Here is a 487,587-nt window from a genome sequence, read left to right as displayed (position 1 = left end):
AATCTTTCTGATGGACTTGAGTCCGGTCGAAAAATCCGCTCGTCTGTATGCTAGTCCGACAGACGAAAACTGACGCTAGGGCAGCTATTGGCTACTGGCTACCAACTTCCTTATCTTAGTCCGGTCGTACGTCATCACGTACGAATCCGTCGGACTTTAGTGTGATCGTGTGTAGGCAAGTCAGTTCGTTTGAAAGTCCGTCGGAAAGACCGTCGGACCTTTGATGCCGAAAAGTCCGCCCGTGTGTACATGGCATTACACTTTCTCATCGGTTTCATCAAATCTAGTTTTATGCATGGCAAGTGGAAAAGGATTATCACACCGTAAAGTACACAAAAGGAAAAGTAGGAGCATTCCACTTAGAAAATGCTAAATTTTCATTTGTCCTGCTGTTAAGTGTCTTACTATGAGACTTCTTTATAAAACCTGGAAGAAATTTTCTTCAACTTCTTGTTGCCTTACCTGTTAGTTTGGAGTCTGTGTTCCACTCAAATCAGTACTACAATTCTGCATTTTTAATGTTATGATTGGTATCATACGATCCGTAGAAAAAAAAAATAAAGTTGACTTTTATTGACAGCAAATATAGTTTTATTCACTTTTCCACATTTTAAGAAACATTACTTTACAAAAAATAATCTTGTTGACACATGAGAAAAAAATATTCAACAGTTACATTTGTAGAAACCCATTATCTAGATTAGAAAAATAGTTTAAATGGTTTGACATGCAGTTACCAGTCCAAAAAACAAAAAAAAACACTTTATTTAAAATTTACACAGCACAATACAAAACCGTTCATCTGTAAATAACAATGTAAGAGACTGACTTTTAAAAATACAACGGCAAAGACAAAAAAAAAGTGTTAGACAGAAAGGAGTTTCCTTTAGATCTGTATTGAAAACACTATCAGGCACATTTTGTGATATTGGGAATTGTGTATTTTAATATTAGTCTAGAAGTAGAAGTAATGCGAAAGGTTGAATATAACATTTGTAAACAGTGATAGTCACTGTCTTCCAGCTAAGTCAGTTATTCAGCCTAACTACTATCACTTCCCTATATATCCAAGGTCTCATACTCACAGTCTACTGACACTGTGCCCTTCTTCATCATATCCAATTTTGTCCTGGCAGTTTCAGTATTACAGAGTTGTATGTACAACACAGGCAGTTAGAAGAGGGTGTAAGCACTCAACAATGGAGGTCTTTGACTTCTACATGCACATCATTTGCTTTTTGTTCTTTTATAAGCATCTGCTTATAAAAGAACAATATCCAGCATAGAGTACCATTATGTCTGTGATGGATCTATCTTTATTCGGCTATTAGCCACAAAATATAAAAATGCTTGGGCAGAGCTGCATACAGTGTTGTGCGGTCTTGATCGCTTTTGTCCTATTAAAAAAAAATAGAGGGTCTGACATTGCTGACGACCTACTAGAAAATACTAGTTTATTGGCTGTTATTCCATCCCACTGGCTTTAATGTTTTCCCAGATCAGAAATGTCCAAATTCATCTGCATACTTCTTTCAGATCAGAACTGTGGCCAAAGGGCCAGCATGATGGCTAGGCAACAACCATTTCTGAAAGAGCTCACTAATGGTAATCTTTTTTTAATTATTTTTGTTAATAGCTTTCCTTTAGAGCTCATTCTGTGCATGTTTTTTCAGTGGGGCTGGCTCATATGCATGTGATGTATTGATGTGCATTGTAGAAAAAAAAAATTCTTGTATTTTTTTTTTCAGCACATTGAAGGGTCCATACAAGAAAGGTTACATACGTTTTCATGGACTGTTAACCCAAAATAAAAGATGCATCATAGCCCAAATGCAAAGCTGTGGAGTCAGCCTTCAAGGATAGGTACATTCCAAATAAAGCACCTATAATAACTCCCCCCGTTTTTAAATGGGTTGTTGTAATCTACGGACAGTATGGGCAATTTATCAGAATAACAGGGTAAACTGAGATGTCCATAGGCCAAGCTCTGGGGTCTTTAACGATAGTTGTCTAGGGACCATTTTTTGAAAGTGCATCTATCCTTGAACTTTATCCTCACTATGTTCAGCTCTCCTCTTCCACAATGTAATGGCCTTAAGCAAGTTGTGATAATCCATGGTACAGAGATAGAAACCCACAAACAGGAATGGAAAGTAAGAACAGAGGAAATATTGTTTCACCAGATGCTTACATGCATTGTTCCCTAATTTTACTCCTTTGCTTGGCATACACAGCCTTTTTATAAACAATGGCTTAGAAAATGGAGTAGTTGCATTTGCCTTGTCCCTAGGAAATCTGAGAATGTAAACCAATTTTGCATTAACATAAACTTCACAACCTTTTCTCCCTCTTGCCTAGGTCACTTTGGCATTATAGGAACCAGTTATAGATGTGTGGGCTGCTGGTGTTCCAATGTGACATGGTTAATTTTGGATTCAAAATTGTAAAGACACCATAGATTTATTGTAATATGATGACTCATTGAACAATGAACCAAAGACATTGGGGTTCATTTACTAAACCTGGAGAGTGCAAAATCTGGTGCAGCTCTGCATAGAAACCAATCAGCTTCCAGGTTTTTATTTTTTGTTTCTCAAAACTTAATTGAACAAGTTGAAGTTAGATGATTGGCTACCATCTACAACTGCACCAGATTTTGCACTCTTCGGTTTTAGTAAATCAACCTTGTATGTCTTGGGTGTTTATACTGAAGATGGATAGAGGAGTCTGCTGTGTAGAGTACTCCACCCACCTGTATTTTATATGCTCTGTATTGACAGGTGTTCAGGAAGGACAGAAACAATGCAGTGAGCTGCATATATCTGTGTTTGTATCTGGAGAAATATATTGTATGACAAAGTGCAGCTATGAAATAACAGGCAAAATATAAAAACAAGGTTGGCGCTAAAAATGTTAGTCTTTTGTGTCATACAATACTGTACCTATTTTGACAGCTTGTTATTGGATGTGCAGCTCTTCCAACAACAAGAATGGTTTTCAATGAGACTGTCCCCTGAATGTTGTCAAACATCACAGGAATTCCAATGCTCCACTGCAGATACAAATGCCCACACAAAGACCTAGCACCTATGTGGTTTGCCCTCCACTCTAGAATCAATTTCAAAGAAGAAAGTAGCAGCACTTCAGAATCCAAAGCTATAAATGGTGTTGATTGATGGATCAGATGTACAGCAGACCCCCTGAGCTTCTCTCGCTGACACACTTCACTAATAATGAGCCTATTTGTAGAGTGGTAGCTATCAGGTGAAAGGATCTCTTTATGCTCACATCAATCAGATTAAACCAAATTAGCAGAATTGTAGAATACAGCCCAGCTAGGCAGCATAAAGTGTACAAAATGTATCCAATGGATCTTTAAACACTAAATAATAAGTCAGTATGGGAGGAAGCGACTACAAAAACCTCTTCCAGCTGCTGTAATGCATATATGCAATGGCAGGATGGGTGAGCTTTAATGCCCAGCCACCACACATGCATTTAAGCAGGTCTACGGTTGTGTGCCCTGAGCACTGTGACCAACTGTCACCGACAGTTTTCAGTTTTTCTGGACGGGAGCGTGTCATAATGATAAAGTAATCAGGACACTGGGGCTGATTTACCAAAGCTGGAGAGTGTAAAATCTGGTGCAGATCTATATAAAAACCAATCAGCTTTCAAGTTTTTTTTTTTTTTTTTTTTTTTATGTTGTCAAAGTTTAAATGAACCAAGCTGAAGTTAGAAGCTGGCTACCTTGCACAGGTGCACCAGATTTTGCACATGCCAGTATTAGTAAATCAACCCCTAAAGCCTCGTACACACGGTACGATTGTTGGCCAACCAAGCGTTTGATTTTTGTCAAAAGGGTGTGTGCCAGGATCTTGCCTTGCATACAAACAGTACACAATTGTCATGCAACAAACGCGAACGTAGTGACGTACTACAAGGAATTTCAGCTCTTGAGTGCCACCCTTTGGGCCCCTTCTACTAATTTTGTGTTTGGTGAGCATTAATTCCGAGCGTGCGTGTTTGTACTTTCTAATTTTGTGTGACGGATTTGTGTACTGACCATACGAAAATCTGACAAACTGTTGTCCGCCCAAAATTTACTAGTCTGTCATCTAACATTTGTTGGCCGAAAGTTGGACAACAGTTGTCAAAAGGAGCGCACTAACGGTAAGATTTTAGGACAACAGTCTGTCAACAGACAATCCCCTGCCAACAATCGTACCATGTGTATGAGGCTAAAGTCTCTGTCTTCTGGAGCTTAGAGCCGCCAGGAGATGACAGGATAGGTTTTAGGCATAGATTATTATTATTATTGTAATACAGGATTTATATATATATATATATATATATATATAATCTTCTCATTCAAACTTTTATATAATAAGGAAACAGTAAATATATATATATATATATATATATATATATATTCTATACATGCAGACATATTTCCCCTACCCTACTGTAACGTCATTGAACTATATTTAAAAATTAAACAAAACACTGATATGCTGATAATTTTGCATCACCCAATAGACATTACTTTTAGTTCTATAAAGTTTCTCATATAGAATCCAAAATTTGGAAAACTTACAATAATTATACTATACATGAATTGAGAGAACAATCGCCATGGAAGGAAATGGCGACAAGATGTCAAGTACTATCTATAATTATGGAATATGAGCATTTCAATGTTTTTATTTGGTTTTAAATAAGCATTAATAATTTTTTGGTTTTGCATTAATAAATTATGTACATACTGTATACGGTATTTACTGTCAGTTTCATTATATAGAAGTATGACAGATGTTTATATCTATGCCTAAAAGTGGCTTCATCTCATAGTTTGGTTTGTTATTTCGAATCTTGTGTGTTAGGAGATCAGTTGGATACATTTTGTACCCTTTATGCTTAATGAGATGTCTAACTGGGCTGTTTTCTATAATTTTATTAATTTGTTTTAATGTCTTGATTGATGTAACTACAAAGAGATCCCTTCAGTTGATAGCACAGCTCAATGAATGAGTTAATTACCAGTGAAATGCGTCAGTAGGAGGAGTTAAGGTGGTCTGCTGTACATCGGATCTATCAATAAACAGATTATGGCTTTTTATCCCGGAGTGCTGCTACTTTATTCTTTGACTGTATTTAATTGTCCCTGAATAAACTTAGCCTAAATTCAATCTACGTCTGATTGGTAACTGGTAAGATTAACTAACCTAATAATATTTACCAAAAACACTTTTTTACTAGTACAATTTTTAGGCAACAAAACACTATTTGGCTTTATCATACCATTCCCCATAGAAATATTTATCTTACAGAATAAACAGAGCAAATGCCCCCTCTTGGCAATAAATGGCCAAAGATATTTTAGTGTTCATGAGAGAACATCCCTGACCAAAAACAGATATGAACAATGCCTCTATAGGGCAAATGGATATAATATCTGTACAACTAAATTACAAATCAATTCAAAGGGTACTGTACAGGGGTGAGCAAATAACATTACTACAAGGGAAGAGTGATATATTATTTTAAGATATTTTGGACATCTCCTTACTGTGAGTTGTCCTCTGTATGGCAGTAATGGTTGAAAGTCTACCCCTACTTTTTAGGCAGTAGTGCATGTAACGACCCGTAGTGGACTGGAATGGCAAAACAGTCCAGGTATATACAATAGAGCAGTCTACACTTTTGCTTATGACCAATTTTGCTTGACCATATAGTTCTATTATATTTATATCTTGACACCATGTCTATTTTGGAGCTACTATTTGGGCCAAGTGCAAAATGAGTACAGGTTACGGTAAGTAAAGCACGTAAAAGGATCTTCTTCTTCAGGCTGAAAACAATTAGAAAGTTCCCTTAAAGCAGCCTTTTCACATGCCAATGATTATTTAGGCATAAACAGTGCTTGACAGAGTTCTCCATTAACATTTACTAAATTGGTTAGTGTCAATATAAAGTGCAACAAAAACATTATTGGCAAGATTAAATGTGCTGGTGTTCTTTATTACTGGAATGATGATGATGAAAAACATACATATAAACATACACCTTTGCATTACTTGAAATTGTTTGGTGAACGTTTGGTCCATTGTATCCCTGAATGTCAAAATATTTCTAAAGGAATGTTAAAGTATAGTTCACCAATGAATGTTTGATCATTTAGAATTACATACAAGTATAGGCAAACCATGGTCATTCTATTCAAACTACCGTTACACCGCTACCGGTATCAGTGCTGATACTTAGCATTTGCACTAGTACTTGTACTGATGCTCTGATACTAAAACTGATACCTTCAAGTCCGCAGACTGTAAGACTGGGTTCACATATTTTCAGGGCCTTTTTCAGTGTGATTTGAAAAAAGTCTGGTGTGTTTCCGTTCAGGCGTGAATTTATAAAGTATATGACACTGGAAATCGCACCTGAACTGGACTGAAAATGGTACCTAACTCTTTTTAAAATCACACTGCAACCAGCCCACACATATGTGAACCAGCGCCATAGAAAGCTGGTTTGGTTCACATGTTATGCGACTCGGAAACTGTCACATAACACTAAAAATAGGTATCGTAATTGGTATCGGCGAGTACTTGAAAAAAGTATCCGTACTCATACTCAGATTTTAAAAAACTGGTGTTGGTGCATCCCTAATTAAAAGCATCTTTACATTTTATTCCTAGTAGGTTGGCGGGTTGCTGTGAATAGTAAATTCTGATGAAAGCTATAGCAAGGTAGTCTCTGGTTGTGGAACTGATGTTAACACAGCTAAATCTCATAATGATCAAATCAAGATAATAACTGATTGACCCATTTTTAATATGCGTAGCTATATTTCCGTGTAAATGTGTCTGCTCTGTGTTAAAGCAGTTCTCTAGTCACAGCACTCACTTTTATTTATGACCTCAGCATTGTAATAACAATACAAACATTAGTTATTTTTGACAATCCAATATAAGTTTACTTGAAAAATCTCCTTTCATGCTATGAGTGCTGCCTGTCTGCTGACCATCTCTTTCTACAATTTCCTGGACTTCCTGCATGCTTTGCAGCTTCTCCTCTGCTGTTTACTTTCAATTTCTAAGGACTACATATCCCATGGTACTTTACTGCCTGCAAGCAGTGATTCCTGTACTGACTCCACCTCTGGAAACGCCTCCTCTCAGCACCTCTGTAGTTTAGAAGGCAGGTTCTGTGAATTGTGTGAGACAGCAGTGCCTACTAACAGGGCATAGTGATTACATCTCTCAGAATTCAAGGGAGTAAATATGTGGGGATCTTCGCAAAGTAAGTTTACAAACTTCAAGATTAGTTTAATAAGAGTAGGCTAGAAATAACTGAAATACAATGTGGAAATTAATATATGATTTGTCCATAGGTATGCTTTAAATGTTATGAGTTTCTGCAGATTGTACAATTGAATCGTAAAAAAAATCGTTTGTGTATTCTACATGATGGGTAGCTATGACATCATCACCTGTGTTTGTTATGGCTATAGCAATTTGAGGACCTGAAAATTCTCTTGTAGAGATAGGGTGCCACAAGAAATACAGTGCCTAGCGCTCCATGATTTGAGCTTTGATGAAAAACACAAGTAGAAGAAAAGGAGACCGATTTACCGTAAAATTATAGTTATAATCAATTGCCCTTTAAAAGTAGCAATGCAGTAATATAAACCTAAATTACATGTTATACATGTACCCATTGTAATTGAACAATGTATACGTAATGATAGCTTTGGTCCAAATGTATGCAAGGTGTTGAGAACTTGACTGTCAAGGATTACAGACGTCCAGCCTCCCAAACACACAACTATCACAAATTCAATGGTGGATGTGAGACAGCTTTTCTCTGGATCGGAGCCTGAACTGGTTTGCACCATTACCAATTGTCCTAACAGTACACTGTGTACACGAATCCATCCAAACGACTAGGCAGCCCAATCGCTTTGGAGTTTGACTGTTGCGTGTTGAATGCAAATGATGGAGCATTACCATAAGATATGATTTCACTGCATTGCTTCATCATCATATGGTCTTCAATGGCTATCCAAAGCATACGTAACAAGAAAGTAAAAACACATCTGCATAGCCACTGTCTTAAATATTTCTAGCTTGATTTGAAACTTACTTAACCATACAGGTCTAAGAGGTGATTACATTTCATATTAATTAAAGGTACTTTTATCATACTCTAGGGCATTACATGCTATTAAGGGCTTTTTTCTCTTGACTTTTAACTTTATCCATTAAAACATATTCCAGTCAGAGCTTATCACTCTGTGTGATCCTCCATTGTCCCTGCTGGAAGTTAACAGCAGTAGTGTTGCTGGTGCAGCTGAAAAGTAGAGTCCTCAATGCTATTTTTGTTTAATAAAGAGCACCAGAATAGATGGATGAGTGCTTGTCCAATCAGAAGCCAGCTGTCATTCCTAAGATAGTGCATTGGATTAAACCCTTCTTTAGAGCACAAAATGGATTTCAACATCTGACAAGTAAAAAATCCAGACTAATACAAACATGGAGACTCTACTGAAAAGAACAAGCAAAAAAGGTAGCCAACCAAAATATGTGTATGAAAAATTAATATAAGTGGAGATGTCTGTTCAATCTGTTAGTTATTTCAAACCTAGACTTCTTGCAATCAAGTAGTTATACAACCCCCTTACACTGAGACTGCAAGCATTATCCAACTTAGTTTTGTCCTGTAAAAAGCAATCAGCCCTATCCATATTTTGATTGCACAGCAAATGCATACCATAAATATCGTTTTTGACTGCTTTACCCTGCAAATAAAATGATTTCATGAGGAACTGACAGTAACAATGACGATTGACAAAGTTCATCTCTACTAGTGATAGCCATGGCCAAAGTGACCTTTCCACATTATTGTTCACATTGTTACACTTTACAAACAGTACAAGCTGAATGATGTACACATCATGTCCATGTAATACACGACACGCTCAGCTTAAACAGAGTCAATACTGGGAGCAAAACACAGATAATTCTGCCAGACAGAATAAAACAGACAACATCTATGCAGTTATATTCCACATAAGGTTGGTGTAAAAGTGCTTGATGTCTGAATTTTAAAGAGCTCATTTTCTGGCATGCATGACAACATTGGTAGCCATTTATACCCAATACTGACAGACAAATGCAAGTGTTAGAAAACTAATACCAGCTGTAAGAACACGTGAGAAGTAGTGTGGAATGTAGAAGAAGCTATAGTTGCTCATTGGCTACGAGAAGGATCCAGGCCATGACACTATCGTAAGTACCACTCTTCCTTTCAATTCCTTCAGCATCCTTACTAACTGGGTATAGGTCAATCCAGACGTGCATCTGCCATTTACGGCCAAAAGCATATCCCCACACCTGGAGGCAAAGAACAGGGTTATAGGACATAGTGTAGGGGAAACAACTTAAACTTCGAAAAAAGATGTAGATAATACGGGTTCAGATCCTTGATACATTTAACCAGAATGGTTTAATCATAATGTTGGTATAGACAATTTAGGAGCCAAAAAGGAAATCCAAAATGCAATTAGCAGAGGTGCCCATATCAGAGGAAATTTGACAGGACTTGGTCCAAATCATTTGGTGAAGGTGGGATTGTAGTTTGGGTTTGTTTTTCAGGGGTTGGGCTTGGCTCCTTAGTTCCAGTGAAGGGATCTCTTAAAGTGATTGTAAAGTCTTGTTTTAAAAAATAAAATAAAAATAACAAACATGTCATACTTACCTCCTCTGCGCAGTGCATTTGCATGGGCAGCCTGGATCCTCCTCTACTCGGGTCCCTCTTCACTGCTCCTGGCCCCTCCCTCCTGTTGAGTGCCCCCACAGCAAGCAGCTTGCTATGGGGGCACCCAAGCCGATATACAGCTCTTTGTGTCCATTCAGACATGGAGCTGTGGTTCGGCCCCCACCCCCTCTCTCTCCTGATTGGCTAACTTACTTTGATTGACAGCAGCAGCAGCAGCAGGAGCAAATGGTGCTGCTGCTGTGTCTCAGCCAATCAGGAGGGAGTTCCAGGCGGCAAAGTATTAATCTCAGTTTCTAAAAAGACCTAATTGCAGCGGTCAGGAAAAAATGAAGTTCCCAAAACATATATGTAGAAAACATATGTATTATGTATATGACGTAAGTCTATGTTCATAAAAGCAGCCACTTAAATAAAACATAAATATACACACGTAAGTAAAAAAAGTCCTTAGCCCATATAGACAAAGTTCCAATACTTAAAGCAGTGCTCCAATCAAATAAATGAAGAATGACTAGCATTAACATGTAAAAACATATGAGAAATCAATAGTATGTTGATAGGTGATGAGACAGTCCAATTGATAGGTGAAGGATTCTACTTAATCATTGATAGGTGTATACCATCCACCAGAGTCCACACCATGTGAAACACACTCCACTAGGGGTTTACACTCACCAAAGAGATGTAATTCAAAAGCCTTAAACACACCAGGTGTCTCCCGTTTGACCCGGGTATCTCAAACAGCTCATCGCCCAGGGTGGTTTAGTCATGTAAAAAAAGGCCCCACATAGAGTGATACAGTTTTAAAAGTTTATTCAAGACGACCACCCCCTTAAAAAACACACTTACACAACATAAATTGGAACAGGCATTTTGTTAAAAAAAGCAAACTGTGTGTTATCACCAATCAGTATGGAATGCCATCCACTGCATTGATAGTATCTGGCTGTTCCTTCCTGGTAGTGACATGCACACGTCACTTCCGGTTACTGTAAGGTCACGTGGTGGTGGATGGTATACGCCTATCAATGATTATGTAGAATCCTTCACCTATCAATTGAACTGTCTCATCACCTATCAACATACTATTGAGTTCTTATATGTTTTTACATGACTCGTGGACATTGCTGGATAGAGATGGGGCTCAGGTAAGTATGAGGGGGGCTGCTGCACACAGAAGGCTATTTATCTTAATGCATAGAATGCATTAAGATGAAAAAATCTTCTGTCTTTATAACCCCTTTAAGGTGTCAGCATACCAAGACATTTTGGACAATTTCATGTTCCCAACTTTGTGGGGACAGTTTGGGGATGGCCCCTTCCTGTTCCAACATGACTGTACACCAGTGCACAAAGCAAGGTCCATAAAGACATAGATGAGTGAGTTTGGGGTGGAGGAACTTGACTGGCCTGCACAGAGTTCTGACCTCAACCCAATAGAACACCTTTGGGATGAATTACAGTAGAGACTGCGAGCCAGGCTTTCTTGTCCAACATCAGTGCCTGACCTCACAAAATGAAGAATGGTCAAACATTCCCGTAGACACACTCCTAAACCTTGTGGACAGCCTTTCCAGAAAAGTTGAAGCTGTTATAGCTGCAAAGGATGGGCCAACGCAATATTGAACCCTACAGAGATGCCATTAAAGTTCATGTGCATGTAAAGGCAGGCGTCCCAATACTTTTGACAATATAGTGTATTTAAAGGCCTGCTTATTTTGTGTTTGGGGCTCAAAAAGCCTTCTTCATACAGAAGTTTCAGCCCCAAACTTGTCCCATCATGTAGGTCTCAAAGCAGTTAAAGGATACAATTTCAACATGTTTTGAGATGATGGAATCAAACCAAAAAGTCAGTTCTGTATGAAGTTTTAAGAACTTTTCTTTCTGTTTTACATTAATTTAAACTAATTACATATGTAAGTTTGTTGTATTCATATTAATAATTATAAAAACATGTTTTAAACCAATTGTTCAGAAGCAGAAATCCTTAAAGCATAGCTTTAGGTATTCTTTGTACGGAAACCGCGTGCTGAAAGGTGACTGTAACTAATACCACTTACAAAGACATGTAAAGAAGGAACCAACATAAATTACCTGATTCTTCCATCGTTGTAAGCGGGGGTGCCCTCTAGTATGGATTTAATAAAGAATGGTTTGTTCCGGTTGCAATCCTCCGAACCTCCTACAATGCTAAAGCCCAGGCTCCCTGCTGTATTCCTCCTCAGCACAATTTCTCTGCAGCTGTATAAATACCTAAGCATGGAGAAATGGAAGTGTTTATTCATCTCTTAATCACACTAAAATCTTTCTTTATTGTGTTACTGTTTTGATTGTACCAAAATATATGTTCTACTACACATTCTACTCATAACTTCCTACAATGGCACTGAGTTTTCAAAATATACGCGCAGAATAGGAGGACGTGGTCATCAAAAATATGAGGGACATTACATCACATTGTCATCATGGTTACAGTTTATAAATGATATAATAATATATTAAATACAAATTTACAAACAAAAAGATACAGATTCTAAAAATGTACTTTTTGGTGCAGCAGACTTCAATAGGAGTTAGAGAACAAATACATAAAAAACACCTGAGGTAACAGTAAATGGCAAGAATAGGCCACATTTCTGATTTGATTAGAAGTTGTCAGTTCCCTGGCTTTCATGCTTATAATCAAATTGGTTATATTACATGTCTAGTGGAAAATGAAGCAAGGTTATTAAATTGATACTAAACACACACTGTTTGATTAACATTGTCCCTTCTCTTTGTATATGGATGATGGCACTGTTATTATTTAAATTTAAAAAAGTACCCTTTTCCTAATCGATATACAGCTGTCACATGACCCAGCTCCTTCCCAGCCTGTCTGCAGGGAAATATAAGCAGGAGGAGCTTCTAGTCCTCTGCTGCTGGTCACATGTTCAAAATGTAAACAGCCTTTGGAATACAGAGTAAAAATAAATAATTCATATCAATAAACTGTTTTAAATTCTTATACAAATATATTTGAAATCAAATCTTTATTATTTTTTGGCAATAACATGGTGTGGATGGATTTCTGCCAGTCACAGCCTGTATCACACCCCTCCAGCATGGGTCTTAGAATAAGAGGGAGGTGAAGCCTCCATCAATCTACTTGTAATATCCAACCCCTTCATTGTATTTAGCTGGTTAATGGACATCGAGGCGGAGGGAGGAAGTAGGCTGTTATTTACCACTGAGTATACGCCAATGTGTCACATGGGATGCTCATATGTGATAGAGAGGAAATGGTCAGCATAGAAACTCACTAAAGAAACAAATACTCCTGCGCACAGGTGTGTTTGCTAGATGATCACACAATCAATTTAGATATTAGCTTTCGGCCTTGCTGCACTCCAGGATAGGGATATCCTAGTAGTAGACAAAAACACAAAGAAAAGAGGGCGCACCAGCCTAGTGCATTATCTTAAGGTACATTTATTCAGTCAGAAAACATAATGAAAACTACTCACAAAAGTGGGAGATATAAACGCTTAGAAAGGTCTTTGACATATGGCAGTCTGTCTACTGATTGCAGTCTCTGGGTCCCAGAGACTGCAATCAGTAGACAGACTGCCATATGTCAAAGACCTTTCTAAGCGTTTATATCTCCCACTTTTGTGCGTAGTTTTCATTATGTTTTCTGCATAAAAATTATTGCGGCACTGAAAAGTTCAAAATGAAATTGAAGAGTGGGAGGAATCCAATCATCAAATATATTGCGCAGATGTAGAAAGAGTCACTCGTCACCACGTGGTAATGTAGTCTGCTTACCAGTAGGTGTTAAGGATTAGGCATAGATGATAAATTCTCAATAGCATCCAGCAAATCCAGCCCACTGGAACCCCTCATCAGACCACAACATCCGTGGGATTTCCTTCACATATAAACATCTCCCAATGGTCACTTCAGAATTAGGCATTCAGGCATGTAGTCATCATATATCCGAGAAAAGAAAATGAAGGACCCATAGTGAAGCCCGTAATGATAGATAAAAAACCTTTTATTGTAGTAACTTACAGTTGAAGCTTAAAACAGCATGCATCAATGATAGGATCAAACGGCTGCAGCAATCAGAGTACGGATGTCAGCCTGTCTCTGTTACGGTGAAACATGTCAGGCAGGCTGACATCCGTACGCTGATTGCTGCAGCCGTTTGATCCTATCATTGATGCATGCTGTTTTAAGCTTCAACTGTAAGTTACTACAATAAAAGTTTTTTTATCTATCATTACGGGCTTCACTATGGGTCCTTCATTTTCTTTTCTCGGATATATGATGACTACATGCCTGAATGCCTAATTCTGAAGTGACCATTGGGAGATGTTTATATGTGAAGGAAATCCCACGGATGTTGTACTCACTTTTGTGAAAATACTGTATTTGAATAAGGGCAGATGGGCTCTTCAACACACTACAAGCCTTAGGCAACTGCTCAGGTTGTATATCCATTGTCTTAAAGCTCAACCCCATAATGAAAAAAGGCAGTTCCCTGAACTAGACAAAATAAAAAAAAATACTCGCCATATTTCCAACACTGTACCTGGAGACTAACCACTCTGTGATCCAGTGCTTGTCCTTATTAGCTTTGACCCTAGAACATAAATGACACACCTGGAAAGAACAATGCCACATCGTTACATGGTACTGTTCTCTACAGCATTTAGAATGAAGTTAAGGAGGAAACTACGCTGATTGCTGCAGCCGTTTGATCCTATCATTGATGCATGCTGTTTTAAGCTTCAACTGTAAGTTACTACAATAAAAGTTTTTTTTATCTATCATTACGGGCTTCACTATGGGTCCTTCATTTTCTTTTCTCGGATATATGATGACTACATGCCTGAATGCCTAATTCTGAAGTGACCATTGGGAGATGTTTATATGTGAAGGAAATCCCACGGATGTTGTGGTCTGATGAGGGGTTCCAGTGGGCTGGATTTGCTGGATGCTATTGAGAATTTATCATCTATGCCTAATCCTTAACACCTTCTGGTAAGCAGACTACATTACCACGTGGTGACGAGTGACTCTTTCTACATCTGCGCAATATATTTGGTGATTGGATTCCTCCCACTCTTCAATTTCATTTTGAACTTTTCAGCGCCGCAATAATTTTTATGCATGTGACTTTTTGTTTATTACCTACGAACTTTGCTGGCCGCTTGCTTTTTTCAGTTCAGCGCAAATTTTTACTTGTTTTATGTCATTATGTTTTCTGACTGAATAAATGTACCTTAAGATAATGCACTAGGCTGGTGCGCCCTCTTTTCTTTGTGTTTTAGAAACTCACTGAAATCTGAGCATGTGAAGAGCTGCCAACATTGCTATGCAAAATCCTTAGCTGAATTGGGGACATGAGCAGAAGGTGGAGATAGAGAGCAGCAGGATCAACCAGGTTTTTTTGCAGAATACAGAAAACGAATATCATAGTGTCTGAGTGAGTATGAATAGCATGTAATACACCATTTATTGATAGTTTTTAATGATGTGGGTTTAGTGACACTTTAACTAGGATATGCTAAAGGTGTCGGAAGTGCAGCCGTCTTCTACAAAAACAAATATGCAAACACTATACTCTCAATCCAGCTCACACATGTATCCATTGTTCATCTCAAACTACCATTCAATGAAAGTGGTGATTTGAATTGTACAACTGATACATACTGTATGTGAGTTGAATTGAACTTTATGTGTACTATTTGGAGAATATTCAGATGCATGGTGAGAACTCCTTTGTGTAGGAGAAATACAGAAACTAGTAGAAGTTGGCCTCTCCAAGTGAGACGTGACAAACCTTCCATGATCTCTACGAGGTTATGTGCTTTTATATACAGTATCTCACAAAAGTGAGTACACCCCTCACATTTTTGTAAATATTTTATTATATCTTTTCATGTGACAACATTGAAGAAATGACACTTTGCAACAATGTAAAGTAGTAAGTGTACAGCTTGTATAACAGTGTAAATTTGCTGTCCCCTAAAATAACTCAACACACAGCCATTAATGTCTAAACCAACAAAAGTGAGTACACCCCTAAGTGAAAATGTCCAAATTGGGCCCAATTACCCATTTTCCTTACCCGGTGTCATGTGACTCCTTAGTGTTAGAATGTCTCATTAGTGAATGGGGAGCAGGTGTGTTAAATTTGGTGTTAGCGCTCTCATTCTCTCATACTGGTCATTGGAAGTTCAACATGACACCTCATTGCAAAGAACTCTCTAAATGATCTGAATAAAAGAATTGTTGCTCTACATAAAGATGACCTAGGCTATAAGAAGATTTCCCAGACCCTGAAACTGAGGTGCAGCACAGTGGCCAAGACCATACACCGGTTTAACAGGACAGGTTGTACTCACTTTTGTGAAAATACTGTATTTGAATAAGGGCAGATGGGCTCTTCAACACACTACAAGCCTTAGGCAACTGCTCAGGTTGTATATCCATTGTCTTAAAGCTCAACCCCATAATGAAAAAAGGCAGTTCCCTGAACTAGACAAAATAAAAAAAAATACTCGCCATATTTCCAACACTGTACCTGGAGACTAACCACTCTGTGATCCAGTGCTTGTCCTTATTAGCTTTGACCCTAGAACATAAATGACACACCTGGAAAGAACAATGCCACATCGTTACATGGTACTGTTCTCTACAGCATTTAGAATGAAGTTAAGGAGGAAACTATACCATGATGTCACCTCACCAGACCAAAGACTGCTGGAAAAAAAGTTAACACATTTTTGGGGATTTGATACAGCTTTGGACAGAAGTGATAAGGGTTAGATCTTTAGCCTCTATTGGAGATTTCCTACCACCTCCTATCCAAGTGATAACCATCAGCAGGAGAGGATGTGAGGACCACAGACAGCAATAAAAAGTATACAGATGCTCTAGACCAGTGGTCTCCAAACTGCGGCCCAGGGGTCGAATGCAGCCCTTTGCTTGCCTTTGTTCAGGTCTTGGGGCACTATTCCTCACACTGGTACCAACGGTGGGGCACTATTCCTTCTATGAACATCAACGATGGGGCACTGATCCTTCCACTGACACCAGTGATGGGTTACTCATCCTTCCACTGACACCAGTGATGGGTTACTCATCCTTCCACTGACACCAGCGATGGGGCACTGATCCTTCTACGGACACCAGCGATGGGGCACTGTTCCTTTCACTGACACCAGGGATGGGGCACTGTTCCTTTCACTGACACCAGGGATGGGGCACTGTTCCTTTCACTGACACCAGGGATGGGGCACTGTTCCTTTCACTGACACCAGGGATGGGGCACTAATAATTCCCCTAATACCAAAGAAGGGACATTGTTTACTCTCACTGATGCCAGGACATTTTCCACTCCCAATGGCCACGGCCCCCCTAAAGTCTGAAGCACAATAAACTGGCCCTTTGCTTGGAAAGTTTGGAGATCCCTGCTCTATACATTATTAAAATAGAAAAATGTTTTTAATTATGTTGTGCCCTCATTGAAGAGATTTCCATTCACTTCCTATCCTGGTGACAGCATTGTGACTGGGATAGGATGTGCGTGAATTTCTCCTCAAATAGGCGCACAGTGATGGAAACATGATAAAAGTCATAACACAACTCTATACGAAACTATTTGTAAACCGGTAAAACTAACCGGTTTGATGTGTGGGTTACACCACCCAAAAATGTATTCAAATCCAAATACACAGGACTTGTATCATACACCTAGTCCATCTACTTATGCTGCTGCCCCTCTGCTGCTCTAACTTGTCAGCATTGTTTTGACAACTGGGATTTTCTGTCTAAGGCTCTATTCACACTAATGCGTTTTTTGATGCATTTTGCATTTTGCCGAAATGCATGGGAATTTTTTTTAACATGGGTTCCTATGGAATATGTTCACATCAATGCATTTTTGTGCCTCTGCGTTTTTGGAAAGGGTCTGGGACTTTTTTCATGCAAAATGCAGCATTTTGCATGTAATAGGATTCAATGGACCTTCAACCAAAAACTCAAGTGCCGCATTTTTGTCGCGTTTTGTGTTTTTTTTTTCTTTTTTTTAACACTGTATACAGTATAAAAAAAAAAACAACAAAACGCAAAATGCGGCAAAAACGCATGTTCAAAAACGCGGCAAGCACCGCAAAAAGCACTGCAGAAACGCTCAAAAGCAACATGCATAGATGTGAATCGAGCCTTATACTACAGTGACTGTAGCCATTGTTATGTAAAATGGAGCATCTTAACAGTGTTCAGAAATGTAATATAATCTAGAAACGTTATAGTTTTTTTTTTTGTATTTGCTCAGTTTTATTCATATGCAAATTAGTGGTGATCTGTGTATGATGTTATTTAAACTAACCTTATAAGTAAAGATTTCTTCCCCTTCTCCCCTTTATTATTTATTTTTCTGATGACTTTTTTTATATTTCTATTTTTTTAACCTTAAATATTTAAACATTTTTTGTTTTTAATCATTTCTTAATTTTTTTATTTGATTGATAAATAACTTTGTATTTTATTTGTAAATAACTTTGAAGTGCTTTGTACCAGTATTGTATTTTAGTATCAGTATAAAAATTATAGAATAAAATATATACATTTCTGCTATGGTAACACTATTAAAAAAAGAAAACACTAACACCGATCAAGGAAAGAAAAAAAAAAAAGAGAACATTTTATCTTACTTTTGTTTACATTTTTTATGGATTTAATAGAGAATAAAATAAATTTTGCCAGATAATATCATCAAAAGAAAGCCTTATTTGTGCCAAAAAACGACATTTATTGTAAGGCCTCATGCTACTGGGTGTTTAGCCCTGGTGTTAACTCTATGAGAGGCTGGAAGTGGTAGTAATGTTTAGGGCACTTTGCACTCAGGGACAAATGCCTGGAATGCAGACAGCTTGGTGCACTATGCGTCTTTCAGCTTTAGAGCTTTAAATGGTAAGTCCACTTTCATCAGAAAAAAATATCGCAAATAAAAAGAAATCTAGCAAATATAATTGTGTCACAAGTCATATTGTAATATAACCTTTTAAAAATGAATCTGCTGCTTTGTAACTGCTTTGTAACTTTATGTAAAATGCAATGCAATGTGGCAACCTGGAGGCATTCTGTACACATATAGTGTACAGAACGCTCCTCAGAAATGTAATTTCCTGCTTGTGTGATTGGCTCACTGATTTTCCCAAAAGTCTGCACTAAGATACAAATCCGATTTTGGGCATCCTCTGCAACAAAAATGTCAGTTTTGCTGAGATACTTCTAAAGGGTTAATCACGTCTAAAGAGATGCAGACCGTGCCACCTTCTTCATTAAAACCCTGCAATTGCAGTAGCTGATCAATAATGAAAAAGTCACTCCCATTCACATTCACTTTGCAAATAGACACAGGCAAGCAAATGGCTATTTCTTCAGAATAACAAAAAGGTAGGAAGAATCTGCAACAAAGTTTGGTAAAATCCCTGCGATGTACATAGAGCACCCAGAGGGGAATGTTATTTTTCCCAACAGAAGTGGAGTTTCTTCTTTAAGAGGCTGCTGCAACTGTGCTTTGTGCCCACACGCTATACGCCGGAGTCTCGTGCATTGGGGATAAACACCCAGTGTGCATGGGGCCTATATAGTGACAAAATATAACTGAATAAATAGGTCCATCGCATGAGTGTGAACATTTCTCTGGGCCATAAGGTATACAAGATGTGAACTGATTACATATAATATGTCACAGAAGCAATGTAACTGCCGGTTGTCATCTCTCTGCGGGGTGCTGTGTGCCAGTCAAATATAGAAAAGTCTTTGATTTACATAAATATTGGAATATTTTGTAGCAACAATACAAAAAAAAAATGTAAGCACGTCACAAAATAATGCCATTGCAAATGGCTTTTACTAACAAGAAAGGTAAAACAATTCTAGTTTTGGACTGTAAAATCTTCTAAAGATAGTCTGTTGGCACTTTGTTTTATCTATTATGATGAATTCACATATTCTACTTTTTCATCTTTTTATGAAAAATTATCTTTATGCTGTAGAAGGGAGAATTCTTATCTCACTGCAGAACTTTCCGTTATTTTGTTGAATTATGCAAGAAGTCCGAGTCATGATGTTGCAATAAATTTAAAGGCACAGTACCCAGCATAGTATTTTACACTATATTAGCACTAGGTGGCAGACTTGAGTTGTCATTAAAAGAAAAGCAAGCAAGAACTAATTTATAAAGCCAGGGAATTAGTTAACGAAAAAAAGTAATATAAGGGATGTTTTATCATCTTAAATATAAATCTCAATGGAAACATGAAGAAATAAGAACTATAGTCTGACCGAATACATAATATTGATTAAAAATAAGAACCTGATAAAATAATGATGTATATCAATTAACAACATTTTCATCAGTTTTCTTTACAGTACAACTAAAAGGCCAATTACCAGCTTTGTAATACCTATCACCCAACATAAAACCGTCAGTTCCTTATATACAGATGAATGCAAAGTTAATGCAGGGTCACAACACAGAACATACCACTGCAAAATAAAAGGTGATTTTTTTGTTTCTGGTCCAGATGTGCAAAGTTATGGAATACTAAGGTGGAAGATTGACCACAACATTTCTGCACATGTATTATGCAATTAGAGGTTTATTTTCACAGGAAGGGTGACATGTGTTTCTACAATTATAATGGGGGTATATCACAAAGCTAAGGACAATAAAATGTGTGAATTCTTTTTCAATGTACTCACTTACTTTTTTTCATAGCCAACAAGCGGCCATCAATAAAACTAAAGCCTACCAGTTATTTATGATGTGCCCAGATGATCTTCTAAGAGTGTTTTACCATCTAATAATTTAATATGCATTTTACATATGCAACCTGTTAGGAATTGAAGGCATGACAAGGAGCCTGACCTCCAGCCTCTAACCTCCCGTGGTCTTCATCAAGCAGCAGTACTAAAATAACACACACATAGATCTCCAGAGAGATGGGATTCCTGAATGTTGGCAACCAAGTGCCATTTTCAGGAATTGTCTATGGAAATATATATTAAGGATGTCATAGAAAAAAGGATAACATTGTCCATGTGACTACTACTAATACCATCCATATGAGAATTAATAATGATTTGTGTTTCTAGTATTCTTTAGAAGGCACACAGATATATAATCAGAACCAGGTTCTACCAATGGGCAACTGTTGTTTTTTTAATAGGAAAATCAAAAAGTGTAGCGCTATGTTATAAGTATAAACCCATGTATGGACTTGCAGTCAATACTGCCAATCAACAAAAAGAAAAAAGGCCTTATCATAGCACCTGTGAGAAAAATCAAAAATCAGAAAAAATTGAACCACAAAAATCAGTAAGAGTACTTCTTCTAAACTGTGTAGTGGTGCCAAAACAATCCCATAAGAACAAAAAAAGCAAACAAATACGTGTATCATTAAACTTTCAATGAGATATAAAGCAAGTCTCTGGGATATTAAACAGTTCATCTAAGCGTAGTCCCAAAGATGATCATAGGACATAAGTGTGGATCACACAGCAATATATATTCATATCCAAAATGCTTCTTCTTATATTCAGCAAGTGGTAAATAAAATGAAATGCCCTTACCAGAAGCGGTGGACTCACAGGCCGTTGGCGGTGAGTCGTATAGGCTTTCACCGTTTGTACGGTAAGGTTAAAGCTGTTCTTGGTCTGTAATGGAAGGTTCCAGACGACCCCACGACTTGCAGTCTTCAGCGATAGGATCGAATCCACCCCAATGGAGGAGCGCCTCAGATAGCACAATCGGATCCTCTTCTGATAATCCCTCCCTTGGTTTTACTCGTATGTGATCGAGAAAAAGAAAAAAGGCTTCCACATAGCATAAAATCCAGGTAACCAGGGAATTTTATTGTTATGGTTAAGAATTCCAATAATTCCATTTCCAACGGCCTGTGAGTCCACCGCTTCTGGTAAGGGCATTTCATTTTATTTACCCCTTGCTGAATATAAGAAGAAGCATTTTGGATATGAATATATATTGCTGTGTGATCCACACTTATGTCCTATGATCATCTTTGGGACTACGCTTAGATGAACTGTTTGCTTTTTTTGTTCTTATGGGATTGTTTTGGCACCACTACACAGTTTAGAAGAAGTACTCTTACTGATTTTTGTGGTTCAATTTTTTCTGATTTTTGATTTTTCTCACAGGTGCTATGATAAGGCCTTTTTTCTTTTTGTTGATTGGCAGTATTGACTGCAAGTCCATACATGGGTGAATTACACTAAATGTTTACACTTATAACATAGCGCTACACTTTTTGATTTTCCTACTTTTATACACAATTAGTCCAATTGGTAGTGTTGGCAGCTTGATATAATTAAGTTGGCGCAGCAGTTTTCTTTTGATTTACTGTTGTTTTTTTAATAAAAGACTTACCTTCCTCCCCATTCCAGTGATATTACCTTTGCAGTCCTGCCCAGTTCTACAAAGCCTTTGCAAAGACCACTGGGTCCTCTTATTGCTCCACTGCGCTGTTTATTATTATGGATGAGCCGTCAAACCATCCAGCAGAGTATGGCTCATCAATAGGAGTGAATAGAGATGTGGCGCGTGCGTGGTTAAAAGATGACCCAGTTGGGTCCTTGCAAGGGCTGTGCAGAACTGGGTGGGACTGTACAGTAAAGATTGTGGGAGGAAGGCAAGTATTTTACCAGGTGAACTGCACTCAGGGTGGGTGAGGGGGTGTAGATGGTTTACCTAAAAAACAACTTTATTAAAAGTACCCTCCTATAAACACTTCAGCTACGGAAGATTTACCCCCTTCCTGACCAGGCCATTTTTTGCGATATGGCACTACATTGCTTTAACTGACAATTGCGCGTTTGTGCAACACTGTACCTAAATAAAATTGATGTCCTTTTTTCCCCACCAATAGAGATATATTTTGGTGGTATTTGATCAACTCTACGGTTTTTATTTCTTGCACTATAAACAGAAAAATCCCTGACAATTTTGAAAAAAAATCAACACTATTTTTTACTTTCTACTATAAAACATATCCAATAAAATAAAAAATTAAAAATCTAATTTCTTCATCAGTTTAGGCCAATATGTATTCTGCTACTTATTTTTGGTTAAAAAATCCCAAAAAGTGTATATTGATTGGTTTGTGCAAAAGTTATAGCATCTACAAACTATGGGATATATTTATGGATTTTTTTTTCCGACTTGGCAGCGATCAGTGATTTATAGCCGAACTGCGATATTGCGGCAGACACATTGGACACTAACTGACACTTTTGACACTTTTTTTGGGGATCAGTGACACTAATACAGTGATCAGTGCTAAAAATATGCACTGTCACTGTACTAATGACACTGGCTGAGAAGGGGTTAACATCAGTGATCAAAGGGTTAACTGTGTGCCAAGCTGGTGTTTCAGTGTAGTGGGGGGAGGTGCTTTTACTAGTGAACTGTATGGATCAGTGTTTCTGCTTTACAGAAACACAGGATCTGTGCCTTCTGTATTAACAGAAAGGCATTCTACCTGTGTACAAAATGGTCAGTGGGTGCCGGCAGACATCAGGTCAACGGGACCTGCCGATTAGCACCCGCTGTGTAGAATCACAGCGGGGACAAGCTGGTGGCGGCGTGCACTCACGCCCGATACCCGGAAAGTTCAGGATCACCTATATATAGAGAAAAGTGGACAGCGGGAAGACATTGGGCTCCTGTTTTTCGAATATGCAGGATGGAGGTGTGCTGCTGCAGTGGAGGTCAAGAATATGGATGTGCTGTCTGGCAGGGGTGCCTGGATCACAAACATGGCTACACAGATCTAAAAAATCCTTGTAAAGGATTATCTAGGGTTTGCTTGGCGCTCAACTTTAATACACACATTTAAATGATTGTTAGCAAAGTGTGTTAATATTATTTCATATAGTTTTTTAATCAATACAGAATAACCAGATGAATCAAAGACAACTCATGGGATATATCTGCTTACTCTTTAAATACCTTAATTCCATGTGTTTTTAAATTTAGATGTACATAGCACCATCTATTATTACTCATTACATAAGCAGGCTGTTTTCCCTTTTTAGTAGGCTTCAATCTCAGTTCTTGTCCCACTACCACAATGTCTTAGAAGGTGTCGCTAAGACAGATAATGAGGGCTAATTTCTACAATGTGGACACAGACAGCAATAGGCCTTTGACTAAAGTTCTAAACTTTATTAATTTTTTCCAGAAATAAAAAGTTTGGCGATAAATTTTCTTCCCTTCAGGTTTTATATTCTCAGATGAACATGTGTTTATGTTAAATTATTTTCTTAGTGGCTCAACCCATCAAAATTTCCTGGTAATGGTAAATTGGTAAGTTAAAGAGCTCCTGAATGTTTAATCATTAGAAAGTGAAACACAATAAAAGGTTTTATGTTACATACTAAAAGCAAAAACTATTTTCCAGTAGAACCCGACTTCAGTAGTGCTCAGAACACCATAAATGAATGTGGGACATCCCTCTAGTGAATGGCTTCTTTGTTCATCTTGTAGCTCACAGAGGGGTTAAGATGTTGCTTGTCCAAGTATTACAGCTATAAATGCACACATACTAATTGTATCATATGTATCACTAAACATTCCAGCAAAAACAACATATAACTTTCCTCCCTTATTAAATTCAGGACACCATATTCACAGCCTGGAACCTCTGATAAGTGGTCCCAAAAGGATGTGCGTTAAAGGAGGGATGATGAGTTGAGGTTATGGAGAAATGACTTGCTTTCACTGTGTAATGCACATTTTGGCAGGAACACTGAAAGGAATTCCAGATGTGGAATCTGAGGCCTGCAAGGTCACATAAGTTAACACTCAAGGTCACCAGGCACCAAAGTGAGTCACATACATTTGGTGATGATAAAATAGGAGGGGACAGCAGTCCTAGTTGTGATGGGACAGTTTTGATTAATATAGTCTAATAGATGTGTATAACATAAATACTGCAGGAAGCCTGAATTGCGTTCAACATTTTAATTTACCCCAAGGCTAGATATAGGGAGAGATCAAGTTTATACCATTTTGTTTTTAAAGACAATGCCATAGTTCCAAAACAGCCACTTGTTTAATGTATTTGTCATTATACAAATTAGGTTATAAAGACATATAAGATTAATTATAAATTAGTGACTTTTTTTTAGTTAGCTGCAGTGTTTCAAAACCCAACTCTGGGCTGGCCCAAATAAATAAAAATGACGATCCTGTATGTACAATGTTGTAGGCACAAATGAAGGAGCGGAGAGGCCTTGGGGGACTGGGTGTCACATCAGCAGGAAGCCTGTAGGGCCATTTCCTAGCACCCAGACAAAACAAGCATTATATCCTACATATGAGGAGCCACTTTTTTTCTGGTAAGCCAACCAAGTTCCACTGTAAAAGAAATTGCGGGCAACAGCTGAAACCAGCTGATATTGACACTATGCAGCCAACACGGCAAACATGTTAAAAAAATAATACACTCAGTTTAATTTAGTCTCTGTTGTCTGTAATTCACAGTAGCAATAATCCAGTGAGTACCTAACAGGTCACTGGGAGTCTATTTCCTAAAAACTGTGTTGAGTAAATTTCACTTTCTGTCTTTTTTTCCAATCACCAATCACATTAAAATAACAACAACATTGGAACTTGAATAGTGACTTTGAGGAGCTTGTTAGTACTGACATGCTTCAGCTTTCTGTATATTAGAGACAACAAGGCACCTACAGTGCATGTGTTATAGAACAGCTGTCGCCATCCATGGGTTCGTGGACCACTGATGGGCACGAGAAAATATTTTGGTGGTCCCTAGGTTTCTGCCGTAAATCAACGTGAAGGATGTATACTGTCCAATGTTGTTCTCAATGCGCGCTGACAGTCAATACTGTCAGTGCACATTGATACCCGACGTCTCCTCTGTAGTTCCGGCTCCTGCAAACTCAGAGGGAGGTACTGGGAGTAGGGCAGAGAGCGGGAGGTGAAGAAGGAGGGGCCGTTTTATGGCAGAGTTGATCATAGACTGTGGGAGGGAGCATGGAGCTCAAGCACAGCCGGCTAAGAAGGTGACGTCCAATAATGAGTTTGTATGGCAGCAGTGTGATGTGGGGGGGGGGCAGAAAACCAGAGCATTGTATGCCCAATGATAAGTCTGTGTGGCAGCAGTGTGATGCAGAGTGCGGGTACAGAGAGCTGTATAAGGCAGCAGCGTGATCTAGGGGGAGAGGGCAGAGAGCCGGAGCATTGTGTGTATAAGGCAGCAGTGTGATCGGGGGGGCAGAGAGCTGTAGCATTGTGTGTATAAGGCAGCAGTGTGATCCAGGGGGAGAGGGGCAGAGAGCCGGAGCATTGTGTGTATAAGGCAGCAGTGTGATCCAGGGGGAGAGGGGCAGAGAGCCGGAGCATTGTGTGTATAAGGCAGCAGTGTGATCGGGGGGGGGGGCAGAGAGCTGGAGGATTGTGTGTATAAGGCAGCAGTGTGATCCAGGGGGAGGGGGGCAGAGAGCCGGAACATTGTGTGTATAAGGCATGTAAAATTCATGTTAGTGAACCGCAGGATTCAAAATTGTGAGTTTAGTGGTCCGTGAGGTCCGAAACGTTTGCAACCACTGTTATAGAATACATTTCCTTTATCACAAAGTGTTCATAGACCACCTATGTGTGGCTAATATTGCACTTAGTAGTCTAATTCAGCCAAACTAATGTTCCTGGAAATAAAAAACCAACAGGGGTTCACTTCCTACCAAGTCTGTCCACAATAAAAAGAAAGCTTTGGTTGGAATTGGGTTTTAACAGTTAAATCCCTGGTAGAAGATACAAAGTGGGAGTAATGGCTTACTATAAGAGGTCTTAAAAACGTTCCCTCCACCCTCCTCCTACCTATGATGCATAGCCTTTTTAAAAGAGAGCAGCAGAAATATCCTTTCTTTTATTTGTTCTGGTGCTGTCATATGATACAGAAGCTCAGGCTTCCCTTTGTCAGAGAGGGGGCGGCTGCAGAGGAGGGGAGGGAGCCCCGAAAATGAAGGGGGGGGGGACTTTACTTCCAGTTTAGGCAAAATAAAAAATGGCATACAATACATGATGCAGTCTGTCACTAGCATTTACATAGCAGTGTTTGTTTTTCTGAGTTCCTCCTGTAACAGTTTTACTACCTATTCATCCTGGCATTAGATAATTTATTTACTACCCAAGCTGTCCAGAAAAAGAAGTTGCTGTTACATTTACAATAGTCTTAAGCTGGCCATAGATAATTTATTTTCTCTCATTCAGCCTGCTGGTGGATGGAGGAACGTTGTATTCTGACAGGAGGACTCTCCGCTGTAAGAATGCATTGATCAGCAGCTGTAGCCACTGGATGACAAAAGTTTTCAAACATTCACGTTCGACAGAAGTCAATCTAACAATCGACTTCTGTGAAGGAAGGGCTACACAGTATGGCCAGTTGTAGTTGCTAAATGGTGAGAGCAGCTGTCAACCAATCAGCATGGGGCACTGAATGCGCTAGAATAGATGAAAGCACATCTACCTGTAGGGAGACAACCATTCTGCACACTGGGAGATGGAGTTTCGCGATAAAAGAAGCATTTAATGAGAGCAGAAAGTGGCAGCATCAAAAAGTATTTCATATTTACTCACACCAATATAAAAAACCTTGCACAACTACACGTACAATGCAAAAGGGGAACTATTTACATCACTTTAATATTTGGGTTTAGATATGCTTTAAGACAGCAATCATAACATTCAAATTATTTTGTTTTGGTGCAAAGAACTTCAAGGATTCATTGCAGGATTTATTTTGGCAATATAAAAATACCATGTTTTGGGGAGTATTAGGGGGTAAAAGCTAGCCAATTAATGATAAATGTAATGGAGATTATACAGAGATTGAAAAATCAGATTGTAGTGTGTGTGTAAAGTTAGTTTAAAGGTTTAGGTTATGGGGCGGACTGGATAAAAGGATAAGGTTAAGTTAAATATTAAAGTGGTAGTAAATTCTCATTGTACATTTTTACCTACAGGTAAGCTTATAATAACACTTACCTGTAGGTAAAATGTATATCTCCTAAATGTGCACCATTTAGGAGATATTCTAGCGAGCAGCCGGTGACATCACAGGCGCATGCGCTCTGAAGGAGCAGCATACCTGTGCCGTTCCTGCAGAGCTATGTTCCGCGGCTGAGACTCCTGCACACATGCACAGTAGTGTTGTAATCGTGGCTCGGCCATCAATTGGCCAGAGCCCGCGAACCCGGAAGGAAGACTGGTTGAATATTGAAGCCTCTGCAGCAGTGACAGCATGCCGCTGGAGGGCTTCATTTTAAGGTAAGTCCTTCATAATGTGCTAGCACATTATGCCTTTGCCTTGCAGTTGGAAACTTTTTTTTAAAAGTTTAATACAGCCATGTTATGCTATCAACTTATTTTTGGGTACAGGGTTAGAAAGGATGTTTGGCGATTGAGTGTCCTTGGTTGCGTTAAGTGTTAAGGCTTAAGTCTTAAGGTTAGGTCAAAAGTTGGGAGAGAGATTAAGGGGTTAGGCTACATTCTAGAGTTATCTTTATCCTGGATTTCCTTGTGATTGTAAAATGGCATTACTTTCTGTCAGAGTATTCTATAGCTTATTGTGTGGATGCCTATACATGTTCTTAGAGTTGAACTTCAATGAGATAAGAGATGATGGACATCTGTAAGTAACAGTGGACCTCATTAATAGAAGTGAAATATTTATTTTCTTAGGCAATTGACATAGCAAACTATCAGGTTTTTAGTTTCCCCCTTCCATACCTCGGAATCAGAGTATGCCTGCTGCAGACAATTCTTCCCTCCCATACATTTATAAATAAGGTCTACAATGACCAAGCTAATTTTATTGTTATCAGGGATGATGATAGGGAGAAGCTACAAGGTGACACCTAGAGCAGCTGTTACTAAACAATAAAACCCCTTTTGAATAAAGTAGATGCATCAAGCCATAGTTTCCTCTTAATCAGTAGTTTTTCCTGTAAAAGTATCAAAAAAGTCTGCAAACTTGAAAAGATATAACAAACTACAACTTTAAATGTTTTGACTGGCTGGACAGATCTAGTATAAAGATACAAAATAATTTTTCATTTGTGATCCCTCCATCCTTATGTTTAACTTTCCTGTAACATAACCAAAAAGATCTCAAATTCCATTCACTGCAAATGTACACTTATCAGTTAATTCTTCACTGGAAGCTACTGGAACTGAACTATCACATCCAATAAGCTGCCTCGTTCACTCTCTAATGACTCCTTTGGCTTTCAGAGTGGCTTATTCAATGAATGTCTGCGATGTATTAATATAGTCTACGATAATTAAAATCAACCAGAGGAGTCTTGCTGCCTAAATACAACACATATTGTGGAGTTTCATGAAAATCTAAAAAAACCTCTCTAAGTAAAGAGCTATATTGCATGTTAGCCCATCAGCTTTATTGATTCAAATAAAACATGCAATATGAGTAGTTGCTGTGGAAAACAGATGCACCTTTGCTCCACTTTCATTTGTTCTACATTTTATAAATCCAGCCCCATTTCTAACCTATACCAATACAATAGGGTATTTAATAAAAGCAAATAGATGTCAGGCTATGTAAACAATCTTTTCCAGAATCTAGTAGTAGTTAGCATCTTGGGAATTCTATTTTAACAATCCCTTCCAAGATTTAGCAGTAGTTAGCTTGCTGGAAGATCACTCCAAACAATCTCTTCCAAGATCTAGTAGTAGTTAAAGTGGTGCTCCATCCAAAAGGGGAAGCTCTGCTTTTTGCTTCCTCCCCCCTCTGCTATAACATTTGGTACCTTTTGAGGCGGCGAGCAGGTACCTGTTTTTGACAGCTACCCATCCCTACTTCCGGTAGCCCTCGCCGTGGCAAGGTCCTACGGAGGTTTGGTCCTCCTCCTCCTTCCACCGTCGCCGGGCCATTCAGAAAGCATAGCTCACTTCGCACATGCACAGTAGGGAACCGGCTGTGAAGCCACAAGGCTTCACTGCCGGTTTCCCTTACAAGGAATGATGACGGCAGCACTCGAGAGTGGGATCCCTGGACAGGTAAGTGCCCTAATATTAAATGTCAGCAGCTACAGTCTTTGTATTTTTCTACTAAGATATACCATGCTCTGGAAAATTGAGATCCTTCACAGAAAATCCCTTCTAAGAAAAGTAAAGATTTTTGAGTCAATTTTATATATAAATGGCAGGTATGCAAATAAGTGATCCATCAACTAGGGTTTTAAATTAACCCGTGGCCACCTTTGGTGTTTTGATTCAGCAAAGGCCATGTGATGCAGGAATATCCAACCTTTTGACCTTCGGGGGCCACATTGGAAGAATAGGAATTGTCTTGGGTCATGCATAAAATACACTAACAAATGGAACAGCTGATGAGCAGAAAAAGTAGGGCAGATCACAAGTTAATGATCACTGATATAGAGAATATACCTTTATGAGTAATAAAACTTCATTTTTGTACATTTTTTTATTATGAAAGTAAAAAGAGGGCAACATAAAACTAGTGCGATATTTGACACTCTTTTTGATAAACGAATGCATCAATATCTGGTTTGATGGATATAGTAGCAAGTCTCAATTAATTCTTAAGGTGCTCATCAGGTATTTTGGTTCTAATTTTACCCTTTGTGTTTCATCCTTCAAAATAGTTGCTCACAAATATAGGTGCTGCTGAAAACTGCTGACTGATTTTGAAGAGTGGGATATTTTTCTTTGGAAAGATTAAAACTTATAAAAGTCCAGTAAAGTGTAACATTTTTCTTTGGCCTCATGTTTCTCGGTAAGTGTAAATGCATTTTTAAAAAAAATTTAAAAAATAAATAAAAAAGTCAACATTTTTAAGGAAATTTACGATTTTGTGTTGGGCCTCATTCATAGCTGTTTTGAGCCACATGATATCTTGGTATCTCCCTTTTCTAACCTATTTAAAGCTAATTTTGTTCCTCTTGCAGAACTGGTTGGCCAAAAAACTGGAATGCCTTAAAAAACATTACTTGTCGTCGTCGGGGAGACTGGCAGCTTTTAAGATGTTGATCATCTCTAAAATCCTACTTCTTTTGGACATTGCCCATAGACAACCCAAACACTTTTTATCAATCTCTACAGATATCCTGTTCATCTGGCTGCCCATCTAGATACCCTCTTACTATCTCAGCCAAGCATAGAAGCGCAGGAGGCATGAGTGTTCCCATTTTGAAGGATTATCACATGGCTACCATTTTAGAACAATTAAGGTACTTGATAAACCTGACAGACTGGAGCCAGGTCGAACAGGCACATGTCCCATTGGGAAATTTACGCTCACTTGTTAATTTTACATTTTTGCAGGATACCTTCAGTAATTTCACATTTGACCTTTGCATCATCTCTGAGAGTGTGGGGTTATTACTTTAAAATGGGTAGTACAAGTCCCTGTAAAAATAATGTACCCATTCCATTAAGTGCCCTCCAAATTTTATTAAAGGAAAACTCCTTTGCTTACTGGGGCATTAAAGGGGTTCAGTATTCATCAGAGCTTTCGGAGGGGGAGAAGTTAGTCTTGTTTAATGAACTCATCTCCAGATTTTCTATTTCACAAAATGGCTTTTCCCTGTATGCTAAAGTAGCAGCTTATATTTGTAAATACTCCATCTCCAACTTAGTAATTCCAGAATCTATATGTACCTTTTGGACTGCACATCCACCAAAGAAAAAAGGGATATCTTTTTTTACAACTCTCTGCCAGGGTTGCCAACCTTCCAAAGTGAAGTTTACTGACAGGACGTCCAAAATTTAACACCCGCACCAATAATTTACTGAAAAAAATCATGACATTTACTGACAAAATTAACTTTTTTACTGACACTTCAGATAAAGTACATAAAATGACTGTTTTCAGTGCAAAACAGTGCAATTATCAACATTTTAACTGCAAACATATAGCTAGTGTGATTAGCAATGTGTTAAGGGTATACAAAAGGAAAAAAACATATTTCTCTATTTACACGAAGGTCAGGTTAATATAACCCAGCACAGAATTCCCCCTTACATCAGAATCTGCAGGATTCCCCCTTACAGTGCAAGGGGAAACTCTGTGAATCCTGAACTTAAGGGGAACTCTTAAGCAAAGGGAAATGCTGCAGATCATGATGTAAGGGGGGATGCTGCAGACTTTGGTCTAAAGGGGAACTCTGATGTACGGTCCCTTACATCAGAGTCCACAGTGTTGACCTTTAGATCAGCGTTCCCCCTTGCACTGTAAGGAGGGAATCCTGCTGAGTCCTGATCCAGACATTACTTCATCTACTTCCACTGACAGATCTTGTCCTGTCGGATACAGTCACTCTCTGAGCTGTAATCTTTATCCCAGTTTCACATCTGTGCCCAGATTTTGTGAATATCCCCCAATCAGTCTTTTGCCGCCTCCAGAGATCATGCTGTTGTCCCAACCTATGCAAGCACAACCTCGTGCATTGCAAACAGTTTACTTGAATAGCTCACGTTTGAGGGCAGCTGGCAAAGGTTTCATCTTTGCCACCGCTGCAGTGCTTTTCTTTGGGTATAGCCCTTAGCAGCTGCATCTCTCTGTTTAGGTTGGGGGGAGTAAAAAATGCGGCTAAAGCGCATAATTTTACGCCCCTTACCCTGATCGCTTGTGTGGATGAGTCCTAATTGTGTTGCTAATTTGCTTGAGCAATGTCCCCGACGCAATGAGGGTGAAAAAGGCACTGGAAAAAAGCAGCATATTTTCTTGTTGCAGAATAATCAATTAGCCATTTTGCCAATTTCTGCCATTGATTAGTCCCATTCAGAAAGTATAATTCATATATACCATACCAACGGCATTTGCCATATTTATTAAATAGACATGGTTATAATCACTGCTGTTAAAAAAAATTAGTTGTTCTGAAATGATAGATCCTTAATCGTTTCATTGATTCCTCACTGAGTTACTGAAAAGGGGCAGCAAGACCAACACAAACTACTAAAAGCTACTTGGCTGCAATGGATTATATACAGTGTCTTAAAAAAATATTAAAACCCTTTGAAATTTTCCACATGTTGTCATGTTACAACCAAAAATTTAAATGTATTTTATTGGAATTTTATGTGATAGACCAACAGAAAGTGGCACTTAAGTGTGAAGTGGAAGGAAAATGATAAATGGTTTTCAATTTTTTTACAAATAAATATGTGAAAAGTGTGGCGTGTATTTGTATTCAGCGTCCCTGAGTCAACATTTTGTAGAACCACCTTTCACAGCAATTAGAGCTGTAAGTCTTTTGGGGATGTCTCTACCGGTTTTGCACATCTAGAGTGACATTTTTGCCCATTCTTCTTTGCAAAATAGCTCAAGCTCTGTCAGATTGGATGGAGAGTGTCTGTGAACAGCAGTTTTCAAGTCTTGCCACAGATTCTCAATTGGATTTAGGTCTGGACTTTGATTGGGCCATTCTAACACATGAATATGCTTTGATCTAAACCATTCCATTGTAGCTCTGGCTGTATGTTTAGGGCCGTTGTCCTACTGGAAGGTGAACCTCAGCTCCAGTATCAAGTCTTTTGCAGACTCTAACAGGTTTTCTTCTAAGATTGCCCTGTATTTGGCTCCATCCATCTTCCCATCAACTCTGACCAGCTTCCCTGTCCCTGCTGAAGTAAAGCATCCCCACAACTTGATGCTGCCACCACCATGTTTCACAGTGGGGATGGCTTCTTGCAAACTGTAAACTGGACTTCTTATAGCTTTTCTTTCAACAACGGCTCTCTTCTTGCCACTCTTCCATAAAGGCCAGATTTGTGGAGTGCACAACTATTAGTTGTCCTGTGGACAGATTCTCCCACCTGAGCTGTGGATCTCTGCAGCTCCTCCAGAGTTACCATGGGCCTCTTGGCTGCTTCTCTGATTAATGCTCTCCTTGCCCGGCCTGCCAGTTTGGGTGGACGTCCATGTTTTGGTAGGTTTGCAGTTGTGCCATACTCTTTCCATTTTTGGATGGTGGATTGAGCAGTGCTCCATGAGATGTTCAAAGCTTGGGATCTTTTTTTTAACCTAACCCTGCTTTAAACTTCTCCACAACTTTATCCCTGACCTGTCTGGTGTGTTCCTTGGCCTTCATGATGTGTTTTTTTGCTAAGGTTCTCTAACAAACCTCTAAGGGCTTCAGAGAACAGCTGTATTTATACTCAGATTAAATTACACACATGTGGACTCTTTTTACTAATTAGGTGACTTCTTAAGGTAATTGGTTCCACTAGATTTTAGTTGGGGGTATCACAGTAAAGGGGGCTGAATACAAATGCACGCCACACTTTTAGATATTCATTTGTAAAAAAATTTGAAAACCATTTATAATTCTCCTTTCACTTCAATTATGTGCCACTTTGTGTTGGTTTATCACATAAAATCCCAATAAAATACATTTACGTTTTTGGTTGCAACATGAAAAAATTTGGAAAATTTCAAGGGATGAATACTTTTTCAAGGCACTGTAAACCTCTTTCTGATGTTAGCACAGCTGCTGCATTTATAAAATAAGATTAGCCATTCGCTGATCAAGTTCACTCTCGTTTAAGATCCTGTTTCTAATCTTCTCTGTTAAGCATTTGTTTCTAAACTTGATAACCCTGTTAAGAGTCCTCTCCCAAACCTCCACTGGCACTGACAGACAGTCCCCCGAGACTCCCGGCACCGGCAGGAGGCTCTCCTACCTCCCCTTCCAGCCCTAGCTGCTGCTGTGATGATTCATAAAAGGTAACAAGCAGTGCCATGACATCACAATGTGTCTGCCAACCCCCCTGCACCTAAGCACCACCAAACCCAGCCAAGCTTGCCCGATCCCAGCCAGCTTTGGAACTTTTTTTCGGCTGAAATTGACAAATTGTCTATGAATTTATGGACAGTTGCCAACCCTGCCATCTGCTTAAATGGGAAGATGACCTTGCTTAAATGGGAAGATGACTAAAGCAAAATGGCAGAAAGCTATTCATTATAATTATTCCTGCTCTAAATGCATAAATCATTGGTAAACAGCCCAAAAAATCCACCTACGCTGGTACAGAACTCCATACATGATTGCTAAATATTCCAAAGCTAGTGATAACTTATGCAGGAAGGGATGTAGACAGATGGGAACCTTAAAACGTAAACAATATTACCAAAAGTATTGGGACACCTGCCTTAACACGCACATGAACTTCAATGGCATCCCAGTCTTAGCCTGTAGGGTTCAATATTGAGTTGGCTCACCCTTTGCAGCTATAACAGCTTCCACTCTTCTGGGAAGGCTGTCCACAACCTTTAGGAGTGTGTCTATGGGAATGTTTGACCATTCTTCTAGAAGCGCATTTGTGAGGTTAGGCACTGATTTTGGATGAGAAGGCCTGGCTCACAGTCTCTGCTCGAATTAATCCGGAAGGTGTTCTATCGGGTTGAGGTCAGGACTCTGTGCAGGCCAGTGAAGTTCCTCCACCCCAAACTCGCTCATCCATGTCTTTATGGACCTCGCTTTGTGGACTGGTATGCAGTCATGTTGGAACTGGAAGGGGCCATCCCCAAACTGTTCCCACTAAGTTGGGAGCATGAAATTGTCCAAAATGTCTTGGTATACTGATGCCTTAAAAGTTCCCTTCACTGGAACTAAGGGGCCAGCCCCAAGCCCTGAAGCGCAACCCCACACCATAATCCCCCCTCCGCCAAATGATTTGGACCAGCGCACAAAGCAAGGTCCATAAAGACATGGATGAGTGACTTTGTCAATACCAGTACCCAATACCTGTGACAATATAGTAAACATAAAGCTGATGCATGTCAGTACTAACAAGTCAAAGTCACTATTCAAGTTCCAATGTTGTTGTTTTAATGTGATTGGTGATTGCAAAAAAAGACAGAAAATATTGTAATATAGTGTATGTTGTGGTCATGTCTAAGAAGTTACTGGAACTCTGTTTTTAAGCTCATATATGCGGTAACAGGCATTTTTAATAAAGTGTTGCTCAGCGTAAATTTGGCAGGTTTCCCATCTCAAATGAGATATGTTACCTTGAATATTCTATCAGTAACCCACACCCTGCTTGCAAAGAAATGGAAATCCCCATCATTTTCAAACTTTTCTGAGGTTAAGCAATACATGGATACTATCCTTTGCTATGAACAAATGATGGCCTACAAAGAAGGTACAAATGTCAAATTCCATAGCAGGTGGCAACCCTGGTAACAATATAGAGCAAATGTCCAGTAACACTCTGTATCTTATGCTGAGGTTCCTGTTCTGATTGTGCACCTCGTTATCATGCCTTGTATAATAATTTTTTTTTTTCTTAATACTTATTTTTCTTAGCTTATATATCATGTTTATAAAATAATCCCGTTAATCACACTATAACATAGCAGTTGCTCTAGAGAAATGCAGCTGATCAATGTTACATTGGAATAATACGCATCCACTCTTTTCTCTAGGTTTTTGCATTCATACAATTTCCCTATTGTGATGGTTTCATTCTCATACTTATGTTGTATGATTCTGTGTGTTTGAAATTTTTCAATAAAAATGTATTTGATAAAGAGAGTTTACAGCACCTCATTGAATTGTAAGCTCTAACGAGCAGTGCCCTCTGATTCCTCCTGTATTGAATTGTATTGTAATTATGCTGTTTGCCCTAAGGTTGTAAAGTGCTGCACAAACTGTTGGTTCTATATAAAGGTTCCCGTATAATGATAATAATAATACTTATAGGGTTGATTTACTAAAGGAAAATTGTTCACTTTGCAATGAAAGCACACTTTGCAAGGGAATTTTCCCCAGAGATTAATGAATGGGGTGAAGCACTGCTGACGTCCATCATCCAATCACGAGCAAGTAAAAATAGTTTGTTTTTTAATTTTCTTTGAAAATGATTAGGTCTTGTTTACAAAGTGAAAATGTACCATATTTACAAAGCTCTGGGGAAAATTCACTTTCAAAGTAAGCAGCTTATTTTGCCTTTAGTCAATGAACCCTTTTGCATAAACAGTGGAGTACAGGCATACCCCACTTTTAAATACACAATGAGGTTTATTTACTAAAGCTGGAAAGTGCAAAATCAGGCTCACTGCTGCATAGAAACCAATGAGCTTCTAACCTCGGCTTGTTCAATTAAGCTTTGGTAATAAAACCTGGAAGCTCATTGGTTTCTATGCAGAAGTGAGCCTGATTTTGCACTTTCCAGCTTTAGTAAATAAACCCCATTGCGTACTTAAAAGTGGGGTATGTATGCCTGTATATAGATAATTCTAGTTAGCAAGTGCAAAATAAGTGGAACTGTGGTTTATAAATCACATCTTTACCCAATGACTTTGCACAAAAAGGGTAATTTAAGAGTAGCATGTACAAAATGAAGCTTCAATTCTTTGCCGAAGCCAGCACCAACAATAATAGTATGGACACTGCAGACCATGTGACCTAGTGCTGCCTAACATTTACAGGGTCTGCATAATATAGTAAATCATTCTTTTACAGTAATGCTGATTAAAACAACATGATGGATTTCCAGACTATACTTCTTATCTGGAATACGAAAGTGCTTGCTTTTAGAAAAAGACACAAATTGGAGCAGTTCCAAAATGCTATAAAGCTGGGCTTTATAGTATGAGATAATCAAGTCTCCATATTCTTGGCAGCCAATATGTTTGGAAACTGAATTCTGCATACTTAATTATACGTAGACAATAGATACAGAAATGCTGTGCAAGCATAGAGAGTATTTTCAGAATCAATCTACAAAATGAACCTGTTGCTTTCTGTATTATTTAAATATATTTTATATATAAACTACTTTTACCCCGAACATAAAAGAAAAAAACACCTTAGACCTTGGGGGTACAGCCCACCAGTAAGGTGACACAGCAGTTTTAAAAATGGCAAACAAGTCTTTCAAATTACGGCTTATGTATACATTTTGTTATCAAAATATTAAAGAGGAATGAAAGCTCATATCAAAATGATATTGTGTTATTGCTACACAGTACCGTCACACCACAATCCCATCACCAAGTGGGTTAAAAACAATGTCATTATTAAACGTTCGGACATCATTAACATATGTGTCATACAGTCCCAGCACTGACAACTGCCACATAAATCAGTAACAATAATATGAATGCTGGAATCTATGTCACATATATGTCACAGGCCTCTAGACTATATCCCCATAGAAAAAACACAAAATGTGAGTAAAAATGGAGCTAATGCTGGTGGTTACTGGACTATACACACTAGGTGTATTGCCATATAACAGTAGTCACTGATGGCCCGTGATACCGGTGTCATCTTGGCCGGAGTCTAATATATTCCATGTGTATGGACATAGGAATGACTTCACCCCAGGCAATAGCTATTGCAGTTTTTTGATTCTGCAAAAGCATTTGATAAAGTTCCTCATAAACGCTTAATCTACAAGCTGAGGTCCTTAGGCATGAACCATAAGATTTGTTCTTGGATAGAAAACTGGTTACAGGGGCGTGTCCAAAGGGTAGTAATAAATAACGTGTACTTAGACTGGTCTGGAGTGGTAAGTGGGGTACCCCAAGGTTCTGTCTTGGGACCAATTCTGTTTCATTTATTCATAAATGATATAGAGGATGGGATAAATAGCTTAATCTCAGTTTTTGCGGACGATACAAAAAAATAAGCAGGGCAATATCTTCACAGCAGGATATAGAAATTTTACAGAAAGACCTGAACAAAATAATGGAGTGGGCAACTACATGGCAAATGAGGTTTAATGTGGAAAAATTTAAAATACTACACTTGGAGGCTAAAAACCAGTGGCGGCTGGTGGTTCTTTCCTTTGGGGTGGTTGGCAAACATCCCCCCAGTCGGTCGGTGGCAACCCCCCCGGGGAGGATGGTCGTGACATGAAAGCCGAGCTCTTACCACCTCTAGAAAGCAGGTGGGCGGGCGGGCAGCATGTCCGGCGGGTGGCAGCTTTCTTCCTTACTCCTCCTGTGCATCTCCCTCCTCCTCCTAGGCATCCAATAGGATAGCCTGTCCTTCCAGGCCAATCGAGAAACGGGTATCAGACCCACACTTCCTGAATGGCAGAGAGGCGATTCAGTGTTAGAATAGTGAATAGTCATTAGCTAATCTAACACACCTGGGTGGGCTCTGAATGCAATGCTCTGCGTCCAGAGCCCACCCTACTTTGAAGCCTATTAGAGCCTCTGGTTCTAATCAGGTGCTTAAAAAAAAACAAAACACAGCTGTAGGGGAGGTAAGGCGGCGCCCATGCACCCTTAATGGACAGGCCGCCCCTGCTGAGAACATAAATGCAAACTACTCACTGGGGGAGAACCTCTGGGGGAGTCAAGGTTAAAGAAAGATCTGGGGGTCCTAGTGGTAGATAGACTGCAATAGCATGCAATGTCAAGCTGCAGCTACCAAAGCCAGCAGAATATTAGCATTCATAAAAAGGGGATATACTCCAGAGATAAAACTATAATCCTGCCACTTTATAAAACTCTGGTCCGGCCACATCTGGAGTATTCCGTCCAGTTCTGGTCACCAGTCCTCAGAAGGGATGTGCTAGAGCTGGAGAGAGTCCACAGAAGGGCAACTAAATTAATAAGGGGACTGGAGGACCTCAAATACGAGGAGCGACTACAAGCACTACATTTATTCTCACTGGAGAAAAGATGCTTGAGAGGGGACATGATAGCGATTTAAAGAATATCTCAATGGTGATCCCTGCATAGGAAAAAAACTATTCAATCTCAGGGAGTGTAAGAGGACATGGGTCCACACAATGAGATTGGAGGAGAAGCAGTTTAATCTTAAGCTGCGTAGGGCGTTTTTCACTGTCAGGGCAGTAAGAATGTGGAATTCTCTTCCACAAGTGGTGGTGTCAGCGGGGAGTATTGATCACTTTAAAAGACTCTTGAACGTGCATCCTAAAGAACACAATATACAGGGATATGGGAAATGATTATCGACACTGACTCACGTACACCTGCACAGGTTGAACTGGATGGACTGTTTTCTTTTTTTTCAAACTTACCTACTATGTAACTATGTAACTATGCAGTATACCCATATCTGACCTTGGACTGTCTTTGATCACTATCATAGTGTGCTGTTCAGCCCAATTATGGCTAGTGCCAAAATTGACTTATGATGTTAAGAGCTCGCCTTTTTTAACAGCCTCAAGGACATTTTTAGCTCCATTTTTACCCACCGTATGACACATATATTACAGACATCTGTATGTTTATTAGCGATATGGTTTATAACTCACTTGGTGATTGAATTGTGGTGTGATGGTACTGTTTGCCGTTTTTTAAACTGCTGTGTCACCCTACTGGTGGGCTGTACCCCCAGGTCTAAGGTGTTTTTTTTGTTTGTGCATACGTTTTTTTTGTTTTTTTGGCAACATCTATTAGGTGATTAGGCATTGATAGATTGGCTAATTTAACTACTCTCTTATTATTTTGTTACTTTTATCTCAAGCTTGCTGCCAAAAGAATAGAAGATATGTGGATGACTTCCTAAGTACCCAGAATCATAGATTAGTTTAGCGTTTCTCAACCTCTTTTTTCAGTCACGGTACACGATCGAGCAAATTTTGCAAAATCTCAAGGCACCACAGTCTTAAATGTATCTCAGAGTTCCCCTTCCTCTCAGAGTCCCCCCATCACATAAGAGTTCATTCATCACAGTCCTCCTATCATATAAAAAGGCCCTGTCATCACATCAAAGCCCTCCCTATCACATCAGCGTTCCCCCATTACATTAGAGGCCCCTGCATCACATCGCTTTTCCATCATGTCAGAAGCCCCCCTTCTCATCAGAGGTCCCCCCAATACATCAGAGTCTCTACATTGCAGAATCCTTTCATCACATGAAAGGCCCCACCCTTCTCATCAGAGTCCCTGCTGTACATCAGAGGATCCCCCCTAGACATGACAGTCCCTCATCACAGAGTCCCTTTTGCCCATCAGAGGCTTTACAGCTTGAGGCACCAGCAACAAGGCAGTGGGAGGGAGGCAGGGCTTATCTGGAAGGAGGAATACTTGAGTTAAGCAATAAAACTAGTGATTGGAGTGACCCCAACATGATTGGATTATAACAGAGCAGCAACAATTCACCCCTCTGCTCACACTGCTATATGCATGCAGCACATCTAATTGGCTCCTTGTGCTACCCTTTAAGTAGCAGTATAAGTACTGCCATACCGTTGGTTGCAAGAGGTTGATAACAAGTTCAATTCACTAGCTGCTTTTAAAAATACATTTCAGATTTTTTAATAAACACATTACCACATTCATTGGTGGCTTTATATATCTGCCTGGAGTTCAGCTTCAACACCAAAAAATATGAATGGGCAGTACTTTTAGTTAGTTGAGCATGGATAAATCTAACTGGAATAGATGTTGAGGAAAAGAGGAGTAAGAACGAGATAATGATTTCCACCCAGGTCTGTACTCCGCTGACCACTTTATGAAAGTGTGGTTGTAGTTTAGTTGAAGAATTCTTCAGAAGTCCATTTTCAGGCTAACATTATATCGGTCATTTAGGATTACGCTTCTAAAACCTCCTGTGAACCCTTGCTTTGTTTGTCTCACTCTAATCTCTATACAGCCTGTCAAGCCAGGAGATTGTTAATCATTTCTCTCTAAGATCAAACCCGCAGAGTTGTGCAATGCTGTAATTGAGCCAGGTTGCTGAACCCTTCTGGGATGAATTGCCTCTTGAAGATTCATTTAAAAAAAGTCTTGTAACAGTTGCCTATCATCCTCCTAGAGCTGAGTAGGCTAGGCATTTTTTTTACCAGCGGTAATGCTAAAAAACAATGCTGTGCAGCAATCATAAGAACTCCACAAGTATGAATAGATGCAAAAAATGGGGACGAAATGGACCAACTCCACAAATCCAAACATAAAGTCAAGTGCTGCTTATTCTACCTTTGTGTTGTTAGATGCCACATTTCAAGATAAAGAACCATTCAGAAATACATTTTAATATTCTGCCAGCACAAAGGGTACCAAGAGACACAAGCTCCTGGGTACTGAAAGCTAAATGAAAAGGTTAATATGCTTGGGAAGTATACATCCTGATTGCTCAATGGTCATATTAGGCCCACATGTCTGACCACAACCTTAAATCTATAGTTAGTAGTTGCCTTGCTTTACAACACCCACTTATTTCTGCTCTGTCATTAAATAAGCCCAAAGGTTGCTTGGCTTTAAATTTGCCATTGAATTTAGGCATTGCATTAAGGTGGATGGGTTACAGGGCAATACATTCTGTTTCAAGCTTCCATAGAAAAGGTGCCTTATTTAAAAATACAGATTTTCTTTATTAAATTAGTATATTTCAAATCAAAGTAGATCACACACTTAAATGATATGATGGTGTAGAACAGACACAATGTGCATATGAAAGTCTTCCAGGGTCACTTCCTTTTACAAACACATAACAAGGACTGCTGTAGGTCAGTGGTTAAAGTGCTCTACTCCCCACCACTACGAACATGAGAGGAGTGAAAGCTGTAACAATATTTATCCTCAGCATCATTTATACCATACCCGTTACATCAGACTGTATATAGCAATAAACATTTTACTGCAGGATGGGGGTGACATGCTCTTCTGTTGCTCTGCCAGATTATTGCAAGTCTGTAAGCAACGTTAATCATAAAATATGTTTCAATTTCTGTTTTTATTATACTCTTCATGATTGCCTTTCCTTTACTCCTCTTCTATTTGACATTGACGCTCCATGGTATATATTTAAGTGGTTTGCCAGTTAGACAACATACACATCTGAAATACATACCTCCACAACAATTTGTAATTCTGGTCATCAATTTTTTTGTGATTCACGCACATATGCTAAACTGAATAGCCAGGAAGGTCACTTGTGTTTCCTGGTTCCATTTAAGAGCTGCATAAAGTGGTTGTAAACCCTTACATATACCCAGTGAAGAAACTGGCCTGTACCTGTTTATCTGCAGCCCTTTCTTTTCTACAGCCTTCTAAAACACACAGATCAAAGGCTACTTCTCAGCTCCAGCAGGAAGGGTATGAGGATCCAACATCAGACACTGCATAGCATAGTCAGGAGAGCTGAGTGTAATTTGAGACCTGAATGAAGGGAATGGATACACCCCCCTCTACACTGTCTCATAGGAAACCATGTACAGCAGAGGCTGTCAATTGCCTTCTCTGTGCTGAAGGAGGGGCAGAGCCATCTCCCCAGATTCTGTGGTGACAACATTACCCGTGGGACGTGAGTCATACAGATGGCAGAGGAACGATATAGGAGACAGAAAACACACTAGGTGATTTGGACTGAGGTAAGTACAAACTATACAGGAATATTGCTATGTTCATTTTCCATTTCAGAGGTTTACAACTAATTAACTTAATGCTCTGCTTATTGGACAAAGCCGATGGTGCTGATTCAAATAAAAGGCTAGTGATGGTGACCTAGGCTTTACCTGAAACTATATTGCCAGACTAGAAAATAGACACATCACCTGCCTGGCTATGCAGCAAAGCGGAGATGCATGAATCAAAGGTATTTCTAAACTGAATGACAAATCCAATGTTAGATAAGACATATATGAATTTCAAATATGTCATTAGCTGTATGCATGAAGACCCATTTTATGGTAAGTTTATTGCTTAAACGTGAAATTCAGAGAATTGCTACTGTCATACCACAACAAAAATTTAGAAAAAAGGGATGTATTAGAGGAGATTTAATAAATGGGTTGTGTAGATGAAATATAAGCCATTTTGTCACTGGCATAGACATGATAAAGGTGGTCACACTTCTAAGTCCTCTACCAAGGAAAGTGGTGATGGGAAATTGTATAATGAGCAGAATCGTAGAATGGCTTTGTTTCCTATTAGAAATGGCATTTACAGATTGTGGTCACATTTCCCTGGCCTATGGCTTGGGTGGCAGGGACAGATCCAAGAGGTGACTACAGAGTTAAAAACAAATGGCCTTATTTTAAACTTTTGGACAGAAGGGAAAGACCTAAGACTTCCTAAGACTTCTGCTATTTTATTTATTTGCTGTCTTTGCCTGTTGGGGAGATTTCCTTTTACTTTCTGCCCCAACAGGAAGTAAAAAGCAATTTCTACAATTTGAGGGGAATTGCCCTTTATGAAAGATGTCACCAGAACAGTTGTCTACACTGGAAACATTTCCTTCACCTCTTATTCTGGTGACAGCAATAAATTATGTATTTCTCCTCACTTTCTGTCGCTATCTCTATGACAGTGATAATCAGTATAAATAAAGAATCAATCTTCTCGACCCCCTACAGTCCAGCTTTCGTCCACAACATTCCACTAAAACTGCCCTACTAAAACTCACCAATGACCTACTAACTGCTAAAATCAATGGCCATTACTCCATACTCATACCCTTCAACGCAGTTGACCACCTGCTCCTCCTCAGCCAACTACACTCCCTTGGCCTCTGTGATTATGCTTTATCCTGGTTCTCCTCCTACGTATCTCAGCACACTTTCAGTGTCACTTACAATTCTGTCTCCTTCGATCCTCTTCCTCTCTCTCTGTTGGGGTACCCCAAGGCTCCGTCCTTGGGCCCCTCCTTTTCCCGCTCTATACCTCTTCACTGGGCCAGTTGATAACTTCCCATGGCTTCCAATACCACCTCTATACCGATGACACCCAGATATATCTCTCCACTCCTCAACTCACCCCCTCGATCTCCTCACGGATCTCAAACTTACTGAATGACATATCGGTATGGATGTCACACCACTTTCTCAAACTGACCTTATAATATTTCCTCCTTCCCGGTCCCCCCCACTCATGACTTTACCATTAAGATCAACAGCAAAACCATTGGTCCCTCCACACATGCCAGGGTGCTGGGTGTAATCCTTGAGTCTGACCTCTCCTTCAGCTCCCACATCCAATCACTGGCTAAATCCTACCGCCTTAACCTCCGCAACATCTCCAGAATTCGACCCTTCCTGACTAATGACACCACAAAGCAACGTATTCACTCCTTGATTATTTCCTGCCTTGACTACTGCAACTCTCACCTTAATGGCCTACCCTTACGCAGGCTATCCCCCTTCAGTATATTATTATGAATGCTGCTGCTAGGCTAATACACCTCACTAATCGATCCATGACTGCTGCCCCTCTCTGCCAATCCCTTCACTGGCTTCCCCTACCCCACCGTATAAAAATCAAAATGCTAACCACAACATACAAGGCCATCCACAACATCGCCCCCAGGCTACATCAACAACCTCATCTGCAGATATCGCCCAAATCGTCCCCTCCGCTCCTCCCAGGACCTCCTGCTCTCTAGCTCCCTTGTTACCTCCTCTCATGCTTGCCTTCAGGACTTCTCCAGAGCCTCTCCCATCCTCTGGAACTCCCTGCCCCGGTATATCCGATCAGCTCCTACCCTGTCCACCTTTAGGAGATCCCTGAAAACTCACTTATTCAGGGAAGCCTATCCCACACCCTCCTAACAACTGTCCCCGAGCCACCCCCATCAAATCATTCCCTGCATCTATTACCTTTTGTACCACCACCCCCTCCCTTTAGAATGTAAGCTCTACGAGCAGGGCCCTCCTGTCCCTTCTGTATTAAACTGTACTGTAATTGTGCTGTCCCCCCTCTACATTGTAAAGTGCTGTGTAAACTGCTGGGGCTATATAAATCTTGTATAAAAATAATAATAATAATAATCTATGTAGCAGGGTCAAAGATGGCAATGAAAAAAGGGTTTAACTCTTCCCCAATGTATGCAAAATGAAAGATAAGTTTCGGCTATACATACACTTTAATTACACTTCAAGCTGTTTTTTGCAAGTTTTGTCCCTCTGATAACTGTACAGAGAGCCCAGCAATACCTTTAGCTCTATGCTGCCAGAGTCGTTGCATCGACTAGAGACATAGAGCCAATGGTACTGCTGCCCTTCCAATTCCAGTTTTCAGAGATCTGTATCTCAGAAGACACAGAATGGAGGTAAGTATTACATTTTTCTTGGAGATTCCCTTTAATGCTGCCTATTTACAATACTTGGGAATGTACCTTTGTGCATAGAGAACAGAAGAGAGATGCAGAGATCATTGAGAATGTGATGTCTTTGATCAGCAGCTCCTCACTGTTAGGAGAAATTGATACGTTGATGATTTTTTTCTTAGACTAGTCATGAAAAAGGCTTTAAACTGCTTAGTTTGCAGCAAAGACTCTCCACGCACACACATTGCTTACTTTTTCAATTCACTGGAGTGGGATCTGATTTACAAACACACAGCTGCTTCCTGAATGAAAAAAAAGAATATATACACAGTGCATAAAAACCAAAGGTTCTAAGAACACAGCAAGTTCTTTACTGGAATTTGTGCTGAACATCTGGGCTCAGGCAGGCAATTACTGTAAAACTCTTTCTATGCTGGATGCTGGTTGAATGGAATCCCTTTCTAATAATGAAAGTCTCTTTTAATGAGAATTTACAGTATTATAACTGAATGAACTTTAATCATAATGTACTATATAAGTTACAGGAAAGGCTTGCTGGAGATGCTATTTCTTACATTTACCCTGATCATACAGATGAATATGTAAACCACATTGGTGTATGTATCCATTTAAAAGCATTCCCCAATGGAATGCTCAAATGAGACCTTCAACATATGCACCCCTTTATCTGGCCCCATAACAAAGGAAAGGAAACTTACAGGCAATGGGGCCAAAAGGGTTAATTAAACAGAATGTGTTAATACACATGAGCTTTAAGGCTCCATGTACTCTAGCGTTTTTAATCTCCTAGAAGTAGTTACTAGCATTTTTTTCTGCTCCTAGAAGTTAAATTGTTTTATCTTATGTGTCCATGCACACTACTTTAGGCAATTAGCATTTTTTGAGCTTCAGCATCTAGGAGCAGAAAAAAAAGTTTTTGTAGAGTTTCTTGGAGCGTTTTTCCAGCAGAAAAAAATGCTGAATGCTTCTAAATGCTTCTTTTTACCTTTTTTTGCTTAATGTACTGCAAAAATGCGAATAAAATGCTAACACTCCTAAATTCTCCAAAAAGCTTTGAAATGCTAAAAGATACTAAAATGCTACTAGAAGCTGGTTCAAAAATGCTATTATCAGCATTTTTTATTCAGCATTTTTTCCTAGCTTTTTTTGAGCTTATGAAAATTGCTAGTGTGCCTTGATGTATCCAGTTTAAAGTACAGAGACAAACAAATGCAACATCAGTTCTATTCAATGATTGGTCCCAGCTTCCTTGTCAGAGAGGTTCAGGGTGTATGACCCAGGGAGAAAGTCTGAAAACACAAATGATTGGTTCGTTCCTGAGACCATAAGCGTGCGCCTGGGCACACCCTAATCACCCTGTGTGGTGCAAATTTCCCCTGTTTAGACCCCTGATATTTCACCAAAGCCCCCTAACAGGACCCCTAAAAAAAAAAACAAATGTAAACAATAAAAATGTAAAAAATAATAATAATAAAAAAAAAAATAATAAAAAGTACTAACGCCATCCAGTGCCCTACTGACACCAATCTCTGCTCTACTGACACCGTCAGTATAACTACACATGCACACACGCATATGTGTATAAGCTTTGAGAGCTTTGAGATGCACACCCTAATGCAACAGGCTGTGCACACCTATGCCTGAGACACTGGCCAAAACATTCTAAAGACGTGCGGCAAATAGCTTGTTGCCAATGTCTAATAGCTATGTTGAAAATTTCAATGGGTTCCATTGCTAGGTATTGTCCCTTTCACCACCTAACCACTCTGCTGTGGACTTAGCAAGCACAGGGCGCAAAGTAAATGAGCACAATGTAGATCTCTGGGCCCTCTCTGCAAAAGGAAGATGGTCACAACTGCTTCTCCTGCAAACACAGTTTTTACACCACTGCAACCACTTTGGTGCGACCACGTTGGTGCAGCTCACAGAAAGTGATAAAGATACATTTCTGTCAAAATCATTTGTATTTGCTGAAAATGTTCCTATCCTGAAAAAAATAAAAATATGGCGGACTGTAACATGCAATCCATTGCTTTTTTATTTTTGTTTTTAGCTATCCTTTAAAGAAAAAAAATACGCTGTGTAAAAAAGGTTTTGTTTTTGATTGCTTCTGCTTTTCATATGATGAATTATTCTCTCACAGGTTGTTTCATTTTGCCCACAAATACACATAAACATAAGCATTACCGCAAATTATTTTAACATTACATTTAGGCTTACATTTATTAAGTTTAAAATTAACATGAAGGCCTTATGCACACGGAGATTAAAAAATGCTGCTTATACAGGTGTTGAACTTTTTTTTCAGCCTGAAAAAGCCCCTCTATGTAAGATTATGGGGTTGATTTACTAAAGGCAAAAAGACTTTGCAAAATGCAGTTGCTCCAGAATTTAGTAAATGAGGTAAAGCTTCATTTGCAAAGAATACGCAATCACGGGCAAGGGAAATAAAAAAAAACAGCATTTTGCTTGCACATGATTGGACAATGGAAGTCAGCAGAGCTTCCCCTCATTTACTAAGCTCTGGAGCAACTGCTCTTGCAGAGGGCAACTGCACTTGCAAAGTGCACAGTCTATTTGCCTTTAGTAAATCAACCCCTGTGTGTCCATGCACACTTAGGCGTTCATACTTGTATTAGAAAAGGAGTGTTTACAGGAAAAAAAAAACCCCACCAAAGGCGCATTTTCTAAAGAAGCCTTTGGGCAGAAAAAACACGCAAACGTGCCTAGTTGCTATGCGTGTAAAGCATACAGTGGATATAAAATGTCTACACCCTGGTAAAATGTCAGGTTTCTGTGATGTAAAAAAATGAGAGAAAGATAAATCATTTCAGAACTTTTTCCACCTTTAATGTGACCTATAAACTGTACAACTCAGTTGAGCAACAAACTGAAATCTTTTAGGTGGAGGGAAGTAAAAATAAAAAATAAAAATAATATGGTTGCATAAGTGTGCACATCGTTAAACTAATACTTTGTTATTGCACCTTTTAATTTTATTACAGCACTCAGTCTTTTTGGGTATGAGTAGCATGGCAGCATGGCACATCTTGACTTGGCAATATTTGCCCACTCTTCTTTGCAAAAACACTCCAAATATGTCAGATTGTGAGGATATCTCCTGTGCACAGCACTTTTCAGATCCCCCCACAGATTTTCATACGGATTTAGGTCTGGGCTCTGGCTGTGCCATTCCAAAACTTTAATCTAATAATAATCTAATAATTAATGGTAAAGCCATTCCTTTGTTGATTTGGATGTATGCTTTGGGTCATTGTCATGCTGAAAGATGAAGTTCCTTTTCATGTTCAGTTTTCTAGCAGAAGCCTGAAGATTTTGTGCCAATATTGACTGGTATTTGGAACTGTTCATAATTCCCTCTATCTTGACTAAGGCCCCTGTTCCCGCTGAAGAAAAACAGCCCCAAAGAATGATGCTGCCACCAGCATGCTTCACTGTGGGTATGGTGTTCTTTTGGTGATATGCAGTGTTGTTTTTGTGCCAAACATATCTTTTGGAATTATAGCCAAAAAGTTCAACCCTGGTTTCATCAGACCATAACACAATTTCCCACATGCTTTTGGGAGCCTTCAGATGTGTTTTTGCAAAATTTTGCCAGGCTTGGATGTTTTTCTTCATAAGAAAAGGCTTCCATCTTGCCACTCTTGCCTTCATATGACGTCCACCCAGAACGAGAGCCGCAGCGTCCCGCCGTCATTTGACAGTAGGCGGGCAGCAAGTGGTTAATGTTGCTGTAGGCCTCTTGGCAGGCTCCCTGACCAGTTTTTTCATCAATTTTGGAGGGATGTCCAGTTCTTGGTAATGTCACTGTTGTGCCAAATTTTCTCCACTTGATGACGGTCTTCACTGTGTTCCATGGTATATATAATGCCTTGGAAATTCTTTAGTACCCTTCTCCTGATTGATACCTTTTAACAATGAGATCCCTCTGATGCTTTGGAAGCTCTCTGCGGACCATGGCTTTTGCTGTAGGATGCGACTAAGAAAATGTCAGAAAATACCTAACAGCTGAACTTTATTTGGGGTTAATCAGATGCACTTTAAATGAGTGCAGGTGTATATTGACTCCTATTTAACATGAGTTTGAATGTGATTGCTTAATTCTGAACACAGCTACATCCTCAGTTATAAGAGGGTGTGCACAATTATGCAACCACATTATTTTTTATTTTTACCCCCCTCCCCTAAAAGATTTCAGTTTGTTTTTCAACTGCTTTGTACAATTTATAAGTCACATTAAAAGGTGGAAAAAGGTCTGAAATGATTTAGCTTTGTCTCATTTTTTTACAATACAGAAACCTATTTATATTTATTAACCTATTTATACTGTAATTTAATCTCGGTATAAATACAGCTGTTCTGTGGAGCCCCCAGAGGTTTGTTAGAGAACCTTAGTGAACAAACAGCATCATAAAGGCCAAGGAACGCATCAGACAGGTCAGGGTTAGGTTATAAAAAAAGATCTTAAGCTTTGAACATCTCACGGAGCACTGTTCAATACATCATCTGAAAATGGAAAGAGTATGGCACAACTGAAAATCTACCGAGACATGGCCGTCCACCTGAACTGACAGGCCGGGAAAGGAGAGCATTAATCATAGAAGCAGCCAAGAAGACCATGGTAACTCTGAAGGAGTTGTAGAGATCCACAGCCCAGGTGGGAGAATCTGTCCACAGGACAACTATTAGTCGTGCACTCCACAAATCTGGCCTTTATGGAGGAGTGGCAAGAAGAAAGCCATTGTTGAAAAAAAGCCATAAGAAGTCCCGTTTGCAGTTTGCGGAAAGCCATGAGGGAGACACAGCAAACATGTGGAAGAAGGTGCTCTTGTCAGATGAGACCAAAATTGAACTTTCTGGCCTAAAAGCAAACCGCTCTGTGTGGCGGAAAACTAACACTGCACATCACCCTGAACACACCATTCCCACCGTGAAATATGGTGGTGGCAGCATCATGTTGTGGGGATGCTTTTCTTCAGCAGGGACAGGGAAGCTGGTCAGAGTTGATGGGAAGATGGATGGAGCCAAATGCAGGGCAATCTTAGAAGAAAACCAGTTATGCCGCGTACACACGGCCGGACTTCCCGACAAAAAAATCCGATGGGAGCTTTCGGTCGGACATTCCGACCGTGTGTATGCCCCATCGGACTTTTTCTGTCGGCATTTCCGACGGACTCAGATAAAGAACATGTTCTAAATCTTTCCATCAGAAATGCAGACGGAGTCTAGCCCGCTGGCAAGTCTGGCCGTGTGTACGTGGCATTAGAGTCTGCAAAATACTGGGGCAGAGGTTCACCTTCCAGCAGGACAACGACCCTAAACATACAGCCAGAGCTACAATTGAATTTTCTAGATCAAAGCATATTCACGTGTTAGAATGGTACAAAGTCCAGACCTAGATCCAACTGAGAATCTGTGGCAAGATGTGAAAATTGCTGTTCACAGACACTCTCCATCCAATCTGACAGAGCTGGAGTTATGTTTCAAAGACGAATGGGCTAAAATTTCACTCTCTAGATGTGCAAAGCTGGTAGAGACACCCCCAAAAAGACTTGCAGCTGTAATTGCAGTGAAAGGTGGTTTTACAAAAAATTGACTCAGGGGGGCTGAATACAAATGCACGCCACACTTTTCACATATTTATTTGTAAAAATGTTGAAAACCTTTTAACCTTTTTTCTCTACTTCACAATTATTTGCCACATGGTGTTGATCTATCGCATAAAATCCATTTACACTTTTGGTTGGAACATGACAAAATGTGGAAAAGGGTATGAATACTTTTTCAAGGCACTGTATGCTCAAACGCTATACTAAGATAAACACATGTGCAGCTTTCAGAACATCTTTATGCTGCATTTTTCTGCCAGCAATTGTGATATTCAAATGAGCTTTTTCAGATGTCCTTTGTGCATGATGCCAAGAAACACATTACTAGCTATAGTGATGAAGATCTTTAAAAATGCTGGAAATATTTGTCTCTTCAATGACTTAAGCAATATATTGTTTGATATCCCATTTTTAGCATTCAGTAAGTGATGTTGCAGCTTGATGCAAAATGCTCTGCGGCTCCAATTCTAAGTGCTCAGACTGACTATTACTCTAACAGGTTACTCTTTGTCCACTCATTACTCTGGCAGCTTTTCATAAAATAATAAATCTACATATCGCTAGCGCTGACCCACGGGTTCATTCAGAGTTATCCTAAATAGCGATCCCTGGAGTATTGACCTCTAACCACAAAGGTGAAGCTGAGCCTAATGTTTGCTGTGAGAGTTGCAGACATGGCACATAATATTCACATATAAAATAAATAAGCCAGGAAGCTAAAAGGGATTGCAGCTTTTTGAATGCTGCACAATTCAATTGCATATGCTTTAGAACATGCAATAAAAAAAATGAAAAAATTCCTGCATATTTATACGTACCAGCAGCACTTGATGTACATTCAAAATATTGTCACTGCAATTGACCTAAATCTAGCTGTCGGAGGAATAATGAAGTCACCTATCACAACACAAGCTAGGTCTCAGGCTGCCTGAATTTTAACAGTTGTACCATTACCTACCATCTTTTAGAGGACAAAAGAAAACCTGTAAGATAACTGCACAGGGGTGCCAATGCAATTACTGCACAATCAGATTTTCCATAATACTCGATTGATAGCTAATAATGAATGCATACTAAAGGCTAGGGCTGTCCATATATGCAATGATTATCATGAATATCAATGATTTTAGATCTACAAAAATAATTTCACAGGCAGTAATCAATGCAGAAACATGTAAGTGTGCTGACAACTAAGAACAATGATAAAGGGATGCAATCATTGTCTTATTAATTTAGAGCTTCTTATGAATAGCTCTAGTGTTTCCTGTGCAGGGTCTTAGCTGAGGCCCTGTATACATCCAATTAGAAAAAGAAAACATACTCTTTGCAAAGTCCTAAAGCCAAATCTGGCTTTAATTAGGACACATCACCGTAGAGAATAATAAACCCAGTAGAGGGAACAGCCCAAGAAACATAAATCTTTCCGCCTACTCTCCTGTAGGAGATGGGATGTGATGTCTTAACGTACCGAGGCAGCTTGAGCCACATGACCCAGACTGGTGACCATTCTCTGCTCTCAAAGCTATTCTGGACCGAGTCCATCGACAGGGAGTTGTTGCTTAAGTCTTCCTCTGGCTCGTATTCTTTTGTTTCCAAAGCTCTCAGAACCACACATGAGGAGGAAGGATTTTTTAACAATGACACAGCTTCACTACGGCTGACTCCAGTTAGATCTATGCCATTGACGTTTAATAAAATATCCCCTAAAGATCAAAAAAGATAAAAAAAAGTTTACGTCAGTAACAGATCAATAACTCTTTGATATATGTGGTCAGACAATTGTCATGAAAACCATTGGCAGTAGTTTGAAGAATTCCATTACCGGTCTCCCAACTGGGCAGCATATCACATATACCTCTGCAATACCTTATTTAGTAAGGTATTGTAAAGACAATTACTATAAATTCACAGAAACCAAAAATTATTTTTGATTGACTGCTCTGGGTTGCATCATTGCCCTATGCATTGCCTTTCTGAATAATTAACGAAAAGAAGGAAGGGGGAAGGTTTGGGACTTTAAATGAAATATACATATGATAATATCTGCCTCCATCCCTAATTTAAATGAATAATAGAAAGGAAGTTGGCACTTTGTATGAGGCAAGTGAGTATGAGGCCTAGATCAGTCTCTCCCCTGGGTGTGCTGATGTACTCACACTCTCCTCCCACTGCTTTTCAGGTGAGATTCCAAGTCAAACTGCTCTGCTGAATGGATCCCCCTGAGTCAGCCCGAGCCCAGCATGGAGCTGGGATACCCCTAGACCTAGGAGACCCATCCTAAGCCACCAACAGTCTCCTCAACACTCCATCGTCCACCCAACTCCCCTGCTGGCATGACTCATCCATATTTAAGGGCTGGCTCAGCCACCCTGCCAGGCTCACTGCCTGGGGACTGGCCAAGTTCCCTCTAAGTATGCAGATCAACCCTCCTAGGCTCCGCCCACTAATTTCTAGAAGTTTCTCCAAACTTCCAGAATCAGGGGGAGGCACCAGAGACCTGCCTGTATAAGTCATCCAGCCTGACCTGTAATAAACCCTGACCCAGATTTCAGACTCACGCTTACCATGAGTCAAATAAATTTGCCTGTACTTAAACACTAGCACATTAGAGGGTGCTACACATTTTTGGTGTGTTTTTATGTGCATTGTGGTCTAAACAAGCTCTAAAGTATGTTTAGCCTCAGTTTTCTTCCCGACATAAGTCAGCTCCTTCATTCCTTTGTACCTTCCTTCCTCCATCCCCTCTCTCTGTCTCCCCATCTGGTTTCTCTCTGTATACTATATAACATTGATATATATTCTCTACTACAGTCCAAAAATATGTCAGTGTTAATTGTGACTCTCCAAAATTGGCCTTAGAGTCTGTGTGAGTTCATCAGTTCAGTCTCTGGTGTGAATGTTCCATGTCACTGTGGAACATAGAAATAAGTAAAATAATACTGTCATACAATCATGCCTATTCAGTAAGGCAGTGGATAGAGAAATATTATTTACCGTAAATTGCTTAGTTAGGTGCATAAATGTGTGTTAAAAATTATAGACACATTAAATAGATCAAGGAATAAAATATGAAATAGGTCTGTTTGTGTTTAATGAATACCTCTACATTTTATTGTAAGATCATTTTCTGTTTGAACTGTGCAGTTTTGTAAATCCCTAGTAGGTGTCAGTACATATGTGCCTCTCAATTTTAGCACAGCAGGCAATAAACCGCGTTTACTACAGCAACATTCTACTGAGACTAAAAACAGCACAGCCGTCCTCCCCTCTACTAGAGGTCAGTCCAATGCAAAAAACAGCTTCAAAGTTACTGCAGAGCATCAATGACCCTTCCAGTAACATGCCACAAAGTGATGATACATCTTGTTTAACAAGGTTTACAGGAAAGTGGGAGACTGCGTTTGGGACTGGGGCTGTCTTGGGAAATATGGAATGTGCACACAATACCGATAAGGGCTAAGTGAGTGACTCAAAGCCCACTCACTCGTACTTTGTCCATATTTTTGTCCTCCTTCGCTGATTTAACACAGGAGCCAGAGCCAGGAGAAGAACAGCTAGGAAGCTGCCAAGATACAGAAAACTGTATGACTCGCTTCTTGTGAGTTTGTTACAACTCTCAAACATCTACATTATGGATTCCGAAATGTACCAGTTGCTTACCCATAGCTGAAATGTATTAATAATTTTCTGTAACAAAACAACAGAAAACTTGCGTGAAAAACTGATTCTAGAGAAAAAAGTAAATATTAGTAAAGTGCACCTAAACCTAAAAAACAATAATGTAATATCTTGCAGCTTACCAATCCTTAGATGTTTTGGATGTATTAATTTCCTTTTTTGGGGCTTATTTTGCCTTTATTTTCACCTGTGATCTGGCCTTAACACACTCACTCTTTTACTGTATTTATGGAGGAGCAACATAGCCACCCTTGGTTAGCAACATTGTAGAGGGCAATGGTAGACTAGTAGATTTAGATGAACTTTTTCATAAGGGACTAACAAATTAAGGCCTAACTTCAGCTAGCACATTTTAAGTAGTTGCAGCAACAATAGTTTTTTCCTTTTGGGATAAAGGTTTTGCATAAATAAATAAAAGATGACCATTGTAAGCACTAGTGTTGGGCAAATGTTTTGGCCCAAGCATGAGTTCGGGCGAACATTGGCTGTTTGCCCCTTTTGAGGAACACCCGAATTTGCATGGTGTTCGGCGGGTGTTTGCCCCCCGCCAAACGCCCTGCAATGCACTGCGTGCTGATCAGTGCATTCTGTGCCCTGATTGGGCAGATCTTTGCCCAATCAAGATGCAGTACAAGCTGGTTGTTAAGGAGCAGGGCCGGTAAGCCGGCTGCGGCATTCTTAACAACCCATGAGTCATCAGCTGTCAATGGGCTTCCCCGCTGACAGCTGAATAAAAATTAAAATAAACATTAGTAAAAAAAAAAATGCCCCCCCCTTTGGGTCTGGTGTGAATTTAAAGGGAAACCCCACGCAAAAATTAAAGGGCCCTCCCTCAAAATCCATACCAGACCCTTATCTGAGCATGCAGCCTGGCAGGTCAGGAATAGGGAGGGGTGACAAGCGAGCGCCCCATCCTGAACCATACCAGGTCACATGCCTTCAACATGGGGGGGGGTTTGGGTCTCTACCCCCCACTCCAAAGCACCTTTCCCCATGTTGATAGGGACAAGTGTCTCTTCCCCACAACCCTGGGTTGCGGTTGTGGGGATCTGCGAGCGGGGGACTTATTGGAATTCCGGAAGTCCCCTTTAACAAGGGGGCTCCCAGATCCCAGCCGCCCCCAATGTGAATGAGTATGGGGTACATAGTACCCCTACCCATTCACCAAAAGTGTCAAGATAAATAAAAACAGTAGACAGGTTTTTGACAATTCCTTTATTAAAAAAAAAACAAAAAAAACAGTATCTCCAATGTAGATCCATCGTCAATCACAACGCTGCAGCACAGCCAGACCTGGAAACTAAGAAAAAAAAAACGCTGTGCCCACCGTGAAGGCAAACCGCTGAATGACTGGCTTGTCATTTGACAGTTATATAGGTAAGGGCAGGGCCATCTGGCAACATCACCTGGTGGCACTGCCCCCTTGTGACATCAACAATTGGTGCATGCTGGGTCAGTGACGTCACAGGGAGTCGTAATTGACAATGGGTCTATATCGGGGACACAGTTTTTGTATTTGTAAGGAATTGTCAATAACTGGTCTACTGTTTTCATTTATTTTGATGCTTTTTTGGTGAATGGGAAGGAATACTATGTACCCCATACTCATTCACATGGGGGGGTCTGGAGGCCCCCTTGTTAAAGGGGGCTTCCAGATACCAGTAAGCCCCCTGCCTGCAGACCCCCGCTCAGGGTTGTGGTGGAAGAGACCCTTGTCCCCATAAACTCGGGGACAAGGTGCTTTGGGGTGGGGCAGAGCCTCCCTGCCCCAAAGCACCCCCATGTTGAGGACATGTGGTCTGGTATGGTTCAGGAGGGGGGGTGCTCGCTCGTCCCCCCCTTTCCTGACCTGCTAGGCTGCATGCTTGGATAAGGGTCTGGTATGGATTTTGGGAGGGACCCTACCCCATTTCTTTAAAAAATTTTGGCTTTTTTTTTTTTTTTTTAATAGCCGGGTACTGGCAATTGCAACCGTGAGTCAATTTTTTTTTCCCTTCCAAAACAGGTTTTTATTGGTACAAAAAACACAATTTACAAGTGATGCATTAGTACATGAAAAGTCGGGTATAGGTGACAATATGAGAAAAATAAAATGGGTTATAGACATCCCATATGCAAAGCAAGTGTGGTTAGATACAAAACAAATGAACAAAAAAGTGGTGGGAAAAATAGACAGTAGAAACATTTCACCCATGGTACAGAGTGGTGCGCTTGGCCTCAGAGACTACCGTCTGGGCAGAGTGGCAGAGAGGGGGGAGACTGTAAACATCCATGGACCTGTATGGAGGAAGACATCAACCCAGGGTCTCTGGAACCTGGAGCCACCTATCCCAGATTTTACCATATTTCACAGCCTCTATGGGAATAGATAAGCTTTTTGTATTTCAGACTATTGTTCACTTCTGCCAGCCACATACCAAATTCAGGTGGAGTAGGCCTCATCCACTATTTAGCTATGGCTTTCCTAGCAGAAAACAATGTTTCAGAGAGAAATATTTTGGTGAACTTGTTAATAGCATCAGGCTCTGGATATATACCAAGTAGGCATGGTTTAGGGTGTAGAGTGATAGGAGAGCCCATGGTGTCATGAAGGAACTGTACGATCTGTGTCCAGAAGCCCTGGATCTTAGGGCAGTTCCAGATCAGGTGATAGAACGTACCAGACGCCTGCCCACACATGGCACAGTAGCCGGTTTGGTCGTGCTTATATCTTGACACCCTAAGTGAAGTGAGATATGCTCGATGGGTAATGTATATCTGTGTGAAGCGGTCCGAAAGTCTGGGGGATACCTGTTTGCAGTGTTCAAGGGCCTTGCTCCATTCCTCATCCTCTATCTCCCCAATGTCCTCCTCCCACCTAGCCTTCAACGCATAAGCTAATTTAGTCACCAAAGGCGTGAGCAGCATACTGTAGAATGTGGATATGAGTTTTTTGGGGTCCAGACTACATGTTACGGCCATGAGGGGATTCACTTCTAGTGGAGGGGGGCCAGTCGGGAATTATGTTCTAAAAGCATGACGGAAACCGCAAGTCAATTTAAATGTGCTTTGGCTTGTTTTTTTTTTTTCTTTAGAAATGTCAGTTTTGCTGCAGCATGTTCTATATATACTACAGATGCGCCTCTTTACAGGCTGACTAAGAAACCCCCCTCAGGCGCTATATTTAAAGGCATTTTTAATGTTGTACTTTAAGAATCATTAAAATCACATTTGCATTGATACATTTCCCCCAGGGCAGTACCCGGACCCCCATACCCCTTTTATGGCCAATTACTTGCATATAAGCCTTCAAAATGGGCACTTTCAAGTTCATATGTTCGGCTCCCAAAGACTTCAATCGAGTTTGCGGTTCGGGTTAGAACTTTTCTCCTGTTCGGGAGTTCTGCTGCAAACTGAACAGGGGGGTGTTTGGCCCACTTCTATTAAGCACCCCTGTCAGTTGTAAATCATTTGTTTCAATCTTTAAACTGTCAATTTTGCTGGACAGCTTGTTCTGTTAATTGAGATTTGAAAAAACATACTTAAAAAGAACAGACTTACTGGCCCAACCAACAGGTAAAAGGTTTGCTTTTGGGTTTAGATACACTTTAATGTCCTCTACTAAGTCCTGGCCTCCATTATTTTATTGCGTAACACATTGTGTGTAAAGATAACTCTACTGCAAAAATGAAAAATGAGTGTGCTCTAGTGTGTAATTCCGTTTTTGATGTTTGCTCATTTTAACGATCCCTCCCCAGCTGCACATATTCACTATTCTTTTATGTCAGCCATTAGGAGTGAAAAAAATACCCAGTCCTTCCTAGTGTAAAAAAAGGTTGTGACTCACAACTAAAATGACTTGTACTTTTCACATTTTTTTTTACTTGCTCCTAGTGGCTTCAACCAGAACTTTACCCATAACAACTTTATAAAAAATAATGTTCTTTAGACCCCTTTCACACTGACAGCACCGGCTGTTCACGCTAAAGCTGCTAGTGGGGTGCTTTTAACCCCCAAAAAAGGGTTAAAAACTCCAGTTTTGCGGCGCTTTCAAATTGCTCTTCAGGCACTTTGAAAGCACTGCCCATTTATTCCAATGGGCAGGGCGTTTTGGGAGTTCTAAGTACAGCGCTCCCAACCCGCCCCAAAGATGCTGCTTGCAGGACTTTTCAGAATGTCCCCCAAGCGCACCTCCTGAGTGTGAAAAGTCACAAGTGTGAAAAGTCACACTTGAATGAATAGGAAGCAGTTTTCAGGCGCTTAGAAGAGGCTGTTTCCTGCACTGAAGCACCTGAAAACCGTCTCAGTGTGAAAGGAGTCTGAGTAAGGAACATAATAATAATTATACTACCATAATTAATGTGTGTTGTAAATTGCCTCCAGCATTGCCCCGGTTTCTTTTTGCTGGAGGCTGCCATTTTGCTGAATCCCAGAGCCCCTGAGCAGTAATAAATCTATAGGCTGTCAACAGATCGGCCTCTACATTTTCGGCACAGTTACGAAAAATAGAGAGCAACTGAGCCTGTGCAGAGACAGTGCATTACTGGATTTTAAACAGTTTAGGCACTTATTTCTAATGTTTTACATAGCTATACCTGCACAAGGGGCCAGCCTCAAGTTATTTAGCAGGACTTAATTTTCTGACTAAAGTTCAATTTTAAAGAGGCCACTGGGGAAGGGGGTGTACTGTATGCACAAATAACAGGTTGAATTTAATTCCACTTTTGTGGGAAAAAATATAGCAAAAAAATAAAGATAAATGAATTGCTGCATATGCCATATTGTAATATAATATTAATAAAAATGACCTTTCCTTTTAAAATTGCAGATGCTGTAATTTTCTATGAAGTCAAAGCAATATGGCTCCTAGAGGTGTTCAGGACACAGTTGGTGTACAGAACGCCCCTAGAAATGTAATTTCCTGCTTATGTGAAGAACTCTGCACTAAGATACAAGTCAGGTTTTAGGCATCCTCTGCAACAAAAATGTAATTCTTGATGAGATTCTCCCTAAAGGTTATTCACTTCTAAAGGGATGCAGACAATGCCATTTTCTCATCAGAACCATGAAATTGCACCACCCTTATTCAAAATAAGTATCCAAATACACAAAGTGGAACAAGCAACTATTTCTTCAGGGCAGAAACAGGTAGAAATCTGTAACAAAATATTGGTTGAAATCCCTGAACTGTATATTGATCACCCAGGAGGGACTGTTTTTTGTTTTTTTAACAAAAATTTAGTTAGGGATACACTCTTTAGGGTTAAACCATTATGCAGCCGCAAGTGTACTCTCAGCTGCTGGGTCACATAGCAGAATTATAATTACATCCTTTGTCTGTGTGCTTTACAATAGGACAGTAATTACCACTGTGGTTTGGGAAAGGAACTCCAACTAACAGAGCTTACTTCTGGAAGTCAATAGATATGTACATATAGCATATATACCACCCTATCTATACTTTTGAGCCCTACTGCTTCTAAGTTCCTGCTCCTCTGTGAGAGCATTCATTATTAGCAAATCACTGAATATGCCTGAAGTCTATATACAGTAAGCTGTAAAGATGAACAAAACTGATTTTTTTTGCTTTGCAGAAATTCTGATGCAAATTGGGACATTTTGGCAAAGTGTTGGCATTTTCTATAAAATGCTTTAAATTGCTTCTAAGAGTTACAAAAGCTCCATTCAAATATCCTGAGCCCAATATTGTACCAAAAAAGTCCCTCAGCTGCGAAACAAATAGGACATATAGTAAAAAGTTTTCCATTTTTTTGCCTGTAATTTGTAACAATTTCCTGTTTGTTCATGCCTTTTTCTTACCCATTCTATGCTTGTAACACAAAAGGAAAAAGAGATTATAGTATAACACCGAAAATCAATTAAACATTTTTATAAGAAGCATCAGGATTTTATGACACATTTCACCTGTTTTTACTCTTGCGTCTTTCCCAATAACTCCATCAGGATCTACACTTGTAACAAAGATAGGCAAGTCCCATTCCCAGTTTGACACACCACCAGCCACTGTCATTCCCAGGGACTCTGTATGGTCCTTCACAATGTTCACAACCTTCTCCACACATAGGACCGCCCGATTAGCATTCTGTGCAAAAACAAGACATACTGGCATAAACCCATGTATTAGGGCACCCACAACGTAAAAATAAAAGGAAAGAACCCTAAATTATAAAAGCTCAGAAACAGGAGTCATGTGAGTTACATATATTCAAATGTTACATTTATGTATAAAGTTGTTACACTAAGTAAAATAAATAGTAAAAAGTAAAATGGTCAGACACATCCACGTTTACCAACACAAACATATATCCACACATTGACACTAAGGGGGGGGGGGGGGGGGGCATTTATCACATAAACTAGAGACATAATTGCCTATCAAATCAAGTTGTGACTCATTCAGCAAAGTCTCTGACAGGTTTACAGACCTGTGCATGTGTCTTCCTGGGCAGCCACGTGTGACAGTTCAAAGACTAATTTATTACTTAAGGCAAGGCAGATTTGCACTCTACACAGATAATTAAGAAGTGACCAGGGTCAGGTTTCATCCAGTCACACGTAAGAATTTAGAGGAATTAAAATAGAGAATTTAGGAATCACTGCTTCTGTTTACAATTGCTTTTCCTTATGGCAGGATTGATAAATGCCCCCCTTACACTTGACAAATCCAGATTGACAAATTATATATGTAAGTGTGCATCTATATTTCCAACATTTGAGCAGCAAAAGCTCAGTGCCATTAAAGTTGGCCACTTCAGAGTCAGTACTGCTGCCTCTCTTGTTCACAGCAAGCACAGTACTTTGATCCTTCCCTTTTACTCTTAAAACAGAAAGGATCAGGTCCCAAATACACATTTTTTTCAACAGATTGCAGAATCTCTATCTATGACAATGAGCACCAATGACACCTAAAGAAACACATTATTGACCAGTATGGAGGAAGGGGTACAACCAGATTACAGCAAATTAATATGTAGAGCAGGTATCTCCAAACCTTGTAAACAAAGGTCCAATTTACTGTTATTTAGCCTTTGATGGGGCCGGACTGTGGCTAGTGGGGGTAGAAAATACCCTGGGTTTTAGAAGGTGGGATAGTGCCTCATTGTTGTTTTCAGTAGGAATAACAGTTGCCCCATCAATGGTGCCAGTGAAAGGAATGGTGCCCCATTATTGGTGTCAGTTGGAGGAATAGTGCTCCAAGGGCTGGATAAAGGCAAGCACCCTTTTATTAAGAAGTTTTACCACTCAAACTCTGTGTGCTATTATCCTATAAAATTGGACATACAAAATATCATTTAATTAACAAAGAATATTTTAACTAATGCTATAATAGCACCAAAAATAAATTACTGCTGCACTATTATCTTTAGAAGAGTCTCCAGAGTGGAATCACCATGCAGTCCACTAAACTGCTTCGCTGGAGAAAGGTTACGTTTAGGTGACAGTAGCAGTTATGTTTTATCAACAGCAAGAAGGAGGTAATAACTGCATAATAATATATAGGATTCCCGGAAGGATATAATGTAAACCAACTAATGTGCAGTAAAAAGTAATAATAATATACTTGAAATCAACTGAATTTTTAAATTAAATATTATTAATTATATAAATATATTTTATGTAAAACAGTTATTTATTTGCAGTTATACAAAATAACACATTTATTGTTTTACTTGTGCTGACCTGGCTTAGAATATTGTAATAATGTCCAAATAATTTATATAAAAGAACTTTTGTTTCTGCATGTAAAAAATTTGTAGTTATTAACTTTATTATTATTATTATTCAGGATTTATATAGCGCCAACAGTTTGCTCAGCGCTTTACAATCTAAAGGGAGACAATACAGTTACAATACAATAAAATACAAGAGGGTTAGGAGGGCCCTGATCATAAGAGCTTACAATCTAATAATACAACCATCAGTCCCTCCCTCATGCCAGGCTGGACTCTAAACTTTCCTTTCAGACCCAAATCCAATCGGTGTCCAAATCTTGCAGACTTCACCTCTGTAACATCTCCAAAATATGCCCCTTTTAACCACTGAAACCACTAAGCAACTTCCCTTGTTATCTCTCGCCTCCTCATTGGCCTACCTCTCCGCAAGCTATCCCCAGGGCCGTGTTTAAGGCAGGGCAAAATTGTTGTGGGGCCCAAAGAGCCTGTCTCATACTTGCCAACTATCCCAGTTTAAATTCCCTTGTCCCTTGAAGTTTTAGTCCCGTCTGGGTTCCGATATCTCAGTGTGAAGTGCTGCTACTAATGCTTCCCAGCTCTGCCCAATTATTGTGTACAGATGACTCACCTGCAGACCCTGTGTTTACATGTAAATAAGCTGCATTCATATGTAAATAGGCGCAGACCGACGACATTGATATGTAAATAAGGACGACATTCATATGTATATCATTCCTCCCTGAGGTCATATTCACCATCACCTATACTGAAAGCCTAACATCAGCCTGTTCTGCAAAGGTAAGCAAATTGGTGGGGGGTAACCTCTAGCAACCAGTCAGTAAGCGGTAATGATACACTGTAACCTCTGGCAACTAATCACAATTGCTGCATGATCTGATTTAGTAAACTGATTTTGAGTCTAACTGCTACTTATTGTATGTCTCAGAGCATGTGGAGAGCGAAACTGTATGGAGGGGGGCCCAAGAAAATGTTTGCCCAGGGTCCAATCAATATTAAAGACGGCCCTGGCTATCCCCTCTTCAGCCTATCATGAATGCTGCTGCCAGATCCATCCACCTTACCAACCGTTCAGTGTCCGCCACCCCTCTCTGCCAATCCCTCCACTGGCTTCCCATTGCCCAATTAATAAGACTCAAAACACTAACAATAACATACAAAGCCATTTACAACTCTGCCCCAACCTACATAACCAATCTCCAAATATCACCCAAACTGTCCTCTCCGTTCCTCCCATGACCTCCTGCTCTCTAGCTCCCTTGTCTTCTCCTCCTCCTATGCTCGTCTCCAGGACTTCTCTAGAGCTTCTCCCAACCTCTGAAACTCACTACCCCAATCTGTCTGGTTATCTCCTATGCTGTCCACTTTTAGGCAATCACTGAAAACTCATCTCTTCAGGGAGGCCTATCCTGCCTTCAGCTAACAACCGAATCTTCTACTTCTCTCATCAGTTCATCCCTCACAGTTATTACCTTTTGTTTCACAAGCCCCTCTCTAATAGATTGTAAGCTCCCAGGAGCAGGGCCCTCCTAACACTCTTGTATTGAATTGTGTTGTTTCTGTCTCACCTCCCTTTATATTGTAAAGCACTGCACAAACTATTGGCGCTATATAAATCCTATATAATAATAATGATGGGATAGGGAAAAGCATTTGTGCCTGGTGGTGGCACTTTTTTTTTTCTTTTAACAGAGTAACAAAATGTAAAGGCATCAATCTACTGGCCCATAGTTTTCCCTTAAAGGTTATTTTGTGGGTTAGGGTTAGTGTGGCAAGTTTGTTTTATATAGCCAATTAAATTCCAGGATAAAGTACATACTAATTAGTTTAATAACAACAAAAGAAAAAAAAAATATGACCACATCACACAACAAGACTGCTTTTTCTGATTTGCAAATTTACTTTATTATGATGCAAAAAGCTGGCTAAAAATTGAAAACACACAAAAAAAGACACTTCCTTTAAAATATAAACCAAACTTAGTATTATTATTTTATGTTTTATCTCCATCTTTTAAACCCGCTGTCTTTCCATAATGACCCTTTCAAGGCACGACAAACAACACAATTTTTCATGTTTATTGTAAGATAAACATTTATATCGGAAAAACACGATGTGAAAGTTGTAACACGTGTCGCACACACATGTCGCAGCTGCGTGTGAGCTGGAAGCAGAAGGAGAGGGAGCCACTCCCTGCAGCTGCTTGACAGGCAGCATAACATGTGAGGATGGAAGTGAATGCAGCACATCACTCTGTCTCTCTTATATTTATCTAGCACATTTCAGGGATTTGGTTAAAGACCCAAAAGAGAAAAGACTTCATACAGATTTTGACCCATTTCTGTCAAATTCAATATAATTAGTTTTTAACAACGCATTAGGTTTTGGAAATAGTCATTATTTCAGTTGATTAGTTGCTCAACATATCTCTCTGCGAGGGACTATCATTTTATTCTAAATGGGTATGTATTACACGTTTTAAAATGTTAATTATGAATGCTCTACTCAACAAAGGAGGTGAACTTCGGCCTTCACTTCTTATTTCACTGTGCAATTCCTTGATTCTTGATTTTATAAATGATAAATTGGGAGATGGAGTTTCTTATCTTATGTTAGTTTCATGAAGGCAGCAGTGTCACACATTGATTGAAAAAAGCAGCTCTGGAGCTGCAGAGAGAAAGGTGAAAATAGAAAGTGATTAGAGGCTTGTCACTCGCTTTAGAAGTTGTTTCTCCTCCAGCTTTTCCCATCATAGTCTGTTCTTTCTTATTTTTTTAACTTTGTAGAACAGCAGTAAAAGTGACACTTTAACAAACTGATATAACACGCAGTATATAATTGCAGCACAAGCCACTCTAAAGTAAAACTTTATAAAAAAAAAAAAGCCCTGTTGCTACTTTAAAAGAAGTATGGCCAAAGCTTTTTTGGCCATACTTCTTTTTAGTACTTTTGTACTGCTGTGACCCGCAGTCAAGCTAATGGAGTTGATGGAGAAGAGCGGAATCCAGGCTCTGAAAGGATCACCACAATATTGCTGGAAACCATCAAGCTGCTTGATTGACAGCTCGCCCCACCTCTCAAAGCATGACTGAGAGCTGGAACCAACTGTGCCCACCCCCTCTGCAGCCTGGAACTCAACGGTTACTGACAGTCATGTGATCACTCAGTTCTCAGTCTTAGAGCAAACAAGGCACAGCTGCAGCATTATACCAATGCTGCAGCAGAGAGGTGAGTATGGATGTTTATTCTGCTCATAAACCCATACTTCTCCTTTAAAAAAAAAGTTAATCTACTACCAACCACTGTAGTTTAATTACTGACCATTCCAAATGGACAGCAAGTTTAATCTTCATTTTCTTTCTGAGTGCCACCGCTATCCAAAACTTCTGAACATGTCAGAAGTCTGTTCCCCCTGAGCACTGTGGTTCCTCCCACTGGCTGTTGCATCGCCACTGTGTCCTTTTATTCTTGTCTACAAGCATCGTGTGTTGCTCAATAATGTTCTTTAAAGGATAACCGTACTTATGCATAGTAAGTTACCCCCTATCCTAGCACCTCCCCTAAGTCTTATACTCACCTGTCCACGCTCCTGGGAGATCCATGCTGTGCGACCCACAACCTCTTGCTCCTTTTGTGCATGTGCAGAACAATCCTATTTATCCCCCTGAAGAGACCATACATTTTTGGGATGCAAGATGAACATTTTCTCCATAGGGTGAATAGGACTATTGCGCACATGTGCAGAAGTGAGGTAGCAGCTAAATTACCTTATCAACAAAAAATAAAAATGAGAACACCCATAAAAAAATTGGAAACCTCAAAATACCACCCCTGAAACAAAAGAATAAATTTAAAAATAAGTAAAAGGCCATGTTAACACAAAATAAAAAATAAATATGGCAGCAAAATAAATGAAAGCTCCAAAATACTACCCCCGGAAACAAAAGGAAGCCTTGTAGCACAACAAAATTTGCTATGACAAGGACCGCAACCAAATGTAACCGCTGACCTCATATAAACCACAAAATAAAATGAAAGACAAAATAAACCCCAATAATAATAAAAAAGGCTGCAAAAAAGCAAGATTCCCCCCCCCCCCCCCCAAGAAAAAAAAAACTAGCAATTAGAGATAAAGCACAGTTTTCTAACTGTCCCCAATGGCTTATCCAAAAGCAACCCTATTGGCCCGTATAAGTCTGCTGGAAATTTTTATTCAAACCCATTGGGTTTTGCCTTGAACACCTGGTAGCAGTGAAGGAACCTCAGCCTTAATGGTGGGCTGCACAGCATGGATCTAGCAGGAGTGTGGACAGGAGAGTTTATTTTTTTTTAAGGAGGAGGTGGGGTGTTAACTTAAAAGGTAACTGCCCCTTTAGGGCATAATATTGGCTTGCTGAAAGTGCTTTCCTTTTTCCATCTGATGACCAAGTGCTATATAAGCTGCATCTTATATGACTTTGGGCAAGTCAGAAGTTAAGCCCTACCCATTTGTCTGCAGCTGCTCCCAATAACGATAATGTGGATGCACAGATCCTTCTTTTTTGCTGTCTGAATCTCTGAGAGAGATATCTTGCCGAGATCCAGCTGGCGGACATGCTCCTCTGTACCCAGGCTGGTTGAGGAGTGAGCAAGATGGTGGTACCTACACAGTTTTTTCTTCCTTGTCATTTACTAGTGTAGCAATGCACACATAGACAGTTGCAAAATACTACTTAAAGCGGTTGTATACTCCGCTTTGACATTTTTACCTACAGGTAAGCCTATAATAAGGCTTACATGTAAGTAAAATGACTATTTCCTAAACCTACACGGTTTAGGAGATATTGACCCTGCATGCAACCGCTGACGTCAGTGGCACATGCGCAGTGAAGGTCTAGCGAACCGCGCCGGACCTTGCCGAAATGGAGGACTCAGACACGCAATTTTTTTTTGTGCATTTGAGCACATATGCACTATGGAAAATCTATTTTCTTGAATGCTCCTCTGTTTGCCTGTGTAACCCATACACGAAAATGTGTGTTTAAATCAAATAAAAATGCATTTGAATCTATTAAAAGCATGCGTTACTGCATGCACATAGGTGTGAGAGGGCCCTAAATCTCCCAGTCTAACCTGCTGAAGTAAGTACAGTATGGGGACCTTTGTACATAAAGGAACAAGCCTGTGGGGGGCTTAATAAAGAACTTGCAGAAAATACTAAAAAGTCATGTTATTGGGCTGTGCACCTGGAAAAATGATTTAGGATGAGAGCTACATTGAGGTTTAAGAAAAATATGGTGAGTCATTATTCTGTTTGACAAAATTTGTCTTTACCAGAAATTGTATTTAAATGATTACTGTCCAGTAGTAATGAGTTTTTGGAAGAAAGTATTCAGCTTACCAAACTTCTAAACTATTTTTCTATGGGAATCTAAAATTTATTTTTTTTTGCTATTATTGCCTTCATAAGAAACAAAACATACTAAGACGCTAGTCTTAAAAGATATGCTAACATTTTCAAAACTGTGGATGAAAAATATATTTTATTTGATATCTTTATAAAATTATTTATAACCAAATGATGTGAATATTGATAACATATATGTATCGCTCAGGGAATGAGGTGTGATGGTGTGTTGGAGTCTGTACATTGATTATTGTGTACTACTGGCCTTACTTGTACTAAAATAAACCAAACAAAAATACAGAATTATTTTTTAAAGCTTCCAGTTAAAAACCTTTTCTATATAATAATATACAGTAGAAGTACTTTTTATATTAACTTATTATCCCTAAATGCTCAACAGTTTTTTAACTGCTTAAAGAAAACATTTAGTGTTCTTGCATATACAAAAGTGAGTACACCCCTCACATTTTTGTAAATATTTTATTGGATCTTTTCATGTGACAACACTGAAGAAATGACACTTTGCTACAATGTAAAGTAGTGAGTGTGCAGCTTGTATAACAGTGTAAATTTGCTGTCCCCTCAAAATAACTCAACACACAGCCATTAATGTCTAAACCGCTGGCAACAAAAGTGAGTACAGCCCTAAGTGAAAATGTCCAAATTGGACCCAATTAGCCATTTTCCCTCCCAGTGTCATGTGACTCGTTAGTGTTACAAGGTCTCAGGTGTGAATGGGGAGCAGCTGTGCTAAATTTGGTGTTATCGCTCTCACTCTCTCATACTGGTCACTGGAAGTTCAAAATGGCACCTCATGGCAAAGAACTCTCTGAGGAACTGAAAAAAAGAATTGTTGCTCTACATAAAGATGGCCTAGGCTATAAGAAGATTGCCAAGACCCTGAAACTGAGCTGCAGCACGGTGGCCAAGACCATACAGAGGTTTAACAGGACAGGTTCCACTCAGAACAGGCCCCGTCATGGTTGACCAAAGCGGTTGAGCGCACGTGCTCAGCGTCATATCCAGAGGTTGTCTTTGGGAAATAGAGGTATGAGTGCTGCCAGCATTGCTGCAGAGGTTGAAGGGGTGGGGGGTCAGCCTGTCAGTGCTCAGACCATACGCCGCACACTGCATCAAATTGGTCTGCATGCCTGTCGTCCCAGAAGGAATCCTCTTCTAAAGGTGATGCACAAGAAAGCCTGCAAACAGTTTGCTGAAGACAAGCAGACTATGGACATGGATTACTGGAACCATGTCCTGTGGTCTGATGAGACCAAGATAAACTTATTTGGTTCAGATGGTGTCAAACATGTGTGGTGGCAACCAGGTGAGGAGTACCAAGACAAGTGTGTCTTGCCTAGTGTCAAGCATGGTGGTGGGAGTGGTATGGTCTGGGGCTGCATGAGTGCTGCCAGCACTAGGGAGCTACAGTTCATTGAGGGAACCATGAATGCCAACATGTACTGTAACATACTGAAGCAGAGAATGATCCCCTCCCTTTGGAGACTGGGCCGCAGGGCAGTATTCCAATATGATAACTACCCCAAACACACCTCCAAGACAACCACTGCCTTGCTAAAGAAGATGAGGGTAAAGGTGATGGACTGGCCAAGCATGTCTCCAGACCTAAACCCTATTGAGCATCTGTGGAGCATCCTCAAATGGAAGGTGGAAGAGCGCAAGGTCTCTAACACCCACCTGCACCGCAATTTTGTCATGCAGGAGTGGAAGAGGACTCCAGTGGCAACCTGTGAAGCTCTGGTGAACTCCATGCCCCAGAGGGTTAAGGCAGTGCTGGAAAATAATGGTGGACACACAAAATATTGACACTTTGGACCCAATTTGGACATTTTCACTTAGGGATGTACTCACTTTTGTTGCCAGCAGTTTAGACATTAATGGCTGTGTGTTGAGTTATTTTGAGGGGACAGCAAATTTACACTGTTATACAAGCTGTACACTCACTACTTTACATTGTAGCAAAGTGTAATTTCTTCAGTGTTGTCACATGAAAAGATATAATAAAATATTTACAAAAATGTGGGGGGTGTACTCACTTTTGTGAGATAATGTATTTTCTTTATTATGGTCAGGATTCAAAAAGTTTTATTTATAATATTAGTTGGTTAACTATAAACTATTTCGTATGAATATATAACTTTTCTTTTTCTTTTAGCGTGTGAATCTCCAAACTCCTTTTCATATGTTTGCCTAAATACTCTTATGCCCTGTACACACGATCGGACATTGATTGGACATTCCGACAACAAAATCCATGGATTTTTTCAGACGGATGTTGGCTCAAACTTGTCTTGCATACACACGGTCGCACAAAGTTGTCGGAAAATCCGATCGTTCTGAACGCGGTGAAGTAAAACACGTACGTCGGGGCAGTAGCCAATAGCTTTCGTCTCTTAATTTATTCGGAGCATGCCCGGCACTTTGTGCGTCGGATTTGTGTACACGCGATCGGAATTTAACCGATCGGATTTTGTTGGCGGAAAATTTTATAGCCTGCTCTCAAACTTTGTGTGTCGGAAATTCCGACGGAAAAAGTCAGATGGAGCCCACACACGATCGGAATTTCCGACAACACAATCCGATCGCACTTTTTCCGTCTGAAAATCCGCCCGTGTGTACAGGGCATCAAGCCGCGTACACACGAGCGGAATGTCCGACAGAAAAAGTCAGACGGAAGCTTTTCATCGTATATTCCGATCGTGTGTGTGCCTCATCTGACTTTTTTTTTCGAAAATTCTGACAAACCTAGAAGTAGAACATGTTCTAAAAACCAATTCCTATCGGGAAAACCGCTCGTCTGTATGCTGTTCCGACTGACCAAAAACGACGCATGCTCTGAAGCAAGTACAAGACGGAAGCTATTGGCTACTGGCTATTGAACTTCCTTTTTCTAGTCCCTTCGTATGTGCTGTACGTCACCGCGTTCGGTCGCGACTTTGGTCGGACTTTGGTTTGACCGTGTGTAGGCAAGACCGCTTGAATGGAATTCCGTCAGAGTTCTGTCGGAGAAACCTTTGGAGTTTATTCCGACGGCAAAACCGGTCGCGTGTACAGGGCATTAGCTGTTCCGCTAACAGTTTTTTCTTATAGTGGTCAAGCTCCTATTCACACACACAAGTCAATAAATTATAAGCTTATGCCCTTCCTACATGTCGATTCTGTGCAAATGGTTTCAGAGAGCCAAAAATTCTCTACAATTCTGTGCTAGGCTAACTGCATTTAGTGTTGATTTTGGAAAATATTTAGAATTCTGGAGATATAGTAAAAAAATATCTATATTGCATTCATTTAAAATGGAAGTCAAAAAAATCTATGTAAGAAAAACAATTAAAGCTATAAGCAATAGCCTTAAATTGTATTTGTTATGATAGCGTCTTTTTGTGATCATTTACTGCTTTTGAAATGTGTATAAAAATTGCATTAAACATTTTATATGTTAAAACATATTTAAAGGAATATGAGATATTTTGGATAACGTCATTACACCATCTAAATGAAAATTGCACAGATTCATTGTAAATCAGATGGAATCCCATGAAGTGACTCTGCAAAATGGATTAAAAGACTTTTATGTTTTCCTAATTCTTAGTGAAAGCATCCTTTCATGTCAAATAAAGGGCACTGCTGGTAAGTGCAAATGTTATTCTATTTTTCCAACATGTGTGCTGCTCTAAGTTTAGAAACACTGTTACAACGCACACGTGGATGAGCTACTGAACAGAGCTGAATGTGAAAAACAGTTATATTTTTGTATGTGGATAGAAAAAAGTAGGACAGGAAGATCTCTGCAAGATAAATGCCACAGTGCACAGTTATTCATGTATGCTGAGGTGGTATGGTACAGTGTTATATGTAGGGCAGGTCAAATATTAGAAAATAATACAGCACGTAGATGTGTGACTGTGAGGCACGATGAATAACGTGCTGTACTATTAAATGATAGCGGTAAGATTAAAAGAGAAGTTCGGTGTCTACAAAAACAAAGAAAAGTATACTCACCTAGGTGGATCCCGCATCTGTTCCTAGTCGGCTCTGCACTGAGAACTGAGCAATCAAACATTGCTGATTGCTCAGTTCTCCCTCTCCCCTCTCAGCAAAGAGCAGCAATTATCAGTCACTGGATTTCTGCTCTGCCCCTCCAGTGCTCACTTGAGTGATGGGCTGGGGAGGGGAGGAAGCGGCTGGCTCAGTTTCCCAGCAGTGCAGCTGAGAGCTATCCCCAAACTTGAATGGCAGCGTGATGTCACTAAAGAACACTGTCAGCTGAAAACGAGAATGCAGAATGAACTGCACTATTGCATCTTTCCATCTATTAAATCTTCTGCCGTTGTTGTTTTAATTTTGAATAGTAAAACATTTTTTTCTGCCAGTAAATACCTTATACACTTCCTGTTTCTTGTCTGGTCATTAGCCTAGACTTGTGATACGGTACTGCGTCGCTTCAACTGACAATTGCGTGGTCGTGCGACGCTGTACCCAAACAAAATTGAAGTCCTTTTTTTCCCACAAACTGAGCTTTCTTTTGGTGGTATTTGATCACCTCTGCTTTTTTTTTTTCTTTTTGCGCTATATACAAAAAAAAAAGAGCGACAATTTTGAAAAAAAAAAACCTATATTTTTTACTTTTTGCTATAATAAATAGCCCCCCAAAAATGTAAAAAAACGAATTTCTTCATCAGTTTAGGCCAATATGTATTCTTCTACATATTTTTGGGAAAAAAAAAACCCGCAATAAGCGTATATTGATTGGTTTGCGCAAAAGTTATAGCGTCTACAAAACAGGGGAAAGATTTATGCCATTTTTATTTATTTTTTTTTCCACTAGTAATGGCAGCGATCAGTGATTTTTAGCGGGACACCTAACAGACATTTTTACACTTTTTTGGGAACCAGTGACATTATTACAGTAATCGGTGCTAAAAATATGCACTGTTATTGTACTAATGACACTGGCAGGGAAGGGGTTAACACTAGGGTGATCAAAGGATTAAATGTGTTCCTTGGGTGTGTTTACTAACTGTATGGGGGACTGTATCACTATGGAAACACACAGATCCATCTTCCTGCATAGCAGAAAGACAGGACCTGTGTGATCTCCCTTGCCAGAACGGGGACACGGGCAGATCCCTGTTCTGTTACTGCGGGGAACGATCACGGGTGGACGGTGGACATAGAGTCCACCCCGCCCGATGATTGGCTCCCCCAGTGGGCACGTTCGCTCCCACAAATCGCTGTGTACGAGCCGACGTACAATGGCGGCGATTCGCAGGATCGAGCCACATTGCCACAGTACAAATGCGGCGGCTGGTCCTTAAAGGGGTTGTAAACCCTCCCAGTTTTTCACTTCAATGCATTGAGGTGAAAAACCTATTGTAGTGCACCAGCCCCCCCCCATTTTACTCACCTGAGCCCGTTCATTCCCACGTCGGAGACGTGCACACCCTCACTGGCCGGTGTCTTGGCTCTTGATTGGATAGATTGATAGCAGCGCAGCCATTGACTCTCGCTGCTGTCAATCAAATCCAATGACGCGGGCGTTGGGGGGCGTTGTCTGTGTCTATGGACGCAGCAGCAGGACATGGGAGCGCTCCCGCACGGGTGCCCTGAAGGAGAGTGCTTCTCCGACGGGTCATTCAATGCAGGGAGGAGCCAGGAGCACCACGGAGGGACCCTAGAAGAGGAGGATCGGGGCCACTGTGCAAAACCAACTGCACAGCAGAGGTAAGTATGACATGTTTGTTATTTCAAAAGAAAAAAAAAGGGAACCTAAGTTAAGTGGTTTTCTGAAGCATACAAACAATACAGTTATGTTGGATAGCCAGAACTGTACCCTATAACCCTGCTATCCTAAACTGATATGCACATATTTGAGAGGACAGCAAACAATGTAACATTACTTAATATCCGGTGACCCTTGAGCTCTGTTGCCCATGAGGCGAGTGTCAACTTGTAGGGTAAAGTGTACAGTGCAGTAAGACGCAAAACCAGAATGTTATTATTTTTTAATACCTGTTAAACAGGGGGAGCCCTAAATTGGCTGTAGGTCTTATGCCTAGTACATATGGGCAGAATGTCGAGTGGCATCGGCCGGTTCAACAGAAACTGGCCGACATTCGGTCTGGCAGAAGCCAGCTTCTGTTGAAGGGTCATGACTGAAAAAGGTGTGCCAAACCAGCTCACCAGACCAATGGCTGAGAGCGCTGACTGGTGTGTTCTGGTGGAGGGGCTGCCCCCCCTGTCGAAACACAATAGCACAACAGGGGAGATCACTGTACTAACATTGGATTGTTAATACATCGGCTCCAACCTGAGCTGTCAGTTTTTTTTTCCATTCAAAAAAAAAAAAAAAAACTATGGTTTACAAGGCTTAGGGAGAGGGGGGAAAGCAGGGGATGGAGCAGGCATAGGTAAGAAAGGGTCTAGGGCAGGACAGAGAAGAAAAAAGGGGGGTGATATCTATTTTATAAAGTGCTACCCTCACTGGTGCTAAGACCTGTCTCTGCTACAACCCCATCCTTTTCCTCCATGCCTTGTCCTTTTCCGTTGTGGCCATACTTGCCATCTTCAATAGTATTTCCTCATTCTCATTCAACTAATAAGTATTTTAAAAAAAAAAAGGCTTATCCTTTAACTTTTGTATCTGTCCTGTTTACAAACGCTTTACCACAGCGATTACACGGCTGCTTTATTAAAGTCACTTTGATTCAACTGTAACATTTCCCTTCTATCAACAGTTTGCCCAGATGTGTCTTTGTTTAAAGAATGGCTGCTTAAACACGTCATTAGGGAGAGACATTTCTTCCTCCTGTCTCAGACAGATTGGTGACCCAGCTGTGCTCTCTACTTCTCAGCATGCAAATCACTGGCTTGCACTAACATTTGTTTTCTTCAATGACCAATCATCTTCAATATAAGGATGAATGATAGCTGGAGGAGTTGGAGTGCTATGAACCAGATGCTGGGATGTGGTCACAAGGTTCTCGATCTAGGCTTTAATCCAGATAAAGCAAAGAAGTTAAACCTCTTACAGCTGTTATCACAACACGTTACATTTTGATATAAGAGATGGGACTAGCATTGTAAATGGCCTGGGCTCACATCTGCAGAACCCAGCCTAGAAGAAGCAGACCTAGAACAGGTCCATTTTATCATATACAAGCGATACCCTTGGCAGTGAATGAAACTTTTATTTCTAACGAACATCTAATGCAAGATGAATGCAGCTGCTTTTAAACTTGAACATTCCAAGAATTTGACTAGCTAAACTGGAAATGCCTGGATTGTTTGGTGAGCTAAGAAGTAAGAGAAGATTACCAGATACTAAACAAGTAATCCTTAGTGCTTTAGAAATCAGGGTAGACACCAAAACAGACAGTTATATAAAGCTATAAGCTTCTACCTAAGAAAGCATTAGGGGACATCCAAAACTGGTAAAGATGTTCTCCAGGAAAGAGACTCTTTGGGAGAGAGTTACTAAAACTGGAGCACTCGGAATCTGGTACAGCTGTGCATGGTAGCCAATCAGATTCTAACTTCAGCTTGTTCAATTAAGTTGTGCAATAAAACCTGGAAGCTGATTGGTTTATATGCAGAGCTGCACCAGATTTTGCACTTTTAGTAAATAAACCCCATTTGATAGAGGGGGGCTTCTCTGTGATCAGCTCATTAACTTACACAGGAGATACAGGAGCACTATGGGGGGAAATTATCAAAACTGGAGCAACTGTGCATGGCAATTAAAGAATAAAAAGCATCCAAGAGGTGCTGGGATTTTGATGTAAGTTCCTACAAAGTAGTGAGAGGGCAAACATATTTAAAGAGCTCACTGGCTCAGGTTAGACTGCTCACAACAGACAAATTCATGTAGTCCAAATTCATGTTTGTACTTAAAAACAGCCAATGCATTTTGGGGTTCATAAAAAATGATTTCAGTTTTAGACACACTATTTTTTTTTTAGTTGATGGTTGCTAGATTAGGGTTTTCTAGTGCCATTTATGACATGTGTAGTTGTTTTTAATAGTTCCTTTACCTATGGGTCCTATTTTTGTTAGACATCTGAGCAATAATGAAGAATTTAATTTTATATTTAATTGTTTTATCTCATGTGTATTAATTCTGTTACATTTATAGCAGTATAATAGTATGACTAACCATGTAGCATCTGATGATATTATTTTAAAAATGAGGCTATTATACATTTTTTACTTATTATTTGATATGTGTTTATCTTCATTTCTACGCATGTGTATATGTGCTTATTTATTTATGTATGCATGTACTGTATATGTATACATATGTACGTTATGCATGATGTTATATGATTGTTAATATTATTATTTTATCAGTCACATTTATATTTACATTATAATGTGTTTTGTTGTAGTCCTGATGAGGGGGGGGGGGGGTTGACCTTCGAAAATGCATTGGCTGTCTTTTAGTACAAACTAATAAATTAATTTGGTCTGGCACTCCTTCCCATTTGTGAATCTTTTTTTTCCCGTTCATGGCCTATCAAAGTTCAGGTAAGCTTTGAAAAAGAAAAACAGATGCTAATTGGTTGCCATGCACAGCTGCTCCACATTCTTTCTGCTTCAGTTCTGATAAATTCCCCTCCATAAGTTGAGTCATATTTAAGCCAAAATCCAAAAACAGCTGTGAGGAGACGGACAGGTTGGTAGGGGAGGTGTTGGTGTACATGTTTATAGAACTTTATCAAAGTTGTTCTAAAGATATAAGGTATATGCGCTCTCTTCATTAAGGTAAAAAACCCTCTGTGTGCAGTTTCTCCCCCCAGCCCGATCCCGATCCAGCATGGTGCCCCAGAGCAGAGGTTCTCTCAGTTCTCTCTATCCTCTCTTGAGACGAGGCAGCAGTGGGGAGAGAGTGTGGGGGGGGGGGGGGGGGGCAGGGCTGAGCCTGCACACGTGCCCCATAGCAAGGGGGACTCGGGGGGTCACAGGGGGTAATTAGAAGTGCTGGCAGGGGACCCTAGAAGAGGAGGATCGGGCTGCTCTGTGCAAAACCATGGCACAGAGCAGGTAAGTATGACATGTTTATTATTTAAAATAAAACCCTTTAGATTCGCTTTAATATCTAAGACAGCTTGTCCCAGTATGGTTGTAAGGCAGCAAATGTAAAGCTGGATTCAGATGGGGGCAATTGGCTCACTAGTAAAAGTTGGTGAACTGAAGGTTGCAAGGCATTAAACAGTTACCCTCCACCAAAACAGAAATGATGTAACTCTTTCTTAGATAAACCGATGTGTGTAAAATGATAACTGCCTTTCAGGAAAAACTCAAAAAACTTTTAACTATGCATTTTCTAGCACCTGCCAACACCAGGGAGTACCTACGGGAAAACACCACAAACCTAGATAAGCAGTGAGTAATTGTTGTCTGCCTGGTACTTTTAAATATTTGAATCATGTATAGACATTTTATCTGCCAAATTACATGGAATCCAGCTTCACCACTACCTACATATGACCATGGGATATGGAAATCATGAAATGTAAAGGGTATGTAAAGCAAAATTTTGTAATAGATTTGGATAGAGTAGGCAAGGGTTAGATCCTTTGTCAAGTTTTCGTTGTGGTCTGTGTCCCTGCTTAGGAGATTCGCCCCATTGTCTGTTTTGGCAATCAATGTCACTCGAATACAAAATTAAGAGGAAAGCCAAAACTTTTGAGTTATCAACAGGCCAAGAGTTAGGGGAAAATCCATTCTTTGGGACACCTGTTCCCAGGACAACTCTTTAAGGTGGGTTCCTTCCTTTCACTTTGAAGAGAATTCTTCTAATTCCCTGTTACATCTCCAGGAGAGGAAGTGATGGGAATTCTACACACAGGGTGCAACAGATAACCCTATAGGGTTTTTTTTAACCCTTCCCTACTTTCTCTGAAACACATTTTACACATTGATGCAGAGTCCCTGTTTTTTATCCATAGACAACATAACCACAATTTTTGCTGTGTGATTTTTGCTACCCTTGGTGATCACACTGTTTTGGCTGTGGATATTGGCAGTGGGATAGTCAAAAGCACTTTACAAAGGTGCTTTTGTGTCTGAATTTTTTTCCGCCAACACTCTGCAACGTATGTCCGCCACATCACCTCTCCTAGATATAGGTTACTTATAACAATGTTCAAAATGAAATGCTAAAGCCCGCTGTCAGCTGATGTCACAGAGCCAGTTCAGGCTTGGGCAAGATCGCAACAATGAAGTTGGGATTCACCCATATGCCTGGACCAGCACCCGGCTCAGAGAGCTGCTGAGAGGCTGAGCCTGCCCCCCCACACCACAGCCCAGCCATCCAGTGAACGAGGGGGGGGCGCAGAGCAGAGAGCGATGACTGACAGTCACCAACTCTCTGCTCTGACCGATGCTGCATCCACCTAGGTAAGTAAAATTCTAAAAAAAATACAAAGCCCATACTTTTCTTTTATACACATATAAAGTGTTAAACCACACTTATTAGTTTCCCCAGTTACCTTCTGTGAATGTCAAAAAAACACCTTCCTATGTAATGGAGATGAGAAGTGGAGTTAAGCCACATACACACTATCAGATGTTCTGCTGATTTTTGTCTTCAGATTTACCAAAACCATGTAGTACAAGGGCCTGCCTGATTGCATACCAATTGAAACTCCTAAGGTTTGACCTCATATTATATGGTTTTGGTAACCAAGGAAAAAATCACCAGAAAATATGATAGTGTGTATGGGGCTTTAGGGTTAGTAGCTCAAATCAGGAAGGCGACCTAATAAGAACCATGGCTCCTTCATTGATATAGTGGACTGAGTAAGTGTTGCCATCCTAGGATATGAAGTGTATTAATAGCGGGATTACCAGATAAATATTAAGGAAGGAAAGCCTGAGAAAAAAAAACAAATGCAGCAACTATATCTATTGACTCAAACTGTAATACATAAAATGTTTCTTTTTGGGTTTATATAGGCTTTAACCATCACAGAGGGGAATAATGCAGTATATTTTTAATACAAACATACATTAATGGTCTTTTGCTAAAAGTGAAATACCTTGTTAAAATGGTTTCTGTCATTGGGACATTGTGGCGGGTTGCTGTTGTTATGCCAACCAGCCTCCTGCAAGATATCAGGGGTCTGATGTCTGGTCTGTCGTGAAACAACTAAGTAAACCCCCTCCTCGCTGGCCTGTGTGATGAAAGACAGATGTCAATGCTGCTGTTTTACTGACCCAGACAGCAACTTTCTTTCAAGTTCAGAGAGGTCAGTGAAAGGGCCAATCAAACCAAAATACAAACCCGCCTATAAAGTAAAGCTATGAATAACATTTATGAGAGCTTGAGAAGCTAATACGATATGAAAGTATTTGAGATAAAGGTAAGATTGTGGGGCTGATATTGTAATCCCATTTAAGATTCCACTCCTCACCATTTCCTGCAATGAACATAAAGCTTTATACTATATATCAGTGCTCTCAGAGTGTGCTTACTTTTATTATGTATACGTTATTAATATTATTATTCTTATTGTTTTTACATGAGGCAACCTGTGTTGTAAACTTAATGGACCTTTGACTTATAACCGTGTAATTTTACCATCAGGGACACCTTCTCTCAGGTAATTATTTGAAGGAGAATGGCTAATATGTTTTTCCATATTCTTAAGCAATACCATATGGGAAATGCATTGTAACTTTTAAAGGTTGACATTCTAAATCTCAATCATCAATCATCTTTGGACATACCTGGCCAGTACAAGACTTTGTACTGCAGTTATAATGCTGCACAAACTTCTTCCCAGTATTTTCATTAACCAAGAGGTGATGAAAAACTTGTGATATGTGCCAACATCCCTCCAAATTCTATACAATACAAACTAACCACTCATTGGGACTCAAAGGCACATTTACCAGACAGAATAATAATAAACATTATTTTATTTAAACATACATCATAAAAAGATTTTAACATAAAAGAAAGTTGGCTGATATGGTTTTTATACAATCACCAAGTCCATGTCTCATCTCTATATTCACACTTTTTTAAAGCCAAATCTGTTACATTGCTGGCATCAGTGGAAACAGACTTCCAATGCGTTTCATAAAACTCTTCCTCAGGGACTTGAATAAGATTACACATGTACATATGGCGAGTAAGTACTTATCAGTCCAAAGATAAAAGCACTCCCAGCTATAGACCTAAAAGCACCTGGTCAGTGGTGAGAGGGTACCACAATGACCCAGGATGATCAAGTCAACAGTGAAGTAAACATAATAAAAATCAGTGTAATAAAACCCCTAGAGGTCCTATCCCAACCCATTCAAACCATCTGAGAACAATCAATCTGATGTATACGTGATCTCATTCAATTCCTTCAGGAAGAGTTTTCTTTTATGTATTGAGCTTCTGTTTCCACAGAAGCAATGCAGCAGATTTAATTTTAAAATGTGTGACTATAGAAATAAGACATAGACTTGGTAATTGTACAAAAATTATATCGGCAATATTCCCTAATGTCAAAAACGTTTTATGATGCATGTTTAGATAAAATAATGTTTTATAGAATTCTGTCTGATAAATGTTTCTTAAAAGCCCCATGAGCAGATAGTTTGTATTGTATAAACTTATTTCTAGGGACAGCCCTACAATAAAGGTGGCCATAGATGTGTTAGAGACATTTTACGTTGCCTAAAGCTTTTGAAAAGATACTCGCTCTGTAAAAAAGGAGCAAGCTGTTAAGTTTATATCAAAGGTTGCTTTCTTATTCATACTTGCCATTTTTTGCACAGCAAAAATAGCTTGATTCAGATTTAGTAAGTAAGAAGACCCTGATGTGAGCTAAAAGGTTGCCTCCCTCAGCTTTGTTAATGAAAACCTGATGAGGGCTTTCCTGGGGACCAGGCTAATTGCTTCCAGCAATCTAAATGTAGGCTGTTTTATCACTGATAATATGCACTCTTAATTTACTATGCTGAAATAAGGTTAAAATCTACTGTATTACATTAGTAAAAATGAACCATTCCAAATGTTAGATTTTGGTCATTCAAGCACCAGTAAAAACACAAGGTACCTCAAATAAAATGTTTCTAAATGCATTAAAAAATATGCAACATTCCCATACATGAAGGAAGCTTGTATTAAAGGAAACCTGTAATTAGGCAATACTAATCAAACTAAAGCTGTTGGTGTACAGCCAGACATCATAATGTGCCTGCAACTACCCTGATAGTAATAGCTGCCTTCCCACCTACTGATGCAGCCCTCTGAAAACGCTGGGTATAGGGTACACATGCACACTCCCTTGCTAAACCAGAGCACTGTCACTTGGGGGGGGGGACACTCATTGTAACTATAGAAGCTACTTGGACAAGCAGCAAAACATTGCCAACTTTACAGAACACGTCCCGTTAAATGTGACTATTTGCTACTATCTCAAATATATTCTAAATAAAAAATACACCTGACTGTATGTATCGGTATGCTTTGGTGGGATTACTAACAGGAAGACAGCTATGTTGTAGGAAAAAAATCTCCCTTCATAATCAGAAACTTTATCTCAAACACGTTCAACTATTATAATCTTTTTACACACATAGCTATTATATTTAACAGATTATAAATTCATAGTCCTTTAATAAAAATAAAGAAAAAACAGAAACAAAATTTGGTTGATTTGGAAGAACTAAGCATGAAGAGCTTACTGAGGCTTGCACAGGCTGGTTACCATAAATGTAAAAAACAGTTTTGGACCTTTTCAGGATATTCATTTTATACATAAAGGCAAGAACTGAAACCCGATAGATTTTGACACCATCTGCTCAATGGATTGGAGGGTGCTGTTGTGCAAGGGTGGTATGTTAAAGTCTGTATTTTGGGACAGTGAGGTCTGAATTGGCCCATTTTTTTTTGGGGGGGGGGGGGCAGCATTTATATGGCACAGAATGGCACTAAGATTATATAGGGTCAATTTACCAATGACAAATAGGATGTTCACTTTGCTAGGGGATTTTTAATTTGTCAGGGAATTTACCCTTAGCTTACTGAATGAGGGAAGTTCTATTGACTTCCCTTATCCATTCATGTGCAAGCAAAAATATATATACCGGTATATATATTTTTAATTCTCCTTGCACGTGATTGCACATATAATAAACTAAGGGAAATTCCATTGCAATGTGAACAGCCTATTTCTCTAAAGTAAATCAACCCCTTTGACTCCCTCCAGAGTGATGTCCCAAGTTCACATCAAAATGAATAAACAGTAGTTTACAAAATATTCATCTCCACTGTAGGGATAAGACACCTATGGCAAAGTGATCATCATGTAAACATCTTTACCATGCGCATGCATAATCTGGGCAAGCCTCAGCCAGTACAAACCTCCAGTTAGATTCCAGTACTGAACATCTATGAAAAGGTGAACACATACCAATGAGTGTTAATCACAAGTAAGCATAGAATAAAGGTATTAATAAAGAAAAGCTGAAAAAAGAAACAGAGGTTATATAATTATTGAAACATTTTAAGTTTTGAGAAAATTTGACAATGACATACATTTAATTAATAATTTTAGGATTAATGCATTGCAGATCATCAATAGATACAGTAAGTAGATGCAAAATCTGTAGATTGTGTTGGAGGAAACAAGAAGAGTATTAGATGAAAAAGGAAGAAAACATTGCCAGACAATTTCTAATTTGTGTGCTGCAGTGATAATTAGGACTAACATGACATTTTGTGATATAAATAAATGATTTAAATGTATTCAGGTCACAAGATCTGATATTCTGACATGGAATGCCCAGAATCAAAGAGACATATTGGACCCTATGTATAAAAAGTGTCTCAAAAGAAAACTTTTCTTATCAATCTTAATATATTTATAATTTCCAGTAGTGGGTCAATTATTGCACAAAAGACAAAGAACTAAGGTCTGCCTTTACTACAGTACATAGAACCTATCATCATTGGTTATAGCCTCTTTACAATTACTGGCAGGCCGTATAAAATAAGACAACTGAACATAAAGCACAATGACACAAGGTCAGCTATTTCAACAGCACAGAGCTGAACAACGTCATGACACATGAAACATGGAATGTTGTAATACTTTGTCCTGACAAGACAGACACAATACAGAGTAGTTTACCAACTGGAGGATATAGTTACATAGTTAGTAAGGTTGAATAAAGACACCAGTCCATCCAGTTCAACCTGAGTGAGTGTGGGTGCGTGTCTACAATTGTCCCTATCCCTGTACATTGTGCCTCATTAAGATGGTCATCGATTATATTATTATTTAAGGTACCCATATAGCGCCGTCAGTTTACACAGTGCTGCACACATACATTGCCCATTCACATTGGTCCCTACCCTCAAGGATCCCACAATCCAAGGTCCCCAACTCACATTCATATACTAGGGCCAATTTTGGACAGAAGCCAATTAACCTACCAGCATGTCTTTGGAGTGTGGGAAGAAACCGGAGTACCCGGAGGTAACCCACGCAGGCACAGGGAGAACATGCAAACTCCAGGCAGGTAGTGTCAGGTAGTGTTTTTACTGCTAGGCAAGAGTGCTACCCACTACACCACTATGCCGCCCAAAATATATGAAAGATATGAAAAACAAGTAATAGTATATATAAGTCCTGTGACCCTTTATGAACATCCACTGGACTTCTTAACAAGGAAGAGCTGGCAAGGAGCATGGGGCCTAATACCTCCCCAGGACACTCTAGTTTTACAAAGGCTGGCAATGAAAGGTAGAGTGGTTCCTTCAATGCTGATAATATATTGACAGTACAGCAGCACATGGTCTCTCTTCCCTAGTTTCTGATGCACTTATATGGACTGTTAAAATAGATCATCATCATCATATAGCCCTTTATATCACAATCGCTAATAGGCTACACATACTAACAGAATACAAGAAGATGTAATGGCTTCAGAGATCTAAACTAAAACTTATATACAAACCATACTTTTAAGATGAACTTCATAGATAAAAGGGATTTTTGCAACATTTTGTGACGTTTTCTGTTTTGAGAAAATTACTGTTCATATCCTTTCTCAAACTGTTGGTTAAGTTAAAGTACCACCTTCACCATAACTGCCTGTGACACAATGGCTGTCTTATTTATAGACTTAAGCCAGGTATGTGTGTACCGAAATTCCACTGGTTTAGCAGGAACTGACCAACTTTCAGTATGTATGTACTCCTCTCTGTTCAACAGAAGCTGCCACAGGCTTCGGTCGAATAGTCATGCTGGAAAACCAGCATTCGATCAGCACTTGCAGCCAATGGCTGAAGCACTGATCTGTGTATTCTGACAGGGTGGGGGCCCCTGCTGTCAGGATATAATAGGGCAGTGAGGGAGATCCCTGCATGTTTGTTTGGATGCAGAGTAATGTGAGGTTTTTTTTCGTTCAACCCGCTGCTTGAACGAAAATAAAAACTGTGCACGGATACCCTGCTTTATCCTATGTAGTATAAACTGTGTTGTTTTGTTATAGTGGTGGATTCATTGGCTCCTGTCTAAACTGGCCTTAGTATGTATGTGCATGTATATATGCATGTGAGCTGGGGACCTTAGGTTGGGTAAGTTCCCGGACTGATATGAATGTACAGTATGTAAAGCACTGCATAAAATGCTATATACATGCCTTTAAAACTCCATATACATTGTATAAAATTATATACACATTCCTATGATAAAAAATAAAATAATATGTAAAACCTGGGAGGAGGGGTTGATATTGTGACTTATCGACATTACTGTTAAATGTGTTCAGATTTCCCTGATATTGTTATGCTAACATCTCCTGCTTGTATGCCTTTCTCTCACTGTTTTTATTTTTTGTGCATTCTGCATATTGCATAAAAGGCATTGTTACCACTTTTGGTATGTCTAGAGCCAATGTACAGTATATCCTACATTAATTTATGATCCAACCTGTATGACTATGTACCTCCTATTGATCTATGTATATTTTTGGTTTTGTGACTTATTTGTGGAGGTCATTTGAAATATTTGTTATGGTGTACATTGTGTTTTTACTAGATGACTTCCTTTCTTGCCTCCCGTATTCAATTTGGTAATTTAGTTTAAAGTATACCGGATTTGTTTTGGTGTTCTTATGAAAACTATATTTTCTTTTAGATTTTTTAATTTGTTTAAAGTGTACATGTACTTAAGAATAATTTAAAGTTGACTCTCTGACATAAAAGTAAGCACCTTTATTCATCTTTTGGTACAGTCCATGAGCTCAGTATTCAAATTTTAGCTTGGGGCTCTGTAGTTGAAGTTCGATCCCAAGATGTCCCCCTACCTCTGCTACAACGGAAACCATAAAAATGCTCAGAGCACTGCACTAAGGGATGCTGGGGGGGAGTTAATGAAAGAACTTTGATATCAAAACTAGAAATAGATATTTTAGGTTCACATGCTTGGGGGCACTGTAGAAGATATTTGAAGGTATGTGAAAGTACCTATTGGAGTCCGTTCTTATACCACTGAGACATGTTTAAAAAGTTTTGTACACATTATTTATCCTGCCTTGATTAAAGATGGCATAAGACCTGTAATTTATTCCGTGCGTCCACCTATCTCTTAAAGCAGTAATGGAGCCTATTCAGCATGTAAGGTTTTTTGGGAAACAGCAGCATGAACTGTATACATTTGTCACCCAACAAATGCGTTACGTCTACCGCTTAAAGATTTACAATTGACTTGAAGTAATCAGCCACATCTGCATACCTAGTCCATGCACTAATGCACTGTGGCATAAGCAGAGTGATGTGAATGTAAGCAATCTATCACTAGCTGACCCTAAAAGTTCAGACAAACAAGCAAATTCAAAGGCAATCTCTGTTTGCCTCTGCACGGGACTTTAAGGTGCACTGCTCCGAATCAAAGTTTATATTTTTAGCTATTTTTTTAAGACTCTACCCTATAATTTAAGATGTCTCTTGAGGACCATGCAGCAGGAGAACCATAGTCTCTCAGCCAAAAAATAACATTTTAATAAGTTTAGACTGACTTGAAAGAGTTCAATTTCAACTTATCCAATTTCAGAAATGAAATGTTTTGGCAAGAAAGTAAAGCCAAATCATTGGTCAGTCTATTATACAAGTTCACAGAAGAGATCAAATCAGTGGCAATAACATGCACACAGATTAGGTGTGTCTGCCCTTATATAAAACAATTAAAGTAAGAGTAAACATCTCAAAGAAAAATTTAAACCATTTACAGAAATGTTCCAGTTAGAAGATCAAATAAGTGTTTACCAAGTTCATTAGTGGCAAATGTTGCATTTTTTAGGGATTTTGTTTTCCATTTGTAAGAGTGGAAGCTATTCAGCTTCTAATTTTTAACACACACGTTTATGGGTGTAACTAAAATAACTCAGTAATGCGAAACATAAACTGTTATTTTGTTTTCAGTTTTTGAACTATTTAGGTAGCTAAGGTCCCACACACAAGAACACACTGCACTACATTAAATTGTTGCATTAAATTGCATTGTGTCAAAATGATTTGGCTGCAGTGCACCTCAATGCAAAAAAAGAAGTAAGCCCTCCTTCAGTTTTTTTTTTTTGCAGTGCACCCCACATTGTGCTTTGTGGTACGATGCAATGCAGAGGCCTTCTGTAGGTGTGCTGGCATGCCATCCTGAAAGAATGGGACCTCTTCACACTAATGCATGCAAGCTGCATTACTGCTATGTGGGTACTGTACATGAGCCTTTAAGGTAACTTATTAACAATTTTGTCACAGCTTTCAAACCTGGGAAGGCTGCGAATATGCAGATTATGTGATCTCCTGAATTAGACAACCAGAGCAATCTGCTATCTTTTTGCATTTGTTTGACATATGTCACCCTTCCAGTGTTCCTTGCTGCATAGACAAGTTGTAGGTGGGGGTGGGCTCCTTCCAGGTCCACCTGCCCTCTGCCTATCTATTAAAATGCATATACTCTAATTGTAGAGACTCACTGAAGTTAGAGTTATGGACTACAGAAAACGGGGTACCCTGACAAGACCTGTAGCTTTTGCATGTATTTGTAAATGTGTGCAGACTAAACTATGTGTTCTTACATATTTCCTTATTAATAACGCGGCTCACTAATGAATTTTAAGCCTCCAAATCTTGGTCAAGGAGCCATATAAGGACATATGTAAGGATTTATCTTAAAAGACGTAAGGCTTGGGGAATGCAGGATGACCAGCCCACTATCCCTCTTAAAAGGTGATATAACTGTCCAAACAACTTTGATTGGTCATTTACACACATTCTAGCCTGTATCTACCACAGCCCAAACTGGAATAGGCTAGTCTCACATCAGAGCTGCCTCCATGAGGCATGTGCCCGAACCTGGTCAGCCATGCTGCATAAAAGCAGACAGGGAGTCCATGGCAAAACAGCATCATTAGTTAAATATTATTGTCATATTTTCTCTATTTGTATCTGTATCTGTTGTTACTTTTAATAAATGTTATATGTATACAGTATCTCACAAAAGCGAGTACACCCCTTACAATTTTTGTAAATATTTTATTATATCTTTTCATGTGACAACACTGAAGAAATGACACTTTGCAACAATGTAAAGTAGTGAGTGTACAAGCTTGTATAACAGTGTACATTTGCTGTCCCCTCAAAATAACTCAACACACAGCCATTAATGTCCAAACCGCTGGCAACAAAAGTGAGTACACCCCTAAGTGAAAATGTCCAAATTGGGCCCAATTAGCCATTTTCCCTCCCCGGTGTCATGTGACTTGTTAGTGTTACAAGGTCTCAGGTGTCTCAGGTGTGAATGGGGAATTGGCAGAACTCTCTGAGGATCTGAAAAAAAGAATTGTTGCTTTACATAAAGATGGCTTAGGCTATAAGAAGATTGCTAAGACCCTGAAACTGAGCTGCAGCACGGTGGCCAAGACCATACAGCGGTTTAACAGGACAGGTTCCACTCAGAACAGGCCTCACCATGGTCGACAAAAGAAGTTGAGTGCACGTGCTCAGCGTCATATCCAGAGATTGTCTTTGGGAAATAGACGTATGAGTGCGGCCAGCATTGCTGCAGAGTTTGAAGGGGTGGGGTGTCAGCCTGTCAGTGCTCAGACCATATGCCGCACACTGCATCAAATTGGTCTGCATGACTGTCATCCTAGAAGGAAGCCTCTTCTAAAGATGATGCACAAGAAAGCCAGCAAACAGTTTGCTGAAGACAAGCAGACTAAGGACATGGATTACTGGAACCATATTCTGTGGTCTGATGAGACCAATATAAACTTATTTGGTTCAGATGGTGTCAAGCGTGTGTGGCAGGAACCAGGTTAGGAGTACAAAGACAAGTGTGTCTTGCCTACAGTCAAGCATGGTGGTGGGAGTGTCATGGTCTGGGGCTGCATGAGTGCTGCTGGCACTGGGGAGCTACAGTTCATTGAGGGAACCATCAATTGCAACATGTACTGTGACATACTGAAGCAGAGCATGATCCCCTCCCTTCAGAGACTGGGCCGCAGGGCAGTATTCCAACATGATAACGACCCCAAACACACCTCCAAGACACCCACTGCCTTGCTAAAGAAGATGAGGGAAAGTTGATGGACTAGCCAAGCATGTCTCTAGACCTAAACCCTATTGAGCATCTGTGGGGCATTCTCAAACAGAAGGTGGAGGAGCACAAGGTCTTTAACATCCACCAGGTCCATGATGTCATCATGGAGAAGTGGAGAAGGACTCCAGTGGCAACCTGTGAAGCTATGGTGAACTCCATGCCCAAGAGGGTTAAGGCAGTACTGGAAAATAACGGTGGCCACACAAAATATTGACACTTTGGGCCCAATTTGGACATTTTCACTCAGTGGTGTACTCACTTTTGTTGCCAGCGGTTTAGATATTAATGGCTGTGTGTTGAGTTATTTTGAGGGGACAGCAAATTTTCACTGTTATACAAGCTTGTACACTCACTACTTTACATTGTTGCAAAGTGTAATTTCTTCAGTGTTGTCACATGAAAAGATATAATAAAATATTTACAAAAATGTGAGGGGTGTACTCACTTTTGTGAGATACTGTAGTTTGTGTGATCTCGCTTTGCACATACAACCCCAAAAAAGTAAACTATCACATGACAGTGATATAACATATCTCTACCCAACTACTTAAAGTGTATCTAAAGCCAAAACTTTGTTTTTAATTTTAGTTAGAGCAGGGAATGGTGAAAAATCATAATAGTTTTTTTTTTTTTGCCTTCTGTGTGCCATAGGGGAAGTGCTCCAAAGTGACTGAAATGCCCTCTAAGGTAATTGTCACCAAAACAAATGTGCTCCTTTGAAGATTCCCCCTCTATTCCTGTTCTGGTGACAACTCCAAATTTTAGATTGTCCTCACATTTAGTCTCAATTGCAATAGTCACCAGGACAAAGAGAGCATGTGAATTTCCTTAATCTAGACACAGATAGAAATAAAAACAACAGTTTTTGTTTTGCTTTTTTTCGTCCTTATGACACGTCATAAGTCTCTTCTGTCATAAAAGTACTCAATGATTCTGCTGCAAATTTTTTTACATGCACAGTACAGTAAACACTCTTGGTTCACTCCCATTATCTGTTACAACATCAGTGGGTGAAGAAAGAAGATGCCTGAAGAAGGCCAGCAGAATATAACAGCGGTTGCAAATGAAACAATAAGGGAACCAACTAGAGGGGGTAGGTTTGATTCAATGTGCAAGTATGCTGTGTGCTCCTAATAGGAAAGGGTCAATGGACAACCACAGCTTTAAGTGTAAATAGTTCTCTAGTAAAACACTGATGCTGATGATTATGTGAAAGCATCATTAGATATTTATCTACAATATATAATTAAATATCAGTAGTACTGTATATATGCTAACTTATGGCCAGAGACATTGGATTCAATGAAAATATGGGCCTAATTTACAATAGTATTAAGAGCTAAGGTGAATCTTTGTTCACTTCAAACATCCAGTCATATGATAAAGAATCTCCATTGCTTTAGAAATTCCCCAGCACATGTTTACATGTTGAAAGCTCATGTACAGTATATGTTTACGTCTCCTCCACTTTAGTAAATTGGGTATATTAAATAAAAAAAAACTTTTGTGTAATTAATCTATTCAGTTTCCTAAGAGTAAATGTTCACACTTACAAGTGGGTTAAATGATGATCTTATTGGCAATTAGCTAATGTTTACAGCTATGCGTAAACATTTAATTTTTTTTAATAAATACATTTTAAAATTATGCATACCTTTGTAATCAAAACGAGCAAATTAACTAATAAAAATTCAGAAGCCATTATTCTTTTTTTTTTTTAGGACAATGGGTTTAGCTGAGAAGAAGAAAAATGCACTATTAGGCATATCTCCATTGAATGATCACAAGCTGATTAAACAATTTGGTCTCTGCATTATTACTGAGATTTAGCATGCAATACAAATTGATGGGGAACTTTAACCTATGTGTGATTAAGAGCTGCTCTGACTAACAGCGGTTGATGTTACAGATCTCCACTCAGACTCTCATTTGGTAAAAAAACATAAATGCTTCAAGGAAATCATCAAGTTGTAATTTAAGATGGAAGGAGTAGTCAGAGATTTCCAGAGCACCTGGTTCATCAAAATGACAGCCAATGGCTCACATACAAGCTGACAAAGGGTTTAAGGATGTAAAGTAATCTTTGGTCCAAAGATGAATTACTATTGATTCTTACGAATCAAAGTTTTGAGCTTTTCTTTTCTGTTATTTATAGCATTTCCTAGTGTTTTAATGTTTCCTAAATTTGCAGTTTTCACTTCTATTGTTACCTGAGTTACTATAGGCACCTAAGCAGTGCAAACTTGCCATAGATCTTTGCTCTTAGCTTTCTGGGTCCATACACCTGCAAAGCCCATTATGGAAGGGTTCTACTTTATGATTTCAATTGAATTTATTTATTGTTATAGTGGAGAATACGGCAAAAGACAATGGAACACCAAGAACTCAAAAGCAGGTGAGAACAAAGCCAGGAATCACGGTAGAGAGATCTCACAGCTGGAGACCCCAAGAGGTCTCCAAGTCAGCTCACTAGACACTAATGGTTGTTGATAATTGAAAGGCAGAGCCAACCCCTGCCAAATGTACCACAAACAATAGTTTTAAATTTAAATATACTCAGCCAAATGGTTCAGTTCACATACCAGCAAACATTGGCGCTGTGAGGAGGACCTGGCAGCAGTGGAAAGAAGATTTCTACATTATCAGCAGCCAGTCGGACACTGGACATACTTCATTAGAGGTGCATTACGTCTCTGGTGTCGAATCGCAACAACAAAAATGTAACTAAAAACTTCAGCTTTAAAGTATATGTATACCCTAAACTTTTTTAATTTATGGACAGCGTAAGGAAGAGTTAAAATCCCTGACAGTTTAGTTTTTGTGTACCATTGGGGAAATTTCAATTTATTTCCTGTACATCTCCAAAAATTAGGAAAATTAAAATTTCCTCCTTAGACAATTGTCCCTGAAACAGGTGTCCTCATTGAAAGATCTCTTTTTTACTTCTCATTCTGGCGACACCTCCCAAAAATTGGATTTCCCTCACTTTATTTTTAAATTACAATAAAAATTTGAAAGAGGGAATCTATAGGCTAGGTAGGTGTAGTTCCGCTATGTTTTTTTTTTCTTACCGTGCTTATCCGGTTCCAGCCTTTTGTATGCTATTATAATCCTATAGTGTACCTCAAGTTCACCATTGTAGATGCATACAATGGTTTGAAAACTTGAACATTTTAAAAGAGGTCTCTAATTATTACCCACTCTCAAAAGTAAATAAAAATATTTTACCTAGTAATACACTTGAACTATTTCAGGATAACAGCTTTGCTGCAGCTGGCTGCAGACATTCACAAAAGGGGGCTGCTTTGAATCTATGATATGTGGGTAAATGCTCTATGAAGGATATTCAGGAGGTAGTGGCACATAATAGATTGTATGGAACCATTTTCCTATTGCCTTGCCAGGACTCTGGCTCTGATTTCAATACCAAAAACTTTGCTGATCTCTGAAACTAAAACCCAACATTCGGCAGTTTACGTTTATTTTTTTTTACAGACAACATTGTGGTTACTCCTAAATTGCATTGAGGATATGTTTTGCGGCCACAGATCCAAATAGTGCTCAGTGAAGTTCTTTAATGTTGACTGCCATGATGAAGGGGTTGTGATGTTACCAAACAGCCTTCCAGTAATTAGTGCTTCTCTGAAGACAATAGACTGACTGAAATTAATATGAATGCTTTAACTGCAAACCTGACCCTATATAATTAACATGAATCACTTCCCTGATAAGTGTACAACAAAAGTATGTAAACATCAAGCTGCAATCCCACATTCCATTATAGCAATGAACACAAAAGTCACAGGAGGTAAACAAAAAAGCCAACACAATGTAAACTGCAATGCATACTTTAATTATAAATAAAGGGCGAGCGCAGTGGATTCTGTCCCACTCTCAAATCTAACAATAGCATATAAAAAATGGAATGTCCTTTACAGGCAATGCATTTAGAGCTTCTAAACTCCATAACTAAGTTTGCATGTTCAAAATCTGAGGGTACTAAATCAGGGGCAGAGGGAACTGAAATGATTAATTGACCAGGTATGTGGGCAAGAAGTTCAGTATGAATGCTCTGCTTCAAGTCATCGCACAATTTTAATGTCTCATTTTATCTTATGAACCTGTGATTATAAAGCTGAACTCTGGATAAACGAATATTGTCTAAACACAAGAGCCATTCTTACTTCAGTCTTGGTGTTCTTTGTGTATTTCTTTCAATTCTGTGCAGTAATCCAGTGTGAAACTTTACCTCTGTACAGAAGCTTCCGGTAATAAAGACCTGTCGCTGCTGCTCTCTCTACTTATGCAAGGTGACTGGTCTTGTCTCCGCCCCTCCGTTTTCTACAGGCAGCCTGCTGTGGGCGGGCTTTATGGGTCCCTCCCACAGCTCTGCTGTCTACACAGGCTATGTAAAGCACAGTGATGATGTCACTATCACTTCATAGGGCAATAACCCATTTTGCAATGGCATTTAAGTGCATACAAAGTGAATTTATATCCTTTACGGGCTTTTGAATAAAAGCTAAAGTAAACATTTTTGTGCCTTGGAGCTCAACTCATTCACACAGGGCATTTTTCCTGCCACTTTTAGGAGCTTCGGGTGTTTTTTTTTACAGGTTAAAAACACCTCTCCATGTTATTCTATGTGTCCATGCACACTTAGGCTTTTAGGAGCTTTTAGTAGCATAGGCGTTTTCAAGCTGCAAAAACCCCCAGGGCCAGCTAAAAAATCCCAGGGCCAGCGCGTTAGGCCCCTTTCACACATGCGGACAGTATGTCCGTATTTCATCCATCCGTTTTCGGATGAAATACGGACATACATGCATCCCTATGGGATACCGGGTGTCAGCGGATGTACATCCGCTAACACCCGATGTCGTCCGCCTCCGCTCTCGTCCGATTCTGCGGACGGAAGAAAATCCTATTTTTCTATCCGTCTGCAGAGCGGATCGGAGGAACACGGACAGACAGTCCGTGTTCCTCCGATCCCCCATAGGGGAGAGCGGAGATCTGACAGGGCGGTCCCTGCACAGTGTGCGGGTCCCGCCCTGTCATCTGCCTGCTCAGCTGGGGAAAGCGGAGCGATCCCCGCTGAGCAGCGGATAAACACGGGGCGGATCAACACGGATCCGTCCCGTGTGAAAGGGGCCTTAAGAAGACCAGCATTACAGCTGTAAAAATGCCTGACATGGCTAAACGCGTGTTAACTCTGTATACTGCGTTAAGCCGTGTCAAGCGTTTTTAAGCTGTAGTTATGTGATTTGGGAGTGAAAAATAGAAGAGGTCAGTGTTCTTTAAAAAAAAAAAAAACGCTGCTAAAAGTGCATTTTTTATGCTGCTTTTTCCTGGCATCAGTACTGGCTTTGCAGTTCATTTTTTTTTTAATGCCCTGTGTGCATGAGGCCTAACAGACAAATGATTGTCAGTACAATTCCACAAATTCATATAAAGTATATTGGTTTCCCTATGAATCTCAATGTATTTCTTTATCGGGATATACTGCGGGCTGCTATTGTGCCCTGTAGTAAGATTGAATAGTATTATATGCTGTGTTATCTGAGTTATGGCACTTACATAAGTATTAACTCAAGCTAGAATTATTATTTAGAAACACCATCATCACCTAAAATGAATACAATAATGCACAGAGGATAGAAGGTTAGATCTTGCTATACTATACATGCTATACTAATATATACTGGAATTCTGTCAGTACATATTGCTATACTGGGATTCCGTGTCGCCACATGTATGTGGATTTCCTCTAGGTGTTATGGCTACTTCCCTGTCCTAAAGCACTGATCAGTATATTAGATAGGGGGCCTAATGTGCAGACCCTTATACCAACAAAGGACCATATAAATTTATTCAGTAAAAGTGATGCTACTAAAGACTTTCAGAGAGTACAGACATATTACAAGAGATTTTCAGAGACTGCAGACATAACACAGAGGATGTCAGAGACTGTGGGCATGCCACAGATAAAGTTGGAGACTGGGGGCATATTGCAGGAGACAGTCTGAGAATGGAGACCTGTCACATGGGACTGCTAGAGATCACTAATTTGCCAGCCCCTTTACAAATAAAGCATACATTAAACACAAGTAAAGGAACCCTGTTCTATGCTAAACACTATCAATATTCCAAAAGTAACAGGTTACCCTATACAGTGTAAATCTAGGGAGATGAGCTGCAGGATACTGAGAGTTTACTTGAAGTAACCAAGTTAATATCTTTGAACCTGTACTTTGTGCTTGAATGCAAACTAACGCGCATGCTGCAAAGCAGACAGTGTCTCATTTGGCACCATGATCTGCTAAAATGTTGCAAATGCCAACTCTTGAAAGTTCCTCTCACATGACGTTCAGTAAAGCCCCGTTCACACGATCAGAAAATCGTACAGAAAATACTGCTTTCAAAGCGATCGTACAATAATCGGATCATTAGTACAGAGCTTTCGAAAGTCGATCATGACAGATCACTCGATATTATTCTATCGGACATGCACAAAACATTTTTCTGGACGATGCCAGATCATATGATTTTCGTTTAATCAGTACAGCTGCCATTTGAAAATGCAATACAAATGCATTACAACACATGACATCACTTTTGAATTTTTATTCTGTCGTACAAGAATTTTCGTGACTTTAGTAAACTCTTCAGATTCGATCTGAGATTAGCATGCAAAAAAAAAAAATGGACGATCATTCGTCCGATAATCTCATCGTGTGTACCGGGCTTAAGCACTACACTGTGTGAGACACAGTCTATACATGTGACCCAAACTCAAAAGCACTGGGATTGTCTCAGGGCTCCAGTAATGGCTCAGGTTTGGCAAGGGGGCATATGTTAGGTTTCATTTTGCCGGGTTTACCTTAATTATGTACCCCCTCAATCCTTCTTACTGAACCGAGTCTATCCTATTCATGTTCAAATTGAAAATGCAGTGAATGGAAGTTTGTTGGACCTCTGAGGGAATTTTGCTGGATTTCCGTGGGGGGGGGAATAATTTCAGGTCCACTTTAAAAATTTGTGAATGCCTATTATCATTCTTTTTGTTGACCTCCATGCTTCTCACTCAGATCTAACAAATCCTTTTTTGCTTTAACTCGTACGTTCAGTATTGGTTATATTCTGACTCCTGCACTTTACCTTTAGTTAGGCTGCTAGGTAAATTTAGTTTTTCGCTTCATTGTAGTGAGTGGTGTTTGATTGTTTTTGTAAGTTTAGAGTTTCCTGAGCTGAAGATTTGATTCTTCCCACTTGACTCTGAAAGAAATTTCTAGAGTATATGGTAGAGAGATTCAAATGATTAGTGTGAATATTTATCATGCCTCAGCCAATCCCTGGAAGGAGGCATCCATAAGGTGGCTGGGGAAGTGATAAATGTTTGGAAAACTTTGCCAGAGTGTTTTTTCCGCTTCAGAGAGGGTTCCAGTCTCCTGGGAGGCTGTTGTCTCTGGGAGAGAGCTACTGAGACAAGAAACTGCAGTCCTGGCTATAGCAGATGATGGGCTGAGGGCCTTCAGAAGATTGTCAAGGGATTATACCTGCTGGAGAGCACTGTTGTTAAGTCCTGGTCTGGGGATGGATTTTGTTATCTCCCTCACTCTGGATCTACCTTTGGATGCTGGGTGGCAGTCAGCTCCTGGGACACTGTGAGCAAAGACCTTGCTAAAGACTATTAGGTGTGCAAGTTCCAGAAGGGAAATAAGTACCAGAGGTTGCTATATGCAATGCTGCTGTAGGGTCCTAGATATACTGGCCATTCCTGTTACCTTCAGGAAGAATTGGTATTAGAAAATTAGTAAGAGGTTTGTCCTCCCACTATTGCTGCTATTGATTGGTTTGGAATATTCTGTGTCCCTAAACCCCTCTCCTGTTAAAGTTTTTCAGCAATAAACACTATAAAGACATCCCCTGGACTGAGCCTGAATTGTCAGTGTGTGTGTGCAGGGCCGTACCACCGGTCCTCCCCTAGGGGGCCTGGGCATACAGGGGGGCCTGGACAGAAGGGGGATCGGTGCGGGGGGAAGGTTAATTACAGAAGGATGCCCTGTGCGGCTCTCTGCAACAGCTGAAAGTTGGCTTCTCCCAATCTACCTCCCACCAGCTTTCAGCTGCTGCTGGAGGGAGAGACAGAGAGAGAGGGCATTGTTCTGTAATTGCTGCTGCTTTCCAATAGAGTAACATAGGCTGCCTGCACACAGCAATACCCACATTTAAAAAAGAACACATAAAAAACACTGATTCGCACTGTACAAGCCACAGCACCTATGTGGAAGGGCTCCAAATATTTTAGAATTAGCAGGAATTTTGTAAGTTATGTTATTTTTGTGTCCTCTGATAAGGATTTTAGTGTATTTTTAGTAAAAATATTGCTTTGATATTTTGAGGGAGGGGAGGGCTGGTCAGGTTGGCTGTACATGATTCTAACAGCAGCCCTGTACGTGGGACTGAGCTTATGTGACTGGCAGCCTCCATACTACATTAGGAGACCTGGGTATATGTTCAACAGCCCCTTTGGGGGTAAGCACTACCCATACCTAGGATTATGTCATTATAGATTGCGTGATAAAAGCTTATACTGTTCTTGCACATAGAGTGATTATGTAATGGATGAAAAAATTATTACCATACAGTATAACGGATAGATAATATTTGTGTGCATTTGTGAGCACAAAAGTAGCACTGAAAATAATGATTGAAGTCAAGGGCCCCCAAGCTGCTACTTTGTCAGGGGCCCATTTGGATTTAATCTAGTTCTCTGAAGGATCACACAGATCAACTCATTCCATCTATCATTTTACAACATAAGTTTGAACTGAAAATGTAACCTGCTGGGAAAATAGCGCTCCAACACAATCCAGATTCCAGACCTGCTTAAGAATTTTGTTCCTGTTCTGATATATCGCTAACCTTGAGATTGCTGTACTCAGTATACCCGGTAGGAAATGATTTATAAAGTGAAGAGAAAATTTTCCAATTCTAATGTTATATCCGGAAGCTGATTCATGATCATGTTCTAAAGTACATCAAAAACCATGTTCTTGTCATTGTCTAAAGTGTGTTCATAGCACTGCAGGCTTGGAAGATTTCCAGTGAGTGTAGTTTCAGTCAGAACACGAGGAAACCCTGGAACTGTGCTTTAAATATAATTAAAGCAGACCTTTTTCATCTTTTCATCTATTAAATCTTCTGCCCTTGTTGTTTTAACTTTGGATAGTAAAACATTTTTTTGACAGTAAATACCTTATACAGCCCACTTCTAACTTAACCTAACCACTCTTGCTGAACCTTCTGATAACTGGTCATAATAGCTGCATCCAGTGTCCAGCCACAATATCATGGCTTGGATGTCATCAGGTGACCCATTGATGGGAAAAAGAGAAGAATGTGACACCATGCCTGCTGTACAGCAGCGCTGCTGAAGTGGTGTATAGTGGTTAATGGTGTTAGAGACATAGAAGGCAGGCTGTCAGTCTGAGCAATCAAAAAATATAATACAGATACTGTAACACTGATGTCTAACATTTTTCAAACCCTCCGGGTACTCCGGTTTCCTCCCGCACTCCAAAGACATGCTAGTATGTTAATTGGCTCCTGTCTAAATTGGCCCTAGTATGTGTATGTACAGTATGTGAGTCAGGGACCTTGGATTGTAAATTCCTTGAGGACAGGGACTGATGTGAATGTACAATATATATGTAAAGTGCTGCGTAAAGTGTCGGTGCTATATGAGTACCTGTAATAAATATATAAAATAGAATAGATGGAATCAGTAAATAAAGTGTGTAAACTTTGATCCTTGTAAAGGCTTGATCTCAAGACATGCCCTGCAACACATTTTTTGCATCCTGCAATAATGACCAACGTCTATGACATGCAGCATGTTGACAGTCCCTTGCACAATGTTCACAGTCTCTCACTGTCTGCTGCAACATGTTCACCGTTCCTGACCATCTCATCTCCTGCGGCAGTCCTTGGCTATCTCCTGCAGCACATCCACACTCATCTTCTTCTCCAGAATGTATACTATCTCTGACCACCTGTTGCAGCATGTTCAGAGTCCCTGACCATCTCCTTTACACAGCCACAGTCCCTGACCATTTCCTGCAGCACCTCCACAATCTCTGTTCATCTTTCAGCACGTCTGCAGTCATTGAAAATCTCTTGCAGCATGTACACAGTCTCTGACCATCTCCTGCAGCAGATCTACAGTTTCTGACCATCTCCTACAGCATGTCCACAGAGACTCACTGTCTTTTGACGCATGTTCCAAATCTATGGCTGTGTTCTGTGGATATTCACTGTCTTCACAGAACATCTGCAGTCTCTGCATGTCTGCTGTGTATGTTTGTCCCTTGCAACATATCTTTATGCTATCCTGTGTATTCCCTGTGTTTCCCTTGTAAAAGGCTTTGGGAAGCTACCTTTAACCGCTTTAACCACTTCCAGACCAGCCGCCGCAGCTATACTGCGGCAGGTTGGCTCCCCTGCGCGAGCCGTTGTAGCTGTATGTCGGCTCTTTAAGATGCCTCCTGCAGCACGCCCGAAGCATGTCGCGATTGCTTGTTACAGAACGGGGATGTGTGTGTGTAAACACACAAATTCCGGTTCTCTCAGGGGAGAGGAGACAGATCGTGTGTTCATACTGAGTATGAACACCGATGTCCCATCCCCCCCTACAGTTAGAACACACCTAGGGAACACAGTTAACCCCTTGATCGCCCCCTAGTGTTAACCCCTTTCCTGCCAGCGTCATTTATACAGTAATCGGTGCATTTTTATAGCACTGATCGCTGTATAAATGCCACTGGTCCCAGAAACGTGTCAAAAGTGTCTGATTTGTCCACCGCAATATTGCAGTCCCGATAAAAAAATTGCTGATCGCCGCCATTACTAGTAAAAAAAAAAAAAATAATAATAAAAATACCATAAATCTTTCCCCTATTTTGTGGACGCTATAACTTTTGCGCAAACCAATCAATATACGCTTATTGCAATTTTTTTAACCAAAAATATGTGGAAGAATACATATCGGCCTAAACTGAGGAAATTTTAAAATTTTTTTAAAATTGGGATATTTATTATAGCAAAAGTAAAAGATATTGTGTTTTTTTTTTCAAAATTGTCACTCTTCTTTTGTTTATAGGGCAAAAAATAAAAAATGCAGAGGTGATCAAATACCACCAAAAGAAAGCTTTATTTGTGGGAAAAAAAGATGTCAATTTTGTTTAGGTACAATGTCGCGCGACTGCGCAATTGTCAGTTAAAGGGACGCAGTGCCGTATTGCAAAAAATGGCCTGGTCATTGAGCAGCCAAATCTTCCAGGGCTGAAGTGGTTAAAGGCGCTACATAAAATAAAAAATATTATTATTATTATTATACAGGATTTATATAGCGGCGACAGTTTACGCAGCGCTTTACAACTTGAGGGTAGACAGTACAAATACAATACACTTTAATACAGTAGGAATCAGAGGGCTCTGCTCATTAGAGCTTACAATCTAAGGAGGGAGGGTCAAGAGATACAAGAGGTAATAACTGTGGGGGATGAGCTGAAGGAGAAAATAAATGTACAGTCGTTAGGTGGGGCCAGATAGGCTTCTCTGAAGAGATGAGTTTGTAGGGAAAGTAGGAAATAGTCGGACAGATTGGGGTAGAGCATTCCAGAGGATGGGAGAGGCTCGGAAGAAGTCCTGGAGGTGAGCATGGGATGAGGTGACAAGGTAGCTAGAGAGCAGGGGGTCTTGGGGGGAGCAAAGAGGACAATTTGGTAGGTATTTTGAGACCAGGTTAGATATGTAGCTGGGGGCTAGGTTGTGGATGGCTTTGTAAGTTACTATTAGTATCTTGAACTGGATTCATTGCTTGAGTGGCAGCCAATGCAGGGATTGGCAGAGAGGGGTAGTAGACGTCGAGCAGTTTGTAAGGTGGATGAGCCTGGTAGCAGTGTTCATGATGGACTGAAGGGGGGATAGCCTATTTATAGGTAAGCCAATGAGGAGGGGGTTGCAATAGTCGAGGCAAGAGTTGACCAGGGAGTAGATTAGAAGCTTTGTGGTGACATTGGTTAGGAAGGGGCGTATCTTTGAACAGTGATTGCATGTGGGATAGTTCAGAGTCCAGGATTACACCTAGGACCTTGGCATTGGGGGACGGGTTGGTAGTTGTGCCCTTGATTTTAACAGAGAAATCAGGGGAAGTGGCATGTGGGGGAAGAAATATAATGAGTTCAGTTTTGGATAGGTTAAGTTTGAGGAAGCGATGTGACATCCAGGCTGATATATCTGTTAGTAAGTTGGTAATGCATGAGGAGGCAGATGGAGTGAGTTGGGGGGTGGAGAGGTAGATTTGGGTGTTGTCCACGTAGAGATGATATTGAAAGCCATGGGAGTCAATCAACTGACCCAGGGAGGAGGTGTAGATTGAGAAAAGGAGAGAGTAGAGGAGGAAAGTGAGTTCTAAGTGACACTAAAGGAGCGGTGGCGTAGGTAGGATGAGAACCAGTGAAGAGTACAGTCACGGAGACCAAAGGAGTGGAGTTTTTTCAGGAGGAGGGAGTGGTCCACTGTATCAAAGGCAGCAAAGAGGTCCAGGAGAAGTAGTACAGAATAGTGTCCATTGGTTTTAGCCGTTAGTAGGTTGTTGGTGAATTTAAGGAGAGTAGTTTTTCGTGGAGTGTTGGGGGCGAAATCTGGACTGAAATGGATCAAGAATTTTGTTCATAGTCAGATGGTCACACAATCGGTTGTAGACCAGTCTTTCAAGGAGTTTGGAGGAGAAGGAGAGTAAGGAGATGGGGTGTAGGTCGTGAAGATTGGTGGGGCCCAGTGAGGGCTTTTTAGAGATAGGGGTGACTAGCGCATGTTTCAGAGAGTTGGGGAAGATGCCAGAAGAGAGGGAGAGATTGAAAATGTGAGTTAGAGAGTGTAAAATTGAGTCAAAGGGTGAGCGTAGCATTTGCAAGGGAGCAGGATCCAGAGGGCAGGTCGTTAGGTGGGTATTAGAAAAAAGTTTAGAAACCTCGTTAATACTAGCAGGGTTGAATGAGGGATGATTGTAACTGTGGACATGGGGTGTTGAGTAGGGGAGTAGGGGAGGTTTCTGCGCCTCCTCACGAATTGCATCAATCTTATTTTGAAATGGTTGGCGATCTCCTGGGCAGTGAGTGAGTTAGAGGGTGGAGGCAGTGAAGGATAGAGTAGAGTGTTAAAGGTAGAGAAGAGTTGACGGGGACTGGATGATAATGTGTTAATGAGTGTGATAAAATAGGTCTGTTTGGCAGTGTGGTGGCAGGAATAATATTTTAGGAGGGCGGATTTATATTGGTTGAAGTCTTCCTGGGACTTAGTCCTCCACCACAGACGCTCAAGAGCGTGGCTATGTTTTCTGAGACTTCTGGTGTCGTCTGTTTGCCAGGGTTGTAGCAGTTGGGGTCTGATTCTGCCTTGAGGGGGCAAGCTTATCTAGGGAGGATGGCAGTGAGCTGTTGTAGATGAAAGTGGCTAGGTTGGGGCAGGACAGGGGTAAGATTTTGTCATAGAGGTGGTCAGTAGCAGCGTAGAGAAGAGTAAGGTTTTGGTGGCGAAGGTCTCTACACGTAACTGTTAGGCAGGTGGAGGGAGTACAACTGAACAAGCGGTGTTTACTATCGCTTTAACCACTTCAGCCCCAGAAGGATTTACCCCCTTCCTGACCAAGCCATTTTTTGCGATAAGGCACTGTATCGCTTTAACTGACAATTATACGGTCGTGCGACGTTGCACCCAAACAAAATTGATGGTCTTTTTTTCCCATAAATAGAGATTTCTTTTGGTGGTATTTGATCACCACTGCAGTTTTTATTGTTTGCACTATAAACCAAAAAAGAGCAACAATTTGGAAAAAAAAAGCAATATTTTTTACTTTTTGCCATAATAAATATCCCCCAAAAATATAAAAAAACAAATTTCTTTCTCAGTTTAGGCCAATATGTATTCTTCTACATATTTTGGTGAAAAAAAATCACAATAAGCGTATATTGATTGGTATGCGCAAAAGTTATTGCGTCTACAAAAAAGGGGATAGATTTATGCCATTTTTAATATAAATTTATTTTATTAGTAATGGCGGTTTATATTGTGACTGCAACATTGCGGCAGACAGATCGGACACTTTTGACTATTTTGGGACCATTGACATTTATACAGAAATCAGTGCTATAAAAATGCACTGATTACTGTGTAAATGTCACTGGCAGGGAAGGAGCTAAACACTAGGGAGCGATCAAGGGGTTAAGTGGGTTCCCTTAGTGTATTCTAACTATAGGGGGGAAGGGCGCAGTAGATCCCTGTCATGTTGCTAGGCAGAAGAGGGAAATGCCTTGTTTACATAGGCATCTCCCTGTTCTGCCTCTCCGTGGCACGATCGCGTGCCACCGGCGGACATCGAGTCTGCGGGACCCGCAGGCATTCTTCCGCGGCAGGCGCACCCACTAGCTGCCAATGACAGAGTGACATAAGGGTACGTGGTTTTCCGCACCCGTGACATTTTGCCGACGTATATCGGCGTGAGCTGGTCGTCAAGTGGTTAAAGAGCCAGTAACATGATTTTTTGTTTAGCTTACAAACACTTTAAATTCCAGCAAGTCAGGTTCTGCTACATTGTGAAATTTCAGCCACTAGGGGCTGGATGGGTGGTTTATAAATTACAGGAGAGTGAGGACAAAAGGGAGGACCTCATGTATGTAGTGTGACATGGGTTTGTTAATGACAAGAGTGGTTAAATAGATTTTAAAATATTTTAGTGGGTAAATCAGATCATATACAGGCATTATACTTGTGTACTCATCTGTTTAGCAGACATTTAAAGTCAGCCCAAACTGTATAAATTTTTAGTCCTATTTTTAAGGACTTCCTATCTCTTGCAGGGACCATTCTAGCAAAGCATTATGTTAGGTAATGTAGGGACATAGGGAGTTTGGAAAGTTTTTTGTCTATTGCCTTAGCATACAAAACTCTATTGCACTGAAAGAAAAACCTCATTGTACTTAAAGCAAAACCTTGTTAGCCTATAATCTCCCTTACATTCTGTATATTACTAATATAATGAAATATATTAGTAGTTTATGTGAATGCAACTGTGCAGGGGTGACATTTCTGCAATCCCACTTTTAGGAAAATCTCCTAAAGCAAAGCATGATTCCTAACTTCCCCAATGACTGCACAGTCTCTCTGGCCTTTTGGTAACCTCAGCGACTCTGCAAAGAGGCACCACATATAAGCTGCGTAATCACTTTCAGGTGTTGTACTTTACAAATTACAAATGCCTTCTTGGCAACTTGTCAGAGACTGCTGGAGTCAATGGTGAGCAGAATGAATGGCTGTGATGGCAGTGATAGATATAACAAGAGAGCCCCACTGGGCCTGCTTTATGTCGCTGCCTGGACAGCTTTCATGAGAGTAGGAATTTTATAATTGCATAGCTAAGTGTCAGAAGACCAGATCCCAATAGTTTTCCAGCTTTCATTTCTCCCTTATACTTGGCAGAGTTAACGTTTTAAATATCTTGTATTAAATAAGAAGTCTGGATCCTAAAGCCAGGATAACAGTAAGATTAGGCTTGCAATGTGGAAATATATGTATAGACACAGAAAGAGACACAGCTGTTCAAGTGAAACCATGTTTTATAAGCAGAGACTAACTATATTATGAAAATGTCAACAACTCAACTGATCATCCATTATTTTTGAATCACCAATAAATTCCATTAAACCAAATGCTGTCATTAACAGAATATTTTTCTATCTTGTAACCCCATTGGAATGACATAAATCACTGCCCTGCAACACTCACAACACATGGAATAATAGGAAGCAAAGAACAATGGCAAAATACATATTATCATACTATATTTGAATTGAGATCTCATAAGACACAGAAAAAAAATAATTAAAAAAACAGCCGCTCTGGCTTCCCAAACTCTCACGCTCTATTGCTCTGGGAACCTCTATTGATGGAATCATTGGTATCCTATCAATTTTCCTACATAGAGAGAGTGATCTATTCATGGGAAAAACTGAAACTGGTGCTGCAGTCATGAATATGGATCATACTAATAAAAAAAAAAATCCGATGAACCCCCAATTTTACACTACAGTCCGAGGTCGAGGTGATGGATCCACTAATCTCTATGCACAATTTAAACACTTAAGACCAATCAACATGACATACAAGCAGTAGAGCTTGGGAAGAATTGTAATTTAGACAAAATGATGACATTGAGACAAAAGAAAACACACACGATCTGACTCATTATTGTGAGATGCTCAGCTTGCTTCATGAAAGTCACTGAAATCCTGCCAAAATGTTAGAAAACCAAAATCTGACATAAAAAAGACTATTCAATATAACTGAAGAGATGAGCAGATGTTACATTTCATACAGAATGATTCAATGAAGATTTTGCAGACAATGAGGAGGGGAGGGGATCTGTAATGCATTAACAAAATTACATTTAAAATTTAGTATGATGTAGAAAGAGAGAATGTGTTCTTCTACTTTATCATCCAGCATGCAGTAATCTTTTATTGCATGCTACATTTGCTGAAAAATACCCCAAAATGGGTACATAAGTGCCTACACAAGTGTTAAGGTGGGTAGACAAATGATCATGGTTATTACTGAAATACAGAGCCAGTAAGCATATCATTACAAGAATACATAAGGCTTATATGTCTTGATATACTAGTGCTGCTAATCCTAAACTAGGACCCCCAATGTAGGTTTGCCACAGCTCTAGGGCCTCCAAAGTGTCAGTATTGTTGCTATTCTAGGGATCCTTTCTGATATCTCCAATGAAAGTTCAAATATGACAAGCTCTGTGGAATCTTACCCTGCTAGGGGGTTCCAAAGCACAGGATGAATCAATTTAATCTATATTAACTGTATTCTCAAATGAAAGAGCACTGGCCAAAGCAACCAAAATACACAGTTTGCTTGTCTAGCCCCAGTTCATTTACTAAAAAAAGTAATTTGTTTCCTTCCATAGACAAAGAGAATATGCAATTCATTTAGCAAGGCACCTTATTTTTAGATAACAAATTAGGCCCAGTCTGGGCAGCTATATGTTTATATACTAAGGTATCGGCGCTTAATAGATGACATTCAGTCACTACTAAAAAAAAAAAACGACAATCATAAGATCTTGACTTTTTCCGGTGCCAGCTTTGGTGCATACTATGAATATAAAGTCTGGGTTTTCACCTGTGCTTGCAATATGGAAAATCTAAAAATAGATCAAAAGTTTCTTAATCGGCAAATTAAAAGAGAGGTATGGCCAAAGCTCTTATGGCCTAACGTTTGTGCTCTTCTGTGACCCAGAATCAGCTGACGGAGGGTTAAAGTCCATTGTCGGCTGACATCACAGAGCCGCTCCAGGCTCTGCAAGGATCCTGACAATAATGTCAAGATCCCCACAGATGCATGACCAGAAACTGGCTCAGTCTCTCAGCGCACCACTGAGAGCCTGAACTAGCTGCTCCCGCTCCCTGCCCAGCCTGCCACTCCAGTGAGCGCTGGAGGGGCAGAGCACAGAGTGGTGACTGACAGTCACTGCTCTCCACTCAGCAGACTGAGAACAGTGGTCAGTAATCACTCAGTTCTTAGTGTTAGAGCCAGTGGGGGACAGCTGCAGCATTACACCAATGTTGCAGCAGGGATTTGAGTATGTTTCTTTTTTTTTTGTTCTACATGCAATGTCTAATTATCACCCAATACCACCCATTGCAAATTACAAGCAATGGAGAGTGGGCTTAAGTGACCCTGTCAGCACAGAATACCTGTCAGGCCTCATGCACATGGAGCTTAAAAAACTCTGCTTATTCAGGAGTTCAGAATTTTTTATGTCTGTGAAAGCACCTCTATGCTAGCCTATGTGGCCATGCACACATAGGTGTTTACAGGAGTATTTGCAGAGGAGTGTTTATAGGCAGCACCAGAAAAAAAAAACGAAAAAGAAAACACCAAAGGCACGTTCTGAGAGGAGCTTTTGAGCAGAAACAGAAAAAAAGCTGTGCATATGTATGTACATGTATTCCAATGGCCAGAATAAATGAATATTCTGGCCAGTAGAATGCATGTATGTTTAAATGCCATACGCACATAAATGGGCATACATGTAACATTTGAGGTGTTTTTCCTGTCAAATTTTGGCAGAAAAAAATGCTGCTTACTTTCATAAGCCCATGTGCATCAGGCCTAAAAGAAGATGGGATATACTTACCTTTCCAGAAGCCAATGTGTTGAAATGTGCTGTTCTCTGGCCACTGCAAGTATTTGACCCTTCAGGTGGGTCACATTGTTTAGCCTGCAGAGCACTATGGTTCCTTCCACCAGCTTGTATGTCCTTTAGTATGAGCCGGTGGTTGAAACTACAGAACTGTAGGGGAACAGGTTTTCCACACACCAGGATTGTGGAATACATGTAGTGTCCAGGGATCAACTTTCAACAAAAAGGCCACTGGTAGGGTAAGTATATTCACTCCTGTTTTACAGGCATGCTGTTGGATACAAATGACCCTGTGCTGGCAGGCGTCACTTCTGTTTATTTTAAATGCTGGCTATCAATATCCTGTTAAAAGCATGGCACTCCTGACCTTTACTGGTGTTTGATAGAACAATACCTGTGTAGTCCAGAATTAGGACGTATTTTGGTGTATGCTCTGTTGGTGTCCCTATTTGTAAGACATATCATATCTTTAAAAATATACATAAGCCCTCCAACTCACATTGTATTAATGGGCAAGCAAGTTTTTTCATTTAATACACTTTCAGAAACCAGTCTGATAAATTATTATCAGATAATTGGAATGTTACTAACCTGTATTAGCTGAGCTGCAATCTCTGGTGTCCCATTACGCACATCATGACCATTGATAGCTAAAACTCGATCGTTCTCTTGCAGGTAACCATCCCGAGCAGCAACACCTCCTTCCAGCAAGTTAAAAATAAATATTCCTGGCTCATCCCGTTTGCGGACAAGCTTTATTCCGAGCTGCACATCTTGACTGCTTTTGCTCAGGACAACATGGATGCTGTCATCCCGGGAGGTTTGTGGATCAGTACTGATGCCATTGCTCCTACATTTGTATCTTTGCTCCCTGAGAACTGTAAGCTTCAACACCTGGCAGGGCTGTCTGAGTATGGAAAGTGCATAAGTGTGAGGTACATTGCTGATGTCGATGCCATTGACCTACAAAACACAAGATTGGGAGAAGAATTATTGTAACATATTACTGTAAATTATTACCTTTGTAACAGAGCAATTAGTAACTGCTGAAATAATTCCTAGCTAATAGTTTTATTTGACAATCTAATTTAGGCTTAAAAATTAAGGACCGAGCCTCTTTCTGAGATATGTTGTTTACAAGTTAAAAACATTTTTTTTGCTTTCTGTCACACTGTATTTATGCAGCGGTCTTACAAGCGCACTTTTTGGAAAAAGTACACTATTTTTAAATAAAAAATAAGACAACAGTAAAGTTAGCCCAATTTTTTTAATATTGTGAAAGATAATGTTATGCCGAGCAAATTGATACCCAACATGTCACGCTTCAAAATTGCGCCCGCTCGTGGAATAGCGTTGAAATTTATGCTTAAAAATCTCCATGGGCAACGTTTAAAAAATTCTACAGGTTGCATGTTTTGAGTTACAGAGGAGGTCTAGGGCTAGAATTATTGTTCTCGCTCTACCGATCACGGCGATACTTCACATGTGTGGTTTGAACACTGTTTTCATATGCGGGCGCTACTCACGTGTGCATTCACTTCTGCATGCGAGCTTGTCAGGCAGGATGCATTTCAATATTTTTTTTTCTTATTTATTTTACCTTTTATTTTTTATTTTTACACAGTTTAAAAAAAAAAAAAATTGTGTCACTTTTATTCCTATTACAAGGAATGTAAACATCCCTTGTAATAGAAAAAAGCATGATAGGACCTCTTAAATATGATCTCTGTGGTCAAAAAGACCTCCGATCTCATATTTGCACTAAAATGCAATAAAAAAAAAAAATAAATAAAATTTTGTCATTTAAAAATATAAAAAAAAAAATGGCCCTTTAAGAGCTATGGGCGGAAGTGACGTTTTGGTGGGGGCCATCTTCCCCTCACTCATTTCCATGTCAGGCTAGAGAAAACATCTGATTGCCTCCGCCACTGCCGACGGCTCCTGGTAAGCGGCAGAGGGCACCGGAGCGCGGCGGGAGGCCCCCCTCCCGCCGCCGATAAAAGTGATATTGGGGCGAATCCGCCGCAGAGACCACTTTTATCAGAAAGCAGACCGCCGTTGAAAAAGAGGATACCGGGGTTATGGCAGCTAGCTGCTGCCATAACAACAACATTCCTCTTCAAAATACCGATGTATAACAACGGTGGGTGGTCCAGAAGTGGTTAAAAAATCTCCTTTCATGGTGCCTGTCTGCTGGCCATCTCTTTCCACAACTTCCTGGATTCCCTGCATGCTTTGCAGGTTCTCTTTTGCAGTTTACCTTCAATTTCTAAGGACTACATATCCCATGGTACCTTGCTGTTTGCAAGACGCGATTCCTGTAATGATCCCCCCTCCTGAAACCCCTCCTCTCAGCACCTCTGTAGTTCAGAATGCAGGCTCTGTGAAATGTGTGACACAGCAGTGCCTACTCACAGGGCATAGTGAATATGTGTCACAGAATTCAAGTAAGTTTACAAACTTCAAGATCATTAAGATTAATCAGAGTAGGCTAGAAATAGTTGAAATACAATGTGGAAATGAATATATTGTTTTAAATTCTAACTACAGATATGCTGTAAAAGTATAACTAAAGGCAAAACTTTTGTTTTAAGTTTTGGATGTAGTGGAGAGGGATGAGAATACCTGTCAGTTTTTATTTCTGTCTGTGCCCCCGTTAGGGAGATTCACCCTCTCTATTTGGCCTGTTTATCAATAAAAAGTGAAAATGAAAGAAAATCCCAAATTTTGGGTTGTCCCCAGAACAGTAATAGAAGGGAAATCTTCCAATAGTGACACTAGTTCTGGTGCCTCGGGAAGCCCCCAGAGGATTTTCCTAATTTGCAGGGATTTCACTTCCTGTTTTGGCTATAGGACAGGAAGTGAAGGTAAATCTCTCCAATGGGACAATAAACAGATCTATGAATGTTAACAGCAGTTGCTGGTACAGCGAAAAGCTGCTCAACTCACCCTCACCCTTCTGCCCTCTCCGCCATTCACAAAACTGGTGTTACTACTCTATCAAAATGCACCAATTTCTGTGAACGGGCGGTGGAGATCCTGTCAGTCAACTGCTCCTCCTCCATCCCCAGAATAGTGTGAGAATAGTAATATGAGTTTTTTTGAATGGCAGAGAAGGCAGAAGATGGCAGGCAAGTGGCATAACTTTTCTCAGTAGCTGCTCAGGAATATCAAAGCGAAGTGAAGGAGATGCTGGAAGTAAGCAGCTGCCTGCAAGTAATGGGATACACACTATTACATATAACTAATGTGTTTGGCGTTTTATCCCAACAAAATAAACATTAGCTTTAAGCCTAGGCTCACACTGCAGCGGGTCCTGCGGGCTGCATTTGCGTGGGCACAGCAGCCTATTCATTTGAATGGGCTGCTGTACCTGCAGGAAACACAGGAAAAAAGTTCCTGAACTGTTTAAAAAAAATGCACCACATTTTCCGACTTGTAGAAGTTCAATTAAAAATCAATGGCACCCCTGTGTGTCTGCGAACAAGCAGCGCATTTTGCCTGCAGGTCGGGGAATGTGTGCGATTTACACATGTACCCTGAACTGCTACAGTGTATACCTAAGCTAAAATGGTATTAAACCCAGCTATGGAACTTTGCCCTATATTAAGGTTTGTAAAATGTAAACCTAAACTACCTTTAAACTTTTTAAAAATCTGAGCCGTTTAGGAGATTTTCTCGGCTCCGGCCAATGACATCACTTGCGCACCTGCAGTTCATTCTGCAAAATCATTCTATTAAATATTGGAATAGACTTTTTTTTTAGATGTTGTTTTGTTTGTTTTATTTGTCTTTGATAAATCTTAAACCCCACTTTTTAAACAGCTTATGTATAAATTCATAACTTTTACATAGGCAGCATTCGAAGATTTTCTGATATTGACGTGGAGATTGGCACTGTGTCAGTGCTGATCCCTGATCCCTGATCACATCAACTTTTAACTCACCTGCTCCCATACCGTCATACTTTCCACATATATTTAACTTTAAAATGAGCTAAGTCCTTCTCATTTCTCAGATGACTATATCACAGAAAATCCGAGCAGTCAGCAATTTGGGTAAAGATACAAAGCCACTCATGCCTTTCATACTAGAATGATTAGAAGAAGGTTTTTATGGCTTAAAATACCATGGAAAACATGATGAAATATTACATATTTCAGGAGAACCAGATGAACTTTATTTTCTTCTTTAGTGAGTTAAATGTCTTTTGCCAGAGTCTACATGCCAGGCATTTATTTAGAATGTATATATAAAATGTGGATTCCTTACATTAGTGGTAACATATGTGTGGACAAATCAATTAACCAATACAAAGTGTAACTAAATGAAACAGGAGCACCAACAGTAGTTAGAGAGACTTCGAATTCCCAACAAAAGGACTTAGACTTCCAATTATGATGAGCTATTTAAGCCTTATTCATGCGGAACTTTATGCTCTCAATTAACATTAACTATTTTAAGCTTTATACTGCTGGCCTTAGTAAATAGATAAGAAAGTATATTATATTTACTTGTTTTAACCTTTTTTTTCTACATTTCTTCAGGTGCTTTCTGGTTTCTAAAAAACATGACCAAACAACACTACAGCGCTGACACTATGCCCATCCTATAGTGATAAAATGTCAACTACCAGGTTAAAAAAAGAAGTATTGAAAGATGAAGGCTGATAAAGGAGGCTTGGTTAAGCTTCCGAAACGATTGGCTCACACAGCGGTTGGACTGACAGCTCCTCTCACTACTCCAGCTGAACACATGGTCTTTGGTCGGACATCCGATTTCTGGATATACACAGGTCAGCCTGACTCCAGTCTCCCTGCACGGACTCCAGGCTCATCTTGCTTCCTACCACAGCCGGCTTTCTTCTCCACCAAGGACTACCACACAGCTCCCAGCTCATTACAATCGACTGCATATCCTCTCTCTCTCCCTCACCTGCTTGTGAGTTCCATTTGTTTTATATGGTATTCTACTTAATAAATAGTGCTACACTATGCCGGTTGTGCTCTTTCTTCCCTTCACTTTCTGGTTTCTAGCTTAACCACTTCCTGCCCGGCCTATAACAGAATTACGGCCGGGTGGTGGTTCAGTTATCCTGACTGGGCGTGATATGACGCCCTGCAGGATAACAACTGCCGCGCGACCATGGGGGTGCATTTTGCGGCGATCGGTGGTGCGGTGTGTCAGTCTGACACACCGTTACACCGGTCTCGGTAAAGAGCCTCCAGCGTCCAATCACGGCTGATCACGATGTAAACCGGGTAAGCTGGTAAATGGCTTTTCCTCACTCGCGTCTGACAGATGCGAGTAGAGGAGAGCCGATCAGCGGCTCTCCTGACAGGGGGGGTCTGCGCTGATTGTTTATCAGTGCAGCCCCCCCCCTCGGATGCCCACACTAGACCACCAGGAAAGCCGCTAGGACCACCAGGGAAGCTCCTAACATGTGGATGGCCAGGTACATCCCCCATGGCCATCCACATGTGAAAATTAATGACCAACATATGCCAATCAGTGCCCACAAATGGGCACTGACTGACACCTCTATGGCACAATAAAAAATAGTGATGCCCAGCAATGCCACCCATCAGTGTCATCAGTGCCACCCATCAGTGCCCATCCGTGCCCATCCGTGCCCATAAGTGCTGCCTATGAGTACCCATCAGTGCCGCATACCAGTGCCACCTATCAGTGCCCATCAGTGCCACCTCATTGGTGCCACTTCATCGGTGCCCATCAGTGCAGCCATATCAGTGCCCATCATTGAAGAAGAAAACATACTTATTTACAAAAAAATTTAACAGAGACAAAGAAAAACTTTTTTTTTTCCAAATTTTCGGTCTTTTTTTATTTGTTGCGCAAAAAATAAAAATTGCAGAGGTGATCAAATACCACCAAAAGAAAGCTCTATTTGTGGGAACAAAATGATAAAAAATTTGTTTGGGTACAGTGTAGCATGACCGCGCATTTGTCATTCAATTTGTGACAGTGCTGAAAGCTGAAAATTGGCTTGGGCAGGAAGGCGTATAAGTGCCTGGTATTGAAGTGGTTAAGTCAAAATGATGTCATACTGGGCATTTTTTATCTTTTATCTGGAGGAGTGAAGGAGGGTATTTCTCAGCTAAGCACACCCTCCTGCCTGCATGACTGAGCTAAGGGAAGATGGATTCCATGAAGTAAATGTCACATGAATCATGTTCTCTTAGTCGAGATAGCTGTGGCCAGAAATGCTAGGGAGGGAGGGTGTTTTTCAACAAAATAAAGCATGAAGACATGGGTAGATGGGTGAGTTTGCTTTGAGTTTTAAAAATACATTAAATATGAAATGTAAGTATGAATGTGAGTTCTGGACCTTAGAGTGTAAACTCTTTGAGGGCAGGGACTGATGTATAATATATTTTTGATGTGAATATACAATATACACTATATTGTCAAAAGTATTGGTACGCCTGCCTTTACACTCACATGAACTGGAATCCCATTCTTAGTCCGTAGGGTTCAATATTGAGTTGGCCCACCCTTTACAGCTATAACAACTTCAACTCTTCTGGGAAGGCTGCCCACGAGGTTTAGGAGTGTGTCTATGGGAATGTTTGACCCCTCTTCCAGAAGTGCATTTGTGAGGTCAGGCACTAATGTTGGATGAGGAGGTCTGGCTTCCAGTTTCCCCTCTAATTAATCCCAAAAGTGTTTAATCAGGCTGAGGTCAGGACTCTGTGCGGGCGAGTCAAGTTCCTCCACCCCAAACTTACTCATCAATATCTTTATGGACCTTGCTTTTTGCACTGGCTCAAATCATTTGGTGGTGGGGGGATTATGGTGTGGGACTGTTTTTCAGGGGTTGGGCTTGGCCCCTTAGTTCCAGTGAAGGGAACTCTCAGCATACCAAGACATTTTGGACAATTTCATGCTCCTAACTTTGTGGGAACGGTTTGGGGATGGCCACTTCCTGTTCCAACATGACTGTGCATCAGTGCACAAAAAAGGTCCATAAAGACATGGATGAGGGAGTTTGGGATAGAGGAACTAGACTGGCCTGCACAGAGTCCTGATCTCAACCTGATCTCAACCCGATAGAACACCTTTGGGATGAATTAGTCAGTGCCTGACCTCACAAATGTGCTTCTGGAAGAATGGTCAAACATTCCCATAGACACACTCCTAAACCTTGTGGATACCCTTCCCAGAAGAGTCGAAGCTGTTATAACTGCAAAGGGTGGGCTAATTCAATATTGAACCCTACGGACTAAGACTGGGATGCAGGGCCGGACTGGGAATAAAAATCAGCCCTGGAAATAATTTCATACCAGCCCCATAGCATTATTATACCAGCCCAACAGCATAACATCATTATTTTCGTGTTCATAAAAGGAAAAACCATGCATTTTAAAGCACATTTGAAGAATGTATTATACTTACCAGTGCCCATCAAATGCAGTCTACCAGTGTCCATCAAATGCAGCCTCATCAATGCCCACCAAATGCAGCTTATCAGTGCCCACCAAATGCAGCTTATCAGTGCCCACCAAATGTAGCTTATCAGTGCCCATCAAATGCAGCCTCCCTGTGCCCATCAATGCAGCCTCAATGTGCCCATCAAATGCAGCCTCACTGTGCCAATTATATTCAGCCTCACTGTGCCCATCAATGCAGCCTCACTGTGCCCATCAAATACAGCCTCACTGTGCCCATCAATGCAGCCTCACTGTGCCCATCAATGCAGCCTCACTGTGCCCATCAATGCAGCCTCACTGTGCCCATCAATGCAGCCTCACTATGCCCATCAATGCAGCCTCATTGTGCACAACAAATGCAGGTATTAGTGCCCATCAAATGCCTGCTTATCAGTGCCCATCAAATGCCTGCTTATCAGTGCCTATCAAATGCATCCTCACTGTGCCCATCAATGCAGCCTCACTGTGCACAACAGATGCAGTGTATTAGTGCCCATCAAATACCTGCATATCAGTGCCCATCAAATGCAGCCTCACTGTGCCCATCAATAGAACCTCACTGTGCCCATCAATGCAGCCTCACTCTACCCATCAAATGCAGCCTCACTCTGCCTATCAATGCAGCCTCACTGTGCCCATCAATGCAGCCTCACTGTGCACAACAAATGCAGTGTATTAGTGCCCATCAAATTCCTGCTTATCAGTGCCCATCAAATGCAGCCTCACTGTGCCCATCAATGGAGCCTCACTGTGCCCATCAATGCAGCCTCACTGTGCCCATCAATGCAGCCTCACTGTGCCCATCAATGCAGCCTCACTGTGCCCATAAAATGCAGCCTCACCAGTGCCTGGATTACACACAGCAGGGATCTCCTGCTGTGTCACAGGGCTTGGGTCAGACCCAAGCTCCGTGACACAGCGGGAGCTGCCATTTAGACAGGGGAAGGCCTGTGGATTTAGTGTACCTGGCTTTTGCAAAAGCATTTGATACAGTCAGTCCCCCATGAATGCTTAATTTACAAGCTGAGGTCTTCAAGGATGTGGAACTCTCTTCCACAATTGGTGGTGTCAGTGGGGAGTATGGATATTTTTAAGAGACTCTTGGATGTGCATCATAAAGAGCACATCATACAGGGATATGGGAAATAATTATAGACACACACATGTGCATCTACACAGGTTGAACTGGATAGACTATTGTCTTTATTCAACCTTACCTACTATGCAACTATGCCCGCTGGGTGTGACGTACACAAGAGGAGGGAGGGGAGGACTCTGCACTTAAGCTTCGGTGCCCAGGCGCGGTGCACCTTGTGCACCCACCCAGGATTGGCCCTGGGGTCGCTGCAGCCACAGCTCAAAGCGGCCCCAGGGCAGGCAATTTTACAGGAAATTTTACAGAGAGAGCTGGGAAATATGGTAACTTTAACAGGTAGTTTTATTTGCATTTTTCAAACAAATTTAACTAAACAATTAGCAAACTGTAGCAAATTGGATCATGCTTTGCTGGGATTTTTCGCCTTTTTCTGGATCAACTGTGGGTATAGGATTGTGTATATGGGAATGTAAGATTTCTTTTTTTTTTTGTTTGAACGAGGTGGACTTGTGTCTTTTTTCAACCTTACTATATAATCGTATATTTAACAGATTACACACACTTTAAATCATAACTTAAGCCAGAACTTTTTATGTTGTTTTGGATAGAGCAGAGAAGAAATCCAGCCTCCAACTGAGACACAGATAAACCACGTTATTTCTAGTGAAAGCAAGCGCTAGAGCTTGTGGTAATAATGTTTTTAATGCTGTATGCACCTTTCTGTTCTAGAAAAGGTCTTTGCTACCAATTCCTGTCCTGGTGTCATAGGGACAGCAAGTAAGGAGAAATCCCTAATTTTCCCCATTTCCCCAATGGGGTCACAGACAGAAATAAAAACCTGACCGAATTTTTCACTGTTCCCCACTCTAAAAAAAAAAAAAAAAAAAAAAAAAAAAAAAAGAAAAGACAAAAATGGCTGAAGTTAGGCTTTTAGGTTATAGTGTATGCTGGTTTTGGATAGAGCAGGTAGAACCTTTGTCAAGTTTTTTTTTTTTGCTGTCCGAATCCCTTACTGGCTAGATTCACACTTTATTTGTCCTGTGACCATTGTCGCTGTGAGAGGAAGTGGGAATCTTCCAATAGGGGCACCTGTTATCATAACAACTCTCTAAAATTGGAGAGATTAACTCCTATTTTCTGTTGTGTCTCCAGGACAGAAGGTAAAAAGAAATCTCCCTAGCAGGACACAGGCATAAACAATAACCTGATCACCTTTCCCTTCTCTACCTAAAACTAAAAAATGTTTTCTTTAAATCCAGTTTAAGAATTTTCAGAAATGTAGTTCATTGAAGCATATAAGCGGTGTCAGCCTACTTAAAGGATGACTCCACTAAAAATAAAAAAATGTAGCAATTAAAAAAAAAAAAATATATAATATATAATTGTTACACAAGCCCTATTGAGATGTAAAGTTAATGGGGATTCTTTTCTGATCCAGTATTAGCTGTAATATACACTTTTATATGAAGTAGTAGAAGGTGTAACCATACTTACATAGTTTGATGAGGTGCTTTTGTATAATTGCTACTCACATAGAAAGTAAAAAGAGCAGCTAAATATATTTATTGTGTTTTATATTCATTCTAAACATTCTGCTTTTAAATATTTTAGAAAAATACATGCAATTAAGTATGCATGTCCTCCCTGTGCTTGCCTGGGTTGTCTCCGGCACTCTGGTTTCCTCCTGATGAATTGATTTCTGTAGAAGCAGCCAGTCCATACATGGATTAAAATTCGTCTGGACCCAGCAGAACCGGGCACATTACGATACATGTATGGCCTGGCTTAAATAGACTCTAGTATGTGTGTGTGTGTGTGTGTGTGTGTGCGCTTGTATGTAAGCATGTGAGATAGGGACTATAGATTGTAAACTCCTTGAGGTCAGGGACTGTTGGTACTATGAAGGAGATTTGCTAAAACTGGAGCATGCAAAATCAAGTGCAGCTGTACATGGTAGCCAATCAGCTTCATACTTCAACTTGTTTAGTTAAGCTTTGAAAATAAAACCTGAAATCTGATGGGTTTCTATGGAGAGCTGCACCAGATTTTGCACTCTCTAGTTCTAGGAAATTCCCTCCATATTCATGCCTGTCATAAATAAATAATAAATAGATATTTACCTAAAATGACTGTAATCATTTCAGGAAAGTAAAAGGTTCTCCAATACAAAGATGTGCATTGTGCTTTTATGGTACAAAAGTAGAAAAAAATATATTCCTATCTCTGTTCTGTGATTAAAATAAAGAGATGTCAGGGAATGCTGGGGTATGTAGTCAATTGGCAGCTGTGCAGCTGCATGATACCTAAGCCTTGTCCTCAGCACATATCACTGAAGAAACATTAAAGGCATCAACAGATCTTGACATCAGAGAGGGATGTTGAGAAAGGCATCTTGCTGGGTTGAGTGCCTGGAGCTACAACAAGCATAAATAAAGCTAGCATTTGTATTGATTCTATGTGTATAGCACACACTGACTTTATACAAACTTGTATTCCCTCTGATCCCCTGAACGTTTAAATGGCCAGATGTATACACAAAGGCATGATAGTACTTCTACAAGTTAAACAATGCAGGGGGCTTGAGAAGAAGAAACAATGCAGGGGGCTTGAGAAGAAGAAACAATACAGGGGGGCTTGGGAAGAAGAAACAATACAGGGGGGCTTGGGAAGAAGAAACAATACAGGGGGGCTTGGGAAGGAGAGGCACAGCTATAGAAAGTAGTATCTAACAATATTTGTTGCTGTACACTACTGGATGGTACATACTAAATCATTGCTGTCAAGAAATGCACACACACCCTACCATTCCCAATGAGAAGACTTCCATACAGTAATTATGCCTGTACCTCCTTCTACAAGGCCATAACAATGGAGTTACATTCTTGCAGCTGTATTTTACAATATTTTACAATTCAGAGAAACCACCAGAGCAGCATAACACCATCTTTGTAATAGATTTGGGTGGAATTGGGTATTCAGATCATCCTTCACCTTTTTATATCTTGGACGCTACAATAGAAAGACATCCCTACAGTAGTTTATATCTAAACCTCCTTCTACAAGACCATAATGGTAGGGCGACTCTCTTGCTGCTTTATTCCACAATATTTTTTTATTTATATTTATTATATAATTTATATTGCTGTGTATCCATACAGGCAGTATGACACCATCTTTGGCTTTGTAATTGAGTTGGGTAAAACCAGGTATTCCAGTAGAGATATCTTAAGACTAGGCCACAGTGATGGCGAACCTTGGCACCCCAGATGTTTTGGAACTACGTTTCCCATGATGCTCATGCACTCTGCAGTGTAGTTGAGCATCATGGGAAAAGTAGTTCCAAAACATCTGGGGTGCCAAGGTTCGCCATCACTGGACCAGGGTAACCAAGAAGCCAGCATGTTATTGAACTTACCTGCAAATCAGATAAAACTAAAATATTAGTTCCACCTTCATTAGATGCAAATTAGTGCATAGTAAAAGCATTTGTGTTGATCATAGTAAATAGTAGTAAATTGACAGATAATCCTAGTATTTCTATTTTTTTTTCATTAAAATTGGCAGAGAATTAAGAAAGACTGACTGAAGAAAAGAGCGAAACTGACTTGCAGTCAATTGGAGGTTACAGTTATGAAAAATTAGTGGCTTTTGACAATTTGTATGTAACCTTAGCTATGTTTATGTAAGAAGAAGAGGGTGGAATTTATATACTAGCAGTGCATTATACTATTACTTTATTTGCATTATTTTAGATCCAAAATAAAAATGGTGGTATTTAACCGACTTCTTCTACAAGCAGTTTTCTTGACAAAAGAAGCACGCTCTCCAGACATAGAGGAGAATAATAAGGGTGATTAATACATATCCATAATACAGTGATGGTCTTCAAAAAGTTAAAATAAGGCTATGGTAAGGGACTGGCATACAGCAATAGCTTTTGGAGGAGAGAAATAAAGAGTTTGTCTTTTTCAAAATGCAGATAAACAAATATAATACAAATAGGAACCCATCTCCAAAAACAGTCTAGAAAAAAAAAACAGTCTAGAGCAGGGATCCTCAAACTCTGGCCCTCCAGCTGTTATGGAACTACACATCCCATGAGGCATTGTAAAACACTGACATTCACAGACATGACTAGGCATGATGGGATTTGTAGTTCCTGAACAACTGGAGGGCCGTAGTTTGAAGACCCCTGTTTCCACTTGTCACAGCTGTCAATGCAATACCCTTTCTTCATTCACACAAACATTGGGGTATTGTTCATCTAAAAATTATGTGTAGCAATTTCTGGAGGGGATCATCCTAATAAACCTATTATGGCGGGAAGCAATGGATGTTGAGCTGATTTTGGATTTTTCTGTTCAGCACAGGCAAATAAAGGAATTATTAAGTAAGCCTCAGGACATGGAATTCCAAGCAGTGTTTAGCTCTAAATAAGGTACATAAGTAAACTCACCTTTAAGATCATGTCTCCAGGAAGGAGTCTCCCATCTCGAGCAATTACCCCATCCTGATATATATGTTGTACGATGATTTGGGTCAGAGGGGTTTCATTTCCACCCACAATCCTAATTCCGAGACATTCATTGGGATCAGAGCGATTTATTTTAATGCAGGTTATCTCTCCATCAGGAATAAGATGTGACAGATTTGGCAGCACTGGGAGACATAAATATTAGGTAATGGTAAGTCAGAAGAATTTTTCTCACAAATACATGTAGTAAAGTCAATATAGAAAAAAAAGTATCTGACATCATATTTATAATGTTAATTCTACTACACAATACACGCAAACAAACTAGTGTAACATTTCCTACACATATTTGGAGAGGGTTGGGATGGCATCTGCTTGACTTGTTCTAAAATTGGTTGAACACCTAAAGGACACCAACCTACACTACTCCAGATTTTTTTTACAACTATCTAATGCATTTGACCTGCTGATAAAGTATAAACCTTTAGATAATATAAATCATTAGCATACAGTAAGAAGTGTTGCCTAGAAACTAGAAAAAGAAACTTAAAAAAAAATAAAAAATCAGACACTCTATATTGTATGATGTTTGGACCTATCATACTGCATTTTCTGTTCTATTTGGATATGAGAAGGCTTGCAGTGGGTTGTGAAAGGGATAAATGCTACTAATCACTTTTAATTTAACAAATGAGTGTTGTTTTGCATTATTCTTACTACAATACACGTGATCACAATAAATACATTCATCTGGTAATTTATTTCTGACTTCTTACCCTCTGCCCCAGCCTTACCCAATCTCTCCCCTTGCTTTGTATATAATTTAGCATAGTTAGATAGATAGGTACTGTAGTTTCTCACTAGGTTTCACTCATCACATGTGTTTTATTGTTGCTTGTATTTATGTGTGGTATAGTGTTTTTTTTTTTTTTTTTGCTATGTTCCTAATAAATCCTATTTGCACCTAATTTGAGTCCATTTTCCTTTGTGGAGCTACACAGATCTTGTTACATCTGCTTTTGCAGGATACTAGCACTTGGTATTGTAACAGCCATCATGGCTTCTACCTCCAGTCTGTTCCCAATAATTCTTTGCTACCAGGTCTTTGATAAAAATTCTAACTTTGAATTCCCATCGGGAGCTATTAGCAAGCACTTGTGCTGCAGAATTAATGTCTGCCAAGCATTGCAGGTACTGCTCTTTTGGTAAGCTAAATAAGACTCTCTTGTCTATTACATCAGGAAAGCACTTGGCTGGAATAGTCTTCCGGCACCATCTTTTAATACGCTTGTAGTATTTGTGTAAATGTGTAACTGTGTCATGGGCCACAGAATTTGGATTGTTGTCCTTTTTCTGCACTAATAACCAGAACTCCATTGCATTATTGTGATTCACATATCAAGTAACAACACTATATTGTGATATCTAAAAGATTCCTTATTGCTTCGTTTTTAGTATTTCCAGGGATTTTGATGTCTGTTATATTGTGTTTCTTCAAAACAATAAGATACTTGTTTTTTTCTGGGACAGAAATCTGATTATCTGTCCTTGTTTGACACAACTTAACTATTATGAATATTGAATCCATGAAATATATAAGGATTGTACTGTTATTGTGTCTGTAGTTTTAGAATAAATACAATACTTGTTATATGTATTTGCAGCATAGCCTTTGTGTGCTTTCTGTTGATTTTGGCCTTCAATAACGCTTTCCAAAAAATCCAGCAAGCAGCAGAACCCCTAGGGCTGTATATATTGCTCGACCACCCACATCAGGTGACCCAAAACATTTAACACGCTCTGCCTGGATTAACTAATGATTGGAAAGCCGTGGTAAATCATAAATGTTAAAACCCAATTGAACCCTCATTGTTTATTACTGTAATATTGCAGCAAGACTGCATATACAGGAATACATTTGGGCCTCTTACTTTTCTTTTTACACTGTAAGTTCTGTAACGTGGTTCATATACCTTCTCCAGACGTCCAACAATGCACATTTAAGGTAACCCACAGACAGACAGATGCCTCTCTGAGAACAGCAGATGGTGAGATGTCTGCTGATCATCAAACACACTGCTGAGCCAATAAAGCCCAATGTGATTTTTCCTGACTCAGCTGATAGATATATATTTTATTCTCTATTTTCTACTGAAAAACAATTAGTAAAATCTTTGTATGATAATGAGCTGTTTTGAAAGCACTCATTGGGGTTAATTTACTAAACACAAATAAACTGCAATGGATTAGCTCCAGCGCTTAGTAAATGAGGTGAAGCTTCACTTTGCAAAGGATACCCAATCAAATACAATCAAATACAAAAAAAAAAAAAGGCCTGGCTCACAGTCTCCGCTCTAATTCATCCCAAAGGTGTTCTATTGGGCTGAGGTCAGGACTGTGCAGGTAAGTCAAGTTCCTCCACCCCAAACTCGCTCATCCATGTCTTTATGGACCTTCCTTTGTGCACTGGTCCAAATCATTTGGTGGAGGGTGGATTATGGCATAGGGTTGTTTTGCAGGGGTTGGGCTTGGCCCCTTAGTTCCAATGAAGGGAACTCTTAAGGCGTAAGCATACCAAGACATTTTGGACAATTTCATGCTCCCAACTTTGTGGGAACAGTTTGGGGATGTCCCCTTCCTTCCAACATGACTGCCCACCAGTGCACAAAGCAAGGTCTATAAAGACATGGGTGAGTGAGTTTGGGGTGAAGGAACTTGACTGGCCTGCAGAGTCCTGACCTCAACCCGATAGAACACCTTTGGGATGAATTAGAGCGGAGACTGTGAGCCAGGCCTTTTCGTCTACTTCAGTGCCTGACCTCACAAATGCACATCTGGAAGAATGATCAAATATTCCCTTAGACACACACACACCTAAACTTTGTGGGCAGCCATCCCAGTAAAGGTGAAGCTGATAGTGCTGCAAAGGGTGGGCCAACTCAATATTGAACCCTACGGACTAAGACTGGGATGCTGTTAAAGGTTATGTACGTGTAAAGGCAGGCATCCCAATATTTTTGTTAATATAGTGTATATATATATGAAGGTCAGTATGGTGGCCTGAATTTATTGGAGGAGCCCAGAGGGTATTTAAGCAGCCCACTCGCCCATACTCATTGTCGATTCCAGTGCGCGATTTGTTACCTCACCAGGCCGACTCTTCAGCTCACTGCGTGTTCGTGAGTCTGTTGTTCCCGAGTAGTGTGTTGCAGTTGCTCATTCGTGGTTTGTCAATCAAGTCTTGCTCGCTGTCGCAGGTAGGAGTCATTACTTTGCATTTGCATCTTGTCCTAAATCGTTGCCATTCATTGTATCCTCCATGTCATGTGTTCAGTTCCGGTCCGTGGAACTTACCAATTGTTCCTACACGGGTTTTCCCCCACCGTTGCTTGCCAAAGTCGAGTCATGTTGTGAGTGTCATGCACGGCACCACACCACACTCTTTGGTTACGTTGCATACCTACTACAGACCGATGCAGACCCAGTCGCACAGCCACTATAGCGGTTTGGATTTGTTACCATGTTTTTCTCATGCCAATTCGTAGCCACTCGCAGTGTCACCCATACCATGTGTTCGTTTCCCGCAGTGCAACTTACGAATTATTCGTATGCACTTCTCTCATTACTTTCTACACCAAACTTGTTGTTGCCTTGTGCACAGCACCACGCCACACCTTCCTGATAAGTTGCAGTCCCACCACAGCCCGCCGCGAACCACTCGCATGGCTCACTGTCGCAGGTAAGAATCGTCACCACCTTTCTTTATGTCGTATCTATTCGTTGCCATTCATTGTCCCCCAAGTTGTTTGTTAGTTCCCCCTACGTAACCTATGAATCGGACAGTTGTTGTCCTTATCCCTTATACTGCCCACTTAGGGGTTCGGTGAATCGTCAAACAAGTCAGGTGTTTCTATCCTTTCTCCCCAACCCAACTCCCGTTCGATGAGACCCCGCACCAACGCAAAACCATATCAGCAGCCTGTCACTCTTATTGAGACCCCTGCAAAAACACAATATCGTCTCAGCTATCCCTCACTTATCAAAAATACCCCAAAAAAACACATAAACCCCCTTTTCCACCACGCAGTCTCAGCCCAGCAACCTGCCACTCATTTGAGACCCTTGCAAAACGCAATACCGTCTCAACAGCCTGACACTCGCAGAGACCCTTGCAACCACTCATCTAAAAAAAACCCTCATGCTCATTGAGGCCCTTGCAATCATGTAATATCGTCTCAGCAGCCGGACACTCACTGAGATTCTTGCGATCACGCAATTTAATCTCAGCAAACCAGACTAAGACCTTTGCGACCATGCAATATCGTCTCGGCAGACCAGACTGAGATCCTTGTAACCACGCAATATCATCTCAAAAACTAACATCACACACATAGAGACCCTTGCTACCATGCAATATCGTCTCAGCAAACCAGACTGAGGCCCTTGCGACCATGCAATATTGTTGCAGCAGACCAGACTGCGACCCTTGCAATCACGCAATTTCGTCTCAACAGCCTAAGCACTCATAGTGACCTTTGCAACCATGCAACGTCATCTCATCTCCAGTAGCGTTAAACATTTTGGGGACAAACCAACTTACAAACACACCACGGGGGCACTCAATCAGCCTCGCATACAGCATGTAGCAACATCCATTTATACATTTATCTACAGTGGCGTACTGGCTACTCATCATCCTCTCTGTCTTTTCCTCAGGTTAGTCGAGTTCAGGTTTTTTCCTACACCAGGTTGGTCGTTTCTCCCCAGGTAAAAACATAGGGGGAAGAACATACAGTTCGCATTTCACCAGGGCCAACTGCATGGCAAGGGTAGGTCATTTTGCTTCTCAGCTAAAGGAACATACATGTTACTCTTATGTCACCCTCATCGCAGGTTTCCGGTCGATCCAGTCTTCATCCATGCCAGGACCTTGCTGCTAGGGCGTCATTTAGGTCTGTAGTTCACGGATCTTTCTCCAAAAAACCCAGTCGCTGTGCCCCCCACTTGCTTTCTGCCCAATACTACATCTCCTCATAAACGCTTGCACCCCCTTATTTTTCTTACAGTTGGATTCTTGTCGTGGGCTGGCAGTGATGACCTCACACCCGCCCCTGTCACCCTCTACAGGCTCAGAGAGTGGCATGTATAAAAAGCTATTCCTGGGAGGTCCACAGATTGGGCGTCCCTGGAATAGAAAGATAGCTACTTGTGGTCAGAAAGGGCAGTCGGAGATTTTATTTGTAATTTAAACATCAAACTCACTGATATAAAAACATTTTGTTGCTTTCCATCAAGGTATAATAACCTTGCTTTCCATCAAGGTATAATAACCTTGAATCCTTGAAAGCGGATTCAAGGTTATTATACCTTGATGGAAAGCAACAAAATGTTTTTATATTAGTGAGTTTGATGTTTAAATTACAAAAAAAATTTGATACTTATTTTTATCTATGATCTCTCCGACTGCCCTTTCTGACCACAAGTAGCTGTCTTTCTATCCCAGGGACGCCCAATCTGTGGACCTCCCAGGGATAGCTTTTTATACATGTATATGCTAAAGGCTACGGCCAGAACTTCCAAATTAGAGGAGTGGCAGAGAGTAAGCTACGGCTTCATAATTATTAGAGGGTGAGTTATTATATGGTCATTTTGTAGTTTTGGTTCAGAGAGTGGCAGCCTGCAGTCCCTCCACACATGGACCATTCCCAAGATCATAGCTGAGCTTAGACGCAAAGGCATCCCCTACCTGGCTACGGCCAGGAAGGCAGAGCTCTACAGGCTACTCTTCCCACTGACAGCTACTACAGGACCCAGCGCCCATCAGGTGTCCTTGCAGTCCATATCTGGTGCCATTTCCCAGCTGCACTCCATGGTCTCCTCACTGTCCGCAACACTTACTGATGTGCAGACCAGAGTCGCAGCCCTGGAGGTTCGCCCTCCCAAGACCCTCCCTGACGCAGCTGTGGTCACAGTGCTGGCATCCCCTCCTGCAGGTACGCCAGAGACTTACAGTCACTGAATTTGTTTTGGCTTTCGGGATGTTCAGGGATGTTGTCTGCTCAGCCACCCCCAGCAGCAGGGAAGAGCTGGACCTATATCTCCATTCAGTCACAGATTTAGGGTACACGTATGGAGGGCACCCCTTTTTATGACTACCACTGATCATTTTCGGCCAAGGCAGCTGCCAAGCTCAGCCAGTTCCAGGTCAAGACAGACTGGAGCATTTTTGACACGGAGCTATTCTGCCGCCATTGCGCAGGCCTCCGCTCACCACTGTGCACCATTTGCCAGTTTGCTATCCACATGGCGCATTGGTGCTCCGAAGCGACCACAAGGCGCCCCTTCTACCCTCCTTCCTCCTCCGGCACCAGTCAGGGCCTCCCTGCCCCCGGTCAGCCATGACCAGTGGATAGACTAGAACGGTCTATCCTTTCTCTAGGAGGAGTCCCCATTTGCAACAATTTTAATCATGGCGGATGCTTCCATAGCCAGTGCAGGCTGCTCCATATTTGCACAACATGCCATAAAGCTCACCCGAGCACCACCTGTCAAGTCAAACAGGAGGGAAAGTCCTGACTAGACCGCATAGATGTCAGCTGGTTGGGGTTCTGTCTCTCTACACACCCCACTCCCTCACTGGCTATATTTCTGGTGCACGGCTTCACAGAAGGGTTCCACACCGGCCTCATCACTTTACCCCTCACTACACACGAATGCAGGAACCTCCAGTCAGCAGCCGTCGACACAGAAGCAATTGACTCCTTACTACAGTCAGAAGTGTATAAAGGCTTTATTATCAGCCCCTTCCCATATCACCTTTCCCAGTCTGGAGAGTCAGCCCTATTGGGCTTGTCAAGGGCAAGTTCAGTAATAAACTCCGTTTAGTGTACAACTGGTCTGCGCCACATTCTTATCACATCCCTAGCCTGAATTCCCCGATTCCCTCCGAGGAGTTTTCCCTCAAGTACACCTCAGTTGACCTGGCCATTCAAGCCCTCATTGGGATAGGTCCCGGCGCCTGGCTATCCAAAGCAGACATATCTGATGCGTTCAAGCTCCTCCCTATTGAACCGTCCCTCTGGCAGTGGCACAGTATTAAGTGGAGGGAGTCCTACTACTTCGCCACCAAGTTGACCTTCGGGTCCAAGACCAGCCCGTGGTTGTTCAACGTCTTTGCTCAGGCCCTCACATGGATTCTGTCTCACCAGGCCCGCTGTCACACGGTCATCCACTACCTTGATGACTTTCTGCTTATCGAGCAACCAGGCACACCCCTGGCAGATCTAAACAAGTTCGTAGTTAGTTTTCAAAGTAGAAGGACCGGCACATTCCATTGCCTTTTTTAGGCATCACCCTGGACACGCAAGCTATGCAAGTTAGCTTGCCTCTGGACAAACTAGTTTGTATCAGGGCAACTATCCACGACTTCACCCAATCGCAAGGGTGCACCAGGAGGCAGTTGCAGTCCTTACTAGGGATGCTGAACTTTGAGATGAGGATTATTCCTCAAGGACGGTCCTTTGTATCACGGCTTTTAGTCTTTCTCACACCAGTACAAGACCCAGACCAGATTCTCAAACTAGATCAAGCAGCAGTAGCAGACTTGGCTATGTGGGACAAGTTCCCCACCAGCTAGAATGGCATTTAAATGTTCATCCTGGCAGTGTCAGCAGAGTCACCACAGGTAGTCACCGATGCCACAGCCTCCAAGGGCTTTTCGGCCATATTTGGCCGCCACTGGTTTGCCAAACCTTGGCCCCCAGAAATTCTCCTCATTCCTGGATTCGCCCAGTGTTCATTCGTCTTTGAGCTATATCCCCTTGTGGCAGCTGCCCACACTTGGACAAAACAGACGGTGCTTTTCACCACGGACAATCAGGCCACGGCTGACATCATTAACAAAGGTAGATCCAAGTCACTCCCAATCGTGTCCTTCCTGAGCAGGTTCGTGCAGCTGTCTCTCTGTCACCACTAAGTTTTTCTGTAGACATATTCCAGGCAAATGCAATATCGCAGCTGATGTGCTGTCCCATTTCAACTTTACCTTGTTTTTCCAGCAGGAGCCTGGAGCCGACCCAATGACTACTCCTGTCCCACCCTGGTCGTTGCTGATGATGGATTAAAATCACACCTCGCCAAAGCAACCCAGATCATCAACCAATCCTCAGCACACAACACACTGAAGGCCTATCGCACTGCTTGGAACACTTACTGCAAGTTTGTGGCCTCTTGCCCAGGAGCAGCGATAGGCGACGTTAGACATGTCCTAGCCTTCATATCATATTGCCATACCCAGCTAGCCCTTGCTCACAACACCATCAGGCTATAACTAGCTGTCGTCCAGCGTTTTCTATCATTACAGAACCCCAGTAAACCATCAGTATTCTCGGCCCACACAGTCAAGTCACTCCTATGAGGTATACAGAAGCACCAACCTGTAGCCAGTGGCAAATGCCTACCTATCATGAGTGCCATCTTCAGGGACATGTCTGAAATCCTTACTTACTTTGGGGCTTTTCCCAGCCTAGTTATCCGAGCGGCCATCTACCTGGCCTTGTACGGTTTCCTATGACCTAGTGAATTTACGAATTTACCGTCAGCGACTCCGGCAGTCAGACACTGCTCCGACGCCACGTGACTCGCTTTGCAAACCATTACACCCTTCATCTCACAGTCAGCAAAATGTATAAAGCCAGCCCAAGGGTTGATATTAACCTATTTCAGACTAACAACGCCTGGTGCCCAGTGTCAGTCCTCAACTGACTACTGTCCCAGTTACCCAACCAATCTGAAGATAGCCCATTGCTACCCTTTCTAACCAGCCCCCTCAGTGGCGGCCAGTTTATCAAGCATGTCAGGATCCTCCTAAGCAACTTGGGCTTCAAGCCCAGTCGGTTCTCTGGACATTCCTTCCAGTTTGGAGCAGCCTCAGCTGCCTCCCAACATGGAGTACCAGACCATGTAATCAAGAAACTAGGCCGATGGAAGTCCGCTTGCTTTGCCACCTACATCCCAAATCCTCAGGAAGAAATGGCACAAGCTTTCACCAAGCTGGCTCAATAACCACAAGAAATCAATAAAGAGTTATTTCCCTATCTGAGTCTTTTGCCCCATTTTCTTGGCATACAGACCAGACCACCAAGGCACAATTCAGGTCTATTTATGTTGTAAGTCTTGTCGTGTATTTATGTGATTCACATCTTTCTCGGTTAGAGGGCCACGACCATAAATAAGAAGGCCAGAATGGTGGCCTGAATTTATGGGAGGAGCCTGGAGGGTATTTAAGCAGCCCACTAGCCCATACTGATTATTGGGTCCAGTGCGCGATACCCTCCCGCCCTTCCCTTTTTCAGGGCACATCTCAACACATCCTTCTTCACAAACTACCCATTACTTATCTTCTGTATGCCCCCTTCTCCTGGCATACCGACCAGACCACCAAGGCAGACTTCATAGACTTCAGGTCTATTTATGTTGGAAGTCTTGTTGCGTGTTTATGTGATTCACATCTCTCTCGGTCAGAAGGCCATGACCATAAATATATATATATATATATATATATATATATATATATATATATATATATATATATATATATATATATATATGTAGGAAGGCCAGTATGGTGGCCTGAATTTATGGGAGGAGCCCGGGGGGGTACTTAAGCAGCCCGCTCACCTGTGGTGCTTGTCGGTTTCCTGTGCGCGATATACGTCACTAGGCCGACTATTCGATATACCAGCGTCCGCAAGTTCTTGCCTCGCAAAATTCCGGATTCGATACCGTTCTCAAAACTTTCGAAGTCTGCGTTTTTCGTTCGTAGTTTGTACCACGCGGCTGGCTTGGCTGTCGCAGGTAAGGTCCCGTCGGACTTTTCGTTTCATATCAGGTCACTAAACCGTAATTTCAAAAATTTCGTTTCACTCGCTTTTCATAAACTGCAATGTATATCGAATTTTTCGTTTCATGTCATGTCACTAAACCGTACTTTCAAATTTCGTTACTCGCACTTCACTATTGTAGTGTGTATCGCTCGTACTTTCGATATGTTACCATTTCGACAGCACCGCGACGCAGACGTCGCTTCATTTCTAGCATGTCGGTGTTAAAAATATGCATCAGTAAACAGCCATAGCAAGTCGCAATTTGCAAGTTATCGGATCAAGTCAGTTCGATACCAATCATTTCTCATTTCTGAAACATTCTAGAACTCATTTCTGACATTTCAAATCATTTCAAAACATTTCTCATTTCAGTCACCTACCGCGCTCCGATTCGAATCCAGTCGCATCAAAGATGCACCGATTCGTTCCGGTGTGCCCCAGTTATTTGGCCTCATTTCTATACATGCTCCAGAGTTACGTTATGGTCTGTCATTAGTACCTCTGTCATGGTTATCATTTCATTCCCACGTATCACGTTCCGGCATGAATCCAGTCGCATGGTAATGCACCGATTCGTCTCGGCGTGCCCCAGGACTGGCCTCATTTCTATACATGCTCCAGAGTTACGTTTTCAGTCATTCATACCTCTGTCATGGTTATCATTTCATTTTTCACCTATCACGTTCCGACATGAATCCAGTCGCATGGTAATGCACCGATTCGTCCCGGCGTGCCCCAGGATTGGCCTCATTTCTATACATGCTCCAGAGTTACGTTTTCAGTCATTCATATCTCTGTCATGGTTATCATTTCATTTTCACCTATCACGTTCCGACATGAATCCAGTCGCATGGTAATGCACCGATTCGTCTCGGCGTGCCCCAGGATTGGCCTCATTTCTATACATGCTCCAGAGTTACGTTTTCAGTCATTCATACCTCTGTCATGGTTATCATTTCATTTCCACCTATCACGTTCCGACATGAATCCAGTCGCATGGCAATGCACCGATTCGTCTCGACGTGCCCCAGGACTGGCCTCATTTCTATACATGCTCCAGAGTTACGTTTATCAGTAATTCGTACCTTCTGTCATGGTTATCATTTCATTTCCACCTATCACGTTCCGACATGAATCCAGTCGCATGGCAATGCACCGATTCGTCTCGACGTGCCCCAGGACTGGCCTCATTTCTATACATGCTCCAGAGTTACGTTTATCAGTAATTCGTACCTTCTGTCATGGTTATCATTTCATTTCCACGTATCACGTTCACACATGAATCCAGTCGCATGGAAATGCACCGATTCATTGTGGCGTACCCCAGGGCTCGGCCTCATTTCTGATACATGCTTCAAAGTCCGGATCATAGCTAATCGCAGACATCGGGGGATGGATCCATGTCTCTGCCATGCAGCTTACTACCATTTCGCTCCCACAACGCATCACCGTTCCGGAACCAGTCGCATCTGACATGCACCGATTCTTTACGGAATGCCTTGCTGGTACCAAACAGCATTTCATACCTATACCAGAGCTTGGATGGTTGCCAGTCGCAAACACGGCACAACCAATTCAAGCCTCGGTCTAATAATCATTTCTCTCATTTCTTTTCATACGGTGCTCCGATTCGAATCCACATGCATCAAATAAGCACCAGATCGTCCCGGGTGCACCAATGTTTTCACTTGCCTCATTTCAATACATGCTCCAGAGCCCGGTTCTCGGTCGAATCAATGATGACGACCAGGCCGGACCTCTGTCATGGAGTCCATTCATAATCAAGGCAAACATTTCGAATCATTTCATTGTCATACAAATCGTTGCTTCAAAAAACCAGTTAGCAATCCCTTCACGAATTGTCACCTTTTCGTTTTTCTCAGGTCAGTCAAAGTTCAGTAGGTCCACCCTGCACCAGGTTGGACGATATCCCCCCAGGTAAAAAAAAAAAAAAAAAAGGGGAATGGGAGAATAAGTCGGGTAAGTATGACTCAGCGGATCAAAGAAAAACTTGAAATTCATCTCACCCCTAATAGGTTACAGTCAACCAGGAAACAAAAGCTCAAAGATAATCCTCTCCAGAGCAACCATGTCTCAGACCGGCAGCGAAGACCTCGCGGCCCCGCTGTCACCTTCTCCGGTCTCAGAAAGCGGCAGCGTGCAATCCCTTAGGGGATGGACTATCCCCAAACTGACGGCAGAGCTCAGACGCAGAGGTGTCCCCTTCCCCGCCACAGCAAGGAAAGGCGAGCTTTTCAAACTCCTCTTTCCCCCACCAGCAGCAGGACCCAGTACCCAACAGGCATCCCTTCAGTCGATATCATCGGCCATTTCACAATTACACACGATGGTGTCATCTCTATCCACCTCAGTCGCAGACGTCCAAACCAGGGTCGCACTTCTGGAGGCCCGACCGGCCACGGCTGTCCCCGACCCAACGGCAACTCAAAGCTTGACACCTCTTCCTGCAGGTACCTCAGGCTCAAGCCACATTGTCTACCCCTCCCACCTGGTCCCAACCAGTATCAGGAAGGACATCTTGGACGGCAAGGACGTCAACCTGGCCTCTCTCCTCATTTCCGTGCATGATTTGGCAGAAAATAAAGCCTACTCCTGGGGCGACATATCAGTGGTCCTTAAATCTAAAGACCCCAGATTGAACCGCAAGTTAACAGTCTCAGAGTTTACACTGGCCTTTGGCATGCTCAGAGATGTCCTGTGCTCAGCCACCCCTAGCAGGCGGGAAGAGCTGGACTTATATCTCCATACTGTGGTAGACTTAGGCCACAAGTACGGTGGTTTTGCCTTTTACGACTACCACCGTTCCTTTTCAGCCAAGGCCGCGGCCAGACTCATACAGTTCCAGATCACGACAGATTGGAGTCTCATGGACACAGAGCTCTTCTGCCGCCACTTTGCCGGCTTACGCTCACCTCTGTGTGCGATTTGCCAGTCTTCCACCCACACTGCCACCTGGTGCGCCAATACGGCAAACAGACGGCCTTTCGAGTTTCCCTCTACCTCAGGTTCAGTACAGGGTCAGCCGATCCCTGAACCAACGCCTCAGGTGGACAAACTCGGACGCCCAGTCCGAACCGTGGGAGGGGCAGCCATCTGTAATAACTTTAATCAGGGGTCCTGCAACTTCAGCCAGTGCCGTCTACTTCACCTCTGCACCTTATGTCATAGAGCACACCCCAGGATTTTGTGTGAAGTCAAGCAACACAAGAAGGCGTGACTAAGCCGGATCAACCTCTTATGGTTAGGATGGTATCTCACTTCACATCCCACCCCTTCCCTGGCCACCTTCCTTATCCAAGGCTTCACAGCAGGCTTTCACACCGGCCTCATTTCACTACCCCACACTACCCACGAATGTGCCAATCTTCGTTCGGCAGCCATTGACGAACAAGCCATAGATCAGCTCTTACAGGCAGAGGTGGATCGAGGTTACGTGATAGGCCCTTTCAGTTGCCCCCCTTTCAACACATGGAGAGTCAGCCCTATTGGGCTTGTCAAGGGCAAGTTTTCAAATAAATTGCGTTTGGTGTACGACTTGTCTGCGCCTCATTCTTCCCACATACCCAGTCTCAATTCCCTGATCCCCTCCGAGGAGTTTTCCCTAAAATATTCTTCCGTGGACATGGCAATACAGGCGATCATCAAAGCAGGCACAGGCGCCTGGCTCTCCAAAGCCGACATCTCGGATGCCTTCAAGCTCCTGCCCATCCACCCATCCCTTTGGTGCTGGCATGGCATCAAGTGGAAGGAAACATATTATTTTGCTACAAAGCTCACCTTCGGTTCGAAGAGTAGCCCGTGGCTCTTCGACACGTTCGCCCAGTCCCTCGGTTGGATACTATTACACAAGGGTCAATGCCATGAAGTCATCCATTATCTAGATGACTTCCTACTGATAGAACCACCCAGCAAGCCCCCAGGAGATCTCGACAAACTTAGGGTAATTTTTGGAAACCTCAATGTTCCTATTGCTGAGCACAAAGTCGATGGCTCAGCAAATAGCATCACTTTTCTCGGGGTCACCTTGGATACCTGCGCAATGCAAGCCAGACTCCCCCTCGACAAACTAACACGCATTAGGGCAGTCCTTCACGAGTTTACACACACCAAGGACTGTACCAAAAAACAGTTGCAGTCCCTCCTGGGTATGCTCAACTTCGCTATGCGAATTATTCCACAAGGCCGCACATTTGTATCACGCCTACTCAGATTTCTGTCGGAAACTCAAGACCCTGATCAGATTTTGAATTTAGACTCCGCAGCCATAGCGGACCTATCCATGTGGGAGGAATTCTTGTCCGCCTGGAATGGCATATCTCTATTCATACCTATAGTTTCGCTCCATTCACCCCAGGTGGTTACGGACGCCGCAGCCTCCACAGGTTTCGCGGCAATTTTTGGCCATCATTGGTTTTCAGGACCATGGCCTCAACAGATACTAATCATACCCGGCTTTTCCCAAACATCTGCCCTCTTTGAGCTTTACCCCATAGTGGCAGCCGCACAACTCTGGGGCCACCACTGGACAGGACAAACTGTAGTCTTTAGCACCGACAACCAGGCCACGGCAGACATCATCAACAAAGGCAGGTCCAAGTCCCTAGCAGTCATGTCCTTCCTGCGCAGGTTGGTACAACTGTCTTTACAACATCAGTTCAATATACACTGTACATTTATTCCCGGCAGATACAACTCAGCAGCTGACGCACTGTCACGTTTCAATTATTCCTCCTTTTTCGAGCAGGTTCCCGATGCCGATCCGATGTCGGCCCCTATCCCTGTCTGGTCACAACTGACCCTGGACTAGTTCAACATTTACACGGAGCTACACAACTTATAAATCATTCCCTCTCCTACAACACCCCAGTACTATGCAGACGACACTTACTTAGATACCAAGACCACTTCATCCTGCACCTCGAGGTCTCTAAAACCCAGCAAACGGGCTCAGGAGCGAACATTCACCTCTACAAAACCGACAACAGCTGGTGTCCAGTCGCCGTACTCAACCGGCTCCTGTCACTCCTGCCTGAACAACCAGACAGCAGTCCCCTTCTACCGTTCCCAGTTAAACCCTTAAACGCCTCTCAGTTTGTGGAACACATAAGAATACTTCTCCGCAATCTTCATCTTAACCCTAGTCAATATTCAGGACACTCTTTTCGCATCGGAGCAGCCTCCGCGGCATCCCGCCACGGAGTTCCAGACCACATCATTAAAAGACTGGGCAGGTGGAAGTCAGCCTGCTTCGCCCGGTATATCCCTAACCCACAAACAGAGATGGCACAGGCATTCTCCAAATTGGCTCAATAAGTAATTGAAAATCAATAAAATCATAACCCTACCTGAATGTTTTTGCCCCCTTATTTTGGCATACCGGCCATTAGACCAAGGCACACTTTCAGGTCCATTTCATATGGTAAGTCCACACTTTCAGGTCTATTTCCGATGGTAAGTCCTATCTTTACTGTAAGTGGTATCCACGTACATACCGGACATAGGGCTCCAACCATAAGTAGGAAGGCCAGTATGGTGGCCTGAATTTATGGGAGGAGCCCGGGGGGGTACTTAAGCAGCCCGCTCACCTGTGGTGCTTGTCGGTTTCCTGTGCGCGATACCCACCCTCCCATCCCCATTTCACAGCATTTCTCAAACTATTCATTTCATTCATTTCTCTTACAGAATAATCATTTCTTAAACCAGGGTATGCCCCCTTATTTTGGCATACCGGCCATTAGACCAAGGCACACTTTCAGGTCCATTTCATATGGTAAGTCCACACTTTCAGGTCTATTTCCGATGGTAAGTCCTATCTTTACTGTAAGTGGTATCCACGTACATACCGGACATAGGGCTCCAACCATAAATATATATATATATATGTATATATATATATATATATATATATATATATATATATATATATATATATATATATATATATATATATATTATCATAACAGAATGCTCCCTAGCAGTGGACATTAAGAATTCTTTAGAACTACAATGTTAGAAAAATAAACTGGATACCAAGGTAAAAAAAGCTTAAACAATATGAAATATATCACCAAAGTTACTGCCTGCACTTCAGAAAATTACAATAATATTATGTAGAGATTAGCTTTGAAGGCTCACTCTGGTGGTAAAGCTTTTTATTTGCAGGTAAAAAGCGAAGTAATGTAGAAAGCCATGCTTTCAGATTCTCGCACTGCAAATGTTATACGGTGTAAGTGTGCTCAAAGTGTCATCTTTCTGGGGCAGATTAATAGTGATAAAATTGGAAAACTAAATGTAGCTAATTTGCTTGAATAGGCAACATAATTGCTTCTCTGTTCAGACACTTTCATTGATGAGCTTCTTTTTTATGTTGTTTTTTTTTATTAATCATATATCTGACTTGATAATAAACATAGCAAACAATGGTTCAAACCTATACAATCTTCTGTGATATTTGCATTTTGCAGGCTTGCTCGTTCTCTATCTGCAGAGTGTAGGACGGCACTTCCACTTTTTGTTCTTCGAAGGACACTGAGTGCTCGGTTTAACTTTTTAAATGACAGACTCCTGACTGTGGAACGCTCAAAATTACGACCTGCAAAGAAAAAAAGATGACTTAAGTATTTATTTTAGGGTTCTTAGTGTATATGAAGCTGAAGAAAATTCCAAACTAAATTCAAATTACAGTACATCTAAACTGAAGAACAATATATATGTAATGTATAGTATGCCATGTAATATGTTGCAGCTTCCCAGTAAGGGGCATTACTAGGAATCATGGTGCTTCATTATCACAATTTGATGAGACATCTATCTGCACCTAACTCTTCCTGTAGCAACTTACAATGTCAACTGTAACAATTAATTCATGTACTGCATACTAGTAAATTATGACAAACGCACCCACAAACGGAGCCCTTCAGCGCTATGCTGTCACGAGTCTCCCTATTCCCCAGCAGCTTCCATCTTTGCCTGGTCTTGCTTCTGGGTTTCGTATCTTTGGTCGCTTGAATGGCTGGGCGGGGTGACATCACTCGCATGAATGTGCATGGAAGTCACATCGCCACGTCACATAGAGCGGGCAGTAAATGTGGTCTGAGCTACGCACGTGCGGCAGGGGGGACATTTATGAAAGAAGAGACCTCTAGAGAGAAAAATCTGCCTGTCAGCGAGTTTTCTTTATTCCTGACTTTACTACCACTTTAAAAAAAATAGATACATATGACTGGTCTATGTACTTTGTAAAGTGCAGTGGGAATGGTCAGCAATATATAAGCAAAATAAATAATTGAAATAAATAAATACACATTTATAGAACTTGAGATCTATTTAGAAGTATCTCTATAGTCAATGCTATGAGCAGCGCAGTAGTGACATCGCCAGCTCTCACTTTAAGCCAGAAGTCACACTGTTATGGTGCATTCTGATGCACGTTAACTAGTTGGCTGCCCCAAAATGCATCAAAAAAGGGAGTGGGTTACCATACCTTGTGGTGCGCTGCAATGAGAGTGTGATGGAAAGGTGCTTTGAATTGCTATTAGTGCACCAATGCACATAATGTGCGGTGCTGAGTTTGGCAGTAACGTGTGAGACTAGCAGCCAGAGGGACAGCGCCTAAAACTCACACAACAGACATTTGTGATGCAGGATGCAGGCACAGGAGTGCATAGGCACCCCCACATGGAAATACTCTGCAATTTTATCGGGAGGATTTCAGGACAAAAGGGTAAATGTTTCAGGGTACTACTCAGACATATTAATATTTCTAGATGTTCCCTATAACATAGCAAATCTTTACAGTTTAAGTTCAGGTCCACTTTAAAAAAAATTGTATATTATTCAATATCACAATGTCCCAGAGCCTGCTCAAACAATGCAGAAATGGAATTTACTTAAAAAATCAATTCAACAGGAGAAACCAATCAGACAGCTACTAGTGCTACTAGCACATGGCAAGCTGAGAGCATAACACAAACAAGTAGAACAGCTTCTCTCAACCTTTTTAACATAGAGGAACCCTTGAAATAACTCTCCAGGCTCGAGGAACCCTTACTATTATTTTCTAAATCTACAGCTCACAGGAGATTAGTGTGATGGTCACTGGAAAGAATGTTCCTTACATTTGTGGTCATTGGGAAGAACCCCCCTTACAGATAGTTAAAAAGACTAATGCCGCGTACACACGGTTGGAATTTCCGACAACAAATGTTCAATGTGAGCTTGTTGTCGGAAATTCCGACCGTGTGTAGGCTCCATTGGACATTTGTTGTGGGAAATTCCGACAACAAAAATTTGAGAGCTGGTTCTCAAATTTTCCGACAAAAAAATCCGTTGTCGGAAATTCCGATCGTGTGTACACACTTCCGATGCATGAAATTCCACGAAAATCAAGCAGAAGAGCCCACTGGCTATTGAACTTCATTTTTCTCGGCTCGTCATACGTGTTGTACGTCACCGCGTTCTTGTCGTTTGGAATTTCCGACAACATTTGTGTGACCGTGTGTATACAAGACAAGTTTGAGCCAACATCCGTCGGAAATAAATGCAGGATTTTGTTGTCGGAATGTCCAATTGTGTGTACGTGGCATAATTGTATCAGTGGCTACTTATCTGAGAGGTAGGAATTGCCCACTGCTCAAGGAACCCCTAGAAACCTCTGGAAGAACCATAGGGTTCCACAGAACTCTAGTTAAAGGGTTTGTTAACCCATTTATATAAGACAATGCCAGCCCCTCTATTAGAGGCTGGCATAGCACACTATGTAAGTAGTTTTTAAAAAACGAGTGTTCTAAATACCGAATTTGATCTGTCTTCAGGCTGGTCACATGACTCGCGGCCGCTTTACAGTTCTGATGGATGTCTTCTGCGGGAGGGGCCGTGATCTACCCCTGACGTCAGCCGGGAAGATCACGTGGCGGCTCGTCTCCTCCGCAAGAAGCTCTGTATCGTAGCTGTAAAGAGGCCGCGAGTCACGTGACCGGCCTAAAGACAGCTCAAATTCAGTATTTAGAACGCTTGTTTTTTAAAACTACTTACATAGTGTGCTAAGCCAGCCTCTAATAGAGGGGCTGGCAGTGACAATTTTAGGTTTTTATTTTACAAGAATAGCGGCAGGGGATGGGCTGCGAGGTGACAGCACAGAGAGGGAGATGACAGGCAGGAAGGAGGGGGTGAGGGGGAGAGAGGAGAGCAGAGGAGACAGCAGCGTATGATGCAGGGACGTACTCTGACCACGATGGTCAGGGCTGAGCAGCCCTGATTTTTGTGGTCAGCGCAGAGAGGGGGATACAGGAAGTGACAGATTCAGGGAGGATTTTTTACAGTTTGGAGGGGGGTAGATTACACAGCACAAGCACTGTGCTGTGTAATCTGCTTTAAGGGACCAGGATCTGTAAAAAAATATTTTGGGGTAGCCTCCCTGACGGTATTCCTGAGTGTGGCTCGGGGTTAAAATTCAGTCCCATTAGCGGTAACCCCGAGCCACACTCGGGATTACATTGGAGGATCCCCGGGATCCTGCGATGTCCCCCGCTGTGCCTGCGGGCTCTGTCCTCCTCCAAAGCCTCTCCGTGCCAGGCTCCATTCCCTGCGAGCGTCACAACACACGGGGGCGGAGCCTGGTGGCAAATTCAAAAAATTGTAAAAATAACACATACAGTACTGTAATCTTACAGATTACAGTACTGTATGAAATTATTTCACATCCCTTTTGTCCCCAGTGCTTTGGCCCATGCCCTGCATGCAGTTTTATGTTATATATACTGTTCTTTCTGCCTGGAAACTGGAGATTGTCCATAGCAACCAAAAAGTATCCCATTTACGTCAAAAGTGGCTTTAGACCAGCTAGAAAACAGCGATAGTAAATTAGAACACTTTCAGAATTGAGCGATAGTGAATTATGGAGAAATTAATTTAATTATTAATTATTATTATATTATTATTTTTTTTAATTATTTATATTTATTTATTATATTATAATTTATGTTTTTGTGTTTCAAACTTTATCATACCCGGGATATTTACTAGACTCTTGTTTGGACAGATTTAAGTGTGTTATTGTTAAGAATTACAGACCTACAATATAAAAGCCAAATTTCCATGCAAAATAATTGTACCGCTTTCAGCACCTAAAATCTGAAATAAGCATACCGCCAGGGAGGTTAACAAACACTTTAAGAAAGGCTGTAGTAGAAGATACTGGCATGCACAATGTAGCAAAATATTTTATGAAAAGTTAATACAGCCTATTTGCTGTGAGCAGAGATCATCTAAAATGTTATAATATTCTTATGTGCAGGCAGAGATACAATATGAGGTTTAAATACTGATGTTTAATGTACAAACTGTCTCTTTTATCATGATGGCTAACCTAGTCGGTCCATATTTACTGTCTGCAGTAAGCACTGCTGTACTATATAAGCTTAGGGCTGAATAAGGCCCCTTTCACACTGGGGCGGTGGGGGCGTCGGCGGTACAACAGCGCTATTTTTAGCGCTGCTGTACCGTCGTTCTTGCAGCTGTATTCGGCCGCTAGCGGTGCGGTTTTAACCCCCGCTGGCGCCCGAAAAAGGGTTAAAATCACTCGTACAGCGTGGCTATAGCCGCGGTATTGCCGCGGTATAGCTGCGCTGTCCCATTGATTTCAATGGGCAGGAGCGGTGAAGGAGCGGTGAATACACCGCTCCTTCACCGCTCCAAAGAAGCGGTTTGCAGGACTTTTTTCACCGTCCTGCCAGTGCACCGCTTCAGTGTGAAAGCCCTCGGGCTTTCACACTGAACAAACAGCGGAGGCTGTTTAGGGGCGGTTTGCAGGCGGTATTTTTAGCACAATACCGCCTGCAAACCGCCCCAGTGTGAAAGGGGTCTAAGGCTCTGATCCATCTCTAACCTTTCCCTTGCTGAAGAAGAATTCATTCCCAACCATGTGGGGATTTTTACCATTTTCTTTGATTAAAACATGAACTGGTTACTATGGCTTATTAAAACAGAAATAACAGTCTATTTTCAATGAGCAAATGTTATTATTGCAGTAGGCTGATTTGCGTCCAACATGTGTGAACACAGAGGGCTTTGGGATCAGATGACTCATAGGGGTTTATTTAGCGATGTTTTCACCGAAGATTCACACAACTTTCACCTAGGATGCATACATTTTGATAATTGGATACACATGAGAAAATGTTTGAATCCTTGGTAAAAACATTTATAAATAGACCCATAATGGTTAATTTACTAAAACTGAAGAGTCCAAAATCTGATGCAGCTTTGCATAGAAACCAATCAGCTTCTAGGTTTTTTGTCAAAGCCAAACAGATTTGGACTCTCCAGTTTTAGTAAATCAAACACATAGACTTACATAGTGAGAAGGAAGAATAGTATGCAGTGCTAGCAGGAAGCACAGCCTGCATATGTAATGGAACATCATGGCTGCTCTCATGTACATAAATAATTGCACACTATTTATAGAAACAAGGTTTTTAAAAACATTAACACACATAGATGTGATTATTTACATCAATCTGATCAAATTCAAATACAAATCGAGAAATATTTGCAAATAGCGAACATTTCCTTTAAGACATCTTTGATATGAAGCAGGTCTCATTTAAAAACCATAATTAATAGCATTGTAAATAAATGTTAATAGGACATGGCAGCTGTGATAGCTTTGACATTAAAAGCAATAAAGCTCAAGAAAGGTGACCATGACTTACTCCTATTCTGGTTTATTCTGAAGTGTTCTTCAGATCCGCATCCCAGATGGCTGTCTCCTGTGGGGGAGCTATATACAGGGTTGTCCTGACCTGCTTCATCATTTACTAAGGCTGCAGCTGCGGAAGCAGCTGATAGTTCAGGCGACACTGCTGCTATGGTCAAGTCTAATGAAGAGCTGCAGTCTGGGGAACCATCTTGTGAACGTCTTTTGCGCTCTTTGGTAAGGCCATAGTGTGATGCACCTTTACACCTGTAAGAAAGAAGAATATTCTGCTTTAGTGGTTAGAGTTCAGACGAACAATCAAGTATATATACAACACCAGAAAGGTATATGGAAGCAAGTTATTTAAAGGTGCATTTAATGATACACAAAATGTTTTCATACAGTATATATACCTGTCAAGTATGATATATTTTCAGTCTGCCACTCAAATTCTATATCTGGTTATTAGCTAACTAAATCCTTACTACTGGTATAGGTATCTTCTGGGAGGCCCTGTATTTTAGCCTGCAACAATGCTCATCCGTGTGTTCTGTGGTTCCAGCACTGGCCTTTTTCTGAAACCTCACCCACACATACAGTATCTCACAAAAGTGAGTACACCCCTCACATTTTTGTAAATATTTTATTACATCTTTTCATGGACAACACTGAAGAAATGACACTTTGCTACAATGTAAAGTAGTGAGTGTACAGCTTGTATAACAGTGTAAATTTGCTGTCCCCTCAAAATAACTCAACACACAGCCATTAATGTCTAAATCGCTGGCAACAAAAGTGAGTACACCCCTAAGTGAAAACGTCCAAGTTGGACCCACGTAGCCATTTTACCTCCCCGGTGTCATGTGACTCGTTAGAGTTGCAATGAGGTTGATTTACTAAAGGCAAATCCACTTTGCACTACAAGTGCAGTCGCTGTAGATCTGAGGGGAAGAAGCTCTGCTGATTTCTATCATCTCGTGTACAAACAAAAATGCTGGTTTTTATTTTCCTTGCATGCTCCCCCACAATCTACAGTGACTGCACTTCCAAGTGCACTTGCAGTGCAAAGTGGATTTGCCTTTCATAAATAACCCCCAGAGTCTCAGGTGTGAATGAGGAGCAGGTGTGTTAAATTTGGTGTTATCGCTCTCACTCTCTCATACTGGTCACTGGAAGTTTAACATGGCACCTCATGGCAAAGAACTCTCTGATGATCTGAAAAAAAGAATTGTTGCTCTACATAAAGATGACCTAGGCTATAAGGAGATTGACAAGACCTGGAAACTGAGCTTCAGCACGGTGGCCAAGACCATACAGTGGTTTAATAGGACAGATTCCACTCAGAAGACGCCTCGCCATGGTCGACCAAAGAAGTTGAGTGCACGTGCTCAGTGTCATATCCAGAGGTTGTCTTTGGGAAATAAACGTATGAGTGCTGCCAGCATTGCTGCAGAGGTTGAAGGGGTGGGGGGGTCACCTGTCAGTGCTCAGACCATACGCCACACACTGCATCAAATTGGTTTGTATGGCTGTCGTCCCAGAAGGAAGCCTCTTCTAAAGATGATGCACAAGTAAGCCAGCAAACACCAATGTTTCTTCTCAACATCAAATTCCTGTAATCTTCACCACTTGTTCCCAAAGTGTAAATGTACACTCACCAGAAATGTTTAACCCCTTATTACAGGTAGGTCAAAAAGCGCTTTTTCCATCAAAGGCTGGGATTCCCCTGATGTAAGGCTCAGATTTAATGATCTCTGATTTTTAAATGGTGGTCATATACAGAGTGACTCAACTGGAGACAGGATGAAAGGTTTGATCGTGTAGTATTTATTAAAACAATGGTTTAAAATACAGGCATACACCACTTTTAAGTGCACAATGGGACCAGAGCATGTATGTAAAACGAAAATGTACTTAAAGCGAAGCAATCCCTTTTTTCACTTCTGGGGGGTCAGGGGCTGTAGTGGGGGGATCAGGGCCTATAGTGGAGGGCCATGGGCTGTAGTGGGGGTATAGGGAGTGAAGTTTATAGTACTGTACAGTAATCCACTTATGTTTAGGCAGCAACTCTGGGCTGGCTGGCGGACATGGCTGGGGGGGGCAACTCTGGGCTGGCTGGCGGACATGGCTGGGGGGGGGGCAACTCTGGGCTGGCTGGCGGACATGGCTGGGGGGGGCAACTCTGGGGTGGCTGGCGGACATGGCTGGGGGGGCAACTCTGGGCTGGATGGCTGGCATGGCTGGGGAGGCAACTCTGGGCTGGCTGGCAGGCAACTGGGCTGGCTGACGGGACTTTGCCTCTTCACTTGCGGCCTCTAGTAATAGAGACAACTACAGGTGGCAGCTCCGCCTCTTCCAGGCCATACTGCGGCTGTGCGGTGCGGGAATGTCTGTACTTGCAAGCCACTTTACGTACACTCGCAGGTATGTCCGTACTCACAAATGTATGTAAAGTGAGTGTACTTAAAGCGGGGTATGCCTGTACAAGAAATGGTTTTACACGCACATGTAGTGCCTGGATACCGGCACTAGTGTGTACAGCGTGTACAGGAAAGGATAGCTTCACTGGAGCCGGAAGTGACGGGCCCCCGCTTCAAGCTGGTTGGCTGCTAGTTTTCCAGCATGCTCTTATGTCAGAAGCTGGATATTTGTCCGCCTTCTGTCGGACTGGCTGGCATACACACGGGCCGATGTCGCAGATTCTGCCCATGTGTACGGGGCTTTAACCACTTGCCGCCTGCCATATAGCAAAATGACGGCGGCAAAGTGGTTTCAATAGCCTGACCGGATGTCATATGATGTCCAGCAGGATAACAGCTGCAACGGGAGCGCGCATCGCGGCGATCGGGGTGCGGTGTGTCAGTCTGACACACCTTTACACCGATCTCAGTAAAGAGTCTCTGACAGAGACTCTTTACCACGTGATCAGCCGTGTCCAATCACGGCTGATCACAGTGTAAACAGGAAGAGCCGTTGATCGGCTTTTCCTCACTCGCGTCTGTCAGACGCGAGTAGAGGAGAGACGATCGGCTGCTCCTCTCCTCTCACAGGGGGGTCTGTGCTGATTGATTATCAGCGCAGCCCCCCCTGAGGATGACCACACTGGACCACCAGGGACACCACTAGGACCACCAGGGATGCCATTAGGACCACCACGGATGTCACCACCAGGTATGCCACCCTAGACCACCAGGGATGCAATCAGTGCCCACAATGGATTCAAATCAGTGCCCACAATGGATGACAATCAGTGCCCACAATTGGCATCACTGATTGGCAGGCATTATTGTTTGGCACTGATTGGCATCCATCCATACCATCAATTACTGTACATTAGTGCCACCTATCAGTGCCCATCCATGCCCATCTGTGCCACCTATCAATGCCCATCTCTGCCACCTATCAGTGCCCATCTGTGCCACCTTACAGTGCCCATCAGTGCCACCTATGTGTACCCATCAGTGCTGCATATCAGTGCCACCTATCAGTGCCGCCTATCAGTGCCCCATGAGTTCCGCATATTAGTGCTCATCATCAGTGCCACCTCATCAGTGCCACCTCAATGGTGCCACGTCATCGGTGCCCATCAGTGCCGCCTTATCAGTGCCCATCAGTGCAGCCCCGTCAGTGCCCATCAGGGAAGGAGAAAACTTATTTATTTACAAAGTTTTGTAACAGAAACAAAAAAAAAACATTTTTTTTCAAAATTTTTGGTCTTTTTTTTATTTGTTTAGCAGAAAATAAAAATCCCAGAGTTGATCAAATACCACCAAAAGAATGCTCTATTTATGGGAACAAAATGATAAAAATGTAGTTTGGGTACAGTGATGGATGACCGCCCAATTGTCATTCAAAATACAACAGCACTGAAAGCTGAAAATTGGTCTGGGCAGGAAGGTGTATAAGTGCCCTGGATTGAAGTGGTTAAAAAGACACAGGAATACGAGTACATAGAGTTAGAGCACAACAATGGCAGCCTGTGTAATTCTCTCAGCGCAGGTATTCTTTATGTTGTGGTCACACAAGTATTACCACATCTTCCTTCCATGCTTTTTAGCAGAAGTCAGAGTCAAAGTTATCATTACTATGGTTCAAAAACAACAGTTCTGTATATAAAAAAATGATCCCTTGTCCCTCCAGTCTCAGAGACTCCATGAACAGAGACATGAGAGTATTCACAGTAAAGAACATCATGCTGTGGTTTTAGTGATATTTTTTCCCTTCTCTGGAGGGTCAAAATCAGTGAGGAAATATTATTGCATATATTACATTTGTTCTTTATGTGATGCTACTGTGCACTGTGTTCAATCTTTTACTTTCCATCAATATGATGGAGGATGAATGGACCAAGTTCCATTAGCCCTAGTCTGCTCATTCCTGATTGGCTGCTATGACTTACAGCAAAACAACACTACCCACTTTGTCATATGAAATACACCTTGGCCTTGATATAGTTAAGGAGTCGAAGATATTCATTTTACTTAATAAAAAACTGTTCACTTTGAATACCCCGCCATGTGCGAAGAAAACAAGAAACAAGATTGACTTGATTCTTTATTCGTTTAGTAAATCAACCCCATTGTTTATACTACATATTCCATTTTGGGACTATTTCCTTTCTTCATAAAAGTGTTTTCCTAGCTTGTCCTTTTATGTCTTTCCAAAAAGCAGTAGACATCTCATTGTGATTGTCAGGTGTTTTTTCTACATGTTATATCATCACATGAAACAAAATAAACTATTTCCTAGTAAAATAAATACTTTTCCTCTTTATTTTTTTTTTCGACATCTTGGATAAATGTGTGACAGTACGGAAGTAAATGCTCACAATGTTTTGTTTGCTGTTTGAACAACTAAAGGACACTGGATGCAAGTTATGAAAAACAAAACAAAACCAGAAAACAACAAATTCAAAAAAGGATCATGGAATTGTAAATATTGATACTAGGGATGCAGCGATACCATTCTTTTTACAAGTACGAGTACGGATACTTTTTCTTTTAGTACTCGTCGATACCAATTAACAATACCTACCGTAACTGTTTTGTTTACACTTCAGCTGTCAGCAATGGTACAAAGCGTTACAGATGAAATACATTTTTTTTTCATTTTGCGCTTTTTTCAATGCAAAACGTGTAAATATATGTTATAATATTAACGAACAAAGCAAACAAAAATTTTTTTAACTATTAATAATTTAGAAAATAGAAGTGAACGGACACTTTGCCTGGCCAGACTTACTGGCGAAATCACCAGGTGAAAATAAAGGGAAAAAGTTCTTAAAAAAAAAGAAAAACGATTGCAACCATCACACCTAAGAACTGGTAAGCTGCAATATATTCCATTTTTGTTTTTGTTGTAGCAAATCTACTGTTCTCAGTCAAGTCAGGCCTGACCCAACTTGCCCCAAGACAAAGATGCATAGCACCAAAGGCCATAGTTTCCCCACAAGAGTGCCTAGCACTCCTGTAAATCAGGTAAATCCTACAACCTCAATTCCAAAATAGTTATATTGCTGTGTAAAATCTACATAAAAACAATGCAATGATTGGCAAATCTCATAAACCCATAGTTTATATTCTTTTTGGAAACCATGGATGTCGTGTCCTCCGGACTAAAGAAAAGAGAAACCATCTGGCTTGTTATCAGCACTCAGTTCCAAAACCTGCATTTCTGAAGGTATAGGGATGCATTAGTGCGTATGGAATGGACAGCTTGTACCTCTGGAAAGGCGCCATCAATGCTGAAAGATATATCCAGGTTTTAGAGCAGCATATGCTCAGGCAAGAATGGGACAACGTTCCTCTCCCAAAACTCCAGCAACTGGTCTGCTCAGTTCCCAGATGTTTACAGAGTGTTGTTAAAAGAAGAGGGGATGCTACACCATGGTAAAAATGGCCCTGCCCCAACTTTTTTGAGACGTGTTGCTGCCATCAATTTCAAAATTACCTTTTTTTTTTCTTAACCTCCCTGGCAGTATGATTATTTCAGATTTTTGATGCTGAAAGCGGTACAATTATTTTGCACAGAAATTTGGTGTTTTATATTGTAGGCCTGTAATTCTTAGGAATAACACACTTAAATATGTCCAAACAAGAGTCTAGTAGACATCCCAGGTATGATAAAGTTTGAAAAACGAAATAAAAAATTATAATATAATAAATAACTATAAATAATTATAACAAATAATAACATAATTATAATAAAAATGATTCAATAATGTAATCTAATGAAAAACACTGAAATTTTCTCAGTTGCAGAATTGTCGCTGTCATTACTTTTAGTGTTTGATGACGAATTTCCCCACAAATCACTATTGCTCAATTCTGCGAGTGATTCTAATTTATTATCGCTGTTTTCTAGCTGGTCTAAAAGCACTTTTGCCGTAAACTGACATTTTTTGGTTGCTATGGACAATCTCCAGTTTCCCGGCAGAAAGAACTGTATATATAATATAAAACTGCATGCAGGACACTGGACAAACCACTAGGGACAAGAGGATGTGTAATTATTTGATACAGTACTGCAATCTGTAAGATTACAGTACACTGTATCTATAATGTGTTTTTTACTTTTTGAATTTGGCGCCGAACTCCGTCCCTGTGCGTCGCAACGCTCGCATGGAGAGGGGATCAGCACTGTGAATGGAGCGAGACACAGCAGCTCGCAGATCACAGCGGGGAGACATCACAGGATCCAGGGGTCAAGGTAAGTAACCTCTACATGGATCCTGCAATGCGATCTCGAGTCTGGCTCGGGGTTACCGCTTTTGGTACTGAAAATCCACCCCGAGCCAGACTTGGGAATACCGCCAGGGAGGTTAAAATGGTCCATTTTCTCAGTTTACACATTTCATATGTTTTCTATTTTATATTATGAATAAAATATGGGTTTATGCAATTTGAAAATCATTGCATTCTGTTTTTATGTACAGTGCCTTGAAAAAGTATTCAAACCCCTTGAAATTTTCCACATTTTGTCATGTTACAACCAAAAATGTAAATGTATTTTATTGGGATTTTATGTGACCAATACAAGGTAGCACATAATTGTGAAGTTGAAGGAAAATAATAAATGTTTTTTTAATTTTTTTTATAAATAAATATATGAAAAGTGTGGCGTGCATTTGTATTTAGCCCCCTGGTTAATATTTTGTAGAACCACCTTTAGCTACAATTACAGCTGCAAGTCTTTTAGGGGATGTCTCTACCAGCTTTGCACATTTAGAGAGTGACATTTTTGCCCATTCTTCTTTGCAAAATAGCTCAAGCTCTGTCAGATTGGATGGAGAGCGTCTGGGAACAGCAATTTTCAAGTCTTGTCACAGATTCTCAATTGGATTTAGGTCTGGACGTTGACTGGGCCATTCTGACACATGAATATACTTTGATCTAAACCAATCCATTGTAGCTCTGGCTGTATGTTTAGGGTCGTTGTCCTACTGGAAGGTGAACCTCCACCCCAGTCTCAAGTCTTTTGCAGACTCCAACAGGTTTTCTTCTAATGCCGCGTACACACGAGCGGAATGTCCGACAGAAAAAGTCAGACGGAAGCTTTTCATCATATATACCGATCGTGTGTAGGCCTCATCAGACTTTTTTTTCCGAAAAATCTGACGGACCTAGAAATGGAACATATTTCCGACTGACCCAATTCCTATTGGGAAAACCGATCGTCTGTATGCCTGTCGTGTGTACGTGGCATAAGATTTCCCTGTACTTGGCTCCATCCATCTTCCCATCAACTCTGACCAGCTTCCATCTCCCTCCTGAAGAAAAGCATTCCCACAACATGATGCTGCCACCACCATGTTTCACAGTAGGGATGGTGTGTTCAGTGTGATGTGCAGTGTTAGTTTTCTGCCCCACATGGCGTTTTGCTTTTAGGCCAAAAAGTTAAATTCTGGTCTCATCTGACCAAAGCACCATCTTCCACATGTTTGCTGTGTCCCCCACATGGCTTCTCGCAAACTGCAAAAGGGACTTCTTATGGCTTTCTTCTGGCCACTCTTCCATAAAGACCAGATTTGTGGGGTGCACGACTACTAGTTGTCCTGTGGACAGATTCTCCCACTTGAGCTGTGGATCTCTGCAGCTCCTACAGAGTTACCATGGGCCTCTTGGATGCTTCTCTGATTAATGCTCTCCTTGCCCGGCCTGTCAGTTTAGGTGAACAGCCATGTCTTGGTAGGTTTGCAATTGTGCCATACTCTTTCCATTTTCGGATGGTGGATTGAACAGTGCTCCGTGAGATGTTCAAAGCTTTTGGATATTTTTCTATAACCTAACCAGGCTTTAAACTTCTCCATAACTTTTACAACCTTCATGATGTGGTTTGTTCACTAAGGTTCTCTAACAAACCTCTGAAGGCTTCACAGAACAGCTGTATTTATACTGAGATTAAATTACACACAGGTGTACAATATTTACTAATTAGGTGACTTCTGAAGGCAATTGATTCTACTAGATTTTAGTTAGGGGTATCAGAGTAAAGGGGGCTGAATATAAATGCACGCCACACTTTTCACATATTTATTTGTAAAAAAAAAATTGAAAACCATTTATCATTTTCCTTTCACTACACAATTATTTGCCACTTTGTGTTGGTCTATCACATAAATCCCAATAAAATACATTTACGTTTTTTGGTTGTAACATGACAAAATTTGTATGAATACTTTTTCAAGGCACTGTAGATTTTACACAGCGTCCCAACTTTTTTGGAATTGGGGTTGTACAATGAAATCATCTGCGCACAGCGGGGCCCTGCAAAAGAACCCAAGCTGGGCTAATAACAGGCTAATAACAAACAGAGTCCTTTACTGTCATATGATTTATGAGACATATTCAAAAAGGATCTCTTTACAGTTAACACATGTTCACCAGTTGCAAAATATCAAAGCAGCAGCTATTAGCTCTGAATACAGTACTTATTTATATCACATTTTTAGATGTATGTTGACGTTTTTCCTGGAGAAAGATGTAACTGGTGTTTTTTCTCTCTTGTCTTGTTAGGTATCCAGCTGATGCCGCAGCCTGGACAGGCTCATGGTGTTCAGCGTGAACTGTGATGACAATTTTCATTTCTATATAAGGTATGGATGTTTTCCAACACAAAAGACTTGTCACGAGACTAAAATACTAATGTGGCAGCAAGCGTCTACATTAATATCAGACCGTGACGTGTTTTCTGATCAGAGCTGCAGCACTTTGATCACAGCTTGACAAATCACGTCTTTAGCAAATCATTTGTAACTGTGCATTATGTTGAAGTGAAATGTGTTATATTAAGAGGAGACAAGTTCAAACGGCAGTATGTAACACTTTAACCCAACGCTTTTATAACACTGACAAAAGCAGCAACAGCGCACAAAATACATGCACTATTAATATAAAATATATGTACTAGTGAGTATACAGTAATCACTTCACCCTGTCCTATGTTTGGCTCCAACTGCCGTTATTTCTGCAAAGATTTTGTGTGTTGAAAATTGGCAGTAGCGCAGACTGAATTTCTACTATATCCATTTTTTAAAGTGAACCTTTCTACTGACCATTTAGCAGTACCTCCATAATTCCCCTCCATCAGCTGTTTCAAATACATTCTTTGTATTTGTTCCCAAACATCCAAGGCAAACTAAAGAGCAATGTTGCTGATATAAAAATGTCAACATTACACTGCTAACTTTGAGTGGTGATTACCCATTTTACATGGCCCACATTTAGGGTTGCCACCTTTTTTTCAGGTGAAACCCGAACACTTCGGCGTCGCAAAGCAATTTTTTTTTATAGTATGCATAGATAAACAATGCATAGATGTTGCTATTAAATAACATTTCTAATCATATGAAGTTAATCACAAGATTCCCCAGAGTTCCCCTTTTACATCTGAATCTGCAGAGCTCCCCTTTACATCTGAACTGGCAGAGTTCCTTTTCACTGTAAGGGGGCACTCTGCAGACTCTGATGTAAGGGAGAACACTGGGGACTCTAACATAAGGGATGCTCTGATGTACAAAGATGATTCTGATGTAAAGGGGAGCACTGTGGCCTCTGGTGTAAAGGGGAGCTCTGATGTAATGAGTGCTCTGAGAACCCTGATTTACCTTAGCGTACTAACTTAGAGGCAGGAGAGAGAAGGGGGGAGACTTAGTCCAATCTGAATAATGTGTCCGGGTCTCAGACAGTCTGAAACCTGGACACATGATTCCAAACCCGAACTGTCTGGGTGAATCCCAAACAGGTGGCAACCCTACCCACATTAGTAGCCCTCAATGTTGCACCTCTACTATTGTTGATGTCTCTTCCTTTATTTTGATAATGTTTATTGAATTGTTCTTTTTCAGTGTGCCATGCATACAAAATATCGTATGTACACAGTGCATGCATCTCTGTGCTTTTCTTTAAAAAAAAAAAAATTCCAATAAAAATCGTTAATGATAAAAAAAGATTTCTTTAAAAAAATGTCAACTTTTTTTGTCAAAAGTCAACAGCTAAGCCTTCATCTCTGTCTACGACTACCCCCCTTGGCGGCTGACATTTGCCTAGTGACTGGCAGAAAGCAGTGAAAAATGACTTGTATGAGAAGAAAAGGTGTGGATATTGATTGACAGCCTACTTCTCCCTCTCTATGCAATGTAAGAGGGATGATTGCAGCATCCAGTGGGACAATTACTGGGTCTTGGAGGAAAGACTGGAGCACAGGTTTTATGTTGATTAAGCAGTGAGTTATGAGCTCATTATTCTTCTTTAGCAACAGTTTCTGTAAGAAGGAAAGCTTTTCCCTAAAGTGTTCCTAAACCCAGGACCCTGCATTCACTATATCTAGTCTCCCACAGTACACAGAACATACAAAAGGAATTATTTTACTAAATATAAACTGCTAAATACCCTTTCTCATCAGCAGTATATAGCAGTCTTGTAACTTCTATCAGTGTCTGGTTAAAGCTTGTAGGAGGAGTTTTCATCTGCACTGACTGTCCTATCAGGATCCAGGACCCCTAACCCTCTATCTGGACAGTGCTGATCACATGCACCCTCCCAAGAAAAAAAAAAACAACTCTCTAGCAATACACACCAAACTGAGCATGTGCAGCCTGTCCCCTGGCTCTGTATTATCAGGAAATATATTGGGGACAGTGGAAGGAGGAAAGGTTTAGAGGAGACAGGCTTTTTACACAATGCGGAGGGTAACCCCTTAGGTTCCACAGTGAGTATAACACAGGGGCGGATCCAGGGGGGGGCAACAGGGCAATTGCCCCCCCCCCGAAATAATAGCACACTCTGAATGTTATTGTATCCTGGCTGCCGCTCCGCTGCCGGCCCGAGTCTCTCTCTCACATGTGCCGATCAGCGGCGCCGAGAGAGAGACTCGCGTGTGGTACGGGCAGCGGCGGTCACTGTCTGACACTGAAGGAAAGAGGTGGGTGGAGCCTCTTCCCTGCACTCGTTGCTAGACGCCAGGCGGCCCTGGCGTTAGCAACGAGTGACGTCAGTCACACTGCAGTGTGTGAGTGAGTCACGGCGTCACGTCGGAGGTCGGACTCGAGTCTCTCAGAGCCGACCTACCCGGTCCCGACGTGACGCCGGTGACAGCGTGACACAGCCTGAAGTGGCGCCTCCTTACAATAATACAGCAGACAGCAGTAACTTACTAACTAACAAGTATGAGTGCACTGCACAGCACAGCACACGTCCATGTATATGTGGGTTGACATGTGCAGGGGGGGATTCTATATTAATGGGGGTTCTACACTGAGGGGGGATTCTCTATTAATGGGGGTTCTGCACTGACGGGGGATTCTATATTAATGGGGGTTCTGCACTGAGGGGGGGGTTCTATACTAATGGGGGCTCTACACTGAGGGGGGATTCTATACTAATGGGGGGCTCTGCACTGAGGGGGATTCTATACTAATGGGGGGCTCTGTACTGAGGGGGGATTCTATACTAATGGGGGGCTCAGTACTGAGGGGGGATTCTATACTAATGGGGGCTCTGCTCTGAAGGGGGATTCTATACTAATGGGGGATCTGCACTGAGGGGGGATTCTATACTAATGGGGGCTCTGCACTGAGGGGGGATTCTATACTAATGGGGGCTCTGCACTGAGGGGGGATTCTATACTAATGGGGGCTCTGTACTGAGGGGGATTCTATACTAATGGGGATTACAACATCTCTCTGCTGCCTGTCTCTGGGACACAAGAGACCACCCTAGCAAGTGGCAAGTGACAATCTTCATCTGGTGACAGGCGATGTGGCAAGAGACAATCCGCAACATGTGGCAGGCGACGTGGCAAGTGACAATCTGCATCTGGTGACAGGGGACGTGGCAAGTGACACACTCGGGGCTTCCACTGATTCTGCATTATGGTGAGTTAAACTATTTAATTTTTTACAACAATGTAATAATAGTAATAATGCGCTTCAATCATCCTGACACCATAACAACCATGGTGCCGTGATGATTGAAGCGCCAACACCAGCCTTTTCCCCGATAGATGTACCCCAAAAAAATATATTTTCTGGCAGTGCCCCTCCCGAGACTAGACTCTGGATCCGCCCCTGGTATAACAAGCATGTTTTACTGCTTATACAGACTAATTTTACTGTTGTAGGTTTAGTAACACTTTAACTGCTTGTGGACCACCAACCATACATATACTGCAGCTCTGTGTCACGTAGATCACGTACCTAGTACTGGATACCAAACATGCTCAATGGGCTTCTAAAAATGTTTAGAAATTTCTCGTCTTGTACTTTTACAGGTTTCATGCATTTTTGATGAAATAGCTTTGTTATGCCGTCTCATAAGCAGGGAAACAGGAGGAGAGTTTTACAGCTTTCATTTTTAGATATACATATATGGATTGCAGATTGAGAACTCTAAAGGACAGGAAGGCTCTTACTGGGCAGTATCAGCAGAGTAGGCTGATCAGGAAGTTTAAAGCTGAACTCCAGGCAGGAAATCTTAATTTAAATATATTCCTCAATAGGCACAATAGATATAAGACCCCTAAATCTGCATTTGCAAATCCAGATATGGCCCTATAATATGGTAGTGACATCATCACTGTGCTGCTCATAGCCTGTGCAGAGAGAAGAGCTGTGGAAGGGGAACACTAGGACCACCCATTACAGGCTACCTGCAGAAAATTACAGGAGGAGTCGGAGACAAGACCAGTCACCCTGTACAAGGAGTGAGAGCAGTGGTGACCGGTTTTTATTACAGGAACTTCCTGCACAGAAACAAAGTTTTACACTGGATTACTGCACAGATCTGGGAGAAATACACAAAGTACACCAAGATTTGAATAAGAATACACGACTCCTATATTTAGACAATATTTCCTTATCCTGGAGTTCATCTTTAATTCTTTGAAGCAAGGGTGGACTGAAAATTTGGCCTGAGGCTGGGTTCACACTGCTGCAATGTCAGACATTGCATGTGATTTGCACAGCACTGCTGTGCAAATCACATGCGATGTCTGTGCGATGCAAATTCAGCCATACAGATTGTATGGCTGAATTCACATGGCATTCGGACCAAAGTTGTGCAGGACCCTTTTTTTGGTCCACACCAGAATTGGATCGCATGGGTGTGAACACCCATGCAATCCGATTCCTGTCCGAATTGACAGTTTGCACTGCGATATGCGAACCGATCTGGGGGTGACAGTAACTCAGTAACTTTGTATTGACACTCCCAGCGGTTTGAATAGGGCAGTGTGAACTGCCTGTGACTTGGGTGCTATGCGGGAACCCACACTGGATTTGCAGGGTTTCCCGCATCGCACCAAAGTGAATCGAGCCTTAAAAGCAAACACGATCAAGTAGCCTCTTGATTAGTGGCCATAGTGCAAAGTTAGTGTTGTCTTAATTAATCTGGTTATATAATACCCACAAAGAAAAAAATTTAGTTTTTCTCCGCGAGTTATGATCACAGTTGAGGGACAGTGCTTTGTGTGTTTACAATGTAAGGCAGAGTTTGTCTTTCTTTTCTAAACTTTATTGGAATGACACAAACTGACATTGCATTTGTTTCTATGCATGGCAGCTCAGACGCAGGGTCACAAAGACGGCTGCAGAGCAGTGCATTTTTCCATACTGCTCTGCCCCACAGTTTGTAAGTACCAACTGAGCACACAGAAAACCATTGTTTTCTGTGTGTCCTTGTGGAGAGCAATACAAAGAATAATTTATGAACTGAACAAAATTACCTCTGCTTGGTGAAAATTATATGGACTTACAGAAATAAAATACTATGTAAAATTCCATAACATCATCACTAAAAATCCATTTCACTGCCCTGAATGAACAACAATTTTGCATCTTTTCAGCATTGACCTACTTTACATTCCTCCACATTTGATCACATAACATCCCAGAGCCACAAAGATAGTCAATGATGGAAGACTTCCCTCTGCCAGGCGTTCTTATTGCAGGTCGGAACTGGGAGTAGTTAGCTATATGATGGCCAGTGGTCATCAATGACTAATTAAGGTCAGAAGGGGGGAGTATCTCCACTTCACCAACCATACATATGTTACTTGTACGGGGCAAAGCCGCAAATGACCTGTCCCCCAGCCTAGCTCACCCCTGCCTTACAAGGCATAGCTTGAGGACCATCATTTTTTGAGATATCATAAATGTAGAAAACAGGAAGAAAGGACAAAAGGACCAACAGAAGACAGAAATGCCATAGAACACAAAGGCCCTGGCCACCTGCAGCAGGTACATCTCAGCAATTAGATATGTATATACAGTGTGGGTAAGCCATAGGCTATGTAAAGTGTAGAAAAAAAAACTAGAACCTAATGTGTTGCAGCTATGTTGGCCATGCTTTGGGTTTCATATGATCAGTTAATCCATTCATACAAATTGAACCTGACAACCCATGTAAATACAGCTTGTCCTACTTTCTGCATTTTGCGTATTTGGACATATTAATGTATACAAAAATATGATTTCATTGAGATTCTATGGTAGCTGTCACAGAACAGCCGCCCTGTATGATTACAGATCCACTTTATCACACACATCCATTGCAATGTTAAACATTGGCTTTACTCTCTTACATGATTTTTGTTGGTTCTGTTCTAGAATGGCTCGATATAACTTTGTACAATTGTATTTCTATGGTCAAATGACAATCATCAGATTACAGTGAAATGGAGTACACATGAAGCCTTATAATTTTAATCAAACAATCTTGGAGCTACAATCTGGTCATGTTATGTAATCTCAGTAAGCTACAATGATAACAGATTAAAATACAGTTCCTTGGGCTTGCAATCATTATGGATGTTCAATCCAGAGGGGAAAAATGCTAACTACAAATTAAAATTTAAAGCCGACCCTTACAGTTATTTTTAAGCAAAGTGTGATATTACCTTATAGGGATGAGCAGTGTCCCTCCATATATTTGCTTTTAGGATTATGTTCAGTAAACAAAAAAAATAATACTTAGAATTTTTTTACATTTCTTTTTAATCAGATAAATATGGAATATTACAAAAATGTATATAGTCACTGTGTATAAGTCAAGTAGAGATTAGTTGATTCGTATACAACCCTTAAGGCCCATGAGCAGATGCTACCCCCATAGTATCATTACTACATTTTATAACAGATAACGATACCCATCTCATAAACCATCAATTTCCTTAAAACAAATATAATACTAGCTCTTGCATTGTAAAAATTCACACTGCAAGCTTTGCTAGGAAAGAAGACACTAAATGCCAAACGATACATGACAGATTAGCCAGCAGACAAAATCCTGCTCATTGATATTCCAATTGTACCTTACTGAACAATGCACAGGCAAAAAGACTTCTGGTAGTTTGCCTTATTATTTCACAAAATGTTCCTGCAAGAAAACAAGAAAACATATGGCAAGCTCCAATTGTCTTATTGTACACTATATTGTACCATAAGGAGGGATAAAAGAGATCTAATACATATATTCACAGATTTAGACATCTATAACTAAATAGTTGAAGATATAACAGTAAGATAACAGCCTCAGCATGTTTTCTTGCTGCTAAGTAGTATTTTATTATTGTGTCTCTAAACTTATTTGTTAAAAGAAGAATAAGGTAGCAAAGATCAGTACAGCTGAGGATGTGTTTTTATTGTCTCCTTGAATTGGAACCACACTGCACTGCACCACAAACCCAATATGCTATTTAATTCATTTTTAGTATTCAAGCTAACTCACCTATCTACCCATGTCACCATGCTTTATTTTTCTTAGAAATTACGTTGAAAAATACACACTAGCACATGGTTTCTCAACTAGGGTTCCTCCAGAGGTTGCTAGGGGTTCCTTGAGCAATGAGCAATTTCTGCCTCTCAGATAAGTTCCCACAGACGCCATTGATCTTTTTAGCTATCTATAAGGGGGTAATTCGTCCCAATGACCACACGTGTAAGGAGCACTCTTCCTATTGACCGTCACACTAATGTGCCATGAGTTGTAAAGACTGCACTAGCATTTCTGACCGTGGCCATCTTGAGTAAGGGCAGATGATTCATGTAACATTTACTTCCTGGAATCCATCTGCATTTAACTCTGTGCTTAGCTGAGAAAATTTCCCCTCCCCTCCTGATTACTCCTGGGATGTATGACATCATCTACCTAGGCCTGGAAACCAGGAAGTAACAAAAGTTTAAAACGAGTAAATATGATCATTTCCTTTTTTTTTTTTTTTTTTTTTTTTTACTAATGCTAGCAGCATCAGTATTAAAAACAGTCCATGTCGATTGAGAGAGTGAAGTTCTGCTTTAAAGTTATTATTGTTATTATTATACAGGATTTATATAGCGCCAACAGTTTAAGCAGCGCCTTACAATATAAAAGGAAGACAATACGGTTTTAATACAATAAAATACAGGAGGATTAAGAGGGCCCTGCTCAGAAGAGCTTACAATCTCATAGGGTGGGGTAGGTGGTACAAAAGGTTGCAACTGTGGGGAATGAGCTGATGGAAGTGGTAGGAGATTAGTTAGAGACGTTATAGGCTTTCCTGAAGAGATGAGTTTTCAGGGATCGCCTAAAGGTAGCAAGAGTAGGGGATAGCCGGATAGATGGAGGTAGTGAGTTCCGGAGGATGGGAGAGGCTCTGGAGAAATCCTGGACATGAGCATGAGAGGAGGAGACGAGAGAGCTTGAGAGTAGGAGGTCTTGAGAAGAGCGGAGAGGATGATTTGGGTGATATTTGGAGACAAGATTGGTGATGTAGCTTGGGGCAGAGTTGTGAATGGCTTTGTATGTTGTGGTTATTATTTTGAATTTAATTCACTGGGTGATTGGGAGCCAGTGTAGGGATTGGAGGAGAGGGTTGGCAGACACTGAGCGGTTGGTAAGGTGGATAAGTCTGGCAGCAGCATTCATGATAGACTGAAGAGGGGATAGCCTATGGAGAGGCAGGCCAATGAGAAGGGAGCTGCAATAGTCAAGGTGAGAATTAGTAAAGTGCTGCTAAACCCACCTCCCACAGTACACAGAACATGGAAATGCAATAGTTTGAGTAAATATAAACTGCTAAATACCTTTTCACATCAGCAGTATATAGCAGTCTTGTGACTTCTATCAGTGTGTGGTTAAAGCTTGAAGGAGGAGTTTTCATTCTACTCTGACTGTCCTATGAGGCTGCAGGACCCCTGACCCTCTGTCTGGACAGTGCTGTTGGCCCTGTGCCGATCACATGCACTCTCCCAAGAAAAAGAAAAGCTCTCTAGCAATACACACCAAACTGAGCACGTGCAGAGTGACTCCGAAGGCTCTGTCTACAATACGGAGGATTAATCCCTTAGGTTCAACAGTGAGTATAACAAGCATGCGTTACCGCATATACAGACTGATTTTACTGTTTTGGGTTTAGTAACACTTTAATGACTTTGCAAAGAATCGCATATAGAAAATGGGAGATGTACACTATGCAATATTGTAAAATTACCACTGTATCCTGGCAGTCAATTAACAGTTGGCTTATATTTGTACTATATATATGAGGTGGTATCAAAAAGGTTTGAGACTAGTTTTGCAAAATGCCAACCAATGGCAGCATAAGGCTGCACGCACAGTCACAGGGAGCACCAATTTTCATAAGTCAGTGTGCCAAAAGACATTGTCCTGTGTACATTGGGAACTGTGCAACTGGTGCTATTCTGACTACATGTACTACCACATCTGCTAAAATGTGCAAATCTGCCACAGAGGTGTCCGTTTATGAAGCAGTGATCAGCGGTGATCCCGAGGATCACCGCTGATCACAGTCCATAAACAGTTTATGAAACAGTGATAATCGGGGGGAGAAGTGTTTGAACTTGTTCTCCCGCCGATTATCTCTACACGCGGAGAATCCTCATTGAATGACACAGTAACGGCCAGTTTATGAAGCGGTGATCTCACCGCTTCACTGGCGATCTGTGTCAGAATTCACACTCCCAGGTTCACCATCTCAGAGGTGGTGAATCGGGGAGTGAAGAGGAAATCTGGGGGGATCTGAGGGGGAAGGAGGAAGATTTTTAACTTCCTTATGCCTCGTTCAGACCCCCCAACACTGTAAGCATGTCCCCCTGTCATATTTATGTGTATACATATTTATACATATATACATATAATGTGTATATGTATATATATATATATCATGTGTGTGTATATACATGTATATATAGTGTGTGTGTGTGTGTGTATACATATGTGTATAATGTAGGGGGACACATTATTTTATTAACATTAATCCATGCCGTTGAGCAGTGATAATTTATCACTGCTTGATAAACTGACATCTGGTGCTGTAATCTCGTAAAGTCTCACGAGATTCCAGTATCAGGGGACGTTCTCCACTATTTGAAGCATTTGTAGATCACTTCACTCCTCCAAAGGTGAAGCGATCTACACCGCTTCATAAACTGGCACGCAGAGGAGAAGATTCTTCACTGTGAATGCCGGAGAACGAAGCAGTGAATAGATTTCACTGCTTCATAAACGGACACCAGAGACGTTTAGCATGATTCAGCAAGTTCACAGCGAAGTTGCAAGGAGTCCTTTGAGAGGCAAAGAACATCACTGGGAGACGATGAGAGATCAGGACCTTCAACAAGCTTCAACAAGCTCAACATCCGAAAATGACAAAACCATTTGGCAACTTGTGCATGATGATCGTCAGAGAACAATCACGCTTGCCACTCAAAACACCTCAAACTACTCATTGCAGCATCGCTGTACACCTGCCGAATCATTTCAAATGTCTCTGTGGCAGATTTGGCCAGTTTCACGCATAATTTCAGGTTTGCTCCTTGTTCTAACTTTCTGTCCATGATGTAATAGCAGACATGGTAAAGCTAGTGGTCAGAATAGCACCATTTGCACAGCTCCGGATGTGCACAGGATGATGTGTTTTGGCACACTGACTTATGAAGGTCGGCGCTCCCTGTGACCATGCGTCAAAGCCTTGTGCTGCCATCTGTTACTGTGTTGCAAAACTAGTGTCAAAACTTTTTTGATACCACCTCATACAGTGGCTATGACAAAGGAGGTAAATGCCTTAATAATAGAAAATGCACATCTAATCCCAGTGTTAGGATGTGACATTCAGTTAGTTACATAATAAAGAACATTTAAAGGGTCTGTCCACCTAAAAGTGATATTTTTCCAGGTCAGCCCTCATCATTGTGTTTCGGATATTTCAACGAGAACTCTCTATGATAATGGTAGGTTAATTGGCTTCTGTCCAAAATTGGGCCTAGTATATGAATGTGAGTTGGGGACCTTGGATTGTGGGCTCCTTGAGTGTAGGGACCGATGTGAGTGTGCGATGTATGTGTGGAGCTCTGCGTAAAATTGATGGCGCTATATGGGTACCTTAAATAAATAATAATATAATAGATGAGCATCTTAACGAGACACAATGTACAGGGATAGGGACAACTGTAGACCCTCACTCACACTAAGGGTCCTTTCACACAGGACGGATCCAAGATGATCCGCCCCATGAACATCCGCTTGCTCAGCGGGGATCGCTCCGTGGATCCCCACTGAGCAGGCAGAAGACAGGTCTGTCTCTGCACCTGTCAGAGTGCTGCTCTCCCCTATGGGGGATCGGATGACGACGGACCGTAGAGTCGTCATCACCTGATCTGATCCGAAATCCGGAACGGAGCGGGTCGGATGTCAGCGGACATGTCACCGCTGACATCCGACGCTCCATAGAGGTCTATGGAGGGTCCGCTCAGGTCCGCCTAAAAAACTGACAGGCGGACCTGAACGGATCATTCGTCTGAAAGAGGCCTAACTCAGGTAGAACTGAATGGACTGGTGTCTTTATTCAACCCTACTAACTATGTAGCTATGTAACTAATGTATGTATATAACATCCAAATTTCTTTGGAGTTTTGATTATTCCCAGGCACTTTTGTGTGTTCCAGCTCCTCCTGTTACATTCTTCATAGTATACTGTAAAATAAATAAAACTACTAACAGGGACATTTGAATTCTTTATAATGGCCACAGAAAGTGTGTAGACATAGAAAGTCAATCACGGAGCTCTATCTAGCAGCATCTTTGAGCAATAGAAGAAAATGTCAAATGGTTTAAATCCCCAAAGGATTCTTTAGCTACACAATTGCAGTAGGGCCCAGGAGCAGAGAGCCCACTGACCAGCTACGGAGCTATGTAGTACTTTGGAACTTTCATAATGCAATTGCATTCTTATTTTTGATACCTCATTTTCATCCTAACAAAATAATCCCAATATCCTCAGTTTACTTTCTACAGTAAGACAAAGAGCAATGCACAACGTTTAGTAGCCCTCAACAGCCAATTACTCAGAACAGTTGAATGTTACTGAGGACTATTGCACTCTACAATTACCCAATGCTTTTTGCACTAACATGTAAACCTGTGTTAGCTGCAAAGCAGATTACACAATCAGCGACTCCTTTGCAATCTCTTTCTCCATTGCTGCCAACAGTGCATGCTTTTATTACAACATTATTGTCTCTGTGGATAGAATTGGAACTCTAATCATTGCAATAGTTTATCTCTGTCAGGAAAAAGCATTTAACTCCTCGATGTCTTAGCTGAAAAATGACAGCGGCTTTTAAGTGTATCTGGCTTTTTGCAAAATAGAAATAATCTATCAAGATATTTCACTCTGCGGAATTAGGAATCAGCAAAACTTTCCTGCTTGTTTTAGGTATCTTTAAGCCAAGTGAAGCGTTTCCCAAGCCATCAGCAGAATAAAACACTGTATAGAGTGATGTAGGCAGTTAGTGAAGAGTTTTTATGGAATTGTGATTCTGCTAGAAATAACAATTTTCTGCAGATTTTATTGAGAAAGATGAATGTATTTGATAAGGAAATACGTCAAAATAATGATTTACTTCAATACACCTGAGAGGTAAAGATATGATTATATACACCAATTGCACTTAAAGCAGAAGAAGAATGTAGCCCAATATTAATTTCTTTCATTTGAAATGAGAGGGTTAGGGTTTGATCCTGCACTAGGTCTTCTCTGCTTGGTTGGAAGCTGAGTTGTTTTCGTCACCAAACGTAGTGAGTTTACTATGTATTGGATAATCCAAAACAACATCATTTTTCAAACCGTGGTTTGAAGAACACTGATGGACCGTGGGCAAATTATAGGCGGCCCAAATCTATTTTCCCACACTCTGCTGTAGAATGTGCGCTTTAACCACTTCAGTCCCGGAAAGGTTTTACCCCCTTAATGACCAGAGTACTCTGCACTGCGTCACTTTAACTGACAATTGTGCGGTCGTGCGACGCTGTACCCAAACAAAATTGACGTCCTTTTTTTCCCACAAATAGAGCTTTCTTTTGGTGGTATTTGATCACCACTGCGGGTTTTATTTTTTGCGCTATAAACAAAAACAGAGCGACAATTTTGAAAAAAAACACAATGGGGGTTAATTACTAAAGGCAAATCCACTTTGCACTACAAGTGCAAACTAGAAGTGCAAAGTGCACTTGAAATTGCACTGAAATTGCCTTTCGTAAATAACCCCAAATATTTTTTACTTTTTGCTATAATAAATATCCCAAACTTTTTTAAAAAAAAATAATTTTTTCCTCAGTTTAGGCCGATATGTATTCTTCTACATATTTTTGGTTAAAAAAAAAGCGCAATAAGCATATATTGATTGGTCTGCACAAAAGTTATAGCGTCTACAAAACGGGATAAATTTATGGCATTTTTATTATTATTATTATGTTTTTACTAGTAATGGCGGTGATCAGCAATTTTTATCGGGACTGCGATATTATGGTGGACAGACACTTTTGACACATTTTTGGGACCATTGACAATTATACAGCGATCAGTGCTATAAAAATGCATTGATTACTGTATAAATGTCACTGACAGGGAAGGGGTTAACACTAGGGGCGATCAAGGTGTTAACTGTGTTCCCTAGGTATGTTCTAACTGTTGGGGGGATGGGACTGACTAGGAGGAGAGAGAGATCGGTGTTCATACTTAGTATGAACACACGATCTGTCTCCTCTCCCCTGAGAGAACCGATCTGTGTGTTTATGAGCGATCGCGGGTGGTCACGAGTGCGCGTGCCTCTGGCAGCACGCCACCTAATGGTCAAAAGGAGAACCGACGTAAGGTAACGTCGTTTCGCCCACCCTTGCCATGCTGGCACAGTAAAATTGCTGCGGCTTGTTCGGAAATCAGTTAAAGCAGATCTTCACTGCATCTGAGCACCACAAACCAAAAACAATATATAATTCATGTTTAATATTCGAAGAAAACTCGTCCATCCAACTCCCTAGCATTTCTGCATTTCTGGTCATGGCCATATTGAATAAGGGCAAATGGTTCATGTTATTTACTTCCTGGAAGTATGTAAACATATAGAAAACAAACACCTGGTGCTAGGAATAATAGATGCAACTGCTCATGAAATAGGTCTTTTAGACAAGGGGTCAGGGGGTGGTAAAAACGGGTGGCTGAATAATGTTTTACCACCCCTGGCCGCCCACTCAACTGTAAAATAACAGCTGGACGTCGCTGTTCACATGCCACAGCTGTGAAGCTTTGCTTCTCAGCCGTGTCATTTTTAATTTAGGGTGCAGTGTTTGACAAGCGGCAGTTCTTGCAGCTCTCCACATGGACATCTGTCAGTGTGCTTCTCTGAGCCTGTCAGCTTCCTTAGCAAAGAAGCTGACGGGCTCAGAGAGGCATGTTGACAGTGGAGACATCAAGGGCCAGATAGGGACAGCCAAAGGGATGGGGGCCACAATTTGCCCAGGTCTGTTTTATAGGGTAAGAAGTGGACATATGCATAAGTGGTCAAGATTATTTGGTGGCCCACAGATTTTGGAGAACCACAGCTCTTGAGGACACAGGGTACAATAATGTATCATTAGCACTTTAGTGAAACAGAAATATATGGAGGGGACACAGACACAGTTGTGTTTTACCTCTAGGATAGGCAGCAGGCTACATAGTAGGACTACAGTCAGACATGATTTGACATGATTTGATATGATCTCTGCCATGGTTCGGTATGTCTCATCACACACCAACCCACTGAATCAAAACTAGAGTTCTTCAATCCGCAGGGGCAATGAGTTTTACTGATCGCAGAATCCTAGTTGTAAAGTGAAGGACTTTAAAGCACTTCACTTCCATTTAAGAGACTATCGGTTTGGGGATGAGACCATATTAGTCACTTTCTCAGATATAACCCTTACCTGTCTATATACACTTTTGTAGAAATGTAGTCCAGAGCTAGAGAGCTTCTAGGTAATACTTTAAACTATGGTACTGGTGAATAAAGACCTTGTTTTGTATTTTTTCAATAACCTCTTTTCAGTGAATGTAACTCGGTTCACATATATATATGGACACTAGATTTTAATTTTGTGAAGGTATGTAGTGTCTCACTAAGCCTCTCTCTAACGAAAACCATTTCACTTAGTTCACAATCTAGTTATGAATTATAGATGCCTTCAAGCTAGCAGAACTCAACCATGCATCAAGTGGTTGGGCAATGGACAGCTTCTTTTTGGGAATTACAGATCTCAAGGGAAATGCAGCTCTTGGCGCTTGGGGTTGTCACAACAATTTCCTTGATTAGCCTTTACTGTTTAGCTGAGAATTTTGTAAATGCTGTATCTGCATTGTAAATTTTACATGTCGCTCCTGGCTGATCATTTCTTAATGGACTTCAACATCTGGCTCATTATTAACTCACTAAAAAATCCAAACATATAAACTCTGGAGACATTTCTTGATTCAATTATAACCATTACAAAAAGTAAAGAGAGGAGTGTGCTTGACACTAAAGAAAACTTTTCTCTTGTTGAATTTTTTAATTCAACAAAAACACTTTGCACACCAACTTTACTTAAAGTGTTACTAAACCTGCAATGGTAAAATCAGTCTGTATATGCACTAAAGCATGCTTGTTATACTCACTGTGGAACCTAATGGGTTAATCTTCTGCAAGCTGTTTGATCCTGTCTTCTCTGTTCCTCCCCTTCTTCCACAGTCCCCAAACAATCTCCTGATAGAACAGAGCATTGGGGGCAAGCTGCACAGACAGAGGGTCAGGGGTCCTGTAGCCCCATAGAACGGCCTGAGTAGTAGGAAAATTCCTCCTACAAGCTTTAACCAGACACTGATAAAAGTCACAAGACTGCTCTAACTGAATGATGAAAACAGGTTTTTAGCAGATTATATTTACTAAAACTATTCCATGTTCTTTGTACTGTGGGAGACCAGATATAGTGAATACAGGCTCCTGGGTTTAGTAACACTTTAAGTGCTGTGTAGTGTGGATGGAGGATTCTGTTAGACTAAAAATCTAATAGGAGTATGGTCAGCTGTAGTAACAATGGTCACTAGGACAAATAGAAAGGGTGACTCTAGCTAGCAAGGACCCAGACATATGTTTAAATATTACACATGTTCTAACTTTTCTCCACCCTATCTAGAGCTAGAACAAAAACAAAAAGGCTAATAATATGCTTTAGGAAAAAAACACAAAAAAAAAACTGATTCTAAAAATTATTTTGCACCACCACCCAATGCTCAACGATCTCACCTTTGCGCCACAAATGTAAAAATAATGAAAAAATAATAATAAATCCTTATCTTGATTGCTGCTGCTTTAAAAGAAATAACAATTAATCTGAATATATTCACCCCTGGTAATAGAGTAAATAGCGTTGCTATCTTAACTGAATCAGTAAATCTCATACATAAGAATAATCCAAATGCATATTCATTCCGACAGCATAACAAAATAATAAAAATTAAAAAGTAAAACACCCAGTGTTGATTTAATGTGAAAGAATATTTGTAACTTAAAGTCCACATCCAAGTCCACTTTTAATGGTCCTTGAAGGAGCCTGTGTCAGTCTTCTTGGTACAGTGCAATCTTCATACCACACCTTGTTCTCAAGTGTCACCAGCTCCCAGTAGAACACTCACCAGATTGAGTTGCCTCACATTCTCATGTTCGGCAAAAAACATCTCAAGCTCAATCTGGTGAGTGAGTGTCCTACTGGGAGCTGGTGACACTTGAGCACAAGGTGTGGTGTGAAGATTGCACTGTACCAAGAAGACTGACACAGGGTCATTTGAGGATCATTGAAAGTGGACTTGTATGTGGAGTTTTAGTTACGATTATTCTTGCACATTAGATCAACACTGGGTGTTTCTGTTTTTCATTTTTATTATTTTGTTATGCTGTCGGAATTAATATGCATTTGGATTATTTCTATGTATGAGATTTACTGATTCATTTAAGATAGTACCGCTATTTACTCTATTAATAGGAGTGAATATATTCAGACTGAGAAATGATTGCAAATGTGTTATTGCAAATATAAATTCTGAGAATGTTTATGAGTGACTTCAATGTTACTGCTGTCGAACTGTGGTGGACATCAAAAACGTGTATTGCTCTATTAGAAGTAGTATACGTTTTTGTGTTTGGTGATTGCGTGCGAAATTGAAAATGAATAAAGACAACAATTTGTGACAGTTCATTGGGACCAGGTGATGTTTTCTTCCTGCAGGGGAGATATATTCCTGTAGCTATTAATGAAAAGCAGTAGTGGGTGATCCCCTGCCTAGAATCCACTCAGTGGTTCAAACAGCCCATTTACTATCCTGTACTCATGTTAATGGTCATCCCCTGCAGAGAACTATATATTTTGCTGGTTTATGTGTGGTAAGTCACATAGCATACCATCTGTTTTGAAATAAGCAATTCTGTACACACTTTCACACATATTAAAGATAATATGCTGTGTGGAAAAATTACAACCTTACCTACAAATGTGTTAACTTGTTAATGCTACTGAGATTATTTATTAACATATAACATAAAAGACTTAAGCTATGGTATCCAATCTATATATATATATATATATATACATACACACATATACATATATATATATATATATATATATACATATACACACACACAGTGGGGACGGAAAGTATTCAGACCCTCTTAAATTTTTCACTCTTTGTTATATTGCAGCCATTTGCTAAAATCATTTAAGTTCATTTTTTTCCTCATTAATGTACACACAGCACCCCACATTGACAGAAAACACAGAATTGTTGACATTTTTGCAGATTTATTAAAAAAGAAAAACTGAAATATCACATGGTCCTAAGTATTCAGACCCTTTGCTCAGTATTTAGTAGAAGAACCCTTTTGATCCAATACAGCCATGAGTCTTTTGTAGAAAGATGCATGTTTTTCACACCTGGATTTGGGGATCCTCTGCCATTCCTCCTCGCAGATCCTCTCCAGTTCTGTCAGGATGGATGGTAAACATTGGTGGACAGCCATTTTTAGGTCTCTCCAGAGATGCTCAATTGGGTTTAAGTCAGGGCTCTGGCTGGGCCATTCAAGAACAGTCACTGAGTTGTTGTGAAGCCACTCCGTTATTTTAGCTGTGTGCTTAGGGTCATTGTCTAGTTGGAAGGTAAACCTTCGGCCCAGTCTGAAGTCCTGAGCACTCTGGAGAAGATTTTCATCCAGGATATCCCTGTACTTGGTCGCATTCATCTTTCCCTCGATTGCAACCAGTCGTCCTGTCCCTGCAGCTGAAAAACACCCCCACAGCATGATGCTGCCACCACCATGCTTCACTGTTGGGACTGTATTGGACAGGTGATGAGCAGGGCCTGGTTTTCTCCACACATACCACTTAGAATTAAGGCCAAAAAGTTCTATCTTGGTCTCATCAGACCAGAGAATCTTATTTCTCACCATCTTGGAGTCCTTCAGGTGTTTTTTTAGCAAACTCCATGCAGGCTTTCATGTGTCTTGCACTGAGGAGAGGCTTCCGTCAGGCCACTTTGCCATAAAGCCCCAACTGGTGGAGGGCTGTTATGATGGTTGACTTTCTACAACTTTCTCCCATCTCCCGACTGCATCTCTGGAGCTCAGCCACAGTGATCTTTGGATTCTTCTTTACCTCTCTCACCAAGGCTCTTCTCCCCAGATAGCTCAGTGTGGCCGGACGGCCAGCTTTAGGAAGGGTTCTGGTTGTCCCAAACGTCTTCCATTTAAGGATTATGAAGGCCACTGTGCTCTTAGGAAGTACAGCAGAAATTTTTTGTAACCTTGGCCAGATCTGTGCCTTGCCACAATTTTGTCTCTGAGCTCTTCAGGCAGTTCCTTTGACCTCATGATTCTCATTTGCTCTGACATGCACTGTGAGCTGTAAGGTCTTATATAGACAGGTGTGTGGCTTTCCTAATCAAGTCCAATCAGTATAATCAAACACAGCCTGACTCAAATGAAGGTGTAGAACCATCTCAAGGATGATCAGAAGAAATGGACAGCATTTATTTAAGTTAAAAATACGAGTGTCACAGCAAAGGGTCTGAATACTTAGAACCATGTGATATTTCAGTTTTTCTTTAATAAATCTGCAAAAATGCCAACAATTCTGTGTTTTTCTGTCAATATGGGGTGCTGTGTGTACATTAATGAGGAAAAAAAATGAACTTAAATGATTTTAGCAAATGGCTGCAATATAACAAAGAGTGAAAAATTTAAGGGGGTCTGAATACTTTCCGTCCCCACTATATATATATATATATATATATATATATATATATATATATATATATATATATATATATATATATATACACATACACACACACACACATTTGAATTGTTGTTAGAATTAATTTATTAAATTGAAATTGATTGTATTTTTTATTGTATAGTTTCACAGAACCTAAGGATATGGGACAGTTGGGGACCCATTAGATGCCTTGTAAAAATCATTGGAATTCCCCCGACCATCGACATCTAGAACCTTGTCTATGTTTAAATACAACAAAGGATACAAACAATACATAGTACAATGGCAAGGTCACGATACACTGTGAAACAAACTTTTACTTTATTGTCGAATATATTGTAATTCATAAATGAAGCCATGCTTGGCTAACGTCATGTGGTATTTTTAATGTTTAATATGAGTTTTAATACATTTATGGAATTTTAACAGTGGTGTATATTGTACTGTAAGTATGATCTGGCACCTTTAAAGTCCCACACAGTATATGTTGGATTTTCTATTATTTGTTTATAACAGCAAACATACATGACAATTTTTAAAAAAAAAAAATATATATATATATATATATATATATATATATATATATATATATATATATATATATATATATATACACACACACACATACACATGTATATGTGTGTGTATATGTGTGTGTGTGTGTGTGTATGCATATATACACACACTTTAGTGTCAACAGTATTGGGACGCCTGCCTTTACACGCACATGAACTTTAATGACCTCCCAGTCTTAGTCCGTAGGGTTCAATATTGAGTTGGCCCATCCTTTGCAGCTATAACAGCTTCAGATCTTCTGGGAAGGCTGTCTACAAGGTTTAGGAGTCTGTCTATGGGAATGTTTGACCATTCTTCCAGAAGAGCATTTGTGAGGTCAGGCACTGATGTTGGACGAGAAGGCCTGGCTCGCAGTCTCTGCTCTAATTCATCCCAAAGGTGTTCTATCGGGTTGAGGTCAGGACTCTGTGCAGGCCAGTCAAGCTCCTCCACCTCAAACTCGCACATCCATGTCTTATGGACCTTGTTTTCTGCACTGGTGCACAGTCATGTTGGAACAGGAAGGGGCCATCTCCAAACTGTTCCCAAAAAGTTGGGGGCATGAAATTGTCCAAAATGTCTTGGTATGTTGATGCCTTAAGAGTTCCCTTCACTGGAACTAGGGGGCCAAGCCTAATCTCTCAACCCACTGGGATGATACCTGTGCGGGAGGACCTGAACACATCAGCAGCAGCCACCCTCCATTCAGTCTCTGTGAGACATGCTTGCAGCTTGCAGCAAACGATTTCATCCTTAGCACTGGGATCACAGTGCTTCACTTGTGAGTAGTTTTACTTTTGTATTTAAATAAAATGTTCTGAATTTATACAGAGAGCACTATGGATGTCTCATTTTGATCTTACATGGTACAATGAGGTTTGTCTGTAACAACATTGATTGGGAGATCTGATGAGCGATTTGGAGCAGTAAAGCAGTGGATGTGTAATGCGAGCTGGATCTCTGGATCTCTGGATCTCTGGAAAAAATCTTGACCTCTTTAACCCCTTGTGAGGGGAAGGCTTTTGTAGACCTATCTGTTAGTTCTGTAGGTCCACTGTGCAAGGTGAGCGGTTTGTATTTCTGTCGGTGGTGGTATTTTCACGAATCTGCACCAGATTGAGAAGCATCTTTACCAGCACAAGTGTTCACAGCTGAGGACTTTATCTGCCTTACTCCCTATTTACTAATTGATATGCATGGACTTTCTCTCTGAAGTTTTTAAATTCATACACTTATTAATCCTAATGCTGCGTACACACGGTCGGACTTTTCGACAACAAAGGTCCGACGGACTTTTGACGGACTTTCTAACGACCGGACTTGCCTACACACGATCACACCAAAATCTGACAGATTCTAATGTGATGACGTTGATAGCCAGTAGCCAATAACTGCCCTAGCGTCGTTTTTTGTCCGTCGGACTAGCATACAGACGAGCAGATTTTTTGACCGGACTCCAGTCCGTCGGAAAGATTTGAAGCATGTTCCAAATCTAAAGTCCGTCTGATTTTCAACCGAAAAAGTCCGCTGCAGGTCCGATGAAGCCCACACATGGTCGAATTCTCCGTCGGACCACTCCGGTCGAAAAGTCCGCTTGTGCGTACACGGCATTAGTGATTTAGTCTAGTTTTATTTAGCGCTGCACTATTTCTGTTTTACTGAGGATGTTTACTGAGGATTTGTATTTTTGACCTTGAGTGTTATAGCGGCTTTTTAGGTTAGGATATTTGTTTGCGCCGATTGATTACTATTTATTATAGTTACATAGTTAACATAGTTAACCAGGTTGAAAAAAGACACAAGTCATCTAGTTCAACCATAAAAATAAATAAATAAAAAAAAATAATATCATACAATGCCATATACCCAATCCTACAGTTGATCCAGAGGAAGGCGAAAAACCCCAGCAAAGCAGGATCCAATTTGCTACAGCAGGGGAAAAAACTCCTTCCTGATCCCCTGAGAGGCAATCGGATTTTCCCTGGATCAACTTTACCTATAAATGTTAGTACCCAGTTATATTATGTACATTTAGGAAAGAATCCAGGCCTTTCTTAAAGCAATCTACTGAGCTGGCCAGAACCACCTCTGGAGGGAGTCTATTCCACATTTTCACAGCTCTTACTGCGAAGAAACCTTTCCGTATTTGGAGCGCCATGCTGGACGTTCGCAGGTCACTCAGCTGTGTGTTAGAAAAGCGAATGAATATTCGCTTTCCCAACACTAAACAGCCTCTCCGCCAATCAGGTGCTCGTATCTGTTACCCGTCACCTGATTGGCTGAAACGACAGGCGCTGTGATTGGTTACAAAGACTCTTGCTTCCACAGAGTCATCCCTGACTTTATGTACCAGGGTGTAGACTTTACCCAAGGCATCCAATCATAGCACAGGAGGGGAAGAGAAGATGCGAGAAGACATTGAGGAGCTGTCCCACCAAGACAGGTAGGTGCAGACATGGGCCGGCGGGGGGGGGGCACACTGGCAGCATTTGATATGGCACAGTGGCTGCTTTTGATGAGGCACAGTGCGAGAAATTGATGGGCACAGTGGCGGCAATTGATGGGCACAGTGGCGGCAATTGATGGGCACAGTGGGAGCAATTGATGGGTACAGTGGCGGCAATTGATGGGCACAGTGGCGGCAATTGATGGGCACATTGGCTGCAATTGATGGGCACAATGGCGGCAATTGATGGGCACAGTGGCTGCATTTTATGGGGCATAGTGGCTGCGTTTGATGGGCACAGTGACTGCGTTTGATGGGCACAGTGACTGCGTTTGATGGGTACAGTGGCGGCAATTGATGGGCACAGTGGCTGCATTTTATGGGACACAGTGACTGCATTTTATGGGGCACAGTGGCTTCATTTTATGGGGCACAGTGGCGGCAATTGATGGGCACAGTGGCTGCGTTTGATGGCACAGTGACGGCAATTGATGGGCACAGTGGCTGCGATTGATGGCACAGTGAGGCTGCAATTGATGTTTTTTTTTCCAGAATTGTTCAGTTTGTTTGCGCCCCCCCAAAAAAATGTTGAGCTCCAGCTGCCACTGATTCCTAGATAATCACCAATAGCCAGACTGTGATGTTGCTTGCCACCCTTGTCAGGGTGCTCCAGTTCATCTAGCTTATTTATGTTCAATATCTTAGGATGTACAGTGAATGTCCATTTGTATGTCATTACATCAGGAATTATTATGGCTATTTGACTGCCACATTGCCTGTACCAGGGGCCCTGGGAGGTAGTAAAGAACCTGGTCATCTTCAGTAGTCTCACACACATCTGTTTTCCCTCTATGTTCATAGAAGGGCTGCTTCTGTGTAAATCACTTTAGGATTCTTGGGGTATGGGACTGTCATCCTTGCAGTGAAGCTGCTGCATCTGGCCAGTATCACTTGAAGCTGATGACATACAGATTACACATTTATGAAATTAGTTATGAGATGATTTTGGAAACTGTCCATAGAAGATTTTAAGTAGCTGGTTTCCTCTATGGACTTTGGTTAGATGTTCGTCTTTTATCAAGAATATATTACAGAAACAACCTATGTTTGGATTTTATTTAATAAAAAGAAATGAAAGCGACAAAAAAAAATTGCCTGTGGATAGGCTGAGAATTTTTTTTTTTTTTATAAAAGAACAGAATGTAAAAAAAGCAAGGCAATCTGCAATCTGTCCACATGTATGTATGATACATCTTCTGTATATGTTCTTTTATATTCACATTGCTCCTTGACATCCAATGACAAGGAGCAGAAGGACTAATGACCAAGAGGCTAAACTAAAAATGTTGTAGAACAATCTTTCACTTGCTATGCAAACCATTCTGTTTTAGTTTATGCAGGAATTATGGGCAAGTCACCGGGGTTTTAGCCTCGGATAGCAGCTGACACTAATCGGGTCCACAAATGCTTCACCATTTTACAAACAGGGCATCTTACCACCTTTATGACTACTGTGGTAGGCTTTAGTAGCATAAACAGTAGAAGGTTTCTAGCACTTCAACGAAAGGAAAACTATCATGGAGCCACTGGTGCTCTAGTCTGTCTTTTTAGTCCTGTTTATTTAGTCTGCATAAATATCACTCTCTTTGTTCCTCCCGAAACCTCTTGCTCTCTAGCTCCCTTGTGACCTTATCCAATGCTGGCCTCCAGGACTTCTCCAGAGCCTCTCCCATTCTCTGGAACTCCCTGCCCCAATCTGTCCGACTATTTCCTACTCTGTCCACTTTCAGATGATCCCTGAAAACACATCTCTTCAGAGAGGCCTATCCAGCTCCCACCTAACTGTACATTTTTTTTCTCCATCAGCCCATCCCCCACAGTTATTAACTTTTGTATCTCTTGACCCTCCCTCTTAGATTGTAAGCCCTAACGGGTTCCGATTTATACTGTATTAAACTGTATTGCAATTGTACTGTCTGCCCTTATGTTGTAAAGCGCTGTGTAAACTGTTGGCGCTATATAAATCCTGTATAATTATACATAGCTTAAAGTAAACCCGCCTATCGTTTTCAGCCAAGGAAGCTGCCATCTTGGCCTCTGTTTAATCTACAACTGCCATTATACTGCACATGTGATCATTTATAAACTAGCCATTGGATGGTTTGACAGTTTGGTTGACAGCACATCCAATGTGACAGTTACATTCCCGGCATGTGGCAGAAACATAACTATTTTTTGAAACTGTTAAATCTATGGTTTTACTTCCGCTTTAAGCCAAATTAAAGACTTACACCTTCTGATCTCTTTATAGTACTGTACCCCTGCATGTTCTGATTTGTGACTCTTTTCACATAAGAATGCCTTTAAATACTTTTTTTTTCTAATAATTCCTGCCCTCCTACTCCAGTGCTCTATGCTGGCCTAGTTTAGTAACAGCACCACCCCTTCATTACAAATGTCCTCACATTGAGGTTTACTGCAAAGGAAGATAGGGGGCTGTAGCAATGCTTGTTACAGAGTGGTGTTTGTTTATTAAGATGACTTGGTCTAATACTGGTGCCTATTGGACAGTGCAATTAAAGTTAGACACCCATCACAATTGGTGTAACAGGAAAGTAAAGAAAGACTATGAAAAAGAATGTTTTTAGTACATTGCCTGTCTAATTGAATATCTATTTTATTAATTTATTTATTTTATTTTACTTAAAGTGTTAATAAATCCACAACAGTAAAATCAGTCCGTATATGCAGTAAAGCGGGGGTCAGCAACTTGTAGATCGCGATCTACCAGTGGATTGCGGACAGGTGACTGGTAGATCTCGGTCTGGGCTTGCTGACCTTCCATTCCAGAGCATCCAACAGAGTGCAATGCAGAGGGACTACTTGTAAAGTTGGAGCTGTAGTCGGGAGCAAGAGCCACATAGGCCGATGCCACCTCTTATCCTGGCTAGCGGTCACCAGAGTGGTGCCAGCAGCAGGCAGCAGATCTTTAGGTCAGTGTGAAGCTTTAAACTGGGGCATAATAGTATACGGCTGCTTTCACACTGATGTGCTGCAGTTTACCCACACCGCGAGTGCAGCGCAGTGCATCTGCAACTTTCCTGCAGGTTTCCTGCGCTTAGCCACAGACTTGTATTATATCCTGCTGTTTTACCACCCCCAACTTTAAGTGTGAATGATCCCTAAGGAAGCTGCTGCTGAATGCAACTAAGGGCTCATTCACAAGGGCAGCACCAGTGCTGCTCCTCTAAAAAGCAATCCAAATGGGTGTTGATAGGTGGTGAGGAGGCCATATGTTGCCTTCTCACCACCTAATTTAAACCCATGATTGCCATACAATGCACGCGTTTGTGACACGGTAGTGCTGCTATTAGAGGCTTAAATCAGGTGTGAGGAGGACGCTGTGCCCGGTGATCTTTGACTTCTCCTGTGTTGTTCAGATAGATGTCTACCTCTTTATGGTTGCCAACCCCTGCAGTAAAGCATGCTTGTTATACTCACTGTGGGACCTAAGTGGTTAATCCTCCGCATTGTGTAAAAAGGCTGTTTGATCCTATTTTCCCTGATCCTCCCCTTCTTCCACTTTCCCCATTCTATTTCCCGATAAGACAGAGGCTAGGGGAAAAGCTGCACATGCTCAGTTTGGTGTGTATTGCTAGAGAGTTTTTTTTTTTCTTGGGAGGGTGCATGTGATCAGCACAGGGCCAATCAGCACTGTGCAGACAGAGGGTCAGGGGTCCTGCACCCTCATAGGACAATCAGAGGAGAATAAAAACTCCTCCTACAAGCTTTAACCAGACACTGTTAGTCACTGGTATATACTGTTTATTATCAAAGGTATTTAGCAGTTTATATTTACTAAAATAATTGTATTTCCACGTTCTCTGTACTGTGGGAGACCAGATATAGTGAATGCAGGGTCCTGGGTTTAGTAACATTTTAAGTTGGGCTTTACCATAACAGTGTATGCAGTTCTATATCCAGCTCAATTGTATGAGCTGTAATGGTCATGATGAGTTTAGCAGGGAATTGTTGGCATGGCAATGGCCTAGTCCTTCAGCTCACAGACCTTCTCATCCAATGTAATACAAAGGGGCAGTCAGCATTGTGTCCAAAGGGAAGCATAATGCAAAGACACATGAAAAGCAGAAAACTATTTAGATTTCGCCTGATTTAAACACTCGTGTTCTTCAATACTGCTTTAATGATGCTTATGGTGTGTTTGCATATTTTCTAAAAATGATGTAGATTTTGGATTTATTGCTTGGGGTGTTCTTTTTTTTGAGTGTAACATTTCTCACAGTCTGGGTTGTTGGCATTAGCAATCTAACCTATTCATGCCACTGTGATCCTTGTTATCTGTATTTTGACACAGATATAGAACATGCTGTCATCAATGGTTATTTTTTTTCATGAGAAATAGTTTCAGACATTCATTGTGAGCTGGCAACCGTTCAGGGCAACTTCTTTCTCCCAGCAGTGCCAGAAAATGGGTTTCTAAATTTAGGGCTGGCAAAGAAATGATATGTAAAAATGAGAGAGTGTACGCACTTCCAAAAATTGGTTGAAAATGCGCACTTTTACTAATATTGCCTTTAAGAAAGCAGAGTAATAGCAAAAGTGGAAAACAATTATAGTAGGTTAAATTCTGCTCTAAAATGTCAACTCACAGGAAAAGTGTAAATGCCAGTAATATGCAGCAACGTTGCACTGCCCATTGAGACCAGAATTAACCATGCTAGACTTTGCCGAAAGTTAGCAAAGACTGAGAGGCAAGAATATTCATTTATGTCTAGTAACAAACACAAATATCTGAGTTTATGGAAAGTTTTGAGATATTAAAGTGGAACTCCAGCCACAGCCCTTTTTTATGTTTTGGATGCAGCAGGAAAGGCTTCCAATTTCTGTAAAATTTCACTGCACTGTATAACTTGTTTTAGGAGATTTTCTACGTTCTTTCCAAAATTTCCAAAAGGAGTGGAAATGGAAATGGAGGTCAAAGCAAAATGAAAAAAAAAAAAAGAAAAATTATGCAGTACATCTCTGCAGAAGTACAGAAAAATGCCTGTTCTTCCAGAAATGGACTCAGCTCTTAATTTCTTATTGTGGGCTGATGATAAACATCATTTGTGTGGACTAACTTGCTAAGCTATAGAACTCTTCATACTCTCAGATCTATACAACATAAAGGCTTATTCTGTAGTCCATGATAACAACTAAAAGCCATAGATGGAGCAATTTTCTTTTCTGGATCTACAAGTTGCTTAATTCCCCTATCAACACAGTCCGTGTTCTCCCAGTGGGGGGAAATCTGACAGGCTGGTTGTACCCAAGTAGATCAATCGATCAACTTGGGTACATTCAGCTTGCCCATACATGGTTCCAATCTCGGCAAGTCCTTGCTGAACCGGCTGAGATTCAAACTTTTTGGCTGGCTTTAGAGGGCTAAATATCTCTTTGAGAGAACGTAGAAAGTGTGTAGAGGACACAGGACAGCTTTGCATTTCTGACATCATCAACAGGTATTTTATGCACTTATAAAACAAATACAATAAAATAGTTGCAATCATATATTTAAAGCAGAAGCTTAGGCCTTATAACACTTATCTTTTAAATGTTGCCACCCCCAATGCCCCCCATCAAGCTGCATACCATGAAGTACAAATCGAAATGTAAATACATTTTTACACCTAATTTTCTGTGCAGTCACGTCACCACAAAGCCCAGGCCTCTCTATGTAATATGTGGAATTGACAACGGCACGGAATTCCCTAGAGTAGTGATGTCACCCACCGGCTTCCACTGCTCCAAGCGTTGTCTGAGGGTGGCAGAAAATTTAGCAAAAAGGTCATAATTTAATATATAGCCATAATGCCTAAACTTAGAGAAGTTTAGGGTTAGGGTTTACATACACTTTAAAGCAGTAGAAAAGTTTAAAAAAAAAAAAAAACTTTCCCCCTGCAAGGTAACAGTATAATGTGCTAGTATGCATTGCACACTGGCACATTATAAGATACTTATCTTAAAATGAAGCCCTCCAGCAGTGCACTGTCACAGCTGAGAGAGCTTCCATCTTCACCTGGTCTTCCTTCCAGATTTGCCGGCTACGGGTGTTTACACGGCTGTGAATGGGAGCCACGGCCGGGGCATAGTGCTCTGAAGGAACGACATGCCGTACCTTCAGCGCGCAATGTGCATGCACCGGTGACATCACCGGCTGCAGAAGTAGTGAATATCATCTAAACAGTGTACATTTAGGAGATATTGCTTGTACCCACAGGTATGCTTTATTTCAAGCTTACCTGTAGGTACAAGTGAGCAAGCGGTGTTTACAACCGCTTTAATTGAAGCATAAAAATAAAATGTAAGAACAGTTTAAATTCAGATTATCAAGAATATAGCAGAAGGTACAGGGCTACAAAATGTAGCTATTACATTGATGATCAGTGTAGTGCCCCTATATATTGTTGTTCAGTGGAAAATACCCTCTGTACATTGGTCATCAATGGAGAAGTGCTCCCCTACATTTGTCAAATGAAAAGTGCTTTGTATACAATGGTAGTCATTAAAGACGTGTCCTCTTACTTTGGGGTCAGTTGCAAAGTGGTTACTTACATTTGTGCTGAACTGATGAATGTCCTGATATGCTGGTAGTCACAGTATCCCCCCTCTCCCCTTACATTGGTGGTCAGTTGTGACATGTCCCCTTGAATTAGATTAGGGATGAAATGCCTCTGTACATTGGTGATAAGTGTAGAAGTGACAGTTTTAAATTAGTGGTCAGTAATGAAGCCTAGCCTTATTTTGGTGATCAGTGGTAAAGTGCCCAATTATATTGGTGGTCAATAGGAGCTCAGTTAGAGTTAATTGGTTTTAGTGGTTACTTGTCTAAGAGAGGAGAGTCTCCGATGCCTCTGGGGCATCACTTCTGGCTCTGCCAAGTACAATCGGTTCCAAAACTATGCAGGCACTGTCAGGCAGGGGATCAAGCCACACAGGACTGGCTGCATTCCAATTGGGTGTGGCTGGACCCCAAGCACTGATCAGAAGACCTGGGGCACATGCCACAAATAGCAAGGTCCAGCAGCACCTCTAATTTTATTGCTGATGTTGTTTAGAGTAAAACGTAGATTGATTTTAAACTCTGTACTCTATCATCAATGCACCCCTTTATTGCTTGCACCTGGGGGGACTGCTCCCACTTTCCCACCCTTGCTATGCCACTGCTCCCATGAAGTAAAAACAGCAATACTCGAGGGCTGAGGTACTATTGGAGTTCAGATGTCCATTGGAAGACAGCAACATTTACTGGGCTACGCTATCTGGCAGGGATGTACAGATCACAAGACTGGTTGAACAGAATTGCAAATGTTTCGACAGGTAAGGCCCCTTTCCCACGAGGCGGACTCCGTTTCTACGGAGCCCGCCTCGGTCCGCCGGCTCAGCGGGAGATCTGTCCGCTGATCTCCGCTGAGCCGGCAGATGACAGGTCCCTCTCTGCTCACTGAGCGGGGAGGGGCTTGTCAGGCGCCGCTGCCGCCTATGGAGGGATCGGATGAAAACTAACAGCATGTCCTGTTTCATCAGATCTCAACCGATCCGATCCGCCAGCGACGGACATGGACGTAGGGCCATCCGTCTGCTTTTAGCGGATCGGACGGGGTTGGATGTCAGCAGAGATGTCTCCGCTGACATCCGTCGCTCCATAGGCTAACATGGAGCGCCCGTTCAGGTCCGCCGTCAGAACTGACAGGCGGACCTGAACAGTCCGATCGTGTGAAAGGGGCCTAACAGGCCACATACAGTGTCTCACAAAAGTGAGTACACCCCTCACATTTTTGTAAATATTTTATTCTATCTTTTCATGTGACAACACTGAAGAAATTACACTTTGCTACAATGTAAGGTAGTGAGTGTACAGCTTATATAACAGTGTAAATTTGCTGTCCCCTCATAATAACTCAACACACAGCCATTAATGTCTAAACCGCTGTGAGATACTGTATGTGTGCTTTATTAGAGAATATGTTAACCCAACATGTCGAATTCCTAATATGCACCTGTTGTACCATGTACTTGTATGAAATAGTATCCTGTTCTCTTTGTATTGCTTCCTTTGTGTGAAATCCCTGGTGTTCCTGCCAGTCCCCCCTTCCACACTAGGCTTGGGAGCAGAGCGGGGTCGATTTTCTAGCTGTACTAAGAACAAAGTCCCCCTGTCCCTCTTTCCTCCTCATCTGTCCTTCATTCTAGTCTGATCTATATAGTTCTATATTAAATGCACTTTTTATCTTTCAAAAAGGTGTTTCCCAGTGCTAGCCCATTCATAACATTTCTAAATGACTGCATTTGTAAATTTCAAAAGACAATATAAAGGAATAGTAGTGGTAAATAAAGCACTTGTGGGTTTAACCAATCTTTTTTGGTATAAAAAAGGGTTTTAAGGGGGCGTGTTCTATGTCTACATACTTTTGCTAATAGGTGTCCCTCCTTCCCATCTCAAAAAGTTGGGAGGTATGAGAGCCTGCTCTCCTCCAATGATCAGGCTTGTACTTACAATCCCCCTGCACAGCCATTCACTGGGAAGGCCAGTGTACTGCTGTTTCTCCTCCCCCAGCTCTCTAAGTTCCTTATGCAGCTGAGAACAGAGGGTATGCGATCACTTATAAAATAGGAAAATAAAGGTGTTTAAAATGTTTTTTTTTTTTTAATATCTATACTCAAATGTTTTGCCTAGCATTTCTATTTTAAACTGAATGGGTTATTTTACAAAGTGAGGGTTCATATATACTTTTAGCTCCTTGATGGCCTCTGCTAGAACTCACATAATATAACTTCCACGTAATCAATGGTGAATGGTAACTTTTTACTGTGCTGCGTTGCTGGTTACTTTGCAATAACCAGTTGCTGAACAGTTACTGAACAATATGGAAAATGAAGAGTCGTTTTAGTAACTTAATTATGTAATAATGATGGAAACAGAACTTTTGGCTTTTTATATTTAGGGTGCCTTTGGTGTGACTCAGTCATATTCAAACCTGACTGTTCTTTGCATCTATAGATAGATCCATAGGTGAATATTCTCACTTGCCTGCATTCAGTGCCTGTCATGTGGGAGATCTCCTTTTTCACAGCTAGTGATTTATGTGGGTGGGAAAGAACCTCACAGCTACTAATCATTCCGAATATATTTATCTCTAATGCATCACAAGATCCATAGAACATGGATTTCAGAGAAATATAACTACAGCATTAATAATTATGATTTGCTTTTGGTTTTCCTCAAATAATAATTACATTTTATTTTGAGCCTTATTTTTCTGCAACACTACAAAAAAAAGGAATAAAATTAACCAATATATATATTATTAGCCTTAATAAAGAGAATATTTCACTTTTCTTTTGTTAAAGCGGAACTTCACCCAAAAGTGGTAATTCCACTTGTCTGGCTCCCCCCCCCCCTCCTCTTTACGTTTTGGCACTTTTTGGGGGGGGGTGAGCAGGTGCCTGGTTTTTACAAACAAGCAGGGGTGCTTACAACAATCAGCTTTTATTTATTTATGTAAAACATGTATCCCAAAAGGGAAAAAAACTGTTTGCTGTAACTGCTTACAATGCATTAGCTGGAGCAGTGGCGGCACGTCCATTAGGAGCGCAGGGGCGCCTCCCCATAATCCATGCATCCGGCCCTTAATATACATGCAGGGCGCCCTAATGCATGGATTTCACTGGCATTTTTTTTTTTAAGCACATGATTAGAGCCAGAGGCTCTAATTGGCTTCAAAAAAGGGTGGGCTCAGGATGCAGAGCACTACGTCTGGAGCCCACCCAGTTGTGTGATAATAGCGAATTAATATTCACTATTGTCTTTCTGATTCTTCTCCCGGCCAATCAGGAAGGGGGTCCTAAGACCTGAATGGCCAAGAGGAGAAGCAATCGTATTGGCCGCCGAGGGAAGGAGGAGGGAAGCCGAGGACGAAGCCACTGGGAAGCCAGGGACGCAGGGTAAAGCTGCCGAGGATGATGCCACCGCCGAGGTGGAGAAAGGAGCCGAAGCTGCTAGGGGACCAAGCGACTGACCGGGGGGGGCGGCTTTGTTGCTTGGTTTTAACTGGTGTTTTGTTTGCTGTCAAATCCCCTTGAAAATGTACAGCACCACTTGCCATTGAGCCAGAGTTTGGCTTCAATCTGTTAGTGTATCTAAATCAGCTAACACATCTAATACTCCCCTCTCCCTCAGACTGGTAAGGCTGCTGTGCTCTCTGTGCTCCTTCATTAGGAGTGGGGACACTCTTATACAAGAGGAGTGTTACTGGCCAGATCTCCAGGTCAAAACAAAGAGAAAAAAGTAAAAAAAAAAAAAAAAAAATTTTTGGTTTTGGGTTTAATAGTGTTTTAAATATGGATACATCCGGGAAAGCCTGTATGTGTTTTTTTTGAAGGCTTGTTACTATTTTTTTATACATAATAATCTATATGTGACAAGTAATTAGTACCTGACAATGGGATAGGATGGGAATAAACAAGTATTCTCTCCCCTTGCTGCTCTTTTATATATCACTCCCCTGTCAGCCATTGTAGATGCTATTGGAGCTTGTGATGAGAAGGCAGTGGTGGCTGTCATGATGGAGATGCCTTGGGCAGCAGAGACAGACAAAATGTCCCCGGCTGTATTTGCCCTTTAAAAAGCAAAATGCAGTCTTCAGATGATGGGTATCTACAGATTTCATTAACTATAACTTGGAGGAAGGTGTTTTGTGTTCTGTCTTCATTTTTCAGCACCATGAAGAAATATACTAAATCTCCCACTTCTACAGCCGAGGGGGATTTCTTTGCCATCAAGAGAGCTCCGTTCCTGCAATATCAATGATTCTTCTTGTTTCCCAAGGAACAAATATACACGTGTTTAGTGAATGTGTCCAGATACGTTTACTGAATGAGACGTTTCTGCCAAACAGAATATATTTTTTATATAGAAATTTCATAGCCCTTATAAATAGTATCATTTTGTACATCATATTCATATACTGTATATATAATCTACACCTGTCATGAGAAGTCCATTGCTGACCTCTCCTGCTGACAATACCAATAGCCCGGCTACCATTTTTAAATATTTCTCAGTTACAGATCCAGGAGAAGTGTGCAACAAATGAATGTCAGGGTTTCTTATCTTTATCTAGATCAGTGGTTCTCAACCTCAGTCCTCAAGTACCTCCAACAGGCCATGTTTTGGGAATTTCTCTAAGAAAAGATAGCTGTCCAAAATACCAAGCCATTGACTCTCATTTAAAACATCTGTGCAAGATAAAGGAAAGCCTGCAAACATGGCCTGTTGGGGGTACTTGAGGACTGAGGTTGAAAACCACTGATCTAGATCAAAGCACTAGTAGGTTTTTTTTTCGTTCAATCCAGCGGGCTGAACAAAAAACAACTGAAGAGCTCAGAAGGAGCTGCTGTACTAACAATCCAATGTTAGTACATCGATCTCCCCTGCTGTGCTATTGTGTACTGACAGGGGGACAGCCCCCTCCCCCCAATAGCTGAGAGTGCTGATTGGGTCCCAATGATTCTTAAACAAAAGCTAGCCAAATGGTTGGCTTCTGTCAGACTGGCTGCAGGCTGAATCCCAGCGGGTTTCTATTGAACGGGCCAATGCCGCCTGATATTCAGCCTGTGTGTACAGCCCTTTAGACTTATAACATTTTCAAAAGTTAAAGTTGTTGTAAAGGCTGAAGTAAAAAACTTTCTGTGTGCAGCAGCCCCCCCCCCCCAGCCCCCCTAATACTTACCTGAGCTTCCTTTCTATCCAGCGATGTGTACAAGAGTCTTGACTGTCCTGGGACTCCCTCTCCTCATTGGCTGAGACAGCAGCTGGAGGCATTGGTGAGTGAGCTGTGGCTCTGTGTTTAAATGGACAGCTCGGGAGAGAGCCTGCTGGGGTGCCCTCATAGCAAGCTGCTTGCTCTGGTGGCATGCAGCAGGAGGGAGGGGCCAGGAGCACCTGCGGGGGACCCGACAAGAGTGGAATCGGGGCTGCTCTGTGCAAAACCACTGCACAGAGCAGGTATGATATGTTTGTTATTTATTTTTTCCTTTAGTATGACTTTAAAGATGAATTCCATATAAGGATATATTATACATAATTACATTGGTTCAGCATGGACCAATATACCTATGTATATACTGTACTATACCTGGGGGATGCCCCTAGAAGTTGAAAATCACTGAAATAGACAGTGCTACTACAGTGATCTCCACTTGTTTCTGGGTCTCACACTGAGAAACTGCCCTGCTGCAATCTGAACACAGGAGGTCAGCTGCTCGACACGGTCAATATTGAGAGAATGCTTTGCATTTTCTGAATGAATGCAATGCATTCTCTGATTGGTTAAGTTGGAGAGGCGAGGCTGTGATGTCACACTCCCTACCTTGTCTAATCAGAGATTGCTTTGCATTCATTCAGAAAATGCAGTTCTCTGGATGGTGCCCCTGCTCTGCAGCCAACCTCCTGAGTTCTCATGGTGCTAGACCCAGGAGCAATTGGAGATCACTGGCGTAGCGGTGTCTACTTCTAGCTTCCAGGCGCACTGGCTGGGTATGTTATATACATGGTCCAAGCTGGATGCTGGTTCTGCATATCATTTGACAATATGTATAGAATATAATTGAACTGCTTCAGAACTGTTTTGTACTTTGACAATCCTATTAGTCCATGTTTAATTAAAAACATTGGACTGTCTGCAGTCTGTAATGACGTAATGCACACACAAGGATCCCAAGAACCTCGGGACCATGAGATCATTGCCTAGGTATTAGGTCACAAAAGGGAGGCTAGAAACTTTTTTTTTCTGGCTCTAAATAGGTACAAATTTTTCTGTAGTTTGGCCATCTTGATATGTAGACTACTGATTCATGTGACATGTAAATTGAAATGCCTGGTTGTCAGGAGTGTGTAACGCTCTTGTTCCATGGCAGATGCTGTTCTCAATCCAGCATCCTTGTTTTGGCTAAGCTGCACTCTCCCTTTCCGAATGCACTGCCCACCTGCAGACTGATTGATGTAGACACAAGCCTCTGGAAGGATACCAAACCTTTTTTAAGCCTGCCAAGCCTTTATGTCATGCTTGTAATAGTGTTTGCAACATGTGCTTCAAGCTCCCTGTTTGCCTGCCTTCTTCCCTTACCTTGACCTTTGCCTTCGTCTAATCCCCACCCTGCCTGCTAGTTTGGATTTCCGTGTTATCGGCCTCAAATTTAACTTTGGATTACTCTATGCATCCCTTTTGACCAAGGATTTAACCCTAACTACTCTCTGAACTGCACTGAACCCAGACTGCCATTGGACCAATCTGCCTGTCTGCCAACCGCAAGTACCTATCTCCTGTGCTTAGCTCGTGGCTGGCCCGGCGTGGTGGCCAGGCACTCTTGCATTGTGTATAAGACCTGGGGGCAGCCAAGTACCGGTAGTACCGGTAGGCCTGCTTCCACTATGGGAAAGAGGGCTGCTATAGGAGAAGAAAACAGAGCCAGCTATAGTGCTAGACCAACAAAACTAATGGTAGGTGTGACACTGGTTTACATTGCTATTGCGCCAGTTGGGTGCCCAATCACACCACTGCAGTATGTTAACCGTGTGAACATTGTAACACACCAAAGATTTTTTTTGTTACTGCACAACAAAGCACATCCATTGGCAAGGTGTGTTGGGGTGCCATTCAGAATAAATGGCATTGCCTAAACTTGGGCCCCAAAACTTCACTTTGTACAGCACCAGGAAAAATGTTGGTGGTTAACCCCTACTATATGGCAATATAGGGGGAATAACAGGGCAAATGTTCATTTATGACTGCTCCTTACTCTTATACACAAGATGTCTGCTTGTATTGCATTCTGTACAGAATAAAATAATATTTGTTTTCCCCTCACATCTGAACAAGGTAATTCCACTGGGAATATGTTTTCACTGAAGGCTCTGAGATATATAATAAACCAGGAAAATATTCAACTTGCCAACAAACAAGCAAAGCTGAAATTTTGATATTGGATAGGGATTGCCTTTAAGAATTCGTTTTTTTGCTCTTAGAAAGATTTTAATAAAATCAGATATGTTATCATCCAGATTTCACAGCGCTACTTTTATACAACATTTTCTAGTGATCATTATCCAGTGCAGTCAGAGCTGCCAAAAAATATCTGCTACACGTCAATGCAACTGTCAGTCACCTTTATGTCTTGTCACTTCCTAATTATAGGTTGCTTTTTTTGGGAATGGCAGCATATAAGTATACAGTTTCTGGGTATTTAAGCTGAAGAGAATATAAAAGAGCAAATAAAACATATAAAACAAGCTGTTGGTGTACATCCAGCTACCTATCTACAGTAGCCATCCATCCATCTATAATATCTACAGTATCTATCTGTCTGTCTATCTTTTGTAAAATTGACAGACTGAATTAGGCACATCCTATCTCGTTTTGTTACGCACACAGCAGGAAAAGCAAGACTATAGATAGAGAAAATCAGTTGAGCTTAAAAATACAGAAATCAATCAGTGCTGCACCTCTGTAAACAGTTTGAGATAGAGTTCATTATATAATTACATACGTTATCAGGTTGTAAAAAAATACAAGTCCATCTAGTTCAACCAAACCAACCAAACCCCCCCCCCCCAGAATAATATTAGAATATTACCATACGCCTATAACTAATATAGCAGTTTTGGGTGTACTGACCTCCTTAAAGCACATCTGTACTTTTCCCAATAAGGGCAAAGTAACAAGTTCACTTGATAGCACCCCCCTTCTGCTGCTATTACTTATCTTTCCAATATTTGCCCATCAATGCTTCACCATAATCGCCCACTAGAGCCCAGTGAGACACTAAGTATTAGGGAGAATGTGACATCTTTCCTTTCCTCCCGTGGGGATGAATGGGCATAGTATAGAAGAGGTATGCTCCTAAATGGACATGATACTATTTGGGTATTTCCCTAATTGGGCATAGTACAGTTCGGCTATTTCCCTAATTGAGCATAGTACAGTTCAGGTATTTCTCTAATTTGGCATAGAACAGTTTGGATATTTCGCTAATCAGACATAGTACTGTTTGGGTATTTCCCTAATTGGGCATAGTACAGTTCAGGCATTTCCCTAATTGAGCATAGAACAGTTTGGGTATAGCCATAATTGGGCATTGTACAGTTTGGGTATTGCCCTAATCAGGCATGGCACAGTTCAGATAATTCCCTAATTGGCCATAGCACAGTTTGGGTATGTCCCTAATTGGGCATAGTACAATACAGGTCACCCCTATTTGGCCATGGTACAGGTTTGCTTTACCTATGCCAGTACAGTTGACAGTAGATAAGATTTAAACTTCTGGAATTTGTCTTATTTGTTCCTGTGCATTATTGCTCTGGATTAGTGGTCTCCAAACTGCGGCCCTGGGGCCGGATGCGACCCTTTGCTTGCCTTTATCTGGCCCTTGAGGCACTATTCATGCCACTGACAACAACAGTGGGGCACTATTCCTACCAGTGACACCAACAATGGGGCATAATTCCTTCCACTGACACCAGCTATTTATCCTCCTAATACCAAAGTTCGGGCATTGTTTACTGCCATTTGGCACACTCCAGCCCCCCTAAAGTCTGAGGGACAGTAATCTGGCCCTTTCTTTAGAAAGTTTGGAGACCTCTGCTTTTGTATCACTGTCGTGTATATTGGTCAGGCAACGCACTGACACTTTCGCAGCCATTGAGCTACATGCTGGGTGCTCAGGGTGCTCAGTGTGCTTCTGTACCTTTAATAAGGGGTGGGCTCTCCTTCAGTCTCCTTCTGTCCTCACCTATCCATCAGAATACATGTGCCTCCATTGTGGAGACACTTATAAGTTAGTGTTCGGTACCACAGATACCATGGTGCCGTGGCGGGGCTCTGTGGCTTACGCATGCATTTGCAAATGTGTGCAGACTAAACCCCTGCTTTTAATGCATACTGTTAGACAGGTTTAATTGGTTGTCTGCGACCTGGTCGGTAAGTAAGCTTGTTTTTTCCCCTTGGATTTATCATTGGCCTTGTTTATACCTTATGTAGCCTTCCAATGCTGCTTACTGCGATGGCCAGCTATAGATGGGGGCAGTGGCGTCTTTTTTGTATCCTTGAGGCACTATTCCTGCCACTGACACCAACAGTGGGGCACTATTCCTACTACTGACACCAACAGTGGGGCACTATTCCTACTACTGACACCAACAGTGGGGCACTATTCCTACTACTGACACCAACAGTGGAGCACTATTCCTACTACTGACACCAACAGTGGGGCACTATTCCTACTACTGACACCAACAGTGGAGCACTATTCCTACTACTGACACCAACAGTGGGGCACTATTCCTACTACTGACACCAACAGTGGGGCACTATTCCTACTACTGACACCAACAGTGGAGCACTATTCCTACTACTGACACCAACAGTGGAGCACTATTCCTACTACTGACACCAACAGTGGAGCACTATTCCTACTACTGACACCAACAGTGGGGCACTATTCCTACTACTGACACCAACAGTGGAGCACTATTCCTACTACTGACACCAACAGTGGGGCACTATTCCTACTACTGACACCAACAGTGGGGCACTATTCCTACTACTGACACCAACAGTGGGGCACTATTCCTACTACTGACACCAACAGTGGAGCACTATTCCTACTACTGACACCAACAGTGGGGCACTATTCCTACTACTGACACCAACAGTGGGGCACTATTCCTACTACTGACACCAACAGTGGAGCACTATTCCTACTACTGACACCAACAGTGGAGCACTATTCCTACTACTGACACCAACAGTGGAGCACTATTCCTACTACTGACACCAACAGTGGGGCACTATTCCTACTACTGACACCAACAGTGGAGCACTATTCCTACTACTGGACACCAACAGTGGGGCACTATTCCTACTACTGACACCAACAGTGGAGCACTATTCCTACTACTGACACCAACAGTGGGGCACTATTCCTACTACTGACACCAACAGTGGGGCACTATTCCTACTACTGACACCAACAGTGGGGCACTATTCCTACTACTGACACCAACAGTGGAGCACTATTCCTACTACTGACACCAACAGTGGGGCACTATTCCTACTACTGACACCAACAGTGGAGCACTATTCCTACTACTGACACCAACAGTGGGGCACTATTCCTACTACTGACACCAACAGTGGAGCACTATTCCTACTACTGGACACCAACAGTGGGGCACTATTCCTACTACTGGACACCAACAGTGGGGCACTATTCCTACTACTGACACCAACAGTGGAGCACTATTCCTACTACTGACACCAACAGTGGGGCACTATTCCTACTACTGACACCAACAGTGGGGCACTATTCCTACTACTGACACCAACAGTGGGGCACTATTCCTACTACTGACACCAACAGTGGGGCACTTTCCTTTCACTAACTCCACCTATGGGGCATAATTCCTTCCACTGAAAACAAAAAATGGGACACTATTTCTTCCACTGACACCAACTATTTATCTTCCTAATACCAAAGATCTGGCATTGTTTACTGCCACTTGGCTTACTCCAGCCCCCCTAAAGTCTGAAAGACAGTAAACTGGCCCTTTCTTTAGAACGTTTGGAGTCCCCTGCTCTAGGCACTAACGACATCAGTGATAATCAAGTGATGCCTTTGCAGTTACATATGGCATCTTAGGAAATATCTGCTGGGTAGGCTTGTGTTTTTGACACACTGACTGTATACCAATTGAAATTTCAGAGTTTTGTTTTTATTCCTTCAATGTCAATTTGCTGTATTTGTGTGTATTATAGAAGCCACACACATCATAAAAAGGGACTGTGGTGACCTCAAGACACCAGTAGTAAACATTATGGCGCCTAATGGGACTTTTCTGCTTGTGCCCTGCATGTTGCAACAAATAGTTTGAATTAGGCATGCTAACAGACTGAATCCAGACATACTAAAAACAAATCCAGTCCACTTTCTGTAAATATGACTATAGCAGCATGCCTTTACAGATGTCTAATCCGGTCAAATTGACCAGCTTTCCAAAATGTAATATTCTTACAGCTACGGTAGGAAATTCCTTTCATTCTAGCTTTAAAACAACTGCTTAAAATGGAAGATTTAAGACAGGATGTTTTTAACCACAAGACACAGACTAAACAACATGATTAAGTCATGTATAATAATATCATTATTAAAAAGATTAGGGAATTGAAAAGTCCTGTTTACAGTGATAAAGATGCAAATGTCTATCTGCCCTATTATCTGGGAAAAGTGTAAAAATATTAGCAACTGTTTTAAGTCCAACTCCAGGAATTTGATTAAATCTACCCTTGCGGTGGCCCCCCACACTGCAGGGGTTAAATGCTCTTCCTGTCTAGGGGTACAGGAACAGGCAGGATTACCTACATACTCCTCACTTGCTGCCCTCTGTCTCCTAAAGCTCCAATTGGTGAGCTGTCTCTCAGCATCATAACTTGCCTTGCACTGTACGTAGCGAGGGTGACTGAGGCTTAGCCCCCGTTCACATTGGAGCGACTTGTCATGCGATTTAATCCCTGCACTGCTTTTGGCGATTTCAGGTGCGACTTGGATAGACATCTGTGCATAAAGGCGCACAGATGTCTTCCAAGTTGCACCCGAAGTCGCACTGATATGCGGCTTTGAAATCGTGCAATAGGGAGACTTGTCACAAGGCTGGAGGGACCCTGCTAGAGTGCAGAACAGGGTAATCCAAAAACAGGATGCATATATTCCCTTTCCTAAGTGTCGGTTCACACTCAGGCAGCACGACTTGCAGCGCGACTGCCTCAGGCGACCTGGACACGACAGGAGCGGCGACTTGCAAAACGACTTCTGTATAGAAGTCAATGCAAGTCGCCTGAAGACGCCCCAAAAAGTACCGGAACCTTTTTCTAAGTCGGAGTGACTTGCGTCGCTCCTATTAGAACGGTTCCATAGTACAGAACGGGACGCAACCTGTCAGGCAGCTAAGTCGTCTGACAAGTCTCCCCTGTGTGAACCGGGGCTAAGGCCACTTCCATTTGGACCACATTTGTAAAGACCACTTTCACTTTTGACAAGAATTTCACACTTTGAGAGATAAACAGATCCTATAAAGAGTTATGGCATTACTGCCTATCTGGATGACTACCATCCTGCAGGCTTAAAAAGGATCTAAACTCTCTCAATTAACATTAACTATATTTCATTTTTATGCGCTAGCATCAGTAAATAGAAAGTAAGGTACAGTATATTATATTTACTTGTTTAAATTTTTTTTACATTTCTCCAGTTGCTTCCTGGTTTCTGACCTAAGCCAAAATTATGTCATACATCCCAGAAGTCTTCATGGGCATTTTTCTTCTTTTATCTGGAGGAGGGGCTTTCTCACCTAAGCACACCCTCCTGCCTGAGTTATAGGCAGATGGATTCCAGGAAGTAAATGCTACAAAAATCATCTGCCCTATACAAATTCTTAGATATATCAACCCATGCTTCTGCCTCAACAGGTTACTAAGATAAAGATAAAAGCCGCATTGCTATTTGTGAATATTGATGGTGCTCGTGATTGTCTCAGTGGTTGAGGCTAAAGGTATTAGCGGGAGATGGTCAGTGATGCTGGGATTGACGTGCCAATGTTGCTGGGGTCTGTAGAAATGGGTGGGAGCAGAATCACAATAATAGTTCTCCCAGATAACAGTTAGCCAGTATGTCTTATGTAAGAAGGTTCTCTTACTGTGACCCAAAAAGACAAAATTGAGGTGCCGCTCAGGTAGAGATGTAAAGTCCAACTAGACCGCTGTGATTGCAGGCAGAGACAGAGAGCTTGTGATGATTAAGCTCCAAGGGGCGGAGCGAAACGTTGGGAGCGTGCCCTGGCTGGAGTCCGGGCTGAGACTGCCATTCATCTCATTTTCGTGCACATGGGTCTGCTTCATGTGCGGATTATGGATCTTTTCCTTTGACAAGGTTCTCTTACTACTATACACAGGTAGTTGTCTGGCTGTGCAACATGTAGCATATGTACCATGAACACACATAAATGAAATGTACATCATTGAACCTTCCTTGCTTTAGTTCTGTCTATTCACCTTGTGGAACTCCTTGGTTGCAGTTCCAGTTGTCAGTAACTTGCTACATTTTAGAGTTATTCCACTCTAAAAAACATTCTTCTCTGGGTGATCATTGCAGGGATTTTAAACACACTTGGTTGCAGATTGGTCATCTGCTGCAGACAGGACGCTCTTGGTGCGAGGTGCTGTGACACTTGCTTTCTGAACCACATCTGATCCATATTTACCACCAGTTACTGCCCCCCATTATTGTAGGCGGACCAGGATACACATTTGGCCCCAGTGTGACCTCAGATCTAAACTGTCATATGCCCGCTAACCTTGGGCCTTTCTTCCTACTGGAAGGAAGAATAAAACCACCCTATATATTTATACGTCTCTACTTCCACCTTGACAGTGGCTATGTGAATACTCCTGCTATACTTCACTAAAGTTCTACACACCACGACCAGGGAGCGTGTCCGATGGGCAGTACGTCAACATATCTATGTTTCTTTTAATTCGTCCTGGAATGCACAACCTATATCCGTAGATACCAATAAAATTCTTGTTGCAAACCCTACAAATCACCCCTGAAGAAGGAGGCATAAGTAACTCCGAAACGCGTCGGGTGCACATGTATTGGTATCAACTTCTATATTTATGGAAATGCATTCCTTGTTTTTAACTTTGTAACTATGTGATTCACTTGATTATTTTTTGTAACTAATAAACTGTTATCTACTTTACATACCCTTTTTTTTTAAAATATTTTCTTAAAAAATGTGCCTTTAAAGTCCGCTAGGGGAACTTCCTTTGCTCTAAACTCGAATTTAGGATGTGGCACAACAAGTAGATAATTGATCGATCAAATATTTTGTTCCCAGATTCCTACCTTTTGCTATTTTGAAGGATTAGCTATTTGTTTGTCTGTGTCCATGTGCAGACTAAATCTGTATGGGAGTAGTTTTACAATATCAATCAGCTGTTGCACCTGCAGGACTCGAATGGGGAAAGTTGCAGAGTCTGCATCCCTTTAGACGTGATTTCCCTTTGAGAGTATCTCACCAAAAATTACATTTTTGTTGCAGGGGATGCTTAAAACCTGACTTGTATCTTAGTGCACACTTCTTGGAAAATCAGTAAGCCAATCACACAAGCATTACATTTCTGGGGGGCATTCTGTACACCAACTGTGTTATATTGCATTGCATTTGACAGAAAATTACAGAGCTGCACAATGAAAGGAAAGGTCATTTTTTAATAACATTCAATTACAATATGACTTGTGTTGCAATTGTACACCCTATATTTTTTTTTTATTAGACAATTTGACAATTTGTGTAGTTACCCTTTAACTTTGCAGTTAGTTCAAAATGAGAGAGACTAACACAGTCATATGGTCTGCTTCATATACTTTAGGGTATGTGCTCGTGGGGCTTCGGAAAATGTCAGACGTGCATGCGTGGGTTATTGCTAGTGCAAAGAAGCATCAATGTTTACAAGAGCTTGACTGTATACAGCCATTCACTTGTATGGCGGACTGTGGGTGGCACGAGCAGCTCCCTTAGCGCTGGGAAATAACACTAGGCATAAAATATACCTATAAAAGCCCAATGTGCATGAACCTTTATACAGTTAGAAAAATCTCAGTGAAGTTACATTCCTGGAATTCTGTGTTTTACATTATAATAGTGACAAAGAAACATAAATCTATTTACATTATGGTGATAATATAAATGTCAAATGTCAGTATCATATGACACTATCTGAGGCATTTGCGCCTGTAATTCATTATCTAGGTGCGGACTGTGCCAGGCAGCTAAATGGACAACAAAATCCTTCCAGCTCAAATTTGTTTTTGTTTTTTTGCGGCATTCTCTGCATTAAGGTAAAAAAAACCTTCTAAATACAGCTCCCCCAAACCCCCCCCCTCACCCCACAGTACCCCCTTATATTTACCTGAGCCTGGTATTGATCCAGTGATGTGGTCGAGAGCAGCAGCTCTCACTCCTTATAGGCTCAGAGACAGCTCCCGCTGCTGTCAATCACAGCCAGTGAGGAGGGAGCAGGGGACAGGGCCAAGCCGCACTATGTGGGTGTATGGAGACATAGAGCTGGCTGGGCAGCAACTTGCTTTAATGGGCACTTTTTTTGGGGGGGGGGGGGAGCCAGGAGTGCTGATGGGGGACACGAGAAGAGAAGGATTGGGGCTGCTCTGTGAAAAACCATTGCACAGAGCAGGTAAGTATAATATTTACAAAAAAAATTAAGTGTTTACAATCACTTTAAGCTGGCCATAGATGGGTATAATTTTGAATTAAAATTTTTATAGAAGAATGTTCTAAGAAAGTTTCTCATTATGCTAATAATTACTTGATCAAATCGACATTTAACTGCAGTGACGAGAAAATTCGAAGGAGCATGATGAAAATGTTTTCTCAAATGAATTTCTAACAGTGTTTGTTGCTTTTGTTTGGTAAAGTCCATTCATTCCAAAATCAAAGGTTAAAAGCAAACAAAATCATTCAAACACATTTTCATGCAAATTTTCTTAAGCAGATTTATTTGAGAATCGATTAATCTATGACCAGCATTAGCCACTTGCCGCCCGCTCTATAGTCTATATACAGCTACAGCACTGCTTCCTAGGTCTGTGAGGGCGTCCCTGGAAATCCTTGCACATGCACAGCTCCCGCGCGCCCCCTGCGGAGTGCATCAGGCGTGCTCTGTGATGGCTGTGTGCCTTGGACACAGGGGATCACAGATCAAGGTAAAGGGTCAATCACAGCGGCCCTTTACCATGTGATCAGCTGTGTCCAGTCACAGCTGGTTACTGATGTAAACAGACTGAATCGTCTTTGCTGGTTATCGACTCTTCTTTCCTAACACAGAGACAGCATGTGAGGAAAGAAGAGCTGATCTGTGAGGGGCACAGTGAGCACATTATTTACACTGACACATAGTGCCCTGATCATCAACACAGCCTCATCAGTGCCCTGATTATCAGTGCAGATTATCAGTGCCCAACAGTGCAGGTTATCAGTACCCAGCAGTGCAGCTGAATCAGTGCCTCCTCATCAGTGCCTATCAGTGCTCATAATTGCCACCTCATCGGTGCCCATCAGTGCAGCCTCATCAGTTCACATCAGTGAAGATGAAAAATTACTTATTTGCAAAACATTATAGCAGAAACAAAGAAAGTCGTTTTTTTCCCTCAAAATTTTAGGTCTTTTTTCATGTATTTAGTAAAAAAAAAAAACCCAGGTGGTGATTAAATACCACCAAAAATGCTCTATCGGTCTCAGAAAATGCTAAAAATTCCATTCAAGTACAGTGTTGCATGACCACGCATGCAAATGTGACAGTGCTTCCACATTATCTATCTCACGTTCCTCCCGTACCATCAAAGCTGCTTTAATGGCTTGGCGAGCGTTCACCCAAAAATGAGTACATAATAGGCACAATGAGGTCTTATCCCCAATTTCTATATTAGATATCTTAATCCCAAACCTACAAACTAAAAATTGGCTTGCTGCAGGAATCTGTTGGGTAGAAAGCCTCCTTAGAAACAGTAAGCCTAAAGCACTCACAGATTTGTCCTCTACGATACCCCTTCTGATTATTTCTCATACAGTGGGGCAAAAAAGTATTTAGTCAGCCACCAATTGTGCAAGTTCTCTCACTTAAAAAGATGAGAGAGGCCTGTAATTGTCATCATAGGTATACCTCAACTATGAGAGACAAAATGTGGAAACAAATCCAGACAATCACATTGTCTGATTTTTGAAAGAATTTATTTGCAAATTATGGTGGAAAATAAGTATTTGGTCAATATCAAAAGTTCATCTCAATACTTTGTTATATATCCTTTGTTGGCAATGACAGAGGTCAAACGTTTTCTGTAAGTCTTCACAAGGTTGTCACACACTGTTGCTGGTATGTTGGCCCATTCCTCCATGCAGATCTTCTCTAGAGCATGATGTTTTGGGGCTGTCACTGGGCAACACGGACTTTCAACTCCCTCCAAAGATTTTCTATGGGGTTGAGATTTGGACTTACGAAGCCACTCCTTCATTGTCCGGGCGGTGTGTTTGGGATCATTGTCATTCTGAAAGATTCAGCCACGTTTCATCTTCAATGCCCGTGCTCATGGGAGGAGGATGCACTCAAAATGTCACGATACATGGCCCCATTCATTCTTTCATTTACACAAATCAGTCGTGCTGTTCCCTTTGCAGAGAAACAACCCCAAAGCATGATGTTGCCACCCCCATGCTTCACAGTAGGTATGGTGTTCTTTGGTTGCAACTTAGCATTCTCTCTCCTCCAAACACGACGAGTTGTGTTTCTACCAAACAGTTCTACTTTGGTTTCATCTGACCATATGATATTCTCCCAATCCTCTTCTGGATCATACAAATGCTCTCTACCAAACCTCAGACGGGCCCGGACATCTACTGGCTTAAGCAGGGGGACACGTCTGGCACTGCAGGATCTGAGTCCCTGGTGGCGTGGTGTGTTACTGATAGTAGCCTTTGTTACTTTGGTCCCAGCTCTCTGCAGGTCATTCACTAGGTCCCCCCGTGTGGTTCTGGGATTTTTGTTCACCATTCTTGTGATCATTTTGACCCCACGGGGTGAGATCTTGCGTGGAGCCCCAGATCGAGGGAGATTATCAGTGGTCTTGTATGTCTTCCATTTTTCTAATTATTGCTCCCACAGTTGATTTCTTCACACCAAGCCACTTGCCTATTGCAGATTCAGTCTTCCCAGCCTGGTGCAGGTCTACAATTTTGTTTCTGGTGTCCTTCGACAGCTCTTTGGTCTTCACCATAGTGAATTTTGGAGTGTGACTGTTTGAGGTTGTGGACAGGTGTCTTTTATACTGATAAAAAGTTCAAACAGGTGTCATTAATACAGGTAATGAGTGGAGGACAGAGGAGCCTCTTAAAGAAGAAGACACAGGTCTGTGAGAGCCAAAAATCTTTCTTGTTTGTAGGTGACCAAATTATTATTTTCCACCATAATTTGCAAATAAATTCTTTCAAAAATCAGACAATGTGATTGTCTGGATTTGTTTCCACATTTTGTCTCTCATAGTTGAGGTATACCTATAATTACAATTACAGGCCTCTCTCATCTTTTTAAGTGGGAGAACATGCACAATTGGTGGCTGACTAAATACTTTTTTGCCCCACTGTATTTGTGCATTTCGCACTTCCTGAAAACAACACCCAAACTGTCTTTTTTTAATCTACCCTCAAGCTTGGCGGTTCTATACCAACCCATCATTTAAACTCAAAGGCATCTCCTTAATTTACTCTCTCCTTCAACACAAAGGACCTTTTGTGAAACATTACCTATGCAATGATGGAAGGCAGATCTGTAGTCTACCTTTTCTGATGCTCAATGGCTGAGGGCTATACAGTATACTTATAGTATATCCCACTGTATTAATCACTGGGAGCTAAATCAAAGATCATATCGAGGTGATACCTAACCCCTTATAGACTGGCAAAATTTTTCCCCAACCATTCTTCATTATGCTGGAAAGGTTGCCGGCAAGTACTCACCAGCTTCTGGCTATAGACATTCTGCCTAATTTCAAAACTCACTGGCATATTAATTGCACCTAATCCTGCTCTAGCTCTGCTTAACCTAGGTGTGGAACGCTTCCCTCCTCACCATCGAATTACGGTTCTTCATGTACTACTAGTGGCCAAATCACTAATCACTAAAATGTTGAGAAAGAATCTAGCCCCCAACATAACTGAAATGACTGCTCTAGTTAATCTCTACTACTTTTATGAACGCTCACTGGCCATTAGAGCTAACTCTTACCCCAAATTCGAGAAAGCATGGAAATTGTGGATTGATAGGATAACAGCTCCTCCTTGACTATTATCTGCATAAGTCTGTTGTCACTGGTTTATTGTAGTTCCTTCACTGCTTTGTTTTTACTGTAATTCAGACCTTGAGTGTTGCATGCCTCTTGTTTGCAGTTTCTGCTGATTTCTTTTGTAATACGTAACCTTTGTCCTACATCCCTCATATACAAGCCTTACTGCTGATCTCAGTCTGATTTTGTAATGTTTCTATTTTCTCTTAAATCTAATTTAAATGTATTGATGAAAATGTGACAGTGGTGAAAACTGAAAATTGGCCTGGGCAGGAAGGGGGTGAAAATGTCTGGTATTGAAGTTGTTAAGCTACACTTAGGTAATAAAAGTTTTAGCACAAGGATTTCACTTAAACATGTAGTCTTTAGAAACTTGATGTAGCAAATGTTTTTCTTATACCTCATAATACAGAGGGAGGAGACCAATGTGTTATCCAGAAAAAGGTGAGGCTGACATTAGTGGGCACAGAGGCTGCAATTGGTGGGCAGAGAGGTTGCAGTTGGTGGGCACAGAGGCTGCAATTAGTGGGCACAGAGGTTGCAATTAGTGGGCACAGAGAGGCTGCAATTGGTGGGCACAGGGAGGCTGCATTGGTGGGCACAGGGAGGCTGCATTGGTGGGCACAGTGAGACTACATTCATGGGAACTGTAAAGCTGCATTCATGGGAACTGTAAATCTGCATTTGATGAGCACAGTGAGGCTGCAATGGTGGGCACCGTGAGGCTGCAATGATGGGCACAGTGAGGCTGTATTGGGCACGGCGAGGCTGCATTGATGGGCACGGCGAGGCTGCATTGATGGGCATGGCAAGACTGCACTGATGGTCACGGCGAGGCTGCATTGATGGGCACAGTGAGGCTGCAAGGAAGGGAATAATGACGTTATGATTTTGGGCTGGTATAATAATGCTATGGGGCTGGTACGATATTTTTTCCAGGGCTGGTTTTTATCCCCAGTCCGGCCCTGGCCCCGGGGGGATCAGGGAGAGGTCCTACCCTTTTGGGGGGTGGACAAAGCACACCCTTAAGTGTGTGTTTCACATGCACATTTTTTGTTCACTTAATGTTTTTTCCGTTTTAGGTTTTTGCACCACCACAAAAAAAAAAAAAAATTTATTTGACACTGACTTGTTTTACTTCTGATTTCCATATGATGCATTTTTGAGTAAATACTTCAGTGTGTAGCTGAAAGCAGTTTTTTATTTGACTTGCTGTTCATTTTTTTCTAGATTTTTTTTTAACCGCTTCCAGACTGCCCACTGCATATATACTGCCGCAGGCACAAAATCACGTACCTGTACATGATTTTGTTCACGAGATCTGGAGTGCATGCACGCCAATGGAGCCCAGCTCCCGCTGTGATTGGACACAGCAGTAGCCAATCAGCGGGTCCGGCGGCCGCGATGGCCATCAGGACCCGCCTATCGTTCAGAGGAGAGGCAGAACGGAGGTCTGTCCATGTAAACAAGGCAGATCGCTGTTCTGCTAGAGAGGAAAATGGAGATCTTGTGTTTGTGCTAAGGAGAAACATGGATCTCTGTTTTCATCCAGTGCATCCATTTCCCCCCACAGTTGGTAAACACTCCCTAGGAGCACACATAACCCTTTGATCACCCCTGATGTTAACCCCTTCCCTGCCAGAATCATTTAGACAGTGATCAGTACATTTTTTTAGCACTGATCACTGTATTGGTCAGATTTGTCCACCGTAATGTCGTAGTCCCGTTAAAAATCGCTGATCGCCACCATTAATAGTAAGAACAATAAAAATAAAAAAATCTATCCCATACTTTGTATAACTTTTGCGGAAACCAATCAATAAACGCTTATTGGGATTTTTTTTACCAAAAGCATGTCATATTGGCCTAAATTGATAAAGAAATTAGATTAAAAAAAAAAAAATTATTGGACACGTTTTACAGCAGAAAGTAAAAAATACTGTTTTTTTTTTCAAACTTGTTGGTCTTTTTTTGTTTATAGCGCAAAAAATTAAAACGGCAGAGGTGATCAAATACCACCAAAAGAAAACTCTATTTGTGGGGACAAAAAGCACATCAATTTTATTTGGGTACAACGTCGCATGACCACACAATTGTCAGTTAAAGCAACGCAGTGCTGTATTGCAAAAAATGGCCTGGTCAGGAAGGGGGTAAAACCTTTTGGAGCTGAAGTGGTTAATATAAAGATTCCAGGCTTTCCATTTAGCAACTGCTTGTATGTCAGACATATGCAATTATCACCTTGCTGAAGGACTGCCGAGAAAAAAAATTGCGGACATGTTTTCAACCAGCTAGTCTAAGAAAAGTGATGGCAACTGCATACACAGTTAGTGCACAAAGCTGGGTAACTTCTTGGTTGCTATGCAGCCCACCCCTTACTGTTCTGTTTTCTTTGCTGCTAGCTACAGATTGGTGAAGACAGGCCAGTAGGTTGGTGAAGAGTGCTGAAAGGGTAAATTTCACAGTAACAAGGAGGAGAATGGGTTACAGTATGTTTTGCTTTCAGTTTTATAGTAGGCATTCAGCAAAAAATAATGATATTAATTATAAATATAAATTTATATGAATTAATTGTAATATAAATTAATAATATTAATGTTATGATTATTATTATTATTATTATACAGGATTTATATAGCGCCAACAGTTTACGTAGCGCTTTACAACTTGAGGGTAGACAGTACAAATACAATACACTTTAATACAGTAGGAATCAGAGGGCCCTGCTCCTTAGAGCTTATATCATATTATTATTATTTTCTTTTTTTTCACCTGTAGCTAGTCCAGTGGAAACATGGTATTTTACTCTTCCCTATATCTATACAAATTCTTCAAATTTTCCTTCGATTAATGTCAACGAATTACAATCATACACTTTTTATGTTTTTCATCATTGCTTTGGATGGGAACATCATTACTTTTCCAATGGGAAAGGTCCACTTATTTATTCTTGGTGACCTCAATATTTTTATACTTCTTGTCATCCTTCTCCCTCTTGTTTAAGGTGATAGATAATTATCCTGTATGGCATAAAACAAGTAAAAATTTGCGCTGAACTGAAAAAAGCAAGCGGCCAGCAAAGTTCATAGATAACAAACAAAAAGTCACATGCATAAAAATTATTGCGGCGCTGAAAAGTTCAAAAATGAAATTGAAGAGTGGGAGGAATCCAATCACCAAATATATTGTGCAGATGTAGAAAGAGTCACTCGTCACCACGTGGTAATGTAGTCTGCTTACCAGAAGGTGTTAAGGATTAGGCATAGATGATAAATTCTCAATAGCATCCAGCAAAACCAGCCTACTGGAACCCCTCATCAGACCACAACATCCGTGGGATTTCCTTCACATATAAACATCTCCCAATGGTCACTTCAGAATTAGGCATCCAGGCATGTAGTCATCATATATCCGAGAAAAGAAAATGAAGGACCCATAGTGAAGCCCGTAATGATAGATAAAAAAACTTTTATTGTAGTAACTTACAGTTGAAGCTTAAAACAGCATGCATCAATGATAGGAACAAACGGCTGCAGCAATCAGCGTACGGATGTTAGCCTGCCTGACATGTTTCATCGTAACAGATGCCTCTGAAGACATCTGTTACGATGAAACATGTCAGGCAGGCTGACATCCGTACGCTGATTGCTGCAGCCGTTTGTTCCTATCATTGATGCATGCTGTTTTAAGCTTCAACTGTAAGTTACTACAATAAAAGTTTTTTTATCTATCATTACGGGCTTCACTATGGGTCCTTCATTTTCTTTTCTCTGATATATGATGACTACATGCCTGGATGCCTAATTCTGAAGTGACCATTGGGAGATGTTTATATGTGAAGGAAATCCCACGGATGTTGTGGTCTGATGAGGGGTTCCAGTGGGCTGGTTTTGCTGGATGCTATTGAGAATTTATCATCTATGCCTAATCCTTAACACCTTCTGGTAAGCAGACTACATTACCACGTGGTGACGAGTGACTCTTTCTACATCTGCACAATATATTTGGTGATTGGATTCCTCCCACTCTTCAATTTAATTTTTGAACTTTTCAGCGCCGCAATAATTTTTATGCATGTGACTTTTTGTTAATTATCCTGTATGAACTCTTGTTTTACTACCTGTCCCCTGATTTATATGTTGTATTTGAACTCATGACTATTCTATAGGTCATAAAAAGGAGAAAAGGTTGTGGGACTTTACATGAAGCACAACTGCAAGGTAAGTATGCAAAGACATGTTTGATGATTCCTCGTCCATATACAGAAATTCATAGTAAATAATGTAACATTAGTAACAATAGATATCAACTTAATATTTTATATCGCTCTACGTGTTTCATGGAGTTCATGCATACATCAGGACAATTTGAAGTTAAAAATAATTATAAAAGATAATTGAATGTAAAGGGATCAAATAGCTGGCACGCCGGGGCAGAAGGAAGAGGGGGACATAAATTCCCCAATCACTCTTACCTACAGGTAAACTGAATCTTCAAAATGTAATATTGACAGCTGAGGGCGCCATAGGAACAACCCTCCCCGGAAACTAAGGCAATAGTCCCCATGGCCACACGGTGGCACAGTCATCAGGGAGTGAAACATCTATGGGACTGTAATCCCCAAAAGCAATTGTGTAATATATACTGAGTGATGATTCCAGAGGACTTCTGTGGAAAGATAAAATTGTGTAATTATGTATGTGAACCTGCACAAGGGCAGACGGTAAGATTACAGCACATAAGGGCAGGTGATAGTGTGGAAGGCTGGATGGAGAGTAGAACCACTAAGTGAAGGAAGCCACATAGCTAACCAAGGCTAGTATGACAAAGGAATTACCCAAAAAAAGGCCCAGTGAAAAGGGTAGAAAAGCAACCAAACAACCAATATGTACCTTAAACTTAAAAGGGGGTGCATGTCAGCCAAGGTGCATGTGACCTCGAAGTGAAGAAGAGGAGTGCTCCACCAGTATGTGCTAACTGTGGCAACATACAGCCGCAGTGTACTGCCAACGTCACACTACATAATCAGGGGGGAGGCGGCGCCAATGTCCGAATAGCTGATAGCATTTGGTAATTGGCGCTCAAACCAAGCTGTCAATATTGATTTTGAAGGTTCAGTTTACCTGTTCCTTCTTCCCCCTCTTGCCAGCTATTTGATCCTTTTACATTAATTTATCTTTTATAGATATTTTTAACTTCAAATTGCTCCTGATGAGTGGATAAACTCCACGAAACGCGTAGAGCCACTATATGATACACCGCACAATCATGTGCTTGAGATGCTCCAGGACAATGCATTTCATCAAAAAAACTTCTACCTTCATTCACTTTAAGATCATTTATGTGTATCTCTAAACAATGTACTTTATATCAATATATTTATCACTATAATTGTGGATCATGTTGAGATATGTGTATATATATATATATATATATATATATATATATATATATATATATATATATATATATATATATATTATAAAATATTAGGTTGATATCTATTGTTACCAATGTTACATTATTTACGAATATTTATGAATCTCTGTATATGGACGAGGAATCATCAAACATGTCTTTGCATACTTACCTTGCAGTTGTGCTTCATGTAAAGTCCCACAACCTTTTTTTTCCTTTTAATACATTACCAGGGATGGAGGCAGATGAACCTACCCACTCATTGTCTCATATAAAGTCCCAACTCCCTTCTCCCCTCTTCTCTCAATATTCTATAGGTCAGATGAATGTGAGAGATTATAAGATTTAGCAGTATTTTATTATGGGGAAAGAGGTGCATAATGCATTCAACAATTTTGGATACAAGTACTGTAAATAAAAAAATGTATGTTATTATAGAAATGTTATTGAGTTATTGAAATATAGGAATTATTGTATAGAGGCTGGTTCTGGGAAAAAGAGAAATAGAATGGATTTTGTATTGTGGCTGGTGTAGTAGTCAAAATTAAATGATGGAGGCCTAGGATTAAGGGATATACACCCAAAATATGGTTCGGGGACACATTGTACACCTTTACTGCCACTGTGCCCTTGCTGGGTGTCCAGTGTGCTCCTGTTCCTTTAAGGGGGCTTGGGCTGCCTCCAGGTCCACCTGCCCCTCATCTATCCATTTAATGCATGTGCTTCCATTGTGGAGATGCTTATAAATTCAGTAGTGTTAGGACCATGAAGAGGCCTTGCAGCTTATGCATGTGTTTGCAAATGCGTGCTAACTAAACCCCTGTTTTTAACGCAGACAGTTAGACAGGTTTATTTGGTCAGTTGGCAGACTGGTTGGTGAGTTGAGCTATGGAATGTTCTGTTTTTGTCTTTCATATACACCCATCAGCCATCATGATCATTCCAAATACATTATGATCATACATTGAGTAGGTCCCCTTTTGCCTCCAGCACTGATCCATAGAGGCATGGATTCCACTAGACTTCTGAAGGTATGCTGTGGTATCTGGCACCAAGCCATCAGTAGCAGATCCTTTAAGTCCTGTAAGTAACACTGCCTCCGCCAGCTTGCCTTCTACCCATAGTACGTCCTGGTGCCATCTCTTCCCCAGGTAAGTGATGCACATGCACCTGGCCATTCACATGATGTAAAAGAAAACGTGATACATCAGACCAGGGCAGTGGCGGAACTACCAGGGTAACAGCAGTTGCATTTGCAACTGGGCCCTGGCATTTTGCCACTGTCACGGGGGCCCCAGCGGGGTTCTTAGTCCCACGGCTCTGAGCGGAGAGCGTATCTCTCATACAGCTCAGAGCCAACAGTTCTCACTGCTCCCCCTCCCTCACTCCCTCCTTCCTCTCTCGCACGGGAGGACACAGCTGATCTGCTTCTTCTTGCCCCTCCCCTCTCCTGTGTGTGCTTTGTGGGAAGACAAGTGTGAAGCTAACCAGCTTCCATGGTACACATACGGGAGAGTGGTGGGGGGAGAAGGAGCAGATCAGCTGTGTCATCCCATCCGAGAGAGGAAGGAGAGATTGGGGAGCAGAGAGAACTGTCGGCTCTGAGCTGTATGAGAGACACGCTCTCTGCTCAGAGCCGTGCTGAGGAGGCAGGCCGCATTGATGAGCACTGATCGGCTGCACTGATAGACAGTGCTGATAGGAGGCATTGATGGGCACTGATAGGCTGCACTGATAGGCAGTGCTGATAGGAGGCATTGATGAGCACTGATAGGCTGCACTGATAGGCAGTGCTGTATTGATGGGCACTAATAGGCTGTAGAGATAGGCAGTGCTGATAGGAGGCATTGATGGACACTGATAGGCTGCACTGATAGGCAGCACTGATAGGTGGCAATGGCATTGATGAGCAATCATCTGTGGCACAGATAGGCGACGTGACACTGATGGGCATTGATGAGCACTGATAGGCAGCATTGATAAGCACTGATAGGTCGCATGAATGAGCAATGGTCTGTGGCACGGATAGGCAGCGCGGCACTGATGGGCATTGATGAGCACGGATAGGCAGCATTGATGAGCACTGATAGGTGGCACTGATAGGCAGCATTGATGAGCAATAATAGATGTCACTGATAGGCAGCACTGATAGGCAGCATTGATGGGCACGGATAGGTGGCACTGATAGGCAGCATTTAAGAGTACTGATAGGTGACATTGATAAGCTCTAATAGGTGGCACTGATAGGCATCATTGAAAAGCACTGATAGGCTGCACTGATAGGCAGTGCTGATACGAGGCATTGATGTACACTGATAGGCTGCACTGATAGGCAGTACTGATAGGAGGCATTGATGGGCACTGATAGGAAGTGCTGATAGGAGGCATTGATGAGCACTGATAGGCTGCACTGATAGGCAGTGCTGTATTGATGGGCACTAATAGGCTGTAGAGATAGGCAGTGCTGATAGGAGGCATTGATGGACACTGATAGGCTGCACTGATAGGTGGCAATGGCATTGATGAGCAATCATCTGTGGCACAGATAGGCGACATGACACTGATGGGCATTGATGAGCACTGATAGGCAGCATTGATGGGCACGGATAGGTGGCACTGATAGGCAGCATTTAAGAGCACTGATAGGCGGCACTGATAGGCGGCATTGATAAGTTCTAATAGGTGGCACTGATAGGCATCATTGAAAAGCACTGATAGGCTGCACTGATAGGCAGTGCTGATATGAGGCATTGATGGGCACTAATAGGCTGTAGAGATAGGCAGTGCTGATAGGTGGCATTGATGGACACTGATAGGCTGCACTGATAGGCAGCACTGATAGGTGGCAATGGCATTGATGAGCAATCATCTGTGGCACAGATAGGCGACGTGACACTGATGGGCATTGATGAGCACTGATAGGCAGCATTGATAAGCAGTGATAGGTCGCATGAATGAGCAATGGTCTGTGGCACGGATAGGCAGCGCGGCACTGATGGGCATTGATGAGCACGGATAGGCAGCATTGATGAGCACTGATAAGTGGCACTGATAGGTAGCATTGATGAGCACTGATAGGTGGCACTGATAGGCAGCATTGATGAGGAATAATAGATGTCACTGATAGGCAGCACTGATAGGCAGCATTGATGGGCACGGATAGGTGGCACTGATAGGCAGCATTTAAGAGCACTGATAGGTGGCACTGATAGGCGGCATTGATAAGCTCTAATAGGTGGCACTGATAGGCATCATTGAAAAGCACTGATAGGCAGTGCTGATACGAGGCATTGATGGACACTGATAGGTTGCACTGATAGGCAGTGCTGATAGGAGGTATTGATGGGCACTGATAGGCTACACTGATAGGCAGTGCTGATAGGAGGTGTTGATGGGCACTAATAGGCTGTACAGATAGGCAGTGCTGATAGGTGGCAATGACATTGATGAGCAATGATCTGTGGCACGGATAGGCAGCGTGACACTGATGGGCATTGATGAGAACTGATAGGCAGCATTGATGAGCACTGATAGGTCGCATGAATAAGCAATGGTCTGTGGCACGGATAGGCAGCGTGGCACTGATGGGCATTGATGAGTACGGATAGGCAGCATTGATGAGCACAAATAGGTGGCACTGATAGGTGCTGATAGGCAGCATTTAAGAGCACTGATAGGTGGCACTGATGGGCACTGATAGGCAGCATTGATAAGCTCTAATAGATGGCACTGATGGGCACTGATAGGCAGCATTGATGAGCAATAATAGATGTCACTGATAGGCGGCACTGATAGGCAGCATTGATGGGCACGAATAAGTGGCACTAATAGGTGGCACTGATAGGTGCTGATAGGCAGCATTTAAGAGCACTGATAGGTGGCACTGATGGGCACTAATAGGCGGCATTGATAAGCTCTAATAGGTGGCACTGATAGGCTGCACTGATAGGCGGAATTGATGGGCACTTTTAGGTGGCACTGATGGGCATTGAGCACTGATAAGCAGCACTAGTAGGTGGCACTGATGGACGCTAATAGGCGGCATTGATGGGCACTGATAGGCGGCACTAGGCTTTGGTAGGCAGCATTGATGGGCACTGATAGGTGGAATTGATGGGCACTGATAGGCAGTACTGATTAGCACTGATAGGCGGCACTGAAATGCAGCACTGATAGGCAGCATTGATGAGCACTGATGGGCGGCACTGATGGGCACTGAGGGGTGGTACTGATAGGCAGCATTGATGAGCAATGATAGGCGGCACTGATAGGCAGCATTGATGGACAATAATAGGTGGCATTGATGCGCACTGATAGGCAGCACTGATTATCAGTGTAAACAATTTACTGCCTTTTTCGACAGTTAAAGCCTCTCCTTTCCTTACACAGACACAGCGTGGGAGGAAAGGGCTGCTGATACCCAGCAGGTCTGTTTACATGTGAACAGCTAATCACATGGTAAAGGGCCGCTATGATTGCGCTGGATGCACGGCCCAGGGGGCATACGGGAGGCAGAGTTCTGGGAGGATAGCCATGGACCCCAATTGCTGGGGGTCAGATGGAAGGGGGGAGGGGTCAAGGGGCCCATCGCGGTTTATTGCACCGGGGCCCTGAAGGTTCTAGTTATGCCCCTGGACCAGGCCACTTTTTTCAATGGCTCTGTGGTCCAGTTCTGATGCTTCTGTGCCCATTGTAGGTACTTTTGGCTGTGGAAACGGGTTAGCTTGGGCACCCTGACCGATCTGCAGCTATTAAGCTCTACACACAACAAACTGAGATGCACTGTGTGTTGGACTACACTACACTGGATTGGACTACACTGGCCACTCTTTGCTCCCCACGTGCATCAATGAGCCTTGGCTAAACATTTGCTGGTTTTCCTTCCTTGGATCACTTTTAGTAGGACCACTGCAGACCATGAACATCCCACAAGAGCTGCAGTTTTGGAGTTTCTCTGACCCAGTCTTCTAGCCATTAAAATTTGGCCCTTGTCAAAGTTGCTCAAATCCTTACGCATGCCCATTTTTTTCTGCTTTCAATACATCAACTTCAGGGACAACATGTTCACTTGCTGCCTAATATATCCCACTGACTTTCAGGTGTCATTGTAATGGGATAATCAATGTTATTCACTTTACCTGTCAGTGGTCATAATGGTATGACGGATTGGTATATCTCCAGACTTTAGGAAAAGCAGACGGCTGAGGGAGGTATTATAGGTGTGGAATTTATATATAGGGACAAGCCCCAGTGCTCTTCAGGTTTCCTTTGCATGTAGGTTCAGAATTAGCAGGAGCCAGGAGGTAATGAGTGCAGTAATACGGAAAGGGCAGGGGTGAGGGTGATATGAAAAAGCTGCAGGGTGGAGAAGTGGGGTGAAGGAAAGCCTGTTTATGGAGAGTGGACACAAAAGTGAGAAGGAAAGGTAGAGAGCGCATGTTACAGGGAGGAGAGATTAGAAATAGAGTGGGAAAGACAGATGAAAGACCTTAATGGAGAAATAAGGGTCACTTGCAGTCTATATACAAAACAGGAGGGTCAGCCAACAGGAGAAAACACAGCACATAATGGGGGGAACAGGTATTTAACACAACCAAAGTATCAAATGCCTGCTGTGGCCAGGGGAGAAGGAAAGTGGCAGCCCCGGAAAGGTAAGTATAAAGCCTGTTTTTTTATTTATAAAGCCGGCTGATCAAAACACTGAACCGAATCCCCCATTCACAATTCATAATACACTATTGTATTGTGGTAGCGTGATTCCCCTACTGCCAGAATACACAAATTAGTGCTGCAGCCGATTGACTGCAAGCACCGATCAAGCGAAAATATACCAACAGTCCCGTACAAAAAGCGTACAAATGGCTTTAATATATTCCTTTCCGTGGCATTTTCTTTATGAAATCTACACTTCCATATATCTACAAAGATGGTAACAAGCCTGGCCAAGTAATTACAAACCGTACACTGTTGCGCAATTGAGGTTTATTTACCATGACACTAACAGCTGGGATTACTTTCCTACAAAAAGGTAATTAGGTTTGCTTGCTAAGAGGTTCTTGCACAGATGCAGAGTGAAACCTAAAAAAGACTCCTGCCAGAACTTTCATATCTGATGAGTTTCTATAGGGTATTGAAAGCAATTTTTCACAGCCATATAGATACATCAGGCTAGTGATGACTGTCTGCCTGAACAATAATGGAATGCAAAATCATTGTGGAAAAAAAAGTAAAAGAAGCAAACAAACAAGCCACATAGCAATGGTTTTTGATTTACTAAAGGCAAATAGACTGTGCACTTTGCAATGGTTTCCCTTTACAATGAATACCCAATAACATGCTAGAAAAATAAAATAGCATTTTTTGCTTGCACATGATTGGATGATGGAAGTCAGCAGGGTTTCCCCTCATTTACAAAGCTCTGGAGCAACTGCACTTGCCAAGAGCACACTCTATTTGCCTTTTTACATCAACCCCAATATGTTTATGTAATTTTCTAAAGGACATACATTTTGCCTTAGACACATATTCAGGACATCACCATGTACAAACTTAAAGTGAGCCTAACCTGGCTGGGTCTGAGTCTTTAGAATTATCTACAGTGAAATACCTTTGTTATTAATCAAATAATTTCCGCGGAGCTTCATGGATCCTAAGCTCAGGCTATGCCTGGGACCTTGGCTTCTACTCAAGTTGAGATTAATCCCTGGCATCGAAGTAACACCTCTTTCATTCAACTGATAAATGGCAGAACTATAGTCGGCAGAACAGGCTCTGGAATTTGAAACATTAACAGAACAGGGGCTTAGAACCAATCCTGACTTAGGCAAAGTACCATGTACAGTTTAGGAATTAAATTCAAGGGGCTCCACAGGGAATAATTTGAATTCTAACACAGGTTCTAGCAGGCACCACTAGGTTTAATTGGGAAGTATTAAGCTTAATTTAGGGTTTTTATTATAGTGTTCTGTGAATTTTTGTTTTCCTTCCTACCCGATTCCTAGTTCCTACTGAATTGTATTGTAATTTCTGTATTGATGCTTTCAAATGTTTTATTTCATCTTTTTGTTTTGAAAAAAAATGAAATATTGAATTAAACAAGAGGCCATTTTTGGCACAAACAGATAAAGGATAGTTGAAACTTGAAAGGATCTTCTGTAACCTTTAAGGGCCATTAAAAACCAAAAACACAAACACAAACACATTTGTTTTGCCCTCTCTATTGACTTCATTACATTTGATCAAAGTAGAGAAATGTTGTCAAAATCTTCCAATTTTGGCTGGAAACTTTTAATTTCACTCATATCTATATATGACTAAGAATGCTACCCATTGCTCTAGTGCTCAGCAACAGTCAAATAGACAGTACATACCCAATGCTCAGTATCAACATTCTATGCTCATTGCTTCATACCACAACATGCTATAATTCTAGGCATGTCTCTTGTTTCCTTCCTTGCTACACATATAAAAGCAAGCCATTCCTTGTTCATTAAAGACAGTGGGATGATCACTGTACATTGTCCCAGTTTATATGACAGGTTGATTTTAAAAAGCTTTTTAGCTCCACCCATAAATAATGTTTGGAAGAAATTAGCTACTGGATGAGTTCTGACTGGAATCACCCTGATTTGGATGTTGATCTGAAGCAGATTTTTGTGTTTTATGTACCAAAATATTTAGGCGAATCCTGCAAAAATTAAAGCGGATCTAAACCCATTGATTAGTTTAAAAAACAGTTACATTCCCAGGCACGTGCCGTCAATAGAACTGTCACATTGGTTGTGCTCTCAACCAAACTGTCAAACCATCAAATGACTGGTGTCATAACTGATCACATGTGCAGCATCATGGCAGTTAAAGATCCAACAGAGGCCAAGATGGCAGCTGCCTTGGCTGAAAACGATAGGAGGGTTAAGTTCCACTTTAAGATATGCACATATTGTACAAATAAGTGTATATATGCACCTGTCTATTTATCTGTCTACTTATTTTTGCAAAGATATGTCTTTTTCAGCCACATCATTAGGTGTAATGTTCCAACTGCTATACTACAATTATAAAGTGGAACTTTAGTAACTTTAGAATCCAAACATATCACATTTACCTTTTATAATGCACCTTAGATCATTTAAAAGAAATTGTTAAAGCGGAACTAAAAATACATTGATTTAACTATTTCTCAAAACAGTTACATTCAAGGCATTAAATGAATGAGAACTGTCACAACTGATTCTGCTCTCAACTGAACTGTCAAGCCATCAAAATGGCAGGTGTCATAACTGAGCACATGTGCAGCACCATGCAACTGCAGATAAAAAAGCGATTAAGATGGCAGCTTCCATGGCTGTAAATAGGAATGGGCTCGGGCGTGTTCGAAATCCCACCTGCCTGATCCCGCCAGGAAGCCGACACTGCACAGCTCTAATCACAGGCAGTGAGACATTTCTCGATCTGTGCAGCTGTGGATCGGGAAATGTCTCACTGCCTGTGATTAGTGGTGTGCAGTGTCAGCTTCCTGGTGGGATCGGGCATGCATTTCAAACACGCCCAAGCCCATCTCTAGCTGCAAAGGATAGGGGAGTTTAGTTCCACTTTAAACTCTAGTCAAGTGACTGTGCCTGGGTATCAGGTATGATCTATATCTATATTATCTATAATAATAATGATGATCTAGGATGGGCGTCTTTTAAGAAAAATTGTATTAGTTGGCTGCAGGCAGGAGGAACGCATTTCCTCAGTGTTTCCTATCTCTAATGGCCACTCAATGGGACTGCTGTAATTTAAAGTGGTTGTAACCATAAAAAAAATATCCTGATCCTTTACAGTAGAATACACAGCACAGTGCTTGTGCTGTGTCATTTGTCCCTCTTGATGTTCTAAAAAACCTGGTTAATCCTGCCAGTTCCTGTGTCCCCCTTGGTGTGCTGACCACGATAATCATGGCTACTGATCCGTTATACTGTGTCAGTTTATGTGCCTCCGTCTTATGCTGTCTCTCCTCTCTTTCTCTTCCCCTACCTCCCTGCCTATCAGCTTTGTGTGTCTGTGTTAGCCATCTCCTCCTCTCCCCTCCGGCTGCTATAGCTATTAAAATTACCACCGATCGCTCGGTTCTTGTGGCTCCCTGAACAGAAAGCTGGTGACTGTCAGTCACCGGCTCTCTGCTCTGCCCCCTGCGCTCGGCTGTGGAGGGGCGGGAGTGGCTGACTCAGGCTTTTAGCTCCTCACTGAGAGGCTGAGCCGAGTGATGGTCTAGGCATGTGGGCGGATCCTTACCATATGGTAGCCATCTTTCCCAAGCTTGGACCGGCTCTGCGAAGTCAGCCGACAGTGGGCTTTAGCCTGCTGTCTGCTGAAACCAGGTCACAGGAGTGCAAAATGAACTGCACTCCTGTAATCCATAGGAGAAGTACAGCCAAGCAAGCTTTGGCTGTACTTCTCCTGACAGGTGAGAGGCAACAGCAGGGGGGAAAGAGTTGTTTGGGACAAACTGTACCCTGTCATCTCTGGGCCAGTATCTCAGTCCAGGAAGTGGACACTGACTCTGCATGAGGCTCAAGCAAAGATGGTCCTGACCTTCCTGTAGAAAAATGGGGAGACATGATTGTTAGGGGGATTTGAGAGGTAATATACACCTGTGGGCATTACACTAAATATTACTTAGCACATATAGTGGAATATCTCTCTGACACTAGGTCTATTGAAGAATAATATTTAAATAAAATTAATTTAAAAATATATGAATTACACTTTACTACCCAAAGCGTATCCCAAAATGTTGCCCAACTGTTTGCCAATTAAGTTAGTCTAGTTCTAACACCGAGCTGCATGTTCTATCTATATAAAATAAGCTACAAAGAGAGTATTTTTGCAGAACATGCTTGGTATGGAAAGGGCTTTTTTGCAATTGCTTTTTATTTGGTAATGCATTTTATTAGATTTTCTGTGTATTCACAGGCAGTTGCATTTGTGGGAGATGTTGTGTTCAGCTTGCTCTTATTTGCCAGGCATTCTTCCATTTAGCTTTTGGAGGTGCGGTAATGAGGATTAATAGGGAAGTGCTGTAGTGCTCATCAGAACTCCAAAATAATATCAAACCTGACATTGGGAGAGTGCACATTCTATTCAGCCAATCAACCCAGAATATTTTTATACCGTAGAAGCACCTTAACTTGTTTAAGAATAAATCTACTCATAAGTACACTTCTTTAGACTTCTTTGGGTTCTTAACAGTCCCCCAAACAAAAAACTAATTTTGAACTGGTGGTCAACTGATCACATTTACTCTGTTCCACTCTCATTTCTGTAGTACAGCACATTTAGAATCTTAAATGCTGATGATGACCATGGGTACACACAACAGGTACTAAAGAGTGACTTCCTTTAGTGATAATAAGAAATTCATTTCAGGGACTCTGCTGCCAAGGAAGGGATGATAGTAACAAGTGCCAGATAATGCTGCTGTTCCCCCAATTGGTACTGAATAAAACATTCACTGTTAGTAGGCTTTGAGGGCCAGACATGAGCACCACTGATAATATTTGAGAGTGTGAGCTTTAGGGACAAGTGTTCTTGACTACTGGGGGCATGGCAGTGAATAGGAAGTAGTATTAGAAGTTATTTGGTATCAAGGAAATTGCAGGCAATTGGTGTGGGTCTATAAAAAATGGTTTCCCTCACAGACGTGGACGTGCAGGGTCACACTCACCCGAATTCACATCTGCCAAAGGACCTTTGTCAGCCTCAGAGGATCTTCCCTCCCTTCCCATATTAATATTGTCACAGCTTTATTGGCGGGATTTTAACTTTCAAGTTAAAAATGGTTCCTGACTGATCCCCTCATTGTGCTTTGTGTAGTTGGGATGTCTGTGTTGAAATTATGGTTAGGGCAGACCTTGAATCCATACCTTGAATCCATGTTAATTGGGTTGTAAACTGTTAGTTTTCAGTCTGTTGGACATCACTGTTGGATTTATTTGTATGTATCAATAAAGCTGTGTCCATGCCCTTTCAACAAAAGACAGGTCTAATGTCTTTTTGGAAGGGGGTAGGGTGGGTCATTTATAGGCAAGCAAGGTATATTCCTAATGGTATTAGGACAGTTTTTGCCCTATATTCCTCAACAGCCAAGATTTGTTTGGTGACAAAATGTTGCATTATATGAGTAAAGGAGTCCTGTAAAGATATGACCATTCCTGATGGAAGATGTGCATGGATATCAGTCAGTAAAAATAGTGCTTTTCAGTAGATATTGCTATAATGTGCACTCCGTTTACCCTCAGAGCATATACACAGTAGTGTGGTGGGGTAATGCATGCGTTATTGCAATACAGGGTTCATTCTGAAATGAACCCCAACGTACCTTCTCAGTGCACTTGCTTTGCCCTGCCAAAAATGCCACATACACAAGTTTTGGTCTGTAGTACTGCATTGCGCAAGTAAAGCACGATAACATGCCAACCAATGTGATAACTCAAACAAAGTTTTATGTTAGGCATTGCAGTCAGCTTCAGAAAGCTTTCAAAGTCATTCTGGGGGACCTGAAGTCATGTATCACTTCATGATTCTGTTCTGTACCATCCTTCACCAAGGGACATAGAGAGAGGGGCAGAGAACCAGGGAACACAGATTCATGCTCAGGAAGAAATAATGTAGTAGGGATTTGGATAGCAAGGCAGTCTGCTATACGAGCACAAGATACCCTTTTGTAATGAAAAGTAGTCATCCAGCAAAATATTCATGTTCAGCTGAAAAGAACCATTGACACAGTGTCCAGCAATGGTTAAAGAGGTAGTGAAATAAGGGCGCTGGACACAGATTTTCACAGGTTATCAGAATGTGGACGTCATTAATCAAAGTCATTACTTGAGCCCAACAGGTCTGTATTCGGCAGCTCAACACAAGAAAGGGGTATCCCCAAGGGGAGGACATTCACCTGAGTGGAGACATCCAAATGTAATAAGTCAAAGAGAGTGCCAAATGAAAAATCCTTAGTTGTCCAAAGTCAAATGGCCCTTGCTAGTTCCACAGTGAACACCAGCACTGACTATTGTCTATGACAATGTTTCTCAACCTTTTTTCAGCCAAGGCACCCTTTAAAATTAGGGACAATCTCGAGGCACCCTCCAAAATTATGGAGAGTCTTGAGGCGTCCCATTCTAAAATGTAAGAACTATTCTAAAAATTTTACATAATGCAGCAACATCAATACACGTAGGACACCCACCATTAGAGGTGATTTATTCTTCCAAAGCAAACACACTTTTGTAAACTGGTACTGATTAGTATTCCAATGTTTCTCTTCTCCCTCAGTTTTTCTTCATCACTTAGATAATGAGACCCCAAAGCTGATGGAGAGAGGTAAGGGAGGGTCAAACAAGGAAGATATGCAGGAAACTGACATCCTCCTTATCAACTTATGATGTCATTGGTCGTTAGGAGGTTGGCAGCTAGAAGGTTCTGATGGTGTGCAATGAAAACTAAACAGCAGGTTTCATCCACTCTCCAGCTTGTATACAATTTTGGGGCAAAGTTTAGGCATTTTGCCAATGCACCTCTGAAGAAACCTCAAGGCACCTGGTTGAAAAAGGCTGTACTATGACATACTCTACCTGGAGATCAATCTGTTTAGGAGTACTTTTGAGTCCACTTAACATTCTGCCATTGTACCCTGCCCTGATGAAGGGTGATTGTGTGGCCCCCAAAACTCTATGGCTGTAATTTTTCCTGTTTGCTGTAACCAGTTGAACGATAATGATTTTGGACTTCTAAAGGTTTTTTTATTAGGCTCTCTCTCTTTGACCTATTACACAGTGCCCAGTAATGGCAGGGCTGCCATTGCTGACCTACATGGCTATCTCTGGCTTTACTATTTTCAGAGTCACTGACCTGGAATAAGCATGCAGATCTGCAAAGTCAGAGTAACGTCAGAGGTCCCAATTTGTTCCAGGTCTGTACATCAGAAAGTACTGAAGCCATCGGATCAGCATGACAGCCTATAACTCAGATTGTCAGAAGCAGTTGTCAGCATTTGCAGTCTTTGTATTCGTTCCGTACAGTTTTCTTTTAAATGACTAATGACACAACATCAGTGGCAGTACTACTTACTTCCAGTTCTTACATTAATCTGTTGACGTTGCAAGTCTACGCTGTGCTGGATTAGCACTCAACTGTGCTACTGAGCTTTGACTATTAAAACAATTCCGACCTACATGTGTCTACATCTCACCATATCTTAAATGCAGATCACTGAACGTAAACAGAAGGACACGTGACAAAAAATAGCTGTTGATTCAGACTTCACACAGGACTAATTGAGGAATAGGCATTGCTTCTGTGGCACCTTTTCCTGCCTTAGTATGTGCAATTACACAGCTATTAATTAATGATTAACGATGTGCTTCAGGGATGGAGATGGATTCGACAACAAGCTCTTTGTTCCTGTCCCCATTTGTTAGATCTGCTTGATCAGGGTCAGTCTTGCTTGCTGTCAAGTGCAGATGCCGGATTGAAGTGCTCTTGAAATGTCATTTTAACCCAATCCTTCCAATCACCAAGGCTAATCCATCTGGCGGAATCTACTGACCAGCTAAGAGGTTATTTCACGTGTGGTCTGGAATTTTTATGATTTTTCAAGTAACATGGTCATGGGAGATATCAATGGATCACATAGATATTTCACACTGATGCACATCCCGGTCACTTTATTGTTGCTGCTTGGTAATCCCACAAGAAATAGGATTGTTTCCTTGTCAGCAAACACATGATTTTTTTTTTTCATTGCTCATTCATGAGGAAAGGCGAACATTCTTCTTGTATAAGAGGATGCTGACTATGTACTCTAAGCATACAAATCAGGTCTCTTAAAGGGACAGGTGAATGCAAAGGACGAGAATGGTGGCTAACAAGGGCAAAATTCTCACACCGTTGTGTTGCTGATATACTACGGTACTACAGTCATAAGGTTTATTGTTGAAAAGTGTCTCTTATTGACCTTAAATTATTGGCTATGCTGGAATGTAACACTTAAATATTATAGTAGTAGCTATAATATTAATATACAGTATGCATACACAGACACATAAACACACTGTATAATTTATGTCAACATTATCAGATATAAGAATAGTAATAATAATACAGCAATACTGAAATAATAACTCTCTTAGCATTTCCTGACTTAATAGTACATATAAATGCAAACTGCAAATAGCTTTTAACTCCTTCTACACCAACCTGTGCTTTGACATACTTTGCATGGTCTGCCATTAAAAAAAACACCAAGACAAATGGGAAAAATGCACACGATAACATGTTTTTAATAAACACAAGAGTTCTGATTGTAAACTACCATTGTTGAATGTACACAAAAAACACATTTACCTTGAATGATCACAACAGGGAGGTCTTGGACACATATGTGGACATCACACACAGACACACATATAGGTTGACTGTGAGTACTCACAGTTCAGAATACAGGAAATGTAGATTGCCCATATTGTCTATATAGTTGGCAGGGCTTAGCCAAGGTAGAACCAATAAGAGAAGAGCCTTCATTTTTGAGCACAACGTTGATATGGCTTCCTCCTGACCAATTTCTTGATTGCTTTTAACCAAAAAAAAAAAAAAAAAAGAAGAGGTTTCCAATATTTTTTTGCAGTTGGTTTGCTGCTTGGTAATATCAGATGTAGCACATCATGGTTCTGATTGTAATTTCAAACTAAGCAAGGCAGAAAAAAAAATCATTGACCTGTAAGAGGATTAGTTCATTTGGATGCTAGATTGCTAGAGATGTGGAAGGTTTAGAGACAATGCAGCATGGATGGCGAGACAGTGACTTATGCTGGGAAACAAGGCTGATGTAAGGTAAAGGGACCAGCCTCCTGCACGACACAGAGTGGTTCTTTATAAACAGCTGGTACATTTACATCACTGGCTAGAAGCAGATGGGTTGTGAGAGCTTAGGCAACCAACAAGCTCTGACTGCTTGATGCTGTGCAATGTACATATATACTGTACTATGATGCAACCTCTTTAAGTAGATGAACCTTTGCAATCAGTGTATATTAATAGGCTCTGTAATATTTTAGGAAAATTATAATGTGTTCACAAAAAAATCTTAAGCCCTTTTGTTGCACACTGTTAAAGTGGTCAGCTCCACTCAAAACTGATATAACCATTTAGTTTCTGACAACAAGTTGGATGACATGCTGGTTTTAGGGTGGCCATAGGCATGGGAGCAATCACAATTCTTGCCTGATGACATATTTGCACTGCTGTTAATCCTTTGCTCCTCTCCATAGGAGTGAAAAGGATTAGATGCACTCGTTAGAAGATCTCACAAAGCAATAATGAACTCCATCAACCAACAAAAGTGCTTTGATTGCCCTGTAAATGATAAATCATTAGCAATAATCTGATTATCACAGACATGACCAAAATCAGAAGTGGAGGAAGAATTACCGTATCCCCACCGGGGTTATAGCTTTGACCCATTCTTGTGGCCACAAAGGTAAATGATGCTGCCAGGATCTTCTGATGGATTCACAGTATAGAAAGTTAGATCACTGGATAATCTAGCTTCAAGGGGGTAAAATCTTTGTATAGACTTGTGTGAAGGGGCAAAGCAGGAGAATATCAGCCTGAAGTCTCTGAGAAATATAAGAAAACTGTAGGAGGTTTAACACATTGATGTCCACCAAAAACTGAAATATAAGCTTTGGGTGACATTGAAACTGTCATATAATATTTATTGAATAGAAGTTGAATCTTAAGCTAGTCATAGATGCATAGATTTCTCTCATTTAGCCCATGGGTGGTACAAGAGAAATCAAATAGATCTCTCCATCTACACTAAACAGCTTGATAGAGGAATCTTCCCTGCTTGTTATTGTATTCAGCCCCTGCCGCTGTCTGAATAACCGATGTCTGACTGAATAACCGATGTCTGACTGTGACTGATTGGATGCAAATACTGTTCAGTGGACAATTTTCCAGACAGCTCCCTCAATTTTTCAATTAAAATTTGTCAAGCCAGGTAGTATTGAATGGGCCACTCGCAGCTCGCATTCCAGACCATTCAGCAGGTATCGACCAAAAGATTGAGCTGTGTACGGCAAAGCCTTAGTATCAAAACTATATCATGTCAGCACAACATTACAAAGTCTTAAAGGGGTTGTAAAGGTATTTTTTTTTTTTCTTTAAAAATAACAAACATGTTATACTTACCTTCACTGTGCAGCTCGTTCTGCAGAGAGTGGCCCCGAACCTGCTTTTCTGGGGTCCCTCGGCGGCTGTCTCAGCTCCTCCCCGCAATAACTAACCACCTTAATGCGAGCTCCCTCGCATGGTGGTTCCTTATTGCGGGCGCGCTCCCGTGATACAGCCGGCGGCTATAGCCGCTCGCTGTATCACTCGGCCCCGCCCCCCGGCGCGCCGCGTCATTGGATGTGATTGACAGCAGCGCGAGCCAATGGCTGCGCTGCTTTCAATCCATCCACTATAGCCAATCAGCGACCAGGCTGATCGGCTGAATGGAGGTCGGGAACGAGCAGGCGAGTTTTTGAGGTATCAGGTAAGTAAAAGAAGTAAGGTAAAAAAAAAAAGGTAAGTAATAGAATGCATTAAGGTGAAAAAATGTATACCTTTACAACCCCTTTAAAATACTTTATTAGATATATGTTTCATGCAGGAACACTGACCAACAGAGAACCAGAACTGCTTATTTAACATATTATACATTGTCAATCCGATAATAACACTATTGTAACATTTTTAAAAATGTAGTAGTATACTTTTGAGGGACAGTCTAGTCAAACACTAACCCCATTACGCTTAAGGGTAAAACAAATCTTGATGCCTAAGCACAATTTTACAACTTTGATATGCGTTAGTAAAATCGTACATATCACCACAACTATTTTGTGCATCCAGGTGAATTAAAACCTGTTTTTTCAGGACAAATTGGGCTTTCATTTGGTGGTAAATGGCAATGGAATTCTCCTGATTTTGTTTGCATTATCAAAGGATACCTGGCCCAAAATAGTAAAAAAATAATTCTTTTCAAATTTAGCTGTATATTTATTGATACTACCATAACCTACTACCATACCTAAAACACACTAATGCCGTGTACAGACAATCGGACATTCCGACAACAAAATCCTGGATTTATTTCTGACAGATGTTGGCTCAAACTTGTCTTGCAGCCATACTCACAGTCGCACAAATGTTGTCGGAAATTCTGATCGCCAAGAACGTGGTGACGTACAACACATACGACGAGCTGAGAAAAATGAAGTTCAATAGCCAGTGTGGCTCTTCTGCTTGATTCCGAGCATGCGTGGAATTTTGTGCGTCGGAATTGTGTACACACGATCGGAATTTACAACAACGGATTTTGTTGTCGGAAAATTTGAGATCCAGCTCTCAAATTTTTGTTGTGGGAAATTCCGACGACAAATGTCCGATGGAGCCTACACGCGGTCGGGAATTTCCGACAACAAACTCACATAGAACATTTGTTGTTGGAAATTCTGACCGTGTGTACGGGGCATTACACTGACACTAATACTAATTAAAATTTGTTTTTTGTTTTTTAAATCCTGTCCAAAATATCCTGACCATGACCTTTGCCCCTTACTTGACCCAAACACTAAACCTGGCACTGACCTAAATCAAACATTGATCTAGGTATTTTTTCTTTTCTTTTCTTTTTAATTATTGTTTTTTTTTTGTTTTTGTTTACACACACACACACTTTTTTTTTCTCTGCAAAGAAAGAAAAAGATACAGGGTTATTATTTATTATTATTATACAGGATTTATATAGCGCTGACAGTTTACGCAGCGCTTTACAACATTAGGACAGACAGTACAAGTACAATACAATTCAATACAGGAGGAATCAGAGGGCCCTGCTCGTTAGAGCTTACAATCTAGGAGGGAGGGTCAAGTTATACAAAAGGGTAATAGCTGTGGGGGATGAGCTAATGGAGAAAATAGTGCAGTTGTTAGATGGAGGCAGGATAGGCTTCTCTGAAGAGGAACGTTTTCAGGGATCGCCTAAAAGTGGATAAATTTGGAGACAGTCTGACAGATTGGGGTAGGGAATTCCAGAGGATAGGCGAGGCTCGGGAGAAGTCCTGGAGGCGGATATGGGAGGAGGTGATGAAGGAGCTAGAGAGCAGGAGGTCTTGGGAGGAACGGAGATGGCGATTAGGTTGGTATTTTGAGACTAGGTTAGTGATGTAGCTGGGGGCAGAGTTGTGGATGGCTTTGTAACTTATTGTTAGTATTTTGAATTTAATTAGTTGGGCGAGTGGCAGCCAATGGAGGGATTAGCAGAGAGGGGTAGCAGACACTGAGCGGTTTGTAAGGTGGATGAGTCTGGCAGCAGCATTCATGATGGACTGAAGGGGGGATAGTCTATTTAAAGGTAAGCCAATGAGGAGTGAGTTGCAGTAGTCAAGGCGAGAGATAACCAGGGAGTGAATCAGGAGCTTTGTGGTTTCACTGGCTAGAAAGGGACGTAGTTTAGAGATGTTGCGGAGGTTGAGGCGGCAAGCTTCGGAAAGTGATTGGATGTGGGGCCGAAAGGAGAGTTCAGAATCCAGGATAACACCTAGCACCCTGACATGTGGGGACGGGTGGATGGTTTTGCCATTGCTCTTGACAGAGAAGTCAGGGGAAGAGGCACGTGGGGGAGGAAATATTATAAGCTCGGTTTTGGACAAGTTGAGTTTGAGGAAGTGGTGTGACATCCATACAGATATGTGGGTTAGTAAGTTAGTGATGCGTGAGGAGACTGATGGAGTGAGTTGAGGGGTGGAGAGATAGATTTGTGTGTCATCAGCATAGAAATGATATTGACCCAGGGAAGAGGTGTAGATTGAAAATAAAAGAGGTCCAAGAACAGAACCTTGGGGGACCCCGACAGAAAAGGGAAGAGGAGTGGAGGAAGTAGAATTGTAAGTGACACTGAAGGTGCGTTGGGATAGGTAGGATGAGAGCCACTGAAGAGCACAGTCACGGAGACCAAGGGAGTAAAGTTTTTTGAGGAGGAGGGGGTGGTCAACCGTGTCAAAGGCAGCTGAAAGGTCCAGAAGTAGGAGTACAGAATAGTGTCCGTTGGTTTTTGCAGTTAGTAGGTCATTTGTGAGTTTTAAAAGAGCAGTTTCTGTGGAGTGTTGAGGGTGAAATCCAGATTGAAGGGGATCAAGAAGGTTGTTTTTAATGAGGTGGTCACTCAGTTGGTTGTATTCAAGGCATTCAAGGAGTTTAGAGGAAAAGGGGAGCAAGGAGATAGGGCGTAGGTTGTTAAGATTGGTAGGCTTTTTGAGTATGGGGGTGACCAGTGCATGTTTTAGAGAATCGGGGAAGATGCCAGAGGTGAGGGAGAGATTGAAGATGTGGGTTAGACAGTGTAGGATGGGGTCAGAGGGTGACCGTAGCATTTGAGAGGGAATAGGGTCCAGGGGACAGGTGGTTAGTTGGGTGATAGAAAGGAGTTTAGCAACTTCGTCTGTGGTAGCAGATTTGAATAGGGGGAGTGTCAGTTGTACCTGTTGACATGGGGTCTTAGCTGGGGGAGATACCTGTAGAATGGAGATTTCATCACGGATTGTATCAATCTTGTTTTTGAAGTGATTAGCGATTTCTTGGGCAGTGAGTAAGTCAGTGGGTGGAGGCGGTGGAGGATAAAGTAGAGAGTTGAAGGTAGAGAAGAGTTTACGGGGATTGAATGAGAAGGTGTTAATAAGAGTTGTAAAATAGGTTTGCTTGGCAGTGTGGAGGAAAGAATAGTATTTTTGGAGGGCAGATTTATATTGGTTGAAGTCTTTGAGAGACTTAGTCTTGTGCCACAGACGCTCAAGAGCGCGACTACGTTTTTTGAGAAATTTAGTGTCAGCTGTTTGCCAGGGTTGTAGGGGTCGAGGCCTGATTCTGCGTGTAGTGAGGGGAGAGAGCTTGTCCAGGGTGGAGGACAGAGATTTATTGTAGATGGACGTGGCTTGGTTGGGGCAGGACAGGGGAGAGATTTTGTCATAGAGGTGGTCAGTAGCAGAATAGAGGAGAGAGGAGTTGAAGTTGCGAAAGTTTCTACGGGTGATGGTTAGGCGATTGGAGGGAAAGGTGGTGGAAGACAGGGGGAGAGAGAAACTAATAAGGTGGTGGTCGGAGAGAGGAAAAGGATTGTTTGAGAAGTTGCATGGAGTGCATAGGTAGGAGAATACAAGGTCAAGCGTGTTGCCATCAGAGTGAGTAGAAGCCTGTACCCATTGCTTCAGGTCAAATGAAGAGGTCTAGACTAAGAAGTTTAGAAGTAGCAGAAGTGTTTGCATTAGCAGGGATGTTGGAATCACTGAGAAGGATTGTGGGAATATCCGAAGAGAGAAAGTAGGGTAGCCAGGCAGAAAAACTCATCAAGGAAAGTCGATAATGGTCCAGGGGGCCGGTAGATCACAGCAATTCTTAGGGAAGTAGGAGAGAATAGACGTATACAGTGGGCTTCGAATGATGAGAGGGAAAAAGAGGGAGGAGGGTGAATAACCTGGAAGGTGCTCTGGGGGGATAGGAGGAATCCCACTCCACCTCCCTTGCGTCCATTAGGCCTAGGGGAGTGAGTTCAGTGAAGGCCACCCTGAGAGAGGGAAGCAGGAGAAGGGGTGTCATATTCGTGGAGCCAGGTTTCGGTGAGAGCAAGTAGATTAAAGGAATTAGTGACAAAGAGGTCATGAACAGCAGTGAGTTTGTTGCAGACAGAGCGGGCGTTCCAGAGGGCGCAGGAGAGAGGGAGGCTGGTGTTGGGAAGAAGAGGAATGAAGACTAAATTGTGTAGATTGCGACTACTGCCAGAGGGTGTAGGGTGATGGTGATGGGTGTGTTGGGCACAGTTAAATAAGGGGGGCCCAGGGTTTGGGGAAATATCTCCAGCAATTAGGAGACGCAGAAGAGTGAAGGAGGTAATATGAGAATATGATTTGTATGAGGGGACATGCTTCAGTATCCTGGGGGGTTTGTTAGCAAGTGGGCTTAGAGTTAGAAAGAGGTGATGAGTGCAGTAATAGGGGGAGGGGAGAAGTGAGGGTGATATGTACAGATTGTGGGGTGGAGCAGAGGGATGAAGAAAAGAGAGTTTGAGGAGAGAGGCAGCAATTGTGAAAAGGAGGAGAGGTAAAGAGTGCATGTTTCAGAGAGGAAGATGATAAAATTTGGAAATGGGGTCACCTGCAGTCTGTTATAGTTAGCTTTGTGCAAATCGCTGAAGTGCAAGAGCAGAAGTGCCACTTATTTAAAGAACCCCACTTCTTTGGAAGAACCCCCTGTATGTGCTCCCCCATAAAGAAGGCCTTGTTTTTATACTGTGTGTTGGGTGTGGGTTGAATCTGGCAATTAATCAATTAGGAGGGGATATTAGGAACACAGCTAGCAGGGCATAACTTTCACATCACAATCAAACTGCAAGGGGACTAAAAGGCCAAAATTGTAAAGATAAGGTAAGACTTAATGGCTAAATAAACATTGAACTAATGTGAGCATGGCTACAGATGGAGTTGAAACAGTGGTGACAAACAGATTTACCAAATATGCATTTGTGCAGTCAGTCAATATTCAGTTTTAAGGTATGTGGAGGTATAAACGCAGGTTTACCAAATATGCATTTGTGTATCTTTCTTCTCTATTCAGAGAGAGAAAAACACAAGAGCAGGCTTCACAGTGTCTGATTACTGTAATACTCAATCAGAAGCTATCCCAGAAATTAGGTGATCACCAGATTTCTGGGTCTGGATCGTTAGCACAGGACCCGGGGCTTTTCATCTCCTAAGGCTTCTAATTTTGAGTCAGGTAAGGTATACAAGTGTCCTTAGTGGTTAATGCACCTTCCTACTTTGCAACACACACCTGACTTCCTGTTAAGAAGTTCTATAAAAGAATAATACAAACTAATTTTCTTCCCTGATATGGTAATTCAAAAATGGATCTAAGATAGTTACTTTACAGCAAAACCTGTGCTTAAAGTGTTCCAGTATATTGTATATGCAGTCAATAGAACAATGTACCTAAACATGTATAGATCGCTAGATGAAAATGTTGCTAAATGCTTTTTTTCTTATTTTTTTCCATATTTGGTGCAGTGAGGTGATTCTGCAGAACTTGTTCCGGATTGCGCTGTGGGACCAGTGGGTGGAGTTACAGACACCCTGTGATGATATGCAAAGTAAAAGTCTGCGCTAGAGTAATTAATGTTGGCAGCTAGCAACGCAAGTCAATATACATAAACCTCTCGAATAATATACAGGGTGCAGCGTCAAAATATAATGTGAAAACAATCTACAAGTGAAAAAAATAAAAAAAAATAAAAATGATTAAGCCCTCTTTAAAAACCACTTTAGCCCCGGACCAGTTGGCTGGCAAAAGACCAGAGCACTTTTTGTGACTCGGCACTGCATCGCTTTAACTGACAATTGCGCGGTTGTGCGACGTGGCTCCAAAACAAAATTGACGTCCTTTTTTTCCCCACAACTAGAGCTTTCTTTTGGTGGTATTTGATCACCTCTGTGGTTTTTATTTTTTGGACTATAAACAAAAAAATAGCGACAATTTTGAAAAAGCATTATTTTTTACTTTTTGCTATAATAAATATCCCCAAAAAATATATAAAAAAAACATTTTTTTTCCTCAGTTTAGGCCGATACGTATTCTTATAAATATTTTTGGTAAAAAAAATTGCAATAAGCGTTTATTGATTGGTTTGTGCAAAAGTTATAGCGTCTACAATATAGGGGGTAGTTTTATGGCATTTTTATTATTAATTTTTTTTTACTAGTTATGGAGGCGATCTGCGATTTTTATCATGACTGCGACATTATGGCGGACACATTGGACATTTTTTACACTATTTTGGGACCATTGCCATTTATATAGCGATAAATGCTATAAAAATGTATTGATTACTGTGTAAATGACACTGGCAGGGAAGTGGTTAACCATTAGGGGGCAGGGAAGGGGTTAAGTGTGTCCTAGGGAGTGATTCTAACTGATAGGGGGCGTGGCTTACTGTGAAACGTCACTGATCGCTGCTCCCGATGAGAGGGAGCAGACGATCAGTGTTGTTTACAAAGGCATCCCCCCATTCTGCAGTTCTGAGACCCGATCGCGGAACACCGGCGGACATCGAGTCCGCGGGTCCCGCGGGCAGGGTCACGGAGACCGTGGCCGCACACTAGGGGGCAGGTGCAAAGCAACGTATACATACGTTGCTTTGCCTGCCCATGCCATTCTGCTGACGTAAATGTGCGTGAGGCAGTCAGCAAGCGGTTAAGCAGAGCATATAAAGCTTTAAAATAAAAATGCCATATCCAGCAACATAGCAATAAAACAATAGGAGTGTACTCATAAAGATGGCCACCGGTCCCGGAAATGGAATTGGCGGCAGGATGTCAGCACGTAGCTCCACCCCAACACGTTTCATGCCATAGCACATCTTCAGGGGACAATACCTTGTCTCTGTGATGATAGATGCACACCTCACTGCAGAAAGTCCCCTAGTTTTGCCAGGGGCTACACAAAGCCAGTTAGCGCTGTTATGGTTATATATTGTCAGAGAAAAAAAAACACTATTTTATTTACCCCAGATAGCAAGAGCTGCCCTATAATAAACAGAAAACAGTCACGTGATGTGGCCTCCAGAGCAGAAAGGAGGAAGTATACAGCTTTCTAACAAGGCTTGTTCACACAGCAGCAGGGCTTATTCACATAGGTGGTCAGGGAAGCAGTAAAAGTAGATAGTCAAGCCACGTTTTTAATGCCCCACCTAAAGAAAAGCATGCAGCTACTTAGGGTTTGTACATATGCCACAGTCGCAATGCTTTGCCTCACGGTTGCGTCAAAAGTGAAACAACATGCCATATTTGAGGGGCAGTACTGTTGCCAAATGCAGCCCATTTAAGCATATGGGTCCGCATTGCAACTGCCTGGCAACCACATGCAATGAAAGCTGTTGCACCTCTGTGTTTCAGCCTCCTTAGAGTTAAAAAAAAGAACTATAGTCAAAACATTTATTTTCTATTTTGAATAGAGTAAAGGAGGGTTATAACTTCTGTCTTGTTTTTTTGCCATATGTGGCCCATTGGGGAGATTTATCTTCACTTCCTGTCCCACAGCCAAAACAGAAAGTGATAGGAAATTCCTGAAAATTAAGGGAATCCACTGGCGCCCCCAGATCACCAGAACAGAATGTCATTATTGGAAGATTTCTCCTCTATTACTCTTCTCGGGACAACCCAAAATGTAACATTTTCTTTTACTTTCACTTTCGATGATTTTTTTATTTTATTTTATTTATTTCAGGTACCGTCAATTTACGCAGCGCTTTACATATACATTGTACATTCACATCAGTCCCTACCCTCAAGGAGCTTACAATCGAAGGTCCCTAGCTCACATTCATACACACTAGGGACAAATTAGACAGGATCCAATTAACCTACCAGCATGTCTTTGGAGTGTGGGAGGAAACCGGAGTACCCGGAGGAAACCCACGCAGGCACAGGGAGAACATGCAAACTCCAGTCAGGTAGTGTCGTGGTTGGGATTCGAACCAGCAACCCTTCTTACTGCTCGGCAAAAGTGCTAGACTACTACACCACTGTGCCACCCTAGATAATGGTAAACAGAACAAATATAGACAGTAAATCTCCCTAACGGGCACAAACAGCAATAAAACCCTAACAGGTGTTCTAAGGCATCTCCTCTCTATCCAAAACTAAAAAAAAAATTTACCCCTCAGAAAAGGGAAGTCTATTGAAACAGCAGGATCAACCAGATATTTACTAACAATCTAAATATGCATGATAGAAAGGTTATTCAGCCAGGTACCGGCCATACTTTTAAAGTTAATGACACAAAAAAGAGTTTGGGGATTTATTGACACTTGAGGGGCACTGCATAGGTTAACTGCTTGTTTTTTCTAGAGGTAAGCACAAAGTTTATACTCACCTGATCCTTTGATCCTCCAGAAAATTGCGCTCCCCCACGTCCAGTGGTGGACTGTTCCTGTTCTATTCAGCCTGCGATGGGCCTGATGACATCAGGAGCAGTCCACTATTCAAGACCGCTGGAGCTCAGGGGTCCTGGACCAGTCTTGTGCTGGGGGGATTGGAGAATTAAGTAAGCTCTCCGCTACCCTAGACAAAAACAAGCAGTTAACTGTGCGGTGCAGGCACAGTCCCACTGCATGGGAGAAAAAAGATTTCTCAGCTTTAAGTTTTTTTTAATGTATGGTTTCTTTCATTGACCATGACCAAAGAATACACAGTATAATTGGGTATAGGGGAGCATTTACCTCATGTGACAGTGTAGTCAACACCAGCGCAATCACAAGGGAAAGATATATAGTCCAGTGTAAGCTATGGCTTGAGAGAATCTTTTTTTAACTGGCTTTTTCTGCTTTCAGCTGCTGAAAGAAGCCATGGGGGAGCAAGGAAAAGATGAGCATGTGCTTTGCTCATGCAGGACAAAGCAACAGGCTCACTTTAATCCCCCCCTTCAGCACCAGGAGCTTCTCTATCATAAGGGTGAACACCAAACCAGTAAGATGACTCTAGGCCCTATTGCCTCAGAAAGTGACCTTGCAACAGAAGGTGTGCACCCTACATAGAGACCAGTATCAGTGTTTGGTCCAGGAACAGAAGGCCCCAGAAGAAAGGGTGGGAAGAATATAGCAGCTGGAAGTTTTACAGCCAGAAAAGGTGGCCTGTCTTCGAGCTTCAATGAGGTTGAGTTCAAACAAGCTGGGTCCTTACATTGTGTTAGAAGCTGATCCAAGTGGCAAGGAGGTTTCTGAAATAGAATTAATCCCTGATGTAATCTTGGCAAGAGTTTTGCAGGAGGCCTGAGAGTAAAGCCTTGTAATCACACTATCCGTTTTTTTAGTTCTGGCTGAACGAAAAAAACTGAAGAGTGCGGGAGAAGATCCTGTACTAACAATCCGATATTAGTACAGAGATCTCTCTGCTGAGCTATTGCGTCCTGACAGGAGAACAACCCGCCTGCCAGAACACACCAGTCAGCACTCACAGTCACTGGCTGAGAGTGTTGATTGTATGCAGATTGGCAGGCCTTTTTTGGTCATGCCCCTTTGACAGAAGCCGGATGTTCAGACGGCTTCTGTTGGACCCGTTGCCGTACACACGGGCCAAATGTCGGCTGGTTTCTATTGAACCGGCCGATACAGCCCGTCACTGCCTGATTATTGTGTACAGGGCTTTAGTCTCAGTCAGTGTCTGCAACACCACTCACTCCCCTGTGAGGACTGGGCTAGTGAACCTGTTTTGGTGGGGGGAGCTGAAGGAGAGATCCCTGCAGATAATTTCTATCCAGTGATGGCAGTGAACACTCCTGTGTCATCAGAATGGAATAACAGATTATAAGCCCTGTTACTGAGATGGCATGAACTATTCTCTAAGAATGAGTTTGGTGTGTGATGTGCAAAGAGTACCCAGCATTGCATACATCTATTGTAAGATAAGCCATTCAGGGTGAAGTGTTGTCAAATCCCATTAGGGGATCTGAAAGATCTGAGAGTTGAAGAAAACCGGGGTCATCGGAGAGTTCAGGAATCCATATGCTTCAAAGAAGAATGGCTTCATCTGGGTGAGCACTGACTATCACACCCTCAATCGTAGGACCATTCCAGACTAGTGTACCACCCCATGAAAAGAAGACATACTATAATGTCTATCCGGGGAAAAGTGGCTCAGTGTGCTGGACTTAATGAGTAAATACCACTAGATTCTCATACATCCTGAGGACAGACAGAAAAAAATGTTTACAGAGGGATTCACCAAGACAGTTTGCTGGACCCCTCAACAATTACAGGTACTGAGGATTAGAGGAAGAGGACTTGAAGAGGACTAATTTTTTGACTTGCCAGGCCTGTGAGGACAAAGGGCCTAGAAAGCCATGGAAGTCAATACAGGAAGAGTGATCCAAACAATGTAAACAGGCTTTCCAACACCTAAATTGATCCCAACTTACACCCTAGTTTTGGCCTATGTATCTCCACAGAGAGAACATGAACTGTGATTCACAAAGGCTATGTGGACAGAGTCAGAAAGACTCTACAAACAGTTTATAATAAGGCTCTAACAGCTTCTTATGCTCAAGGACAGTGGAATAAGAGGAGCTATTACTTGAGAGTTCAAGTTCATGACCTATAACCTGGTGACAGGGTGCTGTTGAGGAACCTGGTTCTCCCCAGAAATCACGGAGTTCCCAGCAATACATCACCTGCAAGCAATTGCCAAGTCTACCCATGTTCCATATCCACTTTGAGGGGATATGGAACATGGGTAAAAACTACCCCTTGCCCTTAAATTAGGCTGTTTGGATGCCTGCATGAACTGAGCCATCCTCACTCTACTAACCAAGATACCACCAGCAGAAGAAGAGGAGGATGACTGGGAGAAACAATTTGACATGGGAAAATAGTGGCCATCTGAGCCTATGGATGCCGATGCCAGCACAAAAAAACTACTCCAGAGGTCTTAGGTCTGATGCTTCAGAATTCGCACACTCTCCTCACAGAAACATCAGCCATCCAGCAACACAAGTGTGCAGTGTGTAGGTGTTAAAGTCCACCTTTCTGCTGCTGCACATACACTACAGTAAAAGTTTTAGAGCAACCCCATTTTTCCATTTTTCTGTTTAAATTTAGGCAGTTTAATGTCTCAATGTACTTTAAAAATAAAGCATACAAATAAAAAATTGGACATAAAAAATAAATTATGAAATCATTTTCTTTAACAAAATGTAATGTAATTTTTTGACTCATCAAAGTAGCCACCTTTTGCAGATATAACAGCCGAACACACTTGTGGCATTCTTTCTACAACAGAAATCCAATAATGTTTATAAAGTTTGTGTAGGTTGCTTTTCTTTCACTCTTCTGTCCAGTTCATCCCAAACCAGCTCAATGGAGTTCAAGTCTGGAGACTGTGCTGGTCATTTCATGATTTGAAGCCTACCTTCTTGGTTTTTTTTTTCTAAGGTAGCTGTGACAAAGCCTGGAGGTATGTTTTGGGTCATTATCTTGCTGTAGGATGAACCGCGGACCAACTAGGCATCTTCCAGAGGGTAGTGCACTGGGCTGCAAAATGTTTTGGTTAGGGTTGTCCCGATACCGATACTGGTATCGGTATCAGGATCGAGACCGAGCATTTCTGCAAGCACTTGTACTCGCAGAAATGCTCCCGATGCCTAATCTGATACCTGCAACCGGAAGTCGGCGGGCGGAGAGGGTGGAGCAGAGATCGGTCTGGCAGCAGTAGAACTACGGGTAACCTGGCCACGGCAGGGGTGCAGGACGCCGCCACATATTCTGTCCAAAACGGTGACCAGAGCTGTCACATTCGGTAAAGGAAGTGACGTTCCGTGTCTCCAGAGGGTAAACATCATGACGCTCATCTTGATACACCCTGCACTCGGCTGCAGTAAGCCAGCAGCGGACATCTTGTTACACCCAGCCCATATAGTTCAGGCTGGGTGTGCCTGCCCATAAGTGCTGCCTATCAGTGCCCACAACTGCTGCCTATCAATGCCATCTATCAGTGCCCATAAGTGCCGCCTATCAGTGCCAGCCATTAGTGCCAGCCATCACTGCCAACCACCTGTCAGTGCCACCTATCAGTGCCCATAAGTGCCGCCTATCAGTGCCATCAGTGCCAGCCACCTGTCAATGCCACCTATCAGTGCCCATACATGCCACCTATTAGTGCCACCTATCAGTGCCCATAAATGCCACCTATTAGTACCACCTATCAGTGCCCATAAGTGCCACCTATTGGTGCCATCTATCAGTGCCCATAAGTGCTGCCTATCAGTGCCCATCAGTCAGTGCCATCTATCAGTGCCAGCCATCAGTGCCAGCCATCAGTCAGTGCCAGCCATTAGGGCCCATCAGTCAAACTGTCACATAACATTAAAAAAAAGTATCAGTATCGGCGAGTACTTGAAAAAAAGTATTGGTACCTGTACTTTGTCTTAAAAAAGTGGTATCAGGACAAGCCTAGTTGTGGTAATAGTTTTGGTTCAGGGTGCCACTTATTCTGTGCAAGTTGCCTACTCTGGATCCAGCAAAAGAGCCCCAGACCATTGTATTTCCTCCTCCATTTTTCACAGTTGATGTCACACATCCTTTCACCTACTCGATGGCGTAAAAAAACCCTGCGTGGTGAACCGAATATCTCAAATTTTGATTCATCGTTCCATAAGACCTTCAGGGCCCAGGCAAACCTCTTTTTCCTATTTTGCCATCTTAGCAATGGATTTCTTCCAGCCACTCGACCTGTCAAACCTGCAGTTCAAAGCCTTCTTTTTACAGTTGAAACTGTGACTTGCTTACTTCAAACAGTGTTAAGTCGTGCTTGAAGTGGTTGTCCTGTAAGCAGCCTATTACGCAAGCTGTTGATTTGTCTTCTGATTGTGTTTGCCAGTCCTCCTCCTGTCAGAGTTTCCTTCAGTTTCCAAGTGCCTTTTGATAATGTAGGAATCTGTACTCACTGACAACTTGGCTTTCAATTTCTCTAAAGGAAAGATCTGTAAAAAAATGTTAAGGGTTATTGTGACGAACCCTTGTCCTCAACAGGACTATGTCTGCCATAAATGCTTTCTCTGTCCGGTACCACACGATCCAAGATCTTTTAGCCCACCCAGTCACCAGCCGTAACACAGTGTAGGGTGAACAACAACAAACTCATTTATTACCACACATGTACACAAAAGATATCCAACTTGGGACCATCATCCTCCACTTTGGAATTCAGGGCAGGGTAAACTGTCCAATCAGCAAGGAGAGCTCTTGGAGGAATCCCCGCCCCACGGCCAGGGCAGACAGAGACAATAAAACAATGGAATACAACCACCCCTCAAACGATCTCAGCAAAAGAGTCCAACAGCATGAGACAACACACAATATATACATATGTACAATGTTGCTGTAAAGAGAGTCCTACTAGTACAGATCAGAATGGAGTTCTTGGGCACGCTACCCAAAGTGACTCCTGTCACACATCTCCCCTTACAGCAGGAGACTAACACCAGAGGAGACCCCAAACGGGTTGACTCCAAAGTTAGTCAGTAGTTTCAGTCCCCCAATGTCGGTATCCCCACAGTACCCCAAATAAATTATCCCAAACATAGCTTTACTTACCCAGCCAACCTCTGCCTCTCTGAGAGAACATGCCCGCCGATGGGGAGAGCGTAGACTGGTCCTTCTTCCGGGAGTCCTTTCAGCAGGTTCAGGGGTGGAGTTCTCGGGCACCCTACCCAAAGTGACTCCTGTCACAGTTATAATGGTTGTTTCTGTCTTCCTTTGTCAATTGCCCTTTTCTCACCATTTTGAGAGCAATATACTACTTCCTGCAGTACAATATTGTCCAAATATTGCTCAAGAAGGTGCCGTAACACAGTCTGTTTTAACACTGCTTTTATACAGATAGAGAGCTTGTAAGTAATCAACAAAAGTTGGGACATTAATTATTAACAATTATTAACTTAAACTTTCAAGGAAATTGCAGAACAGCTGTTGTTGTTCAACTGGCAGATCAAGTTGTTAACCCATTACTTCCTCACTGAAAAAGGCATTTTGGATAATTCTGAAATGTACATTATTTTTCAGTTTTTGCTCGCCTTTTTTTCACCTCTGGCAGTTTAACTTTCTGTTTACATTTCAATAAAAACTGGAAAAATGGCTGTTCTAAAAGTTTTGACTGGTTGTGTATGTGTTAGGTGGTTGTAAAGGGGTTAACAAAAAAAAATTAAGACTTTGCACACACTATTTGTTTTGATGTATCCTGAATATATTCAGTAGATTTAAATGAAATATTCAGTGGGGCTTTAATGATTTTTTAAAGACTACATGAAGTGCTTATAAAGAAAAATGGTGGCTGTCATTACTTAGCTCATTTTGAAAATGCTAGTTATCCGTTTGTGTCTGGCTTCAATACCTCTAAAGACAGACCAAAATGCAGCAAGTGCGTGTTTGAAAAAACGAAAACCCTCATCTTTCTACTTGTCCCAGGTAGGGGACTCTGCTTCTAAGCCAAAGCAACTACAGTCAACTAGAGCCTAGTACACACGGGCCGAAAGTCGGGCAGCATTGGCTGGTGCAATAGAAATTGGCCGACATTTGGCCTGTGTGTATGGCAGCCGGTCTGACAGCTCGGCTGGCTTCTGTCGACTGGTCACGACTAGAAAAGTCCCTGATCAGCGCACTGACCCGCCCCTGATCAGCGCACTCTCAGAGTTGACTGGAGTGTTCTGGCGCCGGGGGGGGGGGGCGAGTGGGGCTTCGCTTTTTCAGAAGGAAAGGTCCTATTATAGGTTTATTTTAACTATATGAAATTATGAAATGGTGCTCTCTGAGCCTCCCAGAAGATTGCCTTTAAATATTCTCTTACTGAATTCTCTTATAAAAGAACGGCTGCATAATCCAAATGCTTTATGGAACATCCGAAGGCTCGGCTGGCTTCTGTCGACTGGTCACGACTAGAAAAGTCCCTGATCAGTGCACTTACCAGCCCCTGATCAGCGCACTCTCAGAGTTGACTGGAGTGTTCTGGCGCCGGGGGGGGGGGGGGGCGAGTGGGGCTTTGCTTTTTCAGAAGGAAAGGTCCTATTATAGGTTTATTTTAACTATATGAAATTATGAAATGGTGCTCTCTGAGCCTCCCAGAAGATTGCCTTTAAATATTCTCTTATTGAATTCTCTTATAAAAGAACGGCTGCATAATCCAAATGCTTTATGAAACATCCGAAGGCAAGCGGATGGCTCATATTAATAAACAAGGACACGATCTTAGTCAGAATTCTTTTGTTATCTTCAAGAAAACACAAGCAGGCAGATTGCCTCAGCAATGACCTCAGCATTGGTCTTTGGGGAACATTCTTTTCACTGAGAAAGATAGTATGATGTGTAAGCCATCCATCCTGAAATAATTCTTTTGCAAACAGCCAGTGGTGTCCTATGGAGCTGTGAATTTACATACACCGGATGCTTTTATTCCTTGATAAGCTATGGGGAGGAAAATACTGTAAAAAAAGAGTGATAGAAAATCTTAGAGCCAGCAGCTGTTTGAAGAGTTCCATCCATGCATTTTAGGTGATGGGAACTGCTACTTGTAACCGACTAATCTTTTGTGTAATGATATGTGCAGGGTATTGAAATTCTTTGTGTATTTGGATCTGCAGGCATACAGTTGTAACAATAATCAGGCTAGGTTAGTGAACAACTAAAAATAGCCCGTTTCCCAGCTATGCCGTGCTCTTAGAGCAAGGATTATATTCATTGATAGTAATTTAACGTCATTTGGCTTAAGGCTAGAAGATATCTTTTTTCCAGTTGTGTTCCTGCACGTGTTCTGGATGTCTACTCTACATTTTCCGGATCAGTTAGTTATACTAACATGTGTTATGGCTCATTAGAAGACAAATACCAAGACCACATGATGCCACACCGACAATTATTTCATGTGATAAGCTTTGTGCATTGCTAGCATTGGCACATTATTTGAGAGGACAAACCTTCAATAAACATTCTCAGAGTGGTAAAGCAAAGTAGTATTTTTAGTGGACACACATTTAAAATGCTTCTGCAATGTTTAGCTTCAAATTGATGTACTGCATAACTGAATAACATTTAGGTTGGCCATAGATGGATTATTTTTTTTGTACAGTGGGGATTTCTCTATCCACACAGTCCTACACTGATCATTGTCTGCAGTCTATTGGTTGTAGCCACTGATCATAAAAGTCAGTTTGAGAGTAGTCAATTTTTAGATCGACCACTCATGGATAGAAAGTCAGCCGACCCCTGCTGAACTGACCAAATTTCAATCCATCTATGGCCAGCTTTAGTTTGTTAAAGACATTTGATAAAAAGGACCGCTTTTTTATGCCGTGAATTTCAAACCACTGCCTCCAAGCTCCTGCAGACCCGGCAGCCTAAGGCCTCTTTCGCACGGACAGATAGAATGGTGCTTTTAGCTGCGGATTTTCTAATTTTCTACCGCAGCTAAAAGCACAGAATGCTTTCCTATGGCCCCATTCACACACTGTGTTTAGCTGAGAATTAGATAGATGCGGTTCTGTGCGGATAGAAAAAATAGAATTGACTGCGTCCAGGAGCGATTTAGCGCAACTATCCGCACATTATTGGGGATGGCGCTGTGTAAAATGTGAGTGTTTAAAGTGCCAAGTGCTGTGATGCATAGTACAATCCTACCTCAATACCCGAAAATTAAAAGATATGTAATCAATATAAATAAATTAGAAGATAGTAAGTTGACCAAGAATTAGCCAATATTGTGGGGTGATATATCCTTAATGGAATTGCAAGTAATTAAAATGCTGTACATTAAACAAAATCAATCCTTTAAAAATGTGAAATTAAAAAAAATATCAAATATAAATTGGTTGTCAGACCACGGTGCAACCCACACAGTGCAATAATGTGCAAATATCTATGAAAATTGAAAACAATCTGATATATAGAGATGTGTATATGAAAAGATTAATTCATCACAAAAATTAAAAAATATTCAAAAAAAGACAATATTCAAAAAAATTAATATATCTAGTCCCAACTGCTATATAGTGCAAAAAGTTCAAAATAGTGATACAATTGCAGTGTAATAAATCGTGTAGCGTTTTTCCCAGACGATTATTATTCTTTAACAACGGAGATCCATGCAATAATTTTTGGCGATTTCCCCCAATGTGATTGCACTCACCGGAGCTCCCTGCCCCTGCCTTTAATCCTCAGCCTTTAATCGCCCCGATCTCCCTGGTGCCAGTACTCTTCCACTCAGCCCAATCCAGGAGAACCACTTGTTGAGAAGGGAGGGAGGACTCACTGCCCTTTGCTGTAGCACAGATCCCAGCCAGGCATCCACTTTCATATATTTTAGGTAAAAAATAAAAAAGATTCCTTCATAGCGTAACTATGTTTCTAATAAATATTTTATTTATATATTACAGTCCCATGACTGAATCCATTTGAACAAATGTAAACCGAATAAAAATTGATGTAGAAATGACAGAGAGGGAGCTCACAGGCTCACACGGTCCGGGGACGCAGCGCTGCTGAAAAAAAACTACCGCTTGCGTTCCACCGGCCTAGTATCCGGAACCACGGTATGCGGAAGTGACGTTGTGCGTGCCAAGATAGTCCCGCCTTACGCGTTTCGTCATACGGACGTCATCGGAGGCGGGGACATCTTGGCACTCCCAACGTCTTTTATTCAGGTGTAGTCATCGCTGCGGCCAATCACCTCCCGGATGTTACAATCACAAACCGGCAGTGTAAATTAGCATCTCTGTTGCTAGGTAGATTTGAACATAAGCCAAATGGGTAAACAGGAGAGGACATCCCAGACACATGTTAAATGCCTTTAACGGCCCTCTAGTGGTATAAAACGGCGTTGTTTTATGCAGCAGCAGCAACGACAAACTCCTTACAATAAATAACAACAATTAATATCCTAATATCTGTTGCAATAAATGCCTATAAAAAAACTTCATAACGAACAATGTGTATATTAATATATTAATAATCCCAAGAGAAATGGAATATATATATGAAAAAAATGGGAACAATGAAATAATTGAAAGATATAAGAATAAATAAAAATAGAAAAAATAAAAAATAATAATAAAATCAAAAACCTATTTATTCCATTAAATACAAATATTAAAATAAATGAAAAGAATAAAAACAAACATAAAGATAAAAAATGTTTAAAATTAAGTGGTTACCAGTGTGTAAATAAGCCATTAAATTAAATAGAGAAAATGTATATGGATAAAGTGACTTGAGGTTAAAGGAAATGTATGTAGTGGCCTTGGGTAACTAATTTATAAATTAAAAACTATTACCAAAATTATGCTCTTTGTATATGGGTCCCAGTTCTAATAACCGGGGATCCCCTGCACTATATCCAGGACATTAATGGGGAAAATGGTACATTACATAAAAGCCAAAGGGGCATGATGTTAATATCTAAAATCGTAAATCCAGGACATTAATGAAAAATGTTAAAATATGGAAGCCAATCATATTTACTTAACTTATTTCATTAGGGGGGAGAAAAAATAATGAGGACATTGTTAAGGAGTGGAGATCTATTTGTCATATAGAGCCCAATTATTTTTAAAATTAGAGTAAAATTAGTGAATAAGAGAAAGCGATATATATGGAAGACCTGGGAGAAGGTCCTTTGATGTGTAAACAATCTACATAAAACCAGAACCGGCTCAAAAATGCAAATGATTCGTTAGTGGTGATACTTATCACTCATTACTGTGAAATCACAACCTTCACAGATTATCATAGATAAGACCCAATTAACACTCATTTTTTTAAAAATTAGATAAAAAACAATTGAGATCTATATCCACATTCAGTCCTTTCAGAACCAGGCTGTCTAAGCGGTATATCCACCTGGTTTCGTTCTGGGACACTCTTATTCTTTTATTACCACCCCTCCAATAATCTTTAATCACATCGATACCATAAAAAAACAGTCCTGTGGGGTCCCTATTATGAAATTCATCAAAGTGCCTCGAAAGATTGTGCTTTGGGAATCCTTTTTTGATATTATTAATGTGTTCCCTAACCCTGACGAACAGAGGCCTAGTAGTTCTTCCCACATACTGTAATCGGCAAGGGCATTCGATCACATATGTTATGTGGGTACTATCACAAGTGATCAGTTCCCTAATCTGGTACTCCTTCCCAGATCTAGATTTAAAAGATAATTTTTTCTTTGGCTGTTTTTTGCTTACCCTACAGGGAAGGCATTTTTGGCATCTGAAAAAGCCTTTCATTTCAGGGAACAATTTTATTGTCTTAGGTGGATCGATCACGTTGTGTACCAATTTATTCCTCAAATTGGGAGCCTTTCTGTAAATGAACCTTGGCTTTTTCGAAAGTAACCCCGCCAGGACCCTATCTGATTTTAAAATCGGCCAATACTTCCTGAAGATATGTTCGACTGTACGGTATTGGTTGTTAAATCCTGTGATAAAGGCCATTTCCATCCCAGTGGAGTTGTTATCTTTTTCCTTTTTTCTCAGTAGGGAATCCCGGTCCAAATCGCCTATCTCCATTTTTTGCCTCATTAGTGGTTCCTTTTGGTACCCTTTATCAATGAATTTCCCAATCAAGGTATCAGCTTGTGTGTGTTAATCCTCCATTCTATGGCAGTTCCTTCGCAGTCTCATCAGTTGGCCTTTCGGGATGTTCTCCTTCCATATGGGGTGATGACAGCTGGAGGTTGGAATGTAACCGTTACGATCAGTTTTTTTTTAAAAAGTTCTAGTATGTAGTTCATTATTCTCCTTAAAAATTTGTACATCTAAGTATTCTATCTCTTGAGGATCGCATTTCCCACTAAAGGAGATACCATATTGGTTCTGATTCATCATCCCTAGGAACTCCTGGAAGGAATCTGTCGTGCCTTTCCATACGATGATCACGTCATCTATATAGCGACGGTAGAATTTTATCTCTGGGCGTAATCTCTTATATATATGTTCTGCTTCCCACATGTCCATAAATAAATTCGCCACGCTCGGGGCATATCTTGCCCCCATGGCAACGCCCTTGGTTTGGAGATAATAATCTTTTTGGTACCAAAAATAATTGCTTTCCATTGCTAATTTTAAGGCTTCCAAAATGAAACCAATCTGTTCTTGTTTGAGGTTCCCATCTTTATATAATGCTTTCCCAACACCCTTGATGCCGTCTTTTTGTATAATGCTCGTATAAAGAGAGTTTACATCTATTGTTGCAAGGATGCAATCATTGACCTCAGTTACATGTTTCAAATCGTTAATTAATTGCATACTATCCCTTAGATATGATCTTCCTTTCACCACAAGTGGTTTAAGAAAACAATCGATGTACTCCCCTAATCTAGAAAATAGGGAATTAATTCCACTTATGATCGGTCTTCCTGGGGGTTTCTCTAATCGTTTATGAATTTTCGGTAAATAGTATATTACCGGTGTCTTCGTGGACTCACATACCAGATATTTTGCTTCCTTTTTGTTTAGAATTCCTCTATCTTTCCCTCCTTTAACGAGGGTTTTTAATTTCTTTCTATAAAGTTGTTTCGGATTTCCTTTGAGTTTCTTATAGGTGTTTTCCACCCTCAGGAGATTCTGCATCTCTTCCTCATAATCTTCTTTTTTCAATATGACCAATCCCCCCCCTTTGTCAGCGGGACGTATGACTACTTTTCTTTTCCCAATCTCTTTGATTGCCTTCCACACATTTCTGTCTTTGGGTTTCTTCCTTTCTATTTTTGCAAGGTCACTTTCCACCATTTTCTTGAAGGCATTCATACATTGGTCGCCAGGGTCCTTCGGATTAAAAATGGAATTGTTCCTGAGATCAGTATGTTTAAATTCAGATGGTTCCCCAACTGCTTTCTTATCTTTATTCAAGGCATAGTGTTTTCTTATTCTCAATTTACGCATGAATTTTTGCAAATCAATAAAAACCTCAAATTTGTCGATGTTTTTTTCCGGCGCAAACCTCAATCCTAAATCTAAAATCCTCAGTTCCTCTTCAGAAAAAATGGCATCACTCAGATTGAAGATCCCCTCTCCTAATACTCTCTTCTTCTTTTTCCTCTTCTTTCCTCCTCGTGTTCCTCTTGCCTGTAACCTCTTTCCACGTCTCTTGGGATATGATCTATTTCTCTTCCCTGATTCCTGTTCAGTCCATTCCTTGTCTGCTGTGGATATCTGTAAGACCCGGTGTTCCTCCTCTCTCTGTACATAGATGGACCTCCTTGTCTTTGGAAGTCTCTGCTGTTCTCTGGTGGCTCTCTCCATCCCTGTCTCCTGTAGGGAGGTCGTGCCTTCCATCTCCCAGGGGGGGCACCTCTGTGAAAATCCCCACTGTCCCTGGGGGGTCCTCTATGTTGTTGGTTATAGTGGGTACCGTACTGTCTTCTATCTCTCAGCGGTGAATACCTATTTTGAATAGGGATGTTGTATCTTGGGGTAGCCGGAGATCTTCCATTCATAGGTCCTGGGGGATATTCATCCCTTCCCCTCATCCAAGGTCCTCTTGTTTGATGATTGGGTGTACGTGGCATTTCAGTGCGTCTCATAATTGGGGTATGTTCAAACCTAGTTTGTCGTAGGTTATCTTCTATTGCTTCTTCTTCCACTGGACTCTCATCCATGGAGTTTTCATTCGATTCATCATTTGAATCCTCTACTTCGTCTTGCCATTTATAGACTCTCTTATTGGCATAGTCCAAGACGTCTCTCTTAAATTTCTTTTGTTTTTTTGTTTGTATTTCCAAATCATATTTTTTTATAATATCTTGCAATTCTTTATCCTTATCTTTGTATTCTTGTTGGTCACTATAGGGGAGTAGCAGGTTCTTTATCTCTATGATACGTTCTTCTACTTTTCTTAGTTTGAAACGTCTCCTTGCTAATATTTTATGTAGAAGTTCATTTTCACAGCCTGAGAAAAAGGAATACCATTCTTCATTGAGATATGCTATATAGATGACGTGATCATCGTATGGAAAGGCACGACAGATTCCTTCCAGGAGTTCCTAGGGATGATGAATCAGAACCAATATGGTATCTCCTTTAGCGGGAAATGCGATCCTCAAGAGATAGAATACTTAGATGTACCAATTTTTAAGGAGAATAATGAACTACATACTAGAACTTTTAAAAAAAAAACTGATCGTAACGGTTACATTCCAACCTCCAGCTGTCATCACCCCATATGGAAGGAGAACATCCCGAAAGGCCAACTGATGAGACTGCGAAGGAACTGCCATAGAATGGAGGATTACCACACACAAGCTGATACCTTGATTGGGAAATTCATTGATAAAGGGTACCAAAAGGAACCACTAATGAGGCAAAAAATGGAGATAGGCGATTTGGACCGGGATTCCCTACTGAGAAAAAAGGAAAAAGATAACAACTCCACTGGGATGGAAATGGCCTTTATCACAGGATTTAACAACCAATACCGTACAGTCGAACATATCCAGGAAATATTGGCCGATTTTAAAATCAGATAGGGTCCTGGCAGGGTTACTTTCGAAAAAGCCAAGGTTCATTTACAGAAAGGCTCCCAATTTGAGGAATAAATTGGTACACAACGTGATCGATCCACCTAAGACAATAAAATTGTTCCCTGAAATGAAAGGCTTTTTCAGATGCCAAAAATGCCTTCCCTGTAGGGTAAGCAAAAAACAGCCAAAGAAAAAATTATCTTTTAAATCTAGATCTGGGAAGGAGTACCAGATTAGGGAACTGATCACTTGTGATAGTACCCACGTAACATATGTGATCGAATGCCCTTGCCGATTACAATATGTGGGAAGAACTACTAGGCCTCTGTTCGTCAGGGTTAGGGAACATAATAATATCAAAAAAGGATTCCCAAAGCACAATCTTTCGAGGCACTTTGATGAATTTCATAATAGGGACCCCACAGGACTGTTTTTTTATGGTATCGATGTGATTAAAGATTATTGGAGGGGTGGTAATAAAAGAATAAAAGTGTCCCAGAACGAAACCAGGTGGATATACCGCTTAGACAGCCTGGTTCCGAAAGGACTGAATGTGGATATAGATCTCAATTGTTTTTTATCTAATTTTTAAAAAAATGAGTGTTAATTGGGTCTTATCTATGATAATCTGTGAAGGTTGTGATTTCACAGTAATGAGTGATAAGTATCACCGCTAACGAATCATTTGCATTTTTGAGCCGGTTCTGGTTTTATGTAGATTGTTTACACATCAAAGGACCTTCTCCCAGGTCTTCCATATATATCGCTTTCTCTTATTCACTAATTTCACTCTAATTTTTAAAATAATTGGGCTCTATATGACAAATAGATCTCCACTCCTTAACAATGTCCTCATTATTTTTTCTCTCCCCTAATGAAATAAGTTAAGTAAATATGATTGGCTTCCATATTTTAACATTTTTCATTAATGTCCTGGATTTACGATTTTAGATATTAACACCATGGCTTTTATGTAATGTACCATTTTCCCCATTAATGTCCTGGATATAGTGCAGGGAATCCCCGGTTATTAGAACTGGGACCCATATACAAAGAGCATAATTTTGGTAATAGTTTTTAATTTATAAATTAGTTACCCAAGGCCACTACATACACTTCCTTTAACCTCAAGTCACTTTATCCATATACATTTTCTCTATTTAATTTAATGGCTTATTTACACACTGGTAACCACTTAATTTTAAACATTTTTTATCTTTATGTTTGTTTTTATTCTTTTCATTTATTTTAATATTTGTATTTAATGGAATAAATAGGTTTTTGATTTTATTATTATTTTTTATTTTTTCTATTTTTATTTATTCTTATATCTTTCAATTATTTCATTGTTCCCATTTTTTTCATATATATTCCATCTCTCTTGGGATTATTAATATATTAATATACACATTGTTCGTTATGAAGTTTTTTTATAGGCATTTATTGCAACAGATATTAGGATATTAATTGTTGTTATTTATTGTAAGGAGTTTGTTGTTGCTGCTGCTGCATAAAACAACGCCGTTTTATACCACTAGAGGGCCGTTAAAGGCATTTAACATGTGTCTGGGATGTCCTCTCCTGTTTACCCATTTGGCTTATGTTCAAATCTACCTAGCAACAGAGATGCTAATTTACACTGCCGGTTTGTGATTGTAACATCCGGGAGGTGATTGGCCGCAGCGATGACTACACCTGAATAAAAGACGTTGGGAGTGCCAAGATGTCCACGCCTCCGATGACGTCCGTATGACAAAACGCATAAGGCGGGACTATCTTGGCACGCACAACGTCACTTCCGCATACCGTGGTTCCGGATACTAGGCCGGTGGAACGCAAGCGGTAGTTTTTTCAGCAGCGCTGCGTCCCCGGACCGTGTGAGCCTGTGAGCTCCCCCCCTCTGTCATTTCTACATCAATTTTTATTCGGTTTACATTTGTTCAAATGGATTCAGTCATGGGACTGTAATATATAAATAAAATAAATATTTATTAGAAACATAGTTACGCTATGAAGGAATCTTTTTTATTTTTTACCTAAATATATGAAAGTGGATGCCTGGCTGGGATCTGTGCTACAGCAAAGGGCAGTGAGTCCTCCCTCCCTTCTCAACAAGTGGTTCTCCTGGATTGGGCTGAGTGGAAGAGTACTGGCACCAGGGAGATCGGGGCGATTAAAGGCTGAGGATTAACGCTCATACCCCTGCAGGGGCAGGGAGCTCCGGTGAGTGCAATCACATTGGGGGAAATCGCCAAAAATTATTGCATGGATCTCCGTTGTTAAAGAATAATAATCATCTGGGAAAAACGCTACACGATTTATTGCACTGCAATTGTATCACTATTTTGAACTTTTTGCACTATATAGCAGTTGGGACTAGATATATTAATTTTTTTGAATATTGTCTTTTTGAATATTTTTTAATTTTTGTGATGAATTAATCTTTTCATATACACATCTCTATATATATCAGATTGTTTTCAATTTTCATAGATATTTGCACATTATTGCACTGTGTGGGTTGCACCGTGGTCTGACAACCAATTTATATTTGCTATTTTTTTTTAATTTCACATTTTTTAAGGATTGATTTTGTTTAATGTACAGCATTTTAATTACTTGCAATTCCATTAAGGATATATCACCCCACAATATTGGCTAATTCTTGGTCAACTTACTATCTTCTAATTTATTTATATTGATTACATATCTTTAAATTTTCGGGTATTGAGGTAAGATTGTACTACGCATCACAGCACTTGGCGCTTTAAACATTCACATTTTACACAGCGCCATCCCCTATATTCTGTTTTTAACCTTTCGGGGGATCACTGAGGTGTTCCCTACTTATATTGGGGGGCAGCAGTGTTTTAAAAGTCTGAAGCGCAGACCCATTGATAGATCAACTATCCGCACATAACCGCAGGTAACCGCAGTGCACTGTGTCAGCTGCGGATAACAGCGCTAAGCTGCTCATCGGGAAAGGAAAAATGATTTTTCCTTTCCCAATGAGCGACAAGCACGGGGATCCGACTCAGATCCCCGTCAATGCCCGGCACTGTTTGGTATGAATCTTGAGGGGGAACTCCACGCCAAATTTTAAATAAAAAACCGGTGTGGGTTCCCCCCAGGGGCATACCAGGCCCTTAGGTCTGGTAACGATTTTAAGAGGAACCCCTACGCTGAAAAAATGGCGTGGGGTCCCCCCAAAATCCATACCAAACCATTATCCGAGCATGCAGCCCGGTCAGTCAGGAAAGGGGGTGGGGACGGGCGAACGCCCCCCCCCTCCTGAGCCGTACCAGGCCGCATGCCCTCAACATGGGGGGTGGGTGCTTTAGGGGGATGGGGCGCCCTGCGGCCCCCCCACCCCATAGTACCTTGTCCCCATGTTGATGAGGACAAGGGCCTCTTCCCGACAACCCTGGCCGTTGGTTGTCGGGGTCTGCTGGGGCGGAGGGCTTATCGGAACCCGGGAGCCCCCTTTAATAAAGGGGCCCCCAGATCCCAGCCCCCCACCCTAGGTGAATGAGTATGGGGTACATGGTACCCCTACCCATTCACCTAGTGAAAAAGTATAAAAAAAAAAACACTACACAGATTTTTAAAGTAATTTATTAGACAGCTCTGGGGGTCTTCTTCCGGCTTCGGGGGTCCTCTTCTGGCTTCGGGGGTCTCTCCGGTTCTTCTCCGGGTCTTCTGCAGGGCTCTTCCGCTATCTTCTGCTCTTTTGCCGCTCTTTTGCTAGTGGAGAAGCCCAGTCTGCTGCCTTCTGCCTTCTTTCCTCTTCCCTCTTCTCTTCTTCCGATGTTGACACGACGCTCTCTCCGGCTGGAATGCACTCTGGGAGCTCCGCTCTGACTTATATAGGAGGTGACTCCTCCCCCTTATGCCATCACAGTCCCTGGGCATGCTGGGACTGTGACGTTTTACGGGGCGTGGTCACCATCACCCGGTGACCACGCCCCCTAAAACGTTACATATAAGTCAGAGCGGAGCGCCCAGAGTGCATTCCAGCCGTGTCAACATCGGAAGAAGAGAAGAGGGAAGAAGGCAGAAGGCAGCAGACCGGGCTCCTCCACTAGCAAAAGAGCGGCAAAAGAGCAGAAGATAGCGGTGGAGCCCGACAGAAGACCCGGAGAGCACGGAGAAGAACCGGAGAGACCCCCGAAGCTGGAAGAAGACCCCCGGAGCTGTCTAATAAATGACTTTAAAAAACTGTGTAGTGTTTTTTTATTGACACTTTTTCACTAGGTGAATGGGTAGGGGTACCATGTACCCCATACTTATTCACATATGGTGGGGGCCGGGATCTGGGGGCCCCCTTATTAAAGGGGCCTCCCGGGTTCCGATAAGCCCTCCGCCCGCAGACCCCGACACCAACAGCCAGGGTTGTCGGGAAGAGGCCCTTGTCCTCATCAATATGGCGACAAGGTGCTTTGGGGTGGGGGGGCCGCAGGGCTCCCCATCCCCCTAAAGCACCCACCCCCCCATGTTGAGGGCATGCGGCCTGGTACGGCTCAGGAGGGGGGGAGCGCTCGCCCGTCCCCACCCCCTTTCCTGACCGACCAGGCTGCGTGCTCGGATAATGGTCTGGTATGGATTTTGGGGGGGACCCCACGCCGTTTTTTCAGCGTAGGGGATTCCTCTTAAAATCCATACCAGACCTAAGGGCCTGGTATGCCCCTGGAGGGAAACCCACGCCGTTTTTTTATTTAAAATTTGTCGTGGAGCAAACCGCAGCTAAACGCAACCACAGCTAATCGCACTGTGCAAATGCAGCTGATCGCAGTGCCTGGAGTCTTGAATTTCACAGGAAATAAAACATGCTTTTAACTGCGGCAGAATAGCCGTCCGTGTGAAAGGCGCCTTAACTTATGTTATTTCTGTTTATAAACAAAGCAGCCATGAATTCCCTTCATCCTTAACCTATCATTGTCTGATATAGATGGCAATAGGGAACCTACATGAAAAAAATTGGCATGCGGTTCACCCTAAAAATGTATACCAGACCTTTATCCTTGATGAGGGTCTAGTATGGATGTCAGGGATGCATGGGGTCCCCTTTGATTCAAGAATATATATTTATAGGGAGTTATCCTTTGCCTTTTTTATTTTTGGAGTGATCCTACAGGTCTGGCATAAATTTTAAGTGAGAACCCCATGCAAAAAAATAAGAAAAATGTGCGAGCCCCCCAAAACCCATACTAGATCCCTATTTGAGCGTTTGAGCATGCAGCCTGACCTGCATGCTGCTAAAGCACTGAATAGTATAAACAAATGGAATTTTTAACAATAAAATACTGTTTTCCTGTTGTACACATGACATTTTGTCGTCGGAATAAACTCTGAAGGTTTTTAGGCTGGAGTTCTGACGGAATTCCGCTCAAGCTGTCTTGCATACACACGGTCACACCAAATTCCGACCGTCCAGAACGCTGTGACGTACAACACGTACGACGCGTCTAGAAAACGGAAGTTCAGTAGCCAGTAGCCAATAACTTCCGTCTCCTATTTGCTTCAGAGCATGCGTCGTTTTTGTGCGTCGGAACAGCATACAGACGAGTGTTCTTTCCGATAGTAATTTGTTCCGTCAGAAAAATATAGAACATGTTCTCTAAGTCCGTCTGAATTTTCGACAGAAAAAGTCAGATGGGGCATACACACGGTCGGAATATACGATGAAAAGCTCCCATCGGACTCTTTCTGTCGGAAATTCCGCTCTTGTGTACGCGGCATAACAGTGTTGCAGATTTCCTGCAGCCTTATTGCAGCCACATTCTGACTACATACAACACAAAAGGAAGTACCTGAACAAGAAGCTTCATGGTGGGATCACCATGTATTATTTTAATAACAGCTGCAATTAATAGTGCAAATTACTTCACTACCATTGGGTTTAGATCTTCTTTTTTGAAGCAACTGTCACATTTTTATATGCTTAGGAGTAGGGATGAGCTTCGTGTTCGAGTCGAACCCATGTTCGACTCGAACATCGGCTGTTCGATCGTTCGCCGAATTGCGAACGTTATGGGCCGTTCGCGCTAAATTCGTGTGGCGCGTCACGGCCCATAATTCACTGCGGCATCGCAGTGCATTGCTGGCTGATGATTGGCCAAGCATGCACTATGACCCGCATGCTTGGCCAATCACAGCGCCGTCAGTAGAGAGAGCTGTAATTGGCCAAAGCCAGGGTGGCTTTGGCCAATTATGGCTCAGGGGATTTAGTACACACCCCACACTATATAAGGCCGCCTGCACGGCGGCCCTGTGTAGTGTGTGTTCCGGTGTGCTGAGAGATAGAGAGAGAGAGAGAGAGTGTCATTTGATTTGAGTTAGATAGATTAGGCAGAACAGTCAGTCAGTTAGCTGCACTTACAGTGTATTGTGTATATATATGCATCCCAGGTGTTGCATATATATATATATACACTGTATTCAGTTTAGCTAGATCCGTTCCTGTTATCTTCTATCTAGACTATTTACATTTAATGCAGTGCGTCCTGCTCACAGTGTTCAGCTAGATCCGTTCCTGCTATTTACATTTAGTGCAGCGCGTCCTGCTCACAGTGTTCAGCTAGATCCGTTCCTGTTATCTTCTAGACTATTTACATTTAGTGCAGTGCGTCCTGCTCACGGTGTTCAGCTAGATCCGTTCCTGCAATTTACATTTAGTGCAGTGCGTCCTGCTCACAGTGTTCAGCTAGATCCGTTCCTGCTATTTACATTTAGTGCAGTGCGTCCTGCTCACAGTGTTCAGCTAGATCCGTTCCTGCTATTTAAATTTAGTGCAGTGCGTCCTGCTCACAGTGTTCAGCTAGATCCGTTCCTGCTATTTACATTTAGTGCAGTGCGTCCTGCTCACAGTGTTCAGCTAGATCCGTTCCTGTTATCTTCTAGACTATTTACATTTAGTGCAGTGCGTCCTGCTCACAGTGTTCAGCTAGATCCGTTCCTGCAATTTACATTTAGTGCAGTGCGTCCTGCTCACAGTGTTCAGCTAGATCCGTTCCTGCTATTTACATTTAGTGCAGTGCGTCCTGCTCACAGTGTTCAGCTAGATCCGTTCCTGCTATTTACATTTAGTGCAGTGCGTCCTGCTCACAGTGTTCTGCTAGATCCGTTCCTGCTATTTACATTTAGTGCAGTGCGTCCTGCTCACAGTGTTCAGCTAGATCCGTTCCTGCTATTTACATTTAGTGCAGTGCGTCCTGCGCACAGTGTTCAGCTAGAGCCGTTCCTGCTATTTACATTTAGTGCAGTGCGTCCTGCTCACAGTGTTCAGCTAGATCCGTTCCTGTTATCTTCTAGACTATTTACATTTAGTGCAGTGCGTCCTGCTCACAGTGTTCAGCTAGATCCGTTCCTGCTATTTACATTTAGTGCAGTGCGTCCTGCTCACAGTGTTCAGCTAGATCCGTTCCTGTTATCTTCTAGACTATTTACATTTAGTGTGTTCAGCTAGATCCGTTCCTGTTATCTTCTAGACTATTTACATTTAGTGCAGTGCGTCCTGCTCACAGTGTTCAGCTAGATCCGTTCCTGTTATCTTCTAGACTATTTACATTTAGTGCAGTGCGTCCTGCTCACAGTGTTCAGCTAGATCCGTTCCTGCTATTTACATTTAGTGCAGTGCGTCCTGCTCACAGTGTTCAGCTAGATCCGTTCCTGTTAAATTCCTACTGACCGGCAGGCTTGTCTGGTTACAGTATATAAAGCTACCTGAAGAAAATTACAGGTGTTCTATTTGATCCTATTAGTACCACGGTCAGGCAGCTAGACTATTTACATTTAGTACAGTGCGTCCTGCTCACAGTGTTCAGCTAGATCCGTTCCTGTTATCTTCCTACTGACAGGCAGGCTTGTCTGGTTACAGTATATAAAGCTACTTGAAGAAAATTACAGGTGTTCTATCCCAGCTTAGTGCAGCTACAGGCCATTAGTATGTCTGGAAGGCCAAGAAGGAGAGGCAGACAGTCACAAGCCAATAAGAGAGGGCAAGCAGGCTCTGTGTCTAGTGCTGGTCGTGGAGACGGTGCATCCTCATCAGCACGTGGCCATGGGACACGCTTGGCCTTTTTTTCGGCAGCTGGCCATGTTGAGCCGCAACATGCGGAAGACTTGGTCGAGTGGATGACCAAGCCGTCCTCATCCTCCTCATCCTCTCTCACCCATGCCCAGGGTGCTTTGTCTGGCAAAGCAGCGGCCTCTTCCCTCAGCTCAATGTCATCAGTGACTCCTTCCCTAGCTCCACCATGTCCTCATGAGGATTCCCTCGAACTGTTTGACCACAGTGTTGGGTACATGCTCCAGGAGGATGCCCAGCGTTTGGAAGGCTCTGATGACGATACTGAGCTCGATGAAGGCAGTAACATGAGCGCGGACAGAGGGGGTGCCCAAGAAGGACAGCAATCTGGCAGTCATGCTCCCCCTGCTGCAGCATACTGCCAGGTTTGCTCCAGTGATGAGGAGGGAGGGGATGATGAGGTCACTGACTCAACGTGGGTGCCTGATAGGAGAGAGGAGGAGGAGGAGGAGGAGGAGGAGGAGGAGGAGGAGGCGGCAGCACATCACCAACGAGGCAGGATGCCCTCCAGGGGCCAGCCTAAGGGCAGCACATTGACTGCATCACACCCCAAAGCTCCACATGTGCAGGGCGCTGCAGTCTCTGCGCGTTATTCAAAAAGTTCTTTGGTGTGGGCCTTTTTTGAGACGAGTGCATCAGATCGCACCGCTGCTATTTGCAACATATGTCTCAAGCGTATCTCGCGTGGCCAAAATATCTCCCGCTTGGGTACCACATGCTTGACCAGACATATGTTGACCTGCCATGCAGTTCGTTGGCAAGCGTATCTAAAAGACCCACACCAAAGAATAAAGAGGATCTCTCCTTGCTCCTCATCAGCTGAGATTTCCAACCCCACTAGACCTTCAGTCCTCTCTGAGACCTGCAGTGAGAGGAATGAAGGTGTAAAATTAGGTGTGTCACAGCCAAGTACTTGTGGGCAATCTGCTTTTGGTACACCGACGTCAGATTGTACCAGGCAAATTTCCCTGCCCCAGCTGCTGCACCGCCGAAAGAAGTTTGCTCCCAGCCATCCACATGCCCAGCGGTTGAATGCTAGCTTGGCAAAATTGCTAGCACTTCAACTGCTGCCTTTTCAGTTGGTAGACTCTGCCCCCTTCCGTGAGTTTGTGGAATGTGCGGTTCCTCAGTGGCAGGTACCCAAACGCCACTTTTTCTCACGGAAGGCGATTCCGGCTCTCTACCGGCATGTGGAAGGCAATGTCCATGCCTCGCTGGACAGGGCGGTCAGCGGTAAGGTGCATATTACCGCTGACTCATGGTCCAGCAGGCATGGACAGGGACGTTACCTAAGTTTCACGGCGCATTGGGTGACTCTGCTGGCAGCTGGGAAGGATGCAGGACAAGGTGCAGTAGTGTTGGAGGTTGTTCCGCCACCACGCCTCCAAAATGCTGATTGTGACACACCTCTCTCCTCCACCCCCTCCTCTTCTTCTTCCTCCATGGCCTCTTCCTCGGAACCAGCGGTGCTCCGTAGGCGTTCAAGGGGCTACGCAAGTACGCAGGCCAAAAGATGCCATGCGGTGCTTGAGCTGGTGTGCTTGGGGGACAGGAGCCACACTGGGGCAGAGGTTCTGTCAGCTCTGCAGGGGCAGGTTCAGAGGTGGTTGACGCCACGCCAACTTAAGGCAGGAATGGTGGTTTGCGACAATGGCACCAACCTCCTCTCTGCCCTCCGACAGGGACAAATGACCCATGTGCCCTGTTTGGCTCACGTCCTTAACTTGGTGGTGCAGCGGTTCTTGGGCAGGTACCCGGGCTTACAGGATGTCCTGAGGCAGGCCAGGAAAGTCTGTGTGCATTTCCGCCGGTCATATAATGCCAGTGCTCGGCTGACGGACCTCCAAAAGGAGTTTAACCTGCCCAAGAACCGCCTAATCTGTGACATGCCCACCAGGTGGAACTCAACGTTGGCCATGCTGCAGCGGCTGCACACGCAGCAGAGGGCCATCAATGAGTACCTGTGCGACTATGGCACCAGGACAGGGTCAGGGGAGCTTGGTTTTTTTCCCCCACGCCAGTGGGCCATGATCAGGGATGCATGCACTGTCCTGTCACCATTCGAGGAGGCCACGAGGATGGTGAGCAGTGACAGTGCATGCATCAGTGACACTGTCCCCCTTGTCCACCTGTTGGAGCACACGCTGCGTGGAATAATGGACAGGGCACTTGAGGCAGAACAGAGGCAGGAAGAGGAGGACTTCCTTAGCTCTCAAGGCCCCCTTTATCCAGACAGTGTTCCTGCGTGCCCGCCGATCACACAGGAAGAGGACGAGGAGGAAGAGGAGGAGGAGGAAGATTGTGTCAGTATGGAGGTGGAGCCTGGCACTCAGCATCAGCAGCAGTCTTTAAGGGATCAGTCCCAAGAAACACATGGACTTGTACGTGGCTGGGAGGAGGTGGCTGCGGACCATGTCGTTCTTAGTGACCCAGAGGACTCCGGACCGAATGCCTCAGCAAACCTACGCTGCATGGCCTCCCTGATCCTGCAAAGCCTGCGTAAGGATCCTCGTATTCGTGGTATCATGGAGAAGGACCAATACTGGCTGGCAACCCTCCTTGATCCACGTTACAAGGGTAAGGTTGCGGACCTTATCTTGCCATCGCAGAGGGAGCAGAGGATGAAACATCTTCGGGAGGCCTTGCAGAAAGGTCTGTGCAACGCGTTCCCAGAGACTGGGAGGTTACAAACTCCTGTTTCTGGACAACGTGTTGCTGAGGCTTCGGTCAGTCAAAGAAGGAGCGGTGGAGAAGGTGGCCGTCTGACCGATGCGTTCAGACAATTTTTTGGTCCGCAGCCCCAAGGTATGATCGGTTCCAGCAACCATCGCCAGCGTCTGTTTTACATGGTGCAGGAATACCTAGGGGCAAGATCAGACTTGGACACCTTTCCCACCGAAAATCCTCTGGGTTACTGGGTCTTGAGGATGGATCACTGGCCAGAGCTTGCACAGTATGCAATTGAGCTACTGGCCTGTCCTGCATCCAGCGTTCTTTCGGAACGCACATTCAGTGCTGCTGGAGGCGTGGTAACCGATCACAGGGTGCGTCTGTCCACCGACTCGGTCGATCGGCTGACCTTCATAAAAATGAATGAGTCTTGGATCACCACCAGCTACCAAGCACCTGATGCTGATGTAACCGAATAATTTTTTTTGAAATCTCAGATCCCTTCAAAGACTGCCTATGCTGATGCTGAGTGACTATCCCTGAGTAATTATCCTCTTCCTCCTCAATCATCACGCTGATAGCTTGTAAGAACATTTTTGGTTCTGGGCGCCACCACCAGTGCCTAAGGCACAATTTTTCAGCCCCTGTTTAACAGGGGCGTGTAATTACAATTTTTGATGTAATACTTTGCAGCAGGGCTCGTTCCTGCATTCCAACTAGAGTGTCTGTGAGGGGTTGCAGTGTTGTGGCACCAGCACCAGTGCCTAGGGCCCAATTTTTCTGCCCCTGTCTAACAGGGGCGTGTAATTACAATTTTTGATGCAATACTTTGCAGCAGGGCTCGTTCCTGCGTTCCAACTAGAGTGTCTGTGAGGGGTTGCAGTGTTGTGGCACCAGCACCAGTGCCTAAGGTCCAATTTTTCTGCCCCTGTCTAACAGGGGCGTGTAATTACAATTTTTGAAGCAATAATTTGCAGCAGGGCTCGTTCCTGCGTTCCAACTAGAGTGTCTGTGAGTAGGGATGAGCCGAACACCCCCCGGTTCGGTTCGCACCAGAACCCGCGAACGGACCGAAAGTTCGCACGAACGTTAGAACCCCATTGACGTCTATGGGACTCGAACGTTCGAAATCAAAAGTGCTCATTTTAAAGGCTAATTTGCATGGTATTGTCCTAAAAAGGGTTTGGGGACCCGGGTCCTACCCCAGGGGACATGTATCAATGCAAAAAAAACTTTTAAAAACGGCCGTTTTTTCGGGAGCAGTGATTTTAATGATGCTTAAAGTAAAAAAAAAAAAGTGAAATATTCCTTTAAATATCGTACCTGGGGGGTGTCTATAGTATGCCTGTAAAGTGACGCGTGTTTCCCATGTTTAGAACAGTCCCTGCACCAAATGTCATTTTTAAAGGAAAAAATCTCATTTAAAACTGCTTGCGGGTTTAATGTCATGTCGGGTCATGGCAATATGGATGAAAATCAGTGAGACAAACGGCATGGGTACCCCCCAGTCCATTACCAGTCCCTTTGGGTCTTGTATGGATATTAAGGGGAACCCCGCACCCAAATTAAAATAAGGAAAGGTGTGGGGCCACCAGGCCCTATATACTCTGAACAGCAGTATACAGGCGGTGCAAACAAGACAGGGACTGTAGGTTTGTTGTTAAGTAGAATCTGTTTGTAATTTTGAACATTTTTAACGTGTTTAGCTCCAGCCAAAAAATCTTTTCTAAGCTTTTTGGAAAACATAGGGAAGGGTTATCACCCCTGTGACATTTGTTTTGCTGTCTTTCCTCCTCTTCAGAAGATTTCACCTCACTTTTTTGTCCCAATGAAAAATGTTTTTTGAAAATTTGGGTTTTTTTGTGGAACAAGGATTGGAAAGCATCAGTGGAAAGGAGAACTTGTTTTCCCATATTAACTCTTACAGGAGAGAATTTCCCTTCCTAGGGGTAGATTTCATCTCACTTCCTGTTGTCTCCTTCCGTTTGCAAGTAGGAGTCGTTTGTAAGTTAGATGTTTGAAAGTAGGGTCCTGCCCTATATACTCAGCAGAAATTTGGGCCTTAGGTGTTGCTGTGGCCACAACACTGTAAGCCCTCACAGGGCCCTGCTGTGAAATATTAGATCAAGAATTGTAATTACATGCCCCTGTTGAACAGCAGCTGAAAAATTAGGCCTTAGGCACTGGTGCTGGTGCCACAACACTGCAACCCCTCACAGACACTCTAGTTGGAACGCAGGAACGAGCCCTGCTGCAAATTATTGCTTCAAAAATTGTAATTACACGCCCCTGTTAGACAGGGGCAGAAAAATTGGGCCTTAGGCACTGGTGCTGGTGCCACAACACTGCAACCCCTCACAGACACTCTAGTTGGAACGCAGGAACGAGCCCTGCTGCAAATGATTGCTTCAAAAATTGTAATTACACGCCCCTGTTAGACAGGGGCAGAAAAATTGGGCCTTAGGCACTGGTGGTGGCGCCCAGAACCAAAAATGTTCTTACAAGCTATCAGCGTGATGATTGAGGAGGAAGAGGATAATTACTCAGGGATAGTCACTCAGCATCAGCATAGGCAGTCTTTGAAGGGATCTGAGATTTCAAAAAAAATTATTCGGTTACATCAGCATCAGGTGCTTGGTAGCTGGTGGTGATCCAAGACTCATTCATTTTTATGAAGGTCAGCCGATCGACCGAGTCGGTGGACAGACGCACCCTGTGATCGGTTACCACGCCTCCAGCAGCACTGAATGTGCGTTCCGAAAGAACGCTGGATGCAGGACAGGCCAGTAGCTCAATTGCATACTGTGCAAGCTCTGGCCAGTGATCCATCCTCAAGACCCAGTAACCCAGAGGATTTTCGGTGGGAAAGGTGTCCAAGTCTGATCTTGCCCCTAGGTATTCCTGCACCATGTAAAACAGACGCTGGCGATGGTTGCTGGAACCGATCATACCTTGGGGCTGCGGACCAAAAAATTGTCTGAACGCATCGGTCAGACGGCCACCTTCTCCACCGCTCCTTCTTTGACTGACCGAAGCCTCAGCAACACGTTGTCCAGAAACAGGAGTTTGTAACCTCCCAGTCTCTGGGAACGCGTTGCACAGACCTTTCTGCAAGGCCTCCCGAAGATGTTTCATCCTCTGCTCCCTCTGCGATGGCAAGATAAGGTCCGCAACCTTACCCTTGTAACGTGGATCAAGGAGGGTTGCCAGCCAGTATTGGTCCTTCTCCTTGATACCACGAATACGAGGATCCTTACGCAGGCTTTGCAGGATCAGGGAGGCCATGCAGCGTAGGTTTGCTGAGGCATTCGGTCCGGAGTCCTCTGGGTCACTAAGAACGACATGGTCCGCAGCCACCTCCTCCCAGCCACGTACAAGTCCATGTGTTTCTTGGGACTGATCCCTTAAAGACTGCTGCTGATGCTGAGTGCCAGGCTCCACCTCCATACTGACACAATCTTCCTCCTCCTCCTCTTCCTCCTCGTCCTCTTCCTGTGTGATCGGCGGGCACGCAGGAACACTGTCTGGATAAAGGGGGCCTTGAGAGCTAAGGAAGTCCTCCTCTTCCTGCCTCTGTTCTGCCTCAAGTGCCCTGTCCATTATTCCACGCAGCGTGTGCTCCAACAGGTGGACAAGGGGGACAGTGTCACTGATGCATGCACTGTCACTGCTCACCATCCTCGTGGCCTCCTCGAATGGTGACAGGACAGTGCATGCATCCCTGATCATGGCCCACTGGCGTGGGGAAAAAAAACCAAGCTCCCCTGACCCTGTCCTGGTGCCATAGTCGCACAGGTACTCATTGATGGCCCTCTGCTGCGTGTGCAGCCGCTGCAGCATGGCCAACGTTGAGTTCCACCTGGTGGGCATGTCACAGATTAGGCGGTTCTTGGGCAGGTTAAACTCCTTTTGGAGGTCCGTCAGCCGAGCACTGGCATTATATGACCGGCGGAAATGCACACAGACTTTCCTGGCCTGCCTCAGGACATCCTGTAAGCCCGGGTACCTGCCCAAGAACCGCTGCACCACCAAGTTAAGGACGTGAGCCAAACAGGGCACATGGGTCATTTGTCCCTGTCGGAGGGCAGAGAGGAGGTTGGTGCCATTGTCGCAAACCACCATTCCTGCCTTAAGTTGGCGTGGCGTCAACCACCTCTGAACCTGCCCCTGCAGAGCTGACAGAACCTCTGCCCCAGTGTGGCTCCTGTCCCCCAAGCACACCAGCTCAAGCACCGCATGGCATCTTTTGGCCTGCGTACTTGCGTAGCCCCTTGAACGCCTACGGAGCACCGCTGGTTCCGAGGAAGAGGCCATGGAGGAAGAAGAAGAGGAGGGGGTGGAGGAGAGAGGTGTGTCACAATCAGCATTTTGGAGGCGTGGTGGCGGAACAACCTCCAACACTACTGCACCTTGTCCTGCATCCTTCCCAGCTGCCAGCAGAGTCACCCAATGCGCCGTGAAACTTAGGTAACGTCCCTGTCCATGCCTGCTGGACCATGAGTCAGCGGTAATATGCACCTTACCGCTGACCGCCCTGTCCAGCGAGGCATGGACATTGCCTTCCACATGCCGGTAGAGAGCCGGAATCGCCTTCCGTGAGAAAAAGTGGCGTTTGGGTACCTGCCACTGAGGAACCGCACATTCCACAAACTCACGGAAGGGGGCAGAGTCTACCAACTGAAAAGGCAGCAGTTGAAGTGCTAGCAATTTTGCCAAGCTAGCATTCAACCGCTGGGCATGTGGATGGCTGGGAGCAAACTTCTTTCGGCGGTGCAGCAGCTGGGGCAGGGAAATTTGCCTGGTACAATCTGACGTCGGTGTACCAAAAGCAGATTGCCCACAAGTACTTGGCTGTGACACACCTAATTCTACACCTTCATTCCTCTCACTGTAGGTCTCAGAGAGGACTGAAGGTCTAGTGGGGTTGGAAATCTCAGCTGATGAGGAGCAAGGAGAGATCCTCTTTGTTCTTTGGTGTGGGTCTTTTAGATACGCTTGCCAACGAACTGCATGGCAGGTCAACATATGTCTGGTCAAGCATGTGGTACCCAAGCGGGAGATATTTTGGCCACGCGAGATACGCTTGAGACATATGTTGCAAATAGCAGCGGTGCGATCTGATGCACTCGTCTCAAAAAAGGCCCACACCAAAGAACTTTTTGAATAACGCGCAGAGACTGCAGCGCCCTGCACATGTGGAGCTTTGGGGTGTGATGCAGTCAATGTGCTGCCCTTAGGCTGGCCCCTGGAGGGCATCCTGCCTCGTTGGTGATGTGCTGCCGCCTCCTCCTCCTCCTCCTCCTCCTCCTCCTCCTCCTCCTCCTCCTCCTCCTCTCTCCTATCAGGCACCCACGTTGAGTCAGTGACCTCATCATCCCCTCCCTCCTCATCACTGGAGCAAACCTGGCAGTATGCTGCAGCAGGGGGAGCATGACTGCCAGATTGCTGTCCTTCTTGGGCACCCCCTCTGTCCGCGCTCATGTTACTGCCTTCATCGAGCTCAGTATCGTCATCAGAGCCTTCCAAACGCTGGGCATCCTCCTGGAGCATGTACCCAACACTGTGGTCAAACAGTTCGAGGGAATCCTCATGAGGACATGGTGGAGCTAGGGAAGGAGTCACTGATGACATTGAGCTGAGGGAAGAGGCCGCTGCTTTGCCAGACAAAGCACCCTGGGCATGGGTGAGAGAGGATGAGGAGGATGAGGACGGCTTGGTCATCCACTCGACCAAGTCTTCCGCATGTTGCGGCTCAACATGGCCAGCTGCCGAAAAAAAGGCCAAGCGTGTCCCATGGCCACGTGCTGATGAGGATGCACCGTCTCCACGACCAGCACTAGACACAGAGCCTGCTTGCCCTCTCTTATTGGCTTGTGACTGTCTGCCTCTCCTTCTTGGCCTTCCAGACATACTAATGGCCTGTAGCTGCACTAAGCTGGGATAGAACACCTGTAATTTTCTTCAAGTAGCTTTATATACTGTAACCAGACAAGCCTGCCTGTCAGTAGGAAGATAACAGGAACGGATCTAGCTGAACACTGTGAGCAGGACGCACTGTACTAAATGTAAATAGTCTAGCTGCCTGACCGTGGTACTAATAGGATCAAATAGAACACCTGTAATTTTCTTCAGGTAGCTTTATATACTGTAACCAGACAAGCCTGCCTGTCAGTAGGAAGATAACAGGAACGGATCTAGCTGTACACTGTGAGCAGGACGCACTGTACTAAATGTAAATAGTCTAGCTGCCTGACCGTGGTACTAATAGGATCAAATAGAACACCTGTAATTTTCTTCAGGTAGCTTTATATACTGTAACCAGACAAGCCTGCCTGTCAGTAGGAAGATAACAGGAACGGATCTAGCTGAACACTGTGAGCAGGACACACTGTACTAAATGTAAATAGTCTAGCTGCCTGACCGTGGTACTAATAGGATCAAATAGAACACCTGTAATTTTCTTCAGGTAGCTTTATATACTGTAACCAGACAAGCCTGCCGGTCAGTAGGAATTTAACAGGAACGGATCTAGCTGAACACTGTGAGCAGGACACACTGTACTAAATGTAAATAGTCTAGCTGCCTGACCGTGGTACTAATAGGATCAAATAGAACACCTGTAATTTTCTTCAGGTAGCTTTATATACTGTAACCAGACAAGCCTGCCGGTCAGTAGGAATTTAACAGGAACGGATCTAGCTGAACACTGTGAGCAGGACGCACTGCACTAAATGTAAATAGCAGGAACGGATCTAGCTGAACACTGTGAGCAGGACGCACTGCACTAAATGTAAATAGTCTAGAAGATAACAGGAACGGATCTAGCTGAACACTGTGAGCAGGACGCACTGCATTAAATGTAAATAGTCTAGATAGAAGATAACAGGAACGGATCTAGCTAAACTGAATACAGTGTATATATATATATGCAACACCTGGGATGCATATATATACACAATACACTGTAAGTGCAGCTAACTGACTGACTGTTCTGCCTAATCTATCTAACTCAAATCAAATGACACTGTCTCTCTCTCTCTCTATCTCTCAGCACACCGGAACACACACTACACAGGGCCGCCGTGCAGGCGGCCTTATATAGTGTGGGGTGTGTACTAAATGCCCTGAGCCGTAATTGGCCAAAGCCACCCTGGCTTTGGCCAATTACAGCTCTCTCTACTGACAGCGCTGTGATTGGCCAAGCATGCGGGTCATAGTGCATGCTTGGCCAATCATCAGCCAGCAATGCACTGCGATGCCGCAGTGAATTATGGGCCGTGACGCGCCACACGAATTTAGCGCGAACGGCCCATAACGTTCGCAATTCGGCGAACGATCGAACAGCCGATGTTCGAGTCGAACATGGGTTCGACTCGAACACGAAGCTCATCCCTATCTGTGAGGGGTTGCAGTGTTGTGGCACCAGCACCAGTGCCTAAGGCCTAATTTTTCAGCTCCTGTTCAACAGGGGCATGTAATTACAATTCTTGATCTAATATTTCACAGCAGGGCCCTGTGAGGGCTTACAGTGTTGTGGCCACAGCAACACCTAAGGCCCAAATTTCTGCTGAGTATATAGGGCAGGACCCTACTTTCAAACATCTAACTTACAAACGACTCCTACTTGCAAACGGAAGGAGACAACAGGAAGTGAGATGAAATCTACCCCTAGGAAGGGAAATTCTCTCCTGTAAGAGTTAATATGGGAAAACAATTTCTCCTTTCCACTGATGCTTTCCAATCCTTGTTCCACAAAAAAACCCAAATTTTCAAAAAACATTTTTCATTGGGACAAAAAAGTGAGGTGAAATCTTCTGAAGAGGAGGAAAGACAGCAAAACAAATGTCACAGGGGTGATAACCCTTCCCTATGTTTTCCAAAAAGCTTAGAAAAGATTTTTTGGCTGGAGCTAAACACGTTAAAAATGTTCAAAATTACAAACAGATTCTACTTAACAACAAACCTACAGTCCCTGTCTTGTTTGCACCGCCTGTATACTGCTGTTCAGAGTATATAGGGCCTGGTGGCCCCACACCTTTCCTTATTTTAATTTGGGTGCGGGGTTCCCCTTAATATCCATACAAGACCCAAAGGGCCTGGTAATGGACTGGGGGGTACCCATGCCGTTTGTCTCACTGATTTTCATCCATATTGCCATGACCCGACATGACATTAAACCCGCAAGCAGTTTTAAATGAGATTTTTTCCTTTAAAAATGACATTTGGTGCAGGGACTGTTCTAAACATGGGAAACACGCGTCACTTTACAGGCATACTATAGACACCCCCCAGGTACGATATTTAAAGGAATATTTCACTTTTTTTTTTTTTACTTTAAGCATCATTAAAATCACTGCTCCCGAAAAAACGGCCGTTTTTAAAAGTTTTTTTTGCATTGATACATGTCCCCTGGGGTAGGACCGGGTCCCCAAACCCTTTTTAGGACAATACCATGCAAATTAGCCTTTAAAATGAGCACTTTTGATTTCGAACGTTCGAGTCCCATAGACGTCAATGGGGTTCTAACGTTCGTGCGAACTTTCGGTCCGTTCGCGGGTTCTGGTGCGAACCGAACCGGGGGGTGTTCGGCTCATCCCTACTTAGGAGTCCATATTTTTCTAATTGTTTTTAAAAAAAATCCTTAGTTTACCTTGATCCAAGAAGAACCTATTGCGTAAAGAAGTTCTGCAAGCAGTAGAGAATGATGTGGCTGTCATGCTGGAGTTAGGTAAGCAGCATGGGGAGAGGTTTCTTATTTAAGGCAAGGAGGGTAAAATAGCACTTTTTATTAAAAGTGGACCTGTCTTTTAAGTCCCACAATTTGCCAGGACAAAGGCTACAATATCTCCACAAGCCGATGTTTTAGATTTAAATACAGCATTAAGCCACAACATACAATAAGAAATGTGGCTCAATTCAGGCAACCTATAGGTGTGAGAGATCCAAATCCTGTCTATTTAAGCTGTGTAACATTTTTAGCTTGAAATTACATAACAAATGGTGAGTTGCGTTCTTAAAATGTTATTTTGGTAAATCTTTAGAACATCTCGTAATGCTCATAAAAATCATTCCCTAAAAACCTCAGTTACTGACCTAATACTGAATGAATGAATGAATGAATATTAAATAAAACTTGTATCATCTTCTTTTTGCATGTTATGCCGCGTACACACGGTCGGACTTTTCGTCTACAAAAGTCCAACGGACGCTGACGGACTAAAGCTGGCTGGTAATCCGATCGTGTGTGGGCTTCTCCGGACTTTCAACTGACTTTTTTAGCCTCAAATCCGACGGACTTTAGATTTGAAACATGCTTCAAATCTTTACGTCGTAAGTACGACGGACCCCGAAATCCGCTCGTCTGTGTGCTAGTCCGACGGACAAAAACCCATGCTAGGGCAGCTATTGGCTACTGGCTATGAACTTCCTTATTTTAGTCCGGTGTACGTCATCACGTACGAATCCGTCGGACTTTTGTGTGGTCGTGTGTAGGCAAGTCCGTTCGTAAGAAAGTCTGCCGCAAGTCCGCTGAAGGTACGTCGGAAGTCTGTCGGACAGGCTGTCGGACTTTTGTAGACGAAAAGTCCGACCGTGTGTACGCGGCATTAGTGCTGCTGTTCTTCTCCAGTCTTTTTTAGCAACTGTCTACATGCACACACGCTAGCATCAGATACACAGTATTGTTAGTGATGGTGGCAACTCTGCAACGTGCCTACATGTTATAGTCATCATAGCTGCATGTTGTCTCTCTTGAAAGAACATGCAACAGGGTAACACAAGAGCACAACTGGGAAATAGTTGTCACCCCATAACAGGAAGAGCCTGAAAAAGGACCTTAAAGCGGGGGTCCACCTATCTACCGTTTTTTTTTTTTGGAGTTCATTCACAAACTTTTCTTCTCATGATTATCTACTCACATGTTCTGTGTAATAAGTCCGCCTGTGTCCGATTTCGTTGTAAAGAATAACTTATAAAATTCACTGAAGGCGGTTTCCATCTTCATTGTGGGCATTTGAAGCCCACAAGCATGTATTTCCTGGATGCGGTGAATGCTGTGCTCCCAGCATTCACCAAGATGTTGTGATGACGCTCTTGCACAATGCATGCTGGGAAGCCTGAGACTAGCTCCCAGGGGACTGTGGGAGGTCTGGGAGAGGCTAGAAACACGCCTACTCCCATGGGAGGAAAACCAGGAAGTGCTAAGAAGATTAGAAAAAAAAAAAAAGGTAATTACGGCGATTTAAATTTTTTTACACAGCATGTCAGCATCTAGGCAAGGAAGAGAATGTATAGAGATAATGTTCAAAATTTGGGTGGAACCCCGCTTTAATAGCAGGATCATCAAGGATCATTTTAGCGGAAGAAAAAAAAGAAAGACTTTGGAAAATACATTAATACTGTACAGTAAATGATAGTGTAGAGAATGGGTATGGATCTACTCACAACCTAAGCCTTATTCTAATTGATAGGATCAAATTAACAATATCACAATGATACTGGCATAGATAATAGCTACGCACTGAAACAATTCTATGCAACCAAGGTTCAACACCTTTATACAACATGCTACATCTGCTCTGGAAATCCTGTAATGAAATATCCACTTAAGGTTATTCATAGATGTTAAATGATAGTCAGATGATACAGTAACTACTTAGTTGTTGCCATGGGTATGGTATGAAAACATAACATGAATATGAAAAATACAGGACAAGTCTTAAGCAATCTGAAACTGGAGCAGAGGGAATTGGCTCGAAGGTACAACAGAAACAATGATTCAGGTTTCTCTGAATACCTGCAAACACGAGATTAAAAAAAATCCTATCTGACTTCTGCATCACTCTTAACAGCATGACAATGCAATATTGTTAAGTGCCGTAACATATTATGTTTCTCACTTGTTAATGTGTTGGCAGTAATGCTGCTATCATTGTGTGTGCATGGCACTGTTGGACAATTTAAATGGTAGAATGGTCTGGTACGATCATGGCGCTATTGTTAGAAGACATATTTTTATTATACTGTATGTTTTTGGTCCACATAAACAACAGACTTTATTTTATTGGTGAGAAGGACCTCAGGCTAGTATTGGAACGTTTTCAATCTGACAACTGCTTTTATCATCAAATGTAAGACTTTTGAGATTCCATGATGGGCTTCAGGGACAGGCTGGTAAATGAGTTATGGGCCGATTGTCTCCCGGGCATTAAGCACTTTTATTGGCTTCTATTAAATTGCGTGTCCTGCATGCTGCATCTTTAATAAATGTTCAGAAAATGCACGGTCTATTAGAAGTCAATAATAGCATACCTAAAATGCAGAAACAGTCTTGCTGTACCCAAACTGCCTAACACTGGACATTTTATTGTCGGTTGTTATAAACAAACTGAGAGGTAACAATAATTCATTTAATTTACAACCAGAGGATCTTGCAAGAGACTAAAGGTCCTGGACCACCATGGCTACCACGGTTAAACTGCAAGTAAAAGCCATTACTGACATATAATCCATGCCTGTTTATTGTCATACACATGACCAAACTGCCAAGCTTGGTGGAATAGTGATATAAAAAAATGGGTACGCAAGTCCTGCTATGGGACTCAAGCTTAGTATATATGCAGGCTACTAAAATCCTAGGTGCTCATGTCAGTCTACAAAGCTTACAAACATACCTTGCATTCAGGTAAATGCCAGTGTAGCGGTGTAGTTGCCACTAGTAACAAACATTCACCATATCACCCTGCTGCCAGACCTTCATATACCACCTAAGAGACAATGAACAGTCATTTGCTTTGTTTTGTTTTTGTTTATTGGGATGTATAACTTGGTTGGGGGAAAGGGGTATATGGGATACCCATAGATCAAAATACTTTGCCATCATATTTACAGATTTTTATAGATTAGAACTTTGTTTGAGCCTGAAGGAATGATGTGCATGTATAACAGCTACAGTCTCTTCCCTGCATCACTATGCAGATTATTGCTCCTCCTCTGCGTAACTCCTGCAGACTATTGCTCCCAGAAATTCCTCATCAATGACTGTGTAAAGATGAAGACTTCACCCATGACTGTGTAAGGGTGAAGTTTCCAGAAATCCTCTCCTCCTGCACAAACTTATACTGTAGCACATTCATTTCTTGTCACATCTTCTTCTGTATGCAAAAGAACCCACTCTCAATAGTCTCTAATGCTGACTCAGATTGGCTGTTGCTACTAGGCCAGAGGCCTGCAGTACCTCTCCCCGGAGGCCTAGTAGTTTAAAAACATGTGCTGAACAATGGACTACTGTTCCCAGCTAGCCCAGCTTGCAAATCCTGTGCCCTCAGGCCACATCGATTTGACACTATTCCCCACAGTCTCTCCTCTGATCCAGGACTCCTCATCAATGACCGTGTAATGATGAGGACTTCAACAATGGCCGTGTAAAGGTGAAGTTCCCTCACAGACTCCCTGGCATGTCTCCACATCCAGCACTCCACTGTGGTACACTCACTGACCTTTCTCTGCCCCGAATCCATGGTGAAGAACTTAACCAGACCGTAGGTTCCGACAGCTTCTTCTGCCCCTCTGCTCCAGGAATTCCTCATCAATGACCGTGTAATGATGAGGACTTCACCAATGACCGTGTAAAGGTGAAGTTCCCTCAAAGCTCTCCCAGGCCTCCTCCCACAATCGGCGCCCCCCCCCCCCAGATGGGGGTGCCCTTCTGCTGCTGTCTAGTACTTCATTCGTCACTTCTCCCGGCCGACAACTCCTCCCAGTGGTCTGTTACCCCAGCTTATATAGGAGGCCCGCCCCCTGCCAGTTCCAGTTGGGGATTGGTCAGGGCTCCCACATGAGCTGCCTGCCACTCCAGTTCCAGGCCCTGCCCCTCTACCAGAACATTCTCCCTTAGAGCAGGGGAGGCGCCTCAGCACTGAAGCACAGGTGGTCACACACACTGCTACACTAACCACTCCCTGCCCCCAGATCAAAACAGACAGGCCTAGCTCAAAGCATAAGCCTGCCTAAATGTACCTGTGCTGACAGTTTCCTTAGCAAAAATCCTATGCTAGCACCTACCTATGGTAGAGGGTGCTACACCAGTATTGCCAGATTGCAGGTTTGGGCATTTTTTCCCAAAACATCCTGTTAATTTAAACAAATAGCTGGCAACACCAGCTGATTTCTCCCTGTAACATAAATGGTTGCCCCTCCCACCCTCATGTACTACCAAAACACTGTAGGAAAATTATTATTATTTTTTTTTTTTTTAAATGAATAGTTTGCTGCTTCCAAATGCATCTCTGCCCTACATTCAGTGAGCATACCAAAAGTGGCACTGGCATAAAATTCACAATGATGCCATTGGGTCACGTTCAATGACATGAAAGCAGCTTGTATGTTTATAAAGGAACCTTGGACACCAACCAAGTATTAATTGCCAGTAAGAACTGTGATTGCATTTATGACAATGCTTGTATAGCAATTCTTTTGCAACAATTAAGATATTTTAAATTTATGTTATTTTAACAGTGTTATTGTTACCATATCTGTGCAGTAATACTAATAATCCATCTATAAATCTTAAAATGGTGTACCTTCTATGAAACGGCTGCTAGCTAAAGTTGAAAAAAAAAAAAAAAGGCTGCTGCAGGTATACATGCAGGTATCTGAAAGTCCATATACCTGCAGCAGCCGATAATACACAATTTTATGGCTGAATGCTGGGCTGTTATGATAGGTACAGCTTCAATATTTCCAGGATGTATCAGAGCTTGCTTAAATCTTGGGCTCCCCCACACATTTCTATAGGCCCATCATTATGATATGCTGTCTCACTGCCTAGAAGGAATGAGGTGGAGGGATGGATGACATCACAGTCTCTACTTCATCCAATAAAATAATGCCTCATATTCATTGAAAAAAAACCAAAAAAACAAGACATTCTGCAAATGACGATGGTGTCAAGCGAGCGACTCCCTATGGTCAGTCTGCAGAGGGAAGCACCTGAAGCAGCAATACTACAGAGATTTTCCACATCCCTACCCTCCCCTCCGGATATAAGATATGGATACTTACAGTACATCAATCCAAGATGGACCACTGTAAGTTTGGGAAAAAAGATAATTCCTGCAGTTTCGCTTTAATTTCTTCATTCTTCAGCCCCCACCCAGACCCCAATTCACCCACTCACACTGGTTTGTGCTCATTGTGACCCCCAGCCACCCAGAGAAGTATGAATCCAGTCATTAGGGTGTGGGGAACTGTAAGTGACAACATTACTAAATGGCAAGCAGCCCTCCAACTGCTTTTGCCTACTTTCTAATCATTTCCCCACTACACTGTTCCACTGCCAGGAGTGAAGAAAAAATACAGTATTTCTGATTATAGGGAATCATGTGACTATCTATTTTTCCTCCCATGTGACAGCACAGATGCATGGTGATTGGCCCCTTAACACCCAGAAATTACGACTTACTAACTGTTAAAACCAATGTCCATTACTCATATCTAAGTGCTCCTTTAGCATCACCTACAACTCTACCGCCTCCTCTCCCCTTTCCATAGGGAGCCACCACCTCTGTTGTCTGACTCTTTCTTTTCTTTATCTACAACTTTTCTCTTCATCAGTTGATAACCTTACATGGCTTTCAAAGCCATCTCTATGCTGACCACATCAACTTTTATCTCTCTACTCCTCAGCTCACCTTTTCAGTTTCCTTGTGCATCACTACTAACTGACATATATCAGTATGGATGTCATTGTCAAGCCATTTCCTAAAACACAATCTTTCAAAAACTGAGCTTATAATATTTCTCTTTGTCCTGCATGTATCCATAGACATAGTTCAAACTTAAAAAAAATGTAGAAAGTGTTCACCCGAATTTTGCTTGTGTATGACTGAGTAGTCATGTGAACAAAGCTTCAGTAAGCTAACTGAACATTTACCACCGCTTTAGTAAATCAACCCCACTGTGAAATAAGGATTAATTCACTTAAAAATCCAGTCATATGCTGAGGAATCTTAATGTTTTACATTTTCCTGAACATGCTTCCTGAAGTGAACTTCATAGTTTAGTAAGTCAAGCCCTGTATGTAAACATCCCACCTTAAAAAAACAATCCCAGTTTTCTACTCAGCAAAAGAACATGGAGATAGATTAAGTTAAATTTTATATGGAAATGTATTTTCTTATAAGGGTTTGAGAATAGGGCATAAAGAGATTTGAGCCTAACTGGCTCTGCGGGCAAAAAGGGTGTTCTGCAGCCATGGCAGGTCATGTAATGGCTATGGGGCCCACCAGAACAGAGGGCTCAGACAAATAATCCAGGGAGCAATAGTATTTGTCAAATAATCAAGGATAATATAAATATTTACAAATCTTTGTACTATTATTGCTATTATAATACAGAATTTTTATAGTGCCAACAGTTTGCTCAATTGCTACAATACAATTTGGTACTAGAATGTCTTGCTACAATGAATGCACAATTTGCAGAGTGGGCCATATAATGGTTTTGCAATGTGGGTTCTTTTATAGTTATGCCCATACCAGAATCCCCCACTTGTATGACAGATATAAAGTTATAATGAGAGAAACGAGTAATATGCAGGCATTGTGCAGATAGATATACAGTACATTTATCCAAAAAAAAAAAAAAACACAGAAACCATCAGGTACATCAAATGGGATCCCATTGTAATTCCTATTGAGCATTACTGCTGAAAAAAGTTTTTCTCCATTTTAAGTAATTTTGAAGTAAAATAGATGCAGCATTGTAGAATCTGTACCCAACAAAAAGCAGGTGTTGCATAGCACGCTAATGTAACCACATGCAAACCACACATAGATCCCTCTGTGGTACAAGGATTTAGTGAGCACTATTCTTTCTCTTCACAACTAATCCTTACTACAAGTATACACACTGCTGCATTATCTGTTTGGCAGGCTCTCATCCTGTCGGTAATGAACATGCAATAAACACAAATAAACTGACTGTAAGGAAGCAGCTTATTTTACATTTCCCATGAGTCTGCTTATATGAGAGATAATTACAACCATAAATAAGATAAAAGGTAATATTATGAAATCGCTCACAAAAAAGTGATCCTACTTCCGACATGCGTGTGTGTTTTACACAGGAAAGTACATGCTGAGCTCCAGGAAACAATTATTTCAAATCTTTTTGTTAACAGTATTTAGAAGCTTTTTCTAGAAATTCACTTTTGTGATACATGATACCCTGTAGCTAATTTCCGAAATATGGTGAAAAAGAACAAAAAAGATTCTCACTGTAACCAATCTAATGTTTTAGTTCCTATTTGCACTGAGAAAATAAAGTACACAATTTAATTGGCTGCTTAGGGCATTTTTATCCATGTTAACAAATACCTGTATTCATTTAGATCAGGGGTCCCCAAACTTTTTAGTACAAGGGTCAGATCGTGATCAGAGCCTCCCTTACATTATAGACCCCATTAGAGTCCCCATTTAATCAGGGTCCCCCTTAAATCAGAGTCCATTTTTAAATCAGGGTCCCCATCAAAGTTCTCCCTTACATTAGGGCCCCCTTACATCAAGGTCCCCATCAGAGTCCTCCCTTACATTAGGGTTCCTATCAGAGTCACCCACTTACATCAAAATCCTCCTTACATAAGGGTCCCCATCAGAGTCCTCCTTGCATCCGGGTCACCATAAGAGTCTTTCCTTACATTAGGGTCCCCTTCATTCCCCCCTTACATCAAGGACCCCACCAGTACCCCCTTATATAAGGGTACCCCTTACATCAGAAGCAGAGACCACAGACAGTGTCTGCTGACCTTCACCCCCCAATCTGTACACATTGAGTATATGCCACTGATCCTAGCTGTTGGCCAGATAAAATCTTGTAGCAGACCAGATGTGGCCTGTGGACCATAGTTTGGAGACTCCAGATCTAGAGAAACAGAGCAGATGTCAATATCTCCCAACACACGTAAAAGCCTATGAGTAAATTTACACAACTGCATGAATACATTACTAACTTGTCACAATATACAGCAACCAATCATATAACAAATGCCACAATTTATCTTTAACAAGCAGTTCCTGAACCCCGGTCAAATGACTGCACCAAGGCACAACCTCTCAAAGCTGCCCAAGAAGGTCACAGAGAAAACTACCAAACAATAATGTCATCACTTTGCTGCAGACAGGAGGAAGCATTGTGTCAAACTTTCTTCTTCTGGGGATCACTCATCCAGACTGTACATTGAGGCAGCAGTGGGAGGCTGATCTCTGAGAGACACCTTGAATACACACAAACAAAAGCATAACAGCTTCTGCACAGACACCAGGATTTACATGATGGCACTATTCCTAGGCCAGCATTTTAGTCCAAGAAGTGGATGCTAACCCTCACCTTTTGCTAAAACAAGCATTCCACATACCAACTAGGGTTGCCACCTGTCCGGGATTCACCTGGACAGTTCGGGTTTGGAATCATGTGTCCGGGTTTCAGACCGCCTGAAACCCCGGACACATTATTCAGACCAGACTGTGGCTTCCCAGCAGGGTTGCTGGCTGCAATTGTGTAAGCTGAGAGTGTCTGTTACACTCTCTATCACACTGCCCAAAGCCAGCGCTAACAATTCCCCCTCACAGACAGGAGAGGAGGGAGGGCTTGATCTGCTCCTCTTCCTCCTGCCCCTACCCCTCTGTGTCTGCCCACACTCCAAGCCCCGGTTCTGTGCCTCAGAAAAGGAAAGTGGGGGCCGGAAATCTGAAGTCCAGCAGCCTTTGCTACATCTGGATGAGAGATGCTGACTGCCAAAGAGTGAGCTCCTCTCTCCTGCCTGAGTGAGCACGCTAAGATAAATCGGGGTTCAGGTGTTCGGGTTTGACTTGAAGAAAAGGTGGCAACCCTAATACCAACACACAAGGGGAAAATGTGCTATGAGACATTTGTTCCTTTAAGTGCGTTTTATATAGGACACGGAACAGTGAATTGAAATGTTTGTACTCTAATGCCCTGTACACACAATAGGATTTTCCGACAACAAAATCCTGGATTTATTTCAGACAGAGGTTGGCTCAAACTTGTCTTGCATACACACGGTCACACAAATGTTGTCGGAAATTCCGAACGTCAAGAACGAGGTGACATACAACACGTACAATGAGCCGAGAAAAATGAAGTTCAATAGCCAGTGCGGCTCTTCTGCTTAATTCCGGGCATGCGTGGAATTTTGTGCGTCAGAATTGTGTACACACGATCAGAATTTCCGACAACGGATTTTGTTGTCGGAAAATTTGAGATCCAGATCTCAAATTTTGTTTGTCGTAAATTCCGACGGAAATTGATGGAGCCTACACATGGTCGGAATTTCCGACAACAAGCCCCCATCAAACATTTGTTGTCGGAAAATCCTATCGTGTGTATAGGACATATGTGTTTAAGGGTCACTAGGGTGGCAACAAATTAATTTATCAAACTTGTTAACATCCTGTTCAATTCCATACAAACTTTTAGAATACAATGATCACTTGCCAGTGGGATACAACTTACCTGTTCTGGAAGTGATCCTCAAGGTCACATCTTTGAAGTACATCATTACAATATTCCTTTAAGGGGCAAACAACCAAAAGTTTATCCAGCAAGTTCCTTACTAGCACAGTGGACTTTTTACAGGACTGTAGCATGACGTGTTTCCTATCCATAGGACAGAAGTTCTCATGTATAAGGAAGTTTGTGAGGCAGAGGGTGCAGAATGTGTGACCACATGGGGTGTCCAGAGGTTGTACCAGTGCGTGAAGACAAATGTGGCAAGTTAGATCATCATCCACTTCTTCGGTGTACGTGTAAAAATGGTTTTCCTCTGTGGAGTGTTGCTGTCCACATCCAGTACATAGTGACTGAGGAAGGGCATTATCCAATACTTCAATTCTGTCACAGAATTCCATAACTGATGTCCAACTGAAGGTTTTATATTCCAAAAGGACTACTGGCAAAGATACCACTGCAATAAGAATAGAAGATCGATTTTTTATAAAACAAGAGAAAGAAGACAAGAGAAACAGAATATTATACCCAAACTAAAAATTCACTTGCAGGTGGAATGCAGTGTGTTAAAAAATGCTGTGGTCCTAAGGTTGCCCAGAGACAATGGGTGGTAATTAAAAGTCTAAAGCAATCTTTTTTCCCATTTGCCTATCACAGATATACATGCTCATTCCCTATTCCCACTCTTAGAATGGAGCTATATAAGCTACTGGCTAAAAAAATCAAACCTTAATGGTAGACATATATACTGTATACACACACACAAATGCACACACTCACACACGGCGGGATAACTGGGCATTCACAGATCTTCAAAACTGTACAATATTGTTTCATGACTTATTTCAGGTTTGTGGTTTGTACAGAGTGTTATATTACTAGTCCATGACATCCAGAACCACAGCAGCAACCTTAGGCTATTGGCATTGTATATTTCATTTGCTATCACAATATACCATTCAGTATAGCCACTGCTGGGGAATGTTGTTTGTTGCAATGTACAGCATTTCAAAGCTTAATTATATGTCATTTCAGAAAATTTAATGAAAGACGACAGCTGCCCATACAGTATATCCACGCTGTATTTTTATGTTGACGTTCTTACACTTTATCCTACTGCAACACATCACTTAGGAGTTACAATACAGTATATATCAGTACAGAAGCTACAAAGGCTAGAGACGTACATTTTATTCAGTATAGAATTCACCCTGTATGTCATAGAGAGAGTTAGAATAATGGATTGCTCCCATTTCAGCAAACAGAAAGAGAGTAATAATCACCAGAGGGATCTTTGCTAAAGAGGAAACAACATCTAAACCAAGTGCTTCATTATACAGATAAGAAATAAAGAACATAAAAATCTTTAGAAGCAGATGTCCAACTCCTAATACCAGGGAAGAATTTCCTAAAAGACAGAGAGCATCTGATGTAGACTCAGTGGGCGAAAGTGTAAAGGTTACTGTTATTATTGACAGGAGCCTGTAACATTACATGGGAATTAAAATATCCTGGCATATTTCTCGACTATCATCATCATTCCTTCAATGATATAATCAATATTTCTCTCCTGAGTAACAGATCATATTTTCCAGCAGCAGTAGAATGATATGACAGCCAAGTATGTCCAAAAGTTCTGACATCTTGCATGTACAGGATGCTAGAGCAACATATTTCATCATTTATTTGCATTTAAAATTCCACTACCATCTGCTCCCCAAAATCCATTAATTTCTGTGCCTGAATATAAATGACAAAAGATTAAAAATGCTATTATTGCAATGATCTAAAACATTTGCACAGGTGCATATATGAATTTTAAAATGAATGGAAAAGAAAAAAAAAAAAAGGTGACCTTGTGACTTTGTACAAAAAAAAATAGCATCACTACACAACTGAAGCAGCCATCTCCTGGACCATACAAGATTCTAAAAAGACCAGGGAACCGCTCACGGTGTAAAAAGCTTTGGGAAACATATACAGTATTAAGTCCTCCAACACACAGGCTAATCCATCCAATATACAAACCTCCTATACATTTCACTTGGTCAGGAGATTAATCAGAAGGTCCAAATTTATAAAGAAGGAAAATTATCAAGAGAGTAGCATCATTGTTCAGTGCTTGACGTTTTTAGGAACTCAGTTTTGTAGGTTGAGTAGCTTTGGTGAAGATGTGAGCTTAGGGTGAAGATTAAAAGTAAGGTACACCTTAGATTCACTTTAACTTCTACAAATCTATATATTTGGCTCCTAATAATGGTAAATGTGATGAGGACATCAGTTGTACATAGTGGTTAAATTCACAAAATAGACACCAGGGAACCCTTTGTAAGGTTGTTCTGTTTCTTATCAATGACAAATATAGGTTAAAATGCTTTAATGTATATATGGGACCCCCATTTTCCTGCCAGTTGAGTTAGTATATTTCTGCCTATTCATTCCCGAGATTTACACAGTTCTATCACACAGTGGTGCCAACCTGGTGACTTGACTTTTCTCTGCTGCAATGTTTTTTAATCTATGGCTTCGGACTCAAATTGGGTTGTGGACATGTTTGGGATGGGTCGCCACTTGACTTTGTTATACTTACCTGCTCTGTGCAATAGATTCGTACAGAGCAGCCCTGATCCTTCTCTTCTCGGGTCTCCCGTTGGTGCTCCTGGCTTCTCCCCCCACAGCAAGCCACTTGTTATGGGGGCACTTGTGCATGCTTGCTACCTAGCCGGCTCTGTGTGTTCATAAGACACGTAGCGTGCATCTCAGCCCCGCCCCCTCCTCACTGACTGTGAGGAGGGGGTGGGGCAATGGCTCCTGCTGCTGTACCTGAGCCAATGAGGAGAAAGAGCCAAGAAAGCCTCTACTCTCATGCACAGCTCTGGATCGAGAACGGGCTTAGGTAATTATTTTTAGAGGGGGCTGGAGGGGTGCTGCTTCCAGAAGGTTTTTTTTTTTTACTGTATAGAAACTATCTTCTCTTTGTACCACTTTAAACGTGCATTCACATCTGCGAATGTACCCGCACGTTAATTAGATGAGAGAATCCCAGCAGGGTTTCCTGAGATTACTGTAGCTGCAGGAAGCAGGCCAATTGAAAGCAATGGGAGGCTGCTGGCTCCTGCACCAATTACATGTGAGTGATCTGCCCTGGAAGCAGACTGCCTGTGCCCAATCACTTTGATCTCTGCATGAGAGATTACACGCAAGAGGCTGTGATTAGCTGCGGGAGCTGGCAGACTCTGATTGTCTTTCAATGCGTTTCCCTCCAGCAGATAATCGCAGGAACCCCTGCAGTACTGTAGCTATGGAAGAGCTGAGTTTTCATGCTAAGCTTCTCTTTTTATTTGGACTACAAATCCCTCCTTCTCTCTCAACTCCATTACATAGGAAGGAGGAGTTGTGATGTCACCGAAGATAGCTGAGAAGGCTGATAACATTGTTTGATATTTCAGTTCAGTGCACAGTAAGCTACAAATACACTGGATTTATGGCAAGATCAACATGTATTTTCCTGCATTGCAGATAATGCACTTAGCCCCCCCAAAAAAAAAAAATGAATGCAACCACCACATCTAAGGACAAGTAAGCTGCAATATATTATATATTTTTGGGGGTTTATATATACACAATAAAGCTAGGTCATGCCATGTGTTTAGACAATGATTGAGCAGCAGCAGCTGACCCCTCTGTCATTTTGCTTTCACCTCCTGCAAGCATGTTCCTTGTCAGCACATTTACAGAACACATGATTGATCCCTAGTGTTCCCTCCCTTTTCCAGTCTGAGTGCTGCTGTACAGGATATTGCAGGAGGCTGAAAGCAAATCCAATTCAGGTGCCAACAATGCATGCTACCTTCCATGTTACAATGTGAATGGGCCACTTGAAGAAGCATGTGACACTAACACATCAACCTTCCGTTACCCTCCTTTCTTCAACACAGTCATGCAGAGTTTCTAGTACATTTCTAATGTACTAGGCTGAATGGCAAGATACTGGGCGTAAGCAATTCTCATCCAGTCCAGACACACAAGAGACTTTCAGAGAGTGGAAGACAAACGTATCTCATATCTCAAAAAAGATTTCGCCAGTACAGTAGTGTGGGAATGTGTCTGAGAAAAAGCAAAGGCAATGCCTCATCCAATTAACTCCTTGTTGCAGACTAGAGCTAGTACTGATTGCATGTGCTTACAGTATGTATGTCTGATAAAAAATAGTTTGTTTTAATCATTTATTTATAACATTTTCCTAAGTACCCATAGCTGTGCAAAGGAGGTACACCATTTTGCTATTTATTTATCTTGAATAATGGTAAAACACAAACTAGTCCATGTTATAAATGATAAATCTTTAAAATAAAGCTTTGGGGGGAAAAAACAGAAAATTCCAAAATTGCCCAGGTACCAGGCTGTGCAGGGCTTATCATTGTTCTTCTTCATGTTTCCACTCTTCCACTTAGCATGACCTAGGTGGTTGAGTTTACATGGTCTTCCCCTTCAGTAGAGACTACATGAACAAATGCCTAGACCAGGGGCTCTCAACCTTTTTATGATTACTGACCCCCAAATGGATTGGCCAATATGTCCATAAATCCCTTTCGCCTGACTGTCAAAATCATTATCGGGCTAATTAGGTATAAATATGACTTTAACATATGTCAGTAACCTTGTTTTATAAATAGATAGCTTGGAACAGAGATTTTTTGCAGTTTTTGTGCAATCAAATCATGGATCTGGGGTATAGTTATTGACAATGTTACTTGCATGTTATCTGACAATTCAAGTCAATTTCTTTAGTATTATTTCAAGTTCAATAATGCAGAAAGCCTGGTTTCAGTTTTTTAATTATTCAGTGTTCTATTCCCATACAGCTATCATTTGGTTCTGTGTTCTATGTCAAGGAGTATGATCACCCCTGTTTAGGACCTTTGGCTTAGGATGTTTTCATACTAAGGTTTGCTTAAATGGCCTAGCATCACCTGTATCAAAAAAAAGTTGAATTTTGAGCACCCAACTCTCCCAGCATGTGGCAATGAGACATGGTGACATCAGCCCCTCTAAGACTCCATTCACATCTAGGCGTTGCTGTTTTTCAGGCGTTTTTTCTGGCATTTTTGCAGCGTTTTTGTTCAGGCATTTTGAAGTTGACAAGCCCCCAATGAAAAGCAGTAGAAATGCCTGTAATCTGCCAAAAAAGAAGCTCATGTACTTTTTTTAGCGACGGGCCTTTTGCTTAAGGCGACAGTCGACAGAACACTTAGATGTGAACAGGGGCCATTGAAATGACTGGGATTTGTCTGGTTGGGCATTTTTAGAGCTGAGGCTTAGAGCAGAAAATCTCCCAAAAACGCCTAGATGTGAATGGAGCCTAAGGACATTGGAAAATTGGTTCCGAGTCACAATATTTTTATGTTAAGGCTGTTTTTTTTTTTAATGTTAAGGATGTTTAATTTTCTTGGAAGGTCTGCTTCAAATGTTCTGCAGTTTTATTTATTCTGATGATTCTTAAATCACACTCAGCCGTGTTCTTGAAAGGCGTTTAGGTGCGTCAAGAGTGTGGGCATTCATTCATTTTAATTGACCAGAATATGAATTTATTCTGGTCATTGAAATTACTAAATGTTCAAGCTCTAGATGCACCTAGCATATAGGTACATTAGTGCGTTTAGACACGTTGGGCGTTTTTTGTGCCCAAATTCTCCATTCCTGAATGCAATATTGGTGCATTCAGATTTCTGCACCTAAACGCTCCTACCTCTAAATGCCTATAAATGCCTATATGTGCCTATGCTAACATAGAGGGGCATTTAGGGGCAGAAAAAAATCAAATGCCTGTATAACGGGTGTTTTTAGCTGCAGTGTGTATGAGGCCTAATAGTTACTAATAGCTTTGGGCAAATATACCCATGTTGGGTTCAACAAGGATTGGCTGAATATTGTTTGAAATTTAGTAAACCCTAATTGAGAGGGGAACCATACTGAAGTCTATAGTGGGGATTTTTTTTTTGTTAAATTCTAACCATTTTTAGGGCTAATAAGGAAACAACAAAAAAGGCATGGGAAGCTTGGCACTGCCAGGGGGGACATTTATTATTGCAAGCATTTAAAATATAATAATAAAACATGGAGAAGGTCTTCTTGTGAGGCTTTGAAGGCAACATTAAAAACAAAAATCTTTTAAATTACACTAAAATATGCAGCATCAGTGTACACTAGCTTGGCTTACATACAGCAGCAGCACTCCAATCTAAATAATTTCAGTTTGAAAAAATTGCCATTTTCAGATAGCTTTAGCAACAACACATGTTCTTTCATGAAATGATAAAAGGCTTACTTTGACTGGCAGATAGAAATTGACCAGTAGTTTGCTTTGTTGTCCTTGTTCTTGCCAATGCAAAACTGTGCCAGTTTCTGTCAAGGTCTCCTTAAGGCCGGGTTAACACATGTACGACAAACGCTCCAACATTGGGAGCTCATGTTGCATGACGTGTAAAAATCAATGTTTCCCTATGAGAACCATCTTAACTGGTCCGACACAAGTCGGTCCAACTTTGAAAATGCTCCCTGCACTACTTTTGTCTGACTTGGCTCCTACTTCAGCCCATTGAATATCACTGAAGTCGGATCAAAGTCAGATAGCTGTCTTAACTGATCCAACTTTGGCATGCGACTTGTGCTTTGATGATCTTGAAGGGGAACTCCACGCAAAATGTAAAAAAAAAAAAAAGAAAAAAATGGCATGGGTTCCCCCTCCAAGACCATACCAGGCCCTTCGGTCTGGCATGAATTTTAAGGGGAACCCCCTTGCTGAAAATTCATACCTGACCCTTTTTCGAGCACGCAGCCCAGCAGGTCAGGAAAGGGGTTGGGGACAAGCGAGTGCCCCCCCTCCTGAACTGTACCAGGCCGTATGCCCTCAACATGGGCGGATGGGTGCTTTGGGGCAGGGGGGCCTTGCCTCCCCACCCTAAAGCACCTTGTCCCCATGTTGAGGAGGAGAAGGGCATCTTCCCACAACCCTGGCCGTTGGTTGTCAGGGTCTGCGGGCGGGGGGCTTATCGGAACCTGGAAGCCCCCTTTAACAGTAATTTATTAAGACAGTTCCGGCGTCTTTTCTGATTTCTTCTCCCCTCTCCGGCTCTTCTCCCTCCTCCGCTGACGTCTTCTGCCTCTGCCAGTTCTTCTCCCCTCTCCGGGTCTTCCCTGCTGATGTCTTCTAGCCATCTCCGATTCTTCTCCCTCTGTCCGCTGTCTTCTTCCTCTGCTGAGTCTTCTCTGTTGTCTTCTTGCACTTTTTCTGGGTCTTCTTGCTCTTTTCATGGGTCTTCTTCCTCTGATTTTCCGACATTGATGCAACGCTCTCTCCCGCTCTAATGCTAGGTGTGCGGTGTGCCACTACTTATATTGGCATGGGGCGGGGTCACCAGGTGAAGCCATGTGGAGGCCCCACCCCCTTATGACATCTCTGCCCCATCATTCACTGGGTGATGATGTCATAAGGGTCGTGGTCTCCATATGACCCATCCATCCCACCCCAGAGCAATAAGTCAGCAGAGAAGACCTGGCAGAGGCAGAAGACAGCAGACAGAGGGAGAAGAACCAGAGAAGGCTAGAAGAGATCAGTGGAGAAGAACTGGAGAGGGTTGAAGAATCGTCAGAGGCAGAAGACATTAGTGGAGGAGAGCCGGAGAGGGGAGAAGAAATCAGAAGAGACACCACAGCTGTCTTAATAAATTACTTTAAAAACCTGTGTACTGTGTTTTATTTTTGACACTTTTTTTTTAGGTGAATGGGTAGGGGTACAATGTACCCCATACTCATTCACATAGGGTGAGGGGCCGGGATCTGGGAGCCCCCTTGTTAAAGGGGCTTCCAGATTCCGATAAGCCCCTGCCCAGAGACCCTGACAACCAACGTCCAGAATTGTCGGGAAGAGGCCCTTGTCCTCATCAACATGGGGATACGGTGCTTTGGGGTGGTCCATGCCAGAGCAAAGGGCCTGGTATGCCCTTGGAGGGGGAACCCATACCGTTTTTTCTTTTAAATTTGGCGTGAGTTCCTCCTAAAGATTCATACCATACACAAAGTGCCTGCATTGTAAGGATCAAAGTCTGATCCCCGCTCATTGAAGTCGGACAGATGTCAAACTTCAAGTCTCAGGACAATATTGGATCCACAGTTGTACAACTGTCATGTTGTACCAGTGTGAACCCGGCCTAAGAATCAAGAGACCACAGATGAGACACCAGCTTTAAATTAAACATTTTAATTAAGAGATAATTGTGTGAATTGTACTTGAGAAAAAAAAAAGTACAAGCAGGTGTTTACAGAAGATACAGCTGTGTAAAACTGGCCAGGAGCAGGATCATTTTAATCAGGGACAAAACACCTAAATGGTGTATACCTAACTTTTATTCATCTATGACAGGGATATGCAATTAGCGGACCTCCAGCTGTTGCAAAACTACAAGTCCCATCATGCCTCAGCCTCTGGGTGTCATGCTTGTGGCTGTCAGAGTCTTGCTATGCCTCATGGGACTTGTAGTTCTGCAACAGCTGGAGGTCTGCTAATTGCATATCCCCGATCTATGAGGATAGGGGTTGCATTGATTGTGAGTCAGGCTAGGTTCACACTTATACACACTTATGCCAGTTTCCCAGCATCCAATTCGCATGACAGGAGAGTGTGACCGGCTCGCAATGGAGTTCACACAGCTCCGGGGCAGCCACGGAGCACACAACAGAAGGGTCCTGTGTGTCTTTGGCTCCGTTTCAGGTCTGAGCTCAAAAATTCAGACCTGATTCGCCCCTGAAACGGTGAACAGGGACACACTGGACCCCTGCTGCGAACCACGGCTACACATAGTGTGAGTCCAGCCTTAAAGTGAGGTGGTTTAGGAGCAAACAGTTTGATAAGTGATAAAGCGATATGCTGAGAACAAAAAGCAGTCTAAAGAACACATGGCCAGTAACTGGTGAATGCTCTGCTTTCAGCACCCCAAATTTAATAATAAAAGAGTAACCAAGCTATTATCATCTGTATTGCTTAACTTCAGTAGAGAACGGTAAGGCCACCCACCTGACTATGCTATCTGACAGTAATTTTCTGGTCGCCTGGAGTTGTGTGCTGTGGTTTAATCTGTAAAGTGACAATCCAAATCAGCGAGTTAGGTATAAACACTTGTCTTACAGGGGGCCTTTTTTTTAACAATTTTGGTAACAGGGTCTGTTTAAGGGTAATATCTTATTCAGAAGTATCAATTAAAATGCATAATGCATTTCTGTTTACATGTAAATAAAATCAATTTTAGGAAGAGAGTATTGACAAAGTGACCTTGGAAATGTATAATTGCTGACAGCTCTGTAAGCCATAGCAACCATTTAGCAGTTCAGTGAACACATATTAATTAAGGTGCAATTTGGCCGCTTTGTTGTATGCACCTCTGCGCTCTTTGTACCATCCTAATAAATAAAGACCTTTGTATTTACATCTGCCTTGTAGACTCATCCAATAAACTTATCAAGCAAGCAGAACAACCTTGAATTCTCAGAAAATGGTTAGTTGACAGACAATAGCACAGACATAATGCAGTAAGTAAACACAAAGCTTTCCTTCTGTATAGACATTAAAGCTGAGCTCCAGAAAAACAACATTTAATACAGTTATGTATTCATTGAAAAGAAATGCAGTTAGTGTAAGTACCTGAATCTTTCTTTATATCAACCTCTTGTTATTCTTTGTAAAGTAGACCTCAGAATGGAAGTGGGAGGGTCAGTACTAAGAGCCAATCATGTTTTGCTGCATAAAAATGTGCTGACAAGAATTAAGATAACAAAGCATTCTGTGTGCAGCAGCCGCCCTCTTTGTCCAGCGATGTCCACGAGTGTCTCTACCATCCGGGACTCTCCCTCCTGATTGGCTGAGACACAGCAGCGGCACCATTGTCTCTCACTGCTTTCAAAGTCAGTTAGCCAATCAGGAGAGAGAGGAGGTGGGGCCAAACTGCAGTTCTGTGTCTGAATGGACACACAGAGCTGCGGCTAGGCTCGAGTGCCCCCATAGCAAGGGGCAACTCAACAGGAGGGGGGGGCAGGAGCACCAAAGAGGGACCCGAGAAGAGGAGGATCGGGGCTGCTCTGTGCAAATCGACTGCAATAGAGCAGGTAAGTATAACATGTTTGGTGTTTTTATAGGAAAAAAAAAAAAAAAAACGAGACTTTACAATCACTTTAACAGAAAAAAATGGCAGCAAGCACAGAACGTTATCAGCTCACAAGATCCCTAGTAGAATCAACAGGTATTTTGTATATCTACTAAACAGATTTACAATTGAAAGTGCTTTGTTATATTAAACAGATCAAAAGAGAGCAATTAAGAGAAATGTACCATTAAAGTATAACTAAAGGCAAGCCTGTCAGGTTTTTATTGCTTTCTATGTCCCTGGTTAGGGAGATTTACCCTCCTTATTTGTCCTGATTACCATCATCACCAAGAGTAAGGCTGGGTTCACACTGAAATCGGATATGGCTCACAGCAGGGGTCCGGTGCGTCCCTGTTCTCCGTTTCACCGACGTATCAGTCCTGAATTTTTGCCTGAATTCGGACCTGAAACAGAGCCAAAGACGCACAATGTGCTCCATGGCGACCCCGGAGATGTGTGAACTGGCTCCATTGAGAGCCGGTCACACTCACCAGTCATGCGAATTGGATGCGGTGAAGTCTGCATCCAATTTGCAATAATGTGAACCCAGCCTAAATGTAAAAGAAAGTCCAAAACTTTGAGTTGTCACCAGAATAGGGAAATAAAAGGAAATCTTCCAATGGGAATGCTAGCTTTTAGTAAACCCTGGTAACAACCAGGGATTTTCCCACACTACCTGCTTTGGCTATGAGACAGGAGACAGGCTATGAGACACAGACAGTGGTGGCTGGTGGTTCATATTTGGGGGGGGGGGGGGGCAAACAGTCCACCCGCCATCTCCTCCCTCCTCCTCCTCAGTGGCGAACGCAGAGGAATGCTTCTCTTCTCGGCCAATCGTGTGACTCTCTCAGGACCTGTTTCCTGATTGGCCGAGAGGAGAATCTGGAAGACAATAGCGAATATTAATTTGCTATTGTCACACAACTCTGCTCCCGAGCCCACCCTTTTTGAAACCTAGTAGAGCCTCTGTCTCTAATCACGTGCTTCTAAAAAAAAAAAAAACAAAACAAAAAAACCCCATTGGAATCCATGTGTCCGGCTCCCCTCCGCATGTAGCTTAGGGGGGCAGACGCATAGATTAGGGGGGTGGCGCCCCTGTGCCCCGTATAGACAGGCCGCCACTGCACAGAGATGGCAAAAAACAGTGGTTATAACCTCCGTCTTACAAAATTAAAAAAGTGTTGCCTTTAGTTCTACTTTAAGCGCATTATAAACCTTTCTACCTGCACCTTGTATTTTTCTTCTGCAAAAGATGTGCATTGATTGTGTAGTTTCATGGTGTCATTTGTTGCAGGACATAGCAGAGTAAATCTTCACAATGCTGTGTCGTAAGTTTCTGTTTGTTATCAAACATAAGGCATGCGACATGGCAAATCACAGGTTAATACATGACTTCTGTCTGTCATCTGAGAACTAATAGTTCCTGTGAAGAAACTACATATCCCTCAGTCCCCGTCTCATCCAGTCTAGAGTTTTGCAGGTGGGAGCTGCACAGTAATTAGATTTAACACATACACAATCAGGCAGATGAATTAACAGAGATCTCATCATGCTGCAAAAGATGTTTCATCACATTAGCACTCCCCTATTTGTGGTACAACACAGAGAAATGGCAAGGCATGCATTTGATGCTGTGATCGTGAACAAGAAGTTGCCTTTCCCTTTGGCGAACAGAGACAAGCATAATAACTTAAAGTAAAACTAAAGGCAAAACCTTTTTTTTAAATTTTGGACAAAATCGAGAGGTATTAAAACACCTGTCAGTTTTTATTGGTGTTGGTGTCCCTGTTAGGGTGCCCTTGATTCACCCTATCTAATTGTCCTGTTTAACATTATCATCCAAAGTGAAAATAAAAAAAAAATCCCAAATTTTGGGTTGACCACAGAACACTATGGGTACTTTCACGCTGGGGCGGTGCTGGCGCTAGCGGTAAAGTGCCGCTAGTTTTAGCTGTGCTTTTCAGGCGCTAGCAGGGGGGTTTTAAGCCCCACTAGCAGCCGAAGAAAGGGTTAAAAGTGCCCGTGTTGCGGCATGTGGTTTTGGATCCCTGGGTTTACTATTCCCTGGGGATTATTGCTGCCTCATACATTAGTTGTATTTACCATCCGGTTGGTTTGGGCCCCCTTTTTGTTGATAGTCCACATACTGTATATATTTTTTATTGATCCACAGAATGGAGCCCACTTATCCCATTGTTCCAGGCACTTTGGTGCACACCCACACACATGCTCTCTGTGCTTCCATCGGACCCTGTCACCACAGCTTCCGGACCAGGCATTCTCCATTGCCTAGGCTCTCTGGCGGTGTGTGCTCCACACTAAGCAGATATGCGAGTTTTGAAGGATGGTTATTCTTACCTTCCCTTTATTCATTACCATATTTTTGTCAAGTTTGGTTTATAAATGGTCTACTTTGACATACTTATATTTCTTTGTAGATTTATCATGCATCCCCCCTGAAGATTGGTTACATGCCCTGAAACGGTTCGGCCTTACCTAGATGCAACTCATATATACCCACGTGATCTTTGGATTCAGGCACTATCTAGAATACAATTGTTATATTACAGTGATTTTTACCATTGAGGATATCGTATTTGTACATTTTGTTTATGGCTTTTAACATGTAAATGACTTTGATACATGGTTTGTAATATTATGTGTCTTTATATGCATGTACTGTTTGCTGTGTCTACTCCATCATGGCAAACAAATAAATAAATATGATTTTACATTGATTTTTTCGATTAGCCACAACATATATACCTCATTTAAAATTCCGATCTCTTCCTTCTGTACCTGATTAGGGATGGAGATGCATGTTATTATGCGTCTCACTCAAAGTCCCAAAAACCCCTTTGTTACTCCAATCTATGATCAGTTGAGTCTCATTGACTCGGTGATCACAGAGCGCGGTGCACAGGCAGCTCATGCATGGGAGGGCGGAGCTGGTGGATGTTAGAGACCTTGCACTCCTCCACCTTCCGTTTGAGGATGCCCCACAGATGTTCATTAGGGTTTAGGTCTGGAGACGTGCTTGGCCAGTCCATCACCTTTACCCTCAGCTTCTTTAGCAAGGCAGTGGTCGTCTTGGAGGTGTGTTTGGGTTTGTTATGTTGGAATACTGCCCTGCGGCCCAGTCTCTGAAGGGAGGGGAATCATGCTCTGCTTCAGTATGTCATAGTACATGTTGGCATTCATGGTTCCCTCAATGAACTGTAGCTTCCTAGTGCCGACAGCACTCATGCAGCCCAAAACCATGACACTCCCACCCCCATGCTTGACTGTAGGCAAGACACACTTGTCTTTGTACTCCTCACCTGGTTGCCGCCACACACACTTGACACCATCTGAACCAAATAAGTTTATCTTGGTATCAACAGACCACAGGACATGATTCCAGTAATCCATGACCTTAGTCTGCTTGTCTTCAGCAAACTGCGGGCTTCCTTTTGCATCATCTTTAGAAGAGGCTTCCTTCTGGGACAACAGCCATGCAGACCAATTTGATGCAGTGTGCGGCGTATGGTCTGAGCACTGACAGGCTGACCCCCCACCCCTCCAACTTTTGCAGTAATACTGGCAGCACTCATATGTCTATTTCCCAAAGACAACCTCTGGATATGACGCTGAGCTAGTGCACTCAACTTCTTTGGTCGACCATGGCGAGGCCTGTTCTGAGTGGAACCTGTCCTTTTAAACCGCTGTATGGTCTTGGCCACCGCGCTGCAGCTCAGTTTCTGGGTTTTGGCAATCTTCTTATAGCCTAGGCCATCTTTATGTAGAGCAACAATTCTTTTTTTCAGATCCTCAGAGTTCTTTGCCATGAGGTGCCATGATGAACTTCCAGTGACCAGTATGAGAGAGTGAGAGCGATAACACCAAATTTAATACACCTGCTCCCAATTCACGCCTTGTAACACTAACGAGTCACATGACACCGGGAAGGGAAAATGGCTAATTGGGCCCAATTGGGACATTTTCACTTAGGGGTGTACTCACTTTTGTTGCCAGCGGTTTAGACATTAATGGCTGTGTGTTGAGTTATTATGAGGGGACAGCAAATTTACACTGTTGTACAAGCTGTACACTCACTACTTTACATTGTAGCAAAGTATCATTTCTTCAGTGTTGCCACATGAAAAGATAGAATAAAGATTTACAAAAATGTGAAATGTGAGGGGTGTACTCAGTTTTGTGAGATACTGTATATATATATATATATATATATATATATATATATATATATATATATATATATATATATATAAGCAGCCTTATATAGTGTGGGGCATGGACTTAGCCCCCTGAGCCATGATTGCCTAAAGGTACCCTGTCTTTGGTCAATCATGGCTCTCACAGCAGAGCGCGCTGTGATGAGTCAAAGCTTGCAGGTCAGGTGCATGCCTTAGCCAATCATCAGACATCAATCCACTGTGATCTCGCAGTGCATTATGTGTAGTTCTACGGCGCTCGAATTTGCTGCGAAAGCCCCATAAAGTTCGATATTCGCCGAACGGGCGAGCACCACGATGTACGAGTCAAACTTACATTCTAACTTACTTACGAGTTGAACTTACATACGTTCTACTCAAACATTGGGCTCATCGCTAATTACACATACTAGCAGATTTAAATACACTAACAAATTGAAGCTGAACTCCAGTTAATACTTTATAAGCAGTTACACCAAAAAGTTGTTTTCCTTTTTACATACATAAATAAAAGTTCATTGTAAGCACCCCATCACTAGTAAATGGTTTGTCTCATCTCAGTTTTTCAGGCGGACCTGATTGGACCCTTCATTCACTCCTATGGAGCGGCGGATGTCAGCGAGGTCATGTCTGCTGACACCCGTTGCTATGCAATCTGAATGCCCTTGAAAGCCAGGCGGATGGTGACCCTATTTTCCATCCGTCTGGCGAATCGGATGGGATCCGATGATGACAGACAGTCGGTCCGTTTTGATCCGATCTCCCCATAGATGAGAGCGGGGCTCTGACAGGTCCATCTCTGCACAGTGAGCGGGGATGGACCTGTCATCCGCCTGCTCAGCGGGGATCAACGGAACGATCCCTCGTTGAGCAAAGCGGAGTCCACGGGCGGACTGCCCATGTGTAAGGACCCTTACTGGGGTTGATTTACTAAAACTGGAGAGTGAAAAATCTGGTGCAGCTGTGCATGGTAGCCAATCAGCTTCTAACTTAATTTAAGCTTTGACAAAAAAACTAGAAGCTGATTGGTTTCTTTGCAGAGCTGCACTCTTCAGTTTTTAGTAAATCAACCCCATTGGCTGGATGACCAGATGAAAATATAATAAAGAAAGCCTAATGTCACGTACACACGAGCGGACTTTTCGACCGGACTGGTCCGACGGACCGAATCCGGCGGACAATCTGACCATGTGTGGGCTCCATCGTACTTGCAGCGGACTTTTTCGTGTAAAAATCTGACGGACTTTAGATTTGGAACATGTTTCAAATTTGTCCGACGGACTCGAGTCCGGTCAAAAAATCCACTCGTCTGTATGCTAGTCTGACGGACAAAAACCAACGCTAGGGCAGCTATTGGCTACTGGCTATCAACTTCCTTATTTTAGTCCGGTCGTACGTCATCATGTACGAATCCGTCGGACTTTGGTGTGATCATGTGTAAGCAAGTCCGTTCGTTCAAAAGTCCGTCGGAAGTCCGTCAAAAGTCTGTCGAAAGTCCGTCGGAAAGACTGTCGGACATTTTATGCCGAAAAGTCCGCCCGTGTGTACAGGGCATTAGAAAGAAAATGAATGAGGCCATCTGCAATATAATACATGTTTTTTTTTTGTTTTTGTTTTTTTAGTTTAGTACCACTTTAAGGTTAACACTCACTAACTGAAGTAGAAAAATTACTGAACAAGATAAGGGAAAAAAGGGTTGCTGCTGCTATTATTATGGGAGAACCCCCATAAACATATGATGGAAAGAATAAGCAAGCTGCGCTACCCTATCCTGCCCATATACACCTGTATCAAATCAAATAAATAAATAAAATATATATAATACTGATGTGCATGACTGTAAATATACAAATTAGGAGCTAGTGCTCGAAAAGTACTTAGTGCAAAATACAGACAAGGGGGTTATTTACGAAACATAAATCCACTTTGCACTACAAGTGCAAAGTGCAGTAGAAATTGCACTGAAAGTGCACTTGGAAGTGCAGTCGCTGTAAATCTGAGTGGTAGATCTGAAATGAGGGGAAGCTCTGCTGATTTTATTATCCAATCACGTGCAAGCTAAAATGCTGTTTTATATTTTCCTTGCATGTCCCCCTCGGATCTACAGCGACTGCACTTCCAAGTGCACTTTCAGTGCTATTTTAAGTGCACTTTGCACTTGCAGTTTGCACTTGTAGTGCAAAGTGGATTTGCCTTTAGTAAATAACCCCTATGGCGTAATAAGTCCACACTTGTGCTCCACCTGTCTAGTGGTTCTGCCTGGCGGTGGGGTGTAAATCTCAGGCTTGGATGGACAGAAATACAAGCATTTGACAACTTTCATCAATTAATTTAGCTGTGCGTTTTGCTTTTTGCCTTGAGTTCAGCTTTAACTGCACACATTTCATGGCTACACCAGATACATCCATTTCCTTACATACCCTTTACCTGAAACATTTCACAGAAATGGATGGAAAATTACGAAGTTTATTGTTATCTTATTCTCTATACTGACATCACAAATGCATTGCACGAGTTTGATGCATGTTGTACAGAGGGAGTATTTATAGTAAGATTTAACAACAACACAAATATTCCCGAGCAGTGCCTACAGCATTCATAATGAGTGATTGCGTAATCATAATGTGTATCAAAGGAGAGGCCTTATCTTCACCAAGAGAATGCAGCAGATAAAATGAATAAAAGGCAAAGCAAATGTATGTGAGACAATTAGCTGACATGCCATGACCAATATCTCTATGTGTGAATTTTTTGACATGCTGCTACAAACTCCTCTAGTCAATGTCATTTTACAGAACGATGTGCCTGCAACAGGCCCCAACCCGTTCGAAATAGTTTCGATTCCCACGCAGCAAGTTTCATCTATCTTTATGCCGTTTCCCCCTTAAATAAATTATAAAGATTAATCATCTACAGAAGTATCAGTGTGTCCATTGTATCGCCATAATTACAAACATACAGAAATGACATGAATTCTGTTGAATCTAGTTAGCCACAGAACTTGTATAAATAGCGGCGTCACTAATTATAGCAATGCATTGGCAACCCTAAGTTGAGCGTTCTTAATTTTATAATCTTTTATATTCTTTAAAAGTAAAGGAGCATGTGCTTGATTTTCTTGATTTTCTTGTAAAACAATAGATTCATACTGACTCATTCTTTGTCATCAATGTCTAAATCACACTTGGCCTACAATAAACTACAGGTGATCCACACTCCACTAGTATTTATTTGTTCATGGCTGAAAGAAAATTGATCTTAAAAACGTCATAGACTGAGGGAATGTGATGTTTCGAAACCTAAGGCAAGCCATAGATCAGGGCTCAAGATTTCAAGTCCTGAGCCACTAGCCAGGTCTTAAAAGTTACTCGCCACCCGTTTCCCCATCCAACCTCTACCCTACCCCGCCCCTAATTCCATCCCTAAACACACCCCTAAACACACCCTCCTAAATTATTGCATGAAATTACACTGTTAATATTTATTTTTGTAACTTAATCCTGCATAAAACATTTAAAGCAGAGTTCCAGCCAAAAATGGAACCTCATCTGATTCCCCTCTCTTTCGGTGCCACATTTGGCACCTTTCAGGGGGAGTCGGAGAGCCGGAGACCGGGCCACGGTGATCTACATCAGCAGCTTGGTCCCCCTCCTCCTCCCTCCTCTTCTTCTCCAGCTAGCAAAAGAGCGCAGCACGCTTCACGCATGCGCAGTAGGGGTCTGGGCGTGAAGCTGAATGGCTACACTGCCGGGTTCACTTAGTAGCAATGGCCACAGCAGCACCCGACCAGCCAATCCGAAGATCGCCTGCGGTGCCCACATCGCTGGACTCCAGGACAGTTAAGTGTTCCAATGTTAAAAGTCAGCAGCTACAGTATGTGTAGCTGCTGACTTTTAATTTTTAAAGGGGCGGGCGGACCTCCTCTTTAACAACAACTTTAACAATATTAACATAAAGCATATCAGTACCCATTAGTGCAGCCTCATCAGTGCCCATCAGTGCTGCCCTATCAGTGCAGCTTCATTAGTGCCCATCAGTGCAATTTATCAGCACCCATCATTGCCGCCTCATTGGTGGCCATCAGTGCAGCCTATTAGTGCCCATCAGTGCAGCATTTCAGTGCCCATCAGTGCAGCATATCAGTGCTGCAGCCTCATCAATGCAGCTTATCAGTGCCCATCAATGCAGCAGGGATGAATCAGAAAGAGAGCGGGGATCTCCTGCTGTGATACAGCTTGCATATGAAATGCCAGCCGCTGTCAAATAAAGTCCCGCCTCCTTGACCAGCATTGGACCAGTGTGCTGTCTATCATAGGCGCCGGTTCAGGAGGCAGGACTTTGCTTGACAGTGGCTGGTGTTTCATATGCAAGCTGTATCACAGCAGGAGATCCCCGTTCTGTGTGATCCGCCTGGCTCTCCTCCTGACAGTTTCCTGGCTGACTGCTTCTGGCATAAGTGGTGCAGCCTTTTTTTACAGGGCATCAGAGCAGCCCGGGGAGCAGGAAGCCCCCCTCTGGGCCGCTCTGATGGTCACACTGCTTCTGCCAGAAGCAATCAGCCAGGAAACTGTCGGCCCAGTCCGCTGCTGCTCCACAGTCACCCTCCACTTATTTCCATTAGCCAAATGCGAGCAGGCTTGATTCCCCCATCAACACTCAACGTATCCCTCCCGCGGTGCTATTGTGTCCTGCTGGCGGGGCAGGGGGGCACTGGAACCTTCCCTGCTGGCAGAACACAATGATTACTGCTAGTGGCTCTAACCAATGGAACGACTTGGGTACAGCCAGGCTGCCCATAGATGGTTTGAGTCTCGGCCAGTCCTGCTTTTCTATCCAAGATTTGATCCACCTATGGTTGGCTAAAATTCAGACCGTTTAAAGGTTTAGCTAGCATACTAATCTATTTCCTGTAGGTTGGAAGAGTTCCCCGTTACAGCCTATGATGACAAGGGAGCACTAGGTTATCTATAACTCCCTTTATTCTGTATTAAAGGATGACACAGCAAACCTTCTAGTCCACTAGACTAGACCGCAGTCACATTTGCACACTATAGACAATAGTCTTGTCTCATCTTTGCCCATTTTAAGGAAATTGATCAGGATGAATGCCGTTGGGCCAATTCTTAAAATCTGTGGTAAATAAATACTTTACCCACTTCAAATCTGGAGCAATTTTAAAGTTTTCCACATGCATGTAAAATCAGCATTTTTTGCTAGAAAACTACTTAGAACCCCCGTATACTACATATTTTCTGAAAGAAGAGGTTCTGTAGACTAACTTTTTGGTAGTTTCAGCCCTTTTCACCTCTGCAAATGTGATCGGGTCAGCAGTGGAGCCGCCCAGATCATTTTTATTAATCAGCAAACCTCTGGCTGATTACTCCTACAGAGCTATTGTGTTCTGCCAGCAAGGGGCCTTGATCACTGCTAGGGGCTATGACTGCTGGCATTAATCACATACAAAAAAATTTGACATTCTAGTTGTACTGAAATCAATCAATGGATTGACTTCAATACAACCAGCCTGCCCACAGATGGATCAAATCCCAGCGGCTCCCTGCTGAACTTTGATCCACCTAGGCCCGGCTTTACGTGCAACCAATACTTACTTGAGCCAACCACTAGTTTGCCTTCACAGTACTAAAAATTGTTGGCTTTTGGTCTTCAGTCCCTCTTACCACCCTTTGGGACAACCTTCTTACTGCAATCCTGGTGCCATTTGTAACTGGGAGGTTTGTAGTTAGCAGTGCAGTTGGTGTTTTGGGTAAGGCATCATGATTATTATATTTATGATTATGCAGGATTTATGTAGAGCTATCAGTTTGCACAGCACTTAATAAGCATGTACCCAGATCCCAGCAGTTGTGACAGTAAGCAGGGTAAATCCTGCTGGTGGGTTCTATGTTGGCTATTTTTAAAGGCTAGGCAATGTTGGCCTTTTGGCCCCCACTGTGACTACACATCCATAAACCAATGCCTTGGTGATTGGTGACTAAAACATATTACATTATTCTCCCCAAATTGAGCTTCTTGCCTATTATTATTATTATTATACAGCATTTAGCATATAGCGCCAACAGTTTACTCAGCACTTTACAATAAAAAGGGAGACAGTACAATTACAATACAGTTGGATACAGAAGGAATAGAAGGGCCCTGCTCGTGGAGCTTACAAGGTGATGGCTGCAGGGGATAATCTGATGGGGGGGGGACTCAAGTACAGTTCTTAGGTGGAGGTGGTGTAGGCTTCCCTAAATAAGCGAGTTTTCAAGGATCGCCTAAAGGCGGACAGAGTAGGAGCTGACCAGACATACTGGGGCAGGGAGTTCCAGAGGATGGGGGAGGCTCTGGAGAAGTCCTGTAGGCGAGCAAGGGAAGAGGTAACAAGGGAGCAGGAGGTCCTGGGAGGAGCGGAAAGGACGATTTGGGGGATATCTGCAGATGAGGTATTATGATTACTTATACTAAATCACAGGCTGCCTCTCCAACAGGTGCCCCTTACACATTTATGAAAATATTCATATGTTTTGGCATGCTAATTTATCTAGACACAACAGGCATAGATCTGTATTTATTAAAGTCCTACACATTGAAACTGAAAAGAATTTAAACTCATTGCAAATTATTACAGATGCAAGCACTTTTTCAAGTCCGAAAGCGGGCCATCATAAAGCACCCTAGATCTTTGGATGACCTGCTAGAGCTGCAATGCGAAAGATATCAAAGATCCTATCCAGTCCATCTCCATACTATGCATAGCTGGAAATTTCACCAGTGCTTTGAAAAATAATAAAGGCATAATTTTAGCTGTGTATTGGTTCACATCACCTGCACTTATTGTTTGGCTGTAGTGCTGTACTATAGAAAAGAAGGTTATGTTAGCAGTTCTTGGTAATCAACCCATCAGCGTGTGGCTTTAAATAGTTAATATGCCTATTGCTCTAATTGTGGTATCTTTATAAACAAATACAGCATAATACAGTATTCAACTGTCTACAATGATGATACTTTACCAAAGGTGGTTAACATTATATTAATATTTACCCAGTCAAGTCAGACATAGAGGAATCACAACAGACAATGTATGTTCACAGCCAGAGCCAGCTTTATATTGTATACAGAGAGAGACTGGAAGTCACACCACACCATTGTGGATAAGCAGGCGTTATTTTAATTTTCGGGGGTCAATTAAACCTACATATTCCAGTGAAAACTCAGGCCTTCTTCCACTATCTTGGCGCTATGGAGCTGGTAAGTCTAACAATAAAAAATTTCATTCCTTAATCTCAGTGATTCAGTGCATCACAGTGATTCTATAGTGTCAGCTGCCACTAAAAATGCAATAAAATGCCAAAAAAACCCAGTTCATACAATATGGTAAAATATCCACAGGTAATTCAATCAGTACCCCTGATTACTAAAGCAGCGCTACCGTCAGTTCTTATGACCAGCTTTCATATGATAAATAGCACATAAATAAAAATTATAAAAAATTATATCTCTGTAATTTTTGTGTTACTGAATTGTGTGCATTAGAAGTACAGGAGTGATAGTACTGTTATAATGGTCCTAAAATGCACCAGAAACCTAATCACATGCTTGCTTATAGAGTCTACTATAGGTCAGATGTATTGTATATGCAATTTTAATTGAGTAATTTATCGACCTGGGCTCAGATATGCCCTATGTTGAATTTTAGGTGTAACGCTGATAGATTTTTATCTACCGCTGAAGTAAATCTAGTGGGTCACTTATTATAGGAAGTTATATTTGCCTCTGTTCCAGCTTGGCTGGCGTTGCGTGTAGTTCCACACTGTGCCGGTAGGTGTCGTTGTCGCCATGGGCCAGTGTTGGAAAAGCAACGTGTTGAAGCGTATGAGTGCTCCTCTGTCCCGGGGATAACTCGGTGGAGGTGGTCCTCGAGTTGCATTCTGGGCAAGGGTATTTATGGGACAGACGCCATGTTCTGGGGTTTGTTTTCAGCCACCTGCTGGCCCTCCTGGCCGACAGGTATGTGTTAAGAGTACCACCTCGTGGTCCTCCATTCCGGAGGCCCACGTCGCTGCGGCGTGTGGGTGGGCCCAGAAGCCTGTCTGGGGCCTACCACAGCAGCCGAGGAATGGTCCTGAGCTGTCTATCCAGAGTGAAGAAGCTGGACAACCGAGAAGATCCCAGGGGAGGACCCGTCATGGAAGGATCATGCAGAGTGCTGGTCTGGAGAGGGGCCTCGTGACTCGGTTGGAGGACGTATCCTGAAGTAATCTTACTGCATAGTACTGCCGGGTTGGCTTAAAGGTTCAAGTGCTGTGTCTGACATTCATCGCAAACCATTACATCCTGTGGCAGAGGTAAGGGTTTTATTTCAAACAAGTCTGTGGCAGAGACTTTTGTTTGTGCTACGTACTGGCTGCTAGACAAGTGAGAGAGGTCTATCCAGGTGAGCAAAGATTGAATCCCACAAGGGGAGCGCATTCAACTACAAGTGTTCAATTACTAAGAATGTTCTGAAGAATACTAAGGAAAGGTATTTGAGCTTCCCTGCAGCTTTCCTTCTGCCTCTTATCTGCTACTTCCTTTATTTGTTCATTAAAGCATTGGAAAACCTACTCAAGTGTTTGGTGCTTATATCGTCCAGAGGTAAACTCAACGGAACCCTAGACCCGGTGCCGGTGAAACAGAGGTATAGAGAGTGAAGGTAACAAGCCCGCTTTAAACCAGCAGCTCCACCGAGAGTTAGTGCTACATAGGTATACAAGTTATGTGGATCTTTACGCAGATTATGTATTGACCTCCAAGCTAAGTAGTGACGGCCGCCTAAGTGCAATTTTGCAGATATGAACGGTTTGGCACTTGAGAGGTTAATGCTTAGGGCCACGCCCTCAGAGAAAGTTGTGATGATGAAACGCATCAGCGCGTGTCCTTACGGCAACCGGAAGTGACGTTTTGCGTTCCATGGCCAGGAAGAGACAATCGGAAGTAAGCGGTGGACGCTGTCTTCCTAATACACGAGAATCTTGCATCTCTCCTGTGCAGTGAATAACTAAATAAGAACCATCTTACTGTCAGATTTTTTTTTTTTTTTATAAATTCTTTATATTTTCCAAGAAAAAACATAATTCCATTACATCATACATATTCCATAACAGTCAATGTACAGAAATAAGTGCATATATTCCTAACATATTTTCACTTTAAACACTGCCTCCATCAAACCCTGTTTATTACTATATACTATATGTAAACCATATTCCTATATTTCAGTTATCCTATTATTTTAATCCAAAATTTAAAAAAAAGAAAATGTAAACACCTGTATGAATATATATATATATATATATATATATATATATATATATATATATATATATATATATATATATATATATATATATATATATATATATATATATATATATATATATATATAAACCCTCCCCCCCCCCGTCCCAGAGAATATGGACAACCCATTCGTAGTACTCCGAGATGTGACAGAAAGGACCTCACTCATCCCCCCCCCACTCCCCAGTAGCCCCCTCTCCTCTTCAGAGTATACAAATACCCCCTATGAGGCCCATGTTTCAGTATATTGTTCCTTTCTATCTTGCGCTGTAAGCGCTAGATCCTCCATTATTCCTATACTTCTGACTTTATTAACCACTTGCTGCTCTCCTGACAGGGGGGCACAGCCCCCCTCGGATCCCACCCAGGACCACCATCATGCTGCCCAGAACCACCAGGATGGCCATCCACACTGGACCACCAGGTATGCCCCCCCTAGACCCCCAGGGAAATACTAATCTGTGCCCAGGCAGCTGCCAATCAATGCCCAGGCAGCTGCCAATCAGTGCCCACTCACTATGCCTACCACTGCCAGTGCCACCAGGGATGCCTATCAGTGCCTCATATTAGTGCTGCGTATCAGTGCCCATCAGTGCCACGTATCAATGCCCATCAGTGCCGCTTATCAGTGCCACCCATAAGAACCTATCTTTGCAGCCTTTCAGTGCCCAGTGTCGCCTATCAGTGCCCACCAGTGCCACCCATGAGTGCCCATCAGTGCCGCCTACCAATGCCCATCAGTGCTGCATATCAGTGCCACCCATCAGTGCCGCCTACCAGTGCCCAACGTCAGTGCTCGCTTATTGGTGCCACCGCATCGGTGCCACCTTATCAGTGCCTGTCAGTGTCACCTTATCAGTGCCCATCAGTGAAAGAGAAAACTTACTTATTTACAAAATTTTATAACAGAAACAAAAGCAAAACTTTTATTTTTTTCAAAATTTTCGGTCTTTTTTTATTTGTTTAGCAACAAATAAAAACTGCAGAGATGATCAAATATCACCAAAAGAAAGCTCTATTAATGGGAACAAAATGATAAAAATTTAGTTTGGGTACAGTGATGGATGACCGCGCAATTGTCATTCAAACTGCGACAGCACTGAAAGCTGAAAATTGGTCTGGGCAGGAAGGTGTATAAGTGCCCTGTATTGAAGTGGTTAAGCCACATGGCAATGGGAGGTGGCCGTGAGTCCTTCCAGCACAAAGTGATGCATGCTTTGGCTGCATTCACCAAGTGACATAGCACTGATTTTTTATATTTCTGAAGTGGGATTTGTGAACAGTGGAGCAAAAAAAAAAGCCGGGTCATCTGGTATCTGGAAATCTGTAAATTTTTGAGAGATCCTTTGTACCTCCAGCCAGTACTGTCTAATCTCTAAACATGACCAAAAAATGTGTCAGATTTTATGGAGCCTGTCATTTGAGAAGAATAAAGGATAATAAAATGGAATTACGCCATTGTGAGTTTTTTTCTATCCGAGTACCTATGGGATATCCAGTACATCTCTGACACCCTCCATGACGTGGATGACACGTAACATATCAAGGCCTGATGTGTTCTACTTTCTGGTGAGTGAGAACCCCTAAGGGGAGTATGACACACGGCTTGAGGAGTCTGGTATGAGGTGCACATCTTCAATATCACATTAGGACCACCATCTATGTCTCTCTGGACTACGATTTATCATCATTATAAAAGAAAGTAACAGAAAATCCCCAATTTTGTGTTGTCCCAGAAGTGTAATAGAGGGGAAATCTTCCAAGGGGGACACTAGTTCTGGTAACCGGGGGGTCCCCAAGAGATTCCCTTAATTTGCAGGGATTTTCACTCACTTCCTGTTTTGGCTATTGGAAAGGAAGTGAAGGAAAATCACCCCAATGGGACACAGATGGCAAAAAATAAACTAACAGGGATTATGACACCCCCCCCCCCCTTACTCTATACAAAATAAAAAAAAATAAAAAGTTTACCTATAGTTCTACTTTAACTACTTAAAATGTTTCAGAGTTTATAACTGTCAGATGTGGTACACAAAAGGGTGGGGTGGGGCAGAACCAAACCCTCCTCTCCTTTACAGCCAAGGAAGCTGCCATCTTAGCCTGTGTTTGATCTGCACGTGTGATCAGTTATGACACTAGCCATTTGATGGCTTGACAGTTCAGTTGAGAGCTCAAGCACTTGTGAAAGTAATCATGTGTTGCTTGCCTTGAATGTGTCTGTGTTGGAAGACAAGTAAAGCGATGGGTTTAGTTCTGCTTTAATAAAAAGTGCTTGAGACGTGTTTTATCCCGACTAGTGCCATTGCCCATAGCAACAAATAAGGTTCTATCTTTCATTTTTTTCCCACACAGCTAAGAAGATGAAAATTTAATAGCTGATTGGCCGCACTTCAGTTGAGACAACATTTTTCTCACATACCTTTTCATTATTGCCTCCAAGGTGCCCATCTGACATCAGTAAGGCTAAAGCTGGCCATACACCTATAGATTATCTGCAGATTTTCTATGGTTAGATGGAAAAAGTGCAACAGATTTCTCCATGTTCGCTAAACTGTGTGGATGGAGGAATCTCCCACTTTTTCCATCTAACCATAGAAAATCTGCAGATAATCTATAGATGTATGGCCAGCTTTAGTATGGACATATCTATTGTTCTTCAGAAATAAGTCTGTGAAGCATTTTTAAGGATGCAGTGTGTGAATTTTGGTTTGGATCTTATGGAGCAGTATACAAACGTGTCTGTTGTTCCCTTTGCCATGCACCAAATCACTTCCAATGCACCTTGACCTTAAACTGAACTAATGTTAATTGCAACCCATTCTATGTTTGGTTTTGTTCTCAGTGTATACTTACAGCCCTGAAGGGCAGCTGTAGATGGGCCTTCTAGGCCCTGCCTGCATCAGACTGAATTCACCATAGCTGGAATATTACCCCATTGCTTATGTGGTTAATTGAATCTTACAAGCAGCAGCCTTGTGTGCTTGAATGTTTTGCTGATTGCAGTGCAATGCATGTTAGTAGTCCACAAGCTAATCTTTGCACTGTGTTTGGCAAAGCCAACATTGAAAGGGTGGTGCAGATGGCCTTTCGGGTGGACATCTGTGTCTGCCCTACTTAGATTCTAGTGTCTTACCCTAACGAACTACATGTCCCAGCACTTCTCTGATCCTTGTCATAAAATCTAGAAACCAAGGTAGGAAATAGACTTGTCTGTTCTAACATATTAATAGTAACAATACCAATTTAATGCAGCATATAAGTTTAATATTATGATGATTAAATAGTCATCAAGATTATTTTCTCAGTGAATAAGTCTTATTTGTTAGAAGTGAAATTGCTTGTGTTGCCCAGAGCAACCAATCAGCTTTCTATTGTAATCCTCCTAGTTAGAAACTAAAAGGGTACATTTACCATGGGCAACACCATCTTCTCATTAGAGCTCTCAGGCCAAAGCCTGTGCAGGGAAAGTAACAATGGAAAGATGTGCTTTGGCTGACTATTGACTGAGGCTTGGTTCACACTGGATGCCAATGTGGCTTACAGCAGGGGTCTTGTGCGTCCTGGTTCACCGTTTCAGGTCCGATTTCAGCCCGAATTTTGGGCTGAATTCGGACCTGAAATGGACCAAAAGACGCACAGGACTCCAGTGCAAATTCGCACCGGAGCCGTATCAGAGATATGTGAACCGGCTCCATAGAGAGCCGGTCACATTCTCCTGCAATAGGGTGAACCCAGTCTGACAGATCATGAAGATTTCTATAACAGCAGCTACTGCTGCGAAGCAAAATTATCCAAATCAGTGTTCCTCAACCTTTTTACAGTCAAGGCACCCTTTAAAAATTATAGACAATTTTAGGAACCCCATTCTAAAATGTAAAAACTTTCAATGCTTTTACATAATGCAGCAACATCCACACACCTAGGACACCCAAAGCTATGGGTGATTTATTCTTCAAAAGCAAATACACTTTTGCAAAGTGGTACTGACTAGTATTCCAATGTTTCTCTTCTCCCTCAGTTTTTCTCTATCACTCAGCTAATGTGACCCCAGTGCTGACGGAGAGGGGTAGGGGAGGGTCAAACAAGGCTGCTGTGCAGGCAACTGACATTCTCCTTATCAAATAAAGATGCCATTGGTCGTTAGGACCCTGACAGCTAGAAGGTTGTGATGGTAACTAAAAGGCAGGCTTTATCCACACGCCAACCTGTATACAATTTTTGGGCAATTTTTTTGCATTTTGCCAAGGCACCATGGTTGAAAAAGGCTGATCCAGATCATGGTATATTATTATTATTACTAGTAGTAGGCACATTCAGTTGAACCTGTTTTGTAGCATTGTTTAACACTACAAAAGTCAAGTTACTACTGCCCATGCGCACCGCGCTTTCTGAATAGCCTGGCAGTGGGGGAGGAGGGGGGGGTGATCTTTCGCGGTGGGATCTCTCTGAAGTGGGGACAGGTACCTGTCCAAAGTAGGTACCCGCTCCACCCTCTCCCCGAAAGGTGCCAAATGTGGCACCAGAGGGGGGGGCTGATAAGCGGAGCTTTTACTTTAGGGTGGAACTCCACTTTAAGTGGGCCATAGATGGATGAAAATTTTGCTGGTTCAGTAGGGACTGGCTGAATTTCAATCCATCTATGGTCTAATTACGTAACTTGTGTGGATGGGGAAATCTGTTCATTTTTGTATTGTTTTAATCAGCTTGCTCACTAATAAAAAAAATGATCCATATATGGACAGCCTTACCCTGCTGCTCTAGGCATTGGGCCACAAGTGCCATTATAGTTAATACAGACCTGTATGTTTGGCATGTTTGGCATGGAAGATCACTGAATATTTACAGTTAAAAATATCTTCAGTTGCACTGCATTTTTGGTTGTTTGTGGCAGCCAGGTTCTTTATATGTACCAAACCCTATTGGGTTAGTTTACAAATGGAATACGTTGATTGATTAATTTAGCGAAGCTGTAGTCACTTCAATCATCCAATCATGTGCAAAGCTAATTCCTACTTTTTCTTTAGTTCCTCTACACAAGACCGGGTGCACAAAAGCTCTCTTATCTAAGTGACATACAGTAAATCCATATTTAGCAAATCACAATGTATGTGTCTATCGTATGCAAAAGCCAAATTTATCACAGTGCTTAAAATACAACAGAGTACAGGTAGACAAGCCAGGCGCACACTGAGCCCTGTCACTGCCTATGCTAGTTGCTCCAGTTGTACCACAGTTCCTATATCACAATGTTTCACTAGCTCATAATGCAGTATGATGTGAACACGGTATTAAAAAGTAACTCCTATAAACCTATGAATAAAATTTACTACTTTACCTTCATGTACAAAAGCCAGGGCTCTTAGGTTCTGGGATTCGCACAGCCATTTTTCTGAATGTAGTTTCCTCAGAGTTGACGTGTTTTTTCCAGACACAAGGTGAAAACACCTTAGGACTCTTCCTGTAAATGAATTAGGAGGTTATTCTCACAAAGCATTTAATGACCTCACAGGGCACGCCTCTACAGGCAGGTAAGCCTTGCTGAAGAATGCTATTGATATGCAGATAGGGCAATGAAAGCTCTCACCTGGTTCTCTATGAGCAGGACTCACTAAATGTCTCCACAGATACAGTGATTGCCAATTACCTCCTGCAATCTGTAGAGCTCTTAGATTTACATGTGTACATGTATATAAATGAGTTTTTACTTGTTGTTGCCTTTAAAGTCCCAAACGGGGGGGGGTCTTCTTTTTTCCTACATGTGTACTTGCTTCACTTAGCAATTATTTATTATTTCACAGGTTTGCGATTGCTTAAATTCTGTATGACATTCCGCTTGCTCAAGCATTTGACAGTCACTAATGCAAATGTCATCCTGATCATCCAACTTACATGTTGGGACCTGTAAAATATTTTGGGGAGTTTCTTTATAGGGATTCTGGATCAGGTCAGGGGAGACCAGATCAAGCCTTTCCTCCATGCAACTCTGTATTAACTACAAGATCACCTATTAAAAAAATTAAATGATGTAATAGGTACATGCATAAAAAAGGAGCAGCTCTAAAAGCATTGTTCAATGTGCTCTCAAAACAAATAAGGCACCAAACGTTGGGGTATTTATTAAAATGCATTCACAGGCAGCAGTGCGTGCAATCACAAATGTGTATATTTGCTCTAGCCAAAGCGTGCATATATGCACCATATAGTATGACGTGTTTTTTTTTTAAACAATCGCTTTTAGTGATGCCAAATGCAAAAAGCTAATGAGGATAGCTCCAAACACATTCTGCTATTTGTTATTTTAGGTACGTTACATAGTTAGTAAGGTTGACTAAAGACACTAGTCCACCCCCTTCAACCTGTGTATTTGTTGTATGTGTGTTCATGTCGATATTCATTTCCCATATCCCTGTATACTGTTTTCACTAAGAAGCAGTCCAAGAGTCTAAAACAACTATCAATACTTCCTGCTGACACCACCGGTTGTGGAAGGGAGTTCCACATCCTTGCCGCCCTGACAGTGAAAAAACCCCTACGCAGCTTAAGGTTAAGCTGCTTCTCCTCCAATTTCATTGAGTGGCCCCATGTCTTCTTACACTCCCTGAGACTAAATCGTTTTCTTCCTATGCTGGGATCACCATTGAGGTATTTGTATATTGCTATCATATCTCCTCTCAAGCGTTTAGTGAATTTAGTGCTTGTAATTGTTCCTCGTACCTGAGGTCCTCCAGTCCCCTTATTAATTTTGTTTCCCTTCTCTCTCCAGTTCCAGCACATGCTTCCTGAGGACGGCATACTCCAGATGTGGCCAAACCACAGTTTTATAAAGTGGCAGGATTATAGTTTTATCTCTGGAGTAAATTCACATTTTAAGCCCTGTTTCACATTTGTACCATTTGACATGTCAAATCGCATGTCACATCGGCGGCTAATGCTGGCAATGGCACCATCCTAATCAGTGTGACGCTGCATTTGCGGCGCCGCACCGATTTCAAAAGTAGTTTCTGTACTACTTTTTCCGATTTTGGGCTGCGATTAACATTGACATCTGTGCAGAAACCTGCACAGATGTCTCTGAAATTGCGCGCGAAATCTGGACTGACATGCGGGAGTGAAATCGTTGTGAGTTCAGCTGAACTCGCACGGCTTCCTTCCCACAGCTCAGTGTGAACCTGGGCTTATGCATGCTAATAGTCTGCTTGCAGCAGCTTGAAACTGCATGCTATTGCTCAGTCTGTCTTCTACTAGGACCCCCAGATCTTTTTCCATCCTGGACTCCCCCAGGTTTTCACCCTAACGAGCAGCTTGAATTCATTATTTTAGCCCCCAAGTGCATCACTTTACATTTTTCAATATTAAACCTCATTTGCCATGTAGTTGCCCACCCATTATTTTATTGAGGTCTTCTGGTAAAGTTTCTATATCCTGCAGTGAAGTTATTCCCTACTTATTTTTGTATCATCAGCAAACACTGAGATTGAGCTATTTATACCCACCTCTATATCATTTAAGAACAAGTTAAACAGAATTGGTCCCAGGACAGAGCCTTGGCGTACCTCACTTACCGCTCCAGACCAATCTGAGTACATGTTATTTATCACCACCCTTTGGAAGCGCCTCTGTAACCAGTTTTCTATCCAAGAACAAACCCTATGGTCCATGCCTACAGACCTCAGTTTGTAAATTAAGCATCTATGGGGGACTGTATCAAATACTTTTGGAAAAACCATTCTAATTACTACTAATGATAATATTCTCTCTGTAAATTCTTGGATAAAGTCCCTTATCATCCCCTCCAATAGTTTACATACTATCGATGTTAGACTGACAGGCCTGTAGTTTCCAGGAATATATCTCTGCCCTTTTTTGAATATTGGTATTACGTGGGCTTTTAGCCAATCAGATGGTACCATTTCTGTCAGTATGCTGTCCATAAAAATTAGGTATAAAGGCTTGGCTATAACCTGATTGAATTCTTTGAGGTCTGTCGGGTCAAAGCCATCCTGGTGATTTACTTGTTTTAAGCTTTTCTAGTCTTTTTTGCACACAAGCTTCTGTTAGCCACAAGAGTACATCCTGTGATGTGGTTCTAACAACACAGTCATGGTTGTTATACCCCTCCTTTTCCTTTTGTAAAAACTAAGGAGAAGAATTCATTTAGTACAGTTGCCTTCTGTTATTTTTATCTATTTTATTTATTTTTCATCCTTTATGTGGAAAATCTGCTCTGAGCTTGCTATTTTCTTCTGATTTTTTTTTTACTCTTCTCTGCTATGTGTCTCTTTTTAAAGTCTTTTTTAGCCGCCCTGATTCTGTTCTTACAATTCTTCTTGCGTTCCTTGTAGTGTTGGAATGATGACAATGACCCCTCAGCTTTATATTTCTTAAAGGTAAGTTTTTTTTCTCTTTAATATAACTTTTTACATGATGGTTTAGCCACTCAGGTTTAACCTTTTTTCTTCTTTATTTATTGCCCATTGGAATACACTGGATAATACCTTTATTTAATATGTTCCTAAAGCACTCCTATTTTTCCTCAGTGTTTAATGTTTCTAGGAGTTGGTCCCCATTTAATATCTTTTAGTATTGAGCACAGTTTAGAAAAGTCCTATGGTGGTAGGACAATCTCAGCCTGGGCTCCCACCAGAACACGCCCCCAAAACATTTAATTCCGCCTCCCGGAGCTTAGTCATAGGAAACATTGCATGGGGAGTCATGCATTTTCTTTGGCCTGACTTATTCTGCCTCATTATGTTATTTTGGAAAACTAATTTCTTCCTCTTCCTAATTATAATTGATACCGGAAATTGCTTACTATTTAATACATCTGCTTCCTTAAAGTGACAGTATTTCTGGAAAGAGATCCCCTAAATCTGCATATTCTTACCTCTGATACAGCTGGGAGTGACTGGCAAAACTGGTCAGACTGCATTCAATTTCCTTTGACAACCACCTCCATCCGATTATGGCGCTGCCCCTTTACATGGATCGATAAGTATATATGGTTCTAGGTACTCTCTTGCCATTAAATGCAGATTTAAAGTAAAGCAGTACATGCATAGCCACAACACAGTGACAGGTGCATGTGTTTGGATGTCTTATATTCATCATATTGGAAATTTCTTCATTGGACTACCCATGTGCATGTACAGTGTGTGTGTGTATATATATATATATATATATATATATATATATATATATATATATATATATATATATATATATATACATATATATATATATACAGTTTGTCCAATAAAAATGCTAAGTACTAATCATTTTGGAGTATCCCATAACCCAACCCCTCTTGAAGTTTCTTCAAGCAATAAATCATAAAAGAAAATCTCCTAGACTGTGTTATTGGAGCTGGTATGAATAGACTGGTGCTTGCAGTGGTAGTCAGTCTCTGTACTTTAACCAGTTGCCGACTGCCGCACGACGATGTACGTCGGCAGAATGGCACGGGCAGGCAAAAGGACTTACAGGTACGTCCTTGCCTGCCTGCGGGTGGGGGGTCCGATCGGACCCCCCTGGTGCCTGCGGCGGTCGGATTCAGGTCAGGGGCGATGAAAGGTGAGGGGTAGGCCACTCATTCGTGGCTCCCCCGTCGTGATCGCTCCTGGCCAATGACGGGCTTCCTCGGCTTCTGTGAATGTAAACAGAAGCGGAGGAAGTGATGTCACTCTCCTCGAGCCGGTCTTTTCGTTCCGGCGCAGAGGAGAGAAGACATCCAAGTAAGTTTGCACCAACACTACACTAACAGTAGAACACGCAGGCACACTTGTCACCCCCCAGTCACCCCCTGATCACCCCCCTGTACCCCCTGTCACACTGACACCAATAGCAGTTTTTTTTTTTTCTGATTATTGCATTGGTGTCAGTTTGTGACATTTATAAGTGTTAGGGCAGTTAGGTTAGCCCCCTTTAGGTCTGGGGTACCCCCTTTAGGTCTAGGGTACCCCCTAACCCCCCCAATAAAGTTTTAACACCTTGATCACCCCCCGTCACCAGTGTCACTAAGCGATCGTTTTTCTGATCGCTGTATTAGTGACACAGGTGACACTAGTTAGGGAGGTAAGTATATAGGTTCGCCGTCAGTGTTTTATAGCGACAGGAACCCCATATACTACCTACTAAAGGTTTTAACTGCTTGATTGCCCCCTAGTTAACCCTTTCACCAGTGATCACCATATAATTGTTACGGGTGACGCTGGTTAGTTGGTTTGTTTATTATAGTTTATTATAATTTTAGGGCACCCGCCGTTTATTACCTTATAAAGGTTTAACCCCCTAATTGCCCGGCGGTGATATAAGTTACGTTTTTAGGATCATATAAGGTCTGCTTCGCCCCAGGCAGCGTCAGGTTAGCGCCAGTGCCGCTAACACCCACGCACGCAGCATACACCTCCCTTAGTGCTATTGTATCTGAACGGATCGATATCTGATCCGATCAGATCTATACTCCCCAGCAGTTTAGGGTCCCCCAAAAAAACGCAGTGTTAGCGGGATCAGCCCAGATACCTGCTAGCACCTGCGCTTTGCTCCTCGGCCCAGCCCAGCCCAGCCCAGCCCACCCAAGTGCAGTATCGATCGATAACTGTCACTTACAAAACACTAAGCACACATAACTGCAGCGTTCGCAGAGTCAGGCCTGATCCCTGCGATCGCTAACAGTTTTTTGGTAGCATTTTGACTCAGTCGCTGACAGTCAGGAGCTTTTTTGCCTGTGAGTCTCACTAGTGTACCCCTAAATTTAGAGCCCAAAATGACAAATCGAAGGTACACTAGTGAAGAGGCCTACACCTTTCTGAGCATGACAGATAGTGAAGAGGAAGTCACTCATCTGTCAGATTCAGGCTCAGAATATGATCCTGTAGAGGACAGCGGCTCCATGACAGATAGCTCTGACGACGGAGTTGTGGTCCCTGCTAAGGTCAGGCATACCAGACCCCAATCTTCTTCTTCTGTCCTTGATGTGCAAGAACCGCAGGTCCCTCGTATGAAGCAGAGAAGTACTATTGCCGCTATTCCTTCTGGTGAACTGGCAAGCACCAGCGGCCTAGTACACCCTGGTCTCACATCCAGCACTGCAGTAACACTTGGTGACGTGGCGAGTCCCATAAGTGCAGTTCAAGCTGGTGAGGTGGCAAGCACTAGTAGTGTCCCGCTGCCACCAAGAAGACGAACACAGGCCCGTTGTGCCCATAGTGCCCTTCCTGCTGCATTCGCCAATCCGAATTGGGTACCCACCACTTCTGCAGCACCTGTACTGCCCCCATTCACTGGCCAACCCGGAATTCAGGTGGAAACAGTTGATTTTAGGCCGCTGGATTTTTATTCACTGTTTTTCACCGAAGATCTCTATAGATCTATTGTGGACCAAAGCAATTTATACGCTGGTCAACACATCGCCGCTAATCCCCAGTCCTCCCTTGCCAGAGACTGGAAACCAATTACGGTTTCCGAATTTAAGCTCTTTCTGGGCCTTTCCCTCAACATGGGCATAAATAAAAAGAGAGTTGCAGTCATATTGGTCCACTGACCCAATTTACCATATGCCCGTGTTCTCTGCTTCCATGGCCAGGGCACGATACGAGAAGATTTTGCGGTTCATGCACTTCAATGACAATGAACTCTGTCATCCTCGTGGGGACCCTGAATACGATCGGCTCTACAAAATTCGCCCCCTCGTAAACCACTTCAACCAACGTTTTGCAGACTTGTTTACTCCCCATCAAGTTGTCTGCGTTGATGAACCCCTGATTAAGTTTTCGGGGTCAAGATGTATAAGCTCTGTGACAGGGCCACAGGCTATACATGTAGTTTATGGTTTACGAGGGCAAAGATAGTCACGTAGAGCCGACAAACTGCCCTGACTACATAGGAAGTGCTGGCAAGATAGTGTGGGACTTGGTGTCACCCTTATTCGGAAAGGGGTACCATTTATATGTGGACAATTATTACACGAGCGTGCCACTTTTTAGTCACCTTTTTGATCATCAAATTGGAGCATGTGGCACCGTGCGACCTAATCGCCGGGGCTTTCCTTAGCGGCTTGTAGATTCCCGTCTTAGGCTGGGGGAGAGAGCCTGCTTGCAGTGTAATAATTTGCTCACTATGAAGTGGAGGGACAATAAGAATGTTTTCGTTCTTACCTCCCTTCATGCAGACACGACGGTCCAAATTACTACGGCGACTGCCCGTAAGGCCAGGCGCTGGTACAAAAGAGTGTCTGTAAACTTATTTCAATTGGCTTTGCTGAATGCTCATGTGCTATACAGAGCTTCAGGACGGACTGGATCCTTCCTTAAATTCCAGGAAGAGATAGTCAGAGCCCTTCTGTATCCAGACGGTGCTCCACCTCACCTTCCCCAACCAAATGCAGTAAGCCGGCTGCATGAGAGGCATTTTCCTTATGTCCTCCAGAGTACCCCTACCCAACGAGCCCCCCAAAGAAAATGTTGTGTCTGCAGAAAGCGCGGATTTAGGCGTGACACCCGGTATTATTGTCCCTCCTGTCCTGGCAATCCTGGTCTTTGCATTGGTGAATGTTTTGAACGCTACCATACCCTAACTGATCAGAATACCAAAACTATACCTCTCACACGTGTACAGATAGAGATGGCGGCGCTAATATAAATTGTGTAAAATAATGGGTCAGAGCAGCATAATGCCTATGACCCTCTACTTATACATAAAAATAATGATAGTGTCATGAAAAATATTATTTTTATCATGAAAAGAAATTTCTTTAACACCCAGTGAAAAGTGTCACTATAAATAATAAATTACAAGAAATGAATGAATAAGTTCAACAGTTGTTTTTCAATCTTCTTGTGTGAAAAATCTTCTACTCTTCCACCACACTACCGTGATAGTGACACCACTCTCTCTGAAGAGCGCACTCACCAGATTGTATAGCCTCCCACTCTCGTGTTCGGCAAAACAGCAATTGAACCACACCTGGGTTGCATGTGATGAACCATGAATCCAATCAAGCCAGCTCCATATGTGAAAAAATGAATAAAGTGCTCCACATAGCGTGATACCATTTTGATAGATTTATTAAAATCACTTCAAACACACTTCAATGGTTACACTCACTTTTAAACTGAAACATAAAAGCCTTTAAAAAAATCCACAGCAAGCACAGCAAGCAACAGGATCAGTGATCCAACGGTGCACCGCGGTCACAGCGGACCTGAAGTGTAAACTGGTGTATCTCTCACCCAACCTTCTAAGGCCCAGCCATCCGATCGGTGTAGTCCTCCTCAGACAGCGACATCTAATGTCAGTGCAATGGAATGCCGTGTAACCATGCCCAAGACATGTTTCGTCGAAAAGACTTCTTCAAATGGGATTCACTTTTCTTGGCGCAGTGGAGTAAGAGAGATTCAGGGGCAGTTTATTTGTATATCTCTTGCTACAAACCATTGGCTACCATACACTAGTTGAGTTTTAGCGTAGGGTACAGCATTGCACAGACTAGGACACACTTTCACAGGGTCTCCCAAGAAGATGCCATCGCATTTTGAGAGACCCAAACCTGGAACCGTTACAGTTTTAAAAGTTACAGTTATAAAAAAAAATGTAAAGTAAAAAAAAAAAAAAAATACACAAAAAAATATAAAATAAAAAAAACAAAAATAGTTGTCGTTTTATTGTTCTCTCTCTCTCTATTTTCTCTCTATTGTTCTGCTCTTTTTTACTGTATTCTATTCTGCAATGTTTTATTGTTATGTTTTATCAAGTTTGCTTTTCAGGTATGTAATTTTTTTATAGTTTACTGTGTTTTAACATGTTTTTTGTTTTCAGGTACGCCATTCAGCTGCAGCGCGGATTTATTTATCTTGACAGCAACAGCGTTTGCTCCCACGATACATAAAGCCGTGACTCCAGCGCTGTCGGAGGTGATTTCACCACCACAGTTACATACTTCAGCATATATGCTGAAGCGTGGGGGCAGCAGTGGGTGGAGGAGCGATTTGCTCCTGCCTTTTGTGGGAGGATGCCCCCATGCTTCGGCATATATATATTTTAGGTAGGCACAGGTTGCGTTAAATGTTTTATTTTTTACTATGTTTTTTTTGTATTTGCTTTGCAGGTATGGTAAGTATTACTGTTATACTGTAATGTTACTTTGTTTTGTGTTAACCATCATTTGCTTAGCAGGTACGCCATTCAGTTGCAGCGCGGATTTATTTATCTTGACAGCAACAGCGTTTGCTCCCATGATACATAAAGCCGTGACTCCAGCGCTGTCGGAGGTGATTTCACCACCACAGTTACATACTTCAGCATATATGCAAAGCGTGGGGGCAGCAGTGGGTGGAGGAGCGATTTGCTCCTGCCTTTTGCGGGAGGATGCCCCCATGCTTCGGCATATATAAACGGTGCATGTATGCCCATCATTAGAAGTGGGTGCATGAAGGGAGGTATTCTAATGGTGGGCATACCCACCGATCAATATCTTTTTTTCGTTCAGCCCACAGGCTGCATAAAAAAAAAGTTTACAATATATGCCCAACAAGGACCAGCAACGTACTGGTATGTTGCTGGACTTTGAGTGGTTATACCAGAATGATGCCTGCAGGTTTAGGTATCAACTTGGTATCATTCTTTTCAGCCAGCGGTCGGCTTTCATGTAAAAGCAATCCTAGCGGCTAATTAGCCTCTAGACTGCTTTTACAAGCAGTGGGAGGGAATGACCCCCCCCACCGTCTTCCATGTTTTTCTCTGGCTCTCCTGTCCCAACAGGGAACCTGAGAATGCAGCCGGTGATTCAGCCAGCTGACCATAGAGCGGATCAGAGACCAGAATGGCTCCAAACATCTCTATGGCCTAAGAAACCGGAAGCTACGAGCATTTCATGACTTAGATTTTGCCGGATGTAAACAGCGCCATTGGGAAATTGGGAAAGCATTTTATCACACCGATCTTGGTGTGGTCAGATGCTTTGAGGGCAGAGGAGAGATCTAGGGTCTAATAGACCCCAATTTTTTCAAAAAAGAGTACCTGTCACTACCTATTGCTATCATAGGGGATATTTACATTCCCTGAGATGACAATAAAAATGATTAAAAAAATAAAAATGAAAGGAACAGTTTAAAATTAAGATAAAAAAGCAAAAAAAAAAAAAAAAAAAAAAAAAGCACCCATGTCCCCCCCTGCTCTTGTGCAAAGGCGAACGCAAGTTTCGGTCTAGCGTCAAATGTAAACAGCAATTGGTATCACCGCGAAGGTCAGATCGAGGGCAGTAATTTTAGCAGTAGACCTCCTCTGTAAATCTAAAGTGGTAACCTATAAAGGCTTTTAAAAATGTATTTAGTTTGTCGCCGCTGCACGTTTGTGCGCAATTTTAAAGCATGTCATGTTTGGTATCCATGTACTCAGCCTAAGATCATCTTTTTTATTTCATCAAACATTTGGGCAATATAGTGTGTTTTAGTGCATTAAAATTTAAAAAAGTGTGTTTATTCCCAAAAAAATGCGTTTGAAAAATCGCTGCGCAAATACTGTGTGAAAAAAAAAAATGAAACACCCACCATTTTACTCTGTAGGGCATTTGCTTTAAAAAAATATATAATGTTTGGGGGTTCAAAGTAATTTTCTTGCAAAAAAAAATAATTTTTTCATGTAAACAAAAAGAGTCAGAAAGGGCTTTGTCTTCAAGTGGTTATAAGAGTGGGTGATGTGTGACATAAGCTTCTAAATGTTATGCATAAAATGCCAGGACAGTTCAACCCCCCCCCCCCAAATGACCCCATTTTGGAAAGTAGACACCCAAAGCTATTTGCTGAGAGGCATGTCGAGTCCATGGAATATTTTATATTGTGACACAAGTTGCGGGAAAAAGACAAATTTTTTTTTTTTTTGCACAAAGTTGTCACTAAATGATATATTGCTCAGACATGCCATGGGAATATGTGAAATTACACCCCAAAATACATTCTGTTGCTTCTCCTGAGTACGGGGATACCACATGTTTAGGACTTTTTGGGAGCCTAGCCGCGTACGGGGCCCCGAAAACCAAGCACCGCCTTCAGGCTTTCTAAGAGCGTAAATTTTTGATTTCACACTTCACTGCCTATCACAGTTTCGGAGGCCATGGAATGCCCAGAAGGCAAACCCCCCAAATGACCCCATTTTGGAAAATAGACACCCCAAGCTATTTGCTGAGAGGTATAGTGAGTATTTTGCAGACCTCACTTTTTGTCACAAACTTTTGAAAATTGAAAAAAAAAAATACATTTTTCTTGCCTTTCTTCATTTTCAAAAACAAATGAGACCTGCAAAATACTCACCATGCCTCTCAGCAAATAGCTTGGGGTGTATACTTACCAAAATGGGGTCATTTTGGGGGGTTTTGTGCTATCTTGGCATTTTATGGCCTTCGAAACTGTGATAGGTAGTGAGGAGTAAAATCAAAAATTTACGCCCTTAGAAATCCTGAAGGCGGTGCTTGGTTTTCGGGGCCCCGTACGCGGCTAGGCTCCCAAAAAGTCCCACACATGTGGTATTCCCATACTCAGGAGAAGCAGCTAAATGTATTTTGAGGTGCAATTCCACATATGCCCAATGCCTGTGTGAGCAATATATCATTTAGTGACAACTTTGTGCAAAAAAAAAAAAAAAAATTGTCACTTTCCCGCAACTTGTGTCAAAAAATAAAATATTCCATGGACTCAACATGCCTCTCAGCAAATAGCTTGGGGTGTCTACTTTCCAAAATGGGGTCATTTGGGGGGGTTTTGTGCCATCTGGGCATTTTATGGCCTTCAAAACTGTGATAGGTAGTGAGGAGTGAAATCAAAAATTTACGCCCTTAGAAATCCTGAAGGCAGTGTTTGGTTTTCGGGGCCCCGTACGCGGCTAAGCTCCCAAAAAGTCCCACACATGTGGTATCCCCGTACTCGGGAGAATCAGCAGAATGTATTTTGGGGTGCAATTCCACATATGCCCATGGCCTGTGTAAGCAATATATCATTTAGTGACAACTTTGTGCAAAAAAATAAAAGTTTGTCATTTTCCTGCAACTTGTGGCAAAATATAAAATATTCAATTGGCTCAACATGCCTCTCAGCAAATAGCTTGGGGTGTCTACTTTCCAATATGGGGTCAATTGGGGGGGTTTTGTGCCATCTTGGCATTTTAGCACCTCAAGAAATGACATAGGCAGTCATAAACTTAAAGCTGTGTAAATTCCAGAAAATGTACCCTAGTTTGTAGACGCTATAACTTTTGCGCAAACCAATAAATATATGCTTATTGACATTCTTTTTTACCAAAGACATGTGGCCGAAAAACATTTTGGCCTAAATGTATGACTAAAATTGAGTTTATTGGATTTTTTTTATAACAAAAAGTAGAAAATATCATTTTTTTTCCGTTTATAGCGCAAAAAATAAAAACGGCAGAGGTGATCAAATACCATTAAAAGAAAGCTCTATTTGTGGGAAGAAAATGACGCAAATTTTGTTTGGGTACAGCATTGCATGACCGCGCAATTAGCAGTTAAAGCAACGCAGTGCTAAATTGTAAAAAGTGCTCTGGTCAGGAAAGGGGTAAATCCTTCCGGGGCTGAAGTGGTTAAGAGAAGAACCAGTTAATATCAGCGGCCACTACAGGGGAGCACTACACACCATTACAATACAGTATCTCAGTGGTTGGAAGATTTGCTTAACAACTCATGCATGCATAACCCATATACCACCTCTCCTCTGATGGTTAAGTATGGCCCAAGGGTGCTGTTGAAGCAAATTTAAATATTGGTCCTGCAACAATCTTTGTATTGCTCTGTACAATATATATTAATTGCTGTATCATCTGGTTTTGTAATTACCACTAAAGCATTTTGCCTACTGCGTGCTATGCATGCCATTGCTGCTTAAAATGTCTATTACTATGTCATAACATCACTTATGTTCTCTATATCTAAGGTTTGAAATGTCTACAGTGGTGACATTAAAAGTCTTTATAGAGGGGATAAACATTTTCTATGATGATCTATGTTTCCCCCACTTGCAAATCCTTATGTGATACGATGTTATCATAAGGCCACACAGAGCGTGTCATTATTTATTTTTCTATGAAGCCATTTGGTATTTATTCTAGTGGGGGGAAAAATATATATTATGATATAATAGTTTGCATTCATGTGCATGTTTACAGGTATACATTTTTTTGTGAGTCCATACCTATGGGGTATGATTTTTGAGGGAGTAGATTTTTAATGGGTTTTAAAAGGCTTGTGTATACCTACTTTCTTTCTTTTTTTTTGGTATTCTTTTGATCTATTGCTAGGTATATCTCACAGTTTCATTGGGTCCATAGCAGTCTATAGACAGGCTATTTGTTCTTTATGTTAAATTTAGTCAATTAGATCCACTGTGCCTCATGATGTTGTTTGGGAAAACATCTTCCTAAATATTAATGATAGCAGACTTATTTTTTCATGCATCTGCTTCCTTAAAGAGTCATTGTCACCATACCCATGCAGGGTAAATTGACAAGGTTTTTGCAAAGAGCTCTCCCCAACTGCCATACTTACCTTGCCAGCGCACCACCAATACTCCTTCCTACTTCACCTGGTGACAATAGAGTAACCCCTATCATGCCGCGTACACACGGTCGGACTTTTCAGCTACAAAAGTCCGACAGCCCGTCCAACAGACTTTCGACAGACTTTCGACGGACTTTTGGCGGACTTTCAACAGACTTTCTAACGACCAGACTTGCCTACACACGATCACACCAAAGTCCGACGGATTCGTACGTGATGACATACACCGGACTAAAATAAGGAAGTTGATAGCCAGTAGCCAATAGCTGCCCTAGCGTGGGTTTTTGTCCATCGGACTAGCATACAGACGAGCTGATTTATGGGTCCGGTGGAGTTACGACGTAAAGATTTGAAGCATGTTCCAGATCTAAAGTCCGTCAGATTTGCGACTGGAAAATTTCGCTGAAGGTGAAGCCCACACACGATCGGATTGTCCGCCGGATTTGGTCCGTCGGCATCCGTCGGTCAAAGTCCGACCGTGTGTACGCGGCATTACAGTACTTGGGTCTAATAGTTAATCCTTAGGCCTGAGTGTTGTCACACGACTGGAGGAGTGACATCATTCCCTATAGTCACTGATACTGTGATTTTAGTGATGATTGTAACAGGAGAAGGAGTGGTTGAGGGATGAGTGGTTAGATGAGTACAGTGGATCGGAGGGATCCTTTGTACTGACACTGTCACTTTGCCCTACATGGAAATGTAAGAGTGTCCCTTTAATTTTAGCTTATTTTTCTACTTCTTTTTTTCTTGAATACTTAAACCAATGCCCCCAAAGATAATGTGAAACTGCAAATGCTCTGTTCTTAGTTTTCTCTGCTTGAATTATGTATAGGAATGTATAACTAATATCCTAATTTTCACTTTATACTGGTGGTAATGCTGAAAGCATAAGTTCACAGTGGGGACTCCAGCTGTGTAGGATATAAGTCAGCAAGATATACAAGTCATAGTGTGGACCTCCATGTTTACACGGTATGTGTAGTACCCAGCCTAGATTCCGAATGTTGATTAAGGATGAAATGTCATGTTTTTATTGAGTATTGTATTTGGAATTAATGAAAGGGTCATCTTTATTTGTTAGCACTTCCTGAGAGATATCGGCTAGTCAGCTCCAGATGCTAAATTAGAAATGGAAGAAAAACAGGAGGAGGGACAGCTTGTTATTTCTCTGTTTCCTGCTAGTAGAATTTTATAACAATGTAAACAAATATATCATGGCTTTTCGCAATTCTGTTTTCTCTGAAACAAAAGCTTTTCCTTTGATAAATCAAACTGTTCTTTGTGGTTTTTGTTCATTTACAAACAGATACAGTAACTCTGTATTTTGGATTCTCTTACAACATACAGTGCCTTGAAAAAGTATTCATACCCCTTGAAATTTTCCACATTTTGTCATAATACAACCAAAAATGTAAGTGTATATTATTGAGATTTTATGCAATAGACCAACACAAAGTGGTGCATGTCACGATCGCGGGTCACCAGCAGACATCGAGTCCACGAGACCCACGGGCACACTCTCGTGCCACCGGTGACATGCGCTAGCCTGCGATGAAGGAGGGACGTACGGGTACGCCTATTTGAGCAGCCGTGCCATTCTGTGTATGTACATCGTCGTGCAGCAGTCGGCAAGTGGTTAAAGAGACAATACTGCACTATTGGAGTCTTTGTTTCTTTTCATATCTACACTTCCTGTTATTGGTGATATCTGATCTGATCATCGCCCGGTGTCTGTGGAGGCTTCTAGTGGGAGAAACTCAGGACATCTGGACATCCTTTCATGGGATCCCTGATCCAAAAAGCGCTTTGTGACCCCCCTGAATAAGGGTGGTCGCTGGCTTTCTGGTAAGCCTTTTACCTCACTGTGGTGACAGGTATCACGCGTATAACGTGTATCTACAGTCAGGTCATAAATATTGGGACATCAACACAATTCTAATCTTTTTGGCTCTATACACCACCACAATGGATTTGAAATGAAACAACAAAGATGTGCTTTAACTGCAGAATTTCAGCTTTAATTTGAGGGTATTTACATCCAAATCAGGTGAACAGTGTAGGAATTACAACAGTTTGTATATGTTCCTCCCACTTTTTAAGGGACCAAAAGTAATGGGACAATTGGCTGCTCAGCTGTTCCATGGCCAGGTGTCAGGTTATCTTATTTACAAGGAGCAGATAAAAGGTCCAGGGTTCATTTCAAGTGTGCTATTTGCATTTGGAATCTGTTGCAGTCAACTCTCAATATGAGATCCAAAGAGCTGTCACTATCAGTGAAGCAAGCCATCATTAGGCTGGAAAAATAAAAAAAACCCATCAGAGAGATCACAAAAGTATTAGGTGTGGCCAAATCAACTGTTTGGAACATCCTTAAAAAGAAAGAATGCACCGGTGAGCTCAGCAACACCAAAAGACCCAGAAGACCATGGAAAACAACTGTGGTGGATGACCGAAGAATTCTTTCACTGGTGAAGAAAACACCCTTCACAACAGTTGGCCAGATCAAGAACACTCTCCAGGAGGCAGGTGTATGTGTGTCAAAGTCAACAATCAAGAGAAGACTTCACTAGAGTGAATACAGAGGGTTCACCACAAGATGTAAACCACTGGTAAGCCTCAAAAACAGGAAGGCCAGATTAGAGTTTGCCAAACAACATCTAAAAAAAGCCTTCACAGTTCTGGAACAACATCCTATGGACAGATGAGACCAACTTGTACCAGAGTGATGGGAAGAGAAGAGTATGGAGAAGGAAAGGAACTGCTCATGATCCAAAGCACACCACCTCATCAGTGAAGCATGGTGGTGGTAGTGTCATGGCGTGGGCATGTATGGCTGCCAATGGAACTGGTTCTCTTGTATTTATTGATGATGTGACTCCTGACAAAAGCAGCAGGATGAATTCTGAAGTGTTTCGGGCAAAATTATCTGCTCATATTCAGAAAAATGCTTCAGAACTCATTGGACGGCGCTTCACAGTGCAGATGGACAATGACCCAAAGCAACCAAAGACTTTTTTAAGGGAAAGAAGTGGAATATTATGCAATGGCCAAGTCAATCATCTGACCTGAATCTGATTGAGCATGCATTTCACTTGCTGAAGACAAAACTGAAGGGAAAATGCCCCAAGAACAAGCAGGAACTGAAGACAGTTGCAGTAGAGACCTGGCACAGCATCACCAGGGATGAAACCCAGCATCTGGTGATGTCTATGCGTTCCAGACTTCAGGCTGTAATTGACTGCAAAGGATTTGCAACCAAGTATTAAAATGTGAAAGTTTGATGGATGATTGTTAATCTGTCCCATTACTTTTGGTCCCTTAAAAAGTGGGAGGCACATATAAAAACTGTTGTAATTCCTACAGCGTTCACCTGATTTGGATATAAATACCCTCGAATTAAAGCTGAAAGTCTGCAGTTAAAGCACATCTTATTCATTTCAATTCAAATCCATTGTGGTGGTGTATAGAGTCAAAAAGATTAGAGTTGTGTCGGTGTCCCAATATTTATGGACCTGACTGTATGTATTGTGTTGGTCACACATGAAATCATTATTATAACAATTTATTCCAACATACCAGCCAGGCAGAAAATACACTTGTGATTAAGTTCTGTGTGACGTGGAGAAATAAATGAATCACTAGCAGTGTTGTCAAGTAGGCAGTCGTGTGCACGTTTATTTGAATAAGAATAAAACACAAAATATTTTATGAATAGTTCAGTATAGCTGTTTCCACCTTTTGGGATACTGACAGACAACTAACATTTTACCTCCTGCAAAACAGACATTGTCTATACGTGTGATTAAATAATATGGTGTGCACCATATGGGAAGTACTTACAACAATCACAAGCATATAATAATAACAGTTGCTTTACTAAAGGTGAAAAGACTCTTCACTTTGCAAGGGAATATTGGCCAGAGCTTAGTGAATTTGATAAAGTTTCACTTTACTAAGAATACGCAATCACAAGGAAGGAAAATGAAAAAACAATATTTTTGATTGCACATAATTAGATTATGGAAATTCAGCAGAGCTTCATCTTAATTAACTAAGCTCTGGGGAAAATTCCCTTGCAAAGTGAACAGTCTATTTTACTTTAGTTATCCAACCCCAAAGTATTAAGTGCAATGGCCATAAACATTAGCAGGTGGCAGGATATGCACCCTAGGTACTGCTACTGCCTTTTTTAACAGCAGATATACAGATTAATATCCACTGACAAATATATATAGCCAGTATTCTGACTGGTGTCAAGAATAGTAGGATCACCTTTCAGGTTCCAGCTTGTAAACAAAAGACAGGTCTTCTATTTCTGGAGATGTGAACCCTATAAAACAAGTTAGGTAAAGTAAAACAAAATCTTTACTAGTTATGGTTACTAAAAATAGCTAGTAATGATTTGATGGAATAGATGCATGCTTGCTTAGGATATATTCATTTATTAAATGGTTAGGGCTAGTCCATCCTAAATTTTGGCACTTGTCCAATAATGGATCTTGTTTTGAAGTTCTGTGTTGTCATATAAAGAATTCGACAGAAGCGACAGATCTTTCTTTTAGGCTATACCTTTGTAGCATCGCCCCCATAGGAGTCGCTGTTGTCCGGGTCCCCACTCCTGCACAGCCAGTCACACAGCATTTTTTTTCATTCACTCAAACACAGTAAACAGTCCTTGGCTTGTTTTTTTGTTTTTTTTGTTCTATTAGGGGATGATAACTTGAATGCGGTAGTGAATTATGGGATGCCCAACTTGAAAATGTCCAGAACACAGAACAAAAGGGGACAGTGTCCCCCCTTTTTAGACAGAAATCCTATTCTTCCTTCCTCCTGCATAAACTTGGTTCACTATGTACAGCACCTGTTGATCACTCCGGTGGAATTAACAGTCTTTTATCAATTCAGCAGCAGCCTATTACAGGCTAGGAACTTCCCGTCCACTTGTGGATAAGTTTGCACATTGTGGAGTGAACAACCACCCTGTAGACACTGGGCCCAGTTCTACCACTGCAGAAGACTACCAGCCCACCTGGCTGCTTCCTTCCCCCAGTTCTCCTGACTTGCACAAACACATGGGGATTCCCCAGGGCAAGGTTAGATGAAGACTTGGCACACCATGATCTTCAAGAGAGCACTATTACTGATGACAGTCTCTCAGTTGTCTGTCCCTGCACTGTGCTGATCTACTCACTGTTTCTGCTTGCTCTCTCCTGCTGCCTCTCTGGCATGAATCCCTCCAACTGCCTTCTGTAGTAGGATCCTTCCAGGCCAGCTTTTCCAAGCTCCAGCCCTGGGTAAAACCCCTCCCGGGCAGGGGGACCTCAAGGGCCACCGACAGCCTCTCCTCAGCACTGCTTCTCCATCTTCCACCCGAACTCCTCTGCTGGTATGGCCCATGTCTTTATATGGGTTTTTCTCAATCCCTTGCTAGGCCCACTCCTGGGGATTGGCTGAGGGCCCATAAATAATCAAGGCAGCCCCTCCCCCTCTAGTCTCCTCCCACTATCTTCTAGAACTTTTTCAACAGTCTAGAAACGGGGGGCGGGGGCACCAGAGAGCTGCCAGGATTAGTCATCCAGCCCTGTAACCCTGACCCAATTACAGACTCACCAGTTAATATGAGTCACAGCATAGTTTGCCAACTATCACTACTAGTAGCACACACTAGAGGGTGCTACACTTTTAAGACTGTGTGACCCATTTATGTAACCATATTTATGTTTAAATGCATCCTAATTGCAATATTTTAGTAAGTTTATGAACTATCAATATGTCTAACGCAGACCTTGAAATACAGTCCACTTTGATGACAGCCCTCCATCTCCCAATAAAATATCTCTTACAAAAGGGGACTAAAAGTTAGTAATTGTATAAAAATACTAATCTTAGATCCCGACTTCCATCCAAGAGGAGCCTATTCTCATAGGATTTCAAATATTCAGTTATCCTGAGATTCAGTGGTGAGGCATGGTGATAGTACGGACGTTTCAGAAAGTGGACAGAAGCCAGGATCAGAAGTAAGCATTTATTTTTCTCATTGTTGGCACCCTTATATAAGAGATTTTTATTTTTTATTTGATAAATGAGGGTCTGCCAATAAAGTGAATGCATTAATAAAACATTCCAGTCAAAATTGAAAATAAAGACTTGAGATGCATACAGAAATTAAAGCCATCCTACTCAGTTCTTCATGTTTTTATCCAGAAATTTCTCAAGTGCATCAGTCCACCCCAGTTCATTTTATTAATAATCTGGTTATCTGAGAACCCCTGCTTTTGAGAGTAAACCTGACCTGTAAAAATATCAGTAGTAAGAAGTTTCTTCAGCTATGACACTTGCCATTTTATGGCTTGACATTTTCCATTGAAAGCTAGCATAAGCACACTAGTAACAGTAATGCCCCGTACACACGGTCGGACTTTGTTCGGACATTCTGACAACAAAATCCTAGGATTTTTTCCGACGGATGTTGGCTCAAACTTGTCTTGCATACACACGGTCACACAAAGTTGACGGAAAATCCGATCGTTCTAAACGCGGTGACGTAAAACATGTACGTCGGGACTATAAACGGGGCAGTGGCCAATAGCTTTCATCTCTTTATTTATTCTGAGCATGCGTGGCACTTTGTCCGTCGGATTTGTGTACACACGATCGGAATTTCCGACAACGGATTTTGTTGTCGGAAAATTTTATATCCTGCTCTCAAACTTTGTGTGGAATCCGATGGAAAATGTGTGATGGAGCCTACACACGGTCGGAATTTCCGACAACAAGGTCCTATCACGCATTTTCCGTCGGAAAATCCGACCGTGTGTACGGGGCAATACAGTTAACATTGAAGGTGGGACCTAAATGTATCTGTTTTGGGAAACGGTTAAATAGGAAAGTGTTAGATTAGTGGGTCATCAATTCAATTCAAATGATTGTTTGTTATCTTGGTGATAAAGGGATCTGAAAAAGATACCATTCCATAGCACAAGCTTTAGGAAGCCCATATCAGAAGATAGAGCAATTTGAAACAGTGAAGGATACTGTAATGGAACCGCTTGGGGACCCCGACTAGGTGCTTCCGTCCGCCAAACAGCGCCTCCTGCCTTCCAAACCGTTTCGAGTAGATTGAGAGCTAATACCAGCCCTTTTTACCCCAAACATCATACACAGAAAAGATGTGAGGTAAAATCCAAAGGAATTACTTTTACTGAAACTCAGACACATACTTTATACCCTACAGGAGGACATCCCCCCTCCTGATCATATTACCCTAACAATACAAACTGTACACAGGAATATAATTACCATAGTTAAACAACAGTCAACATATACTATAAACATTAAGTTAATTAATTAACAACTAGCCACCTGGACAATGTTGTGATTAATCAGATATCCCACTCCAGGTCAGACTGGCCGGCATAGAGGTCGCAAAGTACACTACACATTATCAAAAGTTCAACGTTCCCACCAGTGGCGGCCCATCCATAGAGGGCGCACGGGCGCTTCCCCCCATACATGCATCCGGCCCCCTGATCTACATACAGGGATGCCGAACCATGGATTCCAATGGGGGGGAGTTTTTTCTGAAGCATGTGATTAGAGCCAGAGGCTCTAATAGGCTTCAAAAAAGGTGGTTTTGGGGTGCAGAGCACTGCGCTTTGAGACCACCCAGTTGTGTGACAACAGCGAATGAATATTCGCTATTATTCTACTAATCCTCCTCCAGGAAGCGGGTTATGGGACCCGTTTCCCCATTGGCCAAAGCACCAGGTGATCATATTGGATGCCTAGGAGGAGGGAGAAGGAGGAAAGTGGAGAGCATGGCCGGAGGAGAAGATCCGCCGACCCACCAGTCACCACTGATTATTGGCTCACTTGCAGCGGTGCTCCCCGGCTCAGACAGGGGAGATCTGAGTGAGGAGGTAAGAAGGCCGTTTGTCTTGCGGGGGGGTGCATTCCCCGCATTTATTCTTCGGGGAGGGGGGTGAAAGACAGGTGGCATGAGCTGATGAGATTAATATCTGCTATAAGTCTCACAGTGTGGAGCAGTCATTGCTGGAAATGTGGCATCTAGGCCCTATGGATCCCGGCCCTAGACTCCCAGAGTCTGTGTGCTCTGGAGAGACACGAACCTGAATCAGAAACAAGACCACTCCAAGGATCCCCCAGGCACACACCTCCCAAAGAGCAGTGTTCCCCCAAAAGCCAGGACCAATACTCAGTGGGTAAGAGTCTTGCCCCTAGTCCTCTCCAAAAGTCCCTGTTCTGGTTGGTCTGTTACAGATACTTACCTATTTGCTAGGAAACTTCCATTACAAGTAAGTCACGACAAGGAGAGTGAATCCCCTAGCTCTATGGATAAGGATATGGAAACGTAGTGGGAATTCACTATAAATGAGACCTAATATGAGACGTAATGCTTTTATGTAGAGGTATAACTAGAACCTTCAGGGCCCTGGTTCAAGAAACCATGAAGGCCGAGCCTGGAGCCCTTCCCAGTGATCCCGGGGCCCTTTATTCCCACAGTGGAACCCTTTTACATGTTCTGCAGCAGGCCCCTATCCTGCCATCTTGGGACGCCTCCAGAGTGGTGGAATGCCAGGGCCTGTTCATAAGTGCAACAGTTGCGACTCTGGTAGTTCCGCCACTAGTGTCAGTAGAACTGTGAATGAATGGTGTCAGTCAGTAGAGCAGTGGAAAATGTCAGTAAAGCAGAGGACTTTGTTATAAGGGCAATGGACGTGTCAGTAGGGCAATGGACTTTGTCTGTAGGGCAGTGGACAGGGTCAGTAGAGCAGTGGATGGGGTCAGTATGTTATTATTTTAGTTATTTTATTATTTAATTATTTTTTTTACCATTTTATTTATTTTCTTTTACAACTTTCTTTTTATTCTTTTAAAAGCCCCGTTGGGGGGCTTTGGTAAAATATCAGGGGTCTAAACAGGCCTCTGATGTTTCACCCCGATGTTTCACCCTGAAGACAACGCCCTCAATCTCCACCTCTACAGCCTCAGCTGTACAGAATGAATGGACAGAAATAGCTCCGTACAGAGCTTTTCATTTATTCACAGGCCGAAGCATAGTAAACACTGTTTACTATGCTTCGGTTATGAATGGACAGAGTCAGTGATCACTACCAATGAGTGTACCTGTATGCTCACAATGGTGGGAAGTAGGGTCGCACCCATACCGATACCGGTATTGGTGCCACTACTAAGCATTTACATGCATATTGGTACTTGTGCTAATGCTCCAATACTAGAAACCGATACCTACAGGCTCGGTTCTTTCAGCTATGTTTTGATAATCTGGACAGGGTAAATATTCTGAATTTAAAGAACTTATGGTAAGGATCAGTCAAAATGACTATAACCCGAGGTTCACAATGTAGTGTGACAGTAAAAGAGCCACACCTCTTGATATTCCAATTGAGGTGTAGGTCGGCTTACGTCGGATCTATACAGGTAACTGCTATCATCAAATACCATCCTTCATGCATCTATTTAAGATTCAAAAGCAATTGCACCAAGGAGGAGAACTTTCTGGTCCGATCTAGAAAACAATGTAAAAATCTTATGGGCTGGGGTTATAGCAAAAAAAAAAAAAAAAAACCCTCAAGAAAGCTTTTCAAAGGACAAAGGATTAAACCAGGGAATCTCTTATACATGAAAAAAGATGAAGATCTATTTCTACTAACACGCATATTACACATTATTCTAAATACAGTAACATTCTCAGGTATATATGATTCTAGACATTGGCATCTACTGAGGGATGACCCTTTAGTAGCCAAATACATAGGGAGAAGACCAGAAATTACCTTTAGACAGGCTAGACCAATATGAGATTGTGCTACAAAGCGTTATATTGTAGCTGGGCCATAGAGATTACCCCAAAAAGACAGAGGGAAAGGCACATTTGCATGTGATGCATGTAATCACTGTCCTTGGATCCTTGAAAACAAATGGATTAGATTGCCTAATGGCAATATGTGGATTCCACACCACTACATTAACTGTCAAACAATTGAAATAGGAATTTCATGTTATGTTTATAAAGCCTTTTATATAGGGAAGGCAAAAGGCCCTTATGGAAGCATATATACGTGACCATTAGGGATGAGCTTTCTGTTCAGGTCGAAAATGAGCTTGACTCGAACATTGGCTGTTCGCCCGTTCATCGAAAACCGAACATTATGGACCGTTCGTGACAAATTTATTTAAGCGGCGCATAATGGCCCATAATGCACTGCGGGAGCGCAGTGCATTGCTGTATGATGATTGGCCAGAGCCTGCACCATGACCTGCATGCTTTGGCCAATCAAAGCGCCCTCAGCAGGGTGCCTTTCGCCAATCATGGCTCAGGGGGACTAAGTCCATGCCCCACACTATATAAGGCCGCCTACGTCGGCCTCGTGTAGTGTGTTGTTGGCGTGGACGGAGAGAGAGTCTCATTTAGATTGAGCAGGCAGGCAGGCAGATTATTCAGTTAGCTGCAGTGTATTTAATATATATATATATATATATATATATATATATATATATATATATATATATATATATATATATATATATATATATAGTCTCGTGTGTATATATATATATATATATATATATATATATATATATATATATATGTATATGTATGTAGCAATAACTCTCGGTGGAGCTGCTGGTTTAAAGCGGGCCTGTCCTCTTATCTCTTTACCCCTCTTAAATTGTTCAATCCCCTTGGCGCAGCTGTAGTGCAGTGTTGTAATGATATGAGTATTGACTTTAACCCACAATATACACTTATATTTATATTTACCTCTACCTGGGTGTCTGTAGCTCCACCTGCAGGAGAAATAACAACACTGCACACAAACTTCAATAATAACCAGAAATAACTTCTTTCTTTGAGTAAGTAGTATATTTATACAAAGGGTTATTACAATGACTACACTATCACACCAACGTAGTGCAATATTATAGTAAATAGTTATGACAATTGGTAACATACACAAATATACCTAATTGTATATATCTATACCAGGGAGCTCCCCCTGCTCTAAACTGTAAAGTCACTATACTTAGTAAATAAATGCAGAGCCCTGCAATAAAAAAGATAGTCTTGACGTCTTCAGTCTTCGCTAGCTAAGAACTTGTAATTGTAATCCACAAGGGGTTCCTCCTGGGTGTTGCGCAGTGTAAGGTAATACACTAAGGGCTCTTTCACATGGACGATCCGTATGTCCGTTTTTCATCCTTCCGTTTTCGGATGAGAAACGGACATACATGTATCCCTATGGAATAGCAGATGTCAGCGTATGAACGTCCGCTGACATCCGCTGACATGCGTCTCCGCTCTGATCCATTTATCATAACGGTGGAAAACCCTACTTTTCCTTCCATATGAAAAATGGAACGGACGTAAAACTGATGTCAGCGGATGATCCGATTTACATCCGATCCACTGACATCCGTTTTTTACCTAAATATGTTTTTTTTTTTAATATTACAATAAAAAAGTAACCTATGACCCAGGTAGTAGTCTCAAAGGAAGTCACATGCTGCCCATGAGCCCAGTGTGGAGAGAGAGAGAGACAGACAGAGAGACAGACAGAGAGAGAGAGAGTAGAGGGAGAGATAGATAAAGAGAGAGAGATAGATAGAGAGAGAGAGAAAGAGAGAGATAAAGAGAGAGAGAGAGATAAAGACAGAGAGACAGACAGACAGACAGACAGACAGAGATGGCAAAAGATGTATCACATGAGCGCCTCATTAACCTGGTGCATGCCAGGCCAGCAATTTGGGACAAAAAATCCAGCCACTACAGTGACCGCATTACAAAAGCAAGGATTTGGGAAGAAATCTTCCAAGATGTCAAAACTAACTGGACCACAATGAATGCAAAGCAGCGCAAGATACGTGGTAAGTAGTTTGTGGAGATGGGGGTGGGGTGCCTTGGTGAGACTTGAAGTACACCCATATGCATGTACAGTACCTGTCAGTGCCACCTGTCCCCAGTGCCATCTATCAGTGCCAACTGTCCCCAGTGCCACGTATAAGTGCCATGTGTCATCAGTGCCACGTATTAGCGCCATCTCTTATCAGTGTCACATGCCATCAGTGCCACATCAGTGTCACATGCCATCAATGCCACATCAGTGTCACGTGCCATCAGTGCCACGTATTAGTGCCATCTGTCATCAGTGCCACGTATTAGTGCCATCTGTCATCAGTGCCACGTATTAGTGCCATCTGTCATCAGTGCCATGTATTAGTGCCATCTGTTATCAGTGTCACATGCCATCAGTGCCACATCAGTGTCACATGCCATCAATGCCACATCTGTGTCATGTGCCATCAGTGCCACATATTAGTGCCATCTGTCATCAGTGCCACGTATTAGTGCCATCTGTCAGTGCCACGTATTAGTGCCATCTGTTATCAGTGTCACATGCCATCAGTGCCACATCAGTGTCACATGCCATCAATGCCACATCAGTGTCACGTGCCATCAGTGCCATGTATTAGTGCCATCTGTCATCAGTGCCACATCAGTGTCACGTGTCATTGTCCTGGTGCTCCAGGGCCTTCATAGGATAGTCAACAAGTTTGCTTTAGAGCATTTTTACAGCTGAATACATATGGGATACAAATAGTATACCTAATAATTTATGTTATGTTAATTTTGTCTACTTTTCATATGCAGGCAAAAAAATCATCACACGTTGGACATCAATAAGGGATCGTTTTAGATGAGAATTAAACGATGAAGCAGAACAGAGTCAAAGTGGTGCAGGAACGTCCCAAAAAAGAAAAAGCCAGTTTTTCGAAATGTTGGGGTGTTTAAGAACTGTTATGGACTTAAGATCGTAAGTAAATAACTAAATAGTTTCTTGCACCCCAAAATTAACCGCTTGCCGACCGCTGCACGAACATTTACATTGGCAGAATGGCACGTACAGGCAAATGGGCATACAGGTACCTCCATTTAAATGTGCCGCCGTGTGGTTGCGGGTTGCGGGTGTGGTTGCGGGGACTCTGCCACTAAATCCATGAGTGTGATTGCGGGTCGCGCTGACTCGATGTCCGCGGGGATACCCGCAATCGTCTCACGGTGAGGAAGAACGGGAAAAATGCTTTTGTAAACAAGCATTTCCCCGTTCTGCCTAGTGACACTGACACTGATCACCGCTCCCTGTGATCAGGAGCTGTGATCAGTGTCGTGACACACGTAGCCCATCCCCCCCTAAAGTTAGAACACATCCCTAGGACACACTGCAGTGCCCCCTCCTGGTCAACCCCTTCACTGCCAGTCACATTTACACAGTAATCAATGCATTTGTAATCGCACTGATTGCTGTATATTTTGTGGGGATAATTTTTATTGCAATAAGAACAAAATCTTGCTTTTTTATTTCAAAATTGTTGCTCTTTATTTGTTTATAGCGCAAAAAATAAAAACCGCAGAGGTGATCAAATACCACCAAAAGAAAGCTCTATTTGTGGGGAAAAAAGTATGTCAATTTTGTTTAGGAACAACGTTGCACGACCGCACAATTGTCAGTAAAAATGACACAGTGCCGAATCGCAAAAAGTGCTCTGGTCTTTGGCCAGCCAAATGGTCCTGGGCTTAAGTGGTTAGTCGACTCAAATCATAGACTCATTTAGAACAGCAATGGGACACATGGATTATGTATTGAAATAAATCTACTGTGCTGTCCTTTAATCCATCAATCAAAATATCTTTACAGTACAAGCACCAACATTTCGGAAACGGAAGAGGAGGAAGGGGATTCGGACTCGGGAAATGCAATCCAAACAACAGAAAATGTACCAGAAGAAATAACATCAGAGCATGGTGCCGAACAACCGGTTTCATCTGAACCGTCACCACATTCCACTGCATGTAGAACAACTGCCCAGGAAAGACAACGTGTGCCTGTAAGAATCCCATACAAAATGACCCATTTTAAAATGTTTACATTGATAAATGTTCTAAAAAATTTCTCCCTCAACAGAATCGTTCTGCAAGCGCCACAACAACTAGGCAATGCGGAGGGCAATCCAGGCCAGATATAGAGGGTGCAATGATCCAATTTATGGAAGACATGAAGGAAAGGAGGAGGGCTCAGACAAGGGATCCTTTTTCTGACCCCTCAAATCAGGATGCAGTGTACCTGAGGAGTCTGTACCACCAACTGACACAGGTCCCCATGCACAGGAAGATGGAGGTTTACATGTCTCTCTATAATTTCACTGGGGTGTGTGTAAGGGCTGCAATTTCAGGTGACCCTATGCCGCCGCTCATAAATGAGCAACAACGCCCCTACCAGGGTTATGCTTTGGACCCTGCTCCACTAAATTTAACATCACAGCAGATGTACCATCATCAATACCCTACCCCCCATCAGCAACATCAACCAACTACCAGTGTACACAATGCAGTAACCCCACCTCAAGTTGCGCCTTATTACCAGGATCTTTAAATTAGTCCTTTTTTGTGCATGTGGGGTAATACCCTGTTTACCCGAAAATAAGACCTAGCGTGCTTGTTGGTGATGGCTGCAATATAAGCCCTACCCCCCAAATATGCCCTAGTTTAAGTCCTTGTAGGTCTTATTTTCAGGGTAGGGCTTATTTTCGTGGTAAAATGGTAGGGCTTATTTGGGGGGTAGGGCTTATATTGTAGCTATCACTGACAATCACGCTACGACTTATTTTCTGGGAAACAGCCACTTTTTTGTTGGCTTGGCTGTGAGATCACCTGAGCATCACAGGTTGCCACTGGAGTCCTCTTCCACTCCTCCATGACGACATCACAGAGCTGGATGTTAGATACATTGTGCTCCTTCACCTTCCCTTTCAGGATGTCCCACAGATGATCAATAGGGTTTAGGTCTGGAGATATGCTTCGCCAGTCCATCACCTTTTTACAATCAGCTTCTTTAGCAAGGCAGTGGTCCTCTTGTAGGTGTGTTTGGGGTCGTCATGTTGGAATACTGCCCTGTCTCCGAAGGGAGGGGATCATGCTCTGCTTCAGTATGTCACAGTACATGTTGGCATTCATGGTTCCCTCAATGAACTGTAGCTCTCCAGTGCTGGCAGCACTCATGCAGCTCCAGACCATGACACTCCCACCACCATGCTTGACTGTAGGAGAGACACACTTGTGTTTCTACTTCTCACCTGGTTGCCGTCACTCATGCTTGACACCATTTGAACCAAATAGGTTTATCTTGGTCACATCAGACCACAGGACATGGTTACAATAATCCATGTTCATGTTCATAGTTCATAGTTTGTTTTTTTAATACAATGTGAGGTGTTTACTCACTTTTTTGTAATATTCGGAAAAATATGTTTGTGTATTATTTTTTCTGGTTATACAATATATATTTTTATATATATATTTTGAGTTATATATACTGTGGTCAATAATTTTATATGACAAAAAATATTTGACTGCATGGAAAACTGCATTTTATTTTTGTACTCTCTATACACTACATAAAATTAAAAAAAATAGATGATAGATTACATAGGCAAAGAAGAGCAATGTTGGCACTGCTTAAACATGATTATACTACCATGGAACCGCTCCATCAGGGGACATAAAATGGTCTGCAAACTGGTCACGCTGAGCAAGAACAGAATAGCTTGGACGCGGTCCACAAAGATTGACAGAGGGCAAATGGATTTCATCTTCATCTTCCATGCTGATGCCTTCCTTCTCACGAATTATGTTGTGCAGCACACAGCATGCTTGAATAACACCTTCAGCATTGGTCAGTTTCAGTTGCATGGCACTGTGAAATATGCGCCATTTGCTACTTAGTATGCCAAATGTGCATTCGATGTACCTCCTTGCTCTACTAAGTCGGTAGTTGAAGATTCTTTTTTTGTTGTTTAAATTATGTTTTGCATATGGCCTTAAAATGTGCTTTGAGAGCGCAAAAGCCTCATCAGCCACAAGGACATGGGGCATATCAGGTCCAGATGTTCCAGGAAGTGGTTTGTCAGGTGGTAAATTCATCCTGCCCACTAGAAGCCTTCTCCCCATTCTGGATGCCGTAAACACTCTTGAGTCAGCAGTGCTGCCATACGCACCAATATCCACAGTGACAAATTTATAGTTGCTATCACAGATTGCCATCAGAACCACGGAAAAATATTTTTTGTAGTTGTAATAGCTGGAGCCAGATCCAGGAGGCATTGTAATCCGAATGTGTTTGCCATCCAAGGCTCCAAAGCAGATTGGGAATTGCGTGTTCTTCAGGAATCCATCTGCGATTTTTGACCACATTTGTACGTCAGGAACTGGCATCACAAGCGGACTTAGCTCCTCCCATATAGCCTTGCAGGTGTCATGTACAATATCTGATATTGTTGATATACCCAGCAGAAAATAGTGGTTCAAACTAGTGAAGGTTTGACCCGTGGCAAGAAACCTAAGATGAATATAAACAAATGTTAGACTAGACTGTACACAATGGTATATGTGCATTAGCTCTATACATCCAATACCAGAGGAGTGGGAGAGGAGCGAGTTGTCGGGCAGACGCATCGCTGGACCGTGGGACAGGTAAGTGGCTGTTTATTCAAAGTCAGCAGCTACACCTTTTGTAGCCAATGGCTTTTAATAGGGTGGTATTAAGCTTTAAGGGGTGGTTGGGTGGCAGTTGAGAGGGGTCTAGGTGAGTGGCGGAGGGGGGGGGAGTTATGTACATGCATTGTCAAATATCTAGGGGTTTGACTATTGGCTCAGGGGAGTAGGGGGGCTCATAATCTAAAATAAACAACAGCATAAGCCTGGTGTACCTGAGAGTAAGTAGGAGATGTTCCTGGGGGGGCACGCAGCGTCTCATGTTTGTGTCCAAACGATGCAGACATGGTTGAAGTTTATCTAGGATGAAATCAAACGTGGGGATAGTCATCCTGGTAAAATTGTAGAATTTTGTTGGGTATCTTCGCAAATCGTCATAATGCAGAGCAACAAAACCCTCATAGGGCCTCTTCAGCAGCATGGGATGTGTCCAATAGGTGCGACGTTTTCGCTGCAATCTTATCCTCCTCCGACTCTCCACTCTCTTCACATACACCATAAGGACAACACATGTCACGTCGTCCCAAAATTGGGTAGAAAACATAGCTAAAAATACTACAAACACACAGACAGGTAACGGGACAAAATAATGTCTGCACACTATCACTGGGACCATAAAGCAGCATGGGAAACACAATGCATGCTGGGGAAGAGCGAAGTCTCACGGGAGATTAGATAAAAAAAGGATAAAAAAACGGATGAGAAACTGAAGAAAAAGCAATGAAAAACGGAAGTCCATTAAAAAAAACGGATGTCTGCGGATGTAAAACGGATGTAAAACGGACGTTAGCGGACGTAAAACGGATGTTCGCGAACATGAAAACGGATGTCAGAATTGACATCCGCATCCGTTTTTCAACCCCCCCCAAAAAAAAACTGAACTGAACTGAACGGACATAAAAAAAGGAACGTCCGTGTGAAAGAGCCCTAAGTGTTCTTATATGAAGAAGACAGACATCTATCATCTGCTCTTGAATACTGAAGTCTATGCAGATGTACTGTTTTCCAACTTAACTTGTTCTGTGGGACTATCAGTCCCAGCAACACTCTGTAACAGTTCTAAGTGTGTGTGGTATTAAACAAACTTCCGGGTGTCAACCCTCTCACCACACGGGATCCAGGCAGATGGATGTCTGAGTTTCAGCAGTTCTCAGTCCGTATGGAGGCACCACCATACCGTCACACTGTTCCGTTCACTAACGACTAGGAGTCCTCGGTTACCTCCCCACGGGTCTCCGGAACGATCACTTCTGCTGGTCCAGCACACTGTGATACGACGGCAGGATCCTTGCAGCTGCTCCGCTCCTTCTCAAAGTAGGCCGCAACCCCGCGGGACACACACACCCACAGAGTCCTGCTGGCAGGCCACGCTCCAAGGAACAAGAGACCTAAGATGGCCGCTCCTTACCCTTTTATATCCTCCCACAATGCAGTTCAGTTTTCCTCTTGTCCAGGAGCATTGTGGGTGGGTCACATCTAAAGTTCCGAAGTAAACAATCAATCACTTCCATGTCACTTCACTTAATCATGAAACGTAAAAGTATTGTACCTTTTCAATTATCCACAAGATGGCACTATACCAACTTATGTACTGTATAACACACATATGGCTAAAAACAACAGTTGTCAGCGCTACAGATATATATATATATATATATACACACATATTATATATATATATATATATATTTATATATATATATATATACACACATATTATATATATATATATATATATACCGTATTTATCGGCGTATAACACGCGCCGGGGTATAACATGCACACCAAGTTTAGGAGGGAATTTTAGGGAAAAAACTTTTGGGAGGGAAGTTTAAGGAAAAAACTTACATCTAAATGCCCATCAATGCAGCCTCATCAGTGTCCATCTGCAGCCTTGTCATTGTCAATGTAGCCTTGTCAGTGTACCTTGTCAGTGTAGCCTTTTTAGTGCAGCCTCGTCACTGTAGCCTTGTCAGTGTACCTTGTCAGTGTAGCCTTGTCAGTGTACCTTGTCAGTGTAGCCTTATCAGTGCAGTCTTGTCAGTGTAGCCTTGTCAGTGTAGCCTTGTCAGTGTACCTTGTCAGTGTAGCCTTTTCAGTGCAGCCTCGTCAGTGTAGCCTTGTCAGTGCAGCCTTGTCAGTGCAGCCTTGTCAGTGCAGCCTTGTCAGTATAGCCTTGTCAGTGCAGCCTCGTCAGTGTAACCTTGTCAGTGTACCTTGTCAGTGTAGCCTTGTCAGTGCAGTCTCGTCAGTGTAGCCTTGTCAGTGTACCTTGTCAGTGTAGCCTTGTCAGTGCAGCCTTGTCAGTGTACCTTGTCAGTGTAGCCTTGTCAGTGTAGCCTTGTCAGTGCAGCCTTGTCAGTGCAGCCTTGTCAAAAAAACTTTTGGGAGGGAAGTTTAAGGAAAAACTTACATTTAAATGCCCATCAATGCAGCCTCATCAGTGTCCATCTGCAGCCTTGTCATTGTCATTTGCAGCCTTGTCAGTGTAGCCTTGTCAGTGTAGCCTTTTTAGTGCAGCCTCGTTAGTGTAGCCTTGTCAGTGTAGCCTTGTCAGTGTAGCCTTGTCAGTGTAGCCTTGTCAGTGCACCCTTGTCAGTTTACCTTGTCAGTGTAGCCTTGTCAGTGCAGCCTTGTCAGTTTACCTTGTCAGTGTAGCCTTGTCAGTGTACCTTGTCAGTATAGCCTTTTCAGTGCAGCCTCGTCAGTGTAGCCTTGTCAGTGTAGCCTTGTCAGTGCAGCCTCGTCAGTGTAGCCTCGTCAGTGTAGCCTTGTCAGTGTACCTTGTCAGTGTAGCCTTGTCAGTGCAGCCTCGTCAGTGTAGCCTTGTCAGTGTACCTTGTCAGTGTATCTTGTCAGTGCAGCCTCATCAGTGTAGCCTTGTCAGTGTAGCCTTGTCAGTGCAGCCTTGTCAGTTTACCTTGTCAAAAAAACTTTTGGGAGGTTTAAGTTTAAGGAAAAACTTACATTTAAATGCCCATCAATGCAGCCTCATCAGTGTCCATCTGCAGCCTTGTCATTGTCATTTGCAGCCTTGTCAGTGTACCTTGTCAGTGTAGCCTTGTCAGTGTAGCCTTGTCAGTGCAGCCTTGTCAGTGCAGCCTTGTCAGTTTGCCTTGTCAGTGCAGCCTTGTCAGTTTGCCTTGTCAGTTTGCCTTGTCAGTGCAGCCTTGCAGTGTAGCCTTGTCAGTGCAGACTTTTCATTGCATTCTTCCAGTTTAAAAATTGTGCCGGGTCCTCTCGGCCGCTCTCGGCCACTCTTGGGTCCTCTCGGCTGCTCTCGGGTCTTCTCGGCCGCTCTTGGGTCCTCTCGGCGGCTCTTGTGTCCTCTCTGTGTCCCTCGTGTCCTCTGGGCGTCCCTCGGGTCCTCTCGCAGTCCCGAGCGGAGCCGAGAGTAGCCGAGTGTACTCGGCACGGCTCCGCTCACAGTCACGCCCAGTCCCTGTGTTATGTCCATCATAGGGCGGGACTGGGTGTGACTATGAGTAAGCACTAATGTTAGTGCGAAACGTCAGCTCTATTCCTGTCTGCTGTTACCCTGTAATTGATGTGCATCTTCTTAAATAAACAAGGCTAATCTATGAGTGCGGCTGTCCAGAATTCATTCCAGTCTACTGCTACTAGCAATAGCCAGCAGTGAGATATAGATAAACTGTATGCAGTGAATATATATATATATATATATATATATATATATATATATATATATATATATATATATATATATATATATATATATATATATATCCACTGTATCCAGTTTAGCTAGATCTCACTGCAGGCCATTCCTGGTGTACTGTTTCTAATATACTTCTGGCAGGCAGGTGATTCAGTTAGCTGAAGTGTATTTAATATAAATATATATATATATATATATATATATATATATATATATATATATATTCACTGCATACAGTTTAGCTATATCTCACTGCAGGCCGTTCCTGGCATACTGTTTCTAATATACTTCTGGCAGGCAGGTTATTTAGTTAGCTGCAGTGTATTTAACCACCTCCCGCCCGGCCCATAGCAGATGACGGCCGGGCGGTGGTTCCGTTATCCTGACTGGGCGTCATATGACGTCCAGCAGGATAACATGCCACCGCGCGCCGGCGGGGGCGCGCATCGCGGCGATCGGTGAAGCGGTGTGTCAGTCTGACACACCGCTCCACCGATTTTGGTAAAGAGCCTCCGGCGGAGGCTCTTTACCACGTGATCAGCCATGTCCAATCATGGCTGATCACGATGTAAATAGGAAGAGACATTGATCGGCTTTTCCTCACTCGCATCTGACAGACGCGAGTAGAGGAGAGCCGATCGGCGGCTCTCCTGACGGGGGGGTCTGCGCTGATTGTTTATCAGCGCAGCCCTCCCTCAGATCACCACACTGGTACACCAGGGAAGGGGCAACATGTGGATGGCCAGGTATGTACCCCATGGCCATCCACATGTGCCCAATCTGTGCCAATCAGTGCCCACAAATGGGCACTGATTGGCACCATTTTGTTTCAGTTCTGCCCAGCAATGCCACCAGTGTTATCAGTGCCACCTGTCAGTGCCCATTGGTGCCACCTGTCAGTGCCCATCAGTGCCCATCTATCAGTGCCCATCAGTGCCACCCATAAGTACCCATCAGTGCCACCCATAAGTACCAATCAATGCCACCTATGGGTGCCCATCAGTGCCGCCTATGAGTGCCCATCGGTGCCACCTATGAGTGCCCATCAGTGCCGCATACCAGTGCCGCCTATCAGTGCCACCTCATCGGTGCCCATCAGTGCTGCCGTAAAAAAACCGCAGAGGTGATCAATTACCACCAAAATAAAGCTTTATTTGTGGGAACAAAATGATAAAAAATTTGTTTGGGTATAGTGTTGTATGACCACGCAATTGTCATTCAAATTGCAACAGCGCTGAAAGCTGAAAATTGGCCTGGGCGGGAAGGTGTCTAAGTGCCTGGTATTGAAGTGATTAATATATATATATTTTATATATATATATATATATATATATATATATATATATATATATATATATATATATATATATATACACAATTCTTGTATATAATAATATATATATATATATATATAGATACATACATCCACTGTATCCAGTTTAGCTATATCTGCTGACTGCAGGCCATTCCTGGTGTACTGTTTCTAATATACTTCAGGCGGTGTACACAGTATACAGTGCTGTGCACCCATAGTGCAGTTGTTCATACTTTTCTGGTGGTCAGTACAGTACACCTATATTTGTTATTACACTTCTGTTGGTGTACACAGTACCGTGCACCCCTAGTGCAGTTGCTACTACTTTCCTGGTGGTGTACATAATACATACAGTGTACCCATAGTTGTTATTATAGTTCTGCTAGTGTACACAGTACCATGCATCCATAGTGCAGTTGCTACTACTTTCCTGATGGTGTACACAATACATAAAGTGCACCCATAGTTGTTCTTACACTTCTGTTGGTGTACACAGTACCGTGCACCCCTAGTGCAGTTGCTACTACTTTCCTGGTGGTGTACACAGTACATAATACAGTGTAGTGTTGTTTTTTTGCTAAACAAAATTTACAGCATGTCCGGAAGGCGAACAAGGAGAGGCAGATGCTCACAGGCCGCTAAAAGAGGGCAATCAGGCACTTTGTCTACAGTCGACAGTCCTGGTCGTGGACACGGTGCATTCTCAGCACGTGGTCATGGGGCACGCTTGTCCTTTTTTCCTGCAGCTGGCTGTACCTGCAGCTGGCTGTACCATACTGAGCCACAACATACAGAAGAGTTTGTGGAATGGATAACAAAGCCGTCCTCATCCTCCTTATCCTCTGCCACCCAGGCTCAGAGTAGTTTGCCTGCCAATGCAGCTGCCGAAGCGGCCTATTCCATCAGCTCCATGTCAACAGTCACTCCTTCCCTAGCCCCACCATCATGCACGAAGGAGTCCCCCGAACTATTCGACCACAGTGTCGGGTACATGCTTCAGGAGGATGCGCAGCGATTTGAAGACTCCGATAATGGTACCCAGGTTGAGGAAGGGAGTAACGTCAGCCTAGAGAGAGGGGGTGCCCAAGAAGGTCAAGAAACTGGCAGTCATGTTCCCCCAGCTGCAGCATACTGCCAAGTTTGCTCCAGTGACGAGGAGGGAGGGGATGATGAGGTCACTGACTCAACTTGGGTGCCTGATAGAAAAGAGGAGGAGGAGCACATCTCCAACGAGGTAGGATACCCTCCAGGGGGCAGCTTAAGCGCAGCCACCTTATTGCATCACTCGCAGAGCTAAGCAGGTGCAGGGCGCTGCTGACTCCCCACATATTTTGAAAAGTTCTTGTGTGGTGTGGGCCTTTTTTGACACGTGTGCAGCAGATCGCACCGTTACTGTTTTCAACATATGTCTGAAGCGTATCAAGCGTGGCCAAAACAGCAGCCGCTTGGGCACCACATGCTTGACCAGACATATTATGACCTCCCATGCAGTGCGTTGGCAACAGCACTTAAATGACCCACATCAAGGAACAAGGCGGACCTCTCCTTGCTCCTCATCAGCTGGGTTCTCCAACCCCACTATACCTCCAGTCCTCTCAGAAACCTGCACTGAGAGGAATGAAGGTATAGCAATAGGTGTCTCAAATACTTGCAGCCAATCTGCTATCAGTACACCTCCATCTGATTTTAGCAGGCAAATTTCCTGACCCCAGTTGCTACATGCTCAGCATCTGAATGCTAGCTTGGCCAAATTGCTAGCACTGCAACTGCTGCCTTTTCAGCTGGTAGACTCTGCCCCCTTTTGTGAATTTGTGGAATGTGCGGTACCTCAGTGGCAGGTTCCCAAATGCCATTTCTTTTCACGGAAGGCCATTCCGGCTCTCCACCAGCATGTGGAAGGCAATGTCTAGGCCTCCTTGGACAGGGCGGTCAGCAGTAAGGTGCATATTACTGTTGACTCATGGTCCAGCAGGCATGGACAGGAACATTACCTTTCTTTCATGGAGCACTGGGTAACTCTGCTGGCAGCTGGGAAGGATACAGGGCAGGGTTCAGTATTGTTGGAGCTTGTTCCGCCACTACGCCTCCAAAATGCTAGTGGTGATTCTACCACAGCTCTCTCCTACACCCCCTCCTCTTCTTCTTCTTCTATGGCCTCTTCCTCTGCAGATTTCTCCTCTAAACCAGTGGTGCTCCGTAGGCGTTCAAGGGGCTACGCAAGCACTCAGGGAAAAAGATGCCACGTGGTGCTTGAGTTGGTCTGCTTAGGGGACAGGAGCCACACTGGGGCAGAGATTCTGTCAGCTCTGCAGGAGCAGGCTCAGAGGTGGTTGACACCATGCCAGCTTCAGCCAGGAATGGTTATATGCGACAATGGCACCAACCTCCTCTCCGCCCTCCGACGGGGACACTTGACCCATGTTCCCTGTTTGGCTCACGTCCTGAATTTGGTGGTGCAGCGGTTCTTGAGCAGGTATCTGGGCTTACAGGATCTCCTGAGGCAGGCCATTAAAGTCTGTGGTCATTTCCACCGGTCATATAATGCCAGTGCTCGGCTGGCTGACATTCAAAGAGAATGCAACCTGCCTAAGAACCGCCTCATTTGTGACATGCCCACCAGGTGGAACTCAACGTTGGCAATGCTGCAGTGGCTGCATACGCATCAGAGGGCCATCAATGAGTACCTGTGTGAGTATGGCACCAGGACAGGGTCAGGGGAGCTTGGCTTTTTTTTGCCATGCCAGTGGCTACTGATCAAGGATGCATGCACTGTCCTGTCACCATTTGAGGAGGCCACGAGGATGGTGAGTAGTGACAGTGCATGCATCAGTGATACTGTCCCTCTTGTTTTCCTGTTGGAGTACATGCTTCGTGGAATAATGGACAGGGCACTTGAGGCAGAGAAGCGGGAGGAAGAGTAGGACTTCCTTACCTCTCAAGGCCCCTTTTTTCCCAGATACTAGTATTCCTGCAGCCCACCGATCACACAGGAAGAAGAAGAGGAGGAGGAGGAGGAGGAGGAGGAGGATTGTGTCGGAATGGAGGTGGAGGATAACACTCAGCATCAGCAGCAGTCTTCAAGGGATTGTTTTCAGTCCCCAGAAACCAATGGAGTTGTATGTGGCTGGGAGGAGGTGGTTGAGGATCATGTGATCCTGAGTGACCCAGAGGACTCAGGATCGAATGCCTCTGCAAACCTACACTGCATGGCCTCCCTGATCCTGCAAAGCCTGCGAAAGGACCCTAGGATTTGTGTTATCAAGGAGAGGGATCATTACTGGCTGGCAACCCTTCTTGATCCACATTACAAGGGTAAGGTTGCAGAACTTATCCAGCCTTCGCAGAGGGAGCAGAGGATGAAACATCTTCAGGAGGCCTTGCAGAAAGGTTTGTGCAATGCGTTTCAAGAGCCTGGGAGGTTATAATTTCCTGGTGCTGGACAACGTGTTGCTAAGGCTTCATCCAGTCACAGAAAGAGCAGTGGAGAAGGTGGCTGGCTGACCGATGCCTTCAGGCAATTCTTCAGTCCTCAGCCCAGGTCTGACTGGTTCCGGCAGCCATCGCCAGCGTCTGAATTCCATGGTGCAGGAATTTCTAGGGGCAAAATCAGACTTGGAGACCTTTCCACCAGAACATCCACTGGGTTACTGGGTCTTGAGGATGGACCACTGGCCAGAGGTTGCTCAATATGCAATTGAGCTACTGGCCTGTCCTGCCCCTGTTTAAGGGGCACGTAATTACAATTTTTAATCAAATATTTAACAGCAGGGCTCGTTCCTGCGCTCAACAAGAATATCTGTGAGGGGTTGCAGTGTTGTGGCACCACCACCACTGCCTAAGGCCCCATTTTTCTGCCCTTGTTTAACAGGGGCGCGTAATTACAATTTTTGATCAGATATTTCACAGCAGGGCCTGTTCCTGTGCTCAACAAAAGTATCTGTGAGGCTTTACAGTGTTGTGCCACCACCACCACCACCACCGCCTAAGGCCCAATTTTTCTGCCCCTGTTTAACAGGGGCACGTAATTACAATTTTTGATCTAATAATTCATAGCAGGGCCTGTTCCTGCGCTCAACAAAAGTATCTGTGAAGGTTTACAGTGTTGTGCCACCACCACCGCCTAAGGCCCAATTTTTCGGCCCCTGTTTAACAGGGGTGTGTAATTACAATTTTTGATCTAATATTTCACAGCAGGGCCTGTTCCTGTGCTCAACAAAAGTATTTGTGAGGCTTTACAGTGTTGTGCCACCACCGCCCCCACCGCCTAAGGCCCAGTTTTTCTGCCCCTGTTTAACAGGGGCATGTAATTACAATTCTTGATATAATATTTCACAGCAGGGCCCGTTCCAGCGCCCACCAAGAGTAACTGTGAGGGCTTACAGTGTTCTGGTACCACCAACACCTAAGGCCCAATTTTCCGCAGAGTGTATAGGGCAGGCCGTATAGTATATACAGGTGGTCCCCTATTTTCAAACATCCAACTTACAAACGACTCATACTAACAGACGGAAGGAGACAACAGGAAGTGAGAGCAAATCTACCCCTGGAAAGGGAAATTCTCTCCTGTAAGAGTTAATATGGGAAAAGGGTGTCTCCCCACTGATGCTTTAATCACCAATCCTTGTTTCCCTAATAACCCAAAATTTTCAAAATCCAATTGTCATTGGGACAGAAAGTAAGGTGAAATCTTCTGAACAGGGGCACAGACAGTAAAACAAATGTTACAGAGGTGATGATAACCCTTCCGTATGTTATCCAAAAAGCTTAAAAATAGATTTTTTGGCTGGAGCTACACTTGTACTCGTTCCAAATTACAAACAGATTCAACTTAAGAACAAACCTACAGTCCCTATCTTGTTTGTAACCCGGGGACCGCCTGTATACTGCTGCTGTTCAGAGTATATAGGGCCTGGGGGCCCCACTCCTTTTTTTTTTAAATTTGGGTGCGGGGTTCACCTTAATATCCATACCAGACCCAAAGGGCCTGGTAATGGGCTGGGGGTGCAACATTACATTACAGCCGCAAGCAGTTTTAAATGACTGTTATTCCTTTAGAAATGTCATTTTGTGAATGGACTGTTCTAAACACGGGAAAAATGTGCCACTTTACTATAGACACCCCCCAGGCAAGATATTTAAAGGAATATTTCACTTTTATTGTTTCACTTTAAGCATTATTAAAATCATTGCTCCCGAAAAAACGGCCGTTTTTAAAACTTTTTTTTGCATTGATTCATGTCCCCTGGAGCAGGACCCGGGTCCCCAAACACTTTTTATGACAATAACTTGTATATTAGCCTTTAAAATTAGCACTTTTGATTTTTAACATTCGAGTCCCATAGACATTAATGGGGTTCGCGTGTTCGCACAAATTTTTGGTCTGTTGCATGTTCTGCAGCGAACCGAACCGGGGGGTGTTCGGCTCATCCCTAGTGACAATGTTTACCTGATCTTGAATGGGAACATTACCACATCTGTCAGTAGACATTTAATGCTTGAACATAGCTTTGATGCCACAAAAATAGTTTTTTGCTGTGGAACACATAAAGGGATCAAACAGAGGTGGTGATATTGAGAAACAATTGCTCCAGCTGAAGACTAAATGGATACATATGCTTAATGCAACAATACCTCCTGGTCTAAATGAAACCATCAGTTTCAAACCATTTCTGTAAAAACCAGTGAGATCAGATATTATTCCCAAAGCACATTGTAGATTTTGAATTGGTTATTAACTATCACTGCCTTCATGGTCCATAGTTGGCCCTTATAAAATGTAAATGCACCACCTAAGATGATGTACGATATTATTACTCTATGACTTAGTAAGTCCTTGACAGTTGGGATGGGTGTAGGGTGAGGTATCACAGCTCCGCAGCCAATCTGTGACAGGTTCAACTAGAACTCGAAGCAGTGTGGACTTGTTCTCTATGATCTGGATACCTAGTAAATTCCACAAACTATCCTTAACTACTTCACCACTTACCAGGTCCTCCTTTGCGATTTGGGACTCAATGTACAAAACACATAAGTGGCTTCACAATTCTCCTATAATGCAACTAACGTGACATGACTATTTCCCTCGGGGAAACTTCAACCCTAAGTTCAGCGATTGGATCTCTACGACCCCAGTCCTACTCCACCAAGTGACAACGTCCAATGGTATCTTACCTGTATCCACACTTTTACCGGTCCCACAGCCTCATTGATGGACCAGTGGAAATACCATCAGCTCTCCAGATTCATCAAATCTCTACCACAACCACTACGCTCTCTTTCAGATTTAACTCCAGTGGAGAGAGGCCTTGTCGATGATCAACCACCTGAGAAACCTATCCCCTACTTCTACCAGGCACTATTTTCACTATCTTCAATGGTCCAACCCTCATTCCTATCTAAATGGGAACAAGACCTACAAAGTCCTCTCTCAGAAACGCTTCTTTGTTGATTCCTTCCTTGTGAGTAGGGATGAGCTTCGAGCTTCGAGTCGAACTCATATTCAACTCGAACTTCGGCTGTTTGCCAGTTCGCCGAACAGCGAACAATTTGGGGTGTTCGCGGCAAATTCGAATGCCGCGGAACACCCTTTAAAAGTCTATGGGAGAAATCAAAAGTGCTAATTTTAAAGGCTTACATTCATTGCATTGTTATAAAAAGTATTTGGGGACCTGGGTCCTGCCCCAGGGGACATGGATCAATGCAAAAAAAGTTTTAAAAACGGCCGTTTTTTCAGGAGCAGTGATTTTAATAATGCTTAAAGTGAAACAATAAAAGTGTAATATCTCTTTAAATTTTGTACCTGGGGGGTGTCTATAGTATGCCTGTAAAGGGGCGCATGTTTCCCGTGTTTAGAACAGTCTGACAGCAAAATGACATTTCAAAGGAAAAAAAGTCATTTAAACTACTCACGGCTATTAATGTATTGCCGGTCCGACAATACACATAAAAGTTCATTGACAAAAACGGCATGGGAATTCCCCAAAGGGGAACCCCGAACCAAAATTAAAAAAAAAAATGAAGTGGGGGTCCCCCTAAATTCCATACCAGGCCCTTCAGGTCTGGTATGGATATTAAGGGGAACCCTGGCCAAAATTTATAAAAAAAATGGCGTGGGGTCCCCCTCAAAATCTATACCAGACCCTGGTATAGAAGAAAGAAGATAGAAGAAGCATTTAAATAAAGGAATTGTCAAAAACTGTCTCTTGCCATTTTTAAAATTTTTGACACTTTTTTAGTGAAATGGTAGGTTCCCCCCTTACCATTTCACACAGGGGGGAGGGCCGGGATCTGGGGGTCCCCTTGTTAAAGGGGGCTTCCATATTCTGATAAGCCCCCACGCCTGCAGACCCCCACAACCACTGGCCAAGGGTTGTGGGGATGAGGCCCTTGTCCTCATCAACATGGGGACAAGGTGTTTTGGAGGGCTACCCCAAAGCACCCTCCCAATGTTGAGGGCATGTGGCCTGGTACGGTTCAGGAGGGGGGGGGGCGCTCTCGTCCCCCCCTCTTTTCCTGCGGCCTGCCAGGTTGCGTGCTCGGATAAGCGTCTGGTATGGATTTTTAGGGGGACCCCACGCCATTTTTTTTTTTAAATTTTGGCCGGGGTTCCCCTTAATATCCATACCTCCATACCAGACCTGAAGGGCCTGGAATGGAATTTAGGGTGACCCCCACGTAATTTTTAAAAAAATTTTGGTTCTGGGTTGCCCTGTGGGGAATTCCCATGCCGTTTTTATCAATGAACTTTTATGTGTATTGTCGGACCAGCAATACATTAATAGCCGTGAGTAGTTTAAATGACTTTTTTCCTTTGAAATGTAATTTTGCTGTCAGACTGTTCTAAAAACGGGAAACATTCGCCCCTTTACAGGCATACTATAGACACCCCCCAGGTACGAAATTTAAAGGGATATTACACTTTTATTGTTTCACTTTAAGCATTATTAAAATCACTGCTCCCGAAAAAACGGCCGTTTTTAAAACTTTTTTTTGCATTGATCCATGTCCCCTGGGGCAGGACCCAGGTCCCCAAACACTTTTTATGACAATAACTATATAAGTCTTTAAAATTAGCACTTTTGATTATTCATGTTCGTGTCCCATAGACTTTAATGGTGTTCGAACAATTTTTTTGCCTGTTCGCAAGTTCTGGTGCGAACCGAACAGGGGGGTGTTCGGCTCATCCCTACTTGTGAGGTATGTTATACCCTTATATCGCATTTTTTTTGCTTTTTGTTCTCTACTGAACCAATGAACCGTGCTGATCTATGCTTAACCTGTTCAGATCTGCGCTATAGCCGAATGATGGCTACAGCGCGGATCTGCTTTGCCGGAAGGCCGTCTATTGACGTCCTCCCCTTTCAAAGCTGGCCACGCCCCCCTGAATGAGGCACACGGCGCGCGCTGTGATCACTGGAACCAATGAGACTCAGGTGATCACAGATCAGAGTAAGGGGCCGGTCCCGGCCCCTTACCACGTGATCAGCTGTCAGCCAATGACAGCTGATCACTTGATGTAAACAGAGGATCAGTAATCGTATTTTTTTCTTCTCACGCTGATAGCGTGAGAAGAAAAAAAGCCGATCGCCGGCTTTTGTTTGAAGGGACCACAAGTGCCACCTATCAATGCCCACCAGTGGTGCCAATCAGTGCCCATCACTGCCACCCATCAGTGCCAGCTATCAGTGCCACCTATTAGTGCCTTTCAGTGCCACCTATCAATGCCCTTCAGTGCCACCCATTAGTGCCCACCAGTGCCACCTATCAGTTCCCACCAGTGCCGCCTATTAGTGCCCATCAGTGTAGCCTATCAGTGTAGCCTATCAGTGCCCATCAGTGTATCCTATCAGTGCCCATCAGTGTAGCCTATCAGTGCCCATCAGTGTAGCCTATCAGTGCCCATCAGTGTAGCCTCATCAGCGTACATCAATGAAGGAGAAAAATTACCTGTTTGAAAAATGTATTAACGGGGGGCGCATGCGCGGAGTCTAACAGAGCGGTAATGTGCCGTTAGAGCTCCGCTCCATGACTTAGAGAAAACCCACCATACAGCCTGAACCTGCCGGTATAACATCTACCACTACCTTAGGCTTATTCCCGTGACCTCAGGGACTGAATTGTCACAGGTAAAATGGTGCTAGGAGGTGGCAGAAACAAATTTAAAACGTCCTCCATGAAGGAGTCTCAGTCAAGGGCTGCAGCCAGAGTGGCATCAACCTCTGCCTCACAGAGTACCTCACAGAACACCTCAGAGCGCTCACACAAAGAAAAGCAGCCTTCTGTTCAGATAACATCACCAGATGATTCTGACATAGAACTTTTCCCCTCACAAGATTCTTCAAAGAATGTATCTGCTTCACCTGTGCCTTTGAAACAATTTGAGAGAATGTTACAAAAGGCACTTAAACAAACAGCAGAACATATTACAAGCAGCCTCACAAGAGAAATTAGAGAACTGGGCACACGTACTGATGTATTGGAAAATACATTTGAAGTAATGGAACTTTCTGTACAAGATACTATGAAAGAAATAGAAAACCTTAAAGAGGAGAATTTTACACTTCAGTCCAGATTAGAAGATTATGAGAATAGGGCCAGGCGTTCAAACATTCGTATTAGAGGAATTCCTGAGACGGTAACTGATTTACCTTCGACGATAACAGCCCTATTTCAGGAGCTACAACCGACAATACCCATTGAGCGCCTAGAGATGGATAGGGTCCACCAAGCATTGGCGCCAAAGAAAATAGATGGCCCTCCACGCGATATCATAGCGAAACTTCATTACTATCGCACGAAGGAACAATTGATGTCAGCAGCCAGAGAAAAACATAACCTATCCTTTCAAGGTCATGACTATCAGCTATTTACTGACCTGTCCCAGCTGACCATCAATAAGAGGCGATCAATGAAGCCCCAATTGGCAGTACTACAGAATCACCATATCATCTACCAATGGGGATTCCCGTTCTCCATCAGATTCACACATCAAGGTTCTAGATTTACCTGCAGATCTCCTGAAGAATTGCAGCTGACTTTACAAGATCTACACCTAGTAGATAAATCACAATCTACCAACCTTACCCGCAGAAGATCTACATCCAACAATCCTGGAAACCATCAGGCTAACAAGAGGAGCCGTATTGCCTCCCCTCCGCTGGAACAGGAAGACTCTATGGACTGATATTAAAAGACAGTGTCACATAGACCCCATTTGGACTTCATAGTCCTTTTCTCATTTATTTTGAATATTAAGACTAAATACGTGAGCCATAGTCATTAATGGCATATTTAACTGATTTTCCTTTATGTCCTGAAGTTATAACATTTCCTAAAGGACCCTTCAATATTAATAGTTAATTGTTAAATCTTAGTTCAAACAGAAACATGTTTAAATATTTAAGCCTTATTTATTTCACACCCAAAACTTGTGAAATCTCATTTAATATATATATAAAAAAAAAAATACATAAATAAATAAAAAAAAATGTATGTGTATGTGTATATGTATGTATGTGTGTATGTGTGTGTATATATATATGTGTGTATGTGTATGTATATGTATATATGTATGTGTGTGTATATGTATGTATGTATGTATGTATGTGTATATATATATGTATGTATGTGTTTATATATATCTATAAATTAATTAAAAAAAAAAAAAAAAAAAAAAAAAATATATATATATATATATATATATATATATATATATATATATATATATATATATATATATATATATATATATATATATATATATATATATATATATATATATATATATATATATATATATATATATATATATAAAATTATAAAAAATAAATAAAAATAAAACATAAATAAATAAATAATAATAAAAAATAAATAAAAAATAAAATAAATATGACATGAGAGGATACCCCCTCCAATCAAGCAGCCTCAAGAGCCTCAACTCTAATCTATTGCTATCTTTCACCTCTTTATTAGCTTTAATTATGGTCTAACATGTTCAACACTTCTACTTGTATATAATAGTCGCTAGTTAGCTCTTCTGCTATCTTTGAGTTTAAAAAAGGAATACGAATTTATCTTTCCCCACCCTTCATCAGTTACATTAATATGGGATTTGTAGGTTTACAAGTTTTTATATATGCAACTACATCCCAGGTCATCCCCTTTTTTCCCCTTCCATAGTATTAAATTACATCTTTATTAACTCAATATTTGAACAAAATATTAATGATATTTATCTCCTCAGTTCTAATAATTAATTAATTATTCTTGTTTAAAAATGTTACAGTCGTCCTCATTTACGTTTGCAATGAATTGTTCATTTACTTTATTCAATTAGCCGAGTGGGCTAAGAATCAAAACATCTTAGTGATGCTCTGTTATAGGGTTTTTCCCTCTTTACACGGTAGTTCCATGTACCCCACTGTGCCTTCCTCGACCGACCATTATTATTATGTGGTCGATCAACGATGGCCCCGTATCCCTTGATGGGGGAAATTTTCCCTCCTCACGGGTAATTCTTGGATCTCATATTAGACTAACTTATTCAACCGTATATTTATTCATTTATGCTACTTATTTTTCTCTTTTTCTAGACCTCCCTAGGTCCTCTTCTTCTTCCCCCCCTTTTCTGTTCACTTGGATTGGTCCACTCAGCCGGAAATATAACAAAATTGGTGAGTATTATCTTTTTTATCTTCTACCATGGCACCCTTGAAAATCCTTTCCCTGAATGTTCAGGGAGTTAATATACCGCAAAAGCGTTCAAAAGCATTTAGATTCTTCCAAACGCAGAAAGCACATATAGTTTGCCTACAGGAAACTCATTTTACAATAAATTCTACACCCAGATATTTGAGCTCTTCCTATCCTCAGGTCTATTCGGCCTCAGCATCCACTAAACAACGTGGCACTCTGATAGCTTTTCATCATTCAGTACCCTTTTCTCCTATATCAGAAATCAAAGACCCTGAGGGGAGATACATCATTTTGACAGGTCATATTATGGATATGGAAATAACAATAATCTCATATTATGCTCCAAATAAAAACCCTACACCCTTTTTTACACATCTCCTACAGGTTATATCCACACACAAAATAGGGACTATTGTAATGTGTGGAGATTCAAATCAGGTTCTTTTACCATTCTTAGATAAAACCCCCTACACGCCCACGAGTTATTCATCTAATCAATCCTTTTCACAGCTTCTTTTGAGATACAACTTAATTGACTCTTGGAGGGAAACTAACCCGGTTAAGAGAGGTTATACATACTATTCGAACCCACATCAAACTCTTTCATGCATTGACCATATATTTTTAACCATAGGCATGATTCCAGAGATTCTCAATTCAAATATAATTCCAATACCATGGTCAGACCGCAATGCGGTTTTTACCAGTATAGCCTCCGCCATTCCCAAATCCCATGATCGTACCTGGTACCTTCCCAATATTCTGCTCAAAAATCCATCTCACTGTATCCAGGTCGAACAAGCCTTAAAAGAATATTTGTTATATAATACATGCCCTGAAATATCCCCGTTAACCCTTTGGGAAGCCCATAAACCAGTGCTAAGAGGTATACTACAAAAACAATCTGCATTGTTCAAGAGAGAACGTAAAAATTTGGCACAAAAGCTTGAATTGGAATATAATAATTCTTTTTTAAATTCTCAAGATAATCCCTCCTCGTCTAAAGCCCGTCTAGAAAAAGCACGCCTGGAATATGACCTATTCCTCACAGAAAATGCTGATAAATCTTTACGCCGATCTAGACATGCCTTTTATATGAAGTCCAACAAGCCTAACACATTTCTAGCACGAGCCCTTAACTCCCAATTTAAACAAACAAAACCAATAAGACTCAAAATATCCAAAGATAATTACACATGCAACCCCGTTAAAATAGTTAACAAATTTAGATCCCACTTATCATCCTTATATTCGGCAACAAATGATTTTAATCCAGTAGAGGCGGAAGCCTTCTTTTCTCAAATAAAACTCCCAGAGTTAACACACGCCCAACAAGCTCTACTTGAAGAACCCATTTCTTCAGAAGAAGTAAGCTTCACAATTAAAGAACTTAAGTTAAATAAAAGACCTAGCCCGGATGGCTTTTCAGCTTTATATTACCGCACATTTGCAGAAATCTTATCCCCACTACTTACCAAAGCTTATAATACAATACTAAAAGGTAAATCATTTAGACAAGAGTCGCTTATGGCAATTATCTGTATGATACCCAAACCTAATACTGATCACACATCTTATAATAATTATCGCCCCATATCTCTCTTAAACTTAGATACAAAAATATTAGCAAAAATCCTGGCAACTCGACTTAATAAAATTATAGGTAACCTTATCCATAGAGATCAGGTAGGTTTTATGCCTAATCGTCAAGCAGGAGACAATGTACGGAGAGCAGTTCTATTGGCACACATTGCTAAGACCCGACGTATCCCCTCATGTTTCCTCTCATTGGATATTAGGAAAGCCTTTGATTCAGTGTCTTGGACCTATCTTTATCATACTTTACAGAAATGGGGTTTTGGACCTCATTTTATCAAATGGATAACCGCACTTTATAATAGTCCTCAAGCATACATAAAATATGCAGGCTATAAATCAGACCCATTTAAAATTGAAAGAGGCATGCGTCAGGGATGCCCTTTATCCCCCCTTTTATTCGCCCTTCTCATAGAACCTCTTGCCCAATTTATTAGACTAAATCCAACAATAACGGGTATAGAATTAGGAGGTTACAATCACAAACTCTGCATGTTTGCAGACAATATTTTACTATTTTTATCTTCTCCTCAGATATCAGGCCCCAATTTATTACCTATTCTTAATACATTTGCCAATATTTCGGGACTGATAATTAATCCCAAAAAATGTCTAGCCCTGAATATATCCCTGTTTGATAGAGACAAAGAAATAGTGAGGTCAGCACTCCCTTTCACTTGGGCAGAGAAAACAATCCCATATCTGGGCATACATTTAACAGCATCCATCTCTGATCTCTTCTCAGCTAACTATCCAACCATCCTAAAACACATAACAAATTTGATGAAACAATGGTCTTTCCTTCCACTATCTTGGTTTGGAAGGATTAATACTATTAAAATGTCGATCTTACCTAAATTATTATATCTGTTTAGAGTTCTCCCGATTCCAATTCCGGCTTATTTTTTACGAATAATTCAAAATAGAACGAAAAGATTTGTATGGGGATCCACAAAACCACGAATTCCTATACATACTTTATACCTCCCCAAATCTTCTGGTGGCCTGGGCTTCCCCAACTTTGCAGCATACTATCAAGCTGCACATATGGCAAGCTTAATTAAGTATCACACAACTCATGACACACCCCTGTGGGTAATGATAGAAGCGGCTGAATGTGACCCTCTATCGGTCTCAAATTTATTGTGGCTTAATCCCAAGGATCGTCAAGGTTTACGCAACCCCATCACAAAGCACAGTATAACCCTTTGGGACAAGCTTAAAATTAAGCATCAGTTTCAGTCTCCTCATAACCTCTCCTCTCCTTCCTCAAAAACCCGGCCTTTTACCCAGCATGGGTTTTCCCTAAATCGTTTAAAATATGGGACTCTATGGAAATATCGAGACTACATAAATTCGTCACACCTTCCAACATTATCCCATTTCCAGAATTACGTGAAACAGTTGGATTACCTCAATCAGAAACATTCCGATACCTTCAGATCAAAAATTTTTTCACACCTTTCACAAATACAAACACTCCTTTACACCAATTTACTAAATTTGAATCCACTTGTCTAAAAGATCCACATGCCGAAAAACAAATTTCTTCTATCTACTCTCATTTACTGACTAATATTAATTTAGATAAACCATCCTATGTTCAGAAATGGGAGGAGGACCTAGGACGAACTCTTGAGGATATGGAATGGTCAAGTATCTGGCAGGCCACTAAAACATCTTCTGATAATATTTTAGCAATGGAAACAAATTACAAAGTTCTGACTCGTTGGTACTTAGTACCTTCTAGAATTGCAAAATATGTTCCAACTTACTCAGCTCTTTGCTTTCGTGGCTGCCCAGACCTGGGCACACATTTGCATGTCTGGTGGACCTGCCCGGTAGCCCAGATCTTTTGGAAAAAAATTTTTGGCATAGCCTCTGAAATGTTCAAATTTAAAATTCACCCTGATACCACCATGGCTTTGCTCAACTTAAAACCGGTATACCTAACACATATACAATTTAAGCTGTTGATCCAGCTACTGACAGCCGCTAGACAAACAAATGCGAAAGCCTGGAAATCCCCTTCACTAGGAGTGGTTGAGACTAAAAATAGAATGAATAATTTCATGATTCACTCTAAAATGGCTGCTATAGAAAATAATCTTATACCAAAATTTGAGAAAATATGGAACCCATGGATTAAATTTTTCACTGCATCATCTATGGATGAAAAAGTCCTATTGCCATGGTAGTGGTTAAAATTGACTGATCTTAGTCTTTACTCATCTCCATATGGCTCTCGGACCAATCTGGTGAACTCCTTCTCCCCCTCTTCTCTCTCTTCCTCTATATTCCTGTTTATCCCTACTCTCTTCTTTTCTGTCCCCTACCCCCTTTTTTTTTTTTTTTTTTTTTCTATTGCCTGTGAACATAGTACTATTTAAGTTAAATGTTATTTTTATAATGTAATGAATTGCTCTCATTGTATATCTTAAATCTTTAGCTTTAGATTAGCTTATTAATTCAGCAATAACATACAGTCTTCAGACTCCCCACACTAATTCCTTTATATGTACAATGTAATCTTTACATATGATTTGTTTTCTCTTGTTTATTTATTTATTTTTTCTCTACTTATTTTTAATTTTCCTATGTAATAGCAAAATTAGACTCTGTTCATATGTGATTATTCAACATATAAGTTTTGCTGATTGTTATATATTCAATAAAATCTTTTGACAAGGAAAAACGTATTAACAAAAACGGTTCTGTATTTTTTTTTTAAAGTCTTTTTTAATTTTTTTAACAAAAAATTGAAAACCTAGAGGTGATCAAATACCACCAAAGGAAAGCTCTATTTGTAGGAAAAAAAATGTTAAAATTTTCATTTGGGCACAGTGTTGTATGACGACGCAATTGTCGTTCAAAGAGTGACAGCGCTAAAAGCTGAAAATTGGTCTGGGCAGGAGGGGGGGTTTAGGTTCCCAGTAAGCAAGTGGTTAATGATCGACCCTTAGTTCCCATTGGCTCCATGTTTACGCATACTGCTCTCATGAGTTAACCCTACTCCAGGTAGATCTCTGTGTTTATTTAATTTGCCAACTGGGGAAATTTACCTTTATTTCATTGTAAACGGTTTCATACTTTTTAATTAAAACCTATTACACAAACTCATTTGGTCTATTTCTCAACAATTCTGGTGGTCCAGTCTCTGCATTTATGTAACCGCCTTCGTAGCCGATTGTTCCGTGTGTGCTCAGAGTAAGACACCACAACACCTTCCCGTGGGCCTCCTACAACCCAAACCCAATGGAGAGAGGCCTTGGACCCATTTGTCTATGGATTTTATTGTGGAGTTACCCAACTCCCAGGGCAACACAATTATTCTTATGGTGGTTGACCAGTTCTCGAAGATGTCACATTGTATTCCACTTAAGAAGTTGCCCACATCCAAAGAATTGGCATCCATTTTCGCTCAGGACATCTTTTAGTTACATGGGCTACCCAAGTTTATCATCTCGAACAGGGGTAGCCAGTTTGTGTTCAGGTTTTGGCGAGACTTTTGTGCACAGTTGAGAATTCAGCTTTCTTTCTCTTCAGCGTACCACCCGCAGGCCAATGGGGTAGCAGAACGAACCAATCAAGCCTTGGAGCAGTTTCTACGTTGCTATATTTCTGACCACCATAACAACTGGTCAGACCTCTTACCTTGGGCGGAGTTTTCTCACAATAGTGCCATCAATGCTGCTTCCAGATTGTCTCTGTTTATGGCGAATTATGGGTTCCAGCCATCCATGTTGCCTGACACATTTGTTTCTCAAAGAATTCCTGTGTTAGAGGAGCATCTCCGTGATCTCCGTTCCACTTGGGTGCAGGCCCAAGAGTCCTTGCGACGTGCCAGTGAGAGGTACAGACTCCATGCTGACCGCCGACGCCTACCTGCGCCTTCCTACCAAGTTGGGGAGAGGGTCTGGCTGTCATCTCATAACCTGCGACTCCATGTTCCCTCACTGAAACTGAACAAGAGATTACAGCGCACACATACAAAAATGAAATTTAAATCCTGCAAGGCTATTTAAAGCGCCTGAACATATTAAGCAAAAATATGGAGATTTGGTCACACCATATGACCATAGAGTGCTTAAGTCCACTACTGCGTCAAATTATCAGTGGATCCTATACTATTCATAGAATAAGCATAAGTATGAGACAATGTCGCGCTACTAGTGATAAAAAATATATGTAAAGTAAAATAATAAAGCCGCTAGCATAAACAGTATAGTGGACTGCACAGATGAGTGAAAAAATAAAAAATATATAAATGCAGCGCTAATATGTAACAAAGTGAAAAAGTGAAGTGTCACTTAAAGTGAAAATATAAAGCTGGTGGTGACTTATAGGTCAGACACCAGCATGAACAATTTACAAAAGAAACAAATCAGAAAAGTTTGTCACAGGTAAAAAAGTGATAGGTGAAATGTCCATATAAGACAGCAAAAAAAACTTGCACCCAAAACTGTCCGTGGTGAACCAAAAAGTAGGAGATTCCTCAGTGGATAAAATGAAGTTCCATGTGTAGATGATGCATGTAGATGGTAATTAATCAACCACTATATGTGACAGGAATAACCTCTTCATAAGATATTTTGCAACATCAAGATGGGAATAATTGAAGAAATGGGTACGCTTACCATGAGAAGTGGACAGACTAACCATACGGCGGTGGGTCAATCAGGCGTTTCGATTCAACAATCCAGCAGGTGTTTGATGGAAGGAGCTGGTGTGGAAATACACCTCCATACTTTCATCCAAAGCCGTGATAAACAAATGGTGTAGCTAGGACCCCCAAGCCAGCGAACTCGAACTCCCATGTAGTGGTCACACATGATAAGATGTACGAACTCCCAATGATATCACATCAAACCATGAAAAAAAAGGAGAGAAGAAAAGGGCCACATAGTGCGTGAATCCAAAAAATAGAAATGTATTAAAAAAAGCCAAAGCTCAACAGTACAATCCACCTGGTGGGTACAAAGAGTGATCACATAAAAAGTTAAAAACAGTATAGCGTGGTGTCAAAAAGCACAAAGGCTTAGCAACCCGACATGTTTCGGACAAAAGTCCTTCAACTGGGGCATAAAACCTAGTGTTAAGCACCACGCTATATAAAGACCTTAAAATTAACAAAGCCGCCGTTCAACTGGAAGTGCTGACACTGGGCAAGCATGATGACCAATCAGCGATCATCTAAGCACACACCTTCCTCGTCGGATGGTCATGTGACTATATGGGCCAATTACAACCATAAAACACCCTCCATCTGTGATCACATGTACGACGCTGCCGTAGCAATGTCATCGCGCTCTAGTGTTTGCGCTCCAAGCCTCCTTCTCATTACAGGCATCGGCCTGTGAGCTAACAGGGCTAGGGGTGAGGTAACCACACCGCACACCCAATGTGAGCAGAAGCGTCATCACACTTTGAAGAGACAGCGCTCGTAACCTGATAGCCACTCCTATAACAGGAGAGGCATTTGCAGGGTGGGCTCAGCAGCGGCTCACAGGATGATAAAAGAAGAGCATGCCTACAGTCACAGACCGAACCTAAATACAGAACAGCGGTGTGAGGATCCGACTTCCAAATTAAAAGGGATAAAATACAGAATATACGTCCCATATGAACATATAAAAATACATGATCAATAATACACATTACTCATATACATAGCCTTATAGAATAAATAAAAAAATGTATGACCTTTAGAAAGCTCTTGTTAATAAACACAGTGCATCATACATACTAGTCAAACATTGGTAAATACTGTAAAGGAACAGATAATTGAAAGATGGTGAATATCAATGTGTTGAATGGTAATATGATGCAAGATTATTAAGAATAAAAAAAGGGAACAGGAAAAATCCTGAAAATAAACACTAGCCAGAGTCTCCTTGTGAAACCCAGATATTTCCATGTTTGAAATATCCCAATACATTCACTATATATTAGAGAAAATAAATGATGTATCAAGCAGGAAATATACAAATAACTAAATACACCCAACAAACCATAAAAGAGGGCTATAAAACACTGCATATCAGGATTTATTAATAAAAGCGTTTATGTCCCATTCTATATTTAACCCATAGGGGGAGTAACACTTCAGCTGGTATATCCAGAAAGTCTCAAGTTAGGATACCCCTCTAATGCGTGGTCCTCCCCTCCAATGTGGGACAAATTTATCGATAATTTGGAACCTGGTGCCACTGGGATTTTTATCATGAAATTGTAAATAGTGTAGAGGGACGCTATGATTGGTGCGACCCAATTTGATGGAAGCAATATGTTTGTTTATTCTAACTGAGAATGATCTTATGGTACGTCCCACATATTGCTTGTGGCATGGACATGTAATAAGATAAACTATGTACCTGGTGGCACATGTGGTAAAATGTTTCATGTGGTAGACAGAAGAGGTGACAGTGGATTGAAAGGACTCTGATTTTTTCCGTCCACAAATATTATGTGCACATACATTACATTTTTTGCAGGGATAATATCCCTTAGATTCAGGAAAAAACGTGGGTTTTGTTGGAGCATCTACTACATTATGGGAAATCCGACTTCGTAAGGATGGTGCCCCCTTGTAAATTATACCTGCTTTAGTAGGAAGTACTGGACCAAGTATTGGGTCACTTCAGAACATTCCAATGACGGTTAAGAATGGTTTTAACCTGTTTATGTTGGACTGAAAACTGAGTGACTAAGGACCATTTAAACTTATTGTCAGGAACTCGTTTAGGTCATTCTGCAATAAGTGTACCTCGGTCCAGTGAAGAAATTCTTGCTATCTCCTCATCAATACTTGAAGACTGATATCCCTTATCCACAAACCGTTGTTTGAGAAACTGGGCTTGTCTAAAAAAAGTCCGTAGAGTCTGTACAATTTCTTTGAATACGTAACAACTGGCTACGGGGTATGGAGTCAAGCCATGGGCCATAATGGCAACTATCAGTGGGGATGTATCCGTTTCTGTCCAGCGGTTTGAAAAAAGTAGTAGTTACAAGGCGACGGTCAACTATGGAAATCTCCAAATCCAAAAAATGGATGGAGACAGAGCTGACCTCATAGGTAAGGGCGATCCCTCTTACATTATCATTCAAGGTGGCCATGAAGTCATGTAAAGACTCCTCATCTCCTCTCCATAGGAGGAGGATGTCGTCTATGTACCTGGCCCATAAGGTGAGCTTAGGTCACTGTAGTGGATAGACGACATCCTCCTCCCAAAGAGCCATGAAAAGGTTGGCGAGGCTGGGGGCAAATTTAGCCATACAGTGCTAAAGCCCACTACTGCGTCAAAGTACCTCATTATCTCTTGTTCTGTTTGTTTGTTAGCAACACCATATTTAATGTAATGGATTTTAGGGTTTGCCCCCCAAGTCTTTGTTTGTCTGTTATATGGGCCCTGACCAGATCCCTTGGGCTGGAGCACCCCATCCTTCCAGTAGTGAGGAGAAGGAGAAAATCCTTGTTCAGAACGCAATGCATCTGTGAATCAGATGCTTTCCCATAGGAGATAATAGGCTTGAAGTTCGCACCGCAATGCCCAAAAAACGCACACATTTTTGTGCAATTCGCAGTGCGAATGCAATGCACATATGTGAACCAGATACATTTAAATGAATGTATTATAAATGTCCTGCGAATTGGATGCGGCGTAAGCCGCATCTAATTTGCATAGGTGTGAACGGGGGCTCAAATGTCATTTTTGTATGTGTGCGCTGTAATATCTTGTTCTGTTTGTATATTCTTACAGCAGCACCATCTTTAATGTAATGCATTTTTTAGGGTGTGCCCCCCAAGTCTTTGTTAGTCCCTCACTGAAACTGGCACCGCTGTATATTGAGTCTTTCCGAATTCTCCATAGGATCAACCCACGCTTTAGAGCTTCCTTCCAACATGCGAATTTCTAATGTATTACATGTTTCCTTATTAAAACCGCTTCACCGCCTCGGTACCACGTCCTCGCCCAGTTCAGGTTGAGAACCACGAGGAATATGAGATACAATCTATCTCTGACTCCCGTTGTTTTTTTGGGCGCATACAGTACCTTGTTCATTGGAAAGGGTACGGTCTGGAATGATGTTGGGTCTCATCCTCGAAAGTACATGCTCCTCTGTCCTCCTCTGTGCTTTCAATAGACGTTTTCCCCTCAAACCTGGTGCCCCTCCAAGGGGGAGGGGTTGTTTGGGAGGGGTCATTGAGAAGGGGGTACTATCAGGGCTGGGCTCTTAGCAGCTACCTTCTCTGTACTCAGACTGCTCAGCTGCCGGATAATTGTCAGCAATCATTGATCCCTCAGTGGCTCACCTGGTTATCATTATCTGCTCGTCAGTCCCGCCTACAGCCAGCCGCTTCTGGCGATTTAAACTGCCTTGTTCATTCCTTTCCTGCCTTCGCCTTGGTCAAAATATCTGGAGATTCTCTGCTGTGTTCCTGTGAAAGACTTTGCCCGGCTGATGTCCCTTCTGATTCCTGATCCTGTTCTTTTGCCTCCGACTACGCTGATCTCTGGTTTCCTCATTACTGGCCTGTCTGACTACCCGCTTTGGTTACTGATCCATGGCCTATGTTTTGACCACGTTTACTGATCTGTACCATTTTTACCAATATATTAAAAGGTGTGATTTTTACTGCATTTCTGTCTCAGTCAGATTTATGGTTCCTGACAGTTTGTTATTTTTATAGAAAAAAAATGAGACTTTACAAACACTTTAAGCTTGAAAAAACACACAAAAACAACCAAAGATGCTCTTTTCAAGTGTTAATGAGGTCCAAGGGCTGGTTGCAGTAAATCAGACATCTCAGGTTAGGGGTAACTGAGTGAACATTCAGTTATTTATGGTATATACTGTGATGGCTTTCATTACTTTATGCCACTTTGGGTGGTTTATGGTAGTGTCTCCTATGTGCTGTGTCCATCGGTGGCCGCGGTTTTGTTTCTCCTTTCCGGGAGCTGCGATGTATAAATGGGGGGCCCCTTTTTTCCCCCCTGCTGTCCCCTCCCCTCCAAGATTTGTATGGGTGGGGCCACCTTTACATCGGCGCCATATATCTACACCCATCGTGTGACTTCCGCATATCTGCGGCTCCACGCTCTGGCGTGCAGTGCGTCATCCCGTTGGCTGGAGGAGCCCGCGCATGCGCAGCGCGGGCGTCCACCTTAGCCACGTTTGTATGGCGTTAGGGGCGTAGCCCAATGCTCCCTCTCGGGGATTTAAGTCTGGAGGCTGTAACATGGCGCACTCTTTTTTCTTTCCTCACTTGGATTGTTCCCTCACATCTGAGAGGTCCTACACATGGGTAAGCGTATCACAATCATTAATATGTCATTCTATCCTTACTCAATTTCACTTGCACATACTATGTGTGAATTGTTATACTCATTACTAAAAAGAAACATCTCTCTTTCTTTTCTTCCTTTATTTGGTTTGTTTTTATCCCACTCTTCGTATCGTGTTCATATCCACCCTTGGTTGTCTGTGCTCGCTTTTCATTTTAGTATACTATATGGACATAAAGATATACCTATATTTATATATTGTATATTTATTTCACCTTTAGGGTGTTTACCATCAGATCTACATATATTTTATTGCCAGCACTGTTACCATACTTTACATGGTTAATGAGACACACCAAGGAACACAATCCTTTTTTTTTCCTTTTCACACTATGCATCCTTCATACCCTATTCATCATTTTTCTTTTTCTTTCCTGTTTGCATCCACGCCTATTATGTCACGGATTTCTGTATATAAGAGTGATATCATACTTTTTATACTCTTAAATTACTATTTAAGCTTCATTCTGATCCAGATACTTATATATATATGATTTTTATTACAGTTGTCATGACATATATGGCCATTGGGGCATCCTAGGATATACAACATTCCCTCTCTCTCCTCGCCATGTCCGCCCTCTACTGGACCCCCGCTCCGTTGCTGCGGGCTACGCCCCTTCAGCTCCCGGTTGGAGCACTTTCCGCTGTTGCCTTTGTAGACCAGTCCTATGGACCCATTGACCATAATGCAAGTATGGGGTACCTTTTTAAGGCCATGTGCTTCTTTTCTGACCATAATCATCATTGAATGTTATATCTTATCGATACCTATTATTTTATAGATATCCTGCATATACACCAACTCCTGAGGAAGCGAGCAGAGCTCGCGAAACGCATCGAGTACATAAGCTGTATATGTATACTATGGATCTCATTACTGTAACCAACAGGTCAAAGGTCTAAGAGTACACAAGCTGTATATGTATACTATGTTACCATGTATTTTATTATTGGAACCAACATGTCAATGGTCTAATCATGCCCTATGATGTTTTTATGCTCATCATGTTTTTGGAACCTCAATAAATTTTTATACTATCTATCATGACCTCTATGACCAACTCATTTAAAGTCCCATGGGCGAATTTTTCTTGTTTTGTGATGGCTAGTTAGAACTGGTTGTTCACTTATTATTGATAGTATACAGGATTTATATAGCGCCGACAGTTTTCGCATCGCTTTACAACGTTAGGGCAGACAGTACAGTTACATTGCAATTCAATACAGGAGGAATCAGAGGGCCCTGATCATTAGAGCTTACAATCTAAGAGGGAGGGTCAAGTGATTTAAAAGGTAATAACTGTGTGCAATGAGGTGATGAAGAAAAGAGGGCAGAATAGGCTTCACTGAAGAAAAAGTTTTCAGGGATCGCCTAAAAGTGGCTAGAGTTGCAGATAATCGGACAGATTGGGGTAGGGAATTCCAAGGGATGGGAGAGGCTCGGGAGAAGTCCTGGAAGCAAGTATGGGAGGAGATAACAAGGGAGCTAGAGAGCAGGTGGTCTTGGGAGGAACGGAGAGGACGATTTGGTTGGTATTTTGAGACTAGGTTAATGATGTAGCTGGGGGAAGAGTTGTGGATGGCTTTGTAAGTTATTGTTAGTATTTTGAATTGAATTTGTTGAGTGGCAGCCAGTTGAGGGATTGGCAGAGAGGGGTAGCAGACGCTGAGCGGTTTGTAAGGTGGATGAGTCTGGCAGCAGCATTCATGATGGACTGAAGGGTGGATAGCCTATTTAAAGGTAAGCCAATGAGGAGGGAATTTCAGTAGTTGAGGCGAGAGATAACCAAGGAGTGAATCAGGAGCACTGAGGTTTTATTGGTTAGAAAGGGATGTATTTTAGAGATGTTTTGGAGGTTTATTTTATTTATTTATTTATTTATTTATAGGTTGAGGCGACAAGCTTTGGAAAGTAATTGGATGTGGGGCTGAAAGGAGAGTTCAGAGTACAGGATAACACCTAGCACCCTGGCATGCCGGAATGGGTGGATGGTTATGCTATTGCTCTTGATGGAGAAGTCAGGGCAAGAGGCATGTGGGGGAGGAAATTTTATGATCTCGGTTTTGGACAAGTTGAGTTTGAGGAAGTGGTGTGACATCCAGACAAATATGTCTGTTAGTTTTATTGTGTCGCATGACACACTTAGGCCCCTTTTACACGTGCGGATAGTATGTCCGTATTTCATCCATCCGTTTTCAGATGAAATACGGACATACATGCAATATTATTATTATTAATATTATTCTTATTTTATTTTTTATAGGTTTTTCCTTTTGCAAAGTACATTGGTCTTAGCATTAACAACATAAACACATAGCACTAAAAACAGTAGAGAGGAAAGTGATGGGGAACTGCTTTTGTTTGCGTTTTCTAAACTAATGTGTAATGTTAGCTAGGGTTGTCCCGATACCGATACTAGTATCGTTATGGGTCCTGATACTGAGTATTTGCAGGAGTACTTGTTTTTGAGCAAATGCTCCCAATGCCTAGTCTAATACCTGGACACTCAGGGATGATCGCTACTGTGGCGGGGGAAGTTATAATCACTGATCTCTCTGTGTGGCTTTCATTAAAGCATTATTAAAGCATCTGACAGCCGCTTCTCCTCCTCTCCCCTCTGCAGCTTTCAGCTGCTTTAATGAAAGCCACACAGGGAGATCGGTGATTATAACTTCCCCGCCGCTGCACCAATCATCCTTGAGTGTCCCCTGCATCCTTCTCTGTGCTCCTCCATGGGCTCCTCCGATCCCCCCCTGTCCTCCTCCATTCTCCCTCTGTGTGCTCCTCCAGTCCCCCCCTTCCTCCTCCGTTCCCCCTTCGTGTGCTCCTCCGGAAGGAATAGATGTGGAATAGATCAAGAACAGTACTTCTAGTCAAATAACAAATATAGCTGAGGATATGATCTGGTGGTGTCAATTCACTAAACAAAATGTGTTATTGCAAGTCTTGTTCCTACCATAACCTTATGTATTGCTACTCCCAAAGGAGCTGCTGGATAGGATGGATCCTCTGTTCTTTGCTTTGACCTTCTCAAGAACCTCAGCCCCTCTGACATACAAGGTTGAGTGTACAAACAATATCACAGGAAATCACTGAAAGTAATGCTTAGTTCCCAATAGTAGTGACATGTCAAAGAAAATAGGCACCAAGCCAGGTAGCAGGGTTGCCATCCTCCCGACGTAAAATTTACTGACATGACCCAAAAAAATTAACTGACAGAGCCAATTTTTTACTGGCGTGACAGAATAAAATGTATTGGCCAAGCCAAATTTTTACTGGCAGGTTAAAAAATTGGCCAAAATTACAGTTTTCTTAGTTCTTAATTAATTCTGTAATCTGTCAATATTTAAGCAAATATCAATATGCAGCTATGGCAAATGTGCTTAAGGTATAACAAAAAAACAAAAAGCACATGTCTCCTTTTTCATGAAGGTCAGGTTATTATAACCAAGCTCAGGTTCCCCGTTACATCAGATTTTGCAGGGTTCCCCTTTATAGTGCAAGGGGAAACCCTGCAGACCCTGATGTGAAAGGGAACACTGATGTAAAGGAGAATTCTGTGGACTCTGATGTAAAGGGGAATGCTGCAGAGTCTGATGTAAAGGGAAACTCTGATGTAAGGGGGTCTCTGGTGATAAGAGCCCACAGAGCTCTCCTTTACATCACAGTCCACAGAGTTCTCCCTTACATCAGACTCCAGAGTCCCCTTTTACATCGCAGTCCAAAGGGTTCCCCTTACAGTGTAAGGGGCAACTCTGTGGACCCTGGTGTAAAGGGGAACACCAAGGACAACAGAGTCTGCAGGATTTTCCCTTACAGTGCTGCAGACAATTATGTAAAGGGGAACACTGTGGACTCTGGTGTAAAGGGGAACTCTAATGGTGGTTTCTGAACATCAGAGCACCCCTTACATCAGAGTCTGGAGCATTCCCTTTTACATTAGAGTTCCTACTTACATCAGGGTCTACAGCATTGCCCATTACATCAGGGTTCCCCATTAAATCAGGGTCCACAGAGTTCCCCCTTGCATTGTCAGAGGGAATCCTGCACACTTTGATGTAAAGGGGAACTCTGAGGACACTGCTTTAAGGGGGTACACCGGGAACTCTGATGTGAGGGCAGACTCTGGTGACCACAGAACACCTTCTGCAGAGTTAATACACTAAGTTAAGGGGAGAACCCCCCCCCCCCTACATCAGTGAGCCCTCCTAACAGAATTTGTGTGGCTTGGCTGGAGGCTGGAGCTGTCACTGATCTGACCTCCTCCATTGCTCGCTCGGGTGCAGGTCAGTCAGACACGGTCCTCCGAGTGGGTTACTCCTCTGTTTTGATCTTCTTCACCACCTGTCCTCCAGCCCTCTTGGCAGCTAACGGCATTCCCACTCCTGATTCCCAGATAGTATGCCCAATCCTCTTGAGGATCTGACAGGGCTGAGGGAGAGAGGGAGAGCCAGGGAACCTGGCTATGACCAGGGCACAGGGAATAAGCAGGCAAACCCAGGCACCACCAATTCAACTTGCACATCCCTGGCAGGAAAGTCAAATGAGGGATAGAAGTAGCAGCTGCAGTCCCGGCTCCCCCTCCCCCTGCAATTTATAAAAGGCACCAACTGGTGCCATGATGTCACTGCACCCCCCCCCCCCTTGTCTGAGCCCAGCTGAGCCAGCTCAAAGTTCCGAAGCAGGCCCGCGGCCATATTTTTTACGGGTAGCCACTGTCTCTAACGGACATTTATGGACAGTTTGTAAATCAGCTGATTATTACAAAATGTCCATAAATTTATGGATGGTTGACTACCCTGCCAAGTAGTAAAGGCAAACTTAATATATTATCATACAATATGGTTGGTAACTAGACAAGCATAAAATGTATTACCACTTAAGGACCGGAAGGTTTTACCCCCCTTAATGACCAGGCCATTTTTTGTGATACGGCACTGCATTGCTTTAACTGACAATTGCGCGGTCGTGCAACGTTGTACCCAAACAAAATTAATGTTCTTTTTTCCCACAAATAGAGCTTTCTTTTGGTGGTATTTGATCACCTCTGCATTTTTTATTTTTTGCGCTATAAACAAAAAAGACCGACAATTTTGAAAAAAAAAAATTTTTTTTTACTTTTTGCTATAATAAATATAAAAAAAAAATGCCTTCATCAGTTTAGGCCAATATGTATTCTTCTACATATTTTTGGTAAAAAAAATCACAATAAGCGTATATTGATTGGTTTGCGCAAAAGCTATAGTGTCTACAAAATAGGGGATAGATTTATGGCATTTTTATTATAATTTTTCTTTTTTTTTTACTAGTAATGGCGGTGATCACTGATTTTTAGTGGGACTGCGACATTGCGGCATACATATCGGTGATTCTTGACACTTTTTTGGGACCAGTGACATTATTACAGTGATCAGAGCTAAAAATAGCCACAGATCACTGTATAAATGACAATGGCAGGTAAGGGGTTAACACTAGGGGGCGATCAAGGGGTTAAGTGTGTTCTAGGGAGATGATTCTAACTGTGGGGGGAGTGAACCGACTGGGAGTACAGAGAGATTGCTGTCCCTGATAAATAGGAACAGACAATCACACTGTACTCCCCTGAAAGAACAGGGATCTGTTTGTTTACATTGGCAGATCCCCGTTCTGCCCCTCTGAGAAGCGATTGCGGATGGCCACCAGAACCCACCCATTGGCTCCCCCGCCGTGCAGTGGGCATGCGCGCCCATGGTAACTCGTGCAGGAAACGACGTACAGGTACGTCGTTTCGTGCAATAGGGCCACCCAGTATATATGCGGTGGGCGGTCCTTAAGTGGTTAACAATGGTAATAACACAAATTAGCATATCAAGTGATTAACCATAAGGACTCGGCATAAGATGACATTTGGCATCTAGATTAGCATAAAGAGTAGCAAGGTCAGCTCAAGTGCAGCAGTGAGCAGAAATACATTTTAATCTACCAAGTGCTGGAACTGCCAGATTTATGGCAGCAATGCTAGTCCTAGAATGACTGCATATAGACAGTACAAGAGAACAGGAGGATGGTACAGAGGGGGCAGGGGAACAAAGGGGGCTTGTAGAATAATTATTATGGGAGGGGCAGTCCTTTGGGATGTTCTTGTGCTGGCAATTATTGGAGTGCCAGTTAACCTGCATGCAAAATAGGTACAGTATAGGTACTGTGTAGTCTGGGCACAGGTCCACTATAGATGTGGTTCTGATGCGGTAAAGGTTCCGTGTAATGCAGTATAAGGTTTGGTATAGGTGCAGCAGTGGCGGTGCGTCCATGCCGCCCCCTTTCTCCAGCTACCCCCCTCTGTGTATAATGGATAGATTCATGCATTAGAGCCATAAGCTCTAATAGGCTTCAAAAAAGGTGAACTGCGAGCGCAAAGGCAGTTCACCCAGAATGAATATTTACTTTGCTAACACTGAACCGCCTCTCAGCCAATCAGGAGGCGCAAATCTAATACCCGTCACCTGATTGGCTGAAGGCACAGGTGTCCTGATTGGACGCCTAACGGAACAGAAAAGAGCAGAGGAACGGAATGCTAGAGGACAGAGAGCCATGGAAGACAAGAGCTCGCTGCCATCACCTGCTGCATGTCCCACAGCTCGCCGCCACCAGGATGGGGTAAGTGTGTGCCGATCAGATGGCGAGTGGGGGGGGGGGGGGGGTCACAGAGGCTGCATATGATGGGCACACAGGCTACATATGATGGGTAACAGAGTGTACATATGTTGGGCACACAGGCTACATATGATGGGCACACAGGCTACATATGATGGGCACACAGGCTACATATCATGGGCACAAGCTGCATATGATGGGCACACAGGCTGCATATGATGGGCACAGGTGCTGAAAGTGATGGGCACAGTGGCTGCATTTGATGGGCACAGTGGCTGCGTTTGATGGGCACAGTGGCTGCAATTGATGGGCACAGTGGCTGTGTTTGATGGGCACAGTGGCTGCATTTGATGGGCACAGTGGCTGCGTTTGATGGCACAGTGGCTGCAATTGATGGCACAGTGAGGCTGCAATTGATGTTTTTTTTCTGAACTTTTTCAGTTTGTTTGTGCCCCCCCAAAAAATTTTGAGCACCACCTGCCATTGAGGTGCAGTCTAGGTTTGGGATAAGTGCGGTATAGAGTGCAGTACGGATTGGGTATACTTGGTGTTCTGCTCTCAGTCCTTGCTAGCAGCAATGGGCGCATAGCCTTCTCACCAGTTCCTGCGGTGCTGCGGTGGCCTCTTGCTGTATAAGGGGGCCCCCTTGGTCTTTCCCTGAAAAAAGAAAAAACGACTCCTGCGCACAGGTGGATCACCATATAAGTAGCACGTCAACACAGGCCTTGCTGCCCTCAAGGATGGGGGATCCTAGCAAAAACCGAAAGAAAAAAGAAACAAGGGCGCACCAGCCATGTGCATTACCTTTTAAAACATTTATTGAATAAAAATAGTAAAAAGAAACAACTCACAAGCAATTGGTGAAGGAGGCGCAACATAAAAATGCACCGATAAGCAGCATGCGACTTAGGATGAGCGAGACCTCCCAAGGATCGTGGAGGCACGCACAGGCATCACAATCAGCTAACGCGTTTCGAAGGGTATGTCCCTTCTTCGTCAGAGCTATGCAATGAACTCTCCTTCAGCAGTCCCCATTTATAAGTGCCTGAATGTCAGTTAAACAATCATGGGATAGGGGGCTCCTCCCCCTCAGGGGATGCCTCCCTCCCATGCCCTCCAATCATACGGGCAAGACTCTAATTAGTATACAAAGAATAAAAATAAAAATAAATAGTGAATATAATGAATTGATGTAGAAATATATATAACAATAAAACAGAGGCAGGCTGGGCCAATAGCAATAGATCGTGGCGCACTGTGCACACAAAATGCAGAGACAACAATGGCATTAATAATATCAAACGTACCAGATGGTGATTTTTAAAGTGGGAGATTCCCACCCACTACGGCTATTATTGCCCACTATGGTTTACATCTGGTACATTTGATATTATTAATGCCATTGTTGTCTCTGCATTTTGTGTGCACAGTGCGCCACGATCTATTGCTATTGGCCCAGCCTGCCTCTGTTTTATTGATATATATATTTCTACATCAATTCATTATATTCACTATTTATTTTTATTCTTTGTATACTAATTAGAGTCTTGCCCGTATGATTGGAGGGCATGGGAGGGAGGGATCCCCTGAGGGGGAGGAGCCCCATATCCCATGATTGTTTAACTGACATTCAGGCACTTATAAATGGGGACTGCTGAAGGAGAGTTCATTGCATAGCTCTGATGAAGAAGGGACGTACCCTTCGAAACGCGTTAGCTGATTGTGATGCCTGTGCGTGCCTCCATGATCCTTGGGAGGTCTCGCTCATCCTCGCTCATGCGCCCTTGTTTCTTTTTTCTCTTTCCCTGAAAACCTCCGGTGATCAGTGGTGGGAAACAGAGGGCGAGTGGAAGCTTCAGTCTCCCTGCTGCAGCAGTGTAGGTGCTGTGATGTGGGCAGTGCTGCGTGGCACCCAAGTGTCCTCACTCCCAGTCTCAGGCTTGGATCTCTGCATGTATGGTCTGCTGCTGGCGGACAAATATCCACACAGAGGTGCTTTCTCTCTAACTCCCTCAGTTCCGGGCAGTTTAATAAAAATGATCTCTCCACTCCTACTACTGCACAGTGCCTATTGGGATTTGTTTTGTAAAGAGTCCATTTGTCCCAATATATGGCTGTCATTTCAAAATACTCCTTCTAGGATTCTCAATGCTCTGTATAGAAGTCTATAGGAGAATGGTGCGGCATAACATCAGTAATTCAGTAGAGAGGGGAAAGAATAAAAGGCAATATCTCCTTCTCCATATTGCTGTAGCCCAGCACTTGGCTACACCTATTTATTATAACCCTTATTTTCCTCTTAAAGGGTAACTGTACTTTTATGTATTTTGGGGTGTAATTTCACATATGCCCATGGCATGTTTGAGCAATATATCATTTAGTGACAACTTTGTGTAAAAAAAAAAACCTGCCTCTCAACAAATAGCTTGGAGTGTCTACTTTCCAAAATGGGGTCACTTAGGAGGGTTTTGTTCTATCTTGAGATTTCAGGGCCTCCGAAACTGTGATAGGTAGTGAGGAAGTGAAATCACCATTTTACGCCCTTAGAAATCCTGAAGGCGGTCATTGGTCTTCAGGGTCCCGTACGCGGCTAGGCTCCCAAAAAGTCCTACACATGTGGTATCCCCGTACTCAGGAGAAGCAGCAAGATGTATTTTGGGAAGTAATTCCACATATACCCATGGCATGTATGAGCAATATACTGTATCATTTCAGTGACAACTTTGTGTAAATTTTTAATTTTTTTTCGTCATTTTTCAATCACTTGTGACAAAAAAATTAAATATTCAATGGACTCAACAAGTCTCTCAGCAAATTCCTTGGGGGTGTCTACTTTCCAAAATGGGGTCAGTTGGGGGAGTTTTGTTCTGCCCTGCCATTTTAACTCCTCAAGAAATGAGATAGGAAGTCATAAACTAAAAGCTGTGGAAATTCCAGAAAATGTACCATAGTTTGTAGACGCTATAACTTTTGCGCAAACCAATAAATATATACTTATTGAATTTTTTTTTACCCAAGACATGTGGCTGAATACATTTTGGCCTAAAAGTATGACTAAAATTGAGTTTATTGAATTTTTTTTATAACAAAAAGTAGAAATTATATACTATTTTCAAAATTTTCGGTCTTTTTTTCGTTTATATCGCAAAAAATAAAAATCCCAGAGGTGATCAAATACCACCAAAAGAAGGTTCTATTTGTGGGAAAAAAGGATGCAAATTTTGTTTGAGTACAGCATTGCATTACCAATTAAAATAGCGCAGCGCCAAATTGTAAAAAGTGCTCTGGTCATTAAAGTGATTGTAAGGGTAATTTAAAAAAACAAAAAAAAAACAAACATATCATACTTACTCGCACTGTGCAGCTCGTTTTGCACAGAGTGGCCCCGATCCTCCTCTTCTGGGGTCCCTCGGCAGCTCTTGCGACTCCTCCCTGCATCAGATAACCCCCTGAGAGAAGTGATCTGCCGGGGAATTACCTTGCGGGCATGCTCTCGAGTCCAGCATTCGGTGTCCATAGAGGCCAAATGCAGGACTCTGCCCCGTCACCCGGCGCTCGCGTCATTGGATTTGATTGACAGCAGCAGGAACCAATGGCTGCGCTGCTATCAATCTATCCAATCAAGAGGCGGGAGCCCTTGAGGAGAGAGACAGCGCCTCCCCGCCGACTGAATGAGAGGGTTCAGGTAAGTAAAATGGGGGGCTAGGGGGCTGGTGACTGCCAGGTGTTTTTTCACCTTAATGCATAGGATGCAAAAACACAAACCTTTACAACCCCTTTAGGGCTTGCAGAATAGAGAATAAAAAAAAATTTAATAGCAAGAAAGTGTTTTAAAGCTACATACAAATCTATATTTCAAAGCAAATGTTTATTTTTAGCAACAACATGGTATAGGTGGAGTTTAAGTTGATTGACAATAGCTTTCGCTTTGTTCACATTAAAAGAAGATCTGGAGGAGGTTCTGTCAATTACAGGCTGTGTCAAGTCCCTCCCTCCTCTTAGTCTATGGTGTGTATGTGCTATGTGCTGGGACTAATGGGGAGGTGAAGCCTCCATCAATTACCATCTTATATCCCAACCCCATAGTGTTTTGCAATAGGAGGACATGGGGGAGGAAGGAGGCAGGGGAGTGTTATTTACCACTGTGTGTATACACCCACATGTGTGACTCTTTAGTCATATGGACTGCACAGATAAAAAAGGAGCAAATGAACAGCTTGGAAGGGAACTGAAACTGGAGCATGCTCAGTAGAGGTCAACAGCTGGTTTACAAAATCTCAGGCTGCAGTGGGGAAACAGACAAGTTGGGAGGGACAGTGAACAGCAGGATCAGCCAGGATTTTTGCAGTCTACAGAAAACAAATGCCCCAGTGCAGGGGTCTCCAAACGATGGTCCTCCAGTTGTTCAGAAATTCCCGTCATGTCTGTGAATGTCAGAGTTTTACAATGCCTCATGGGATGTGTAGTTCAGCAACAGCTGGAGAGCCGTAGTTTTGAGATCCCTGCCCTAGTGGATGGGATAGTATGAACACAATGTAATATAGCATGTATTGGCAATTTTTGATGAATTGCGTTTAATGACACTTTAGATAGTATAGACATATAGTTAGTTATTCTTTAAAGTGTTGTTAAACCCAGCACCCTGCATCAGCAGATGGATTGGGGACAGTAAAAGAAGGGGAGAATCAGAGAAGACAGGATCAAACAGCCTTTTTACACAATACAGTGGATTAACCCCTTAGGTTCCGCAGTGAGTATAACAAGCATGCTTTACTGCATATACAGACTGATTTTATTGTTGTGGGTTTAGTATCACTTAAAATGTTTCTTTACATTATTGCACCCCCCTACTGCTATTATTATGCTTTTCTAAATAAAAAAAAATAATGATCTTCAACATACTATCAGAGGATTTGTTCTCTTTGTCATAATGTTATATCAATTTTAATTTTTTAATTTTTTTTGTTTTTAATTTTAAAATCACAGAAAATGGCCATGCTTTCATATCACTTTCCTGGTTCTCTTCACTATAGCTCAGCAGTGCCACAGGCAAATGGCTCCATCTTTGCCAAAATCACTACACCCCCCCATGTATATAACATCCAAGAGCGGGAGACCTGCAATTGTATATTTAAAATACAGCTGTTAAAATAAACTGTTGCTTTAAAAAAAATTGCTTCCAGGTAAAACGGTGATGAATTAAATGTGTACTTGCTAAGGATTGACTAGAGCATTCTTTCTAAACATCTGCCTTTACACAGATTTTCTTGGTGATCTCTGAATATGAAGAGCCTTGACCTGCTCAGTGTGGGAAGTTATGCATGGACTACATCCACTGCTAAGGTCTTAGAATAATCATTTATATTTAAACCGAAGCTTTTAAGGTCCATTAATTTTCCTCACCCATGCTCTAGTTGTGTGCTGTCCAGGTCATGTAACTGGTGAAGCATGTCGTCTGCTATTAGACCTTACCATGATAGGATATAATTATTCCCAACACTGTTCTGCAAGATTATGTACAACATATATTCCATGGCTTGGAATTTCATGATCTGATACATGTCTTTAATATGTGTTTGTTTTTATACAACAATAAAGTAACATATTTATTAAACTTGGCACATTTGGTCCTTTTTAGGGTACTTTTTCTTTTAACATTTTTATTGTATATATTTGCTCCCATAGGCAATGACTCTATGGCCTTGGAGGACCAGAGCAACGTCATGATGTCACTTCTGGTCCAGGCTGTAAGTAAATATATACAGTGGGGACGGAAAGTCCTCAGACCCCCTTAAATTTTTCACTCTTTGTTATATTGCAGCCATTTGCTAAAATCATTTAAGTTCATTTTTTTCCTCACACACAGCACCCCATATTGACAGAAAAACACAGAATTGTTGACATTTTTGCAGATTTATTAAAAAAGAAAAACTAAAATATCACATGGTCCTAAGTATTCAGACCCTTTGCTCAATATTTAGTAGAAGCACCCTTTTGATCTAATACAGCCATGACTCTTTTTGGGAAAGATGCAACAAGTTTTTCACACCTGGATTTGGGGATCCTCTGCCATTCCTCCTTGCAGATCCTCTCCAGTTCTGTCAGGTTGGATGGTAAACGTTGGTGGACAGCCATTTTTAGGTCTCTCCAGAGATGCTCAATTGGGTTTAAGTCAGGGCTCTGGCTGGGCCATTCAAGAACAGTCACGGAGTTGTTGTGAAGCCACTCCTTCATTATTTTAGCTGTGTGCTTAGGGTCATTGTCTTGTTGGAAGGTAAACCTTCGGCCCAGTCTGAGGTCCTGAGCACTCTGGAGAAGGTTTTCGTCCAGGATATCCCTGTACTTGGCCGCATTCATCTTTCCCTCAATTGCAACCAGTCGTCCTGTCCCTGCAGCTGAAAAACACCCCTACAGCATGATGCTGCCACCACCATGCTTCACTGTTGGGACTGTATTGGACAGGTGATGAGCAGTGCCTGGTTTTCTCCACACATACCTCTTAGAATTAAGGTCAAAAAGTTCTATCTTGGTCTCATCAGACCAAAGAATCTTATTTCTCACCATCTTGCAGTCCTTCAGGTGTTTTTTTAGCAAACTCCATATGGGCTTTCATGTGTCTTGCACTGAGGAGAGGCTTCCGTTGGGCCACTCTGCCATAAAGCCCCGACTGGTGGAGGGCTGCAGTGATGGTTGACTTTCTACAACTTTCTCCCATCTCCCGACTGAATCTCTGGAGCTCAGCCACAGTGATCTTTGGGTTCTTCTTTACCTCTCTCACCAAGGCTCTTCTCCCCCAATAGCTTAGTTTGGCCAGACAGCCAGCTCTAGGAAGGGTTCTGGTGGTCCCAAAGGTCTTCCATTTAAGGATTATGGAGGCCACTGTGCTCTTAGGAACCTTAAGTGCAGCAGAATTGTTTTTGTAACCTTGGCCAGATCTGTGCCTTGCCACAATTCTGTCTCTGAGCTCTTCAGGCAGTTCCTTTGACCTCATGATTCTCATTTGCTCTGACATGCACTGTGAGCTGTAAGGTCTTCTATAGACAGGTGTGTGGCTTTCCTAATCAAGTCCAATCAGTATAATCAAACACAGCTGGACTCAATTGAAGGTGTAGAACCATCTCAAGGATGATCAGAAGAAATGGACAGGACCTGAGTTAAATATATGAGTGTCCCAGCAAAGGGTATGAATACTTAGGACCATGTGATATTTCAGTTTTTCTTTTTTAATAAATCTGCAAAAATGTCAACAATTCTGTGTTTTTCTGTCAATATAGGGTGCTGTGTGTACATTAATGAGGAAAAAAATTAACTTAAATGTTTTAGCAAATGGCTGCAATATAACAAAGAGTGAAAAATTTAAGGGGGTCTGAATGAATTTTATCTTTTGCTTTTAAAGGTATAGAAGAGATTTGAGATCTTTTTGACCCGAGAGCTCTCCATAAAGAGTACTTGTCATCTTATTTCTATTACTAGGAATATTTACATTCCTTGTAATAGGAATAAAAATGATAATAAAAAAGAGACAGTGTAAAAATAAAAAGTAAAATAAATAATATTAATAAAAAAGGAAAAGTGCCTCCATCCCCCCCATGCTCTCACGCAGAAGGGAACTTGTACGTATACGGTATTCGAACCATACATGTGAGGTATCACCGCGCATGGTAGAGCAAGAGCAATAATTCTAGTGCTAGACCTCCTCTGTAACTTTAATCAGGTAACCTGTAAAGGTGTTTAAAACCTTGCCTATGGGGATTCTTAAGTACCGTAGTTTGTCGCCATTCCACGAGCGTGTGCAATATTAAAGCATGACATGTTAGGTGTCTATTTACTTGGATAAACATCATATTTCATATTATACAAAAGGACTGGGTTAACTATTGTGTATTGTTTGTTTTGTTTTTTCATGAAAGTGTATTTTTTCCAAAAAAATTGCATTTGCAAAAATACTGTGTGACATAAAAAATTGCAATGATTGCTATTTTATTCCCTAGGGTCTCCCTATGGTCTCTGCTAATAAAAAAATGTATAATGTTTGGAGGTTATAAGTCATTTTCTAGCAAAAAATACTGACTTAAACTTGTAAACAAAAAGTGCCAGAAAAAGCCTTGTCTGCAATTCAGATTTCAATTTTCGGAGTAGGGAAGGGGAGAATTTGAGAACAGGTATGCTTTAATTTTTAGATATACACTGATCAGCCATAACAATATGACCACCCACCAATTATTGAGTAGGTGTAGGCCCCCTTTTTTTTTTCAAGAAAGGTTATTACTTTTCACAAAATACAAAATAAAGGATACTATGTTCCTCAAAAGTAGGGTCGCAGCCCCTTAAACAAAAAGACAAAGCATACAATGGAATAAAGAAATTGGTAACACCCACAATCCAAACACACATCTCACGTCCTGGGTAAAAGGATAGTTTAAAGTATTAATGTTGAGGAGACATGGATGGATGGATGGGGGGGGGGTGCTCAAAGACACTGAACAGAAGGGGGGGTGGTACAATATTCTAGAAGAAGAGAGAGGGAGGGGGCTGACAGGTCACCAAACATGATGTCATTCATGGCCTCTTATGGTGACTGTTCCCCTACAGAGATAAATCTTTCTACATAAATCAACAAATAAAACTAAATAACATAAATAGAAAAGGACCTGTACAGTATAAGTTACTATAGCGAATGGAAACAAAAATCGCTATAATATGGGAAGACCAATTCTTGCATAAAAGGGATAATATCATGCTCAAATCAGCCGTTGAGGGGAGTTTGTATAACATTGGATTACATCTTGGTTGTAATAGAAAGATTTGTAAAGGGACGTCGCTTTCAACGTGAAAAAAATAAAATCAATAAAAGTCTGCCACTTGAAACGTTTTTTTGAAGTATTGTGAAACAGCTCCACATCCAGCATTTTCAGATCAAGGAGAGATTTCAACTCCCTTTTAACATCCGATAAGGTTAGAGATGAAGAGGAAGTCCATTTCTTCAAAATAGCCCTTCATGCCACCAACAAGCATATATGGATCAAGTGTAAATGGGTATGTCTCCTCGACGGGGTAACTACAAAAAAGGGCTGTCAAATCCAAAGATCAAAAGCAGTGGATCCTTGGGGATGCAGGAGTATGTTATCCCCTGAATATAAGTTCAATATAAGTTGACAGGACCAAAGGCAATGTGTGAGTGTGGGTTTTACGGTATCACACAGAGGTCAGCAAGCAGTTTGCGGGTTACCTTTGGCTGGAAGAAAGCTACAAAGGCTCTGTGAATAAGCCTAAGTTGAGCCTCTCCATGTTTCATTAACAGACAAGTAATTTTATCATACCCAGAAAGCAAGTTGGCAGTAAGTGAATCTGAGGGAAAGTCCCAATTTTTTACCAATGATCAGTGGAATGGATTCATGAACTTTACATTGAGAGGCTGGTAAATATCCAAAACGGAGTATGAGCCCTTGCACACTGGGGCGGTTTGCAGGCGCTATTGCGCTAATAATAGCGCCTGCAAACCGCCCCGAAAGTGCCGCTACTTTCATTCCAGTGTGCAAGCCCCGAGGGCTTGCACACTGGAGCGATGCGCTGGCAAGACGGTAAAAAAAGTCCTGCTAGCAGCATCTTCGGAGCGGTGAAGGAGCGGTGTGTATACCGCTCCTTTACCACTCCTGCCCATTGAAATCAATGGGACGGCGCGGCTATACCGCCAGCAAAGCGCCTCTGCAGAGGCGCTTTGCGGTGGTATTTAACTCTCTCGGCCGCTAGCGGGAGGTAAAACCGCCCCGCTAGCGGCCGCATACCGACGGTAAAACGCCGCTAATAATAGTGGCGTTTTACCGCCGATGCCGCCCCCCGCCCCAGTGTGCAAGGGCTCTATGAGTAATTATGTAAGAGGCGGTCAATCAAGGATAGCTGAAACCTCTTGTCTTTGTCATTGCAGCAGGATTTTGTGTAGCTTACACACTGCCAGTAGTGGAGAAGGTCATGGGATGGCAAAGCCTATTGGCTTATAAAATTTTAATAGTCAAGGGAGTTGCCTGAGGCAGGGTTAAAAAAGTTTAAAGAAAGATGTGAGTCCCTTAGATCTCCACAAAGTGAAGGACCTGAATAAGTAGATACCTGGAGATAAACGACGAGAAGCCCAATTTCTTGCGGATTTCTCTCAATGCTATAATAGTGTCCCTTAACAACACCTTATGTTGAAGGTGAGGGCATAATCATTTCCATTTGCTATTAGGGATGAGCCCATAGTTCGAGTCGAACGTAAGTTCGACTTAAACATCGGGTGTCCGCTTGCTCGCAAATGAACCAAACGTATGGGGCGTTCGCTGCAAATTTGAGCGCCATGGAACGCCCCATAATGCACTGCGAGATTGCAGTGCATTGATGTCTGATGATTGGCCAAGCATGCACCTGACCTGCATGCTTTGGCCAATTACAGCGCACTGCTGTGAGAGCCATAATTGGCCAAGGCAGGGTGCCTTTGGCCAATCATGGCTCATTGGGACTAAGTCCACGCTCCACACTATATAAGGCTGCTTATATAGCGGCCGCATATAGAGTGTGGACCGAGATAGATTGAGCTAGATTAGGCAGGCAGTGTGGCTAGTTAGTGGCATGCAGGCAGTGTATTTTATATATATATACACAGTCTAGTATATATATATATATATATATATATATATATATATATATATATATATATATATATATATATATATTTTGACACAGACATTCACTGTATTGTTCATTTAAGCACAAGAGACTCCATTTTGTTCTCACTATTGAAATGTGTTCTGTAACCTTCACCTAACACACAGACACATCTCCTGCTAGAAGCTCTCTACTCCACTTCCCTCTCAAGGTTTTACATTTACAATTGTTCTATTCGCTAGCTTTTAACAATATAATTCTATTTGTTAGCTTTTAATAACATATTTCTATTTGTTAGTTTTTAATAACATCTCACACCACCCCTTTCTTATCTATATATAAAATAACATGTAATAATACATTTTGACACTGAACGAACATTTTAAACACAGTGATTGAGTCCTGTGAATCTGTTCCTGCAGCTGCAGTATTAACTTTTGTTTTAGAGTCCCAATCAGATATTAGTCATAACAGTTTTGGCGAGTCAGATATCAGGAGTTTGACAGAGTCTCCAGAAGAAACCGCGCTTTGATCCGGATCATCGGGAATGCAGACCTCTAAATGCCGGCTAGGTAAGCTGTCCTTAACCACTTGCCGACCGCCTCACGCAGATATACTGCGGCAGAATGGCACGGGCAGGCAAAATCACGTACCTGGTACGTGATCTGCCTCCCACGGGCGGGGGGTCCGAGGAGGTCGGCTTCTGTCCGGGAGCGATCAGAGATGAGGGGGAGACCATCCATTCGTGCCCCCCCCCTCGCGATCGCTCCCAGCCAGTGAGATTCTTACTCTGCTGCTGTATAGTAAACAGAGGCAGAGGAAGTGATGTCATCTCTCCTCGAATCTGTATTTTCCGTTTCGGCGCCGAGGAGAGAAGACATCTGAGTGAGTTGCACAACACAACACACAGAGTAGAACACGCCAGGCATACATTACACCCCCCATCACCCCCCGATCACCCCCTGATCACCCCCACCCTCGTCACACTGACACCAAGCAGTTTTTTTTTTCTGATTACTGCATTGGTGTTAGTTTGTGACAGTTAGTGTGGTAGGGCAGTTAGTGTAAGCCTCCTTTAGGTCTACGGTACCTACCTAACACCCCCTAATAAAGTTTTAACCCCTTGATCACCCCCCCGTCGCCAGTGTCACTAATCGATGATTTTTCTGATCGCTGTATTAGTGTCACTGGTGACGCTAGTTAGGGAGGTAAAAATATAGGTTTGCCGTCAGCGTTTTATAGCGTCAGGGACCCCCATATACTACCCAATAAATGTTTTAACCCCTTGATTGCCCCCTAGTTAACCCTTTCACCAGTGATCACCGTATAACTGTTACAGGTGACGCTGGTTAGTTAGTTTATTTTTTATAAGTGTCAGGGCACCCGCCGTTTATTAACGAATAAAGGTTTAGCCCCCTGATTGGCCGGCGGTGATATAACTTGGTTTTAGGGTCAGATAGGGTCTGCGTCACCCCAGGCAGCGTCAGGTTAGCGCCAGAAGCGCTAACACCCACACACGCAGCATACGCCTCCCTTAGTGGTATAGTATCTGAACGGATCAATATCTGATCCGATCAGATCTATACTAGCGTCCCCAGCAGTTTAGGGTTCCCAAAAATGCAGTGTTAGCGGGATCAGCCCAGATACCTGCTAGCACCTGCATTTTGCCCCTCCGCCCGGCCCAGCTCAGCCCACCCAAGTGCAGTATTGATCGATCACTGTCACTTACAAAACACTAAATGCATAACTGCAGCGTTCGCAGAGTCAGGCCTGATCCCTGCGATCGCTAACAGTTTTTTTGGTAGCGTTTTGGTGAACTGGCAAGCAACAGCCCCAGGCAGCGTCAGGCTAGTGCCAGTAGCGATAACACCCACGCACGCACCGTACACCTCCCTTAGTGGTATAGTATCTGAACGGATCAATATCTGATCCGATCAGATCTATACTAGCGTCCCCAGCAGTTTAGGGTTCCCAAAAATGCAGTGTTAGCGGGATCAACCCAGATACCTGCTAGCACCTGCGTTTTGCCCCTCCGCCCGGCCCAGCCCACCCAAGTGCAGTATCGATCGATCACTGTCACTTACAAAACACTAAACGCATAACAGCAGCGTTCGCAGAGTCAGGCCTGATCCCTGCGATTGCTAACAGTTTTTTTGGTAGCGTTTTGGTGAACTGGCAAGCACCAGCGGCCTAGGACACCCCGGTCGTAGTCAAACCAGCACTGCAGTAATACTTGGTGACGTGGCGAGTCTCATAAGTGCAGTTCAAGCTGGTGAGGTGGCAAGCACAAGTAGTGTCCCGCTGCCACCAAGAAGAAGACAAACACAGGCCCGTCATGCCCATTGTGCCCTTCCTGCAGCATTCGCCAATCTGAATTGGGAACCCACCGCTTCTGCAGCACCCGTACTTCCCCCATTCACATCCTCAACCAAATGCAGTCGGCTGCATGAGAGGCATTTTCTTTATGTCCTCCCGAGTACCCCTACACAACGAACCCCCCCAAAAAAGATGTCGTGTCTGCAGCAAGCACGGATATAGACGTGACACCCGCTATTATTGTCCCTCCTGTCCTGACAATCCTGGTCTTTGCATTGGTGAAGGTTTTGAACGCTACCATACACTAGTTGAGTATTAGCGTAGGGTACAGCATTGCACAGACTAGGCACACTTTCACAGGGTCTCCCAAGATGCCATCGCATTTTGAGAGACCCGAATATGGAACCGGTTACAGTTATAAAAGTTACAGTTACAAAAAAAAGTGTAAAAAAAAAAAATAAAAAAACACAAAAAAATATATATAATAAAAAAAAAATAGTTGTCGTTTTATTGTTCTCTCTCTCTCTATTCTCTCTCTATTGTTCTGCTCTTTTTTACTGTATTCTATTCTGCAATGTTTTATTGTTATTATGTTTTATCATGTTTGCTTTTCAGGTATGCAATTTTTTATACTTTACTGTTTACTGTGTTTTATTGTTAACCTTTTTTTTGTCTTCAGGTACGCCATTCACGACTTTGAGTGGTTATACCAGAATGATGCCTGCAGGTTTAGGTGTCATCTTGGTATCATTCTTTTTAGCCGGCGGTCGGCTTTCATGTAAAAGCAATCCTAGCGGCTAATTAGACTGCTTTTACAATCAGTGGGAGGGAATGCCCCCCCCACCGTCTTCCATGTTTTTCTCTGGCTCTCCTGTCCCAACAGGAAACCTGAGAATGCAGCCGGTAATTCAGCCAGCTGACCATAGAGCTGATCAGAGACCAGAGTGGCTCCAAACATCTCTATGGCCTAAGAAACCGGAAGCTACGAGCATTTCATGACTTAGATTTCGCCGGATGTAAACAGCGCCATTGGAAAATTGGGAAAGCATTTTATCACACCGATCTTGGTGTGGTCAGATGCTTTGAGAGCAGAGGAGAGATCTAGGGTCTAATAGACCCCAATTTTTTCAAAAAAAGAGTACCTGTCACTACCTATTGCTACCATAGGGGATATTTACATTCCCTGAGATAACAATAAAAATGATTAAAAAAAATAAAAATGAAAGGAACAGTTTTAAAATAAGATAAAAAAGCAAAAAAATAGAAAAAAAAAAAAAAAAGCACCCCTGTCCCCCCTGCTCTCGCGCAAAGGTGAACGCAAGCGTCGGCCTGGTGTCAAATGTAAACAGCAATTGCACCATGCATGTGAGGTATCACCGCTAAGGTCAGATCAAGGGCAGTAATTTTAGCAGTAGACCTCCTCTGTAAATCTAAAGTGGTAACCTGTAAAGGCTTTTAAAGGCTATTAAAAATGTATTTAGTTTGTCGCCACTACACGTATGTGCGCAATTTTAAAGCATGTCATGTTTGGTATCCATGTACTCGGCCTAAGATCATCTTTTTTATTTCCTCAAACATTTGGGCAATATAGTGTGTTTTAGTGCATTAAAATTTTAAAAAGTGTGTTTTTTCGGAGGCCATGGAATGCCAAGGTGGCACAACTCCCCCCCAAATGACCCTATTTTGGAAAGTAGACACCCCAAGCTATTTGCTGAGAGGTATAGTGAGTATTTTGCAGACCTCACTTTTTGTCACAAGTTTTGAAAAATGAAAAAAAAAATGTTTTTCTTGTCTTTCTTCATTTTCAAAAACAAACGAGAGCTGCAAAATACTCACCATGCCTCTCAGCAAATAGGTTGGGGTGTCTATTTTCCAAAATGGGGTCATTTGGGGGGGGGTTGTGCCACCTGGGCAATCTATGGCCCCCAAAACTGTGATAGGCAGTGAAGAGTGAAATCAAAAATTTATGCCCTTAGAAATCCTGAAGGCGGTGATTGGTTTTCGGGGCCCCGTACGCGGCTAGGCTCCCAAAAAGTCCCACACATGTGGTATTCCCATACTCAGGAGAATCAGCAGAATGTATTTTAGGGTGCAATTCCACATATGCCCATGGCCTGTGTGAGCAATATATCATTTAGTGACAACTTTTTGTAAATTTTTTTTGTCATTATTCAATCACTCGGGACAAAAAAAAAATAATATTCAATGGGCTCAACATGCCTCTCAGCAATTTCCTTGGGGTGTCTACTTTCCAAAATTGGGTCATTTGGGGGGGTTTTGTACTGCCCTGCCATTTTAGCATCTCAAGAAATGACCTCAAGAAATGACATAAAGTCATAAATTAAAAGCTGTGTAAATTCTATAAAATGTACCCTAGTTTGTAGACTAGTAACTTTTGCACAAACCAATAAATATACGCTTATTGACATTTTTTTTTACCAAAGACATGTGGCTGAATAGATTTTGGCCTAAATGTATGACTAAAATTGAGTTAATTGGATTTTTTTTACAACAAAAAGTAGAAAATATCATATTTTTTCAAAATTTTCGGTCTTTTTCCGTTTATAGCGCAACAAATAAAAACCGCAGAGGTGATCAAAAACCATCAAAGAAAGCTCTATTTGTGGGAAGAAAAGGACGCAAATTTTGTTTGGGTACAGCATTGCATGACCGTGAAATTAGCAGTTAAAGCGACGCAGTGCCAAATTGTAAAAAGTGCTCTGGTCAGGAAGGGGGTAAATCCTTCTGGGGCTGAAGTGGTTAAAGTGGTGTTCCGGCCGAAATTACACTTTTTAAATAAAAATACCCCTATAATACACAAGTTTAATGTGTTCTAGTAAAGTTAATCTGTAAACTAAAGTCTGTTTTGTTAGGTTATTACAGCATTTTGAAAGTTTATAAACTAGCAGCAGACTGTGGCCATCTTAAGTGTGGGCATCTGAAGCCAGACTGTATTCCTTCCTGGATTTCATCCTTGCAGATCTTGCACATGCTCAGTGCTGCACAAGCGGTGTAATAGGTTTCAGGTTAGGTTTCCATAGCAATGGCAGTGTAAGAGGAAGTTGCTGCCCCTTATCTATACAAACCTCCCCTCCCTCCAGGAAATCTTGTTCTACACACACACAGACACACAGACACAGACACACACACACACACACACTACTTTTTTCTGTACAGCTTTTCATTTAAAAAAATCATAATAAACTCAGCAACACAATTAATTTATGCATCTAGATGTATTGAAGACGACTTTATGAAGTTCAAACTGCGCATATTAAAAATGTAGAAAAATAGGGCTTGTGTTTTGGTGTTATATGGGATGGGATGGTGGGATTATTTAAAAAACTGCAACTTACAACTATTTGCACGAACAACTTTCTCTATGTTACATAGATAATTGTGTTAAAATTGAGAAAATATTCCCCCATCACATTGCATCATCCCCCCGCCAAATCGCATCGCCCCCAGCAAATCACATTGCCTCAGTACATCGCATCGCCCCCCGCACATCGCATCAGCAAACTGCATCGCATCGCCCCCAGCACATTGAATCACATCAACACATCTAATCGCATCGCCCCAGCACATCGCATTGCCCCAGCACATCGCATCGCACTGCCCCCAGCACATCGAATCGCATCACCCCAGCACAACGAATCGCATCTCCCCCAGCACATCGCATCACACTGCCCCCAGCACATTGAATCGCATCTCCCCAGCACATCGAATGGCACTGCCCCAGCACATCGAATCGGCCCCAGCACATCGCATTGCACTGCCCCCAGCACATCGAATCGCATCGCCCCAGCACATCAAATCGCATCTCCCCCAGCACATCGAATCGCATCACCCCCAGCACATTGCATCACCCCTAGCACATCGAATCGCATCGCCCAAAGCACATTGCATCACCCCCAACACATCGAATCGCATCAGCACATCGAATCGCATCTCCCTAGCACATTGCTTCTAATCGAATTGCCCCAGCACATCGAATTGCATCTACAGACAGGAAGTTCTGGGTGAGAGGTGAGACGAGAGGAAGCAGAGAGGAGACATTGCTGGAAGTGGCAGCAGAGGAGGACGGTTTCAGATCCTATATTGCTACACAGTGGCACATATAGTGGATGTCTTAGACCCCAGGAGGGGGAGAAGGATCTGATTTCATTTCTAACAACATCCTGAAAGGGGACAAAAGGACTCCGGTTTAAACAGTACTATTGAGCAAAATCTTCGACATTATTGAGGGGTAATGCTGGTGAATTGACTGTAAGGTCTTCAGGCCTCTACCTGTGGCTGAGGGCAGCCCCCTTCCCCCTTTTTTCTTTCTGGGATCTCCTCCCCAGATGATAACACTTCGCTGAGGGATGAGCCTCCTTTTCTTGTGGATCCATCTATCGGCATTATTGTTCTTGATGTCCTAGCACAGCTCCCACCTGACTCCCTGACGGTTTGGAACAGCAGGATTTCAAAGCCCATTTAGACCCTCTGTAACGGGGGGTCATGAGGTTCTGGTAAGCGGCCAGGCTCTTTATTCATGGTGGTGGACCCATATACTTAGGATTTCACAACAATTGGATAAATTTTGGATTGCAACATCACCCTTTGGTGTTCATGTGTGTGGACTTTTCATTACACCTCCTATTTAATATATATTGCAGTTTTTTTCACGTTTATTTTCTGCACTAATGTTCCATATTCATATGGTCTATCATATTTGCTTAAGGGGAGGTTGGATCATTTTAAACCTCGTACCTACTTTGAGTTTATTGTATGCACATATGGTTTCCCTGCACTTGTGTTATAAATATTTTTAGTCACATATATTGTATTTTGTTCAGATGCGCGAGTCAATATTTTTCTCATCAAATTGCATCGCTCAAAGCACATTGCATCATCCCCAACACATCGAATCTCTTCAGCACATTGAATCTCATCAGCACATCGAATTGCATCTCCCCCAGCACATCGAATTGCCCAAAGCACATTGCATCACCCACAAAACATCGAATCGCATCGCCCCCAGCACATTGAATCGCAACTCCCCCAGCACATCGAATTGCATCGCCCCAGCACATCCCCCAGAGTGAGCGAGTGAAATAGAAAGAGAAGAGAGAGAGAGAAAAATGGTGAAGAGTGAGCTAGTGAAGAGCAAGCGAGGAGAGAGAGAGAGAGAGAGAGAGAGAGAGGCAGAAATAGAAAAAGAGAAAAGTGAGCAAGTGAAGAGCAAGTGAGAGAGAGAGAAAGAGAAATAGAAATAAAGAAATAAAGAAGAGTGAGCTAGTGAAGAGTGAGAGAAGAGCAAACGAGAGTGAGAGAGAGGAGAGAGAGGAAGAAATAGAAAAAGAGAAGAGTGAGCGAGTGAAGAGCAAGAGAGAGAGAGAGATAACTAGATAAAGAGAAGAGCGAGAGAGAGTGTGTGTGAGAGAGAGAAATAGAGAAGAGTGAGCGAGTGAAGAGTGAGCGAGAGAAGAGCAAGCGAGAGGAGAGCGAGAGAGAGAGAGAGAGGCAGAAATAGAAAAAGAGAAGAGTAAGCAAGTGAAGAACGAGAGAGAGAAGAGTGAGCAAACTAGAGAAGACTGAGCGGAAGTAGAGAGAGAGAGAGAAAAATAGAAGAGTGAGCGAGTGAAGAGCGAGAGAAAGAGAGCGAGAGAAAGAAAGGGAGATAAAGAGAGCCATATCTTAGGATGAGTATAAAGGATAAGGAGGTGGAGAATTAGGATAGATGATGAGAAGGATCATAAAAGGTGGCGGTGCTGGAATATTGATGCGGAGGATAAATAGGATAGAGGAAGGACCAGGAGTAGGACGATGGTGGAGTATAGAGAATAAGGTGGAGTAGTATAGTGAACGAGGATAAAAGAGGATAAGGAGGAGGAGGACAGAGCAAGATAGTGGATGAGATGGTGGATAAAGTTTGATGGTGAAGGAAAATGGAGGAGGTTAGCGTATGTACGATAGAGGTGGAGAATGATGAAAGATAGTGGATGAGATGGTGGATAAAGTTTGATGGTGAAGGAAAATGGAGGAGGTTAGCGTATGTACGATAGAGGTGGAGAATGATGAAAGATAGTGGATGAAGGAGAAGGGAGAGGACGAAAATGAAAGATGAAGGATAGAGAATGTGATGGTGCATAAAGGATGAATTCGGTGGAAGATAGTGGATAATAGAGGTAAAGGAATACAGTGGAGAATAGAGGTAGAGGAATACAGTGGAGAATAGAGGTAGAGGAATACAGTGGATGATAGAGGTAGAGGAATACAGTGGAGAATAGAGGTAGAGGAATACAGTGGAGAATAGAGGTAGAGGAATACAGTGGATGATAGAGGTAGAGGAATACAGTGGAGAATAGAGGTAGAGGAATACAGTGGATGATAGAGGTAGAGGAATACAGTGGAGAATAGAGGTAGAGGAATACAGTGGAGAATAGAGGTAGAGGAATACAGTGGAGAATAGAGGTAGAGGAATACAGTGGATGACAGAGGTAGAGGAATACAGTGGAGATTAGAGGTAAAGGAATACAATGGAGAATAGAGGTAGAGGAATACAGTGGATGATAGAGGTAGAGGAATACAGTGGATGACAGAGGTAGAGGAATACAATGGAGAATAGAGGTAGAGGAATACAGTGGAGAATAGAGGTAGAGGAATACAGTGGAGAATAGAGGTAGAGGAATACAGTGGAGAATAGAGGTAGAGGAATACAGTGGAGAATAGAGGTAGAGGAATACAGTGGAGAATAGAGGTAGAGGAATACAGGACATCCATATGTGTTCTGGCAATAAAGGGCTTTGTTCCCTTTTTAAAAATGGCGCAAAAATGGCGCTGTGATCCGCCTCAAATCGCATCTTTTCCTGCCTGAAAATAACACGTTTTTTCAGCGCAGTCATGCCCACAGACTAATGGGAAATTATGACACTCATTTCCCATGAGGCAATGCGAGTAAGGAAAAGAGGTAGATCACCGCGGAATAGGAAGAAGGCAGATTAGGAAATCTGCCTAGCAACAGATTTTTCCAGGCAAGTGAAAACATTTTTTTAAAATAAATGTTTATTAGTACATTAAAAGGAAGATAATAAGGTGAAATTTATTTTTAGGGTGGCCCTCCACTTTAAGCTTGCTATAATGCTGCCTTTCCTATGTATCCTATCTGTCGGTTCTCAAGGGATCCAGACCACTCACTGACCTTTCTGGTTGGGTAACGTGTTGACAGTAAATCTCAAATTAAATGGCATGTACCTTTTAGTCCCCAAGAAATGAGAGCCATATTAGAGGGATTGGGAGGCTTCTGCTACTGACATTCATCAGCTTCTTATTAAAGCAGTGGGAAGCAACATGTCTGGCTATATACTTAAAGAATGTGGTGTAGACGTCAAAAATCTAGGTAAGATGGTTAGTGGATGGGAGGTTTGTGAGAAATTGAAGGAAAAATTGCCCCAAATATATGGACAAACCAGACATGCTGAATTTATGAATGCTAAGCAAGGGAAAGAGGAAGCAGCAGGGGCTTATTGGAGACGGTTAAGCGATATGGCTGAGGAAGCAGGCATTAAAATAGAGGTAGAGAAGGCAGGAGAAACTACAAGTCCATCAACACAACTGGTGAAACAAAGGTTTCTTGATGGTTTAATACCCCAGTTCAAAGAAAAGTTGTGCACAGCAAGGCCTGAGGCAGGCAATATGTCTATTCGAGACATCCTGCCTATCCTGTTATCCATAGAAAACAGGATTAACCAAAAAGACAGCAAACCCAAGGTTATGTACATGGGGAAGCAGAGAGGAAGAGGAAGAGGTAAAAGCAATTTCAGAAATCATGGCAATCGGGGACCAATTATATGCTACAATTGTAATGGGGAAGGACACATAGCCAAATTCTGCCATCTTCCTGACCATAGACTGGAAAGGAGCTTAGAGGCACCTCATGCTGATCCCAGTTCTCTGCCAAAAGCAGTGGATCAGGCATAGGAAAATGGCATGCCAGTATCAATCATGGTAAATAGGAGAGACAATGGTCCCCAGGCCAGAGTAAAGGTATTTTTACAAGAACTCCCCTATCCTGGAGGAGAAACAGAATTAACCTGTTTAATAGATACTGGTGCAAGCCGAAGTGTTTTTAATATAGAGGACTTACCTCCAGGATTATTATCTACAAATGTTATCTCTGGTGTTGGCCTAACCGGGACCTCTACTGATTTGGTTGAGTCCAAGCCACTTAAACTCAGGCTAGGACAGCAAACAGAAATTGTCACTAAATTGTTAGTTTCAGACACAGTTCCTACTAATCTGTTGGGAGCTGACATTTTGAACTAAATTTTAGCAAACATAGACTACACTCCTACAGGAGTCCAAATGGTCAGTAGTCTGTCAGTAGAAGTTTTAAATTCTGTCTGTGGAGTATTTTTAATCCAAGATTCCACTCCGCAATTTCCACCAAAATTGAAAGTGATTCCCACTGAATTATGGGCCACCAGCAAATATGATGTAGGTCTGCTGGATTGCACCCCAGTCATGATAAAAATTAAACCGGAAGCCCATCTCCCACAGATTAAACAGTACCCACTGAGTATTGCTCAGATTGAGGGGATAAAGGATCAAATCACTCAACTGAAAGCAGCACAGGTTGTTGTACCAATTAGGTCACAAGTCAATACACCCCTGTTCCCAATTGCAAAGAAGCCAGACAAGAAGGGTGGGCAGGTGACATACCGCATGGTGCATGATTTGAGAACCATTAACATTATAATTGAGGCAGATCCACCGATCGTGCCCAACCCCCGCACTTTACTAAGTGGAATACCTGCCTCCAGCACCTGCTTTACAGTGATTGATCTTGCAAACGCTTTCTTTTCGGTGCCCCTGCACTCAGATTGCTGGCACCTTTTTTCATTTACCCATGATGCCCAAAAGTTAGCATGGACAAGGTTTCCCCAAGGCTGTGTGAGTAGCCCCTCTGAATATAATACTGCGTTAAAGCAAGTTTTGGACCAATGGTCCCCCTCACACCCAAAAACAGTTTTGCTTCAGTACATAGACGATTTGCTTATTTGTTCTGATACAAAGGACATTTGTAGCAGAGAAACAGTAATGCCGCGTACACACGACCAGTTTTGCCGTCGGAATAAACTCTGAAGGTTTCTCCGACGGAACTCCGACGGAATTCCATTCAAGCGATCTTGTCTACACATGGTCAATCCAAAGTCTGACCAAAGTCCGACCGTCCAGAACGTAGTGACATACAACACTTATGACGGGACTAGAAAAAGGAAGTTCAATAGCCAGTAGCCAATAGCTTCCGTCTTGTACTTGCTTCAGAGCATGCGCCGTTTTTGGTCCGTCGGAACAGCATACAGACGATCGGTTTTCCCGATAGGAATTGGTTCCGTCGGAAATATTTAGAACATGTTCCATTTCTAGGTCCGTCAGAATTTTCGAAAAAAAAAGTCCGATGAGGCCTACACACGATCGGAATAGACAATGAAAAGCTTCCGTCTGACTTTTTCTGTCGGACATTCCGCTCGTGTGTACACGCATGTTTCTCTATAACAGTGACAACAAAGTTAGCAAAGATAAGCTACAATACTGCCAAGAGAAAGTGATCTTCCTGGGTCACTGCATTTCACATGGAATCCCTCACCTAACCCCAGATCGAGTTAAAACTCTACAAAAATTTGAAAAGCCAAGAAATGTACGGCAACTACGTGCCTTCCTGGGGTTAGTGGGATATTGTAGAGACTGGATTCCAAATGCATCAGAACTTATGGCTCCTCTATATGAGGCTACCACTAGAAACCTTTTCAAGCTCACATGGGACAATGAATTGCAGATGAAGGAGCTTATTAAAACTTTGTCTGAAGCTCCCGCCATTGGACTTCCTGACTATACTAAGACTTTCTCATTGTTCTGTCATGAAGTCAATGGATTTGCTGCAGGTGTACTCACCCAGCTACATGGAGACAAACAGAGACCTGTGATGTATGTATCAGCCTCATTAGACCCTGTTATCAAAGGCTCCCCCAGTTGTATGCGAGCCATAGCAGCCTGCATTTTGCTGCTAGACAAAGTAACAGAGCTTGTACTAGATTCTGCTCTGATCCTGTATGTGCCACATGCAGTACAGGAAATCATGAATCAAGTAAATACCAGACATGTGTCTGCCAGTAGATTTGACAAGTACCAGTCTGCTCTTTTTGCTTCATTGAATTTAACAATCAAACGATGTGTTACTTTAAATCCGGCTACTCTTCTTCCTATAATTGATGAGGAAGATACAACAAATGGTACTGATGTAGAACCTGAGAGTTTTTCTCATGATTATATGGCTCTGATGGAGGTAGAAAGGGCCTCTGTCACACCAGCAAAAGATGAGCCCTTATCAGATTGTGACACACACTTTTTCATAGATGGTTCCAGATTTTACATTGATGATGGTCAGCCACACACACAGGGTTTGCTGTAACCACTACAGACACCATTTTACATCAGGAAGCATTGACACCCCAGATGTCAGCACAGGAAGCGGAGTTGTGTGCTGTAGTCAAAGCATGTCATCTCCTAGAGAATCAAAGGGGAAACTTTTACACTGACAGCAGATATGCGTTTGGAATAGCCCACAATTTTGGGCTTATTTGGAAAGCACAGAACTTCCTGACTATTGCAGGGAAGCCAGTGAGACATGCAAAACTCATAGAGCGGCTATTTGAGGCCTTTCAGAAACCAGCAGAAGTTGCCATCTTGAAGGTAAAAGGACATGCAAGGGGAAATGACGTGACAGCCAGAGGAAATGCTTTAGCGGACCAAGCGGCAAATGATGCTGCCCTTATGGCATTTGGAGTCACACCCCCTGTAGGGGTCACCCAGGTAGCGGGCACAGATCCCCCTAGAGCAGTGGGATGTAGAAACTCTAATTCAGTTGCAGAACCAGGCCCCTGATGAAGAGAAGGATAAGTGGCTCAAATGTAATCCTACCCAAAATCAGCAGGGCCCGTGGAGCTCTGACAACAGGTGGTGTCTACCCAGGAGTTTGTACCCAGTTTTAGCACAACTGGCACATGGCGTCAGTCATCTTGCTAAGGGCGCGATGGTGGCACTTACTGACTGCTATTGGATAGCACCTGGATGTAGTGCATTTGCAGCCAGGTTTTGTGCTTCATGTCTCACTTGTGCTGTGTACAATGCAGGGAGGCCTGTCCATGTTCCCCAAAAGCATTCTCCTAAGCCAGATTTCCCTTTCCAAAGAATTCAAATAGACTACATTCAGATGCTCAGAATAGGCACCTATGAGTATGCTTTAGTGTGTGTTGACATGTTCTCAGGTTGGCCCGAGTGCTGGTTGGTAGATAAAGCAAATGCAAAAACAACAGCCAAGAAAATTTTGAATGAAATAGTTTGTAGTTATGGAGTTCCTGAAACTATTGAGAGTGACAGAGGAACCCATTTTACTGGGGAACTAATGAAAGAGGTAATGGAAGCCCTTCACGTGCAGCAAGCTTTCCATACACCTTATCATCCACAAAGTAGTGGTAAGGTTGAGAGACTTAATAGAATTTTGAAAAAACAGATGTGCAAAAATTAAAGCAGATATAAGAAAAGGATGGGTGGAAGCTTTGCCATTATATTCTATACGAACTACCCCTAAACAACCACATGGGCTGTCCCCCTATGAGATTTTATTTGGAGGGTCACCCAAAACAGGGCTATATTTTCCCCAACAGTTGCAGGCTTCTCACTCTAGTCTGTTAGAATATGTTCAGATTTTGCAAATAACATTGAATAAAATATATGAACGTGTTTATAAATCTATCCCCGACCCAGATTCTGTTTCAGGTATTCACAGAATCCAACCAGGTGACTGGGTGGTGGTCAAGCGACACGTCAGAAAGCTGTTAGAACCAAAATTTGACGGACCACATTTGGTGCTTTTGACAACCGGTTCCGCTGTCAAGTTGGAAGGAAAGCCCACCTGGATTCACGCCAGTCACTGCAAGAAAATCCTGAAGTGATGATATCCTTTGAAAAAATTATGATGATGTTTCTTTTCTTTTTGTTGTTTGTGAGAACTGAGACATGGAAAAATAACCCTTTCATCCAAATTGTATGCAACCCATAGCAACACTAGTAACTGCTGGGTGTGTTCTCACTTACATCCCCAAACAGGAACAATATCCATGATAGCAATGCCTCTCAAATTCACTGATCTAAACAGAACCAGAATAAATGGCTCATACATAGTCTCCACAGCTAATGAGCACAGATCAGTAACTTTGATGGTTTCAAAACAGATAGACACTCCACAGATTTGTTTAAACATTACATGCCCGTTTAACACTAAATGTACACGGTTGGGCAATTCAGATTGCACAGGAGCAAAAATTACAGTTTATGGAGGAAACTATGGTCAATAATATTATATCCCAGATCCAGAACTGAACCCTTTTTTAGTACAAATTGCTCACAGTTCCCAATATGTGAAAATATCGGTTACCTGAGATTCCATGTTATTGCTTCCAGTTTTTTAGGAGCAGGTATACCATCCATACATAGAGGGTTATATTATATATGTGGAGATAAAGCTTACGCCTGGTTTCCTACTAATGTTACAGGTACATGTTATATTGGGAAGTTAGCACCTGCTTTGGCTGTTCGCAAAGATACAGTGCAACCAGATCAAAGTACAGAATACCCTTTAGTATTCAAAAGAGAGCTGTTCACGGAAGGTGACATGGCATGGTCCTGGTTCCCTTCCTGGACAGGACGGGGAATTGAAGCAATGAAAAGACTAAATAATTACACTAGAATTGTAGATGAGATTATTAACCTTACTACCACTGATATAGATTTATTAAAGAGGAAAAGCATAATGGGCTACTATGCATCAGATAGTAGCCCATTATGTGTCACTTACCTGACACAGGAGCTTGCAATGTCGCCGCTATCCCCTCTGCTACAGAGCGTCCATCTTCTTTCCGGGTAACGTGGCTCTGGCATATTGCCATTAGTAGCGGCATGCTCAGTGCGCCTGCGTGCCGCTGTCTACAGCGCATGCACCATAGACAGCGGTGCCTGTCTTTTTGCAAATATCTCCTAAACCATGTAGGTTTAGGAAATATTTCTTGGACCTACAGGTAAGCCTTAATCTAGGCTTACCTGTAGGTCAAAGTGGTCTGTAAGGGTTTACAACCACTTTAAGTGAAGAAATGGCTCAGCTTAAAAAAGTAGTATTAGAGCACAGATTAATGCTAAATTATCTCACTGCAGCTTAAGGTGGGATGTGTATTTCACACTGACTGTTGTATATACATTTCTGATAATGAGCACATTATTAAAGGGCATCTTGCTAAGATAAGAGAACTACAGAATAAGGCCAGAGATATTGCTAAAGATGGATGGAACCCCTTTAAGGGTTTTAAGAGGTTTTGGTGACTTTTTATATGGCATAGCAACATGGTTACAGAAACTAGACGCTTACATTGTGATGCTCCTATTTCTCATATTTGTTATTTACTTCCTCATCTGGCTATGCCTCTGTGTGACTACCCGCTGTACCAACAAATGGTCCACCAGCCTTGATGAACCCATTATTGTGAGAAAGCTAGGAGAGAGCTGAACTGGATGCCGTCCCTCTGCGCCAATGTAACAGGAATTACCAGCAATTGGCTGAATGTAACGCGGAGAAGAATGGTGTCAAATTAACAAAAGGAGGGAAATGACATGGACATTCACTGTACTGTTCATTTAAGCACAAGAGACTCCATTTTGTTCTCACTGTTAAAATGTGTTCTGTAACCTTCACCTAACACACAGACACATCTCCTGCTAGAAGCTCTCCACTTCCCTCTCAAGGTTTTACTTTTACAATTGTTCTATTCACTAGCTTTTAATAATATATTTCTATTTGTTAGCTTTTAATAACATCTCACACCACCCCTTTCTTATCTATGTATAAAATAACATGTAATAATACATTTTGACACTGAACGAACATTTTAAACACAGTGATTGAGTCCTGTGAATCTGTTCCTGCAGCTGCAGTATTAACTTTTGTTTTAGAGTCCCAATCAGAAATTAGTCATGCAGCTGCATATATATATATATATATATATATATATATATATATATATATATATATATATATATATATATATATATATATATATATATATATATATATACACTCTGCATTTAGTGTAGACTAGATATTCAGTATAGACTCTATATTCAGTCAGTGCAGGCAGTGTATTATATATAACACAGTGTATTGAAGTGGCTAAGGGGAACCCCATGCCAAAATAAAAAAAACAATGGCGTGGGGGTCCCCCCTGAAATCCATACCAGACCCTTATCTGAGCATGCAACCTGGCAGGTAAGGATGGGGGGGGCAAGCGAGCGTCCCCCCTCCTGAACCATACCAGGCCACATGCCCTCAACATGGGGAGGGTGCTTTGGGTGTTGATGGGGACAAGGGCCTAATCCACAATCCTTGCCCGGTTGTGGGGGTCTGCAAGTGGGGGGCTTATCAGAATCTGGAAGACCCCTTTAACAAGGGGACCCCCAGATCCCGGCCCCCCCTATGTGAATGGGTATCAGGTACATTGTACCCCTACCCATTCACCAAAAAAGTGTAAAAAAAAAGTAAAAACTACATAAGACAGCTTTGGACAATTCCTTTATTTTAAGAAATCAAATAAAAAATGTCCCACGATGTCCATTCATCTTCAATCATGGCGCCGACGGACCGACAAAAAATAAAAAGCTCCGCCTTGATGGGAGGCGTCCCACCGACTGCTGTGTCTTGGCTATGACAGCTATTATATAGGCAATATAGACAATGTGACGTCACATGACGTCAGAGGGGGCGGGGTCACCCATTTAAGTCACTGGGTGACCCCGCCCTTGCCTATATAACAGCTGTCACAGCCAAGAGACAGCAGTCGCTGGGAGGCCTCCCATGGAGGCGGAGCTTTTTTTTTTCTGGTCCGTCGGGCGGTGTGATTGAAGATGGATGGACATCATGGGACACTTTATTTTTTAATTTTTTAATTAAGGAATTGTCCAAAACTGTCTCCTGTTGTTTTACTTTTTTTGTCATTTTTTGGTGAATGGGTAGGGGTACAATGTACCCGAAACCCATTCACATGGGGGGAGGGCTGGGATCTGGGGGCCCCCTTGTTAAAGGGGGCTTCCAGATTCCGATAAGCCCCTGCCCGCAGACCCACACAACCACCGGGCAAGGGTTGTGGGGATGAGGCCCTTGTCCTCATCAACATGGGGACAAGGTGCTTTGGGGGGACCCCAAAGCACCCTCCCCATGTTGAGGGCATGTAGCGTGGTATGGTTGGGGGGGGGGGCGTTCGCTCGTCCCCCCTCACCTATCCTGACCTGCCAGGTTGCATGCTTGGATAAGGGCCTGGTATGAATTTTGGGGGGGACCCCCACACCATTTAAAAAAAAAATTGCCGTGGAGTTCCCCTCAATATCCATAACAGACCCTAAGGGTCTGGTATGGACTGGGGGAGAAACGCACACCGTTTTTTTCAATTTTTTTAATCTATATTGCCGGGAGCTGACAATGGATTACAGCTGCAAGCAATTTTAAATTACATTTTTTCCTTTAGAAATTTCATTTTGCTGCGGTACTGTAATAAACATCGGAAAGATGTGCTACTTTACAGGCAGACTAAGGAGACCCCCCCAGGCACAATATTTAACCACTTGCTTACTGGGCACTTAAACCCCCTCCTGCCCAGACCAATTTTCAGCTTTTAGCACTTTCACTCTTTGAACAACAATTGTGCGGCCATACAGCACTGTACCCAAAATACATTTTTAGCATTTTTTCCCCACAAATAGAGCTTTCTTTTGGTGGTATTTGATCACCTCTGTTTTTTTTATTGTTTGTTAAACAAAATGAAAAAAGTCAGAAATTTTTTTTTAAAAATTACAAAACCGTTTTATATTTTGTTATTAAATTTTGCATGCAGGTAATTTTTCTCCTTCATTGATGTATGAGGCTGCACTGATGGGGCACTGATATGCTGCACTGATGGGCACTGATAAGGCAGCACTGATGGGTGGCATTGATGGGCACTGAGAGGTGGCACTGAAGGGCATTGATAGGTGGCACTGAAGGGCACTAATAGGTGGCACTGATAGGTGGCACTGATAGCTGGCACTGATGGGCATTGATGGGTGGCAGTGATGGGCACTAATGGGTGGCAGTGATGGGCACTGATCAGCACTGGTAGGTGACACTGATAGGCAGCACTTCTAGGTGGCACTGATGAGGCACTGATTGGCACCACTGGTGGGAATTGATAGGTGGCACTCGTGGGCATTGATAGGTGGCACTGATTGCTGGCACTGTTATACACGGGGGGGAATGATTCGTGGCACTGTTATGCACTGTGGGCACTGGAAGGTGTCACTGGTGGGCACAGATGAGATGGCTGTGCATCTTCTTTGGGACCAATGTCCCTTGCACAGAAGCCGGTGATCGCCTTTGTTTTCTCCTCATGCTGTCAGCGCGAGGAGAAAAAAAAAAAAGATAACTAATCTTCTGTTTACATCACATGATCAGCTGTCATTGGCTGACAGCTGATCACGTGGTAAAGGGCCGGGATCTGCGATCACCCAAGTCTCATTGACTCGGTGATCACAGCGCGCAGCACGCACACCCTGCCGGGGGCGTGCAGGTTGCATGCAAAGGGGAGGACGTCTACTGATGGCAAAGTAGGTCCACGCTATGATATGATTTAAGTTTACAAATACCGTACTGGTGACCCCACAATAGGGATAAAACTTTTCCGCGGAAGGGAGTTTATTAAGACACGTGACCACTCATTAAAATTAGAAGAAAAGAGGTGTAACCTTAAACTGCGTAGTGGGTTCTTTACTGTAAGAGCGGCAAGGATGTGGAATTCCCTTCCACAACCGGTGGTTTCAGCGGGGATCATCGGTAATTTCAAGATACTATTAGATAAACACCTGAACGACCACAACATACAGGTATATACAATGTAATACTGACATAAAATCACACACATAGGTTGGACTTGATGGACTTGTGTCTTTTTTCAACCTCACCTACTATGTATGTCTGTTGACATCCGCAGCTCCATAGAGAGCAATGGATGGTTAGATTTGGTCTGCCTGAAAAACTGACAGGTGGACCTGATCGGTCCATCCGTGTGAAAGGTCCCTAACTCCCATAGAATTTTTGGGGGGTTTGGAAAAAGTGGGGATGCGCTAGAATTTGCCACATTTTATTTTTCTCTGAGACTTAATTTGTGAAAATTTCTCATACTACTTATTGTGGCGTCACTTTACAAGAAATGGTGAATGCTGGACAGAAAGAGACAGACAGCAACAGAACCAAGTTCTAGCCCTTCCCTGAACTTCTAAAAAAAATGTTTAGCCTTTGTCCCATTTGGAGAGATTTACTATCATTTGCAGAAACATAAATTCCTGAGTCTGCAATCATCTAGATTATAGTATAGCTATACCCAAGAACAAACATTTAATATGCACAAAAAAATACATGCACAAAAAAAAAACCTCCAGGACACTGGGGCATGTCCCTTCATATAAATCACACTCCCATATTACCTCCCTCACCCTTCTGCTTCTCCTAACCTCTGGTGATGTATCCCCAAACCCTCCTTCATTTATTTGTACTCAACGCACCCATTACCCTACACCTTCTGCCACAATGCACACAATTTAGTTCCCATTTCTCTTCTTCCCAAGACCAGACTCCCTTTCTCTTGCTCCCTTTGGAATGCCCATCTGTAACAAACCCACCTCTCTCCATGATCTCTTTATCACTAACTCATTTAATCTACTCGCCATTACCGAAACCTGGCTTCATGAATCCGACACTGCGTCTTCTGCTGCCCTATCCCACGGTGGTCTTCTTTGGACTCACTCCCCCACACCCAGTGGACTCAAATGAGGGGGTGTTGGAATCCTATTTAGAAGCGTCTCAGTGTGAAAGGGGCCTTAGGATAGCTGTGATCTCCCAGCCCCCTGGACCAGTATCAACCTTCCTTGATGCCTTCTCTGCCTGGCTACCCTACTTCCTCTCTTCTGAAATCCCCACTATCATTCTCGGGGACTTCAACATCCCTACTAATACTAACACTCCCGCTACTTCCAAACTTCTTAGTCTAACCTCCTCCTTTGACCTGAAGTAATAGATACACGCTTCTACTCACTCTGAAGGCAATACCCTTGACCTTGTTTTATCCCATCTATGCACTCCGTGCAACCTCTCCAACTATCCTTAACCTCTCTCTGATCGCTACCTTATTAGTTTCACTCTCTCCCTCTCCTCCACCTCCTCTCCCTCCAACCGCCTAACAGTTACCCATAGAAACCTATGCCATCTCAACCCTTCTCTTCTCTACTCTGCAACAGACCACCTCTATGACAAAGTCACACTCCTGTCCTGCACCGACCTAGCCGCTTCTGTTTACACACTTCACTTCTAGCCTCACTGGACACACTGGCCCCCCTCACTACACAAAGAATCAGGCCCCATCCTCTTCAACCTTGGCAAACAGATGACACTAGAAGTCTGAAAATACACAGCCATGCTCTTGAGCGCCTGTGGCATAAGACAAAGTCTCAGAAAGATTTCAACCAGTGTAAATCTGCCCTCCAAAAATACAATTCCTGCCTCCTCACTGCCAAGCAGACCTATTTTATCTCTTTCATTAGCACCTTATCATCCGATCCCTGTCAACTCTTCTCTACCTTCAACTCTCTATTTCATCCTCCACTGCCTCCACCCACCAACTCACTCACTGCTCAGGAGATTGCCAATCACTTCCAATAGAAGATTGATACAATTCGCGAGGAGATCTCTACTTTTAGATACCCTCCACGCTTTACACTTCATGCCCACAGGTACAATCATCACTTCCCTTTTTCAACCCCACCACTATAGGTTGCTAAACTACTTGCTAATGTCCATATTACCACCTGCCCTCTGGATCCTGTTCCCTTGCAAATGCTACGTTCAGCCTCTGGCTCTATTCTACACTCTCTAACCCACATCTTCAATCTCTCCCTCTCTTCTGGCATCTTCCCCAACTCTCTAAAACACGCACTTGTCAGCCCCATACTTAAAAAGCCCTCACTGGACCCATCCAATCTTAACAACCTACGCCCCATCTCCTTGCTCCCCTTTTTATCCAAACTCCTTGAACGTCTGATTTACAACCGAATTAGCGACCACCTTGCTGATAATAACCTTCTTGATCCCCTTCAGTCTGGATTTCATCCTCAGCACAGAAACTGCTCTACTAAAACTAACAAACGATCTACTAAGGGCCAAAACCAATGGACACTATTCTGTACTTCTACTCCTGGACCTCCCTGCTGCCTTTGATACGGTTTACCACCCCCTCCTCCTCAAAAAAACTCCACGCCTTTGGTCTCCATGACTGTACTCTTTGCTGGTTCTCTTCCTACTTATCCAACCGCACCTTTAGCGTTACTTTAAATTCTACTTCCTCCACTCCTCTTCCTTTCTCTGTTGAGGTCCCCCAAGGTTCTGTTCTTGGTCCTCTCCTATTTTCTTTTTTCTTTTTTCCCTTTTCAATATTTTTATTGGTTTTACAATATACAAGAATACATGTTACTTACAATTTCAGGTAAGGCATTTCAGGTGAGAGTACAGTACCAAAATGGGTATACAACAACTATAATCATTTATAGCTGACCACTAGGAAAGCAAGTTTACGTCCACCCAGCCCATGGGAGGGTAGGACCTGGGGTTAATACGAGATCAGGGAGACATGCTCACTCAATCATATTGTCCGAGTGCTGTGAGAAGTTCACCCTGTTCAATGGACCAAAAGTGTTACAGGTGAAAAACTAGGAGATTGATTGCTCATAATGGGCCGTCTCTCCACCCCAAGGGGAACTCACTGTGGAGAAGATGGTCTGGGACAACCACTCCTGACAGTTAACATGGCCGGTCGAAAGGGAGAAGCATGTCTACCCTGGTCTGCCAATAATGTTATATTGTGGGGGATATGTTGAGTAATGTGGTCATAGAAACAAACATTCAAGTCTTTATGGTATTGTTTATCTGACTCTGGGTACCTTATGTTATGGCCTGAATCATTGTAGTTTAAGAAGCTGATTGAGTGTCATCGGCCAAAATCCACCTGTAAGAGTGTCAGCCAAGGGAGATGCTTCATCTTCACGTGAAAGAAAGAAAGAGAAGGAAAGCGAAGGGGGAAAAGAAAAGCGAGTGACATTAGGGAGTAAAGTGTCAGCATAAAGGAAGGTCACCTAGAGAGTAGGGAAGAAATCGGGGTCTTCTACGTGCCTGGAAGAAATGGTATACCTATGTAGTTCGCCCAGGGTTCCCAGATTAATTCGAATTTGTGGGTTTTGTCTAGCAGCTTGCTGACAATCTTCTCCTGGGCCATGATCCAGGAGATCTTACGTTTCACTCCAGCTAACGGTACCGAGTACCTTTTCCAGTTCCTGGTTATGGTGATTTTGGCTCCTAAGAGCATATAAAAGATCAATAATTGTATGTGTTTGGGAATTTTCTCTACCTGGACGTTGAGGAGTGCTATGTCTGGAACTGGAGCTGTGATCTTCCAAAATATGTGGAAAAAGCTGTTCCAAAATTTCCGGAGTCGAGGGCATGTCCACCATATATGGAGTAGAGAGCCAATATGGCCACATCACCTGAAACACAGAGGGGATGAATCTGGAAATATTTTAGCGAGGGTGGCAGGGACGTGTGATGATTTTAACGCTAGCTTGCATTTATCCAAGTCCCACTCATCTGCCAGGTCTTGTTCCCAAAGTTGGGCGTAAAGTGGTTTGTTTAAGGTTCTGGCTAGTGAGTTATAGATAATGGAGATACCTCCCCTCTGATCTTTTATGTTGGAGCACCATGTCTCGTATGCAGTCAGTGTAGGGGGATCTGGTTTGTCACACCATTTGGATCGCAGGAAGTGAGTCATTTGGGTCAGTTTATATCTTTCCGAGTCAGGCATTTCTAATTTATTCACACAGTACCCGACAGTAAGGGGACCCATGAAGTTGAGGAAGTGTCCAATCCTATATAGGCCTTTGTCTAGCCACCATTTGAATGCAAGTATGTTTTGACCAGGGGGAAATTCTGGGTTGTGGAATAAGTGAGCAAGTAGGCATATGGGGGAAGTTAGGGAGGAGTGTTTTTGAAGTCTATCCCACAAGGACATTGAGTGGGAGAGGGTTGGGGCTAATATCGCTGGTCTGAGGCGAGGAACAGCCCAAAATAGGTAGTCTATCGTGTAACAGGGTGTTGCTTGTCTCTCCATCAGTAGCCAGTCTGGTTTATGGCCCCTTGAATAGGCTATGGAGATCTGAGCTATTTGTGCTGATTGGTAATACCACCAGATATTTGGGAGGGCTAGACCTCCCTGGGTTTTGAATCTAAAAAGTGTTTCTTTGGAGCATCATCTGCCCTTGGATCCCCAGATGAATTTCAGGATGGAGGACTGGAACCGAAGAAGTTGCGCTTTCTTAATTGGGATTGGAAGGGATCGGAAGAGGTACAGGAGACGGGGAATGAGGGTCATTTTAATGGAGTTCACCCTACTCAGCCAGGATAGATCATGCTTGGACCATGCGGACATGTCAGCTTTAAGTTTTTTGAACAGAGGGGGGTAGTTGTTAGCGAATAACATGTCAAATTTGGGGGTTAAGTTGATACCTAAATAGGGAATAGAAGTTGAGCTCCATGCGAAAGGGAAGTGTGCCTGTAGACGTTTAAGTAGGTCCAGCGAGATTGAAATGTTCAGAGCTGTGGATTTGGATACGTTGATACGGAGACCTGAGGCTACCCCAAACTGCTCAAGGAGCTTAATAATGTTAGGGGTGGAGATGAGGGGCGATGTAACAAAGAGGAGTAGGTCGTTCGCGAATAGGGCACATTTATGTTCTTGAGGGTTGATGTGACTCCTTTAATGTCTGGGTGGCTATGTATGGCTATTGCTAAGGATTCTATGACGATGGCAAAAATCAGGGGCGATAATGGGCAACCCTGTCTGGTGCCTTTCTCTATATTAAACAGGTATGAGTACCTGCCCTGCATTCTCACTTGGGCACTTGGATTGGAGTAGAGGGAGTGTAAAATGCCCAAGAAGTTGGGGCCTAATCCCCGTCTTTTCAAGACCTTGAAGATATACGGCCAAGTGACTGTGTCAAAGGCTTTCTGAAGGTCGATGGAGAGCAGAAATCCCTCCTGGGGGGAGCCCCTGTCCCATTGAGAGCCCAGAAGGGTCACCACGTCTATAGCCCTTCTTACCTGGTCTAGTCCCTGTCTCTCCAGAATAAATCCAGCCTGGTCTTTGTGGATATTGTTTGCCAGTATTTTTGTTAACAGCTTAAGATCATTGCTGATCAGGGAGATTGGGCGATAATTGCCAGTTACTGTGGAGTCTTTTCCTGGCTTAGGGATGACTGAAATGTATGCCAGGTTCAAGGATTTAGCCATTGGAGATCCCAATTATAGGGAGTTGGTAAGGTAAGGTGTCAGGGTGTCGGAGAATTTTTTGTAGTAACCTACCGAGAACCCATCTGGGCCAGGGGCGGAACCCTGTTTGAGAGTCTTGATGGTCTCACTGACCTCCATGGATGTAATGGGTTGTTCTAGAAGATCAGTGTGATCTGTGGAAAGTTTTGGAAGTGAAATGGAGTCAAGAAACTCCTCGAGGCGGGAGGAGGTCTTTATAAAGGGAAACATAGAAGTCATGGAAGCATTCCATGGTACGTTTTGGGTTCTGTGTGATTGAGCCAGACGGCAAATGGATTTTGGGGAATGCCAACAGACATGGTTTGGGGGATAGTTTGGTGGCTAGTTTGGACCCAATTTTATCCTTTTGAGAATAAAACCTTGCCCCCAACCAACGAAGGTGTTTTTCAGCCTCAGTAGTGAGGGCCAGGCTGAGATTCAATCTGGCTGCTTTTTTTTTTTATATAATCTTTATTGTATATTTTTCAAATATAACAAATAATAACAAATAATAACACAGAGGGTATAAAAAAGAAAAAAGGGGAGGGGGGGATCCAATAAATCACAATGCAGTACCATAAAGGTATACAAATACCATACATATGAAAAGGATGTGTTTTAAAGATTGAATAGAAACAAATAGTGCAAGCTTATACTAAAACCTCCACGAAAGTGTGTCACGTGAGATACTTATGACTTCCTCATCCTGCGTCCACCCTTGTAATAGAGGTGGAATCTATGGTTGAGACCACTTTCATAACTAGTCAGGTTAACAGTAACTGTGTTAAGAAAACAATATCCTGTTAGTGTCTAAGGATTTGACCCAGGCAGGAAATAGGGGGGGGGGTGGAGATGGGGGAGAAAAAAAAAAAAAAAGGGGGGGGGAAATTGGTGGGGAAGGTTGATGGGTATGTCTAAAAATCACTGATACATCTGCCTAAAGGCTAGCACAGCTGTGTGCAGTAAAAGTGCAATATCATTATCATTATGTGGATCCTGGTGGTGAATTAAGTACGCCGTGGCCCTCACCCTCTGAAGCCGTTTAAAAAACAGCTCCAACAATGTCCGACCTACAGGAAGCGGCCCCGGGGGAAACCTGAAGGGGGGACGCCCTGTCCTTAGACTTATAATGTATCCATGTTGCCCAGATTGCATAAAATTTGTCAAACTTATCTTTACATTTTGCCATCCACTCCTCCGCCGCCATAACCGAGTCAATCAGGCCCATCCACTCAGTACGTCCCGGAATATGGGTTGATTTCCAGTGGACGGGGATCAAACGCCGTGCAGCATTTAAGAGATGTGGGAGTATCGACTTCCGGTATTGACTTAGTGGGGCGGATGGCACATGCAGTAGGAACTCCAATGGGGAGTCCGGTAAATCCACGTCTAGGATAACCTTTATCTGGGCTCTGACATCTAGCCAGAAGGGTCGGAGCCTCGGGCACTCCCACCAAATATGTAGGAAAGTGCCCCTGAGCCCGCAGCCCCTCCAACATGCCTCCGAAGCTGTCGGATAGATTTTCGCCAATTTCGTTGGTACCTTATACCATCTGGTTAATAGTTTGAAACAATTTTCCTGCGTTTTGGTGTCTATTGAGCTTTTATGAGTTAGCCGATAAAGGTTATTCAATTGGACCTCAGTAAATGTGTGTCCCAGGTCCCTTTCCCATTCCCTAATGTATGTTGGTTTGTTCTGAGATTCCGCAGACTGCAGCATCCCATAAAGCAAGGAAATGGAGTGAGAAATGGGATCCTCGGATTTACATAGTTTTTCAAAGAGGGTTAGTGATGAGGGGGGTCGCACCGGAAAAGGTAGACTCTTAATAAAATGCTGTAATTGTCTATATCGCCATCCATCCATAGGAAAGCTACCAAACTGGGATCGGAGCCAATCTAAGGACACCAAACCCTGTTCGTGAATAAATCGTCCACAGCGAACCTCCCCATCATTGGTCCAATTGCGAAGGTATGAAAGGTGTTCCCCCGGTGTGAACCAGGGAAAGCCTCCTAACGGTGCGAGCGGGGATGTTGGCTGTGACAGCTGCTTCTTTGAGTTGATGGCATCCCACAGTCTCAGCACATGTATAGTGATCGGGGAAACAAAGCTCGAGAGACCTCTGTTCTCTCGTGGGAGCCAAGGGGCATGGGACAGGTTGCGCCCCGCCAGAAATTTCTCGAGAGGAACCCAGGCCTTGGTGAAGGTGTGGTGGTGCCAGTCGAAAACTCTCTGCAGGGCCACTGCCTCGTAATATTTGCGGACAGAAGGCACTCCCAAACCACCCATATTTTTAGGGCGTTGCAGCGTGCGGAGGGCTAAGCGGGGTACATGACCCTGCCAAATAAACTTAACAAATAGGCTGTTGAAGGTTGAGAAAAGAGATCTGGGCAAAGCAATAGGTATCATCTGGAGAAAAAACAGGATTCGTGGTAGTACATTCATTTTCAGTATGCTGACTCGCCCCATCCACGAAAAGGAAGTGCGATCCCACCTAGTTAAATCAGTTTTGATAGTTGCGAGTAATGGTGCAAAATTGCATGAGTAAAGTTGTGTTATATCTGCTGGGAGGTGGATCCCCAGGTATTTTAAGGAAGAGCAACACCACGTGAAGGAAAAGGAGGCCTGTAGTTGGGAGCGCATCGCTTGAGGAATATGGAGGGGGAGAATCTCGGACTTGCTATAATTAATTTTGAAATTTGATAAGGTACAGAATCTTTTTAATTCGGCCATGATGTTAGGTAGGGAGATCAGTGGGTCTGTAACATAGAAAAGAACGTCGTCTGCATACGCCGATAATTTATGCTCCGTCGTTCCCACCGTGAGCCCCTTAATATTAGGGCTTGCTCTGATTATGTTGAGTAGAGGTTCTAGAGTGAGGGCAAAAATCAGGGGAGACAGAGGGCACCCCTGCCGTGTACCGTTTCGAATAGGGAAGGGGTTAGAAAGCGTTCCATTTACTTTAACCTGCGCTTCGGGGGAGCTGTATAATGACCCTATCCATTGGAGCATATTACTTCCCAGGCCCAATCGAGAGAGTACCGCCTGCAGGTAGGCCCAGTCCACCCTGTCGAAGGCCTTCTCAGCGTCCGTAGACAAGAGAAGACAGGGTGCACTGGACTGTCGCAGGTTCGCCCAGTGTATCAATTGTATGGCTCGGTTGGAGTTGTCTCTAGCCTCCCTTCCTGTTATAAAACCCGTTTGATCTGTATGAATCACCGAAGGGAGGATAGGTTTGAGGCGATTGGCTAATACTTTCGCGAAAATTTTGATATCAGTGTTCAGCAATGAAATCGGCCTATAGCTGCTAGGGATGGAGGGGTCTTTGCCCTCCTTTGGAAGGACGGTGATGTGCGCCATCAACGCGTCCCTCGGGAGGGTGGTACCTGAAGCTAAGGCATTGAAATACGTGCACATTCGGGCAGCCAGGAGGTGAGAAAATTTGCGGTAGTACGCATTGGTCAGCCCATCAGGACCAGGGCTTTTCCCATGCGGAAGATCTTTAATGATTGCTTCTATTTCCTCTACCGCCATAGGCTTATCAAGCTGAGCACTGATTTGTTGCGATATTTGTGGTGTGAGAGCCTCCTCCAAATATTGCGCAATACAGTCCGCCTTCTGAGAGGGCGTATGTCCTACAAGTGTGGCTGGGAGTTGATAAAGTTGGGCATAATAATCGCGAAAGGCATCTGCAATTTTAGAGGATAGTACAGTTTGGGATCCCGATGGTGTTTGAATTTTATGGACATGTCCGGATGCACGTTGCCGTTTCAGGGCCCTGGCCAGTAATTTGCCACATTTATTACCAAATTCATAGAATTTATGTGAGACGTATCGGAGTCTATCACGGGTTCGTTTTTCTAGTAGGTCTGAGAGCTGTGCCCTGAGGGCTGTTAATTTCTCGTATAAAAGAGGGGTCAATTGCCGTTTGTGTTTGAGTTCAACTGTGCGCAATTGTGTCAGCAAGGATTGGAGTTCCCCACAGCGCGCTTTTTTGAGCCTAGCTCCTTGTGCAATAAATTCTCCTCTTATCACAGCTTTATGTCCCTCCCAAACATATGCCACCCCAGTTTCTCCCGTCGCGTTTTCTTTGAAGTACATAGAAATCGCATCTGTCACCTGAGCTAGCGCTACTGCATCATCTAGCAGGTTTTCGTTCAGGCGCCAAGTCCATTGGCGAGCCTCTGAAGACAAAGGTGCCAGGGAAATGGAAATGGGTGCATGATCGGAAATCGTCATAGATCCGATTGACGTGCCAGAGAGCGACTCCAGAAGGTGTTGATCTACCAATAGAAGATCTATCCGCGTGTACACTTTATGTGTTGCAGAGTAGTAGCTGAAATCCTTTACAGTAGGATGTGTCACTCTCCAGCAGTCAACCAGATGACTAGCGTGTAAGGTTTTACGGAAGCGCTTAAGAAACGCAAAGGAGTGCGTAGAGTGGCCTGAAGAGGTGTCTAACTGCGGGTCGGGGCATACATTAAAGTCCCCTCCCACAATGAGACGCCCCTCGCGAAAATCGGAAAGGGAATCTAGGACCCTCTCCAAAAAGTTCAGCTGCCCAGAATTGGGAGCATATAGCGCTACAATTGTAAATTTTTGGTTGTATATAGTGCCTTTCAAAAAAACAAATCTGCCTTCAGGATCTGCGCGGTGGTCAATGGTGATAAAGGGGCAGTTTTTATGGATCGCCACCGCGACTCCACCTGATTTAGATTTGGGTGAATTGCTGAGGAACCATTGATTGTATATGTGTGTGGGGAGGCGAGGGACTGAGTCAGCTCTGAAATGAGTTTCCTGTAATAATAAGATATGTGCACCAGATCTCTTTGTCTCAAGCCACAACTTACTGCGTTTGGATGGAGAACTCAGGCCCCGTACGTTGTATGACACGACTTTCAGATCAGCCATTGCTGTTTGTCAGTAGGGTCCCCCAAAGGGCGTGAAGAGGACGAGGAGAGAGCCACGGCGTATCACCCGGCAAATCTAAAGTGCTGATAAGAAAAACAAATGAGTATAACCCATGTAACAGACAGACAACCCTTCCATAGACATCATCATGAAACATTAGGGAGAAAAACAATAATAAAAAAAAAGAAGGGGGGGAGAGCATTGGAAAAGAAATTAAGAACATCAAGAAAACAAAAAACGTAATAACCTGTGGGTATTTAATAACCTCTAGGTGCAACGGTGCAAAGATCGCCCGCCGGCCTAATGGCAACTTAAAATGCAGGCGACCATCGCGTCGTGCACTTCCTTCTACAAGGAATGTGACTCTCATGAGTTTACCTATGGGGGGAAGGTGGAGAGTCACTAAACAGGAGCCCCAACTGAGGGGACCCACTCCTTCATGTGAGCACCTCTAAAAATCAGATGCATGTGAGAATTATCTGCAACAGCAAAAATTGAACCAGCAGAATTTAGAACCAAAACACGGACATAGCACCAGTCCTGTAGGTAGAAGGTTGAAGCCTCTAAAGTCGTTCCTCCGCCTCAACGTATAGTCGGGGAAGATGGAGGACCCTGCTCCGTTGCATTAGCTTGTCTGTTCCGGGGCTTGTTGCGTCTTCTGCGGCGGGCTTGCAGCCAAGGTTCCTGACGGGCTGGTAGTGGAACTTCAGAGGAAATGCGCCAATCAGGTATGTCCACAGGGGGGAGGCCGAGGCGTGAGAGGAAATGAGGAAGATCTGACTTGTTCCGCAAAGTGATTTGTTGGCCATCTTTTGTGACGGAAAGGCTGAAGGGGAATCCCCAGCGGTATACCAAGTGTGCCTCCTGTAGGACTGCCAGCAGAGGCTTCAAGGCCCTGCGCTGCATCAGCGTGCGTCTGGATAAGTCCGGAAATAAGGACACTTGTGCTCCATCAAAATCCACATGGCGCATACCCCTGACATGAAACATGATGCGCTCCTTCACAGTATATTTATGCAGTTTACAGATAATGTCTCGTGGTTTGTCAGGGTCTTCTGAGGGAGGTCTAAGGGCCCTGTGTGCCCGATCGATCTCTATGTGGTCGGGAGCTTCTCTCCCCAGGATCTGGGTGAACAACCCCTGAAGGGAGGGGATTATGTCCCTAGGGCCTGTGGCCTCTGGCAGACCTCTAATACGAATGTTGACCCTGCGACTTCTATTCTCCACATCATCAAGTTGATCGAGCAAAGAGTCAATCCGTTGGTCCTGCATTTTACTGTGTGCTTGTAAAGCCTGTAGGGAAGGGTTAATGTCCTCCACTGTCGCCTCTAGGGCCTCCACCCTACCTCCTATGTGAGCAGTGTCAGCTTGTAAATCCTCAATGTCTTTTCTGAAGGCCTTCTCCATGCGGGCCATGAATCCTTCAAGGTCTGCCCAGGTAGGGAGGGCAAGGATATGGGACCTGAGGTCGCCGTCATCTAGGGCTATGTGTGGGCCTCTGGGCCCTGAGGCCGTGTGTTGGGAGAGTCCAGAGGTGGGGGAGGGAGAGGCGGCCGATCGGGCCGGGAGAGCGTGCAGCGGGGTATGATCATGGCTCTTCCCTACATCTCTCCTACCCGGGCTACTGAACGGGCTTCCTCTGGAGTCTGGAGAGGATGGGATATGGGGGGATGCCGGTGGATGGTGCGGCGACATTGCTGGGGGTGCCGCGTGTGCGGCCTGAGAAGACTCACCCGGCGCCATCTTGGGTTCTGCTCCCGTCCGTCTTCCCCCACAGAAAAAGGCCTCAAGAGAGCTGGAACGAAGCCGTGGGGTTCTTCGGGGCTGCGGGGATGGCTTCCGCCGTGTCGGCATCGCACGGAGCCGGCGTCAGGGTCACTGTGTGCTGCTGCAGGAGCGATATGTGGAGCGGGTCAGACGGAGCTCAGCTCACACACGTCCGCTCTGTTCCATGTCTCGGCCACGCCCCCCCAATCTGGCTGCTTTTAGTTTTTGTAGTGATGACTGGGTGTGTTCTCGTTTGTTACGTTTACATGATTCCTGGTATTCTTTTGTGAGGTTATCTATCTCGGCTCTGTGTTCTTTTTTTCAGACGGGATGATAGCTGGATGATTTTGCCCCTTATCACTGCTTTGTGGGTCACCCATAGAGTAGCTGGGGAGATTGCCTCGGTGTCATTCATGTGAAAATAATCTTTGAGGTCCTAACAGAGTACAGTGGACCGGATTACTTAGAAGCGTTTCGTTGAGTCGCCATTTAAATTCCCTTTTTGTGTTATTTGAGTGGCTGAGGGAGAGAGTCACCATAGAGTGATCTGAGATAGGGGAGTCTCTGATAGTCGACTTTACCACAAGGGGTATATGTGTCACTTGAAGGAAAACATGACCTATCCTGGCATAGGTCCGATGTGGGGCAGAGTAATGGGTATGGTCTTTGGTACGGGGGTTGAGTTCCCTCCAAATGTTAATCAATCCTGAGTCATAGAGGAGTTTGGCAATTTTTATGCTTCGTTTGGGGGGTCGCCTGGGGCGAGGCTGGCTTGAATCCGATTTGTCAAGAGCGAGATCAAACGCCATGTTCGAGTCCCCTCCTAGAATAATGATTCCCTCTAACTGAGGTGTAAGGGAATGCATCATCGAGGCAAAAAACTTATCTTGAGCCTTATTTGGGGTGTAGTATGAGACAAATGAATATAGTGTTCCATCCATGGTGCCTTTTACCAAAATGTATCTACTTGAGGGGTCCCTGGTAGTGTGTGACATAGAGAAGTTTAAATGTTTGGAAAAACAGATGGCTACTCTTTTTGTTTTATTCTCTGTGTTGGAGAGGTAAAATTGGGGGAAGTGTTGGTGAATAAATGATGGGTTGTAAGACTTGGGAAAGTGGGTCCCTTGGAGCAGAAGGATATCAGACTTTTGGGATTGATATAGCTTGAACAATTTTCTCCGTTTGACAGCGGAGTTAAGGCCCTGCACATTATGTGAGACTATGTGTAGTTGCAGTGGTGGTGTGTCATTTACGTGCATGGATCAGAGGAGGGGGTAGCTACCATAACTGAGTATGACTTACCTTGTGCGGAATGGAGGAGTACCTCTGATTCGGAAGGGAGTGGACATCTAGGTGACCTTCGAGGGAGAGGAGAAGAAGAAGTGGAGATTGTAGAGGGAAGAGGTGGACCTTCTAGGAGGAAGCATGACATAACATGTTAACAACCATAAACAAATGGAAATTATTTTCCCAATCCCCAATGGTGTGTGAGAACCCGTTCTCTAACTGGAAAGAGAAAAAAAAAATTCCCAGTCAGGGACAGGTGACGGAGCAGGACATCCGCTCCGGCCGCCTCCAGATACTATAACGTTTCAGTGTATGAGGGCAGACCCCCTAAAAATATATAGGGTTCTCGCGGGGAGAGGTTCTCCCCGACCACCGAGCCAGCCAGGGTCCCCACATTGGGGGGCCAAACTGGAACGGCTCAGGGGCCTGGGAGGAGCCCGCCTCACCCGGGAAGTACAGTGCAGCAGATTAAGTACAAGATAAGGGGGACTAACAACTCCACAAACCTATCTTCCTTGGCCCTAAGATTGTTCTGCTGTTTTAAGAATCACCATAAACATAAAAATAACCATGTCATATACATATGTAGGTGTCTATATGTAGGGCAACAGGGTAACGAAAACCAGTTTAACTGAAAACCTTGAGATATTAACCAGAACGGGAACAGTTCCTTGGACCTAAAACTTTGGAAGAAAAAACGCATGAATGCATTTGTTCTGCGATTCCCAACTATGGAGTACTAAGTCTAGCGTAGCCACTGGGTAGCGGTGAGAAAGTGTTCTTCGAAGGATCAGAGAGGGTCAGAGAGGGTCCAGGTGGTACCCGGGCCTTAGGCTTTGGTTAGGGAGGCCTAGAATCCTTGGATTTTTTGGATAAATGCTTCTGCCACATTGGGGCGATTGGGCTGGATGGTGGGAACCCTGCCGGACGACGTCGATTCATGATCCCTGGAGATGAGGCCCAGCTTGAGCAGGAGCTTTTCACCCTCCAAAAACGATGAGAAGTCATATGGTTTGTTGTTGAAGGAGAATGATAGGCGAAAGGGGAAGGACCATCTGCAGGTGATCGATTTCTGGGTCAGCGCTAGTAGGAGCGGTTTCAGAGATCTCCTTTTCTGTATAGTAAAGGGGATAAGTCCGCAAAGATTTGTATGGCATGACCCTGGAATGTCAGGGGCCCTTCTGCTCGAGAACGTTGCATCACCTCCTCCTAAACCTTGTAGAAGTGGGGCTTAACTATAATGTCTCTCGGGAGGCCATCTTGGCGGGGAGGTTGTAGTGCTCTGTGAGCGCGGTCCATCTCTAGGCGATGGTCTGGGATGTTGGGGATAAGTTCCTTAATAAATGCTCTTACAATGTTATCAGCGTCCTTGAAGGATTCAGGGACCCCCCTAATGCGAAAATTGTATCACCTCGAACGATTTTCGAGATTGTCAATTTTGGAGAATGCATTCTCAAGCTGGTCCTACAAGTCTTGGATTCGGGCAGTATTCTGGTTCACTCTAGATACTGTCTGGTCTGCTTTGATTTTGATCATTTCAATTCTTGCACCTAAATGCTGTAAGTCAGACTGGATGGCAATGGTAATTTGATTGGCAGTTTGTGAGAGACCCCTGGATAACATTGTGGCAAACATAGTCATCATGGAGGAAAAGTCCTGGGGTGTGGAGGGTAAGCCCTGTGTGTAGGCCTTACAGGCCTCTGGGCTGGGGGGAGATGGGGGAGAGGGGCATGTCTTCCAGGGTCCTGCTAATTAGGGATTCTGTGGAGGTGGGAGACATGCAGCATGAGTGTGGTTACTCACTGTGGGGCCCGATGGCCCTGCTGAGCAGACATCCTGGTCTGCTATGGAGTCCTCCATCTCCTGACTTCCTTGTCATGTGGTCGGGGCCGGCGTCATCTTGGCTGAGGCCGCGGGTCCCGGTCTAGTGTCTAGAACATGGGAGAGGTTTCTCCTGGCTGAACCTCCTGCCATCCTGGGGCTCCGTGATGTGTCCCCTATCCGCGGAGACTATTTGCTGCCGGGGCTCTGCTCTGTGAGCGGTGCTGGAGGGGCTATATGGCCGGAGCAGTGCACCTCCCCGGGCCTCTCCTATTTTCAATCTACACCTCCTCCCTGGGTCAGCTGATAGCCTCCCATGGCTTCCAATACCACCTCTATGCTGATGACACCCAAATCTAGTTCCATACCCCTCAGCTCACTCCTTCAGTCTCCTCACGTATCATTAATTTGCTATCAGATATATTAGTCTGGATGTCACACCACTTCCTCAAACTTAATCTATCCAAAACCGAACTTATCGTTTTTTTCTCCCCCTCATGCCTCTTCCCCTGATCTCTCTGTCAAAACCGATGGCACAACTATAAGCCCATCCCCACACGCCAAGGTATAGTCCTGGACTCTGAACTCTCCTTTAAGCCCCATTTCCAATTACTGTTCAAATCTTGCCACATCAGCCTCCACAACATCTCCACAATATGCCTCTTTCTAACCAATGAAACAACAAAGCTCTTAATTTACTCCCTGGTCATCTCTCTCCTCGACTCCTGCAACTCCCTCCTCATTGACTTACCTCTACATAGTCTATCCCTTCAATCCATCATGAATGCTGCTGCCAGACTCATCCACCCAACAAATTAAATTCTAAATACTAACAACTATTTACAAAGCCATCCACAACTCTGTCCCCAACTACATCACTGACCTAGTCTCAAAATACCAACCTAATCGTTCTCTTCATTCTTCTCAAGACCTCCTGCTCTCTAACTCCCTCATCACCTCATCCCATGCTCACCTCCAGGACTTTTCCAGAGCCTCTCCAACCCTTTGGAACCCCTTATCCCAATCTGTCCGATTATCTCCTACTCTATTAGCTTTTAGACGATCCCAGAAAGCCCTCCACTTCAGAGAAGCCTATCCTACCCACACCTAACAACTGTATTTTCATTTTCTCCATCTGATCATCCCCCCACAGCTATTACCTTTTTGTTCCACTTTACCCTCCCTTCTAGACTGTAAGCTCTAACGAGCAGGGCCCTCTGATCCCTCCTGTATTGAATTGTATTGTAACTGTACTGTTCGCCCCATGTTGTAAAGCGCTGCAGAAATTGTTTAGCACTATATAAATCCTGTATAATAATAATAATAATAATAGAATATTGCACCTTATTAGTCCTTAGACTAGTTGTGGCTGGATCAGTTTTCGTTTTTCCTTTATTTTCATTTGGGGATTCTGCCAGTATTACGATGTAGGGTCTTTTTATAAAATATTCGTTGAATGAATGTCACACACATTCATGTAGGCTGGACGAATTTTCCCTGTATTTTCTGTAATAGATGATTTTCTATGATCGTCAGCTCCATCTATTGACCAAAAGTTTTCTGGAATACCTCAAAGAGAAAATGTACCGGCCATTAGATGGAGCTGAGGAACCTCTAAAATATACTTTTTATACCTCTATACCCCCCTGTGACGTGTGTTGCCCCCTCATTGAACTGACCTGAGCCGCCTTGTGGGACACAGCGAGCAGCACATGTTTGGAGTACCTGATCTGTCCGTCCCAGCTCAGTCCCGCCACCTGGCTCAGTACTTCCACAGTTCACCTGGCAACTGAATTTGTTCACCTGCTCCCACAGCCTCCAGTTCTCGCACTGCAAGTCGGTAACAGACCGGAAGAGGGGCCGCCAGGCACAGCACATCCTCCAGCTGCCTCTCCACCCTGTGCCTGAACTCCATCATCCCGGCTTGCAGCCCCTGCACAGTTCCCCATAGCAGACATTCCCTCTCCTCTTCCAGTACACTACTGCACACTGGCCACACTCACACCTCCACCCTGGGCTTAATGCTGGTGGGCGATGAGAGGCGGTAATCACGGTTTTGGGCTGACCTCAGCTGCAGTGAGCGGCAATCACTATCGTCCAGTGAATGACCTTGTTTGGTTCCGGGATCTCAACTCACTTCCACTGTGTACAGGTGCACCGGTGTGTGGGGGGGACAGCATCTCCAGAGGTGACATCCACCGTGGATGAGGAAGTGACAGGACAGGAATGTGATGGAGCCGACATCAGCCTGGGGCACTATGAGCAGCTCCGGGACTAATTTCTGTGCTCCTCTAAATGTTGCACCCGGGAAACGGCCACAGCTGCTCCCCCTCCCATGCTACGCCGCCGATCGTGGCTGCTTCCTAAGTGGCAGTGTGCCCTAGGCGGCTGCCTTTCTATCCTAGCATGACATTGCTCGCTCGTATCCATGGAGTAGCAGGGCTACTGAACCCCCACACCCTCTTTTTTTTATAATTTAGGGCCCTTTCACACAGGCTGTCCAATCAGGGCCACCTGTTAGTTTTTCAGGCAGACCAAATCAGACCCTCCAGTCTCAGAGTGGTGGATGTCAGCGGACACATGTCACCCGCCTCCATCCGATTTGATCCTGCCCGCAAAAAACAGACGGGTGGTGGTTCTATTTTGCATCCATCCAGTGGATCCCCCATACAGGAGAGCGGAACTGTGTCTGTGTCCGCTCTGCACAGTGGAGCGGACAAGGACCTGTCATTCACCTGCTCAGCAGGGATCAGTGGAATTCATGGAGGGATCAGTGTTTTTCGTCACATCTCCATAATAGTGTTTTTTTTTTGTTTTTTTTATCAAGAGCTGCATTTTTTTTTCTGGTGCTCTCAATAATATTATTTCTCATTGTGTGTGTCAAGTTACCACAACACCATTATTATCTTGTATTTTTTTACCTCAAGGAGGTTGGTTGGTGTCCCTTGGTAATTTGACATTGTATTTTTGAAATGTACCTGCCTACTCACAAACAAACTGTCCTTTTTGAACTAAAACACATAGCCAAGTATTTGTGAAAAAGAAATAGCCATTTATTCTGGGTCATAACAAAATAAAGAGGAAGGCAACGCTGGAGAAACTGCTGAAATTTGAGAAGCCTTTGTACCCCAGGGCACACATCAATTATTTTACAGTCAAAATTGGTGGCCTGAGGAGTCCATATAATAGTGAGCACAATCCGGTCCAGGACTACAAGAGATCAGGAACAGCAGCAGATGACATATCTGTTCCCAGGCTGTGGTCATACAACAGCCTGTGTCTTTTGCCAGACCAGACTGAACTCAGGCCATCACTCTCTTGTCTTCCTTAGATCCTTCCTTCCAGGCTGTGGCTCTGGTGTTGGAGTTGTGGCAGGTGGTGAAGGAGGAGGACCTGGAGGAGGAGGAGGAGGAGGACCTGGAGGAGGAGGAGGAGGATCATGGTTGAATTTACAAACGTGGCTTTGGCTTGTGAGTTCGCCCCTCAACCCCTTATTTGGGACTTGTAACATAACTTCCTCACATAAGAGGCGTTGGCCCTCCTCCATTTCCAGCATTTTGCAGGCTGTCATGTAGGCATAGTCCTCTTGAACACTGGGGGGTTTCTGAGGGCCGCGGTAGCCTTCAGAAATAGGCCAATTGCTGCCTCCTTCAGGTTACTCCTCTTCCTGGCACTTTTTTGTGGAAGGCCAAGGGGAGGGACCTGGGATTCGGGTAGGCTACTGGTCCTGGCCACCTCCTGGCTGCCACTTACCCCCGCCACCTCCTGGCTGCCACTTTCCATGGCCTCCTCCTGGCTGAGACTTTCCTGTGTATGAAAAAGGGACATAGTTTTAGTTTTTGGTTCATTAATCACACACAATTTTCAGCTCATGACTGTTACATTTTGAATGTTAATAAATAGAAAAGACTATCATTCTGACCCCAGCATTTTTCATTCTTGTCCCAATCATTTGTGGCCACTACTGTCTATTGATATGTAAAACACTTTGTGAAATCAGAAATTAGTTATCAAAACTAACATATATTTAACATCATTAATTTGACAAACAGAAATATTTTGAAAAATGCTATAGCTGAGTCAAGCTGGGCTCCTCCACATGTTGCTGCCTGGAAGGCCCAGGTTGGTTGTCATAAGCCTCAGCTGGGGGGAAGGAAGCCTTGAAGGAAGACTGGAGAGTGCTGGCCTGGGTTCAGTCTGGCCTGACAGAAAATGCAGTCTGCCATAGTACCAAAGCCTGGGTACATAAATGTCATCTGCTGCAGCTCCTGATCTCAGGGAATCCTGGACCTTCTTGCGCTCCCTATTATAAGTGCTTCTCAAGCCACCAATTAGGGCCTTCAAATAGGGGATGTCTGCCGTGGGGATCACCGGCTTCACAAATTCCAGCAATTGATCCAGCGCTGCCTTCCTCTTTGGTTTATTGTTATAATAGGGGTGGTTTACCTGCCACAGATGGGCAGCTCCCTGTACATATGAATGAATATGGGGATAAAGTCCTCATCGTTGAATAGATCCATTTTCTCTGCAAGACACAACACAAGACAAACCCTAATATCAGGCGAAACTCTCCTAATCTTGACCCAATATAGGCCTCAATCTATAAGCAGTATAGGCCACTGATGCACCAACTTAAAATTGTACCTTGGTTATAATGATCTTCCGTTACTTCGTCCTCCACTCACAGATTGTATGTATGAGACATGCGTGTTACGCTTTATATACACTGCGCATGTGTGAAACTCCGCCCGCCCCTGACATTCTTTGTAGTCTATTCCCTGCCCCTTCTCTTTCGGCGCAGTGGGAGAGCACATGGCGGAGAGACAACAGGTACATGTAGAGGAGAGCAGCAACGAGAAAAGGCCGGAGCCCCAAACCTCACAATCCTGGAGGAGATTGAAGGCCTCAAATATGTCCTTTGTAGAGATGGTGGAGATGGTGAACATCTTGAAGATGGCCGACTATGGAAGCATGGACCTTACCCAAACCCAAATGTGAGAAAGACCAAGATCATGCCTAAAGTTGTGAAGAGTCTGCACAGGAATTTTGGTGTACCGCGATCCAAGGATCAACTGAAGAAATGATGGTCAGACCTCAAATTGAGGGAGCAGGATCAGTACAGAAGAATCAAGAGAGTGCTGCAAAAAAGTAAGTATTTTGTCGTGTGTTCCTATTCTTCTTCTTAAAGTTTGTACTGCCCCATGTGCTTTTCTTTACTGATGTACATTTTAAAATGGCTACTTTCATGTTCATGGGCACAGTAATTGGGCGTAGGAAACATCGTTCGTTCGCCCACTTTAGGATGTTTTTGGCAGATACAGGTTAACTACATTTGTTCATGCCTATTTGTATTAAAATAAGTTTGTTGTCTAGATGGGTTTGTAACTACAATGAAATGTAAACTTGATTCTGTGTAAGGAGAGGACATTCAGCAGCTGTTTACACATCTGGACACAGGAGCACTAGTGTGGGACACCAGAACAAATTTTTTAGGGTGTCCCACACAGGTGCTCCAGTGGATACTATAGGGGTGTCTCCATGTGTGATACGTTAACAAAAAAGGGGAATATCCCAGCTTTAGAAAGGAAATTAAATGTCCAGCTTGGAACTCTGCCAAAACAGACAATTGTACGACACTTCCAAGCAATGTTTCATATTCCTATTTCTGCCCTCCAATATAGGTGTGCTAATTATACCTATTTTTTATTCACATAGGGGAGAAAAGACTCGGCACATCTGAGGACACCAGGGACCCCCCACCTCCTACAGAAGGGGAAATCCCCACACCACAAGCAGAGGATGAGGAGGGAGAGGTTTATGAAGTGGGCAAAATTGTCACCACAACAGGTGAGTGTCAGAGACCACAGTTTCAGGTAAGTGATCTATGCCTGCATATTTCTAATACATGGTGTATTTTTTTTCTTTTAGGTGATGTGGATGTTGTGGAAGAAGAATCTCATTTCAACAGTGAAAGTGCCTAGATCCTCATCGGGGCGAGAATGGGGTGCAATCGTGAATTAGAAAATATAAAGAAAAACATCAATGATGTTCAAAAAAAAAATGAAGAACATCATTGATGTTTTAGGCAAAATATAAAAAACAACAAAATTGTATCGTTTTATTGTGTATTTTTGAATTTAAAAAAAGTTGTAAAGTATTTGAAAAGCCAAATTTTGAAGATGCACATGGTGTGTCAACATGTGCTATCTGTCATCACGGCATATCAATGTACGCGTTTTGTGGGTGCGACCCCTTCCTCCCAACTCAATTAGGTGAGAGGAAGGGGTTGCACCCCCAAAACACGTCCATTGATCCCCCATGATGGGAGCTAGCACATGTTGACATTAGGCATGGGATCAGGAGGGAAATCCCCAATTTGAATCCCAATTTGTGTGCATCTGCAAAATTTAGCTTTTACAGGGGTGACATCACCCCATCTGTTGAAGGCAAAACTCATGTCTGATATTGCCTTCACTTTATCAAAGTTAAACTTTGTAAGTTCCTGAGTTGTGTATGTTATGCTTTAAAACATGCCTGTTTAACCAAAAAAAGATCTTTACAATGTGAAAAAACAAAAAATATACACCAAAGATGTTGATTTGTTCAAAAACCTTTTTCCAACGCACATGTGAATGTGCTTTGAGTAAAATGTTTTCTACTCAACAGTGTGTGGCTTCATCTTTCAATGCTCAATAGCAATTTTTGTAGTAAGTTGGTGTTTACAGTGACAATGGGGGTTATTTACTAAAGGCAAATCCACTTTGCACTACAAGTGCAGTTTCAGTGCAGTTTCATGTGCACTTTTAAGTGTTGGAGTGCAAAGTGGATTTGCCTTCAGTAAATAACTCCCACAGTGCTTTCTATTTTGCCACAATCATACCATTTTCATGACTCCACAAAATTCATTCATGTTGCTGAAAATGATGAATATTTTTGTCAGTAAGGCTATGTTTCCACTATTGCGTCCCCAAAGTCGCGCGATTTTGCCGCGATTTTTTACCGCGATTTTACCGCGACTTTTTACCGCGATTTGAAGCAATGCCTGTATCTATGGACCTCAAGTCGCATCAAAGTGGGACCAAAGTACTGCAGGGACTACTTTGAAGTCGCTGCGACTTGCAGTCGCACAGATATGAACGGTACTCATTGGAAATCATGGGATACAATTTGTCATGCGACTTTTCAGTCTAAAGTCGCATGAAAAGTCGCACTAGTGGAAACACTAGTGCGACTTTTCATGCGACTTGGGACTGAAAAGTCGCATGACAAATTGTTTCCCATGATTTCCAATGAGTACCGTTCATATCTGTGCGACTTCAAGTCGCAGCGACTTCAAAGTAGTCCCTGCACTACTTTGGTCCCACTTTGATGCGACTTGAGGTCCATAGATACAGGCATTGCTTCAAATCGCGGTAAAAAGTCGCGGTAAAATCGCGGTAAAAAATCGCGGCAAATCGCGCTACTTTGGGGACGCACTAGTGGAAACAGAGCCTAAGGCTCTGTTTCCACTAGTGCGACTTTTTATGCGACTTGGGACTGAAAAGTCGCATGACAAATTGTTTCCCATGATTTCCAATGAGTACCGTTCATATCTGTGCGACTTCAAGTCGCAGCGACTTCAAAGTAGTCCCTGCACTACTTTGGTCCCACTTTGATGCGACTTGAGGTCCATAGATACAGGCATTGCTTCAAATCGCGGTAAAAAGTCGCGGTAAAATCGCGGTAAAAAATCGCGGCAAAATCGCGCGACTTTGGGGACGCAATAGTGGAAACATAGCCTTATGCATTACATACATTAACAACAAAAACAAGGTGTGTGTGTAGCAGACCCACAACATAATAGTTCGCTGAAGAAGAGATTGTCACCTCATGTATCAAATAAATTACATTTGCACTATTGAAGAAAATGTCCAAAAAGAAAAGCCCATTGGAGAAACTAGGAGACAGTTAAAAGAAACCCAGGCAGTACATCAAAGGAAATCTTCTTTCAGTTTAAGTTAAAAAATTGTTGATAAAATAATTCTTAAACCGTTTCTGGCATATCAATGGCCCCCCCCTACCCACAAAGTATTCAACATACTTCTGTCTTACTTTGAGGGCGCTTTGGGGGGGCAAGCCAGGACGGCCAGCTTCAAGCGCCGTCAGGGTTTCTTCTTGAAATCCGGCCTCAGGCACAACTGAGGCCACATAGTTCATTGAATTTCTCCTTAAATAGCTGTGTGGAATGCAGCATGCAAGGATTATCTGGTTAAGTTTATATTCCGCCATGTTGATTGGCGTAAGGAATAGGCGGAACTGGTTGGCCATTATCCCGAAAACGTTCTCCACCACTCTTCTGGCTCTGGCCAGATGGTAGTTATAAACCCTCTGGTCCGGAGTGAGGGTCCTCATGGCTTCAAAACGGTCGGCTGGTCAGAACGAACTAACTGAACGAACAAACTGAAAATCAGAAACGAGCGGACAAGAACACACTGGAAATCAAATACGTAATATAAATACGAACCCACAAGCACAATCCGAAGAGCAGTAACAATCGGAAAAGCAGGAGGATGAAAAGCGCGAATCGTCTGTCACCAAACTTCTGCTAACATGAGATTAGCGGAAGGAGCCCAAAGGTTGGTGCACTTGGTATTGAACTTCCTCTTTCTAGTGCCGTCGTTTGTGTTGTACGTCACCGCGTTCTTGATGTTCGGAATTTCCAACCAAGTTTGTGTGACCATGTGTATGCAAGACAAGTTTGAGCCAACATTCGTTGGAAAAAAAACCATGGATTTTGTTGTCGGAATGTCCGATCGTGTGTACGAGACATTAGTGTGCAGCATAGGCAGAGAGCACAGGGAGCTATCAGTTGACAAGATTTCTGGCAGGATCAACAGGTATTTTTTGCAGCGATCAAACATATGTAATAAAATGATTTCAATGTTATCGTTAGTATTGAAATACACTTCTATTTAATACAAATATCATTCTGGGCCCTGCCATCTTTATTAATTATTTGCAGTGTACAGCTACAGAGCAAATGTCAACAAATAGCAGATCTGATGATTACTATATCAGAATAACAAAATCATGAAAGTTAAATCAGATTGCAATTTGTTTTAGTTTATTTTTCTGAAACGTTATTTTCCAACGCATGTGAAGGATTAGCTTTGGGATTTTGAATATTCCCTCAAAGAGTTGCCTTTTTTTAATTAAAAAAATATAAGTGTAATCTGTGCAACCACTGGAAACCAAATATTATTTTTTTCAGAGGAAATTCAAATCATCTATAATTTGTTTCTTTTACATCTGAGGTTATTAGTTGTCTGTTCTGTGGATAGGTCTTTGCATTCCAGACAATCAGATAACTGTGACCTGTCTCTGATCCAAGGACTCACTACTACAGCTGATTATATGTTCAATAAAATGCATAATGCAGAGCCTCTTCCTACTCCTGTTAGCATGAAAAATGCTCTGTGTAATAAAACCTGACATCCAGCTGAAGGGTGATTAGTAGCAAGTTGATGCTTCTCCTCAGTCATGTCTCTTTCATTTATAGTGATGGTTCACATTTTTTTCTTTTATTTGCTAATGTACTAATAAGGCATATATATATATATATATATATATATATATATATATATATATATATATATATATATATATATATATATATATATATATATATATATATATATATATATATATTTCTTTAAAGTGCAAATCCAGGCAACATGTGATACCAATAAAAAGTGCAATCACGCAAACACTGCAGCTGTGCTTAAATGCTTAAATTAAAAATTCACTCTACCTTAATCTGAGCTCAGTGTAATCTGCTTCTGTCAAAATTCACACAGCACTTCATATTTTCAATGTACAAATTTTTCCTGAGAGGTTTGCTGTATAACTTCCTCTCTCTCTCTGCTTTTCGTGTCGCCAATCCTATTCAAACCTCCAAGGCAGGAATCTGATTGGTGGAACTGTGACAAATCTTATCAATGAATTTTTTTTTACATCAGCCTATATTTGAGACACAGCAAGGATTTTTTTTTGGAGTGTTTGGGAACTCATCTCCTGCCTGACAAGCAGGGGTTCCCAAATCACCAGATAACTGGCTAACCTACATGATATTGACTAGTTTTAAAGTTCAATAAATTACAATAAAAGTTTAAGATCAAATAACATTTCTAGCTCCATTCCAAAGTGGATTTCATTAAGGCCCAACCTCCAGCAAAAACTAAAACATTTTCCACCCCACCTGCACCTAGAAAATATGTGTTTTTTTTACAAATAATAAACCCACAAAAGTTTACCTGACTTTACATGACCCTTAGCAGTAACCAGTGATCAGAAGTTACAGACCAAGCCCACCATCCGGTAATGTGATGGACTCTTCTTTCAACCAATAGGCAGGGTCCACAATGCTAGGGAGTCATGTGGACACTGCAAAAATAACCTCCACACTACAGAATTTGGACCCAGCCTGTCTAATGACCACAACCTACGTATAGGCATTTTTTTTTCCCCATTTTAGATAGAGCAAGGGAAAGGCTATAAACCCAGTGAGATTTTTTTCCTCCATCTGTGTCCTATTGCAGAGATTTCTCTTCCCTTCATGTCCCATAGCTAAACAGGAAATGAGAAGAAATCCCCGCAAATTAAAGGAATTCCTTGAGGACCCCCGGGTCACCAGAACTAGTGTACTCATTGAAAGATTTCCCCTTACTTTTCTGGGAACAACCCAACATTTTAAACTTTTTTTTACTTTCACTTACAATGATAATGTTAAGGAAAAGTGGTGAAGCGCTTGAAAAAAGTCCAACATGAACCCAAAATATATTGCTGGCACAGACTCAACTGGCAAAAACATATAAATGTAATCCACTTTTAAAATTCCAAAGTAAGCTACAGGTATCTTGAGGTATCAGATAAGTGAAGAGACCGCCACCGTCACCCAAACACACTGCCTCTTACCCATAGGTAGATGTTAACAAGCATTGATATAAATCACTGACAGCTCCTCAGCAGCACGGGGATGACTCGGTATCTCCTTTACAGTCTCAATACCCAGTTAAGAGAGAAAAAGAGACTCCTCATTAGGGATGAGCTTCGTGTTCGAGTCGAACCCATGTTCGACTCGAACATCGGCTGTTCGATCGTTCATCGAATTGCGAACGATATGGGCCGTTCGCGCCAAATTCGTGTGGCGCGTCACGGCCCATAATTCACTGCGGCATCGCAGTGCATTGCTGGCTGATGATTGGCCAAGCATGCACTATGACCTGCATGCTTGGCCAATCACAGCGCCGTCAGTAGAGAGAGCTGTAATTGGCCAAAGCCAGGGTGGCTTTGGCCAATTATGGCTCAGGGGATTTAGTACACACCCCACACTATATAAGGCCGCCTGCACGGCGGCCCTGTGTAGTGTGTGTTCCGGTGTGCTGAGAGATAGAGAGAGAGAGAGACAGTGTCATTTGATTTGAGTTAGATAGATTAGGCAGAACAGTCAGTCAGTTAGCTGCACTTACAGTGTATTGTGTATATATATGCATCCCAGGTGTTGCATATATATATATACACTGTATTCAGTTTAGCTAGATCCGTTCCTGTTATCTTCTATCTAGACTATTTACATTTAATGCAGTGCGTCCTGCTCACAGTGTTCAGCTAGATCCGTTCCTGCTATTTACATTTAGTGCAGTGCGTCCTGCTCACAGTGTTCAGCTAGATCCGTTCCTGTTATCTTCTAGACTATTTACATTTAGTGCAGTGCGTCCTGCTCACAGTGTTCAGCTAGATCCGTTCCTGCAATTTACATTTAGTGCAGTGCGTCCTGCTCACAGTGTTCAGCTAGATCCGTTCCTGCTATTTACATTTAGTGCAGTGCGTCCTGCTCACAGTGTTCAGCTAGATCCGTTCCTGCTATTTACATTTAGTGCAGTGCGTCCTGCTCACAGTGTTCAGCTAGATCCGTTCCTGTTATTTACATTTAGTGCAGTGCGTCCTGCTCACAGTGTTCAGCTAGATCCGTTCCTGCTATTTACATTTAGTGCAGTGCGTCCTGCTCACAGTGTTCAGCTAGATCCGTTCCTGCTATTTACATTTAGTGCAGTGCGTCCTGCTCACAGTGTTCAGCTAGATCCGTTCCTGCTATTTACATTTAGTGCAGTGCGTCCTGCTCACAGTGTTCAGCTAGATCCGTTCCTGTTATCTTCTAGACTATATACATTTAGTGCAGTGCGTCCTGCTCACAGTGTTCAGCTAGATCCGTTCCTGTTATTTACATTTAGTGCAGTGCGTCCTGCTCACAGTGTTCAGCTAGATCCGTTCCTGCTATTTACATTTAGTGCAGTGCGTCCTGCTCACAGTGTTCAGCTAGAGCCGTTCCTGCTATTTACATTTAGTGCAGTGCGTCCTGCTCACAGTGTTCAGCTAGATCCGTTCCTGTTATCTTCTAGACTATTTACATTTAGTGCAGTGCGTCCTGCTCACAGTGTTCAGCTAGATCCGTTCCTGTTATCTTCCTACTGACAGGCAGGCTTGTCTGGTTACAGTATATAAAGCTACCTGAAGAAAATTACAGGTGTTCTATTTGATCCTATTAGTACCACGGTCAGGCAGCTAGACTATTTACATTTAGTACAGTGCGTCCTGCTCACAGTGTACAGCTAGATCCATTCCTGTTATCTTCCTACTGACAGGCAGGCTTGTCTGGTTACAGTATATAAAGCTACCTGAAGAAAATTACAGGTGTTCTATTTGATCCTATTAGTACCACGGTCAGGCAGCTAGACTATTTACATTTAGTACAGTGCGTCCTGCTCACAGTGTACAGCTAGATCCGTTCCTGTTATCTTCCTACTGACAGGCAGGCTTGTCTGGTTACAGTATATAAAGCTACCTGAAGAAAATTACAGGTGTTCTATTTGATCCTATTAGTACCACGGTCAGGCAGCTAGACTATTTACATTTAGTACAGTGCGTCCTGCTCACAGTGTACTTTACAGCAGGGCTCGTTCCTGCATTCCAACTAGAGTGTCTGTGAGGGGTTGCAGTGTTGTGGCACCAGCACCAGTGCCTAAGGCCCAATTTTTCTGCCCCTGTCTAACAGGGGCGTGTAATTACAATTTTTGATGCAATACTTTGCAGCAGGGCTCGTTCCTGCGTTCCAACTAGAGTGTCTGTGAGGGGTTGCAGTGTTGTGGCACCAGCACCAGTGCCTAAGGCCCAATTTTTCTGCCCCTGTCTAACAGGGGCGTGTAATTACAATTTTTGATGCAATACTTTGCAGCAGGGCTCGTTCCTGCGTTCCAACTAGAGTGTCTGTGAGGGGTTGCAGTGTTGTGGCACCAGCACCAGTGCCTAAGGCCTAATTTTTCAGCTCCTGTTCAACAGGGGCATGTAATTACAATTCTTGATCTAATATTTCACAGCAGGGCCCTGTGAGGGGTTGCAGTGTTGTGGCACCAGCACCAGTGCCTAAGGCCTAATTTTTCAGCTCCTGTTCAACAGGGGCATGTAATTACAATTCTTGATCTAATATTTCACAGCAGGGCCCTGTGAGGGCTTACAGTGTTGTGACCACAGCAACACCTAAGGCCCAAATTTCTGCTGAGTATATAGGGCAGGACCCTACTTCAAACATCTAACTTACAAACGACTCCTACTTGCAAACGGAAGGAGACAACAGGAAGTGAGATGAAATCTACCCCTAGGAAGGGAAATTCTCTCCTGTAAGAGTTAATATGGGAAAACAATTTCTCCTTTCCACTGATGCTTTCCAATCCTTGTTCCACAAAAAAACCCAAATTTTCAAAAAACATTTTTCATTGGGACAAAAAAGTGAGGTGAAATCTTCTGAAGAGGAGGAAAGACAGCAAAACAAATGTCACAGGGGTGATAACCCTTCCCTATGTTTTCCAAAAAGCTTAGAAAAGATTTTTTGGCTGGAGCTAAACACGTTAAAAATGTTCAAAATTACAAACAGATTCTACTTAACAACAAACCTACAGTCCCTGTCTTGTTTGCACCGCCTGTATACTGCTGTTCAGAGTATATAGGGCCTGGTGGCCCCACACCTTTCCTTATTTTAATTTGGGTGCGGGGTTCCCCTTAATATCCATACAAGACCCAAAGGGCCTGGTAATGGACTGGGGGGTACCCATGCCGTTTGTCTCACTGATTTTCATCCATATTGCCATGACCCGACATGACATTAAACCCGCAAGCAGTTTTAAATGAGATTTTTTCCTTTAAAAATGACATTTGGTGCAGGGACTGTTCTAAACATGGGAAACACGCGTCACTTTACAGGCATACTATAGACACCCCCCAGGTACGATATTTAAAGGAATATTTCACTTTTTTTTTTTTTACTTTAAGCATCATTAAAATCACTGCTACCGAAAAAACGTCCGTTTTTAAAAGTTTTTTTTGCATTGATACATGTCCCCTGGGGTAGGACCCGGGTCCCCAAACCCTTTTTAGGACAATACCATGCAAATTAGCCTTTAAAATGAGCACTTTTGATTTCGAACGTTCGAGTCCCATAGACGTCAATGGGGTTCTAACGTTCGTGCGAACTTTCGGTCCGTTCGCGGGTTCTGGTGCGAACCGAACCGGGGGGTGTTCGGCTCATCCCTACTCCTCATAGTGCAGACATTCAATTGATAGTGGTTATGCAACACTGTATCCATATGACATTTTTATCATTTTTTTTCACACAAATAGAGCTTTCTTTTGGTGGCATTTAATCACCATTGTTTTTTTTTAAATTTTTTGCTAAATAAACTAAAAAAGATTGGGGTCTGCCAGAGTAACACCCCTATGGGAAAGAGATGTGGGCGTATTTGAGAAGGAACAGTGGGAGGAGGCACTGCAGGCGGTTAAGACGTGCTCTCTAAATGTGGCGCAACGCTTATCCCAACTGTACATTGTATTGCGGGTACATTTTACCCCTGCAAAACTGCACAGGATGGGTCTCAGAGAAAACCCAGAATGCACTAGGTGTTCCAGAGACCATGGCGACCTTATCCATCTGTTGTGGCGCTGTCTCAAGTTACATCTTTATTGGACTGGGGTTGTTGCTACCAATAATAAAGCATTTCAGGTTGCTGTGCCGATGGACCCCCAGCCATGCGTCTTGGGAATATTGGATGATCTCTCAATTGAGCACATCCCCAAGCAAGCAATAGCCAGAGCACTATTCCAGGCACGTAAGCTCATCCTCAGACACTGGAGGGGGACAGGGGCCCCCCACTCTAAAAGAATGGATAACGCAAATGGGGGACACCCTGCGGTTGGAGAAATATATCTTCCAGCATCGGGGTCGTCCTGAAAAATTCAATACACTATGGTCCCCATGGTTGGATACTCCTGGCCTGAGCCCAGTGGAGTTGGTACTAAACAGACTGTTTTCATGACGAGATGAGTGATCCCTACTGCAAATGTATGAACGTTGCTTTTGTTTTCTGAGTACGCTTCTACTTACACCTAACGGTGTTGGAAGATTGGGGTCCAGTAGCGGATATAGCAGGTAAGGATCAAACAGAAGCGTAGTCGGTAAACAAGCCAAAGGTCGATAACAAGAAGTTGCAGGTTGGGATCAAGCAGAAGCGTAGTTGAGAAACGAGCCAAGGATGGAGAGAGCACAATAATCTGGCAAATAGGAAGTGCAGAGGCATGGCTTAAATGAGAAAGTTCACGGGCGGAGCAAAGAGTTCAAGGTTCAGGACAAACAAGGTTCAAGGCAGGATCATTCAAGGAATTGTCCAGGGGACTGTCCAGCATTCCAGATGGCTCAGCAAGAAGAGACATTGTCTGACACAGCAGAGGTTCTGGGTTCAAATCCAGATGTAGAGTAGAGGCAGGTTGGAAGTGAACCATTGTAAAGCAAAAGTTGGGCATTGTGCTGTCTGTTGGTGCATTTTACAGTATGATAAAATATGTGTAGTTATATTGCTCTGCTTCAGTAGTCTAAGTACCAGAAGTGTGATCTCTATAACTGTCCAGTTGTGGTGAGATACTGAAGCTTAACTTAAGTCGACCATATATGGATTGAAAATTCGGCTGGTTCAGCAGGGACTGGCCAAATTTCAATCTATGTGTGGACACCCTGGTTGTACACAAGTCAATCTATTGAATAACTTGTGTACAACCAGCCTTTCAGTTTTTTCCCAAACGATTAGTTCTGCCGACTCTTGTATTCTGCCAGCAGGGAGGGCTCCCCACCGGCAGAACACAATGACGCTGCAGGAGGTATTCCCCCATCAACACTGACTGTCCCATGGTGGAAGGAAACAAAATTGCATCATCTATGGCCTACCTTACAGTCGAGTAGCTTGGCAGACAGTGACTCGATCCACATGGCATTCTGCAGATCGTAGAAAGCTTTCATCAAAAACTTGTGCAGATCTTCAGATGAACATCAATGGGTCCAAAAATCATAGATCTATGATTCCAAATATTTAACAAACAATAACATACTGTAAAACTTGTCACTACTGGTGTCTGTAAGATGTCATATAAGACATTCCATGAGTCCATCTTCAGAGTGGAAGGCAGCAACATGAACCTTCTTACCTCCCTTTGAATCAAGCTGTCAGATTAGAACCCTTGGCAAAGGAAACACCAGTCCTTAACAGGCAGAGGCGTAACTAGAATCTTCAGGGCCACTGTGCAAGAAACCATGAAGGGCCCCCACCAGGGGCATTGCTAGGTCTACAAAAGATCTCGGGCTAGAGCCCATAGCAGCAAAGTAAAGAAAGCCATACAATTGGGCGGGCATACACATGCATATAATATACGCATGTGTGTGTGTGTGTATATATATATATATATATATATATATATATATATATATATATATATATATATATATATATATATATATATATAAAAAAATATTGTTGGAATTCAACTTGAATTAGTATCATATTTCTGGAGGTTTACTTCCTGGTTGATACAGCCAGATGGCCTAGGTTGGAATGTAGCCAATTAAGCCTAACTGTGCATGACAATACTGACTCTGATCTGTCTATGAGAATTCCTGATTAACTACTCTGCAAGAAGGCTCACATAGGAGGCGTCATCCAGGGAATCATCGTTGTGGGAGGTACGAGTGTAACCACGATCAGCGGTGAGCTAGATGACACTCATGTGACATGCTGGATTGTTTATGTTGCTCTAGTAAGCATATTTTGTACAAGGGGGGAACGGTTTTGTTTCAATAAACAGTTTTACACTATGGAAGCCATCCCTCTATATTTTTACATGGTCAATTCACCCCAATACACCGGTCCTGATAAGGAGAACTCAAGTTTCCAGTAAGAGAGCTGCAGACTTACGTTGTGAAGGAACTGACAGGCCCTCTTTATACTTACCTCCAGTAAGCAGACACACAAAGGGGGTGCACACGGTGGATTGGTGAAGGTGTAGCAGCAAATGATTTTTCATATTCAGTTCTTACTTTCATCAGAAGCTCACTACAATGCCTGTCTGTATTTTTCTTGGCACTTCACTGCACTGAACTGTTCCTAAGTGGAGAGGATCGGTTACACCACTCTATACATATCCATTTATAGTAAATTGCTGGACATTTCAGTGGATTTTATCTCTCAAAACTACTCCTCAAGAGAGCTCTTTTATTGTTTGATTTTGTTATTACAGTATATGAGATATCATATTGGTGAATGTTTTAATTCATAAGAAGCGCTGTTAATGCTTTGTTTTTATAAATTAAGCACAATTTAATATTGATTAGGATTTTTATAATAGCTGCTGTTACTGCAAACAATATATTTCTATTGAACGCTGGGTTCAGGATTACTTAGTATTTCTGATATTTATTTAAAATTTTTTGTATTATTAATTTTTTAAAATTTTATTTCATTTTGTATTATTATTACCGGTAGTTTATTTTTATTTTTATTTTTCCCCACGTGAGTATGAAATAGCTCTCTGTTCCAATAGAAGTTCAATGTGGCCTGTGATTTAAGAGATATAAGAATCAGTGGTGTAGTAAGGCGTTGATTAAGAGTCTGCCTTGTGTCTTGGAGTGTGGAGAACTACAGGTGAAAGTTAACTTTAAACAGCTTTATCTGTGTCTCTTTGTGTTTTGCATCTGTGTGCATTGTGCAAGCTACGGTTGTTTAAACTTGGTAAACAGCTTCAGTATAGGTAGGCTAATTAGCATATCAATGGAAGTCATTGAAAATTTCATTAAGAAGCACGGCTGTGATAAATTCAAGTCTATACAAGAGAATGATTTAACACACCAATTCAGTGAACTTTTGAGACAATGTAATACTCATAATGATCTGATAAATACAAATTATTAGAAAAAAGGTAGGAAATCCAAGATGGCCAATGTTGTATGCATGTTGTTGAAAATGAAAGACGTCGCAGAAAAAAAACAAGTCCAATGGTGTGCCGAGAAAAAGCAACTCTTGAAGCAGGTACAAAGTGTAACTGAGAATATAGGTTGCAAAGGCAGATGCAAATGTTGCTGATCACATTCAACAATTAGTGACTGAGAAATGTGTATTGGAACAGAGATTAGATGAGTTGGAGAAAACATGTATGTTGAAGGAACAATGTATCGCATCTTTAGGACAGAGAGAGGCTGGGAATCAAACTGAAATACTTAAAAGACAGTTACAAGAATGTAAAACTCAACTAGCCCAAAAAGATCATGCCATTCTATCTTTGAAAGCACAGACAATAGAGAAAGTACACAGCCATTGTTGTGCTAACAAGGATACACATCCCTTTGTGACACAGGAGCATGGAGATAGGATGCTGATCAAATAACAGCCAATATATGCGGCTGACAATCCTGAAAAATCCCCAAATCAAAGTTCTTTTCTCTTTACTCCTGTGTCAGAAAGGACTGGGCAAGGATTAGGAATTATAAAAAGGGAGGAATTACAGGTTGCACAGGCAGCCATAATGGAGTTATCCTCCAAATATGCAAAAGCTGAACAGTCACAGTGCTCAGCAAAGATAGAGGCTCTAGAACAACAATTTGGTAAACCAGATGCTATTATTGCTGCAAGTGATGTTACTATGATAGGAATCAATGTTGGAGATTTAAATAAAAGGGCTGTAACTGCTTTTGAAATTGATTCAGGAGTTGAAAGAGTGGAAACTTCTGATGACTCCTCAGACAATGAAAGTGCAAAGTCTGTTCAGTCCAATCATAGTAATCATTGTAATGTTATCCAGCAATATGAGTTTCAAGCGCCATATGCGCAGAGAAGGGCCTATGCAGGGAAACCAGCTCTAAAATGTTTTTTTTTGTAAAACGGGGGGGGTCACATAGCTAAGTATTGTTTGATGGCTAAGAATGATATGCAAAGGAAATACCCTAAAATTACATCAAGTCGTTATGAAGTTTATTCTGCGAGATAGGGTAGCAATCCAAGACATAGAGGCCATAGTAATCAAACCCGTTTATCTTTTAAGACCCAAATGCCAAGACTACAAACCGAAAATAGTCGATTAAGACAGGAAAAGCATCAATATGTAGAACAGCTGCGTAAAGTCAAAATGGAGGTAGCCGAATGATCATTCAAATATAGAACTGGGGGAAACAATGTTAGCAACACTTAGTGAGCTGCATGGATGGTAAGAATTTTCTGGTCAATGTTTCCTTGCTATGAAAAGGTTTAGATGTGACTGTTGCCCTTCATGTTTTGAATATAATAGAGGACCTTGATATGTTTTTAGTATTTTCAAGGATAAGCCTCTGAATTGTTATTTTTTAAAAACATTTTTCTGTTATGATCATTATGTTTTGTTTTGTTTTTCTCTTCTTTTATTTTGAATTTTTTTATTACATTTTTAACAAGATTTTTAGTTTTTTAATTTAATTTTTTTCTAAAGAATTTTTAATTTTTTAAAATTTTTTCTCCTTTGTAATTTTTTTCTTTTTTAATTTTTGAATTGTTTTTTAAATATTTTAATTTATTTTAATTTTTAATTTTTAGTTTTTTATTTTAAATTTTATTTGTTTATTCATTTATTTTATTTTTGTCTGGGAAAATTATTATGTTTAGTCCACCTGAAAGGGGGGTAATTGGCTATGCCCTCAATTAGCAGCTGAATAGATGGTCATGGGCATAGGCGTGCGCACAGGGTGTGCCAGGTGTGCCTGGGCACATCCTAATCACCTTGTGTGCTGTGGATACCCCCTGTTTAGACCCGTGATGTTTTACCAAAGCTCCCCTACTGGGGCTCCAAAAAAAACTTGGAAAAAACAAATTAAAAAAATAAAATTGTTAAAACTAACAATAAAAAAAATGTTAAAAAATTATTAGAAAAAATAAATTGTTAAAAATAATAATAATAAAAATGTTAAAAAATAATTAAAAAAAATAAAATTTTAAAAAATAATAAAAATAAAAACTAGTGATACCAACATCTGCCCTACTGACATTGTCCATGGCTCTACTGACACTGGCAGCATAAATACACATACACACGTATATGTGTTGGGGTGCACACCCTAATACAATAGGCTGCGCACACCTATGGTCATGGGATATGTCCTCCAGCTGGATACATTTTGTTTAAGACTAGAGTTGGTAGGAAGCCATTCTATCCGTGGGAGTTTGTTTTCTTTTCTTTGTTATTCTTTGTTATTATGTTCATTCAGGTGGAAAGAGTTCCAAAAGGTTTAGGCTGTGTCCACCTGAAAGGGGAGTGCATAGATCTTAAAGATACAGATGAATGCATTGTTTTTTTTAGCATTTGAAATTAGAATTTTTTTGAGAAGCAACATTCACGTTAGTTTTTTTCAAAATTTTTGCTCATACCATGGGGATTCATTTTAGAGTGGGTTCATCCTAAAGAAGTCATGGTTGTTTTGATAGTTTGCTCAGAGTTGCAGAAGCCAGGAATATGAAGTTCCTGGGTTCCAAGGAAGGAACTACAGTGGAACCTGGGATTACGAGCATAATCCATTCTAGGAGTACAGTATGCTTGTAATCCAAAGTACTCGCATATCAAAGAGAGTTTTCCCATTGAAGTCAATGGAAACGAAAATAATTTGTTCCGCATTGACTTCAATGGGATGCAATACCGCTTTTGGCCTGAATCCTGCTCGTTTTGCGAGACAACACTCGCAAACCGAGTTAGGATTTTTAGAAATACAGTGCTCATTTTGCAAAATGCTCGTTAACCGCGTTACTCACAAAGCGAGGTTCCACTGTATAAGTAAACATAGTAAGCGAGCAGATATTATGGATAAGAATTTGATTCTGCTCTTGTTTTTCACTTCCAGAATCCTGGTGAAACGAGATTGGAGAGGTTTCTGAAACAGAGATAAAAGATGTTCATCTGGTTGGCAGTTTGTCTGTGCCACACCACACCGAAAATTTGTTCTGATAAACATTCAGGAGAGAAGGGACAAACAAAAAGATTGAGGTTAAAGCGGAGTTCCACACAAAAATGGAACTTCCGCTTTTCGGAACCCTCCCCCCCTCCGGTGTCACATTTGGCACCTTGCAGGGGGGAGGGGGGTGCAGATACCTGTCTAAGACAGGTATTTGCACCCACTTTCGGCATAGACTCCCATGGGAGTCTATGCCTCTTCCCGTCCCGACCGCGCTGTCTGCTGGGAACACACAGCTCCCAGCAGAGAGCGGGGACCACTAGGGACGCGCAGCGCGACTCGCGCATGCGCAGTAGGGAACCGGGAAGTGAAGCCGCAACGCTTCACTTCCTGATTCCCTCACCTAGGATGGCGGCGGCAGCTGCCGAGAACCGAGCGGGTTCTCGGCGTCCCCTGCCGACATCGCTGGACCCTGGGACAAGTGGCCATGTATTAAAAGTCAGCAGCTGCAGTATTTGTAGCTGCTGGCTTTTAATATTTTTTTTTTTTGGCGGTGTGGGTGAACCCCCGCTTTAATACTTGTTTTTTTCTTGTGGACAATTTAGTGCCAATACTGAATCTGAAAGACTGTGCCTATCAACAAGACTTGTGAAACATTTTTGCCGGAGTCTCTCCTGATGAATGCAAACGTGCTATTAATACATGTTCGATGGGTTGGAGGTTGGGGGAGGAATTGAAAAAAGAAAAGGTTTTTAATGTATGACATGTGTTGACGTAATGGAATTAATATGGTGCAGGAGGCTGGCACTTATACATAATAAGGCGTCGATTGGCCAGACTAGAGGGTGCCAGGTGACCCATCAACGGGGTGAAAACTTCCTTGTAGGGGTGGTGTCTCAATCTTAGCAGTCCTGTAAAGAAGCTCTCGGTTACTGGACATGTGGGACACCAGAACTGGACATGGGGGAGATACACCTGGTTGATGTCTCACCTGAGAGGTTGAAACCCTGCACAGGTAATGCCAGTGACCACCCACAGGAGCATGCTCCGTTAAATAAAGGGAATGCTGGCTACCAGGGTACAGTATGGCTTTACCACATGGCACTTTAACATCCCACAGTGGTTAACAAAAACCTATTACCTTATATGTGCTGAGTATACACTGAATCAAATGCGGTCATTGTACCAGTGACTTACTCCCAGAGATGTGCGCACAAAGAATAAGGTTCATGCAGGATGCTTATCTCTGAGGAGTAACCTGAAAGAGGAGAGATGTATTCAGCAGAGGTGGGGGACTCGAGTCACATGACTTGACTCGAGTCAGACTCGAGTCACCTGTTTGAGGACTTGCGGCTTGCTTGACAAAATGAAATAAATGACTCGACTTGACTTTGACTTGTCACTAATGACTTGTGACTTGACTTTGACTTGGGCTATTTGACTTGCAATGACTTGACACCACCAGTGCTGTGTCTTGGCCTAGGCAAAAGCTGCCCCCCCCCCACAAAAGAAAGCTCCCCCCAAGTCCCGGCTTCGGGGTAGATCAGTATTTTGACTTAATTTGTGACTTGACCAAAATAAATTACTTGACTTGACTTGCTTGACTTCTAGCAGGGACTCGACTTGACTTGCTTGCTTTTCACCACAGTAACTTGGGACTTGCTTGTGACTTGAAGGTTAAGTCTTGAGACTTGCTTGTGACTTGCACATGTGTGACGTACTCCCATCACTGGTATTCAGCACTATATTGGGGGGAATAGGAGCTGGGATGGGTGTTGTTAATGGAGTGGACATCGGCTTCCTGAGGAACAAACTCGCAGCCATAGCTTCAGACAATAAGCGGGGCTTTGTAACTCAGAGAGATTGGTGGCATCCTTAACAGCATTCAACAAAGTCACGTAAATATCCAGGTTAAAGTGGCTCCAGATTTTCTCAACCGTGTTGAGAGGTTGGCAGAGAGTGTGATGGTACAGGACAAAAATCTGTCATGGGCTCTGGCGTGCACGCAGTGGCAGGCGGAATTGTCAATCAGCATTCAGCTGATTGTACAGTCTCTGTATGAGGGGCAGTGGCCTGATGAGTTAGCATCACAGTAATGCCCCGTACACACGGTCGGACTTTGTTCGGACATTCCGACATCAAAATCCTAGGATTTTTTCCGACGGATGTTGGCTCAAACTTGTCTTGCATACACACGGTCACACAAAGTTGTCGGAAAATCCGATCATTCTGAACGCAGGGACGTAAAACACGTACGTCGGGACTATAAACGGGGCAGTGGCCAATAGCTTTCATCTCTTTATTTATTCTGAGCATGCGTGGCACTTTGTCCGTCGGATTTGTGTACACACGATCGGAATTTCCGACAACGGATTTTGTTGTCGGAAAATTTTATATCCTGCTCTCAAAGTTTGTGTGTTGGAAAATCCGATGGAAAATGTGTGATGGAGCCTACACATGGTCTGAATTTCCGACAACAAGGTCCTATCACACATTTTCCGTCGGAAAATCCGACCGTGTGTACGGGGCATTAGACTTTGCCAAAACACGTCGCTTACACTAATCCAAAGTGGTGGTCAAATGCCTGGATGGGCTGTACTAGTTTGGATTGTGAAAGGTGTTATGCTGTATGATCCCATATACAGAAGTGCAGACCCGGTCTGTATATTTGGTGGCATCAATGGGCTTACTGACTGGGGATTCTATCTTGTTGCATTTGAGGCTAAATTACCTACATGTGATCAGAGAAGATGGAAGCTGGAGGCAGGTTGATATTTCCTTCTGTCGGAAGCATGACCATGACGTCCTTTGTATGCCAGGTCAATACATAGTGGTGAACGGAAAATGTTGGGAAGATATTTCACTCTGTATTCTGGATGGAGAGATCATTGCTGGGAAGGAAGCACCTGGGTATTATTTGGGACATGGACGAGTTTGTTTCTTTTTCCTAAAGGATACTGATGTAACATTAATCATGGAACTAGGGTGTTCCTTGAACCTAACAGTAGGTAGAGGTGCATGATATACCCTGGGCATGATCACGGAAATCCAGGCACAGGGATAGAATTGTGTGGGTTTTGCTATTGTTTCAGGTTTATATGTGTTAGACTCGATATTTATATAGAAGGGTCTCCCATTTATCTATGCAAGTTGAGGGACGAATTGACGGTAAGGTCTCTTCATACAGGGTAGAGGCTTTGCTGCCAGTTCAGAAACCTGAAATACCAGTGACGTGCCAGAATTGTGGTAGGAAAGGCCATGGTGAGCAAACCTGCCTAATCCTGACCCGTATCTACAGTGAGGAGTTATAGGAAGTTGGGAGCGGGAGGCGTAATTGGATGGGTCACACACACACACACACACACATATATATATATATATATATATATATATATATATAATGGTAATGGATTGATTAATGTTATGGTGTAGTGTGATATATGTATGTTTTAGGTTAATAATATGGTCAAGAAGGGCCTTCCTCGAAGACTCTGTATCTGAAAGCTGGTTGATAATGTGTGCTGGTGAATGGTGAGTGAATGGACACCCCTTGCCTGTACTGCACCCCATCCTGAAGATATCGGAAAGTAGAAGATACAGAAGACACAGGATGGTGACATGGAAGCTGTCACAGAAGAATGATGGTGGTGTGTCACTCAGTGGCAAAGCGGCACATGTTGGGAAGCACAACCCATTAAGACCATTATGGATTGTTCCATAGGAGCTGTTTCTTAAGGACCTGTTGGAAAACATAACACGTTAAGACAGTTATGAACTGTTCCATAGGAGCCATGTCTGAAGAAGGGTGGTATGCGCCCTTTAAGCGCAAAGCGGAATATGTTGGAATTCAACATGAATTAGTATCATATTTCTGGAGGTTTACTTCCTGGTTGATACAGCCAGGTGGCCTAGGTTGGAATGTAGCCAATTAAGCCTAACTCTGCATGACAATACTGACTCCGATCTGTCTATGAGAATTCCTGATTAACTACTCTGCAAGAAATTTTCAAAGAGAGCATGACTGGCAAGTTAATTGATGAGTTGAGCTACAGAAGATCAAAGATCAAGATATCTATGAAGATTTGACTCAGGTCAGACGGTGGCGATTTATGGAGAAACGCTGCCCCCTGGTGGACAATACAGCAGGACGGTCAATAATGTAATCTGTTAAGGAGGAATGCTGATTCATCCAAAACCGAATTGGGCTGGCAATGGGAGGGGGTTTGGATGAGGTGTGACTGAGGTTTGTAAAAAGGGCTGTTGCAACCAAAGAGCTCTCTCTCTCTTCCGATGCTGACCTTTGCCTGAGCCTCATGGCTCTCTCTCTCTTCTACCATCTTGAGGCCTTGCTCTGGGTGGTGGCTTGGGCCTAAGCCAATGCGGCCCAGAGCGCTCTTATCAACATCTGGAGACCAGCCAACAATCTATTCTAGAGGATGTGATAAGTATATTCTTGTATTATGTTCTGATTGTAAGCTTTGTAATATTGTAATATCTTTTTTTTTTTTTTAATCATTAAAGAATTTTTATTGACATTTCAAATATTGTAATATCTTTTAATACTTGCATGTTAGCGTTTCCTGTCATCTTGGGAAATAAATAAGTTTATTAAGCTGTGTGCTTGATTTCATAGCTAACCTTGTATTATAGTGATATCATCAGTAACATGTGCTTAATATAGACTAACTACAGGGATTAGACAAATTAATATATAGGTACAATAATATTTATTGTATAATTTTTACTTCACATATCTGAGTGTGGATCCCCTCTTACATCAGGGTCCCCAGAGATCCCCCACTTACATCAGGGTCCCAAGAGCCCCCCGCATTACATCATGGTCCCCAGAGAGCCTTCCCTTACATCAGGGTCCCCAAAGAGCCTCCCCCTTACATCAGGGTCCCCAGAGCCCCCTCATTACATCAGGGTCACCAGAGAGCCCCTTTCTTACATCAGGGTCACCAGAGAGCCCCTTCCTTACATCAGGGTCCACAGAGAGCCCCTCCTTATATCAGGGTCCCTAGAGAGCCCCCCCTTACATCAGGGTCCCCAGAGAGCCTCCCCTTTACATCAGCGTGCCCAGAGAGCCCCCCTTACATCAGGGTCCCCAGATAATCCCTCCTTACATCAGGGTGCCCAGAGAGCCCCCCTTTTACATCAGGGTCCCCAGAGAGCCTCCCCTTTACTTCAGGGTTCCCAGAGAATCCTCCCTTACATCAGAGTCCCCAGATAGCCCCTCCTTACATCAGGGTCCCCAGAGAGCCCCCCTTACATCAGGGTCCCCAGAGAGCCTCCCCTTACATCAGGGACCCCAGAGAGCCCCCCTTACATCAGGGTTCCCAGAGAGCCCCTCCTTACATCAGGTTCCCCAGAGAGCCTTCACCTTACCTCAGGGTCTGCAGAGAGCCCCTCATTACATCAGGGTCCCCAGAGAGCCCCCTTACATCAGGGTCCCCAGAGCCCCCCTCATTACATCAGGGCCCCCAGAGAGCATTCCCTTACATCAGGGTCCCCAGAGAGCCTCCTCTTACATCAGGGTCTCCAGAGAGCCCCCCTTATATCAGGGTCACCAGAGAGCCTCTCCTTACATCAGGGTCCTCAGAAAGACTCCCTACTTACATCAGGGTCCCCAAAGAGCCTCCACCTTACATCAGGGTCCCCAGAGCCCCCTCATTACATCAGGGTCCCCAGAGAGACCCTTCCTTACATCAGGGTCTCCAGAGAGCCCCTTCCTTACATCAGGGTCCCCAGAAAACCCCTCCTTACATCAGGGTCCCCAGAGAGCCCCCCCTTACATCAGGATCTCCAGAGAGCCTCCCCTTTACATCAGGATCCCCAGAGAGCCCCCTTACATAAGGGTCCACAAAGAGCCCCCTTACATCAGGGTCCCCAGATAACCCTCTCCTTACATCAGGGTCCCCAGAGAGCCCCCCTTACATCAGGGTCCCCAGAGAGCCTCCCCTTACATCAGGGTCCCCAGAGAGCCGCCCTTACATCAGGGTCACCAGAGAGCCTCTCCTTACATCAGGGTGCCAGAGAGCCTTCCTACTTACATCAGGGTCCCCAAAGAGCTTCCCCCTTACATCAGGGTCCCCAGAGCCCCCCTCATTACATCAGGATCACCAGAGAGCCCCTTTCTTACATCAGGGTCCCCAGAGAGCCCCTCCTTACATCAGGGTCCCTAGAGAGCCCCCCTTTACATTATTGTCCCCAGAGAGCCTCCCCTTTACATCAGGGTTCCCAGAGAGCCCCTCCTTGCATCAGGGTCCCCAGAGAGCCCCCTTTACATCAGGGTCCTCAGAGAGCCTCCCCTTTACATCAGGGTCCCCAGGGAGCCCCTCCTTAAATCAGGGTCCCTAGAGAGCCCCCTTATGTCAGGGTTCCCAGAGAGCCCCTCCTTACATCAGGTTCCCCAGAGAGCCTCCCCCTTACATCAGGGTCTGCAGAGAGCCCCTCATTACATCAGGGTCCCCAGAGAGCCCCCCTTACATCAGGGTCCCCAGAGAGCCCCCCTTACATCAGGGTCCCCAGAGGGCCCCCCTTACATCAGGGTCCCCAGAGGGCCCCCCTTAAATCAGGGTCCCCAAACAGCTGCCCCCCGGGAGGTGGGAGGGGGCGATCAGCAGCTCTGTGGTGTCTGCTGGCCATGGGATTTCCCTGGGGCTAGTAGTTCTCTTCCTGAGTGTATACAGTGGAGGGGAGGGGCCTCTGACCCGATCAGGTATCAACAGGGGTGTAGAAGCAGGGCCGACTCGCTTGTAAACTGAGCAACACGTAAAAATGCACGGGTCAGAGGCCCGTCCCTCTCCACTGTATACAGTCGGGAAGAGAACTACTAGCCCCAGGGAGATCCTGCAGCTCGCAGGCACCATAGAGCTGCCGATCGCCCCCTCCCACCTCCCCCACTGCATACTAAATTGACAGCCAGATGTGCAGGGGGAGATGCCGGGTCTTGGGACCCCCCACACAGCGTCAGAACTCCAGGGCCCAGTCGCAAGTGCGCCTGCTGTGACCCTGAAAGTTCCGACCACTTTAACCACTTGCCGACCGCCTAACGCACATATACGGCGGCAGAATGGCACGGGCAGGCAGAATCACGTACCCGTACGTGATCTGCCTCCCGCGGGCGGGGGGTCCAATCGGACCCCCCCCCCCGGTGCCAGCGGCGGTCGGCATTTGACTGGGAGCGTCGGGAGGCGAGGGGGAGACCATCCGATCGTGGCCCCCCCCTCGCGATCGCTCCCAGCCAATCGGAATCCTCCCCTGCCTGTGTGTAGTTTCACACAGGCAGAGGATGTGATGTCATCTCTCCTCGGCTTGGCAGTTTCCGTCCCAGCGCCGAGGAGAGAAGACATGTAAGTGCACAACACACACACACACATAGTAGAACATGCCAGGCATACTTTACACCCCCGATCCCCCCCCGATCCCCCCCCCAATGACCCCTCCCCCTGTCACAAACTGACAGCAAGCAGTATTTTTTTTTTTCTGATTACTGCATGGTGTCAGTTTGTGACAGTTACAGTGTTAGGGCAGTGAGTATTACCCCCCTTTAGATCTAGGATACCCCCCTAACCCCCCCTAATAAAGTTTTAACCCCTTGATCACCCCCTGTCACCAGTGTCGCTAAGCGATCGTTTTTCTGATCGCTGTATTAGTGTCGCTGGTGACGCTAGTTAGGGAGGTAAATATTTAGGTTCGCCGTCAGCGTTTTATAGCGACAGGGACCCCCATATACTACCTAATAAATGTTTTAACTCCTTGATTGCCCCCTAGTTAACCCTTTCACCACTGATCACCGTATAACCATTACGGGTGACGCTGGTTAGTTCGTTTATTTTTTATAGTGTCAGGGCACCCGCCATTTATTACCGAATAAAGGTTTAGCCCCCTGATCGCCCGGCGGTGATATGCGTTGCCCCAGGCAGCGTCAGATTAGCGCCAGTACCGCTAACACCCACGCACGCAGCATACGCCTCCCTTAGTGGTATAGTATCTGTACGGATCAATATCTGATCCGATCAGATCTATACTAGTGTCCCCAGCAGTTTAGGGTTCCCAAAAACGCAGTGTTAGCAGGATCAGCCCAGATACCCGCTAGCACCTGCGTTTTTTCCCCTCTGCCCGGCCCAGCCCACCCAAGTGCAGTATCGATCGATCACTGTCACTTACAAAACACTAAACGCATAACTGCAGTGTTCGCAGAGTCAGGCCTGATCCCTGCGATCGCTAACAGTTTTCTTGGTAGCGTTTTGGTGAACTGGCAAGCACCAGCCCCAGGCAGCGTCAGGTTAGCGCCAGTACCGCTAACACCCACGCACGCAGCGTACACCTCCCTTAGTGGTATAGTATCTGAACGGATCAATATCTGATCCGATCAGATCTATACTAGCGTCCCCAGCAGTTTAGGGTTCCCAAACACACAGTGTTAGCGGGATCAGCCCAGATACCTGCTGGCACCTGCGTTTTGCCCCTCCGCCCGGCCCAGCCCACCCAAGTGCAGTATCGATCGATCACTGACACTTACAAAACACTAAACGCATAACTGCAGCGTTCGCAGAGTCAGGCCCGATCCCTGCGATCGCTAACAGTTTTTTTTGTAGCGTTTTGGTGAACTGGCAAGCACCAGCGGCCTAGTACACCCCGGTCGTAGTCAAACCAGCACTGCAGTAACACTTGGTGACGTGGCGAGTCCCATAAGTGCAGTTCAAGCTGGTGAGGTGGCAAGCACAAGTAGTGTCCCGCTGCCACCAAAAAGACAAACACAGGCCCGTCGTGCCCATAATGCCCTTCCTGCTGCATTCGCCAATCCTAATTGGGAACCCACCGCTTCTGCAGCGCCTGTACTTCCCCCATTCACATCCCCAACCAAATGCAGTCGGCTGCATGAGAGGCATTTTCTTTATGTCCTCCCGAGTACCCCTACCCAGCGAACCCCCCCAAAAAAGATGTCGTGTCTGCAGCAAGCGCGGATATAGGCGTGACACCCACTATTATTGTCCCTCCTGTCCTGACAATCCTGGTCTTTGCATTGGTTGTTTTGAACGCTACCATTCACTAGTTGAGTATTAGCGTAGGGTACAGCATTGCACAGACTAGGCACACTTTCACAGGGTCTCCCAAGATGCCATCGCATTTTGAGAGACCCGAACCTGGAACCGGTTACAGTTATAAAAGTTAGTTACAAAAAAAAGTGTAAAAAAAAAAAATAAAAACACATACAAAAATATAAAAAAAAAAAAAAAATAGTTGTCGTTTTATTGTTCTCTCTCTCTCTCTATTCTCTCTCTATTGTTCTGCTCTTTTTTACTGTATTCTATTCTGCAATGTTTTATTGTTGTTATGTTTTATCATGTTTGCTTTTCAGATATGCAATTTTTTATACCTTACCGTTTACTGTGCTTTATTGTTAACCATTTTTTTGTCTTCAGGTACGCCATTCACGACTTTGAGTGGTTATACCAGAATGATGCCTGCAGGTTTAGGTATCATCTTGGTATCATTCTTTTCAGCCAGCGATCGGCTTTCATGTAAAAGCAATCCTAGCAGCTAATTAGCCTCTAGACTGCTTTTACATGCAGTGGGAGGGAATGCCCCCCCCCCCAACGTCTTCCGTGTTTTTCTCTGGCTCTCCTGTCTCAACAGGGAACCTGAGAATGCAGCCGGTGATTCAGCCAGCTGACCATAGAGCTGATCAGAGACCAGAGTGGCTCCAAACATCTCTATGGCCTAAGAAACCGGAAGCTACAAGCATTTTATGACTTAGATTTCGCCGGATGTAAACAGCGCCATTGGGAAATTGGGAAAGCATTTTATCACACCGATCTTGGTGTGGTCAGATGCTTTGAGGGCAGAGGAGAAATCTAGGGTCTAATAAACCCCAATTTTTGCAAAAAAGAGTACCTGTCACTACCTATTGCTATGATAGGGGATATTTACATTCCCTGAGATAACAATAAAAATGATTTAAAAAAAAAAAATTGAAAGGAACAGTTTAAAAATAAGATAAAAAAATAATAAAAAGAAAAAAAAAAAAAAAAAAAAAAAAAAAAAAAAAAAAAAAGCACCCCTGTCCCCCCTGCTCTCGCGCTAAGGCGAACGCAAGCGTCGGTCTGGCGTCAAATGTAAACAGCAATTGCACCATGCATGTAAGGTATCACCGCGAACGTCAGATCGAGGGCAGTAATTTTAGCAGTAGACCTCCTCTGTAAATCTAAAGTGGTAACCTGTAAAGGCTTTTAAAAATGTATTTAGTTTGTCGCCACTGCACGTTTGTGCGCAATTTTAAAGCATGTCATGTTTGGTATCCATGTACTCGGCCTAAGATCATCTTTTTTATTTCATCAAACATTTGGGCAATATAGTGTGTTTTAGTGCATTAAAATTTAAAAAAGTGTGTTTTTTCCCCAAAAAATGCGTTTGAAAAATCGCTGCGCAAATACTGTGTGAAAAAAAAAAATGAAACACCCACCATTTTAATCTGTAGGGCATTTGCTTTAAAAAAATATATAATGTTTGGAGGTTCAAAGTAATTTTCTTGCAAAAAAAAATTATTTTTTTATGTAATCAAAAAGTGTCAGAAAGGGCTTTGTCTTCAAGTGGTTAGAAGAGTGGGTGATGTGTGACATAAGCTTCTAGATGTTGTGCATAAAATGCCAGGACAGTTCAAAACCCCCCCAAATGACCCCATTTTGGAAAGTAGACACGCCAAGCTATTTGCTGAGAGGCATGTCGAGTCCATGGAATATTTTATATTGTGACACAAGTTGCGGGAAAGAGACAATTTTTTATTTTTTTTATTTTTTTTTGCGCAAAGTTGTCACTAAATGATATATTGCTCAAACATGCCATGGGAATATGTGAAATTACACCCCAAAATACATTCTGTTGCTTCTCCTGAGTACGGGGATACCACATGTGTGAGACTTTTTGGGAGCCTAGCCGCGTATGGGACCCCGAAAACCAAGCACCGCCTTCAGGCTTTCTAAGGCCGTAAATTTTTGATTTCACTCTTCACTGCCTATCACAGTTTCGGAGGCCATGGAATGCCCAGGTGGCAAAAAACCCCCCCAAATGACCCCATTTTGGAAAGTAGACACCCCAAGCTATTTGATGAGAGGTATAGTGAGTATTTTGCAGACCTCACTTTTTGTCAAAAAGTTTTGAAAATTGAAAAAAGAAAAAAAAATTTTTTTTTTCTCGTCTTTCTTTATTTTCAAAAACAAATGAGAGCTGCAAAATACTCACCATGCCTCTCAGCAAATAGCTTGGGGTGTCTACTTTTCAAAATGGGGTCATTTGGGGGGGGTTTGTGCCACCTGGGCATTCCATGGCCTCCAAAACTATGATAGGTAGTGAGGAGTAAAATCAAAAATGTACGCTCTTAGAAATCCTGAAGGCAATGATTGGTTTTCGGGGCCCCGTACGCGGCTAGGCTCCCAAAAAGTCCCACACATGTGGTATCCCCGTACTCAGGAGAAGCAGCTAAATGTATTTTGGGGTGCAATTCCACATATGCCCATGGCCTGTGTGAGCAATATATCATTTAGTGACAACTTTGTGCAAAAAAAAAAAAAAAAAAAAAATTTGTCACTTTCCCGCAACTTGTGTCAAAATATAAAACATTCCATGGACTCAACATGCCTCAAAGCAAATAGCTTGGGGTGTCTACTTTCCAAAATGGGGTCATTTGGGGGGGTTTTATGCCATCTGGGCATTTTATGGCCTTCAAAACTGTGATAGGTAGTGAGGAGTAAAATCAAAAATGTACGCCCTTAGAAATCCTGAAGGCAGTGATTTTCGGGGCCCCGTACGCGGCTAGGCTCCCAAAAAGTCCCACATATGTGGTATCCCCATACTCAGGAGAAGCAGCTAAATGTATTTTGGGGTGCAATTCCACATATGCCCATGGCCTGTGTGAGCAATATATCATTTAGTGACAACTTTTTGTAATTTTTTTTTTTTTTTGTCATTATTCAATCACTTGGGACAAAAAAAATGAATATTCAATGGGCTCAACATGCCTCTCAACAAATTCCTTGGGGTGTCTACTTTCCAAAATGGGGTCATTTGTGGGGGTTTTGTACTGCCCTGCCATTTTAGCACCTCAAGAAACGACATAGGCAGTCATAAATTAAAGGCTGTGTAAATTCCAGAAAATGTACCCTAGTTTGTAGGCGCTATAACTTTTGCGCAAACCAATAAATATACACTTATTGACATTTTTTCTACCAAAGACATGTGGCCGAATACATTTTGGTCTAAATGTATGACTAAAATTGAGTTTATTGGATTTTTTTTAGAACAAAAAGTAGAAAATATCATTTTTTTTTCAAAATTTTCGGTCTTTTTCCGTGTATAGCGCAAAAAATAAAAACGGCAGAGGTGATCAAATACCATCAAAAGAAAGCTCTATTTGTGGGAAGAAAAGGACGCAAATTTTGTTTGGGTACAGCATTGCATGACCGCGCAATTAGCAGTTAAAGCGACGCAGTGCCGAATTGTAAAAAGTGCTCTGGTCAGGAAGGGGGTAAAACCTTCCGGGGCTGAAGTGGTTAACAGGGCTTGAGTAGGGTCTTGCTTCCTAAAGACCACTTAGAAAAGCATTCAAAACAGTGAGAACTCAGCCTCGTCCTTGACTACACAGTAGTGTTGAGTGTAATGGCATTAGCTCTGATCTCCTTGGCAGACTCAGGATTAATCAGTTCAAATGTAGAATCAGTATGAATTGTGATGAAGTTATTATTTAAGAAGAATTCAAAAAGGTGGGGAAATGTCCAGAAATGCAGCAACAGGTACTGCACGGGTGCCACGATCAGCAGGGTTGAGGTCTGTTTGGACATACTGCCATTGATTGGAATTGGGGGAGCATTCTGATGTGCTGTTACTGACATACACTTAGAACTCTTTTGTTTGGTTGTGTGTACTGTATATCCCAACACTATCTTGCTGTCTGTGTAAAAGTGAAGAGTATACATTGGAATCTAGTTCACATTTTACAAGCCCAGGAATCTCAACAGCCCCCGGAGAGGTTGCTGTATATGACTAGGGATGGGCCGAACACTCGCCTGTTCGGTTTGCAGCAGAACTCCCGAACAGGGGAATTGTTCTAACCTGAACAACAAATCCCATTGAAGTCTATGGGAGCCGAACAGGAAAAATCAAAAGTGCCCAATTTGAAATCTTAAATATTAGTAATTAGCAATAAAAGGGGTATTGGGGCCTGGGTACTTGCCTGGGGGACATGTATCAATAAAACATTTTTTTTAAATAACAATTGTTTTTTCAGGAGCAGTGATTTTAATTAAGCTTAAAGTGCAACAATAAAAATGAAAAATTCCTTTAAATATAGTGCCTGGGGGGTCCCCTTAATGTGCCTGTAAAGTGGCTCATCTGCAGCATGCATAAAACATGCTACAGCAAAAATTACATTTCTAAAGAAAAATAAAAACAAGTCAAATCCCATTTAAAATGACTCGCAGTTACAATTGCCGGCACCCGGCTATTGAAAAGAAAAAAACGGCATGGGGTCCCTCCCAAGTCCATAACAGGCCCTTCGGGATTTTAAGGGGAACCCCATACCAAAATGTAAAAAACAAACAGCGTCTCCCCCAAAATCAATACCAGACCCTTATCTGAGCATGAAGCCCGGCAGGTCAGGAGGAAAGGGGAGGGGACGAGCGACCGACCCCCCTCTTGAATCATACCAGGCTACATGCCCTCAATATGGGGGAGGGGGGTGGGCGAATGGCTGAACAGCAGAGGCGTATCTAGTCAAAATGGCGCCTATGGCAAGCACTGAAACTGCGCCCGTCAAAACATTTGAAACCCATCTTTCAGATAACCTTAACAAAAAAAACAGCTAACAATGGCCCACAGGCACACCCGGATACAAAAATCACCGATGATGCCAACACACTGGCACACTCACACTCATCAAAACACATTGGTGCACACAGTAACTCATACAAAATCAATGACACACTAATGCCCCGTACACACGGTCGGATTTTCCGATGTACATTGTCCGATCGGAGCGTGTTGTCGGAAATTCCGACCGTGTGTGGGCGCCATCGGACATTTTCCATCGGATTTTCCGACACACAAAGTTGGACAGCAGGAGATAAAATTTTCCGACAACAAAATCCGATCGCGTCAATTCCGACCGTGTGTGGCCTGTTCCGACGCACAAAGAGCCACGCATGCTCAGAAGAAATTCCGACACTGGACAGCTCGTTCTGGTAAACTTAGCGTTCGCAATGGATGTAGCACTTTCGTCACGCTGCAATGTAAAAAATGGTTTAATACAGCGCACTCTCTTCTTCTTTATAATGTGACAAGAATTAAGTCGTTTTGCTGCTCATATTCACACACACTTCTCACAAAGTTTGATTTGTGTTTTTTTAGTGGGATTCCCTCAATATATTGTTATTAGTTGTCACATCTGACAGTTTTATATTTTTTATGTTTTTTTTTTTTTGTTTTTAAGCCTTTTTTTTTCTTTAATGTTTGGATTTTTTCCAAGGCTGATCTTTGTTCAATGTTATTTTTATTTTTACTCCATTATATTTTTGTGTGTGTTTTGTGTGTCAAGTTACCCCAACACCATTGATATCTTTTATTATTTAATCTCCAGGAGATTTTTTGTTGTTGGTGTCCCTTGTTCATTTCACATTGTATATTAGAAATGTACCTGAATCCTCACAAACAAACTGTCATTTTTGAAGTAAAACACATAGGAGAGTATAATTCAAAACAAAAATCCTTTATTAAGGGATCAGAACCAAACAAAGAGGAAGGCAACACTGGATCAACAGCAGAAATTAGTGAAGCCTGGGACCCCCACGGCAGACATCAATTCTTAAACATCAAAATTGGTGGCCTGAGGAGTCCATATATAAGGGAGGGCAGTCTGGTCCGGGATTCACAGAGACTCGGATAGCAGCAGATGACATCAGTGTCCCCAGGCTGTGGTACCACAAGAGGCTGCATCTTTTGGCCGACCAGACTGGATCCAGGGCAATCACTCTCTGGTCTTCCTTTCACACTTCCTTCCGGGCTGTGGCTGTGCAGTTGGAGATGTGGCAGGAGGAGGAGTAGGACCTGGAGGAGGAGGAGGAGGAGGACTGGGAGGACCTGGAGGAGGACTGGGAGGACCTGGAGGAGAGGGAGGAGGAGGACCTGCAGGAGGAGGAGGAGGACCATCCCAAAGCTGTGTGTGAGGTGTAATTTGGCCCCTCACACCTTTCTCCAGAGCCTCTGATATGAGGGCCTGACACATGGCTTGTTGGCCCTCCTCCATCCTCTGCATTTTATAGGCAATGAATGCAGCAATGTTCTCCTGCCTGGTGTGGGGTGCTCCCAGGACCTCTGTAGCCCTCCAAAAGAATCTGATAGCCGCCTCCTCTAGGGCACTCGTCCTACTGCCACTTTCTGTTTTCAGGGGGGGTGGAGGGACCTTGATATCAGCCAGCCGGCTCGGCCCGGCCACCTCCTGGCTGAGACTTCCCTGTGTATGAAAAAAGGACATAGTTGTAATGTTTTGCATCATCAATCACAATCCTAAATTAGTACTCCCAACTAACATCTAGTTAACATAATTGATTGGACAAGCAGAAATATTTAGAGGAATGCTATACCTGGCTCAATCTGGGCTCCTCCACATATGGCCTGGAAGGCTCAGGTTGGGCGTCAGAAGCCTCAGCCGGGGGGGAAGGAAGCGTGGAAGGAAGACTGGAGAGGGATGGCCTGGGTTCAGCCTGGCCTGCCAGAAAATGCAGCCTGTCGTAGTACAACATCCCGGGGACATAGATGTCATCTGCTGCTCCGGATCTCTGTGAATCCAGGACTTTCTTGCGCTCCCTCAGATATGTGCTCCTCTGGCAACCAATTAATATCTTTAAATAGGTGATGTCTGCCGTGGGGATCACCTGCTTCACAATTTCACACAATTGCTCCAGTGCTGCCTTCCTCTTTGCTTGGTTCTTGAAATGGGGGTGGGTAATCTCCCACAGACAGGGCAGCTCACTTAGCATATCAATGAATAGTGACATGAAGTCAGTATCTCTCATTAAGATATCCATGTTCACTGCAAGACACAACACAAGACAAAGCCTAATGTCAGACCAAACTCTCCTAATCTTGTTACAATATAGGCCTCAATCTAGAAGCAGTATAGGCCCAAGTTTGACTCTTACTTTCGTTCTTACGATCGGCGCGTCCAATGCTCCTTCCTCCGCTCACAGATCGTACGTAATACGCACGCGTGTTACGCTTTATACACACTGCGCATGCGTGTAACTCCGCCCGCCCCTGAAGTTCTTTCTAGTCTATTCCCCGCCCCTTTTCGTTCGGCGCAGTGGGGGAAGAGCATGATGGCGGAGTTACAACAGGTGCGTGATAATTCTAACAACGAGGAGGAGGAGGAGGAAAGCCCGGATCCAGGCACGTCCCGATCCAGAAGGAGACGTTTTAAGGCCACAAATATGTCCTTTGGGGAGATGTTGGAGATGGTAGACATCATGAAGAAGTCCGACTATGACGGAAAATATGGGCCTTACCCCCACCCCAACATCAGAAAGGCCAAAATCATTGGTAAAGTGGTCAGGAGTCTTGAGCGGAATTTCGGGGTACGAAGGTCTAAAGATCAGCTCAGGAAGCGGTGGTCGGACCTGAAGTTGAGAGAGCCAGAGCAGTACCGAAAGATCCGGAGAGTGCTGCAAAAAAGTAAGTAGTTGTGCTGTGTTCATATTCTTTCTGTCTTTATTCCGTTCGTTCTGCTCCATATGCTTTTAGTAATTGTAACGTTTAAAAAGGTCAACTTTAATGTTCATGGGCCCATTATTCGTTCGTATCAAACATTTTTCTTTCGGCCTCTAGATAACCATTGTTTAGGCCATATGCATTTTCCCACATTTTTTTTGGGCCTACTTGGATGCCAAATATTTGTTTGTGTAGATGGGTTTGTTACTAGAATGAAATGCCAACTAGATTCTGTGTAAGGAGAGGACACTGAGCAGCTGTTTTCACATCTGGACACTGGAGCACTAGTGTGGGACACAAGAACACCATTTTTATTAGGGGGGCCACACAGGTGCTCCAGTGTATACTATAGGGGGTGCTACATCTGTGAAGCTTGTACTAAACAGGTAAAGTATTGCAGCTTGACAAAGGACAATAAAAAAAGACATCTTTGAACTCGGCTAAAATAGAAAATTGTACCCCACTTCCAAGCAATGTTTCCTATTTCTAGTTCTGCCATCAAATATCTGTGTGCTAAGTATACCATTTTTGTTTTACATAGGGGAGAAAAGACTCGGAGGACACTCCTCATCCCAGGAGACCAGAGCCCCCCCCCCTCTGGAAGAAGGGGAAATACCAACCCAAGAAGAAGAGCAGGAGGAAGAAGAAGACGTGGTGGAGATTGGCACCACAACAGGTGAGTGTCTGCGACCACAGGCTCAGGTAAAAGAGATGGATGTTGGCAGATTTTTGAGACCTGTTTTTTTTGTTCTTTATCTCTTTTTAGGTGATCGTGATCCAGAACGCTTTACATCTGAAAGTGCCCAGATACTGATCGGGTAGATCATGGGGTGTAATCTCCAATTGCAAAACATCCAGCAACAAATCAGTGATGTTATTAAAAAAAATAATAACATCATTGATGTTTTGGGGCGAATTTAAACCCCACAAAATCACCTGTTTTATCTTACAAAAATTTTGACAATGTTTAGAAAAGCCAAATTTGGAGGATGCACACAGTGTGCCAACATGTGCTATCTGCCATCACGGGAGATCAATGGACGCGTTTTGGGGGCGCAACCCCTTCCTCAATTATAAAGTAGCGTTGAGGAAGGGCTTGCTCCCCCAAAACACGTCCCTTGATCCCCCCTGATGGCAGATAGCACATGTTGACATTGGTAAATTTGTGTGCATCTTCCAAATTTGGCTTTTCCAGGGGTGATTTCCCCCCATCTGAACGCTATATCAAACCCAGTTCCTAAATACTGATGTCTGATATAGCCTTCAGGTTTTACCTAATGTGAACTTTGTAAGTTCAAGTTTTTTGGCTTTGTTGGTTTTACACAGGCCTGTTTTATCTGAAATGGATATTTCGATTTTTGATAATGCCCCCCCAAAAATTGTTATACAACAAACATGTTGTTTTGTTTTAAAAACCTTTGGTAAATGCACATGTGATTGTGCAGGTATAAAAAAGTGCCTTACTCAAGAATGTGTGGATTATTGTCTCAACACTACAACACTTTTGGGGTGATGTAATTGCTGTTTTATGCAAAAATGGGGGTTATTTCCTAAGGGCAAATACACTTTGCACTACAAGTGCAAGTTCAGTGCAGTTGCAAGTGCACTTGTAGTGAAATGTGTTTTTGCATTTAGGAAGTACCAGCCAACACTATTCTTTATAAGGTTACCCAATCACGACATTTTCTGCACTCAACACATTTCTGTCAGGGTCAGCTCAAACAAACACAAGCAGTAAATGTCCACCAAGAATTGCTTTTGGTTGTTTTTTATTTGAAAAAGGTATCACAGATTGTCTGGCATATTGATAGCCCCCCTACCCGCAAAGAACTCCAGGTATCGTAACCGGACATCACGGGCACTCAGGGAGGGCAAGCCAGGACGGCCGCTTTCAAGCGCCGTCATTGTTGATGTATTTGGTATTCCGGCCTCAGGCCCAACTGAGCCAGCATAGTTGGCTGAATGTTTTCTTAAAAAATTATGGAGAACACAGCACGCCAGTATAATATGGTTCAGTTTATACTCCGCCATATGGATGGGTGTCAGAAATAGTCGGAACCGGCTGGCCAGGATTCCAAATGTGTTCTCCACCACTCTTCGGGCTCTGGCCAGCCGGTAATTAAAAACCCTCTGTTCCGGGGTGAGGGTCCTCACCGGGGTGAGGGTGGCCGCATCAGGTGGTCCCCCAGCGCAAACGCTTCATCAGCAACGAACACACATGGGAGACCTTCAACATTGTCCTCTGGAGGTGGCAAGTCCAAGCTGCCATTCTGGAGACGCCTGTAGAACTCCGTCTGGGCGATCACTCCACCATCGGACATCCGGCCATTCTTCCCCACGTCCACATACAAGAAGTCGTAATTAGCCGACACCACGGCCAACATCATTATACTATTAAACCCCTTGTAATTATAATAGTACGACCCCGAGTTGGGTGGTGGGACGATGTGGACGCGTTTCCCATCAATTGCCCCTCCGCAGTTAGGAAAGTCCCACCGCTGGGCAAAGTGGGAGGCCACAGTCTGCCATTCCTGTGGCGTGGAAGGAAACTGTTGAGGAAAAAACAATAAACATTACTATTTTTTCACAGAAACATGGCAAGCAGATTAGACACAAACATTATGGGTCAACCTCCAGATAGCATTTATTAAGGGGAATTTCACAACAACAAAGTATAAGGTACACCTATCATATTCCCCCTCCTCCCCTCTCATGGGCCATTTCTAACATTATAGGGGGGGGAACTCTTGGACAGGTAACCCTCTTCACTTCATTGAGAGATGAATGCCTAAATACAGGGTATTACTTGGAACAGCCCCTCCTTAGTTACACTATTGGCAGACCACTGGACAGGTAAGAAGTGTCATAATACAAAGATATAAATACACACTGTACACATTTGAGGACATTTGAACATTCTGCTATTACCTATCAAGATAATAATAGGATACAAGAACTTTAAACAGTACCATTGGAAAGTATACAGGCAGGCCCTTGCACTACATGCTTTGGGGAATTCATCCATAAATCTGACCAGTAAAGAGGTGGGTATAGTGTGTATGGGTTTGGCAAAGTCAGCAGATAGATGATTGAGGATAATGAATTGGGATCAGCTGACTTAGCAGTTGGGGGGGGGGGGGGGGTTACAAAAAATTTGGGGACACCACAAAAAAAAGCCTCTGGCCCTCTGCCTGAATTTAAATCAAAAATAACATTTCCAAACATTTTAGGGGGTGTTTGGGGTAAAGCACTACTATGAAGCTGATAAAATACATTGTTAAGTGACTACATGAGGTGAATATAGGGCAGGAGACACCATGCTGGGGAGGTTATTGAAGGGCAAATATGTATGAAGGACCTAAAATAATAATGACATAAAAATCCAGCATGCATGAGGACAAAGGGGACATTCACAGCATATTACAATCATGGTAATTAGGGAATGAGGAAAGAAATACAATATATTAGCAAACATTCAATACAATAAAATGTGATATAAAAGGATAAAAATCTTACCTTCATATACTCCTTCTGCAGGACCTGGATGATGGCAGAACAGGTCTCTGGGATAATGATCCCCAGAGCCTGGGGGGAGATGCCTGTCGAGAACTTGAGGTCCTGCAGGCTTCTCCCTGTGGCCAAATACCGCAAGGTAGCGACCAACCTCTGCTCCGGAGTGATGGCTTGCCTCATGCAGGTATCCTGCCTGCTGATATAGGGGGTCAGCGAAGCCAACAAACGGTGAAACACGGGGTCCGTCATCCTGAGAAAGTTCCTGAAATCATCAGGATTATTCTCACGGAGCAAAAGGCATATGACAGAACTGGTCACGCTGAAGCAACCAATTCTTGGTCCATGAACTCCTCCCCACCCTGTTCATGGACTGGACTTGTGTCAAGGTCAGGACCCCAACACCAAGCCCCCGCACAGCACGAACTCTATGAGGAGTACGCATACGAAACATGGCTAGAAAACGGTCGGCTGCTCAGAACGAAGTAACAGAACGCACTGAAGAACAGCAAGGCCTGTGAAGAGCGACCTTAAAAACAGCAACGAGCAGGCAAGATCACACAGAAAACTCCGATACGAACTGACTGCACGCACTGAAGAGCAGATACAAACCCACAAGCACAAACTGAACGTCAGAAAACGATCTGAAAGCCACGAGTCTGAAAAAGCACGAATCGTCTCTCACCAAACTTTTACTAACACGAGATTAGCAAAAGGAGCCCAAAGGGTGCCGCGCTTGGTTCTGAACCGGCCATTTCTAGTCTCGTCGTACGTGGTGTACATCACCGCGTTGTTGGCGATCGGAAATTCCGACAACTTTGTGCGACCATGTGTAGGCAAAACAAGTTTGAGCCAACATCCGTCGGAAAAAATCCTAGGATTTTGTTGTCGGAATGTCCGAACAAAGTCCGACCATGTGTACGGGGCATAACACACAATCAAGGGACAGGGAGGAACACTGGGGACAGAGAGGGATACAGTGCGACATGTACAGGGAGGGATGTCAGGAACAGGGAGGGACACTGGGGACAGACAGAGAGGGACTCAGTGTGACAAGGACAGAGAGGTATGCTGGGGACAGACAGAGGGACACAGTGTGATGAGGACAGAGAGGGACACCGGGTACAGAGAGGGACGCAGTGTGACAAGGACAGAGGGGGACGCTGGGGACAGACAGAGGGACACAGTGTGATGAGGACAGAGAGGGACGCATTGTGACAAGGACAGAGAGGGACGCTGGGGACAGACAGAGGGACACAGTGTGATGAGGACAGAGAGGGACACTGGGGACAGACAGAGGGACAAAGTGAGATGAGGACAGAGAGGGACGCTGGGGACAGAGGGACACAGTGTGATGAGGACAGAGAGGAACGCAGTGTGACGAGGACAGAGAGGGACGCTGGGGACAGACAGAGGGAGACAGTGTGACGAGGACAGAGAGGGACGCTGGGGACAGACAGAGGGACACAGTGTGACGAGGACAGAGAGGGACGCTGGGGACAGACAGAGGGACACAGTGTGACGAGGACAGAGAGGGACGCTGGGTACAGACAGAGGGACACAGTGTGACGAGGACAGAGAGGGACGCTGGGGACAGACAGAGGGACACAGTGTGACGAGGACAGAGAAGGATGCAGTGCGGACAGGGTAAACAGGGGGATGACGGGGGGGAAGAGGACACTGTGTGGGGGTGGGGACACAGGGGGACACTGTGGGGGGACCAGGAGAGTATCATGGGGCCTCCTGTGGTCCTGTTGGGGCCCAGGCCCCCTACATCTGTACTGGCTGCCCCTCCCCCGATGGTGGCAGCCCTGGTGTCTCTAGACTTCTGTAAAAATAAAAAGTACACAGCCTTATCTGATGCCTGTAATAAGACCTCTCACAGCGCGCTTCTCCCCGCCACCCCCTTCTCTCTTCTCGTCCATCCCAGGTGATTTAATGTACAGTACAAGCACCTGGGGTGGATGGGAGGGAAGGAGGGGCCGGCGGGGAGCAGTGCGCTATGAGAGGTCCTATTACAGCCACTGCTAGTGCTAGAATGTATGCATTGCAGTCTTGCAGAGCTTCAGGCCCTTGGGCAGTGCCCGATGGGTCAGTCCGCCCGTGCTCATTAAACAGTCCACATTCAGTGAAAGTTCATGCACTGAAAAGTTTGTACATGAGCTTTCACTGAATGTGGACTGTTTAATGAGCTTGTTGCACAAATAACTTTATTACACTTTATTTATGATGATATATATGGCTGCTATGCATATAAACCTATATTTAGCACTATATTTGATTGGCTGCTTCTGCTTGGCACACACACACAATTGCACATGATGATGACTTTAAGTCGTCATCATCATGTGCGATTGTGCATGTGTGCCAGGCCCAAGCAGAAGCAAGCAGCCAGTCAAATATAGTGCTAAATATTGGTTATATAAATATGCATAGCAGCCATATATATCATAGATAAAGTGTAATAAAGTGATTTGTGCAACAGGGACAGCAGGTACTACTTTTAAGTAGTACCTGCTGTTGCACAAATCACTTTATTACACTTTATTTATATCTATGGCTGCTATGCATATTTATATAACCCATATTTAGCACTATATTTGACTGGCTGCTTGCCTGGTACACATGCATATGATCATCATCATCTTCCAGAGTACCTGCTAGGCTGCAGTGCTAATCCCTGCTGCTGCCTGGGGGTTCCCCTTCTTTTTCTCGTGACTCGTCTCTTCTCCTCCTCACGTCACGTGACGCCATAGACCCCACTCCTAGGGAAGATGATGCCAGCCGTGCAGAGGAGGGTAGGCGGAGCATAAGGCTCCGCCTCCGCCAGTTACCCTGCTATTTTCCCTGCACCAGGTGAAGTCATAGCACGCCTGACGCTCCCCTCCGCATGCAAAGTAGCAAGTGCCGTGCCGGCGCTGCGCTCCAGCCGGCCAACCGCGGCACCGGGGGCTATGTTAGTGTGGGGGGCGGCCAAGAGAGCCGAGAGGTGTCCGCAGGAGGGCGGGTGGGGGTTTTTTGTGCGGGGGGCGATTTACCATGGCTGCCATACCCTAGATACGCCACTGCTGAACAGGCAAATGTTCGGCCTGAACTCGAGCTGAACTGTTTGCCCATCTCTAAATATGACACTATTTTCCCAGAATAGTACAGAGGCTGCCATCCACAAGCACAATTCCATGCACATTGACAACTCAGGCTCAGTATAGGGGATCTCTTTTTAAAAAAAATGTATATAATTTGAAGCAGGAGAGGGGTTCAGGGGGTTCAGTATTCTCCAAACAGTCAATAGAAGGATAAACTTCTAGCAAAAATCCATATGATAGATGGCACACACTAAAGTCCCACAGTTGGTCTTACTCACAATGTCCCAGGAGCTGACTGCCACTCAGCTTCCACAGGTAGTTCCTCGGTGAGGGAGATGAAAGATCCTTCTCCAGGCCAGGACTTCAGGACAGGGCTTGCCAGAAAAAATCCTTTCAGCAATCTTCTCTTAGCCCTTAGCTCAACACCTGCTGAGGCCCAGCACACTATAGCTGCCTCCCAGGGGCAGCAGCCACAGGAGAACTGAAACCCTCCTAGCAGAGGAAGAATACTATCCCTTTCATGACTAAGCCTATTTCTGACATTTGGTGTTTACAAGTTAAAATCCGTATTTTTTGCTAGAACATTACTTAGAGCCCCCAAACATTATATATATATATATATATATATATATATATATATATATATATATATATATATATATATATATATATATATATATATATATATATATATATATATATATATATTTTTTTTTTTTTTTAGCAGAGAATCTAGAGGATAAAATGGTGATTGTTGCAATATTTTATGTCACACAGTATTTGTGCAGCGGTGTTTTAAAAAACAAAACAGTAAAGTTAGCCCAATTTTTTTATAAAATGTGAAAGATGATGTTACGCTGAGTAAATAGATACCAAACATGTCACGCTTTATAATTGCACGCACTCGTGGAATGGCGACAAACTACGGTACCTAAAAATCTCCATAGGCGACGTTTTAATTTTTTTTTTACGGTTACCAGGCTAGAGTTACAGAGGAGGTCTAGTGCTAGAATTATTGCTCTTGCTCTGACGATCACGGTGATACCTCACATGTGTGATTTGAACACCGTTTACATATGTGGGTGTGACTTCCGTATGCGTTTTATTTGCTGAGCAAGCTCGTGGGGACGGGGGTCTAAAAGACCTCTAATTCCTCCTTTGCACTTCAAAATATTCAGATCACTGTTTTCGGCGATTCTGAATACTGTAAATTTTTTTAAAACCGGCGCCGGTTGTGACGTCGCTTCTGTGTTTACAGTCAGGAGACTGGAACGCAGCGGCGGATCGTGGATCGGGTCTCCTGGTGGGACGGGAGCCCTGGTTAGAGCGGCGGGAGGCGGACGGAGGGGGGACGTCCCCTCCCGCTCCTCCGGGATAACAATCCAGCGGCTTTTAGCAGCATTGGTTGTTATCCCTGGAAAGCCGATCGCCCGCTCTAAAAAAACGGTACCAGGATGATGCCTGCAGCTGTGGGGATCATCCCGGTATAACCCCCGAAAGCTGAGGCGGCACATCTGTGTACGCTCGGTGGGAAGGGGCTATGGAAAGGCCTCCAAAACCATCTTTTGGATGCCACCTTTCAGGGCTTTGCTGAGACATGATAAATAACTGGATATTGGACTCTCCCTGCCCTATATTCTGGAAGCTTCTTCCAGAACAGGTAGGAGAAATCAATCATCCAGCCTAGGAAACCCTCACTAACCAAAAATAACAAATCACTGTTTCAGACTCCATGCACACTGGGATGAAAAAAAAAACAGTTTCTTTGGCAGAAAAAAAAAAAACACGCTCCTATAGAGCGTTTTTGTACACAGTTTAGATGAGTTTAGGAGAGTTTAGCATTTTTTCTACCAGAAAGTTCCAATCAGAAACGCAAACCAGAAGGTTTTTTTTCCTGCCTCTAAACATTGAGCTCAAAATATGCCTGTAATTGTCCTAATGTGTGTGGACACATAGGATAACATTGAGCTGCTTCTAAAGGCAGAACACAAAACTCCTGTAGAAGCAGCGATTTTGAAAACAGTGTGTATGGACCCTAACTAATTGCAGTGAAGCCAAAATTAAATTCAGCCTAACTAGAGGAGGGCGTTACATATGGTAATGGGTGGATTTGCAAAGACATTTGGTGTACCTATTAAGGATTTGGAATATATTTGAATTAACGTTTTTGGGCCCAGAGTTCAATGCTAATGACTTTATAATTATTATTATACAGCTTTACAACATGAGGGCAGCCAGTACAGTTACAATACAATTCAGTATGGGAGGAATCAGAGGGCCCTGCTCGTTAGAGCTTACAATCTAATGAGTATATATGTACATTGATTGCTGTTTTTAAATGAATCCGAAGATTCAATTTATTCCTGCATACTAAATACAATTACACTTCAACAATTTTATCATCCTAACTGTCTTGAAATGTATCCTTTAAGAATAATAGGAAGAAATAGGCTTTCATTACATTCAATTGCTTCCCCTTTAATCGCATTCAATTGCTTTAAAAACATCAGATTTTCATTCAATGTATTTTATTGTTAACTATGAACAGAGAAAGTGTAATTTCTCCAGCAACAAAAATAACACTGATGACTCACCTCACTCTGTTACTGGCCAGATAAAAGAGAACAGCATGAGACCGTGCGTCACAAACGCTGCAAAATACTAAATGTCCTACACTCTGCATACAGCATGCTTTACAGGCAGTTCAGCCAAACATATAGCCACAAGAATCTAATCAATCTTAGAATACACCTACCTTATGTGGAACAAAGAGGATAAAAAGAAATATCTTTGTCACAATGAAAACACACATTATGAATATTGATAGTCTGGGCTTTTTTACCTTTTCAATGCTAATGAAAAAAGAAGATTGCTTTGTGTAGATAATTCTTCACAATTAACCATTATTGTTTTATTTTTACTCTATAACATATGGTAGTCTAACTGAGCCATTGCACAATTTTATTTTTAAATCATTGGAAGTTTTCCCCAACCAATATCATATGCCAAAATTCTGATACTAATTACGTTTGAGTAAACTCTTGTGCTGAGGAAGGAAACAAGTGTAGAAATACATTTTTACTTGATCCTCTCAAAGCGAGATTGCATTCTAGCCCAGTGTGTGAATCATGATGGTCCTGGGATCAATTCCCACTAGGAGCCCCCTGTGTAAGGTGTTTGTCTATTTTTCCAGAATTTGTAGAAAATTCTCTTTAAAAACTGACCCATGATTGTCTGAAGTAGGTAGAGATATTAGACTATTGACTCCTCTGGATCAGAGAATTATGTAAATAGTTCTGCAAATGTCCTTTCTATATTATATGAAAAAAAAAAAACAATGAAAAATTGTACTGTAGTCTTGGAATAAAACTCAATGATCTGAAGTTTGTACTATTTTATAATAATGAAAACACGACAATCTAAAATTACTGTTATCATCCTGTAAAATGGAGCTGTGGTGCAGCACCATCAGTTCAACTTTCCAGTTACTATACAAAACCATCTGCTCTACTGAACAGCAAAGTAGTATCATCCATTCAATACTTCAGCCATGAAGCAGTACCATTAACTTTCTTGCTACTATCCTGTAGCTGAGCATACAGCAACATGTATGGACTCAGTTTTCCAGCTACAAATAAGTTCCATTAGCTTAACATTTCAGCCACAGAGCAGAAAAGTAAGTTTATCTTTCAAACCACAATGCAGCACCACCAGCTCAACTTCCCAATCATACAGCAGCACCATCAGTTCAACTTTCCTGCCAAAGAGCAAGAATGTAAACTCAGCTTTCCAACCACAGAGGAGTAAAACCATCTCAAACCTTGAATCGTTAAGCAGTACCATAAGCTCAACCTACCATTCACAGAGTAGTACCATAAGCTTACACACTCCAGCCAAAAAGCAGTGCCATAGCTAAGTACAATCGCCTCAAATCTTCAGCTGTAATGTACCATCAATTAAACTGCCCAATCACGCAGTACAATCAGTGCAGCTCTTTGACCATGTAGTACCATCATCTCATCTTTGTGACTAGGCAGTCAAATCAGGACAATACTCAAACCAAGTAGTTCTATCAGCTAAATCCTCCAATCAAGTAATGCCATCAACTCAGCCCCTGTAAGAGAAGCTCAGTTGGAACCATAAGGGCATTATAGGTTCATGTTCATAATTATGAGCAAAGGCTCAATACAGAATGGGCATTAGCACGCATGTGCAAACGTATTAGCCTGTGCACAAGAAGGAAAGTGCATATGCACATGCACGTGAGAACACGCATATGTGCACGCAATGGCGCCAAACGGCCTATTTCAGCTGGAATATGGCATTAACAGATTGCTGAGTGGTCTTCAGCCAGTTCCTCTTTAACTTGCGCCTTGACCTGCTCTATGTATCTCCTTACCTGTGCTTAACATGGCTTGCCCTTGACCAATCTCTGGATTACTGCCTGCCTTTTGTGACCTTGGCTTGTACTCTGACTCTGCTCCTGTCTTGTGCTTCTGTCCAACTGTGTATGGACCCCAGCCTGTATCCTGACTCTGCCTCCATCTAATGTTCTGAGTACTCCTCATTTATTCCTACCCTCTGAACTCGCTCCTGTAGCCAGTTTTCAATCCATGTACTCACCCTTTGATCCATGCTGACAGAACTTAGTTTGTACAGTAAACATTTATGGGGAATTGGAACAAATGCCTTTGCAAAATCCACGTCTACAGGCCTTCCTTTATCTAGATGGCAGCTCACCTCCTCATAGAAGGTTAATAGATTGGTTTGGCAAGAACGATTCTTCATGAATCCATGCTGATTACTGCTAATGATACCATTCTCATTACAAAAATCTTGTATATACAGTGGAACCTTGGTTTGTGAGTAACGCGGTTAACAAGCGTTTCGCAAAATGAGCACTGTATTTCTAGAAATCCTAACTCAGTTTGCGAGTGTTGTCTCGCAAAACGAGCAGGATTCAGGCCAAAAGCGGTGTGCAGTACCGCTTTTGGCCTGAGGTGGGGAGCGCCGGAGCCGAACAGCGACAATCGTCGGCGTTTGGAAATGCACAGAAAGGCCCGAGGACAGTTCGGCTGACCTCGGCAAACCTTGGAAAGGCTCGTGAACTGAGCCTTTCCAAGGTTTGCTGAGGTCAGCCGAAGTGTGCTTGGGCCTTTTCGGCCGTTTGAGGCACTCCGGTGCCCCCCGCCTCTGGCCGCATGCGGTATTGCATCCCATTAAAGTCAATGTGGAACAAATTATTTTAGTTTCCATTGACTTCAATGGGAAAACTCGTTTTGATATGCAAGTACTTTGGATTACGAGCATACCCCTGGAATCCGAGGTTCCACTGTAGTCCCTTATTATCCCCTCCAAGAGCTTGCAAACTATTGACGTTAGGATAGCTGGTCTGTGATTCACTGGGATATATCTTGGTCCCTTTTTAAATATTGGTGCTACATCGGCTTTTCTTCAATCCTCTGGTAACATACCAGCCAGTAGACTGTTCTTAAAAATAAGGAACAATGGTCTGGCAATTACTTGACTGAGTTTCTTAAGGACCCTCGGGTGCAAGCCATCTGGTCCCAGTGACTTATTAATGTTAAGTTTATCAAGTCCAGTCCTAATTTTATCCTCTGTTAGCCATGAGGGTGCTTCCTCATTGTCACGAGGGCCACTTACCTGAGGTGAGACTGAAGTAATAGGGAGGCCTCCCTTGCACCTCAGGTCCTTGAAGCCTCTGGAGATGGAGACAGAGACTTGGTGGACACCGAGTGGCACGGGTGGCAGGGGTGCGGAGCACCATGCAAGCCTTCGTGCAAGATCCAAGCCGAGGTCAAGTCCAGTTTGGCAACGAAGTATAAAAGGGTTAATCAGAAGACTGGTCGAGATCCAAGCCAGGGTCGGTTCCAATCCGGCAGTACAAAAGGGGCAAAGAAGTCAAATTGTCAAGGTACAAATCCGAGGTCAATGGCAAGCTGCAATCAAGAGTAGTCAAATAGGTTTCCAGGTAACAACAAGTTCAGACAGATCACACACCAGCACAGGAACAAGGGAGGGACTGAAGAAAATCCAGCAATTTGGCAGTGTCTGGGCTGGGCTTATATAGGGAAGTTTGAGGTCACTTCCTGTGCGCCTCCTGGGGATTTTCCCGCCTTTTTCCATCAGGATGAGGTCACTTCCTGTGTAGCCTCCTGGGCATTTTCCCTCCTTTTTCTATCAGGTTGAGATCACTTCCTGTGCACCTCCTGGACATTTCCCTGCCTTTTCCATCAGGTCTCCTGCGCAGGTCCGGGTTGGCGCACTGAAGCGTCTTTGGTGCATGCTCAATTGGCACGGATTTCCTCTTGCGGCAACGCGCCATTGGTGCATGCATAGTAAGCCCTGGACTCTTACAGACATACATGTGAAAAACATTGAACCAAAATGATAAAAGCTGAAAGTCAGGCCATGGGGGAAAGGGGATTTTCCCCAACTGGTGACAGTAGTAGAAGTCCCTGAAGCACAAAGCTATACCAGTTCAGCAGAGCATAAGCATAACAGTTCTGCAGAGCAGGGTACAAGCGTTAAAGACAGAGGCACAGCCCTACCTACCCCCCTATTTTCTTGTTGTCATGTGCCTTTTTGTATGGTCCCCTGGCTTTCATCCTCTGGTTCACTGTGGTTTCTGCCAGTGTAAACAGATAGTGAATGATAGTTTCAGTGTCCCACATGTTCCATGTGAGGAGGAAGTAAGAGTGAAGTTGGACCTTTGGGTAGTCGCTCACCCTCCATAGGGTGTTCACTCTTTCTGTTCTCATCTGCCCACATTGAGGAAGAAGAGAGCAAATCCTCCCTCCAACAGCTATTCTGGTCCCTGCTCTGTCTGACTGGAGTAACACTGCAATCACCAAACACCCAGAGAACCGAGTCCAGCACCTGGAGAGCTTGTGGGATTAACAGAACCATTCAAATGGCAACTCTGACCTAAACCTGGAAAATTCCCAGGTATGAACATAGCTTATGTAGCCAAGGCTGTTGAGCAGCTGTTTCTACCTATTGTCAAATCATGGGCACATTGCAATGGGCAGTACTCATTGGCTGGGCAGCTATAGTTCCTTGGCCAACCCCCCCACACACTACATCTTGTTAAATAGGAACCATGTTGCTTGTGTGGGTCACAGTGCCGGTGCCTTTACCTGTGTTCAGAGGAACTTTATTCTGAGTGCTCCAACACCAGATTTGGGCCCCAATGTGCTTACCAGTGGGGAGAAAGGGTTTATTATAGACTGCAGGACTGTTATTGTGGCATAACACTCTTTATGCAGGATTGCCTCTAGTATAGGATTTAAGGGGTTACTCTATTCCACTTGTTTGTTATGAGCAGTATATTATCTTTGCCATTGTTTCTTACTATGTGTTTGCTGTTTCTATTCCTTTGGCTATTGGGGTATTGTGTACATAGTTTGCAATAAGTATCCCCCCCCTTCCGCCTAGCTGTATCAGCCCATGTGCGTTGTTCTATTTGCAGAGTTGTGGGCACAGGGAACAGGAGATCCAGGACACAGCAGCTTTTTCGGGTGTAAGCATTACATCTATCTATCTATCTATCTATCTATCTATCTATCTACACAACCATGCATTTTTTATGACATGCTTTAAACATATTTCCTTTAGTAATCTATATAAGTATATATATTTTATTATAATATTTTCATATACCTAATATGTTGCCTATGTTTTGCGTTATTCGATCTACAATTTATTTATTTATTTATTTTTGCTGGAATTTGGCAAAATATTTAGCTATAGCACTTTGAAAACATAGCTGAGATTATTTGGAGCACACTTATCAACGTTTTCTGGCTACAAACCCCGTACAGGAAACAGCATCAAATTAGTAGCAGAGGAGACTTTGATAAATAGGCCAATGTTTTAGTATACAAATGTGCACAATCAAACATTGAAACCACAGCTGTTTTTTTTATAGATCTGTCATATAATCATTTCCATTCCAGATGCACTATGAAGCTGCTATACACTGTTACTGCCTTATGAGTCACTGGTTGAATAGGAACACAGCATATAACCATTAAACACGGACAATAATCAAGCAAGGGTCTTACCTTTATATTATGGACATCTCTTGTGCATAAATTTCATATCCAGAAGTGATAAAGTTTTGGTTGTTATAGATGACTAAAAAAGGCATTTCCCAGTTACGTATAATGTTCTTTCTAGTCAGATGTAAATAGTTAAAAAATATGATTTCATATCACATAGAAAGGATTTCATTCTGTTATTGCTGGCAAGGGGTCCAGTGCAGGATAATCAGCAACCTGAATGATGCATGTACGCAAAAGTTAAACTTATTGTATTATTCTACTAATATGCCTGAAGGATTAATGCCAGCTTGCTGAAACAGGGAATATTCATTAGTTGATTGCAAAGACAGCGTGTTATGTAATGAATCCAGTCCTAATTGCAATTTTTTATTCTTTTTTATGTATATTTTTTTTGTCATGTGATCAAATTCTTCACACGTATGAAAGGTTCTGCACTTTTATTCTGATTTCATTATTGTCCAGATCATTTTATTATTTAATCATGGTTGGCCTCATTTATTATTATGTCTGAGGGTAGATCTGTCTCAGGCAGCCTAGGATGGCCTATAGCAGCCAATGAAATCTGTTCTTTCTGTCTGCCTAGCCGCTTTGGGTGGATGAAAGAAATGACCTGACTTGCTTGAGTAATATTTTAGGGTTAATTTAGAAAACCTATCCTAACCCCCCCCCAAAGCAATATAAACACAGTTAAATATGGGAGCAAATACAAACCTAAGTTTCAAGGGAAACCAGTCATAATTGTTTCTCTTTTAAAGCTAAACTCCAAACAGATATAAACAGATATAAAGGCATACATTGGTGGTACTCTGTATTAGTTAACAGTTCTGTAAATATATTAAATGCAATGTAAGTGCCTGAATTTAACATTTTGCAATTTGTTGTACAGAAGAACGTAGACAAGCAGAAGGAGAAACAGCCAAAGGTGCCAGTCTGCTGTGCAGGAGTCGTCATGTACTAACATACAACATGCTGATAGGAGGAGAAAACAGAGCGACTTAGAGATGAGCTTATCAATTCTTCCACTTCTCCTTTTACTGTCCATTCACATGTTGGGGGAGGAACAAGACCTGCAACTGATACTTAACTTCAGAAGAACAAAAATTAGGTCTTCTGCCATAGCAGCCATTGCTGTATTTTGTGGCTGGGTTATGTAGATTTCAGAACTGGATGGACAGGAATATAAATCTTTTGCCAGGTAAAAACGCTCACATATATGTATTTTCTATGTGTGTTTAGCTTTTTTTTTGAACAGGAGTTCGGATTTAACTTGGGCTAATGGTTTATAATATTTAAATCAACCAGAGTTGCAGAGGGACCTTTAGGGCTCTGCAGGATTTCAGTCCTTCATGGTGTAGTGTGTTACCAATTGTTTTCTTGGTGACTATGGTCCCAGCTGCCTTGAGATCATTGACAAGATTCTCCCATGTAGTTCTGGGCTGATTTCTCACCATTCTCACGATCATTGAAACTCAGCGAGGTGAGATCCTGCATGGAGCCCCAGACCGTTTGACAGTTATTTTTTGTTTCTTCCATGTGTCACCCTCTCACCAAGCTGCTTGGTGATGTTCTTATAGCCCATTCCAGGCTTGTGTAGGTCTACAACCTTGTCCCTGACATACTTGGACAGCTCTTTGGTCTTGGCCATGGTGGAGAGATTGGAATCTGATTGATTGATTGCTTCTGTGGACAGCTGTATTTAATAAGATAACAAGCTGAGATTAAGACCACTCTATTTAAGACAGTGCTCCTAATCTCAGCTCGTTACCTGTATATAAGACAGCTGGGAGCCAGAAATCTTGCCGATTGATGGCGGATTAAATACTTATTTCGCTCATAAAAATGCAAATCAACTTATAACTTTTTTGAAATGCCTTTTGTTATTCTGTCTCTCACTGTTGAAATAAACCTACCATTAAAATTATAGACTGACTGATCATTACTTTGTCAGTGGGCAAACGTACAAAATCAGCAGGGGATCAAATACTTTTTTCCCCTCACTGTAATAGAGTTGTCGCCAGAACAAGAGGTGAAGGAAAATCATCCAGTGGGAAATAAAGGACCAGTGACAACTTAGGTGGGAATCCCCCTCACTTTGGAGGGATTTTCTCGTATTTCCTGTTGAGACTCAAAGACAAAAAATTAATGGAATTCTCCCCCAGTCTGACACAGACATCAAAAAAACAACGTGATAGAGGTTGTAATCCTTCTTTACTCTACTCTAAAAGAACCAAAAAGTTAGTTGTACTGTAGATATACTTTAAATTAATTATGGAAAGAAATGTATCTGATAACCCTGAAAGATGATGCATACCTCTTTAATTCAAGAAGTATTAGAGGGTTAATATATGAGCTCCTGTTTGGTTTTCCAGAACTTGAAATACATTTAGCAGGTGCTCGTTTTTGTGCAGTCCTTAATGGGCAGTCAGTATATTAAACAGTTTAAAGGACAATCAGCGCAAACCAAAAAAGTAAAAACGAATGCAAGCTGAACACTAGAAGGATAACACCAACCTCAATAAAATACAATAAATACAGTAAGTGCAGCGCAAAAAGAATAATAAATACAGTGAGTGCAGCGCAAAAAATAAATAAATAAATAATGAATAGTCCAATAATAAGATGACAAACAAAAAGGTCATAAAGGGCGGAACTGTTTGACCGCCGTCACCCGCAGCCTTCTCTATCTGACAGCTATTTGTGATCCGTACTGCTTTACTGCACAACACTGCCGCTTAGTAGCTTATATGCACTGGCGCTGTAACAGCGTCCTTTTTATGATTTCTTTCAATCATTTAATAAATCTGGACATTTGTTTTATATGGATTGCTCTTAGATTTTTTATTTTTTATTTACTTTCTCTGGGGAATACTGCCACTCTGCACTTATCAACACAGATCGCTCTGGTCTGGGAGTGAGCATACCACACATGTCAGCTATCTCTGCAGTTACCAGCATTGCATCTGACACCTGAGGAGCTCTTTATGTCTCCAAGAACTCACCTGACCTTCAGATGACAGTGAGCCCAGCAGCTTGCCACGGGTCCATTCATGCTGTTTCAGACCCCCTATAACCAAGGGGTCATTCGGATCTGGTAAGCACAATCTTATTACTTTCTACAACTCCTGGATAAGCGCTTAGATTAGCATCCCCAGAAGAGGGTTATCTCCTTATTGTTTATGAACTTTTTGTTTGCCATCTTATTATTGGACTATTCATTATTTATTATTATTTTTTTTTTTTTTGCGCTGCACTCACTGTATTTAGTATATTAAACAGCCCTTAGTACAGGCAGTATTTCCCACAGTGGTGTCTACTGAATCTTAATAACGTTTTAAACGTCTTAAATCTTATACACACTAAAGGTCACTGCTGTGTCTGTTGTAATTTCATGGGAGAGCATCTTAAATTGTGTTTTAACCTGATTTTCTTATGATACTGCATTATAGTTAAATTTGACTTAGATTCTTCATATTATCCCGTACAATCTTCTTGCAAAACTGAACGGTTATACAAACACACAAAACTGCAAAAAAACAAAAAAACAACAACCTTAATATGATTGACAGATAATATGAAACAGGAAAGGTGTTGGGCTTTTTTTCTAGGGGACACCAGTAGTGTCTACCTAGCTAAATCTATTCTAAACACCCTCTCCTTTGCTATCATCATAGAAAAATGTACTGTTAAATTGCAATTTCTGGATAAGAACGATATTTTCATGAATGTCACGTCTACCCCAATATAGGTGGTCAGGCACCATAGCTAGCAACTGTGCTTCACCTATAGCAGCCCCCATTCCCTTAAGGCAAGCAGGCCTAACAGTACTTGGTTGCCCCCAGGACTTATACACAATGCTATAGTGCCTGGCCACCAAACCAGGGCAGAGGTGAACAGAGCAAAAAACAGACTACTTGCAGTTTAGCAGACAGATAGCATGGTTCTATGACAGTCCAGGTAAAAGGCAGGCTGAGTTCAGGGAATAGTCCAATATCCGATCCAATGACAGTCTAGGTAAAAGGCAGGCTGAGTTTAGGGAATAGTCCAATATCCGATTCACAGGGAAATCCAACAGCAAAGCAGAGCAGACAAATGGGAGGCTTGATCAGGAACAATGCAGGTAACTCTGTCTCTATCAAAAGCAAGGGATAGAGTGTTTGGTTTGCTTATAACAGGTGGCTGACCATCAATCACCTTGCAGGTGAACACAGACAGGGAGAATGCAACAGCCAATACCCGGATGCTGGAATGAGGAGCAGGAGCACTAAGTGATCCTGACAGGTATGAGAGTTTGGGGGTTAGGAAGAGAGGTTTTGAGAGTCAGGGCTTTTAGATATAGGAGACAGTAGACCTAGATGCTAAAGAAAATACACCAGGATTAGTATCCTTATTTTCAAAAAAGTGACAGCTATTTTCAGTTCCAAGTCTAATGCAAATTGCAAATTACAGTCATCTGGCTGAAATTAGGATGTCTAGCGCATTCTAATTTCAGCCACATAACTGTAATTTGCTGGTGTTAAATCTTTGTGAATTGAGCTCAATGGAAGCTATAGGAGTTGTAGATTTAGGTATGGAAAAGTGGACATGGCATAGAATCTCAGGGACCCCAGGTCATATACTGCAAAAAGACCCAGGTGTATCGATCTTTACCACTGGACATAAATCAATGGAAAAATAAAGACTTTTCTTATAAATATTTCCTGATATTACACATTAAAAATATAACTGCAGAGCACACTGCTTTGTCTACAAGGCACTTACAAAGTGTTTTTTTTTTTTTTTTTTTGTATGTTTTGAGCGAAACAGTTTTGCTACTTAACCATAAGCAAAGATAAATAACATGCACAGTCCTTTGGAAGATTTATGCTAGGCAACACATAGCTAATTTATGCTTCTCTGTATTATAGGCGCCAGTGTATCTTTGAGGGGGAAATAAATTAACAGCCTTTATTTTCATACCATTGAAACTTTCTCGGTAGGTCAAATATTTCCACTAAGCTGGGGTAAGAAGTATATGCTGCCCTCTCCTCCTCATTTGATCTAACTGTGGACAGGCCAGTTTTTCATTTGGTACAGAATTAATTGAAGAGTCTCTAAATATAAATCCCGTATAACAATAATAATAATAATAATAAAAATGTTTCTGAATAAAAAATATATGTTGAATATACATCAGTATAAGGTGCAAAAAATTATTGCGCTATCCTGTAACGAAAGCAGTTACATACGAATGTGACAAAATTCATGAATGGAAGTGGGTGAAAATGTAGCGCTAGTGAAAAAACAGTGCTAAAAAACTGTGTAAATACATGAATAAACATATACATGAGTCATACAATCTAAATGTGAATAAGTCCCAATTGTTAAACAATAGAAAACAAATAATAAATCCCAAGTGGGTCAATCCCAAGCGATGGCGGGTATACCACAAATGAAGGATTGTTCATATAAGGAGCTGGGGGCACCACAAATGAAGGTTTCTTCATATAAGGAGCCAGGAACACCAGGGTTAGTATTGGTAACAGATGACAACAATAGAAAATGAGAGTGGGTACTCTTACCGGAACCAATGGATCTGCATGTCAGCGACACCAGGTCAGACAGGCATGGTAACCAAAACCTCGATATGGCAGGAACAGTTCGGAGGGTCCTGAAGTATCCAACAGAGGGACAGGAGCAGTCAGCGATGTCCTCGAGGGTCCAGTATTCTCCCAATGGAGTCACACCGATGGAGCCAGACACTGGGCCATGGATGACCGGATGGAAGGGTCAGGCAAGCTCATAATGCAAGGGATATACAAAAAAGAAAAGGCTTCCAATGGTGCAGATCAAAAAAAAAATGGGTGTTTATTTTCATAAAAACCAGCATACAGGTAAAATGTGATCACGGATAAAAAAGCAATGTGGGGAGCGGCAAAGCCAAGCCCTGCGCGTTTCGTCCTACTAGGACTTCTACTGGTGCCCCAGTAGAAGGCCTTGCTCGCAGTGTATGAGAAGGCCTCGCTCGCAGTCTCCGCTCTCGTGTTGGAACAAGAAGGGGCCATCCCCAAACTATTCCCACAAAGTTGGGAGCATGAAATTGTCCAAAATGTCTTGGTATGCTGACGCCTTAAGAGCTCCCTTCACTGGAACTAAGGGGCCATGCCAGACCCCTGAAAGCCAACTCCACATCATAATCCCCTCTCCACCAAATGATTCGGACCAGTACACAAAGCAAGGCCCATAAAGACATGAGCAAGTTCGGGGTGGAGGAACTAGACTTGCCTGCACAGTCCTGACCTCAACCCGATAGATCACCTTTGGGATGAATTAGAGCAGAGACTGTAAGCCAGGCCTTCTCGTCCAACATCAGTGCCTGACCTCACAAAGGCGCTTCTGGAAGAATGATCAAACATTCCCATAGACACACTCCAAAACCTTGTGGACAGCCTTCCCAGAAGACTTGAAGCTGTTATAGCTGCAAAGGGTGGACCAACTCATGGAAATGATGGAAACTCAAATGATTCGTTCCACAACCATTTATTCATAAGTCCTTCAGTTTATAGTCCATATAAAAAGATTATAGCAATGGTTGTGTAATCATAAATTGTCCATCCACAAATGAAAGCCTCCACAAGGGGATTAGAGGCAAAATCCAGCAGGAGCTACAGAGTATAAAAGAGAAGAGAGGCACCTCTAAGTGTAGCAATATGGTTACATTTAATGAAGTTAAAACATTTAACAACTCACATGATTCATGATTAAAAGAGGCACATCTAAGTATGCAGGCATCCGGGGTAAAGCTGTCCACATAGACCATCCACCGCCGGCTCTCACCACTGTCAGTCTGCAATCATGATCGGGAAGACTTCCCTGAAGTAGAGCGATCTGAAAGCGAGGCTTGAACCGCTCGTGGAGCGCAGCGTGAAATAGTTAATGCTGATGGCGGTGTGGAGGATGGTCTATGTGGACAGCTTTACCCCGAATACCTGCATACTTAGATGTGCCTCTTTTAATTATCAACCATATGAGTTGCTAAATGTTGTACCTTCATTAAATGTAACCATATTGCTACACTTAAGCCGCGTACACACGACCGGACTTTTCGGCATCACAGGTTCGACGGAACGAATCCGTCGGACAATTCGATCGTGTGTGGGCTTCATCGGACCTTTTCTGTCTAAAAATCTGACGGACCTTAGAAATAGAACAAGTTTCAAATCTTTCCGACGGACTCGATTCCTATCGAAAAATCCGTTCGTCTGTATGCTAGTCCGACGGACCAAAAACGACGCAAGGGCAGCTATTGGCTACTGGCTATGAACTTCCTCATTCTAGTCCGGTCGTACGTCATCACGTTCGAAACGATCAGACTTTGGTGGGGTCGTGTGTAGGCAAGTTCGTTTCGTTCGAACTCCATCGCAACGCCGTCGAAAAGTCCTTCGGAGTTCACTCCCACGAGAAGTCTGCTTGTGTGTACGTGGAATTAGAGGTGCTTCTCTTCTCTTTTATACTCAGTTGTGACGTGGCGCTACTTGTATATCAAGTCAAAATGTATTTAAAAATGTTGCTTTTTTTTGCAAAACGCTCTCAATCCAAGTTACTCTCAAACCAAGGTTTAACTTTATATCTATTTAATTGTTAATGTTTGATATATTCATTTCACATAAGTGTTATTGGTGTTAATTTATCAACAGTATTTCACAGAATTATTCACAGTTTGTTTGGGCAAATCCATTCTATGCAGATGTAAAAAGGGAGTAGCGAGCTTCCATCATATAAATCTATATAATGCCTCATGCTTGCTGCAAAATGCATATTTTAACCTCATCTTTGTTTAGATTTCTGTCGTAGATATTGCCTATACTTCAGCAACACCAGTGGTATTTTGTTATTCCAATTTATACATAGACAAGTAGATAAATGCACAGGTAAAATACGCATGAACTGTCTTAAAGTGAATCTAAATAATGTCCTTATTCTCCAAAAATAATCCATATTCATCCACTACTTAAAAGAGATGTATGGCCAAAGATTTTTTGGCCATACTTCTCTTCTGGGTCACAGGAGTGCCCTTACTTTTGCACTCCCATGACCCAGAATCAGGCTAAACCCAGCTGTTGTCTGATGTTACAGAGCTACTCCAGGCTCTGGAAGGATCCTGGCAATGTTTTCAGGACTAAACCAGAAGCCTGATCAGCATCTGGCTCAGTGTGCAGCTTAAAGCTGAAGCCAACTGCTCTTGATCTCTCTCCAGTCTCGCACTCTTAAGAGTTGGAGGGGCAGAGCAGAGAACAGTGACTGACAGTCACTGTCCTCTGCTCTGGCAAGACTGAGAACTGAGTGGTCACTAGTCATTGCAGGGGACCCCTGCAGCATCACACTTATGCTAAAGCAGGGAGCTGAGTATGGATGTTTGTTTTTTTCGATTTGCATACATCTCCTTTAATGGCCCTGTAATCTATTTTTCATGAAATTGTTTTATTATGTTTTTCTGCTTTCTTCGAATGTCCCCTCCATGGCTTCACAAGATAGCTCTGTACCAGCTTCCTGAAAGAGACAGCTGTGGACCATATCTGCACAATGTATGTTGAAATGGCCATCTGTAGTGTTAATCAGTGGAGCACGTGACACGATAACAACTGTAGAGCGCAACTGAGAGACGGTTGTCACCCCATAACAGGAAGTGCCCAAACAGGGACATTCATGGCACTATCAGAAAATATTATATTAATGACATTTATAGATTTAAACATATGTAAAACAACTTTTGAAATAACATTAAGGTTGAGCTCCAGGCCTCCCTATGTTCACTATGCAGCAAGGTAGCCAGAGCGGCAATCGCTGTAGTAGTGACGACTGGCATATGCATACTTACATTAGGCCAAGCTGGACCCATGTAACTATGCTATAAAATGTTAATAGTACGCTAAAAAAAAGTGGCTTTAAAATGTTATAGAGTACTGTATATGAGATTTTACTGACTGGGTTTAGATTTACTTTAATATGTTATTAATGAATACATAACTGGATTAATTTAGGGTCTTTGTATTGGCCTACTCTCTTACACTTTAGAAGGATACAGACTGAACAAATTTGTACACCTTATTATTTTATGAAGAAAACAAATAAAATACAGAAATGGTGAACTGGGTTTCCTGTATTTCAAAAAGTCCATCCAGATGTTTTTCAATTGTTCTCCTCCTACAGTAAGGTTAAATTAAAAATGTCTTGCACATTAAATAAAATAGGAATCTCAGTCAAAACCGATAGCAAAATGTTGTAATTAATTGATAAAAGCAACATTTGTAGTATGTTAGTATTAGCCCCAGAGAATTGATGTAGTAAGTGCTGTAATGTGACTTAACTGGTGTTCCACCCACATACACAGGATGCATGAACAATAAACAGATTGTAATATGTATTGTGCAATCTGGCCTTCTTTCAGTTGCTCATTTGTGTATCAGTGTGCGGTTTTGTTTACAGTTTTCTTCCCATGTTAAATTTTCATGTGTGAAATTAAGAATTTGCTGTCTTATATATATATTAAGATTTTACTTACTTGTACTATTACATGTCATAGGACACTTTACACTTTTTGAATGGACTGATTGGTTTGGAAATATATTAAATATCTCCTAACTAGAGGAAGTCTGGTGTCATTTTAAACTGCACTTAATTTTCCAGAATAAAAAGTAAATGGAAACATCTCAATTAGAAAACATTTTCCACTTCCATTTTGGCTTCATTGACATCCTATAAAAATAATTGACAGCATCTCAGTATGGCATGAAACATAGTAATTAGGGACCTTAAAGCAGAACTAAAGGCAAAACTTTTTATATTGGATATAGCAAGGAAGAGTTATAACCCCTGTCAGTTTTTTTTTTTTTTTTTGTGTCCTATTATGGAGATTTCCCTTTATATCCTGTCCCATAGTCAAAACAGGAAGTTAGAGGAAATCCCTTGAAAGTGAGGAAATTCCTGGTCATCACCAGAACTAGTGTCCCCATTGGAAGACTTTGCATCTGTTCTTGTTCAGATGACAACCCAAAATTTGGGATTTTCTTTCACTTTAACTCTTGGTGATAATGTAAACAGGATAAATTGAGAGGGTGAATCTTCCTAATGAGGGCATTCACAGCAATACAAAGCTGACAGGTGTTCTAAGCCCTCTCTGTTCTATCCAAAACTAAAACAAAAGTTTGTTCTTCAGTTATACTTTAATGTGTAGCCATTTTATCTGTAATTTTTTTTAGCTTTACCAGTGCCTCTGAACACTGATCTGTTTGAGTTCTTGTCCCCCTAGTAGGGTAATATTATGGGTCACCCACAGATCTTAAAATGATTGTAAATGATCACCTTGTAAAGCAACCCATGGGGGAGGAGAAGCAGCAGCACACTGAGCTTCCCAGTGAATGGCTGTGCAGGGGAGGTGTGTCAGGACAAGTCTGATCATTGGAGAAGAGCAGGCATAGCTAGTGAACTGACCACGCTGTGTTCTCCTGTTTAGTGTGGTCAGTTTTTAATTGGAGAGCAGAGGGACTGGCAGGAACACTAGGGATTTCACACAAAGGAAGCAATACAAAGAGAACAGGATACTTTTTCATACATGTACATGGTACAGCAGGCACATATCAGGAATATGAAATTTTGGGTTTACATATTTAATAGTTCCTCCCTTCAGTCTTCATGTAATTACTGTGCCATACAGTAACATGGAGGTCAGTGGGAGGAACCAGTAAGAACTGTGGAGGACCCCAGAGATTGGCACCCCTGGAAGTATCTGTTTCTCAGTAAACTTTGGGTCTAATGTGTGTGTGATAGTGCTGGATCAATAATGCTTAGTTCGGATGGATACACAGTGGAGTGAGTCCTCCTTTAAAGGAGCTAATATGCAATGAAGGTACAGTGTAGATGGACCTTGTTCCATTCCCAGGCTGCTACCTCTTTGATAAAGACAAAAAACGCTCAACAGATGACAAAATCTGGGGTGGGTATTGAAGAGTGCCCAGTACAAAAGTTCCTATCACTCAGAAATCTTTTTGCAATGTTTATTGGTTAAGAGTAAAAAGTAAAGTGTGTTTCAAAGGAAAGCCTCCTTCTTTCTCAGGGCTGGAGCAGTAGATGTAATTAGAATCATGAGGAGATGCAAAAGGAGACCTATTTTGAGGCTTGATAAAGACTGTCAAATCTTAACGCCATTATGAATAGAGACGGGCAAACAGTTCGAACCGAGCAAAAGTTCAGCCTGAACTTTGCCTGTTCACCTGTTTAGCGGACATCACGTGGAAGACAATATTTTGGCATCGTTGGGCAAGGCTGTCAGCCGCAAGGTCCACCTTACTGCTGACCTGTGGTCCAGCAAGCATGGTCAGGGACAATATATTTAGTTCACAGCACATTAGGTAACTCTAATTGCAACTAGGAAGGATGCAGGACAGGGCTCAGTGCTGGAGCTTGTTTTGCCGCCACGTCTCCATACAGCTGGTGGTGATGATGCGAGAGCTGTCAGTTCCACCCTTTCCTCCGCCTCCTCCTCATCTATGCCCTCCTCTGCTGGATTGTCCTATGAATCATGATAAGGATCATTATTGGTTGGCAACCCTCCTTGACCACAGTTACAAGGGGAAAGTCTGGGAACTCATCCTGTCCTCGCAGAGGGAGCAGAGGATGAAATATCTTGAGGACACTTTAAAGAGGAGTTTATGTAATGCCTTTCCAGACTCTGGTGGGTTACAGTCTCATGGAAAAGCTAGTTTTGAGGCTTCTGTTGGTCAAAGGAGGAGCGGTATACAGCAAGGCCAATTCTTGCTTTCATCAAGAGTACCTCTAGAAGGTTACGACTGAAGGCATCAACAACAGCCAAATACCAATTTTTCCACAACTGTGACAGGGGCATCAAATTTCATTTTTTTACAGCAAGGCCAATTTTTTCGCAACTGTTTGACAGGGGCATCAAATTTAAATTTTTTACAGTACTTGTAGGCAGTAAGGTACCAGGAGATATGTAGTTCCTAGAAACTGAAAGTATACAGCAGAGGAGAAGCTGCAAAGCACGCAGGGAATTCAGGAAGTTGTAAAAAGAAATGGCCAACAGATAGGCAGCACTGACAACATGAAAGGAACATTTTCAAGTAAGCCTATATTGGATTGTCAAATATAACTATTGTATGTATTGCTAATACAATGCTGATGTTATAAAATGAAAGTGTATGCTGGGACCAAAGATTTCCTTTAACAGTATTTACGAAAGAAATAATATTACCCTTTCTATCTTACAAAAGATTGATTAATTCATCAGGAGGCCTTTCTGAATTTGAGTCTAAAGTTGAACTCTGGGAATGATCATTATCTGTGTTGCATACATTTACTGGTCCAGCTTGGCACAATGTAAGTATGCATAGCTCATACCTGATGGACACTGGGGAAGCTTGTAATCACTGTACTAGTCAGTGCTATTACCGTGACAGCTGAGATCTTCCATATCCTGCTTGGATTCTGTACGAAAGTATTCCCCTGTGCACACAGACCAAAGAATCAAAGAATGCCTTGTATTTTTTTCAATGACTACAAAATTTTCTCTGATTGGACGAGATGGAGAAAACAGGGTGATATCACAGTCTCCACCTTGTCCAATCCGAACATGCCTTATATTTAGTGAAAAAATGTGTTCTATGAATGGTGAAATGTGTTCTATGACCTTTGTGATGAGGGTCCACCACATGGGGTAAGCGGCTGTATTGTCGGGTGCTGGTGACGGGTCTCCCTATTCCCTGTCTATCGCAGATGGAACTGCTATTGAACTTTTGTTCCTGGATTGTCCTTTGGGATTTAATGTGCTGCACACTTACCATATATTTATAAATCTTTCACCCACTTGGTACCCCATGATGTGAAATCACCAATGTGTTATCCGATCTCTGGTCTAACAATTTAATTTGTTTTCAGTTTGGATACAAGAAAGGATTTCTCAATTTATAAATCTTTAATGCTAAGGTGATAAATATGCAGGAACATATTACTAGGAATGACTCCGTTTTCTTGTTAGGAGACCTAGCAGCTGCATTGTATGAAAAGATCAGTACCATTTGTGTGCTCCCATGGGTCACACTGGCCTTTTACAATATTAAAACAAGGAAGATGATAAGGAAAGTAGTATTTGGAAGCTTGATAACAACACTAAGGTTGTCGGTTCAAATCCGAACCACAGTACTGCTTGGAACTTGTATGTTCTCCCTGTGCCTGCGTGAGTTTCCTCCCACACTCCAAAGACATGCTGGTAGGTTAATCGGTTCCTGTCTAAATTGGCCCTAGTATGTATGAATATGATTTGGGGATCCTTAAATTGTAAGCTCCTTGAGGACAGGGACTGATGTGAACGTACAATATATATTTTTATATATAGTGTAATAAAGTGTGGCGCTAGTGGAAAAAATAATAATAACCAGACAGCAGTGATATCTAAAAGGAGGGTACAAAGCCCTGATATGTGTAACAATTAGACCAGTGATAGTCTCATAGAGGGGTATCTCTTCAAAAGGCACCACAAAACAAATAAACAATAAAAAATATAGAAATAAGTGCATACAGTTAGAAAAAAAGTAACTATATCCAATATATCTGTTGTGAAAGGAATAACCTACTTTGAGGATATCCCAAAGTTAGATCACAATGGATATATAATGAGAAACATCGATGTGATATGCATAAACCCAAAATTAAGTGTCCATCAAGACAGTACCCTGGCGTGAGGCCATGGATAAACTTAAGAAGTGAATATGTGCAAATATTTAATGTCCGTCACTGTGCAGTGGGGTAATCACAAAATCGCAGTGACACCTTAGGTGCCCACAGTCCTCATATATGGTGAATGGAGACTATTGAGAGTGTCTTTGCATGTAGATGAATCCTTCTCTTGACATGGTGGTATTATCCCAGACTAATAAGCATAAAATGCCCTTACCAGAAAAGGTGGACTCACAGGCCCTTGGCGGTGAGTCAGAAGAGCTTGTACCGTCAAAACGGTGTAGTGCAGCGGACCACAGGATTATCCAGATCTGGATCCCATTGATGGACCTGGCTTTGGAAAAGCGAACAATGTCACCGAATGGTGTGTCCCTGGAGGGGTTGAACCGGGCCCGGGTGTCTTCTATGATCAGCCTCGGTCATCAATCAAAAAAGGCACCTCCTCAGCAACCGTCCATATGGTTAGGCAAACAAGAGAGAAAAAACTTCCACATAGTGTGAATCCTTTTAAAACGTTGTAGCGTTTATTGGCATCAAAATAATATTTCCAATAAGCATGAAAATAAAAATCTGGGCAGTAAAAACTCGGCTCAAAGTACCAAAAAAGTATAGAAAAGTACAAAAAAGTAGCGCAGTAATTGATGGTGAGGGTAAAAACACAAGAATCCGATGCGTTTCGTCCTCTAAGACTTCTGCTGGGGTATGAATTTGCCCTCTATCAACTGCGCTTTATATAAAACAAATGACAATCATGTAAAACAGCTGATTAGCGGTAGTGTATGGCGTGACTTCCGGGTTTGACGACCTGCGGTCATGTGGTATTCAAGAGGCCAATCATATCCCCCCATAGTTGGTCTGGAGCCAAGCCTCGCTCCTAACCTCCAATCAACGTTACTGCATCTTCCTATTAGCACAGTGGTCACATGACGACAACGTGATCCATCGTGTGCGGAATGACGTAAGGCCGCTCAGAGCCTGCGTATCACGGGAGGTAGGAAGTAGAGGCTCGCCAATCCAAGGCCTGGAAAGCAAGCATTTACGCAGTCGGGGATGGAGATGCAGTCTTAACTCGAAATCTATGCGACTAAGTCAAATAACGGAAGTCAAATCACCAAAATATTTTATATTGAACATTGATTAAGAGGGGAATGTAACGGAAGCTATTGATAGCTAATGCGCGTCAGTAACCTATAAAAATGGTATATATATATATATATATATATATATATATATATATATATATATATATATATATATATATATATATATATACATCTTTTAGACAACATACACGAAAAACACCATGAAGATCGTATATGAAAGGTGCTAGAAAATTGAAATTAAAATATATAAAGGACCGGAAACGGACCAAAAAAGAGCAATTTCTCAATCAGACCCTAATTAATAGCGGCAGAGATATATTCGTATTATTCATAAAAAAAAAAATATATATATATATATATATATATATAAAATAAAAGAAAATCATATATATGGTTAATAGAGAAAATTATTGGTGGATGCAACCCTTTTTTGTTATTTTTTATATAAATTCATATATTTATATATATATATATATATATATATATATATATATATATATATATATATATATATGTGTGTGTAAAGTGCTGCGCAAATTGACTGCACTATATAAATACTTATAAAAAATAAATAAAACAAATTTGAGGCTTAAGCCCTTATTTATGGAGAACTTTTTTAATGAAGATGTAGTTAAACACTTACTGTCAAGAGTTTTCCATATCTGCTTTACCTACAAGTCACATTTGTTGTACATTTTTTTTAAATGGAACAAAAATACACTTACTTGAGTAGACATCTAAAATGGTGTCCAGATGAAAACATTTTTGTGTGTTTTGCTATGCAAATTGGTAAATTCATAATTTCATTATTTTATACCATGAACAAAATGCATGTATCTAGATGTGTCTGCAAATACTGTTTTTTGCTAAAAGCCTCAAGAGCCCTGAAAACCCATGTAAGCAATTTATATAGATATGTTTGTTCTCAAAGTGCAGCAAAAGTCATTGCTCTTTAATTGGAGAAAATCTATCTTTAATCAGCAGAAAGGGTATTGGTTGTTGGGTGGAGAGGTATATTCTGCAGAAGCACTGAGAAAGGATGCTACCTATAAGGGAAAGGGCTAAAGGATGATTATGGTGTGTAAAAGCCTTCAGGAGACTTCACTGAAAGAAAGTGAGATTCACAAGGAGTTAGGTGCGATGGACCCTAGGAAGAAGGTGAGAAAAAGACCTTTTGAACAGATGATGAGTTCAGGGGGTAAAAGCTACTTAATGTCTGCAGGGATTGGGGACTTGTCTTAGAAGCTCCTGCTCAAAGAGCCCATTGAGTGGTGCAGGAGAAAGTTGGGACACTGACAAATAGGGATGGGCTTTAGGTTTGGACTGAAGTTGAATTTGGCAAATGGGCTGACTAAATGGGTTGTTCGTCTGCCCCTTGAGCCAAACCTGAAGCAAAAAGTGATACAAAGGTATTAGCAAAGGTATTATTACCACTTCTAAATGCGACAGTTTCACACTTGGACTTGTTGTTAGGAAGCCAGCAGCCACCATCTTCCTAACAAACAATGATGCATCCCTGCCTAGTTCATTCAGCTGTCAGGGGTTCCAAGCTGATAGTTGAATGTGAACAAAAAGATGGAGAGAGATAATGGCTGACATCACTGACCAAATATGACCATGGCCATATCTGGTCAATGGTTTTGGCCACACTTGGTCAATGACATTGATCAAATATAGGCATGACCATATTTGGCCAATTACATCAGCCACCAATCCCCACCACTTTTTCTTTTACAAACCAGTTGTCAGCCAGAAACTTGTCATTTCGTGAGCAGTAGCCATCTTTCAGTGGGTCGGCAGGCATCAATCAACATGACCAATAAAGATCCGCATTGCTGGATGACATGACTGATAATGCATTAAAATCGTGAGACTTTTTTTTTTTAAATAAAGGACAAAGTATGTTTATTTACTAATAGATGCAATTAAAGTGCAGTGTAGCCTCACCGTGTTAATGTTTTCTATATACACTTATATATATACATAACCATATACCAACCTAATGCACTACACTGTGCATCAATTTATAAGAAGTTATTTAAGTCAACAAAAACAAAAGTGTTAAAAACCAAGTGTTACATATGCCACTTGCACTAAGCAATATTACAGTGATATAATAATCATATATACTTTTAAATCATAAATAAAACCTTCTTAAACAAGTTTGTGTCTTGTAGTGCAGTTGTTTAAGAATGTTTTATTTATGATTTAAAAGTATATATGGTTATTATGCCACTGTAATATTGCTTAGTGCATGTGACATATGTAATGTTGGTGTTGGTTTTTAACACTTTTGTTTTTTGTTGACTTGAATTGTATAACTTCATATAAATTGATGCACGGTGTAGTGCATTAGGCTGGTATATGTACTGTATATATAAGTGTATATAGGAGAAATTGACACAGTAAGGTTGCGCTGCACTTTAATTGCATTTATTTCTGTGAGGTGTGGGAAACACGTATCAGTGTGAGCAGCAACAAGGTATATTTGTATTATTTCTTTTTTTTCAAGAAAAAAGTTTATTGAAAAAAATCATAAAATAACATTTACAAATTCCAAACAGTCTACGGCAATCAGAAACAAAGCATAGTGCCAAATTCCAGCACATCGAACATATACTCGCCCACAAGACCCCTCTTAAGTGCCCCCAATTAAATTCAAGCTATACACTATAAATTTGCCCAAAGCTTACATGTGCATTCATCATAAAAACCATATTACAACAGCATTCTATCCAACACCAGGTCTACTGGAGAAAGCCCTGGGCTGTCCAACCATGGATCCCACAGTTTGTTAAATTTATGCGGGCGCCCCTTATGTTGGTAGATGTACTTCTCTAAACGTAAGGTGTCCTCCATCTGTGCGATCCATACTTTAAGTGTAGGGGAGTCAGTTGCTTTCCAGTGCCTAATTATTTGTGCCTGGAAAAGAGCCCTGGCAGAGGCCTGTTTAGAATGTTCCTTGATTAGGAGCTCATCCAGGATGCCCAGTAAACAAGGTTTGGGGTCAGTTGGAATACTGACCTGAAATACCTTATTAATGGTGTTGACCACCCCAGACCAATACAGATGCAGCTTTGGGCATTTCCACATTAGATTCAATCTCCATGGTCTCTAGAGCATCTTGTGCACACAAGGGTTGTCCTTCACTCCCATGCACAGCCTAGCAGGCGTAAGGTGCACCCAAAGGACTATGTAAAGTTGTGACAAGCGCTGCACAACATTAAGGGAGCATGATTGCACAGCCTGCAGAACCTCCTCCCACTGTTCTTCTTAAAAGGTACCCACGTCCCTCTCCCATTTGCTCATGACTCCAGCAGGAAAGCCCCATAAGAATATGGAAGATAGCATAAAATAGTAGTGTGATATAAAACCTTTAAGTTGGGAGACCTTAATTTACCATTAGGAAAAATATGTTTCAGGCATGTGACCCCATATTTTTCCATCTGGTCCCACTACTTATACATTGCAGTTTCTGTTATCCCAAATAGGGCTGTAATTAGTGAACCTAGTGATGGCCTGTAATTGTCTGGTCTTGATCCATACCTTCTGCATGAGGGCATACGTGGGGAAGCGTTTGTTAGATTTGGCATAGGCTAATGCTTCCAGACCCATAGCTACATCACTAATTCTGGTGACATGGCCTACCAAGGCAGTAGCGGAGTCCACAAACCCACCCAATACCGATGGGTCTACATACATAGCTTGGGCAATATTTTGCAGCTGAGCTGCCAGATAGTAAAGCCAAGGGTTGGGCAGTGCTTAATCCCCCAGCATCTTTATGTTTCTGAAGTTGCTCCAATTTGATTTGTGGAGCTCTATTCAGTCACAAAAGGGACTGAAATATTGAGTTGATAATGCGGAACATTTTCTTTTTTTTTTTTAACCACATCAGAGAATAGTGTCTGGAAACTTATTCAGCTTGACGTTCATTTACAGACCTCTTAAATTCACATCATTGTGGCAAAGTTTTCTTATCACCCCTCCCCCCCCCCTTCCCCTGTACATATTTATGTGGAACATTTTCAGCGGAATCACCACTGGAGCATTGTACAAAACATAAAGGAGTTGTGGCATAAGAATCATCTTAATAAGGTTTACCCCACCATGGACAATTGGATTTTAGACCACACCTTTACTTTGTCTCGGATGCGTCCCAATAGTGGTGAAAAATTGAGGGAGACATACTCTAGGGGATTAGGAGTAACATAGATTCCTAAGTATCTAAAGGAGGATGATACTAGAATGTTTTGTAATGTAGCCTCCTGATTATCCGGGTTGGTGTCTAGGAACATGATGGATGATTTAGTCCAATTAATAACCAGTCCGGAATATGTACCAAAAGTGGATATGACTGACATTGCTTCCCGTAAGGGTTCCGATGTATCCCCCAGGAGACGCAGGGTATCCTCAGCATAAAGCATGATTTTCCCCTGTAACCCTCCATATTGGAATCCACGGATACTGGAGTTAGAACGAATCATAGCTGCCAATGGCTCTATGGTGATAGCAAAGAGGAGAGGAGACAAAGGACACCCCTGCCGAGTCTCCCTATGCAAAGGGAAGGGCTGTGACATTCCTCCCGCCTTGCTGATCGCCGTCACAGGGGCATTATACAACAATTGAACCCACGACAGAAACAGGTCACCAATACCAAACTTGCCCATAGTTTCCCAGAGGTACTGCCACTCTATACTGTCGAAGCCCTTATGGGCGTCCAATGACAGCAATGCCTTGTCTCCATTGTTATCTGTCGGGGACTGTAAATTAAGAAACAACCTGCACAGGTTAATAGCTGTTGATTTCTGAGGCATAAAGCCAGCCCAGTCTGCATAGATAATAGTAGAGATGTCCTTGTTCAATCAAAGAGCCAGCACTTTGGCTAGAATTTTAATATCACTCTGTAAGAGAGAAATGGGCCTGTATGAGCCTGGATCAAATGGGTCCTTCCCTGGTTTTAATAGGAAGTTGATGTTGGCCCTTGCCATGGAGCCTGGAAGGGATTCTCTTTCCTGGGCTGCATTGAGCACTCTAAGCAAATGCGGCAGAATGACCTCCCCATTTTGCTTGTATAGTTTGATGGAGAGACCATCATCACCCGGGCTTTGTGATTGGGGAGGGAACTGATGGCTTTCTGCAGTTCCTCCAAAGTTATAGGGGCATCTAACATCAGCCTTTGTGAATTGGACAAGCTGGGCAACACTATCCCCCGCAGAAAACCCTGCAAGTCCACAATAGAGTAGCCCGTCTGGGAGCAATAAAGAGCAGAGTAGAAATCCACCAGTACTTGCATAATGAGAATCGGGGGGGTGGGGGGAGGGGGCTAACCATTTTCCCTAATTTAGTGTGCAATGCTCCAATGGAAGTTAACATTTGCTAAGACTGTACAATTTTGGCCAGTAGACGTCCCATCTGCTCCCCCTCCTCATAAAAGGCCGATTTGTTAAAAAAAAGCATTTTCTATCAGCCCCGGATGTATTTATACAGTCTAGTGCTTCTTGAGCCGGCACCCAGGCTTCCCTATGGGCATATAATGGGTCAGCAATAAACTTTGCTTCCAATCTGTGCACCAGCTGTGCAGCGTGTTCCCCTGAGCTCTTGTGGCATTTTTTGTCGCCAAGATTTCCTCTATAAAGATGCCTCTGAGAAAGGCTTTGAAGGTATCCCAGAGAATAGCTAAATCCGGGTGGGCAGCATGATTCCACCAGAAATCAGATATTAGAGCTGCTATCTAGGCATGACAAGTAATTAATGACAACCAAAATGCATTAAGCTTCCATGGCGCACGTGGTAGTGCCATTGCAGGTTTAGCATTTAAAAAGACAAGTATGGGTGAGTGATCTGACACGCCACATACACCATATTGGATGTCCTTTAGGAGGGGCACTACTGAGGGAGTACACAAACAGAGGTCAATTCTGGAAAGAGACATGTGCGTCTTGGAGAGGCACAAAAATTGTTTTTGCTGATGGTTACGGTATCGCCATGGATCCACCCATCCTACTTCTTCTACAAATATCAATAATGCTGTACGACAGACATAGCATCCGACAGCCAAAGGAGGGTATTTATCAAGTACTAGGTTCAAGTAGCAATTAGGGTCCCCAGTACCAAATTAAAGGAACTTCAGGGCTGCCCAGCTGGTATGTCAAAAGATCTCTTAGGATAGCAGTGGTGAAAGGCGGTGGAACATACATAGCTGCAAGTATACATTTCAATTAAAATATTCTGCACAACAAAAACACATAACGTCCTTCAGGTTCTATCAACTTATCAAATAATTGAAAATCCAGGGACCTCTACACCAGCACACTCACACCCCTGGAATATGAGATTGTTACACCCAGCCAACCCAGGAGATGTTCACACCAGCTAAAGTGTCAGATATCAAATGAGTCTCTTGTGGGGCACATATTGTAGGCAAGATTTTTTTTAAAGAGATGGAGACCATGGTGCGTTTGAGTGGGTTTTGGAGGCCCCTAATATACCATGAAACAATGGGGACTGCAGTCATCATTTAGACCCCTTTCAGACTGAGGCGCTTTTCAGGCGCTTTCACGCTAAAAATATGCAACTGAAAAGCTCACAAAAACCTATTTCCATTAAAATCAATGAATGCTTTCACACTGGGGCAGTGCGCTGGCAGGGCGGTGAAAAAACGCCCCTCTCCATTGAAATGAATGGAATGCTCTTCAAAAATGCCTGAAAAGCTCTTCAAAAGTGCTTAGTGTTTTACTGGCAATTTAGAAGCGCCTCAGTGTGGAAGGAGTCTAATAGTCAATGAAGCAAAGCCATGGTTAGAAACACACAGTAAAGCACCAAGATAGATCCCTGCTCGGCTAAACACAGGGAGAATTGGGGACAACCGTTATGAACAAGGCATCTCATCCATCCCAACACATTGTGTGCAGACAAGGGTAATATCACCTGGTGAGCGGGCAGGAACATGGATTTTCATAGCCGTACTTTCACAGACTTCTGGAAAAAAATTACCATTAGTAACTAGAAAATAGTAAACAGGACTAAAACTGTCTCCAGACTAAAACTGTCTCCAACGAACGGGATCCTCCATGCTTCAGGATGGTTAGCTGTAGTGATCCAACTGTTAGATAGGATGAAACAACTGCAAAAGTTAACAAACACAAACAGTATTGCCAACATGAGGTTACATCTTGTAACCCAACTTGTAATACACTGGTAGCTCCTGAAAGTAACCCTGATACCAAGTAGGTAACAGGTAGCACTTGAAGAAATTAAAGCAGAGGCAAAACCAAGCACTCTCCAAACTAATAGGGTTTCCACTTCTCCCCGCTGAAAACTTATGCCGCGTACACACGGTCGGATTTTTCGTCTACAAAAGTCCGACAGCCTGTCCGACAGACTTCCGGCGGACTTTCGGCGGACTTGCAGCAGACTTTCTAACAAACGGACTTGCCTACACACGACCAACAAAAGTCCGACGGATTCGTACGTGATGACGTACACCGGACTAAAATAAGGAAGTTCATAGCCAGTAGCCAATAGCTGCCCTAGCATGGGTTTTTGTCCGTCGGACTAGCACACAGACGAGCGGATTTCGGGTCCGTCGTAGTTACGACGTAAAGATTTGAAGCATGTTTCAAATCTAAAGTCCGTCGGATTTGAGGCTGAAAAAGTCTGCTGAAAGTCCGGAGAAGCCCACACACGAACGGATTACCAGCCAGCTTTAGTCCGTCGGCGTCCGTTGGACTTTTGTAGACTAAAAGTCCGACCGTGTGTACGCGGCATTAGGATCTCAAAAGGAAGCATAAGAAGGATAAGAGCGGTGTACTATTTCCACTTGACCCAAAGGACTTATCAGTCACCCTCTGCCTCCACATGGCCAGCTTGTCAGAAACAGATGTTAATTGGCATCCAACCACCCAGAACCCTTCGTTGCTGTTTCAAAAGTGGATATGCAACCCTGACCGTTATACAGAGTTTAGCAGGATAAAGCATAGCGTATGTTGCTTGCAGGCACGGTAGCCATTTTTTACCATCTGTGAACCAGGCCCTGCGTCACTGAACCACTGCAGAGAAATCTGGCTAAAAAGAGATGCAGGTTCTGTTATGCATAATTTTCCTTTTCTCCCTGGCTAATCGTAAAACAATGACTTTATCCTTGTAATTAAGCAGTCTGGCGAGGAAGGTACATAGTTACTAGGGATGGGCTGAACGGACCCCTGTTTGGTTTGCACCAGAACTTTCGAACACCGCAAAAGTTCTGACCCGAATAACGAACCCCATTAAAGTCAATGGTGCCCGAACGTCAAAAATCAAAAGTGCCCATTTTGGAGGCTTATATGCAAGTAATTGGGCATGCAATGGTTATAGGGGTCCGGGTCCTGCCCTGAGGGACATGTATCAATAAAAAAAGTTTGTGAAAAACATCATTTTTAAATGAGCAGTGATTTTTAGATTTATAAAGCGAAAGCATAAAAATGAAAAATTCCTTCCAATATAGTGCCTGGGGGGGTCCCCTTAGTCTACATGTAAAGTGGCAGATCTGTACCATGTGAAAAAATTATTAGACCCCCGCGCTTATGGTGAAAATGAAAAATGAGGAGCTGCAGCCTCTATCAATAAATTCACCCTAAGGTGAATTTAGAAGAAATGTGAAAAAGAGGGGATAGGTATGGCGCTGCTCTTATTAAAAGGTGACCTACAACCTCTAAATACTTGAGGGGTGTGTGTCACGGGTGCATTTAGTGCAAAAAGTGACAATAAAAGTGCAGAAAATAAATATTTGTATATTCACAAAAATCCACAAAAAATCCTACTGTGTAAACTTCCTAACCGCTTATATATAATGCAT

General features: G+C 42.4%; 1 protein-coding gene across 3 annotated transcripts; it reads right to left on the bottom strand.

Annotated features, from left to right (window-relative positions):
- Positions 1–568: 568 nt before the first annotated feature.
- Positions 569–301,953, bottom strand: LNX1 (ligand of numb-protein X 1). Of its 3 annotated transcripts, XM_073608441.1 has the most exons (11): positions 301,824–301,953; positions 272,746–273,196; positions 141,797–142,047; positions 136,516–136,677; positions 120,163–120,365; positions 107,751–108,122; positions 79,313–79,447; positions 61,080–61,257; positions 52,966–53,200; positions 11,875–12,033; positions 569–9,395 (listed from the first exon to the last, which is right to left on the bottom strand). In XM_073608441.1, exons 2-11 carry the CDS (start codon positions 273,138–273,140, stop codon positions 9,260–9,262), a joined length of 2,226 nt encoding a protein of 741 aa, XP_073464542.1. In that variant the 5' UTR covers positions 273,141–273,196; positions 301,824–301,953; the 3' UTR covers positions 569–9,259. The 3 variants fall into 3 exon arrangements, with proteins under 3 accessions (XP_073464542.1, XP_073464543.1, XP_073464544.1); XM_073608442.1 differs by lacking the exons at positions 272,746–273,196; positions 301,824–301,953 and adding an exon at positions 218,804–219,227; XM_073608443.1 differs by lacking the exons at positions 272,746–273,196; positions 301,824–301,953 and adding an exon at positions 218,719–218,768.
- Between the last annotated feature and the right edge of the window lie 185,634 nt (positions 301,954–487,587).

This window comes from Aquarana catesbeiana, linkage group LG01 (assembly GCF_042186555.1).
Source record: "Aquarana catesbeiana isolate 2022-GZ linkage group LG01, ASM4218655v1, whole genome shotgun sequence".
Classification (NCBI taxonomy): domain Eukaryota; kingdom Metazoa; phylum Chordata; class Amphibia; order Anura; family Ranidae; genus Aquarana; species Aquarana catesbeiana.
Note: the sequence above shows the minus strand (reverse complement) of the source record. Positions and strands in the feature narration are given on the sequence as shown.

What these genes read in the sequence shown, in the direction of transcription:
- LNX1 (XM_073608441.1), bottom strand. Translation starts at nt 273,140, where the DNA reads ATGGAATTCTGTGACAGAATTGAAGTATTGGATAATGCCCTTCCTCAG. An exon ending in CAGAATAAACCAGAATAGGA is followed by an intron (nt 136,678 to 141,796) that starts GTAAGTCATGGT and finishes TTTTCTTTGCAG; the next exon opens with GTCGTAATTTTGAGCGTTCC. An exon ending in ACAGAAACCATTTTAACAAG is followed by an intron (nt 61,258 to 79,312) that starts GTATTTCACTTT and finishes GTTTTTGCACAG; the next exon opens with AATGCTAATCGGGCGGTCCT.